General features: G+C 43.9%; 2 protein-coding genes across 2 annotated transcripts; one reads left to right on the forward strand and one right to left on the reverse strand.

The window, feature by feature from the left end:
• Positions 1-82,171: 82,171 nt before the first annotated feature.
• Positions 82,172-423,543, forward strand: QPCT (glutaminyl-peptide cyclotransferase). The gene is made up of 7 exons (XM_044292305.1): positions 82,172-82,393; positions 122,566-122,712; positions 192,364-192,645; positions 242,690-242,869; positions 277,424-277,523; positions 314,447-314,563; positions 422,457-423,543. Exons 1-7 carry the CDS (start codon positions 82,283-82,285, stop codon positions 422,600-422,602), a joined length of 1,083 nt encoding a protein of 360 aa, XP_044148240.1. The 5' UTR covers positions 82,172-82,282; the 3' UTR covers positions 422,603-423,543.
• A 30,569-nt stretch (positions 423,544-454,112) lies between these two features.
• On the reverse strand, positions 454,113-456,138 carry LOC122935430 (E3 SUMO-protein ligase ZBED1-like). Its single transcript, XM_044291197.1, has 2 exons — positions 455,885-456,138; positions 454,113-455,799 (listed from the first exon to the last, which is right to left on the reverse strand). Exons 1-2 carry the CDS (start codon positions 456,136-456,138, stop codon positions 454,113-454,115), a joined length of 1,941 nt encoding a protein of 646 aa, XP_044147132.1.
• Positions 456,139-568,475: the final 112,337 nt, after the last annotated feature.

The following is a 568,475-nucleotide window of genomic DNA, read 5'->3' on the forward strand; positions in this document are numbered from 1 at the left end:
TGGGTTTTTTCATATGTGTGTGTTCATTTACTGTTGATCACAATATATGAGCATATTTACATATTTGTAGCCTTGGTGATAATTATATTAATACTGTATTGCACCTTGAGCTCCACTGTACCCTTCAGGGTGGATTGTGAAGGGTTACATCTTTCTTCGATCGCTAAAGGCGTCACTTCTGGTCACGGCAGCTCTGTTGTGTTCCACAGTGGAATGCATGGCACTTACGGTTTATCGGCACATGATTTTAGTTATCTTTCCTGCTTACCACTCACCTCACTTTCTTTTTCATTTAATTCAGCGTAGGGTCTACTCTTGGTATGTAATCATCGATATCTGGTGTATAGCGTGTACATGGGCGGTTTTACTTGAACAGGAAGCTACGACGTGCGGTCCAACCTGGAACGCACGCCACTCACATCCTCATGTGTAGCAACACATCATCAGGCACACCAAGTGTTTTTAATCTGGTTTATCAACATCTATATAATAAGCCCTGTTTGTCACTGTCTCCATATCCCCTGAGGTAGCTAATGCGGAATGGGATTCAGCCTGGTTAGTATATTTCATTACTTGCTTTCATCCTCCTGTCTCCATATTGTGGTGTTGCACTTAGCACTTTAAACATATTATGCTGTTGGCATTTGATATACCCAATTTTTTGTGACGTCGTCGTATATAGAGTGGTTTAGTCATCTGTTTAAGCATTAAGTTTGAGGATAGCAGTTTCTATTTATTGTTTTTTAGGTATTGGGTCCCATTTTTGTCCTGTGTATTTTACCCGCCATTGTCTATGTCTATATCAATAAAGGATTTATATATTTTCATACTATTTTTGTCGTGCTCATTTTATTGGTGGGGTTCTGTTTTACATATGTAAAAAAGAAGCAAGTGCTGCTTCCTATTAAAATGAATGGGAGTCTGTTTTGAGGCATTTTTGGAAATGCAAAAACGCTTCAAAATCAGTGCCAAAAAAATCTGTGTGAAACGGCCCTAACTGATAATTCTAATACTGAACCACAAGTGTCATATAGCATGCTATATAAGGGAACATATGGCAGCATGATACTTCCTACACATATTGAAGCACAGATAGATTGTAAAAAGTTTTTTGTTCATAAGTTGAGATGAAGTGCTTTGAGGCTAGAGAGCGATCAGGTAATGAACTAAAGCAATAAAAAGCAATAAATGACAAAAATAAATCCTATAAAACACTAAAACAGGAGGGTAGCACGGAAGCACTGAAAAACTATAAGGAAAAAAATAGAACATGTAAAAAACTAATAAAAGCGGCCAAAGTAGAGACCGAGAGATTAATTGCCAAAGAGAGTAAAACTAACCCTAAAATGTTCTTCAATTAATGTTAAAAAGTATAATTCTGAAGGTGTCGTCCCTTTAAAGAGTAATGAGGGTAGAGTCGCAGAGAGCGACGAGGAGAAAGCAAAGCTGTTAAATAATTTTTTTCTCCAATGTATTCACTGAGGAAAATAAACTGTCAGATGAAATGCTGAATGTAAAAATAAATTCCCCATTAAAAGTGTCCTGTCTGACCCAGGAAGAAGAACAATAGCGACTTAAAAAGATTAAAATAGACGAATCGCCAGGACCGGATGACATAAACCCCCGTATCCTAAGGGAATTAAGTTATGTCATAGCCAGACCCTTATTTCTGATATTTGCAGACTCTATACTGACAGGGAATGGCGCATCGCAAATGTAGTGCCAATATTCAAAAAGGGTCCAAAAACAGCCTGGAAAGTAAGTGTAACATCTGTTGTGGGTAAACTGTTTGAAGGTTTTCTGACAGATGCTATGTTAGAGGGTATCAACGGAAATAAGCAAATAACGCCATATCAGCATGGCTTTATGAGGGATCGGTCATGCCAAACTAATTTAATCAGTTTCTATGAGGAGGTAAGTTCTAGACTTGACACTGTACCACATAAAAGGTTAGTATATAAAATGAGAATGCTCGGACTGGGAAAAAACGTCTGTATGTGGGTAAGTAACTGGCTGAGGGATAGAAAACAGAGGGTGGTTATTAATGGTACACACTCAGATTGGGTCACTGTCACTAGTGGGGTACCTCAGGGGTCAGTATTGGGCCCTATTCTCTTCAATATATTTATTAATGATCTTGTGGAAGGCTTGCATAGTAAAATATCAATTTCCGCAGATGACACTAAACTGTGTAAAGTAATTAACACTGAAGAGGACAGTATACTACTACAGAGCGATCTGGATAGATTGGAGGCTTGGGCAGATAAGTGGCAGATGATTTTTAACACTGAAAAATGTAAAGTTATGCACATTGGAAGGAATAATGCAAGTCACCCGTACATACTAAATGGTAAAACACTCGGTAACACGGACATGGAAAAGGATCTAGGAATTTTAATAAACAGCAAACTAAGCTGCAAAAATCTGTGTCAGGCAGCTGCTGCCAAGGCCAATAAGATAATGAGTTGCATCAAAAGGGGCATAGATGCCCAAGATGAGAACATAGTCGTACCACTTTACAAATCACTAGTAAGACCACACATGGAGTACTGTGTACAGTTCTGGGCTCCTGTGAACAAGGCAGACATAGCAGAGCTGGAGAGGGTCCAGAGAAGGGCAACTAAAGTAATAACTGGAATGGGGCAACTACAGTACTCTGAAAGCTTATCAAAATTAGGGTTATTCACTTTAGAAAAAAGACGACTGAGGAGAGATCTAATTACTATGTATAAATATATCAGGGGTCAGTACAGAGATCTATCCCATCATCTATTCATTCCCAGGACGGTGACTGTGACGATGGGACATCCTCTGCTTCTGGAGGAAAGAAGGTTTGTACACAAAAAGAAGAGGTTTCTTTACGGTAAGAGCAGTGAGACTATGGAACGCTCTGCCTGAGGAGGTGGTGATGGTGAGTACAATAAAGAAATTCAAGAGGGGCCTGGATGTATTACAGGCTATAGCTACTAGAGAGGAGTCCTTGATCCAGGGAGTTATTCTGATTGCCTGATTGGAGTCGGGAAGGAATTTTTTTTATTCCCCTAAAGTGAGGAAAATTGGCTTCTACCTCACAGGGTTTTTGTTTTGTTTTTTTGACTTCCTCTGGATCAACTTGCAGGATAACAGACCGAACTGGATGGACAAATGTCTTTTTTCGGCCTTATGTACTATGTTACTAATTCTCCTGTTCTTATTTTTAAGTGGTATATTGGTAATTGGGTTATATAGAAGGAGGCACTCATGATTTGTTAGATGTATATTCCATTTGGCAACATTGATTTTAAGATCCATGTCTTTTCATTGTTTCTAATATTGTGAAAATATTTTTTAAGAAAAAAATTGATTTTCATTTTTGTAAAATATATTACATATGTGAGCATACTCTGTGATGGTTATTTATCCAAATTTCAGGCTGGGAATTGGTTTACACTAAAGCTAACGTTTTCCACAACAATACAGTGTGAAAACTGAATTGTTGAGCTTACAGCTTTTCCCAATATATACTGTACAAAAAACTGCTATATGGTGTGTTGCATATATATTTTTTACAAACACAGGCTGGCAGAAACAGGAACTTGGCTTAAAAGAGGCACCACAATAGTTAAGAAATAATTCTTGTCATTGCAAAAGGTACCATAAAGGTTTGTAAGTCACTACAAAGAGAAAACACCTGTTGATTTCAGAGAGCTATAAACCTATAGTCAATGGAAAAGCTACATACTGTAAAAGTTAACAGTCTATTGCGCCTTGGTTGTGGCATGAGGGATGGTTCATGCACCCACAGCGGATCAGTCCAACTCCTGCAGCCACAAGAGCTTATATTACACCTGCAGATCTTCAAGGTGATTGTTGGGAAGGGAGTTCTCTTCCCCCACAATCGCCTACTTGTTAGCAGAGGAGACTGCTGCTGTTACATGCAGCAATTTGCTCCTCAGTACAGGGAGGATATATCTCTTATTCCATCGCTCGTCCCCATACTGAACCACAGCAGCAGATTGTGTTTACACGGCACAACCTGTTGGCAAATAAGGATTTTTAAACCTGCTTAAACATTACACTGCCAAATCATAGCTAATGAGCATTTAAACAATTGTTTGCAAAGCTCTTCACAATTATCTGAACATGTAATTTAGGACTGGGCTCATTTTCACCTTAAGGACCAGGCCATTTTTTTCAAATCTGACCAGTGTCACTTTGTGTGAATAACTTTAAAACGCTTTTACTTATCCAGGTCATTCTGAGATAGTTTTTGTCACATATTGTACTTCGTGACACTAATAAAATGGAGTTTAAAAAAATTCATTTTTATTTATAAAAAAATTCTAAATTTAACCAAAATTTAGAAAAATTTGCAAATTTACAGGTTTCAATTTCTCTACAGCTATAATACATAGTAATACCTCCAAAAATAGTTAATTTACATTCCCCATATGTCTACTTCATGTTTGGATCATTTTGGGAATGCCATTTTATTTTTTGGGGATGTTACAAGCCTTAGACGTTTAGAAGCAAATCTTTAAATGTTTCAGAAATTTTCCAAAATCCTCTTTGTGAGGCTTACATAATAGAAACCACCCAAAAATTACCCCATTTTAGAAACTATACCCGTCAAGGTATTCAAAACCGGTTTTTACAAACTTTGTTAACCCTTTAGGTGTTCCACAAGAGTTATTGGCAAATGAAGATGACATTTCAGAATTTCAATTTTTTGGCCAAATGTTTAATTTTAATCAATTTTTTCAAGTAACAAAGCAAGGGTTAACAGCCAAACAGACTCGATATTTATTGCCCTGATTCTGTAGTTTATAGAAACACCCCATATAGATCATAAACTACTGTACGGGCACATGCAGGGGTCAAGTCCTGGGAAAAAAAGTGTGGGAACTCACCCAAGATCCACTGCAACCCCCCCCCCCCCCCCCCCCCTCCAAAAAATAAAAAAGCACAGAAAATCTAGCATGCTGTAATTTGTGTCGCTGCGGACTAAAAAATAAATTAAAAAAATAGCACTTTTAGAAAAGTTTGTCCTGGGATTCGATCTCATGACCTCTACACAGCAGAAGCAAGGCATATGCCCTCACAGCTATGAAAGCTGTCTAGCTTGCTACTTAAAAAAAAATATATATAAGACTTCTACTGTAGGTAACTTTGCCCACTGTGTATGGATGTAGCAGAGCTGGGTGTGTTGGGGCAGCTGTCATGTGTATGGTTGTACACTAGGTATCAGTACACAAGGTATCAGTAGAAGTATCAGAAAAAGAAAAAAAAACACTTTTAGTTTGTCCTGGGATTCGAACTCATGACCTCTACACATTACAGGCAAGGCATTTACCCTCACAGCCATAAAAGCTGTTGAGGTAGTTGCTTAAAAAAAAAAAACTAAGACTTCTACTTATACCTAGTGTACTGATACCTAGTGTACAACCATACACATGACAGCTGCCCCAATACACCCAGCTCTGCTACATCCATACACAGTGGGCAGCTGTCATGTGTATGGTTGTACACTTGGTATCAGTAAACTAGGTATCAGTAGAAGTCTTATAAAAAAAAAACAACACTTTTAGAAAAGTTTGTCCTGGGATTCGAACTCATGACCTCTACACATTACAGGCAAGGCATTTACCCTCACAGCCATAAAATCTGTTGAGGTAGTTGCTTAAAAAAAAAAAACTAAGACTTCTACTTATACCTAGTGTACTGATACCTAGTGTACAACCATACACATGACAGCTGCCCCAACACACCCAGCCCTGCTACATCCATACACAGTGGGCAGCTGTCATGTGTATGGTTGTACACTTGGTATCAGTAAACTAGGTATCAGTAGAAGTCTTATAAAAAAAAAAAAACACTTTTAGAAAAGTTTGTCCTGGGATTCGAACTCATGACCTCTACACATCAGAGGCAAGGCATTTACCCTCACAGCCATAAAAGCTGTCAAGGTAGCTGTTTAAAAAAAAAAAATAAGACTTCTACTTATACCTAGTGTACTGATACCTAGTGTACAACCATACACATGACAGCTGCCCCAACACACCCAGCACCCAGCTCTGCTACATCCATACACAGTGGGCAGCTGTCATGTGTATGGTTGTACACTAGATATCAGTACACTAGGTATAATTAGAAGTCTTATATTTTTTTTTTTAAGCATTTACCTAGACGGCTTTCATGGCTGTGAGGGTAAATGCCTTCCTCTGATGTGTAGAGGTCGTGAGTTCGAATCCCAGGACAAACTTTTCTAAAAGACATTCTAAATGATCTCGTAGTGAAGGAGATGATGTCATTAGGGGGCGGGGCGCCATGAGAGGAGTCGCAGGCAGCGGCACCGCACAGACAGCTTCCTCTCAACTGAAGCCGCCCCTCCTCCCTTAACCTGCCCTGCACAGTGCGCTCCGTCTCCCCCTGTGAATCTGATTCAGCCGTGTTCTCCTGGCTTGAGGCTGAAAGGGAACGGCGTTCCTGCCATGAAAAAAGTGCAGGAACGCCGTTCCCATGCGTTCCCCCTCCACTCGACCCCTGGGCACATGGCATGGCACAAAAGGAAAGGAACACCATATGGTTTCTGGAAGGCAGATTTTGCTGGACTGGTTTATTTACACAATGTCCCACTTGAAGCACCCCTGATGCACCCCTAGAGTAGAAACTCCATAAAAGTAACCCCATCTAAGAAATTACACTCTTCAAGGTATTCAAAACTGATTTTACAGACTTAGTTAACCCTTTAGATGTTCCCTCAAGAGTTTATGGCAAATGGAGATGAAATTTCAGAATTTAAATTTTTGGGGCAAATTTTCAATTTTAATCAATTTTTTCCAGTAACAAAGCAAGGGTTAACAGCCAAACAAAACTCAATATTTATTGCTCATATGTAGTCGAAAACTACTGTACGGGCACATGGCAGGGCGCAGAAGGAAAGGAATGCCATATGGTTTTTGGAAGGCAAATTTTGCTGGACTGGTTTATTTACACCATGTCCCATTTTAAGCCCCCCTGATACAACCGTAGAGTAGAAACTCCAAAAAAAGTGACCCCATTTTGGAAACTACGGGATAAAGTGGTGGTTTTGTTGGGACTATTTTTAGAGTACATATGATATGTGGTTGCTCTATATTACATTTTTGTGAGGCAAGGTTACAAAAAATAGAAATTCTGAAATTTCATCTCCATTTGCCATAAACTCTTGAGAAACACCTAAAGGGTTAACAAAGTTTGTAAAATCAGCTTTGAATACCTTGAGTGGTGTCGTTTCTTAGATGGGGTAACTGTTATGGAGTTTCTACTGTAGGGGTGCATCAGGGGTTCTTCAAATGGGACATTGTGTAACAAAAAAAAAAAAGACCAGCAAAATCTGCCTTCCAGGAACCATATGGCGTTCCTTTCCTTCTGTGCCCTGCCATTTGGTCATACAGCAGTTTACAACCACATATGGGGTGTTTCTATAAACTACAGAATCAGAGCAATAAATATTGAGTTTTGTTTGGCTGTTAACCCTTGCTTTGTTACTGGAAAAAAATGGACTAAAATGGAAAATCTGTCAAAAAATAGCTGTTTTGGCACCGTTTTTATTTTATTTTTTTGACTGTGTTCATTTGAAGGGTTAGGTCATGGGGTATTTTTATAGAGCAGATTCTTACGAACGCGAAAATACCTAAGGCTACTTTCACACTGGCGTTTTGAATTCCGTTTGCGAGATCCGTTTCAGGGATCTGTTTCAGGGATCTCACAAACAGTTAAAAACGGATCAGTTCAGCCCCAATGCATTCTGAATGGATAAGGATCCGTTCAGAATGCATTAGTTTGGCTCCGTTCCGCCTCCATTCCGCTCTGGAGGCGTACACCAAAACGCTGCTTGCAGCGGTTTGGTGTCCGCCTGGTAATGCGGAGCCACGCGGATCCGTCCTGACTTACAATGTAAGTCAATAGGGACGGATCAGTTTTCACTGACACAATATGGTGCATTTTGACTTAGACTATTTAAAAAAAATATAATGCAAACAGATCCGTTCTGAATGGATACAAGCGTTTGCATTATAGGTGCGGATCGGTCTGTGCAGATACCAGACGGATCCGCACCAAACGCAGGTGTGAAAGTAGTCTAATATGTCTATTTATTTAGGTTTTACACTATAATATCCTTTTTTAAACAAAAAAACAACATTTTATTATCTCCATAGTCTGAGAGTCAGTGTTTTTAGCCGATTGTCTTAGGTAGGGGCTCCTCTTTTGCGGGATGAGAGGACGTTTTTTTTTGGTACTATTTTGTGGGGCATATGACTTTTTGATCACTTGCTATTACACTTTTTGTGATTTAAGGTGACAAAAAATTGCTTTTTTTACACCATTTATATTTTTTTATTGTGTTCATCTGAGGGGTTTGGTCATGGGGTATTTTTATAGAGCAGATTCTTACGGACGCAGCGATACCTAATATGTATACTATTTATTTTAGTTTTACAAAATATCATTTTTGTAAAAAAAAATATTTTGTTTTAGTGTCTCAAGTCTGAGAACCATATACACTCACCTAAAGAATTATTAGGAACACCATACTAATACGGTGTTGGACCCCCTTTTGCCTTCAGAACTGCCTTAATTCTACATGGCATTAATTCAACAAGGTGCTGATAGCATTCTTTAGAAATGTTGGCCCATATTGATAGGCTAGCATCTTGCAATTGATGGAGATTTGAGGGATGCACATCCAGGGCACGAAGCTCCCGTTCCACCACATCCCAAAGATGCTCTATTGGGTTGAGATCTGGTGACTGTGGGGGCCATTTTAGTACAGTGAACTCATTGTCATGTTCAAGAAACCAATTTGAAATGATTTGAGCTTTGTGACATGGTGCATTATCCTGCTGGAAGTAGCCATCAGAGGATGAGTACATGGTGATCATGAAGGGATGGACATGGTCAGAAACAATGCTCAGGTAGCCCGTGGCATTTAAACGATGGCCAATTGGCACTAAGGGGCCTAAAGTGTGCCCAGAAAACATCACCCACACCATTACACCACCACCACAGCCTGCACAGTGGTAACAAGGCATGATGGATACATGTTCTCATTCTGTTTACGCCAAATTCGGACTCTACCATTTGAATGTCTCAACAGAAATCGAGACTCATCAGACCAGGCAACATTTTTCCAGTTTTCAACAGTCCAATTGTGGTGAGCTTGTGCAAATTGTAGCCTCTTTTTCCTATTTGTAGTGGAGATGAGTGGTACCCGGTGGGGTCTTCTGCTGTTGTAGCCCATCCGCCTCAAGGTTGTGCATGTTGTGGCTTCACAAATGCTTTGCTGCATACCGGTGGGGTCTTCTGCTGTTGTAGCCCACCTTTCTTTCCCATTCTGACATTCAGTTTGGAGTTCAGGAGATTGTCTTGACCAGGACCACAACCCTACATGCATTGAAGCAACTGCCATGTGATTGGTTGACTAGATAATCGCATTAATGAGAAATAGAACAGGTGTTCCTAATAATTCTTTAGGTGAGTGTGTATGTGTATATATATATATATATATATATATATAATTTTTATTTTTTGGGCGATTGTCAGTGGCTAAATAGAATTAAAATTGGGGAAGGGGATTATAAATGTAGTACTCCATGAAGCAACCGTCAATGCAGAGGCCCGGATGATCGGGTATGTGTCACACTGAGTGGTGGTGTCCTTCTGTATGCCCCTCCTGTGACACACTCTGCGCTTTTTTTTCGGTCCGTCACTTCTTTCCAGCATGGGGGACTACACCTGGAAAGTGTTGGCCATGGAAGATCCGGGCGCCTCCAGTTCCCGAGGTACTCCGGCCTGCTCTTTCCAGGTCCGAAAAGATCAGGGCCTTGAGGACTGCCTCATAGAACTGGAGGAATTACCCTGTGTTGCCAGCGCTTCAGGACAGCACAAAAGAGTTGTACAAGGGAACCTGTACCAAGTAGACCGCAACTTTTTTGTACCATGCCCGGGTTTTGCGCATGGCATTATATGGCTTGAGGACTTTATCAGAGAGATCAACTCCCCCCATATACCAATTGTAGTCAACGTTACAATCGGGCTTGAGGACCGTTGCCGCGGTACCTCGCACAGGGACAGGGGTAATGCAGTTACTGTGAATTGTGGACAGTACAAGGACATCCCTCTTGTCCTTATATCTGACCAGCAACAGATTTCTGCTGGTAAGGATATGTGTTTCACCCCGGGGATAGGTACCTGGAGGGGGTAGGTAGGAAGGCCGCGTTGATTTTTCCGCACGGTCCCACAAGCGGACGTGGATCTGGCGGCGAGGGACTGGAACAAGGGGATACTAGTATAAAAGTTATCCACTTACAGGTGGTAACCCTTATCTAGAAGTGGGTGCATAAGGTCCCACACAAGTTTCCCGCTAACACCCAGAGTGGGGGGACATTCTGGGGGTTCAATACGGGAATCCCACCCCTCGTACACACGAAACTTGTAAGTGTACCCTGAGGTACTCTCACACAAAGTTTGTACAGCTTCATGCCATACCTCGCCCGCTTAGAGGGAACATACTGACAGAAAATAAGTCTCCCCTTGAAAGCAATGAGAGACTCATCAACAGCAACCTCCCTTCCAGGTACATAGGCCTCCCAAATTTTGGCCTATGTTTGTTTTTTTTTAGACAGAGAGAACTCCCAGGTAAGCACTCCTTAGTGCTTCCGTGGGGCTCCATGCTACCGGTGTATTGCGGGCTGTAGTACGGGCGCAGCCTGCACACTTTTGTGTCCATGAGCCCTTAGGCCTCACACGAGTGTTACGGATTCTTTCAGGGTCTGTTCAGGAAAAAAAAATATGATTGTTTTGCACTCAAGCTCAGTCAGTTTTGTCTGCGATTTGCGTTCAGTTTTTCCATTTTTCAGTTTTTGATTTTGATGCGTTTTTCACACGTGTGAATTTTCTTTTGAAGAATAACAATCTACATCTCCTAGCAACCATCAGTGAAAAACGCATTGCATCCGAATGCAGTCTGTTTTTCACTGAAGCCCCATTCACTTCTATAGAACCAGAACTGCGTGACAAACACAAAATATAGAATAAGTGGATCTTATAGTTTGATGCAACCTTCTCCTCATTAATTTGTTTTCCACTTTATACAGTCCTGATCAAAAGTTTAAGACTACTTGAAAAATGGCAAAAAATCCTATTTAGCATGGCTGGATCTTAAAGAGGACCTTTCACTGATAATGAGACACTGTGAACCAAGACTACAGACATGGAGAGCGGTGCCCGGGGATCTCACTTCACTTACTATTATCCCTGGGCGCCGCTCCGTTCTCCTGCTATGCCCTCCGGTATCTCCAGTCACAAAGTTATGGTAGGCGGGATCTGCCCTTGTTCTTCTGTAGCGCTGGCCAATCGCATTGCAGAGCTCACAGCCTGGGAGAAAATAACCTCCCAGGCTGTGAGCTCTGCGCTGCGATTGGCCAGCGCTAGAGCAGAACAAGGGCAGACTCCGCCTACCATAACTTAGTGACTGAAATATCCGCCTACTTTAACTTAGTGGCCGGAGATACCGGAGGGCATAGCGGGAGAACGGAGCGGCGCCCAGGGATAATAGTAAGTGCAGTGAGATCCCCGGGCGCCGGTCTCCATGTCTGTATTCTTAGTTCACAGTGTCATAATCTGTGAAAGGTCCTCTTTAACAAGGTTCCAAGTAGAGCTTCAACATGCAACAAGAAGAAATGGGAGTGAGACAAAACATTTTTTGAGCATTCAATTTAATGAAAACAACGAATAAACTGAAACGGGCTGTTTTAAAGATGATCAAAATTTTAGCACCACATCTCCCAAAAAAAAAGAAACTCCCCCAAAACAGAAATCCAACTTCCAAACGTAAACTCAGTAATAAGTAGCTCCGCCGTTATTGTTCAACACTTAAAAAAATTATTTTCGGCATGCTTGATGCAAGCGTTTCCATGAAGTGAGTGGGAACATTTCTCCAAGTGGTGAAGACAGCTGCACGAAGGCCATCTACTGTCTGGAACTGTTGTCCATTTTTGTAAACTTCACTTGCCATCCATCCCCAAAGGTTCTCAATTGGATTTAGATCAGGGGAACACGCAGGCTGGCCAAAAGAGTGATGTTATTCTCCTGGAAGAAGTCCCTTGTCCTGCAGGCATTGTGTACTGTAGCGTTGTCCTGTTGAAAACCCCAATCGTTACCACAGGAAGGGGGGGCGATGGTGGGCGCACACTGTGCCACCAACGATTTTTAACTATAGAGGGAGGAAGGGGGGGCGATGGTGGGCGCACACTGTGCCACCAACGATATTCAAACTGGGGAGGGGGGGGTCTGCTGCCTGACAGCCCTGATCTCTTACAGGAGAATATGATAGTACAATTAACCCCTTTAGGTGCCGCACCTGAAGAGGTTAATTGTGCTATCATATCCCCCTGTAAGAGATCGGGTGGTGCCAGGCAGCAGGGGGCAGTCTTGTACCAAGTTTGCAGTGTATTCTAACCTGAAGCGTCCCCATCACCATGGGAACGCCTCTGTGTTAGAATATACTGTCGGAAATGAGTTTCACGATGTAGCTCATATCCGACAGTATATTCTAACGTAGAGGCGTTCCCATGGTGATGGGGACGCTTCAAGTTATGTTCGGGTGTCCGCCTGGCCGTGCGGAGGCAAGCGCATCCGTCCAGACTTATAATGTAAGTCAATGGGGACGGATCCGTTTGAAGATGACACACTGTGGCTCAATTTTCAAACGGATCCGTCCCCCATTGACTTTCAATGTAAAGTCTGGACGGATCCGTCTGAGGCTACTTTCACACTTAGAAATGTTTTAACAATATAATGCAGACGGATCCGCTCTGAACGGAGCCACCGTCTGCATTATGAACACAAGTGTGAAAGTAAAGGGACTCCTGACTTTACATTGAAAGTCAATGGGGACGGATCCGTTTGCAATTGCACCATATTGTGTCAACTTCAAACGGATCCGTCCCCATTGACTTGCATTGTAATTCAGGACGGATCCGTTTGGCTCCGCACGGCCAGGCGGACGCCAAAACTACTTTTTTTTTCATGTCCGTGGATCCTCCAAAAATCAAGGAAGACCCACGGATGAAAAAACGGTCACGGACCCCGTTTTTGCGGACCGTGAAAAAAAACGGTCTCTAAGGGCCTCAATTTGGGTCGAGGATCCTCCAGTGTCTTGACAGACAGCAAATTGGATCCTCCGGCTCAGTGCTGGTGAATATTTTTTGGGTCTTCCACTTGACTTTTTTTGTTCCATAACCCTCAGGATCATTAAGGAAATTCCAAATGACTGTCTTACTGCGTCCCACCTCAGCAGCGATGGGGTGCTGTGAGAGACCCTGCTTATGCAGTTCAACAACCCGACCACGTTCAAAAAGGAAGAGTTTTTTTTGCTTTTGCCGTCACAACGTGTGACTACCTGACAGAAAATGACAATGAATCCACATCTTTGCACAGATTTGGCCTTTTAAATACATGTGGTCCTAAAATTTGGATCAGCTGAAAAACAGCCTGTTTCAGTTTAATCGTTATTTTCAATTAATTGAATGCTCAAAAAAATTTTTGTTTCCCTCTCATTTCTTCTTGTTGCATGTTGAAGCTCTATTTGGAACCTTGTTAAGAGCCAAATGTAAAATATGATTTTTTGCCATTTTTCAAGTGGTCTTAAACTTTTGATCAGGACTGTATCAGTTTCTGCTGCTGTGGAGAAATGTCGTCCTTTTTTTAACTCATTCTTTAACCCTTTCACTTTCAGGGGTGTTTAGCATTTTGCACTTTTTGCAAAAAGTATGAGAAAAAAAAATATCTTCTACCATACTTGTGTGAAGTTTTAAAAAAGGTCATGGCGTTTGTGTCTGTATCCCCCAAAGCCTCCATTATAGTAGAGGATGATTTTAACAAATGTTTAGCTCCTCATCTAGATAAGTTTCACAGTGGTGTAAAGTTTGTGACTGGTGTGCAGGAAACATCCTATGATAAACTGTTTAGAGAAATGGATCTTTATGATTTATAGTGGGTGAGAAACCCATCTACTCGTCAATTCTCATGTTTCTCTTAATATGATCTTCTCTAAACTTTTGAGTGTACATGTCCAACTGCTCAATGTTTAAGTAACGTTTGCACTACTTGCTGTGCTCTAAAGGGCTGTTTCACACGAGCGGATTCTGTGCGTGTCATCCGTTGCGTGAATGAGAGCCAAGACCTGCTGCGGACAGCAGAACCCCTGAGCATTAACATGATTGATTGATGTGATCTTTTTACTACAAAATCACAGTGATAACTTTATCTCACTGTGATTTTGTAGTAAAAAGGTCACAGATTGGCATGGAGCATTATCAATCATGTTAATGCTCCATGCTTCTATTGTCCGCAGTGGGTCTTGGCTCTCATTCACGCAGTGGATGTCACGCACGGCATCTGCTGGTGTGAAACAGCTCTAAGAAGGAGCTTGTCACGTACGGGAACCGCCCTGTCATGTGGCCTGGGTGCAACTGTGAAGGGTCGATCTATTTCACTCCCTCAATCTCTTGCGCCCCTACACATAGGCCTCAGATTAAACCTCAATCACACCCCAACACAGCCTTTAATGCACCCCAACACGCTGCCACCATCTATGACATTTAAATTAATACACTGATTAATTAAGGGCTCATAGAAAACCCCACAGTGCCCCACTTGCAAGCAGGCTCACAGTAGCACTGGCCACACTTTTATAGCAAATACACGGTAACGCAAACCGCACTCATACACTTAAAAATAGAGGTTACTGGGCTCATTCAGGGCACATGGCAAAACCATTTAAGATGTGATTTAATGTACAAAATAGGTACAGTACTTAGTTACAAAAAATAAGAGACATACATAAGCGTGCACAAAACAGTATAAAAATAAAAGAATAAAAAGCAGAAAGGTTCTTACTCAACGAATTGTGTGGTCAGAGTCCATTCAGTTTTTTTCCAGGGACAGGAGAAAAGTGGAACACAACCCAATGTTGATCGGATCCCCAAATCGTGTCAATGAAATGTTCCCAATTGTTCATCTTTATCGCCATTCAGCAAAGGATGGAGCTGAGAGGAGTCTCCCTTCTATTCTGTCCCAGCCTTCTGGGCTGGCCCTTATTACCTGTGCATGCTCCACCTCTCTTTCTCAGCTGGCAGACATGAAATATTTATAAAACATGGCTTCCCCTCCACATTAATGGATATTCGGGCCCCAACATGTTTTAATAAGGTATATATTATGAGGCGGATCGTTCTGATACCACACAGACCGGTGTGGTTGTCCCAGTGTAATATGTTTCCAAGTGGATTATATTTATGTATGAAAAATATTTCAACCTGATTTGGTAATCCTCTCCAAATCTACCGACTAGGTTTGAGGAGATACATTCTGATTCCTAGCTGGACTTAATCATAACAACAGAATTCTAAAGTGCCCACCCGTCATAGAATATAACAAGGCGGTGTTTCTGGATCTTAACATTCAAATAGAAGCTTCAAAAATAATCTGTAGCACTCACACCAAATTAGTAGCAAGGAATAGTTATATACGCTACTCTAGTTGCCATTTGCCGAGATGGCTCACAAACATACCAGTGAGCCAATTCAGACGGCTCAAACGCAATTGTTCGGTAGAGGAACATTTTGAGGAAGAGGTGCACAAGCTTAGTCAACTATTTGCGGACAGGGAATACCCGGATAAAATCATAACTGAGGCATTGGGGAAAGTCCGTAGTATGAATAGAGAAGATTTTTTTCAGCCAGGGATCCCTACACAGTCAGATGATACATTATGTCTAATATTACCATTTAGTTCCCAACATTGACAGGTGGCAAGAATAATAAACAAATGCTGGCACTTTCTACTTGACGATAAACTTGTAGGGCCATCACTTACAGCAACTCCTCGAATTACTTACACTAAAGCTGCTAATTTGGCTTCCAAAGTAGCACCGACAGTTCAAAAGCATTCAGATGGAGGAACAATTTCCAATCAGATGGCTAATTTTTTGTAGATGTGGAAGATGCTCTAATCGTAGAGCTACTTCCTTTCAAAAAAAAACAATTGAGGTTAAATCAAGATAGAATAATTTTACCTTGAGTATCAGAGAAACTCTCACTTGTGAATCTAAGGATGTTATCTATCTCTTGGAATGCAGTTGTCAGAAACAATATATTGGCCGAACTCAAAGACCTTTTAAGAAAAGAGTGATGGAACATATTGCAAATATACGTAAGGGATATGAACTTCACCCCCTCTCCAAACATTTTAAAAGATATCACGACTGTGACCCCTCTACTATGTCATTTGTGGCTATAGAAAGGGTCAAAAAATCATGGAGAGGAGGGAACCATATTATGAACATGTCCAGACAGGAGTCACGTGGAATGTTCAAATTTGACACTCTTATGCCCAAGGGACAGAATGCAGAGATGGAACTGTTTGGATTCCATTAATTGGGGGGGGGGGGGGGGTTGTCCGGTGGTGATGTGGGATCCAGGTCTGGCTGTTTATCGGCACCTGGACCCCCCCCCCCCCCCCCCGCCGGATTGCCCCTCCATGGTTAGTATGTTCCCTCTCTGCCAGATTGTTCCTTCATGTTTCGTCTCCCCATTGTTAACCCATCTATTTGATATGGAATATTATTGAGGAAGGATAACCTGATTTTATACATATGCCTTCTTTGATGACTTTTTATATTTTATAAATTCATAAGTGGAATAGGGATATGCATTTTTAGTTGTTGGTACTGATATTATTTTATATATGTCAGTTATAATATTAGGATACTAAGATACCACTGCTTATTAGTATTACCATTGTATCTTGAGGTCATTACTCCATGCCACATTTTGGGAGTTACCTTTATCCCATCATTCTCCTGGATTAAACCTGGTAGAAATACATGCCATTTTTTGCTTGCTTACACTGCCACTGAGGAAGGGGAGTTACCCCGAAACGCGTATGGCGGAAGTGTCCTAGCAAGCATTTATAACATCTGGAGACTTATGCTGTAAGATATATCAGCGATCCAATTGTTCTCCATTACAAGCGGACGTCCAAGAAAGTTCTTCCCTTCTAACTTCAAGTGTAACATGCCACTGAAGTTCCCCATTGAAGCGCATGGTGCTTGTTAATTCTGTGATCTACAGCGATTTTGTTTTGTGGAGGCAGTGCACCATTTTTTACCCTGTGCTGAGCCCAGTGACAAAAGAAAAATAACTTTTATCCGTCTGTTAGTTAGATGGGCATCGGCGGCCATTTTGAGCAAGTTCAGCGCACCAGAACAGCATATGTGTATTTGTGACAGTCAAATACAAGGTTTAAATACTGCCGTTATATTCAGGGTTTAAAAAAACACCAATTGTTTGCAAGATAATACATTTTGGGTCCTTAGCTGAATATGTGACAGTCAAATATGAAGTTTAAATACTGCAGTTATATTCTGGGTTTAAAAAAAACCTCAAATTTTTTGCAAGACCCTACATCTAGGGTCTTTGCTGCATTTGTCACAGTGAAATACAAGTTTTAAATACTGCTGTTATATTCTGGGTTTAAAAAAAACACCCATTTTGTGCAAGACACTATATTTGCGACATTTCTGAGAGTCCAATACAAGCTTTAAATACTGCAGTTATATTCTGGATTTAAAAATACACCCATTTTGTGCAAGACACTACATTTGGGGCCTTTTGCTGCATTTCTGACAGTCCAATACAAGCGTTAGATACTGCTGTTATATTCTGGTTTGGAAAATAAAAACACCCATTTTGTGCAAGACGCTACATTTGCGGCTTTTGCTGCACTTCTGAGCGTCAAATACAAGCTTAAAATATTGCAGCTATATTGTTGGTTGACAAATGAAATTTTTTTTTGACCGTGAAGTAATTGTATAAAATTCGCCTGTCACTGTTATGTGACCTCAATAAATTTTTCCTCTTTATGACACCGGCACTGACTTACTGTCAGTGAACTTAATTGTTAACTATTGGCAGTTACATGGTCGCCTGACATAAACCATCTGTTTGGTTGGTGAACGCAAAGAATGAGGAGAGTGTCAAATAAGGGAAGTGGCCTCGGTCGTGGTGCTGCTGGTGTTGGTGGAGCTCCTGTTGCAGGGAGAGGACGTGGTAGATCTGTGCCAGCTACACGCACAACTGAAACACTTTCCTCAGGTGCGAGTAGGTGACCGAACCTTCAGCGTTATTTGGTCAGGCCTAATGCAGCTCTACGAATGGTGAGGCCAGAACAAGTACAGGCGATAATAGATTGGGTGTCTGACAGTGCCTCCAGTTCCTTCACATTGTCTCCCACCCAGTCTCCTGCTGAAAGATCAGAGTTGGTACCTGCAGCCCATGGCCATCAGTCTTTCACCTCAGCCCCTTGCAAATCAGCCAAGCAGTCTGAGCCCCAAGTCAAGCAGCAGTCTCTTCTGCTTCTTGATGACTCTGCTAGCAGGGTTCCCCAGAGCCATCCACATAGCCCTTCCCCAGAATAGGAAGAGATTGAGTGCACCGATGCCTAACCACTTATGTTTTAGGATGAGGACCACCACAGCACGTCTCGGATGATGACGAAACAGCGGTGCCAACTGCTGTGGCTTTCTGCATTGAGCAGACCGACAAAGAGGGCAGGGGTGAAGACTGGGTGGAAGATGATGTAGAGGACGATAAGGTCCTCGACCCCACATGGAATCAAGGTCATGCAAGTCACCTGTCTAGTTCGGAGGAAGAGGCGGTGGTCGCACAGAGCCACCAGCACAGCAGAAGAGGGAGCAGGGTGCAAAAGCGGAGCGGCCGTCCCCTAGCAGTACGTCTGTTACTGGCCACCGCACCAAGGGACTGAGCACACCAAAGCCAGCTCCAAGGAGTTCCCTGGCATGACAGTTTTTCAGACAATGTGCTGACGACAAGACGAGTGGTTTGCACGCTGTGCAATCAGAGCCTGAAGCGAGGCATAAACATTCGCAACCTGCATGATCAGGCATCTAAGTGCAAAGCACAAGCTGCAGTGGAGTAGACACCTCAAAAACCAAGAAAGGTCTCTGGCTCCTCCTGCTTCCTCTTCTGCTGCGGTCTCGGCCTCTTCATTCTCCTCTGGGGTGACAGTGGTACCTGCCACCCTGCAAACAGAGGATGTGCCAGCAACGCCACCACCTGGGTCACCAAGCATCTCCACAATGTCCCATGGAAGTGTTCAGCTGTCTATCTCCCAAACACTGGAGCGAAAGAGGAAGTACCCACGATCCCTGGCCCCGAATGCCAGCATTTCAAATTTACTGGCCTTTAAAATACTGTCATTCCGTCTGGTGGAGATGCCGAGTTTTAAAAGACTTATGGCGGATGCTGTCCCACAGTACGTCGTGCCCAGCCGCCACTGCTTTTCCAGGCGAGCCATCCCTGCACAACCAAGTAGAGGACAAAATCAGGTGTGCACTGCGCAATGCCATCTGTGGCAAGGTCCACCTAACTACGGATACGTGGACAAGTAAGCATGGTCAGGGACATTATATCTTCATAACAGCACACTGGGTAAATGCAGTGCCGCTGGGCCAGAGGCGGATAGCAGTTTGGCACATGTCTTTCCACCACCGAGGATTGCAGGGCACTTCAGTTTGCCTCCTGTTGCTTCCTACTCCGCTTCCTCATCCTCTACAGGCTCCTCATCCGGTCAGCGTAACACCTTCACCACCAACTTCAGCACAGCCAGGGGTAAACGACAGCAGGCAGTTTTAAAACGTATCTCTTTGGGGGACAAACCCCACACCGCGCACGAGCTGTGGACGGGCCTTGAACAACAGACCGATGAGTGGTTTGTGTCAGCGAGCCTCAAGCCCGGCCTGGTGGTGTGCGATAATAGGCGAAATCTCGTAGCCGCTCTGGGACTAGCCGGTTTGACGCACATCCCTTGCCTGGCGCATGTGCTGAATTTGGTGGTGCAGCGAATCCTTAAAAATGACCCCGATATGTCAGAGCTGTGAGGACCGTCTGTGCGCGCTTTTGGCGTTCTCACCCTGCTGCTGCTGATCGCCTGTCAGCACTGCAGCGTAACTTCAACCTTCCCGCTCACCGCCTTATATGCGACGTGCCCACGAGGTGGAACTCCACCTTGCACATGCTGGCCAGACTGTGCGAGCAGCAGCAGGCGATAGTGGAGTTACAGCTGCAGCACGCATGGGTGAGTCGCTCTGCGGAACAGCACCACTTCACCACCAATGACTGGGCCTCCATGCAAGACCTGAGTTTCTTGTTGCGCTATTTCGAGTACTCCACCAACATGGCCAGTCATGATAACGCCGTTCTCAGAGTAACTATCCCACTTCTATGCCTCCTTGAAAAAACGCTGCTGGCGATGATGGAAGAGGATGTGGCACAGGAGGAGGAAGAGGGATCATTTCGTAGGGTTTCTGGCAAGTCATTCTCTAGTGGCTCCGAGGGTGGGTTCCAGCACCCACAAACGCCAGGTACACAATTGTCTAGCCAGGGCACAGTTCTGGAGGATGAGGAGATAGAGGAGGAGGAACCATGTTCACAGCAGGGTGGCACCCTGACCAGCTCATGGCCATCACTGGTGCATGGCTTGGGGGATACAGAGGACACAGACGATACACCTCCCACAGAGGACAGCTTTTCGTTGACTCTGGGCAGCCTGGCACACAGTAGTGTGCGACCACATATGGGGTGTTTCTGTAAACGGCAGAGTCAGGGCAATAAAGATACAGTCTCGTTTGGCTGTTAACCCTTGCTTTGTTAGTGGAAAAAATTGGTTAAAATGTAAAATTTGGCAAATAAATTAAATTCTCAAATTTCATCCCTATTTGCCAATAACTCTTGTACAACACCTAAAGAGTTAACGAAGTTTGTAAAATCTGTGTAGAATACCTTGAGGGGTGTAGTTTCTAGAATGGGGTCATTTTTGGGTGGTTTCTATTATGTAATCCTCGCAAAGTGACTTCAGACCTGTACTGGTCCCTAAAAATTGGGTTTTTGAAAATTTCTGAAATATTTCAAGATTTGCTTCTAAACTTCTAAGCCTTGTAACATCCCAAAAAATAAAATGTTATTCCCAAAATGATCCAAACATAAAGTAGACATATGGAGAATGTAAAGTAATAACTATTTGTGGAGAGGTTACTATGAATTATAGAAGTAGAGAAATTGAAACTTGTAAATTTGCAATTAAAAAAAAAAAAAAAGGTAAATTTTGTATTTTGTTATAAATAAAACTGTTTTTTTTTCATCACATATTGTACTTCATGACACTGGTAAAATTAAGTAAAAAAATTATCTCAGAATGGCCTGGATAAGTCAAAGTTATCACCACTTAAAGTGACACTGGTCGGATTTGCAAAAAATGGCCTGGTCCTTAAGGTGAAATAAGGCTGTGTCCCTAAGGGGTTAAAAGGACTTTTGTGGCCCTATTAGCTAGCGATTTGCATCCTAAACAGTCTATCTCTGCTCCACACAGCAACCTCTCCATACACTGGAAAAAGACGGAATATAAAATGGCGGCCAGATCAGGTTTATTTATATGGTTGGGGGTATGTCCATGTGCTGAAACGTCTCAATTGGCTGTCCTGTACCACCTGATGGATGTAAAAGAATATGTCGGGTGTGAATATCGCCATATGTTCGGATGTTCAGCGAATTGCTAACGCGCAAAGTTTGCAACGAAACGACCGCCGGGCGAACTGCAAGGCGATCTCTATTCATCATCATCGGAAGAAGAGGGTGGCAGCTTGCCTGTTAGGCAGCTGCGAAGCCAACAAATCCCTAGCGTGGCCAGGAGTCAGCACGTTGGCAGCAGTGGGAGGTCAAATGTAGCCAAATGTGCCCCAGGTAGACCACCCGCTTCGCGGGAGCCTACCTGCCCTGGAAGTAGCGGTGCATGGTTTCACTTAGGCAGCGGCGGTAGCAGTCAGTCAGTGTGTAGTGTTGGTGGTAAAATCACCTACTCGTCGGTGTGGCAGTTTTTTGTTAAGCTGCCGGAGAAGGTGAACATGGCCATATGTAGAATCTGTGGGCAGAAGATGAAGCGTGGCCAGGGTGGCAATATTGGCACCATGGACCTGCGTCAACATATGCAGCATCACTATAAAGTGGCCTGGGAGAATCGTGGCTCCAATGTGGTGGTCCAGCCTGTCGCAGCAACTGCTGCATCACCCAGTGGCACGCACCCAATTTTAGGCAGTCAAGGCTCCACCACCTCAGCTAAATGGAGCTGTCTGTCCTTCCCATCATCTGCTGCTCATGCTCCTCTTCGTCATTCATTCAGTCAACAATAGATCACAGAAACGATTGCCAAGGGACAACAGTATGCTGCACTCATCCAACGACGCAGAACCTGAAAGTGCTCCTATCCAAGTTGCTGGTGCTGCAGTCCCTTCCTTTCCAAGTGGTGGACTCTGTACCTTTCAGAGAACTGATGGCTTGTGCCAAGCCGAGGTGGAGAGTCCCAAGCCGTCATTTATTTGCCAAAAAGGCAATACCAGCCCTGCACACACATGTAGAACAGAAGGTGGGCCAGTCCTTGAGCCGGTCGGTGTCTGCCAAAGTGCACGGCAGTGCCGACGTGTGGAGGTGTAACTATGGTCAGGAACAATACATGTCCTTTACGGCCCACTGGGTGAATGTGGTTCCTACACAGACAGGTGACACAGCTTCCACCTCCACGTTGTCACGCTGTTGGTCCTGCGACAATGTCCGCCTCTGCCTCGTCATCCTCCACCGTGTCCTCAGCCTCTACTGCAGGGACAATTCTCAGTGCTCCTCTAGCATAACACATGTGCAGGGCACGGTGGTGTCGCGCTGTTCTACACCTCGTTTGCCTGGGTGAATGGAGTCACACTGGGGAGGAACTGCTCCGTGCGCTTCATCAAGAAATCTAATTCTGGCTTTCTCCAAGACAACTGAAAATCTGAACCATGCTGACCGACAACGGGAAGAACATTGCGTCGGCACTGCGTCAAAGAGGGCTAAGCCATGCATCCTGCATGGCACACGTGTTCAATCAAGTTGTCAAGCGGTTCCTGAAGTCCTCAACCCATCTGCAAGACATCCTAAAAATGGCCAGGAAACTTTGCATGCACTTCAGCCACTCGTACACCACAAAGCACAACCTCTTTGAGCTACAGTGGTAGAATGGCATCCACCAACATAGGCTGATATGCAACGTTTCCACCCATTAGAATTCCACCCTCCATATGTTGGTACGAACAGAACGACCATAAACGATTTCCTGATGATCCAAGCGGACAGGAGTAATCTCCTGTGTAACTTCGATGTCAGCCAGTGGCAGCTCATGCGTGACACCTGCCGTTTGCTCAGGCCCTTTGAGGAAGCCACATTATTTGTCAGTCACCAGGACTACAGGATGAACAATGTAATTCTACTACTCCATGTCCTGTAACAGATGCTGGTAAATCTGTCTGGTCAGGGGACTAGAGACGTGGCGCCTAGATCTCATGTCCACATGAGCCCTCTAGGGGCTGAACTGGAGGAGGAGGAGGAGCACAAGCAATGTGTAGTGAAATTGGTGGTTTTTCTACACAGGTGACAGGAGAGGAGGATCAGGAGCAGGCAGAGGAGCTACAGGGTGATGAGGAAGACGAGGCAGAGGACCCAGACACACTGGCAGTATGCAGTGGAGATGGAGGCAGGTAGTCCCTCTGAGTCACTTGCGCAAATGGCCCGATGCATGCTATTTTGCTTGCGTAGTGACAGACGAATTGTCACCATTTCTGGCTCTCCACCTTGTTGGACCCTCGCTACCGGTCCAAAATGGGGTCTTTTTTACATCCGCTGAGAGGGAGGATAAACTGAACTACTATAGAGACATCCTATGTGCGCCATTGCTTATGTGCGCCATTGCCCATCCTCATGCAGGTCTGACCAGGGGGCCCTCTGCGCTCATGTTCCACTGCCATGGCTGCTGGAGGGGGGTGGGGGTGCAGGAGCAGTACCAGCTCCATCAGCAGCAACTTAAGTCTAGAGTCACTGATGAGCAGTTTTCTTTACCCGCCTACTGAAGAAACTACTCACCAGCAGCAGCAGGTAGACATAGAGCAGAACCTAAACCAGCAAGTGGTCGCATACTTGGACAGCACCCTGCCACCCCAAGTTGAAGATCCGCTGGACTACTGGGCAGCCAAACTGGATTTGTGGCCGCAACTGGCAGAGTTTGCCCTGGAAAAGCTGTCCTGCCCGGCCAGTAGTGTGGCATCAGAGCGGATGTTTAGTGCAGCGGGGGCCATAGTTACCCCAAGACGAACTCCCCTGTCCACACAAAATGTGAAGAGACAGACCTTTGTCAAGATGAATCATCCAGGCGTGAATCATCCAGGATTTCCACCCACCAATGCCTGATGCATCAGACTAGATCATCCATGGTGTCACACCAACACTCTCACAAAAGAGACCAGTTTCTTCTGTCTACCTGCCTCAGCTACTATTCTGATGCTGTCACCAACCTGATGCCACACATCTGATGCCAAATGCTCCTTCTTACACCCACCATCTTCAGCGGGTACTGGTATTGCCACCCACCTCCACACTATGTCACCTTGCCACTCTTTGGCCTCCTGGTGCTGCTGCCACCTCCACACTATGTCAACCTTGCCGCTCTGTGGCCTCCTCCTTGCTGCTGCCACCTCCACACCATGTCACCTTGTCACTCTGTGGTCTTCTCATTCTGCTGCCACCTCCACACTATGTCACCTTGCCACTCTGTGGTCTCCTCATGCTGCTGCCACCTCCACACTATGTCATTGTGCTACTCTGTGTCCTGATGATGCTGCCGCCACCTCCAAACTCTGTCATTGTGCCACTCTGTGGCCTCCTGATGCTACCGCCACCTCCAGACTATGTCATTGGGCCACTCTGTGGAATCCTCCTGTTGCTTCCAGTTCACCAGTATGTCATAGGGCCACTCTGTGGACTTCTCATGCTGCCCCCTCCCCTCCCCACTTCATGACTGGACCACTATTTTGCCTTTCGGCCTGGCTAATATCATCATTTCTTTGACCCTTCTTCTGATCTGTCAGAAGGAAGGAAAAATCGGACACACAACGAATCCTGTCTGTGTAGCAGCTGTAAGGCCTGTATGGTCCCATCAGAATTCGCTTGTGATTTCGTAGCCAAAAGCAGGATTGGGTACAAAACACAGAAGACATGCAAATATTCCATTCACATGTCATCTCTGTTTTGGATCCACTCCTGTTTTATTAGCATTAGCAATGCTGATGGATTACTGACCAAATGATAACTGAGTAACATATTGTTATGTATGCAAAGTATCTCCGCTCTTGCCAGAGATGCTATAAAAGGGCAGAGGATCTCTTTTGATCCCCTGTCCTTTGAAGTGACCCGAAACTGGACATGATTGTCCAGTCACCTAGGTGTCACTTCCCTCCTGCAGACATGCTGGAATGCGCCTGCAGGAGGATTAGTTGGCCATATTTCGGTTTATATAAAGGTTTAGGTTTTTATTTTTCACAAATAGGGCCTAGCTCAACAGGAGGATGGATGCTTTGGACACGTACGGCTTATTCTGTGACATGTTATATACACATTAGGTTTATACTAGGTGCGCTTTATGAATGCGTTTTTTTATTAAATACTAAATACTGATTATGGCCATCTTGGATATTATCGCCTGTTAAGGGTTAACTACTGGTGAGCGGTGCGGGAGGGCAACAGCTGCCGCTGGCCCCCTCCTCCTCCACACACATATTTCGGATGGCAGTGCATCGAGAGATAGCACGTCATCCGATCATATACCTTGGGCAAATTATCCTGATTTATGATTGGCTTCTACATATTGTTATGACGCTTTTACCTATGTTTGATGCCGTATTTATGTGATCTGTTAAGTGACGTGTCATGTGAGGTGCTACTCGGGATCATGTGATTTTTTTCTGAGTAACATCACTGACATGCGCAGTTCCAGTTCCGGAACGCCGTATCCATGTGGCGCAGTGTGCAACACTGTATCCTCCTTCTACTGAGCACGCCCGATTCCATGCTTGGCCCTCCTACGTTTGCACACATACAGGTGATATTTATTCACTGCTGATTATCACTTATGTAAAAAATAAGTTTATATACAAATCAATATACGGTACCTGGATGATTTTGTTATATGATTTTTATGTAGCAAATTGTACTGTCTTCTGGGCAAGATGTTTTAATATATTCACATGAGATACTTACAGCATATTTTTCTATATTATTGCTAATTGCCACTTATGTATGTTAACACGATATGACCACATATAAACTCACTGTTGACTATGATGTATTGCTTGAGAATGGTCCCAGCAAGCGGACCGAAACGTCTCATGGGTGAATAAAGGATCCCACTAACTGTATGTGCTGCGGTGTATTTATTCATCTTGGATCTACACTTTGGTAAAGTGCAACACTGCTTGCACCCAACCACCTGTTATTAGGTGTGCTGCCCTGAATTACCTCAACTATATATATATATATATATATATATATATATATATATATATATACATACAGATAATTAGGGCATATCTATATATATATATATATATATATACAGTGGCTATAAAAAGTCTACACACCACTGTTAAAATGTCAGGTTTATGTGCTGTAGAAAAATTAGACAAAGATAAATCATTTCAGAACTTTTTCCACTTTTAATGTGACCTATAAACTGTACAACTCAATTGAAAAACAAACTGAAATCTTTTAGGTAGAGGAGAAAAAATATAAAAAAAATAATATGGTTGCATAAGTGTGCACACCCTTAAACTAATACTTTGTTGAAGCACCTTTTGATTTTAGTACAGCACTCAGTCTTTTTGGGTATAAGTCTATCAGCATGGCACATTTCGACTTGGCAAGATTTGCCTACTCTTCTTTGCAAAAACACTCCAAGTCAAATTGCGAGGGCATCTCCTGTGCACAGCCCTCTTCAGATCACCCCTCAGATTTTCAAACGGATTCAGGTCTGGGCTCTGGCTGGGCCCTTCCAAAACTTTTATCTTCTTCTGGTGAAGCCATTCCTTTGTTGATTTGGATGTATGCTTTGGGTCGTTGTCATGCTGAAAGATGAAGTCTTTGGATGTATGCTTTGGGTTGTTGTCATGCTGAAAGATGAAGTCCCTCTTCATGTTCAGCTTTATAGCGGAAGCCTGAAGGTTTTGTGCCAATATTCACTGGTATTTGGAACTGTTCATAATTCCCTCTAGCTTAACTAATGCCCCAGTTCCATCTGAAGAAAAACAGCCCCAAAGCATGATGCTGCCACCACCATGCTTCACTGTGGGTATAGTGTTCTATTGGTGATGTGCAGTGTTTTTTTTTTGCGCCAAACAGATCTTTTGGAATTATGGCCAAAAAGGTCAACCTTGGTTTCATCAGACCATAACACCTTTTCCCACATGCTTTTAGGAGATTTCAGGTGTGTTTTTGCAAAATGTAGCCTGGCTTGGATGTTTTTCTTTGTAAGAATATAGGAAATTGTTGTCACATATACCACACAGCCAGTACTTGCCAGATATTCCTGCAGCTCCTTTAATATTGCTGTAGGCCTCTTAATAGACTCCCAGACCAGTTTTCTTCTTGTCTTTTCATCAATTTTGGAGGGACGTCTGTCACTGTTGTGCCATATTTTCTCCACTTGATGATTACTGTCTTCATTGTGTTCCATGGTATATCTAATGCCTTGGAAATTCTTTTGTACCCTTCTCCTGACTGATATCTTTTAACAATGAGATCCCTCTGATCTACCTATACAGAGGGCAGCGACCAGGTAGCGAAGGTCATCAAGAAGCATTGGCCTATACTAAATAGCAACTTTGGTCATGTGAAAGAATTCACTATACCTCTATTGATGTCTTACAGGAGAACGGATAGTCTGAGAGATAAACTGGTCAGAGCAGAGGTGGTAGGTGATAAAACCACAGTTAAGACATATATAGGCCGTAAAAAATATGGATGCTATCCATGTCTGAACTGTGTAAATTGCTGTTATATGTTGAAGGGAGACACATTCGTACACCCAGTTACCAACAAGGTGTTTGAAATTAGACACTTCCTGACCTGTGATAGTTCATTCGTCGTCTATCTATTGTCATGCCCCTGTAGTCTCCTGTATGTTGGGGAGACTACTTGTGACGTGAAGACAAGAATGAACTATCACAGGTATTCCATCCGCCAAAAACGGAGGGACCTCCAGGTGCCTAAACATTTTGTGGAAGCTGGGCACAAGGAAAAGGACCTTAAGTTTAGGGTGATAGACCATATCCCCCCACTTAAAAGGGGAGGTAACAGGGAGAAGAAGTTGAAACAACGTGAGATTATGTGGATACACAAGTTATGTACACTTAGGCCTGAAGGTCTTAATGCTGAATGTAGATGAGAATTATGTGGATAGGTAATGTGCTACTTGCTCATCAGACGTGGAGGTGATAATACTTGTCTAGCTAAGTGGGGAGGATATACAACAGTGCTACTTTATATTGATTGTAGTATGAGTTTACTTATATACTCTCTTTTGTATTTACAGATAGAAACATGAAAATTTAATGATCCTTTGTCTTATGGTTGGACTATACCGTATATGGACCACCCCGGTGCGTGTGCGTGACGGTGACCATTGGTTGATGTGAAGGAGGGGCATTAATGACAAGCCACACACTGCACGCTATGGAAATCCGACCGGCACCAATTTATTTTTGAGATGATATTAGATGCAAATTCTGGCCTGGAATCTATATGCCAGACGGCATTTCTATGTATATCAAGCTATTAGTGCATGGAGATGGGAAAGATTCCCCCCATTGTAACTGCACATATGTTACCATTGAGGATGTGGTTATGGACCTAGGGGGCGACACCACTTCGGTTTTTTACCGATGCTCTGGTGGGCGCTACTCCTGGGTACATTTACACATCTTGATAAAGGTCGGTCTGGTAATTGTGCGATGTGTGGCTACTTTGTTGCCTCCTCTTTCCGCTTTACTATTGTACTATACTGCGTTACCATGGCCACTTACACGCCCCCTTGACGCCTTGGTGATGCGGCCCGGGCGTGTGTCTGCTCTTTCCCTCCCCCCGGGGCCGCTGTGCTCGCGATGCGTTCCACTGGTCGACGTTGCGGTCCAGGGTGCGTGCGTGATGACGCGGCCACGTGGGGAGGTGGACGAGGGACGCACTGCGTGGCGCATGCGCTTGGCAGATGGGGAGACGCTGAAGCAGGCGCACTCGGCTGTTCCATGATGGTTAGTCCCATGAGTTTTTAAAGTGTAACAAGATACAGCTGTATTATGAACTGGTGATTTTAACCCTTAGTGTATTGAGTACTTTTATGTTCACATATGTTAGATTGGATGTCAGATATAAGGGACTAGAACACAGTACATCAGATCACTTTATATAAATTGTATAATGCCTAGGATGTATGATCCACACTATTGATTGATGTCATAAGGGGTTTTATGATAGTTTTATCCTTTTGATACAAATATTGAATGTACACAGAAAGTCATGTAATAATGTGATGTCTGATGGTCATGTGATTTTATTGTTAACATGTGGTTTCTCTGATTGCACTAAATTTGTAATGAATTGTGGGTATATAGACCCCACATTTTAGCACTGTTGTAGCTTGACAAAGGCCTCATTGAGAAGGCTGAAACGTTGCTGGGAATAAAGTTTGGGGTCGTCACCCTGTCACCAAAAACTGGAAATGCTGCCTCTTCATTTGTTGAATATATGTAATATATATATATATATATATATATATATATATATATAGACATAGACATACCTGTGGCATACATGGCCACAACCTGGGGGATACAGATCTATACCCACATATATATACTGGGCCCATACTGGCCACACAGGGCCAATATATATGTATATATTACAAATGTATACATATACAGTACAGACCAAAAGTTTGGACACACCTTCTCATTCAAAGAGTTTTCTTTATTTTCATGACTATGAAAATTGTAGATTCACACTGAAGGCATCAAAACTATGAATTAACACATGTGGAATTATATACATAACAAAGAAGTGTGAAACAACTGAAAATATGTCATATTCTAGGTTCTTTAAAGTAGCCACCTTTTGCTTTGATTACTGCTTTGCACACTCTTGACATTCTCTTGATGAGCTTCAAGAGGTAGTCACCTGAAATGGTCTTCCAACAGTCTGCAGTCCAGCTCACCCCAAACCATCTCGATTGGGTTCAGGTCCGGTGACTGTGGAGGCCAGGTCATCTGGCGCAGCACCCCATCACTCTCCTTCATGGTCAAATAGCCCTTACACAGCCTGGAGGTGTGTTTGGGGTCATTGTCCTGTTGAAAAATAAATGATGGTCCAACTTAACGCAAACTGGATGGAATAGCATGCCGCTGCAAGATGCTGTGGTAGCCATGCTGGTTCAGTATGCCTTCAATTTTGAATAAATCCCCAACAGTGTCACCAGAAAAGCACCCCCACACCATCACACCTCCTCCTCTATGCTTTACGGTGGGAACCAGGCTGTAGAGTCCATCCGTTCACCTTTTCTGCGTCACACAAAGACACGGTGGTTGGAACCAAAGATCTCAAATTTGGACTCATCAGACCAAAGCACAGATTTCCACTGGGCTGATGTCCATTCCTTGTGTTCTTTAGCCCAAACAAGTCTCTTCTCCTTGTTGCCTGTCCTTAGCAGTGGTTTCCTAGCAGATATTCTACCATGAAGGCCTGATTCACACAGTCTCCTCTTAACAGTTGTTCTAGAGATGTGTCTGCTGCTAGAACTCTGTGTGGCATTGACCTGGTCTCTAATCTGAGCTGCTGTTAACCTGCGATTTCTGAGGCTGGTGACTCGGATGAACTTATCCTCCGCAGCAGAGTTGACTCTTGGTCTTCCTTTCCTGGGGCGGTCCGCATGTGAGCCAGTTTCTTTGTAGCGCTTGATGGTTTTTGTGACTGCACTTGGGGACACTTTCAAAGTTTTCCCAATTTTTCAGACTGACTGACCTTTATTTCTTAAAGTAATGATGGCCACTCGTTTTTCTTTACTTAGAATTTGTATTATGGCAAGAAAAAAGTAGCTAACAGTCTATTCAGTAGGACTATCAGCTGTGTATCCACCTAACTTCTCCACGACGCACCTGATGGTCCCAACCCCATTTATAAGGTAAGAAATCCCACTTATTAAACCTGACAGGGCACACCTGTGAAGTGAAAACCATTTCAGGTGACTACCTCTTGAAGCTCATCAAGAGAATGTCAAGAGTGTGCAAAGCAGTAATCAAAGCAAAAGGTGGCTACTTTGAAGAACCTAGAATATGACATATTTTCAGTTGTTTCACTCTTTTTTTGTTATGTATATAATTCCACATGTGTTTAATTCATAGTTTTGATGCCTTCAGTGTGAATCTACAATTTTCATAGTCATGAAAATAAAGAAAACTATTTGAATGAGAAGGTGTGTCCAAACTTTTGGTCTGTACTGTGTGTGTGTGTATATACATATAAATATATATATATGCAGCAGGCTGAATCCAGCCTGCTTTTGTGGGAGGGGCGTAGGGGGCTTCTTAAGCCCAAGCCGCCCAGCTCACCGGGTGCACGTCCTCTCTCGCCTGACGCTGGTAGGAGGAGCTGCACCCGTCACTTGCATTTACGGCCCGAAAGCTGCCTGCACGCGCAGCGGTTTCTGCACGCCAGAACCGCCAACTCCAAGGTAAATCCCCCCTCCGGTAACCTCATCCCCGTCCCCCACCCTCCTCAGCTCCCGCCCGTCACCCCGCCACCAGTCTCCTCCGCACCCCGCCCGGTCACTTGCCTCCTCTCCTTCCGCTTCCGTCTCGCCGGCTTGCGCTCCAACCTGGAGCGCATCACGTGACCGCGGCTCGGCGTCCCGGAAGTCGGCAGGAGCGGGCGCTTCCGTCTCTGGCCCCGGCTCGTCCTCCTCTCGCTCCCAGTGCTCGTGGATGCACGGATATCCACGAGCGTCGGGGGATTCCCCTAGCTTCAGCGGCACTCCCCCCCCCCCCCCCCCCGGACCCAGCCGGACCGGTGCCGTTGGTCGTGGGGGGGGGGGGGAGGATATTGATAGCACTGCAATTGCAGAAGCGTGAACTAATTAGAGCCGAGTATAGGCCTTGTTTGGACTAGATATATGTGCATGCTGCTTGATAATAAAGCCCTCCTCAGCCTCCTCAGCTCCCGCCCGTCGCCCCGCCGCCAGTCTCCTCCGCACCCCGCCCGGTCACTTGCCTCCTCTCCTGCCGCTTCCGTCTCGCCGGCTTGCGCTTCAACCTGGAGCGCGTCACGTGACCGCGGCGCGGCGTCCCGGAAGTCGGCAGGAGCAGGCGCTTCCTTCTCTGGCCCCGGCTCGTCCTCCTCTCGCTCCCACCGCTCGTGGATGCACGGATATCCACGAGCGTCTGGGGGGGAAAGGGGGGGGGGCCTGGAAGACAGCCCAGCTTGCTGCCTGGCGTGCCCCTGCCCAGGCCCCCGCCACCCCCACTTCCTCCTGTCACCCTGCCCAGGCCGGTACCCCGCTCCCGACCGCGGCGGGGAGCCAGGGAGGAAGGGAAAAAAATAAATAAAAAAAAATCATGTTTCCAAACCCGTCCACCCTCCACTACTTTTCTGTCCGCAGGAACGCCCTGCTCTCTTCTCATCTCTTTCCGCTCTCTTAAAAAAAAAAAAAAAAAAAAAGTTCACAGGCAAGGCCTGTTTCCATCCGACATCGCCTGGCCGTGTCCTATCTCTCTCTTTGTTTTCCGCTCGGGTCACGCAACCCAGGTGTCTTCAAGGTGGTACGCCCACCTCGCATTCCCACACCTACCCCGGGCCTGGTACGCCCAGGCCCCACTTTGTCCCAACAGTCTTCTTCACAGGTACGCCCTGAACCGCCCCTCAACCCGTCCACCCAGGATCGCCGGGCTCACATTTCTCTCAGCGTCCCCTCGCTACAACCCCATCGGTTCCGCAAGGACGCAACCCCATCCACGTGTTTTTCCACTCCTTGGCTCGCCGCTGCAGCAGTCACGCGCCATCCCCCGGCTCCGGCCCGGTCAAATGCCAGGAAACCTCTGGTCTCGCACCAGTTGCGCTTTCCTTAAATCAACACGTTCGGTCTTGTCCTTTCAGGTGACTAAGCTACTCCGTGAGTGCTCCCTTGGAATCCTTTGGCCCCCTGTTTTTTTTTTTTCTTCTCGTCCAGGTAAGTAGCGGCCACGATTCACTATTCCGGCCGCCCGTCACAGCCAATCGTGGCATCATATACTGTTCTTTTCAGGTGAACCAGGGATAATCTCGGCTTCGCCAGGTCTCTTCCGTCCCCTCTGTTCACGGCATTAACAGCTCCAGCATCTTAAGGTAAGGTTATAAACCACGCCCAGTAAGGGGACCTCGCGTCCTCCGGCCTCGCCCCGACGCTGGGCACCTCCGTCCCGCCACGCGCTTCTCCCTGTAATACCACCCGCACCCACCTCGCTTCCCCCTCCAGCTTCCTTTTCCCTCTTCGTTTCAGCTCCAACATGTCCCACGTGTCCGACATCGAGGACGCTCTATCGATCGTGGAGTCTGCGGTATCGGAACGGGCAAGTCGCTCTTCTTACCGGACATGGACCATCCCCAAGATGATTGCCGAGCTGGACAAGCGAGGAATCCGCCATTCGGCCACAGCCCGAAAGGCCGAATTATATCACCTATTGTTTCCTGAGCCATCTACAGGGTCCACGGAGCAGATCCCCATGTCGACCATACAGCTGTCACTAACGCAGCTACACGCCACGATAAACAATTTGTCCAGTTCCATCTGTGACATGAATACCAGGCTCCAGGCAGTCGAAAGCAGGGACGCTTCACCGGCCGCACCCTCCAGTCCCGGACCTGGTCCTTCCACTTCCCAGCCATCTTCCTCAGGTAGGTTGTCTGGGCCGCCCGAAATAGCCCCCTCCTTTTTCGTCCCCGAAAACCTGCGCAGGGACATTCTCGCAGGCAAGGACGTGAACCTGGCTGCGGTCCTCATCTCCACGCACGACACGGTGGAAAACCGGACCATCGCTTGCGGGGACGTGTCCGTAGTCCTGAAGGCCAAAGACGCGAGGTTGAACAAAAAACTCTCCATCCCAGAGTTCGTGCTCGCGTTCAGCCTCTACCGCGACATCATCTGCGCAGCACACCCAGCCAGAAGAGAGGAGCTGGACGCATATTTATACAGGGTCACGGAGCTTGGGCACAAATACGGAGGATTTGCATATTACGACTATCACCGGTCATTTTCGGCGAAGGCAGCTGCAGCCCTCGCCCAGTTCCAGCATATTACCAACTGGGCCTCCCTCGACATGGAGCTATTCTGCAGACACTTTGCAGGTCTCAGGTCTCCTTTTTGCTCCTTCTGCCAGTCAGTCCTGCACGCCTCCGATTGGTGCCCAAGCTCCCACGCCTCCCCCCTGCCAAAACAGCAGCCGAGCACTTCGGCCCCCCAGAAACCGGGTCCGCTCCTGGACAAATTGGGTCGCCCCATCGTGTACCTGGGAAAAAACCAGTTGTGCAACAATTTCAACTCCAGCTTCTGCAACTATAGCAAATGTAAGGCGCTCCACATTTGTTCCACCTGCTTCCGGGCCCACCCCCAGTCCACCTGCTCCCAGCGCTCGGCCAAAAGCTGACTGGCTGACATTAATGTCCCTCTTCTCATCTCCCTCCTCAATACCCACCACGATCCCGCCTTCGTCCAATTCCTGCATGCCGGTTTTTCATCAGGCTTCCACACCGGCCTGGTCACCCTGCCTCGGGATTCCTGGGAGACCCCCAATCTCATGTCAGCCATGACGGACCCGGCCTCGGTGGATTCCCTTCTGCAGGTCGAGCTGCAGAAGGGTTTCATCATAGGGCCTTTTCCCACCCCTCCCTTCCAAGTCTACAGGGTGAGCCCCATTGGGTTGGTCCGCAGCAAAAATTCCAATAAAAACCGATTAATATATGATTTGTCAGCGCCTCATGCATCCAGCACCCCGAGCCTCAACTCGTTGATACCATCGGAAGAATACTCCATGCGCTATTCTTCCCTGGACGAAGCCATCCAACTCATCCTACAGGTAGGGGCAGGGGCTTGGCTCTCAAAAGCGGACATTTCGGACGCTTTCAAGCTTCTACCAATCCAGCCCCACCTCTGGAGGTTTCACGGGATCAAATGGAGGGACCAGTATTACTTTGCCACCCGCCTCACGTTCGGGTCAAAGAGCAGCCCCTGGCTCTTTGATCAGTTCGCCCAGGCCCTCCATTGGATCCTGGTAAACCACGGCAACTGTCCCAGAGTCATACACTACCTGGACGATTTCTTACTGGTCGAGAACCCAAACCACGTGCCCGACAGGTTGGAAAGCCTCCTCTGCATTTTTTCCGCCTTACAGGTCCCAGTGGCGCCATCAAAGGTTGACGGCCCTAGCACGGTCCTCACCTTCTTGGGTATCACGCTCGATACCTGCAGAATGGAAGCCAGACTCCCAGAGGACAAACTAGTCAGGCTCCAGTCATTCATTTCTGCTCACATCGGTTCCAGAACCATGTCCAAGGGCGAACTGCAGTCACTTTTGGGTTCTCTCAACTTTGCAACCCGCATCATGCCGCAGGGACGATCCTTCACAGCAAGACTCCTCCAGTTGTTACCCACAGCCTCAACCCAGGACTCGCTGATCCAACTGGACCGTGAAGCCCTGGCCGACCTGGACATGTGGAGGGTCTTTCTGTCAGCATGGAATGGCATCTCCATGTTCGTCCCTCACTGGAGCCCCACCTGCCCGACCGTGTACTCCGACGCGGCAGCATCCGTCGGGTTCGGCGCCTTATTCGGCCACCAGTGGTTCGCTGATTCCTGGCCCTCCCAGATCCTCTCAGACCCTCAAGCCATCCAGTCCTCTCCTCTCCTTGAATTGTACCCCATCGTGGCAGCAGCTCAAGTCTGGGGCAAAGTATGGAGCAACATGCCCGTGCGTTTTTTCACCGACAACCACACGATCTCCAAAGGCAGATCCAGTTCACCCAAAGTCATGCGCTTCCTACGCAAACTCACCTGGCTTGCCCTCAAGTACAATTTCCATGTTTCTTGCACCCACATCCAGGGTATCAGGAACGTCGCAGCAGATGCCTTGTCTCGCTTAAACCTGACTCTCTTCTTCCAGGTCATGCCTCAAGCCGACAGAATCGGGATTCCACCCCCGGACTTCGGCTCTCTGATCCTGGACTAGACAGGCACCTAGTCATGGCTCATACTCTCATCCGCAAGTCCCTGTCCGAAAACTCCACAAGGAACTACCAGTCGGGTTGGAAAGCTTTCGAGGTATTTCGTCACCTTCACCCCAGGGGCAACGTAAGCGAAACCGCTTTCATCATGGCTTTCCTGGCATACTGCCACAAGGACCTACACCTCTCCTTCAGCACCATCAGATCGTATCTGTCAGGAGTCCAGCATCACCTCATGATCCGTCAGCCAGACAGCAACCCTATCTTTTCTTCCCACGCCATCAAAGCCACACTGCGGGGTATTCAAAAATGCTCTCACAAATCCGGACCCGCCAGGCAACCCGTCTCAGGGGACCTGTTCAGGAAACTCTCATCCTCCCTAGACGGCAGTCCTTTTGGCCCTTTCAGAAGCTGCATTCTCAAAGCCGCCCTCTACCTAAGCTTCTACGGCTTTCTCCGGCCCGGGGAATTCACCGGCACCTCTCCTCACAACTCAGGCCCGGCTCTAAACCAACTCACCCGTAGTCGCGAGCATTTCACCTTCACCTTGCCAGTCTCCAAAACCTCACAAATCGGGCCCCCAGTGCTCATAGAATACTTCCCGACTTCCAACTCCTGGTGTCCCGTGGCCGTCCTCAACGGGTTACTCACCACACTGGGCAATCGGGCTCCCGCCAGCCCTCTCCTTCCTTTCCCGTCACGACCTCTCACGTCCTCGCAGTTTGTCAAACACATTCGCAGCCTCGCGTCCGGGTTAGGGTTCAACCCCCAGGCCATCACGGGCCATTCGTTCCGGATCGGAGCCGCCTCCGCCGCCTCCAAACATGGGGTCCCGGCCCATATCATCCGTAAGATGGGCCGCTGGAAGTCCTCTTGCTTCTCACGATACATCCCGCACCCGAAAGCCGAAATCGCTGCGGCTTTCTCTGACTTAGTTCTGTAGTACCATCTTTCACAATAAAGAGTCGCTCCTTACACCTTTCCTACTCGTATTTTGCCCCCTTTATTTGGCCTACCCTCGTCACGTGGCAACAGGCACACCACCAGCCACTGTAGCTAGATTAGGTTCAGTCACACTCCACAGGCTTCGCGCCGCAGCCAGGACCACAAATGCAGCAGGCTGAATCCAGCCTGCTTTTGTGGGAGGGGCGTAGGGGGCTTCTTAAGCCCAAGCAGCCCAGCTCACCGGGTGCACGTCCTCTCTCGCCCCTCCCTCCCGACCCTTCTCTTTACATCTCCCATAGGGTATGCCCCCTTTATTTGGCCTACCCTCGTCACGTGGCAACAGGCACACCACCAGCCACTGTAGCTAGATTAGGTTCAGTCACACTCCACAGGCTTCGCGCCGCAGCCAGGACCACAAATATATATATATATATATATATATATATATATATTCAAATCTCACCCTTCCCTCTACAATCCCCCTGTTGTCGAGAACAAGACAATAAATTCCTAAGGAAGGGTTGGGATGTATTTGCCCCCTCAACAGCAATCACTGTTGGTGATAGTTCAGGAAGAACTGAAGTATAATCTGTCCCTTAGGTACCTAAACATCACCCATCGCAACCGACTTCTCCGAACTGCCCTTCACCGTAACCAAACATCTCCATCCACAGAATACACAGTCTTCTTCTCTCCAGATCATGCTCTGGATCTGCGGTCTGTCAGTGTTGATCTTCAGGTATCAGTCACTCCCAAAGTAGTCTTTTCCTGACTCTGGAATGGCTTCATCCTCACAGTCTCTAGGTCGATTCACGTATCAACCGAGGACTGGCCTCCTTTTATTTCTGCTGTCAGTGTCGATCTTCAGGTACCCGCCGCTCCCACTGTCGTCTTTTATTAGTCAGACTCTGGGATAGCTTCATCCTCATGATCTCCAGGTCGATCCACGTAGCACCTTCTTTCTGGAGTACGGTCAACCGTGGAATGGCCTCCTGTTAGCAACGGCACAACTTTTCTTCCGACACTTCTTCTTCCATCTTAATTGAAGAATCTCTCATTGAGATACGCAGGTCTTTACAAGGCAGGTCAGAATTTCTGAGTAAGAGGTGATATCATAGTACCTAAATTCTAACTGTTGGAAAGAACACCTCCCTATCTGACATTCATCCAACCCTTACAAGCTTGACCTTTCTTGGGGTTAAAGTGGCAAACAGGTCCTCATCATTTTTCCTGACCAGATTTAGATACCACAGAGAAATGCTTTTAATGAGTCCCATACAAAATGTATATGTGTAGAACCATAATTGGTCTGCCAAAAGTCTTTAATCTAATTTTGTATTTTTTCATGGTCCTGTATAAGATTGAGCCAATGCGGGTTCAGTCTGAAGCATCTAGGAATTGACCTCTTGTCAGGGTCTTTAATCAATACCAGCATAGGGGAGTGATCTGATACTGTGTGGGCTTCATACTTAATTTGGTAGATTTTATCTATAAAGTCAGGAATCATCAGAAGCCAGGTTTATTCTGGACACAGCCATATACGATCAGCAAGAACAAAACTTTATTTTCGCCATACAAATAACACCAGATATCAATTAAAGCAAGTTCCTGGCAGATTTGATACAAAATCGATTGGTCACATGTTCCAGTTCTTAGAACCGGTGTTGAGGACACCCTGTCATCCTCCGGACACATTATGTTATTAGAGTCTCCCATGACTAAAATTGGGCATTTAGCCATTTGATTGGTAAAATCAGTGAGATGTAAATCACAGAAAAAATGCACCAAACGGATATGCCACTGACTATACTGGCTAGTCATAAATGCAGATATTAAAAGCTGAGACTTTTGCCAATATATTCCTGTCAGGAAAATATCGGAGCCCATCATGCACCACGTCACGGTCACTCAGCATGGCAAGGGGTCCTACCACTAAGCTACCTATGGTGTGAACAAGGTCTGAAGGGGTGATGTAATCCAGCTCACAGCCAAGCTTCCACACAACCGCATAGCAGGACAACTAATGCAATGTGAACAAAGCAAGACTGTAAGCCACACCCATATCAGACCATGTGATGGAGGTTACCAGGTGCAAAAGAGAGTGTTTGAATGCCAGGTAAAGGCACATACACTACATATAAAACAAAACACAAACACAGAAATATAGTGGCAAATCTGGGGGAGCTGCTCAACCCCTAACACTGTAGCATGTTTTTCATTGGGGGAGCAGCCCCACCGCATGTGGACCGCAGCAAACGACTATCCCCAGCAAAAAAATGCATACAGTGGAGGATGTCGGCGCGGTCCACATGCACCACAAAGGCATCCCACACAAAATGGAGCATTGTGCGGATGAAAATATAATCATATAAATCACAGAAAAAATGCACCAAACGGATATGCCACTGACTATACTGGCTAGTCATAAATGCAGATATTAAAAGCTGAGACTTTTGCCAATATATTCCTGTCAGGAAAATATCAGAGCCCATCATGCACCACGTCACGGTCACTCAGCATGGCAAGGGGTCCTACCACTAAGCTACCTATGGTGTGAACAAGGTCTGAAGGTGATGTAATCCAACTCACAGCCAAGCTTCCACACAACCGCATAGCAGGACAACTAATGCAATGTGAACAAATGTGAACAAAAAAAAATCAGTGAGGTGTGCAATACGAAGAGAAGGGGGGAAGAATATAGATGAATGCAAGTACACAAATAACCCCATTCCATCTATCATGTAAAAATATTTACCTCCCTTCCTTGTCTATGCTTTGCCCAATATGTTCATATGCTACCTTTTTATGTATATACACACTAACCCCCCGAGAGTATGATGAAAAGAACGAGTGAAACTCGAGCTGTGCCCATTTTTGTTCTCATCTGTCCAATTTTTTCCAATGTAAAGTGTGTTTCCAAAAGGCCCACTATAGCGGGGAGATGTTTATTTATTTTATAAAAAACCGTTACCCTCTTAGTTCTTTCTGTCAAACCTCGAACATTCCAGGTTAGAATTCGATTACTCATTCCCTATGTATAAAAAGAGAAAAAAACACAACTTGACTAAACAAATCCCCACCATCCCTCCCCCCGTGGTCGCAGCACCTTGAGCTTTCTGAGTAGACCTTGTCTTAGAGGGCGGGGATTTAAGGAACTTATCCAACTTGTTTAAAGGGCTACCAATTCCAGATCCCTTGGGGGAGACTGAGCCAAATGACTTTCTATTTTGCAATTTTGGTGGCATTCTTTCCCCCTCCCCCCGATATCTTCACAAGAAATTTAGTCTAGAAAATAAAAATAAAAGAAACAGGAGGAAAACAGTGGCAATAGTTTAGAGAAACATTCAAAGTGCAGTGACCAGGTAATGTCCGCACTCTCACACCATCAGATGAAGTCTCCCAAATAACAAAGATAGTATTAATTCACTGTGATGTGGCCACATTCTCTCACACTATCAGACAAGGTCATCCAGATGGCAGAGTCAATGTTCATTCAGCTTTGCTGTCACGGATGGTGTACAGGAAACAAGGCAAAGCAACAAGCATAAATGACTCACTGGATCCAAAAGCTAAGGAACCAAGGGAGACCCCTGCAGAAGACCTGGCACTTTCCCTGGCTGCTCAGCCTATGCAAAGATCCTAATGGTGGAGGTTTGCATATCCACGAACCTTGACTAAGTAAGCCCTGAGCACCCTACAATAGTGAGGGGACACGACCACCGGCTCCCTACACAAGATACGGAGGGAGTCAGGGTCACCTGGGATCCAGCAAACAGAAAATAACAGATAAATGTACAACACTTAGCTTTGTAGCAGAGAGGAGAACAAGGTCAGCATGCACACACACTCCAGGAAGAAGTATAGGCCGCCCATAAAAGCATTCTGGGGAGGAATTTAAAGGGAAGCAATTAGTCCAACACATGACAGCTGAGAGAGGCTAACGAGAGGCGGAACTGAATACCACAACACAGAAACTCAAGGAGGAGGTTCTGAAAGGCCTCTGTCAGAGCTTCTCAGCTGTCTGGTTGTGACATTTGCACGGCCAAAATCTCTGATCCAGGATGGTAGTTTAGATGGACACTAAACTGCTATAACCTGGTAGTATCCGCACTCTCACGCCATCAAACAAGGTCACCCAAATAGCAGAGTTAATGTTGTTCACTGTCCAGGGGCATCCCTTCACCTGGAGCTCCTGATATTTTGAGTCAGGAATAATACACAGTTCCTATAGGTCCTATAACGTTGGGAATGGAATTGATGTTCATTCACTTAATCACTGCCGAAGTCTTAGGGCCGGGGTAATAATTTAGGTGAACATTCAAAGTACAGTAGCCAGGTAATGTCTGCACTCTCACACCATCAAACAAAATCGCCCAAATAGCGGAAATGATATTCATTCGCTGTGGTGTAGCCAAAAAAACTCTTAACCAGGATAATGATTTAGATAGACATTCAAAATGTGGTGGCCGAGTGATATCCTCACTCTCAAGCGAAGTCACCCAAATAACAGAGTTGATATTCATTCACTGTCCAAGGGTGCCCCTTCACATATAACTCCTGATGTTTTAAACCAGGTATAGTACACAGTTCACATAGGTCACCTGATGTTTAAGAAATCAGGATATAATCAGACAAGAGGTCGTGAGGGGTATGGGTAATTGTAAGATGGGAGCTGTTGTCCCACCAATATGACTGGGTTGATATACACCCAATATAGTACAACCAAAGTCTCTAGCTCAAGGCGATGATTTAGTTGTGTGTTCCAAAATGTTTTGACCAGGTCATACCCGCGCCCTCACACCGTCTAACGTGGCCCCCCAGATAGCAGAGTCGGCGGGGGGACAGCGGGCCAATCCTCACAGTACAGAGCCGATCTTCAGTCCAATACAATCTGCTTGAGCCCAAACACAATAACGCATTCAATATTTTTTTTTTTAAAGCCCACACAGGTAGATTCATGCCGCCATCAGATTGCTATGACCGGGGTTGAGTAGAGCTCACACACCGCTTGTGAAAATCCAGCCACCGTAATCCTCACCACCTGTTGCCTTGTGATTCACATTCCTGTTCCACCAGGTGACAGGTTGTCACCATACCACTGTACCATATATCATCACAGCTCTTCTCTCACTTCAGGAAGCGGGCCTCTCCAATATAGCCAGTAACAGTCCTGTGCCTTCGCCCCTTGGTATGTTAACTGCTACGCTGTGGGCACCGAACACCGCCGTGAGTTCTCAACACTGGGTGGCAACTTCAGTGAATGACGGGCTCAGACGATTGCAATGGCGTTCCCCCCAGTGCTTCAAACGACCGAGGTCCTGTCTGTCTCCATGAGGGCGGGCAAGCAGGCGACAAGCGCCGAGGAGAAGGTGAGGGAGGAGGGGTGAAGGGGTGGGGTAGTGGCACGCCTACATGCTTACGTCATGCCGTGCCAAGCGTCTCCTATACACAAAGCTTTGCAGAGAGCCTTTATAGGGGTGTAGAACACTGTGCCTTGGAGTAACACGCATAGGGAGTCTTCTGGTGTAGTGAAATAATACTGAGAGTCCGTATGACATGCAGATGACAGGAGTTGCTCTTAGAATCACTGCACACTTCACTTATTTGGGTTCTCAGCGGGCCAAAACCGACAAAATAACTCAAGTATGGACTCAGCCTTACAGGTCGATTTTAGCATCAAGAACAAGCGCACTCCTTTTACACCCTCGTCAGCTGATTACACATAGATGTCTACAGAACCTGTTCTATTAAAGGGATTATCCCACTTTGCCTTTTCATACTTAGCTGCTGGATTCTGGCTGGGGGCAGGGTTCATGTTGAGTGAAGTGTTTTCCTGGCCAGGCCGTGCGCTGGACTGAACGTGTACACCGCTGCGCATGCGCCATAGTGACTTATTCCTGGCCAGTATAGTACAGAGCCGGCATGCACGTTCACGGCTCTGTACTATTCTGGCCAGGAAGAAGTCTCCATCACTCATGCGTGGCGGTGTGCGTGTTCAGGACAGCGAACGGCCCAGCTGGGAGAAAAGAAGGAGTCTTCTGCGCAAGCGCAGCCACTGGGATTCCGGAGAAGAGTGGTGGCTGTAACCAGGCGAGACCGAATGACAACAATGAGGTAAGTGGGGATGAATTTTATCCTAAACAGTGGGAATTTGTTAATCAAATATATTTACAAAAATGATCACTGTCAAATCATTAACAGATTTAACAGTGAGCATTATGATGGGATAACCCCTTTAAACGCTTATACAAGTAGAGTTCCCCCCCAGAGTGGAGAGGGTGTCAGCAGTAAGTTTGTGTTGACGTCACTGATTATTTTGCCCTTCCTCTGATCCGTCAGAACAATAACCCAGAAAAAAATGATCCTGTCTGTGGAGCATCCACCTTCACTTGGTCAGCATTTGCTCAGCAATCCATCAGTATTGGCCCAGTCTGGAGGTGGTGACAGTATGAGGAGGCCATCAAGTGGCACAATGACAGAGTCTGGAGGTGGCAGATGCAGCAGCAGCAGCATCAGGAGAAGGCCACCGAGTTGCACAATGACAGAGTGTGGACATGGCGGATGCAGCAGCAGAATCATGAGAAGGCCATCGAGTGGCACAATGACAGAGTCTGGAGATAGTAGCAGTATAAGGAGGCCACGAGTGGCACAATGACCGAGTCTGGAGGTGGCAGATGCAGCAGCAGCATCAGGAAAAGGCCATCGAGTGGCACAATGACAGAGTCTGGAGGTGGCGGCAGCATCAGGAGGTTGTCATTGTTTTCATGTACTTTTTGTATATTTTTTGTTTCAAAATATATATTTTCCTCACACTTTCAGACGTCACACGATGTCATTCGGGCCATACAGCAAAATGAGTTTTTCAGTCACCCATCAGTTTTACCGAAAAAAACTACTTTGAAAGAAAAAATGTCACCAATGAAAGAATAATGGAATTTGGTTTATACAGAAGAAAGTGTACATTCACCCATCAAATTTTCCCAAAAAGGGCTTGTCCCAATAAAATTTAACCACCAAAAGGATAATGGAATTAGGTTCATACAGAAGAAAGTGTACATTCACCCATAAAATATCCCCAAAAAGGGCGTGTCCCAATAAAATTTCACCAACGAAAGGATAACGGAATTCGGTTCATACAGAAGAAAGTGTACATTCACCCATCAAATTTTCCCCAATGCGAGGAAATTCACATTCGTTGCAAATCGAATTTTTCCTGAAATTCTAAACGAATTCCACTTCATCAGCTTCGATTCGCTCATTTCTAGATATAATGTATATTTGTTGGTTTTTCAGTAATTATTATGTTCTAATGATTCGTTAACCAAACGGAACAAGAGAATATAACGAAAAATCCAATACATTTCCTTCCTGCACCGGCATTGGAAGGATTTTGGGACCCATTATTTGGGGTCAATCTAAGAAGAGAGGATTCCCCGGAATGAGCCTGTGCAAAATGTCAGGAGACACTATGTTTTGCATATTTTTTTGTTATGTTAGAATGATGCGAGTTCAGTTGAACCCTAAGGTTCTGAGTGGTACGGTCCACATTTTGGAGCCTGCATGGGCATTGAAGTATATATACGACATTAGATGTACTGCAGTCCATAATTGGAAGCTTCTAGCCAGAGGTAGCTATAGTAACTTTCTCAATTCCATCATTTATTATCAAACAACACTTACACCTTTTGTGTCCATATTTGTACGAGCCCTTTCGCCCAGGATTCAGTGCGGGGATTCTAGTGACCTTATTTGTAATAGTGGTGATAGTTGTAGTAGTAGTGGCGAGCTTGCTTAACTTAGGAAAATAAGGTGCTATCAACTATTAACTATTATCAGTACGTTTCTTTGATACTAAACAGTCAGATTGGTTCTCTCTTTCCACTTTTTTTTTTTATAGAGTCTGAGATTAACCCCTTGGGGTACCCTTTTTCTAAAAACCTAGCTTTTAGGACCTCCAGTTGGTCCCGCATAACCTTATCACCCAAGCAATTTCTTCTTCCTCCCCTCCTCTGCCCATAAGGAATGTTGCGTTTCCATTTGTGGTAATGGCAACTTTTGCAGTAGTGATAACTGTTTGCGTCTACATTCTTAAAATGTGTGCTGGTCTTGACCCAATTCATAGAGGTTAATAATTCTAGATCTAAAAATATGGCAGTGGTTGGAGCTATATAGGCAGTAAAACTCATATTCCATCTATTAAAAATAAAATTTGGAATATATTGATCTAAAACCTTCCGTTCATCTTGCCAGATAAAAATTATATCATCGATATATAATTTATAAAATAAAATGTTAGGGAGATATAAAAGCCCAAAATCTTTTTTGAATACCCCCATAAAAAGGTTTGCATAGGATGGGGCAAATTTTTTTGAATATAAAAGACATTATCATAATTAAAATAATTGTGATGAAGAAAAAAAGAGAGAGAATCTAGAATATTTTTTTTTTTAGTATTGTGGGCATGAAAGGTTCTGTAGATAGAATACTATCTACTGCACCAATGCTTAGTTCATGAATAATGTTGCAGTATAAAGCTGACACATCAAGAGTGACCCAAAGCATATCACTAGACCAAAATAAATCGGAAAGGATGTTTAGAGCTTCTTTATTATAATACATAGAATTCATAATGACTACCCCTCCCCTTTTCCACATTTTTGATAACTCTGTCTCTATTCCTAGCCAAACTAGAGATGGCCTTACGTTGGCTTCCAGAAAGCTTATAACTAGAGAGGGGGATTCGTTCATTATTTTCTTTAGAGAATACTTCCTTCAAATTGTTAAGGACCAAATTATAGAAGATCTCTAAATGTGGACCCCTGATTTCCACTGGGTAGAAAGTAGATTTCGGTTTCAGAGAGGAATAGAAAGGTGCATTAGTTAATTCCTCAACTAGAGTCTTAATGTCAATGTCATCTAGAGCTGAAGTGTTTTCCACCGTTGGAGTAAGGGATTGGGGGAATCAATGTTTTTTTTTTTTTACAATATAGTGTCACTGTAAAGTCAGTTTCCAAGTGAACTGGTTTACGTCCACGAATAGTTCCAAAAGGTCCCGGCCACTTGGGGGACAGAAAGAGAGGCCCTTACTCATTATCTCTATTTATTTTCTTTGAAGTATATATTTAGACAAGTTGAAGATACCTTTAGAATATTTGGTGAACTACTCTGAATTTGCCTCCTCTGCATCCTCGTCTTCTACATTTTGTCTTTTTTTCCTTTTCATTAGGTTTCGTGTGGAGAGTAGAGTGTAAAAGTGAGTGATTATCTCCTGGGAATGAATTTTGGAATGGATATGCGTGTTCTGTGATAGTAGAGGTGTGAGGAGTTGGATACTTGACAGAATGGATGGGGGCACAGTTGGTATCGGGGAGAGTTGATTCAATAAAGGTTTTTCGACAGATTAAGAGGTACTGCTAAAAAAGGCTCTGGGATGGAGGTAGAGTCACTATATGTAGATATGTTCTGAATATTGGATGACAAAGAGAGGGGTGTGGAAATGTGATATTTCTCATTCCCTGAGAATATCCAAAGGGGAGGTGGTACCTTTCGAAGCCTCTATTAAGCCTCTACTGGGAACTGCAGATGGAAGAGTGGAAGGGGATATGGATGTAATAGGTGATTGATTCACCGATGCAAGGGAGTAATAAAACAAATTGGTGCAGTCAGTACATCACGTGACTTGGATGGATCGGAAGAGCTGGAAACAACCCTGTCGACTCGGGAGGATTGGTGAGAATTCCTTGGAACTGATAAAGACAATAATGGAACGGAAGAGAAGATTTACTCATTACATGGTGTATGGGAATGATTGTTATAGCGACTGAGGCTACTGTTATAGAAGGTTTTAGTTCTAACAATGATTGGAAAATTGGTGTATAAAAGTGGGTGTAAAGGCCCTCTAGAAGTGTTGGGAAAAGTATGTGGGTGGGATAAGGCAGAGTCAATGTGTGATGTCCTTTTCCTCTTCCATGCACAAACTTGGCCAGTGGCAAAGTCAGACATATCTCCTAGCAATTTTGTACATTTTTTTCTAACTACATTATATTCATATTTCCAAAGGGCAAATCTGTTTGGAGAAATGATTTCCGGGACTATTGAATTGCTACCCTTCAGCTGGGTATGTATCCGGGATATCAATGTCCTACATAATGTTCTGCAAAACGACTGGTCTTTAGCAATTAATAATAAAACCATGTTTTTAGAACAATTATCCATAGACTTATGCCAGTCAGATATAAAATCAATATCGTTAGGTAGTCAGTCGTAGACCCCTTATTGAGGTAAAGATATAATTCTAGAAAGTACCAGTCTAATTCGTGATGTAGAAAGTCTTGTGTATCATTCCTGAGGTGATGGCCTTTAGTAGTAAATTCAGAATCATCCGATAGTAATGGAGACCAAGTACCTTTTATTCCGGATTTCCAGTTTTTTAGGTCTTGTAGTTCATCACATATTCTTGTTAATAAGGTTAGTAGTCCCGAGTCAGCTTCTTGGACTTCTACCAGTTGGGGAAAGTTCTGGTCCATAGTATGTGACAGATAAGGAGAATAAAAAGAAATTGCTTGGATGATAAGGTTATGCGGGAACAACTGGAGGTCCTAAAATCTAGGTTTTTAGAAAAAGGGTACCCCAACGGGTTAATCTCAGACTCTATTAAAAAAGTGGAAAGAGAGAACCAATCTGACTGCTTAGTATTAAAGAAACGTACTGATAATAAGGAGTTGCCCACAATTCCTCAAGCACCTGAGGATAATATTTTAACAATTTCATAACTCGCTATAATTCAGCACACCAAAAAATTTAAGATATACTGAACCGACAATGGTCGATTCTCCGTAAGGACCCTATTCTATGTCTCATTTATTTTATATTGCTCTTGAAAAAGGGCGATTCACCCTGAAAAACTTTAAGCTCTGTATTCTGAATAAAGACTTCTATTTACCTTTGGAGCCCTGGCAACATTTTTCGGGGACACGGAAGCCACACCAATATATTACAAGCGACCTTGGCGGGGGAGGAGAAGGTATTGGTGTATTATGCTTATCTTATGCCTCCTTCCCTGGTGAAGTAAGCCTTGCATTTATTTTAATCATTATTATTATTCATCTTTTATGCCTCTATTTTATTAATTCTTACACCATGGTTTATTTAGTGCCTCCATAGCTCCCACAGATCTATTTATATTTGTACTGCCTCACAAATTCATCCCTTACACTCAATTGTCGTTTAAATGGCACCTCGATGGTCCTCCTGGCTTTACACTGAAGCAGGGTCACCATTTTCTTTTTTTTCCGCTCCTTTTTAAAACATCTCTTGGTTGACACAGAGAATCCACATTATTTCTGGTTTGACCAGAGAGGCCCACTCACTGGTCATAACAGTACGCTCAGGCCATGGATTCCGCTGGATCTGACATTGCTAAAGTCCTATGTGAACTGCAACATCAGCGTACCATTCAGAAGCAAGCATGTGACTGCTCATCTGGATTCCTTGTCTGCAGCTATTCAACCTCCACAGACTCCTATGGTCTCATCAGTTAGTACTCCTCTGATTGCTACTGCTTCTGGCGCTGGTCCATGTTTGTCTCCACCTCCTCACAACAGTGGAGATCACATGTCATGCAGAGGATTCATGAACTTGTGCACTATCCATTTTGAGCTTTTACCAATTTCCTTCTGAATGTGCTAAAGTGGCATTTACTATTTCCTATCTGGAAGGAGAGGCCTTGGCATGGGCAAATCCTATCTGGGAGACAGATGGTCCAATCACTGACAATATTGCTCTTGTCTGCCTTGGATGCCTTAGTGACTCTGGCAACTAGAATCGACATCCATCTGTCTGAAAGATCTGTGAATCCCTTAGTGAAAATAAGTCTTCTGCTAGAGCACCCAAGTCCTGGGTGGCTCCACCTCCAGTGTCTGCTGATTCTGAACCAATGTACGTGAAGAGGAATGACAGAACTTTCTTTCTTTGCAGGTCTTTGCCTATACTGCAGTGGTTCCGGCCATCGTGTCCACAACTGCCCTAGGTAGTCGGGAAACTCCAGTCCCTATGGTCATTAGGAGAGGTGATCCTAGGTGAAGATAACTCCTCTCTGAATAACTATGATGCTAGGTTGTCCCGTGATGGCCTCCGTTGACTCTGGTTCCTGCATCAGGCCGTGGTGGATCAGTATCATATCTCAGTTCGACTACAGAAGAATCTCGTGGTGGTGATGTCGGTCAATGGCAAAGCCGTATCTGAATCTATTATATGTCACCAAGCCTCTGGATCTTCAAGTTGGAGTTCTACATTCTGAGACGTTTTCCCTGTATGTACTTCCATGAAGTCGACGAGTGGAAAACGGCCTTCAATACCAGTCATGGACATTATGAGTACCTAGTTATGCCGTTTGAAAAATCTATTCTGGGCTACATCATCTAAGATCTCATCTCAGATCATGGGCTTCAAATACATAGTAACATAGTTTATAAGGCTGAAAAAAGACATCTGTCCATCCAGTTTAGCCTGTTATCCTGCAAGTTGACCCAGAGGAAGACAAAAAATCCCTGTGAGGTAGAAGCCAATTTTCCTCACTTTAGGGGGAAAAAATCCTTTCCAACTCCAATAAGAATAACTCCCTGGATCAACAACCCATCTATAGTAGCTATAGCCTGTAATATTATTACACTCCAGAAATACATCCAGGACCCTCTTGAACTCTTTTAGCGAAGTCACCATCACCACCTCCTCAGGCAGAAAGTTCCATAGTCTTACTGCTTTTACCGTAAAGAATCCTCTTCTATGTTTATGTACAAACCTTCTTTCCTCCAGACGCACAGGATGTCTCCTCGTCACAGTCACAGTCCTGGGGATAAAAAGATCCTGGGAGAGATCACTGTGCTGACCCCTGATATATTTATACATAGTTATTAGATCTACCCTCAGTAGTCTTTTTTTTAAAGTGAATAACCCTAATTTTTATAATCTTTCAGGTTACTGTAGTCCCTCCATTCCAGTTATTACTTTGCTTGCCCTTCTCTTCCCTGCAAAAATCCACATGGCGCTCCTTCCCTTCTGAGCCCTGCTGTAAAGCAGTTTACAACCAAATATGGGGTGTTTCTGAAAAACTGCAGAATTTTCTGTAAATTTTAGATTATTTATGAAGGTAAAACATATTGACTCAAATTTACCACTAACATGAAGTACACTGCTTCACTAAAAAAAAAACTATTTCAGAATCGCTTGGATAAGTAACAGAATTCCAGTTATAACCACATAAAGTGACACATGTCAGATTTGGAAAATGGAGGTGTGACGAAAAATAGCCTGGAAGGGTGTATATGGATAAGCCCTGTTTGGATCGTTCATATTGCTATTTTGTGTCTAAGAAGTGTTTTACACATTATTTTACCTACTACAACATACTGCAGATAGATGTTTATAATAGTCTACAACGCAATATGAAACACCACAAACAATGCTATTTTTGTGGCATTATTTTGACCACCAGTAGTGGTCAAAACACATTACCAAAAAACAAAACAAAAAACATGCCAGTAGAAAATGCAATAAAATGCTTGAAAGCCATAACATTTATTTTACAAGCAGGTAAGGCTACTTTCACACTAGCGTTTCACGGATCCGTTTGAAGGGCATTTCAAACGGATCCGTCAATAAACTGACTAAACGGAGCCAAACGGAAGCAATTCAGACGGATCCGTTTGTACGGATCCGTCTGTATTACGGATCCGTTTGTCACGTTGGTTTCCGTTTTGTCATCCGTTTAGCGGATCCGTTTTGGAAGGAAAAGCATCTCTAGGTCCCATCTTCATGTATTGAGATCTATAGGGTTGTAATGCTCCTATATTTCTCCATGGCTATCTTGTTGAAGTTCCAAAGCTGGTCCGACTTTGATAATGGACCACACCTTTCGGACTCTTGTACACGACTACATGCACTTAAAGATGTATAGTGTTCGTTAGCGGGCCATATGTCCCTGATGGTCATTGATAGTACGTACAGGAGTACAGAGCATCATGATGCTGACCATGTTGTGCCGCAAACTGGGCTATTGTCCTGCACTCATATGATCTATTAGTGCAAGACTATATCCCCGCGGGCAGCTCAACTTGCACAGGATGATTGTACACTATGATGCTGTGTACTCTCGTGTGCACGATCAATGCCACTATGGGACATATGGCCCGCTCACGGACCGTATGTCTCTTGTGGCATACAGTCGTGTGCAAGAGGCCTTAAAGGGGTTTTCTCATCTCATACAATGGGGGCATACCACTTTAAGGATATACCTACATTATCTTATAGGCGCGGGTCCCACGGCTAGTACCCTCACATATATTGAGAACGAAGCCAAGAAAGTGGATGAGGTCGCACTGCGCTGCCGCCCTCCATCCATTTCTATGGTTGAGGCGGGGATTAGCGTTTGGCGGTGGACATACCATGGGAAATGTGTCCTACAGCAACAGTGTTCCCCGCTCCGTTCTCAATATAGGTGCGGGTCCTACCAATGTTACCCACACCTATCAGACAATGGGGGCATATTCAAGTGAAATCACCCCATTGTCTATGTGAATACCCCTTTAAAAACTGTATGTCCCTTGCGTGTACCTTGTGGTAATCACAATAGTTATATTAGCGTCATCGGGAAATCATTAAACGTTAAAATCACACTTTATTAACCACTTTAAGTCCGCCCATAGGATATACACGTCCTATGGGTGGACCTCTATTTCTGAAAGCACGTTTTAAAACGTCCTTTCAGAAATAGCAGCTGCACGCTAATCGTGCAGCTGCTGATCGGGTTGCCCGCTGTCAGTGACAACAGGGCAACCCAGAGATAAGGCAGGGACAGTTCCCAGGTGTCCCTGGCTTCCGGATCGCTGCAGACACAGCGCTCTCCGAGCGCTGTGTATGCAGAGCAGGAAGCTCTATGCGCTTCCTGTTCCGGCCCGGCGGTCATGTGATCGCCGGGACCGGAGAGTGCAGGAGCTGTGAGGTCTTTCAGAGACCTCGATCAGCCCTGCTCTGAGGCTGTACAGCGCAGAATCACGCTGTACAGTCTCTCTGGGGGGTGCATTTCTTCTGTAACTTGGGCGACTATGTCAGCCCCAGTTACAGGAGAAATCAACAGTGAAAAAAAAAGTGAAGCAAATGTCCCCCAGAGGTCTTGTATGACCTTATGGGGGACGAAAAGTGTAAAATAAAATAAAAATAAAAAAGGGTTGAAAAAAATAAAATAAAAAAAAGTTTCACATGTAAAAAAAAAAAGGTCCCCAAGTAAGGAATAAAAAAAATAAAAAAATTAAAAAAATAAAATAAAATAGACATATTTGGTATTGCCGCGTCCGTAAAAACCAGCTCTACAAAAATATCACATGAGCTAACCCCTCGGGTGAACACCGTAAAAAAAAAAAAAAAAAAATGTCAAAACAAGCAATTTTTGTCACCTTGCATCACAAAAGGTGCAACACCAAGTGATCAAAAATGCGTATGTCCCACAAAATGGTACCAATAAAACCGTCACCTCATCCCGCAAAAAATGAGCCCCAACATAAGAAAATCCCTCAAAAAATAAAAAAAACTATAGCTCTTAGAACATGGAGACACTAAAACATAATTTTTTGGTTTCAAAAATGCTATTATTGTGTTAAAGTGAAACAAATAAAAAAAGTATACATATTAGGTATTGCCGCGTCCGTAAAAACCAGCTCTAAAAATATACCATGAGCTAACCCCTCAGATGAACACCGTAAAAAAAAAAAAAACTGTGTCAAAACAAGCAATTTTTGTAACCTTGCATCACAAAAGGTGCAACACCAAGTGATCAAAAATGCGTATGTCCCACAAAATGGTACCAATAAAACCATCACCTCATCCCGCAAAAAAATGAGCCCCAACATAAGAAAATCTCTCAAAAAATAAAAAAACTATAGCTCTTAGAACATGGAGACACTAAAACATAATTTTTTGGTTTAAAAAATGCTATTATTGTGTTAAAGTGAAACAAATAAAAAAAGAGTATACATATTAGGTATTACCGCGTCCGTAAAAACCAGCTCTATAAAAATATCACATGAGCTAACCCCTCAGATGAACACCGTAAAAAAAAAAAAAAAAAACGGTGTCAAAACAAGCAATTTTTGTCACCTTGCATCACAAAAGGTGCAACACCAGGTGATCAAAAACGCGTATGTCTCCCAAAATGGTACCAATAAAACAGTCACCTCATCCTGCAAAAAATGAGCCCCTATATAAGAAAATCTCTCAAAAAATAAAAAAAAACTATAGCTATCAGAACATGGACACATTAAAACATAATTTTTTTGTTTCAAAAATGCTATTATTGTGTAAAACTTTAATAAATGAGAAAAAGTATACATATTAAGTATCGCCACGTCCGTAACAATCTGCTCTATAAAAATGTCACTTGACCCCCCAGGTGAACGCTGTAAAAATAAATAAATAGAAACTGTGCTAAAACAACCAATTTTTTGGTCACCTTGCCCCATAAAGTGTTATAATGAATGATCAAAAAATCATATGTACCCAAAAATAGTACTAATAAAACTGGCACCTTATCCCCTAATTTCCAAAATGGGGTCACTTCTTGGGAGTTTCTACTGTAAGGGTGCATCAGGGGGCTTCAAATGGGACATGGCATCTAAAAACCATGTGGAGTTCCTTTTCTTCTGCGCCCTGCCGTGTGCCCATACAGCAGTTTATGACCACATGTGGGGTGTTTCTGTAAACCGCAGAATCTGGGTAATTAATATTGAGTTTTGTTTGGCTGTTAACCATCGATGTGTTTAAGAAAAAAATGGATTAAAATGGAAAATCTGCCCAAAAAGTGAAATTTTAAAATTTGATCTCCATTTTCCTTTAATTCTTGTGGAACGCATAAAGGGTTAACAAAGTTTGTAAAATCGGTTTTGAATACCTTCAGGGGTGTAGTTTCTACAATGGGGTCATTTATGGGGGTATCCACTATGTAGGCCCCACAAAGTGACTTCAGACCTGAAGTGGTCCTTATAAAGTGGGTTTTGGCAATTTTCTTAAAAATTTTAAGAATTTCTTCTAAACTTCTAAGCCTTCTAACTTCCTAAAACAATAAAATGACATTTCCAAAATGATGCCAACATAAAGTAGACATATGGGGAATGTTAAATAATAAATATTTTATGAGGTATCACTTTCTGTTTTAAAAGCAGAGAAATTGAAATTTAGAAAATTGCAAATTTTTCTAATTTTTGGGTAAATTTGGGATGTTTTCATAAATAAAGGTGAAATATTTTGACTCAAATTTATGACTATCATGAAGTACAATGTGTCACGAGAAAACAATCTCTGAATGACTTGGATAAATAAAGGCGTTCCAAAGTTATTACCACATAAAGTGAGATATGTCAGTTTTGCAAAATTAGGCCTGGTCAGGAAAGGGGCAAATGGCCCAGATGGGAAGTGGTTAATAAATTCCTGATGATGCTGACAGACCGTGACTCCCACAAGGGCTCATATAAAAGGGCACAAGATTGAACAATGAACAAGCATTTGCTTGTTCATTGTTCAATCATAGGGTCTACGATCAATAAAGAGCCAAAATTTTGCTCATTATTGATGGTCAGGTTTTATTGGATCTTACGACATTGGCACTAATACTGTTTTGATATAAAAACTACCAAGGGTGTTGTAATAAACGCACAGTAGTGAGACTAGAGTAGTTTTTATTTCAACACAGCTATAGTGCCAAGGTTCCCTGTACAGAACAATAAAAACACAGACACAGTGCAGTAAAGTATAATTTTTTTTTTTTTTTTTTTTTACTGTAAATAAATAAAATAAATATAAACTTTTTTTTTTTATAACTGTTCATAACTTTGAGGGGAGGTGGACTGTTGTGGACTCGCGCTGGGGCTGGCAATGGTAGCCCCCCTGTCCTGGTGAGCCACTGAGGTTAAACTACGGGCCATAGGAAAGGATGCAGGGCGTAATTGTGGGGTGTGGAGAAAGGAAGGGTCTGAGGAGGAGGGGACCCGAGCATGTGTAGAGGTGGAGGGAGTTTGAAAAGAAGTAGGAGGCAAATAAGGGGCAGGAGAAGAAAAAGAAGACGAAGGAAACACATGCTCGGGGGGGTTGGAAGGGAAAGGTTGGCGGTACTGGCCACTGGTGTGGGATGGGGGGTAGGTGTGGGATGGGGGTGGGGGTTGGGGGCGGTGCATGATTTCCCATGACCCGTTCTCTACCATGATTTTGAACTCATGCAACTGCTCGGGCGTCATTGAGTCCATCAAACCGATCATGTTTAGCCCATAATGGTAGTTTGGACTGCGTTGAAACGCCGACTCCGCCCCCTCCCAGCGGTGAATCAAGTCAGCACCAAACTCCATCTGATGTCGGGCAAAACCTTCTAGAACGTCGGAAACGACCTCTACAAGGTTCGCATAATCGGCTCGACTTGGCCTACCAGATCTCTGCCCGCTCACCAGGGCTCTCAAATTTTGACGGAAACCTAAGAGCCTCTGTTGAGCGGAGGGACCCGGTAGGGGACCCAGATTATCCTGAGCCGATGCATGAGGGACAGGAGGGCTGGCGCTGGCGATCTGTTCCGGTTCCGCCTCAGGAGGTTGGTCAGGCTCCCGAGTGCTGCTGGCACTTCTGTAGAAAAAAAATAAGGAAAGTTAGGAATTGTTTTTTAAATAAAACATCCATGTTCTATGCTATGTCTACCGTATACCATAGGGGGCTGGCCAAAACAGGGGAGCCAAACGCTCCACTGTCTCAGACAGCCCCTTACACTCAGACGGAGAGAACAGTTGTCCATCTGACTGTGGGGGGCTGTCCAAAACAGGGGAGCCAAACGCTCCACTGTCTCAGACAGCCCCTTACACTCAGACGGAGAGAACAGTTGTCCATCTGACTGTGGGGGCTGTCCAAAACAGGGGAGCCAAACGCTCCACTGTCTCAGACAGTCCCTTTACAATTTATTTTTTAAACAGTTGTTATAAATATTTCCCTTTTTGGTGCCATTGCCTTTCGTAGGAACCCCAGGGCCGCCGTATGGATGTATGTGGCCCCTGAGGTTCCTCCGGAGCCACTCGGGGCCTGAACCTCCTTGTTGTAATCCCTCCTGAAGCGGTCCCGGATAGATCGCCAACGCGTTATAACTAGAGTTGAGCGGACACCTGGATGTTCGGGTTCGAGAAGTTCGGCCGAACTTCCCGAAAATGTTCGGGTTCGGGATCCGAACCCGATCCGAACTTCGTCCTGAACCCGAACCCCATTGAAGTCAATGGGGACCCGAACTTTTCGGCACTAAAAAGGCTGTAAAACAGCCCAGGAAAGGGCTAGAGGGCTGCAAAAGGCAGCAACATGTAGGTAAATCCCCTGCAAACAAATGTAGATAGGGAAATGAATTAAAATAAAAATTAAATAAAATAAAAATTAACCAAAATCAATTGGAGAGAGGTCCCATAGCAGAGAATCTGGCTTCACGTCAGCCACCACTGGAACAGTCCATTCTCAGATATTTAGGCCCCGGCACCCAAGCAGAGGAGAGAGGTCCCGTAACAGACAATCTGGCTTCATGTCAGCAGAGAATCAGTCTTCATATCATAGCAGAGAATCAGGCTTCACGTCAGCCACCAATGCAACAGTCCATTGTCAGATATTTAGGCCCAGCACCCAGGCAGAGGAGAGAGGTCCCATAACAGACAATCTGGCTTCATGTCAGCAGAGAATCAGTCTTCATATCATAGCAGAGAATCAGGCTTCACGTCAGCCACCAATGCAACAGTCCATTGTCAGATATTTAGGCCCAGCACCCAGGCAGAGGAGAGAGGTCCCGTAACAGACAATCTGGCTTCATGTCAGCAGAGAATCAGTCTTCATGTCATAGCAGAGAATCAGGCTTCACGTCACCCACCACTGTAACAGTCCATTTTCATAAATTTAGGCCCAGCACCCAGGCAGAGGAGAGAGGTCCCGTAACAGACAATCTGGCTTCATGTCAGCAGAGAATCAGTCTTCATATCATAGCAGAGAATCAGTCTTCATATCATAGCAGAGAATCAGGCTTCACGTCAGCCACCAATGCAACAGTCCATTGTCAGATATTTAGGCCCAGCACCCAGGCAGAGGAGAGAGGTCCCGTAACAGACAATCTGGCTTCATGTCAGCAGAGATCAGTCTTCATGTCATAGCAGAGAATCAGGCTTCACGTCACCCACCACTGTAACAGTCCATTTTCATAAATTTAGGCCCAGCACCCAGGCAGAGGAGAGAGGTCCCGTAACAGACAATCTGGCTTCATGTCAGCAGAGAATCAGGCTTCACGTCAGCCACCAATGCAACAGTCCATTGTCAGATATTTAGGCCCAGCACCCAGGCAGAGGAGAGAGGTCCCGTAACAAACAATCTGGCTTCATGTCAGCAGAGAATCAGTCTTCATATCATAGCAGAGAATCAGGCTTCACGTCACCCACCACTGTAACAGTCCATTTTCATAAATTTAGGCCCAGCACCCAGGCAGAGGAGAGAGGTCCCATAACAGACAATCTGGCTTCATGTCAGCAGAGAATCAGTCTTCATATCATAGCAGAGAATCAGGCTTCACGTCACCCACCACTGCAACAGTCCATTGTCAGATATTTAGGCCCAGCACCCAGGCAGAGGAGAGAGGTCCCGTAACAGACAATCTGGCTTCATGTCAGCAGAGAATCAGTCTTCATATCATAGCAGAGAATCAGGCTTCACGTCAGCCACCAATGCAACAGTCCATTGTCAGATATTTAGGCCCAGCACCCAGGCAGAGGAGAGAGGTCCCGTAACAGACAATCTGGCTTCATGTCAGCAGAGAATCAGTCTTCATGTCAAAGCAGAGAATCGGGCTTCACGTCACCCACCACTGTAACAGTCCATTTTCATAAATTTAGGCCCAGCACCCAGGCAGAGGAGAGAGGTCCCGTAACAGACAATCTGGCTTCATGTCAGCAGAGAATCAGTCTTCATATCATAGCAGAGAATCAGGCTTCACGTCAGCCACCAATGCAACAGTCCATTGTCAGATATTTAGGCCCAGCACCCAGGCAGAGGAGAGAGGTCCCGTAACAGACAATCTGGCTTCATGTCAGCAGAGAATCAGTCTTCATATCATAGCAGAGAATCAGTCTTCATATCATAGCAGAGAATCAGGCTTCACGTCAGCCACCAATGCAACAGTCCATTGTCAGATATTTAGGCCCAGCACCCAGGCAGAGGAGAGAGGTCCCGTAACAGACAATCTGGCTTCATGTCAGCAGAGATCAGTCTTCATGTCATAGCAGAGAATCAGGCTTCACGTCACCCACCACTGTAACAGTCCATTTTCATAAATTTAGGCCCAGCACCCAGGCAGAGGAGAGAGGTCCCATAACAGACAATCTGGCTTCATGTCAGCAGAGAATCAGGCTTCACGTCAGCCACCAATGCAACAGTCCATTGTCAGATATTTAGGCCCAGCACCCAGGCAGAGGAGAGAGGTCCCGTAACAGACAATCTGGCTTCATGTCAGCAGAGAATCAGGCTTCACGTCACCCACCACTGTAACAGTCCATTTTCATAAATTTAGGCCCAGCACCCAGGCAGAGGAGAGAGGTCCCATAACAGACAATCTGGCTTCATGTCAGCAGAGAATCAGTCTTCATATCATAGCAGAGAATCAGGCTTCACGTCACCCACCACTGCAACAGTCCATTGTCAGATATTTAGGCCCAGCACCCAGGCAGAGGAGAGAGGTCCCGTAACAGACAATCTGGCTTCATGTCAGCAGAGAATCAGTCTTCATATCATAGCAGAGAATCAGGCTTCACGTCAGCCACCAATGCAACAGTCCATTGTCAGATATTTAGGCCCAGCACCCAGGCAGAGGAGAGAGGTCCCGTAACAGACAATCTGGCTTCATGTCAGCAGAGAATCAGTCTTCATGTCAAAGCAGAGAATCAGGCTTCACGTCACCCACCACTGTAACAGTCCATTTTCATAAATTTAGGCCCAGCACCCAGGCAGAGGAGAGAGGTCCCGTAACAGACAATCTGGCTTCATGTCAGCAGAGAATCAGTCTTCATATCATAGCAGAGAATCAGGCTTCACGTCAGCCACCAATGCAACAGTCCATTGTCAGATATTTAGGCCCAGCACCCAGGCAGAGGAGAGAGGTCCCGTAACAGACAATCTGGCTTCATGTCAGCAGAGAATCAGTCTTCATATCATAGCAGAGAATCAGGCTTCACGTCAGCCACCAATGCAACAGTCCATTTTCATAAATTTAGGCCCAGCACCCAGGCAGAGGAGAGAGGTCCCGTAACAGACAATCTGGCTTCATGTCAGCAGAGAATCAGTCTTCATATCATAGCAGAGAATCAGGCTTCACGTCACCCACCACTGCAACAGTCCACTTTCATAAATTGAGGCCCAGCACCCAGGCAGAGGAGAGAGGTCCCGTAACAGACAATCTGGCTTCATGTCAGCAGAGAATCAGTCTTCATATCATAGCAGAGAATCAGGCTTCACGTCAGCCACCAATGCAACAGTCCATTTTCATAAATTTAGGCCCAGCACCCAGGCAGAGGAGAGAGGTCCCATAACAGACAATCTGGCTTCATGTCAGCAGAGAATCAGTCTTCATATCACAGCAGAAAATCAGGCTTCACGTCAGCCACCACTGCAACAGTCCATTGTCAGATATTTAGGCCCAGCACCCAGGCAGAGGAGAGAGGTCCCGTAACAGACAATCTGGCTTCATGTCAGCAGAGAATTAGTCTGCATGTCATAGCAGAAAATCAGGCTTCATGTCAGCCACCACTGCAACAGTCCATTGTCAGATATTTAGGCCCAGCACCCAGGCAGAGGAGAGAGGTCCCGTAACAGACAATCTGGCTTCATGTCAGCAGAGAATTAGTCTGCATGTCATAGCAGAGAATCAGGCTTCACGTCACCCAACATTGGAACAGTCCATTGGCATATATTTAGGCCCCGGCACCCAGACAGAGAAGAGGTTCATTCAACTTTGGGTAGCCTCGCAATATAATGGTAAAATGAAAATAAAAATAGGATTGAATGAGGAAGTGCCCTGGAGTACAATAATATATGGTTAAGGGGAGGTAACATAGTAACATAGTAACATAGTACATAAGGCCGAAAAAAGACATTTGTCCATCCAGTTCGGCCTGTTATCCCGCAAGTTGATCCAGAGGAAGACCCCTCTCTAGTGGCTATAGCCTGTAATATTATTAAGCTCCAGAAATACGTCCAGGCCCCTCTTGAATTCCTTTATTGTACTCACCATCACCACCTCCTCAGGCAGAGAGTTCCATAGTCTCACTGCTCTTACCGTAAAGAATCCTTTTCTATGTTTGTGTACAAACCTTCTTTCCTCCAGGCGCAGAGGATGTCCCCTCGTCACAGTCACAGTCCTGGGGATAAATAGCTGATGGGATAGATCTCTGTACTGACCCCTGATATATTATACATATTAATTAGATCTCCCCTCAGTCGTCTTTTTTCTAAAGTGAATAACTCTAATTTTGATAATCTTTCAGGGTACTGTAGTTGCCCCATTCCAGTTATTACTTTAGTTGCCCTCCTCTGGACCTTCTCCAGCTCTGCTATGTCTGCCTTGTTTACAGGAGCCCAGAACTGTACACAGTACTCCATGTGTGGTCTGACTAGCGATTTGTAAAGTGGTAGGACTATGTTCTTATCACGGGAATCTATGCCCCTTCTGATGCAACCCATTATCTTGTTGGCCTTGGCAGCAGCTGCCTGACACTGGTTTTTGCAGCTTAGTTTGCTGTTTATTAAAATTCCTAGATCCTTTTCCATGTCAGTGTTACCGAGTGTTTTACCATTTAGTATGTACGGTTGACTTGCATTTTTCCTTCCCATGTGCATAACTTTACATTTATCAGTGTTAAACCCCATCTGCCACTTATCTGCCCAAGCCTCCAGTCTATCCAGATCCCTCTGTAGTAGTATACTGTCCTCATCAGTGTAAATTACTTTACACAGTTTAGTGTCATCTGCGAAAATTGATACTTTACTATGCAAGCCTTCTACAAGATCATTAATAAATATATTGAAGAGAATAGGGCCCAATACTGACCCCTGAGGTACCCCACTAGTGACAGTGACCCAATCTGAGTGTGTACCGTTAATAACCACCCTCTGTTTTCTATCACTGAGCCAGTTACTTACCCACATACAGATGTTTTCTCCCAGTCCGAGCATTCTCATTTTATATACTAACCTTTTATGTGGTACAGTGTCAAATGCTTTGGAGAAGTCCAGATATACGACATCCATTGATTCGCCGCTGTCAAGTCTAGAACTTACCTCCTCATAGAAACTGATTAAATTAGTCTGACATGACCGATCCCTCACGAAGCCATGCTGATATGGCGTTATTTGCTTATTTCTGTTGAGATGCTCTAATATAGCATCTCTCAGAAAACCTTCAAACAGTTTACCCACAACAGATGTTAAACTTACCGGCCTATAGTTTCCAGGGTCTGTTTTTGGCCCCTTTTTGAATATTGGCACCACATATGCCATGCGCCAATCCTGTGGGACATTCCCTGTCAGTATAGAGTCTGCAAATATCAGAAATAAGGGTCTGGCTATGACATTACTTAATTCCTTTAGGATACGGGGGTGTATGTCTAATCTGGACAAGGGACGGACAGGACCTGTGGGATCCATGCCTGGTTCATTTTTATGAACGTCAGCTTGTCCACATTGGCTGTAGGCAGGCGGCTGCGTTTGTCTGTAATGACGCCCCCTGCCGTGCTGAATACACGTTCAGACAAAACGCTGGCCGCCGGGGCAGGCCAGCACCTCCAAGGCATAAAAGGCTAGCTCTGGCCACGTGGACAATTTAGAGACCCAGAAGTTGAATGGGGCCGAACCATCAGTCAGTACGTGGAGGGGTGTGCACACGTACTGTTCCACCATGTTAGTGAAATGTTGCCTCCTGCTAACACGTTGCGTATCAGGTGGTGGTGCAGTTAGCTGTGGCGTGTTGACAAAACTTTTCCACATCTCTGCCATGCTAACCCTGCCCTCAGAGGAGCTGGCTGTGACACAGCTGCCTTGGCGACCTCTTGCTCCTCCTCTGCCTTGGGCTTCCACTTGTTCCCCTGTGACATTTGGGAATGCTCTAAGTAGCGCGTCTACCAACGTGCGCTTGTACTCGCGCATCTTCCTATCACGCTCCAGTGCAGGAAGTAAGGTGGGCACATTGTCTTTGTAGCGTGGATCCAGCAGGGTGGCAACCCAGTAGTCCGCACACGTTAAAATGTGGGCAACTCTGCTGTCGTTGCGCAGGCACTGCAGCATGTAGTCGCTCATGTGTGCCAGGCTGCCCAGGGGTAAGGACAAGCTGTCCTCTGTGGGAGGCGTATCGTCATCGTCCTGCCTTTCCCCCCCAGCCATGCACCAGTGATGGGCCCGAGCTGCGTTGGGTGCCACCCCGCTGTGACCATGCTTCATCCTCATCCTCCTCCACCTCCTCCTCATCCTCGTCCTCCAGTAGTGGGCCCTGGCTGGCCACATTTGTACCTGGCCTCTGCTGTTGCAAAAAACCTCCCTCTGAGTCACTTGGAAGAGACTGGCCTGAAAGTGCTAAAAATGACCCCTCTTCCTCCTCCTCCTGGGCCACCTCCTCTTCCATCATCGCCCTAAGTGTTTTCTCAAGGAGACATAGAAGTGGTATTGTAACGCTGATAACGGCGTCATCGCCACTGGCCATGTTGGTGGAGTACTCGAAACAGCGCAACAGGGCACACAGGTCTCGCATGGAGGCCCAGTCATTGGTGGTGAAGTGGTGCTGTTTCGCAGTGCGACTGACCCGTGCGTGCTGCAGCTGAAACTCCACTATGGCCTGCTGCTGCTCGCACAGTCTGTCCAGCATGTGCAAGGTGGAGTTCCACCTGGTGGGCACGTCGCATATGAGGCGGTGAGCGGGAAGGCTGAAGTTACGCTGTAGCGCAGACAGGATGTGAACGCCGGAAGCGCGAACAGACGGCCCGCACTTTATGCAGCAGCTCTGACATGTCGGGGTAGTTGTGAATGAACTTCTGCACCACCAAATTCAGCACATGCGTCAGGCAAGGGATGTGCGTCAAACCGGCTAGTCCCAGAGCTGCAACGAGATTTCGCCCATTATCGCACACCACCAGGCCGGGCTTGAGGCTCACCGGCAGCAACCACTCGTCGGTCTGTTGTTCTATACCCCGCCACAACTCCTGTGCGGTGTGGGGCCTGTCCCCCAAACATATGAGTTTCAGAATGGCCTGCTGACGTTTACCCCGGGCTGTGCTGAAGTTGGTGGTGAAGGTGTGTGGCTGACTGGATGAGCAGGTGGAAGAAGAGGAGGAGGAAGCCGAGAAGGAGGAGGTGGCAACAGGAGGCAAAGAATGTTGCCCTGCGATCCTTGGCGGCGGAAGGACGTGCGCCAAACAGCTCTCCGCCTGGGGCCCAGCTGCCACTACATTTACCCTGTGTGCAGTTAGGGAGATATAGCGTCCCTGGCCGTGCTTACTGGTCCACGTATCTGTGGTTAGGTGGACCTTGCCACAGATGGCGTTGCGCAGTGCACACTTGATTTTATCGGATACTTGGTTGTGCAGGGAAGGCACGGCTCTCTTGGAGAAGTAGTGCCGGCTGGGAACAACATACTGTGGGACAGCAAGCGACATGAGCTGTTTGAAGCTGTCTGTGTCCACCAGCCTAAATGACAGCATTTCATAGGCCAGTAGTTTAGAAATGCTGGCATTCAGGGCCAGGGATCGAGGGTGGCTAGGTGGGAATTTACGCTTTCTCTCAAATGTTTGTGAGATGGAGAGCTGAACGCTGCCGTGTGACATGGTTGAGACGCTTGGTGACGGAGGTGGTGGTGGTGTTGGTGGTACATCCCCTGTTTGCTGGGCGGCAGGTGCCAACGTTCCTCCAGAGGCGGAGGAAGAGGCCGAGGCGGCAGCAGCAGAAGAGGTAGCAGTGGGAGCCTGAGCGACTTCCTTGTTTTTAAGGTGTTTACTCCACTGCAGTTCATGCTTTGCATGCAGGTGCCTGGTCATGCAGGTTGTGCTAAGGTTCAGAACGTTAATGCCTCGCTTCAGGCTCTGATGGCACAGCGTGCAAACCACTCGGGTCTTGTCGTCAGCACATTGTTTGAAGAAGTGCCATGCCAGGGAACTCCTTGAAGCTGCCTTTGGGGTGCTCGGTCCAAGATGATGGCGGTCAGTAGCAGGCGGAGTCTCTTGGCGGCGGGTGTTCTGCTTTTGCCCACTGCTCCCTCTTTTGCAACGCTGTTGGCTCGGTCTCACCACTGCCTTTTCCTCCGAACTGTGAAAGTCAGCGGCACGACCTTCATTCCATGTGGGGTCTAGGACCTCATCGTCCCCTGCATCGTCTTCCACCCAGTCTTGATCCCTGACCTCCTGTTCAGTCTGCACACTGCAGAAAGACGCAGCAGTTGGCACCTGTGTTTCGTCATCATCAGAGACTTGCTGAGGTGGTATTCCCATGTCCTCATCATCAGGAAACATAAGTGGTTGTGCGTCAGTGCATTCTATGTCTTCCATCGCTGGGGAAGGGCTAGGTGGATGCCCTTGGGAAACCCTGCCAGCAGAGTTTTCAAACAGCATAAGAGACTGCTGCATAACTTGAGGCTCAGACAGTTTCCCTGATATGCATGGGGGTGATGTGACAGACTGATGGGGTTGGTTTTCAGGCGCCATCTGTGCACTTTCTGCAGAAGACTGGGTGGGAGATAATGTGAACGTGCTGGATCCACTGTCGGCCACCCAATTGACTAATGCCTGTACCTGCTCAGGCCTTACCATCCTTAGAACGGCATTGGGCCCCACCATATATCGCTGTAAATTCTGGCGGCTACTGGGACCTGAGGTAGTTGGTACACTAGGACGTGTGGATGTGGCAGAATGGCCACGTCCTCTCCCAGCACCAGAGGGTCCACTAACACCACCACGACCATGTCCACGTCCGCGTCCCTTACAGCAGTAACGACAGATTTAGCGGGATATAAATTTGAGGCCTAGTATTTAGGCGCTGGGTGACAGGTATAGATTTACTGACAGAATTAGACTTGGAAATGCACAGTAGCGTGTGTGTGAAGTTATTCTGAATGACCCTATGTGCACCTTGAATATTATATACCCCTTTAGGGATGTATTTGAAGTAGGCCTGATACAGCAGAAACCACTAAATTATGAAATTGCTAAATTGGGAATTGTATTTCAACCCAGAACAAAAAATGTGCTTTGACGGACACTAAATAACTTGCCCAGCCACAACAGTACAGCAGTAACGACAGATTTAGCGGGATATAAATTTGAGGCCTAGTATTTATGCACTGGGTGACAGGTATAGATTTACTAACAGAATTAGACTTGGAAATGCACAGTAGCGTGTGTGTGAAGTTATTCAGAATGATCCTATCAGCACCTTGATTCTGATATACCCTTTTAGGGATGTATTTAAAGTAGGCCTGATACAGCAGAAACCACTAAATTAGGAAATTGCTAAATTGGGAATTGTATTTCAACCCAGAACAAAAAATGTGCTTTGACGGACACTAAATAACTTGCCCAGCCAGAACAGTACAGCAGTAACGACAGATTTAGCGGGATATAAATTTGAGGCCTAGTATTTAGGCGCTGGGTGACAGGTATAGATTTACTGACGGAATTAGACTTGGAAATGCACAGTAGCGTGTGTGTGAAGTTATTCTGAATGACCCTATGTGCACCTTGAATATTATATACCCTTTTAGGGATAGATTTCAAATAGCTCTGATACAGCAGAAACCACTAAATTAGGAAATTGCTAAATTAGGTATTTAGGCGCTGGGTGACAGGTATACGTTTACTGACAGAATTAGACTGGGATATGGCCAAAAAATAACCACACTATTGATGGTTAAATGCACTTGGTGTGACAGCTTGACCAACCACACTACTGAGGGTTAAATGCACTTGGTGACAGGCGCAGCTTGCCCCTGATGTAGTATATGGCCAAAAAATAAACAGACTATTGCTGGTTAAATGCACTTGGTGTGACAGCTTCACCCTGCTGTAGGCTTTAGCCAAAAAACAACCACACCATTGAGGGTTAAATGCACTTGGTGACAGGCGCAGCTTGCCCCTGATGTAGTATATGGCCAAAAAATAAACAGACTATTGCTGGTTAAATGCACTTGGTGTGACAGCTTCACCCGGATGTAGGCTTTAGCCAAAAAACAACCACACCATTGAGGGTTAAATGCACTTGGTGACAGGCGCAGCTTGCCCCTGATGTAGTATATGGCCAAAAAATAAACAGACTATTGCTGGTTAAATGCACTTGGTGTGACAGCTTCACCCTGCTGTAGGCTTTAGCCAAAAAACAACCACACCATTGAGGGTTAAATGCACTTGGTGACAGGCGCAGCTTGCCCCTGATGTAGTATATGGCCAAAAAATAAACAGACTATTGCTGGTTAAATGCACTTGGTGTGACAGCTTCACCCTGCTGTAGGCTTTAGCCAAAAAACAACCACACCATTGAGGGTTAAATGCACTTGGTGACAGGCGCAGCTTGCCCCTGATGTAGTATATGGCCAAAAAATAAACAGACTATTGCTGGTTAAATGCACTTGGTGTGACAGCTTCACCCTGATGTAGGCTTTAGCCAAAAAACAACCACACCATTGATGGTTAAATGCACTTGGTGACAGGCGCAGCTTGCCCCTGATGTAGTATATGGCCAAAAAATAAACAGACTATTGCTGGTTAAATGCACTTGGTGTGACAGCTTCACCCTGATGTAGGCTTTAGCCAAAAAACAACCACACCATTGAGGGTTAAATGCACTTGGTCGCAGCTTGTGCTGGCGCACCACAAGACACAAAATGGCCGCGATCACCCCAGAAAAAAGTGACTGACAAACGGTCTGGGCAGCCTAAAAACAGTGAGCAATTGAGTATCAGCAGCTCAATGATCCACAGCTGCAGATCGATCACCGGATGGAGTCTTTTGGAGGAGTTAATCAGCCTAATCTCGCCCTACTGTCGCAGCTGCAACCTCTCCCTACGCTAATCAGAGCAGAGTGACGGGCGGCGCTATGTGACTCCAGCTTAAATAGAGGCTGGGTCACATGGTGCTCTGGCCAATCACAGCCATGCCAATAGTAGGCATGGCTGTGACGGCCTCTTGGGGCAAGTAGTATGACGCTTGTTGATTGGCTGCTTTGCAGCCTTTCAAAAAGCGCCAAGAAAGCGACGAACACCGAACCCGGACTTTTACGAAAATGTCCGGGTTCGGGTCCGTGTCACGGACACCCCAAAATTCGGTACGAACCCGAACTATACAGTTCGGGTTCGCTCATCCCTAGTTATAACCAGTTTGACTATCGAAAAAAACAGTAAAAACTAAAATCAGCATGATGAAAGGAAAACAACAATATTTTAATGTATTAAAATACATATTGTTTTACTTACCATATTTCTCCTGAGCCGCCGCATCTAGATCCCCCCAGGTCTCAAAAACTGCAGCAGAGATGTCCCTCCAGAGCCGCTGGGTATGGCGATGATCGGCGTGGTGGCGGTCGGAGTGGTCCCATAATGCTGGACGTGCCTCCACCAGTCGGATGAGGAGCAGGTTATCGATGCTCGGAACCCCGAACTCCTCATCTTCCCTGGTAGAGCCTAGGGAACCCTGAAAAAAAGGAAATACTAAATTCTATGTAAATCCTAATACAAAATGCTAATTAAAACTACTAAATTCAATACTTACACGTCTACGACCGCCACGCTCATTCCCGCGGACTCTGGAGGCGACTGGGGGATCCTCACTGGCGGCTCTAGGTGCAGATTGCTAATACAAATAAAACATTTTTTTGAAGATTGTACTTAAATAAAAACAATTTTTACGAAATATATATATATATATATATACGGTATATATATATATATATATATATATATACTTACTTCTTGACATCCCCGGTCCGGGCTTGGTCCACCTCCCCTGGATGCAGGTGATTCTGGTGAGCTGGCCCCGGCAGCGCCGCCCACTTCGGGAGAGCCCTCCGCAGAAGATGATGAAGAAATCTATAAAAAGAGCACATACTGATTAATGCAACGAATCAAACAGTGAAAACTCCAAGTGTTGATTTTATACTTACCGCCACTGGATACGGCGGCGCCTTCTGGGTGGGTTTTTCCAGTCTATCTTCTTTGATGACATCTGTACGCAACAGAATACCAGAAAAAAAGCAGATAACGTTAAAGGAACTTGTAGAGCACGATCTCCTCATATATCAACCTTTTTTTTTTTATACTTACTTTTTAAAATATAGATATGGGCTTCCCCACCGCAGATGTCTCTTTCTCTTTCTTTTTGGAACGACCCTAATAATAAAATGATTAAAAAAATTAATCTGACAGGAGCCATAATCCCCCCAAGTGACATAAACACCCCGAGAGACAGCAGCCCCCCACAATGACATCAGGCCCCCAGTTCCAAACAACTTTCCCACAGTGCCCTCAGCCCCCCCAATGCCAGCAGCCCCCACAGTTCCAGCCACAAACACCTCCGCAGTGCCAGCAGCAAACAAAGTTCTAGCCACAAACACCCCCGCAGTGCCATAAGCACCGCACAGTTCCAGCCACAAACACCCCCGCAGTGCCATAAGCACCACACAGTTCCAGCCACAAACACCCCCGCACTGCCAGAAGCACCGCACAGTTCCAGCCACAAAAAACCCTGCAGTTTCAGAAGCACCGCACAGTTCCATCCACAAACACCCCCGCAGTGCCAGAAGCACCGCACAGTTCCAGCCACAAACACCCCTGCAATGCCAGCAAACCGCACAGTTCCAGCCACAAACACCCCCGCAGTGCCAGCAGCAACCACAGTTCCAGCCACAAACACCCCTGCAATGCCAGCAAACCGCACAGTTCCAGCCACAAACACCCCCGCAGTGCCAGCAGCAACCACAGTTCCAGCCACAAACACCCCTGCAATGCCAGCAAACCGCACAGTTCCAGCCACAAACACCCCCGCAGTGCCAGCAGCAACCACAGTTCCAGCCACAAACACCCCTGCAATGCCAGCAAACCGCACAGTTCCAGCCACAAACACCCCCGCAGTGCCAGCAGCAACCACAGTTCCAGCCACAAACACCCCTGCAGTGCCAGAAGCCCCCCATAAAGGCAGCCCACACCACCAGTGCCAGCGGCTCCCACTGTTCCAGACACACACACCCCTTCCCAAGTGCCAGCAGCCCCCCCCACCCTAGAAATAGAGAGATGGATAGATAGATGGATAGATAGTAAAAAAGGAAAGATAGACAAACAGACAAAACTTCATACACTTACCAGTCTCACCAAGTCGATTATCCAAAATGGCCGACGATGAGGGGGAGGGACAGGAAGTTACTGGGCATGCGCAGAAACATGAACGTTTTCGAACGGATCTGTGTCAAAGCGGAGCCAGGACAGACGGATCCGTCCCCATTGACTTCTATTGTAACTATGAACGGAGCCGCACGCCTCCGCACGGCCAGGCGGACACCAAAACGCTGCAAGCTGCGTTCGGGTGTCCGCCTGCTGAGCGGAACGGAGGCCAAACGCTGCCAGACTGATGCATTCTGAGCGGATCCTTATCCATTCAGAATGCATTGGGGCAGTATGGATCCGTTCGGGGGCGCTTGTGAGAGCCTTTGAACGGAACTCACAAGCGGAGCCCCGAACGCAAGTGTGAAAGTAGCCTAAAATATATAAAGAAAAAAAAATGTCTACAATGCTCTGCATTCCTATAGACTTCAACTGTTTCATTCAAGCTGTTGCACTGTTAAGCCTCATTCACACGTCAGTGATTTCCATCAGTGATTGTGAGCCAAAACCAGGAGTGGAGCCTACACAGACATAAGGTATAAGGGAAAGATCTGCACCTGTTCTGTGTTTAGAGCCACACCTGATTTGGGCTCAAAATCACTGATGGAAATCACTGACCGAACACTGATATGTGAATAAGGCATTAGTCCTAAGGGCTCATGCACACAACTAGAGATTTTTCAAAAATTTGATTTGCCAGGGAAAAATTTGGTTTAATCTGAATGTATTTGCGGCGAATTTCGTTAAAAAAGGCTATTTCCTAGCTGCAGAGAGCCTTTTTAGTGGTGTAGAACACTGTGCCTTGTAGTAACACGCATAGGGAGTCTGCTTTGACAGTGAAATAATACTGTGAGTCCGTACGACATGCAGATGACAGGTGTCGCTCTTAGAATCACTGAACACTTCACTTATCTGGGCAGTCACGGGGCCAAAACTGACCAAAATACTCAAGTATGAACTTCGTACAGGTCGATGTTAGTGCCAAGAAGAAGCGCACTTATTTTACACCGTCGTCAGCTGATTCCACATAGATGTCTACAGAACCTGTTCTATTAAACGCTTATACAATTAGAGGCCTCCGACTGAGTGGAGAGGGCGTCAGCAGTAAGTTTGTGTTGACGTCACTGATTATTTTGCCCTTCCTCTGATCCGTCAGAACAATAAACCCCAAAAAACAGATCCTGTCTGTGGAGCATCTGCCTTCACTCGGTCAGCATTTGGTCAGTAATCCATTAGTATTGCTAATGCCCAAAAAAAACAGGAGTGGATCCAAAACAGAGATGAAACGTGAATGGAATATTTGCATGTCTTCTGTGTTTTGTACCCACTCCTGCTTTTGGCTACCAATTCACAAGCCAACTCTTTTTTTCTGTTTTGAATGGGAGAGAAAAAGAAAAAAAAGTTTATTTAACAAACAGGACAGTAACACACAAAAAATACAACATAGAAGGGGCAAAACCACAAGATTAAAAGACAAATAAAAATAAATAAAAAGCGTGTCATCAACAAGAATGGATTGACAACCAGTGTTGGGTTGACCACAATGGTAATGCATATTGATCATGGAATGTATGGGTTATGGCTGATAACTGGAGGACAGGTCAGCAAACAAGCCGACTCCAGCTCATTCCTTGACGAGCTGTGTTGCTGATAAGTGGATTCTAAAAACAATCTCTGTGGCTGACACTGATCCAGACACATCATACGGGGTCCACATCGCTTCTAGCCACATAGGGTCTTAAGAACTAAATTACCAGCTTACCGAAACAACAGTCAAAGTTTCTTTGGAACCACGTCCCTACGATAGCCGTGAGCACCTCAGAGCTGTTATACGGGAACAGTGAGAGGCAAGTAAATGTCTTTGGTAACACCTCCAAGATCATCCTCTGTGTACATCCCGCAAACAATCCGCCCTCTATGCTTGCCTTGGTGAGTGGAGGCTTGGATGAAATCTGTATGAACACAGCCAGTGGATCTCTGTCCTTCCCTTTGAGTCCAGGTAAACAGGAAAATTAGTTTTTTAGGTTCAGCTCTGAGCCCACTTCAATGGCAAGACTCTTCTGCTTTTCGGCAGCTATGTGGGCAGACAGGTGCTTGGAATACGCTTTAAGTCTGTTGTATGAGAAATTATACATCAGTGTCACGCTGTACAGAGTCCATTGTTTTTGAAGGAGCAAAGCAGCCTGTTCCGGATCAAGAGTTTCCTCCAAGGAGGTACACTGCAGGATTTTTCTTTTAGACAAGCTTCGCAATGCAGACTGTCGACGTGCAGAGGTCAAGCTACCGGGAGGATACCTCGAGCTCTGAAAATCACTGCTCCTTCATGCTGATGACTTACTTCTGGGGGTTAGCACCCCATTGGTTGGTGTTTTCATATCCTTTCGATAAATGATGTTCCTGTTCACTGATCGTAAACAGAGATATTGACAGACAAATGTATCAAACTCTGCCGCCATCTTTCTAGGCGCCATGTCTCCAGTCCCCTGACCAGCCAGATTTACCAGCATCTGTTACAGGACATGAAGCAGTGGAATAACATTGTTCATACCGTAGTCCTGGCGACTGACAAATGACGTGGCCTCCTCAAAGGGCCTCAGCAAATGGCAGGTGTCACGCATGAGCTGCCACTGGCTGACATCGAAGTTACACAGGAGAGTACTCCTGTCTGCTTGGATCATCAAGAAATTGTTGATGGCCTTTCTCTGTTCATGCAGTCAGTCCAACATATGGAGGGTGGAATTCCAATGGGTGGAAACGTTGCATATCAGCCTATGTTGGGGGATGCCGTTCTGCCGCTGCAGCTCAAGGAGAGTGTGCTTTGCTGTGTACGAGTGGCTAAAGTGCATGCAAAGTTTCCTGGCCATTTTTAGGATGTCTTGCAGATGGGTGGAAAAATTCAGGAACCGCTTGACAACCAGATTGAACACATGTGCCATGCAGGGTGCATGGCTCAGCCCTCCTTGACGCAGCACTGACAAAATGTTCTTCCCGTTGTCGGTCACCATGGTTCTGATTTTCACTTGTCGTGGAGAAAGCCAGGATTCGATTTCTTGAAGTAGGACAAGGAGCAGTTCCTCCCCCGTGTGACTCCATTCGCCCAGGCAAACCAGGTGCAGAACAGCGTGAGAGTGATGAGAGGGGTCACACATGTCTTGCATACACTACATGCCTCCAACATAATTATTGGATCTCTATATGAAAATAATGTATTTGGTGTAAATTGCGCGAGGGACATAGTTGGAGACAATGGCTTCACAAAAGATGCAGAGCAACAAAGTTTGCTTTAAAATTAAAAGGTTCAACATTGCGTAATTTGGCCCATCAAGCAAAAGGAGGTGTACAATCACCCATCAATTTTTTTAATAAAAAAGCCTGTTTCACATAACAAATTTCACCACTATGTATTTCGGCCCATACAGCAAAAGGAGGTGTACAATCACCCATCAATTTTCACGAAAAAAACATGTTTGAAATACAAAATATCACATATAACTGCACCGCTGAACGGCAAATAGGCCCCCACTACATAAGGCATTTCAACAGATAAGTGCAATGCAGAATGGTGAATATGTTTTTCTTTTTCCACTAATACAGGGCAAAAAGGGCTTTAGAATATATAATTGCACCGCTGAACGGCAATTAGGCCCTAATTGTTTTCCACTTTTACACAACACAAAAGGCATTTCAACAGATAAGTGCAATGCAGAACGGTGAATACATTTTTCTTTTGCCACTAAACCAGGGCAAAAAGGGCTTTAGAATATATAATTGCACCGCTGAACGGCAATTAGGCCCTAATTTTTTTTACACAACACAAAAGGCTTTTCAACATATTAGTGCAACGCTGAACGGCGAATATATTTTTATTCAGCCACTAATACTGGCAAACAGGGCTTTAGAGTATATCACTGCACCGCTAACCAGCAGTTAGGCCCTCATTTTTTTCTACTTTTACACAACACAAAAGGCTTTTCAACAGATAAGTGCAATGCTGAATGCCGAATATATTTTTATTTCTCCACTAATACACGGCAAACAGGGTTTTAGAATATATCAGTGATATATTCAAAAACCCCGTTTGCTGTTTATTAGTGGAGAAATAAAAATATATTCGCCATTCAGCATTGCATTTATCTGTCTAAAAGCCTTTTGTGTTGTGTAAAAGTAAAAAAAAAATTAGGGCCTAATTGCCGGTTAGCATTGCAGTTATATACTCTAAAGTCCTGTTTGCCGTGTATTAAAAGACAGATAAATGCAATGCTGAATGGCGAATATATTTTTATTTCTCCACTAATACACGGCAAACAAGGTTTTAGAATATATCAGTGATATATTCTAAAACCCCGTTTGCTGTGTATTAGTGGAGAAATAAAAATATATTCGCCATTCAGCATTGCATTTATCTGTCTAAAAGCCTTTTGTGTTGTGTAAAAGTAGAAAAAAATTAGGGCCTAATTGCCGATCAGCGGTGCATTGGTATATTCTAAAGCCCTGTTTGCTGTGTATTAGTGGCAAAATAAAAATATATTAGCTGTTCTGCGTTGCACTTATCTGTTGAAAAGCCTTTTGTGTTATGTAAAAGTAGAAAAAAAAATTCGGCCTAATTGCTGTTCACCAATGCAGTGATATAATATGACTGCACCGCTGATCGGCCCTAATTTTTTTCTACTTCTACACAACACAAAAGTTTTTTCAACAGATAAGTGCAACGCTGAATGGCGAATATATTTTTATTTCGCCAGTAATACACGGCAAACAGGGCTTTAGAATATATCACTGCACCTCACAAGAGCAAATATATTTTTCTTTTTCCACTAATAGACGGGCTTCACAACATATAATTGCACCGCAAAAGGGCAAATAAGACATACTTTAAAAATATATGTGGGCCCCTTTGCGAATGTGGGCCCCTTTGCCCACCTAGGCTGCAAAAAAGTGTCACACATGTGGTATCGCCGTACTCAGAAGAAGTAAGGCAATGTGTTTTGGGGTGTCTTTTTACATATACCCATGCTGGGTGAGAGAAATATCTCGGTAAAAGACAACTTTTCCTATTTTTTTATACAAAGTTGGTATTTCATCAATATATTTATCTCACCCAGCATGGGTATATGTAAAATGACACCCCAAAATACATTCCCCAACTTCTCCCGAGTACGGCGATACCACATGTGTGACACTTTTTTGCAGCCTAGGTGGGCAAAGGGGCCCACATTCGCAAAGGGGCCCACATTCCTTTTAGGAGGGCATTTTTAGACATTTGGATCTCAGACTTCTTCTCACGCTTTAGGGCCCCTAAAATGCCAGGGCGGTATAAATATCCCACATGTGACCCCATTTTGGAAAGAAGACACCCCAAGGTATTCAATGAGGGGCATGGCGAGTTCATAGAATTTTTATTTTTTTGGGCACAAGTTAGCGGAAATTGATTTTATTTTGTTTTTTCTCACAAAGTCTCCCTTTCTGCTAACTTGGGACAAAAATTTCAATCTTTCATGGACTCAATATGCCCCTCAGCGAATACCTTGGGGTGTCTTCTTTCCAAAATGGGGTCATTTGTGGGGTGTTTGTACTGCCTTGGCATTTGAGGGTCTCCACAATCATTACATGTATGGCCAGCATTAGGAGTTTCTGCTATTCTCCTTATATTGAGCATACGGGTAATGAGATTTTTTTTTTCGTTCAGCCTCTGGGCTGAAAGAAAAAATGAACGGCATAGATTTCTTCATTCGCATCAATCAATGTGGATGAAAAAATCTCTGCCAAAAAAAAAAAAAAAAGGAGGGGAAAGGCGTCTGCCAGGACACAGGAGCTCCGCCCAACATCCATACCCACTTAGCTCGTATGCCCTGGCAAACCCGATTTCTCCATTCACATCAATCAATGTGGATGAATAAATCATTTCCTGGGATTTTTTATTTTATTTTTTATATACAAAGTGTTTGCCAAAGCATATGAACACCGCCGCCCCCTCAGCTCATATGCCTCGGCAAACGTATCTTTTACTGCAGAGGAGAAATCTCGTCTTGCAGTGCCACATACACCGACTTTTGTGTAATCGGACAGCAGCGCAATGTTTCTGTCAGAATGCACATCAGTGCTGCAGCTAGTCGATCGGTTGGTCCACCTGGAAGGTAAAAAAAACAAAAAAGAAAAAACCAGGCCGCAACGCAATAAATTTATTAACTTTATAATAACATTTGAACGGAACATATAAACTTTATTAAACTTTTTGAACAGAACGTTGACTTTTTTGCTTACCGGTGATTTTTTATTTTTTTTTTACCTTTATAGGACAAACCTCTCCTTCCCCATGGGACAATGTGCAAAGCGCAAATCGCCCAAAGATTTGGCAAAGTACATTATGCACTTTGTCCCAGCTGAAAGGAGAGGTTTGCAGCAGCTGTGAGTGAAAGGGCCCTAATAGCCCTGTGTGATGCAATTCCTATGCTAAGTGTACCTGTGTGTGGTACTTCCGGAAACACTCCCCTAAGCATAGGGCAGGGTGGTCAGGGCAGTCAGGACAGAAATAGCGGGTGTCACGCCTTATTCCACTCCTGCTACAGACACGTCATCTTTTTCGGGGTGACGGTTGGGTTGAGGTACCAGCAACCACATTGGGGAAATGTCGCTCGTGTAGACGGCTCACTACACTGGTGGATGGGGCCACGGAACCTCCTGGATACAGGAGGTTTTCGATGATCTCTTCCTGAAATTTGAGGAAGGATCCTGTTCTCCCAGCCTTACTGTAGAGAACAAAACTATCATATGCAGCCAATTGAATCAAATATACAGACACCTTCTTATACCAGCGTCTGGTGCGTCGGGAAACTAAATAAGGAGCCAACATCTGGTCATTGAAGTCCACCCCTCCCATGTGAAGGTTATAGTCGTGGACTGAGAGGGGCTTTTCAATGACACTGGTTGCCCGTTCTAATTGTATTGTCGTGTCTGCGTGAATGGAGGACAGCATGTAAACGTCACGCTTGTCTCTCCATTTTACCGCGAGCAGTTCTTCGTTATACAAGGCAGCCCTCTCCCCCCTTGCAAGACGGGTGGTAACGAGCCGTTGGGGGAAGTCCCGGCGAATAGGTCGCGCGGTGCCACAGCAGCCAATCTGTTCTAGGAACAAATGCCTGAAGAGGGGCACACTTGTGTAAAAATGGTCCACATAAAGATGGTACCCCTTGCCAAATAAGGGTGACACCAAGTCCCAGACTGTCTTCCCACTGCTCCCCAGGTAGTCAGGGCAACCGACCGGCTCCAGGGTCTGATCTTTACCCTCATAGATCCAAAATTTGTGGGTATAGCCTGTGGCCCTTTCACAGAGCTTATACAATTTGACCCCATACCGGCCGCGCTTGCTTGGGATGTATTGTTTGAAGCCAAGGCGTCCGGTAAAATGTATAAGGGACTCGTCTACGCAGATGTTTTGCTCAGGGGTATACAAATCTGCAAATTTGGTATTGAAGTGGTCTATGAGGGGCCGAATTTTGTGGAGCCGGTCAAAAGCTGGGTGGCCTCTGGGATAGGAGGTGCTGTTATCACTAAAGTGCAGGAAACGCAGGATGGTCTAAAATCGTGTCCTGGACATAGCAGCAAAGATCATGGGCATGTGATGAATTGGGTTCGTGGACCAATATGACCGCAATTCATGCTTTTTGGTTAGACCCATGTTGAGGAGAAGGCCCAGAAAAATTTTAATTTCGGAAACTTGGACGGGTTTCCACCGGAAAGATTGGGCATAAAAGCTTCCCGGGTTGGCGGCTATAAATTGTGTGGCATACCGATTTGTTTCTGCCACGACTAAGTCCAAGAGCTCCGCAGTCAAGAACAGCTCAAAAAATCCCAAGGCCGAACCGATCTGAGCTGTCTCAACCCGAACTCCAGACTGGCCGGTGAAAGAGGGAACTAATGGTGCGGCTGAAGTTGGGGACTGCCAATCAGGGTTTGCCAGCACCTCAGGGACTCTAGGGGGTCTACGGGCCTGTCTGTGCGGTGGCTGCGACGGGGTAACTATTGCACGTGCCACCGTACCAGCTTCAACTGCCCTTCTGGTGGTCGCCACTTCACCATGTTGTACGGCAGTGCTGGTACCAGGTCCAGGATGGGCTGCGCTGCTGGTGTATGCCTCACCACGTAATCCAACAGCGCCAGCCCCACTCTGCTGCCCTTGAAGCGGATCCTGCGCAACCTGTGGTCTAGCAACACGGGGCCGGGTACGCCTGGTGCTATCAGGAACCTCAACCGCCTCGTCCGAACTTTGGGTCAGACTGCCACTGCTTTCTACAGGTTCATATTCTGACCCGCTAGATTCGTCAGATGAGGGTTCCCATTCCTCATCCGACTGTGTCAGAAGCCTGTAGGCCTCTTCAGAAGACTACCCCTTGTTTGCCATTTGGTCAACTAAATTTAGGGGGTATTCCCTGAGAATACCCATGAAAATAAGCAAGCCTGTCTTACAAATGGGAGGCTAGCGAAGTACCGGAGGCCGCTGCGATTGATAAAAAATATAAAAACAGATTTTTTTATCGCCGCAGTGCTTGTAAAGTGATTGTGCAGTGATAAAAAAATATATATATATTTTGTCACTGCGGCAGGGCGGGCGTGGGTGAACGCACATGTGGGCAACCGATTGGGCAAACACTGCGTTTTGGGTGGAGGGTGAGCTAAGGTGATACTAATACTATTATAGATCTGACTGTGATCAGTTTTGATCACTTACAGATACTATAAAAGTACAAATGCTGATTAGCGATACGCTAATCAGCGAATCAGTGACTGCGGTGCGGTGGGCTGGGCGCTAAACGATCGCTAACTACTTAACCAAGGGGTCTAAACTATTCTCTAAAACCTAACAGTCAATACCAGTGAAAAAAAAAAAGTGAAGTTTACGCTGATCACTTTTTCCCTTTCACTAGGTGATTGAAAGGGGTGATCAAGGGGTTAATTGGGGTGCTGGGGGGTGATCTGGGGCTAAGTGAAGTGTTTGGTGGCTACTCACTGAACTGTGCTCCTCTGCTGAGACCAATCGACGAAAAGGACCAGCAGAGGAGCAGAGAAGCCATTTAACACATTATATTTATAAATATAAAGTGTTAACTGGCTTCTGATTTGTTTTTAAAAAAAATCATCAGCCTGCCAGCGATGATCATTGGCTGGCAGGCTGATGATGTAACTCCCCTCAAACTTTTGCAGGCCCGCGATGCGCATGCGCGTCAAAGAGGAATTAATCGACCGCCGCCAGGACGCATCCCTGCGTTAGGCGGTCGGGAAGCAGTTAAATTAAAAAAAAATTAAGATATCTATATATATCTATATATATATAGAGAGAGAGAGAGAAGAAAAAAAATGGCGGCACTGACTACTATCAGAAAAAATGGGTGCACGTTCCAGGGGAATCAACCTCTTACCCCACTCAATGTATCCAGAAAATGGACGGCACTCCGGCTAGATGATAGTGAAAGGTTCCTTTATTCAAACATACGGTGCAACGTTTCGGCTCCGAAAATTAGCCTTTTTCAAGCCACTTGAAAAAGGCTCATTTTTGGAGCCGAAATGTTGTACCGTATGGTTGAATAAAGGAACCTTTCACTTTCATTTAGCCGGAGTGCCGTCCATTTTCTGGATATATATATATATATATATATATATATATATAATATACATATATATATATATATACACACACACTTCTTGACAGCAGTCCGATCCGGGCTTGGTCCACCTGCCCTGGACGCTGGCGATTCGGCAGGTGAGCCGGCCACATCCAGAGAGCCCTCTGCTGATGATGAAGAAATCTATAATAAGAGCACATACTGATTAATGCAACAAATCAAACAGTACAAACTCCAAGTGTTGATTTTATACTTACCGGCCACTGAATACGCCGGCGCCTTCTGGGTGGGTTTTTCCAATCTATGGCGGATGTCTTCTTTGATGACATCTGTACGCAACAGAATACCAGACAAAATGCAGATAACGTTAAAGGAACTTGTTTAGAGCACTATTTCCACATATATCAACAATTTTTATTTTAATACTTACTTTTTAAAATATAGATTGGTGCTTGCCCACCGCAGAACTTTCTTTAAATTTCAATCTTTTATTTTTGAACGACGCTAATAATAAAATGATTTAAAAAAAAAATTCTGACAGGAGCTATAATCCCCCCAAGTGCCATAAACATCCCCAGATACAGCAGCCCCGCATAGTGCCAGCAGCCCCCCACAGTGACATCAGCCCCCCAGTTCCAAACAACCTTCCCACAGTGCCCTCAGCCCCCCCAATGCCAGCAGCCCCCACAGTTCCAGCTACACCCCCCCCCCCGCAGTGCCAGCAGACCCCACAGTTCCAGCCACAAAAACCCCTGCAGTGCCAGAAGCACAGCACATTTCAAGCCACAAACACCCCCGCATTGCCAGCAGCAACCACAGTTTCAGCCACAAACACCCCCGCAGTGCCAGCAGCACCCACAGTTCCAGCCACATGAACCCCGGCAGTGCCAGAAGCACGGCACAGTTCCAGCCACAAACACCCCCGCAGTGCCAGCAGCAACCACAGTTCCAGCCACAAAAAACCCTGCAGTGCCAGAAGCACTGCACGGTTCCGGCCACAAACACTCCCGCAGTGACAGCAGCAACCACAGTTTCAGCCACAAACACCCCTGCAGTGCCAGCAGCACCCACAGTTCCAGCCACAAACACCCCCGCAGTGCCAGCAGACCCCCCAATTCCAGCCACACACATCCACGCAGTGCCAGCAGCAACCACAGTTTCAGCCACAAACACCCCCGCAGTGCCAGCAGCACCCACAGTTACAGACACATAAACCCCGGCAGTGCCAGAAGCACTGCACAATTCCAGGCACAAACATCATCGCAGTGCCAGCAGACCCCCCAGTTCCAGCCCCCCCCCCCCGCAGTGTCAGCAGACTCCCCCCAGTGCCAGAAGCCCCCCATAAAGGCAGCCCCCACTGTTCCAGACACGCACACATACCCCTTCCCAAGTGCTAGCAGCACCCTAGAAATAGAGAGATAGAAAAAAAAAAGATAGACAAACAGACAAAACTTCATATACTTACCAGTCTCATCAAGTCGATAATCCAAAATGGCCGACGATGAGGGGAGGGACAGGAAGTTACTGGGCATGCGCAGAGACGTGAACGTGAACACGGATCCGTGTCAAAGCGGAGCCAGGACAAACGGATCCGTCCCCATTGACTTACATTGTAAGTCTGGACGGATCCGTTTGGCTCCGCACGGCCAGGCGGACACCCGAACACTGCAAGCTGCGTTCGGGTGTCCGCCTGCAGAGCGGAACGGAGGCCAAACGTTGCCATACTGATGCATTCTGAGCGGATCCGCATCCACTCAGAATGCATTGGGGCCGTACGGATGCGTTCGGGGCCGCTTGTGAGAGCCTTCAAACGGAACGCACAAGCGGAACCCCGAATGCAAGTGTGAAAGTAGCCTTAATGGCTGTATCAAACAGCACAAACAGCACAATAACAAGAACGGTTTGCTGGAGTGACAGCGCTGTATAATGGCAATTTGGAACCCCTACTGAACCCTGTTCTACACAAATGCTGTGGAACGATTCCTCCCTATCCTTTGCCTGCACTGTTTTTTCACCACAATCAATTCTTTCCTATCACTGTCCCTAACTCCTGCAGATGTCTCTCTCTGCACTAAGTACGCTGGTAAATGGCAGAATCTAAGATGGCTGCCACTATTTATAGGGCTGTGACATCACAGGGCTGGCTGCTGATTGGCTGCATGCATGGCATTATGGGTGATACCGCCTTCCCAGAGTTCCTTTCTCCATGTCCTCACACGTATAGCAGCCAAAAAAAAATGCAAATCATTACCATGAAGCGCAAGGAAATTCGGATTCAGTGTGAATCGAATTCCACTTAGCTTCAATTTGCTTATCTCTACACGCGACCATGTCTTTCGCCCGCTTCCGATACGTATTTTTTGTGTGCCTAATGCGGATGCATTTATTTTTTTTGCCCTCAGTGTATCAAATGTTTTTAATATATGCAAAAAAAGGTGAAGGAGACTTATTTTAGATAATCCTACTAGGGGATTTCCAGAGTTTCACCTAGCAACTGTCTGTGAAAGACCAACTGAACATGGATGGCATCCATGTGTTTGTGGTTTTCATGGACCCATATACTTGAATTGGTGTCTTGGTCAAGAAAACGAACCAAAGTAGGGTATGCCTAAAAATGGACATATGAAATTCCCATTGCATTCAGTGGATCCGTGTACTTTCAATGGAGAACATGGAAAGCAACAAACCATCATTCACTGACATGTGAATAAAGTACAAGGCAATTCTGAAGAAAAACCGGTTCTGATATTTGTAATTTTTCATAGAAACATCACTGCATTACTGGTGTGCCCTCTCAGTGTGCTGTCTGACATGGTGAGTAGCGTCTCCATACTGTACATTCCCCAAGCTTCCTCTTCCCAGAAGCCACATCACGGATTACCTCAGGATGACGTCTGTCGTGGTCTCCTAATTCCACCTCTGTTATTTACCACACACTCGTCCCACATCTGCTGGAGCAGACTCGGGTGTCTCCTCCCACATGTGACTTCCCTCCTGCTGTTCGGATCGTTGCAGCCAGCAAGCAGGCGCTGACTGACGCGGAGCATATGGAGAGTGGCACAAACAGCAGGAGCATGCCAGGCTGCCTTCTAGCTACCGTCTGCCTGTGGGCTTCGGTCAGCTGGCAGAACGGAAACGCTCAATGGACCACAGAGAAAGTAGGTGAACCTCTGCTTAGTTCATGGTCATTTAGAGTGACAGCCAGGGTTTAGCATAGGGATGCTGTTTCCTGAAAAAAATGGTTGATTTTTAGTATCTTTGCCTCCTATGTTGTAATTTTTGGCAGTTGGCAGAGGCATTGCTCATTGCGTGCTGCCTCCATTTATGACTGGAGGCATTTCTTACAGCTTTGTCAGGGGCGGTTTACATGGGTACTGGAGGCGTTGTCTTTCTGTATGGATGCTACAACTATATTGTCCTGCTGCTGTGTACAGTATATGAATATTGGGTAACAGATGCATTTCTGCAGTGCTGTTTTGTGGCTACAGAAGGGAGAAGAGGTTATCCATCTTTCATCTATACCTTTTCTTTGGACCCATTTCTGGCATTAGCCAGAAGCTGAATCAGAAGCTGCATGTGTAGATCCAACACGAAGCAATGGTACCTTTACTGCATGTGCCTGTACATTAAAGGGGTTATCCAACCCTTGTAGTGCCCCCTCTAATGCCCGGACCCCTAACACACAATGTACTTACCTTGCTCTGTGGCACCCGCACTGCTTTTGATGCCCGCATGGTTGCTGCAGCATCTCCCCGTCGTGTGGATCAAAACATCTGGAGTCAGGGGGGGCAGCCAATAGCAGGCCGCAACGGGGACGATCCTTCCTAGCATTGCGGGTGATGCTAGGAAGGCTCGTCAGCACTCCGTGAAGGCAATAGCGGGGCACTGACTACTGGGCATGGCAGCCGGGTGCCTGCTGAAGGGTCCCAGGTCGGCCACGCCTTGGACGCTAATACATCCTGTCTGTCAGGACAAGTAACACAGGAGAATTACAGTGCATAGTACAAGAGGTCAAGTTTTTAAGAAAAATATTAAACATAAAAAAAACTCTTCCTATTTCCCACAGTCATTGACAAAAAAGTGCCCATATAGAAATGCTGTATTACTGCAAAACTCAGCATGCAGATATGTCTCAGGCAGATATGTAAATGATGACAGGCGTGGTCTGATAAGACACTGAATCTCGCAACAAGAGGGCGTTAAAGTGTTTGCCCCACTGCCCTATAGAAAGGCTATCAGAGTCTACATTTGGGTAGTTTACCTCTTAGGCCTCTTTCACACTACCGTATGGCTAGTTCACTGTTTTGCAGTCCGTTTTTCACTGATCCGTTGTTCCTTTTTTTTGTTTCCGTTGTGTTTCGGTTCCGTTTTTCTATTCCGTTTTTCCGTATGGCATATACAGTATACAGTAATTACAAATTTGGCTGGGCATAACATTTTCAATAGCTGGTTCCGCAAAAAACGGAACGGATACGGAAGACATGCGGATGCATTCAGTTTTTTTTTACGGATCTTTGCACGGAATGGAGATACGGAAACACGGAAATGGAATATATACGGAGTACATTCAGTTTTTTTGCGGAACCATTCAAATTAATGGTTCCGTATACGGAACGCAAAAAACGGCCCGCAAAACGGAAAAAGTAAACGATAGTGTGAAAGAGGCCTTATTGAGAGATTGCAGACTGCTAGACACGACTGCATGATGCACTCAGACATTTTGCACATTTAACAGGTTTGAGAGGGTGTGCATCATTGGACTGAGAGATGCAGGATGGTTGTTTTGCCGAATTGCCATTCTGACCTAGCTCTTAGGAAGTGGCCCTTTCTCTACCCACCTCTGTCTAGGGTTGGGCGATATGAAAAATATTCCCATGATAACGATATTAATAAATTTATCGTGATAGCGATATATATTGCGATAAATGCCCATTTAGAATAAAATAAACGCTCAAAACATGTACTCATGTTTCCTTGTTGCCCCATACATTGTAAGTGGGTTGTTCAGATGCCCCCATGCAGTAATATCTCTCCGTTCCCCCCAAATCTGATGGAGCGGCCATGTCCCCTGCTGCTCCATTCATTCTGTATGGGAGTGCTGGAGATAGCAGCGATCAGCCATCTTCGCCGCTCCCATAGAAAATGGGACATCCTAGCTGAAAACTCTGATAGGTGGCTTGTTCAGATGCCCCCATGCAGTAATATCTCTTAGTTCCCCCCAAATCTGATGGAGCGGCCATGTCCCCTGCTGCTCCATTCATTCTGTATGGGAGTGCTGGAGATAGCAGCGATCAGCCATCTTCGCCGCTCCCATAGAAAATGGGACATCCTAGCGGAAAACTCTGATAGGTGGCTTGTTCAGATGCCCCCATGCAGTAATATCTCTTAGTTGCCCACCAAAAATGGGGTCACCATTCTCCCTAAATCTGATGGAGTGGCCGTGTCCCCTGCTGCTCCATTCATTCTCTAGGGGAGTGCTGGAGATAGCAGCGATCAGCCATCTTCGCCGCTCCCATAGAAAATGGGACATCCTAGTGGAAAACTCTGATAAGTGGGTTGTTTAGAGTGTGCCCATCATAGGTGCACATTGTCAGTAAGGGCACCTTAGCATCATAAGATGCCTTTCAGTCAAATTGAAATATTGGGGGTCATTTACTAAAGACTGGCACTTCCCATATGGGTCTTAGTCCCTACACACTACAGCCATATTACCGCAGCCCCCAGAGCGCAGTGACTGTTCTCAGCCCCGGCCTCTCTGTGCAGAACGTCCCAGAGTGCAGTAACTGTTATACAGCACCGGTCTCCTGGCTCTGGGGGGTTTACGTCCACTAGATACCATTTCTTTGTCACCTAAAGGACTTATACCACTGTGACTAGAGTTGTCACAATACCAACATTTTTATTCAATTTCAGTCCCATAAAAAAGTAATGCAATACTCAATACCATTCGATACCACACAAAAGAAAAATTAAATGCCCCCAAAAATTGTGCATTCTGCAATTTATGAAACGTGCGGCCCATAATAGAACAGTCCTATCCTATTATTTAGGGGAGACGGAGACAAATTTTTTTTAAATCGTGTGTTTTTTTAAAACAAATTCTGTTACGGCGTTCACCACATAGGAAATATTTTTCAATATTTTCCTAGTTTGGACTTTTTCGGACGTGGCAATACCCAATTTTTTTTTTATTGTGTATATACAGTATATTTTTAAAGTAAATTGGGAAAAGGAGTGATTTAATTTTTTTTTCAAACTTTTTATTTAACCACTTCAACCCCGCTAGCTGAAACCCCCTTAATGACCAGGCCACTTTTTACACTTCGGCACTACACTACTTTCACCGTTTATTGCTCGGTCATGCAACTTACCACCCAAATGAATTTTACCTCCTTTTCTTCTCACTAATAGAGCTTTCATTTGGTGGTATTTCATTTTGGTGGCATTTTGGTATTGGTATTGCTGCTGACATTTTACATGTTCTACATGTCTTTGATAAAAAAAAAATGTTTGGGTAAAAAAAATGGTTTGGGTAAAAGTTATAGCATTTACAAACTATGGTACAAAAATGTGAATTTCCGCTTTTTGAAGCAGCTCTGACTTTCTGAGCACCTGTCATGTTTCCTGAGGTTCTACAATGCCCAGACAGTAGAAAACCCCCACAAATGACCCCATTTCGGAAAGTAGACACGCTAAGGTATTCGCTGATGGGCATAGTGAGTTCATAGAACTTTTAAATTTTTGTCACAAGTTAGCGGAAAATTATGATTTTTTTTTTTTCTTACAAAGTCTCATATTCCACTAAGGCCTCATGCACACGACAGTATTTTTTCACTGTCCGCAAAACGGGGTTCCGTTGGTCCGTGATCCGTGACCGTTTTTTCATCCGTGGGTCTTCCTTGTTTTTTGGAGGATCCACGGACATGAAAAATGAAAAAAAAATCTAAGTCAAGTTTGCCATTGAAATGATAGGAAAAAACGGACACGGATCCCGGACACGGATGACAATCTTGTGTGCATCCGTGATTTTCACGGACCCATTGACTTGAATGGGTCCGTGAACCGTTGGCCGTGAAAAAAATAGGACAGGTCATATTTTTTTCACGGCCAGGAAAAACGGATCACGGATGCGGCTGCCAAACGGTGCAGTTTCCGATTTTTCCACGGACCCATTGAAAGTCAATGGGTCCGCAAAAAAAACGGAAGACGGCACAACGGCCACGGATGCACACAACGGTCGTGTGCATGAGGCCTAACTTGCGACAAAAAATAAAAAATTCTAGGAACTCGCCATGCCCCTCACGGAATACCTTGGGGTGTCTTCTTTCCAAAATGGGGTCACTTGTGGCGTAGTTATACTGCCCTGGCAATTTAGGGGCCCAAATGTGTGAGAAGTACTTTGCAATCAAAATGTGTAAAAAATTACTGGTGAAATCCGAAAGGTGCACTTTGGAATATGTGCCCCTTTGCCCACCTAGGCTGCAAAAAAGTGTCACACATCTGGTAACGCCGTACTCAGGAGAAGTTGGGGAATGTGTTTTGGGGTGTCATTTTACATATACCCATGCTGGGTGAGAGAAATATCTTGGCAAAAGACAACTTTTCCCATTTTTTTATACAAAGTTGGCATTTGACCAAGATATTTTTCTCACCCAGCATGGGTATATGTAAAATGACACCCCAAAACACATTGCCCAACTTCTCCTGAGTACGGCGATACCACATGTGTGACACTTTTTTGCAGCCAAGGTGGGCAAAGGGGCACACATTCCAAAGTGCACCTTTTAGATTTCGCAGGCCATTTTTTACACATTTTGATTGCAAAGTACTTCTCACACATTTGGGCCCCTAAATTGCCAGGGCAGTATAACTACCCCACAAGTGACCCCATTTTGGAAAGAAGACACCCCAAGGTATTCACTGAGGGGCATGGCGAGTTCCTAGAATTTTTTATTTTTTGTCACAAGTTAGTGGGATATGAGACTTTGTAAGAAAAAATAAATAAAAAATAAATCATAATTTTCCGCTAACTTGTGACAGAAAATAAAAAATTCTAGGAACTCGCCATGCCCCTCACGGAATACCTTGGGGTGTCTTCTTTCCAAAATGGGGTCACTTGTGGCGTAGTTATACTGCCCTGGCACTCTAGGGGCCCATATGTGTGCGAAGTAGTTTGAAATCAAAATGTGTAAAAAATGACCTGTGAAATCCGAAAAGTGCACTTTGGAATGTGTGCCCCTTTGCCCACCTAGGCGGCAAAAAAGTGTCACACATCTGGTATCGCCGTACTCAGGAGAAGTTGGGGAATGTGTTTTGGGGTGTCATTTTACATATACCCATGCTGGGTGAGAGAAATATCTTGGCAAAAGACAACTTTTCCCATTTTTTTTATACAAAGTTGGCATTTGACCAAGATATTTATCTCACCCAGCAAGGGTATATGTAAGATGACACCCCAAAACACATTGCCCAACTTCTCCTGAGTACGGCAATACCAGATGTGTGACACTTTTTTGCATCCTAGATGCGCAAAGCGGCCCAAATTCCTTTTAGGAGGGCATTTTTAGACATTTGGATCCCAGACTTCTTCTCACGCTTTCGGGCCCCTAAAAAGCCAGGGCAGTATAAATACCCCACATGTGACCCCATTTTGGAAAGAAGACACCCCAAGGTATTCAATGAGGGGCATGGCGAGTTCATAGAATTTTTATTTTTTTTGGCACAAGTTAGCGGAAATTGATTTTTTTTTGTATTTTCTCACAAAGTCTCCCTTTCCGCTAACTTGGGACAAAAATTTCAATCTTTCATGGACTCAATATGCCCCTCACGGAATACCTTGGGGTGTCTTCTTTACGAAATGGGGTCACGTGGGGTATTTATACTGCCCTGGCATTTTAGGGGCCGTAAAGCGTGAGAAGTCTGGAATATAAATGTCAAAAAAATTTTACGCATTTGGATTCCGTGAGGGGTATGGTGAGTTCATGTGAGATTTTATTTTTTGACACAAGTTAGTGGAATATGAGACTTAGTAAGAAAAAACAAACAAAAAAAAAAATAATTTCCGCTAACTTGGGCCAAAAAAAATGTCTGAATGGAGCCTTACAGGGGGTGATCAATGACAGGGGGGTGATCAGGGAGTCTATATGGGGTGATCACCCCCCTGTAAGGCTCCATTTAGACGTCTATATGATTTTTACGGATCCAGGGATACATGGATCGGATCCGCAAAACGCATACTGACGTCTGAATGCAGCCTTACAGGGGGGTGATCAATGACAGGGGGTGATCATGGAATCTATATGGGTGATCACCCGCCTGTCATTGATCACCCCCCTGTAAGGCTGCATTCAGACGTCCGTATGCGTTTTGCGGATCCGATCCATGTATCCGTGGATCCGTAAAAATCATACGGACGTCTGAATGGAGCCTTACAGGGGGGTGATCAATGACAGGGGGGTGATCAATGACAAGGAAGTGATCAGGAAGTCTATATGCGTGATCATCCCCTTGTCATTGATCACCCCCCTGTAAGGCTCCATTCAGACGTCCGTATGTGTTTTGCGGATCCGATCCATGTATCCGTGGATCTGTAAAAATCATACGGACGTCTGAATGGAGCCTTACAGGGGGGTGATCAATGACAGGGGGGTGATCAATGACAGGGGGTGATCAGGGAATCTATATGGGTGATCACCCGCCTGTCATTGATCACCCCCTGTAAGGCTGCATTCAGACGTCCGTATGCGTGTTGCGGATCCGATCCATGTATCCGTGGATCCGTAAAAATCATACGGACATCTGAATGGAGCCTTACAGGGGGGTGATCAATGACAGGGGGGTGATCAATGACAGGGGGTGATCAGGGAATCTATATGGGTGATCACCCGCCTGTCATTGATCACCCCCCTGTAAGGCTGCATTCAGACGTCCGTATGCGTTTTGCGGATCCGATCTATGTATCCGTGGATCCGTAAAAATCATACGGACGTCTGAACGGAGCCTGACAGGGGGGTGATCAATGACAGGGGGCTGATCAGGGAGTTTATATGGGGTGATCATGGGTGATCAGGGGTTCATAAGGGGTTAATAAGTGACGGGGGGGTGTAGTGTAGTGTTTTGTGGTACTTTACACAGCTACCTGTGTCCTCTGGTGGTCGATCCAAACAAAAGGGACCACCAGAGGACCAGGTAGCAGGTATATTAGACGCTGTTATCAAAACAGCGTCTAATATACCTGTTAGGGGTTAAAAAAAATCACATCTCCAGCCTGCCAGCTAGCGATCGCCGCTGACAGGCTGGAGATCCTCTCGCTTACCTTCAGTTCCTGTGAGCGCGCGCGCCTGTGTGCGCGCGTTCACAGGAAATCTCGGCCCTCGCGAGATGACGCGTATATGTGTCACTCTGCGCAGGGCTGCCGCCTCCGGACCGCACATCTGCGTTAGGCGGTCCGGAGGCGGTTAAAGGATAACTTTCACATTTAGACCCTAATTTCAATTTTCATATATGTAGTTAGTAATAACATGATATTCCAGAATCAGTTACTATTAGACTGACTTACCCCATATTTAATAAGATTCAGCCCTTAGCAACTAGTCTGCATAAGGCCTCTTTCACACTTGCGTTGTCCGGATCCGTAGTGTACTCCATATGCCGGAATTACACGCCAGATCCGGAAAAACGCAAGTGAACTGAAAGCATTTGAAGACGGATCAGTCTTCAAAATGTGTTCAGTGTTACTATGGCAGCCAGGACGCTATTAAAGCCCTGGTTGCCATAGCAGTAGTGGGGAGCGGGGGAGCAGTACACTTACCGCCCGTGCGGCTCCCGGGGCGCTCCAGAATGACGTCAGAGCGCCCCATGCGCATGGATGACGTGATCCATGCGATCACGTCATCCATGCGCGTGGGGCGCCCTGACGTCACTCTGAAGCGCCCCGGGAGCCGCACGTATGGTAAGTATACTGCTCCCCACTACACTTTACCATGGCAAACAGGACTTTAGCGTCCTGGCAGCCATGGTAACCATTCAGAAAAAGCTAAACGTTGGATCCGATAATGCGCCGAAACGACGTTTAGCTTAAGGCCGGATCCGGATTAATGCCTTTCAATGGGCATTGATTCCGGATCCGGCCTTGCGGCAAGGGTTCAGGATTTTTGGCCGGAGCAAAAAGCGCAGCATGCTGCGGTATTTTCTCCGGCCAAAAAACGTTCTGGCCCTGAACTGATGACATCCTGATGCATCCTGAACGGATTTCTCTTCATTCAGAATGCATGGGAATAATCCTGATCAGGATTCTTCCGGCATAGAGCCCCGACGACGGAACTCTATGCCGGAACAGAAGAACGCAAGTGTGAAAGAGCCCTAAAACTGCAATTTCAGTTAAGATGGCCACCACTGCCCTCACCCTGAGGCTAATCCGGCCTGCCCTCACTAGCCAGTAACAATAGCCCTCCAAAAGTGTCAGCAACCAGAGCCCTCTCCCCTAAAGGGTTAATCTGAATCTTGCTTTCATTTATACACTGAGCAGATGGAAGATCTCCCTTCTCTGGTCTGCGCTGCTACAACTCTACTTCTCCAGCTCTGCTGAGTGAGGGAGCGTCTGCAAGCGCAGGGACAGGGAGAAGTGCACACAGCCCAGGCACTGTTATCTGCTACTGGGGAGGACCTGGCTTTAATTATTTACTCACAGTCCCTGGCTGTCAGTAATGCGAACCTGCACGCAGCCTTGCTTCTGCGTGCTCCGTCTATCAACAGATAGACGGACCATGCCTAGCAACCCTATTTTAAGCACAGGTAAAATAGGCAGTACAGGGAACAAAAATGTGGAATTAAGAGGTAATTGAATACACTGTGAAAAGTTGAAATAGGGCCACCAAGGTGATATTAATCACCACAATCCAATACTCCCCCCTCCCCAAAAAAAAAAAAAAAATACGACAGGTATACTTTAATAACTTTTAGCCCCCTTATGGGGCTAGAACCTGGGATCTTTTCATCCCTTGTCCTATGCACCACCAACAGAACCAAATGTAGGCCCCATGCACATGACCGTATCCGTTTTGCAGTCTCCAATCTGCAGATCCCAAAAATACGGGTATAGTCCTTGCATCTGTATTTTTGGTGGACTTATTGACCGTGGTCCACATCTTGCGGACAAGTATCATTTTCAGAACGGATATGTAAATGTGGAAAGCACATGGATCAACCGTGTGCCTTTCGCATCTGTATGTGCGTTCCTCAAAAAGACACAATATGACTGCAAAATGTGGACCACGGACCCATTGAAGTCAAAGGGTGCACATAAAAATGCATATGGCACACGGACCGCTTAAATTTTTTGTGAATCCACGTTTTTTTCCTAACAGAACCAAATGCCACGGTGCAGCACAAAATACTGCCCCACCAACAGAACCAAATCTAGGCCCCATGCACATGACTATCCATTTTGCAGTCTCCAATTTGCAGATCCCAAAAATACACGCATCTGCATTTTTGGTGGACTCATTGACTTCAATGTGTCCGTGGTCTGCATTTTGTGGACATACAAATGAGGAAAGCACACTGATCATTCGTCACATCCATATATCCATTTCTCAAAAAGATGGACCCATTGAAGTCAAAGGCCACAGTGCAGCACGAAATACTGCCCCAACAGAACCAAATTTTATGGTGCAACAAAAAATACTGTCCCGGCAGAAACAATCACCACAGTTCAGCACAAAATACTGCCCCAGCAGATCTAAGTACCACAGGGCCACACAAGATACTTCCCTAACAGCATAAAATATGTTCCCAGAAGTTTCCCCTCTACAGTGTCTAGCACCAGCTGCCAGGTTCTGTTCAACATTTGTCTCTAATTAATTTATGGAGGAGGGGAATGAGGAGTTGAGGCGTGGGCAACAGGATAAAGCCAGTCTTAGGCCCCATGCACACGGCCGTGTTTCACGGCCGTGTGCGGGCCGTGGAACCGCGGCCTGGATCCCTCCTGAGAGCAGGAGCGCACGGCGTCACTGGTTGCTATGACGCTGTGCGCTCCCTGCTGCCGGCACAGTACAGTAATACACTGGTATAGATCATACCAGTGTATTACTGTATTGCGGCGGCAGCAGGGAGCGCACGGCGTCATAGCAACCAGTGACGCCGTGCGCTCCTGCTCTCAGGAGGGATCCAGGCCGCGGTTCCACGGCCCGCACACGGCCGTGAAACACGGCCGTGTGCATGGGGCCTTACAGTCAACATTCTGCCTGGTCTTTTAGTACTACCAAACATACAGGAAAATCTATCCATTACATCCAGCGATCCCTTCTCTCATGTTATCTTTTCCCATCTTCTCCATTCAGGCCAAACCACCATGACATCTTATTTCAGCCTCATCTAATCTCTGCCAAGCTTGCCAGACATACATTTTAGACTCAATTCCCTGTCATCCTCCCCACCTTCTCAACACAAATTCCTCTTTCTGGTGCCCCCACAGTGTCATCCTCCTGCCACCTCCAATACTGTAATTAGGGATGAGCGAATGGACTTTGGATCCTTCATCCGGATGCTTCAACTCGGGTTTGGTTCCATCTAGGGCTGCACGATATGGGAATTTTGTGCAATTGCGATTAGGGCCCTAAAAATTGCGATAACGATATGCGATGCGATATTTTAAAGGAATTGTGCTAGAGGTCTATTTGCTTGGATTTTCCCATATGAGCCGCTGATGCGGCTGGGTATGACGCTGAGTTGTGGGGGATCTGTGGAGGGCGCTGTTATGTGGGGGATCTGTGGAGGCTGCTGTTATGTGGGGGATCTGTGGAGGGCGCTGTTATGTGGGGGATCTGTGGAGGGCGCTGTTATGTGGGGGATCTGTGGAGGGCGCTGTTATGTGGGGGATCTGTGGAGGGCGCTGTTATGTGGGGGATCTGTGGAGGGCGCTGTTATGTGGGGGATCTGTGGAGGGCGCTGTTACGTGGGGGATCTGTGGAGGCCGCTGTTACGTGGGGGATCTGTGGAGGCCGCTGTTATGTGGGGGATCTGTGGAGGCCGCTGTTATGTGGGGGATCTGTGGAGGCCGCTGTTATGTGGGGGATCTGTGCAGGCCGCTGTTATGTGGGGGATCTGTGGAGGGCACTGTTATGTGGGGGATCTGTGGAGGGCGCTGTTATGTGGGGGATCTGTGGAGGCCACTGTTATGTGGGGGATCTGTGGAGGCCGCTGTTATGTGGGGGATCTGTGCAGGCCGCTGTTATGTGGGGGATCTGTGGAGGGCGCTGTCATGTGGGGGATCTGTGGAGGGCGCTGTTATGTGGGGGATCTGTGGAGGGCGCTGTTATGTGGGGGATCTGTGGAGGGCGCTGTTACGTGGGGGATCTGTGGAGGCCGCTGTTATGTGGGGGATCTGTGGAGGCCGCTGTTATGTGGGGGATCTGTGGAGGCCGCTGTTATGTGGGGGACCTGTAGAGGAAACTTATGGGGGACCTGTGGAGGACACTTATGGGGGACCTGTGGAGGGCACTGTTATAGGGGATGTGGGGAGGACACATAGGGCATGAGGGGGGCCAGCTTAAGACATATAGCATCTTATGCTGGTCCCCCTCATGTGTCCTAAACTGGGCACATAACTGCCTTTTGCATGTAAAGTGTTTTACTAGTGTGTGTGTGAAACAATCTCTCTCCTAACAGGTCCGGCCTCTGTACTCACTATGAATGCAATGCACTGCAGCGAGCGGCAGCGAGCTGGCCGGCCGGTGCGTGACTGACGTCACTTAGTAACGCTCCTGCTTCCTGAAGTGGGAGGAGCGTTACTAAGTGACGTGAGTCACGCGCTGGCCGGCCAGCTCGCTGCCGCTAGCTGCAGTGCATTGCATTCATAGTGAGTACAGAGGCCGGACCTGTTAGGAGAGAGATTGTTTCACCCACACACACACACTAGTAAAACACGTTACACGCAAAGGCAGTTATGTGCGCAGGGCCCCTTTATATATAATCGCGGCATTTTCGGGTCTGCCAAATCGCCATATCGCATTTGCCGATTATCGCGATTCGATTATTTTTTCGATTTATCGTGCAGCCCTAGTTCCATCGCATTGCTGCAGTATTCAACTGTATCGTCATCACTACAGAAAGTGCTACCCAGCTTTCCCAGGTGCCTGAATATCAAGTTTGCCTATATATAGCCAGGAGGGATTTCTCACTGTCTATGCAAATATTTATCAGGGTTGGAAACCTGGATTACAAATGAAGTAACCCAGCTTTCCCAGGACGCTGAAATGTAAATCTGCCTAGCTATGGAACTATTTACGACAGAGGAGGGTTTTTTATCTTGGTAGATTTAGTATTCTGCTGTCCACATGGTGGTAGCCAGCTTTCCCAGAACCCTACAGAGTAAACCTAACTAGCTATGGCACTGTGTGAATATGGAGAATTATTTATTTAGGTAGAGTTATTGTTTAGCAGCCCCTACTACAGTTCCATATATTTTATTATACTCACTTATACAGGTCCTTCTAAAAAAATTAGCACATTGTGATAAAGTTCATTATTTTCTGTAATGTACTGATAAACATTAGACTTTCATATATTTTAGATTCATTACACACCAACTGAAGTAGTTCAAGCCTTTTATTGCTTTAATATTGATGATTTTGGCATACAGCTCATGAAAACCCCAAATTCCTATCTAAAAAAATTAGCATATTTCATCCGACCAATAAAAGAAGTGTTTTTAATACAAAAAAAAGTCAACCTTCAAATAATTATGTTCAGTTATGCACTCAATACTTGGTCGGGAATCCTTTTGCAGAAATAACTGCTTCAATGCGGCGTGGCATGGAGGCAATCAGCCTGTGGCACTGCTGAGGTGTTATGGAGGCCCAGGATGCTTCGATAGCGGCCTTAAGCTCATCCAGAGTGTTGGGTCTTGCGTCTCTCAACTTTCTCTTCCCAATATCCCACAGATTCTCTATGGGGTTCAGGTCAGGAGAGTTGGCAGGCCAATTGAGCCCAGTAATACCATGGTCAGTAAACCATTTACCAGTGGTTTTGGCACTGTGAGCAGGTGCCAGGTTGTGCTGAAAAATGAAATCTTCATCTCCATAAAGCTTTTGAGCAGATGGAAGCATGAAGTGCTCCAAAATCTCCTGATAGCTAGCTGCATTGACCCTGCCCTTGATAAAACACAGTGGACCAACACCAGCAGCTGACATGGCACCCCAGACCATCACTGACTGTGGGTACATGACACTGGACTTCAGGCATTTTGGCATTTCCCTCTCCCCAGTCTTCCTCCAGACTCTGGCACCTTGATTTCCGAATGACATGCAAAATTTGCTTTCATCCGAAAAAAGTACTTTGGACCACTGAGCAACAGTCCAGTGCTGCTTCTCTGTAGCCCAGGTCAGGCGCTTCTGCCGCTGTTTCTGGTTCAAAAGTGGCTTGACCTGGGGAATGCGGATCCTGTAGCCCATTTCCTGCACACGCCTGTACACGGTGGCTCTGGATGTTTCTACTCCAGACTCAATCCACTGCTTCCGCAGGTCCCCCAAGGTCTGGAATCGGTCCTTCTCCACAATCTTCCTCAGGGTCCGGTCACCTCTTCTCGTTGTGCAGCGTTTTCTGCCACACTTTTTCCTTCCCACAGACTTCCCACTCAGGTGCCTTGATACAGATCTCTGGGAACAGCCTATTCGTTCAGAAATTTCTTTCTGTGTCTTACCCTCTTGCTTGAGGGTGTCAACGATGGCCTTCTGGACAGCAGTCAGGTCGGCAGTCTTACCCATGATTGCGGTTTTGAGTAATGAACCAGGCTGGGAGTTTTTAAAAGCCTCAGGAATCTTTTGCAGGTGTTTAGATTTAATTAGTTGATTCAGATGATTAGGTTAATAGCTCGTTTAGAGAACCTTTTCATGATATGCAATTTTTTTTAGATAGGAATTTGGGGTTTTCATGAGCTGTATGCCAAAATCATCAATATTAAAACAATAAAAGGCTTGAACTACTTCAGTTGTGTGTAATTAATCTAAAATATATGAAAGACTAATGTTTATCAGTACATTACAGAAAATAATGAACTTTATCACAATATGCTAATTCTTTTAGAAGGGCCTGTATATTTTCATGTGGAGATCGTTTCACCAGCATCTTACACAGAGCACTTTTCTCCCATTGAGAGCTATAAAATAGCCCTTGAAATAGGGGAGATTAAACCCTTCCTGCTCCAACGGCTTTCAAAAATAGCTCAACTTTAGCCTCACTCGCTTTCTTCCCCAAAGTAGATCATTAATCATGCTCTCAATGAGAAAAACTTCTCGTCAATCCAAGTTGGAGAATTTCTGAGGATATAAAGAAGTTGGGGTAAAATCTTAACCAAAGATATTCTATCAGCTCTAGATAGGGGTAAACAAAGCCATATCAAAATTTTTGATCTCCACTTTCTTATCAACGGAATCAGGTGGAGGTGAATAAAATTATCGATACTAGGGGATATTGTCATGCCCAGATATTCGAATGAGTCAACAGCTATTAACATCCCCAGGATCTCTTTGCTAATATATTCAAATCTATCTGATAACATAAGGGTAGTTTTTGACCAATTAATATCTAGTCCAGAGACTTCCCCAAAGGAGTTAACTGTATGTGTACTTCTTGGAAGAGTTATATTAGTGTAATTTATAAAAAATAACACATCATCCGCATACAAGGAAATCCGATCCGCTAGACCCAGTACTCCAAACCCCTCAATCATTGCATCTTGCCTAACTTTAAGAGCCAAGGGCCCCATATAAATATCGAACAATAATGGAAAAAAGCAGACAGCCTTGACGAGTGCCTCTAGTTAACATAAAGCTGGGGGTCAAACTACCATTGAAATTCAGTCTTGCAATAAAGGAATTATACAAAAGTCTAACCATGCTTATAAAATTTATACCAAATCCCATCCTTCCCAACACCTTCCATAGGAACCCCCACTCCACCCTATCAAATGCCTTACAGGCATCTAATGACAGAATGAAGCGGGAACCCCGGGAAGACTGTAAATTAGCAAAAAGTCAATGAAGGTTAAGATGCGTACCTTTATCAGGGATGAACCCGTTCTGATCTGGATGTATAATTGCAGAAATAACACTAGAGTCTTGTAGCCAGCATCCTTTTTATTTTTGTACTTAAAAAAAAAAAAAAAATTTCATTAACCCTTTAACCCCTTAGGGACCCATGACGTATCGGTACGGCATGTTTCCCGAATCCTTAAGGACCCATGACGTACCGGTACGTCATGGCTTCAATTCGCGATTCCGGCGCCGCGGGGGTTAATCGGAACGGGATGCCGGCTGAAATCATTCAGCCGGCATCCCGTAACAACGCAGGGGGGGGTCATTTGACCCCCCCGTATAGACGATCGCAGAAAACCGCAGGTCCATTCAGACCTGCGGTTTTCTGCGCTTCCGGTCCATTCGGGTGTGCTGTGACCCGATGAACCGGAAAAAGACTGCGATCGGTGGCGTAATTTTACACCACCAATCGCAGTCCGAGGATTTGAGGAGGCGGTGCTGGCCCTGGTGCTGAACACTGCTGTCCAGGGTGCTGATTGGTGTCCAGGGTGCTGATTGGTGTCCAGCACCCTGACCGTGCAGCATCGTCCAGCACCAGCTCCTGTGTCCCCCTAATCGGCATCCATCACCCTCCTGCACCCATCGCCACTCAGGTAGGTTAGGGTCAGTGAGGGAGAGGCACCATTAGGAAGGGAAAGAAGGGAAAAGTTAGTTAGGAAAAAAAAAAAAAAAAAAGAACTTTTACACAAAACTTTTTTGATCCATCTATCAGACCCCAGAGCCCCCCCTGCCACTTGCCCCCCCCTACCAGCCCCCCTTCAGGGAGTATCACACTTCCATGGAGTACTAAATTTTTATAATCCCCAACAGTCCACTAGAGAACATAAAACACTATGGCTCTTAGACTTTGGAGACACAGAAACAATTTTTTTTCCTCAAAAAAATATTAGTTTTAGAGCAGGCATCCTCAAACTGCGGCCCTCCAGATGTTGTAAAACTATAACTCCCAGCATGCCCAGACAACCTACAGCCATCAGCAGGGCATGGTGGGAATTGTAGTTTTACAACATCTGGAGGGCCGCAGTTTTTAGGATGCCTGCTTAGTGTCTCCAAAGTCTGAGAGCCATACATATTGGGCATCGTCGCGTGCGTAAAAGTCGTCGCTATAAAAATAACATTTGACCAAATGCCTCGAATGAACGGTGTTAAAAATATAAAACAAAAACGGTGCCAAAACACCCATTTTTGGGCAAAATTTCAATTTGAATCCCTTTTGCCGGTAATAAAGCAAGGGTTAACAGCCAAACAAAACTCAATATTTATGGCCCTGATTCTGTAGTTTGCAGAAACACCCCATATGTGGTCGTAAATGGCTATATAGCCGCACGGCAGGGCATAGAACGAAGGGAACTCCATACGGTTTCTGGAAGGCAGATTTTGATGGACAGTTTTTTTTTTGACACCATGTCCCATTAGAAGCCCCCCCTGATGTAGCCTAGACTAGAAACTCCAAAAAAGTGACCCCATCTAAGAAACTACACCCCTCAAGGTATTCAAAAGTTACTTTACAAACTATGTTAACCCTTTAGGTGTTCCACAAAACTAAATAGCGAATGTAGAAATTTTTTTAGAATTTAGTTTTTTTGTTACATTGCCTCAAAAAAGAGTAATATAGAGCAACCAAAAATCATATTTACCCCTAAAATAGTCCCAAAACAACAACCACCTTATCCTGTAGTTTCCTAGATGGGGTCACTTTTATGGAGTTTCTACTCTAGGGGTGCATCAGGGGGCTTGAAAGGGTACATGGTGTAAATAAACCAGTCCAGCAAAATCTGCCTTCCAAAAACCATATGACGTTCCCCTCCTTCTATGTCCTGCCGTTTGGCCAAACAGTAGTTTACGACCACATATGGGGTGTTTCTGCAAACTACAGAATCAGGGCAACCCATTTTGAGTTTTGTTTGGCAGTTAACCCTTGTTTTACTCCTGGAAAAAATTGATTATATTGGAAAATTTTCCAAAAAATAGAAATTTCTAAATTGTTTCTCCATCTGCCATTAACTCTTGTGGAACACCTAAAGGGTTAACAAAGTTTGTAAACCCAGTTTTGAATACCTTGAGGGGTGTACTTTCTTAGATGGAGTCACTTTTTTGAAATTTCTATTCTAGGGGTGCAACAGGGGGCTTCAAATGGGACATGGTATAAACAAAACCAGTCCTGCAAAATCTGCCTTCCAAAACCCATATGGTGTTCCCCTCCTTCTATGTCCTCCCGTTTGGCCAAACAGTAGTTTACGACCACATATGGGGTGTTTCTGCAAACTACAGAATCAGGGCAACCCATTTTGAGTTTTGTTTGGCAGTTAACCCTTGTTTTACTCCTGGAAAAAATTGATTATATTGGAAAATTTTCCAAAAAATAGAAATTTCTAAATTGTTTCTCCATCTGCCATTAACTCTTGTGGAACACCTAAAGGGTTAACAAAGTTTGTAAACCCAGTTTTGAATACCTTGAGGGGTGTACTTTCTTAGATGGAGTCACTTTTTTGAAATTTCTATTCTAGGGGTGCAACAGGGGGCTTCAAATGGGACATGGTATAAACAAAACCAGTCCTGCAAAATCTGCCTTCCAAAACCCATATGGCGTTCCCCTCCTTCTATGTCCTCCCGTTTGGCCAAACAGTAGTTTACGACCACATATGGGGTGTTTCTGCAAACTACAGAATCAGGGCAACCCATTTTGAGTTTTGTTTGGCAGTTAACCCTTGTTTTACTCCTGGAAAAAATTGATTATATTGGAAAATTTTCCAAAAAATAGAAATTTCTAAATTGTTTCTCCATCTGCCATTAACTCTTGTGGAACACCTAAAGGGTTAACAAAGTTTGTAAACCCAGTTTTGAATACCTTGAGGGGTGTACTTTCTTAGATGGAGTCACTTTTTTGAAATTTCTATTCTGGGGTGCAACAGGGGGCTTCAAATGGGACATGGTATAAACAAAACCAGTCCTGCAAAATCTGCCTTCCAAAACCCATATGGTGTTCCCCTCCTTCTATGTCCTGCCGTTTGGCCAAACAGTAGTTTACGACCACATATGGGGTGTTTCTGCAAACTACAGAATCAGGGCAACCCATTTTGAGTTTTGTTTGGCAGTTAACCCTTGTTTTACTCCTGGAAAAAATTGATTATATTGGAAAATTTTCCCAAAAATAGAAATGTCTAAATTGTTTCTCCATCTGCCATTAACTCTTGTGGAAGACCTAAAGGGTTAATAAAGTTTGAAAAAACAGTTTTGAATACCTTGAGGGGTGTAGTTTCTAGAATGGGGTCATTTTTGGGAGGTTTCTATTATCTAAGCCTCACAATATGACTGCAAACCTGAACTGGTCCATAAAAAGTGGGATTTTGAAGATTTCTGAAAAATTTCAAAATTTGCTTCTAAACTTCTAAGCCTTGTAACATCCCCAAAAAATAAAATATCATTCCCAAAATGCTACACACATGAAGTAGACATATGGGGAATGTAAAGCCATCACAATTTTTGGGGGTATTACTATGTATTACAGAAGTAGAGAAACTGAAACTTTGAAATTTGCTAATTTTTCAAAAAAAATTGAAATTTTTTTATTTTTTGGTGCAAAAAAATTAACTTTTTTGACCCAATTTTAGCAGTGTCATGAAGTACAATATGTGACGAAAAAACAATCTCAGAACGGCCTGGGTAAGTCAAAGCGTTTTAAAGTTATGAGCACTTAAAGGGACACTGGTCAGATTTGCAAAAAATGGCCAAGTCCTTAAGGTGAAATAGGGCTGAGTCCTTAAGGGGTTAAGGACCCATGACGTAGCTGTACGTCATGGGTCCGATGCTTAAACATGGCACCCGCTTGCGCATGCAGCAGGCGCCTTAGCCGCAGGGTTTCTGCTATTTTAAATAGAAGAGACTCGCGGCTTATGTATGCGATCAGCCATAAGGCTGATCACATACATCTTACCTTTCAGATGCCGTGGTCAAATGTGACCACGGCATCTGCGCAGACCGGAACCGGAAGTCGCTCGCTTCCGGTCCAGTAACAGCGTTCCTCGGCTGAGATCGGGGGTAACTGTTATCTTGAGCTAATTGACTGAAGCCTCAAGCAGGCTTCAGAGTCAAATAAATAAATATATATATTTATATATATGGCAGCCTTGTATTGATATAGTGCAAATGAAGTCTTCAATGATGGCAATTTAGCCATCACTGAATACTATGGGCAATCGAATTGGCAGTTATTGTCACCCAAGGTGACTTAAAAAAGTAAAAAAAAAAAAGTTTTTGCAAATATAAAAAAATAAAAAGTTCAAATCACTCACCTTTCCTTAAAATAAAAATACTTAACCAATAACAAAAATAAACATCATAGGCATCGCCGCATGCGAAAATACCCATACTATTAAAATATAACAATATTAGGCCTCATGTACACGGCTGTGTTCCGCGGCCGAGAGCAGACCGCGGAAAGCCGGCCGGGATTCCTCCTGACAGTATGAGCGCATAGCGTCATTGGTTGCTATGACGCCGTGCGCTCCCTGCTGCCACCACAGTACAGTAATACACTGGTATAGATCATAGAGCGTAGTGGGAAAAAAATAACTGCCAATTTGCAATTTTTTGTCACTTCAACAATCCAATAATTTATTATAAAAAGTGAACAAAAAGTCACACTTAAAATTGGTATCACTGAAAAGAACAGATCGTCACGCAAAAAATGAGCCATCACACAGCTCCGTACACATAGCTACAAAAAAGTTATAGGGGTTCAGAATATGGTTATGAAAGATAAAAAAAATTCTTTCAGTATTAAAGCGCAAGAAAAATTATACAAGTGTGGTATCATTGGAACTGTACTGACCTCGAGAATGAATATAACAGGTCAATTTTACTGCATAGTGTACTTTTTAAAAAAAAACAAAAAACAAACCTTGCATTTTATCCCAATTCTACCCCATTTGGAATGTTTTTCCCACTCCCTACTACATGGTATGCAACCGTAAATGGTGCCATTAGAAAGTACAACTTGTCCCACAAAAAATAAGCCCTCATAAGGCTATGTGAATGGAAAAATAAAAAGTTAGGACTATGGGAAGGCAGGGAGTGAAAAACGAAAATGCAAAAATGAAATCCGAGGGTCCTTAACCGCCTCCGGACCGCCTAACGCAGGATCGCGTTACTGCTCACTCAGGCACAGTCACTCATCTGCGCGTCATATCGCGAGACACAGGTAAGCGAGTGGATCCACAGCCTGCCAGCGGCGATCGTTCACTGGCAGGCTGTAGATGCGATTTTTTTAACCCCTAACAGGTATATTAGACGCTGTTTTGATAACAGCGTCTAATATACCTGCTACCTGGTCCTCTGGTGGTCCCTTTTGCTTGGATCGACCACCAGAGAACACAGGCAGCTCTGTAAAGTAGCACCTAACACCACACTACACCCCCCCTGATCACCCCATATAGACTCCCTGATCACCCCCCTGTCATTGATCACCCCATTCAGACGTCCGTATGTGTTTTACGGATCCATGGATCGTATCCGCAAAACACATACTGGACGTCTGAATGGAGCCTTACAGGGGGGTGATCAATGACAAGGGGGTGATCACCCCATATAGACTCCCTGATCAACCCACTGTAAGGCTCTATTCAGAGGTCTGTATGTGCTTTGCGGATCCATGGATCGGATCCGCAAAACACATAAGGACCTCTGAATGGAGCCTTACAGGGGGGTGATCAATGACAGGGGGGTGATCAGGGAGTCTATATGGGGTGATCACCCCCTGTCATTGATCAACCCCCTGTAAGTGTCACGACGGGGAGAGGGGAATTCCCCCCCATCGCGCAATGTCCTTTGCTACCGGGCTACAAAACAGGGAAAAGTGAGCTGGTCACCTCCTAAAACTTCCCTCAACAGGCCCTAGTCTCCTAGCTGTATGAGCCCTCTTCAAAGGTAAGGGGACTCATACCCACGTGCGTAGAAATCTAAGTATCCCTGCATTGCCCTACAGCTGGTGACAGGGCAGAGAACACCTGTTCATCCAGGACACGGATGATAGGCGTCTCCAGAGGCCCAGTAGCTGGCAGGGTGCAAGACTATAAACAGTACGGCAGGTAAATAGCACAACAACACCACAAATGCTATCAACTCTTACCTGCCGCAGCCGAGATGGAAGGACGGCACCAACGACAACCCGGACCTCCCTGCAGCTACAATAAACATGGAGGTTCCTGGCTGGGAAGCACACAGTCTTGCATATTGCTTAAACCACTCCAGTGCAACATACACACACCAAAAGTGACACGTCAAGCAGCCATGCTGGTAATAACACCACAAATACCAGACATAGCACACCACACTAGACGTACAACAAAACCAAAGAGGAAGGGTATAGGAAACAGACACAAATAATAACAATGACAACTAAGGGTGGCTCACACAGCATGACACATTCAGCCAGGGAGCAGAGCTCCAACACAGACTGACAACAAGCAAACTCAAAACTGACCTCAGGCTCCACCGCAGGGAGGGGGGTGATCACCCCATATAGACTCCCTGATCACCCCCCTGTCATTGATCACCCCCCTGTAAGGCTCCATTCAGACTTTTTTTTGGCACAAGTTAGCGGAAATTGATTTTATTTGTATTTTTTGTTTTTTCTCATTTGGATTACAAACGGAATCCAAATGCGTAATTTTTTTTTAGACATTTATATTCCAGACTTCTTCTCACGCTTTAGGGCCCCTAAAATGGGCAGTATAAATACCCCACATGTGACCCCATTTCGGAAAGAAGACACCCCAAGGTATTTGCTGAGGGGCATATTGAGTCCATGAAAGATTGAACTTTTTGTCCAAAATTAGCAGAAAGGGAGACTTTGTGAGAAAAAACAAAAAAAATATCAATTCCCGCTAACTTGTGCCCAAAAAAAAATCTTCTATGAACTTGCCATGCCCCTCATTGAATACTTTGGGGTGTCTTCTTTCCAAAATGGGGTCACATGTGGGGTATTTATACTGCCCTGGCATTTTAGGGGCCCTAAAGCGTGAGAAGAAGCCTCGGATCCAAATGTCTAAAAATGCCCTGCTAAAAGGAATTTGGGCCCCTTTGCGCATCTAGGCTGCAAAAAAGTGTCACACATGTGGTATCGCTGTACTCAGGAGAAGTTGGGCAATGTATTTTGGGGTGTCTTTTTACATATACCCATGCTGGGTGAGAGAAATATCTCTCTATAATGACAACTTTGTATAAAAAAAGGGGAAAAGTTGACTTTTAGAGAGATATTTCTCTCACCCAGCATGCGTATATGTAAAAATACACCCCAAAACACATTGCCCTACTTCTTCCGAGTACGGCGATACCACATGTGTGACACATTTTTTTGCAGCCTAGGTGGGCAAAGGGGCCCACATTCTAAAGAGCACTTTAGGATTTCACAGGGCATTTTTTACAAATTTTGATTTCAAACTACTTCTCACGCATCAGGGCCCCTAAAATGCCAGGGCAGTATAACTACCCCACAAGTGACCCCATTTTGGAAAGAAGACACCCCAACGTATTTCGTGATGGGCATCGTGAGTTCATGGAAGTTTTTATTTTTTGTCACAAGTTAGTGGAATATGAGACTTTGTAAGGAAAAAAAAATCATCATTTTCCGCTAACTTGTGACAAAAAAATTAAAAGTTCTATGAACTCACTATGCCCATCAGTGAATACCTTAGGGTGTCTACTTTCTGAAATGGGGTCATTTGTGGGGTTTTTCTACTGTCTGGGCATTGTAGAACCTCAGGAAACATGACAGGTGCTCAGAAAGTCAGAGCTGCTTCAAAAAGCGGAAATTCACATTTTTGTACCATAGTTTGTAAACGCTATAACTTTTACCCAAACCATTTTTTTTGACCCAAACATTTTTTTTTTATCAAAGACATGTAGAACAATAAATTTAGAGAAGAATTTATATAGAAATGTAGTTTTTTTTTTTAAATAACAAAAAAAGTAAAAATGTCAGCAGCAATGAAATACCACCAAATGAAAGCTCTATTAGTGAGAAGAAAAGGAGGTAAAATTTATTTGGGTGGTAAGTTGCATGACCAAGCAATAAACCGTGAAAGTAGTGTAGTGCAGAATTGTAATAAGTGGTCTGGTCATTAAGGGGGTTTAAGCTAGGGGAGCTGAGGTGGTTAAGGGGTTAAAGTAATTACATGTTTTGACACAGTGAGGGGTTGTATCTGGCAAGGCAGGTATTTTCCTCCCAGCATGTGCAGCTGGGCTGGTTTCCAGCCAGGTGAGGTCAAATACCGGACCGGATTTGGCAGCACCTGGCTGTCCTTAAATAGGCAGCAGGGCTCAGCAGAGATCTCTCTGTTTTTGGGATTAGATGCTTTGTGCCATGCTGGAGGGCTGAGAGCCTCACGCTGGGGAAACAGGCCCCCTAAAGCCTGCTGTGGACTACTGGAGGCAGAATTGCCAGCAAGGTGACTTGTTTTATATGATCTTACCATTGTGTCTGAATTAACACCAAGACTGCAAAGTTACGTGCTGTTTTGTGCAATTGCCTCAATTGTGAATAAACATTGACGTTTTGAGTTAAGAACTTGTATTTTGCCTCTGTACTGCGCCCGTTTACCCTAGCTACCACAGCATAACCCCACAATGTATACACATATTGGTACTTGAAACATCTGTAAACAGAAATATATATCCTATATGTACTATATAGAATATGCTTTATTTACTATTACACAATATTTTTCTTCTTCCCAATTTCCCTTCATCCCTTTTCCCAACTTCCCTTCATCCCTCTTCCCAACTTCCCTCTCTCCCTTCCACCTCTTCTCTCAGCACAATCATCTGTTTTTCTAATGATATCTTATTGGTGCATTTTGCTTCAGTCTCCTGGTCCTGTTATTTATTTGAGCTAACGTGATTTTCTTTGAGTGATATTAACAAGTTACAGCTGCAAGAAAAAGTATGTGAACCCTTTGGAATGATATGGATTTCTGCACAAATTGGTCATAAAATGTGATCTGATCTTTATCTAAGTCACAACAATACACAATCACAGTCTGCTTAAACTAATAACACACAAAAAATTAAATGTTACCATGTTTTTATTTAACATACCATGTAAACATTCACAGTGTAGGTGGAAAAAGTATGTGAACCCTTGAATTTAATAACTGGTTGAACCTCCTTTGGCAGCAATAACTTCAACCAAACGTTTCCTGTAGTTGCAGATCAGACGTGCAGAATGGTCAGGAGTAATTCTTGACCATTCCTCTTTACAGAACTGTTTCAGTTCAGCAATATTCTTGGGGTGTCTGGTGTGACACGCTTTCTTGAGGTCATGCCACAGCATCTCAATCGAGTTGAGGTCAGGACTCTGACTAGGCCACTCCAGAAGGCTTGTTTTCTTCTGTTTAAGCCATACTGTTGTTGATTTACTTCTATGCTTTGGGTCGTTGTCCTGTTGCAACATCCATCTTCTGTTGAGCTTCAGCTGGTGGACAGATGGCCTTAAGTTCTCCTGCAAAATTTTCTTGATAAACTTGGGAATTCATTTTTCCTTTGATGATAGCAATCCGTCCAGGCCCTGACGCAGCAAAGCAGCCCCAAACCATGATGCCCCCACCACCATACTTCACAGTTGGGATGAGGTTTTAATGTTGGTGTGCTGTGCCTCTTTTTTCTCACTCATAGTGTTGTGTGTTTCTTCCAAACAACTCAACTTTGGTTTCATCTGTCAACAGAATATTTTGCCAGTATTGCTGTGGAACATCCAGGTGCTCTTGTGAAAACTGTAAACGTGCAGCAATGTTTTTTTGGACAGCAGTGGCTGTGGTATCCTCCCATGAAATCCATTCTTATTTAGTGTTTTACGTATCGTAGATTCGCTAATAGGAATGTTAGCATATGCCAGAGACTTTTGTAAGTCTTTAGCTGACACTCTAGGATTCTTCTTCACCTCCTTGAGCAGTCTGCGCTGTGCTCTTGCAGTCATCTTCACAGGACGGCCACCCCTAGAGAGAGTAGTAGCAATGCTGAACTTTCTCCATTTATAGACAATTTGTCTTACTGTGGACTGATGAACAGCAAGGCTTTTGGAGATACTTTTATAACCCATTCCAGCTTTATGCAAGTCAACAATTGTCACGGCCACGGTAATGGTCGTGACTCCTTAACCGCATGCGGTTGCCTGCGGTTTGGTTTGGGTGTTCAACCACAGGTGAGGGCCGCTGGTGTGTGGCCTCACTTGTGGTTGCCGCGGGCAACTAGTTGTGTTGTGTATGTGTCAGCAGAGCAGCCTGAGCGGTGCTAGGCAGCTTGCTGCAGTGGCATGCGGTTACACCTGACTACCTCTATGTTAGGTGTGTGTGTATGGTGTGCACTGTGTTTTATGTATTGTGTGCACTTCCCCTTTAAGTTGCTATTTTCCCTTCCCTGGTGGTGGAAGGGTTAACTCCCTTTCTGTGTGTGTGAGACACTGGGTGTGTCTGTGTGGGTGTGGCCACTTAGGCCTATAAAGCCTCTGTGTCTGGCATGTCTCAGTGGGTTGCTTCAGCCATGCTTAGCTGGAGCAGTCTCCTGTGCATTCCATCTGCAAGTGGGGGCCACCCTTGTGGTCATAAACTATCTGTGACTCTTTAGTTTATGTTGATGCCCACTTGATGTTTTCCTTTGTTATGTTGTGCACCTATGGATCTGGGTTCCTGTGTGTTTGTGTGTGTGCTGTGTCCATTTGTGTTTGGGTGTGGACACTTGCTGTCTTGCACGGGATCAAGTCTGAGTGTCTGTGGCAGGTAGGTGTGGAAGTGCTTTTCAGCCTCCTGCCATATCCATAGGCTGTTTATGTTCCTTTCCCTGCAGCTTGGCCAGTGAGACTCCTGTTCATTCGTGTCCAGAAAGAACAGGTTGTCTTACCCTGCTCCTTGTTCCAGGGCAATCCTGAGGGCTAGTAGGGACCCCTAGGCATCCGGTGTATGAGTCCTCCCACCTTCAGGGTTGACTCATATGGATAGGAGTTAGGGTCAGTTTAGGGACGCGATAGGAGGTGACCTGCTCCCTAATACAGTCGTCCTGGTCAAGCAGCGCGTAACATCTTCTGGCATCGCACAGCTGAGGGTTTTCCCCATCCTCAGCCGTGACAACAATTCTTAGTCGTAGGTCTTCTGAGAGCTCTTTTGTGCGAAGCATCATTCACATCAGGCACTGCTTCTTGTGAAAAGCAAACTCAGAACTGGTGTTTGTTTTTTATAGGGCAGGGCAGCTGTAGCCAACACCTCCAATCTCATCTCATTGATTGGACTCCAGTTGGCTGACACCTCACTCCAATTAGCTCTTGGAGATGTCATTAGTCTAGGGGTTCACAGTAGAGTTAAGCGAACCCAAACTGTAAAGTTCGGGTTCGTACCAAACTTTAGGTTTTTCGGCACCCGAAGCCCGAACATTTACGTAAAAAAGTTCGGGTTCGGTGTTCAGCGCTTTCTTGGCTCTTTTTAAAAGGCTGCACAGCAGCCAATCAACAAGCGTCATACTACTTGCCCCAAACGGCCATCACAGCCATGCCTATTATTGGCATGGCTGTGATTGGCCAACTGCAGCATGTGACCCAGCTTCTATTTAAGCTGGAGTCACGTAGCGCCGCCCGTCAGTCTGCTCGGATTAGTGTAGGGATAGGCTGCAGCTGCTGTTAAGGAGAGATCAGGAAGAAATCTTATCAAGAACTGCTTTTTTACTCAGCGATCTACAGCAAATGTGTTTTGTGGGTGCAGTGCACAATTTTTTTAAGCCTGCCCTAAGCCAACTACTACTGAAAACAAACTTTTTTTGCTTCAGTTTGTCAATATCAATAAATAATCGGCAGCCATTTTATGCAACGATAGTGCACCAGCACAGGATATCTGCATGTCTGCAAGTCCAGAAATACAGCTTTTTGCTTACTGGGGTTTTAAAAAAACCTTTTTTTCATATAGTGCAGATCTAGGATTAGACATGCATAAGTGAGTGTCATATTTAGGCCAGAAATACAGCTTTTTTGCTTACTGGATTGAAAAAAAACATCTGTTTCATATAGTGCACATCTAGGATTAGACGTGCATAAGTGAGTGTCACATTTAGGCCAGAAACACAGCTTTTTGCTTACTGGGGAAAAAAAAACATCTGTTTCATATAGTTGCAGTACGCAGCCCTGCAGGGTGAGGCGAATGGTGAGGTCACAGGGGTAGTTACTAACAGAGGGTGGGTGTAGTACTCACAGTCTTTTATAGATGGTAGGTGAGGTGCCCTGGATGTTGCATTTTTTTTTTATGTGCCGGTGGCAAGATCCCTTTTAATTTGTGACGCCAATGCCGGTAACGGTGGCACACTGATTTATTGGAGTAATAATGGAGGAACACACGTTGCAGTGAACCAAAACTTCTGTTTACTGAAACAGTTAACTATATACAGTCTTTGGTCAAAGTTCCATATGTAAGAGGTAGTAACATGCAGGCTTTACATCAATTGGCAGGTACAATTTTCTTGCAAGATACTCAGAGGGTTAAACACTTACAGATCAGGCTGCACTTTCCTCAGAATCCTGTCTGTCTTTATCCCAAGGCCCATATGCCCTATAGCTGGCTTTATCCTTGGTTAGGGAAAACTTCCTCAGGTATATGTCTCCTTGCTTTAAATAAATCCTTCTGCCCTTCAGCTCTCAGTTTGGCTGAGATCAATTTGGCTCTGCACTGTACTTTGTAGGAACTTGGTTTTCTCAGGAGGCAAACCCTTCTCCTGGATGGCAGCTTCTGAGCTTCTTTGCTAAGGACCCTCAGGCAGGCTAGACTGCACTAACTATCCTCCTGGACTATACTGCACTGCCCCCTTTCCTGTCCGGGCCTAACTATATATACTAGGGGTTCCCTAGCTCCCTCTACTGTCTAGGAGGAGGAACTACCCCTAACAGGCCTGATACAGAAGATAACAGGGAAAACACATACAAACATCATATAAAATACAATGACCAATAACGTGGCCATATTGACCCTTGTGTAGTGCCCACATTTACCTAGTGGGACACTACATAGTGCATATCTAGGATAAGATGTGCATAAGTGAGTGTCACATTTAGGCCAGAAATACAGCTTTTTGCTTTCCAGGGTGAAAAAAAAACATCTGTTTCATATAGTGCACATCTAGTATTAGACATGCATAAGTGAGTGTCACATTTAGGCCAGAAATACAGCTTTTTGCTTACTGGGGTGAAAAAAAAACATCTGTTTCATATAGTGCAAATCTGGGATTAGACATGCATAAGTGAGTGTCACATTTTGGCCAGAAATACGGCTTTTTGGTTACTGGGGTTATAAAAACCCTCTGATATACTGCACATCTGGGATTAGACATGCATAAGTGAGTGTCACATTTAGGCCAGAAATACGACTTTTTGGTTACTGGGGTTATAAAAAAAAACTGATATACTACACATCTGGGATTAGTCGTGCATATGTGAGTGTCACATTTAGACCAGGAATACGGCGTTTTGCTTGAAAAAACCCTCTGATATACTGCATATCTGGGATTAGACATGCATAAGTAACTGTGAAATTTAGGCCACAAATACGGCTTTCTCATACTGGGGCATACTGGGGTGAAAAAAAAACATCTGTTTCATATAGTGCACATCTAGGATTAGACGTGCATAAGTGAGTGTCACATTTAGGCCAGAAATACAGCTTTTTGCTTACTGGGGTGAAAAAACCCCCATCTATTTCATATAGTGCACATCTAGGATTAGACGTGCATAAGTGAGTGTCACATTTAGGCCAGAAATACAGCTTTTTGCTTACTGGGGTGAATAAAAACATCTGTTTTATACAGTGCACATCTGGGATTAGACGTGCAGAAGTGAGTATCACATTTAGGCCAGAAATACGACTTTTTGCTTACTGGGGTGAAAAAACTCTCTGATATGCTGCACATCTGGGATAAGACATGCATAAGTGACTGTGAAATTTAGGCCACAAATACGGCTTTCTCATACTGGGGCATACTAGAGTGGAAAAAAAAACATCTGTTTCATATAGTGCACATCTAGGATTAGACATGCATAAGTGACTGTGAAATTTAGGCCAGAAATACGGCTTTTTGCTTACTGCGGTGAAAAAAACCTCTGATATACTGCACATCTGGGATGAGACATGCATAAGTGAGTGTCACATTTTGGCCAGAAATACGGCTTTTTGGTTACTGGGGTTATAAAAACCCACTGATATACTGCACATCTGGGATTAGACATGCATAACTGAGTGTCACATTTAGGCCAGAAATATGGCTTTTTGGTTACTGGGGTTATAAAAAGGATCTGATATACTGCACATCTGGGATTAGACATGCATAACTGAGTGTCACATTTAGGCCAGAAATACGGCTTTTTGGTTACTGGGGTTATAAAAAGGATCTGATATACTGCATATCTGGGATTAGACGTGCATAAGTGAGTGTCAAATTTAGGCCAGAAATACGGCTTTTTGCTTACTGGGGTGAAAAAACCCTGTGATATACTACACATCTGGGATTAGACGTGCATAAGTGAGTGTCACATTTGGGCCAGAAATACGGCTTTTTGCTTACTGGGGTTATAAAAACCCTCTGATATAGTGCACATCTGGGATTAGACGTGCATAAGTGAGTGTCACATTTCGGCCAGAAATACGGCTTTTTGCTTACTGGGGTTATAAAAACCCTCTGATATAGTGCACATCTGGGATTAGATATGCATAAGTGAGTGTCAGATTTAGGCCAGAAATATGTATTTTTCCTTCTGGGGTGAAAAAAACCTCTGATATACTGCACATCTGGGATTAGATGTGCATAAGTGAGTGTCACATTTAGGCCAGAAATACATCTTTTTGCTTACTGGGGTGATAAAACCCTCTGATATACTGCACATCTGGGATTAGACATGCATAAGTGAGGACCAGTGGGGCACTAATAAATATTGCTTATTGAACACTGATGGATAAGCAGGGGCAACACTGCAAATCCTAGAGACAGTTTGGGATCGTCCAAGCTGGATCCGGATACGCAAGTAGTATCTTGTTACTTGTTTAACATTACACATGTTATTACATATGTGTGACTATTTCTAGAGGTCTTCACTCTAACAGCATATATTGGGACTACCAATTTGCACGTGTCTTGGAACCTGTCCGGTGCTTTGACTTCTCACGGTCATTTCCCCATGCACTGCACTCCCAATTATGAGTGACTAACATTTTGGTGCAGTTTGTGGTCCTAGCTATTTAAATACAGTGGACCTACCAGGCTACCTATAACAAGTAGCTAAAACTATGTCATTACAACTGATGGCCTTGCTGACTGTCCTGCCACTCTGAATTAAGTATTGATGCCAAATACAGCATTAAACTAAAATGTCCCCTGAGGAACCCGGCTATCAAAAAGGGTGAAACGCGTAGGGACTTTGGCGCTTGATTGTATGCCTCCAACTTAGTTGGTAAACTGAGGCGCTAAATGTGTATATTTTGAGAACACATCTGCATCAACAAATGTGTCTGGCATTGTGGTAATAATATACATGGATATTTTCATTATATATATATATTATTATTTTTTTTGTGTACCTAGACTAGGCCACCACCTAGGGACCTACCAGCATTATAGGGTCAGCCTAGGGTCAGGAGGTTCCAGAATACGGGATCGCCCTTATCAGGGCGGCCATTCCGTTTATAGGCAGGGCCATTAAACATAGAGCGACATAGAGGAATAGGCCAAACAAACGAACAATACCCTGCCTGTCATCGTTTAGTGCAGGGGTGCACAACCTTTTCTGGTTGGGGGCCACGTTGTGAGCGTGAACCAATTCCAAGGGCCGAAAATAAAACTTAAAGGGGTGATACCAACTGAAATACTATTTTTATGGCATATTGAACATACAGTATATATCATAAATGTCTAGTTACACTTCCAGGACTCCCATTTAATGGGAAAATACATGAAAGATACATGTGAGCAGCCACAAGACATAGACATACATGTCTGTTACCAGATGGTTGGGGGCCGCACAGAATGGTATCGAGGGCCGCATGTGGCCCCCAGGCCGCAGGTTGTGCACCCCTGGTTTAGTGTCACTGAGCATTACAGTACATATCCCTGATGTGCCGTCATGGTGTAATTATTTTAATTTTTTTTCGGTGTTATTTTTGTTTGTGGGAGTTTGTTATTTTATATGTGATCTATATTAAAGGCTACGTTTTATAGCAGGTGTACCCTGTGACTACATGCATAAGTGAGTGTCACATTTAGGCCAGAAATACAGCTTTTTGCTTACTGGGGTTAGAAAAACCTCTGATATACTGCACATCTGGGATTAGGCATGCATAAGTTACTGTGAAATTTAGTCCACAAATGCTGCTGTCATATAGAGTTAAAAAAAAAATATTTGAGTACAATACCCTACATCAGGGTTTTCATTGGCGGTTAATTATTTTTAACAGACATAACCACTTTTTACTTTGTTGGGTGAACTCTAACTATGAGGCAAACATCTAATAAGGGATGCGGTCATGGTCGTGGTGGTGGTGTTGGTGGAGCCTCTGGTGCAGGGAGAGGACGTGGCCGTTCTGCCACAGCTATACGTCCTACTGAACCTACTACCTCAGGTCCCAGTAGCCGCCAGAATCTATAGCGATATTTGGTTCGGCCTAATGCCGTTCTAAGGATGGTAAGGCCTGAGCAAGTACAGGCACTAGTCAATTGGGTGGATCCAGCACGTTCACATTATCTCCCACCCAGTCTTCTGCAGAAAGCGCACAGGTGGTGCCTGAAACCCATGCCCATCAGTCTGTCACATCACCCCCATGCATATCGGGGAACCTGTCTGAGCCTCAAGTCATGCAGCAGTCTCTTATGCTGTTTGAAGACTCTGCTGGCAGGGTTTCCCAAGGGCATCCACCTAGCCCTTCCCCAGGGGTGGAAGACATAGAATGCACTGACGCACAACCACTTATGTTTCCTGATGGATCCCCACATGGAATGAAGGTCGTGCCACTGACTTTCAGAGTTCGGAGGAAGAGGCAGTGGTGAGACCAAGCCAACAGCGTAGCAAAAGAGGGAGCAGGGTGCAAAAGCAGAGCAGCCGTCTCCAAAACAGTTCGCCTGCTACTGGCCACCGTCACCAGGGACCCAGCACACCAAATGCAGCTTCAAGGAGTTCTCTGGCATAGCACTTCTTTACACAATGTGATGACGACAAGACCCGAGTGGTTTGCATGCTGTGCCATCAGAGCCTGAAGCGAGGCATTAACTTTCTGAACCTTAGCACAACCTGCATGACCAGGCATCTACATGCGAGACACGGGCTGCAGTGGAGTAAGCACCTTCAAAACCTGCTCCCTCTTCTGCTGCTGCCTCGGCCTCTTCCTCCGCCTCTGGAGGAACGTTGGCACCTGCCGCCCAGCAAACAGAGGATGTGCCACCAACAACACCACCTCCGTCACCAAGCATCTCCACTATGTCACACGGAAGCGTTCAGCTCTCCATCTACAAACCTTTGATAGAAAGCGTAAATTCCCACCTAGCCACCCTCGATCCCTGGCCCTGAATGCCAGCATTTCTAAACTACTGGCCTTTGAAATGCTGTCATTCAGGCTGGTGGAGACGGACAGCTTCAAACAGCTCATGTCGCTTGCTGTCCCACAGTACGTCGTTCCCAGCTGCCACTACTTCTCCAAGAGAGCCGTGCCCCCCCTGCACAACCAAGTATCGGATAAAATCAAGTGTGCACTGCGCAACGCCATCTGTGGTAAGGTCCACCTAACCACAGATACGTGGATCAGTAAGCACGGCCAGGGGCGCTATATCTCCCTAACTGCACACTGGGTAAATGTATTGGCGGCTGGGCCCCAGGTGGAGAGCTGTTTGGCGCACGTCCTTCCGCCACCAAGGATCGCAGGGCATCATTCAGACCTTCACCACCAACTTCAGCACAACCAGGGGTAAACTTCAGCAGGCCGTTCTGAAACGGATGTGTTTGGGGGACAGGCCCCACACCGCGCTGGAGTTGTGGTGGGGTATAGAACAACCGACCGACGAGTGGTTGCTGCCAGTGAGCCTCAAGCCCGGCCTGGTGGTGTGCGATAATGGGCGAAATCTCGTTGCAGCTCTGGGACTAGCCAGTTTGATGCACATCCCTTGCCTGGCGCATGTGCAGAAATTCATTCACAACTACCCCGACATGTCAGAGCTGCTGCATAAAGTGCGGGCCGTCTGTGCGCGCTTCCGGCGTTCTCATCCTGCCGCCGCTCGGCTGTCTGCTCTACAGCGTCACTATGGCCTTTCCGCTCACCGCCTCATATGCGACGTGCCTACCAGGTGGAACTCCACCTTGCTCATGCTGGAGAGACTGTGCGAGCAGCAGCAGGCCATAGTGGAGTTTCAGCTGCAGCACGCACGGGTGAGTCGCACTGCGGAACAGCACCACTTCACCACCAATGACTGGGCCTCCATGTGAGACCTGTGTGACCTGTTGCGCTGTTTCGAGTACTCCACTAACATGGCCAGTGGGGATGACGCCGCTTTCAGCGTTACAATACCACTTCTATGTCTCCTTGAGAAAACACTTAGGGCGATGAAGAGGATGTGGCCCAGGACGAGGAGGAGGAAGAGGGGTCATCTCTAACACTTTCAGGCCAGTCTTTTAGAAGTGGCTCAGAAAGAGGATTTTTGCAACAGCAGAGGCCAGGTACAAATTTGACCAGCCAGGGCCCACTACTGGAGGAGGAGGATGGGGATGAAGCATGTTCACAGCAGGGTGGCATCCAACGCAGCTCAGGCCCATCACTGGTGGCTGGGGGATACGGAGGACGCAGACGATACGCCTCCCACAGAGGACAGCTTGTCCTTACTTCTGGGCAGCCTGGCACACATGAGCGACTACATGCTGCAGTGCCTGTGCAACGACAGCAGAGTTGCCTACATTTTAACGTGTGCTGACTACTGGGTGGCCACCCTGCTGGATCCCAGTTACAAAGACAATGTGCCGTCCTTAATTCCCTCACTGGAGCGTGATCAGAAGATGCGCGACTACAGGCGCACGCTGGTAGACGCGCTCCTGAGAGCATTCCCGACTGACGCCGGGGGACAAGTGGAAGCACAAGGCGAAGGCAGGGAAGGAGGAAGAAGTCGCCAACACAGCTGTGTCAGTGCCAGCACCTCAGAAGGCAGGGTTAGCATGGCCGACATGTGGAAAAGCTTTGTCACCTCGCCGCAACCACCGTCCCCAACTGCTGATATGGAGCGTGTTAGCAAGAGGCAGCATTTGAACATGGTAGAACAGTATCTGTGCACACGCCTACACGTACTGACTGATGGTTTTGCCCCATTCAACTTCTGGGTCTCCAAATTGTCCACATGGCCAGAGCTTGCCCTGTATGCCTTGGAGGTGCTGGCCTGCCCTGCAGCCAGTGTACTCTCTGAACGTGTATTTAGCACGGCAGGAGGCGTCATCACAGACAGACGCAGTCAAAAACGTCATTTTCCCCAAATAAAGTAAAAAAAAAAAATTGGTAAAAAATAGGGAGGGAAAAAAAGTATACATATTTGGTATCGCTGTGTTCGTATCGACCGGCTCTATAAACATATGACATGACCTAACCCCTCAGATGAACACCGTAAAAAATAAAAACTGTGCTAAATAAACAATTTTTTTGTCACCTTACATCACAAAAAGTACAACAGCAAGCGATAAAAAAGGCGTTTGTCCACCAAAATAGTATCAATATAACCCCAATATGAGCCCCTACCTGAGACAATTGCCCAAAAAATAAAAAAAACTATGGCTCAGAATATGGAGACACTAAAACATCATTTTTTATGTTTTAAAAAAGCTGTTAGTGTAAAACTTACATAAAAAAATAAAAAGTATACATATTAGGTATCTCCGCATCTGTATAGACCGATAGACCGGCTCTATAAAAATATCACATGACCTAACCCCTGAGATGAACACCGTAAAAAATAAAAACTGTGCTAAATAAACCATTTTTTGTCACCTTACATCACAAAAAGTGTAATAGGAAGCGATCAAAAAGTCATATGCACCCCAAAATAGTGCTAATCAAACCGACATCTCATCACGCAAAAAATGAGACCGTACCTAAGATAATCGCCCAAAAACTGAAAAAACTATGGCTCTCAGAATATGGAGACACTAAAACATGATTTTTTTTAATTTCAAAAATGATATTATTGTGTAAAACTTACATAAATAAAAAAAAGTATACATATTAGGTATCGCCGTGTCCGTATCGACCGGCTCTATAAAAATATCACATGACCTAACCCATCAGATGAACACCGTAAAAAATAAAAACTGTGCTAAATAAACCATTTTTTGGTCATCTTACATCACAAAAAGTGTAATAACAAGCGATCAAAAAGTCACACGCACCCCAAAATAGTGCCAATAAAAGCATAATCTCAACCCGAAAAAATCATACCCTACCCAAGGTAATCGCCAAAAAAATTAAAATTTATGGCTCTCAGACATGGTTTTTTTTTGCTTTAGAAATGAAATCATTGTGTAAAACTTACATAAATTAAAAAAAAGTATACATATTAGGTATCGCAGTGACCGTGACAACCTGGTCTATAAAAATATCACATGATCTAACCTGTCAGTCGAATGTTGTAAATAACAAAAAATAAAAACTGTGCCAAAACAGCTATTTCTTGTTACCTTGCCTCACAAAAAGTGTAATATAGAGCAACCAAAAATCATATGTACCCTAAACTAGTACCAACAATACTGCCACCCTATCCCGTAGTTTCTAAAATGGGGTCACTTTTTGGCAGTTTCTACTCTAGGGGTGCATCAAGGGGCCTTCAAATCGGACATGGTGTAAAAAAAAAAAACTGTCTAGCAAAACCTGCCTTCCAAAAACCGTATGGCATTCCTTTCCTTCTGTGCCCTGCCGTGTGCCCATACAGCGGTTTACAACCACATATGGGGTGTTTCTGTAAACTACAGAATCAGGGCCATAAATATTGTGTTTGGTTTGGCTGTTAACCCTTGCTTTGTAACTGGAAAAAAATTATTAAAATGGAAAATCTGCCAAAAAAGCGAAATTTTGAAATTGTATCTCTATTTTCCATAAATTCTTATTGAACACCTAAAGGGTTAACAATGTTTGTAAAATCAGTTTTAAATACCTTGAGGGGTGTAGTTTCTTAGATGGGGTCACTTTTATGGAGTTTCTACTCTAGGGATGCATCAGGGGGGGCTTTAAATGGGACATGGTGTCAAATAAAACAGTCCAGCAAAACCTGCCTTCCAAAAACCGTATGGCATTCCTTTCCTTCTGCGCCCTACCGTGTGCCTGTACAGTGGTTTGCGACCACATATGGGGTGCTTCTGTAAACTACTTTAGGTGTTCCACCCATTCTTGTGGAACACCTGAAGGGTTAACAAAGTTTGTAAAATCAGTTTTGAATACCTTCAGGGATGTAGTTTATAGAATGGGGTCATTTTTGGGTCTTTTCTATTATGTAAGCCTCGCAAAGTGACTTTAGACTTGAACTGGTCCCTAAAAATTGGGTTTTTTGAAAATTTCAGTCTCAGAATGGCCCGGATAAGTCAAAGCGTTTTAAAGTTATCAGCACTTAAAGTGACACTGGTCAGATTTGCAAAAAATTGCCAAGTCCTTAAGGTGAAATAGTGCTGAGTCCTTAAGGGGTTAAGCAGACTGTGATTGTCTATTGTTGTCACTTTGATGAAGATCAAATCACATTTTATGACCAATTTGTGCAGAAATCCATATCATTCCAAAGGGTTCACATACTTTTTCTTGCTACTGTATATATATATATATATATATATATATGTGTGTGTGTGTGTGTGTGTGTAATATATATACACTCACCTAAAGAACTATTAGGAACACCATACTAATACGGTGTTTGACCCCCTTTTGCCTTCAGAACTGCCTTAATTCTATGTGGCATTGATTCAACAAGGTGCTGATAGCATTCTTTAGAAATGTTGGCCCATATTGATAGGATAGCATCTTGCAGTTGATGGAGATTTGAGGGATGCACATCCAGGGCACAAAGCTCCCGTTCCACCACATTCCAAAGATGCTCTATTGGGTTGAGATCTGGTGACTGTGGGGGCCATTTTAGTACAGTGAACTCATTGTCATGTTCAAGAAACCAATTTGAAATGATTCGAGCTTTGTGACATGGTGCATTATCCTGCTGGAAGTAGCCATCAGAGGATGGGTACATGGTGGTCATGAAAGGAATGGACATGGTCAGAAACAATGCTCAGGTAGCCCATGGCATTTAAACGATGGCCAATTGGCACTAAGGGGCCTAAAGTGTGCCCAGAAAACATCCCCCACACCATTACACCACCACCACCAGCCTGCACAGTGGTAACAAGGCATGATGGATACATGTTCTCATTCTGTTTCATCAGAAATCGAGACTCATCAGACCAGGCAACATTTTTCCAGTCTTCAACAGTCCAATTTTGGTGAGCTTGTGAAAATTGTAGCCTCTTTTTCCTATTTGTAGTGGAGATGAGTGGTACCCGGTGGGGTCTTCTGCTGTTGTAGCCCACCTTTCTTTACCATTCTGACATTCAGTTTGGAGTTCAGGAGATTGTCTTGACCAGGACCACAACCCTACATGCATTGAAGCAACTGCCATGTGATTGGTTGACTAGATAATCGCATTAATGAGAAATAGAACAGGTGTTCCTAATAATTCTTTAGGTGAGTGTATATATACAGTACAGACCAAAAGTTTGGACACACCTTCTCATTCAAAGAGTTTTCTTTATTTTCATGACTATGAAAATTGTAGATTCACACTGAAGGCATCAAAACTATGAATTATCACATGTGGAATTATATACATAACAAAAAAGTGTGAAACAACTGAAAATATGTCATATTCTAGGTTCTTCAAAGTAGCCACCTTTTGCTTTGATTACTGCTTTGCACACTCTTGGTATTCTCTTGATGAGCTTCAAGAGGTAGTCACCTGAAATGGTCTTCCAACAGTCTTGAAGGAGTTCCCAGAGATGCTTAGCACTTGTTGGCCCTTTTGCCTTCACTCTGCGGTCCAGCTCACCCCAAACCATCTCGATTGGGTTCAGGTCCGGTGACTGTGGAGGCCAGGTCATCTGGCGCAGCACCCCATCACTCTCCTTCATGGTCAATTAGCCCTTACACAGCCTGGAGGTGTGTTTGGGGTCATTGTCCTGTTGAAAAATAAATGATGGTCCAACTAAACGGAAACCGGATGGAATAGCATGCCGCTGCAAGATGCTGTGGTAGCCATGCTGGTTCAGTATGCCTTAAATTTTGAATAAATCCCCAACAGTGTCACCAGCAAAGCACCCCCACACCATCACACCTCCTCCTCCATGCTTCACGGTGGGAACCAGGCATGTAGAGTCCATCCTTTTCTGCGTCGCACAAAGACCTGGTGGTTGGAACCAAAGATCTCAAATTTGGACTCATCAGACCAAAGCACAGATTTCCACTGGTCTAATGTCCATTCCTTGTTTTCTTTAGCCCAAACAAGTCTCTTCTGCTTGTTGCCTGTCCTTAGCAGTGGTTTCCTAGCAGATATTCTACCATGAAGGCCTGATTCACACAGTCTCCTCTTAACAGTTGTTCTAGGGATGTGTCTGCTGCTAGAACTCTGTGTGGCATTGACCTGGTCTCAAATCTGAGCTGCTGTTAACCTGCGATTTCTGAGGCTGGGGACTCGGATAAACTTATCCTCCGCAGCAGAGGTGACTCTTGGTCTTCCTTTCCTTGGGCGGTCCGCATGTGAGCCAGTTTCTTTGTAGCGCTTGATAGTTTTTGTGACTGCACTTGGGGACACTTTCAAAGTTTTCCCAATTTTTCGGACTGACTGACCTTCATTTCTTAAAGTAATGATGGCCACTCGTTTTTCTTTACTTAGCTGCTTTTTTCTTGCCATAATACAAATTCTAATATTCTGTTCAGTAGGACTATCAGCTGTGTATCTACCTGACTTCTCCACAACACAATTGATGGTCCCAACCCCATTTATAAGTCAAGAAATCCCACTTATTAAACCTGACAGGGCACACCTGTGAAGTGAAAACCATTTCAGGTGACTACCTCTTGAAGCTCATCAAGAGAATGCCAAGAGTGTGCAAAGCAGTAATCAAAGCAAAAGGTGGCTACTTTGAAGAACCTAGAATATGACATATTTTCAGTTGTTTCACACTTTATTGTTATGTATATAATTCCACATGTGTTAATTCATAGTTTTGATGCCTTCAGTGTGAATCTACAATTTTAATAGTCATGAAAATAAAGAAAACTCTTTGAATGAGAAGGTGTGTCTAAACTTTTGGTCTGTACTGTATATATATGTACATATGCGTTTATATACAGTACATGGAAGACCTGGGGGGCATTTCAGGCGCCCAGTGACCATGGCAACCATCAACTCCAGTGGTGATGGCACAGTAGGCCAGTGTGGACACTGGAAGTTGCCAGATAGTTCAGTGTAGCTGCTGTTGCAATAGTAATTTGGAGTGGCTATTCAAACGTTCTACGTTTGTGAGACAACCCCTTTAAGACTAGAATTGTTAGGAAAAACCTCAGTGTGTCTTTTTGAGGGAGTTGCAGGTATGGAACGGACTTATAGCAGGGTATTGGTGCCATCTTTTGGGTACATATACCAGGGATCTGTAATGTGAATTTATACATAATCCCTAATTGATCAATGTATTAGATTATTTTTTTTTGGGGGGGGTAGAATGGATGTGTGTGTTTTTTTGTTGTTGTCATGTTTACTTGATCAAAAGGAAATTAAATAGTCCTTTCATCACAGTAAAATCACTAGGAATATGTTAATTGAACTGTATACTGCATGGTACAGCACGGAGGCTCAGTGGTTAGTACTAGTGCCTTGCAGCGCTGGGGTTCTGGGTTTGAATCCAACCAGGGACAACATCTGCATGGAGTTTGTATGTTTCTCCCTGTGTTTGTGTGGGTTACCTCCCACATTCTAAAGACATACTGATAGGGGAGTTAGGGGCACATTCTTGTGCCTCTACATAACTTAGGCATATCCATCAGCAGTGCACAGGGATTAATACTGGTGTGGTGTCAATCAGTCTTAATAAATGTTCCCCTATGAGCAGATATTAAGGGCAAAAGTCTTGATTTATGTGATTCAATTTAATGTATATAACCATAATTATTTCTTCTCTACAGAATTCACATCGCCCACTGGTTTTGCGCACAGCTGATGTGCGGCGTGTTCTGTCCCAAACAGACATTTCTCAAATGTGGAAAAATGCTTTAAAGCCTATGCTCATTGAAAGGTTTTCTGGATCTCCAGGAAATTTTGCTGTGCGGCAAGTGAGTAATGCTCTACAACAATGTATTTAATCATGTAAACAAGCCTATGTAAATACATTAGAAAAGGCCATACCCAGAACATACTACGGTACATTTAAAAAAGACCTTGCACCCAAAAAAACATAAAAAAATAAATTAAATCAAAAATCACAAAAAAACATGTTTGTAGTATGTTATAATTTCCTATTGGCTTTTAGTAAATGTCTGGCTGTGGAGTTTTTCCCCTTAAAAAAAGCTGTAAAAATATTTCAAAAACACACTATATGTGGTCTCACACACACAATTTCTGGGAAAATGACACAGTTTTGAGCCAAAGCTAAACTATATGTGGATTTAAAAAGAATGGAAAATATAAAGGAAGGATGTATACTTCTGTTTCCTGTTGGATACACTTCTGATTTGGTTTATCTTTAGCCCTTAGGATACCGTTTTTTCATTTTTGTGTTTTTATTTTTCTTCTCTATCTTCTTCCTTGAGCCATAACTTTTTTATATTTCCATTCACATAGCTTTATGAGGGCTTATTTTTTGTGGGACAAGTTGTACTTTCTAATGCCACCATTAATTATGGCATATAATGTTGTGGGAAGCGGTAAAAAAATTCCAAATGGGGTGGGATTGGAAAACAAAACGCAATTCCTCCACCGTTTTACAAATCTTCCGTTTGCATAACTTACCCACACCCTTCATTCTCTGGGTCAGTATGATTATAACGATACCCCATATGTATAGGTATTTTATGTTTAACCCCTTACATGTACGGCGCTGGTGGACGTGACTTAAGGACCAGCGCCATAGATGTACGGCGGGCTGATCTGGTGGGTTCAGGTGCTGCATCCGCCCGATTAGCGGCAGGGGTCCAGTAGTCACTGACAGCTGGACCCCTGCTACATATGCCTGCGTCGGTGACTGAATTTATTTTATTAAAATGGAAAATCTGCCCAAAAATTTGAAATTCTGAAATTTCATCTGCATTTTCCTTTAATTCTTGTGGAACACCTAACGGGTTAACAAAGTTTGTAAAATCAGTTTTGAATACCTTGAGGGGTGTAGTTTCTATAATGGGGGGATTTTTCGGTGGTTTGCCTGCATCGGTGACTGGAAAAAATGGATTAAAATGAAAAATTTGCCAAACAAAGTGAAATTCTGAAATTTCATCTACATTTTCCTTTAATTCTTGTGGAACACCTAACGGCTTAACAAAGTTTGTAAAATCAGTTTTGAATACCTTGAGGGGTGTAGTTTCTATAATGTAAGCCTCACAAAGTGACTTCAGACCTGAACTGGTCTTTAAATATTCAAGATTTGCTTCTAAACTTCTAAGCCTTCTAACGTCCTTAAAAAATAAAATGGCATTCACAAAAAGATCCAAACATAAAGTATACATATGGGAAATGTAAAGTAATAACTATTACATGAGGTATCACTATCTGTTTTAAAAGCAGAGAAATAGAAATTTGGAAAGTTGTGAATTTTAACAATTTTTAAGTAAATTTGGTATTTCTTTACTGTATTGTTAATGTCAGTGCCACATTTACATTGACCAGCAGGCTGTGTCGAAGGGGCGCAGCCTGCTGGAAAACTCTAGAGGCAGGCGTACAGTAGGTCTTGGCCTGCCTTTACTGACATCGGCAGCCCCAATCTGATTTGCGGGGTTCTAATGGGATACAGAAGGAGTCCGTTCTCTCTGTATCCACTTACATCAGCGTGGCTCTCTATGCTTCACAGGAGACCCTTGCATTACATAGACTTTACCACGATAAAAAGGCATCGCCAAGCATGTGGCCCCTTAGTGACTGCTGTAAAAAGGCGTATGGATGGTTACTAAGGGGTTAAGCATTGTACAATGCCTTGTAGGGCTAATGCCTAATTCACACATCAGTGTTCGGTCAGCGTTTTCCATCAGTGAAAGATCTGCAGTTGTTCTGTATTTGGCCTGTTATCCTGTAAGTTGATCCAGAGGAAGACAAATTAAAAAAACTGTGAGGTAGAAGCCAATTTTCCCCATTTAAGGGGGAAAAATTCCTTCCCGACGCCAATCAGGTAATCAGAATAACTCCCTGGATCAGCGACCCATCTCTAGTAGCTATATCCTGTAATATTATTACACTCCAGAAATACATCCAGGCCCCTCTTGAACTCTTTTAGGCCTCTTTCAGACGGGCGTTGCAGGAAAAGGTACGGGTGCGTTGGCGGGAACATGCACGATTTTTCCGCATTGTAATGCATTTTTCCCGCACATGTTCACAGAAGTTCAGGCTTGGGATCGGGGTTGTGTAGATTGTATTATTTTCCCTTATAAAATGGTTATAAGGGAAAATAATAGCATTCTGAATACAGAATGCTTAGTACAATAACGCTGGAGGGGTTAAAAAAAATAAAAAATAATTTAACTCACCTTAATCCACTTGCTCGCGCAGCCCGGCATCTCTTCTGTCTGTCTTCTGTGCTGTGTGCAGGAAAAGGACCTGTGGTGATGTCACTCCGGTCATCACATGGTCCATCACATGATCTTTTACCATGGTGATGGATCATGTGATGACCAGAGTGATGTCACCACAGGTCCTTTTCCTGCACACAGCACAGAAGACAGACAGAAGAGATGCCGGGCTGCGCGAGCAAGTGGATTAAGGTAAGTTAAATTTAATTTTTATTTTTTTAACCCCTCCAGCGCTATTGTACTATGCATTCTGTATTCAGAATGCTATTATTTTCCCTTATAACCATGTTATAAGGGAAAATAATAATGATCGGGTCTCCATCCCGATCGTCTCCTAGCAACCATGCGTGAAAATCGCACCGCATCCGCACTTGCTTGCGGATGTTTGCGATTTTCACACAGCCCCATTCACTTCTATGGGGCCTGCATTGCGTGGAAAACGCACAATATAGAGCATGCTGCGATCTTCACGCAACGCACAAGTGATGCGTGAAAATCACCGCTCATGTGCACAGCCCCATAGAAATGAGTAAGTCCGGATTCAGTGCGGGTGCAATGTATTCACTTCACGCATTGCACCCGCGCGGAAATCTCGCCCGTGTGAAAGGGGCTTTAGTGAACTCACCATCACCACCTCCTCAGGCAGGTCAGAAGAAGCGTAAAATAAATGGTGATGTAAACAAGGCCAAACAGGGACACTAGTGGCCCCGTCACAGAGTGGTGAGGGTGGCAACAGCTAGAAGAGTCAACATAGTGGCCCAGTCACAGAGTGGGGAGGTGGGGGGCAACAACAGTGGCAGTAACAGCACAAGATTATGGCAGTAGGAGAAGATGGCAGCAGAGGCAGCAGGTGTGTGGCATCAGCGGGTTACAACATAAAAATAGTGGCTGAAGCACATGGCCAGAAGTAATGGGCCATTTTTCACAATATTCTAGTGTGGCAGCTCACTGCAGTCAGAACATTACTGCCAGAATGATCTAGTCTGATGCTTTTGGCACCGGTGTGTGGAAATCCTGACTGATCCATGCCTGATTCCTCTTTATAAAGGTTAATCTCTCTACATTTTGTGTTGAAAGGCGAGTTCTGTTTGGGATAACCATGCCCCTGCCGCACTAAACACCCGCTCTGATTCCACACCATTGGCCGTGCAGGAAAGCTTGTCCAGGGCAAACTCGGCCAGAATTCAAGTTTGACTGCCCAGATGTCCAGGGGATCTTAGATCTGGGGTGACAAGTTGCAGTCCAAGTATGCCACTACCTGCTGGTTCAGGTTGTCCTTCATTTCCTACTGCGGCTGGGTGGTTTCTTCAGTAGGCGGGTGACGAAAAGTGCTCATTCGAGACTCAAGACTTAAGTTGCTGCTGATGGAGATAGTGCTGCTCCTGGTTCCAATTCCCCTCCTCCTTCCAGCAGTCATGTCATTGGAGCGTGAGCACAAAGGATCCTCCCGGTCAGAACTACGTGAGGATGGGCGACCATGGTTCCGATCTTCAGCTAGCGAGGAGACAGCCAGAATTTCATTACTTGGTTGATGATGCGGAGCATTTCCTCCTCGGTGTGACTCAATTCGCCCAAGTTGTGTGACAGTGCCGTGCCTTGCATAGGTGGTATACTGGAGGACGACTCCGAACTGTGCCGACAGTGGAGGCTGAGAACAAGGTTGAGGATGAGGAGGCAGAGGAGGACATTGGCACCAGAATAACAGAATGAGACTGTGGAGGCAGCATTGCCATCACCTGGCCAAGTTGCTGGTGTGCCTGGTCAAGAACCACATTTACTCAATGGGCCATAAAGGGCATATAGTATATTGTCCTTGACCATAGTTACTGCTCCATATGTCGGTGCTGCCATGAACAGTACCATACACCGACAGACTCAAGGACTGGCCCACCTTCTGCTGTAAGTACTTTCTCTGAAATGTGCAGTCAACAACATGGAAAGGTAGGGACTGTAGTATCAGCAACTTGGCCAGGAACACATTCAACTTCTCCACTTTTGGATGAGTGCATGCATACTGTAGTCTTTTTGCAATCGCCTCGGTGATCAATTGCTGGCGAAACGCGTGACGATGATGGAGAGCATCAGAACCAGTGGACGATGGGAAGGAAACACAGCTACCTTCTGCTGAGGTGAGCCTTGACTGCTGGAGAAGGGATGCATGCTGTTGGGAGATGCATCAGGCTGTACCACTACATTAGCACCACGGTTTTCCCAGGCCACTTTATGTGTTGATGCAGGGCCGTTGTGTCAACATTGAAACCCTTATCGGCTTCATCTTCTGCCCACAGATCCTACATACGGCCACGCTGACTTCCTTCGGTGACTTGATGAAAAATTACCACACCGGTGAGTATGACTTTCTGCCCCCACCACTGCGCGTCGTTGACTGCCTGCCGTTGCCTCTATAAAGGCGTGCATGGCTCGTTTTTTCTGGTTAGGGAGGCTCCTCAGTAGCAGGCTGTCTATCTCAAGGAACATTTGGCTCCTGATCTCACACTGCTGCTACCCTACTAGCTCACAGGCACGCTTGCACCCTGCTCGCTCAGCTGCACACTGCCACCCTGCCACTGTCTCACGGGCAAGCTTCTGCCTTTACCCTATGATGATGATGATGAAGCCTCCTCTGCACCCGGCTCCCATGTGCAATCGGCTACATCTTCACTACTGTGTGCTTGTCACTTATGTCACCCTCACCAGTATCATGGCAATGTCCCTGACTACTCGCAACACCTGCTCCCACATGACATCATTGCTACTTGCACGCCTACAGGAGAAAGCAGTGGACCTCTCCTACAAATCTGGGCTGGGTAGTAGCTGCTGATTGTCCTCAATAATATATTCCTCGCTGAAAACCGGAGCAGAGTCAGCTGAATATATAACTTACCTGGCAGAAGGAGCAGCAAAAGAAAGAGGCAGATTCAGGACAGATGAGGGCACAGAGCTTGTTCCTGGGTCATGCTGTGAGGTTTGTTTTCAGAGGAATCCACAAACTCCTGGCTGTGGTTGTCTGATGTCAGTTCAGATGATGTTGAAGACTGGGTCAACAATTCCAGGACAGTGGGATTGGTTGTCAAAACACTACCTTTGGATGATAGTGGCAACTGTGGCCTGTTGCTGTGGCTGCTGCTACAGCCCACCCCCCTTCTTCTGCTGCTACTTCTGCTCACATTTTTGCCACTGCCCCTACCTAAGACAATCACCCATAAAATAAAAAAAATATGGTTCTCAGACTATGGAGACACTAAAACATATATTTTTTTTGTTTCAAAATTGATATTATTGTGTAAAACCTAAATAAAAAAGTATACATATTAGATATTGCCCCATCCGTAACAACCTGCTCTATAAAAATATCACATGACCTAACCCCTCAGGTGGATACCGTAAGAAAAAAAAATGGTGTAAAAAAAGCAATTTTTTGTCACCTCTACATCACAAAAAGTGTAATAACAAGCGATCAAAAAGTCATACACACCCCAAAATAGTGCCAATCAAACCGTCATCTCATCCCGCAAAAATCATACCCTACACAAGATAATCGCCAAAAAAAATGAAGAAACTATGGCTCTGAGAGTATGGAGACACTAAAACATGATTTCTTTTGTTTAAAAAATGGAGACACTAAAACATGATTTTTTTGTTTAAAAAATGAAATCATTGTGTAAAACTTAAATAAAAAAGTATACATATTAGGTATTGCCTCGTCTGTAATAACTTGCTCTATAAAAATATCACATGACCTAACCCCTCAGGTGAATATCGTAAAAAGAAAAAAAAAAAAAAAGAACGGTGTAAAAAAAGCCATTTTGTGGCACCTTACATTACAAAAAGTGTAATAGAAAGCGATCAAAAAGTCACACGCACCCCAAAATAGTGCCAATTAAACTGTTATCTCATCCCACAAAAATCATACTCTACCCAAGATAATCATATTTAGCATGGCTGGATCTTAACAAGGTTCGAAGTTGAGCTTCAACATGCAACAAGAAGAAATGGGAGTGAGACAAAACATTTTTTGAGCATTCAATTTAAAGAGGACCTTTCACTATTTTAAAAACTAAAAACTAACTATATCAGTGGGCAGAGCGGCACCCAGGGGTCCCCCTGCACTTACTAGTATGTCTGGGCGCCGCTCCGTCCGCCCGGTGTAGGCTCCGATGTCTGCAGCTCCTTCTTTTGTACTGGGCGGAATTTTTGTACCTGGGAGTCCCAGGCTATGAGCTGTGCGCTGCGATTGGCCAGCGCTGCAGCAAGGGACAACCCTAATACAAAAACTCCGCCCAGTACAAAAGAAGGAGCTGCAGACATCAGAGCCTATACTGGGCGAACGGAGCGGCGCCCAGACATACTAGTAAGTGCAGGGGGACCCCTGGGCGCCGCTCTGCCCACTGATATAGTTAGTTTTTAGTTTTTAAAATAGTGAAAGGTCCTCTTTAATGAAAACAACGGATAAATTGAAACAGGCTGTTTTTCAGCTGATCAAAATTTTAAGACCACATGCCTTTAAAAGGCCAAATCTGTGCAAAGATGTGGATTCATTGTCATTTTCTGTCAGGTAGTCACATGTTGTGATGGCAAAGGCAAAAAAACTCTCCCTTTTTGAACGTGGTCGGGTTGTTGAACTGCATAAGCAGAGTCTCTCACAGCGCGCCATCGCTGCTGAGGTGGGATGCAGTAAGACAGTCATTTGGAATTTCTTAAATGATCCTGAGGGTTATGGAACAAAAAAGTCAAGTGGAAGACCCCAAATAATTTCATCAGCACTGAGCCGGAGGATCCAATTGGCTGTCCGTCAAGACACTGGACGTTCCTCGACCCAAATTAAGGCCCTTAATGGTGCTGCTTGCAGCCCCATTGTGACGGTATGCGAGGTGAGGTGGTGGATGATAGGTATGTTTCACCTCGCATGCGCTCTGTTGTCAGGGACTGAACCGGAATCTGGACCGGGTATTTCCAGCCTCTGTGGCAGGCTTGGTTCCGGTCCAGAGATTATGGTCCACTGGAGTTCACCTCCAGGTGGACTTTAAATAAACAGGAAGAGAGCACAACAGGTCTCTCATGTGCTGAGTCTCAGGACTGTAACCTGTGTTGCTGAAGAGAGAGCTATGTTTTGATGCGAGAAAAACAAAAGATTTGTGTTGTGGACGTTGGGGAGCAGCCCCACACCATATAGTCAGGACACGACTGTATAGCTTAGTGCCAGACGGCAAGGATTTACTTTATGTTTTGTTTGTTTTCTGCTGTGCAAACCTTTGTGCCTAAATTAACCTGGCAACCAGACAGATTTTCAAGGAAACTGCCTGCTTACAGACTGTCTGTTGAGAAAAAGGTGATCCCCACGAGCTAATCTCCCACACGTGGTGGACTCAGCGGGCATATTTTGAAAATGGAGGAAATGTTAAAGGCCCTGCTACAGGCCAATGCCGCTCAGCGGGAATCCAACCGCCAAGTCGCAGAGGCCGCTGCAGCACAACAGGCGGCCCAACAGGAGATGAACCGGCAGTTCGCAGAGGCTCTTGTTCGCACCTCCTACGCCAGGGGAACCAGAATTGGTACGTGCTTCCTACCACCTGCAGAAGATGACACCTACTGATGATGTTGAGGCCTACCTTGCGACTTTTGAGAGAGTTGCTGTCCGCGAGGAGTGGCCAAAAGAACAGTGCGCGGGTCTAGCGGCCCCGTTCTTGACCGGGGAACCTCAAAAGGCGTACTTTGATCTTGAACCGGATAAGGCCCAGGACTATGAGACACTGAAGACGGAGATACTTGCACGCTTGGGTGTCACCATGGCAGTCCGAGTCCAGCGTGTGCATCAGTGGAGTTACTCCAGCGGCAAGCCACCCCGTTCTCAAATGTTTAACCTGATCCATCTCACCAGGAAGTGGTTGCAGCCAGAGACCTTGACCGGCCCTCAGATCGTGGAGCGGGTAGTAATGGACCGGTACCTGCGTGCGCTCCCTGCGACACTGAAGAAGTGGGTCGGACAGGGGGACCCCAACATTGCAACCCAGTTGGTGGACCTAGTGGAGAGGTACCTTGCTTCTGAGGACTTGCTGAATCTGTCTATGCCCCACCGTGGAGCGTCTTGGGACACAAGATCACCCCCAGGATCTGGTAAGACTGTTCCAGGGTTCAAAAGCAGGGGTAATGTTAAGACTGATTTTGCAGCTAGGGAAAATGTTAAGATGGTGGATGGGGAACCGGTGGTCCCTAACTGGGCGGTGTCCTTCCCCTACATGGCCCTCAATAACAATTTACTGTATCAGGTGATAAAACGTGGACAAGACGAGGTCGAACAGCTACTGGTTCCCAAACCCTTCCGCAGGGTCGTACTAGACCTGGCACATAGTCACGTGATGGGGGGACATCTTGGCGTTAAAAAGACCAGGGAGAGAATCGCCCATAGATTTTTCTGGCCTGGGTTGCATGCAGATGTCAGGCAGTACTGTGGGTCGTGCCCCGAGTGCCTATTGTCAGCACCGGCACCCCATTTTCGCAGTCCCCTGGTCGCTCTACCAATAATTGAGGTCCCTTTTGAACGGATTGGCATGGACCTGGTGGGGCCAGTGGTGAAGTCTGCCCGGGGTCACCAGCATATTCTGGTAATCCTGGACTACTCGACACGCTACCCTGAGGCCATCCCCTTGCGTAACACCTCCGCTAAGACTATCGCCAGGGAGTTAGTCCAGGTGTTTAGTCGCGTCGGGATCCCAAAGGAGATCTTAACCAATCAAGGCACCCCATTTATGTCCAGGGTCACCAAGGAACTGTGTAAAGTATATAAAATTTCCCATCTCCGCACCTCTGTCTACCACCCCCAAACGGATGGACTTGTGGAGCGATTTAATAAAACGTTTAAAAGTATGTTGAAAAAGGTGGTTGACAGAGATGGGAAAAAATTGGGATTTTTTGCTACCATATCTCATGTTTGCCATAGCTTTTGTATGGTAGACATCCCAGGGGGCTGCTAGATGTCGCCAAAGAAACGTGGGAAGGAGAGGCCACCCCATATCGAAGAGTCATAGAGCATGTCTCCTTGATGCAGGATCGAATCGCAGCTGCCTTGCCCCTGGTTCGTGAACATATGGAGCGAGCCCAGGAGGCCCAGAGGAGGGTCTACAATCGGGGTGCCAAGGTCTGTACTTTCAGCCCCGGGGACCGAGTGTTGGTACTGGTTCCCACGGTTGAAAGCAAGTTCCTGGCTAAGTGGCAGGATCCCTTTGATGTGGTTGAAAAAGTAGGAGAGGTAAACTACAGGGTCTACCAACCCGGGAAACGGAAGCCACAACAGATTTATCTTGTAAATCTCTTAAAACCCTGGAAGGACAGAGAGACTTTGTTGGCCACGTCTCCGGCCGCAACAGTCCGGCGACCGGTGATCCCTTACGTCCCCATAACGGAGTCCTTATCTCTGGTGCAACAAAGTGACGTTAGGGCGTTTTTGTACAAAAATAGAGACTTTTTCTCCCCCTTACCCGGATGAACCAATGTGATTCAGCATGACATAGTGACAGAACCTGGGGTTCGCGTAAATGTAAAGCCATATAGAATACCGGAGGCCAGGCAGTCGCAAAGAAAATAAAAATGATGTTAGAGTTGGATGTGATAGAAGAGTCCCACAGTGATTGGTCAAGCCCCATAGTGCTGGTCCCAAAACCCTATGGCACTGTTAGGTTTTGTAACGACTTTAGGAAACTCAACAGTGTCTTCAAGTTCGATGCCTACCCGATGCCTCGGGTCAACGAACTCGTGGACGGGTTGGGACAAGCCCGCTACATAACGACCCTAGACCTGACGAAAGGCTACTGGCAGGTACCCCTAACTGAATCGGCCAAGGAGAAAACAGCCTTTTCCACTCCGGAAGGCTTATTTCAGTATAAACGGATGCCTTATTGTCTGCATGGAGCTCCTGCATCATTCCAAAGAATGATGGATAAAACTTTGAGCCCACATTGCCCGTATGCAGCTGCTTATTTGGACGATGTGTCATCCACAGCCCAGATTGGGAATCGCACCTGCTCCGGGTACAAGCAGTGGTAGATTCCCTTAAGAAAGCAGGTCTTATGGCCAACCCAAAAAAGTGTGCCATAGGCCTGGAGGAAGCCAAATACCTTGGCTACGTTATTGGCCGGGGACTGGTCAAGCCCCAGACCAATAAGGTTGAGGCAATTCAAAAATGGCCCCAACCGATAAACAAAAAACAAGTTCGGGCCTTTATTGGCATTACGGGGTATTATCTGCGGTTTATACCCGACTTTGCCACCATTGCCGCCCCTCTGACCGACCTGACAAAGGGCAGAGGGTCGGCCATGGTTAAATGGAATTCTGAAGCTGAGGAGGCCTTCCAGAAGTTAAAGTGGGCCCTTTGTGTACTACCGGTGTTGGTAACCCCGGACTTCTCAAAGGAGTTTCTGGTACAGACGGACGTCTCTGAGGTGGGCCTAGGGGCTGTCCTATTCCAAACCAGAGATGGTGAGGAGCACCCAGTGGTATACCTGAGCCGAAAGCTGAACAAGCATGAAAATAATTATGCCATTGTTGAGAAGGAGTGTCTGGCTATTAACCCTTTCAGGACCAAGCCATTTTTCACCTTAAGGACCAGGCTATTTTTTGCAAATCTGACCAGTGTCAGTTTATGTGTGAACAACTTTAAAACACTTTTACTTATCCAGGCCGTTCTGAGATTGTTTTTTCGTCCCATATTGTACTTCATGACACTGGTAAAATGAAGTCAAAAAAATATTTTTTTTTGCACAAAAAAATACCTAATTTCAAAGTTTCAGTTTCTCTACTCCTGTAATACATAGTAATACCCCCAAAAATTGTGATGACTTTACATTCCCCATATGTCTACTTCATGTTTGGATCATTTTGGGAATTACATTTTATTTTTTGGGGACGTTACAAGGCTTAGAAGTTTAGAAGCATTTTTTGGATAATTTCCAAAACCCATTTTTTAAGGACCAGTTCAGGTCTGAAGTCACTTTGTGAGGCTTACATAATTGAAACCACCCAAAAATGACTCCATTCTATAAATACCTCAAGGTATTCAAAACTGATTTTACAAACTTCGTTAACCCTTTAGGTGTTGCACAAGAGTTATTGGCAAATGGGGATGTAATTTGAGAATTTTATTTTTTTGCTTAATTTTCCATTTTAACCAATTTTTTTCACTAACAAAGCATGGGTTAACAGCCAAACAAGACTGTATCTTTATTGCCCTGACTCTTCCGTTTACAGAAACACCCCATGTGTGTCCGTAAAGTGGCGGGGTGTAGAGTGAAAGGTGCGCCGTATGGTTTTTGGAAGCCACATTTTGCTGGACTGTTTTTTTGACACCATGTCCCATTTGAAGTCCCCTGATGCACCCCTAGAGTAGAAACTCTATAAAAGTGACCCCATCTAAGAAACTACACCCCTCAAGGTATTCAAAACAGATTTTACAAACTTTGTTAACCCTTTAGGTGTTGCACAAGATTTAATGGAAAATAGAGATGAAATTTCAGAATTTCAATTTTTGGGCAAATTTTCCATTTTAATATTTTTTTTCAACTAACAAACCAAGGGTTAACAGCCAAACAAAACTCATTATTTATGGCCCTGATTCTGTAGTTTACAGAAACACCCCATATGTGGTCGCAAACTGCTGTACGGGCACACGGCAGGGCGCAGAAGGAAAGGGATGCATACGGTTTTTGGAAGGCAGATTTTGCTAAACAGTTTTTTTGGGCACTGTGTCCAATTTGAAGCCCCCCTGATGCACCCCTAGGTTAGAAACTCCAAAAGAGTGACCCCATTTTGGAAACTATGGGATAAGGTGGCAGTTTTGTTGGTACTATTTTAGGGTATATATGATTTTTGGTTGCTCTATATTACACTTTTTGTGAGGCAAAGTAACAAAAAATAGAAATTCTGATATTTCATCTCCATTTGCCACTAACTCTTGTGGAACACTTAAAGGGTTAACAAAGTTTGTAAAATCAGTTTTGAATACCTTGAGGGGTGTAGTTTCCAAAATGGGGTCACTTTTTGGAGTTTCTACTCTAGGGGTGCATCAGGGGGGGGCTTCAAATGGGACATGGTGTCAAAAATACCAGTCCAGCAAAAACTGCCTTCCAAAAACCATATGGCATTCCTTTCCTCCTGTGCCCTGCTGTGTGGCCATACAGCAGTTTACGACCAAATATGGGGCATTTATATAAACTACAGAATCAGGCCAATAAGTATTGAGTTTTATTTGGCTGTTAACCCTTGCTTTGTTACGGGAAAAAATTGACAAAAATGGAAAATTTCCCCAAAAATAGCTGTTTTGGCACTGTTTTTATTTTTTATTATTTGCAACGTTCATCTGACAGGTAAGATCATGTGCTATTGTTATAGAGCAGGTTCCTGCGGACGTGGCAATACCTAATATGTCTACCTTTTTTTTAATTTATCTAGGTTTTACACAATAATATTATTTTTGAAACAAAAAAAATCATGTTTTAGTGTCTATAGTCTGAGAGCCATAGTTTTTTCAGTTTTTAGGCGATTGTCTCAGGTTGGGTATCATTTTTGCGGGATGAGATGACGGTTAGATTGGTACTATTTTGGGGTGCATATGACTTTTTGATCGCTTGCTATTACACTTTTTGTGATGTAAGGTAACAAAAAAATAGCTTTTTTGACACAGTTTTTATAAAAAAAAATTTACAGTGTTCACCTGAGGGGTTAGGTCATGTGGTATTTTTATAGAGCAGGTTCTTACGGATGTGGCAATACCTAATATGTCTACCTTTTTTTAATTTATCTAGGTTTTACACAATAATATCATTTTTGAAACAAAATAAATCATGTTTTAGAGCCATCGTTTTTTCAGTTTGTAGGCGATTGTCTCATGTAGGGGCTCATTTTTTGCGGGATGAGGTGACGGTTTGATTGGCACTATTTTGGCGTACATGCGACTTTTTTGATCACTTTTATTATCTTTTTTTGGGATGTAAGGTGGACCAAATTTCTATTTTTTCATAGTTTTTATTTTTTTATTTTGATGGCGTTCACCGTGCGGGGAAAGTAACATGATTGTTTTATAGATCAGGTCGTTATGGACGCGGCGATACCTAACATGTGTAGTGTATTTTATTTTTTTAATTTTTATTCAGTGATAAATGTTTTTTTTTATCTTTTACTTTTTCCCTTTTTTTTTTACTTTTTTTTGACCCAGACCCACTTGGTTCTTGAAGATCCAGTGGGTCTGATGTCTGCATAATACAGTACAGTACAATATACTATACAGTACTGTACTGTATTTTACTTACAGTTTCCCTGAACAGATCTATGCCTTCAGCATAGATCTGTTCAGCAGCATGGACAGCAGGACGCCTGAGAAGGCATCCTGTTGCCATGGGAACCTTCCCCGTCTGTCACAACTGCGCAGACCGGGAAGGGTGAGGACTGGGGTGTCGGGGGGCTGTCTCCCTCTCCCATCGGGGGGCTGCAAAGGCACTGCATCAACGATGTCAGCCGTTTATACCAGGGTGCCAGCAATGTCCCTGGTATACCCACTAGAAACCAATGATTATTGAAGGGGAGGCGGGCGGGGGATCGCGATCCCGCCTGCCGCACCGCCCGCCTCCCGCACCGCCTGCACCGCCCGCAACCCTCCCCCTGCACCACCCGCCCACATAATACCATTCAGGGGTGCAGGGGGGGGGGGGTAAAAAAAACGTTATTTTGGAAATTTTAAAGTTTCTGATCCCCGCGGGCAGGGACCGCAGGGATCAGAAACTACATAAAGCGCTAAAAAAACGCAGGTCTGAATTGACCTGCGGTTTGAAGCGATCGACGATACGGGGGGGTCACAGGACCCTCCTCGGCATTGACCCTGGGTGCCTGGCTGTGTGTAACAGCCGGCACTCAGCGCTGTCACCATGTCTGCAGACATGGTGACAGTTTAATGCCATGACGTATACTCGTCATGGAGCACTAAGTAGCAGTGCTCCATGACGAGTATACACGTCATAGGTCGGGAAGGGGTTAAATGGGCCCTAGACTCGCTGAAATATTACTTATTGGGAAGGTCGTTTAAGCTTGTCACCGACCATGCACCCCTAAAGTGGATGTGTGACAACAGGGAAAAAAATAGCCGTGTGACAAGATGGTTTCTGGCCTTACAGCCCTTTAAGTTTTCAGTAGAGCATAGGCCGGGCAAGCTTCAAAACAATGCGGATGCCCTCTCCCGCATGCATTGTATGCTGGGGACAGTTGCTCAGCCGCGGGGGCTAGAGCAGAGGGGGGGGGGGGGGATATGTGACGGTATGCGAGGCGAGGTGGTGGATGATAGGTATGTTTCACCTTGCATGCGCTCTGTTGTCAGGGACTGAACCGGAATCCGGACCGGGTTTTTCCAGCCTCTGTGGCAGGCTTGGTTCCGGTCCAGAGATTATGGTCCACTGGAGTTCACCTCCAGGTGGACTTTAAATAAACAGGAAGAGAGCACAACAGGTCTCTCACGTGCTGAGTCTCAGGACTGTAACCTGTGTTGCTGAAGAGAGAGCTATGTTTTGATGCGAGAAAAACAAAAGGTTTGCTTTACCATTTGTGTTGTGGATGTTGGGGAGCAGCCCTACACCGTATAGCGCCAGACGGCAAGGATTTACTTTATGTTTTGTTTGTTTTCTGCTGTGCAAACCTTTGTGCCTAAATAAACCTGGCAACCAGCCAGATTTTCAAGGAAACTGCCTGCTTACAGACTGTCTGTTCAGAAAAAGGTGATCCCCACGAGCTAATCTCCCACACCCATAACCATCAGATGGCATCTGAGACTGAAGGGCTTCAAAAACAAAAAACACCTCGTCTCCTTGAACGCCACAGAACTGCTTGTTTGGACTTTGCAAGAGAGCACCAAACATGGGACATTCAAAGGTGGAAGAAAGTTTTATTCTCTGATGAGAATTTTTTTTACCTTGATGGTCCTGATGGTTTCCAACGTTACTGGCATGACAAGAAGATCCCACCTGAGATGTTTTCTATGCGCCACAGTGGAGGGGGCGCCATAATGGTCTGGAGTGCTTTTCCTTCAGTGGAACAATGGAGCTTCAGGAATTGCAGGGGCGTCAAACGGCCGCTGGCTATGTCCAGATGTTGCAGAGAGCATTCCTCTTGACTGAGGGCCCTCGTCTGTGTGGTAACGACTGGGTTTTTCAACAGGACAATGCTACAGTACACAATGCTCGCAGGACAAGAGACTTCTTCCAGGAGAATAACATCACTCTTTTGGCCAGCCTGCGTGTTCCCCTGATCTAAATCCGAATGAGAACCTTTGGGGGATGGATGGCAAGGGAAGTTTGCAAAAATTGACAACAGTTCCAGACAGTAGATGGCCTTAGTGCGGCCGTCTTTTCTACTTGGAGAATTGTTCCCACTCACCTCATGGAAACGCTTGCATCAAGCATGCCAAAATGAATTTTTGAAGTGATAAACAATAATGGCGGAGCTACTCATTACTGAGTTCTTGTTTGAAAGTTGGATTTCTGTTTTGGGGGGGGGGGGGGTTCGTTTTATTTTTTTAGGTGTGGTCCTAAACTTTTGATCAGCTGAAAAACAGCCTGTTTCAGTTTATTTGTTGTTTTCATTAAATTGAAAGCTCAAAAAATGTTTTGTCTCACTCCCATTTCTTCTTGTTACATGTTGAAACTCTACTTGGAACCTTGTTAAGATCCAGCCTTGCTAAATATGATTTTTTGCCATTTTTCAAGTGGTCTTAAACTTTTGATCAGGACTGTATTAGGTATCGCCGCGTCCGTGACAACCTGGTCTATACCACATGATCTAACCTGTCAGATGAATGTTGTAAATAACAAAAAATCTAAACGGTGCCAAAACAGCTATTTCTTGTTACCGTGCCTCACAAAAAGTGTAATATAGAGCAACCAAAAATCATATGTACTCTAAACTAGTACCAACAAAACTGCCACCGTATCCCGTAGTTTCTAAAATGGGGTCACTTTTTTAGAGTTTCTACTCTAGGGGTGCATCCCCCCTGATGTGGGGACATTGTGTCAAAAAAACAGTCCAGTAAAATCTGCCTTCCAAAAACCATATGGCATTCCTTTCCTTCTGCACCCTGCTGTGTGCCCGAAGAGCAGTTTACGACAACATATGGGGTGTTTCTGTAAACTGCAGAATCAGAACCATAAATATTGAGGTTTTTTTTGGGCTGATAACCCTTGCTTTGTAACTGGAAAAAAAATATTAAAATGGAAAATCTGCCAAAAAAGTTACATTTTGAAATTGTATCTCTATTTTCCATTTATTCTTATGGAACACCTTAAAGTTTGTAAAATCAGTTTTGAATACCTTGAGGGTGTAGTTTCTAAAATGGGTCCATTTTTGGGTGGTTTCTATCATGTAAGCCTCACATAGTGACTTAAGACCTGAACTGGCCCTTAAAAAGGGGGTTTTTGAAAACTTCTGAAAAATTTCAAGTTTTGCTACTAAACTTCTAAGCTTTATAACATCCCCAAAAAATAAAATGTCATTCCCAAAATGATCCAAACATGAAGTAGACATATGGGGAATGTAAAGTAATAACTTTTTTTGTAGGTATTACTATGTATTATAGAAGTAGAGAAATTGAAACTTGAAAATTTGCAAATTTTTCCACATTTTTGGCAAATTTGGTTTTATAAATAAAAATGATTTTTTTTAACTCCATTTTACCAGTGTCATGAATTACAATATGTGACGAAAAAACAATCTCAGAATGGCCTGGATAAGTCAAAGTGTTTTAAAGTTATCACCACATAAAGTGATACTGGTCAGGTTTGCAAAAATCTGCCCACCTGCTGCTGATTCATATGGAAAATAACTGTCAATCAGCAGCAGGTAGGTGGGGAGAGTCATAAGCTTATAAATATTCATGACTCATCATTATCAGCTGGAGCTTTTCATTACAAGATGTTGGCAGATTGACTGGGTCAATTAAATAACGTGACCCAGCATTTTGCAAAGAGAATCAGTCACTTTTTTATGTAGCCCTTAGTTAGGACACCATAAAACTGGTGACAGGTTCCCTTTAAGGTGAAAATGAGCCCGGTGCCTAAGGGGTTAAATACATGATAATGCAGTCAATTCCTTTCTCATGGTGTACAGTATGTTACCATATAAGGCCTCTGCATACAATGTGGCTTATCTACAGTCATGTGAAAAAATTAGGACACCCTTTGAAAGCATGTGGTTTTTTGTAACATTTTTAAAAAAAGGTTATTTCATCTCCGTTTCAACAATACAGAGAGATTAAAGTAATCCAACTAAACAAAGAAAACTGAAGAAAAGTCTTTTCAAGATCTTCTGTAAATGTCATTCTACAAAAATGCCTATTCTAACTGAGGAAAAAGATAGGACACCCTCACATGTATTCCCTCTTAAATTGGCTCAGATCTCACACAGGTATATCACACCAGGTGCACATAATTAGTAGATCGTTACTCTGCATGTTGAATGAGGCTTGCCCTATTTAAACCTCAGACATTTAGTTTGGTGTGCTCCTGACTGTTGAAGTGAGAGTGAGCACCATGGTGAGAGCAAAAGAGCTGTCAGAGGACTTCAGAAAAAAGATTGTAGCAGCCTATGAGTCTGGGAAGGGATTTAAAAAGATCTCAAAAGATTTTGAAATCAGCCATTCCACTGTCCGGAAGATAGTCTACAAGTGGAGGGCTTTCAAAACAACTGCCAACATGCCCAGGACTGGTCGCCCCAGCAAGTTCACCCCAAGAGCAGACCGCAAGATGCTAAAAGAGGTCTCCAAAAACCCTAAAGTGTCATCTCGAGAACTACAGCAGGCTCTGGCTACTGTTGATGTAGAAGTACATGCCTCTACAATCAGAAAGAGACTGTACAAGTTTAACTTGCATGGGAGGTGTGCAAGGAGGAAACCTTTGCTTTCCAAGAGAAACATCGAGGCCAGACTGACATTTGCCAGAGATAAAGTTGACAAAGACCAGGACTTCTGGAATAATGTTCTTTGGACAGATGAGTCCAAAATTGAATTATTTGGACACAACAGCAGAGGACATGTTTGGCGTAAACCAAACACAGCATTCCAAGAAAAGAACCTCATACCAACTGTGAAGCATGGAGGTGGAAGTGTCATGGTTTGGGGCTGCTTTGCTGCAGCAGGACCTGGTCAGCTCACCATCATAGAATCCACGATGAATTCTACTGTGTATCAGAAGGTGCTTGAAGAACATGTGAGACCATCAGTTAGAAAATTAAAGCTGAAGCGGAACTGGACCATGCAACATGACAATGACCCAAAACATACTAGTAAATCAACCAAAGATTGGCTGAAAAAGAAGAAATGGAGAGTCCTGGAATGGCCAAGTCAAAGTCCAGATTTGAATCCCATTGAGATGCTGTGGGGTGACTTGAAAAGGGCTGTACGTGCAAGAAACCCCTCAAACATCTCACAGCTGAAAAAGTTCTGCATTGAGGAGTGGGGTAAAATTTCCTCAGACCGATGTCGAAGACTGGTAGATGGCTACAAGAACCGTCTCACTGCAGTTATTTCAGCCAAAGGAGGTAACACTCGCTATTAGGGGCAAGGGTGTCCTATCTTTTTCCTCAGTTAGAATAGGCATTTTTGTAGAATGACATTTACAGAAGATCTTGAAAAGACTTTTCTTCAGTTTTCTTTGTTTAGTTGGATTACTTTAATCTCTCTGTATTGTTGAAACGGAGATGAAATAACCTTTTATTAAAAATGTTACAAAAAACCACATGCTTTCAAAGGGTGTCCTAATTTTTTCACATGACTGTATATGTAAAGGGCCATTCTTGAGGTTGTAACAGAGTGATTAGACTCGCAGAGTTCTTTAGATCAGAGCTGAAATTAGTAATACATTTTTGTAATTGTAAATCGATATATTCCAACAAATTCAATGAATCCAAGTCAATGAATCAATATCAGAAATGATAGTTCAGCCGGGTGATAAAAGGTGGCCACCCTAATAACAATAGTTGCAGACAGCTTAGGCTACTTTCACACTAGCGTTTTTTGCGGATCCGTTATGGATCTGCAAAAACGGTTTAGTTACAATAATACAACCGCATGCATCCGTCATGAACGGATCCGGTTGTATTAGGTCTTTATAGCCATGACGGATCAGTCATGAACACCATTGAAAGTCATGGGGGATGGATCCGTTTTCTATTGTGCCAGAGAAAACTGATCCGTCCCCATTCACTTACATTGTGTGTCAGGATGGATTTCAATGAATGGGGACAAAACTGAAGTGTTTTCTTCCGCTATTGAGATCCTATGACGGATCTTGATAGTGGAATTGAAAACGCTAGTGTGAAAGTAGCCTTAATTACTGCAATTTGGGAATCAAGGTGTAATTGAATTGCTTATCTATTAAACAAGGTGGACACCCCAATAATAGTTACCGTATTTTTCACCCCATTATGGAAGCGCTCATTAGTACCGGAGTACCAAGAAGCGGTGAAGACTCTGTACTCACCGCTTCCTGGTCCTCAGATGTTGGCTGTGCAGTGGCTGCTCACAGTGTGAGGGCGCTTTATGACCTCACACTGTGCGCGCTGGTTCTAAGCACAGCCGGCGGCAGGATGAAGAGGATCATGCTGGAGGAGAGGAGCGGCGGCATCCTGAGCGGGAAAGGTAAGTGCTTTTACATTTTAATTCATATGAGGCTGATGGGGGCTAATATAAGGCTTCTAGTGGCTGATATAACATGGCTGGGGGCTGGTGAAAGGCAATGCGGGCTGATATAAGGCTGCTGGGGGCCGGTAAGAAATAGGCAATGGGGGTTGATATGAGGCTGCTGGGAGCTAATGAGAGGTAATGGGGGCTGAAGAGAGGCTGCTGGGGGCTGGTGAGAGGCATATGGGGCTGATGAGAGGCATGGGGCTCTTATCTGAGGTCTGTTTGAGGGTCATTCACATTAGGGTGTGAGCTGAGGTCGGATTGGGGATCTTAACAGAGGTCTTATTAACATTAGGGGTCTTATTGGGGCTGTCAGCTTGAGGTCTGATTAACATTGGGGATCTGGTTGGTGGTCTGACCAGAGGTCTAATAAAAAATATTTGTTTTCTTATTGTCCTCCTCTAAAACCCAGGTGTGTCGTATGGGCTAGTGCCAGTTTTATAGAGCGCAAAATAAGGTAAATGAGAAAGCTTACTTACCCCAATTGGATAATCAAGACCTAATGGAATCACATATCTATTAACCCCTTAAGGACCAGCGCCAGTCTCATAGAGCGCAAAATAAAATAAATGAGAAAGCTTACTCACCCCAATTTGACAGTCAAAACCTAATGGAATTGCATATCTATTAACCCCTTAAGGACCAGCGCCATACATGTACAGCTTGCTGATCGGGTGGGTGCAGAAGCTGTGCCCCCCGATCAGGGGCAGGGGTCCAGCAGTCACTGATAGACGGATCCCTGCTGTATGCGCCGGTATCAGTGAAAACACTGATGTCGGGACATTAACCCTTGCACTGCTGCGGTCAGCGCTGACTGCGGCACGTGCAGGATCCTGCCAGGTCCGGGTGGCCATCAGATCCCGCCGCTGCTGTGACGGGGACCCAATGGCAGAGAAGACAGCCTGATGCCTTCCTTAGGCATCGTGGCTGCCTTCCATGACAGCCTGTGAGATCCAGACCCCTGGATGTCACAGGATGCAGGCTGTAAGTGTATTACATTGAGTAATACACTTACAGCCAATGCATCACAATACAGAAGTATTGTATTGTGATGCATTGTAAAGGGAGTCAGACCCCCAAAAGTTGAAGTCCCAGAGTGGGCCAAAAAATAAAGTGAAAACAATAAAAGTTTTACAAAAAAATTAAGTTTCAAATAAAATAAAGCGTCCTCCCAAAATAAAGTAAAAAAATAAATAAAAATTGTTAAAAATAGGGAAAAAAAGGAAAAGTAGACATATTAGGTATCGCCGCTTCCGTATCGACCAGCTCTATAAAAATATCACATGACCTAACTCCTCAGGTGAAGACCGTAAAAAAAAAAAAGTGTATCAAATAAGCCATTTTTTGTCAACTTACATCACAAAAAGTGCAATACAAAAGCGATCAAATGTCATATGCACCCTAAAATAGTACCAATCAAACCGTCATCTCATACCGAAAAAAATTAGACCCTACATAAGACAGTCACCCAAAAAATTTAAAATAACTATGGCTTTCAGAATACGGAGACACTAAAAAATATTTAAAAATTGCTTTAGGCCTCAAACTTTTTTTTTTATTTACGTTTCATTTTATGCGTTCCGTATATGGACCGTATATGGAACCATTTATTTCACAATGTATCCGCAAAAAAACGGAAGGTACTTTGTATTCCTTCCGTTTCTGTATTTCTGTTCCATTCAAAGATAGAACATGTCCTATTATTATCCACATAACGGACAAGGATAGTACTGTTTTATCAGGGGGCAGCTGTTCCGTTCCGCAAAAAATGGAATGCACATGGAGGTCATCTGTATTTTTTGTGGATCAGTATTTAGCAGAACGCAAAATACTGAAAAAGCCATACGGTCGTGTGCAAGAGTCCTAATTATGTAAAACTTAAATAATCAACCACAAAAAGCAGTCATATTTGGTATTGTCGCATCCGTATCAACCTGCTTTGTAAAAATACCACATGATTAGAGTTGAGGGGACACCTGGATGTTCGGGTTCAACAGGTTCGGCCGAACTTCACAAAAAAGTTCAAGTTCGGGACCCGAACTTGACCCCGAACCCGAACCCCATTAAAGTCAATTGTTACCCAAACTTTTGAGCACTAAAATGGCTGTAAAAATGTCATGGAAAGGGCTAGAGGGCTGCAAATGTCATCAAAATGTGATTAAGAGCATGGCAAGTGCTCTGCAAACAAATGTAGATAGGGAAATTACTTAAAATAACATAAAATACGTCAAAATATAAAATAATAATCTTGATCTAGGAGGACCGGGTCCATATGGAGTAGGAGGTTGAGGAGGCGGTGGATGTGGCAGTGTAGGTGGAAGTGCCTGTCAGTTAGTTCGTGTAGGTGTGTGCATACTTACTGCCCCACCATGTTGCATGTCCCCGTGATGTTCACGATCCAATTTGATATCTGCTCTATCAACTTTTGATGTTCTTTTATGCACCTACCATGGTGATTACGGGTGGCGGGGAATCAGGGTTCCATTTCGGAGAGGGAGCGTGACAAAAAAAGACCAAATTTAAGGGAGATAAAAAAAAAAAATTTCAATTGGGATCGAGAAGAAATGTGGGAAAAGTTATTGAGGTGCAAATGTGGGACAAATTACAGAAGCCCAAATGTGGGACAAAAGAGTCAAGCAGAATTGTGGGAAAAGCTATTGAGGCACAAATAATGGCCAAAAGAGTAAAGCGGAAATGTGGGACAAAGTATTGAAGCTTAAATGTGGTATAACTTTTTTAAGTTTAAGCATTGAATCAAAGGAGGTGGCGCGCATCAATTAAAGAAGCATTTCAGAACTGTCACCTATGCAGAGCAGGGGTTTATTCATGTCTAAAATTGTATAATGTCTCTTTTTCTTTCAAATTTCAGTTTATTAAGCATAATAAATCAAAATATATACTCATAAACAATAAACAATAAAGGGGCAACATACCCCTGGATCATAAAGCTGAGATCATGGCAAAAAATCATATCATTACAAATACCTTAACCGCTTTAAGTCCGCCCATAGGATATAAACGTCCTATGGGTGGACCTCTATTTCTGAACGGACGTTTCTGAACGTCCTTTCAGAAACAGCAGCTGCACGCTAATCGTGCAGCTGCTGATCGGGTTGCCCGCTGTCAGTGACAGCAGGGCAACCCAGAGAGAAGGCAGGGACAGTGCCCAGGTGTCCCTGCCTTCCGGATCGCTGCAGACACAGCGCTCACCGAGCGCTGTGTCTGCAGAGCAGGAAGCGCTGTGCGCTTCCTGTTCCGGCCCGGCGGTCATGTGTCCGCCGGGACCGGAGCTGCAGGAGCTGTGTGAGGTCTTTCACAGACCTCGATCAGCCCTGCTCTGAGGCTGTACAGCGCAGAATCACGCTGTACAGCCTCTCTGGGGGGTGCATTTCTTCTGTAACTGGGGCTACTATGTCAGCCCCAGTTACAGGAGAAATCAATAGTGAAAAAAAAAGAAAAAGTGAAGCAAATGTCCCCCAGAGGTCTTGTATGACCTTATGGGGGACGAAAAGTGTAAAAAAAAATAAAGGGTTAAAAAAAAAAAAAAAGTTTCACATGTAAAAATAAAAAGGTCCCCAAGTAAGGAATAAAAAAAAAATTTAAAATAGAAAAAATAAAATAAAATAGACATATTTGGTATTGCCACGTCCGTAAAAACCAGCTCTATAAAAATATCACATGAGCTAACCCCTCGGGTGAACACTGTAAAAAAAAAACCAAAAAAACTGTGTCAAAACAAGCAATTTTTGTCACCTTGCATCACAAAATATGCAACACCAAGTGATCAAAAATGCGTATGTCCCACAAAATGGTACCAATAAAACCGTCACCTCATCCCGCAAAAAATGAGCCCCTACATAAGAAAATCTCTCAAAAAATAAAAAAACTATAGCTCTTAGAACATGGAGACACTAAAACATCATTTTTTGGTTTCAAAAATGCTATTATTGTGTTAAAGTGAAACAAATAAAAAAAAGTATACATATTAGGTATTGCCGCGTCCGTAAAAACCAGCTCTATATAAATATCACATGAGCTAACCCCTCAGATGAACACTGTAAAAAAAAAAAAAAAAACTGTGTCAAAACAAGCAATTTTTGTCACCTTGCATCACAAAAGCTGCAACACCAAGTGATCAAAAACGCGTATGTCCCACAAAATGGTACCAATAAAACAGTCACCTCATCCCGCAAAAAATTAGCCCCTACATAAGAAAATCTCTCAAAAAATAAAAAAAACTATAGCTATCAGAACATGGACACATTAAAACATATTTTTTTTGTTTCAAAAATGCTATTATTGTGTAAAACTTTAATAAATTGGAAAAAGTATACATATTAGGTATCGCCACGTCTTTAACAATCTGCTCTATAAAAATGTCACTTGACTGAACCCCTCAGGTGAACGCTGTAAAAATAAATAAATAGAAACTGTGCTAAAACAACCAATTTTTTGGTCACCTTGCCCCATAAAGTGTTATAATGAATGATCAAAAAATCATATGTACCCAAAAATAGTACTAATAAAACTGGCACCTTATCCCCTAATTTCCAAAATGGGGTCACTTCTTGGGAGTTTCTACTGTAAGGGTGCATCAGGGGGCTTCAAATGGGACATGGCATCTAAAAACCATGTGGAGTTCCTTTTCTTCTGCGCCCTGCCGTGTGCCCATACAGCAGTTTATGACCACATGTGGGGTGTTTCTGTAAACCGCAGAATCTGGGTAATAAATTTTGAGTTTTGTTTGGCTGTTAACCATCGATGTGTTAAAGAAAAAATTGGATTAAAATGGAAAATCTGCCCAAAAAGTGAAATTTTAAAATTTGATCTCCATTTTCCTTTAATTCTTGTGGAACGCATAAAGGGTTAACAAAGTTTGTAAAATCAGTTTTGAGTAACTTGAGGGGTGTAGTTTCTACAATGGGGTCATTTATGGGGGTATCCACTATGTAGGCCCCACAAAGTGACTTCAGACCTGAACTGGTCCTTATAAAGTGGGTTTTGGCAATTTTCTGAAAAATTTGAAGAATTTCTTCTAAACTTCTGAGCCTTCTAACGTCCTAAAAAAATAAAATGACATTTCCAAAATGATGCCAACATAAAGTAGACATATGGGGAATGTTAAGTAATAAATATTTTATGAGGTATCACTTTCTGTTTTAAAAGCAGAGAAATTGAAATTTAGAAAATTGCGAATTTTTCTAATTTTTGGGTAAATTTGGGATGTTTTCATAAATAAAGGTGAAATATTTTGACTCAAATTTATGACTATCATGAAGTACAATGTGTCACGAGAAAACAATCTCTAAATGACTTGGATAAATAAAGGCGTTCCAAAGTTATTACCACATGAAGTGAGATATGTCAGTTTTGCTAAATTAGGCCTGGTCAGGATGGGGCAAATGGCCCAGATGGGAAGTGGTTAAAGGGAGTCTGTCACCTCCATATGGCCATATACAGTGCTTACATGGCTCTGTAGCACACCTATACAGGATTGTAACAGTACCTTTGTCTTTGTCTTTAGACTTGCACCAGCAGGAAAAACAAAGTTGAATTAATATGCAAATGAGCACTCGCAAGTGCCCAGGGGAGGCGTTCTGTGTGTAGGTGCCCAGGCTGCTCTGCCTTCTTTTCACTTTACTCCTCCCCAGTCTCTGCCTTTTCCCTATTGATGAGGCAAGAGACTTGGAGGGCAGGCAAAGGCAGAGACTGGGGAGGAGTAAAGTGAAAAGAAGGCAGAGCACCCTGGGCCCCTACTCACTGAACTCCTCCCATGGGCACTTGCGAGTGCTCATTTGCATATGAATTAAACTTCGTTTTTCCTGCTGGTGCAAGTACAAAGAAAAGAACAAAGGTACCGTTACAATCCTGTATAGGTGTGCTACAGAGCCATGTAAGCACTGTATATGGCCATGTGGAGGTGACAGACTCCCTTTAATTATGAATCTGATGATGAATCACAGATGAATAGGACATTGGATGAGAAGGAAGAAAAATAAAGCTGACCAAACCTTCTGATTACATAGAAATGAAGATTTTTCAAGCCATTTGGCCCACGTTATCAAGTATTTATCATGAGACAGCGACTCCCAACTAGACAATTCCTCAAATCTGCAAATCTCATGCACTTTATCCTTCCACATCTGCACAGTTGGGGCCTGCTCAGAGAGCCATTTTAGTGGAATGAGTAATTTGGCAGCCGCTATAAGGTGAGATAGCAAGGAGTGCTTGCTGAGTGGGCAATGGAGATCTGGCAGATTCAGAAGAACAGCAGTGGGTGTTAGGGTCGTGCTGGCTGGACAAATTCTCTTTATTTCACTAGCCACTCCATCCCATAATGGGCGGATACCAGGGCAAGACCACCAAACATGCAAAGCTGTGCCCTTTTCTGCTGAGCACCACCAACAATCCGTAGATACCTCAGGGAACATCTTCTTCAATAGATCTGGTGTGCGGTACCATTTAGTTACAATCTTAAAAGCATTTTCTTGTATGGATATGCAACGGGAAAAACCATGTGAGTGGCTAAGGATCCTGTCTACATCAGCATCTGAGAAATGCACGTTAAGGTCGGATTCCCACTGGGTGATATAGAGAGGTCTTTTATCATCCTTTGGTTCCAGAGTTTCGTTATATATGCATGAGAGTAGTTTGCTTCTAGGGTTAGGGGATTGGAGGATGGCATCATACTAAGAGGGAATATACCCCCGAAAAGCTTTATTTAGATATTCTGTGCAAGTTTTACTGAAATGGAGGTAATGCAAGTGAGACCATTTGTGCGTCTTATAAGACATCTTCAATGTCTCTGCGTCTGGGACCTTGTTACCTTTCAGCACGTCCCCCACAGCGACATTACCAAACCCAGACCACAAGTTAAAAACGTCAATATAACCCAAATGTTGGTGATATGGAACTAGGCGAATTGGCGTTAAAGGGGAGAGGCCCATTGGAAGGGACATTTGAGAAGCGAATTTCCTCCACGCCCTATAAACCCCAACAAATGAGGGGTTAGTTGAGTTATCTTCCACAACGGTTGAGGGCGAGGTCTCCCACAATCTGGCCAATTCCGAGGGGTCCCATGAAATGTTGGCTATTTGACAGCCTAGCTTGGGAGAGTAAGGGTTAAGAATTTCCGAATGTAGTCTAATCAGATTGGCCAAGTAGTAGCTTTTGACGTCTGGAATGCCGAAACCCCCTCTGACAATAGGTTGGGACAGACGACCATAAGATAGCCTAGGTCTAGATTTCCTCCATACGAAAGCTGAAAAGAGTTTTTGAACCTGAGATAAGTAGGAAGGGAGATCGGCAGGGTCTGGAAGAGGTATAACAGTCTAGGGAGGACATAAGTCTTCAAAAGGTTTTTCCTACCAATCCAGGACAAGAAGGGGATCTTGAGGTTTTCCAATTGCGCCTTAATGTCGGACAACAGAGGGGAGTAATTTAAGCGAAATAGCTGGTTGGGGGAAGGTGTTAAATTGACACCAAGGTATTTAATGTGGGATGTGGACGATTGAAAGGGAAAGGAGTTGGATAGACTGGCCATGGTGATCCAAGGTAAATTAATACCCATGGCTGAGCATTTAGATAGATTAATTTTAAAATTAGATATATGGCCAAATTCATCTAACAATTTCAATACCTCAGGGAAAGCAGTGACCGGGTATAACATAATTAGCAACATGTCATCTGCAAAGGCCGCCGTGGTATGATAAGTGGAGCCAACTTTGAACCCTTTGATGATGTCACTCTGTCTAATTTTCTGAATAAGGGTCTCCAGGCAAAGTATGAAAAGGGAAGGGGACAATGGGCACCCCTGGCGAATACCGTTGGAAATGGCGAAATAGGGGGATAGAATACCATTGACCCTCACTCGGGCATGAGGGGCTGAGTACAAGGACATCACTGCACCTACAAATTTAGGATGGAAACCAAACCTGGAAAGAGTGGCCTCCATAAACCCCCAGTCCACTCTATCAAACGCCTTCTCGGCATCTGTGCTCAATAGAGTCAGGCTATTCTTAGATTGCAGAGCATGTTGAATTAGCATCTGAACTCTAAATATGCTGTCCCTGCACTCACGCCCCCCAACAAAGCCAGACTGGTCGGGAGAAATAAAGGTTTTCAAAAAAGGGGCAATTCTGTAGGCCAACAATTTGGCCCAATGTTTTATATCAGCGTTTAAAAGGGATATAGGCCTGTAACTAGATGGGATTTCTGAGTCTTTGTTAGGTTTTGGGAGGACTACAATGTGAGCCTCTAGTGCCTACTTTGCTGGAGAAGCACCATCTAGCAAGGAGTTAAAATATGACACCAGGTGGGGGCCAAGTACATGGAAAAATGTCTTGTAGTACGCAATTGGTAGGCCATCAGGGCCAGGGCTTTTACCTGAAGGAGTGGAGCTGAGGATTTTTTGAACCTCTGAAAGGGTGGTGGGGGAGGTCAGGGAGTCACTGTCCGCTAGGGATAGCGTTGGTAAGTTAAGCGAAGATAAGAAAGTATTGGTGAGGGTATTCCTGTCCTGGATGGCATTAGGGGACTCTTTCCCACGCAAATTGTATAGGGCAGAGTAGTATGATTTAAATATTTTGGCTATGCTTGGGGTGTCTGATACTGACGTATTCTTATTACCACACATTTTAGTAATATAGGATTGATCACTTCTCTTTTTGATTTGGGCCGACATTAATCTATTCCCTCTGTTCCCATGTGCATACTGCCGGTGTCGAATTTTGAGATAAGCCTTAGCAGCCTTAACATTCAGAAGATCCTTTAGCTCTTTCCTTAGAACTAACAGAGCCTATAAATCGGTTTCTGACATAGACCTTTTATGTGCCTGTTCAAGAGATGAGATCTCTGAAAGGAGGAAATTTAGGCGACTATCGCGTTTCTTTTTTAGGAAAGAACCCAATTTTATGAACTCTCCACGCACAACAGCTTTATGAGCCTCCCAAAGAGAAGCTGGAGAGGTCCCAGCCAGATCATTAAGAGTGAAATAATCTGCCAGCTTTTTCCCAAATGAGTCAGTGTCAGCTTGAGTGTTCAGAAGTGTAGGATTTAGGGACCAAACCCACTCCCTGCCAGAGGCCCCAGGGACTGTAAAGGAGAGAGAGACCGGAGCGTGGTCCGAGATTGTGATATTGTGTATTTCAGCTACACTAACCCGAGGCAGCAACCTGTCAGAGATGAATAAATAATCAAGGCGTTGATAAGATTTATGGGGATGTGAGTAGTAGGAGTACTCTTTTTTGTCTGCATGCATGGATCTCCACACGTCACACAGGCCCATATTCCTAAGCTTACTGAGGATCCCCTTCAGCACCCCAGAGGAGACTGCGGACCTGCGAGTGGAGGCATCCAAAAGGGGGTTAAATGTTAAAGGGACTCTGTCACCAGTTTCTAACCCCCCCTTTTAAAACTATTGTTCTCTCCATGGTGCCCTTGTCATTACAAAGCTGTTGTTATAAGATAAATCCGCCATCTAGTTTTGATAAAAATCGCTTTTATCTAACCTGTCAATCTTCTGGATAAGGTGCCCAGGGCGTTTCTGAAGGTCTGAATCTGCCGCTCTCCGCCGCCGCTGTTGGTGCCCAGCTCCTCCCATGATCCTTTCAGCGCCACCTGGATGTAATGAAATCCGCCTCCGGCTCTCCTCAATGCCCCCTCCTCCTTTTCAAAGATCCCGCGCGTGCGCACAGGCCTGTGCCTGATGCGCCCGTGCAGACTTTTAGATTCTGCCTCGTTGAGCGAAGTGCGCATGCAGCATAGCTATTTGTGTCTTGTTCGACCTCAGTATCTGGAAGATACGACTTCTCTTAATAGGATTATTACCCCCATTGACATTAAAGGTAGTCACATTTAGTTTTAGGTCAGTCATCTGAAATAATTAAGCTCAATAAAAGGCTGTTTGATGGTGGCTCTATGATCCAAAATGAAAACCAAACAACAACTGAGAGGAGCCTTCCGGAACTTAAAGCTCCATGTTCATGTATGCGCATACCAATTATGGGCGTAGATTTGAGGGTTGGGGAGAACAACAACATGTGATAGCCTGATCTGCCCAAGCCTCACGTGACCTAAGCCCATATCAGATGGCTAGGCAAATCTACTAACACCATTGGAACGGTGAACTTGCATAATACCAGAACACATACATTTCTGATCCAGACGGATTCAAACAGACCGTGACTGCAAAGTACATTGAGGAAAGGAAAGGGAGAAAATAAGGTAAGGGGGGGGGGGGGGGTGGCAGAAACTAGGCCGGAATGAACGGGTCACGGACAGAAAAATTCAACAGGCAGGATTAGAGTGAAAAACGGGCACGATACAGTGCCAGATTCAGAAAAGGATGACTCAGAACCAATTCAATCATTAGTGTCCATCCTTGAAGGGCTGCCGTTTGTTCTATTCTTCTGCTTTTTAACCTTGGACCAATTTCGACGGGACCTGCAACAGGGGTAAGTCCTCCAGTGGAACCGGCATCCAAGAAGACAGGACCATAGGCTGCAGGTTAAGTGGCTCCCAAATCTGCCGTAGGTCCTCTGGCGTGCGAATAGTGAAGCGCTTATTCCCATGGGTGATGAGGAGGCCAAAGGGAAATAGCCAATGGTATGCAATTTTAGAACAGCGCAAGATATCTGTAAGGGGTTTCAATAGCCGCCTTTTTTGCAAAGTAGAGGAAGCAATGTCCTGATAGATCTGAACTTTGGAGCCCATAAGCTGAATTTCTCCCATAGATCTGGCTCGTGGTAGGACAGCTTCGGTGTCTCTGAAGCTTAACAGCCCACATATAACATCTCTGGGGTTGTCAGAAGCCGGAGGTTTTGAGCGCAGGGCCCTATGCACTCTCTCCACCACCACTTTGCTAGCCCTGTCAGGGCCGAGTAAAAGCTCAAAAAGGGACCCCATAACTTTAAATAGGTCCTCCGTGTCTGCAGCTTCAGAAAGGTTCCTGATTCTCAGGTTTTTCTTTCGGCTCCTATTCTCCTGATCTTCCAGGAGCAGAAGGGAGCTATTTATTGCCGTGCGGTAGGAGTCTAGAGTGACCCTAGCTGCAGCATTAAAAGTTAACAATGCATCCTGATTTTGTTCCAGGGTCTTCACTCTTTCTCCAATATGGCGGACTTCTGTCTTAATGACCATTAGGTCAGCAGCTATAGGGGCCAGAGCCCTTGACAGAGCCTCGTCCAGGTAGCTCCTGGTGAGGGTGGCAGGATCGCTCACCTCTGGTTGCGAGGGAGAGAATTCTGCTGCATCGTCGGCGTCTGGCACCGGAGAGTCAGGGTGAGGTAGCGCTGTATCCTTCAGCCGAGGCGCCATCTTAGAAGTGCGCCCGGCCTGCTGCGGAGGTTGGCGGCTGACAAACTTCTCCATATTCTGCTGAGGTTGAGAGCCCTCCAAGGTAGATGCCGTGTTGCCCAGTGAGTTCTTCGGCTGGATTTTCACCATTCCGGAGGGTTTGTGTGCTGAAAAAGAGGCTTAACAGAGGCTTTGTGGCGGGAGCTCTACTCTCTAGCTTCCACCATCCAGCGCTGTCAGGCTCCGCCCCCCTAAAATTGTATAATGTTAACCCTAGAATGTAACAGAAAAATTACAGAAATTAATGAACCAGTCTACTTGGTAGAGCAGGGGTCTATGACAGAAAACAATTGTTTATTGTCACCCGAAAATGTAAAATAAAAATTATAGAAATGTATTAAGCTATTAACTATGTAGAGATGGGGTATAATACACCCAAAATTGGTGTATTTGACCCTAAAATGTAACTGACAAAATGTAACTGACAAACTGCGCATATCCATCCAGTATTTGAAATAATATATTTGCTGCTATTTAGGATCACTAGTGGTTTTAGTGTATTTAGAATGATTGCACCGTTATAATAATTAATTTATTATTTATTTTATAGATACTGTTTTATGATTGTTACCCTTAAAGGTATTATTTTGAACTGTCTTAACAAATAAATGTAAGTGGCTTAATATCTTGAGGTGTGCCCAGTCTTCCATATATTAATTTTTGTTTATTGTTTAACCTGTCTACTAGGTATAGCAGTGGTACTTCACCCCCAAAAATTGTTGAATTTCACCAGAAAATGTAACTGACAAATTTTTTTTTTTGTTAACTGGCCTACTAGGTATAGCAGTGGTACATCACACCCAAAAATTGTTGAATTTCTACTGAAAATGTAACTGACAAATATATATTTTTTGTTAACCGGCCTAATAGGTATAGCAGTGGTACTATACACCCAAAAATTGGTTCATTTCACCAGAAAATGTTAATAACAATTTTTTATTTTTTATTTTTTTTTACCGGCATATTAGGTATAGCAGTGGTACTATACACCCAAACATTGGTGAATTTCACCCGAAAATGTTAATGACAATTTTATTTTTATAACCGGCCTATTAGGTATAGCAGTGGTATTATACACCCAAAAATTGGTTAATTTCACCAGAAAATGTTAATGACAATTTATTTTTATTTTTTAACGGCCTACTAGGTATAGCAGTGGTACTATACACCCAAAAATTGGTGAATATCAGCAGAAAATGTAAATGTCAAAGTAGTGAAATGATATAAAATAAAACACGTGCAAAAAAAATTAATATGGATTTATACCTCATAAATCCATATAAATTTTTTTTGCACGTGTTTTATTTTATATCATTTCACTACTTTGTCATTTACATTTTCTATATGGAGTAGTAGTTTCCATATGGAGTAGGAGTTTGAGGAGGCGGTGGACGTAGCGGAGGAGGCGGAAGCGGCGGTGGAGGAGGACGAGATAGCCAACACAGGTTTTTGGTTTTAATTTAATTTTGTAAAATTAAGGTACACTCCAAAAGAGTGTGAAATATCCAAAATACAAACATGAGCAATTGCGCTGCAGTATAACAATGGCTGCTTAGTGCCGGTATACATGTCTATTCTGCACAAGGTACTGACAAGTCCTGAGGAATCCATGCCTGGTTCATTTTAATGAACGTGAGCTTGTCCACATTGGCTGTGGACAGGCGGCTGCGCTTGTCTGTGATGACGCCCCCTGCCGTGCTAAACACATGTTCAGATAATACACTGGCTGCAGGGCAGGCCAGCACCTCCAAGGCGTAAAGGGCAAGCTCAGGCCATGTGCCCAATTGGGAGACCCAGAAGTTGAAGGGGGCAGACCAGTCATTCAGTACGTGTAGGCGTGTGCACACATACTGCTCCACCATGTTGGTGAAATACTGCCTCCTGATAAGATGTTCCATATCAGCTGGTGTTGCTGGTTGTTGTGGCGTGCTAACAAAGCTTTTCCACATTTCGGCCATGCTAACCCTGCCTTCTGAGGTGCTGGCGGTGCCCCAGTTGCGTTGGCGACCTCTTCCTCGTCCTCTGCCTTCACCTTGTGCTTCCACTGTGCCCCCGCTATCAAGTGGGAATGCCACCAGCAGCGCGTCTACCAGTGTGCGCTTGTACTCGCGCATCTTACGATCACGCTCCAGTGACAGAATTAAGGACGGTACGTTGTCCTTGTAACGGGGATCCAGCAGCGTGGCCACCCAGTAATCAGCACAAGTTAGAATGTGGGCAACTCACCGGTCGTTGCGGAGACACCCCTGAGCATCTAATCGCCAATGAGTGCCAGGCTGCCCAGAGGAAACAAAAAGCTGTCCTCTGTGGGAGTTGTATCATCTGTGTCCTCTGTATCCCCCCATCCACGCACCAATGATGGCCATGAGCTGGTCTGGGTGCCACCCTGCTGTGAACATGGTTCCTCCTCCTCCATCTCCTCCTCCTCATTCTCCACCTCCTCATCCTCCAGAACTGTGGCCTGGCTGGACAATTGTGTACCTTGGGTTTGTGGGTGCAGGAACCCACCCTCGGAGCCACTTGGGAATGACTGGCCGGAAACCCTACGAAAATGATCCCTCTTCCTCCCCCTCCTCCTGTGCCACATCCTCTTCCATCATCGCCAGGAGCGTTTTTTCAAGAAAGCATAGATGTGAGATAGTAACGCTGAGAACGGCGTTATCGGCACTGGCCATGTTAGTGGATTACTCGAAACAGCGCAACAAGGAACACAGGTCTCGCATGGAGGCCCAGTCATTGGTGTTGAAGTGGTGCTGTTCCGCCGAGCGACTCACCCGTGCGTGCTGCAGCTGAAACTCCACTATCGCCTGCTGCTGCTCGCACAGTCTGGCCAGCATGTGCAAGGTGGAGTTCCACCTTGTGGGCATGTCGCATATGAGGCGGTGAGCTGGAAGGCCGAAGTTACGCTGCAGCGCTGACAGGCGAGCAGCAGCAGGGTGAGAACGCCGAAAGCACGCACAGACGGCCCGCACTATATACAGGTCCTTCTAAAAAAATTAGCATATTGTGATAAAGTTCATTATTTTCTGTAATGTACTGATAAACATTAGACTTTCATATATTTTAGATTCATTACACACCAACTGAAGTAGTTCAAGCCTTTTATTGTTTTAATATTGATAATTTTGGCATACAGCTCATGAAAACCCAAAATTCCTATCTAAAAAATTAGCATATCATGAAAAGGTTCTCTAAACGAGCTATTAACCTAATCATCTGAATCAACTAATTAACTCTAAACACCTGCAAAAGATTCCTAAGGCTTTTAAAAACTCCCAGCCTGGTTCATTACTCAAAACCGCAATCATGGGTAAGACTGCCGACCTGATTGCTGTCCAGAAGGCCATCATTGACACCCTCAAGCAAGAGGGTAAGACACAGAAAGAAATTTCTGAACGAATAGGCTGTTCCCAGAGTGCTGTATCAAGGCACCTCCGTGGGAAGTCTGTGGGAAGGAAAAAGTGTGGCAGAAAACGCTGCACAACGAGAAGAGGTGACCGGACCCTGAGGAAGATTGTGGAGAAGGACCGATTCCAGACCTTGGGGGACCTGCTGAAGCAGTGGACTGAGTCTGGAGTAGAAACATCCAGAGCCACCGTGTACAGGCGTGTGCAGGAAATGGGCTACAGGTGCCGCATTCCCCAGGTCAAGCCACTTTTGAACCAGAAACAGAGGCAGAAGCGCCTGACCTGGGCTACAGAGAAGCAGCACTGGACTGCTGCTCAGTGGTCCAAAGTACTTTTTTCGGATGAAAGCAAATTTTGCATGTCATTCGGAAGTCAAGGTGCCAGAGTCTGGAGGAAGACTGGGGAGAGGGAAATGCCAAAATGCCTGAAGTCCAGTGTCACGTACCCGCAGTCAGTGATGGTCTGGGGTGCCATGTCAGCTGCTGGTGTTGGTCCACTGTGTTTTATCAAGGGCAGGGTCAATGCAGCTAGCTATCAGGAGATTTTGGAGCACTTCATGCTTCCATCTGCTGAAAAGCTTTATAGAGATGAAGATTTCATTTTTCAGCACGACCTGGCACCTGCTCACAGTGCCAAAACCACTGGTAATTGGTTTACTGACCATGGTATTACTGTGCTCCATTGGCCTGCCAACTCTCCTGACCTGAACCCCATATAAAAACTGTGGGATATTGGGAAGAGAAAGTTGAGAGACGCAAGACCCAACACTCTGGATGAGCTTAAGGCCGCTATCGAAGCATACTGGGCCTCCATAACACTTTAGCAGTGCCACAGGCTGATTGCCTCCATGCCACGCCGCATTGAAGCAGTCATTTCTGCAAAAGGATTCCCGAGCAAGTATTGAGTGCATAACTGAACATAATTATTTGAAGGTTGACTTTTTTTGTATTAAAAACACTTTTCTTTTATTGGTCGGATAAAATATGCTATTTTTTTTAGATAGGAAATTTGGGTTTTCATGAGCTGTATGCCCAAATCATCAATATTAAAACAATAAAAGGCTTGAACTACTTCAGTTGGTGTGTAATGAATCTAAAATATATGAAAGTCTAATGTTTATCAGTACATTACAGAAAATAATGAACTTCATCACAATATGCTAATTTTTTTACAAGGACCTGTACAGCAGCTCTGACATATCGGGGTAATTTTTAAGGAATCTCTGCACCACCAAATTCAGCACATGCGATAGGCAAGGGATGTGCGTCAAACCGGCTAGTCCCAGAGCTGCTGCGAGATTTCCCCCATTATCGCACACAACCAGGCCGGGCTTGAGGCTGACTGGCACAAACCACTCATCGGTCTGTTGTTCAAGGCCCGTCCACAGCTCCTGCGTGGTGTGGGGTTTGTCCCCCAAACAGATACGTTTTAAAACTGCCTGCTGTCGTTTACCCCTGGCTGTGCTGAAGTTGGTGGTGAAGGTGTTACGCTGACCGGATGAGGAGCTGGTAGAGGATGAGGAAAAAGAGTAGGAGGAGGAAGCAACAGGAGGCAAACTGAAGCGCCCTGCAATCCTCGGTGGTGGAAGGACATGCGCCAAACTGCTATCCGCCACTGCATTTACCCAGTGTGCTGATATGGAGATATAATGGCCCTGACCTTGCTTAATGGTCCACGTATCCGTAGTCAGGTGCACCTTGCCACAGATGGTGTTGCGCAGTGCACATCTGATTTTGTCCCCTACTTGATTGTGCAGGAAAACGATGAATCGCCCTGAAAAGTAGTGGCGGCTGGGCACATTTCGGCCATGCTAATCCTGCCTTCTGAGGTGCTGGCGATGCCCCAGTTGCATTGGCGACCTCCTCCTCATCCTCTGCCTTCGCCTTGTGCTTCCACTGTGCCCCCGCTATCATGATGACGAAACACAGGTGCTAACTGCTGGGGCTTTCGAAAGTGTGCAGAAAGAAGGCAGGGGTGAAGAATGGGTGGAAGATGATGTGGAGGACGATGGGGTCCTCGACCCCACATGGAATCAAGGTCATGCGAGTGACCTATGTAGTTTGGTGGTCGCACAGAGCCACCAGTACAGCAGAAGAGGGAGTATCTCACAGAACCTGAACCAGTGTAGGCCTGAAGTAAATATTTCTTTGAACAAAATGGCTGTATTTCAAATGGCTGTATTTTAAATGCCTGATTAAAACCCCTGTATGTAGAGGGGGTATCTCACATGGTCTGAACCAGTGTAGGCCTGAAGTAAATATTTCTTTGCACAAAATGGCTGTATTTCACAATGACATCTGCATCAAAGGCTGCCAACTACATTTTTTGTGCCCAAACGAGTGTTTGTTTAACAACTGAATTTGACAGCAGTATATAAGCCTGTAATTTCACACGTGCTGATGCTGCAAGGCCTGAAAATAGTGTTTTTGTCAAAAAAGTGTGGTTTTCAAACCCCAGAAAATGATGGGTGTATTTCTAGCTTAAATTGCACACTGACTAATCAAGATGCTGTAGATTGCCCAAAAAGTGTTTTTTTGGTAGCAGAATATGAAAGCTGTATATATTAAACTTGAATTTAACACTTGCAGAACAGGAAAATACTGTTTAAAAAAAAAAAGTGTGTTTTCAAAGCCCAGAAAATGTATTTCTAGCTTAAATTGCACACTGACTAATCCAGATGTTGTAGATTGCCCAAAAACTTTTTTTTTTTTTGTAACAGAATATGAAAGCTGTATATATTAAACTTGAATTTAACACTTGCAGATCATGAAAATACAGTTTTTTGGCAAAAGGTGTGTTTTTAAAACCCCAGAAAATGATGGGTGTATTTCTACCTTAAATTGCACATTGACTAATCCAGATGTTGTAGTTTGCCCAAAAAATTGTGATTTGCAATGTCCCAAAAGCTCAGATGCAGTGCTGGTGCACTGAGCTTGCATTAAATGGCCGCTGCCGCCACCAATCTAACTAACAGAATTATGAAAGTAATTTTTTTATTGCGTCAATGGCCTCAGGGCAGGGTAAATCGATTGTGTCATGCACCCACACAACTATTTCTCTGTAGATCACTGAGTTAGATTCTCTCCTATTCTCACCCTGAAATAACAAGTCCAGCAACATCCTCTACCTACACTTGTAACAGCAGAGTGACGTGCAGCACTACGTTACTCAAGCTTATATAGAGCCTGGGTCACATGCTGCTCTGGCCAATCACAGCCATGCCATTAGTAGGCATAGCTGTGATGGCATCTAAGGTCAGTTAACCCCTTGTTGATTGGCTGCTCTGCAGCCTTTCAAGAAGCGCCAAGAAAGCGCCGAACACAGAACCTGAACCATAACTTTTACGGAAATGTTCTGGTTCGGGGTCCAAAAATCCTAAAGTTCGGTACGAACCCGAACTTTACAGTTCGGGATCTTGCCTCACAAAAAGTTTAATATAAAGCAACCAAAAATCATATGTACCCTAAAATAGCAGCAACAAAACTGCCACCTTATCCTGTAGTTTCCAAAATGGGATCTTTTTTTAGAGTCTTCAAATGTGACATGGCAACTTAAAATTATCCCAGTGAAATCTGCCTTCCAAAAACCATATGGCGTTCCTTTCTTTCTGCGCCCTGCTGTGTGCCCGTTACTGGAAAAATGTATTAAAATTGCAAATCTGCCTACAAAGTAAAATTCAGAAGTTTCATTTACATTTTCCTTTAATTCTTGTGGCACTCCTAAATGGTTAAGTTTGTGAAATCAGTTTTTAATGCCTTGAGGGGTGTAGTTTCCAAAATGTGGTCACTGTTTTGGAGTTTTTACTCTAGGGTGCATCAGGGAGTCTTCAAATGTGACATGGCAACTTAATATCCCAATGAAATCTGCCTTCCAAAAACCATATGGCGTTCCTTTCCTTCTGTGCCTTGCTGTGTGCTCGTACAGCAGTTTACGACCACATATGGGGTGTTTCTGTAAACTACAGAATCAGGGTAATAAATATTGAGTTTTATTTGGCTGTCAACCCTTGCTTTATTAGCAGGTAAAAATTGGTTAAAATGAGAAATCTGCCCAAAAAGTGAAATTTTGAAATTTCATCTACATTTTCCTATAATTCTTGTGGAACACCTAAAGGGTTAATAACGTTTTAAAATCAGTTTTGAATACCTTCAGGAGTGTATTTTCTATAATGGGACCAGTTATTGGTGGTTTCTATTATGTAAGCCTCAAAAAGTGACTTCAGACCTGAACTGGTCCTTAACCTCTTCAGGACACATGACGTACCGGTACGTCATGATGCCCTGGTACTTAAGGACACATGACGTACCGGTACGTCATGTGTTGTTCCGTTCACTGCCGCCCGGCTGGCAGTGATCGGAACAAGGTGCCTGCACAAATCATTGAGCAGGCACCTAGGCTAAATGCGCGGGGGGGTCCCGTGACCCCCCCATGTCGGCGATCGCAACAAACCGCAGGTCAATTCAGACCTGCGGTTTGATGCGCTTTTTGCCGTTTCTGATATATATGTTCTTCCTCCCCCTGCACCCCTGAATGATATTTAGTGGGCGGGTGGTGCAGGGGGAGGGTTGCGGGCGGTGCGGGAGGCGGGCGGTGCGGCAGGCGGGATCGCGATCCCCCGCCCGCCTCCCATTGCGTAATCGTTGGTGTACAGTGGGTATACCAGGGTTCCAGCACATTGCTGGCACCCTGGTATAAACGGCTGACATCGTTGATGCGATGTCAGCCGTTTAACCCTTTCCATACAGCGGTCCGTACGGACCGCTGTATGGAAAAGGTTAACAGCGCAGGGAGCTCCCTCCCTCTCCGATCGGGGGGCTGCTGTGCCTTTGCAGCCCCCCGATGGGAGAGGGAGAGAGCCCCCAGACAGCCCCCCGACACCCCAGTCCTCACCCTTCCCCGTCTGCGAAGTTGTGCAGACGGGGAAGGTTCCCATGGCAACAGGACGCTCAGGCGTCCTGCTGTCCATGGTGCTGAACAGATCTGTGCTGAAAGCATAGATCTGTTCAGTGTAAGTAAAATACAGTGCAGTACCCTATATAGAGTACAGTACTGTATTATGCAGACATCAGACCCACTGGATCTTCAAGAACCAAGTGGGTCTGGGTAAAAAAAAAAGTGAAAAAAGTGAAAAAAAAAGTAAAAACTAAAAAACACATTTATCACTGATTAAAAATGGAAAAAATTAAATTCCCTACACATGTTTGGTATTGCCGCGTCCGTAACGACCTGATCTATAAAACGGCCATGTTACTTTACCCGAACGGTGAACGCCATAAAAATAAAAAATTAAAAACTATGATGAAATAGAAATTTTGCCCACCTTACTTCCCAAAAAAAGGTAATAAAAGTGATCAAAAAAGTCGCATGTACGCCAAAATTGTAATAATCAAACCGTCATCTCATCCCGCAAAAAATGAGACCCTACTTAAGATAATCGCCCAAAAACTGAAAAAACTATGGCTCTTAGACTATGAAAACACTAAAACATCATTTTTTTTGTTTCAAAAATGAAATCATTGTGTAAAACTTACATAAATTTAAAAAAGTATACATATTAGGTATTGCCGCGTCCGTATGGACCGGCTCTATAAAAATATCACATGACCTAACCCCTCAGATGACCACCGTAAAAAAATAAAAATAAAAACGGTGTAAAAAAAGCAATTTTTTGTCATCTTACATCACAAAAAGTGCAATAGCAAGCGATCGAAAAATCATATGCACCCCAAAATAGTGCCAATCAAACCGTCATCTCATCCCGCAAAAAATTAGACCCTACTCAAGATAATCGCCCAAAAACTGAAACAACTATGGCTCTTAGACTATGGAGACACTAAAACTTTTTTTGTTTTAAAAATGAAATCATTGTGTAAAACTTACATAAATAAAAAAAATTGTATACATATTATGTATCGCCGCGTCCGTGACAACCTGCTCTATAAAATTACCACATGATCTAACCTGTCAGATGAATGTTGTAAATAACAAAAAAAAAAAAAACTGTGCCAAAAAGGTATTTCTTGTTACCTTGCCGCACAAAAAGTGTAATATAGAGCAACCAAAAATCATATGTACCCTAAACTAGTACCAACAAAACTGCCACCCTATCCCGTAGTTTCTAAAATGGGGTAACTTTTTTGGAGTTTTTACTCTAGGGGTGCATCAGGGGGGCTTCAAATGGGACATGGTGTCAAAAAAAACAGTCCAGCAAAATCCAGCCTTCCAAAAACCGTATGGCATTCCTTTCCTTCTGCGCCCTGCCGTGTGCCCGTACAGCAGTTTACGACCACATATGGGGTGTTTCTGTAAACTACAGAATTAGGGCCATGAATAATGAGTTTTGTTTGGCTGTTAACCCTTTCTTTGTAACTGGAAAAAAAATATTAAAATGGAAAATCTGCCAAAAAAGTGAAATTTGGAAATTGTATCTCTATTTTCCATTAAATCTTGTGCAACACCTAAAGGGTTAAAAATGTATGTAAAATCAGTTTTGAATACCTTGAGGGGTGTAGTTTCTTAGATGGGGTCACTTTTATGGAGTTTCTACTCTAGGGGTGCATCAGGGGGGCTTCAAATGGGACATGGTGTCAAAAAAAACAGTCCAGCAAAATCTGGCTTCCAAAAACCAAACGGCGCACCTTTCACTCTACGCCCCGCTGTGTGGCCGTACAGTAGTTTACAGCCACATATGGGGTGTTTCTGTAAACGGCAGAGTCAGGGCAATAAAGATACAGTCTTGTTTGGCTGTTAACCCTTGCTTTGTTAGTGGAAAAAAGGGGTTAAAATGGAAAATAAGGCAAAAAAATGAAATTTTCAAATTTCATCCCCATTTGCCAATAACTCTTGTGCAACACCTAAAGGGTTAACGACGTATGTAAAATCAGTTTTGAATACCTTGAGGGGTGTAGTTTCTTAGATGGGGTCACTTTTAGGAAGTTTCTACTCTAGGGGTGCATCAGGGGGCTTCAAATGGGACATGGTGTAAATAAACCAGTCCATAAAAATCAGCCTTCCAAAAACCAAACGGCGCACCTTTCACTCTACGCCCCGCTGTGTGGCCGTACAGTAGTTTACGGCCACATATTGGGTGTTTCTGTAAACGGAAGAGTCAGGGCAATAAAGATACAGTCTTGTTTGGCTGTTAACCCTTGCTTTGTTAGTGGAAAAAATGGGTTAAAATGGAAAATTAGACAAAAAAATGAAATTCTCAAATTTCATCCCCATTTGCCAATAACTCTTGTGCAACACCTAAAGGGTTAATGACGTATGTAAAATCAGTTTTGAATACCTTGAGGGGTGTAGTTTCTTAGATGGGGTCATTTTTGGGAGGTTTCTATTATCTAAGCCTCACAATATGACTTCAAACCTGAACTGGTCCATAAAAAGTGGGATTTTGAAGATTTCTGAAAATTTTCAAAATTTGCTTCTAAACTTCTAAGCCTTGTAACATCCCCAAAAAATAAAATATAATTCCCAAAATGCTACAAACATGAAGTAGACATATGGGGAATGTAAAATCATCACAATTTTTGGGGGTATTACTATGTATTACAGAAGTAGAGAAACTGAAACTTTGAAATTTGCAAATTTTTGAAATTTTTTGGTAAATTAGGTATTATTTTGTGCAAAAAAAAATAATTTTTTTGACTTCATTTTACCAGTGTCATGAAGTACAATATGTGACGAAAAAACAATCTCAGAACGGCCTGGATAAGTCAAAGCGTTTTAAAGTTATCAGCACTTAAAGTGACACTGGTCAGATTTGCAAAAAATGGCCTGGTCCTAAGGTGTAAAAAAGGCTGTGTCCCTAAGGGGTTAAAAAGTGGGTTTTGAAAATTTTCTGAAAATTTTCTAGATTTGCTTATAAACTTCTAAGCCTTCTAATGTCCCAAAAAAAGAAAATGTAATGTACAAAATGATCCAAACATGAAGTACACATATGGGAAATGTAAAGTAATAACTATTTTAGGCAGTATCACTGTCTGTTTTAAAAGCAGAGAAATAGAAATTTAGAAAATTGCAAATGTTTAAACATTTTGGTTAAATTTAGTATTTTTTTTATAAATAAAAATGAAATATTTAGACTCAAATTTACCACTGTCATGAAGTACAATATGTGACGAGAAAATAATCTCAGAATGCCTTGGATAAGTAAAAGCATTTTAAAGTTATCACCACATAAAGTGACACATGTCAGATTTGCAAAAATATGGCCTGGTCCTTAACCTGTTTAGGACATAGGGCGTACCGGTACGCCGTGATGTCCAGATCCTTAAGGACACAGGACGTACCGATATGTCCTATGTATTGCCGATCACCGCCGGTGATCGGAACCCAGTGCCTGCTCGAATCATTGAGTAGGCACCTGGGGTCAATGCGCTGGGGGGTCCTGTGACCCCCCGTGTAGGCGATCGCAGCAAACCGCAGGTCCATTCAGACCTGCGGTTTACTGCGTTTCCGGGTTATTCGGCTCTCTAGGGACCCAATAACCCGGAACAGCATGGTGATCGGTGGTGTGATAATACACCACCAATCACTATCCTGCGATCCTGAGAGGTGATGTGACATCACCTCTCAGGATCGCCTCTCATTGGTCGGCTCGGCTGGCGGGAGGTTTAAATCATCGCAGCGCTCCTCTCTTCCTCCTTTTCAGTCCGGGATCCCGAGGAGAGAGGAGCGCTGCATCGTGTCTGAGAGCCAGCACCCCCATCTGTGCAGAGATCAGGATCCAGCACCCCATCTGTGCCCCAGCACCACCAGGTATTTAGGGAAAGGATAGGGACAAGTTAGATTAGGCAGGGATATTTAGGGAAGGTTAGTTGAAGAAAGAAAAACTGTTACCAATTGCATCACCCTAAATCGGGTGTCTGGGGTCCACAGCACAGCTGTGTGACCCTAGACCCCCCCAGGGGTGCTGCAGCTTGCCCACCTCCCCCCCTCCCACAACTTTTCTGGGGCACAGGCATTTTATTTTAATTTTTGTGAAGGTATTTAAAACTGATTTGAAAAAGGTTATTAACCCTTTAGGTGTTCCACAAGTGTGTACGCTGACTGTGGCCGGCACTCTTATTTTTTCACATTTTCTGCCCTTTTTTTAGTTAGTCTTTTTTTTGTCTGTTAGGTGTAGGCCTCATGCACACGACCGTTGTGTGCATCTGTGGCCGTTGTGCTGTTTTAATTTTTTTTTTTCGCGCACCCATTGACTTTCAATGGGTCCGTGAAAAAATCGGAAAATGCAGCCGCATCCGTGATCCGTGTTTCCTGTCCGTGTTTCCTGGATCCGTGAAAAAACATGGATGCACACAAGATTGGCATCCGCGTCCGTGGTCCGTGGTCCGTGGCCGTAGGCTACTTTTACACAGACGGATCCGCAGATCCGTCTGCATAAAAGCTTTTCAGAGCTGAGTTTTCACTTTGTGAAAACTCAGATCCAACAGTATATTCTAACACAGAGGCGTTCCCATGGTGATGGGGACGCTTCAGGTTAGAATATACTAAAAGAACTGTGTACATGACTGCCCCCCCTGTATTTAACACATTGGTGGCCAGTGCGGCCAGCCCCCCCTCCCTCCCCTGTAGTTAACTCATTGGTGGCCAGTGTGCGGCCGGCCCCCCCTCCCTCCCCTGTAGTGAACTCATTGGTGGCCAGTGCGGCCGGCCCCCCCTCCCTCCCCTGTAGTTAACTCATTGGTGGCCAGTGGGCCCCCCCCTCCTAATTAAAATCTCCCCCCCTATCATTGGTGGCAGCGGAGAGTACCGATCGGAGTCCCAGTTTAATCGCTGGGGCTCCGATCGGTAACCATGGCAACCAGGACGCTACTGCAGTCCCGGTTGCCATGGTTACTGTAACAGACCGTTCCAGCAGACAAGGGGTTAAAATCCGTTTAGGCGATATGCCCCTTTCTGAGAGACAGGCACAGCTACTGCAGAACACCAAACTCCCGAACTGGATACAAAATAGCACTCCAAACTGGAACCTCGCGAATAGCTGCTAGCAGACGAACAGGAAAATCATACAATCAGCTTACACTCCTGGCAATCAGTCTCTAACAGCATACAGGGAATCCCCCCAATAACGAGACAAGGCTCCGTGTTGAGGGTCAAGCAGTGGTCTGAAGTGCTGGCACACCCAGCCTCTTTTATTCATAAAAAACAAACATAGTACTGCCCACAGGGTTTTGAAATCCAACCAATCAATATCTTACAACACACACAATGCAAGTACAGCAACCAATCGTTCACGCCCCCTAGAGGACCAGAAGGGAGACTGCGACACAGAACAGATACAACACATCCCCACAATGCATCATGGTTTCCCTCCTCTCTGTCCCAGAGACAACCGAGGGCAATCCAATTATCTCTCAGGACAAAGGGAGATCGCAAATACACATGTGGAGACAACAGGACAGACATCACCATATAAACACACAATGAGACAATGGCACAATGGGATAATAGAAACACACCCAGCCTCTGTGTTAGAATATACTGTCGGATCTGAGTTTCACAATCTAACTCATATCCGACAGTATATTCTAACATAGAGGCGTTCCCATGGTGATGGGGACGCTTCAAGTTAAAATATACCATCGGATTGGAGAAAACTCCGATCCGATGGTATAAAAGGGACTCCTGACTTTACATTGAAAGTCAATGGGGGACGGATCCGTTTGCAATTGCACTATATTGTGTCAACGTCAAACGGATCCGTCCCCATTGACTTGCATTGTAATTCAGGACGGATCCATTTGGCTCCGCACGGCCAGGCGGACACCAAAACGACTTTCTTTTCATGTCCGTGGATCCTCCAAAAATCAAGGAAGACCCACGGACGAAAAAACGGTCACGGATCACGGACCTACGGACCCCTGTTTTTGCGGACCTTAAAAAAAACGGTCATGTGCATGAGGCCTTAGGCTAAGCTTGCGAACACCCGTGCCCCCACACACACCCACACTGAATAATAAAGATTTACACGCACGCACACACACACGCAGACACACACTTTCCTCCTCGGCCTATGATATTCTCGACTGAGGAGGCATATCCCCAGCTTGCCTCCGACCCCACTTTCCTTTTGTCATCCGCATCCTCCTCATCATCTAGCGATGATGATGAGCCCCCAAGGCGGCGGATACGCCGGCAGGCGGAGCAAGGGGACCGCCATGCTAGTGACCCTGTGGCCCACCCTAGTACAAGCAGCTCTGGGGCTCGTACTAGTTTTTCCGGCCCACCAGTTAAATCTACTGGAGCCCCTTGCCGGTGTACCCCAGAGTGTTTTGAGCCCGTGATTCCTGATTTTGTAGACCAACCAGGAATCCAGATTTCCACAGTGGACTTCACTGAATACGACTATTTTAGTCTTTTTTTCAGTGACCACTTTGTAAATCTAATGGTGGAGCAAACAAAACCTGTACGACCAACAGTTTGTTGCTCAACACCCGGGCTCCTTTTTGGCCAGGCCCGGTGGCTGGACCCCGGTCCGTGCAGCCAAGATGAGGACATTTTGGGGCCTCATGCTGCACATGGTCCTAGTCAAGAAACCTAGTGTCAGGCATTACTGGAGTGGGGACATCCTCTACCAGACATTCCTTCAGTTCTATGAGGCAGTCCTCAAGGCCCTGATCTTTGCTGACCGGGAAAGAGCAGGCCGGAGTACCTCGGTAACTGGAGTTGCCCGGATCGTCCCTGGCCAACACTTTCCAGATGTGGTCCTCCATACTGGAAAGATGGGACGGACCCAAAAAAAAGTGCAGAGTATGTCACAGGGGGGGATACGGAAGGACACCACTACTCAGTGTGACACGTGCTCCGATCATCCGGGCCTCTGCATTATTGGTTGCTTCAGGGCGTACCACACTTCCATGGAGTACTAAATTTATATCCCAATTTAGCCACTGACCATCAGATAAAAAACAGGTTCTCAGACTTGAGACACTAAAACAAATATTTTTTTTCAAAAATATTATTTAGTAAAACTAAAATAAATTAAAAAAGTAGACATATTAGGCATCGCCGCGTCCATAAGAATCTGCTCTATAAAAATACCCCCTTCCCTAACTACTCAGATGAACACGGTCAAAAAAATAAAATAAAAACAGTGCAAAAAAAAGTTTTTTGTCACCTTACTTCACAAAAATTGTAATAGCAAGCAATCAAAAAGTCATATGCCCCCCAAAATACTGCCAATAAGGCAACATGCACACGACTGTGCCGTTTTTTGCGGTCCGCGAATCTGCAAAAATCAGAAGGCGACCGTGTGCCTTCCGCAATTTACGGAACGGGCGGCCCATTGTAGACATGCCTATTCTTGTCCGCAAAACCGACAAGAATAGGACATGTTATATTTTTTTTGCGGGGCTACGGAATAGAGCAACGGATGCGGACAGCACACGGAGTGCTGTCCGCATCTTATGTGGCCCCATTGAAGTGAAATTTTTGTCGCCCCATTGAAGTCATTTTTTTTGTCTTTAGCAGCTAATTATTTGCGGGATGAGAAGACGGTTTAAGGCCTCATGCACACTACCGTTGTTTTGGTCCACATCCGAACCGCTAATTATCTTAGTTAGGGGCAAATTTTTTGCGGGATGAGAAGACGGTTTAAGGCCTCATGCACACTACCGTTGTTATGGTCCGAATCCGAGCCATAGTTTTTGTGGCTCGGATGCGGACCAAAACAACGGTAGTGTGCACGAGGCCTTAAACAGTCTTCTCATCCCGCAAAAAATTAGCCCCTAATTAAGATAATTGGCTAAAGACAAAAAAAATAAATGACTCTTAGACTATGGAGATACAAAAATGTTTTTTTGTTTAATAAAAGATAATATAGTGTAAAACATAAATACATTTTAAAAAAGTTGACATATTAGGTATCGAGGCGTCTGTAAGAATCTGCTCTAAAAAAATACCCCCCAACCCCTCAGATGAACACAGTCAAAAAAATAAAAATAAAAACAGTGCCCAAAAAGCAATTTTTTGGCAAATTTTCCATTTGAATCAGTTTTTTTCCAGAAACAAAGCAAGGGTTAACAGCCAAACAAAACGTAATATTTATTACCCTGATTCAGCAGTTTACAGAAACACCCCATATGTGGTCGTAAACTGCTGTATGACTAAACGCCAGGGTGCAGAAGGAAAGGAACGCCGTATGGTTTCTGGAAGGCAGATTTTGATGGCCTTTTTATTTTGGCACCATGTCCCATTTGAAGCCCCCTGATGCACCCCTAGAGTAGAAACTCCATAAAAGCGACCCCATCTAAGAAACTACACCCCTCAAGGTATTCAAAACTGATTTTACAAACTTTATTAACCCTTTAGGTGTTCCTCAACAGTCTATGGCAAATGGAGATGAAATTTCTGAATTTCTATTTTTGGTAACCTTGCCTCACAAAAATGTAATATAGATAAACCAAAAATCCTATGTACCCTAAAAATATTCCCAACAAAACTGCCACCTTATCCCGTAGTTTCTAAAATGAGGTCACTTTTATGGAGTTTTTACTCTAGGGGTGCATCGGGGGGGGGGCTTCAAATGGCATATGGTGTAAATAAACCAGTCCAGCAAAATCTGCCTTCCAAAAACCACACGGCGCACCTTTCCTTCTACGCCGTACTGTGTGGCCGTACAGTAGTTTACGGCCACATTTGAGGTGTTTCTGCAAACTACAGAATCGGGGCAATAAATATAGCATTTTGTTTGGCTGTTAACCCTTGCTTTGTTACTGGAAAAAATGGATTAACATGGAAAATTTGCCCAAAAATTTAAATTCTCAACTTTCAACTCCATTTGCCAATAACTCTTGTGCAACACCTAAAGGGTTAACAAAGTTTGTAAAATCAGTTTTGAATACTTTGAGGGGTGTAGTTTCTTAGATGGGGTCACCTTTATGGAGTTTCTACTGTAGGGATGCATCAGGGGGGCTTCAAATGGGACATGGTGTAAATCAGTGGTGCCCAACCATTTTTCGTCTGAGGGCCACACTAGACTTGGTATAAATTTTGCGGGCCGGAACCAGGTAGCTTTGCTAGAAAGAAATGCAAACGCTGTGAGGGGGCTTGTGTCAGCATTACTAATTTGAGGAGGGCAAATATCTGGCATAACTACTGTGAGGGGGCACATATCTGGGCATAACTACTGTCAGGGGGCACATATCAGGGCATAACTACTGTGAGGGGGCACATATCTGGGCATAACTACTGTGAGGGGGCACATATCTGGGCATAACTAATGTGAGGGGGCATGTGCGAGCATTACATCTGTGAAGAGGGCACATATCTTGGCATTATTACTTTGAGGGTGCACATATCTAGGCATAACTACTGTGAGGGGGCACATTTCAGGGTATAACTACTGTGAGGAGAGCACTTATCAAGGCATAACTACTGTGAGAAGGGCACATATCAGGGCATAACTACTGTGAGGGGGCACGAGTGAGAATTACTACTGTGAAGAGGGCACATATCTTGGCATTATTACTGTGAGGGGGCACATATCTGGGCATAACTACTGTGAGGGGCATGTGTGAGCATTACTACTGTGAAGAGGGCACATATCTTGGCATTATTTCTGTGAGGGGCATGTGATGTATACATGTGTGTAATGTATGTAGTGCAGTATGTGATGATCACACACTGCACTACATACATTACACACATGTATACATCACATACTGCACTGTCACCTTCTTCTGCAGGTCTACCTTGATGTCTGGTCTTTAGGCTTCAGTCAGATCCTCCACCGCCATGCTTGCGCCCTGTGCCCGACACCACCAGGAGCTGGCCCCTCCTCCTTTCATCTCCCGCCGGCTTCTCCTATAGCAGGGCGCTCTATCACTCCAGTGCCCGCCCAACCTTACCAATCAGGGGCGTAGCTAGAAATGACTGCGCCCCATAGCAAAAAAAATTATGGGCCCCCCTCCCGGATCTCCCACCCCCACATACCTATCGGACCTCCCACCCCTTCCAGAGCTCCTACCCCAACATCCCCACACCCCTCCCTAGATCCCCTCAGTGTCATCCACAGATCCCCCTCAGTGTCATCCACAGATCCCCCCTCAGTGTAATCAGTGTCATCCACAGATCCCCCCCTCAGTGTCATCCACAGATCCCCCCTCAGTGTCATCCACAGATCCCCCCTCAGTGTCATCCACAGATCCCCCCTCAGTGTCATCCACAGATCCCCCCTCAGTGTCATCCACAGATCCCCCCCTCAGTGTCATCCACAGATCCCCCCTCAGTGTCATCCACAGATCCCCCCTCAGTGTCATCCACAGATCCCCCCTCAGTGTCATCCACAGATCCCCCCTCAGTGTCATCCACAGATCCCCCCCCTCAGTGTCATCCACAGATCCCCCCCTCAGTGTCATCCACAGATCCCCCCTCAGTGTCATCCACAGATCCCCCCTCAGTGTCATCCACAGATCCCCCCCTCAGTGTCATCCACAGATCCCCCCTCACTGTCATCCACAGATCCCCCCCTCAGTGTCATTCACAGATACACCACCCTCAGTGTCATCCACAGATCCCCCCTCAGTGTCATCCACAGATACACCCCCCCTCAGTGTCATCCACAGATCCCTCCTCAGTGTCATCCACAGACACACCCCTCCTCAGTGTCATCCACAGATACACCCCCCCTCAGTGTCATCCATAGATACACCCCCCTCAGTGTCATCCACAGGCCACCCACCCAGAGCCGCTTCCTAGCTAATTTATTAACTGCACTTGCCTTGCTCTGTGAAATTGAAGAGAAGCGCCGTAATCTCGCACGAGCGCACAGGCAGAGGCCAGGAAGACTGTGCATGCGCACTTCAATGCCTCTGCCAGTGCGCCTGTGCGAGATTACGGCACTTCTCTTCAATTTCACAAAGGCAAGGCAGTGAATAAATTAGCTAGGAGGCGGGGCTGGGAGGGGAGATTGCAGGCACAGGCAGCATCGCTTTGCTGCCTGTGCCGTTCGCAGCGCTCCCTGCGCTGATAAAGACCAGGTCACTCTGCGGGCCGCATGACATGGCTTCGCGGGCCACATTGGGCCCGCGGGCCGTAGGTTGGGCATCACTGGTGTAAATAAACCAGTCCAGCAAAATCTGCCTTCCAAAAACCACATGGCGCACCTTTCCCTCTACGCCCTACTGTGTGGCCGTACAGTAGTTTACAGCCACATATGGGGTGTTTCTGCAAACTACAGAATTGGGGCAATAAATATAGCATTTTGTTTGGCTGTTAACCCATTTTGTTGCTTTGTTACTGGAAAAAATGGATTAAAATGGAAAATGTGCTAAAAAATAGAAATTCTCAAATTTCATCTCCATTTGCCAATAACTCTTGTGCAAACCTAAAGGGTTAACAAAGTTTGTAAAATCAGTTTTGAATACCTTGAGGGGTGTAGTTTCTAGAATGGGGTCATTTTTGGGTGGTTTCTATTATGTAACCCTCACAAAGTGACTTCAGACCTGGACCCTAAAAATTAGGTTTTTGAACATTTCTGAAAAATTTCAAGATTTGCTTCTAAACTTCTACACCTTGTAACGTCCCCAAAAACTAAAATCTCATTCCCAAAATGATCCAAACATATAGTAGACATATGGAGAATGTAAAGTAATAACTATTTTTGGAGGTATTACTATGTATTATAGAAGTAGAGAAATTGAAACTTGGAAATTTGCAATTTTTTCTACATTTTTGGTAAATTTGTTTTTTTTTTATAAATAAAAATGCCTTTTTTTAAACTTCATTTTAACAGTGTCATGAAGTACTCAGAATGGCTTGGATAGGTAAAAGCGTTTTAAAGTTATCACCATTTAAAGTGACACTGGTCAGATTAGCAAAAAATGGCCTGGTCCTTAAGGTGAAATATGGCTGTGTCCTAAAGGGGTTAAAGTGAAAAATTGCAAGCTCCTTAATTGGTTAAACAAGGTAGACACCCCAACAGTATTATTAGACAGCTTATACACCCCAATTTTGGAATGAAGCCGTTGTAGAACTGCTTATCTATATAACAAAGAGGAGACCCCAATAACAGTTAAATGAGAAAGCTTACTCACCCCAATTTGAGAATCACGGAAAAACTGAATTTCTTATCTATTTACCCTTAGAGGACCCTGAGGTTTTCCATTTTTGCATTTTTGTTTTTTACTCCCCGCCTTCCCACAGTCCTAACTTTTTTATTTTTCCGTTCACATAGTCTTATGAGAGCTTATTTTTAGCAGGACTAGTTGTACATTGTAATCGCGCCATTTGCTGTTGCATACCATGTAGTTGGAAGCGGGGAAAAAATTCCAAATTGGGTAGAATTGTTTTTTTTTTTTTGTTTTTTTTACACCGTACACTATGCTGTAAAATTGACTTGTTATCTTCATTATCCAGGTCAGTACGGTTACAACTATACCACACTTGTATAATTTTTCTGAATATTTTTTTTTAAACCTTTGAGAAAAAAAAATATTATCATCATACTCTGACCCCTATAACTTTTTTTGTAGTTATGTGTACGGGGCTGTGTGAGGGCTCATTTGTTGCAGGACGATCTGTACTTTTCAGTGATACCAATTTGAAGTGTGTGCGACTTTTTGATCATTTTTTATTTAAAACATTATTGGGGATTTGAAGTGACAAAAATGGCAAATTGGCTGTTTTAATTTTTTTCCCGTTACTCCATTTGCCGTATGCCATTAATATTGTTATATTTTAATTGTATCGGCATTTTCGCATGTGGCAATGCCCATGATGTTTATTTTTTTATTAGTTAAGTATTTTTATTTTAAGAAAAGGAGGGTGATTTGAACTTTCATTATTTTTTTTATATTTGTAAAATAGCTTTTTTTTGTTACTTTTTTTTAAGTCACCCTGGGTGACTATAACTGGCAATCAATAGATTGCCCATTGTGTTCATTGATGGCTATATAGCCATCATTGAACACTTAATTTTTAATATAACAATACAGTGTTGCCACCTAGTGGCCTGTATTGGTATATTCATCTAATAGACTCTGAAGTCTGCTTGAGGCTTCGGTCTATTAGATCAATGTAACAGGTTCCGCAATCTCAGCCGGGTAACACTGTTACCAGAGTGGAAGCGCATTGCTTCCGCTTCCGGCTGATCAGATCCCGTGGTCACATTTGACCACAGCATCTGAAAGGGAAAATGTATGCGATCAGCCTTATGGCAGAAATAGCAGAAACCCGCCGCTATGGCGCCTGCTGCATGTTCGAGCGTGCGCCATGTTTAGAGGTCGTCAAGGGGTTAAACAAGGTGGGCACCCCAATAACAATTAAATTAGACAGGTTATTCACCCCAGTTTGAGAACCAAAGCCTAATGGAATTGCTTATCTGTTAAACAATTTGCGGAATGGCACGGACAGCCTTTAATATAACTGCCTATTCTTGTCCGCAAAGCGTGGCCAAGAATAGGACATGTTATATTTTTTTTTGCGGGGCCACGGAACGGAGCAACGGATGCTGACAGCACACAGAGTGCTGTCCACATCTTTTGCGCCCCATTGAAGTGAGTGGGTCCGCATCCGAGCCGCCCAAACAGAGCCGCCCAAACCGATGCGGACCAAAACAACGGCATGAGGCCTAACACTCTAAGGGCTCATGCACACGACCATATAGCTTTTTCAGTGTTTTTCCGTTCCATTTTTCCGTATGCCATATAAAGTATACAGTAATTACATAGAAAAAATTGTGCTGGGCGTAACATTTTCAATACATGGTTCTGCAAAAACAGAACAGATATGGAAGACATACGGATGCATTTCCGTATGTGTTCCATTTTTTTGGCGGACCCATTGACTTATATGGAGCCAAGCACCGTGATTTGCGGACAAGAATAGGACATGTTCTATCTTTTCACGGTACGGAAATACAGAAACGGAATGCACACGTAGACACTTAATTTGTTTGCTGAACCATTGAAATGAATGGTTCAGTATATGTACCGCATACTGAACTCAAAAAGACGGCCAGTATACTGAACGCAAAATACTGTCGTGTGCATGAGCCCTTAGGCCTCTTGCACACGAACGATACATATTAGGTGCAGATGCGTTCAGGGTGCGTTTAGTTAAACTCGCACCATTTTGCAAGCAAGTTCAGTCAGTTTTGTCTGCGATTGCATTCAGTTGTTCAGTTTTTTCCGCGTGGGTGCAATGCGTTATGATGCGTTTTTCACATGCGTGATAAAAAACTGAAGGTTTACAAACAACATCTCTTAGCAACCATCAGTGAAAAACACATTGCATCCGCACCTGCTTCTATTCACTTTTATGGGGCCAGAATATAGAACATGCTGCGTTTTTCATGCAACGCAGAACTGATGCATGAAAAAGAAAATGCTAATGTTCACAGACCCATTGAAATGAATGGGTCAGGATTCAGTGCGGGTGCTATGCGTTCACGTCACACATTGCACCAGCGCGGAAAACTAGCTTGTGAGAAAGGGGTCTAAAAGTACTTTTTTCTCGAATAAAGCAGAGGTTTGCTATCACATATATCACATGATATCACCTTTCAGCTGAGCTAGCCATAAAAGCATTGTGCCTGTTTCAACGATGCCAAATGCCCTTTCATTAAAAATAAATATATAACTTGCAGTGGAATTAAAGAAAGACACTTTTTGTGTCTGAAGATGGTCTTTTTTTGTGCAGACATTCTGGCCATGCCATTTTTCCTATAGAAAAGCCTCTGGAAAATGCCTGAAGAAAACACCATATCTATGCACTGTGCGTTTAACATTTCCCTAATGCCTTACAGCTAACATCTGGCAACAGTGTTTTTTTTAAATGGCATTGCAGTTTTATCTGCAGCTGAAAGTGGATTTAAAAGAAATACAAAGTAAGGCCTCATGCACACGACCGTATGTATTTTGTGGATCCGCAAAAAATACGGATGACGTCCATGTGCATTCCGTATTTTGCGGAACGGAATAGCTGGTCCCTAATAGAACAGACCTATCCTTGTCCGTGATGCAGACCATAATAGGACATGTTCTATTTTTTGGCGGAACGGAAATACGGACATTCGGAAACGGAATGCACGTGAAGTAACTTCCGTTTTTTTTTCGGACCCACGGAAAGAATATACGTTCGTGCGCATTAGGCCTAAAAGGGAAGGACTTTTTCCTTCCTGTAGGAACCATATTTGACTTTGATTCAAAAAGTTCCATATAAAAGTGCAGTGGTGTTTTTTTCAACCACCATCAGACCTGCTTCACACATCAAAAACTGCACATGACACAAAACTGCATGTGTGATTCTAGGCTACCATATGTTCTTGGTGGTGTTTTTAAATTCAGTATTATTTTGTACATGCCTTTTTACTGTCAGTCGAAAAGAAAAAGCTTAGCAAAAAAAAAATTGGAAGGGGAAAAAAAACTCCATACTAAGAGCATGTTGCATTTGAAAAAAATGCCACAGACCCCCAAAATGGCACAAACTCTTTGGGGAGAATTTATTGATAGGGGAATATTTGAAGTCAGTTTTGCTTGAGTCTGCTTTGGCTACTTTATGCCCCGTTTTATCAAATGTCTCATGTTACTTGATAAATTTGTCTTATCTTTAAACCTAAGGCCTCTTTCACACAGGCGTCACGGATTTGCTCCTGATGCGTCGTGTGTGCATTACGGGAAACCCGCGTGAGTGTGCATGCAATTTCAGTCAGTTTTGACTGCAATTGTGTTGCTTTGTTCAATTTTTATCGCGCGGGTGCAATGTGTTTTGCACGAGTGTGATAAAAAACAGAATATGGTACCCAGACCCAAACCCGGACTTCTTCACTGAAGTTTGGGTTAGGTGTGCTGTAGATTTTATTATTTTCCTTTATAACATGGTTATAAGGGAAAATAATAGCATTCTTAAAAAGCCAGACCGCCGCTCCGTCACGCCTCTCCGTCACGCCTCTCCGTCCCCATTGACTATAATGGGGACTCCGGCACAGTACGGCAGTTCGCGGTCAGAGGCCGCCGGACTAAAAAGTCGGACATGCAGGATTTTTATTTCGGTGGCCTTTCGCTGTGCACTGCTGTACTGCACCGGAATGCCGCCCCATTATAGTCAATGGGGACGAAGCGGCGGTCCGGCAGCACGGTGAAACAGCGGAAGGACGGATCCGACAGGGTGAACAGACTGTCGGATCCGTCCTGCTGCAAGTGTGAAAGTACCCTAACTCACCTTATCCACTTGATCGCACAGCCAGCATCGTCTTCTTTCTTCTTCTTTCAGGACCTGCAAAAGGACCTTTAATGACGTAATCGCGCTTACCACGTGGTGAGCGTGGTGATGTCAGCGCAGGTCCTGCTGAATGAAGATCCTTCAGCAGGACCTGCGCTGACGTCACCACGCTCACCACGTGGTGAGCCCGATTACATCATCAAAGGTCCTTTTGCAGGTCCTGAAAGAGGAAGAAAGACGACGATGTCGGCTGCGCGATTAAGTGGATAAGGTAAGTTTTTTTTTTAACCACTCAATTGACATTTTAGTAAGAATGCTATTAATTTCCCTTATAACCATGTTATGAGGGAAAATAATACAGTGAATTTACTTTAATGCGGTCCGGGGTTGCTCATCCCTATCATCTCCTAGCAAGCATGCGTGAAAATCAAACCGCATCCGCACTTGCTTGCGGATGCTTGTGATTTTCACGCAGCCCCATTCATTTCTATGGGGCCTGCGTTGCTTGAAAAACGCAGAATATAGAACATGCTGCGATTTTCACGCAAAGCACAAGTGATGTGTGAAAATCACTGCTCATCTGCACAGCCGCATTGAAGTCAATGGGTCCGGATTCAGAACGGGTGCAATACGTTCACCTCACGCATTGCACCCACGTGGAAAACTCGCCCATGTGAAAAGGACCTAACACTTTTGTCTAGAAAAACTACTCCAGTTTTCCTACTCTACCCTCCTAGTGAAGTGAGATAGGGACTTTTTTTGCAACTTTTTAAAAAGCCTCAGTCATATTAACAATAGCTAACCACACCTACTTATCCACCCATTTTTTAAAACTGTAGTGAGTGGTGTAAAAATGCTAAATTGCGACTCATTTAAGTCAGAATCCTGGAGTAAAAACATAATAAATCAGGTCCTTTGTGTGTAGCATGTTTTTATTTCACTATTGACTTTAATGTAACATGGCCATACATGAAAAATGCCAAGAACAACATGTGTGAATCCAACCTTAAAGAGGGTATCCTCTCTGTTCCAATGTTTTAATAAAAGTACGTACATACAGTATACCGCTTAAAGGAATTGTCCAGGTATATAAAAACATGGCAGCTTTCCTCTGAAAACAATGCCACACCTGTCAATAGGTAATGTGCATTATTACAGCTCAGTCCGATTCACTTCAGTAGAATCGAGCTGCCATACCAGACACATGTCGACTGGTTTTTGGAATACAGCAGCCATGTTTTTCTAAGGCCTCTTGCACACGACCATATGGCTTTTTCTGTATATTGCTGTCTGTTTTAAATTTCTCTTTTTCCGATTGTAAACTGTTTTTTGCGGATCGGAAATGGAAGCATACAATAATGTGTAAACAGTAAGTACATAAAAAAAATTGGGTTGGGCATAAAATTTTCAATAGATGGTTCCGCAGAAATGGAACGCATACGGAAGACATGCAGATGCATTCTGTGTGCATTTTGTTTTTTTTGCGGACCCATTGACTTAAATGGAGCCACGGAATGTGATTTGCGGGCTTCCTGCTCTGTATACACAGCGCTTGGTGAGCGCTGTGTATACAACAATCTAGAAGGCAGGGACACCTGGGAACTGTCCCTGCCTTCTCTAAGGGTTGCCCTGCTGTCACTGACAGCGGGCAACCCGATCTGCAGCTACACGATTAGCGTGCAGCTGCGATCTCTGAATGGACGTTCCAGAACGTCCACTCAGAGATAGAAAACCACCTCCCGGACGTTTATAGTCAATGTGCGGACGGGAGGGGGTTAAAAACTTTTCGGAGGAAAGATGAATTGGAACATGATAGTATGCATCCTCTAGGTCCAGACTTTCCATCCAGCAACCCTGGAAGAGAAGATTCACCGTAGATTTTATTGTCTCCATTCAGAATTTTTTGTGCACTATGGATTTGTTCAGTTTTTTTAGATTTAGAATAGCCCTGCATGTTCAATTCGGCTTTTTTACCAGAAATAGAAGAGGAATAGAATCCCTTGCCTCTTTCTGCTATGGGAGCTGGACAAACTACTCCCTTGTGTAAGAGGGAAAATACTTCTGACTGTAAGGCCTCTCTTCTTTCCTGATTTTTGTGGCCGACTGTCACGGGTAGAGTCACGGGTATCAAGATAGAGCGAAGGTGCACCCCCTGAGCTATCACCCGGTCCCCTGTCCCTGCCTACTTGCACCACCCGCCCTAGGTGACGGAGCGCAACTGGGCGACAGTCCCTAACCTACTAAGTGCAAGCAGAGAGAAAGAGATAGCAGGGAAGAGGACAGCCACTGAGAAGTTACAATAAGCGAACAAGAGGTAGAACAAGAACGGAAGTTGAGGCGGGTCAACTAGCCGAGGTCAGTCCAGGAGGTCACGTCAGAACAAGGGAAGAGGCAATGACAAATCCGTAAACAAGCCGAGGTCAAAATCCGAGAGGTAGCGTTAAGGTACAGGGAGCAGGCAGAAGAGGTGTCAAGAGGCGGTAGCTTAATAACAATAAATTACACAGCCTATAGGACGAAAATCACAGACAACCTGTAGCCAGCAGGCCGCCTGTATTTATAGTGGTGAGTGAGGGTCATGTGACGTGGCCAGCGTCACATGACCGACAGCCAGACAAGTCGAGCACCGAGTGATCAGCTCGGCGCTCAAGGCAGACCTAGGAGCAGGGAGCTTCCCAGCTAGCAAGGCCGCCCTGGAAAGGAGGCCAAACACAGGTCTGCGGCTGATGGGAGACCGAGTGTGCCTTCAGCGCCCCGTTACAGTATCCCCCCTTTTACGAGGGGCCACCGGACGCAAGCATTGTGGACGAGGTTTCTCAGGGTGTTTCCGGTGAAATTTAGTAATTAACCTGGAAGCATGCATCCTAGACATAGGTAGCCAGGACCTCTCCTGAGGTCCAAAACCTTTCCAGTGGACCAGGTATTGAAAGGAATTTCTAATCTTTCTTATAAATAATGAATTCCTCCTGACCCTCAACCTCCACAGGTGGAGGAGGTTTTTTAACTGGAACCACTGGTGACACATATTTCTTAAGTAACGACTTATGGAACACATCGTGTATACGAAGGGAGTCGGGTAGCTTAAGTCTAAAAGATACTGGGTTAATAAGCTTAATAATATTGTATGGTCCAATGAAACGCGTTGAGAATTTCTTAGAACATTGTTTCAAAGCAAGATTTTTAGTCGATAACCACACCTTATCGCCGAGTACAAAATTTACCCCCTTGGAACGTCTCTTATTGGCATGTTTACACTGGGTTTCCTGGGCCTTTTCCAGGTTCGATTGAACTTGTGCCCAGACTGTGCACAGTCTAGAGGTAAAAGAATATGCCTGCGGGTTGAGTGAGGATACAGAGGGATTAGAACTAAAGCGAGGATGTAAACCACTGTTACAAAAAAAAGGAGACACCCCGTGGAAGAATTTACCCGATTGTTGATGGCGAATTCTGCCAACGGGAGGTATCTCACCCATAGGAGTTGATTATGCGATACATAGCACCTTAGAAAAAGCTCCACTGCCTGATTTAACAGTTCCGTCTGCCCATTGGTCTGTGGATGGAAAGCAGACGAAAAGGACAACGAGATGTCACATCTTCTACAAAAGGCCCTCCAAAAGCTAGAAACAAACTGAACGCCTCTATCAGAGACGATATTCTCAGGGACACCCTCAGAGAGGGGCAGATCAGAAATAAAATCCATGGAGATGTGAAACCATGGCTTACAGGGAATGGGTAGTGGTTGTAATTCACCAGCGGGATGTGTTCTTGGGGTCTTAGACCGGGCACAAACATCGCAAGCCAAAACATAAGACCGTACATCTTTAGACAAAGTGGGCCACCAGAAAGACCTCAGCAGCAATACCTGGATGACCACAGAGCATGGAGTCATGACATTCACCCAATAATTGAACACGAAAACATTCAGGAACAAACAACGTATCTGTCGGTGTTTGTGGAGGAGGAAAGATTTGCAGAAACTGCTGCCACAAAGATGTTTGTCGGCAAGATGGGTTCCAGGGGGGTATCAGGAGGTTGGACGGCATTAAAACTCCAGGACAATGCATCTGCCTTAACATTTTTACTTCCTGGTCTGAAAGTAACAGAAAAGTTAAAACAAGTAAAAAACAGGGCCCATCTGGCTTGTCTAGGATTAAGGCATTTGGCCGCCTCAGAAACACTAAGTTCTTATGATCAGTGAGAACAGTAATACGGTGTCTAGCCCCTTCTAAAAAATGCCTCCACTCCTCAAATGCCCATTTAATGGCCAGTAACTCACGGTTTCCAATATCGTAATTTATCTCCGAAGGAGAGAACTTGCGAAAGAAGAAGGCGCATGGCCTTAAATTAGTGAGGTTAGATGACCCCTGTGAAAGGACGGCCCCCACACCATCCTCTGAGGCATTAACCTCCACCACAAAAGGTTCCTCGGTATCAGGCTGAACCAAGACTGGAGCCATTTGGAAACAATTTAGAGTATCAAAGGCATGACAGGCCTCTAACGACCAGTTAACCAGATCCGAACTTTTTTTAGTTAGATCCGTGAGGGGTTTGACAATAACAGAAAAATTATTTATGAATTTATGGTAAAAATTGGCGAATCCTAAAAAACGTTGGAGTGCCTTTAAGGAGGATGGTCTTACCCAGTCTTGTATAGCCTGAACCTTACTGGGATCCATTTTAAATGAATGAGGAGTAAGAATATAGCCAAGATAGGGGATCTCTTGAACTCCAAATACACATTTCTCTAATTTAACAGACAAATGGTTCTCCCTAAGGATTTTAAGAACCAGTCTGATGTGAGACACATGAGAATCCCAGTCAGGTGAAAAGACAAGAATATAATCAAGATAAACAATCATAAATTTGCCAATAAGTTCTCTAAAAATATCATTAATGAAATTCTGAAGCACAGCTGGGGCATTGCAAAGACCGAATGGCATAACCAGATACTTAAAGTGTCCCTCTTGAGTATTAAAAGCAGTTTTCCACTCATCTTAATACGAACTAGGTTATATGCTCCTCTCAAATCAAATTTTGAAAAACCAAGAAGCACCCAGAATCTGGTTAAACAAATCAGGAATTAACGGGATGGAATACTGATTCGTAATGGTAATTTTATTCAAATTTCTGTAGTCAATGCAGGGCCTGAGACCACCGTCTTTTTAACAAAAAAGAATCCTGCTCCCAGGGGAGAGGTGGAGGGCCTAATATATCCCTTCTTGAGACTCTCCTGGATGTAGTCTTTCATGGACTTGCGCTCAGGACCGGACAGATTATAAATCCATTCTTTAGGAAATTTGGTATCAAGTCAATAACACAGTCATAAGACCTATGGGGAAGGAGAGTATCTGTCTCAGTGGTGGAAAAAACATCTGAATAATCAGCAATAAAATGAGGAATATCTGATGAGACCCCAGCTTGAACTACGGTTAAGCAAGAATTACAGTTAGGCCCCCATCTCTCTAACTCGCCCGAACTGCAGTTAATGACCGGATTGTGTTGCTGAAGCCAAGGCATACCAAGGACTACCTGAACTGGAAGATTCTCTAAAACAAAGAAGGGTAACCTCCGGAGTACGGAGTTTTACTGTGCCCCCTAGCAGGGAGGTAGAATCGATGGCGACAACCTGGATCGGGGGGGTAATTCTAGTATAGGAATTATCATCTGATCAACAAATACATAGTTCTCTTTGCGTCATCCCGAGTTGCATGGGCTCGTCCGAGTGGGCTTCCATCCTGGGTTCAGGGGGGGGGAGTCTCAGGTTGAAGAAGGGTATGAGGAGAAAACATCAACACATGTGTAACAATTAAAATGGCCTGCGCTCCAATCAGGCTAATAATAAATAAAAACTATGTGTACCTGATACCCATTGAAAATCCTCCAAATGCCTCGGTCATATCGCTTTCCCAGGTCGGCGTCTCAACAGACCTATTGCGCATGTCAGTGACGGCATCATGTTTAGACGTGGGCGGGCCGCCGTCACGAACATCAACGACACGGCAACACCTCTCTCCGTGGCTACGCCACATACATCCAATTAACGCTCCTATGGCAAATCACGTGCAGGGTGCGTCATCGACCCACATGATGGTCACCTGACCGGCGAAAGGTCCTAGATCCACCTGGGCATAAAGGAAGTAAATCCGCTTTATAAATATCTATTGTATATCACGCCTAGTACATAAATGGGGACCAAAATTGTGTCTCACTCATATCTAATCATGAAATGGAAGGTTTAATAGATTATTTAACAAATTTCAGACATAAATAATTGCTATATCCCTACATACCTCACGGTGGACAAATAACAATCTAATTGTCAATAGACATCAACTTAAGGGAAAAAAAGAGGCTATAGATGGAGCAATGAGTGTCAGTGTATAATATGGAGCTAGTGACCATAAAAAACTATACCCCATAGGGGACAGATAATTAAAGTGAAAAAGAAGGGTGTAAAAAAGTATACCTTAAAATACCAAGTAAAAACATAATATACTGAATCGGACAAAAATCTATGAAAATATTCTACCTGTCTACATGAAATTCAGTATTAAGTCCCTGGGGTTGTAGGGATTGTAATGTAAAGATCCATTTAAACTCTTTGTTGGTGGTGGTTATGGACACGGACAGATACATTGGGGAGATACATAGACAGTTGGGTGATGGTGAGGTTTATGAAAAACTGAAACAGCACCCCAAATGGGAGATCGCCAGGGTGGTGACGAATATTGTTGATACAGCACTTGCATGAGGTATTATTGATTCAGATTTATGTCAGTTTCTTAAGGTACCCTTTCCCATCACCCCGCTGATCTATGTTCTCCCCAAGATACACAAGCAGTTGGTAGACCCCCCCCGGCAGACCCATCGTGTTGGGCAGGGGGTCTGTCTTCAGCAATATTGCCATATTCTTGAACAGACTGCTCCATGCCCACGCAACCTCAGCTCCCTCCTATGTCAGAGATACGGGACATTTTTTAACAAAATTAAGTGAGATCACTTTACCAGCCCACTTCTATCTGGTGAGTTTTGATGTGGTATCTCTGTACACGTCCATTATGCATGACTATGGATTAAGTGTCGTCGATGTGGCCCTGGCCGGCACGGGACTCACTCTTGATGCGCGCCGTTTTGTCCTCGACCTCCTAGAGTTGGTCCTTGTAACGGATCACCTGGCACCCCGACTGTGTACCTCCGTTTACGGATGCGCCTAGCGTTTTCCTGAGGCTTCCAAGCACTCTGGCAGACACCACAATCACCAAACCGAAGAAGCAGATAAATCCTCTTGATGCATATGAATGCTGTAGGCAGTTGAATAGGAAACCATATGAATAGGTTTTCACTCCTAGCAGTCAAACTGGGACAGCATGCAATAAATCCTCCCCCAAGAATGAGACGACACTTCACCTTGAGGGTAAAAACAGGAACTCCCTTTATTTTAACACAAGCATTGATTTATACACATCTTCCAACAAGGTACTACCCACAGGCTCTGCAAAAACAGCCAATCATATGTATCTACAGTATTTAAACCTTCCCAGCAATTGTACACAAAATCCCCTTCCCTCTATCTGTAACGCAATAAACAAAACACAATGAGCATTGTCTGAGATGTAATTAACCAACACAATAAGCATTGTCTCAGACGCAATCCACAAAATACAATTACCAAACGTAATGGACTAACTTGAACCCTGGCATACACAGATACAATGTAACCGAACACATAATAACATACATAGTATTTAAGACGGCCTGAATGCAATCTGCTACACAGTCTTAAAGGGGCATTGTTCCTAAAAGTCATAACATGGCCATTAAAGGGCCAGTAGCAGCAATATAAAATACCACATGCCCAAATATTGCATTCAAACTTACCAAATCAACAGGGGCCAGAGTCAGCAGGTAGGAGGCGGGCAGCCAGGCCTCTCCAATGCCCAGTGGCGAGGCGGGTTCCGCCACAGTCCTCAAGAGGAATTATTTTCTCTTTGGCAACACCTTTTACCAACAGTCACGTGGTGTGGCCATGGGGGTCCAACGTGGCACCAACTTATGCCAACATTTTTATGGCGGAGGTCGAGGACAAGTTGGTACACGCATCACAATTTTATCAGTGGGTCCTCTGCTGGTGGCGCTACATCCACGACATTTTTATGATTTGGAGTGGCTCGATGGACTCCTTGAATGAGTTCCATCAACATCTCAACAATTTACTGTGACTGCCTCTTCTGAGGAGTTGCAGTTTCTTGACATCAGGGTATAGGTGTATTAAAAACTGACTTGTATAAGAAGCCTACAGATAGGAATAATCTTTTCAGATATGACAGTAATCATCCACACTGCATACTTGACTCCTTACCTTGGAGCCAGATGCTGCGTGTAAGACGAGTGGTACATGATGATGACAAGTTCATGAACCGCATTGATGAGATGTGCAACAAATTTTCCAATAGAAGCTATCCAGGCAGGTTGTTACACAGATCGAGGGCCAGGGTCTCCTTTTCAAGCCTCTCCTAGGAGAATGAATGCGGGACGCATCCCATTTGTATCCACCTATGGCAACCACAGTGCTGATATAGCACAGATTTTGAGAAAGGAGTGGCACATCTTACATAGTGGCCTTCCTACAGTAAGTGAAGTTGATAATCCGCCATTGATGGCATACAAACGGGGTACTAATTTGCATGACAAACCTATTAAGACTGAAATATGTGATGTTAACAGAGGGGGTCAGACCTATCTGAAAGACCAGAAAGACAGGGAATTTCCCATGTTTGGGTTGCTGTAATTGTGGGAACATGCTGAAAGGGAACACTTTTGTTCACTCATACAGTGGTAAGAAATTTAACATTGCAGAATATTACACGTGCCGATCCAAGTTTGTCATTTACATGATCGTTTGCCCCTGCAGTTTGATCTATGTGGGGGAAACGACCATGGAAATTAGGGAGCGTATCAACAAAAACAAAGCACTATAAGGAAAAAAATGATAGATAAGCCGGTGGCTAAACATTTTATTGATTGTGGACACTCCTGTCAGCCAACTGAGATTCCGGGTCATCGATTCTGTTCAGGTTCCCAAGAGAGGAGGGGATAGGGAGCGCATGTTAAAGAAGAAAGAGTTGAAATGGATCTTTACATTACAATCCCTACAACCCCAGGGACTTAATACTGAATTTCATGTAAACAGTGTAGACAGGTAGAATATTTTTATAGATTGTTGTCCGATTCAGTATATTATGTTTTTACTTGGTATTTTAAGGTATACTTTTCTACACCCTTCTTTTTCACTTTAATTATCTGTCCCCTATGGGGTACAGTTTTCTATGGTCACTAGTTCCACATTATACACTGACACTCATTGCTCCATCTATAGCCTCTTTTTTTTCCCTTAAGTTGATGTCTATTGACAATTAGATTGTTATTTGTCCACCGTGAGGTATGTAGGGATATAGCAATTATTTATGTCTGAAATTTGTTAAATAATCTATTAAACCTTCCATTTCATGATTAGATATGAGTGAGACACAATTTTGGTCCCCATTTATGTACTAGGCGTGATATACAACAGATATTTATAAAGCGGATTTACTTCCTTTATGCCCAGGTGGATCTAGGACCTTTCGCCGGTTAGGTGACGATCACGTGGGTCGATGACGCGCCCTGCACGTGATTTGCCATAGGAGCGTTAATTGGTTGTATGTGGCGTAGCCACGGAGAGAGGTTGATGTTTGGGACGGCGGCCTGCCCACATCTAAACGTGATGTCGTCACTGACATGCGCAATAGGTCTGTTGAGACGCCGACCTGGGAAAGCGATATGGCTGAGGCATTTGGAGGATTTTCAATGGGTATCAGGTACACATAGTTTTTATTTATTATTAGCCTGATTGGAGCGCAGGCCATTTTAATTGTTACACATGTGTTGATGAGATTGAGCATTAGCTGATTGGCCTCACTATGTCACATGTTTTCTCCTCATACCCTTCTTCAACCTGAGACTCCCCCCCCCCCTCTGAACCCAGGATGGAAGCCCACTCGGACGAGCCCATGCAACTCGGGATGACGCAAAGAGAACTATGTATTTGTTGATCAGATGATAATTCCTATACTAGAATTACCCACCCCGATCCAGGTTGTCGCCATCGATTCTACCTCCCTGCTAGGGGGCACAGTAAAACTCCGTACTCCGGAGGTTACCCTTCTTTGTTTTAGAGAATCTTCCAGTTCAGGTAGTCCTTGGTATGCCTTGGCTTCAGCAACACAATCCGGTCCCCAAGTTCCTGTACTATTTGAGCAAGACCCTGCACATTTTCGGTGAGGCTCTGTATAGGGTCCATGCTGAATTTGGGCCTGTGATTCTGTCACGGGTAGAGTCACGGGTATCAAGATAGAGCGGAGGTGCACCCCCTGAGCTGCCACCCGGTCCCCTGTCCCTGCCTACTTGCACCACCCGCCCTAGGTGACGGAGCGCAACTGGGCGACAGTCCCTAACCTACTAAGTGCAAGCAGAGAGAAAGAGACAGCAGGGAAGAGGACAGCCACTGAGAAGTTACAATAAGTGGACAAGAGGTAGAACAAGAATGGAAGGCGAGGCGGGTCAACTAGCCAAGGTCAGTCCAGGAGGTCACGTCAGAACAAGGGAAGAGGCAAAGACAAATCCGTAAACAAGCCGAGGTCAAAATCCGAGAGGTAGCGTCAAGGTACAGGGAGCAGGCAGAAGAGGTGTCAAGAGGCGGATCGAGGTTCAATTCCAGAGGAAGATTAATAACAATAAATTACACAGCCTATAGGACAAAAATCACAGCCAACCTGTAGCCAGCAGGCCACCTGTATTTATAGTGGTGAGTGAGGGTCATGTGACGTGGCCAGCATCTCACTTAACCGACAGCCAGACAAGTCGAGCACCGAGTGATCAGCTAGGAGCAGGGAGCCTCCCAGCTAGCAAAGCCGCCCTGGGAACGAGGCCAAACACAGATCCTCACTCCTGAAGCTAAGCAGCAGGTCTGCAGCTGATGAGAGACTGAGTGCGCCTTCGGCCCCCTGTTACACAGACTGTCTGGACGAAAAGATCTTCTGGACAAGTGAAGAACTACAGCCGAAATCCGTTTTCTATTATGCTTTAAATTCATTTGGTTTGGGACACAGATTTCCAGGCTGGAAGGAAGCCGGACAGTCTTCCTCCCACCTGAATTCTGTCATTGAGATTTGTCTTTAGGTCTGTTGTCCTGGGTTTTGAACATAAAACCCCCAGACTTCCTAGAGAATCTGTCACTTCTATTACTCTGATTACTCCTCTGCCCTTTAAACCTAGCCTGACGTTTACGAAAAAAGGGATTCTTATGGGGGACCGGAAACCTCTTCTTGTTGTCTGTCTACAAGGTTGTGTAGATTGTATTATTTCCCCTTATAACATGGTTATAAGGGAAAATAATAGCATTCTGAATACAGAATGCTAAGTAAAATAGGGCTGGAAGGGTTAAAAAAAAATATAAAAAAATTAAACTCACCTTAATCCACTTGTTCGCACAGCCGGCATCTCTTCTGTCTTCATCTGTGAGGAATAGGACCTTTGATGATATCACTGCGTTCATCACCTGGTCCATCACCATGGTGATGGATCATGTGATGGACCATGTGATGAGCATAGTGACGTCATCAAAGGTCCTATTCCTCACAGATGAAGACATAAGAGGTGCCGGCTGCGCGAACAAGTGGATTAAGGTGAGTTAAATTATTCTTGTTATTTTTTGAACCCCTCCAGCCCTATTTTACTTAGCATTCTGTATTCAGAATGCTATTATTCCCCCTTATAACCATGTTATAAGGGAAAATAATAATGATCGGGTCCCCATCCCGATCGTCTCCTAGCAACCGTGCGTGAAAATCGCACCGCATCCGCATCTTGCTTGCGATTTTCACGCAGCCCCATTCACTTCTATGGGGCCTGTGTTGCGTGACAAACGCACAAAATAGAGCTTGCTGCTTGAATTTCACGCATCACTTGTGCGTTGCGTGAAATTCACTGCTCATGTGAACAACCCCATAAAAGAAAAATGGGTCCGGATTCAGTGCGGGTGCAATGCGTTCAACTCGCGCGGAAAACTCGCCCGTGTGAATGGCGCCTAAGGCTTCTTTCACACGAATGTGACAGATTGGCTCCGGATGTGTTCAGGATGCTTTAAGTGAAACTTGCACCATTTTGCAAGCAAGTTCAGTCAGTTTTGTCTGCAATTGCGTTCAGTTTTTCAGTTTTTTTCCACACAGGTGCAATGCGTTTTCATGCGTTTTTCACACGAGTGATAAAAAACTGAATATTTACAAACATCTCTTAGCAACCATCAGTGAAAAACACACTTCATCCGCACTTGCTTGCGGATGCAATGCGTTTTTCACTGAAGCTCCATTCACTTCTATGGGGCCAGGGCTGCGTTAAAAATGCTGAATATAAAACATGCTGCGTTTTTTACACAACGCAGAACTGATGCATGAAAAAAAAACGCTCATGTACACAGACTTATTGAAATGAATGGGTCAGGATTCAGTACGGGTTCTATGCGTTCACATCACGCATTGCACCCGTGCGGAAAACTCGCTCATGTGAAAGAGGCCTAAGGCCCCTTGCAGACGAGCATGTGCGGATTATGTCCGGATGCGTTGCAGATGCGTTCAGTGAAAACTGCGCGATTTCGCAAAGTCATTCAGTTTTGTTTGCGATCGCGTTCAATTTTTATCGCGCGGGTGCAATGCGATTTGCACTGCGTTTTGCATGCGTGTGATGAAATACTGAATGTTTGCAAACAACATCTCTTCGCAACCATCCGTGAAAATCACATTGCATCCCCACCTGCTTGCGGATGCAATGCGATTTTCACACAGCCCCATTTACTTCTATGCCCCATTGTTGCGTGAAAATTGCAGAATATAGAACATGCTCTGATTATCGCGCAAAGCAAAAGTGATGTACACAGACCCATTGAAATGAATGGGTCCGGATTCTGTTCGGGTGCAATGCGTTCGATGCAATCGCTAATGTCAGCCAGCTTAATACCCATTTTTCAGGTGACAAAAACCCTTTAATATATGTCTCTCACACAAAATGCACCTATGTGAATGCAACATAAAATTATGTTAAAAAAGTAAGTATACAATAATGGCTTGCTTGGATTCATTATGATAAATTGTTAAACACATCTATTTTTATTCTATCTCCAAAAATCAGCAGCAGCCCTCATTCTTTCATTCCTTTTTCTGCATACATTTATCAGTAAGTGTTGTCATATTATTCCATTTATTGGATATTCAAGATATATTTCCTCACTTCTGTTGTGAAGGATTTTTAACATGAATTGGTTCCATTTTTTTATTTATTAATTAATTATGATTTTTTACATATTTACATTATCATTACCAATAAATATGTATTGCACATTGTGCGTGTGCTGCTGATTTTAGTAGGTAGACCCAACTGAACAACATAGTAAGCTGGTATTGAGTATAGTTTTAACTGTCTATTGTTATTTTTTCTTATGAATTAACTTACTGAATGAACGTTTTATTTTTTCTGTTCCATCAATAGCACATTAAACAACGATTGCAGAGGCTTCAAGCTGGGTGGATTATAGAAGAAGACACATTTCAAAGTCAAACCCCTTTTGGATATGTGGCATTCTCAAATGTTATTGCCACTCTAAATCCATCTTCTCTGCGTCACTTGGTCCTTGCCTGTCATTATGATTCAAAATACTTTAGTCCCCAGTGGGATGGTAAAGTATTTATCGGGGCTACAGATTCAGCTGTACCATGTGCTATACTATTAGAGCTTGCCCAAGCTCTGGATTACCGACTTCAGCAGTTAAAGGTATGTAATACCATATTTGTAACTGGTATTATTGCAAATCAATATTGCATTCATAGTACAGATACTGTAGGTCATACTGATGGTCTGGATCGTCTCTTTGAAATACAGATGCTGCCCTGATGTTTGGATAACATAGTGATGCATCTGTATTTGGACCTTCTTACACTACAATGGGCATTTCCCCTCCTCTCAGATATTGATCCCATCTCTAGAATGTGGTCCCCAAAGTAAAGTTGAGCACATTGCACATGCACAACATGCTCTCTATTCACTTGTATGCGAGTTAAAAAAAATAGCCTGTTGAGCATACTTAGCTATCTCTAGATCGGGTCCTCCAAAGTGAAGGAGAGTGCACCATGCATGCACAGCCACTTCTCCATTCAACGCTATGGGACTACCGTAAATAGCAGAGCCTGCACTCAGCAATTTTCAAAACTCCTTTAGCAGTGAATGGGGGATGGGCACTGTGCTCTACTTCACTTCAAGCAGATCGTTCTGGAGACAGGAGCTGGTCTCAGAGGTGGCACCCTCACCTATCTGACATTGGTGACATCCTAACGATATGCTATCAATTTCTGAGATAGGAATAACCCTTTAATGGATAAAAGTACAGCATGTTGTGTTTTTAAAATATTTTTCTTTTACACCTACAGTACAGACCAAAAGTTTGGACACACCTTCTCATTCAAAGAGTTTTCTTTATTTTCATGACTATGAAAATTGTAGATTCACACTGAAGGCATCAAAACTATGAATTAACACACGTGGAATTATATACATAACAAAAAAGTGTGAAACAACTGAAAATATGTCATATTCTAGGTTCTTCAAAGTAGCCACCTTTTGCTTTGATTACTGCTTTGCACACTCTTGGCATTCTCTTGATGAGCTTTAAGAGGTAGTCACCTGAAATGGTCTTCCAACAGTCTTGAAGGAGTTCCCAGAGATGCTTAGCACTTGTTGGCCCTTTTGCCTTCACTCTGCGGTCCAGCTCACCCCAAACCATCTTAATTGGGTTCAGGTCCGGTGACTGTGGAGGCCAGGTCATCTGGCGCAGCACCCCATCACTCTCCTTCATGGTCAAATAGCCCTTACACAGCCTGGAGGTGTGTTTGGGGTCATTGTCCTGTTGAAAAATAAATGATGGTCCAACTAAACGCAAACCGGATGGAATAGCATGCCGCTGCAAGATGCTGTGGTAGCCATGCTGGTTCAGTATGCCTTCAATTTTAGATAAATCCCCAACAGTGTCACCAGCAAAGCACCCCCACACCATCACACCTCCTCCTCCATGCTTCACGGTGGGAACCAGGCATGTAGAGTCCATCTGTTCACCTTTTCTGTGTCGCACAAAGACACGGTGGTTGGAACCAAAGATCTCAAATTTGGACTCATCAGACCAAAGCACAGATTTCCACTGGTCTAATGTCCATTCCTTGTGTTCCTTAGCCCAAACAAGTCTCTTCTGCTTGTTGCCTGTCCTTAGCAGTGGTTTCCTAGCAGATATTCTACCATGAAGACCTGATTCACACAGTCTCCTCTTAACAGTTGTTCTAGAGATGTGTCTGCTGCTAGAACTCTGTGTGGCATTGACCTGGTCTCTAATCTGAGCTGCTGTTAACCTGCGATTTCTAAGGCTGATGACTCGGATGAACTTATCCTCCGCAGCAGAGGTGACTCTTGGTCTTCCTTTCCTGGGGTGGTCCGCATGTGAGCCAGTTTCTTTGTAGCGCTTGATGGTTTTTGTGACTGCACTTGGGGACACTTTCAAAGTTTTCCCAATTTTTCGGACTGACTGACCTTCATTTCTTAAAGTAATGATGGCCACTCATTTTTCTTTACTTAGCTGCTTTTTTCTTGCCATAATACAAATTCTAACAGTCTATTCAGGTGGACTATCAGCTGTGTTTCCACCTGACTTCTCCACAACGCAACTGATGGTCCCAACCCCATTTATAAGTCAAGAAATCCCACTTATTAAACCTGACAGGGCACACCTGTGAAGTGAAAACTATTTCAGGTGACTACCTCTTGAAGCTCATTAAGAGAATGCTAAGGGTGTTCAAAGCAGTAATCAAAGCAAAAGGTGGCTACTTTGAAGAACCTAGAATATGACATATTTTCAGTTGTTTCACACTTTATTGTTATGTATATAATTCCACATGTGTTAATTCATAGTTTTGATGCCTTCAGTGTGAATCTACAATTTTCATAGTCATGAAAATAAAGAAAACTCTTTGAATGAGAAGGTGTGTCCAAACTTTTGGTCTGTACTGTATGTATAAGTTCCTTAAAAAGGTCATACCATGATTGATATACAAAATTAAAAACAGACATCACATAGTACATAACAATCTCTTTGTAATAAAGCTAGAACCAGCCCTGTATTTCAACAGAGATCTCCCCATTAATTTCTCTAATTGTTACGCTAGATTTATTTCAGGCTGGCTTCTCAGGGGGCAGGGGCGTACATAGAAATCACTAGGCCCTGTAGCAAGAATCAAAATTTGGCCCCCATGCCCCATTTTTTAGCCCCTCCCGCTACTTATTCCTGGCCCATACCCTTGCTCCATGAACTGTGCTTGTTGCTGTGTGTTATATACAGCCTCTTGAGGATTGACCACAAGTTCTCAATGGGATTAAGATCTGGGGAGTTTCCAGGCCATGGACCCAAAATGTCAATGTTTTGGTCCCCAAGCCACTTAGTTATCACTTCTGCCTTATGGCACGGTGCTCCATCGTGCTGGAAAATGCATTGTTCTTCACCAAACTGTTGTTGTATTGTTGGAAGAAGTTGTTGTTGGAGGGTGTTTTGGTACCATTCTTTATTCATGGCTGTGTTTTTGGGCAAAATTGTGAGTGAGCCCGCTCCCTTGGATGAGAAGCAACCCCACACATGAATGGTCTCAGGATTCTTTACTGTTGGCATGACACAGGACTGATGGTAGCGCTCACCTTTTCTTCTCCGGACAAGCCTTTTTCCTGATGCCCTTCTTTGCTGCCCTTCTTGACACCAGACCATCTTTCAAAAGTCTTCGCCTCACTGTGCGTGCAGATGCGCTCACACCTGCCTGCTGCCATTCCTGAGCAAGCTCTGCACTGGTGGCACTCCGATCCCGCAGCTGAATCCTCTTTTAGGAGACGATCCTGGCGCTTGCTGGACAAGAAGTGAACCTCTTTCCTTGAAGTTCTTGATGATCCTATAAATTGTAGATTGAGGTGCACTCTAAGTAGCCACAATATCCTTGCCTGTGAAACCATTTTTATGCAACGCAGTGATGGCTGCATGCGTTTCTTTGCAGGTCACCATTGTTAACAATGGAAGAACAATGATTTCAAGCATTACCCTCCTTTTAACAGGTCAAGTCTGCCATTTTAACCCAATCAGCCTGACATAATGATCTCCAGCCTTGTGCTCGTCCACATTCTCACCTGAGTTAACAAGACTATTACTGAAATTATCTCAGCAGGTCCTTTAATGACAGCAATGAAATGCAGTGGAAAGTTTTTTTTTGGGATTAAGTTAATTTTCATGGCAAAGAAGGACTATGCGATTCATCTGATCACTCTTCATAACATTCTGGAGTATATGCAAATTGCTATTATAAAAACCTAAGCAGCAACTTTTCCAATTTCCAATATTTATGTAATTCTCAAAACTTTTGGCCACGACTGTAGTGTGCCAATAGGGCCATACTGGAATTGCAAAACAGCCCTTGCACCCAAGCCCCACCAGCCACATGTGCTATTGTATAAAAATAATGTTGCACAGCGCACATTGCGGAGGTGAATTTTGCTTTACTTGGTTGTGACCCTATGTAAAGCATCAATACAAGAAAAAAAAATAAAAGTGGAACACAAAAATGCCTACTCACATGGTCAGTAGCTCAAAATACCCCATAACAGCATTTTATACCAGCGTGCATTGCCAAAATATCTCCCCAACAGTGCCAAATAAATGCCACCATGAAGTACAAAATACCCAGCATTACTGTCCTCTGACAACCCCTCCCCCACTGGGAGCTGTATTGTCGCTATTTAAATGTCTCACTTCTGTTCGGGACTTGCAGTTCAGGAGCAGTGAAGCTGGAGTTGGAGGGAGAGAGGCTTCTGGTAGAAGGTAGAATAGAGTGCGTAAAAGAAGTTATGACGTCACAGGTCACAAGCTGCAGACTGTCAGATAGTAAGAGGTGTAATAGATGCAGGATGTACAGATATATAGTATATACAACAGTGTACTGGTATGTGAGGTACAACGTATAAATTACACCTCGTACCTCAAATATCAGTACACTGCTGTATGTGCTATCTGTACCCACTGCCTCTATTATACCTTGTACCTCTCACATCAATGCACAGCTGTATATATTACATATCTGTAGCTACTGCATTTATTATACCTTATACCCACATATCAGTACACTGCTGGATATACTATATATCCATACCCACTGCATCTATTATGCTGTATAATATATGCAGTGTGTGTGGGGGTCTATCTATCTATCTAGAGCAGTGTACTGATGTGAGAGGTATGAGATATAATAGATACAGCGTGTGCAGAAAATGTGGTCAGTTATACATAATGGTTACTGTGTGAGGTACATGAGGTAGTAGTGGCTGTAACTGTCTAAAGTATCATATATGAGTGAGTGACCTCTTACCATTCCATTCTAGTCTCAATGGAGAGCTTATTGTGCAGTTCTCCTCCATGCTGTTGGGGGTTGAAGGACCTGTAATGATGTCATCACAGGTCCTAGCAGATACAGCTGTCTAACCAGGGTACTACACTATGTGCAGTTCCTTTACTAGATGGTACAGGACCTGTGGGGATGATGATGATGATGTTGTCATCACAGGTTCTGGCAGATGCACTTTTCAGTTGAAGATTTAACCTTAGCATGTGCAGCCATCTTAGTAAGGTGTACAACAAGGAAGTAAAAGAAAAAACAGCAGGTGGCTAGGCTAACTTTTTAATTATATTCCATTACAAAAGTGTTCAGATCCAGGTGTTGGTTTAAAAAACGTAGAATTTTTTTGTGGCAATGCAATGCAATCTGCAGACAGCATGTTATAAGCTGAGCAGATTGATATACAGTTGTGGGGTCCCGAGGCTCGGGAGTCCTTCGTGGCTTCCTCTTCCTGCAGGCTGTGGCCTGCTTCTGCTGACAAAGTCCCTCCTCCCTCTGTCCTTAGGGTGTTAACATTCCACAGAGTCTTCAAGGATCCAGTATCTTCTTCTGTCACCTCCTCTCTCCTGCTACTTTGCCAGAGCAATCTTTCTGTTGGTCAGTGTGCGATATTGATCTTCGGTTCCAAGAATGTGCCAAGGAGACTTCTCATGAGAGAAGACCGATTCAGTTGACACCATCTTTCTAAAGACCACAGGTTGCACTTTCCTCTACTTCTGCACCAAAACTGATGCAATAGGATAGAGTCAGTGAACTCTGCTGGAAATTCCAGAGCATAGAGTCAGTAGGAGAGATGGCCATGGGTGAAGACAATCTCTCTCCAAAATTGAAACTACTTGTGTTGTTGCCTTGCAGTGGTACATGGTTTACAATACAGGGCTTGGTAAACCAGTACCGAATACAACCTAGAGAAACCCTTGTTGGTGACATCCATTAACAAGAACTCTCACTGAAAGACCATAAAGTATGTCACCAAGCGCTGGAAGCTTTAAGTCGGTGTACTCCACACAGAAAAAATGTCCTTGTATGTCTTGCCTGTGTGTACTAATTATTTTTTGTTGGGACTGCCTTGGCTCTACCTACATAGTTCTGCCGTAGATTGTAACTTTGAGCAGATTCTTTGTTGGGGTTCTGCTTGTCATTCCCAATGCCTGACTTTTTTTATTTCACTGGTTCTTCAAAACCTGCAAGGGTTACCAGCAGCTTATTCTAATTTTGTTCATGTGTTTGACAAAACAGAGGACCCTCCCACTCCTCATCCTGTCACTGCCAAATCAACTTGATTCTGGGGACAACACCTCCACGTGGTTGTATTTATCTTCTATCTCCACCTAAAACACAAGCCATGTCAGACTACAAAAGATAACCTAGACTGTTTATTCACGAGTCTTCATCTCCAGCTGGAGACACTTTCTTCTTTGTTAACTCTTTCTCTACCAGCGCCGAACATGGCGCCTGCTCACACTTGCAGCGGGCATCATGGCCGACAAGTCTTTGCTGTTTCAAACTGCAGAGACCTGTGGCTAATTACCATGGCTGACAATAATGCCGATCGCGGTAATTAAAGGCTTTAGATGCCGTGACCAAGTGAGATCACGGCATCTAAATGTGCAAAAACCCGAGGCTGGTAGTTTTCATGCTGTAATTCTTATTTTGGCCACCAAATGGTAGGCCAACATAAGAAATGAGCAATTCACAGTAATAAAGTCATTTTAAAAATCCCTGATTGTACAAAAGGAAAAATAATAAAAAAATTTTTTTTATAGGCTCATATATGAGCTTTAAAATCTTTACAAAAATATTATTTTTTTTAAAAAATATATAAAAGTTTAAATCACCCACCTTTCCATATAATAAAAACGAAATACCTAAATAACAATAAATATAAACATCATGGGTATCACCACTACTGAAAACGGCCGTACTATTTTAAAACATTTTCAAATATGGCGAATAGCGTAACGGAAAAAAAGGGTCAAAATGACCGATTTGCCATTTTTTCATTTTTTCTCTTACCCCCCAAAAAGTAATAAAATGTGATCAAAAAGTCACATACACTCCAAAATGGTATCAATAAAAGCTAAAAAAATACAGATTGCCCTGCAAAAAATGAGCCCCTATACAGCTCAGTAGACATAAGTGTAAAAAAGTTGTAGGGGTCAGAATATGGTGATGTAAAAAAAAACATTATAAAAAACCTATACAAACGGGGTATCGTTCTAATCTTACTGACCCAGAGAATTAAGGGACTGCTGCAAGTTTTGCAGCAAGCGAAACGCCATGGGAACAAAACCCATAAAACAATGGAGGAATTGAATTTTTTTTCCAATTCCACCCCATTTGGAATTTTTTTAACGCTTCCCACTGCATTGTATGCCATAATTAATGGTGGCATTAGAAAGTAGAACTTGTCCCGCAAAAAATAAGCCCTCATACAGCTATGTGAACGTAAATATAAAAAAAGTTATGGCTCATGGAAGATAGAGACGAAAAATGAAAACGCAAAAGCGAAAAAACCTCCGGTAGTGAACAGGTTAAGAATATGCTTATGTTCAGGGTGCCTTCACGATTCCTAATGTGGTCTTATAAATGTAATCTGTAGGCTCATTTTGCAAAAAAAAAACGCTATTACTAACCTGTCAATCAAAAAAATAAGGTGCCCAAGGGGATGTAAATGGATCCAAGCTGCCGGCCGCACCTGCCGCCGTTCGTGCCCAGCGCCGCCTTTCCCAACCTCAGCACCGCCTCATAATCTTCTGTGACGCCTCCCGCTCTCCCTCCCTCCCCCCTCCTCGTGCTGTAACATCGCTGTGACGCCTCCCCCCTCCTCCTGCTGTAACATCGCTGTGACGCCTCCCGCTCTCCCTCCCCCCTTCTCCTGCTGTAACATTGCTGTGACGCCTCCCGCTCTCCCTCCCCCTCCTCCTGCTGTAACATCGCTGTGACGCCTCCCACTCTCCCTCCCTCCCCCCTCCTCCTGCTGTAACATCGCTGTGATGCCTCCCGCTCTCCCTCCCTCCCCACTCCTCCTGCTGTAACATCGCAATGTTATAGCAGGAGGAGAGGGGAGGGAGGGAGAGCAGGAGGCGTCACAGCAATGTTACAGCAGGAGGAGGGGGGAGGGAGGAAGGGAGAGCGGGAGGCGTCACAGCGATGTTACAGCAGGAGGAGGGGGGAGGGAGGGAGAGCGGAAGGCGTCACAGAAGATTATGAGGCGCCGCTGAGGTCGGGAAAGGCGGCGCTGGGCACGAACGGCGGCGGGTGCGGCCGGCAGCTTGGATCCATTTACATCCCCTTGGGCACCTTATTTTTTTGATTGACAGGTTAGTAATAGCGGTTTTTTAGCAAAATGAGCCTACAGATTACATTTATAAGACCACATTAGGAATCGTGAAGGCACCCTGAACATAAGCATATTTTTATCTTAAAGGGGTGAATCCTGGTGACAGAATCCCTTTAAATTAAAAAGCAGATTAAATAAAATAACTGTGAAGAATAAATACCTGCTGCTGCTGATCCTAGATCTTCTCAACAGGCTCCTTTGTGCCAAGAGCTTGTCCAAATGATCAGTGTGCAGGGCTTAAAAGTCGATCCGGGTCTGTCAAGGAGATGAGTGTTAAACCGCTATTAATACTCGCAACAGCCATCATAAATATATCACTGCCGGCCCTGGGAGAGATCTTAGAAGTTCTAATAGACGGAAGACTCAGGTGTCTATTTGACAGATCTCTCTTGTTTTCATTGTTGCTGACAGACTTGCACCTCTTCGCTGATGCTGCTAATTATCAGTCAGGTGGTTTTTTATATGCGGCTTATAGCTCTTCTGTGGAATGCTTGGCTTGTGTGGTTGTTCTCCTGTTCCAGTTGTTTCTAAAGCTAAGTACTTTTCCCTTTCCCATTGTGTCTGTCCTGACTAGGCCTCAGGGAGACACTGGCTCCTTCAGTTTGGAAGAAGCCGGTTGCCTCTTTCCCTGTTCCATAAGCTGAGGGTTTGGTACAGTGTTTCAGAAGTCTCAGGTTCCTGTGCATGTGCATTTCTACCATTGAGATTTGCACATGTTGTGAGCAGCTTAGGGAGAGTATCAGGGAATGCTACGAGGTGACCTCTTTATTCCCTAAGTTTGGGGCCTAGTCTGTTGTTGTTTAGTTGTGGTTCCCTTTGGTTGTCTTTCCTTTCCCGTACTTCCCATGACAAAATAACTGGCAATTCCTATTTGCCTCAGCAATACTCCAACGGTTTTCCAGAACATTCCAGTAAAAAGACACTACTTGTCACTGCAATGGATATTCTGAGACTTGTGGTTCTAAAATATCCATGGGTGCTCGGTGCTCAATAGAAGATATTGCAAAACATCCAAGTTAGAAAGAAACAGCACAGCACTTGCCTTGGAACAAATTCATATTCTTTTGTTCGATCCACAGGGGGTACATATCACGGGTATAACGGGTATAACTTGATACACACAAGCCGGCCTCCGGCCATTTCACGTCAGCAGTCCTGGATTTAAATTTTTATTAAAATTTTCAAGAAAAGTTCCCTTTCCCTAATACTTTTTATTTTGTCAGTGGAGTCTTTTTTTCAAGCGTTGTGGGAGGATGACAGATAAGAAGGGATCTGCATCATACCACAAACACATAAGCTATTATTTTTTGCTGATGATTTAATAATTATCATTGCTAACCCTATGATGGCCTTTCTGGCTATTAAAGAGCTACAGTATTTTTCGAAAATGGTCAAATTTTAAAGTAAACGTAGACAAATCTGAGGTCTTCCATATTACTTTAGACCTACACTTAAAAAAATCTTTAAAACCATCTACTGCATACATATGGGCTGAATTTCTGGGGATAAACATTACATCTAATCCTAGTGACTTACATACAAACAAATTATCAAAACCTGCCCTCATCTATTAAAAGTATACTAGACTCATGGTACTCCCTTCACTTCCTGGCTTGGACATACAGTATCTCACAAAAGTGAGTACACCCCTCACATTTTTGTAAATATTTTATTTATTTATTTATCTACTCACATTTGTTGGAAGCGGTTTGGACATTGCTGTGTGTTGAGTTATTTTGAGGGCACACCAAATTTACACTGTTATACAAGCTGTACACTGACTACTTTACATTGTATGAAAGTGTCATATCTTCAGTGTTGTCCCATGAAAAGTTATAATAAAATATTTTAAAAAACGTGAGGGCTGTACTCACTTTTGTGAGATACTGTAGAACTCTGATAAAAAGCATCTTAACCCCTTAGGGACCCATGACGTACCGGTACGGCATGGATCCTGAATTCTTAAGGACCCATGACGTACCGGTACGCCATGGCTTTAATTCGCGATTCCGGCGCCGCGGGGGTTAATCGGAACGGGATGCATCCCGTATCGACGATCGCAGAAAACCACAGGTCCATTCGGGTGTCCTGTGACCCAATGAACCGGAAAAAGACTGCGATCGGGTTAAAGTAAGGGTTAAAATGGAACATTTTCCAAAAAATAGAAATTTCTAAATTGTTTCTCCATCTGCCATTAACTCTTGTGAAACACCTAAAGGGTTAACAAAGTTTGTAAACCCAGTTTTGAATACCTTGAGAGGTGTACTTTCTTAGATGGAGTCACTTTTTTGAAATGTCTGTTCTAGGGGTGCAACAGGGGGTTTCAAATGGGACATGGTATAAACAAAACCAGTCCTGCAAAATCTGCCTTCCAAAACCCATATGGTGTTCCCCTCCTTCTATGTGCTCCTGTTCGGCCTAACAGTTGTTTACGACCACATATGGGGTGTTTCTGCAAACTACTTTGTTTGGCAGTTAACCCTTGTTTTACTCCTGGAAAAAAATTGATTATATTGGACAATTTTCCAAAAAATAGAAATTTCAAAATTGTTTCTCCATCTGCCATTAACTCTTGTGGAAGACCTAAAGGGTTAATAAAGTTTGAAAAAACAGTTTTGAATACCTTGAGGGGTGTAGTTTTTGGGAGGTTTCTATTATCTAAGCCTCACAATATGACTTCAAACCTGAACTGGTCCAAAAAAAGTGGGATTTTGAAGATTTCTGAGAAATTTCAAAATGTGCTTCTAAACTTCTAAGCCTTGTAACATCCCCCAAAAATAAAATATCATTCCCAAAGTGCTACAAACATGAAGTAGACATATGGGGAATGTAAAGTCATCACAATTTTGGGGGGTATTACTATGTATTACAGAAGTAGAGAAACTGAAACTTTGAAATTTGCTAATTTTTCAAGATTTTTGGTAAAATTTTTATTTTTTATGCAAAAAAATTAACTTTTTGGACCCAATTTTAGCAGTGTCATGAAGTACAATATGTGACGAAAAAAGAGTCTCATAACGGCCTGGGTAAGTCAAAGCGTTTTAAAGTTATGAGCACTTAAAGGGACACTGGTCAGATTTGCAAAAAATGGCCAAGTCCTTAAGGTGAAATAGGGCTGAGTCCTTAAGGGGTTAAAGGGAACCTGTCACCAGGATTTTGTGTATAGAGCTGAGGACATCGGTTGCTAGATGGCCGCTAGCATGTCCGCAATACCCAGTCCCCATAGCTGTCTGTGCTTTTATTGTGTAAAAAAAAAGATTTGATACTTATGCAAATTAACCTGAGATGAGTCCTGTCCCTTTACACAATAAAAGCACACAGAGCTATGGGGACTGGGTATTGCGTATGTGCTAGCGGTCATCTAGCAACTTATGTCCTCAGCTCTATACACAAAATCCCGGGGACAGGTTCCCTTTAAAGGGGTTGTCCGGGTTCAGTGCTGAACCCGGACATACCTCCATTTTCACCCAGACAGCACCCCTGACTTGAGCATCGGAGCAGTTCATGCTCCGATGCTCTCCTTTGCCCTGTGCTAAATTGCGCAGGGCAAAGGCATTTTCAGGAATTCTGGTGATCCATGGGGCTGCCAAGAAGCCCGGTAACATCACCGGCACTGATGGACGGGCTTTAGAGCTACCCTAGCCAGTAAAACGGCTAGGGCAGCACTAAAGCACGCCCATCTGAGCTGGTGACGTCACCGAACACACTGCCGGGCAGAAGCTTCCGCCCCTGCAGTGTGTTATTGTAAACAAAAGAACCCTTGCCCTGTGCGATCTAGCAGATGCTCCGATGCTAACATCAGGGGGGCTGCCTGGGTGAAAATCTTGGTATGTCCGCGTTCAGCTCTGAACCCAGACAACTCCTTTAACTTAAGTATTATATTATTTACCAGACCTTACCAATTCAAATCCTGACCTCAGACTCAAAGCTTATATGCAAATAAAAATTATTTTATTGTGACATATCCTCTGTATAGTATAAGGGTAAGTGAGAAAATGCCTGTAATTGTGACTGAATCTTGACGTTTTGGTCAATGACAGACCTTAGTCACTAAAAGAAAAAAAGAACACATTAGTAATGAGCAGAGGAATTTTAGCAAGCTGTAGCTCAGTTGGTTTGTTATATGGGGAAAGCAAAATGAAAAAAAGAGGGGCAAAATCAAACAAACAAACATATAACAGACCAACTGAGCTACAGCTTGCTAAAATTCCTCTACTCATTACTAATGTGATCTTTTTTTCCCTTTGGCTTTTCTGCAGGTTAAGCATGTCCTATTAGACAAGATGTAATTTTTAGAACATCTCTGAGGGAGACGGAAAAGTGAAATTCCACGAGCATTACCATCTTGTGCCCAGAGGCTTCACTTCCAACCATATCTGAATTACAAGACTGTCCATCCTTAAGAACTCTCTCTCTAATGCTCCTAAGTCATATTAGGACCTATCTTAAAGCCATCCCTGACTTGGCAGCCTTTCTTAGAGAATTTATTCGCTTGGAAAGAATGTCATTAATACATAACCCACAATGCAAAAAAGATCTGGATAATCTACATATTAGAGCTGACTAGAGAATCTACTATTTAATTCCTCATAGCTTCGGAAATGGACCTTAAAACCACATTTTCCAATTAAGATATCTCAACCCTTTTTGCCCATATTTAAAAGATTTTGAAATGTGTTCTACTGCAGGAAAACTTATTCAAAGTTCTCAGAAGATGGTACTATACTGCTTTGTGTCTGCATAAAATGTATCCAAGCATAGAGCCAATGTGAGACAGCGGTAAACCCACCGTCGGATGTACTCTCACCTGCAGTTGCAGGTCTCCAAACTGGGCGTGAGAAGCCCAGAGAACAATCTTAAATTCCGAGGGGTTCCTGAGGAAATTGTACCGAAAGATTTGACTTCTTACCTGCAGAGCCTAATGAAAGTCCTGATCCCAGAGCTTACTCCGCATGATTTAACCAATAGATAGAGCACATAGGGTGATGAGACCGAAGCATCTCCCCAGCTCATTACCGAGAGATATTCTGGTACGAGTTCATTTTTCTCATGTCAAAGAAGCGCTGCTAGCTGAGTCCAGAAAATTAGGCACTTTGCCCTCTCCGTATTGTCAGATCAAGGTTTTTGCGGACTTGTCTGCTACTACTTTGCAACAGCGCCGTCAGCTTGGTGTGTTCACGGCCACTTTGCGACAGAGTAATATCCCTTACAGATGGGGATTCCCGACTAAAGTCTTGATCCATCACCAGGGAACTGTTCATGTTATAACTTCCTTGAAGTCCGGGAAGCAGCTGTTAGACTCTTGGAATATTAAGATGGAAACTCCAGACCAAGGCCAAAGTTCACTTACCTCCCTGGACTCTGAGTGGCAATTAGCGACTCAGGGGAAGAGGCCCCACCGCTGATAGGGGCCACGGGAAGCCACCGGGGTAGTTTTGCTGGGGTAGCGCTGAGCAGTCCTTTCCGGCCATGAGTCGAAGTATATGTCCCTCCAAAAGATTAACGGCATTATATGCCGCTTTACTGTTTGTCTTAAATCAATTATGCTGTATTTTTTTTTTCTTACTTTTTTATGCAGATCTGTTTGTCATTTATGTATTGTTTGGCAGTGCACGGATAAGATAAATTGTCTACAGGCTTTAATGTGGGGGAAACCGGATCCGGCGGGGGAGCAATCCCTCCACAGCATGGACCCACAGACCTATGGTTCTTAAAATTGTCGCAGTAAATGCGAAGGGCCTAAATAGCCCGTTCAAGAGGTCCATGCTGTGGAGGGAAGCAAAGACCCTGAAAGGAGATATAGTTTGTGCAACTGAGACACATCTGCTGAAGGAGGATGCGTATAGACTTAAAAATATCGACTTCCCATATATCTTGCATTCTCACTATACGAAAAAGCAGAGAGGAGTGATGGTGGCAATTAGGGATTCGGTCGCATTTCAGCTGCTCAAATCTATAATTGACCATAATGGGCGATATATTATTATAGTGGCATCCATAAATAATGTGACTTATACTATGGTATTTGTATACGCCCCGAATAAGCATCAGTTGCTTTTTTTACGCAAATTAATGATTAAGGTGAACGCTGTTAAGAGGGGTTTGATCCTCTGGGGTGGAGACTTTAATTGTAATTTAGACCCGGCTATGGATTCGTCATCTGGGGCTGGAGGCTACCCCCGGGGTCTCAACTCCCTCTTACTGAGAGAGGATCTCTATGATGTGTGGAGGTTTCACCATGATGGAGAAAAGGATTACTCTTTTTTTTTCAAATGTTCACCAAACTGTCATGGTCTTACCTCCTTGCTGTTCCCTTCGTTTGACATGTGCTGGCGGCCATCTTGGTTTCTGGGTTTTCTTGTAGCCTCCCACCCTGCGGCTCCTCCTTCCCACTGGGAGGAGCTGGATGCCCAGCTCATATATATAGGAGGTCTGTGGCTTCAGTTCCTTGCTTGGTCCCCCTGTGTTCACATGCTTCCAAGACTGCTGCTGCTTTTGGTTCCTGATCCTGGCCTCGTCTGACTACCCCGTTGGTTCCTGATTCCGGCTTCGTCTGACTACCCCGTTGGTTCCTGATCCTGGCTACGTCTGACTACCCCGTTGGTTCCTGATTCCGGCTTCGTCTGACTACCCCGTTGGTTCCTGATCCTGGCTACGTCTGACTACCCTTCTGGTTCCTGACCTCTGTCTCCGCAAGACCCTGCTTCGGTCTAGCCATCCGTTTGGACTTTGCTTACGGCTTGCTCTTCAATAAAACCTTCTTCTTCTCCACTTATCTCTGTTGTACGTCTGGTTCATGGTTCCTTGACACAAACATACTCTAGGATCGATCTCTTTCTTGTGGATCGACATCTGTTATGTACAGCTATATATTCCACCATAGAAATGATTACATGGTCTGACCATGCACCCGTTACCTTGACAATTGGAGAAAATTCCAATAGACCACCTTACTCTCCATGGCGCAATAACGTATATTTACTGGACCACCCCAAACATAAATTAATACTGCAAGAGGGTTTAAAAGAATTTTTCCGCATTAACGACGGATCCGTGTCTAATCCCTTCTCCCTCTGGAATGCCCATAAGGCTTATATGCGAGGCCTATTCATTAAAGCGGGATGTAGAGCAAAGAAGGAGAGAGAGGAGCGCATAACTGCCTTAACCACACAGATCAGGTCCTTAGAAGCCAGTAATAAAATTAGCCCCTCTGCCATTATAGGAACCCAGTTGAAGAGTCTCCGCCTTCAAGTAAAAGAGCATTTACTTTATAAATATGAGAAGGATTTAAAAAAGACCTGTGCATTATATTATGCACAGGATAATAAATCGGGGAAACTGTTAGCCCGGAGATTAAAGGAGAGAACAATCAAAACTAAGATCCCCCATATAACGTCAAAACCAGCGGATAATAAGATTATTGATCCACAGGGTATCGCAAATTCCTTTCAGAGTTTTTATAAAGCCCTTTATAATTTAGAATCTCTGTCGGATAAACCTTCCGCAACATCGTCAGCCATTGATCAGTTTTTAGCTTCCATTGACCTCCCGAGTCTCACTGAGGCCCAACTAGGGAAATTAAACTCCCCAGTGACAGAGCAAGAAATTCTTGAAGTCATCGTGAAACTACCCAACAATAAAGCGCCAGGACCAGATGGGTTCTCAAACGCATACTATAAGATATTCCAAAAAGAACTTTCTCCTTATTTATGCCAAATCTTTTTGGAAATGGTGAATACTAGTTGTCCTCCAAAAGAGATGCTGGAGGCAACGATCGTCACCATTCCGAAAACTGATCCTCCTTCGGATGATGTAAGGAACTTCCGTCCGATTTCGCTCTTAAATACCGACGTAAAAATATAGGCAAAAGTCTTGGCGAGTTGTTTAGTTCCCTGTATCACAACCCTTACCCATATGGATCAAGTGGGATTCGTAAGAGGTAGGCAGCTACAGGATAGTACCAGGCGGACATTGAATATTTTGGACTATGTCCAGAGATCGAAAATCCCAACTCTTTTTGTCACTCTAGACGCCGAGAAGGCGTTTGACCGCATTAATTAAGGGTCTTAGAGAAGGACCTTGACAACTTAGCTAAATATGAGGTGTCTTGGGTAGGCCATATCGCATCTTTCCAGATGTTCACCCTCCCTAAACTCCTATATATATTCAAGACATTACCTATCACTCCCCCTAGCAGTTTTTTTCAGAAGTGTTCCCAGTTGATTAATGCACTGATTTGGAAACGGCATAGACCTAGAATAGCAATTACAATAACGCAGAGAGCTAAACTTCACGGCGGATTGGGTCTCCCGAACATTTACGAGTACTTTTTGGCCTCGCAGGTATCACAACTGAGGAAAGGTGGGTGGGCAATTATGCTAAACAGTGGGTACATATAGAAACAATATTATCCCCCGGTAGCAGTTTAAAAACCCTCCTATTGGCAGCCCTCCATCCGACATTTAATCGACCATCTGTCCCGACATTAGTATTTATGGCTTTGGAAAATTGGGTCCGATTCCATAAACTATGTACCCAGGAGTCTGGATCCTTTCCACCCAGTACCCCCGTAACTGTATTCAACTTCCTTATTCCAAATATTTCGGTTTCGTCTTGGATGCTGAGTGGATTGGACCTTCTCTCTAAGTTATTTATTTCAGATACCCTCTGCCCCTTTGAATATCTTCATAGATGATTCCAGATTCCACACACAGATTTCTATAAATATTTGTGTATTAGACATTTTTAAACAGCTAATTCTCCGTTTAATCTTGTGTGCAATCAGGAAGTCTTCAAACTTTGGTCACTTGCCTCGCCACAAGGTACACGATTGCGGCCTCTGTATATGATGATGGGGGACAAGGGATTATTCGTTAAAACGACTCCATTACTCACCTGGGAAAGGGAGTTAGGGCTAAGGTTTATGGGGTCCGTTAGGTTTACTCTCAGAAAATGATTTTGGAGCGGAGACAAAAGTCCTGCATGCAGGATTTTTGTCTCCGCTCCAAAATCATTTTCTGAGCGTAAACCTAACGGACCCCATTATAGTCTATGGGGCAGGGGCGGACTGGGCCGGGGGGCAGGGGGGCAATTGCCCCCCGGGCCTCCCTGGCTTGCTGTCCCGGCCGGCCGGCCAGCCGGCCGGCCGGGCCGGAATAAACAGCCGCTTTATGCCAGGGACGAGACGGGGAGCAGGGGAGCAGTGCGCCGGAGCGGCGCAGGCGGCGCGATGACGTCATCGGCGCGATGACGTCATCGCGCCACCTGCGCCGGTCCTGCGGCCTAACTGAGCCGCTGCCGTAAAGTGATAGTGATTGCATCTCTGTGCTGGCTGGAGGCGGGAGTCCAGAGAAGCAGGGAGGTAAGTATGTCTTACTGAATTTTTTTTTTTTTTCTTTATTTCTGTCCCTATCTGGCTACTACTGGGCTGGCACTTTGAGGGGGGTGGGGGGCAGGGGGCACAATCTGGCTAGTGGTGGCTACTCCTGGCACATTATAGGGGGCCCCCCCCTAATCTGGCTACTACTGCCAGTAGTAGCCAGATTAGGGGGGGCCCCCCTATAATGTGCCAGGAGTAGCCACCACTAGCCAGATTGTGCCCCCTGCCCCCCACCCCCCTCATAAAGTGCCAGCCCAGTAGTCTACTGGGCTGGCACTTTATGAGGGGGGTGGGGGGCAGGGGGGCACGGGGGCACAATATGGGGGGCCTATGGCGACTGGCACATTATAGGGGGGGCCTATGGCTACTGGCACATTATAGGGGGCCCCCCCCCTAATCTGGCTACTACTGCCAGTAGTAGCCAGATTAGGGGGGGGCCCCCCTATAATGTGCCAGGAGTAGCCACCACTAGCCAGATTGTGCCCCCTGCCCCCCACCCCCCTCATAAAGTGCCAGCCCAGTAGTCTACTGGGCTGGCACTTTATGAGGGGGGTGGGGGGCAGGGGGGCACGGGGGCACAATATGGGGGGCCTATGGCGACTGGCACATTATAGGGGGGGTCTATGGCTACTGGCACATTATGGGGGGGCATATGGCTACTGGCACATTATAGGGGGGCCCTATGTGGCTACTGGCACATTATAGGGGGGCCCTATGTGGCTACTGGCACATTATAGGGGGGCCCTATGTGGCTACTGGCACATTATAGGGGGCCTATGGGCTACTGGCAGATTATAGGGGGCCTTTGGGCTACTGGCACAATATAGTGGGGCCTATGGGCTACTGGCACAATATAGGGGGGACTATGGCTACTGGCACATTATATGGGGGGCCTATGGCGACTGGCACATTATAGGGGGGCCCTATGTGGCTACTGGCACATTATAGGGGGGCCCTATGTGGCTACTGGCACATTATAGGGGGGCCCTATGTGGCTACTGGCACATTATAGGGGGGCCCTATGTGGCTACTGGCAGATTATAGGGGGGCCTATGGGCTACTGGCAGATTATAGGGGGCCTATGGGCTACTGGCAGATTATAGGGGGCCTTTGGGCTACTGGCACAATATAGTGGGGCCTATGGGCTACTGGCACAATATTGGGGGGCCTATGGCTACTGGCACATTATATGGGGGGCCTATGGCGACTGGCACATTATAGGGGGGGCCTATGGCTACTGGCACATTATAGGGGGGGCTATGGCTACTGGCAGATTATAGGGGGGGCTATGGCTACTGGCAGATTATAGGGGGGCTATGGCTACTGGCAGATTATAGGGGACCTATGGCTACTGGCACATTATGGGGGGGCATATGGCTACAGGCACATTATAGGGGGGCCCTATGTGGCTACTGGCACATTATAGGGGGGCCCTATGTGGCTACTGGCACATTATAGGGGGGCCCTATGTGGCTACTGGCACATTATAGGGGGGCCCTATGTGGCTACTGGCACATTATAGGGGGGCCCTATGTGGCTACTGGCACATTATAGGGGGGCCCTATGTGGCTACTGGCAGATTATAGGGGGGCCTATGGCTACTGGCAGATTATAGGGGGGGCTATGGCTACTGGCAGATTATAGGGGGGGCTATGGCTACTGGCAGATTATAGGGGGGGCTATGGCTACTGGCAGATTATAGGGGGGGCTATGGCTACTGGCAGATTATAGGGGACCTATGGCTACTGGCACATTATGGGGGGCATATGGCTACAGGCACATTATAGGGGGGGCCCTATGTGGCTACTGGCACATTATAGGGGGGCCCTATGTGGCTACTGGCACATTATAGGGGGGCCCTATGTGGCTACTGGCACATTATAGGGGGGCCCTATGTGGCTACTGGCACATTATAGGGGGGCCCTATGTGGCTACTGGCAGATTATAGGGGGGCCTATGGCTACTGGCACATTATATGGGGGGCCTATGGCTACTGGCAGCATTATAGGGGGGGCTATGGCTACTGGCAGATTATAGGGGGGCTATGGCTACTGGCAGATTATAGGGGGACCTATGGCTACTGGCACATTATAGGGGGGACCTATGGCTACATGGCACATTATAGGGGGGCCTAGTGGCTACTGGCACATTATAGGGGGGCCCTATGTGGCTACTGGCACATTATAGGGGGGCCCTATGTGGCTACTGGCACATTATAGGGGGGCCCTATGTGGCTACTGGCACATTATAGGGGGGCCCTATGTGGCTACTGGCAGATTATAGGGGGGCCTATGGCTACTGGCAGATTATAGGGGGGGCCTATGGGCTACTGGCAGATTATAGGGGGCCTATGGGCTACTGGCAGATTATAGGGGGCCTTTGGGCTACTGGCACAATATAGGGGGGCCTATGGCTACTGGCACATTATATGGGGGGCCTATGGCGACTGGCACATTATAGGGGGGGCCTATGGCTACTGGCACATTATAGGGGGGGCCTATGGCTACTGGAACATTATAGGGGGGGCCTATGGCTACTGGCACATTATAGGGGGGGGCCTATGGCTACTGGCACATTATAGGGGGGGCCTATGGCTACTGGCACATTATAGGGGGGGCCTATGGCTACTGGCACATTATAGGGGGGCCTATGGCTACTGGCACAATATAGGGGGGCCTATGGCTACTGGCACATTATAGGGGGCACTATGGGGACATTGGCTCAACTGGGGACATTACAAGGGGGTATTTTTTGCACTGTCTATTATAAGGAGAATTATTACTACTGGGGAGGGGGCATTATGGTGGGCTTTATTACTCCCCCATGGTATGACCCACCTAGTAGCAGCACCGGCCTCTCCCTGCTCTGCTATCCCTCTGCCTCTTCTCCAAATCCTCATTATGAAATTTTTCTCATTAGGATAAAACACATCAGCTCCGCCGAGCCGCGGCCAAAGTGTCGAGGTGTCCAAGATCCCCAAGGGTCAAGCCAAGTAATTGTAAGTTTTCATGCATATACCGTGCAACACAATATACCGTTTCTTCTGCAAACGTCAAGTGTCATGTGGGGGCCCCCTTATTGTTTTTTACCCCACGGCCCCAGTTAACCTAGAACCGGCCCTGGTGATAGTCACTTCTTTATACTACGCGATCTTTATACCATGCGATCTCCGAATCAGATCGGCATCGCATAGTACTGTCCTGTGTGTGGCTCCTCCCCTGCCTTGCGTGACCGTGCACTTGTGAAAATAAGTGTCCCTGAATGGCAGTTAGGAAATGTGCTCACCCTACTGTTGCCTCTATAAATGGCCCCCGTCGGTGCAAACACTAGTGTCACCCAGCTCCTCTCGGCCGCTCTGCTACTTCAGCGGCTGGCGAGAACATGCTGCCTTCCCAAATGCGCGTGTCTCTGATCGGGCTCCTTTGCGGCCACGGCAGCTCCCTCCGCCCACTTCTGCTACTATTGGCTGGGAGGGAGACTGCCCACATTGGCAGGCTTTGAAGTGATACGGGGACCTGAAGGGAGGAGACAGTGACACCACAGGAAGCTGCAGGAGCATTTATCTCGGCGGCTAGAGGCTGCTGAAGCATTCATCTGACCCCCAGGCCACAACTATCAGGAGAGAAAGACAAGAGGGAACAACACCTGAATGAAGAAAGAAAAGGAGTAACAGTAACTCCATGTTCTTTTTGTATGACCTTTGGACTTTCTTACTGATCTCTACGTCACACCTCTGTTCGGTTTTGAAATTTTTATTTCGGTGCACCTCTAGTTAAAACTCTGACATGCCATTACCTAGGGGTGGGCGATTTGGCCTAAAATCTATATTGCGATTTAATTTTAAGCATGTGCGATATATATCGCGATATATTGTTTTCTATATTTGGGGGGCGTGTTTAAACTTTTTTTTTTTTTTTTACTTTTTATTTAATAACTATTAGCCTCCTTAAGGGCTAGAACCCTTGTCATATTCACCCTAATAGAGCTCTATTAGGGTGAATATGACTTTACACTCTCCCTGCTGCCCTGTGCTTTGTGTACGCAACAGCAGGGAGATGAGTCCCCTCCCCTAAACAGTGCCATCCACAGATCCCCCCCCCCCCTAAACGGTGCCATCCACAGATTTCCCCCCCCCCCCCTAAACGGTGCCATCCACAGATTCCCCCCCCCCCCTAAACGGTGCCATCCACAGATTCCCCCCCCCCCTTCCCCCGACGTTTATACATTTATAAACTAATCAGTAACTTTATTAATTGGTGATGTATTTACTGACGATGTATCGTCTATATCGCCCACCCCTACCATTACCCCTTCTTCCGGTCAACACTGACAGAGAGGTATTTTTAAAATGTAGAAAAACAAAATCAAATAAAGTAGATTACTATACAAATTAACCCTTTATGGTGATTATCTGCAACTGAGGTGCAGATTTGTTTTGCACCCTAAGGAGTTAATTTTTTGTTTTATCCCCACATGACTTACATCATACTCCTTTATCACTGAGGGTGTTATTTAATAAGCTGCAAAATAAATACCTGTCCCGAAATGAAGGGAGCTGAAGCTTCTTCGACTATTCACTTCAGACCTGTACGGCTAATTTTATCGCTTTGTCTCCCTTCACTTCCCCTTTAGTTAAGCTGAACAGCCTCAGGACTTTTGGCTGAACCAAAGGGAGTATTCTGGTTAGCTCAGCCGATCCAACATCTGGGTCTGCTGAGGCAAACATTCGTCAGTTTATTCACTTTTGTACGGGCTATTCTCTCAGGGGCCAAACAGCAGAAAGTGAACAGCCGAATGTTCAGCTTAATCCTTTGGCTCCTTAGTGAACCCCGTATGTTTTTTAGTGACATCGCACATTGTATGCCACATTAGTTTGCAAACTTTGTTGTTAGTAGATCTAAAGGAAATTGTACAATCAGATTGTAAGGTGTGTGTTGAGCTTTAGGGTTCCATTGCAAAGGCCTGCTCTGGATGCCCAACGCTCCAGTAAGTAATGCTTGTGCGGTGGTGCCCTTACACCTGTGGGAGCACACTGGCATGGCATGCCCTCACCTTCGGGTCACCTTAGATGATTGGCATATATGAAGCTTTAATTTGTATTTTGGATATGTACTATAAAGCCCTTATTCCTGTCCTAATTGTTACTCCCTTTTATTTGTTTGATGTCCAGCAAACAGTTTAGTTCATTCCTTATTGATAAATATGGAGAGCATACCATCAAAAAGCAAGGAAAAAAGTGGAGCTCAAAAAATACGCGAGAAAAGGGCTAAAGAGCTTGACATAGCAGGAAAGGATCCTAAGCAAATGAAATTATCATTTGCAGTGGTGAGTTGAAAGTTTAGAAGTTGTAAAGCAGGGGTAGGCAGCCTTCTGCACTGCTCATAATGTTCATAATTTTTATATGACTTTTTGTAGGGTCATGGTGCAACAGTACCCAAAGAAAGACCAACAGAGGTTTGCACAGACCAAGATAGGCTTCCAGTGAGGCAAGATGTGCTAGTTGAAGAGGAGTTGAGAACACAAAGTCCAAGTAGCTTAATAGAGAAGGAGTTGGACTTTGAAAGCAGTTCTGAAATGACTATTATAGAACAATCACCCATTCCTTGCTCTGAAGCTACAAGCTTTCATGATTTAGAAAGCGGTAGAACAGAAGAAGAGTCTGCATCTTCTGATGTTCAGTTTGACACCACCAAAACTCTCTTTAGTCTTCCTTCTACATGTTCCATGGCAGAAAAAATTACATTTGTGCAAATGCATCCAGTGCAACCAAGCACTACCGATTGTGAAGGCCTTCCCTTTAAAGAAATCGATTTTTATTTCCGTAGAAATCCAAATGGAGATCTTATTAGGCGTTCATGGCTCACTTGCAGAGTAAACAATAGAAAGCTTGAAGCTTTTTTTTGCAGTATCTGCATAGCATTTTCAAATTCCACTTCATCGTTCACTAGTGGGTGTACAAATTTTAGGCATTGTTATCAGGTTACTAACAAACATGAGATATCAAAAACTCACCGTGAAGCTGTGAACACATATTTTACTATAACAAAGAGCAAAGGCATTGATACATTGATAAACCAGGCACATGCTTCAAAAAGAAAGAAGGAGATACTTCAAAACATAGAAGTAATGAAACGAATCTTTGATATTGTTAAACTGCTAGCAAAACAAGGATTACCTTTTCGTGCCCATGGAACTAATGAATCATTATATAATTTGAATAATGCTGAAATTAACCATGGAAACTTTCTAGAAATGGTTTTATTTCTCTCGAATTATGACGTTCCGCTTAAAAATCACATTCGGAAATGCATTTCTGAAAGTGAAAAGAGTAAAAAACAGAGAAGACTCCTGGGAAAACAGACAGCTGGCCGTGGATCACTTGTGACATTTTTGTCATATAACACAGTAAAAAAAGTTATTATGGCAATCGTTCAGACCATGAAGTCATCAATAGTGTCTGAAATTGGTGAAAAGAGATTTAGCATCCAAGTAGATTCTACACAAGATGTTGGAGTAGTTGACCAAGCTACTGTGGTTGTTAGATATGTAAAAGAGGAATCTGTTAAGGAACGTCTCATCTCTGTTTTACCGGTAAAAGATACATCTGGAAGAGGACTCAATGAACTTTTAATGTCAAGTTTTAAAATTCTTGGACTGGATTACAAAAAAATAGCAGGAGAGTCTTTTGATGGAGCAGCAAACATGAAAAGTGCTTATGTGGGGTTGCGTGCTCAGATTGCAAAGGAAGTGCCTAATGCTGTCTACATTTGGTGCTATAGTCACATTTTAAACCTGTGCATATCTGACTGCTGTGATGTTTTAGAGGCAAAAACTTTTTTTGGTCTTCTACATCGCCTAGCAACATTTATTGGGGACTCTCACAAGAGAATGAATGTCTGGAGGGATCAGCTTGATAAGAGATGTGGGCATGAGAAACTTCTCAGGTTGCAAAAAATTGGGGAGACAAGATGGTGGGCCAAAGATAAAGCCCTCCACTGGCTATTTGGAGAAAAACACTCACTATTTTTGGACACTTTAGAAGTGTTATTGTTGATTTCACAGTTCAAACAGTCTGATTCAAAGACTACTTCAGAGGCTTCTTCTCTGTCAGAAAACCTATGTTTGTTTAAGACCATTTTAACTGCACATCTATTTTTGGCTATTTTTGATGTTATTGGCCCTGTTTCAAGATATCTTCAAACAAGTGGTCTTGACTATATGGTTGCATGGAGAATGGTGGAAAGTACAGTTGACCAACTAAAAAAAATTGAGTTTTCTTATATAAAAGAGAAAGCAAAGCAGTTTGCAAAAAAAATAAATGACCTAATCATAGAAAGAGAGGGCCTTGATTCCCTGGAAGTTGAGTCAGAGCTACAAGAGAGAAGAATTGGGCGAAAAAAGCGTATGCCTGGCGAATCCTCAATTGATGAACGTCCTATTAGTGAAACCCAACGTTTTCGAGTTGAAGTTTTTAGACCAATTCTGGATCAGATTATTGGAAGCCTGGATGAGCGATTTTCTGAAAACAAACAATTAGTTCAGGACTCCCAATACTTGGATCCTCGTTTCTTTGACAAAATCAGAAAAGATCCAAATGTGTTAGAGGCAGGAGCACTACAAAGAATTTCTCAATTGGCAAACGTGGATGAATCGGGTCTGAAAACTGAGCTACAGAGTTTTGCCAACTTGTTCCCACATCTTAGAGAACATGAGAGCGGGAAGGTAAACATAGTTCCTATTAGCTCTCAGCAAGAAGATGATGATGATGATGATTATCTGGATAATAATCCTGTTAATACTGATGCTGATGATGAGGACTGGGGCTCCTGTAAAGTTGATACCATGGAACAAGAAACAAAATGCAAGTCCTGTAACAAATGTTTTCTTTGCTGTCACCGATTTCTTGTAAAATATAATCTTTTTTCAACTGCTTATGAAAATCTCTCTGTAGTTTATGAATACCTGCTAACACTATCATATACTCAAGTGGCATGTGAAAGAGCATTTAGTAAGTTAAAACTTATAAAGACTCGCCTAAGAGCCACCATGGGGCAAGAACTTCTTGATGCACTTATGATAATGTCAGTTGAAAGAGATCTTTTGGAACTTGTTCAATTTCCAGATGTTCTTGAAAAAATTCGGAAGACCTCTCCTTTGATGAGGTCTTTGCTAACGGTTTGAAATTTTTGAGAAAAACATACCTCTCCAAATGTTAGTATGGTGTATGCAATACATCATAATATGTTCTGCACTAAGCAGTTGTAATATGCACTTAACTATTTGAAAAAAAATATGTTCTCATGTTTGTTTGCTAGTGTGAAAAAAAAAAAAAAACAATTCAAGAAATGCATGTCCTTTTAATTTATGTTTTGCTTCTGTATATCGGATTAAAGTTCTCTATTTATTTTAAAGTCTTACAGTGTGACTTGTTTAGAAGTGCACCAAAAAGCAAATTTCAAAACGAAACAAAAATAGTCAAGCCGAAACAGAACATTTTTTTAAATTTACATTTTTCATCATAAACTTTTAATTTCATTCATTTTTTATTAAATAATTAGATTTTTTTACTTTACTTTTAGGGGCTTCGGGGAAATATTAGGGGTCTAAACAGACGCCTGATATTTCCCTTTTAAAATAGAAAAAGCAATTGAGGACACAAAGTCCTCAATCTCTATTTCTGTATCCCCTGTTACAAATGAACAGGAACCCTCTATATTGAGAGTTTCTGTTCATTCAGAACATGAGGACAGAGTGTGTTTACTATAATTACAACTATGAATGAACACACCTGTATATCACTTTCTTTTTATTCATAATTGGGAACACAGTAAACATGTTAGGTTCTCAATTATTTACAAACACTCAGTGATCGCTGATCACTGCGTGTTTGTGCCTCACTCTGCTTCCTGACACAATGTCACAGGAGGCTGAGCAGGCGGTGCGGAGAGGAGAGCTCAACCTCCTGGGACAGCACTGCAAGCTGTCTCTGCCCACACACCACTCTGCCAATCTGAGACAGGAGGCTGAGCATTGTGGAGAGGAGACGTCGGCCACTCACTGCGCTCTCCTCCCTGTAGCGCTCGGACGGCTGACACAGTCTCTCCCCCCCCCTGCTCGGACACAGAGCAGCGCCCAGGGGGGAGGAGAGAATACACGGATGCAACACTGTATCAGCCATACAATGACACTTTCGGCATTATACCAAAAATGCCATTTTCGGCTGATATGTTTCGGCGGCTGATATATCGGAGCATCCCTAGTTTATTTAGTTTTCCTGTGTTGTAATTTACATGGCTGACGAAAGTGGCAAGGGGGGGGGGGGGGGTCAGTGGGCCTCTGGGTGTTACTTGCCCCCTGGGCCAAAAGTTGCCAGTCAGCCCCTGCTATGGGGTCCGTAGGCTCCGCTCGCCTCAGTTATGTGCCCAATCCGTCCTTTCCGTTCTCCTGCTCCTATAACGGAGCAGGAGAACGGAAAGGCTGAACGCTGGTGTGAACTCAGCCTTAGTCACAAGAATAGACAATCACAGTCTGCTTAAACTAATAACAAAGAATTAAATGTTACCATGTTTTTATTGAACACATTATGTAAACATTCACAGTGCAGGTGGAAAAAGTATGTGAACCCTTGGATTTAATAACTGGTTGAACCTCCTTTTGCAGCAATAACTTCAACCAAACGTTTCCTGTAGTTGCAGATCAGACGTGCACAACGGTCAGGAGTAATTCTTAACCATTCCTCTTTACAGAACTGTTTCAGTTCAGCAATATTCTTGGGATGTCTGGTGTAAATCGCTTTCTTGAGGTCATGCCACATCATCTCAGTCGGGTTGAGGTCAGAACTCTGACTGGGCCACTCCAGAAGGCGTATTTTCTTATGTTTAAGCCATTCTGTTGTTGATTTACTTCTATGCTTTGGGTCGTCGTCCTGTTGCAACACCCATCTTCTGTTGAGCTTCAGCTGGTGGACAGATGGCCTTAAGTTGTCCTGCAAAATGTATTGATAAACTTGGGAATTCATTTTTCCTTCGCTGATAGCAATCCGTCCAGGCCCTGACACAGCAAAGCAGTGCCAAACCATGATGCCCCCACCATCATACTTCACAGTTGGGATGAGGTTTTAATGTTGGTGTGCTGTGCCTCTTTTTCTCCACACATAGAGTTGTGTGTTTCTTCCAAACAACTCAACTTTGGTTTCATCTGTCCACAGACTATTTTGCCAGTACTGCTGTGGAACATGCAGGTGCTCTTGTGCAAACTGTAAACATGCAGCAATGTTTTTTTTTGGACAGCAGTGGCTTCCTCTGTGGTATCCTCCCATGAAATCCATTCTTGTTTAGTGTTTTACATATCGTAGATTCGCTAACAGGGATGTTAGCATATGCCAGAGACTTTTGTAAGTCTTTAGCTGACACTCTAGGATTCTTCTTCACCTCATTGAGCAGTCTGCGCTGTGCTCTTGTGGCCATCTTTACAGGACGACCACTCCTAGGGAGAGTAGCAGCAGTGCTGAACTTTTTCCATTTATAGACAATTTGTCTTACTGTGGACTGATGAACAGCAAGGTTTTGGGAGATACTTTTATAACCCTTTCCAGCTTTATGCAAGTCAACAATTCTTAATCGTAGGTCTTCTGAGAGCTCTTTTGTGCTAGGCATCATTCACATCAGGCAATGCTTCTTGTGAAAAGCAAACCCAGAACTGGTGTGTGTTTTGTATAGGGCAGAGCAGCTGTAACCAACACCTCCAATCTCATCTCATTGATTGGACTCCAGTTGGCTGACACCTCACTCCAATTAGCTCTTAGAAGTGTCATTAGTCTAGGAGTTCACATACTTTTTCCACCTGCACTGTGAATGTTTACACGGTGTGTTCAATAAAAACATGATGGCATTTAATTATTTGTGTGTTATTAGTTTAAGCAAACTGTGTGTCATACCCCACTCTGACAATGTGCGGAGGTCGGCCAGGATAGCAGCACGAGTTTAGTGTTGTCATTAGTCATTAGTTTAAATAGCTCACCTGCCCAGTGCCCTGAGTGGATTATACTAATCATTGTGGTCTGGGAAGCTTGGAGGGAAGGTTGGCTGTCTGTTCCTGCTCTGGAAGATAAGTGTCATTTCTAGTTTGGTTGTTTGTGTCATCTATCCCATCCAGGTTCTGGGTGAGCAGGCTGCTCCTATTTCCCCACTTCGCCATCTCAGGGAATTGAGGGTTTTGTCAGCTCAGGCTGGAGGACACATCACACCTACCTTCAAGGTCTGCATGTGGGCTGAGCAGTGCAGGGAAAGAGGTCAGGGGTTAGCTAGGAGGTGACCCTTCCCCTGTCTCTCGTCCAGAGCCTGGTTGGTGCATTATCTGTTATACTGAGTACACGTCCATCGTGACATTATAATCCGCCTTACTGTGACTACCATTGCTCAGCGCTTTTGTGATGGAGTCAATTGATGCACTGGTTGACCGCATGCAGGGTTTATCCCTCTGCGTAGTTCGGTCACACAGTGTCAGAGGGTTCTGGCATCAGGTACAGGTCAAATTGTTGGGGAGCCTAAAGTCGCTCTTCCCGAGAAATTTACAGGGGGTACGGATGATTTTTTCCGCTTCAAAGAGTCATGTAATTTGTACTTTCGACTGCGTCCATTTTCATCAGGTAATGAAGATCAGAGGGTGGATATCATCATGTCTTTGTTTGAAAGGGACGCACAATCCTGGGCTTTTTCTCTGCCGCCCGGTTCTCTGGCCCTCCGGTCAGTGGAGGAATTTTTCAAAGCCCTGGGATTGATTTACGATGACCCAGATCGAGTCTCGATGGCAGAATCGAAATTACGTAACTTACTACAGGGTAAACATACTGCTGAGGTTTACTGCATAGAGTTTAGGAAGTGGGTTACTGAGTCGGGGTGGAACGACCCCGCGTTACGTAGTCAGTTTTGTCAGGGGTTATCTGAAAGGTTGAAAGATGCCCTGGATTTTCATAAGTACCCAGATACTTTGAAGAATGCAATGTCTTTGGCTATACGTTTGGATAGACGTATCAGAGAGAGAGGTGTAAGGGTCCCTCCGTGCAGGGGATCCCTCCCACGTGTGGGTTTGTTTCACCTACTGCCCAGGGCGATATTACTTATTACTCTGGGGTAGGGGAGGAACCTATGCAGTTAGGTCAGATATCTTGCCATTCTGATAGTAGAGACTTTAGAAATGTGCACAATCTATGTTGCTATTGTGGGAAGATGGGTCATTTTATTTTTTCTTGTCCTTATGTTAAACCACAGGTGGAAGAGAAAAAGAAAAAAGAAAAGAAAACTTCCCGTCTGGTGGAGCAGACGGGTATGCAAGCTCCCTGCAGTTCCCGTTTTCTCCTTTCAGCTATGGTGGCGCTAGAGTCTAGAAATGTGTTTGTTGATGTTTTCCTTGATTGTGGTGCTGGGGTAAACCTAATTGACCTTCTTTTTCTTCAAAACCTAGGACTAAGTACTTGCACGTTAGAGAACGAGATTTGTGTTTTTGCTATTGATTCTTCCCCTCTTTCTCAAAAGAGCCTTACTCACATGGTTCATGGTATTCATTTAAGGGTGGGTGATTCACATGATGAAATTATTTCTTGTTTTGTCATGAAGGATTTGCCAGCTCCTATAGTTTTGGGGTTGCCATGGTTGTCTAGACATAACCCAATTATAGACTGGCAAGCGAGACAAATCATTGGTTGGAGCGAGTTTTGTTCGGATAATTGTCTTGGCACATCTATCTCTGGTTTGTCCATTACGCCTTGCCTCCGTATCTCTCAGATTTTTCGGATGTCTTTTCGGAGGGTGGTGCTCAGGAATTGCCCCCTCATCGAGACTATGATTGTCCAGTGAATCTCATTCCGGGGGCTAAGTTGCCTAAGTCTCGGCTTTACAACCTCTCTCAACCCGAGAGAGAGGTAATGCAAAAGTATGTCGCCGAGAGTTTGGCAAAGGGTCATATTAGACCATATAAGTCTCCAGTGGCAGTAGGTTTGTTCTTCGTGAAGAAAAAAGATGGATCACTGAGACCGTGTTTGGATTTCCGTGAGTTGAACCGTATTACAGTCTGGGATCCATATCCCCTGCCTTTGATCTCTGATCTTTTTGATCAGATTGTTGGAGCCAAGGTGTACTCCAAGTTGGATTTGAGAGGAGCATACAATCTGATCAGGATCAAGGAGGGGGATGAGTGGAAAATGGCCTTCAATACGCACAAGGGTCATTTTGAGAACCTGGTAATGCCTTTTGGGTTGACGAACGCGCCAGCAGTATTTCAGCGATTCGTCAATGACATTTTTCATCACTTGGTAGGGGAGGTTCGTAGTAGTTTACCTAGATGACATTTTAATTTATTCTCCTGATCTGAAGACCCATCAGGATCACGTGAGACAGGTTTTGACGATCCTTTTGGACAATAAGTTATATGCCAAATTAGAGAAATGATTGTTTGTGGTGCAAGAGCTTCCGTTCCTGGGATCCATGCTTTCTGATTCCGGTTTTCGTATGGACCCCGAAAAGGTCCGGGCGGTTCTGGAGTGGGACCGACCAGAGAATCAGAAAGCTTTGATGTGGTTCTTGGGGTTTACGAATTATTATAGAAAATGTATTTCGAATTATTCTACCCTAGTCAAACCTCTTACTGATATGACCAAGAAGGGCGCCGATGTCTCTGTCTGGTCGGATGAGGCATTGCAGGCCTTTTCGGCTATTAAGGAGCGTTTTGCGTCTGCTCCCATTCTGGTGCAGCTGGATGTGTCTCAGCCATTCGTGGTGGAGGTTGATGCATCAGAGGTGGGGGTTCGGGCGGTGCTGTCACAGGGTTTATCTCCTGGCAAGTGGGTCCCGTGTGCCTTCTTCTCCAAGAAGCTTGCGTCGCCGAGAGGAATTATGATATTGGAGATAGGGAGTTGTTGGCTATCAAGTTGGCCTTTGAGGAATGGCATCACTGGTTAGAGGGGGCGTCTCACCCCGTTACGGTGTATACAGACCATAAGAATTTGGCTTACCTGCAATCTGCCAAGCGTCTGAACCCTAGGCAGGCCAGATGGTCACTGTTTTTTACCAGGTTCAATTTCGTCGTTACCTTTCGTCCAGGGGTCAAGAACCCCAAGGCAGATGCCTTGTCTCGCAGTTTCCCTGGGGGAGGTGATTCAGAAGATCCGGCGCCGATTTTGGCGGATGGGGTGGTGGTCTCCGCTCTGTACCCTGAATTGGAGATGGAGGTGTTGGGAGCCCAGGAGGGGGCTCCTGGTTCTTGTCCCCCAGGGAGGTTGTTTGTTCCTGAGGGCCTACGATACAAGGTGTTCAAGGAACATCACGATACTGTTCCCGCTGGACATCCTGGTGGTAAGTCCACCTGTGATCTGGTGTCCCGGAGGTTCTGGTGGCCAGGGTTACGTAAGAGCATTGAGAATTACGTGACAGCTTGTGAAACCTGCGCTCGGTCAAAGGTTGCTCATACTCGACCGCCGGGTTCACTTCTTCCTTTGTCTATTCCATCTCGTCCTTGGACGCATTTGTCTATGGACTTTATTACAGACCTGCCGAGTTCCTCCGGGAGAACAGTGATTTTGGTGGTAGTCGACCGTTTCAGTAAAATGGCTCACTTTATACCACTAACGAGTCTGCCTAACGCTAAGACTCTTGCGCAGATTTCTGTGGATAATATTGTGAAATTGCACGGTATTCCTTCGGATGTGGTCTCTGATAGAGGCATGCAGTTTGTCTCCAGGTTTTGGAGGGCGTTCTGCTCTCGGCTTGGCATTCAACTTTCATTCTCTTCGGCTTTTCATCCGCAGTCGAATGGTCAGACGGAGCGTACTAATCAAAACCCGGAGACCTACTTGAGGTGCTTTGTGGATGAGAATCAGGACTTTGTGGATGAGAATTTGCGTTGAATAACCGTAGGAAGGAGTCCACGTGTAAGTCGCAATATTTTAGCGCATACAGTTTCCATCCTCAGTTTGGTACCTTTTCTGGGTCTGGTTCCTCCGGGATGCCAGATGAGGAGAGATTCTCTTCTGCCTTGTCCTCTATCTGGCGGAGGATTCAAGGGAATTTGGAGAGGATGGTTGAGAGGTATAAACGAATGGCTGACAGGAGACGTGTGACTGGTCCAGACCTGTGTGTGGGTGATCTGGTGTGGTTGTCCACTAAGAATATCAAGTTGAGAGTGCCATCTTGGAAACTGGGTCCAAGATTTGTTGGTCCTTATAAAATTTCTGCGGTGATCAATCCTGTGGCGTTTGATCTTCCGCAGACTTGGAGGATCCATGATGTCTTCCACAGGTCTTTACTAAAATAATGCGTGAAACCGGTGGTACCATCGCCATTGCCGCCTCCTCCTCCTATTCTAGTCGAGGGAAACTTGGAGTTCGAGAGCTCCAGGATTCTCAACTCGAGAGTTCTTCGGGTTCCCTCCAGTACCTGGTACACTGGAGGGGATACGGTCCTGAGGAGAGGATGTGGGTTCCGGTGTCAGATGTCAACGCCAGCCGACTGGTGAGGGCCTTTCATAGGTCCCATCCGGATAAGGTTGGTCCGGGGTGTCCGGAGGTCACCCGTAGAAGGGGGGGGTACTGTCATGCCCCGCTCTGACGATGTGCGGAGGTCGGCCAGGATAGCAGCACGAGTTTAGTGTTGTTTTGGTGCCGTGCTGGATCCGCCTCTCATCAGATGCACTGGGTGGAGTCATTAGTTTAAATAGCTCACCTGCCCAGTGCCCTGAGCGGATTATACTAATCATTGTGGTCTGGGAAACTTGGAGGGAAGGTTGGCTGTCTGTTCCTGCTCTGGAAGATAAGTGTCATTTCTAGTTTGGTTGTTTGTGTCATCTATCCCATCCAGGTTCTGGGCGAGCAGGCTGCTCCTATTTCCCCACTTCACCATCTCAGGGAATTGAGGGTTTTGTCAGCCCAGGCTGGAGGACACATCACACCTACCTTTAAGGTCCGCATGTGGGCTGAGCAGTGCAGGGAAAGAGGTCAGGGGTTAGCTAGGAGGTGACCCTTCCCCTGTCTCTCGTCCAGAGCCTGGTTGGTGCGTTATCTGTTATACTGAGTGCACGTCCATCGTGACACTGTGATTGTCTATTGTTGTGACTTAGATGAAGATCAGATCACATTTTATGACCAATTTGTGCAGAAATCCATATCATTCCAAAGAGTTCACATACTTTTTCTTGCAACTGTATTTAATATGTCCCCATCACTGCCCAGCAGAGATTGATATCCAGCTTTCTCAGACTGCAAAATACCAGATGACCCTATTTATACATTGGTAAATCTCTAATATTATTGAATACTTGGGATTGATTTTGTCTGCGAGGCATCCTCTATTGACGAGCAGGCAGATTTATCTTTTAATATGGGAAACTTTACGGTAGGTTGTGTATTTGGCCTTTATTTATATACCGCCCCCTTATTCCTCATATTTACTGAATCACTTAATAACATTTGTGGATCAGTACCTGGAATGCCTTTTATTAATTATTGGTGATTTTAATTGTGTCATGAATCCAGAAGTGTACCACCTAGGGATCACCTTTGGCCAGTTTTTGTCAAGAAATAGGATATGTAGATGTATGGAGAAGGGTTGGAAAGGGAAAAAGTATACTCCTGTATAAGTAAAGGCGGAAATTCAATGTCTAGAATAGATCTGTCCCTGATAAATAAAAATTATGTTAGACATATAGAATCAATGAACTATGAGACCAGATCGATATCAGATCATGTTCCGCTTGTACTAGAAATAAATATGCAGGGCAATAATTATAAAGATAGGTCTCCATTTAGATTAAATTCCCACTGGATTTCCATAATTGATAACCATGACTCATTGAGTCAGTAGATTCTAGAATTCTGGGAGAGGAACTATAATACAGCGAGGTTACAACTAGTATGGGACACGTTTAAAGGTTTTATGAGAGGAATTATGTTTAGCAATGTAGTAAATCTAAAAAAAAGGGCTATGCTAAGAAGGAAAGGGGCTAAGAGATGCCACAGCAGTGGAAGACTATATTCGGATAAAAAAAAAGCAGAATATAAGAAAATATGCAGAATAAGAGTGAGGCTTATGTAGATTTTCTTGTAGAGAAGGCCCAACATAGACTCTTTTTTATGGGACAAAAACAATTTGTAGAAGGAGGTAGACCATGGAAGCTCCTAGCTAAGGTGATCTCAAATCAAGAGCAAAAAAAAGAAATAGGTAAAATTTGTTCCCAAGAGGGTATAATAACAGTAAAATTAGATGAGATAAAGGTAGGTTTTCAAAAATACTTTTTGGAATTATATAAATCGAATAACGACATATTAGATAGGGATATGGACTTATACCTAGATTCTATTGTTCTCCCGGGGCTTACAGCTTCTCAGAGGGAGGCCCTCAAATAAGATCCCTCCTCTGGGGAGCTGGAGGCTGCCCTGAAGGCCTGTGTGGGAAATTTTTCCCCTGGTCCAGATGGTTTCCTGTACGAATTTTACCGCAAATATAGGGAGGTGATGTTTCCCCACGTACTGTTGTTTTTTCTTAGATCTTTAGAGGGTGGTCAGCTCCCACAAACAATGACAGAAGCTATAATAATACTGATCACGAAAAAGGGAAGGACCCACTAGATATAGAGGCATATAGACCCATCTCCTTAATAAATACAGATGTTAAATTATTTTCAAAAATTTTTGCTACAAGATTATCTAAAGTCATTACAACAGTGATACATCCTGATCAAAATAGTTTTATTCCAAATAAGAGCACATACTATAATCTGCACCGTCTTTTCATTAACATCCAGTCACTGGGGGGAGTCTCCAGATCCACCCTGTCGCTGGATGCTTATAAAGCGTTCGACAGGGTGGAGTGGAGATTTCTTTGGAAAGTTCTGGGAAAGCTTTGGCCCTAAATTTATCGATATGATTAAACTTATGGACAAAACTCCCACAGCAAGACTGAGTGTGAACGGCAGCTTGGCAGACAGTACTTCCTTGACCAGAGGCACCCGTCAGGGCTGTCCTCTTTCTCCATTATTATTCAATTTATACCATATTTTTAATCCTATAAGACGTAAAAAAGTGGGAGAAAAATTGCAGTGCGTCTTATGGGGCGAATTCTGCCATTTACACTGATACACCGCCGACCGCATGCTGCACAGCACGGTCAGAGGTGTATCACCGTGGAGGGAGGAAAGGATGGGGGCCGGCATCTAGTTTTGTAATGGCAGCGGGGCCCGGTGCAGTCACTGTATTCTATTGCACCAGGCCCCGCTCATTGTACTAATCGTATCTACAGTAACTGCAGGCAATGTTTAACTATAGAATATGTTCAATCCAGCAGCCTGTACTTACGACCATAGCAGGCAGGAGGCTGGGTGGGCGGGCAGGCACTGGCAGCGTAACTTCCTATGTCACGTGCCTGCTCTGCCCACTTTATGAATGAAGCAGGCGGCGCGGGCACGTGAGTTATGCTGCCATTGCCCGCCCGCCCAGCCTCCTGCCTCCTACCTGCTATGGTGGTAAGTACAGGCTGCTGGATTGAACATATTCTATAGTTAAACATTGCCAGCAGTTACCGTAGATACGATTAGTACAGTGAGCGAGCCCCAGTGCAATAGAATACAGTGACTGCACTGGGCCCCGCTGCCATTACAAAACTAGTGTAGATGCCAGCCCCCACCCCCTATATTGGGGGTCATTGACAGTGGCTGACACTGTTATGGGGGGATCTGTGAATGACATATAGCATAAGATGCTATTTATCTGTCATCCACAGATCCCCCCCATAGCAGTGTCATGCCATCCAAAGACCCCCATAACAGTGTCAGCCATAGACCCCCATAACAGTGTCAGCCAGAGACCCCCATAACAGTGTCAGCCACAGACCCCCATAACAGTGCCATCCACAGACCCCCATAACAGTGCCATCCACAGACCCCCATAACAGTGCCAGCCACAGACGCTCATAACAGTGTTAGCCACAGACCCCCATAATAGTGCCATCCACAGACCCCCATAACAGTGTCATCCACAGATCCCCCATAATAGTGTCATTCACAGGCTACCATTAGTTTAAAGCCCACCAAAAGCACACCTTTTGGTGCATAATGATTTTTTTCAAATTTTCCTCCTCAAAAACCTAGGTGAGTCTTATGGGCCGGTGCGTCTTATAGGGTGAAAAATATGGTACATAGAACCTCTTGCCGCTAAAGTTAGACAAGATCCTAGGATCAAAGGATTCAGGATACTGGGTACAGAGGATCGTGTCTCTCTTTACGCCGATGATGTTTTGTTTTTTATTGCATTACACTGATATTGCACTTCCTGAACTTATTCAGACAATTAACGGTTTTGGATCAGTGTCAGGTTTTGACATTAACTGGTCTAAAACAGTGCTAATGCCAATCGAAAAATTGACTATCCTCTGACAGACCCCTTGACTATGGTGAGAGTTGTTGACTCTTTTGAATATCTAGGTTTAACCATTTCTCCCAAAGTAGAAGAGTTTGTACAGCTAAACTTAATTCCGCTGATTAATAAACTAAGATAAAAAATGACGGTATGGCTTCAGGTGCCGCTGTCTAGGGCCGACAGAGTATCCCTAGTGAAAATGGTGATACTACCTCAATTTCTTTATACTCTTAGAAACTCCCTGTTTTGGATTGAGGACAATTTTTTTAAGTTAATTGAGACCGTGATATATGATTTACTTTGGGGAAGAAAGCGGGTAAGGCTTAAAGGGAACCTGTCACCCAAAAATCGCCTATTAAGCTGTTTACAGTACCTTATAGTGCTGTATAGTCGTTTCCTGATGCACTTTTTGTTAGTTTTGCAGCATGTATGCTCAGTCAGAAATCGATGTTATATTCAGCTGCTGCCCCGTGCCGGGCGCGGGCGCGTTTGATACAGGATGTCGGGCGCATGCGCAGTGCGGCGAAAGTAAGACGGCGCGTAGTACGCGCGGCAGCCGGGACCGCGCTCCTGCCGCCCTTTACTGCGCATGCGGCCGTTGAGCGCGGTCCCGGAATCGGATTTCGGCTGTCAGTCACAGAGGCAGGGGGCGGGGAGAGGGCCATGTAAGACGCCGAGGCCGCTGCCCCCGTGACTTCAAGCCTGACTTGAAGCACGGGGCAGCAGCTGAATATAACATCGATTTCTGACTGAGCATACATGCTGCAAAACTAACAAAAAGTGCATCAGGAAACGACTATACAGCACTATAAGGTACTGTAAACAGCTTAATAGGCGATTTTTGGGTGACAGGTTCCCTTTAAAATAAATTATCTGTATCAACCGCTTGAACAAGGAGAATTAAACCTCCCGTTCTTTAAGGGATAATTTATAGCCTCAAAGCTTTGGTTGTATAAACATTGGGAAAGGAGCCCTTTCTTGTAGACATTTATTGAGTAGATCTACCCATCGTAATATTTTTTCATTTTTAGAGTCTGGGTCACTAATTAGATTTCAACAGGATTATAAGGAAACAAAACTAGAAGGCTATTCGCTAAATCATGGGACACTGTTAGAGCGTGGTTTGGAATAAAAGGATAATTATATTTGACAACTTTATGGCACAATTATTTTTTACCTGAGTTGGAGGATTTAGCGTGGGAAAATGTTTGGCAAAAAAGTAACATTCTATATGTTTCGCAAGTAGTAAATAATGGAGAAATACTTTTTTACATTTTTGGAGTTTTCATAAAGAGAATACACATTGGATCTATCTTGGTTTAGTTATCTACAACTTCGTTCAGCACTCACTAGTATAAACCAAAAAGTATTATTACAGATAATCACTGACACATCCTTAAATGAGTTATTGGGAAATGTAGGTCACAAGTTAAGAATTTTGAATATTTATAAATTGTTTGTAGATATATTATTTAAGGGATTGTCTTCGCCTGGTCAGAGGGTGTGGGAACGTGATTCAATGGTTCAGCCATCTGACTGGGGGAATATAATGACAAATTTTCGGTTAGTATCTCATAATTTCAATCACGTTATGGTTCAGTTTAATATTTGACATAGAATAATCGTTACACCAGCCTGGCTCAACAGATGTGGGCTTAGAACTAGCTCCAAGTGTCCTAGATGTAATTTGTTAGGGGCAGATCATTTACATATGTTCTGGTCCTGCACACAAATAACAAAATACGGGGATACAATAGCCAAACTGATCTTTCAAAAACTAAAAATAGTGATACATACACTAGAATGTTGTATTTTGGATGATTTTTTCCAAGGTCAACTGCCATAGACATAAAAAAATGTTATTTATTAAAATAGCCTTTTTGACCAGACTTTTAATTTCTCGAGTTTGGTTCTCTTCTAATACTCCTACTGTTTATTCATGGTTAAATTTGGTTAATAAAGTTAAGAGATTTGAAAATATTTTAAATAAACAAAGGAATTGTGAAAAGAGATGGTGGAATGTATGGAGAAGATAGAGTTTTTAGGTTACCACTCTACTCTCCATTTGTGATTTGCCCCGGTCTCATCTACGGTGGGCGCTAGGTGACGCATCGCAAGGGGAGGGGGGTTGGATGGGGTATTCTTAATTTGGGGGATTAATGGGGAAAAAATGTATAAATAATCTATTTGTATGAAAAATGTTTGTAATATTTATTGTATATAAATGTTTATATTTTGTTATAAATAAAGTGAAAAAATATATATTGTTGAATAGTTAGTAAGAAGCCTCAAAAAAGCTGAATAAGAATCCCAGTGGCAAATAAATCCCCTGTATGTAGCATAGCTAGGCAGATTTGTCATTTAGGGTCCCATGAAAGCTGGGTAACACATTATGAGGAGCTGTAGTAGAGAATGCTATATATTAAGTCTAGCTACATAAATCCTTCTCCTTGCTCCCAAACAGTGCCATAACTAGACAGATTTACTTTTCAGATTCCTTGGAAACCTGGATTACAACCATGTTGAGCTGAAATAGAGACTGCAGAATGATGAATCTACCAATGTAAATCCTCTTCCCCATTCCTAAATAGTGTCATAGTTAGGTAGATTTGCCATTTAGGGTCCTGGGAAAGCCCTGTTATAAATATGTGGTTCTGTAATAGAGACTGGTGAACACTAAACGTACCCAGATAGCTGGATTATCTTGGAAAGCTGGATTATCTTGCACAATGTAAAGGTAACAATATATGAACAGTGTGTACAGATCCACAAGACTTGTAAACCAGCTTTTTAACACTGATGCATGTCATATTGTGAGAAATGTCATACAGTGAGAAATCCCCTCTGCCTATATAGGAAAACCGGAGATTTAGACATCTGGGAAAGCTGGGTAACGTGTTATGTAGTGTTAGTGTCCTGGTACTGTTTACTATATCTGCACACATACAGGGGTAGGTTTTTGTAATAGGCTGCTCAATTTTGCCATTTCCATCTCTTTCACAGTGCTCTGAATGTCATTTGAAGTGAATGGGCATTAAAGTGCTTTTCTGGTAATAATTGCTTTCTGTCTCATGCCCACAGCCTGCCTCCGTAAACAGAAAATTCATACTTACTCACTTTGGTCCTCGACATTGCCTGCACTGTGTCCATGTTCCAGTCCAGGCAGTATTTACATCTGACGCTGCACGGGCATGGTCACATGCTCAACTGTAGCCAGGGAATGGCTTCAGTAGTGATGAGCTGGTTATGGTTATACCCACGCAGAGACAGGGTCTGGAAAATAGACACAGTGAAGGCAGCGCAGAGGATCGGAGTGGCTGGGAGCAAGTAAGTATAAATTTTCTGTTTATGGAGGCAGGGTGTGGCATTAGGTAAAAAATGAGTATTCACAGAAAACCACTTTAACCCCTTCAGGACCCTGACATTTTTCACCTTAAGAACCACGCTTTTACTTATCCAAGCCATTCTGAGATTGTTTTCTCTTCACATATTGTACTTTATGACAGTGGTAAATTTTAAATAATTTTGTAAATTACATTTTCTGTTTTTTGGGATGTTAGAAGGCTTAGAAATTTTTTCCAAAGCCCAATTTTTAAGGCCCAGTTCAGGTCTGAAGTCACTTTGTGGGGCTTACATAATAGAAACCACCCACAAATGGCCACATTTTAGAAAATACACCCCTCAAGGTATTCAAACTGATTACAAACTTTGTTAACCCTTTAGATGTTCCACAAGAATGAAAGGAAAATGGATTTTAAATTTCAGAATATCACCTTTTTGGCAGATTTTCCATTTTCATCAATTTTTCCAGTAACAAAGCAAGGGTTAACAGCCAAACAAAACTCAATATTTATTACTCTGATTCTGTAGTTTACAGACACACCCCATATGTGTTTGTAAACTGCTGTACGGGCACACGGCAGGGAGCAAAAGGGAAGGAAAGCCATATGGTTTTTGGACGGCAGATAATTTTAAGTTGCCATGTCACATTTGAAGACCCCCGATGCACCCCTAGAATAGAAACTCCAAAAAACTGTCCCTATTTAGTAAACTACGGGATAAGGTGGGAGTTTTGTTGGTACTATTTTAGGGTACATATGATTTTTGGTTGCTCTATATTACACTTTTTGTGAGGTAAGGTAACAAAAAATAACTGTTTTGGCACAGTTTTTATTTTCTATTTTTTACAATGTTCATCTGACAGGTTAGATCATGTGGTATTTTTATAGAACAGGTTGTTACGGATGCAGATATTACTTTTTTTGGTTGATTATAATGAAAACAACAAATAAACTGAAACAGGCTGTTTTTCAGCTGATCAAAAGTTTAGGACCACACCTCCAAAAAAAAACTAAACCCCCCCAAAAACAGAAATCCAACTTCCAAACATGAACTCAGTAATGAGTAGCTCTGCCATTATTGTTTATCACTTCCAAAATTTGTTTCGGCATGCTTGATGCAAGCGTTTCCATCAGGTGAGTGGGAAGATTTCTCCAAGTGGTGAAGACGGCTGCACGAAGGCCATCTACTATCTGGAACTGTTGTCCATTTTTGTAAACTTCCCTCCTTGTCATCCATCCCCAAAGGTTCTCAATTTGATTTAGATCAGGGGAACACGCAGGATGGGCCAAAAGAGTGATGTTATTCTCCTGGAAGAAGTCGCTTGTCCTGCGGGCATTGTACTGTAGCATTGTCCTGTTGAAAAACCCAGTCGTTACCACACAGACGAGGGCCCTCAGTCATGAGGAATGCTCTGTGCAAAATCTGGACATAGCCAGCGGCCATTTGACGCCTCTGCACTTCCTGAAGCTCCATTGTTCCACTAAAGGAAAAAGCACCCCAGACCATTATGGAGCCCCCTCCACTGTGGCGCATAGAAAACATCTCAGGTAGGATCTGCTTGTCTTGCCAGTAACGTTGGAAACCATCAGGACCATCAAGGTAAAAAATGTTCTCATCAGAAAATAAAACTTTCTTCCACCTTTGAATGTCCTATGTTTGGTGCCCTCTTGCAAAGTCCAAACGAGCAGTTCTGTGGCGTTCAGAGACGAGGTCTTTGAAGACGTTTTTTGTTTTTGAAGCCCTTCAATCTCAGATGCCATCTGATGTTTATGGGGCTGCAGTCAGCACCAGTAAGGGCCTTAATTTGGGTCGAGAATCGTCCAGTGTCTTGACGGACAGCCATATGGATCCTCCGGCTCAGTGCTGCTAAAAATGTTTTGGGTCTTCCACTTGACTTTTTTGTTCCATAACCCTCAGGATCATTTAAGAAATTCCAAATGACTGTCTTTCTGCGTCCCACCTCACTCTCATTTCTTCTTGTTGCATGCTGAAGCTCTACGTGGAACCTTGTTAAGCATCAACAATGTAAAATATGATTTTTTGTCATTTTTCAAGTGGTCTTAAACTTTTGATCAGGACTGTATGTATACTTTTTTTATTTATTTAAGTTTTACACAATAAGTGCATTTTTGAAACAAAAAATCATGTTTTAGTGTCTCCATATTCTGAGTGCCGTAGCTTTTTTATTTTTTGGGTGATTGGCTTAGGTAGGATCTCATTTTTTGCGGGATAAGATAATGGTTTGATTGGTACTATTTTGGGGTGCGTATGACTTTTTGATGGCTTGGTATTGCACTTTTTGTGATTTAAGGTGACAAAAAAATAGGATATCTTAGGATATATTAATATACCTGGTTGTTACGGACACGGCAATACTTAAAGGGATTTTCCCATCTCAGACAATGGGGGCATATCGCTAGCATTGTCTGATAGGTGTGGGACCTGCACCTATAATGAGAATGCATGCGCAGCCGCTCTCCATTAATTTCTATGGGGCCGCCGAAAATAGCCGAGCGCTTGCTCAGCTATTGCCGTCTGCCTCATAGAAATGAATTGGAGCATGGGCCGCACATGCGCAGTGCGCTCCCATTCACTTCTATAGGAGCAGCGCTTGGTGGTGGACAGACCCCGGGAAATCCCTCTTCATTCTCGTTGCAGTGCGGGTACCAGCGGTGGGACCTGAACCTATCAGACAATTGGGGCATATCCTAGCGATATGCCTCCATTGTCTCGGATGGAAATACCTCTTTAACCCCTTAAGGACTCAGCCCTATTTCACCTTAAGGACTTGGCCATTTTTTGCAAATCTGACCAGTGTCACTTTAAGTGCTGATAACTTTAAAACGCTTTGACTTATCCAGGCCATTCTGAGATTGTTTTTTCGTCGCATATTGTACTTCATGACACAGGTAAAATGAAGTAAAAATAATAATTTTTTTTGCATAAAAAAATACCTAATTTACTAAAAATGTTAAAAAATTTGCAAATTTCAAAGTTTCAGTTTCTCTACTTCTGTAATACATAGTAATACCCCCAATAATTGTGATGACTTTACATTCCCCATATGTTTACTTCATGTTTGAATTATTTTGGGAATGATATTTTATTTTTTGGGGATGTTACAAGGCTCTGAAGTCACTTTGCGAGGCTTACATAATAGAAACCACCCAAAAATTACCCCATTCTATAAACTACACCCCTCAAGGTATTCAAAACTGATTTTTCAAACTTCGTTAACCCTTTAGGTGTTGCACAAGAATTATTGGCAAATGGGGATGAAATTTGAGAATTTCATTTTTTTGCCTAATTTTCCATTTTAACCCATTTTTTCCACTAACAAAGCAAGGGTTAACAGCCAAACAAGACTGTATCTTTATTGCCCTGACACCCCATATGTGGCCGTAAACTACTGTACGGCCACACAGCGGGGCGTAGAGTGAAAGGTGCGCCGTTTGGTTTTTGGAAGGCAGATTTTGCTGGACTGGTTTATTTACACCATGTCCCATTTGAAGCCCCCCTGATGCACCCCTAGAGTAGAAACTCCATAAAAGTGATACCATCTAAGAAACTACACCCCTCAAGGTATTCAAAACTGATTTTACAAACTTTGGTAACCCTTTAGGTGTTGCACAAGATTTAATGGAAAATAGAGATACAATTTAAAAATGTCACTTTTTTGGCAGATTTTCCATTTTAATATTTTTTTTCCAGTTACAAAGCAAGGGTTAACAGCCAAACAAAACTCATTATTTATGGCCCTGATTCTGTAGTTTACAGAAACACCCCATATGTGGTCGTAAACTGCTGTACGGGCACAAGGCAGGGCGTAGAAGGAAAGGAATGCCATACGGTTTTTGGAAGGCAGATTTTGCAGGACTTTTTTTTGACACCATGTCCCATTTGAAGCCCCCTTGATGCACCCCTAGAGTAGAAACTCCAAAAACGTGACCCCATTTTAGAAACTACGGGATAGGGTGGAAGTTTTGTTGGTACTAGTTTAGGGTACATATGATTTTTGGTTGCTCTATATTACACTTTTTGTGAGGCAAGGTTACAAGAAATAGCTTTTTTGGCACCGTTTTTCTTTTGTTATTTACAACATTCATCTGACAGGTTAGATCATGTGGTATTTTTATAGAGCAGCGTTGTCACGGACGTGGCGATACCTAATATGTATATAATTTTTTTTAATGTAAGTTTTACACAATGATTTCATTTTTTAAACCAAAAAATTAATGTTTTAGTGTCTCCATAGTCTGAAAGACATAGTTTTTCAGTTTTTGGGGCGAATTATCTTAGTTCGGGTCTCATTTTTTGTGGGATGAGATGACGGTTTGATTGGCACTATTTTGGGGTGCATATTACTTTTTGATCGCTTGCTATTACACTTTTTGTGACGTAAAATGAAAATAAATTGCTTTTTTTACACCGTTTTTATTTTTATTTTTTTACAGTCCAAAATAGAAGCGTGCAGAAAGTGACGCACAGGAATGGTGCAAACAGTGGAGGAGGTGCTCTCAGTAAAAAAGGAATCACCCTTCCTTTTAAAAGTGAATAGTAAATGAATAAAATACTGGGCACTCTCCAAAATATATGTACCTCACAGTTTATTGAAAATTAAAAATTAAAAATTAAAAGCTAACAATACATAGTACATAACCTTAGAATAATTGATAAAACATACAGATAAAAATATAAATAAATTAATAAAAATGTCAAGAGCCCTGGATATTAATATGATCCAATCTATGGGGATGATGATACTGGAGAAAATTGTCTATTCCACTTTGGTGGTTATGTTCTGTGCAGTCTATGCAGGAAAATGAAATCCACAATGTTATTATCCTCGAGTAGGAAACAGAGGAGCAGCTGGTAAACTAGCAGTGAGTGGTACGTGCGGCGTCCCGCTATTACTCACTATTAGGTGCTATACAAGATTCTGCTGCTGTGCCAAAGCCTTTTAAGATCGGTATTTCCTTCGGTCCTTTCCCCACACTGTCCTTTAACACGCCACTCTATAGATGTAGGTTCCGGTGCTTGTTACAATCATCGGCTCCTTTTTCAGCGCTGGACGAGTGTCATACGTCCCTCTGGTGAATCAGTGTCAGATGCGCTTTGGATCTCCGATTGTGACAGGGTTAACTTGGGGTGTCCGTGGTCTTTAGGTTGGCAAATTCAATGTGAACTACCACTGAGGAAGGGGTGATAAAGGACCCCGAAACGCGTTTGGTGTAAAGAAAACCCCCCTATGGACATTGAATTTGCCAACCTAAAGACCACGGACACCCCAAGTTAACCCTGTCACAATCGGAGATCCAAAGCGCATCTGACACTGATTCACCAGAGGGACGTATGACACTCGTCCAGCGCTGAAAAAGGAGCCGATGATTGTAACAAGCGCCGGAACCTACATCTATAGAGTGGCGTGTTAAAGGACAGTGTGGGGAAAGGACCGAAGGAAATACCGATCTTAAAAGGCTTTGGCACAGCAGCAGAATCTTGTATAGCACCTAATAGTGAGTAATAGCGGGACGCCGCACGTACCACTCACTGCTAGTTTACCAGCTGCTCCTCTGTTTCCTACTCGAGGATAATAACATTGTGGATTTCATTTTCCTGCATAGACTGCACAGAACATAACCACCAAAGTGGAATAGACAATTTTCTCCAGTATCATCATCCCCATAGATTGGATCATATTAATATCCAGGGCTCTTGACATTTTTATTAATTTATTTATATTTTTATCTGTATGTTTTATCAATTATTCTAAGGTTATGTACTATGTATTGTTAGCTTTTAATTTTTAATTTTTAATTTTCAATAAACTGTGAGGTACATATATTTTGGAGAGTGCCCAGTATTTTATTCATTTATTTTTTTACAGTGTTCACCTGAGGGATTAGGTCATGTGATATTTTTATAGAGCCGGTCGATACGGACGTGAAGATACCTAATATGTATACTTCTTTTTTTAATGTCAGTTTTACACAATGATTTCATTTTTTAAACCAAAAAAAAAATCATGTTTTACTGTTTCCATAGTCTAAGAGCCATAGTTTTTTCAGTTTTTTCAGTTTTTGGGCGATTATCTTGGGTAGGGTATGATTTTTGGGGTATGAGATGACGGTTTAATTGGTACTATTTTGGCGTACATGCGACTTTTTTTATCACTTTTATTACCTTTTTGGGGAAGTAAGGTGGGCAAAATAAAAATTTCCTCATAGTTTTAAGTTTTTTTATTTTTATGGCGTTCACCTTGCGGGGAACGTAACATGACCATTTTATAGATCAGGTCATTACGGACGCGGCGATACCTAATATGTGTAGAGTATTTTATTTTAATTTTTATTCAGTGATAAATGTTTTTTTTTTTTTATCTTAACTTTTTCCACTTTTTTTTAACATTTTTTTGACCCAGACCCACTTGGTTCTTGAAGATCCAGTGGGTCTGATGTCTGTATAATACAGTACAGTACACTATATAGGGTATTGTGCTGTATTTTACTTACACATTGTCTGAACAGATCTATGCCTTTAGCATAGATCTGTTTAGCACCATGGACAGCAGGATGCCTGAGAAGGCGTCCTGTTGCCATGGGAACCTTCCCCGTCTGCTCAGTTGTGGCCACAACTTCGCAGACGGGGAAGGGTAAGGAGGGGGCTCCCTCCCTCTGTCACCCCATCCTGTCGGGGGGCTGCAAAGGCACAGCAGCCCCCCGATGGGAGAGGGAGGGAGCCACTTCTTGCTGTTAACTTTTTACATACAGCGGTCCGTACAGACTGCGGTATGGAAAGGGTTAAACGGCTGATATCGCGGCACAGATGTCAGCCGTTTATACCAGAGTGTCAGCAATGTGCTGACACTCTGGTATACCACTGGCCACCAATGATTATTCAAGAGGAGGCACCGCACCGCCCGAAACCCGTCCCCCCTGCACCTTCCGCCGCCATAAACTCATTCAGGGGTGCAGGGAGGGTGAAATAAACTTTATTTGGGGCATTTTAAAGTTTGATCGACAGCGGTGATCAGAATCGGCAGAAAGCGCAGCAAACCGCAGGTCTGAATTGACCTGAGGTTTGCGGTGATCGCCGATACGGGGGGGGATGTTCGTTGTGACAGGATGCCAGCTGAATGATTTCAGCCGGCATCCTGTTCGGATTAACCCCTGCAGCGCCGCAATCTCATTTTAAACTCATTACGTATCGGTACGTCATGGGTCCTTAAGGACTCGGGAAACATGCCGTACCGGTACGTCATGCGTCCCTAAGGGGTTAATATGTCTACTTTTTTATTTTTATTTTTCGTTTTTACCACAATAAAAGCATTTTTTAAACAAAAAAACATGTTTTAGTATCTCCATATTCTGAGAGCCATAGTTTCTTTTTTTAGTTTTTTGCCAAATTGTTTTATGTAGGGGCAAATTTTTTGCAGGATGAGGTGATGGTTTGATTGATACTATTTTTGGGGGTATACGCCTTTTTAATCACTTTCTACGGCATTCAGGTGAGGGGGTGGATCACTTGATATTTTTTTAGAGCAACCTGTATTGTAATGCATTGGCTGTCAGCCTTTATGCTAACAGCCTGCCTGTGAGACCCAGCCTAAGGGCTGGATCTCACAGGCTTCCTATGGAAGGCATCGGGCTTGCCTCCTCTGCCATCGGGTCCCGCCACTGTAGCGCAGGGACCCGATGTTGATGTGGAGGGCACCCGTATCCTCCGCAAAACCTCTGCATGCCACGGTCAGGACCCAGCTGTCAGTGACTGCCGGGCCTGTGCCGTTGATCAGGCGGGCGCAGCTCCTGCACGCGCCAAATCAGCCCGCCGTACACGTACTTTGCTGGTCCTCAAGTCACATCCATCTGTGACGTACATATGCGGCAAGGGTCCTTTAAGGGTTAAGACACGCTCCTTTTCCTGAACTTCAGTCCCTAGCCAAAGGTGGAGGGGCTGAAATGAAGAGGCATTTATTTGACTGCAAGAAATCTGTAAAAACTGCTTTGTGTAGCAGTTTGCAGATGCCTATACAGAACAACCTTTAGACAAAGTTTACTTTTAGGGTTTAGTTTTCTTTTAAAAGATTGTTTAAATGAGCTGACCAACAAATTTAATGAAGTCATATAATAATAGTCTTTATTTATATAGCTCCAAGGTGTTTCACAGTGCTTTACAATCAGGGGGTTCATATACAAACACAGTCATAAATAACATAAACAGACAAGTCAGCAATTAAAGCAAGATGAATGAGGGCTCTGTTCATAAGAGCCTACAATCTATGAAGAAATAGGGGTGACACAAAATATAACAAGTGCTTGATTTGTACAATGGTCCAGCCATCTTAACACAATAGTGGAGTAGTAGTAGTAGCAGCATGAGCCAGTAACAAGCCAATATCTGGAGTGCTTCAGGTGGGGGTGGAAGGTGTGAATGGACAAGAGTAAGATTAGGGTGATAGGCTAACCTAATACGATGTGTTTTTAGGGAGTGCCTAAAACTGTGGATGTTATGAATTAACCTAATGGCTTGGGGTAGGGCATTCCAGAGAATTGATCCACAGGTAGAATGGTACACAGAAATAAGGGAAGAGGTGTAGAGGGTGCAGCTTTGTGAGTGAGAATGAGCAGTTTAAATTGAATCCTGTACTGTATGGGCAACCAGTGCAAGTACTGGAACAGGGCAGAAACATCCGAATAGCGGTTAGACAAATAGATGAGCCTGACTGCTGCATTCAGGGTAGACTGAAGAGGGGAAAGTCTGGTAAGGGGGATACTAATTAATAATGAGTTACAGTTATCAAGCCAGGAATGGATCAGGGCAACAATGAGAGTTTTTGTTGTTTCCACTGTAAGAAAACTGCAGATTCTAGAGAGGTTTTTCAGGTGCAGGCGGCATGAGCGGGCAATCGATTGAATATAGGGGATAAAGGAAAGATTGTGTCAAACAACAATGAGACAGTGAGTGTGCTGCCTAGGCATGATGGTAGTGCCACACTTGCGATGGAGAAATCAGGTTTAGATAGGTTGGTAGATGGAGAAAACACCATTAGTTCAGTTTTTGAAAGATTCAGTTTTACATATAGAGAGTACATGATGTTAGAGACAGAGGACAGAGTCACTGGTGTTCTGTAGTACAGCAGGGGTGATATCATAGGAAGAAGTATATAGTTGTTATCGGCATGAAGATGGTAATGGTAACCAAATCTGCTGACATTCTGTCCAATAGGGGCTGTCTAAAGAGAAAACCATGAGGAACCCCTATAGCAAGAGGGAGAGGAGGGGAAGTAGAGCCAGCAACCAAGATCAAACCAGGAAAAGGTGGTGATCTACATGTCAATTGCTGCAGAGAGATTGAGGTGAATTAGTAAAGAATGGCCACTGTTGCATTGAGCTGTCAGGAGGTCATTGGTCACTTTGGTGAGTGCAGTTTCTGTAGAATATAGGGTGCAAAAAACAGATTGTAATGGATCAAGGAGAGAATTAACAAATAGATGAGACGAGAGTAGACCAGATGCTTCAGGAGTTTAGAGATCAAGGGGAGAACAGGTCTGTAGTTAGTTGCGCGTGAAAGTTGAGGAGAGAGACTTGAGGTGGTGAGGGAATAGGGTCAGTAGTGCATGTGGTAGGAAGAGAGGAGCCAGGAGACTTATTTTTCTGTGTTTTGGTTGAATGTGGAGATTGAGCACTTAGAGGCTGGGAATTGATTTCCTGACAGATAGTTTAAATTTTCTCTTTGAAGTAGGTGGCTAGATCTTCAGCAAAGAGATCTGTACTAGGTACCTGCAGTTTTGGACTGAGGAGGGAGGGAAAAGCCCTAAAGAGTTTTATTCGGAGTCATGGCATTATCCATTTAAAACTTGTAATTTTTAGGTATGTCTTTTATTCACACAGGGGAGAAACTCGGGATCGAAGCCAGATCTTTCCCTTAAGCTAATTTTCTTTGATGGAGAAGAAGCCTTTCATCAGTGGACACCATATGATTCTCTTTATGGCTCTCAGCATTTAGCTCAGAAGATGGAAAGTATTTCACACCCACCCAATGCTGAAAACACTAATCAACTTCATGGCATTGTAAGTATTAAGCAGTGTTTCATGTGCATTTTTATTCGGTATAGATGTATATAATATACTTTGGTAGAAATGTGGCAGAGTTGTGGCAGCAGAGCTGCTGGATTGGCATTGATATGGCACTAAAAGTACTGGCAACCATTACAAAAAAAAGCTGTGTTTACATGCAGTACAAAACCTGGAAAATGGCCTGGTTTGCCAAAGTTGGAGGAGAGAAGAGCAGACTCCTAACTTTCCAAATCTTGTGCTAATTAATTTCATATATCTTTATAGGGGTTAAGAGCTCCATTCTTCTTAAAGGCTATGTACACCTTCCGGGGCAATTTTTTTTTTTTTTATGATTGCATTTTACACATTTTGGGCTAAAAATATTTTTTTTTACTTAATCTTTATAAAAAATATTGAGCCCTATTGTCACAAGATGTTAAAGGGGTTGACCGGGCTGTTCATATTGATGACCTATCCTCAGGAGTGTTCTGTCCCATTGAAATGAATGGGATGGCTTGGGTGTAATTGCACCTGCTCACCGCTGCGGATGCAATGGCGAGCAGGTAAACAATGAAGAGGAAGCAGCGCTGGCACGGCACTCACCTTCTCTTCAAACAGCTGATCGGCAGGGGTACCGGGTGCCGGACCCCCGCCGATCTGATATTTATGACCTATGCTGAAGATAGGTAATCAATAAAAATAACTTGGACAACTGTTTGTCCAGCTGTGTGAATAGTACTTTCACTTTCATTTTGTGCAGGTCATCTAATAAATCTCATTTCTTTTATAATTAAAAGGTCATCAAAAAATATTTAAAGGGACACTGACAGGCAAATTCAGCATATTGTGTTATATATCTGACATTACAGGTCTTATACAGTCTATTAAAAGCATGTAAGTATCCCCCCTGTCCACCTTCTAAATACCGAAATATAAAGTTTTATAACTTGCCTGTCTCCTCACCAATCTGCCCAAGGGGCGGCGTTTCATCTGAAAATGCGCCCAGCCAGCTGCTCCCAACTGCCGTTCTGTAGCCCCGCCCAGCACATCAATATTCACTTCGCTGGGCGGGGCTACAACTCTCCGCACTATCATTAACCCCTTTGGAGATGTGAGTGAGCAGCGCTCTGAAGCGCTGCTTTGAACAATGCCTGGGGCATGCGCATGAGGCAGAGGCTGCAGCTGCCTCTGGGAACGCAGGCAGGGTGTGTACAGCAGGCGCGATCTAACCACGGCGGGGCGCAGGCGCAGAGGATTAGACGGACGCTGCCAAGAGGATTCTATCAACCATACGCAGGATCGTGACTAGGGCTACAGAACGGCAGTTGGGAGCAGCTGGCTGGGCGCATTTTCAGATGAAACGCCGCTCCTTGGGCAGATTGGTGAGGAGACAGGCAAGTTATAAAACTTTATATTTCGGTATTTAGAAAGTGGACAGGGGGGATACTTACATGCTTTTAATAGACTGTATAAGACCTGTAATGTCAGATATATAACACAATATGCTGAATTTGCCTGTCAGTGTCCCTTTAAGCCACATTCTTATCAGTAAGATAAGAATTGAGCTATAATGGGTGTTTAGGAGGTTAGAGATCAGTTATAAGGAGCCGTCAGCTGAGCTGCCTGAATGAACAGAGTGAAAATTCAGAGCCTGCTACTAGAGAAACCGAAGGCTGTACAAAGACAAGGGTTCAACATTTTTAGTAAAGACCAATTGAAAGAATTGATTATTAATTCATAATGAGTGCAATGCAATGATTTAAAAAAAATTCCCCAAAAGGTTACATAGCCTTTAATGCAAGGATAGGTTACCTGCCTAAGCTGCTTAAGTAGACCATCAAGTGTGCCTCACAGGTTTAGGCAGAGGTGGCTCTAGACTTTGTGAGGCCTTAGGCGAAACTCAAACATGAGGCCCCCCTGAAGATCGTTGGGATGCCCGTGTTCTCCCGTATGGCACCCTGGCTCAGTCCTCAAGAAATAAGCTATGTCAAGCACCGCACGGAGCAGTGGTGTGGTCAACACTCCCCCTCCATGTATCTCTATGGAAGACTCGGAGATACACAAGTGCTGTATCTGCGGCTCTCCCATAGATACATGGAGGGGGAGTGTTGACCACCGCTCCAGGCACAAGGAGATCCAGAGTACCATACAGGAGATTGTGGGGGATCCCAACGGCCAGACCCCCCCGATCAGACACTTATCTCCTATCCTTTGGATAGGGGATTTATTTTCCTATCCCGGAGTAAAGGGTTAATATACACAGTGACAACACAGTACAGGGCTTATATGCACAGTGCATATTAACACTTTGCATTAACCCTGGCGCAGTTCTCTAAGTCGCCCCTCCCCCCGCAGTTTCCTGTACTTGCCATACAGCAGCACATACCTGTCACATCCAGGGCCTCCAGGTGATGTTTCCTCCAATGTAGATCTTCTCTATCATCATCTTCTCCATTCGGTCCGGACAACTTCTCTCAGCCGCCTTGTCTCTACAGAGTGTGACACACGGACATCTTAGTGTCCTCACATTTCTATCATCATCCCCCAACCTGGAGTCCCCACAGTGTTATCCTGCTGCTCGCTGTGCCCCCCAATACCCCCAAATACTATCCTGAAGAAATAATAGTGCCCCCATAGTAATATTACTCCTCATAGTCCCACCAATAGTAATTCCCTTCTAGAATGCCCTCATTAGTAATACTGCCCCACACTATGTAATTTGCCCCCATTAAGTAATTTGCCCTCCACACTGCCCCCATTAAGTAATTTGCCCCCCACACTGCCCCCATTAAGTAATTTGTCCGCCACACTGCCTCCATCATGTAATTTGTCCCCACACTGCCTCCATCATGTAATTTGCCCCCACACTGCCTCCATCATGTAATTTGCCCCCCACACTGCCCCATCATGTAATTTGCCCCCCACACTGCCCCATCATGTAATTTGCCCCCCACACTGCCCCATCATGTAATTTGCCCCCCACACTGCCTCCGTTAAGTAATTTGCCCCCACACTGCCCCATCATGTAATTTGCCCCCCCACACTGCCCCCATTAAGTAATTTGCCCCCCACACTGTCAGGTAGGGGGGACTCGGAGGGGGCGGGGTACAGCAGCCAGCAGGACAAGACACACACCTGAAGGATTCTTCTTCGGTTCGGTGGCACCAGTCCACGCTCCTCAGTGACAGTCCACCACCACTGACACTGTCTTCAGGGCGGCGCTGGCGGCAGCCAGAACGTCCGGAGTCGGGTCACCGGAAAACAGACACAGCCGGTGAGGTGAGTAGGGACCTGTCGGCTGGCGCTCCTTCTCTCCCTGCCTGCGCAGCGCTCTGAGGGCGGGGCGGGTCTGCCGTTGCATTTAGAGAGCGTGCCTCAAAGAGGCAGAGAGCAGAGGGGCTCGTGCGGCCTGGCCGCGGCGGCTCGTCTTAAGTTAATGTCTTTACGCTAGCACTAGGTCTGGAGAAGCAGACAATTAAATTGCGGCGGTGTCAGGTGCTGGTGAGAGCCAAAGCAAGGCCCCCACCTGTGCGAGGCCTTAGGCAGCGGCCTAAGTGGCCTAATGGAAGAACCGCCTCTGGGTTTAGGAATAACATAAAATAGAATTAAAGGGAATCTGTTAACACAAAAATCCCTTATAAACTACAGTAAACAATGAAAATGTAAAGTAATCTGCTGGCATAACGTTATAGAGCAGAAGTGGCTGAACAGATCATTAAATAAATTTGTGATGAAAGATTCAATAAAACGTGTATTTTATACATTTATATTCCTACTCATTCTGGATCTGAAGTCAAGGGGAGGCCCTATTAATGACAGACAGCTTTCTCTATATACAAAGGTAAGGCTGTCAATCGCCTCCTCGACTTCAAATCCCCATAATGAGCTGGAATTTAAACAAATAAATGAAAGGTTATACTAAATATTTTCCCACAAAACTATATATTAATCTGCTCAGCTCCTCCTGCTCTATTTTTCTCACATGGTAAAGATACTTAGGTGTACGTCCACTTAGAAAATATATGTATCACACTGCCTAAAGAACGTATTTAAAAGAAAATAATAAAGTATATATTCATAAGTGAATAAAATGGTAAAATCTGTGTATCACTTTCATGACTTTCAGGCACCAGACTGAGCTGGTCTAGTCAGGGATAATTATTGACCCTCTACACCTAAAACAGTCTGGACTAGATCCTAATACTGCTAGCACATTGGTGCTGATTATATGCAGGAAAATGAATAAAGACACGGTCCATATATTTGAAGTAGGCTAAGGTGCACTAGTTGCAATCCTGCAGGTATCTGTGTAGCCTAGCAGCTTGCAGCGTATTACTGGTGGATGGCCTGTTTTGAGTCTTTAGTCTGTATCGACCCAAATCTCACACTCTGCTATATATGGTGTAATCCACACGTAGCACCAGGGCATCCATTCAGCATGCAGCACCTCAATAACAGCTACACATTCAAGTGCACGCTAAGCTGCCTAAGTCTGCACCCCCACTCTTGCATAAACTGCAGTGGGACTAGGTCTCTGATCGCATCCACACTTGTGTTCAGACCAGCTATTAAGCTGCTTCAAACATACATACAACCTGCCTAGAGAACCACGTCCTACATAGAGATCAACGGCTCAACGCGTTTCTACGTGACATGTTATCCCCGTGTCATCAGGAGCAAAAGTCTCTCTTTAGATAACCTGTAAAGGGAAAAAGTGCCCCACACTGTTGCATGTTAAGGCTCCGGCGCTATGACGGCCGTGCGCAGCCAAACAAACTCTGAGAAGATATAACAAAAGCCCTGCCTAGAGGGAGGTGTGTGCTAGTGTCTCAGTGAATCAGAGAGGAGTGCGTCAGCTGACATCCACCCCCTGACCCGTCGGACACCCAGGTAAGCTATGACTCCCTGAAGGCTGCGCACATAGCGCTACTGTATGGGGGAATCGAAAACTGCGGTGATATGTCCATCGCCCAGTGCGGATGTGGATACTGGTATAGACCCATCAGGGGAGATCAATCAAAAGTATCACAACATATATCGGAAAGCTGTACCAAGGACAACAATGACAATACTCCACCCCACTCCCCAGATGACATCAGACCACATCTACATGAACCCCCACTCTTATCTCCCTGCGGTCAGTTTTTGGTCACAGGGAGAGAGGGGGAGGGTTGAGGGTCTGAGCAGTCATGTTTTTAGATCACCTCTATACAGGTCCTTCTAAAAAAATTAGCATATTGTGATAAAGTTCATTATTTTCTGTAATGTACTGATAAACATTAGACTTTCATATATTTTAGATTCATTACACACCAACTGAAGTAGTTCAAGCCTTTTATTGTTTTAATATTGATGATTTTGGCATACAGCTCATGAAAACCCAAAATTCCTATCTAAAAAAATTAGCATATCATGAAAAGGTTCTCTAAATGAGCTATTAACCTAATAATCTGAATCAACTAATTAACTCTAAACACCTGCAAAAGATTCCTGAGGCTTTTAAAAACTCCCAGCCTGGTTCATTACTCAAAACCACAATCATGGGTAAGACTGCCGACCTGACTGCTGTCCAGAAGGCCATCATTGACACCCTCAAGCAAGAGGGTAAGACACAGAAAGAAATTTCTGAACGAATAGGCTGTTCCCAGAGTGCTGTATCAAGGCCCCTCAGTGGGAAGTCTGTGGGAAGGAAATAGTGTGGCAGAAAACGCTGCACAACGAGAAGAGGTGACCGGACCCTGAGGAAGATTGTGGAGAAGGACCGATTCCAGACCTTGGGGGACCTGCGGATGCAGTGGACTGAGTCTGGAGTAGAAACATCCAGAGCCACCGTGTACAGGCGTGTGCAGGAAATGGGCTACAGGTGCCGCATTCCCCAGGTCAAGCCACTTTTGAACCAGAAACAGCGGCAGAAGCGCCTGACCTGGGCTACAGAGAAGCAGCACTGGACTGTTGCTCAGTGGTCCAAAGTACTTTTTTCGGATGAAAGCAAATTTTGCATGTCATTCGGAAATCAAGGTGCCAGAGTCTGGAGGAAGACTGGGGAGAGGGAAATGCCAAAATGCCTGAAGTCCAGTGTCAAGTACCCACAGACAGTGATGGTCTGGGGTGCCATGTCAGCTGCTGGTGTTGGTCCACTGTGTTTTATCAAGGGCAGGGTCAATGCAGCTAGCTATCAGGAAATTTTGGAGCACTTCATGCTTCCATCTGCTGAAAAGCTTTATGGAGATGAAGATTTCATTTTTCAGCACGACCTGGCACCTGCTCACAGTGCCAAAACCACTGGTAAATGGTTTACTGACCATGGTATCACTGTGCTCTATTGGCCTGCCAACTCTCCTGACCTGAACCCCATAGAGAATCTGTGGGATATTGGGAAGAGAAAGTTGAGAGACGCAAGACCCAACACTCTGGATGAGCTTAAGGCCGCTATCGAAGCATCCTGGGCCTCCATAACACCTCAGCAGTGCCACAGGCTGATTGCCTCCATGCCACGCGGCATTGAAGCAGTCATTTCTGCAAAAGGATTCCCGACCAAGTATTGAGTGCATAACTGAACATCATTATTTGAAGGTTGACTTTTTTTGTATTAAAAACACTTTTCTTTTATTGGTCAGATGAAATATGCAAATTTTTTGAGATAGGAAATTTGGGTTTTCATGAGCTGTATGCCAAAATCATCAATATTAAAACAATAAAAGGCTTGAACTACTTCAGTTGGTGTGTAATGAATCTAAAATATATGAAAGTCTAATGTTTATCAGTACATTACAGAAAATAATGAACTTTATCACAATATGCTAATTATTTGAGAAGGACCTGTATATGCTTAGAGAACATAATGTAGAGAAGTGGCTAGTAGGGCACAAATTTGTTGGCGCAAATTTAAGTCCCTTATTTAATAATTGGTTTTGTGCTAATGTGAGAGTAACCGAACTTAAACTGACCACAGCATCATTGACTAACAGATCTCCATTTAATTTTTGTAATGTCTTCTTCCCTCTTCCTCTTCGTATTTTTTTCTTTTTCCCTCATAATCTCTCATTGGGTATCTATATTTGTGAGTATACCTCTTTTGATGTGTTGTTTCCATCAGTTGTTGTGGTGGGTAGGGGTAATATGGTTCGTAATTTTCCTCTTGTGGTTGATATCTGTGTCTCAAATTGTATTGGTGATTTTGTGGGGTCCTGTGTACATGTGTTAGTGATGGTGACCTTCTCTGTCGAGTGTGGGCTTTGTGATGCGGTGGGGTTTGGTCTAAGAAAAGGTTGTTCCTGTAGTGTTTCAAATTTGTTGCTAGTGGGTATTGAATATTTAATTTGTGTATTAGTGTTTGCTGCAGAAGAGCCTACATTTGTGTTCTCTTTATTACATTTTCTAGAAACCTGATTAGTAACTTCTTCCTCCTCAATACTGTGTTTTCATTTTCAGATTTTCTTCTCCATTATCTCTTGTTCAGATCTGTCTAGATTTTTGCATAGTCTTTGTTGGTATGTTTCATACTCTTCATTTTTGGGGAATTTGTCCATAATCTCTCTTATCTGATTAATTTGTATTGTAACAATGTGTGTCCTTCTTTTAATAATTAGTTGCATTAGAGTTAATGAGTGTTCATGTAATAGTGTTTCCCATTCTTTATTAAAATCTACATCATATAGATCCTGGGCAGGGGATTTAATTAACCTTAGTCCCTTTGGTACTCTTTTGTTTCACATATTGTTTCAAGGTTTTGATTTCCCACCATTGTTTGAGTTGTTTTGTCAGTAGAAATTCTATTTCCTTAAATGTATCTGGCATGTTTTTCTCTTCTCTATATACATCCTCTGATGCATCTATAGAGAAGAGTTCTACCTTTAAACGTTTATTTTCAACGTAACTCCAGATGTCCATTTCTAATTTCCGGTGAGCTAACGTCCAATAATGGGTGAAATAATATAAAAAGGGAAGAAACGTATTGGGTTGCTCTACCAAGAGTATAGATGGATAGGTGCACTGCTAAAAGACTCACCCAATCTAGAATGATTAAAAAACAAATGGTAGCTGGCACACTTACATATGGAGTACGTATTTAATGTCTAAAAACAAGGAATGTTTACACTAGTGAATAAAAGAGTAAAGTGCAGGAAAAAATAGCAGCATATATAGGTGACAAAAATATCTTGTGAATAAATAGAGTACAGGAGCAGGAATAAATGCTAGCAGCAAATACACATCAAGGTGTTTCTATAGCAGCAACAAAGTCAGTAGGTGTTCTGGTTTCAAAAAATATACATGGAGCTCTAGTTCAAATCACAATCGTAAATAGAATACAGCGGCTCACCCCTATCACGTATGGGTAGGTGCTCACCCTCTGGTCCTACCCTCAGGACCCCAAAGAATTCGGAAAAGTATAAGTAAAGTGAGGGGGCACACACAGCAGGGAAAAAATAGATGGATGAATAATTGATATTTATTACTCTAAAAACACTCCCCTAAAAAAATATAAAACGTACATAAGAATATCATATATATTGATGGCAGCCTCTAATTCATGTACATATAAACCCACTGATGTGAATAGTGATGTCCACTGTACAGCTGCAGTGCTCTGGATACTACTATGGGTGCGATAAAATAAAGTTTTATCGCAAGACCCCGAAACGCGTCTGGCATTGTGGAGTGAGCGTGGATTCAAGGAAAACAAAAGAATAAAGAAACTGAATATCAAGTCGTCAGCACAAGAGATCTATAATCAGATTTGAAATTACCGCCGCACAGCAGTGACGTCATCCAAGCGTCCGCCCGGAACCCCAGAGTATCAGGTCACGTGGGACGCCACAGACGGCCGTGTTCGGCCACCTGGAAAATCAGCGCTGCAGCCGGGCAGCAAGGAGGGGTGAGACCGGGAGACTATAAGCGGCTGGACACTGTGAGTAATCTGAGGATCAGTGCAAGTACTTACATATGCAGTTCTTAATACTGGACATTGCTATATAGTCATCAGTATTGTTCCATCTAATTCGAACTTAATACACTCGTTGATGCCATTTTCTGGATACTCCACATTACCATTACCATTGGTTATCCTGTGCTATTACATATCTGCATAGTACCGTACGAACTGGGACACTGTTTGGATGAACTTTATTTTATCGCACCCATAGTAGTATCCAGAGCACTGCAGCTGTACAGTGGACATCACTATTCACATCAGTGGGTTTATATGTACATGAATTAGAGGCTGCCATCAATATATATGATATTCTTATGTACGTTTTATATTTTTTTAGGGGAGTGTTTTTAGAGTAATAAATATCAATTATTCATCCATCTATTGTTTCCCTGCTGTGTGTGCCCCCTCACTTTACTTATACTTTTCCGAATGTCCTGGAACAGTTGTAACAGTACAAAGTAGATAACAAAATAGCAAAAATATATCCAAGTTCAGGGCAATTGGTTGAAGTATGATCGGAATGATAATACCTAATAGAATGGCTACCAGTATCAGCGCTTGAAAGAAATAGAGTAAATTTGCCAGAAAGCTTCAGCAACAAGTGGTTAATGAAGGACCTGCTAACGGGGGTAAATAGGTTTCAAGCCGGTGTACCTCAGCACGGCGTCCTGTGCGTTCTTCGGTATCTACCCGGCGCTTACCTCTCCAGAAGTTTTCCTTCCCCCTCCGCAGTCCCATAGGTCCCGCTCATTGTATGTATCTGTGTACGGGCTTATCGGCGTTCCACGTGGAGTGGGGTAGCGCTCGTAGATTCTGTTTGATGGAGCGTACTTCGGCGTAGTCCTGACGTCAGCAATGACCTCACTGGGATTCCCTCTCACACGTGATCAAGTCTAAAGATCACGCTGTTTCTTAATGATAGTTTTCTGTGTTTGCCTTACTATCCTTTTTGTCTCACTCAGGGATCCGTAGCTTCTCCTCCTCAGCTGTTTCTTGTCTGTCACTCCCAATCTCCTTATATTCTCCTCTCTCACTTCTCTGGTTGCCAGATATAGAGCTTCCTGCCTGGACTTTTATAATGACCCACTGGAGCTGTGAATCCTGGTTGTTGTTCCAGAGTGTTACCCTCCGGATCCCTGTTGGGCTTTTTGTTGTCTTCTGTTGTCGCCCGCCTGGGATTATATGTTGTCTATATTGTCTGTCCTCCCCTTGGTGTTTTCCTTTAGTGTTAGTGGTGCGGTCTAGTGTTCCCACCGCCCTATTCACTATCTAGGGCTCATCTTAGGGTTTTAGGCACGCGATCGGCGTACGGGTGAGGAACCCGTCTAGGGACGTCAGGGCATTTAGGTGCCAGCCTCAAGGTGAGATAGGGGTCACCACCTTTCCCTCTCCCTTGGACAGAGCCTTCCCTTTTCCCTCCCTTTGTGTCACGTATGTGATAGGTACGTCGGTCGTGATATGTACATCCATGCGCTTTGTATTTAATGGGGTTAAGAGTCAAGTCCAAAGGTTCTTTATCTAGCTTGCAAGCAAAAAGATGAGCCTCCAGCTTCCTCAAACGCATTTCGGGACCCGTAGTCCCTTTATCAGTGAGTGGGGGCTGTATACTCCATATTGGTTTATATAGGGTACGTGTATCTACGCCAAATGCCTGAATATAATTCACCTGATGTGTAGCTGAATAGGTGTTCTTTGAAACTGGGGATCTGGATTCTCTTAGATTGTAAAAAGTATAAGGTGTAGTTTAGTTAGAACTGACAGTATACAATAATTAATAATTAATCACAAAAAAGAATAAAAAATAACAATAATAAAAGCCGATAAAATATAAATAGTATAGAATACAATAGTATTTAATTTATTAGCAATTTCCATGCGGTAATCATGCGATTTGCATGTGATTCCTTCTTATATTTCATCTCTATATGACTTTCTGTGATTCATTCATAGGGATTCATAATTCATTTATAAACAAACCATAAAGGGTTCATTATTATTCTTTATACTTGTTTTTAAAAAAGTTTTAAAAATAACTTTCATGAAAAACTTTTTCATAAAAAACTTCTCCACAAAAACACCAATAAAAACTCTCCTATAGAGAATTTTTCCATACAAACCTCCATTAAAAACATATACATAAGGCTCCATAAAAAATATATTGTTAATAAAAAATTCTTCCATATACAGAAGATATAAGAAATAAGTATATTTTATTTTGATTTGATATGCAAAAGTACTTCATTATTTCATTTTTACTTTAAGTAAGTGGATCCTTTTCAAGAGCGGGACCTACGGGACTGCGGAGGGGGGGAAGAAAACTTCTGGAGAGGTAAGTGCCGGGTAGATACCAAAGAACGCGCGTAACGTCGCGCTGAGGTACACCGGCTTGAAACCTATTTACCCCCTTTTGCAGGTCCTTCATTAACCACTTGTTGCTGATGCTTTCTGGCGAATTTACTCTATTTCTTTCAAGCGCTGATACTGGTAGCCATTCTATTAGGTATTATCATTCCGATCATACTTCAACCAATTGCCCTGAACTTGGATTTTATTTTATTTTTTGCTATTTTGTCATCTACTTTGTACTGTTACAACTGTTCCAGGACATTGATTTGAACTAGAGCTCCATGTATCTTTTTTGAAACCAGAACACCTACTGAGGCTACTTTCACACTTGCGGTAGGACGAATCCGACAGACTGTTCACCCTGTCGGATCCGTCCTTCCGCTGTTTCGCCATGCCGCCGCTCCGTCCCCATTGACTATAATGGGGCTGGGGCGGCGCTCCGGTGCAGTACAGCAGTTCGCGGTCAGAGGCTGCCGGACTAAAAAGTTGGACATGCAGGACTTTTAGTCCGGCGGCCTTTCGCCGCACACTGTCGTGCTGCGCCGGAGCTCCGCCCCTGTCCCCATTATAGTCAATGGGGACGGAGCGGCGGTCCGACGGCACGGCGAAACAGCGGAAGAACGGATCCGACAGGGTGAACAGCCTGTCGGATCCGTCCTGCCGCAAGTGTGAAAGTACCCTGACTTTGTTACTGCTATAGAAACACCTTGATGTGTATTTGCTGCTAGCATTTATTCTTGCTCCTGTGCTCTATTTATATATTCACAAGATATTCTTGTCACCTATATATGCTGCTATTTTTTCCTGCACTTTATTCTTTTATTCACTAGTAAACATTCCTTGATTTTAGACATTAAAGGGAGTCTGTCACCTCCATATGGCCATATACAGTGCTTACATTGCCCTATAGCACCTTTTGTCTTTGTCTTTACGCTTGCTGTAAAAGCTGGAAAAACTAACTTTGATTGATATGCAAATGAGCACTTGCAAGTGCCCAGGGGCTGCCTTCACTGTGTTGGTGCCCAGGCTGCCCTGCCTTTTTTCATTGTTCCCCCGCCCCAGCCTCTGCATATGCCCGCCCTCCTATTCCCTTGCGTCATCCTAAGGTCCGGTCGAGATCCCGCGACTGTCCACTGCCTTGCCGGGCCGGAGCATGTGCACTGCGATGCCCATTGTTGGCACGGCATCTCTTTAACTACTGCGCATGCTCCGGCGAACGGCTGACCGGAGCTGCTGCTATCTGCCCTGTGTCTCCCTCCCACTGGATTCTTCAGGAAAGATTAACCCCTTCTACCATTAGAAGCACAGACTCAGGGCTGATGCTTACACATACAGCATGCTGCTGAGTATCCCAGTAGTCAGACATGTCACTCTGAGCAGCACTTGTGTTCACCCCCTTTGCAGAGGTGGAGGGGCAGAGATTGTTTACCTGCAAATAACAACAAAGTGCCAAGAAGAGAACTTACTGTACTGTATATATTGATGACCATCAGATTTACAGTGCTATATTATTTTTTACATAACTCGGACAACCCCTTTAAGGTTTTTGGGGCATTTTATATCTTAAATGCACTTTTGTGAATTAATTAATAGTAATTTGGACTTAAAATTTGGTTAAAAACCCATAATATAAAAACAATGCCAAAATCTTAATTTTTTAAAATAAATTTGAAGACAATTTCGCATTTTGTGGCAAATCATGACGTCTAGGAGTTTTGTCAATATTTTATTTGTTTTCAGAACACCAAAATACATGGAAATTAGATAAAAATAATCAAACAGCTTTTAAGTCGCAGACCTGTGAACCCTTTCCCCAACAGATCTTTTAGATAGTTTGTAATAGCATCTTCTTGTGAAGAATTAAGTGGGTACTGACAATAAATTTAATCTGAGGAGATAAGCTCCTCAAGCACATATTTCTCTTGTATTAGGGTATGGGCTGCTCCTGTGTCTACCAAAAAGTCAATTGAATTCCCTGTGTCCTCACAAGTGGATGTGATGATTAGTTGTGGACCTGGGGATGTGTCAAGGGGTAGTGAGGGAACTCACAGGATTGCAGTCACTTCATCGAGAGATCTGGGCAGTAACCTGACCTCTCCGGCGACATTTGACTGTGCAAAGCCCCTTTTTCCCACAATTCCAACATGTTACTTGGTCCCAGTTACTTACCCTTTTTTGGAACCCACGGTTTAGTTTGAAGGGTTGGTTAGCCAATATTGGCTTCTTTTTATTTTGTAAGTCTAGCTCAGCTCCCTTTGCTATGGCCACTAGGTCAGGGAACTGGCAGGTCAGCCAGTCAGGGCGAGCCTTTTTTACAGCATCCTCTATGGGTGCTTTTAATACAGATATGAATGTATGTTTTAGTAGTCTCATGTGTTTACTGTCTCCTGTCTCATACTCATAGTCAAGCCAGAGCTGTTCTAAAGCTGTGGCATAGTCAGCTACAGTCTGCTTAGCGTCTTGTGTTTGCGTCATAAAGGTACAGACGTGGACAAAATTGTTGGTACCCTTTGGTCAATGAAAGAAAAAGTCACAATGGTCACAGAAATAACTTTAATCTGACAAAAGTAATAATAAATTAAAATTCTATAAATGTTAACCAATGAAAGTCAGACATTGTTTTTCAACCATGCTTCAACAGAATTATGTAAAAAAATAAACTCATGAAACAGGCATGGACAAAAATGATGGTACCCCTAGAAAACACAGAACATAATGTGACCAAAGGGACATGTTAATTCAAGGTGTGTCCACTAATTAGCATCACAGGTGTCTACAACCTTGTAATCAGCCATTGGGCCTATATATATGGCTCCAGGTAATCACTGTGTTGTTTGGTGATATGGTGTGTACCACACTCGACATGGACCAGAGGAAGCAAAGGAAAGAGCTGTCTCAAGAGATCAGAAAGAAAATTATAGACAAGCATGTTAAAGGTAAAGGCTATAAGACCATCTCCAAGCAACTAGATGTTCCTGTGAGTACAGTTGCACATATTATTCATAAGTTTAAGATCCATGGGACTGTAGCCAACCTCCCTGGACGTGGCCGCAGGAGGAAAATTGATGACAAATCTAAGAGACGGATAATCCGAATGGTAACAAAAGAGCCTAGAAAGACTTCTAAAGAGATTCAAGGTGAACTTCATGCTCAAGGAACATCAGTGTCAGATCGCACCATCCGTCGTTGTTTGAGCCAAAGTGGACTACATGGGAGACGACCAAGGAGGACACCATTGTTGAAAACGAATCATAAAAAAGCAAGACTGGAATATGCCAAACTACATGTTGACAAGCCACAAAGCTTCTGGGAGAATGTCCTGTGGACAGATGAGACAAAAATCGAAGTTTTTGCCAAGGCACATCAGCTGTATGTTCACAGACGAAAAAATGAAGCATATCAAGAAAAGAACACTGTCCCTACTGTGAAACATGGAGGAGGCTCTGTTATGTTCTGGGGCTGCTTTGCTGCGTCTGGCACAGGGTGTCTTGAATCTGTGCAGGGTACAATGAAATCTCAAGACTATCAAGGAATTCTAGAGAGAAATGTACTAGCCAGTGTCAGAAAGCTTGGTCTCAGTCGCAGGTCATGGGTCTTGCAACAGGACAATGACCCAAAACACACCGCTAAAAACACCCAAGAATGGCTAAGAGGAAAAAATTGGACTATTCTAAAGTGGCCTTCTATGAGCCCTGACCTCAATCCTATTGAGCATCTTTGGAAGGAGCTGAAACATGCAGTCTGGAAAAGGCACCCTTCAAACCGGACACAACTGGAGCAGTTTGCTCATGAGGAGTGGGCCAAAATACCTGCTGAGAGGTGCAGATGTCTCATTGACAGTTACAGGAAGCGTTTGATTGCAGTGATTGCCTCAAAAGGTTGCGCAACAAAATATTAAGTTAGGGGTACCATCATTTTTGTCCATGCCTGTTTCATGAGTTTATTTTTTTACATAATTCTGTTGAAGCATGGTTGAAAAACAATGTCTGACTTTCATTGGTTAACATTTATAGAATTTTAATTTATTATTACTTTTGTCAGATTAAAGTTATTTCTGTGACCATTGTGACTTTTTCTTTCATTGACCAAAGGGTACCAACAATTTTGTCCACGTCTGTATAAGTCTGATTGTCCTGTTGCTCTTTCACCCAGGGATTAAGGGCCATGATAAATTCCTGGCCCGACTGGTCTATGGTCTTGTTTATAGGGACAGCACCAGGGGCCTTTGCCAACATTTGATTCTTTAGTACCTCCCCTCTTTTTGTCTCTAGAAGACTCTCCAGATCCGCCCAAGTGTCTTTATATGCGGTCTGGATAATTTCCAATTTACAAAGGAAAGTACTGGGGACAGTACGAGAGTCAGGCAAAGTGTTACAAATGGCCAGCAACTCATTAGGAGTCCATGGCCGATAAACATTATAATCATGTGTTTCCACTTGCCCAGCTCTGACTGTGGGGAAGGTCTTTTTGACCAGTGGGTATAAGCCCACACAGGAGTGTGACTTGGGCCTCCCACACGCTGAGCATCTCTCTCTCGAGTCTGGGTTTTGTTGTCCACACTTAGGACATGTCCTCCCATCCAGGCCATTATATGGAGGTGGTGCTGTTGGAGAGAGAGATTTTTGTAGGTTATGGGGGCTGATAGATCGTACTTCATGAGAGATGATTAATTATTTTGTTGGCAATTTAATCACATCACATATTTCATACATGGTCCCTTTGTCAGTGTCTTTTGCCTTAGGAGCAGTCATAGTCATTCCCTGGGCTACATCATACCACATTGTGGTCTGGTCATATTTGTTATGGTCCTCCAACCACCCCTTAAAATTATTAAGACATTTCTGCCATATTGATTCATCCAATGTTCCATTTACACCTGCTCCCAGTTTCTTTAACATTTATTTACAGTCTTTGGTTGCTTCAGTTGGTTGACCCATTTCTCTGCTCCCTTCTCAGAGGAGCTCTTACTCTGTGTAACCCAATCCCGTGCGTGTCTCCTTGTAATTCACTATTCAGGTACTCCCACACCTAGTGAATTACAACAGTGCTGTTGGACACACTTCTGAGGCAGCACTATTAGTGGTGACGTGGGCACACTTCCAAGCCGGCACCACTTTTCTTTACTACCAGTGGTGCTGTGGGCATGCTTCCGAGGCAGCACTATCTACTGTTTGGCAACACTACAGTGTAGTTTTGTCTATACACAGAGTAACACACGCCCTCTCTGGGGTTACGCGCTGGAAACCCCTTAAACCCCTCTACGTTCTTTCTATGGCACATGAACACTGCTATCCAAATTATTATGACTGCAACCATCCAATCCAAACCGGTATCATGATACCCACGCATGTATACACTATACAGCACAGGAGTTAGCAGTAACGCAGTAAATAATCCTCAATACAATATCAGCAGGCACTCAGTACATGTGAAACCACACAGCATGACATCACATTGGAACAACCCTTGACCTCTGGCGCCTTTTTCAGGTACCAACAAGGAGCTGCAGGGCCCCTATCCAATCATTTTTTTTCCTTTTAACGATTCTCCCTCCTAGTTTGTGTTACTTCCTGGTGCAAGTTTTAGCGTCCTACGCTATGGAGCGCTCATACCTAGATTCCCTGTCTCTGGACCCTCATTATGGAGGACATCTCTGCCGAGCAATCCCTGCCATCTGCTGGTATTGTATTGGGTCTCTCTTTCTCTCATATTATTTTAGTCTGAGAAAGAGATGGGCCCAAAAAAGTAAATCTGCTATATCCAAATGTGCTATATGTGGAAAGAAGCATCTTTCTTGTTGTATTCATAAAGTGGTTCAAGATGAAACACCAGTGTGTTTTAACTCTTGTTAAGGATGAAATTCAGTCTGCTATTTCAGAGGTATTTGCATCTTTAGCACCTAAAAAGGGTAAAAAGAAAGCGAAAGAACATGTATTTTCCGATTCTACTGTTTCCTCCGATTCTGACTTCCGGAAGAAATGAGAAGAAAGAAAGAGAACAGGATTATTCCTCTGATGAAAAAGAAAATAAGTATTTTTTCCCTCCTGACGATATAGAGCAGTTACTTAAAGCAGTACGTGGTACCATGGAAATTGAAGATATAAATAAACCAAAATCTGTGCAAGATACAGTCAGGTCCATAAATATTGGGACATCAGGTGAACGGTGTAGGGATAACAACAGTTTGCATATGTGCCTCCCACTTGTTAAGGGACCAAAAGTAATGGGACAATTGGCTTCCCAGCTGTTCCATGGCCAGGTGTGTGTTATTCCCTTATTATCCCAAATTACAATGAGCAGATACAAGGTCCAGAGTTCATTTCAAGTGTGCTATTTGCATTTTGAATCTATTGCTGTCAACTCTCAAGATGAGATTCAAAGATCTGTCACTATTAGTGAAGCAAGCCATCATTAGGCTGAAAAAACAAAACAAACCCATCAGAGAGATAGCAAAAACATTAGGCGTGGCCAAAACAACTGTTTAGAACATTCTTAAAAAGACAGAACTCACAGGTGAGCTCAGCAACACCAAAAGGCCCGGAAGACCACGGAAAACAACTGTGGTGGATGACCGAATAATTATTTTCCTGGTGAAGAAAACACCCTTCACAACAGTTGGCCATATCAAGAACACACTCCAGGAGGAAGGTGTATGTGTGTCAAAGTCAACAATCAAGAGACGACTTCACCAGAGTGAACAGAGGGTTAAACACAAGATGTAAACCATTGGTGAGCCTCAAAAACAGGAAGGCCAGATTAGAGTTTGCCAAACAACATCTAAAAAAGCCTTCACAGTTCTGGAACAACATCCTATCTATGGACAGATGAGACCAAGATCAACTTGAACCAGAGGTATGGGAAGAGAAGAGTATGGAGAAGGAAAGGAACTGCTCATGATCCTAAGCATACCACCTGGTGGTGGTAGTGGCATGGCGTGGGCATGTATGGATGCCAATGGTACTAGTTCTCTTGTATTTATTGTGATGTGACTGCTGACAAAAGCAGCAGGATATATTCTGAAGTGTTTCGGGCAATATTATCTGCTCATATTCAGCCAAATGCTTCAGAACTCATTGGAAGGCGCTTTACAGTACAGATGGACAATGACCCAAAGCATACTGCAAAATCGACCAAAGAGTTTTTTAAGGGAAAGAAGTGGAATGTTATGCAATGGCCAAGTCAATCACCTGACCTGAATCCGATTGAGCATGCATTTCACTTGCTGAATACAAAACTGAAGGGAAAATTCCCCAAGAACAAGCAGGAACAGACGACAGTTGCAGTAAAGGCCTGGAAGAGCATCACCAGGGATGAAACCCAGCGTCTGGTGATGTCTATGCGTTTCAGACTTCAGGCTGTAATTAACTGCAAAGAATTTGCAACCAAGTATTAAAAAGTGAAAGTTTGATTTATGATTATTATTCTATCCCATTACTTTTGGCTCCTTAACAAGTGGGAGGCGCATATGCAAACTGTTTAATTCCTACACCATTCACCTGATTTGGATGTAAATGCACATCTTGTTCGTTTCATTTCAAATCCATTGTGGGGGTGTATAGAGCCAACAATGTTAGAATTGTGTCGATGTCCCAATATTTATGGACCTGACTGTATATTCGGTGGATTCCCCCAGCAAAGAGAGTGTTTCCAGTTCATGAAAATGTTCATAAAATGATTCAGTATGAATGAGGCACACCCGAGAAAAGAACCTTTTTACCAAGAGGTCTAAAAAAAAGATATCCCTTTTATGAATCTGATGTAGAAAACTGGGATTCTATTCCCAAGATTGACGTGGCGGTTGCTAAACTAATTAAAAATACTTCCATTCCTTTTGAGGATTCCTCTCAGCTTAAAGGATAACTGTCGCATTTTTTATTTTTATTTTTACTATAGGATTTTGGTGATTAATATAACCTTGTTGTACCTGTTTTAATTTTTGATTGTTTAATAAACAACCCCTAAAAGCCACATTTTTGTCCCAAGTATTGGCTATTGTTACCTGAGATTAAAATCAGGTTGCTAGGCATCCACGTCTATCAGTTTGCTCAGAGGAAGACGGGGGACCCACAAGCAGGCTGTCCTCCTGCGTGCGCGCTCACATTACTGGTGTCACGGACGGTGTACAGGGAACAAGGCAAAGCAACAAGCATAAATGACTCGCTGGATCCAAAAGCTAAGGAACAAAAGGGAGACCCCTGCAGAAGACCTGGCACTTTCCCTCGCTGCTCAGCCTATGCAAAGATCCGAATGGTGGAAGTTTGCATATCCACCTTGACTATATAATCCCTGAGCACCCTACAATAGTGAGGGGACACGACCACCGGCTCCCTACACAAGATACGGAGGGAGTCAGGGTCACCTGGGATCCAGCAAACAGAAAATAACAGATAAATGTTCAAACACTTAGCTTTGTAGCAGACAGGAGAACAAGACCAGCATGCACACACACTCCAGGAAGAAGTATAAGCCGCCCAGAAAAGCATTCTGGGGAGGAATTTAAAGAGAAGCAATTAGTCCAACACATGACAGCTGAGAGAGGCTAACGAGATGAGCAACTGAACAGCACAAGAGAACTCAAGGAGGAGGGTCTGAAAGGCCTCTGTCAGAGCTTCTCAGCTGTCTGGTTGTGACAACTGGTCAGAACTGACAGCCAGAGTAAAAGTCGTAAGGGAATGGATAAAAAGCCAGGTCCTCCCTGGTAGCTGATAACAGTGCCTGAGCTGTGTACACTTTTCCACATACCTGCGCTTGGCAGATGCTCCCTCAGCAATGGGGGCTGGAGCAGGAGCCGCTCAGCAACATGTGGTAAGAGGAGAGCTTGGAGGACTACATGCTTCAGCCAGACCCGGGAACTTCACTGCAAGACCCCCCCTATACAGTGCTGGTCTTCACTAACTTCACTACAGGCATCCTGTGGATTAACCTCTGCATGACTGCATGGCTTCACCAACTTCTCTGCATCCTTGTCACGGCCTATGGTAGGTTGTGGCAACGTGTGGTGGCAGTGTCCCAGCCCTATGGCTGATCCCCAGGACATGATTGCCACACATGCCGTTGCCCGCGGCAACAGGTGAAGTGTGTGGTTTATGTGTGTATTCCCCTTTAAGTGGCCGTCTTCCCTTGCCTTGTGTTTGAAGGGTTAATTCCCTTCTGTGTGTGTGTGAACACTGGGTGTGTATGTTGGGTGTGGCTACTTTGGCCTATAAAGCCTCTGTGTATAGCATTTGTCTGAGGGGTACTTCAGCCATGGCTAGCTGGAGTAGCCTCCTGTCTTATATCACCTGCCAGTGGGGGCCACCCTTGTGGTTTAAGGTTTTATCTTGATGTTCACCTGATGTTTTTCTTTGTCATGTCTATTTATTGCAACTATGGATGTCCTGGTTACCTGTGTGATATGTGTGCTGTGTCTCTTAGTGTTTTGTGGACATCAGTAGTCATGCATGGGTTCCAGTCAGCGTGGCTGTGACAGGTACGTTTGGAACTACTTTAGTTTGCCTGTCATATCTGTATGTTGTATTTGTTCCCCAATTCCTTGCAGCTTGGCCAGTGAAACTCCTGTTCCTCCGTGTCCAGAAGGAACAGGTCGTCTTACCCTACTCCTAGTTCAGGGACCGGTCGGAGGGTGAGTAGGGATCCGAGGTTCCTGAGCATGGGCCCTCCTACCTTCAAGGTCGGCCCATGCATCTAGGAGTTAGGGACAGATTAGGGAGGTATTAGGAGGTGACCTGCTCCCTAATTCTGTTGTCCTGGCCGAGCAGCCATTAACATCTTCTGGCATCGCACGGCTGAGGGTTTTCCCCATCCTCAGCCATGACAATCCTACAAGTAACCCCTGCATGGGTTCAGTAAGTACAGCCCCCTATAACCTTGTATTCACCCATAAATGGCTTCACTAAGTGCAGCCCCCCCATAACCTTGTATTAACTCCTGCATGAGTTCACTAAGTGCAGCCCCCCATTACCCCCAGATTAACCCTTTAGTACCACACATGGCTCTGCTCTTCCTATACATTGTATTAACCCCTTAGCCCTACACATGGGAGAGCAATGATTGTTTAAGGTGCAGAAGCTAGTGCATGAGAGGATCTCAATGCATTGTGGGTAGTGAGGGCAAGCGGGATTAGCCTCAGGGTGAGGGCAGTGGCAGCCATCTTAACAGAATAGTGAAATTGCAGTTTTATGCAGACTGGTTGCTAAGGGCTGAATCTTATTAAATATGGGGTAAGTAAGTCTAATAGTTATTGATTCGGGAATATCATGTTATTAGTAACTACATATATGAAAATTGAAATTAGGGTCTAAATGTGACAGTTATCCTTTAAGGATCAGATGGAAAGAAAGGCTGAGGGGTTAATGAAAAAATCTTGGGAATGTGCTGCAGCAATATTGTGTCTGGCAGTGTCATGGTCTTACCTCCTTGCTGTTCCCTTCGTTTGACATGTGCTGGCGGCCATCTTGGTTTCTGGGTTTTCTTGTAGCCTCCCACCCTGCGGCTCCTCCTTCCCACTGGGAGGAGCTGGATGCCTAGCTCATATATATGAGGTCTGTGGCTTCAGTTCCTTGCTAGGTCCTCCTGTGTTCACATGCTTCCAAGACTGCTGCTGCTTCTGGTTCCTGATCCTGGCCTCGTCTGACTACCCCGTTGGTTCCTGATTCCGGCTTCGTCTGACTACCCCGTTGGTTCCTGATTCCGGCTTCGTCTGACTACCCCGTTGGTTCCTGTTCCTGGCTTCGTCTGACTACCCTTCTGGTTCCTGACCTCTGTCTCCGCAAGACCCTGCTTCGGTTTAGCCATCCGTTCGGACTTTGCTACGGCTTGCTCTTCAATAAAACCTTCTTATTTTCCACTTATCTCTTGTTGTACGTCTGGTTCATGGTTCCATGACATTAGGACCAAGCCTTGAATTCTGACGGTACAGGGCCACCCTCGCTACCTACGCTGGTTGCCAGACTTGATCAGCAGGATCACCTGTTGGGTCGGTTCGCTGTGGCGTTGCAAACCCTGCTTGAACGCACGGCTCATTTAGCTTCCGTTGCCGATGGGTCGGTTGTCGCTCCTGGGCCCGCTCCTACTGCCGCTCCGGTTGTTGCGCCAGAGTCTACCCTGACACCTGTTGCTGCGCCTGTGGTGTTTCAGGGTATGACCGGTTCTGCCCCCCTTCCACAGCGCTTTGGGGGAGAGCCAACTCAGTGCCGAGGTTTCCTTAACCAGGTGGGCATTTACTTCGAGTTGCTGCCACATGCCTTTCCTACTGAGAGATCAAGGGTGGGCTTCTTGATCTCGCTGCTCTCGGACAAGGCCTTGGCCTGGGCCAGCCCTTTATGGGAGAACAACAATCCGGTGGTTGCCGAGTTTTCCGGTTTTGTTGCTTCTCTTCGGAAGGTATTCGATGTGCCGGCTCGTGCTGCCTCTGCTGCGAAGCTCCTTATGTCCATCAGACAGGGTTCACGATCCGTAGCTGAATACGCCATTGAGTTTCGTACCCTGGCAGCAGAGGTGGGCTGGAATAATGAGGCTCTGGTCGCTGCTTTCTCTCATGGTCTCTCGGATGCCTTGAAGGATGAGGTTGCAGCTAAGGACCTACCAGTGGAGCTCGAGTCTCTTATTTCTTTCCTGATTTTGATTGACACCAGACTCAGGGAGAGACCTTCCTTTAAGGAGAGCCTGCGGAGGTCTCCTAACAGATTGGCGCCTACGTTTGCTGTCCCACCCGTGCCTCCCTCTCCTCCCACGCCTCCTGGGGATGACTTGTCTGGGGGTGAACCCATGCAGCGGGGGTTTGCTCGCCTGTCTGAGGGGGAGAGGGTACTCCGGAGACGCGAGGGCCGATGCATGTACTGTGGTCTCGGTGGGCATTTTCGGTTGGCATGTCCGAACCGTCCGGGAGAACGCTCGCACCTGAGGTCCTGTCGGGGGCAGATCTTGGGTGGAGTCTCCTCGTCCCCGGTTTCCCGTGTTGACAAACCACTGATCACGGTTGTCCTCTCCTGGGTCGGGGGCTCGGTGACGACCCAGGCGTTGGTGGACTCTGGTGCTGGTGGTTTGTTCATTGATAGAGTGTTCGTTGCCGCCAATTCCATTCCTCTGCAGCCTCGAGGTTCCCCACTGGCTCTTGAGGCGATAGACGGCAGACCCCTTCTGCCGCCACACGTGACTCATGAGACCCTTCCAGTGGGGATGGCCATTGGTGCCGTTCACAGAGAGTCGGTCTGTCTCCAGGTTATTTCGTCTCCACACTACTCGGTGGTCTTGGGGTACCCCTGGCTCCAGAAGCATAATCCGACTTTCGATTGGAGATCGGTCGAGATCCTCTCGTGGTCACCGCAGTGTGGGGCTAGTTGCATCCATGGGCCTGTCAAGTTGCTGTGTACTTCCTCGGACTCTCTGTTGCCTCCTGAATACGAAGAGTACCGGGATGTATTCGATAAGGTGCGCGCGGTTGCCCTACCTCCGCACCGCCCATACGATTGTGCCATAGAGTTACAATCCGGTGCCGTTCCTCCTCGTGGCAAAGTCTATCCACTGTCGGTAGCGGAGAATGAGGCCATGGAGGAGTACGTGAGGGAGGCGCTTTCACGCGGACACATTCGCAAATCCTCGTCCCCGGCAGGGGCTGGATTTTTCTTTGTGAAAAAGAAGGGCGGCGAGTTGAGGCCTTGCATCGATTACAGGGGTCTCAATCGCATCACGATCAAGAACGCTTACCCGATACCCTTGATTTCTGAGCTGTTCGATCGCCTCAAAGGGGCCACGGTCTTTACCAAACTCGACCTGAGGGCGGCATATAACCTGGTAAGGATCAAGGCGGGCGATGAGTGGAAGACCGCGTTTAACACCAGGACCGGTCATTATGAATCCTTGGTTATGCCCTTTGGGTTGTGCAATGCGCCCGCAGTCTTCCAGGAATTCATCAACGATGTTTTCCGTGACCTGTTGCAGCAGTGTGTGGTGGTCTATTTGGATGACATCTTGGTATATTCTGCATCCATGGAGGCCCACATTCTGGATGTCAGACGAGTGTTGCAACGCTTACGAGAGAACAAGCTGTTCGGTAAGCTTGAGAAATGCGAATTTCACCGATCCCAGGTAACCTTCTTAGGTTACATCATTTCCGCTGAGGGGTTCTCCATGGATCCTGAGAAGGTTTCGGCTGTCTTACAGTGGCCCCAGCCCAGTGGGCTTCGTGCCCTGCAGCGCTTTTTGGGCTTCGCCAATTATTATCGGAAGTTCATCAGGGACTTTTCCATGCTAGCCAAGCCTCTCACGGATCTGACCAGGAAGGGCAGTAATCCTCAGGTCTGGCCGCTCGAGGCCATCCGAGCTTTTGAGGCTCTAAAGTCCGCCTTTGTGTCGGCTCCGATTCTGTCGCATCCCAACCCTGGGTTGCCTTTTGTCCTCGAGGTGGACGCGTCTGAGACGGGAGTAGGCGCCCTCCTGTCTCAGCGTAGAACACCAGAGGGTCCTCTGCTTCCTTGTGGGTTTTACTCCCGGAAACTGTCTTCCGCGGAGTGCAACTATCAGATTGGTGACAGGGAGTTATTGGCCATCGTGCAGGCCCTTAAAGAATGGAGGCACTTGCTCGAGGGCTCGGTGGTTCCGGTTCTCATCCTGACGGACCACAAGAATCTGACCTACCTCTCTGAGGCCAAGAGATTGACACCACGTCAGGCCAGATGGGCTCTGTTCTTGTCACGTTTTAATTACGTGGTCTCCTACCTACCCGGCTCCAAGAACATCAGAGCGGATGCCTTATCACGGCAGTACTCCGAGCTGTCCGGGGAGGAGTCGATTCCGACTACGGTCATACCCCCGAATCAGATCCTGGCCGCTATTCGCACCAGCCTGACTTCTCCTCTGGGTGAGCAGATTTTGGCGGCTCAATCTGGTGCTCCCTCTGGGAGACCCAACGGCAGATGTTTTGTGCCTGAGGAGTTGCGCACTCGGTTGTTGCGAACCTACCATAACTCCAAGGCCGCGGGGCACCCTGGAAAGAATCAGCTGTCCTGGGCGGTTTCACGTCTGTTCTGGTGGCCTTCTCTACGTTCCGACATCGCCGCATATGTAGCGGCATGCTCCGTTTGTGCCCAGAGTAAGTCCCCTCGGCACCTTCCGTTGGGCCTTTTGCAACCCATAGCCACCGGGGAGCGTCCATGGTCACACCTGGGGATGGATTTCATTGTGGACCTCCCTGCATCCCGAGGCCATACGGTCATTCTCATGATTGTGGATCGGTTTTCCAAAATGTGCCACTGTGTTCCTCTCAAGAAGTTACCCTCTGCACAAGAGTTGGCCTCGATTTTTGCCAGGGAGGTCTTCCGGTTGCACGGTTTGCCCAAGGAGATTGTGTCGGATCGGGGGAGTCAGTTTGTGTCCAGGTTCTGGCGCGCCTTTTGCTCCCAGTTGGGGATTCATCTCTCTTTCTCCTCGGCCTACCACCCTCAGTCCAATGGGGCCGCAGAACGATCCAATCAGGCCTTGGAGCAATTCCTTCGTTGCTATGTCTCCGATCACCAAGACAATTGGGTTGACCTCCTGCCTTGGGCTGAGTTTGCCAGGAACACGGCGGTGAACTCTTCCTCTGGGACGTCTCCCTTCATGGCCAATTATGGGTTCCAACCTGCCGTGTTACCGGAGGTATTCTCTCCCCAGGATATTCCGGCTGTGGAGGATCACCTTTCCGTCCTACGTGCTTCTTGGGTACAGATCCAGAGGTCCCTTGAGGTCTCTGCGCAGCGCCAGAAACTCCAGGCTGATCGCAGACGAGCGCCCGCTCCTTCCTACCAGGTCGGAGACCGCGTATGGTTGTCCACCCGCAACCTCAACCTTCGAGTGCCCACTCCCAAGCTGGCGCCTCGCTTTGTTGGTCCCTTCCGAGTGCTTCGCAGGGTAAACCCGGTAGCCTATGCCCTTGCGCTTCCTCCTGGCATGCGGATCTCCAACGTGTTTCATGTCTCCCTGTTGAAGCCACTGGTGTGTAATCGTTTCACTTCCTCGATTCCTCGGCCTCGTCCGGTCCAAGTGGGCAATCGTGAGGAGTATGAGGTGAGCAATATCCTGGACTCACGCCTGGTCCGCGGCCGGGTGCAGTTTTTGGTCCATTGGCGTGGTTATGGTCCAGAGGAGCGTTCCTGGGTTCCCTCCGCAGATGTCCATGCTCCTGTCTTGCTCCGAGCCTTCCACGCACGCTTCCCTCAGAAACCGTTCCTTACTCCGCGGAGGAGGGGCCCTTGAGGGGGAGGTACTGTCATGGTCTTACCTCCTTGCTGTTCCCTTCGTTTGACATGTGCTGGCGGCCATCTTGGTTTCTGGGTTTTCTTGTAGCCTCCCACCCTGCGGCTCCTCCTTCCCACTGGGAGGAGCTGGATGCCTAGCTCATATATATGAGGTCTGTGGCTTCAGTTCCTTGCTAGGTCCTCCTGTGTTCACATGCTTCCAAGACTGCTGCTGCTTCTGGTTCCTGATCCTGGCCTCGTCTGACTACCCCGTTGGTTCCTGATTCCGGCTTCGTCTGACTACCCCGTTGGTTCCTGATTCCGGCTTCGTCTGACTACCCCGTTGGTTCCTGTTCCTGGCTTCGTCTGACTACCCTTCTGGTTCCTGACCTCTGTCTCCGCAAGACCCTGCTTCGGTTTAGCCATCCGTTCGGACTTTGCTACGGCTTGCTCTTCAATAAAACCTTCTTATTTTCCACTTATCTCTTGTTGTACGTCTGGTTCATGGTTCCATGACAGGCAGTCTCCTCTACATGCGTTGTTAGGTCTCTTTGTCTTTGGATGGAACAATTAGAGCCAGATTTAAAAAACAAAACCCCCAGAGAGCAGATTTTATCTTCTTTTCCTCTCCTTAAATCTGCAGCAGGTTCTACAGTAACCTTGCGTTTGGCAGCTAGAACCTTTGGGTTAACAAATCTCCCCTTTACACTTCAGAACAAAAAATTGGAAGAAGGTGTTTAGAAGCTTCTCCAGTTAAGAGCGATTCAACTGCTTCCTATAAAGGAACAATTTATGGGACACTATTCGACCCTTTTCTAGTTTGGTGACCAAACAGATCACTTAATGTGTCTGAACAAATTTATTGTGTACAAAAAGTTCAAAATGCACTGTTTTAAAACAGCATTTCCTCTGACAAGTAAAAATTTGGAGATGGTCACAATAGATTTGAAGGATCCATATTTTCATGTGCCTATAGATCAAAGTTATTGGCAATATTTCCGGTTTTCCATCAAAGTAAAACAGATTATTTTCCATTACCAATTTGAGTGCCTACCATTCGGCATCTCTTCAGCACCCCGTTTATTCAATTACTCCGGTCAAGTTCACAAGGTGGTAGACACTTTACAGAATTTGGGTTGGATTTTGAATACAAAAAAATCGAACCTAGTTCTCTCTTCCAGAATAAAATTCCTGGAGATTATCTTGCATTCACAGGTACAAAACACCTTTCATCCTCTGGTGAAGAGCCAAAATCTGAGCACCCTGATAAAAACCAACTTTACCAAGAAAAAAGTAACCATCAGGTTTGCGATGAGACTCCTGGGTCCAATACCTTTCAAGATCACATTCAGGACCACTCCAGCATCTAGTTCTGAATCTGTGGAACAGATCCATTTAACACCTGGACTACAAGATTGTATTACCACAGGTAATAAACACAACATTAAGGTGGTGGTTAGTCAGAAAACACATACAGAAAGGAATGGATTGGATTTTAAAGCCCTACCAAACCCTGACCACAGAGCCAGTCAGTGCTCGGGGTTGGGGTGCCCATGTAACACACTTATCCGTTCAGGGGATTTGGCATCAGACGATGTCCCTGGAGTCCTCAAATCTGAGAGAATTAACGGCAGTCCTAGGAGCTTTGAAAACAGCAAAACAGTCTATAAAAAATACCCATGTAAATGTGTACTCTGGACAACATAGTGATGGTAGCCTTCATTCAGCATCAGGGCGGAACAAGAAGTCGCCTTCTCTGTCAAACAGCAGCCAAGATATTTGAGCAGGACAGAAGGATTGCCAGAATGGGAACTGGCTCAAGAAGCTTTTTCTTTGATTATCCAGAAGTGGGGGTTTCTGCACGTGGATTTTTTTGGGTTCAGAGGAAACAAGAAAACAAAAAACTTTTTCCCTCTAAATCCAAAAGACAATCCCTGAGAGGTGGATGCCTTTTCAATAAAATGGGATAAGATATTGGGATATGCATTTCTTCTTATCCCTCTGCTGCCAAGGGTTCTTTGGAAGATTCAGACGGAGAGATCCAGAATTATTCTAGTTAGCCCCCTTCTGGCTAAGGAGAAGCTGGTTCTCCCTTCCAACAGAGTTATGTCCGGGGGATTACCTGGAGTTTCCCTTATAGCCAAATCTTCTCAGCCAGGGTTTTGTCTACTATCCAATCTTGAAAACCCTAAGACTAACTGCCTGGATGCTGAATCGACAATCATAAAAGGGAAAGGCCTTTTGGATAGGGTAAATTACACTCTAGTTCTAAGCTGTGAGGAGTCTACTAACAAGATCTATCAGAAAATCTGGAATAGATTTGTTTAATGGTGTTCTGAGAATGGGAAGCACTGTGATAATCCTGTAATCCCAGATATTTTTCAGGGGGCAAGATTTAGGACTAGGTCCAAGTACGTTAAGAGTCCAGGTTTCTGCATTAAGTGCATTCTTTGAGGTCCAGCTGTAAACAATTTCCATAATTTCCAGATTTCTGAAGGCTACAGATAGGATTAGGCCCAAAATTCTAAATTTTGTTCCTCCTTGGAACTTGACTCTGGTCCTTAGGGCCTTAGTAGGATCTCCCTTTGAACCCAGTGATCAAATATCGATTAACCAATTCAATTCAAGCATTATCTACTGTTTTTCCATATTTCCAGTCTTTTGATGATAGACTCATCCCTCTCTTTGTGAGAATTCAATAAATTATAGGGAAAAAGATGTCCCTGGAGTCATCAAATCTGAGAGAATTAACGGCAGTCCTAGGAGCTTTGAAAACCGCAAAACAGTCTATAAAAAATACCCATGTAAATGTGTACTCGGACAACATAGTGATGGTAGCCTTCATTCAGCATCAGGGCGGAACAAGAAGTCGCCTTCTCTGTCAAACAGCAGCCAAGATATGACGATGATCGTCACTCTTTACAGGCAGTCCACCTGAATCGGCTGACTGAATGTCTGGGAAGATTATTTGAGCAGGACAGAAGTATTGCCAGAATGGGAACTGGCTCAGGAAGCTTTTTCCTTCATTTCTTTCCAAAGTATCCTCTTCTTTTCATAGGTCTCAGGACATTGTTATTCCCTCTCTTTGTTAGAAATCAAATCTGAGAGAATTAACGGCAGTCCTAGGAGGTTTGAAAACCGCAAAACAGTCTATAAAAAATACCCATGTAAATGTGTACTCGGACAACATAGTGATGGTAGCCTTCATTCAGCAGCCTTCATTCAGAGTTCCACAATTTCAATGTTCGGAGGGCTGTACTTACTTACCTTCAGGTGTCGGAACCGTGGAGGAAAGATAAAAATCTTTTTTTTTTACAGTTTGCTGGTCCAGATAAAGGGTGAAGAGCTGCTAAGACATCCATATCAAGATGGATTAAATAGGCCATTTGTAGCTGTTTCGTTATTATGCAAAAAGAGGCTCCTTCCGAACTTTAGCCTCATTCTACCACATCTGTCAGTTTCCTGGGCAGAAAGGGCATCTGCTTCTATCAAACTAATTTGTAAAGCAGCCACTTGGAAAAGAAGCCACACGTTCACGAAACATAGTAGATATTATGGACACCAAGGACTTGGCTTTTGGGCGTAAAGTCTTGTCATCAGTAGTCCCCCCCAAGTATATTCCTTTGTTAGTTCTCAGGGGTGCCATCGTGGATATGACTGGGTAAATGTGTTATTGCACTTACCGGTAATAGGTTTCCAGAAGTCTCCACAACGGCACACAGGAAATTCCCTCACAAAAAAAGACTATGTATTTTTCTTATATTTCACCCCTTTTTTCTAGTTGAATTAAACTTCTAATTACTTTAGTTACTTTTGTCTCCTACCGGTTCTTGGAAAGACACTGAAGGTGGTGGGAGCAGAGTTTTTTTTTTTAACCTCTTTGCATGTTTTTCCTGTCCCTGGCAGGGCAGGGCCAACTCAGGGGTGCTGTTGTGGAGATGTATTATGCTGTGCTTCTTGGTTTTACATCCTACATGTGACCCTAATCTTTTGCTTGAACACACCATAGGGCTTAGGAGTAAAAAGAGTACCATGCACATTTGAGGCACAATGTGGTAATTTATGCATCTTGTTCTGACAACTGTAGAGGCTCTGGGGTGAAATAATAAATGGAACCCCTGAGAAGCGACCCTATATCGGAAAATACACCCCTCAAGGTATTTATTAGGGGGTGGTGTAAGCATTTTGCCAACACAGGCGTTTTGCAGAAATTGAATGCAAGTTTTTCACAGATTTCAATGCCTGGAATATTGTGTCCAGCCTGTAGGCAGTACCGAAATGCCATAAATGTGGACATAAACAGATGTTTGGCTATTCTGCAGGGTTCAGAAGCAAAATACCACCGTTTTCTACCATTGCTTTTTGTGTATTGTTATTGTTGCTAACACCGTTCGGGAAAAATGTACATGTTATCCTTATTCTGTTGGTCAGTACTAGGGTTGCACCGGGTATCAAAGTATCAATACCCAATCGATACTTTCAGACCCAGAACGATACGATACCGGGTCTTACTATTTACCAATACTAGGCTGCGCTGCTGGTATATATAAGTTAAAGAACATGGCATGCGCCGTTCTCAGCGCACGCCATGTTCTCTTCACTAGCACAGTGGAGAAGGAGGGAGTCCCTCCTTCCTGTGACACGGCTGCTGCTGCCACCAATGAGGAGTGTTAAGGACAACCCAGCTTTCCTGAGGCTCCATTTTATTTAGAGTCTTTATGTGTTTAATTTTGGCAGGGCCAACTCAGGGGTGCCGTCGTGGAGACGACTGAGTCAAAAAGGACTTGCTTTTCACACTGGCATACACTGGGCACAACATATTTGTCACTGAACTGGCATATCTGTGTAAAAATTCAAATTTTCACTTAGCCCCATCTGCTCCATAGTGTCCCCCATATGGTACCAGTATAAAATGCCCCTATATAGTGCCCCAAGTAAATGCTCCTTCCTCTTCCCCATAGTGCTCCCATAATGTGCCTGCATAATATGCCCTCGTAGAGTTCTTTCCCCCAACCTCATAATGGCCCCATAATGTGCCAGTATAAGAGGCCCCATAGTGTCCCCCATAATGCATCATTAGAAATGCCCCTTTTTAGTGACCCTAATCGATGCCCCCATAGTATCCCCCATAATGTGGCAGTATAAATGCCCCTTCTTAGTGCCCCCAGTAGGTGCCCCCATAGTGTCCCCATAATGTGCCAGTATAACTGCCCCTTCTTAGTGCCCCCATAATGTGCAAGTATAAATGTCTCTTCTTAGTGCCCCCATAGTTCTTCCCTCCCCTGTAGTGCCCCCCATAATGTGCCAGTATAAGATTAAGGCTACTTTCACACTTGCGCTTGATCGGATCCGTTCTGAACAGATCCGATCATATTAATGCAGACAGAGGCTCCGTTCAGTACGGATCCGTCTGCATTAATAAACTAAAAAATTTCTAAGTGCGCAAGTAGCCTGAGCCATTGAGCCATATGGTGTCATCTTCAAGCGGATCCGTTCCCATTGACTTACATTGTAAGTCTGGACGGATCCGCACGCCTCCGCACGGCCAGCTGAACGCTAGTGTGAAAGTAGCCTAAGATGCACCCATTGTGTCCCCCATTATATGCAAGTATATAATTCCCCTTGACAGTGCCCCTATAGTGCCACTCCCCTTATAGTGCGTCACTGTGCCACAGGAAAAAATATATAACACAAACACCTTCACGCTGGCAGTGATGCAATGCAGGCCTCTTCCGGCCTGCGTCCCATGGTATATAGCTCATCATCATGACACCGGCGATGGCTTCTGATAGGCTGCAGGAACTAGGCCTGCAGCCTATAAGAGGAACAGGGAAGGGAATTTTCTTGGAAAATATGTAATTTTTTAAAATCTATGAAACACTTGTTTGGCCAATCATTACACACCTTGGAATATTCTTTGGGGGGGGTGTAGTTTCCAAAATCTGTCACTTTTCAGGGGTTTCCACAGTAGGGGTGCATCAGGGGGTCTTCAAAATATGACATGGCACCTGAAAATTATCCCAAGTGAAATCTATTCTTCACAATCCATATGGAGCTCCTTCCCTTGTCCTGCCATGTGCCCATGCTGCAGTTTCTGTAAACTGAAGAATCAAAGCAATAAATATTGAGTTTTGTTTGGATGTTAACCCTTGCTGTGTTACAGAAAAAATTTATTAAAAATGAAAAATGTGAAACACCTTAAAGGGTTAACAGAGTTTGTAAAATCAGATTTTAACAATTGCATCTAAAATTCTAAGCTGTCTAAAATGATATTTACAAAATCATGCCAACATAAAGTAAACATATGGGGAATGTAAAGTAATAACTTTTTTATGAGGTATCACTATCTATCTTAGGCTACATGCACACGAACGTTGTTTGTTTCCATGTCCGTTCAGTTTTTTTTGCGGATAGGATGCGGACCCATTCATTTCAATGGGTCCGCAAAAAATCACATCATGTGCTGTCTGCATCAGAATGTCCGTTCCGTAGCCCTGCAAAAAAAAATAGAACATGTCCTATTCTTGTCCATTTTAGACATTGTTACAAAAAAAAAAACTGATGGCATACGGATGTAATCAGTTTTTTTTTTTTCCGGATCCGCAATTTGTCTTAAAGGATGAGAAATACAAATTTTGAAAATTAAGAACTGTTCCAAATATTTGGCAAATTGGGGATTTTTTTTTATAAATAACGGTGAAACATATCAACTACAATTTCCCACTAACATGAAGTAAAATGTGATTTGCAGATTTGCAAAAATTGACCTTGTCAGGAAAGTGAAAACTGGCCCGGGGTAGAATGAGTTAAGCAATAAATCTGATTGCCACACAGATAGAAAAGTTTAGCCTTTCAGAATTATTACTAAACATGCCTTTAAATAGGGTATTAACTCCTGAGCAGTCATGGATGTATGCAATAAAAGGATGAATATTAAAATCAAGTTCATTCTGTTTAGAGAAAATTTAATGTAAATATGCCGTTAAAAGGATTGTCCAATTTACAAAACCAGTTTTAGTTATGGTCCTGAAAGTGTGTAATTCAAAGAAAAAATCACCTATTCACCATCGCTTCATTCCAGCGCCAAAGTTCCCATACCTGCTCTTTCTGTTCTCCAGCAGACTGGCATTGCGACTTCGCATCTGTGGTCATATGCACCGCTGCAGTCATTCACAGGCTTCAGGTGTGACATATTCCCAAGCAGTACATGATACCTGAGCCTCTGTGGTAGTAACATACTAACATAGTTTGTTAGGCTGAAAAAAAAAAAGACATCTGTCCATCCAGTTCAGCCTGTTATGCTGCAAGTTGAAGAAGGCAAAAAAAAAACTGTGAGGTAGAAGTCAATTTTCCTCATTTTAGGGAATAAAAATCCTTTCCAACTCCAATCAGGCAATCAGAATAACTCCCTGGGTCAACAATCCATCTCTAGTAACTATAACTGTAATATTATTACACTCCAGAAATACATCCAGGCCCCTCTTGAATTCCTTTATTGTACTCACCATCACCCACCTCCTCAGGCAGAGAGTTCCATAGTCTCACTGCTATTACTATAAAGAATCCTCTTCTATGTTTGTGTACAGACCTTTCCTCAAGAGCAATGGATGTTCCCTCGTCACATTCACAGTCCTGGTGATAAATAAATGATGGGAGAGATCTCTGTACTGACCCCTGATATATTTATACATAGTTATTAGATCTCCCCTCAGTCATCTTTTTTCTAAAGTGAATAACCCCATTTTTTATATTCTTTCGGGGTACTGTAGTCCACCATTCCAGTTATTACTTTAGTTGCGCTCCTCTGAACCCTCTCCAGCTCTACTATGTCTGCCTTATTCACGAGAGTCCAGAACTGTACACAATACTCTATGTGTGGTCTGACTAGTGATTTGTAAAGTGGTAGGACTATGTTCTCATCATGTGCATCTATGCCCCCCATTATCTTATTTGTCTTGGCAGCAGCTGCCTGGCACTGGTTTCTGCAGTTAAGCTTACATTTACCTATATATTGGCTTAGTGTTAATGCTGATATTAAAACATAATTTTCTATTAATATGGCTTTTTTTTTCCCTTTAGGACTTATTTATTTTGCTTGATTTGATTGGAGCTGCAAATCCTACTTTTCCAAACTACTTCCAAAATACAGTACGTTGGTTTAACAGGCTTCAATCTATTGGTAAGTATGTTGGCATAACCTTCAGTACTAAAGGTTTTCCATGTTAAAAATACTGTAATCTATACTGTGATTGCTAAACTCTGTAAACACAAGCGTTCCAGCATCCCCACTCACTGGTTTCATTCACAGATGGTTTTCTATTAATACTCATGTATAGAGCAGTATAGTTTATGCAGATTTTCAGCTGCATATTTGTTTCAGCATCGGTATCTACTTAAAGTTTAACTGCCATTCTATTTTTATTTGTGTAATGTATAGGGGCAGTCATGTTAACCATTTTTGTATTATACTTTAATTACTGAAATCGTACATTTCTATTAGAAAAATAGCTGTAAAGTGACCGATTTTGAGCCTTAGCACTGCTCCTCGGTCTTTAGTTTACATAACAGTGGAAACTTGCTAACACTGACTGTGTTATTTAAACAGAAGACAGAGGACGTTGCTAAGGCTCAAAATGGGCCACTTTAGAGCTATTTTTCTAAAAGAAATGTATGATTTCAATAATTAAAGTATATTGCAAAAATGGTCAGCATCACTGCCCCAATACATTACATAAATAAAAATAGAACAGCAGTTACACTTTAATATTATCACATAAAAGATATGGAAAATGTTACTGTGTACAATAAGTGTGAAATCCCATGTATTAGCATGTACATTTTTACGCTTACATACAATAGGAGGACAATCCAACATGAATTTGCAGTAGTGTATGGAAATTACATTTCCCTCTTAGGTGCATACACATGTGAAAAGTTGAGACTGACAAATTATTTTTAGCGGAGGATTCAAAAGTAACCGATGTTGATGTGCTAGAATAATTTAAGGATGTAGTCACAGGACTTGAAAAGTTATCAGTCACACACAATATTTAATTGAAAGATAATACAAAACCAGTAATAAAAGCTAAAAAGACATAAACCAGTGGCACCAGAGACAGAGGCTAAAAAAGGAACTGCTACATCATTGTCATTGAACCTACCTGTCACGGATGGTGTTACAGAAAACTAGAAGACACAAATGAAGATCCGACTGACTTGATCCAAAACTAAGGAACAGGAGGGCAAGCCCTGTAAGAGCCCTAGCTCTCTCCCTTACTGCTGAGCCTATGCAAAAATCTCAATGGTAGAAAATTGCATAGCCTCGTTCCTCGACTGTATGCCACCTGAACACTCTATAATAATGAGGGGACACGACCACCGACTCCCTACACTTAATACGGAGGGAGTCAGGGTCACCTAGGATCAAGCCCACAGGCAAACAGAAATAAAAAAAAACAGACTTATCTTGTGGATGCAGTAGTAACAGCTTCTAGCATCAGCACACTCCAGGAAGTTGTATAAACCGCAAAGTGATGCAGTATGGGAGGGGATTTAAAGGGATGCAATCAGTGCAACTAGATGACAGCTGAGAGAGGGAGACGAGATGACAAAACAAAAGAACCTCAGTCAGGAGGTTCTGAAGAACGTCTGTCAGAGCTTCTCAGATGTCTGGCGGTGACACTGCCAGTGAACACTGAGCTTTGGTACATTTCATAGTTATTGTTGAAAATAAGGATGAATTTCTTAAACTGTGGTTGGAAAACAGAACATTTCCATATTCCTAACCAAAATTAAATCTTAGGTGAAAAGACAAATGCAAAAATGTTTACAATATAAGACGCATTAAAGGCAGAAGCTTTGTGCCTTTAATACTCCTCTTGGAAGGTACCAATTTAAGAGGTTTCCTTTTGATTTATATTCTGCTCCTGAAGTTTTTCAAAGAAAATTGCAACACTTTTTAGAACGAGTGAATGAAGTTAAAGGGGTTGTCCTTCTATATATATTGATGACCTATTGTCAGGATAGGTCATCAATATCTGATCAGCTCTTTGAAGAGGAGACTATGCTTCATGCGAGCGCTGCTACCTCTTCATTACACTGAATGTTATCTCGGAAATGCAGTGTAATGCGGAGGGGTTGGATTGAGAATTTGGCACAGTGGTGTGTGTGTGGGGGGGGGGGGGGGAGCATTTCAATTTTCACCTCAGGCAGAGGAAAGGCTAGTTCCACCCTTTTGGGAGAGAGAACTGTTAGTTGAATAAGCATAGCCATTAGCTATTGGATTCCATTAGACAACAGATGATTAAAATAAAAGGCACAGTTGCACACTAAAGGGCATGTCAGCAGAGAGTCACAAGATGGCAGGGGCTAGGAAGAGTTGTGGAGTGTACAAGGTGTTATTAGCTCTGTGTGGGATGAGTAGGTGGGGTTCAGAGAGTGTCAGGGGCTGTAAGTGATTAGAAGGGATGGGAGCAGGTAACTGGGATGTATGGGAAAGAGGAGTGAACAAAGCGGCAGGGTCGGTCTCTATGGGATTACAGGGTGAGAAGCAAAGTAAGTAGATGACATGAGCTCTGTGCTTGGTGGCAGTTAGACAGTAAGTGGTAGATGCCCTGTGCAAGAGCCATGGGGCAGGGAGGGACACAGAGTAGCAGGAGCTCTTTTAGGTGAACAGAAGGCAGGACAGAGTGAGACAAAAGATGACATGTCGACAGAGGAGAGAAAGAAGGCTGCCAGGGCACTGTGTGGTTATCAGTGATATGATGGTTGGGAGGAGATGGAAGAATTCTGTAAAGGTTTCTGTGAGAGGATTAGAGAAGATAGCAGGGGGTCTGAGGAGGAAAACAAGGTTTTGGGACTGTTTGACAATTATAAGGCAGTCAGAATCATAAAAACAATATTGTTCTGAAGCTACTGCCTCTAAAGAACATAGACAAGCAGCAGCTCCTCTGACCTCCTTCCCTCCAATAGTGAAGAGACAGTCCAGACTCACACTCTGACTGAATCTCTTTTCATTGCTGACATTGCTCACTCATACTTCTCATGCTTCATGTGCTTCCTGTTGCTTCTGTATTCAACTCCTACCCTTAGACAGCATGTAACAGTGCTGTAAGGAGATGGGTTGAAGATGTTTTACTATTTAGGGGCTGAACAAAATGAGGCAGCGGGCATCTGTGTGCAGTACTGACTATACTGCCAATGGCAAGCCTGCATTACATTGTTGAAAGGTTATAATAATATGGGCATTTTGGTTATCAATGGGCTCCCCCCAGAAGCCTCAGGACCTGGGTGGCAGCCCATATCGTCCATATCATATTCCGCAATAGCAATAAGGAACTACAGAGATTTATGGACATGTTAAATTACTTTAGCGAGTACATTGCAAAGACTGTACATATGATGGACCTGTTACTAAAAATTGCTGAATGGAAATAGACAGAGAAACAGGAAACTGAGTTCAACTTGACATTCTCTGCAATGTACCACTACATCAATACTTTGACATACATAGGCCTTCAAATATATCAGCAGATGCATCCAAAGATGGAATAGGTGCAGTTCTACTACAACAGTGTGGCAGAGAAAGGAAGCCAGTGGCATAGGCTTCACATCCTTTCAGACATCCAGAAATATATACAGTGTACATCTAAGAAGTGGGCACTACCTCTAGAAATAAAACCATGAGTGCCAGCTTACATATTAGAACCAAAAGCTGTATAACATACAAAGAAAGCATGTAGAAATAGGCTGAACTTCATATAGGAAAAAATAGTTTAACATATCCTGAGTGTAAATATGTACAAGTAGAAAAAAAGAGACGCTGTACATCGCCTTCGGATGTGAATCTTTTCACAACTTTGTGTATGGAACAAAATGTATTATTGAAACAGATCACAAGCCATTGCTCACTATCACACATAAGGAGCTACAGAAAGCACCACCACATATTCAACATCTGTTATTGAAGCTACAGAAATATGACTACACAGTGGAGTTTACACATTGATGATTCCTACTACTTGCTGATGCCTTATCAAGGAACTAAATTAAAATTAATAGACATGTGTGGTATTACCGCATCCGTAACCACAGGCTCTATAAAAATATCACATGTTCTACCCCATCAGGTAATGTTACCTTGCCTCCCAAAAAACATAATTTCAAGTAATCAAAAAGTCTTATGTACCCAAAAATGATAAAAAGTATAGTCTGTTATGGATATTAGTATATGGCAATGCAAAAAATAACAGATTTTTTAATAAAAAAGGATTTTATTATGCAAAATTAGTAAAACATGAAAAAAACGATTTGGTATCACCATAATTGTATCATCCTGCAGAATAAAATTATCATATATATATCGCATGGGGAACCTAATAAAAAATAAAAATAGAAGGATGAAATTCAGTCCTGTTTTGATATTTAAATTGGATACATGGTTGAGTGAGCAACATCACTCATGACCCCGCCCCGTCCTGTGCTGACATCACAGGTACAATGAATTCTGGGTAGGCAGGTGTTAATATAGTAGCAATACACCTAGCCACAGGGGCATTCCTCACCCAGGCCAGTTTCTTGTAAAGACTTAGATGGAAGAAGTAGGACCACCTTACAGCTAAGTATCTGCTGTCTATATTGTTAGACTATAGGCCAGTTACATAGTGTATGTATACTAATATAACAATGATATTGAAAATATTTGTAACTGATTATATATCTGTTGTAGTACATTGTAGCTAAAGTCTATGTACACCTTCAGAGGCAATTTTTGTTTATGATTGCATTTTATGCGTTTTTGGCAAAAAAAAGTCATATTTTTAATTGGCCATTATTAAAAAATATTGAGCCATTCTATCACAAAGGGTTCACTGTTTTTCTAACTGTGTAACTGGTACTTTCACTTTGTGCCAGTCATCTAATAAACCTTATCTCTAAACTCAGAGGTCATAAACACTTATTTAATCCCTTCAGGACCCTGCCATTTTCACATTAAGGACCAGGCCATTTTTTGCAAATCAGACATGTCACTTTATCTGGTGATAACTTTAAAATGCTTTTACTTATCCAAGCCATTCTGAGATTGTTTTCTTATCACATATTGTAGTTCATGAGAGTGGTAAATTTGAGTCAAAATATTTCATTTTTATTTTTAAAAAAATACCAAATTTACAAAAAAATTTGGGAAAATTCATAATTTTCAAAATTTCTATTTCTTTGCTTTTAAAACAGATAGTGATATCCTCCTAAAATATTTATTACTTTACATTTCCCATATGTCTACTTTTATATTTGGATCATTTTGTAAATAAAATTTTCTTTTTTTGGGACGTTAAAAGGCTTAGAAGTTTAGAAGCACATCTTAAAATTTTTAAGAAAATTTCCAAAACCCAATTTTTAAGGACCAGTTCAGGTCTGAATGTCACTTTGTGGGGCTTACATAATAGAAACCACCCATAAATAGCTCCATTTTAGAAACTACACCCTCAAGGTATTCAAAACTGATTTTACAAACTTTGTTAAACTTGTAGGTGTTCCACAAGAATTAAAGGAAAATGTAGATAACATTTCAGAATTTCACTTTTTTGGCAGATTTTCCATTTTAATCCATTTTTTTTCCAGTAACAAAGCATGGGTTAACAGCCAACAAAACTCAATATTTATTACCCTGATTCTGTAGTTTGCGTAGCCGGCGTAGGCGCAGTGAGGAATCTGACACCAGGAGAGCGGCCTTCACTCACTGCGCTTGCGCCGAATACAGAAGTGAACGGCGCAGGCACGGGATTTCCTCAACGATGCATGGAACTTGGACATCAATCAAGAGGAGCAGGGCGGGCATAACGGAGGACCTTGATGGAATAAAGGGTGAGTAGACCAAGCCTCTAGGTCAGTGTTGGCGAACCTATGGCACTGGTGCCAGAGGCGGCACTCGGAGCCCTCTCTGTGGGCACCCGCACCCTTGAAAAAGTCTTTGGTGTACTAATATGCCTTTGATTTTTCCTGTCGTTCATCAGTGAAGTGCGTACTATGAATGGCACAGGCAGTGCATTGAATGTAGGCAGGCTATTATAGCTAAATGATACATGGAAAATATACTATATTGCTATTCAGGTTAAATTACTGGCTTGGCACTTGGCGATAAATTAGTGGGCTTTGGGTTTCAGTTTGGGCACTCGGTCTCTAAAAGGTTCACCATCACTGCTCTAGGTGCTGAATCTACACCCACATAGCACCTAGAGGCTCATTAGCATATTGTAAAAGTGTGTATTTTAGCAAAACGGCTGCAGGGACAAATGTAAAAAACACACTGTTATGTAGTGCTGACATTAGCCCATCGCTAATGTGCTACATAACAGTAATTCTGATGGTAGAAACCCTTTAAGGCAGATTTCACTGGGATTATTTTAAGTTGCCATGTCACATTTGAAGACCCCCAGAAAAGTAACCCTATTTTGGAAACTATGGGATAAGGTGGCAGTTTGGTTAGTACTATTTTAGAGTATGATTTTTGGTTGCTCTATATTACTCTTTTTGTGAGGCAAGGTAACAAAAAATAGCAGTTTTGGCACTGTTTTTTTTTTTTTTCATTTTATACAATGTTCATCTGACAGGTTAGATAATGTTCTATTTTTATAGAGCAGGTTGTTACGGACGCGACAATACCAAATATGACTTTTTTTGTTGTTGTTTGTTTCAGTTTTACATAATAAAGCACTTTTGAAAAAAAAATAAACTGGTGTCTCCATATCCTGAAAGCCATATTTATTTTTATTTTTTTTGGGCGACTGTCTTATGTAGGGGCTCATTTTTATTCGGTATGAGATGCCGGTTTGATTGGTACTATTTTGGTGCGTAGGGCTTTTTTATTGCTTGGTATTACACTTTTTGTGATATAAAGAGACAAAAAATAGCGTTTTTATTTATTTAATTTTTCTACGGTGTCTGAGGTCATGTGATATTTTTATACAGCAGGTTGTTACGGATGTGGCAATACCTTATATGTATGCTTTTTATTTATTTAAGTTTTACACAGTAACAATTGTAATATTATCTTATATGTTGATAGTTTTGAGAGCGTGATATTTTATTTGTTGAGTTAAGTCAATTATACAAAAAAAATTTATAACATACAAAACAATAAAATACTAGAAAGGTAACAGTATATGCTTCTTCTTGCCGAGTGACATCTTGATTGACCAGTCCTTGACATATGCTTCATCGATTTTAATTATTAGGGTAGTGTTTCAGACACGTTCCCATTTATTTTTCAAAATGTCTTCTTTACCCATACACACCGCATATAGTTGTTCATTAATAAAGTTTCTTGACACCATGTCTTTGATTTTTTGAACATTTTCTGTTTTCCAGTTTTTCGCTAGAAGTGTTCTATAGGCAACAAAGACATCTATTAGTGGGTATTGAGCTAGTGGGTTAATGGTATCTATTTCCAAGTTTAGTAATACCAGCTCGGGGGAAAGCGTGATCGGTTTGCCTAACACCATGTTAGTTAACACACTAAGGCTCCATTCACACGTCCGCAATGTGTTTTGCGGATACACGGAGCCACGGATCCGCAAAACACGGAAAGTGGCAATGTGCGTTCCGCATTTTGCGGACCGCACATTGCCGGCACTAATAGAATATGCCTGTTCTTGTCCGCAATTGCGGACAAGAATAGGACATGTTCTATTTTTTTGCGGAAACGGAAGCACGGATGAGGAAGTGCGGATCCGCAAATGTGGATGCGGACAGCACATTCCGGCCCCATTGAAAATGAATGGGTCTGCACCCCGTTCCACAAAATTGCGGAATGGATGCGGATCCATTTTGCGGACGTGTGAATGGACCCTTAGGTCTTCTTTCAGTTTCTCAAATTTTGAGCATGACCAAAAAGCATGAGTTAGAGTTCTATTTTGGTTGCATCCTCTCCAGCATCTATCCGAGCACGAAGCGTAAAAGAAATGAAGCTTCACAGGGGTATAGTATCATCTAGACATCATCTTAAATAGTTGTTCTCTATGATTAGGACCATTGCTTTATTCCACTTAGTTCAATTTCCCATTTTTTCTGGTAAGGTAAAGATTCCTGAGTCAAATAGTTGTTGATTAAATCGTAAATTGGTTTGAAGTTGGTTGTCACCTGGCGGCTATTGGATTGGTTTAGTAGATCCGATAGGTGCTGGGGGGAGGCAAACCTCGACATTAGGGTACTTTCCCCAAATATCTATCAAAGATTTGTAGGTGAACCACTCCTTATTAGAGAGGTTAAAGCTGTTTTTAAGGGAGCTAAAATCCAATAATCTATTTTCTTTGACTATTTTACTCAATGTTGTTATACCCTTTGATTTCCATTCATCTATATTTTTAAGAGTTGCGAAGTGTTTGAGTGGTTCTACTTCAAGGGCATGTTTAATGATATTTGGTGAACTGTTAGTATTCGAGATTTGTGTACTCCATGCTTCTAAGGATGCATTCACTATGGGTACACATGATTTAGGTAAGTTCGAGAATTTGGCTAAGTTCAAAATGAGCTGCGGCCAATTTGTGAGTTGTAGGATACTGGATTCTATTTGCACCCACGTTTTTTGTAAGTTTTTGGCTTTCAACCAATCTAGAGATTGTTGCATAAGATTTGTTTTGTAATATGCCTCGATGTTTGGAAATGAGATGCCCCCATTTTGTGAGATTTTAGTAAGCATTTGTGACGCTATTCTGGGTTTCGTTTTTTTCCAAACAAAGTTTGAAGCTTGCGTCTGGAACTTTTTCAGGAGATTGGTAGGTAATGAGATCGGAAGTGTCCTAAATTTATAAAGTAGTTTTGGGAGTGTGAGCATTTTATACAATGTTAACCTTCCAAACCAACTCCATTCTTGAGTTAATAAAATGTCAATTTCATTTTGTAGATAATTTAATAGGTTGGGGAAATTTTCTTTTATTATTGTTTGTTTGTCTGATGCTATCTCTACTCCCAAAAGGGTGATAGTTTTGGGGTTCCAAATGAAATTATACTCATTTTGTATTGTAGTCACAATGCTCTTATCTAAGTTGATGCCTAAGGCTACTTTCACACCTGTGTTAGGTGCGGATCCGTCTGGTGTCTGCACAGACACATCCGCACCTATAATGCAAATGCTTGTATCCGTTCAGAACGGATCCGTTTGCATTATTCTTTAAAAAAAAATCTAAGTAAAAACAGATCCATTAAAAGTAAATGGGGGACGGATCCGTTTTCAATTGCACCATATTGTATCAGTGAAAACGGATCCATCCCCATTGACTTACATTGTAAGTCAGGACGGATCCGTTTGGCTCTGCATCGCCAGGCGGACACCAAAACGCTGCAAGCAGCATTTTGGTGTCCGCATCCAGAGCGGAATGGAGGTGGAACGGAGCCAAACTGATGCATTCTGAACGGATCCTTATCCATTCGGAATGCATTGGGGCTGAACTGATCCGTTTTGAACCGTTTGTAAATTGTGATGACTTTACATTCCCCATATGTTTACTTCATGTTTGAATTATTTTGGGAATATTTTATTTTTTGGGGATGTTACAAGGCTTTGAAGTTTAGAAGCAAATCTTGAAATTTTTCAGAAATTTACAAAAACCCAATTTTTAGGGACCACTACAGGTCTGAAGTCACTTTGCGAGGCTTACATAATAGAAACCACCCAAAAACTACACCCCTCAAGGTATTCAAAACTGATTTTACAAACTTCGTTAACCCATTAGATGTTGCACAAGAGTTATTGGCAAATGGGGATGAAATTTGAGAATTTAATTTTTTTGCCTAATTTTCCATTTTAACCCATTTGTTCCAGTAACAAAGCAAGGGTTAACAGCCAAACAAGACTGTATCTTTAGTGCCCTGACTCTGCCGTTTACAGAAACACACCATATGTGGCCGTAAACTATTGTATTTACACCATGTCCCATTTGAAGCCCCCTTGATGCACCCCTAGAGTAGAAACTCTATAAAAGTGACCCCTCAAGGTATTCAAAACTGATTTTAAAAACTTTGTTAACCCTTTAGGTGTTGCACAAGATTTAATGGAAAATAGAGAAACAATTTAAAAATTTTACATTTTTGGCAGATTTTCCATTTTTATATTTTTTTTCCAGTTACAAAGCAAGGGTTAAAAGCCAAACAAAACTCATTATTTATGGCCCTGATTCTGTAGTTTACAGAAACAACCCATATGTGGTTGTAAACTACTGTACGGGCACACGGCACAGAAGGAAAGGAATGCCATACGGTTTTTGGAAGGCAGATTTTGCTGGACAGTTTTTTTTACACCATGTCCCATTTGAAGCCCCCCTGATGCACCCCTAGAGTAGAAACTCCAAAAAAGTGACCCCATTTTTAAAACTACGGGATAGGGTGGAAGTTTTGTTGTTAGTAGTTTAGGGTACATATGATTTTTGGTTGCTCTATATTACACTTTTTGTGGGGCAAGGTAACAAGAAATAGCTTTTTTGGCACCGTTTTTTTTGTTATTTATAACATTCATCTGATGATGATCATGTGGTATTTTTATAGAGGAGGTTGTCACGGACGCGGCGATACCTAATATGTATACAAAAAATTAATTTATGTAAGTTTTACACAATGATTTCATTTTTTAAACCCAAAAAATCATGTTTTAGTGTCTCCATAGTCTAAAAGCCATAGTTTTTTCCGTTTTTGGGCAATTATCTTAGGTAGCATCTCATTTTTTGTGGGATAAGATGACGGTTTGATTGGCACTATTTCGGGGTGCATATGACTTTTTGATCGCTTGCTATTACACTTTTTGTGACGTAAGATGACAAAAAATTGCTTTTTTTACACTGTTTTTATTTTTATTTTTTTACGGTGTTCACCTGAGGGGTTAGGTCATGTGATATTTTTATAGAGCCGGTCGATACGGACGCAGAGATACCTAATATGTATACTTTTTTTTTTATTTATGTCAGTTTTACACAATGAGTTCAATTTTTAAACAAAAAAAATTACGTTTTAGTGTTTCCATAGTCTAAGAGCCATAGTTTTTTCAGTTTTTGGGCGATTATCTTGGGTAGGGTATGATTTTTTGCGGGATGAGATGACGGTTTGATTGGTACTATTTTGGCGTACATGCAACTTTTTTGATCACTTTTATTACCTTTTTTGGGAAGTAAGGTGGGCAAAATTTAAATTTCCTTTTTTTTATTTTTATGGTGTTCACCTTGCGTGGAAAGTAACATGACCATTTTATAGATCAGGTCGTTACGGACGCGGCGATACCTAATATGTGTAGTGTATTATTTTATTTTTTTATTCAGTGATAAATGTTTTTTTTATCTTAACCTTTTTCCCTTTTTTTAAATTCTTTTGACCCAGACCCACTTGGTTCTTGAAGATCCAGTGGGTCTGATGTCTGTATAATACAGTACAGTACATCATATAGGGTATTGTACTGTATTTTACTTACAATTTGTCTGAACAGATCTATGCCTTTAGCACAGATCTGTTCAGCACCATGGACAGCAGGATGCCTGAGAAGTCCTGTCGGGGGGCTGCAAAGGCACAGCCCACCGATGGGAGAGGGAGGGAGCCCCCTCGTACGGACCGCGGTATGGAAAGGGTTAAACGGCTGACCCGCCACCCCTGCACCTCCCGCCACCATAAAATCATTCAGGGGTGCAGGGGGGGGGGTGAAATAAACTTTATTTGGGGCATTTTAAAGTTTGATCCCCGCGGTTCCTGACCGCGGGGATCAGAATCGTCAGAAAGTGCAGCAAGCCGCAGGTCTGAATTGACCTGCGGTTTGCTGCGATCGCCGATACAGGGGGGTCACATGACCCCCCCGGCGTTGTGACAGGATGCCGGCTGAATGATTTCAGCCGTCATCCTGTTCGGATTAACCCCCGTAGCGCCGCAATCTCATTTTAAACTCATGACGTACCGGTACGTCATGGGTCCTTAAGGACTCGGGAAACATGCCGTATCGGTATGTCATGCGTCCCTAAGGGGTTAAAGGGGTGTGCGCTGTGGAGGTCACTGTTAAAGGGGCGGGCACTTTGGAGATCAGTGTTAAAGGGGAGTGCACTGTGGAGGTCACTGTTAAAGGGCCAGGTGCTGTGGAGGTCACTGTTAAAGAAGCGGGGACTGTGTTGGTCACTGTTAAAGAGGCGGGCGCTGTGGAGCTCAGTTAAAGGGGTGGGCACTGTGGAGGTCACTGTCAACCGCCTCCGGACCGCCTAACGCAGATGTGCGGTCCGGAGGCGGCAGCGCTGCGCACAGTCACGCGAGACGCGAGATGACGCGCTTTGCCGGCCCGCGCATGCGCAGTTCGGGCCGGCGTTTCGTCGAGAGGGGTCGCGTCATCAGCTTGCCAGCTAATGATCGCGGCTGGCAAGCTGATGATTTTAAAAAAAAACAATCAGAGTGCCAGATAACAGATCATATTAGTAAATATGATCTGTTATATGGCTGGCCTGCTCCTCTGCTGGTTCTTTTCGTCGGTTGGATCCAGCAGAGGAGCAGGCTACACAGTGAGTACACCAACACTACATACTAGCCCCAGATCACCCCCCTGAACCCCAATTAACCCTTTGATCACCCCTTTGATCGCCCCTGTCAATCACTAGTGAAAGGAAAAAAGTGATCAGTGTAAACTGTCACTTTTTTTTTTCACCGGTATTGACCGTTAGGTTTTAGGTATAGTTTAGGCCCCTTGGTTAGGTAGTTTAGGGATCGGTTAGCGCCCAGCCCACCGCACCGCAGTTACTGATTCGCTGATTAGCGTATCGCTAATCAGCATTTGTACTTTTATAGTATCTGGAAGTGATCAAAACTGATCACGGTCAGATCTATAATTGTATTAGTGTCACTTTAGTTCGCCCTCCACCCAAAACGCAGTGTTTGCCCGATCAGGCCTGATCGGTCGCCCACACGTGCGTTCACCCACGCCCGCCCCACCGCAGTGACAAATTTTTTTTTGATCACTGCACATTCACTTTACACGCGCTGCGGCGATAAAAAAATCAGTTTTGATATTTTTTATCAACCGCAGCGGCCTCCGGTACTTCGCTAGCCTCCCCTTTGTAAGACAGGCTTGCTTTTTTTTCTTGGGTAGTCTCAGGGAATACCCCTAAATTAAGTTGCCCAAATGTCAAACAGGGGGTATTCTTCTGAAGAGGCCTACAGGCTTCTGACCCAGTCGGATGAGGAATGGGAACCCTCATCTGATGAATCTAGCGGGTCAGAATACGAACCTGTAGAAAGCAGTGGCTCTCTGACCCAAAGTTCGGACGAGGAGGCTGAGGTCCCTGATAGCACCAGGCGTACCCGGCCCCGTGTCGCTAGACCACAGGTTGCGCAGGATCCGCTTCAAGAGCAGCAGAGTGGGGCTGCTGCTGTCGGATTACGTGGTGAGGCATACACCAGCAGCGCAGCCCTCCCTGGACCTAGTACCAGCACTGCCGTAGAACATGGTGAAGTAGCGAGCACCAGAAGGGCAGTTGAAGCTGGTACGGTGGCATGTGCAGTAGTGACCCCATCGCAGCCACCGCAAAGACGTGCCCGTAGAGCCCCTAGAATCCCTGAGGTGCTGGCAAACCCTGATTGGCAGTCTTCAACTTCAGCCGCACCTGTAGTTTTCCCTTTCACTGCCCAGTCTGGAGTTCGGGTTGAGACAGCTCAGATCGGTTCGACCCTGGGATTTTTTGAGCTGTTCTTGACTGCGGAGCTCTTAGACATAGTTGTGGCCGAAACAAACAGGTATGCCACAGAATTTGTAACCGCTAACCCGGGAAGCTTTTATGCCCAGCCTTTCCGGTGGAAACCAGTTTAAGTTTCCGAAATTAAAACTTTTCTGGCCCTTCTCCTCAACATGGGTCTAACTAAAAAGCATGAATTGCGGTCATATTGGTCCACGAACCCAATTCATCACATGCCCATGTTCTCTGCTGCTATGTCCAGGGCACGTTTTGAGGCCATCCTGCGTTTCCTGCACTTTAGCGACAACACCGCCTCCCGTCCCAGAGGCCACCCTGCTTTTGACCGGCTCCACAAAATTCGGCCCCTCATAGACCATTTCAACCTGAAATTTACAGATTTGTATACCCCAGAGCAAAACATCTGCGTAGACAAGTCCCTGATACATTTTACCGGGCGCCTTGGCTTCAAACAATACATCCCAAGCAAGCGCGCCCGGTATGGGGTCAAATTGTATAAGCTCTGTGAAAGGGCCACAGGCTATACCCACAAATTTCGGATCTATGAGGGAAAAGATCAGACCCTGGAGCCGGTCGGTTGCCCTGACTACCTGGGGAGCAGTGGGAAGACAGTTTGGGACTTGGTGTCAACCTTATTCGGCAAGGGGTACCATCTTTATGTGGACAATTTTTACACAAGTGTGGCCCTCTTTAGGCATTTGTTTCTAGAACGGATTGGCGCCTGTGGCACCACACAAACTAGTCGCGCGGGCTTCCCCCAACGGCTCGTTACTACCCGTCTTGCAAGGGGGCAGAGGGCCGCACTGTGTAACGAAGAACTGCTCGCGATGAAATGGAGAGACAAGCGTGACGTTTACATGCTCTCCTCCATTCACGCAGACAAGACAATACAAATTGAGCGAGCAACCCGTGTCATTGAAAAGCCCCTCTCAGTCCACGACTATAACCTTCACATGGGAGGGGTGGACTTCAATGACCAGATGTTGTCTCCGTATTTAGTTTCCCGCAGAACCAGATGCTGGTATAAGAAGGTGTCTGTATATTTAATTCAATTGGCTCTGTATAATAGTTTTGTTCTCTACAGTAAGGCTGGGAGAACTGGATCCTTCCTCAAATTTCAGGAAGAGATCATCGAGAACCTCCTGTACCCAGGAGGTTCCGTGGCCCCATCCACCAGTGTAGTTAGCCGTCTACACGAGCGACATTTCCCCAATGTCGTTCCTGGTACCTCAACCCAACCGTCACCCCGAAAAAGATGTCGTGTCTGTAGCAGGAGTGGAATAAGGCGTGACACCCGCTATTTCTGTCCTGACTGTCCTGACCACCCTGCCCTATGCTTTGGAGAGTGTTTCCAGAAGTACCACTCACAGGTACACTATTAGCATAGGGATCACATCTCACCAGGACAGGCACACAGGGCTATTAGGGCCCATTCACTCACACAGCTGCTGCACACCTCTCCTTTCACCTGGGACAAAGTGCATAACGCACTTCGCCACATCTTTGGGCGATTTGCGCTTTGCACATTGACCCATGGGGAAGGAGAGGTTTGTTCTATAAAGGTTAAAAAAAAAAAAAAACACCAGTAAGCAAAAAGGTTAATGTTTAGTTCAAAAAGTTAAAGTTTATATATTCTGTTCCAAAGTTAATAAAATTATTGCGTTGCGGCCTGGTTTTTTCTTTTTTTTTACCTTCCAGGTGGACCAACCGATCGACTAGCTGCAGCACTGATGTGCATTCTGACAGAAGCATTGCGCTGCTGTCAGATTACACGCAAGTCGGTGTATGCGGCGCTGCAAGACGAGATTTCTCCTCTGCAGTAACAGATACGTTTGCCGAGGCATATAAGCTGATGAGGAGGAGGCGGTGTTCCTATGCTTTGGCAAACACTTTGTATATATAAAAAATAAATAAAAAATCCCGGCAATGATTTATTCATCCACATCGATTGATGTGAATGGAGAAATCTGGTTTGCCAGGGCATACGAGCTAAGTGGGTATGGATGTTGGGCGGAGCTCCTATGTCCTGGCAGACGCCTTTCCCCTCCTTTTTTTTTTTTTTGGCAGAGATTTTTTCATCCACATTGATCGATGCGAATGAAGAAATCTGTGCCGTTCATTTTTTTCTTTCAGCCCAGAGGCTGAACGGAAAAAAAAATCTCATTACCTGTATGCTCAATATAAGGAGAATAGCAGAAACTCCTAATGCTGGCCATACATGTAATGATTGCGGAGACCCTCAAATGCCAGGGCAGTACAAACACCCCACAACTGACCCCATTTTGGAAAGAAGACACCCCAAGGTATTTGCTGAGGGGCATATTGAGTCCATGAAAGATTTACATTTTTGTCCTAAGTTAGCGGAAAGTGAGACTTTGTGAGAAAAAAAAAAAAAAAATCAATTTCCGCTAACTTATGCCAAAAAAAAAATTCGATGAACTTGCCAGGCCCCTCATTGAATACCTTGGGGTGTCTTCTCTCCAAAGTGGGGTCACAGGTGGGGTATTTATACTGCCCTGGCTTTTTAGGGGCCCTAAAGCGTGAGAAGAAGTCTGGGATCCAAATGTCTAAAAATGCCCTCCTAAAAGGAATTTGGGCACCTTTGCGCATCTAGGCTGCAAAAAAGTGTCACACATCTGGTATCACCGTACTCAGGAGAAGTTGGGGAATGTGTTTTGGGGTGTCATTTTACATATACCCATGCTGGGTGAGATAAATATCTTGGTCAAATGCCAACTTTGTCAAAAAAAATTGGAAAAGTTGTCTTTTGCCAAGATATTTCTCTCACCCAGCATGGGTATATGTAAAATTACACCCCAAAACACATTCCCCAACTTCTCCTGAGTACGGCGATACCAGATGTGTCACACTTTTTTGCAGCCTAGGTGGGCAAAGGGGCACACATTCCAAAGTGCACCTTTCGGATTTCACCGGTCATTTTTTACAGATTTTGATTGCAAACTACTTCTCACACAGATGGGCCCCTAAATTGCCAGGGCAGTATAACTACGCCACAAGTGGCCCCATTTTGGAAAGAAGACACCCCAAGGTATTCCGTGAGGGGCATGGCGAGTTCCTAGAATTTTTTATTTTTTGTCGCAAGTTAGTGGAATATGAGACTTTGTAAGAAAAAAATAAAAGAAAAAAATAATCATCATTTTCCGCTAACTTGTGACAAAAAATAAAAAGTTCTATGAACTCACTATGCCCATCAGCGAATACCTTAGGGTGTCTACTTTCCGAAATGGGGTCATTTGTGGGGTTTTTCTACTGTTTGGGCATTGTAGAACCTCAGGAAACATGACAGGTGCTCAGAAAGTCAGAGCTGCTTGAAAAAGCGGAAATTCACATTTTTGTACCATAGTTTGTAAACGCTATAACTTTTAGCCAAACCATTTTTTTTATCAAAGACATGTAGAACTATAAATTTAGCGAAAAATTTATATATGGATGTCGTTTTTTTTGCAAAATTTTACAGCTGAAAGTGAAATTTTTATTTTTTTTCCAAAAAATCGTTACATTTTGATTAATAACAAAAAAAGTAAAAATGTCAGCAGCAATAAAATACCACCAAATGATAGCTCTATTAGTGAGAAGAAAAGGAGGTAAAATTCATTTGGGTGGTAAGTTGCATGACCGAGCGATAAACGGTGAAAGTAGTGTAGTGCAGAAGTGTAAAAAGTGGCCTGGTCATGAAGGGGGTTTTAGCTAGCGGGGTTGAAGTGGTTAAAGGGGTGGGTGCTGTGGAGGTCACTGTTAAAGGGGTGGGCGCTGTTGAAGTCACTGTTAAAGGGGCAAGCACTATGGAGGTCACTGTTAAAAATCCAGGCGCTGTGGAGGTCACTGTTAAAGAGGTGGGCACTGTGTTGGTCACTGTTAAAGAGGTGGGCACTATGTTGGTCACTGTTAAAGAGGCAGGCGCTGTGGAGCTCAGTTAACCCCTTAAGGACATAGGACGTACCGGTACGCCCTATTTCCCGAGTCCTTAAGGACCCAGGACGTACCGGTACGTCCTGACTTAAAATCGGAATTCCGGCGCCGCGGGGGTTAATCGGAACGGGATGCCGGCTGAAATCATTCCTGCGGTTTTCTGCGTTTCCGGTCCATTCGGGTGTCCTGTGACCTGATGAACCGGAAAAAGACTGCGATCGGTGGCGTAATTATACACCACCAATCGCAGTCCGAGGATTTGGAGAGGCGATGCTGGCCCTGGTGCTGAACGCCGCTGTCCAGGGTGCTGATTGGGGCAGGGGAGAGAGGCGCGAGATTCAAACTTCCTGCTCTCCTCTCTCCCCTCCTCTTCCTGTCCAGCACCCTGACCGTGAAGCATCGTCCAGCACCAGCTCCTGCGTCCCCCTAATCGGCATCCATCACCCTCCTGCACCCATCGCCACCCAGGTAGGTTAGGGTCAGTGAGGGAGAGGCACCGTTAGGCAGGGAAAGAAGGGAAAAGTAAGTTAGGAAAAAAAAAAAAGTACTTTTATTCCAAACTTCCATCTATCCATCTAACCCTAACCCTTTTGACCAAACGCCTCGGATGAACGGTGTTAAAAATATAAAATAAAAACTGTGCCAAAACACCCATTTTTGGGCAAAATTTCAATTTGAATCCATTTTGCCGGTAATAAAGCAAGGGTTAACTAAAACTAAATATTTATTGCCCCGATTCTGTAGTTTGCAGAAACACCCCATATGTGGTCGTAAATGGCTATATAGCCGCACGGCAGGGCATAGAACGAAGGGAACTCCATACGGTTTCTGGAAGGCAGATTTTGATGGACAGTTTTTTTTTGACACCATGTCCCATTAGAAGCCCCCCCTGATGTAGCCTAGACTAGAAACTCCAAAAAAGTGACCCCATGTAAGAAACTACACCCCTCAAGGTATTCAAAAGTTACTTTACAAACTATGTTAATCCTTTAGGTGTTCCACAAAACTAAATAGCGAATGTAGAAACAATTTTAGAATTACATTTTTTTGTTACATTGCCTCAAAAAAGAGTAATATAGAGCAACCAAAAATCAAATTTACCCCAAAAATAGTCCCAAAACAACAACCACCTCATCCCGTAGTTTCCTAGATGGGGTCACTTTTATGGAATTTCTACTCTAGGGGTGCATCAGGGGGCTTGAAAGGGTACATGGTGTAAATAAACCAGTCCAGCAAAATCTGCCTTCCAAAAACCATATGGTGTTCCCCTTCTTCTATGTCCTGCCGTTTAGCCAAATAGTAGTTTACGACCACATATGAGGTGTTTCTGCAAACTACAGAATCAGGGCAACCCATTTTGAGTTTTGTTTGGCTGTTAACTGATTTTTTCCAGTAATAAAGTAAGGGTTAAAATGGAAAAATTTCCAAAAAATAGAAATTTCAAAATTGTTTCTCCATCTGCCATTAACTCTTGTGAAACACCTAAAGGGTTAACAAAGTTTGTAAACCCAGTTTTGAATACCTTGAGGGGTGTACTTTCTTAGATGGAGTCACTTTTTTGAAATTTCTATTCTAGGGGTGCAACAGGGGGCTTCAAATGGGACATGGTATAAACAAAACCAGTCCTGTAAAATCTGCCTTCCAAAACCCATATGGTGTTCCCCTCCTTCTATGTGCTACCGTTCGGCCAAACAGTAGTTTACGACCACATATGGGGTGTTTTTGCAAACTACAGAATCAGGGCAACCCATTTTGAGTGTTGTTTGGCAGTTAACCCTTGTTTTACTCCTGGAAAAATTTGATTATATTGGAAAATTTTCCAAAAATAGAAATTTCTAAATTGTTTCTCCATCTGCCATTAACTCTTGTGGAACACCTAAAGGGTTAACAAAGTTTGTAAACCCAGTTTTGAATACCTTGAGGGGTGTACTTTCTTAGATGGAGTCACTTTTTTGAAATTTCTATTCTAGGGGTGCAACAGGGGGCTTCAAATGGGACATGGTATAAACAAAACCAGTCCTGCAAAATCTGCCTTCCAAAACCCATATGGTGTTCCCCTCCTTCTATGTGCTACCGTTCGGCCAAACCATAGTTTACGACCACATGTGGGGTGTTTCTGCAAACTACAGAATTAGGGCAACCCATTTTGAGTGTTGTTTGGCAGTTAACCCTTGTTTTACTCCTGGAAAAAATGGATTATATTGCAAAATTTTCCAAAAAATATAAATTTCTGAATTGTTTCTCCATCTGCCATTAACCCATGTGGAAGACCTGAAGGGTTAATAAAGTTTGAAAAAACAGTTTTGAATACCTTGAGAGGTGTAGTTTCTAGAATGGGGTCATTTTTGGGAGGTTTCTATTATCTAAGCCTCACAATATGACTTCAAACCTGAACTGGTCCATAAAAAGTGGGATTTTGAAGATTTCTGAAAAATTTCAAAATTTGCTTCTAAACTTCTAAGCCTTGTAACATCCCCAAAAATTTTTATATCATTCCCAAAATGCTACAAACATGAAGTAGACATATGGGGAATGTAAAGTCATCAACATTTTTGTGGGTATTACTATGTATTACAGAAGTAGAGAAACTGAAACTTTGAAATTTGCACATTTTTCTAAATTTTTGGTAAAAATTGTATTTTTTTAATGCAAAAAAATTAACTTTTTGGACCCAATTTTAGCAGTGTCATGAAGTACAATATGTGACGAAAAAACAATCTCAGAACGGCCTGGGTAAGTCAAAGCGTTTTAAAGTTATGAGCACTTAAAGTGACACTAGTCAGATTTGCAAAAAATGGCCTGGTCCTTAAGTTGAAAATGAGCCTGGTCCTTAAGGGGTTAAAGGCGTGGGCCCTGTGGAGGTCACTGTTAAAGGGGCGGGTGCTGTGGAGGTCACTGTTAAAGGGGTGGGCGCTGTTGAAGTCACTGTTAAAGGGGCGAGCACTGTGGAGGTCACCATTAAAGGGCCAGGCGCTGAGGAGGTCGCTGTTAAAGAGGCGGGCACTGTGTTGGTCACTGTTAATGGGGCGGGCGCTGTGGAGGTCACTGTTAAAGGGGTGGGTGCTGTGGAGGTCACTGTTAAAGGGGTGGGCGCTGTTGAGGTCACTGTTAAGGGGGCGGGCACTGTGTTGGTCACTGTTAAAAGGGCGGGCGCTGTGGAGGTCACTGTTAAAGAGGCGGGCACTGTGTTGGTCACTATTAAAGGGGCGAGCGCTGTGGAGGTCACTGTTAAAGGGACGGGCACTGTGGAGGTCACTATTAAAGAGGTGGGCACTGTGGAGGTCACTGTTAAAGGGGTGGGCACTGTGGAGGTCACTGTTAAAGGGTCGAGCACTGTGGAGGTCACTGTTAAAGGGGCGAAGCTGAGTCCTTCTGCTAGTTATTTATATTATTAAGCCCCTCTTCAGGGGTTACTGGCCCTCTTTAGAGGTTGTACTGTAGACTTGAAATTTACATCTGGCAACAGCACATACACACTGTCATGAGAAAACCAAAGTACACCCTCTGAATTCTATGGTTGTACGTGGTCTTAAATGTGGGCTTAAATTCATTTTTTCAATTGGTCTTAGATAAAAATGTTCAGCAATTTTGTAGAGGTTTAAACATTTGCCTAGCTGTGAAAATCATGCTCTCACTTTGTGCAGGTCATCTTATAACCCTTATCTCTAAATTACTAATAGCTCAAAAACACTTATTTAAGCCTTAGAGGACCCACGCCACGTAACTTAAGGACCAGCACCGTACATGTACGGCGCGAGGCCCGCCGGGTTCTGAGGGAAAATCAAGGTTGGATCTGAGCGCGATGGCTGCTTTTACCGACAGGCAGCTATGCCGGGTAAGTGCAGCATTGGCTATTTCGGCCCCCCTGCAGCTCCATGCGCTGCGATTGGCCGATCAGTGATGACTGATCGCAGCGCCGGAAGCACATGTAAGCTGCGGGGCGGGTCGGGGGAGGTTAGGGGAAGGTGACCTGTGCTGTACTGGTCATCACTGGTCACCTCCGAGGTGAGGCAGGGGACACCAGTGTTTTGGGTCCCATGCCAGCGTTGCGATTGGCTGGTACAATGCTCCAGCCAATGGCAGCGCTATAGCTGCACAGGAAAGGCAGAACCTGCCTGCATGCAGCCATTCTAGCCGATGACTGCATGCTGAGAAGTTCTGTGCTTCTCTGTGCTCGATCTGCTGGGATTTGTGGTTCTACCACAGCTTTCACTGCCTTTAATGCTCCTGTATAGAAGAAGTACATCTGGCACATCTGCTGCAGTGATTTTTTTTTTTTTCTGCAGCAGAAGTTCCAGATCCCTAATCCACCCCCCCTAATCCCTGTCCCTATCCCCCCTCTCCCTCCTCTCCCCCCTTCCTCCCACTCCACCCATCCGATTTTGCCTGCTGCAATGAAATTTTGTTTTGGTTTTTGTCACTTTTATTTAAAAAAAAATGTTTTAATGCTCTTTTGTGTGCGAGCTGTGAACGCCAAGTGCTGATCAGTCCATACTTCACTGCTCAGCACCTGGGCTCTTTATTTTGGCGCAGATATATATTTTTTATCTGTCCCTATTTTTTCTTTTTTTTCTTAGAAGTAATAGTTGGCATCATATATATAAGTACATTTTTAGCTAGTGTTCTATTTTGTATCTGCAGTACATTTTTTATACTGCAGTGTCTGCACAAGTGCACAAAATTTCCTCTTGCGTGCGTTCTGCAGCCCTGAGCACCAACAAGTACCATTTTTTTCACTGGTCGCTTTTGTGCTCAATTTTTTTTATTTTTTTGGTGTAAAAAGTACTTTTAGTGTTAGAAATCAATTTTAGTTAGGTAGTGTTAGTGTGGATTTTCGCACGCACATAATATCTATCTGCGTGCGTGCGTCCTGCACCTGCTGAGCGCTGATCAGAAACATCCATTTTTCTGATCGGTCTGCTCAGTTTACTGTGCACATTTTAATTTACATTTTTTTGTGTAGTTAGTTTTATCTATATATATAAATCTCTATATACATATACAGTCATGTGAAAAAATTAGGACACCCTTTGAAAGCATGTGGTTTTTTGTAACATTTTTAATAAAAGGTTATTTCATCTCCGTTTCAACAATACAGAGAGATTAAAGTAATCCAACTAAACAAAGAAAACTGAAGAAAAGTCTTTTCAAGATCTTCTGTAAATGTCATTCTACAAAAATGCCTATTCTAACTGAGGAAAAAGATAGGACACCCTTGCCCCTAATAGCGAGTGTTACCTCCTTTGGCTGGAATAACTGCAGTGAGACGGTTCTTGTAGCCATCTACCAGTCTTCGACATCGGTCTGAGGAAATTTTACCCCACTCCTCAATGCAGAACTTTTTCAGCTGTGAGATGTTTGAGGGGTTTCTTGCACGTACAGCCCTTTTTCAAGTCACCCCACAGCATCTCAATGGGATTCAAATCTGGACTTTGACTTGGCCATTCCAGGACTCTCCATTTCTTCTTTTTCAGCCAATCTTTGGTTGATTTACTAGTATGTTTTGGGTCATTGTCATGTTGCATGGTCCAGTTCCGCTTCAGCTTTAATTTTCTAACTGATGGTCTCACATGTTCTTCAAGCACCTTCTGATACACAGTAGAATTCATCGTGGATTCTATGATGGTGAGCTGACCAGGTCCTGCTGCAGCAAAGCAGCCCCAAACCATGACACTTCCACCTCCATGCTTCACAGTTGGTATGAGGTTCTTTTCTTGGAATGCTGTGTTTGGTTTACGCCAAACATGTCCTCTGCTGTTGTGTCCAAATAATTCAATTTTGGACTCATCTGTCCAAAGAACATTATTCCAGAAGTCCTGGTCTTTGTCAACTTTATCTCTGGCAAATGTCAGTCTGGCCTCGATGTTTCTCTTGGAAAGCAAAGGTTTCCTCCTTGCACACCTCCCATGCAAGTTAAACTTGTACAGTCTCTTTCTGATTGTAGAGGCATGTACTTCTACATCAACAGTAGCCAGAGCCTGCTGTAGTTCTCGAGATGACACTTTAGGGTTTTTGGAGACCTCTTTTAGCATCTTGCGGTCTGCTCTTGGGGTGAACTTGCTGGGGCGACCAGTCCTGGGCATGTTGGCAGTTGTTTTGAAAGCCCTCCACTTGTAGACTATCTTCCGGACAGTGGAATGGCTGATTTCAAAATCTTTTGAGATCTTTTTAAATCCCTTCCCAGACTCATAGGCTGCTACAATCTTTTTTCTGAAGTCCTCTGACAGCTCTTTTGCTCTCACCATGGTGCTCACTCTCACTTCAACAGTCAGGAGCACACCAAACTAAATGTCTGAGGTTTAAATAGGGCAAGCCTCATTCAACATGCAGAGTAACGATCTACTAATTATGTGCACCTGGTGTGATATACCTGTGTGAGATCTGAGCCAATTTAAGAGGGAATACATGTGAGGGTGTCCTATCTTTTTCCTCAGTTAGAATAGGCATTTTTGTAGAATGACATTTACAGAAGATCTTGAAAAGACTTTTCTTCAGTTTTCTTTGTTTAGTTGGATTACTTTAATCTCTCTGTATTGTTGAAACGGAGATGAAATAACCTTTTATTAAAAATGTTACAAAAAAACACATGCTTTCAAAGGGTGTCCTAATTTTTTCACATGACTGTATATAAATCAATTTTAGGTAGTGTTAGTGTAGGTTTGTGCGTGCATCCAGTAAAAAAAAAAAAATCTACTCTTTTCTCTATATTTCTAATTTAAGCCCTGAAAAACCTGACCTGTGCATGCAAGAGTGTTTTAGACTCTACCACACATCCATGGAGTATTAATTTCATCCTTGATGTACCATGTAATTTTACCACCTTCTACCTCTGATTTAGTCCGCATAGCTTATATATCCACTTTTTGCCAACCACTACATATTCATTTCTATGAAAAACATATTAGGTCAAAAGTACCCTTTCCACCACTTAAAATGTTCGTACTGGGAAGCTCTTTCCGAAATTGGGGTAACTTCTTGGGGTTTTTTATTTCTGGGAACCTCAGAAATGTATTTAATGCAACATGGCACCTAAAATCCATGTCTGCTAATTCAGGTCAGCAAATTCCATATTTAGCTGTTTGTATCTAGAGCCCTGCCATGCACCCATACATCATTTTTTTAGCACATATGGGGTGTTGCCATATTCGGGGGGAAATGGGGAACAAAATGTGGGGTGCCATTTGTCCTGTTACCCCTTGTGAAAGTGAAAAATTCTGGAAAAAAATAGAATTTTTTATTTTCACAGCCGCCCAATGGGTCTAAGTGCTCATGACACACTTTGCAATATTTCTTGAGGGGTGTAGTTTCGGAATGTGGTCACTTTTTTTGGGTTTCCACTCTAGGGCCACCTCAGGGTGTCTTCATATGCGACATAGCTCCCAATTACCATTCCAGCTAAATCCTCTCTCCTATCCGCCATATGGTTCTCCTTCCACTCTGAAGCCTGGCGTGCGGCCATACATCATTTTTGGAGCACATATGTGGTGTTGGCATTTTCGGGGGCAAATGGGAAACAAAATGTAGGGTGCATTTTGTCTTGTTACCCCTTGTGAAAGTGTGGGTTTAAAGCAACTTTTTCTGAAAAAAATGGTCATTTTTATTTTCACAGCCAAGTGTTTCTTAATTCTGTGAAGCCACCGATGGGTCTAAGTGCTCACTACACACCTTCAAATATTCTTTGAGGGGTGTAGTTTCCGGAATGAGATTACTTTTTGGGGCTTTCCACTCTAGGGCCACCTCAGGGTGTATTCATATGTGACATAGCTCCCAATTACCATTGCAGCTAAATCCTCTCTCCTAACCCTCATATGGTGCTCCTTCCACGCTGAAGCCTGACGTCCGGCCATTCATAAATTTCTGAGCACATATGGGGTGTTAGTGTATTCGGGAGTAAATGGGGAACAAAATGTGGGTGCATTTTGCCCTGTTACCCCTTGTAAAAGTGAAAAATGTGGGTGTAAAGCAACTTTTTCTGGAAAAAATTGTCATTTTTTATTTTCACAGCCAAGCGTTTCTTTATTCTGTGAAACGCCCGATGGGTCTAAGTACTCACTACACACCTTGAAATATTCCTTGAGGGGTGTAGTTTCCAGAATGGGGTCCCTTTTTTGGGGTTTCAACTCTAGGGCCACCTCAGGGTGTCTTCATATGTGACATAGCTCCCAATTACCATTGCAGCTAAATCCTCTCTCCTAACCGCCATATGGTGCTCCTTCCACACTGAAGCCTGGAGTGCGACCATTCATATTTTCTGAGCACATATGGGGTGTTAGTGTATTCGGGAGTAAATGGGGAACAAAATGTGGGGTGCATTTTGTCCTGTTACCCCTTGTGAAGGTGAAAAATGTGGGTGTAAAGCAACTTTTTCTGGAAAATATTGTCATTTTTTATTTTCACAGCCAAGCGTTTCTTAATTTTGTGATACTCCCGATGGGCCTAAGTGCTCACAACACATCTTGAAATATTGCTTGAGGAGTGTAGTTTCTGGAATGAGGTAACTTTTGGGGGGTTTCCACTCTAGGGCCACCTCAGGGTGTCTTCATATGCGACATAGCTCCCAATTACCATTGCAGCTAAATCCTCTCTCCTAACCGCCATATGGTGCTCCTTCCACACTGAAGCCTGCCGTGCGGCCATACATAATTTTTGGAGCACATATGGGGTGTTAGTGTATTCGGGAGTAAATGGGGAACAAAATGTGGGGTGCATTTTGTCCTGTTACCCCTTGTGAAAGTGAAAAATGTGGGTGTAAAGCAACTTTTTCTGGAAAATATTGTAATTTTTTATTTTCACAGCCAAGCGTTTCCTAATTCTGTGAAACGCTCGATGGGTCTAAGTGCTCACTACACACCTTGAAATATTCCTTGAGGGGTGTAGTTTCCGGAATGGGGTAACTTTTTGTGGGTTTCCACTCTAGGGCCACCTCAGGGTGTCTTCATATGCGACATAGCTCCCAATTACCATTGCAGCTACATTTTCTCTCCTAACCGCCATATGGTGCTCCTTCCACTCTGAAGCCTGGCGTGCGGCCATACATAATTTTTGGAGCACATATGTGGTGTTGGCGTTTTTGGGGGGAAATGGGAAACAAAATGTTGGGTGCATTTTGTCCTGTTACCCCTTGTGAAAGTGAAAAATGTGGGTGTAAAGCAACTTTTTCTGGAAACTATTGTAATTTTTTATTTTCACAGCCAAGCGTTTCCTAATTCTGTGAAACGCTCGATGGATCTAAGTGCTCACTACACACCTTGAAATATTCCTTAAGGGGTGCAGTTTCCGGAATGGGGTCACTTTTTGTGGGTTTCCTCTCTAGGGCCACCTCAGGGTGTCTTCATATGTGACATAGCTCCCAATTACCATTACATCTAAATCCTCTCTCCTATCCGCCATATGGTGCTCCTTCCACTCTGAAGCCTGGCGTGCGGCCATGCATCAATTTCTGAGCACATATGGGGTGTTCATATATTCGGGAGGAAATGGGGAACAAAATGTGGCGTGTATTTTGTCCTGTTACCCCTTGTGAAAGTGAAAAATGTGGCTGTAAAGCAACTTTTTCTGAAAAAAATTGTCATTTTTTATTTTCACAGCCAAGCGTTTCCTAATTCTGTGAAACGCTCGATGGGTCTAAATGCTCACTACACACCTTGAAATATTCCTTGAGGGATGTAGTTTACGAAATGGGGTAACTTTTTGGGGGTTTCCACTCTAGTTCCACCTCAGGGTGTCTTCATATGCGACATAGCTCCCAATTATCATTTCAGCTAAATCCGTTCTCCAAAAGTCATATGATGCTCCTTTCACTCTGAAGCCTGCAGTGCGCCTATACATCAGTTTTTGAATTCAGGGATTCAGATTCAGGGTAATAGATTTTGAGCTTTATTTGGCTGTTAACCCTTGATGTGTTGCAGAAAAAATAGATTTGAATTCAAATTTAAAATCTGCTAAAAAAAAAGTGGAATTTTGAAATTTCATTCCCATTTTCGTGGGATTAACAAAGTTTATAATATCATGAGGGGGGTCGTTTTTAAAATGGGGTGATTTATATGTGGTTTCTAATATGTAAGCCCCAGAAAGTGACTTCGTAACTGAACTGGTCCTGAAAAAATTGAGGGTTTAAATGTTCTTAAAAATTTTAAGATTTGCTTCTATACTTCTAAGCCTTCTAACATCCCCAAAAAATAAAATGTAATTTTCTAAATGATCCAAACATGAAGTAGACATATAGAGAATGTAAAGTAATAACTGTTTTTGGAGGTATTACTATCTATTATAAAAGTAGAGAAATTGAAATTTGGAAATTTTCTAATTTTTTAATTTTTGGGGTAAATTTTGTATTTTTTATTAATAAAAATAAAAAAAATTACTAAAATTTACCACTGTCATGAAGTACAATATGTGACGAGAAAATTGTCTCAGAATGGCCTGGATAAGTAAAAGCGTTTTAAAGTTATCACCACATAAAGTGTCTAGAGATGTCGCAAACATAAAATTTTCCGTTCGCGAACGGTAAACGCGAATTTCAGCAAATGTTCGCGAACGGGCGAACCGCCATTGACTTCAATAGGCAGGCGAATTTTAAAACCCACAGGGACTCTTTCTAGCCACAGTAGTGATGGAAAAGTTGTTTCAAGGGGACTAACACCTGGACTGTGGCATGCCAGAGGGGGATCCATGGCAAAACTCCCATGGAAAATTACATAGTTGACGCAGAGTTGGATTTTAATCCATAAAGGGCATAAATCAACTAAGAATCCTAAATTTTTTTGAACAACGTAGTGTAAAACATCCAGTGTGTGTATACGATCAGGTATGATGTTGTATCGATCAGGTAGTGTAAGGGTTACGCCCGCTTCACAGACATTGACAGACCAAACTCCCCTTTTAATGCACCGCAAACAACCACAAACAGTCTATTTGCCCAACTGCAAACTTCCCACTTGCACAAGATTGGATACCAAGCTAGCCATGTCCCGTTGATGTCATTGAAGGTTTCTTCCTCCACCCAGCCACGTACTACACCAAGGGTCCCCGAAAGGTGAATTGAATTGATTTTTCGAACGGGGAGATGGTTAAAAAAACGCTGGCTCCCTCCCCTTTGTTTGAATCCACGCCACGGTCACTGCGCCATGCAATTTACTGTCACACCCGATATGAGTGGTATTTCCTGTAGTACTATTCTCATCAGTTTAATCCCTGTATGGTCCCCAATCTGGGATCCATTTATTAAGTTGATTTTTCGAACGGGGAGATGGTTAAAAGAAGGCGGGCTCCCTCCCCTTTGTTTGAATCCACGCCACGGTCACTGCGTCTGCGCCATTAAATTTACTGTCACACCCAATATGAGTGGTATTTTCTGTAGTACTATTCTCATCAGTTTAATCCCTGTATGGTCCCCAATCTGGGATCCATTTATTAAATAGATTTTTCGAACGGGGAGATGGTTAAAAAAACGCTCGCTCCCTCTCCTTTGTTTGAATCAACGCCACGGTCACTGCGTCTGCGCCGTGCAATTTACTGTCACACCCGATATGAGAGGTATTTTCTGTAGTACTATTCTCATCAGTTTAATCCCTGTTACGTCCCATATCGGGGATTGCCTTTTGTGAAAAAAAAATTTGGCCAGGTACCTTCGACTGCCTTCACAGTGACAGACCAAACTCTGATACACCAAACTGAACTGATTTTAGGAACCGGGAGATGGAAAAAGCAGCTTGGTCAGTCCTCTGACTCCCAACTTGGGGCACTGCGCGTGCACGGAGCAATGTGCTGTGACACCCTATATGAGTGGTGTCTTAACTAGTACTATTCCTATCAGTTTAATCCCTGTTACATCCCCTATCCGGGGACGTGTGTCGAATTGATTAACCATTGTCGAATTAACAAACCATTAAGACATCCTGAAATAATTTAGTTCTGAGCTCTGTACTTGCTTTGTATTGGAATTGATGGGGATTTTTTTAATTGTCTGCATTATTTCTAATAAACTATTAAGAGACTTTATTATGATTTTTTTTTTTATGTATTAAAAATCCATACAACTTAAAAAAATAAAAATAAATTTATGTTTTTTCTATGAAAAATTATCCAGCCGGTCGCTTTTGGTCTGATCATAATGAAGCAACGGCCTTATCATCTAGGGCAGGGGTGGCCAACCCGCGGCTCGCGAGCCGCATGCGGCTCCTTGCACCTTCACCTGCGGCTCTCAGAGGAGCGCGCTCTCGTTTACATATGCGGCTCGCAGGGGAGCGGGGATCAAAATATTAGCAGCACAGGGGAGAAGGAAGAAGAAAGCAGTCTGCCCTACCCCCTGTGCAGCTGCCGCTGCCACCAATAAGAATACAGAGGGAAAGAGGAGGGGAGGGGCTGTGGCCACTGCGCCACCAATGAAGGTAACTCACTCATTTATTCAAATACAGGAGGCGGGTGCTGGCTGCAGAATAATTTAGCCCGCACCCGACCTCTATAGCTGAGATCCGCGGCAGTTAATTGACATGTCATTGGTGGCGCAGTGCCCCCCCCCCTTAATACGTGAAGGCCCGCGCTCTGACCTGACGCTGTGCACGTCGGGTCACTGTGGAGAGGGCGCCACAGTCTTCAGAGCAGCGGCAGCAGAGGTAGGATAAGCCTCCTACACAGTTTTATTTTATTAAAGTACTGATCTGGGGGTCTTATCTGACATGGGGGTAGTATGAGCTCAGATAAGACCCCCAAATCCTCATCAGACCCACAAAATAAGCCTCACCAGTGCTCATATAAGACACGAACAATCTGACACCCCATGCTCACATCTCCCCTATGTCAAATCACCCCTGAGCATCTGAGCATGGGGCGGTCATCTGAGCATGGGGTGTCATCTGAGCATGGGGCGGTCATCTGAGCATGAGGGCGATCATCTGAGCATGGGGCGATCATCTGAGCATGGGGCGGTCATTTGAGCATGGGGCGGTCATCTGTACATGGGGCGGTCATCTGTACATGGGGCGGTCATCTGAGCATGGGGCGGTCATCTGAGCATGGGGCGGTCATCTGTACATGGGGCGGTCATCTGTACATGGGGCGGTCATCTGTACATGGGGCGGTCATCTGATAATAAGGCGGTCATCTGAGCATGGGGTGGTCATCTGAGCATGGGGCGGTCATCTGAGCATGGGGCGGTCATCTGAGCATGGGGCGGTCATCTGAGCATGGGGCGGTCATCTGAGCATGGGGCGGTCATCTGTGCATGGGGCGGTCATCTGTGCATGGGGCGGTCATCTGATAATAAAGCAGTCATCTGAGCATGGGGTGGTCATCTGATAATAAGGCGGTCATCTGAGCATGCGGCGTCATCTGAGCATAAGGGTGTCATCTGAGCAATCTTGAAACACATTGTGAAAAACAAAGATTGCCAGAATTCTCACTAAAGCTGTTTACACTACAGGTAGGAAAGGTGGTTTAAATGCACTTTTAAATGTTTGATAACTCAACTGCAGTAATACTGTCGTGTGCACGCATATTTGTGTAAAAGGATAGCTTGTGGCTCCTGGCAGTCATACGATTTTTTTTTCTGGCTCTTTGTGTCTGTAAGGTTGGCCACCCCTGATCTAGGGTGTGGCAACATTGCCAACACACTCATAGAGGTGATAATCGCTTCATTGTGATACGCAAGCCCCTTCACCACAACAAGGTAATGATCACGAAGGGGAATTGACACTTGTATGTGCCTTTTTTTTTTGCAGCCACACCGCAGCACCAGAGGCCAGGAAAATGAGGCATGTACACATGCCAGAAAAATAATGTTATTGTTGCAGCCGCTGTTGTAGCAGCGGCTGGGAAAATTGATGTTTTCAAGGCAGAAAGGTGACTAAAACATTGCGCCTTGAACCCTAGTTGGTGGCGGAGAATTCACGAAAGTCATCCGGTATGCAGACATTAAATACAGCAGCGTGGGGACCATTTTGAGGCCAAGGCATGTCATCAGGCCTTTTGTTAGTCAAACGTTTCCCCCACTGTCAGTCCCTTCGGGATCCATGCCTCATTCATCTTAATGAAGGTGAGGTAATCAACAGTTTTTTGACCGAGGCGACTTCTTTTGTCAGTGACAATGCCTCCTGCTGCACTGAAGGTCCTTTCTGACAGGACACTTGAAGCGGGGCAGGCCAGAAGTTCTATCGCAAACTGGGATAGTTCAGGCCACAGGTCAAGCCTGCACACTCAGTAGTCAAGGGGTTCATCGCTCCTCAGAGTGTCGATATCTGCAGTTAAGGCGAGGTAGTCTGCTACCTGTCGGTCGAGTCGTTCTCTAAGGCTGGATCCCGAAGGGCTGTGGCGATGCGTAGGACTGAAAAAGCTCCGCATGTCCTCCATCAACAACAAATATGTAAAGCGTCCTGTCCTTGCCACCGTGGTCGTGGTAAGAGGAGCATTACTTTCACCGCTTCCCCTGTTAGATTCCCGTTGTGCTGTGACATCCCCCTTATAAGCTGTGTAAAGCATATTTTTTAGTTTGGTTTTGAACTGCTGCATCCTTTCTGACTTTTGGTAATTTGGTAACATTTCCGCCACTTTCTGAGTAGCGTGGCCACCCAGTACAGGTCGTTCTCCTTCATCTTTTTTATACGAGGGTCCCTCAACAGACATGACAGCATGAAACACCCCATTTGCACAAGGTTGGATGCCGAGCTACTCATTTCCCGTTCCTCGTCCTCACTGATGTCATTGACGGTCTGTTCTTCCCCCCAGCCACGTACAACACCACGGGTCCCAAGTTCCTCCTCTGACTCCTCTTCCTCATACTCCTCTTCCAGCGTTGCCGCAGGTCCGGCAAGCGATGATGACAAGGCTGTTTCTGGTGGTGATGGTGACCACAACTCTTCCTCTTCACGCTCATCTACAGCCTAATCCAGCACTCTTCGCAGGGCACGCTCCAGGAAGAAAACAAATTGTCACCTCCTCAAAAGGACGCATGAGCCTACAGGCATTGCGCATGAGCATCCAGTAACGTGGCAAAAAAATTCCCAGCTCCGCAGAGGCTGTCCTAGCACCCCGGTCATACAAATACTCGTTGACGGCTTTTTCTTGTTGGAGCAGGCGGTCGAACATTAGGAGTGTTGAATTCCAACATGTCGGGCTGTCGCAAATCAAGCACCTCACTGGCATGTTGTTTCTGCGCTGAATGTCTGAAAAGGTCGCCATGGCTGTGTAGGAACGCCTGAAATGGCCACACACCTTCCTGGCCTGCTTGAGGACGTCCTGTAAGCCTGGGTACTTAGACACAAAGCGTTGTACGATGAGATTCAACACATGTGCCATGCACGGCACATGTGACAACTTGCCCAAATTAAATGCCGCCAACAAATTGCTTACATTATCACACACCACTTTGCCAATCTCCAGTTGGTGCGGGGTCAGCCACTGATCCACCTGTGCGTTCAGGGCGGACAGGAGTGCTGGTCCGGTGTGGCTCTCTGCTTTCAGGCAAATCAACCCCAAGACAGCGTGACACTGTTGTATCCGGGATGTGGAATTGGAGCTGAGGGGATTCAGTTGATGTGCAGCCAGACGCCGCAGCAGAAGAGGACTCAGCCGAGGAGGTTATGGAAGAAGATGGAGTAGGAGGAGTAGAGGAGGTGGCAGTAGGCCTGCCTGCAAGTCGTGGCGGTGTCACTAACTCCGCTGCAGAGCCACGTATTCCATGCTTGGCAGCCGTCAGCAGGTTGACCCAATGCGCAGTGTAGGTGATACACACGGGCTTGCAACTGTGATTATATCACAGAAAAATTTTAAATATAATTTTTTTTATTTGCAAGGTATTTGAGTGAGTGACACCCTGTAACGGTATGAGTCGAGGCCTAGCCACTAGCCAGTGGCCACAATACAGTCTGTGTGGGCCTGACACACACTGGCTTGCAACTGTGATTATATCACTGAAAAATATTAAATATAATTGTTTTATTTATTTGCAAGGTATTTGAGGGAGTGATACCCTGTAACGGTATGAGTGGAGGACTAGCCAGTGGCCACAATACAGTCTGTGTGGGCCTGACACACACTGGCTTGCAACTGTGATTATATCACTGAAAAATATTAAATATAATAGTTTTATTTATTTGCAAGGTATTTGAGGGAGTGATACCCTGTAACGGTATGAGTGGAGGACTAGCCAGTGGCCACAATACAGTCTGTGTGGGCCTGACACACACTGGCTTGCAACTGTGATTATATCACAGAAAAATATTAAATATAATTGTTTTATTTATTTGCAAGGTATTTGAGGGAGTGATACCCTGTAACGGTATGAGTGGAGGACTAGCCAGTGGCCACAATACAGTCTGTGTGGGCCTGACACACACTGGCTTGCAACTGTGATTATATTCCCGAAAAATATTTAAATATAATTATTTTTATTTGCAAGGTATTTGAGTGAGCGACACCCTGTAACAGTATGAGTGGAGGCCTAGCCACTAGCCAGTGGCCACAATACAGTCTGTGTGGGCCTGACACACACAGGCTTGCAACTGTGATTATATCACTGAAAAATATTAAATATAATTTTTTTTTTATTTGCAAGGTATTTGAGTGAGTGACACCCTGTAACAGTATGAGTGGAGGCCTAGCCACTAGCCAGTGGCCATAATACAGTCTGTGTGGGCCTGACACACACGGGCTTGCAACTGTGATTATATCACTGAAAAATATTAAATATAATTATTTTTATTTGCAAGGTATTTGAGTGAGTGACACCCTGTAACGGTATGAGTGGAGGCCTAGCCACTAGCCAGTGGCCATAATACAGTCTGTGTGGGCCTGACACACACGGGCTTGCAACTGTGGTTATATCACTGAAAAATATTAAATAGATTTTTTTTTTATTTGCAAGTTATTTGAGTGAGTGACACCCTGTAACAGTATGAGTGGAAGCCTAGCCAGTGGCCATAATACAGTCTGTGTGGGCCTGACACACACGGGCTTGCAACTGTGATTATATCACTGAAAAAATATTAAATATAATTTTTTTTATTTGCAAGGTATTTGAGTGAGTGACACCCTGTAACGGTATGAGTGGAGGCCTAGCCACTAGCCAGTGGCCATAATACAGTCTGTGTGGGCCTGACATACACTGGCTTGCAATTGTGATTATATCACTGAAAAATATTAAATATTATTTTTTTTATTTGCAAGTTATTTGAGTGAGTGACACCCTGTAACGGTATGAGTGGAGGCCTAGCCACTAGCCAGCGGCCACAATACAGTCTGTGTGGGCCTGACACACACAGGCTTGCAACTGTGATTATATCACAGAAAAATATTAAATAGAATTTTTTTTATCTGCAAGGTATTTGAATTAGTGACACCCTGTAACGGTATGAGTGGAGGCATAGCCACTAGCCAGTGGCCACAATACAGTCTGTGTGGGTCTGAAACACACGGGCTTGCAAATGTGATTATATCACAGAAAAATATTAAATATAATTATTTTTTATCTGCGAGGTATTTTCTGTCACACCCTGTATAAATGGTGTGCACACAGTGCTGTGACTGAGCCTGCAGCCTCTCACACACGGGCAGCCAGGCAACTGCAATATATATATATATATATAATAAAAAAAATAGCAGACTGATGTACCAGCCCTGAAAAGGGCTTTTTGGGGTGCTGTCAGGACGCTGTCCTTACAACAGCAAATGAGTCTGTGGGCACAGAACACTGCCCTAGCTAACGCTTTCCCTATTGAATCAGCAGCAGCACTGTCCCTCCTCTCACTGAGAATGCAGCTTCCGAATGAATCTAAAATGGATGCTGTCCAGGAGGTGGGAGGGTCTGGCAGGGAGGGTCTGCTGCTGATTGGCTGGAATGTGTCTGCTGACTGTGAGGTACAGGGTCAAAGTTTACTCAATGATGATGTATAGGGGGCGGACCGAACATCGAATAAGTTCGCCCGCCACGGCAAACGCGAACAAGCTATGTTCGCCGGGAACTGTTCGCCGGCGAATAGTTCGGGACATCACTATTCCTCATCACGTCAGCGCACCACCAACTTCAGCACAGTCAGGAGGAAATGATAGCAGGCTGTTCTGACCCCACACCATGCAGGAGCTGTGGGCGGGCATAGAACAACAGACCAATGAGCCTCAAGCCCGGCCTGGTGGCAGTTCTGGGTCTAACCGTTTTGACACCTCTACTTTGCCTGGTGCATGTACCAAGGTTCCTGAAAAATATGTCAGAGCTGCTGCAGAAAGTGAGGGCCGTCTTTCGGCGTTCTCACCTCTCTGCTGCTCGCCTGTCTGTGCTGCAGCGTAACTTCAGCCTTCCCGCTCACCGCCTCATATGCGATGTACCCACAAGGTGGGTGCATTTCCCAATGTTTTGGGGCCTACAGTAACCAAAAAAACTAAGGTAACAAAAATATAAAAAACAAGGAATTATTTTTTTTATGTACACCGGCCAAAACAAGCCATTGTAAATCTGTCAGTTCTGAAACACCCCTCCAAACTAGAGTAAGCGGTGAATCGTGTAAATCATGCCAAGTGCGGTTATGTAATTTTTATCTTCATCCTGACACTGTGCTCCCACAAACCTGCAGTAAAATGCATTGAGAAGATTCCTCTTTGAGCTCTCTTTGTTATGTGCGTGTGCTCAGGAGTCCTCTCAGTGCATTTTACTGCTGATTTGTGGGAGATTAGTGTCAGAATACAATTAACTATGAAGATAATTACTTAATTGAATTCGACACCACTTGCATTATACACCGCTTAATTTAGTTCGGTTGAGTTCTGGAGCGTACAGACTCATGGCTGCTGCAATGAAATAGATGACTTTGACCACCAGTACTTTTTGATAGGTGAGGTGGGGGGGCAGTGTGTGGCTGCCTGAATTCAGCAAAATGATAATGTGGCAAATGACACTATTTACCATCAGCACTGTCTGCTGCTGAGATGGCATGGGTAACAATAGATACTATAAGCAGAGCTATATTAACACTGCATTCACAGAAATTACTGATGCTGACCCCTTGCACAGACAGCTCACATTGCATAAAGAAAATAATATTTGGATGCTGCATCAGTTCAAGAACAAGACACTAGTACAGAAGTCTCCATGCACATCACCATCTATGCACCCTGGTTTTAATGCTGACTGATAAAGCCAGAGCTAGGGTAATGACAGGCTGAGCAGTGGGGACAAATGGAAGGTGGTGGATCACAGTGAATCGCCAGAACATGTGGAACAGTGTTTTTCCCTCTCTACTGTCTATGGCATAGGGACCAGCTGTTTCTGTTAGGTTGGACAACAATGTAATAATGGCTAAGATCTGGGTCTGTCCCATAGCAATAGTGATTATAATCAAAGGTCCTAGAAATGTAGAATCAAGTGTCCCTCCATCTCCTGCCTGCTCTAGTAACTGTTTCTAATGGGGGGGGGGGGGGGGGGGGGGAGAGCCTCAGTTATAGTGAGTTGAAATTAATAGTTGCTTTGGTTGGATTTTTTTTTAATCAGAAAGAAGACTTCATAATCTTGGACTACTGAAAAATCATCCCTCTGAAATTGAATATTTTCTAAGTAGTTTGCGAGCTAGACAAGTCGATGATGATCATGTTCCATTTTTACAAAGAGGTAAGACAAAATGCAGTTACAATGTAGATTTTCGTTTGTGTTTGTGATTTTCGTTTGTGTCCCATTCCTTCCAAACGATCTGCAGGTTTCATTTTACTTGCTAATCGTAATATTTTCTTTTCTTTACAGGTAATGGTAATTTAAAATGTATTTTTACAAATGCCAGAAGTCTAGTTAGTAAAATGAGGGAGGCTATGATACTAGAAGAACACATAAATGTAGTTGGTGTGGCTGAGACATGGTTGGACTCTTCACATGTCTGGGCTGTTACTATTGAGGGTTTTACAATATTTAGGAAAGACAGGGTCAATAGAAAAGGTGGTGGTGTTTGTCTGTATGTGAGGAGTGATCTGAAGACAAGTGTGAAAGAGGCAATTGTGGGTGCAGATGGTGAGGATGTTGAAACCTTATGGGTGGAATTTCAAAGGGATATAAACACTGAAAAAATACTTGGTGTAATCTATTGACCCCCTAACATCACAGAGGAGATAGAAGCTCAACTGTATAACCAAATAGAGCGGGCTGCACAGGCTGGTACAATGGTTATAATGGGAGATTTTAACTTCCCAGACATTTACTGGGGACATGGTTCTGCCTTAACCACAAAGGGAGAAGATTCCTCAACTTGCTGCAGGACCACTTTATGGGCCAGTTTGTAGAAGCTTCCACTAGGGGCAATGCTCCGTTTGATCTGGTCATTTCTAATGACGCAGAGGTTGTTGGAAGTGTTGCTGTTCGAGGAGAAACTAGGTAATAGTGACCACAATATAATTATATGCTCCCTAAACTATAAGAAGCAAACTCTGTCAGGCAGAGCAAAAACATTTTTTTTTTAAAAAGGCTAATTTCCCTGGGTTGAGGGCAGCATTTCAGCTGCAACCTTTGAAGTTTACAAAGGGCTTAATAAAATCTGTAAAATGGAGATAAAATTAGCAAAAATACAAATACAGCAGGTGGCATAAGAGAGCAAAACAAATATCCAAAAATTCTTTAAATATATAAATGCTAAAAAAAAAAAGGTTCTGAGCAGTCTCCTAAATAATGGTAAAGGGGGGGGGGGGAGGTTAGTCACTGAAGAGAACGAAAATACAGCTCCTCTTAATAAATATGCTTTAATCGATTTCCATAAAATCCGACATCAAATAGGACACTTTTCTGTGACGCGTTTCGGGCTATAACATCTTAGCCCTTCATCAAGATAAACAAATAGACTTAAAAACCTCGATTTTATACACTAGTATGAACATGCCCACTTGATTGAATAATTCCCACCATCTAGAATCAGCACCTGATGGCAAGTCTAATCTGACAGAAGGGAAATTCAGCCAAGTGGAACTCTGAAAATACAGAACCCAGTTAGAACAAAGGAACCAATTGTGGCCTTTCTGCTGGCTCGCAAGACAATGGGGGTGGGTATGGATTCCTTGGCTGGGAGGGGTAGGGTATAAATGGGTTTTAAGGTTGTACTTAATGAAGTTGATTGTAATCCTTTGTTTACATTTTGGTAACTGTTATTGCTTGAGAAATATTGTTATATGGATTATGAGGATTGATTTTATATGGCATACTTTAAAATAAAGTTAAATATTTTTTTTATATTAATGATATCGAAGACGGGATTAATAGCACCATTTCTATTTTTGTAGATGACACTAAGCTATGTAGTACTGTGCAGTCTATGGAAGATGTCTATAAAATACAAGTATGTCTATAAAATACAAGAGTGATTGGGCATCAACTTGGCAAATGAGGTTCAATGTGAATAAATGTAAAGTTATGCATCTTGGTAGTAATAATCTCTGTGCATCATTTTTCCTAGGGGATGTAACACTGGGGGAGTCACTTATAGAGAAGGATTTGGGTGTCCTTGTAGATGGTAGATTAAATAACAGCATACAATGTCAATCAGCTGCTTCTAAGGCTACCAGGATATTGTCATGCATTAAACTAGGCATGGACTCACGGGGCAGTGATGTAATACTACCACTTTACAAATCGTTGGTACAGCCTCATCTGGAATATGCAGTTCAGTTCTGGACACCAGTCCATAGAAAGGTTGCTCTGCAGCAGGAAAAAGTACAGAGGAGAGCAACTAAACTGATAAGGGGCATTGTTCTGCTTCGCGTTATTGACTGTTGTATAACACTAGTCAGACAGCTTAACAATAATTCAGAAGTCAAGAAACGTGAGACATCAGATCTGTTTGTATTCTCTTTTCTGAATAACTTTGTAAAACTACAATATAAACATAAACAAAACATATGTATCAGTACATTACATATAATACAGCAGCCTCACTTCATCAGTGAGAGTACTCACAGACAATTCCACCATTAGTCCAGGAATAAATCAAGAGCTCCTCTGCATGCAGCCTGCAAGATCCAGGAGCAGTGATGAAATGGAGGAAATACAGTTCCAGGTTAAGGGTTACTGCCTCTGACAATACACTTCCTGTAAAGTTCTGGCGAAGTAGAAACTAACTTTGACCACTAGATGGCAGCAACGTCAAACATAACATTTAAATATAACCTTTACAACACATTGCACACATTATAATGCAAAATAGGCGGAACACTCCCTGTCTGGCATAATTATTATTATGTCACTACCTAAATAACTACTGCTATGCAGAAAAAACATATAAACAGGAAATGGAATCCTAGCTAATCTGAAACTAAAACTATGACATCAGTTATAGGTCTAAGATACATTTTGGAAGTCCCATTCTTCGCAATCTTGACCTCTACCTTCCTAACATTGCCATCCCTGCTTGGTAGAGCATTGACAATAAGTCCTACAGGCCACTCATTCCTGCTCTCTTGGCTGTCCTTCAACAGAACAACGTCACCCACTTTTACATTTGGGCGACCCTCAGTCCATTTCCTACGGCGTTGTAGATTCGACAGATACTCCCTCTTCCATCTTTTCCAAAAGGTGTCTGCCAAGCATTGTACTTGCTTCCATTGTTTAGCATGAACTTGTGTTGTACTTATTGTTCCGGATGGAGCAGACAAAGAGTTCACCTTTTGAGTCAACAACATTGCTGGGGTAAGGACCATAGGTGTATCAGGGTCTGAGGACACAGGAACTATAGGCCTGGCATTCATAATAGCTGTAACCTCTGCCATAAAGGTGCTTAAAGTCTCATGGGTCAAGTGAGCAGTTTTAGTTTGTAGCAACATAGCGTCCAAGATTCGCCTGGCAATACCTATAAGTCTCTCCCAGACACCACCCATGTGTGAAGAGTGTGGAGGATTAAAGACCCATGTACATCCTCTGTCTTGGAGAAAGTTTTGCAATTGTGATTCGCTGGCACAAATGTTAAGTTCCTTGCAGGCTCCTACAAAGTTTGTTCCTCTGTCAGAACGGAGCAGTTTTACTGGGCCACGAATTGAGAAGAATCTCCTCAAAGCATTAATAAAGCTTGATGTTGACATGGTTTCAAGTAGCTCTATGTGTACAGCTCGGGTGGACAAACAAGTGAAAAGGACTGCCCATCGTTTACTGTCTGCGCTGCCTCCTCTAGTGCGGCGGGTTAAGACAGACCACGGACCAAATACATCTAAGCCCACATTGGTGAAAGGTGGTTGAGCAATTACTCTGTCCTCTGGTAGCTCTGCCATCTTTTGACTTTGTAACCTTCCTCGCAGCTTGCGGCAGATGACACATTTGTGTATAACAGCTGATACCAAGCGTTTGCCACCAAGAATCCAGAAACCTGCGGTTCTAATTGCACCTTCTGTGATGTGTCGCCCTTGGTGAACTACTTGTTCATGATAGTACCTAACAAGCAGTGTTGCAATGTGGTGATTATAAGGTATAATGACAGGCTGTTTCTCTTCCTCTGAAAGTTCTGCAAGAGACAAACGTCCACCTACTCTCAACAACCCATTTTTGTCTAAAAAGGGGCTAAGCTTCCTAAGACTGCTTTGTTTCGGGAATGTCTTTTGTTTTTTGATGCAGTCAATTTCCTTCTGGAAATGTTTGTTTTGAACAGAAGAAATTATAACAGACTTTGCCTGAGCAAGTTCTTCTAGATTGACTTGTTCATGGAAACTTTCCCACCTTCTGACCTGATTGCTGCTGGTTTCCCTCTGGAAGGTTTTAGCGACATGGATGAGTCTGGCTAGGGTCTTAACTAATATCTTCCAGCAAGAAAATCTATCAAAGCAATGTGAGTGAAGTGTGGCTTCAGAAGCTCTGGTGCTGAAGCTTGTAATCTCAAATCTGATTTCAGGGTCAGCTTCAGGCTCTATGAGTGGAAAAGCATTAGCAGTGTCTATATCCTCACAGTATGGTTGGTACAGAAAGGTTGGGCCTGAGAACCAAATAGAGTTCTGAAGGCATGCTGCTTGAGTAGGCCTAGTGGCATAATCTGCAGGGTTTTGATCTGTAGATACATAGGACCACTGATCTGGATGTGTAGACTGCCTGATTCTATTCACTCTGTTGGAGACATACAGATAGAACCTCCTAGTGGTGTTGCAAATGTACCCTAGGACAGTCTTGCTATCAGTGAAGAATTTCACAGCATCAAAATCAGTGTCTAGTTGATCTGTGATTAGCTCAGACATTTCGACTGCAAGTACAGCAGCACACAACTCTAAACGAGGAATAGTGTGGGCTGGTTTTGGGCTTAATTTGGACTTTCCCATGACAAATCCAACACGACACACATTTTCTGCATCAATTACTTTCAAGTAAGCTACTGCACCTATAGCTGTAGTGGATGCATCTGAGAAGATGCATAGTTCTTTCCTGCAAGCTGATGATAGAGATATGGGCACATAGCATCTGTCTATCTTTAGGTGCTCTAACGCTTGCAAGGATTCTGTCCATTGAACCCACTCACTTAGTCTCTCTTGTGGAAGCAATGCATCCCATTCATTTTTCCCAGATGACAGTTCACGAACTAAGGCCTTACCTCTTATTGTCACAGGTGATACAAACCCTAGGGGATCATAGAGGCTGTTTACGGTGGATAGAATGCCTCTACGTGTAAAAGGCTTTTCCTCTGAAGAAACTCTGAAAACAAAACTATCATTTTCTAGATCCCAACTCAGGCCTAGGCTTTTCTGCAAGGGAAGGGCGTCTGTACCTAGGCAAAGATCTTTAAGGTCCTTAGCTCTGTCTGCTACAGGGAAGGCTTCCATTACTTTTTGGCTGTTGGAAGCGATTTTGTGAAGACGCAGATTGGATTCTGCCAGCATTTGCTTTGCTTTACTGAGGATGGAGATTGCATCTTCAGGTGTGCTAGCAGAAGCGAGTCCATCATCTACATAGAAATGTCTCAATACAAAGTGTTTGGCTTCTTGTCCATAGCACTCCGCATTTTTCTGGGCAGCCTTTTGCATGCAGTATATAGCGACGGCAGGAGAGGGGCTATTGCCAAATACATGCACTTTCATTCTGTACTCGACAATTTCTTTGTCTATGTCATTGTCTTTGTACCAGAGAAAACGTAGAAAGTCTCTATGGTCTTCTCTGACAAGAAAGCAATAAAACATTTGTTGCACATCTGCTGTGAAAGCAACAGGCTCTTTTCTGAAGCGCATGAGGACACCTAGCAAGGTATTGTTTAGGTCAGGGCCACTCAACAGTACGTCATTTAAAGAGACTTCCTTTATACTCTGCGCTGGAATCAAAAACTATTCTGATTTGGTTAGGTTTGTGAGGATGGTAAACACCAAACATTGGTAGATACCAGTGTTCTCTGTCTGTCTCAAGTGGTCCTGCAACTTCAGCGTGATCATTGTCTAGCATCCCCTTAATGAATTCAGTGAAATCTCTTTTCACTTCTGGCTTTCTCTGCAGTGTTTTGCTGAGTGAATGCAAACGCTTCATGGCTTGCTCCCTGTTACTAGGCAAAACACATCTGGGTGTGCGAAAGGGGAGAGGAGCCACCCAACTGTGATTGTCATCTTGGTAGGCCTCTTTATCCATAATCTGCAAGAAGATCTGATCTTCTATAGAGAGGGCCTGTTTATCATCATCTTTAGTTTTCTGAAATACTGTTATCCCTAGATTGTCTGTCTCAATGTTGGAATTGACTTCTTCTTTACCATATAGTGTAGAAGAGTCACAGTGTTGTGTTGACCTGCCAAAGCTTTCCTTGACAATGAAGTTGTTGTGACAGGGACTGAGAAGGGATGTGCGTCCATTTGTTAACACAGACGTCTTCAAAGTGCTAACGTTGTCAGGCTGGTGCACTGTCCCCAGGCAAACTTCTCCTACAATGACCCATCCCAGGTCCAGTCTCTGTGCATAGGGGGCATTATAAGGTCCATTGATTTGCTGGCGTACCTTGTGTACCTGAAGGATATCTCTTCCAAGAAGTAGAAGGATAGAAACATCTGGCTCAACAGCTGGGATAAGGTGAGCAATTGAGCGGAGGTGGGGGTGGTGATGAGCTACTTCTGGAGATGGAATCTCAGTTTTGTCGTCAGGTATCATGCCACACTCTATTAGGGTAGGAAGTGGAAACTGCACTTTCTTATTGAAGGATTCAATGGTAAAGTCAGTAGCTCTTCTCCCTGTGGTTTCAATTGTCCCTGCACATGTCCTTAGAGTGTATGGAACTGCACTTGCCTTAAGGTTAAAGATATCAAAGAAATCTGACTTTGCAAGGGATCTGTTACTCTGTTCATCTAGCACTGCATACATTTTCACCGCCCTTTCTCTCTTGCCAGTGGGATACACAGTCACTAGACAGATTTTAGAGCATGATCGTGCACTCTTGCCTTGTCCACATACTTCGGTGCAATTGGACATTACAGAGGAGAGTGAGGTCTCTTGTTGCTCCCTGCCCTGATCTTTCCTGGGTTCTACAGTCTCTAGTGGGGCAGGAGCAGGGCCAGGGTGCAAAGCTGCAATATGTCTCTCACTGCCACATTCTGTACATTCTACTGGTATTTTGCAGTCTTTGGCAATGTGATAAGTAGATCCGCAGCACTTGAAACAGATGCCGTTTTGTTTAAGGAAGGACATCCGCTCTGCGATGGGTTTGCTTCTAAAGCCTTTGCATTTCTTTAGTGGATGTGGTTTTTTGTGTATTGGACAATGTCTATCAGGGTTTTCTATGGTGTGTACCTTGTGGGTGCTTTGGTAGTCTGTGACTTCTGAAGGTACAGCTGTTTTGTGTGTGGATACAGAGGTCCTACCGTGAGGTCTGTGAGGTCTCTCAGGTCTGTGTGATTGATTGCCGTTGGTGGTGAAGGCGAAACTGGGATCACTTCGGATTTTCGCTTGCTGTCGGACAAACCTAGAAAACACAGAGAAAGGAGGAAAAGAGACTCCATAATCTTCTTTGAATTTACCTCCCACAGACATCCACTTGTCTTGCAGATTTGAGGGTAGCTTCTCTACTATGGGATTAGTGCCTCTAGCTGTATCTAGATACGAAAGTCCTTGCAAGTAGCCATCCTCTTTGGCATATTCTATCTCTAGTAGAAGATCACTTAGTTCTTGTAGCCGCACGTTGTCTCTGTAGCCCACCTTGGGAAAGACTTCAAGTTTTTTCAACAGTGCTCCTTCTATTACCTCTGGGGATCCATACGTTTCTTCTAGTCTTTTCCAGGTCATGTTGAGTCCTGCTGCAGGGTTGAACAGGTTTGCTCTTCTCATCCTCTTAGCATGCTCTGCTGACTCGGTGCCAAGCCATTTTATCATTAAATTAAGTATTTCTGCTGGTGATAAGTTCAGACCTTCAGTGGCATTCAGAAAGGAAGATTTCCATGCCCAATAGTTTTCAGGACAGTCATCAAATTGGAGAAAGCCTGAGCTAACCATTTCTTTGCGGATGAGATATTTGGTGACATCCGCTGCACATTGTTGTTCGCGCATGTAATCTATAGGTTGAGGTGATGGGAACACTTGTTTTTTGTTCTTAGGGGTTTCTGGTGCTTCATTCTTGGTTTGCTGGCAGCCGCTGACCTCATGAGTTTGATTGGGCCTGCTCAGGGGGTATGTTGATCTCGGCCTGAATTCCTTTGCTTCAGGTTTAAGAGACTGTTCCTTTGTATGCGCATCAGTAAGGTTTTGGATGTACTCATTTGTATGATCTGCAGAGAATAGAGGTTTTTCTGGAACCTCTGAGTCTTTATATGATCTTTCACTTCCTGACCGACTTGTTCCCATGTAGGCAGCGGCCTCTGCTTCAGCAGCAGCAGCTGCAGTCTGTCGCTGCAGGATGAGCAATTTTGATTCTAAAACAGCTTCTTCTTGCGCTATTGCAGCTTCCCTAGCTGCTCTCTCTTGTGCTGTGGCAGCTTCCCTAGCTGCTCTTTCTTGTGCTATGGCAGCTTTCTTTGCTGCTAACTCCTGCATCATCATGGCTTCTTTTTCTGCGTACTGTAGCTGGACGCGGGCAGCTTCTGCCTTGGCACGAGCTCTAACTGCTGAGGAACTTGCTGAGGACATCTTGCTAGCCCGTGAAGTTCTGGACACATAAGACTTTGCATCGTCTTGCTGGGCACTGGGAATGTTCTCCCTGCCTTGCTGTGTCGGCGGTAGCGTGACATCAGCCTGGTACTTTGTTCCTGATCTTAGACTCATGCTGCAGTAATGGCGTCTCAGTTTATTCCAGACCGCCACGTGGGTTGTCTTTTTACTGTTCTGCTTCGCGTTATTGACTGTTGTATAACACTAGTCAGACAGCTTAACAATAATTCAGAAGTCAAGAAACGTGAGACATCAGATCTGTTTGTATTCTCTTTTCTGAATAACTTTGTAAAACTACAATATAAACATAAACAAAACATATGTATCAGTACATTACATATAATACAGCAGCCTCACTTCATCAGTGAGAGTACTCACAGACAATTCCACCATTAGTCCAGGAATAAATCAAGAGCTCCTCTGCATGCAGCCTGCAAGATCCAGGAGCAGTGATGAAATGGAGGAAATACAGTTCCAGGTTAAGGGTTACTGCCTCTGACAATACACTTCCTGTAAAGTTCTGGCGAAGTAGAAACTAACTTTGACCACTAGATGGCAGCAACGTCAAACATAACATTTAAATATAACCTTTACAACACATTGCATACATTATAATGCAAAATAGGCGGAACAGGCATGGAGAGTCATGAAGTTATGAAGAACGATTTAAATAATTATTTAGTCTTGAGAAGAGACTTCTAAGGGGGGACATGATTAACAAATACAAACCGGATTCCAAAAAAGTTGGGACACTATACAAATCGTGAATAAAAACTGAATGCAATGATGTGGAGGTGCCAACTTCTAATATTTTATTCAGAATAGAACATAAATCACGGAACAAAAGTTTAAACTGAGAAAATGTACCATTTTAAGGGAAAAATATGTGGAATCAGAATTCATGGTGTCAACAAATCGCCAAAAAGTTGGGACAAGGCCATTTTCACCACTGTGTGGCATCTCCCCTTCTTCTTACAACACTCAACAGACGTCTGGGGACCGAGGAGACCAGTTTCTCAAGTTTAGAAATAGGAATGCTCTCCCATTCTTGTCTAATACAGGCCTCTAACTGTTCAATCGTCTTGGGCCTTCTTTGTTGCACCTTCCTCTTTATGATGCGCCAAATGTTCTGTATAGGTGAAAGATCTGGACTGCAGACTGGCCATTTCAGTACCCGGATCTTTCTCCTACGCAGCCATGATGTTGTGATTGATGCAGAATGTGGTCTGGCATTATCTTGTTGAAAAATGCAGGGTCTTCCCTGAAAGAGATGACGTCTGGATGGGAGCATATGTTGTTCTAGAACCTGAATATATTTTTCTGCATTGATGCTGCCCATGCCACACGCACTCATGCAACCCCATACCATCAGAGATGCAGGCTTCTGAACTGAGTGTTGATAACAACTTGGGTTGTCCTTGTCCTCTTTGGTCCGGATGACATGGTGTCCCAGATTTCCAAAAATAACTTTGAATCGTGACTCGTCTGACCACAGAACAGTCTTCCATTTTCCCACACTCCATTTTAAATGATCCCTGGCCCAGTGAAAACGCCTGAGCTTGTGGATCTTGCTTAGAAATGGCTTCTTCTTTGCACTGTAGAGTTTCAGCTGGCAACGGCGGATGGCACGGTGGATTGTGTTCACTGACAATGGTTTCTGGAAGTATTCCTGAGCCCATTCTGTGATTTCCTTTACAGTAGCATTCCTATTTGTGGTGTAGTGTCGTTTAAGGGCCTGGAGATCACGTGCATCCAGTATGGTTTTACGGCCTTGACCCTTACGCACAGAGATTGTTCCAGATTCTCTGAATCTTTGGATGATGTTATGCACAGTTGATGATGATAGATGCAAAGTCTTTGCAATTTTTCGCTGGGTAACACCTTTCTGATATTGCTCCACTATCTTTCTGCGCAACATTGTGGGAATTGGTGATCCTCTACCCATCTTGGCTTCTGAGAGACACTGCCACTCTGAGAAGTTCTTTTTATACCCAATCATGTTGCCAATTGACCTAATTAGTGTTAATTGGTCTTCCAGCTCTTTGTTATGCTCAAATTTACTTTTTCCAGCCTCTTATTGCTACTTGTCCCAACTTTTTTGGGATTTGTTGACACCGTGAAAATTTGAATCAATGTATTTTTCCTTTAAAAGGATACATTTACTCGGATTAAACGTTTGGTCTGTCATCTACGTTCTATTACAAATAAAATATTGACATTTGCCATCTCCACATCATTGCATTCAGTTTTTATTCACAATTTGTTTAGTGTCCCAACTTTTTTGGAATCCGGTTTGTAGATAAATGGGCCATACAAAAAATACGGTGAAAAACTGTTCCAAGTAAAATGCCCTCAACAGACAAGGGGGCCCTGCCTCCGACTGGAGAAAGAAAAAGTTCAGTCTCCAGAAGCGTCAAAGCTTCTTTACTGTAATAACTGTGAATCTGTGGAATAGACTTCCTCAGAATGTGGTCACAGCAGGAACAGTGGACGTTTTAAAAAAAGGTTTAAAAGTAAATGACATTAATGCTTACGAAAACGTGTAGAAATCTGAGTCTCACTTCCTTCTGGGATTCGTGTCCCCACCTGTCCCTTGGTTGAACTTGATGGTCTTATGTCTTTTTTCAACCGTATTAAATATGTCACTATATTAAAATCAACATTTTAATATACCACAAAAGATGTTCCATAACTTGATTTTAACCCCCTTCCCGACTGCAATCCGTCTATATACATGATAGCTGCACATACCCCGTGCAGCTACCACGTGTATAGACGTCAGGCAGTTCTTTAATCCAAGCGCTGCAAAGCGCTTGGAGTAAAGCTTCTTCACCTGCCCTGGTGCTGTCAGGGACAGCATACAGTCTAGTAATGCCGGCAAGGGGCCAATCAGAGTGGTCCCTTGCCGGCAATCGATCCGATTGGTTAGTCGCGGCAGTGTGAAAATGCCGGTTTCAGGCTCTGATCTGCAGTCAGGTAATGTGTAACGAAGCCCCCCGATCTTTGCCCCCTTCCTGTGTGCCTCCAAACCCCCCACCCCTCCTGTGAGCCCTGCCTCCGATGCGATGTATTGTACCCCTGATGCGGTCCCCCCTCCCCTCCATGCATGCATCAGGCCCCCGAATGTGCCCCCTCCTGCTGGCCATGCCCCCCCTTTAAAGCGCTGCCCCCTACCTGTGCCTCCTGCCCCCGATGCGGTTCCCCTGCTTTATTTGATGTCGGCGGCTTCATTCCTGAGCTGCCGACATCAGCAGCGATTGTCAGCTCTATGCTGACACTCTGCTGTAACCCCTTAGATGCCACGGTAGCGGCATCCATGCAGTTAATAGAGGGAGGGGGATCCTTCTCTCAACCATCGGGGCTGCCGCGCTGTGATGGCAGCACCTGATGGTTGCCATGGCAACCGTGCGCTTTGCAATAGCTCCCGGTGTTGCCATCTACAGGACATTTAATAGTATTGTACTTTGCAATGCAAAAGCATTGCAAAGTATAGTACAGCCATCAGCCCCACTGGATCTTCGAGAGCCAAGTGGGACTTGATAAAAAAAAATGTGAAAATAATAAAAGTAAGAATAAATAAATAAATAAATAAATAAAAATGTAATAAAAATAAATAAATTGCCTTTTCATCTAAAAAACGAAAACGAAAAAAAAAATACACATATTAGGTATCACCGCGTTCGTAACGACAGTCTTTATAAATATATCACATGATCGACCCCGTACGATAAACACCATAAAAAATAAAATAAAAAATGTCAAAAAAAGCCATTTTTGTCACCTTACACCCCGAAAAGTGCAACACCGAGTGATCAAAAAGGCCCACAAAATGGTACCAATAAAACCGTCACCTCATCCCGCAAAAAAATGAGACCCTACATAAGAAAATCGCTCAAAAAATAAAAAAAACTATAGCTCTCAGAACACGGAGACACTAAGACATAATTTTTTTTCAAATATGCCATTATTGTGTTAACCACTACAGGACCGCCGTACGCAGGATTGCGTCTTTGCGGCGGCCCTGTTATTCCGAGTGGACGCGCCGGGGCCGGGCAAAGCCGGCCCGCGCATGCGCATCGCGGGCCGGCAAAAGTTAAAGCACAATTTCGTCATCAGCCTGCCAGCCAATGATCGTTGCTGGCAGGCTGATGATTTTCAAAAAATCGAATCAGAAGCCAGTTAACACTTTATATTTTTAAATATAAGGTGTTAAATGGCTTCTCTTCTCCTCTGCTGGTCCTTTTCGTCGGTTGGTTCCAGCAGAGGAGAACAGTTCACAGTGAGTACACCCAACACTACACTTAGCCCCCAGATCACCCTCCATCACCCCAATTACCCCCTTGATCACCCCGTCGATCACCTAGTGAAAGGGAATGACTGAATGACCTAGTGAACTGGTATTGACTGATAGTTTTAGGATAGTTTAGGCCCCTTGGTTAGATAGTTAGCGATCGTTTAGCGCCCAGCCCACTGCACCGCAGTCACTGATTCGCTGATTAGCGTATCGCTAATCAGCATTTGTACTTTTATAGTATCTGTAAGTGATCAGAACTGATCACAGTCAGATCTATAATAGTATTAGTGTCACCTTAGTTCTCCCTCCACCCAAAACGCAGTGTGTGTCTGATCGGTCGCTCACACGTGCGTTCACCCACGCCCGCCCCGCCGCAGTGACAACATTTTTTTTTTAATCACTGCACAATCACTTTACAAGCGCTGCAGTGATAAAAAAATCAGTTTTGATCAGTTTCTGACCCAGTCGGATGAGGAATGGGAACCCTCATCTGACGAATCCAGCGGGTCAGAATATAAACCTGTAGAAAGCAGTCGCAGTCTGACTCAAAGTTCGGACGAGGAGGTTGAGGTCCCTAATACCACCAGGCGTACCCGACCCCGTGTTGCTAGACCACAGGTTGCACAGGATCCGCTTCAAGGGCAGCATAGTGGGGCTGGCGCTGTTGGATTGCGTGTTAAGGCATACACCAGCAGCGCAGCCCATCCTAGACCTAGTACCAGCACTGCCGTACAACATGGTGAAGTGGCGAGCACCAGAAGGGCAGTTGAAGCTGGTACAGTGGCACGTGCATTAGTTCCCCCGTCGCAGCCACCGCACAGACAGGCCCGTAGAGCCCCTAGAGTCCCTGAGGTGTTGGCAAACCCTGATTGGCAGTCCCCAACTTCAGCCGCACCAGTAGTTCCCCCTTTCACCGCCCAGTCTGGAGTTCGGGTTGAGACAGCTCAGATCGGTTCGGCACTGGGGTTTTATGAGCTGTTCTTGACTGCGGAGCTCTTGGACTTAGTTGTAGCAGAAACAAACCAATATGCCACTGAATTTATAGCCGCCAACCCGGGAAGCTATTATGCCCAGTCTTTCCGGTGGAAACCCGTCCAAGTTTCCGAATTGAAAATTTTTCTGGGCCTTCTCCTCAACATGGGCTTAACCCAAAAGTATGAATTGCGGTCATATTGGTCCACGAACCCAATTCATCACATGCCCATGTTCTCTGCTGCCAGATTTGTATTGCCCTGAGCAAAACATCTGCGTAGACAAGTCCCTTATACATTTTACCGGGCGCCTTGGCTTCAAACAATACATCCCAAGCAAGCGCGCCCGGTATGGGGTCAAATTGTATAAGTTCTGTGAAAGGGCCACAGGCTATACCCACAAATTTCGGATCTATGAGGGTAAAGATCAGACCCTGGAGCCGGTCGGTTGCCCTGACTACCTGGGAGCAGTGGGAAGACAGTCTGGGACTTGGTGTCACCCTTATTTGGCAAGGGGTACCATCTTTATGTGGAGAATTTCTACACAAGTGTGCCCCTCTTCAGGCATTTGTTCCTAGAACAGATTGGCTGCTGTGGCACCGCGCGGCCGGGGCTTCCCCCAACGGCTCGTTACCACCCGTCTTGCAAGGGGGGAGAGGGCTGCCTTGTGTAACCAAGAACTGCTCGCGGTGAAATGGAGAGACAAGCGTGACGTTTACATCCTCTCCTCCATTCACGCAGACACGACAATCCAAATTGAACGAGCAACCAGTGTCATTGAAAAGCCCCTCTGTGTCCACGACTATAATTCGCTCATGGGAGGGGTGGACTTCAATGACCAGATGTTGGCTCCTTATCTACTTTCCCGCAGGACCAGACGCTGGTATAAGAAGGTGTCTGTATATTTAATTCAATGGGCTGTATATAATAGTTTTGTTCTCTAAAGTAAGGCTGGGAGAACAGGATCCTTCCTCAAATTTCAGGAAGAGATCATCGAGAACCTTGTGTATCCAGGAGGTTCCGTGGCCCCATCCACCAGTGTAGTGAGCCGTCTACACGAGCGACATTTCCCCAGTGTCGTTGCTGGTACCTCAAACCAACCGCCACCCCGAAAAAAATATTGTGTCTGTAGCAGGAGTGGAGTAAGGCGTGACAACCGCTATTTCTGTCCTGACTGCCCTGACCACCCTGCCCTATGCTTAGGGGAGTGTTTCCGGAAGTACCACACACAGGTACACATAGCATAGGGATTGCATCTCACAGGACAGGCACACAGGGCTATTAGGGCCCTTTCACACAGAGCTGCTGCAAACCTCTCCTTTCACCTAGGACAAAGTGCATAATGTACTTCGCCACATCTCTGGGCGATTTGCGCTTTGCACATTGTCCCATGGGGAAGGAGAGGTTTGTCCTATAAAGGTAAAAAACAAAACAAAAATCACCGGTAAGCAAAAAAGTTAACGTTCTGTTCAAAAAGTTAAATAAAGTTTATATGTTCCGTTCAAATGTTATTATAAAGTTAATAAATTTATTGCGGCCTGGTTTTTTCTTTTTTGTTTTGTTTTTTTTACCTTCCAGGTGGACCAACCAATCGACTAGCTGCAGCACTGATGTGCATTCTGACAGAAGCATTGCGCTGCTGTCAGATTACACAAAAGTCGGTGTATGCGGCGCTGCAAGACGAGATTTCTCCTCTGCAGTAAAAGATACGTTTGCCTAGGCTTATGAGCTGAGGGGGCGGCAATGTTCATATGCTTTGGTAAACACTTTATATATAAAAAAAAAATTAAAAAAATCCCGGCAAGTGAGCTAAGTGGGTATGGATGTTGGGCAGAGCTCCTATTTCCTGGCAGACGCCTTTCCCCTCCTTTTTTTGGGGGGGCCAAGATTTTTTCATCCACATCGATCGATGCGAATGAAGAAATCTGTGCCGTTCATTTTTTTTTTCAGCCCAGAGGCTGAATGGAAAAAAAATATCTCATTACCCATGTGCTCAATATAAGGAGAATAGCAGAAACTCCTAATGCTGGCTATACATGTAATGATTGCTGAGACCCTCAAATGCCAGGGCAGTACAAACACCCCACAAATGACCCCATTTTGGAAAGAAGACACCCCAAGGTATTCGCTGAGGGGCATATTGAGTCCATGAAAGATTTAAATTTTTGTCCCAAGTTCGCGGAAAGGGAGACTTTGTGAGAGAAAAAAATAAATAAAAAATTTCCGCTAACTTGTGCCAATTTTTTTTTTCAATGCCCCTCATTGAATACCTTGGTGTGTCTTCTTTCTAAAATGGGGTCACATGTGGGGTATTTATACTGCCCTGGCATTTTAGAGGCCCTAAAGCGTGAGAAGAAGTCTGGGATCCAAATGTCTAAAAATGCCCTCCTAAAAGGAATTTGGGCCCCTTTGCGCATCTAGGCTGCAAAAAAGTGTCACACATGTGGTATCGCCGTACTCAGGAGAAGTTGGGGAATGTGTTTTGGGGTGTCATTTTACATATACCCATGCTGGGTGAGATAAATATCTCGACAAAAGACAACTTTTCCAATTTTTTTAAACAAAGTTGGCATTTGACCGAAATATTTATCTCACCCAGCATGGGTATATGTAAAATGACACCCCAAAACACATTGCGCAACTTCTTCTCAGTACGGTAATACCACAATACCACATGTGTGACACTTTTTTTGCAGCCTAGGTGGGCAAAGGGGCCCACATTCCAAAGAGCATCTTTAGGATTTCACAGGCCATTTTTTACACATTTTGATTTCAAACTACTTCCCACACATTAGGGCCCCTAAAATGCCAGGGCAGTATAACTACCCCACAAGTGACCCGATTTTGAAAAAGAAGACACCCCAAGGTATTTCATGATGGGCATAGTGAGTTCATGGAAGTTTTTAGTTGAATATGAGACTTTGTAAGGAAAAAAATAAAATAAAAATTCATCATATTCCGCTAACATGTGACAAAAAATAAAAAGTTCTATGAACTCACTATGCCGATCAGTGAATACCTTAGGGTGTCTACTTTCCGAAATGGGGTTATTTGTGGGGTTTTTCTACTGTCTGGGCATTGTAGAACCTCAGGAAACATGACAGGTGCTCAGAAAGTCAGAGCTGCTTCAAAAAGCGGAAATTTACATTTTTGTACCATAGTTTGTAAACGCTATAACTTTTACCCAAATCATTTTTTTTTACCCAAACATAGTTTTTTTTAATCAAAGACGTGTAGAACAATAAATTTTGAGAAAAATGTATATATAGATGTCATTTAAAAAAAAAATTACAACTGAAATTGAAAAATGTAATTTTTTTGCAAAAATTTCGTTAAATTTCGATTAATAACAAAAAAAAGTAAAAATGTCAGCAGCAATGAAATACCACCAAATGAAAGCTCTATTAGTGAGAAGAAAAGGAGGTAAAATTCATTTGGGTGGTAAGTTGCATGACCAAGCAATAAACCGTGAAAAATGGTCTGGTCAATAAGGGTGTTTAAGCTAGGGGGGCTGAGGTGGTTAAAGTGAAATTTAAAAAAAAGTGTATATATTATGTATTGGCGGGTCCGTAACAACATGCTCGATAAAAATATCACATGACCTAACCCCTCAGATGAACACCGTAAAAAATTAAAAATAAAAAGTGCCAAAAAGCAATTTTTTTTCACCTTACATCACAAAAAACACCAAGCGATCAAAAAGGCATATGCCCCCAAAAATAGTACCAATAAATCTGGCACCTTATCCCCCAGTTTCCAAAATAGGGTCACTTTTTGGGAGTTTCTACTGTAGGGTTGCATCAGCGGGGCTTTAAAAGGGACATGGCATCTAAAAACTAGTCCAGCAAAATCTGCCTTCTGTAAACCGCAGAATCAGGGTAATAAATATTGAGGTTTTGAAAATTGTGAATTTTTCTAACTTTTTGGTAAATTTGGGATTTTTTCATAAAAAAAGGTGAAATATATTGACTCAAATTTATGACTATTATGAAGTAGAATGTGTCATGAGAAAACGATCTCAGAATTGCTTAGATAAATAAATGTGTTCCAAAGCTATTACCATATAAAGTGACGCATGTCAGATTTATAAAATTTGACCTGGACACTTATAGAAACATAGAAACATAGAATGTGTCGGCAGATAAGAACCATTTGGCCCATCTAGTCTGCCCAATATATCTGAATCCTATGAATAGTCCCTGGCCCTATCTTATATGAAGGATAGCCTTATGCCTATCCCATGCATGCTTAAACTCCTTCACTGTATTTGCCGCTACCACTTCTGCAGGAAGGCTATTCCATGCATCCACTACTCTCTCAGTAAAGTAATACTTCCTTATATTACTTTTAAACCTTTGCCCCTCTAATTTAAAACTGTGTCCTCTTGTGGTAGTTTCTCTTCTTTTAAATATGCTCTCCTCCTTTACCGAGTTGATTCCCTTTATGTATTTAAAAGTTTCTATCATATCCCCTCGGTCTCTTCTTTCTTCCAAGCTATACATATTAAGGTCTTTTAACCTTTCCTGGTAAGTTTTATCCTGCAATCCATGGACCAGTTTAGTAGCTCTTCTCTGAACTCTCTCTAGAGTATCTATATCCTTCTGGAGATATGGCCTCCAGTACTGCGCACAATACTCCAAGTGAGGTCTCACCAGTGATCTGTACAGCGGCATAAGCACTTCACTCTTTCTACTGCTTATACCTCTCCCTATACATCCAAGCATTCTGCTGGCATTTCGTGCTGCTTTATTACATTGTCTTCCCACCTTTAAGTCTTCTGAAATAATTACTCCTAAATCCCTTTCCTCAGATACTGAGGTCAGGACTGTGTCAAATATTCTATATTCTGCCCTTGGGTTTTTACGACACTAGGGCATCAATGAGCCTTGGTCATGAAAGGGTTAAATACACATTCTATGTTTCTATCATATTTATAGAAACATCGAATGTGTCGGCAGATAAGAACCATTTGGCCCATCTAGTCTGCCCAATATACTGAATACTATGAATAGCCCCTGGCCCTATTTTATATGAAGGATGGCCTTATGCCTATCCCATGCATGCTTAAACTCCTTCACTGTATTTGCAGCTACCACTTCTGCAGGAAGGCTATTCCATGCATCCACTACTCTCTCAGTAAAGTAATACTTCCTGATATTACTTTTAAACCTTTGCCCCTCTAATTTAAAACTATGTCCTCTTGTAGCAGTTTTTCGTCTTTTAAATATTCTCTCCTCTTTTATCTTGTTGATTTCCTTTATGTATTTAAAAGTTTCTATCATATCCCCTCTGTCTCGTCTTTCTTCCAAGCTATACATGTTAAGGTCCTTTAATTTTTCCTGTTACGTTTTATCCTGCAATCCATATGCTAATTTAATAGCTCTTCTCTGAACTCTCTCTAAAGTATCAATATCCTTCTGGAGATATGGTCTCCAGTACTGCGCACAATACTCCAAATGAGGTCTCACTAGTGCTCTGTAGAGCGGCATGAGCACCTCCCTCTTTCTACTGTTAATTCCTTTCCCTATACACCCAAGCATTCTGCTAGCATTTCCTGCTGCTCTATGACATCGTCTGCCTACCTTTAAGTCTTCTGAAATAATGACCCCTAAATCCCTTTCCTCAGATACTGAGTTTTGGACTGTATCACTGATTTTTTATTCTGCTCTTGTGTTTTTATGCCCCAGGTGCACTATCTTGCACTTATCAACATTTAATTTTAGTTGCCAGATTTTTGACCATTCCTCTAGTTTTCCTAAATCCTTTCCCATTTGATGTATCCCTCCAGGAACATCAACCCTGTTACAAATCTTTGTGTCATCAGCAAAAAGACACACCTTACCATCGAGGCCTTCTGCAATTTCGCTGATGAAGATATTAAACAATATGGGTCCCAGTACCACACTGGTAAGAAGACTGTGGTCTGAATATACTCCATTGACTACAACCCTCTGTTGTCTGTCCCTCAGCCACTGCCTAATCCAATTAACAATATGGGAGTCCAAGCACAAAGACTGCAAGTTATTGATAAGCCTTCTATGTGGGACAGTATCAAAAGCCTTACTAAAATCTAGATAAGCGATGTCTACTGCACCTCCGCCATCTAATATTTTTGTCACCCAATCAAAAAAATCTATAAGATTAGTTTGACATGATCTCCCTCAAGTAAACTCATGCTGTTTTTCATCGTTCAATCCATGGGATTTTGTATGTTCCACAATCCTCTCCTTAAAGGGAGTCTGTCACCACATTTGAGCATATTAGACAGATCCAATAGCGTTATATGTGCCACCCAGAAGTTAAAAACGGTACCTTTGTTGCATATACCAGAGTCTTCTTTCAGCCAAAAATGAACTTTGAAGATTCTGTAAATGCGCCCTCTCAAGTGCCCAGGGCGGCGTCTCAATCTTCCGAGCCCAAGACCGGTTCTCCCCAACGGCTCATAACCCCGCCCTCCGTGTGCCTCTGCTCGCCCGTTTACTCTCCTCCTCTCTCCTTTTACACTGCGCCCGCTACGAATTTGACCGCGCAGCCGCAGTGGAAAAGGAGAGAGGAGGAGAGTGGGCGGACAGAGGCACACGGATGGCGGGGTTATGAGCCGTTGGGGAGGTCCGGTCTTGGGCTCGAAAGATTGAGACGCCGCCCTGGACACTTGAGAGGGCCCATTTACAGAATCTTCAAAGTTCATTTTTGGCTGAAAGAAGACTCCGGTATATGCAACAAAGGTACCGTTTTTAACTTCTGGGTGGCACATATAACGCTATTGGATCTGTCTAATATGCTCAAATGTGGTGACAGACTCCCTTTAAGTATGGTTTTCATTAATTTCCCCACTATTGATGTCAGACTTACAGGCCTATAGTTGCCCGATTCCTCCCTACTATCTTTCTTGTGAATGGGAACAACATTTGCTAATTTCCAATCTTTCGGGACGACTCCTGTTACCAGCGATTGGTTAAATAAATCTGTTAATGGTTTTGCTAGTTCACCGCTAAGCTCTTTTAATAGGTTTGGGTGTATCCCATCAGGCCCCTGTGACTTATTTGTATTAATTTTAGACAGCTGACTTAAAACCTCTTCCTTTGTAAGACACATGCATCAAAATATTAATTAGTCTTCCTTCCTAACTGAGGTCCTTTTCCTTCATTTTCCTTTGTAAAAACTGAACAGAAATATTCATTGAGACAGTCAGCTAGTTCTTTATCTTCTTCCATATACCTTCCTTCTTTTGTTTTTAATTTGATAATTCCTTGTTTTAGTTTCCTTTTTTCATTTATATATATGAAAAATGTCTTATCGCCTTCTTATCGTCATCCTTGTTTTTTTATTTTATAATTACTAAATGCTATCTTTTTGTTTTTAATGATTTTGGCCACTTCCGCTGAGTACCACAGTGGTCTATTCCTTTTTTTGCTTTTACTGACAAGCCTAATGCAATTATCTGTTACCTTCAATAATGCCACTTTTAAGTAGTCCCATTTCTCCTGGACTCCATTGAAACTGTTCCAATCTGATAGGGACTCGTATACCTCTAATCTAATTTTAGAAAAGGCCGTTTTTCTAAAATGTAAAACTTTTGTTTTTGGGTGGTGTGACTCAGTCACTGTATTTATAGTAAACCACATTGACTGGTGATCACTAGATCCCAAGCTTTCCCCTACAGTAATATCAGATACCAAATTCCCATTTGTGAATACTAAATCTAAAATGTCTTCCTTCTGGGTTGGATCCTCCACTACTTGCTGTAGAGATAATCCCAGTAGGGAATAGCTGTACTCCTGGCAGAACTAGCTGTTTTGGTTTTTCAGTATACATCAGGAAGAATAAAGTCTACCATAATGATAACTTACCCTTTCAATGTCATTTTAGCTATTTCCTCAACTAGTAGATCATCTAATTCCTTGACTTGGCTAGGTGGTCCATATATCACACCTACACGAGTTACCTTATGATTATCAAGCTGCAACGTAAAGCAAACTGACTCTAAATTGGTCTTGCTAACTTGTATTAAATTAGGTTTTATGCTATCTTTCACATACAGGGCCACCTTTCCCCCTTTCTTGCCTTCTCTGTCTTTCCTATATAGAGAGAACCCTGGTATTGTTATATCCCAGTCATTACTCCCATTGAACCATGTTTCAGTAACAGCCACTAAATCTATATTCTCAGATGCCATTATAGACTCAAGTTAATTGATCCTTTTCCCTAAACTGCGAACATTTGTAGACAAGACCCTGAGCTTGTCATTTCTTAACCTATGTGCTACTGGCATCTTCTGTTCCGGGGGGCAAGCGGACTGCTGGATTATCACTCTTTTGACCCCCTTTCTTAGTTTAAATGCTCCTTAGCAAATACTTTGAACTGTTAACTGAGGACATTCATTCCCTTGAGAGAAAGATGCAAGCCATCTTTCTTGTACAGTTCTTTTCCATTCCAACGAGAGCTAACATGAGACACAAAGCCAAACACTTGGTTCAGACACCATTCACCAAGCCATACATTGAATTCCTTAATGCGCATCTTCCTGTCATGCTAAAGGTTATCCACAGGCAAAACTGCAGAGAATGAAACAATCTATGCAACCTCCCGTATATCATTACCAAGTGTGTGAGAAGCTTCCTTCACCTTTAAAACCTCATTGCAAGCCAGATCATTTGTCCCAAGACAATAACATCCACCTCCTTTTCCTGCTTTGCTTGCCTAACAGTATTAAGGATGCGTCGTCTGTCCCTGCTAGCGGTAACACCAGGGAGACATCTCACAAAAACAATTTCCTCAAACTTCACACCTCTTATGATAGAATCGCCCACCAACAGCTGCTCACCTTATCCTTTTTGTATTTGGCTGCAGTCTTGCATACTTTAGGCATAGGAGATGATTGTTCCTCACCCACTGTGCCTGCAAATGAATTACGGAGAGCTACAGACTGTGGGACATGTCTTCTATCAACAACTCTAAGTATACCAGAACCTGCAGTAACCCATCTTCCATTTCTAGGGGACCTCTGTGGCAGTCGCATTGTAACGTTCCCAGCCTGAGTTTAACTGTTTAACAGTTAATTTGCAAATCTCAGATTTCAAAAATACAATGTCCTTAACAGTGGGCACTTATGCACCATAATCTCATTATCTTTTGATAGATTGTTAGGAATTTCACCCAATACACAAATAAGAATCAATAAAGAAGGTTTAAAACCGAAAATATCTCCAATCAGTTCAATAAGGCCCTGCCAAATTGGTTGTATTTTAGGGCAATGCCAACACATATGGATAATATCTGCTTTACTATTTTTACATCTTGGATATACATTTGGAGTACCAGTTGAAAATTTCTGAAGCCAAGTAGGAGTCACATATAGTAGATGCAAGATCATAAATTGAGTAACTCTGTGCGACGGATTCCTCAAATAGGTGCTCGCTTGCCAAAACCTTCTCCATTGTTCCTCGGTTAACCATTTCCCGACCGCCTAACGCAGGGATGCGTCCTGCGGGCGGCCGGGTTATTCCTCGTAGACGCATCAGCGCGTCATCTCGCGAGAGGCGAGATTTCGCGTGAACGCGCTCATGTGCGCGCGTTCACAGCGACGCTAACCTGAGAAGTTGATCTACAGCCTGCCAGCAGCGATCATTCGCTGGCAGGCTGTAGATGCGATTTTTTTTTAACCCCAAAAAGGTATATTAGACGCTGTTTTGGTAACAGCATCCAATATACCTGCTACCTGGTCCTCTGGTGGTCCCTTTTGCTTGGATCGACCACCAGAGGACACAGGCAGCTCTGTAAGTAGCACCAATCACCACACTACACTACACCCCCCATGTCACTTATTAACCCCTGATCACCCCATATAGACTCCCTGATCACCCCCCTGTCATTGATCACCCCCCTGTAAGGCTCCATTCAGACGTCCGTAACACGGACACCGGCAATGTGCTTTCCGCATTTTGCGGATCCGCACATTGCCAGAACTATATAGAAAATGCCTTTTCTTGTCCACAATTGCTCTAGGCTCTAATGTTCTATAGGCTCTACAAAAAACGCAGTGTTCATCTGATCAGGCCTGATCTTGTGCGCACACTTGCATTCTGTCCGCCCCACCGCAGTGACAGAATTTCTTTTTTCTGATCACTGCAAAAACACCGTAAAATTGCTGCGGCGCTATAAAGATCACTTTTCAGGGGCATGGCGAGTTCATAGAAGATTTTTTTTTTGGGCACAAGTTAGCGGAAAATGTTTTTTTTTTTTTTTTTTTCTTACAAAGTCTCATATTCCACTAACTTGTTCCAAAAATTAAATTTTACATGAACTCACCATGCCCCTCACGGAATCCAAATGCTTAAAAATGCCCTGTGAAATCCTAAAGGTACTCATTGGAATTTGGGCCCCTTTACACATCTTGGCTGCAAAAAGACAAATGACAACTTTGTATACAAAAAATGGGAAAAGTTGTCTTTTACAGAGATATTTCTCTCACCCAGCATGGGTATATGTAAAAATACACCCCAAAACACATTGCCCTACTTCTTCTGAGTACGGTGATACCACATGTATGACACTTTTTTGCAGCCTAGGTCCGCAAAGGGGCCCAAATTCCAATGAGTACCTTTTAGGAGGGTATTTTTAGACATTTGGATTCCAGACTTCTCACGCTTTAGGTCCCCTAAAATGCCAGGGCAGTATAAATACCCCACATGTGACCCCATTTTGGAAAGAAGACACCCCAAGGTATTCCGTGAGGGGCATAGCGAGTTCATGTAAAATTTTATTTTTTGTCACAAGTTAGTGGAATATGAGACTTGTAAGAAAAAAAAAAAAAAAAATTCTGCTAACTTGTGCCCAAAAAAAAACTTCTATGAACTCGCCATGCCCCTCACAGAATACCTTGGGGTGTCTTCTTTCCAAAATAGGGTCACTTGTGGGGTATTTATACTGCCCTGGCATTTTAGGGGCCCTAAAGCGTGAGAAGTAGTTTGGAATCCAAATGCCTAAAAATGCCCTCCTAAAAGGTACTCATTGGAATTTGGGCCCCTTTGCGCACCTAGGCTGCAAAAAAAGTGTCACACATGTGGTATCGCCGTACTCAGGAGAAGTAGGGCAATGTGGTTTGGGGTGTATTTTTATATATACCCATGCTGGGTGAGAGAAATATCTCTGTAAATTGACAACTTTGTATAAAAAAAATGTCAAAAGTTGTCATTTACAGAGATATTTCTCACACACAGTATGGGTATATGTAAAAATACACCTCAAAACACATTGCCCTACTTCTCCTAAGTACGGCAATACCACATGAGTGACACTTTTTTGCAGCCTAGGTGCGCAAATGGGCCCAAATTCCAATGAGTACCTTTTAGGAGGGCATTTTTAGACATTTGGATTCCAGACTTCTTCTCACGCTTTAGGGCCCCTAAAATGCCAGGGCAGTATAAATACCCCACACGTGACCCCATTTTGGAAAGAAGACACCCCAAGATTTTTTTGGGGCACAAGTTAGCGGAGATTGTTTTTTCTCACAAAATCTCCCTTTCCTGTAACTTGTGACCAAAAGTTCAATCTTTCATGGACTCAATATGCCACTCAGCGAATACCTTGGGGTGTCTTCTTTCCAAAATGGGGTCATTTGTGGGGTGTTTGTACTGCCCTGGCATTTTTTGTACTGCCCTGGCATTTGAGGGTCTCCACAATCATTACATGTATGGCCAGCATTAGGAGTTTCTGCTATTCTCCTTATATTGAGCATACGGGTAATGAGATTTTTTTTTTCCGTTCAGCCTCTGGGCTGAAAGAAAAAATGAACAGCACAGATTTCTTCATTCGCATCGATCAATGTGGATAAAAAAATCTCTGCCAAAAAATGTGCAAAAAAAAAAAAGGAGGGGAAAGGCGTCTGCCAGGACATAGGAGCTCTGCCCAACATCCAAACCCACTCAGCCCGTATGCCCTGGCAAACCCGATTTCTCCATTCACATTCACATGTGGCTGAATAAATCATTGCTGGAATAAAAAAATAAAAAAAAATTATATACAAAGTGTTTGCCGAAGCATATGAACACCGCCCCTCAGCTCATAAGCCTCGGCAAACGTATCTTTTTTACTGCAAAGGAGAAATCTCGCCTTGCAGGGCCGCATACACCGACTTTTGTGTAATCTGACAGCAGCGCAATGCTTCTATCAGAATGCACATCAGTGCTGCAGCTGGTTGATCGGTTGGTCCACCTAGAAGGTAAAAAAACAAAACAAAAAAAAAACAGGCCGCAACGCAATAAATTTATTAACATTAACTTTATATAACATTTGAAACAGAGCAATAACTTTTATAAACTTTATTGAACTTTTGGAACATTAACTTTTTTGCTTACCTGTGATTTTATTTTATTTTTTTACCTTTATAGGACAAACCTCTCCTTCCCCATGGGACAATGTGCAAAGCGCAAATCGCCCAGAGATATGGCGAAGTACATTATGCACTTTGTCCCAGGTGAAAGGAGAGGTTTGCAACAGCTCTGTGTCACGCAATCCCTATACTAAGTGTACCTGTGTGTGGTACTTCCGGAAACACTCCCCTAAGCATAGGCCAGTCAGGACAGAAATAGTGGGTGTCACGCCTTATTCCACTCCTGCTACAGACACAACATTTTTTTCGGGGTGGCGCTTGGTTTGAGGTACCAGCAACGACATTGGGGAAATGTCGCTCATGTAGACAGCTCACTACACTGGTGGTTGGGGCCACGGAACCTCCTGGATACAAGAGGTTCTTGATGATCTCTTCCTGAAATTTGAGGAAGTATCCTGTTCTCCCAGCCTTACTGTAGAGAACAAAACTATTGTACATAGCCAATTGAATTAGGTATACAGACACCTTCTTATACCAGTGTCTGGTCCTGTGGGAGAGTAAATAAGGAGCCAACATCTGGTCATTGAAGTCCACCCCTCCCATGAGCAAATTATAGTTGTGGACACAGAGGGGCTTTTCAATGACTCCAGTTGCTCGTTCAATTTGGATTGTCGTGTCTGCGTGAATGGAGGAGAGCATGTAAACGTCACGCTTGTCTCTCCATTTCACTGCGTGCAGTTCTTCGTTACACAAGGCAGCCCTCTCCCCCTTACAAGACGGGTGGTAACGAGCCGTTGGTGGAAGCCCTGGTGACTAGGTCGCGCGGTGCCACAGTAGCCAATCTGTTCTAGAAACAAATGCCTGAAGTTGGGGGCTGTCAATCAGGGTTTGCCAGCACCTCAGGGACTCTAGGGGCTCTACGGGCCTGTCTGTGCGGTGGCTGCGACGGGGGAACTACTGCACGTGCCACCGTACCAGCTTCAACTGCCCTTCTGGTGCTCGCCACTTCACCATGTTCTACGGCAGTGCTGGTACTAGGTCCAGGATGGGCTGCGCTGCTGGTGTATGCCTTTACCACATAATCCGACAGCGCCAGCCCCACTCTGCTTCCCTTGAAGCGGATCCTGCGCAACCTGTGGTCTAGCAACACGGGGCCGGGTATGCCTGGTGGTATCAGGGACCTCAACCTCATCGTCCGAACTTTGGGTTAGACTGCAACTGCTTTATACAGGTTCGTATTCTGACCCGCTGGATTCGTCAGATGAGGGTTCCCATTCCTTATCAGACTGGGTCAGAAGTAGGGATCGACCGATTATCGGTTTTACCGATATTATCGTCCGATATTGAGGATTTTGAACGCTATCGGTATCGGCATTTATTTTGCCGATATTCCGATAGCGTATGGGGAACACAGATCACGCTGCTGACAGCGCTCTCCGTGTTCCCCTTAGCAGCACAGGGGGGAAGGAAGCAGTGTCTCCTCCCCCTGTGCTGCTGCCGCTGCCTCCAATGAAAGGACAGGGGACAAGAGAAGGGGAGAGGCTGTGGCCACTGCGCCACCAATGAAGATTAATCTTTCATTTATTCATATACAGGAGGCGGGAGCTGGCTGCAGAATCACATAGCCGGCTCCCGACCTCTATGAGCTGTAGCTGCGATCTGCGGTAGTTAACCTGTCAGGTGCCGCGGATCGCAGCTACTGCTCATAGAGGTCGGGAGCCGACTATGCGATTCTGCAGCCAGCTCCCGCCTCCTGTATATGAATAAAGGAGAGATTTAACTTCATTGGTGGCGCAGTGCGCCCCCCCCCCCCCCCAAGCCCAGTATTAGACATTGGTGGTGCGGTTCCCCCCCCCCCAACCCCAGTATTAAGCATTGGTGGCGCACTGCACCCCCCACCCGCACCCCAGTATTAAAAACATTGGTGGTGCAGTGTGCCCCCCAGTATTAAAAACATTGGTGGCGCAGTGCGCCCCTCCACAGGATCCCCTCTCCCCTGCTCCTCCGATCGGAGCCCCAGCAGTCTAATGCTGGGGCTCTGATCGGTTACCATGGCAGCCAGGACGCTATTGAAGCCCTGGCTGCTATGGTAAGCTCCATGCTGCTGTGTGCACAAAGCACAGAGCAGCAGGGACAGTGTGAGCTCCTATTCACCCTGATAGATCTCTATCAGGGTGAATAGGACAAGGGTTCTAGTCCCTAAGGGGGCTAAAAGTTAGTAAAATAAATAAATAAAAAGTTACAAAAATAAAAAAATTAAACATTAAGTATAAATGAAAAAGAAAGATTTACAAAAAAAACAATAAACATTAATTTTCAGCAGATTTGTGTAGGAATTTTTTTTTTTTTCAAAAATGAAAATTCCCAGAATATCGGCTATCGGCCTGAAAGTTCACAAATTATTGGTATCGGTATCGGTCCTAAAAAATCTATATCGGTCGATCCCTAGTCAGAAGCCTGTAGGCCTCTTCAGAAGAATACCCCTTACTTGCCATTTGGTCAACTAAATTTAGGGGGTATTCCCTGAGACTACCCAAGAAAAAAAACAAGCCTGTCTTACAAATGGGAGGCTAGCGAAGTACAAGAAGCCGCTGGGATTGATAAAAAATGTCAAAACTGATTTTTTTTTATCGCCTCACCGCTTGCGTAGTGATTGTGCAGTGATTAAAAATAAATAAAAAATGTGTCACTGTGGCGGGGCGGGTGTGGGTGAACGCACGTGTGGGCGACCGATCAGGCCTGATCGGGCAAACACTGCGTTTTGGGTGGGGGGCGAGCTAAGGTGACACTATTACTATTATAGTTCTGACTGTGATCAGTTCTGATCACTTACAGATACTATAAAAGTACCAATGCTGATTAGCGATACGCTAATCAGCAAATCAGTGACTGCGGTGAGGTGGGCTGGGCGCTAACTGAAGCTAACTAGCTACCAAATGGGCCTAAACTAACCTAAAACCTAACAGTCAATACTGGTTAACACTGATCACTTTTTTCCCTTTCACTAGTCATTGACAGGGGTGATCCAGGGGTTAATTCGGTTGATGGGGGGATGATCTGGGGCTAAATGTGTTGTGCTTGATGTACTCACAGTGATCTGTGCTCTCTGCTGGGACCAACCGACAAAAAGAGCACAGAAGCCATTTAACACATTATATTTATAAATATAATGTGTTAAATGGCTTGTGATTTGATTTTTTAAAAGTCACCAACCTGCCAGCGCAGATCGTTGGCTGGCAGGCTGGTGACGTACTTCTCCTGCGACTTTTCCCGGCCCACACTGCACATGTGCGGGCCGGCTTTGCGCGTCATCTCGCGTCTCGCAATATGACCCGCCGATGCGTAAACGAGGAACAACCCGACCGCCCACAGGACGCATCCCTGTGTTAGGCGGTCGGGAGGCGGTTAAAGGGTTTCTGTCACCCCAATTTTCACTATTAAACAGGCTGACATTATAATAGCCTACTATTAATGGGATCACACCTCCATCATGAAACAAAACCTAAAAAAATTGGTGTGCATACCTAACAAATTAGCACATGAGTCCAACAACGTAGCAAAATGTAATTTATTAGATATTACTTAAAAAAATACATATAGCAAGGGGAGTAAACATGAACCAGTGTGGTAGCAAGAATATGAGGAGAGCTCCCTGACGAAGCCTGGCGAAATGCGTTGGGCAGGTGAGGTGACACTGGGAAGGGGATCACTATCTTGTTTGATTAACTCTGTAACTTGTTGACAGTGATTGTATTTACATTCTGTAAACCCTGTGCAGTACTGCTGTTACACTTGCAGTCTGTGTTCTTGCTTGATTCCTGCACATTTTTCTCATTGGTGTGCAGTGGACCAGGCACGTTCCAGCCTCCATTCAGTATTACCACATATGACCCTCTGCACTTGTATATGATTATTACTATCCCCTTCCCATGTGCTCTCCTCATATTTTTGCTACCACACTGGCTCATGTTTACTCCCCTTGCTATATGTATTTTTTTAAGTGATATCTAATAAATTACATTTTGCTACGTTGTTGGGTAAAAACGCTAATTTGTTTGGTATGCACACCAATTTTTTTTAGGTTTTGAGGCTGACATTATAGATGTGAAACTTTCACCTGAATTTAACTCTTGTGCAGGTACTCTATGTGCTCCTTCACCCTACACAAACCCCTTCTATGGGCGGTCAGTGCGGACCGCCACATAGAAGTGGTTAATCCGCCGGCTTCGGCTTTTGCAGCGATGCCGGTGGATACAGCAGGGGCCCGGCTACCAGGGACTGCTGGACCCCTACATTGATCGGGCGTGCACCGCTCCGGTGCCAGCCCGATCAGCCCTCCGTGCATGTACGGGGGAATGCATTCTGGCAATGCATCCCCTGCCGTACATGCACGGCGTTTTGTGTTAAGGGGATAATGTCCGCCTGTTTAATAGCGATAAATAGGGTGACAGAAATCCTTTAAATCCCTGTTAGTATTACCAAGAAAAAAAAAGTTATAAAGCTACCCCTCACTTCAAACCCCTGAAAGTATACATCCTGTGATTTTAATAGCTAATGGTTCAACAACTAGGGCGAAGAGTAAAGGAGAGAGAGGGCATCCCTGTCTCATATCCCTTTCAATAATAAAACTTTCAGACAATAGGCCATTGACAGATACCTTTGCTCTCGGGTCACTATAAATGATCTTCAACTATTCTATAAAGTGAGGACCTACACCAAATTGACCCAAACCTTCCCACAAAAAGCCCCATTCCACACTATCAAATGCTTTTGTCGCATCCAATGACAGAATAGAACATCGACCAGTATCATTCCCCACCCATTGAATATTGGCAAAGACCCTGAAAAGGTTTACAGCTGTAGATCTTCCTGGAATAAATAGATTTTGATCTGTATGTACTAATTTCGTAATTACCACCTTCAATCTCTTTGCCAAGACTCTCTCCAAAATCTTACAATCATTGTTCATCAATGATATTGGACGATATGAGCCCAGATTTAAACTATCCTTACCCTCCTTGGGAATTAAAAATAATTGTTAATTCTCACATTGATATAGGCAAGTGACCCCCTTGTTTTGAATGCGAAAAAAACTCCATTAGTCTATTTGCCCAAAACTCTCTATCTCTATTATATAATTCTATAGGTAATCCATCTGGGCCTACTGCTTTACCAAGTGGGGTTTCAGCTATTGCTGATAGCACCTCATTTAATGAGGTCGATCTGAATCTGCCCGCTGGTTAGCACTAAGTTTTGGAACATTAATATCCCTCAAAAAAAAACTTCAATTTGCTGTAATCTATTATAATCTGTGTAGAATACAAGTTTTTATAGTATTCCCTAAACACACCTATTATCTTGTCTGGTTCATTATATATTGTGCCCCCTTCATCTCGAATTGTAGCAATATTTACCGATGTCTTCATCTTTCTAATTATCTTAGACAAGAATTAACCTGGTCTACCCCCTTCCCAGTATCATCTAGTTTTAACAAATCCCTATTCTGTGCTTTTTCCCTGATATTTGTCATAATTATTAGCCGCCAACAACCAGGCTTCTGTTGTTTCCTCCGTTTTCTGAGTGATCAACATTACCTCCTTATAAGGAGGTAATGTTGATCACTCAGAAAACGGAGGAAAAAACAGAAGCCTCCAAGAACTTTCTAATGTTAATTTTAAATCAAGCTCCTTTTTCCTAAAACCTTTTTTTTTACTGAATAATCTTTTTTTTTTAACAGCCCTCTCACATAAGCCTTAGCAGCATCCCAAACCATATTTACTCCTGCAGAATCCTTGTTTGATTAAAAAAAGAAGGTTAAATCCTTTTCAAATTGCTCCTCTCGCCCCATTAGGTTAAGCCAAATAGGGTTAACCGAATAGAGTCTATGGGCCAGATTTATCACGACTCTGACAGCTCACTCCACTTTCACATATGGCTAAAGTCAGTTTTAGCCAAGTCAGATTTATGATCGCCCCTTTAAGACTGTAATAAATGTGGTTTGACGGTAGCAGTTTATCCGTCAGTAAGCAGCTTTTCAAAAGTCGCACGTTTTTATGGAAAAGTCGCATGTTCTATTAAAAAGTCTCATAAGATAAGCATGGTCCTCACTGGAGTGAAGTTGCGACTTTTTTGCGACTTTTTTGCGACTTTTTAAAAAAGTCCCAATAGTAAATCTGTCTAGAGATTCATTTACATACGAAAACACGCCCACTTTCAGAAAACTGGCGAGCATAGTGCAGAACAGAAAAAAGTCGCAAATTTGTGCGCAGTTTTAGCCTTTGGGACTTTTTTGCGACTTTTCCACTCCACAAAAGTGACTTTGCCTAATGATATATCTGGCCCTATGAGTTTCACTTTACACTTCTGCCCTTAACCCTCCTCTTATGTTAGGGTCAGAACCGACCCGTTTTCAGGTTTTGAATGTCTATAAGTATCACATAAATTTGTTTATTGCATCAAGATTTTTTTTACTTTGTCAGGAACCTCTATTTAAACCATGTAATAGAAAAAGAATCCTTTTCACTAAATTATAAAATACTGTGGTTAAAATTAAGGCCTCTTTCACACTTGCGTTGTCCGGATCCGGCGTGTACTCAACTTGCCGGAATTACACGCCGGATCCGGAAAAACGCAAGTGTACTGAAAGCATTTGAAGACGGATCCGTCTTCAAAATGCTTTGAGTGTTACTATGGCACCCAGGACACTATTAAAGTCCTGGTTGCCATAGTAGGAGCGGGGAGCGGGGGAGCGGCATACTTAGCATCCGTGCGCCTCCCGGGGCGCTCCAGAATGACGTCAGGGCGCCCCAGGCGCATGGATGACGTGATCACATGGCACGTCATCCATGCGCCTGGGGCGCCCTGACGTCACTCTGGAGCGCCCCGGGAGCCGCACGGATAGTAAGTATGCTGCTCCCCCGCTCCCTGCTACACTTTACCATGGCTGCCAGGACTTTAGCGTCCCGGCAGCCATGGTAACCACTCTAAAAAAGCTAAACGTCGGATCCGGCAATGCGCCAAAGCGACGTTTAGCTTAAGGCCGGATCCAGATCAATGCCTTTCAATGGGCATTCATTCCGGATCCGGCCTTGCGGCAAGTCTTCAGGATTTTTGGCCGGAGCAAAAAGCGCATCATGCTGCGGTATTTTCTCCAGCCAAAAAACGTTCCGTTCCGGAACTGAAGACATCCTGATGCATCCTGAACGGATTTCACTCCATTCAGAATGCATTAGGATAATCCTGATCAGGATTCTTCCGGCATAGAGCCCCGACGACGGAACTCTATGCCGGAAGACAATAACGCAGGTGTGAAAGAGCCCTAAGACGTTTACGGTGTTAGGGTCAATTCTGACCCAGTTATAATATAGGATTATAGGACACTAATAAGTGCCAAAACTGAAATCATAAACACTCTCTCTGCTTAGTAACACTGACAGCCAATCACCTCTCAGCCCTGTGAGCTGTAGTTAGGGAGGGGCCTATCTCTTTGCCTGCTTGTCTGCTTCTCTAAATAAAGTAAAGAAACATAGGACCAATACATTTCAGAGCTGCTGACTTGCAGAGTAATCATCTCCAATATGCAGCATGGGAGGTATGCTATCAAAAGTAAGGTCTAAGGGGTCACACCAAAAATATTAAAACCAATCTTTTCAAGGATAAAGAAGCCTAACAAGGTAACCAAGAGGTAAGAAACAAATTGGATGATAAATAATTGTTCAGAGGGTATTTTATGGCTGATTTAAGACACGGGTCAAAACCGACTCGTTAACATCATGGATAGTAACAGAAAGCTAACATAAGAGGAGGGTTAAACCTACTTTTAATAAAACTGGGGAATGGTCTGAGATGCACCTTGGCTCATACAAAACAGCCGCTTTACTCTGTAGAGTCGCCTGATTACCAAACACCAAGTCATATGTTTTACTATAACAAGAAAACGGTCTTAATGACGGGTTATGAGTCCTCCATATGTCCCACCAACCAAACTATTGGGTTAACTTCTTTAATGGGGTAGATCCTGCTTTTCTGTACTTATCTATCTTTGTTAATTTGTGTAGATCATCATCCATCGTGCAGTTGAAATCTCCCATCAACATTAATGGACACTCATATTTATCCTGTAAGAACTCATTTAGTTTTAACAACATCTTATGTATATAAGGTGGAGGGATATAAATCCCTGCTACAACACATCTTACATTCTCAAAATAACCATACAGAAAGACATAACGCCCCTCTGCATCAATAATTCGAGAAATTATTGAGCATAATCCATCTCTATGAATGAGTATACTAACCCCTCTGCTATACTCACTGTATACCGAATGGAACTGGTAAGTTATCCAATTCCTTTTAATGAAACCCAGTCGGTCCCTCACCATATGAGTCTCCGCTAAACAAACTATAGGTGGCAGATATCTACCAATAACACTAAACACAGCAAATGTTATCTTTTCACCCAGCCCTCTTACATTCCATGACAGAATTTTTATTTCAGGCATACTTTATATAACATACAAAACCATAATACAACAAAAACAAAAAATCCCCTCCCTCTTGCTCTCACCCATCCCTGAACCTCCCCTCGTAGTGTATCAGTCCCAATATACGGACTTAACATCCTACTATACTAACGCAAAATCCAACCCCCTCCCCTACCTTCTAATTTTTTCAACTTAATTATATTTAGCCTGTCACAGTCCCAAAGTTTCCATCCATTTGTTCTCTTCCTGAGAGGAAGAAAAAAAAGTATTTTCCTTATCTATAACTCTTAATTTAGCAGGATATAGGAGGGAATATGTTATTTCAGCACAACGAAGTCTACGTTTACCATCAACAAATTACCTCTCTCTCTCTCTTTTTGGGGTAGAGAAACAATAATCTGGATAAATTGACACTTTTGATCCATTAATTTCCACTAACTCTAGGACCTTATTCTGGATATACTGTGTACAATTTTCAACCCTCCATCTTTTCAGGTATTCCTATCAATCTTATATTTGATCTCCTATGCCTATTTTCCAAATAATTGACTTTCTTACAGAGAGCATCCTTTTCTACTTTCAAGTTCTTAATATCTTTGGTGATTCCAAGGACTTGATCTTCCAATTCACTTATTCTTTGTTCTGCATAATTTACTCTCTCACTGACTTTCCTGTGATCATCTCTAATCAGCTGTACTTCAGATTTTAATTCCCCCATCTGCTTCGTTATCATCTCCAACACATTATTAGATTTACTCACTGCTGACATGTCAGCCAGTGTAGGAGATTGTAAAGTGTCCGTTGGAGATGGTAATGTCGCCATCAGGGGTTCTGTATCTTCACTGCTTTCAACCATATTTTTTATTTGATTGTTAGATCTAGTCTGCACCACAGTGGGCGGTGCTTGGAGAAATTTTGTTCTAGACGTGTCTTGTTTAGGAGAGCCAGACCGCCTATGCTCCCCCATTTTCTTTCTCGTCCTTTTTCTTGATCATTTCTACACCAAACCTATTCAATGCAGCAATAAATATAGCACTTTTTTTTTAACTGTTTAAATCTCAAATAACAGAGTTAGCACTCTTGAACCTGGCTTCACCACATACGATTCACATAATTCAATAATAGTTCATTAATAGTAGCCAGCATCAAGTCATCAGCTCATTAGTAAGAAACTGTTATAGTTCATCAAGTCATCAACAAATAGATAGTTAGTTAATTTATATTAATTCCAATACAAAATTTGTGGAGACTGCAAATGTCCAATTTATGTGCACTTATTAATCCAAATTCAATGTGGTATTTTCGCTGGATTTAGATCACAAGAGCTGGTAGAGTTAGTGCCAGCACCACCTCCCAAAGTGCATAACAATACACTAGAGATAACCCCAAGATGTCATCAGTCATTAATAGCTGAAAGGATTAGTAATGTTATGATTAATATATATAGTGGCTCACCCCTCCTGTTAATATAGGCCGGTGCTCTCACTAAGTTGTGGTTCACCCTGACCACAATATGGAGTAGTATTAATAATATAAGTATAGTGGGCACTCAATATCTGGCACTACGTGTTGGGTACAACAGATTTAATCAGATAAAACAATATTATCAATCAATTACATACATAAATAAAACTTGCAAAATATTCCCAATTATATGACAGTATAATTCATTAAAATGTTTCTATATATATTCATATAATATTCCTAGAGGTTAATAAAAATATATATATATATATATTCACATTTATTTCATAAAAGTCCCTTTAAAATCTTCCGCAAAAATTAGTGCAATTGATATGATATACGATGTATTATGCACTGAGCTTTGGCAATGTTCATCCGCTTATATATTAAGGTCAGTAGGTCTCGCTTCTATGGAGGGTTGCAATGTTAGCTATTCAGGGGTTAGTTGTATGCAGTATATTAAGATTAACTTACTGCTTGATGTTCGTTAGTTTCTCTGACTTTCGTGGCGTCCCACTACTGGTCAGTTCACTCACCCCTCTTCTTATATGCCGTATGTAAACTGCACTTCCACTTGGCAATATTGTTGCGATGTCCGTAGGGTTTCTTGTCAGTCTCTGTTCAGCGTCCCACGTGTAGAAGGTTTGTCACGTGATCGGAGCTTCAGAGCGTCACGGTATTCCACGTAACCTAGATCGCCGCGATCCTTCTGCCTCTCTGACAGCTCTGCAACTTTCTATGGAGAGCGGACGGACATGCGCATGTCCGTCCGCTCTCCATAGAAAGTTGCAGAGCTGTCAGAGAGGCAGAAGGATCGCGGCGATCTAGGTTACGTGGAATACCGTGACGCTCTGAAGCTCCGATCACGTGACAAACCTTCTACACGTGGGACGCTGAACAGAGACTGACAAGAAACCCTACGGACATCGCAACAATATTGCCAAGTGGAAGTGCAGTTTACATACGGCATATAAGAAGAGGGGTGAGTGAACTGACCAGTAGTGGGACGCCACGAAAGTGCCCACTATACTCATATTATTAGTAATGTTATGAGACAAATATGCAGTGAAATTTGCAAGAAGTTACGAGTTACCATAAAACTAGTACCGTTAGTCCAAGTTCTAACTAGCACGGTTCATTAGCAATTCATAAATAAGCAACAGCTAATGATTATCCAACCATTAGTAGGTGAGTAATTAAATAGTTAATGATGATTCTAATGCAAGTCATCCAATACAGAGTTAACCAGAAGTTTAGGAATCAAGATGTCTGGTAATCCGTCCAGTTAGTGTAACACTTTAGGCGGTTTTAAATCACAGTAATAAAGCTCTTAAAGTTAGTGCCAGCACCGCCTCCCATAATGCATTATCATGCTCTGAAGATAACACCTGCTAATGCCGCTGTTCTTTAGTAGATAAAAAGTTTGTGGTGTTATAGTACAAAACAAAAAATAGTCAATTTAAAGAGGGTTACTGGAATCTTGTGTTGCTTGTTTCCTTTCACGGGCCAGTACTAGATTACTATTCACTTTTCTTTTCCTCCATTTCACCATTCCCTGGCACCTTTAGGCTTGAGCAGATTCCAGCTAGAAAAGCTTTACCCCTTGCACCCAGAAAGCAGGCACTCTTCACTTTCCCTCCAGGCAATACCAAGGGTCATAAAAGCTGGAAGTCTGGCAGCAGATGGTGACCACATACCGTATTTTTTCCGCCCTATAAGACGCACTTTTTCTTCCCCCAAAACGGGGGAGAAATGCCCCTGCGTCTGATGGGGTGAATGCTTGCCGTTTTACATCGCAAGCTGCGATGTAGGAGTGAGCGGGGACTCGGGGAGGGACTGGGAGGAGGATCTGGGGGCTGGCAATAGCGGCGGGGCGGTGCAGTCAGTGTAGTATAGCCCCGCCCCGCCACTCCGGTATACTAAAATAAGATGTCATATTCATGTAATGGTTATTAAACATGCCCCCTCAGTCCTATTACTACCTTACATCCTAATCGCATCTGTAGAATTCTGGCAGGCCAGGCGGGCGGCAGCGTAACTCTTGTCACGTGCCTGCGCCGCCTACTTTATGAATGAAGTAGGCAGTGCAGGCAAGTGACATCAGTGAGAGACGCGCCCGCCGCCCGGCCGGCCTGCCTGAATTCTACCGAAGCGATTAGGATGTAAGGTAGTAATAGGACTGAGGGGGCATGTTTAATAACCATTAATTGAATATAACATCTTATATTTGTACACTGGCAGCAGCGGCGGGGGGGGGGGGGGGGGATGGGGGGGGCGGGGGCGATCTGTGGATGGCACAGTTATGGGCTGGGGGGGTCTGTGGATGGCACTGTTATGGGTTGGGGGGTCTGTGGATGGCACATATATAACAGTGCCACCCACAGATCCCACCTCTAACAGTGCCACCCACAGATCCCCCCAGCCCATAACAATGCCATCCACAAACCCCCCCCCCCGTAACAGTGCCAGCCACAATCCCCCCTGTAACAGTGCCAGCCACAGATCCCCCTGTAACAGTGCCAGCCACAGATCCCCCTGTAACAGTGTCCGTCATCCACAGATCCCCGCCATAACAGTGTCCATCATCCACAGATTCCCCCCATATAACAGTGTCCGTCATCCACAGATCCCCCATAACAGTGTCCGTCATCCACAGATCCCCCCCATATCAGTGTCCGTCATCCACAGATCCCCCCATAACAGTGTCCGTCATCCACAGATCCCCCCATAACAGTGTCTGTCATCCACAGATCCCCCCATAACAGTGTCCGTCATCCACAGATCCCCCCATAACAGTGTTTGTCATCCACAGATCCCCCCCATAACAGTGTCCGTCATCCACAGATCCCCCCATAACAGTGTCCGTCATCCACAGATCCCCCCCATAACAGTGTCCGTCATCCACAGATCCCCCCATAACAGTGTTCGTCCTCCACAGATCCCCCCATAACAGTGTCCGTCATCCACAGATCCCCCCCATAGTGCCACCCACAGACCACCATTAGTTCCAAACCCACCAAACACACAGCACACCTTTTGGTTAAAAATATTTTTTTTCTTATTTTCCTCGAATTTAATGAACTGATCCCTTATTGGGGATCAAAGGGAATAAAACTTAACATTTAATGGTAATAAGGTTAGAATAAATGGCACAAAAAAAAGGATACAAAAAATAGACAAGCCCAGATGGGCCAAAAACAATTGCACGAATATGCACCAGTGTAAGTAATGGAATGTTCTCACCCGGATGGTTGATAGACGGACAGGTCTGTATGGCTGGAACCTGGTTGGTGATGCCACAGGGAAGAAGTCCGGTTCTTGGAGGGTGCTGGTCACTGGAGCGCGTGCATTAAGGATGGTACCAGAATATGCTAGACGGTAGGTAAGGTCGGGAGTATTAGTCCCTAGTGTGTCCCTGGTGAAGGGGGCTAGTAGACCCTACCTACCTATACGGAGTACTTGCTCTGCAAGGAGCGACCCTGTCCGGATACCTAACCCTGGTACGGGCCGGTGTCCCTAGTAAACCCTAGAGATGTCCCGACGTGTCACGTTTCCGTTAGAAAAACTCATCAGGGGACGTAAAAAGTACAGGGTGACAGGCAAAATGGTGCCTGAAAAATGAGCAATACTGGTAGCTAGACCGGCTAAGAGAGCTAGCTACAAGTATAGGAGCTGAGTCAGTGAGCCAGGATAATGGCTAATAGACACTACAGAGCAGTCCAGTGGGGCCTATTCAAGCTCCAGGTACGGTGGCCAGGCCAGTGGGACCGGACAACAAAAAATCCTAACAACAGGACCGCAGGTGCTGGCTAGCCAGTGGGCTGTCAGGGCACATAGACAAAAGCGCTATAGAGCGTGATGCGGTCACTGTGGGGCCCAAGTCAAAGGGTATGAAGTCAGGGGCCGACAGCCCCCATTAGGCTACTTTCACACTTGCGCTTGATCGGATCCGTTCTGAACGGATCCGATCATATTAATGCAGACGGAGGCTCCGTTCAGTACGGATCCGTCTGCATTAATAACTTAGAAAAAATTCTAAGTGTGAAAGCAGCCTGAGCGGATCTGTTCAGACTTTCAATGTAAAGTCAATGGGGGACGGATCCGCTTGAAGATTGAGCCATATGGTGACATCTTCAAGCGGATCCGTTCCCATTGACTTACATTGTAAGTCTGAACGGATCCGCTCGCCTCCGCACGGCCAGGCGGACAGCTGAACGCTGCAAGCTGCGTTCAGCTGTCCGCCTGTCCGTGCTGAGGCGAGCGGAGCGGAGGCTGAACGCCGCCAGACTGATGCAGTCTGAGTGGATCCGCTCCATTCAGACTGCATCAGGGCTGGACGGAGGCGTTTGGGTCCGCTCGTGAGCTCCTTCAAACGGAGCTCACGAACGGACCCATGAACGCTAGTGTGAAAGTAGCCTTACTTACACTGGTGCATATTCGTGCAATTGTTTTTGGCCCATCTGGGCTTGTCTATTTTTTGTATCCTTTTTTTTGTGCCATTTATTCTAACCTTATTACCATTAAATGTTAAGTTTTATTCCCTTTGATCCCCAATAAGGGATCAGTTCATTCATTTCATACATTTTGGGATTTTTTGGTCAAGGCTCTAAGCTAGACCTGTGCACTTTTTGTTTTCTTATTTTCCTCCCCAAAAACCTAGGTGCGTCTTATGGGCCGGTGCGTCTTATAGGGTGAAAAATACGGTAACTCCCCACTGGGAGACAGCTCATCACGGAGCAGGAACCGCCATCCAAGCCCAAGTAAACGCCAGGGCCGAACCACGTGGGGGATAGATGCCAGACAGCTCCAGAGACACCGAGCATCCCGGGAAACCTCAATAGTAACGGGACAGTGGAGGGAGGTGGAGCTACGGCGTGACGCGTTGCATTATCCACGTCATGCCAGCTCGCCCACTATGAAAAAGGAATTTTAGTAGACATCAAACTAAACTCTAAAAACCAGTGTCAGGCAACTGCTGCCAAAGCAAATAACATAATGGGTTGCATCAAAAGGGGCATAGATGCCCACGATGAGAACATAGTTCTGCCACTTTACAAATCACTAGTCAGACCACACATGGAGTATTGTATACAATTCTTGGCTCCTGTGAACAAGGCAGACATAGCAGAGCAGGAGAGTGTACAGAGAAGGGCAACTAAAGTAATAACTGGAATGGGTAGACTACAGTACCCAGAAAGATTATCAAAATTATGGTTATTCAGTTTAGAAAAAAAACTGAGGGGAGATCTAATTACCATGTATAAATATATCAGGGGTCAGTACAGAGATCTCTCCCATCATCTATTTATTCCCAGGACTGTGACAAGGGGACATCCTCTACATCTAGAGGAAAGCAGGTTTCTGCACACACATAGATGATTCTTTACGGTAAGAGCAGTGAGACTATGAAACTCTCTGCCTGAGGAGGTGGTGATGGTGAACTCACTAAAAGAGTTCAAGAGAAGTCCTGATATACGACATCTGTTGACTCGCTGCGGTCAAGTCAAGACCTTACCTCCTCATGGAAACTGATTAGATTAGTTTGACATGACCAATCCCTCGTGAAGCCATGCTGATATGGCATTATTCACTAGAGGTGCTCCAAGATAGCATCTCTCAGAAAAGCTTCAAGCAGTTTACCCATGACCGATGTTAAACTTACCGGCCTATAGTTTCTGGACTCTGTTTTTGACCCCTTTTTGAATATTGGCCCCGTATTTGCTAAGCGCCAATCCTATGGAAGAGACCCTGTCAATATAGAGTCCTTAAATATCAGAAATAAGGGTCTGCCTATGACATTACTTAATTCTCTTAGGATACGGGGATGTATGCCATCTAGGGTTAATGGGCAGCAGATTCTAAAAGTTGTGTTTAACTGCTAGTATGAAAGGTTAATTGCCTGAAACAAATGCTAAAAAGAAAACAAAAAATATTTATTTACATTTTTTTATTTATTTTTTATTATAAAGTGGCTAAACCGCAGTTTTGGTAATCAGGCTGGGTGGTGAGTAAAAGGGTCCTCTTTATTTAACAGTATAATAAAGAGATCCCAGATATCTCACCCCTTTGAACAATGGGCCTGTTTTTTATTTCAAAATGTCCATATAAGGCAGAGCTGTGGCAGTAGTGTAGCGGGTAGTTTTCTTTTTTTATATCAGCCGCTCCACGGATAGTCTCCGGTTGTTAATGACGCTGTGCGCCTGCGCAGCGCGGTTTTCCGGACACTGGCTGTTCCATGTGTGATCTCTGGTTGCTAGCAATGCTAGACACCTGTGCAATTCAAAGTTCCGGACGCTCACAGCCCACAGATTGTTGCACTACGCTGGTCCAACTTCACACTTGCGAATTTCCAATTTTTGATTCCCAGTCATAGGAATATTACATCAATTGTAACAGGGGTGCAGTCACTTTTCTAGCCAGACGCGTTTCAAAACCGCATGGGTTTCTTCCTCAGTGGCAATATGTTGAATGAAGAAAGGGGGACATATTGCTCCTTATATGGAGCCTAAGTTAAAATCAAAACCTGGATCGGACCGTGACTAATCACTGCATATACTGAACAATCCAATATCAAGTACTCATTCAATCATAAAATATTGGTTATTCACCTAATGCATATTGGTGTTATACACTGCATGATACCATCATTAAATATGGTAGTGATATTACATTATGTAAACATCATATAAAAAATCTTGATCCAGCAGACTTGATTTTCATTGGTGTAATAACCAAAAGGTGAAAACGGGCCACAAATATATAAAGAGAGATCTACACACGAGGAAATACACACAACCACATTCACAGCAGAAAAAAGACACACAATCACTATTCAAGATACCGTCTTCAAGATACCATTCAAGATACCATTCACGTCTTCAAAACAGATCCCTACAATATTCACGACACCATTGACACAGCAGCTAGAAACAAACCAAGTAGCAACCACATCACAGACCTACACACAGAATGGACAAACACCCAGCAAAAAAAGAGGACATGAAGGGGAGGACACAAATGAAAACATCAAAACAGAAATATGGAAAATAGCGGAGACAACATCATAAACCTAAGTTCTATTGATTTAAAGGAGAATGAACTTAAACTCCTGAACAAGGGATTGAAATTTGCACCCAGTGCACCTTTGAGGAAGTTTGATGTATATGTGGGTATAGAAAAATACATGAAAAAACTATGTTGTAAAAAATATTTTTTTAAAAACCCCATAGCACAACAAAACCCTCAAACGTATATATATAAACACATTGATTTGAAATTAAAATCACAAATGTACCTGAGACAGGAGATGGGGAAAGAAATGTTGGCCTTTAAGGGGGCGGTAGAAATGGATATTAGAAAAATTAGAGAGAAAAAGCAGACCAATTGCAATTTGACTGAAGGATGAGATACAAGCAGTGAAGAATCTACAGAAAAATCACCAGATTACAATTCGCCCGCCGATAAAGGCGGAGCAGTCGTGGTTCTGGGGACTGAAAAATATGAGGATGAATGCAATAAACAGCTATCAGATGTAAAAACGTATCAAATTTTAGAAAAAGATCCTACTAAAAAAAATGAGGAAGAATTAAGAAGTATGTGTGACACAGCAAAATAAAATTACGTCTTGAATAAGTCTGAATATCATTTTATACTAGGCACTCCCAAGAAGTTGCCAGTTTTCTATTGTATCCCAAAGGTGCATAAAGATCATATTAATCCACCAAGGAGACCTATAGTCTCCAGAATAGGCTCACTGACAGCCAATCTGTCACAGTACCTGGACCATATGTTGCAACCATATGTAAAAAACATCCCATCATATTTGAAGGATACGACAACGGTTGTCAACTTATTAGAAAATCTGATATGTAAGTCGGGTTGGATCATGGCAACATTGGATGTTAGCTCGCTCTATACATGCATCAACCACGAGCACGGTATACATGCAATAAAAGTTATGTTATCCCAGAGAAAAGATTTAAAAATGGAGCAGTTGCAATTCATCCTGTGCAGCATTAAATATGTGTTAACACATAATTATTTTTATTTTTATTCAAATTATTATTTACAGTTGATGGGCACGACCAATTTGTTAATGGCAGCTTGGGAACAGAATATCATAACGCCCAGGCTGGGGTCGGGTCTGGTGCTCTGGCGGCGCTACATTGACGATATTATACTGGTGTGGGACAGGTCTCATAAGGATTTGGTGCGGTTTTTGGACGAGCGAAATCAAAATGAGCTCAACCTTAAATTCACGCTGAACATCAGCACACAAATGGTGCAATTTTTGGATCTCAATATAGAAACGAACTGTTCCAAATTCTTGTGTAGCACATATCAAAAATCTGTATCGAGGAACAGCTTTAATTTGCCTCGATGGCTGTTGAATGTACCATTCAGCCAATTATGTAGGTTGAAGCTCAACTGGACCAAGGACAAACAGTTTGAACGGGAAGCAATAACCATGAAAAACAAATTTGTGGAAAAACAGTATCCACCCGTGCTCCTGGATGATGCATTGGATAGAGTGAAAAATTTCGATAGATGCACATTTTTTGTAGAAAAGAATAAAGAAAGCAACCAAGGAGAAGTAACATCTAAGTTAATATTACCCTTTAATGTGGAATATAAAAAGATTTCAAAAGTGGTGAACAATTACTGGCACATGTTGCGTAAGGATAACATCTTGGCTACTGCTCTGCCAATTAAATCCCCTATTGTTTATACAAAGGCAGCAAATCTGGGGTTGCAAGTAGCTCCTACTATTAAGAAAAAAGAAGAAAAAAGATCCATAATTACACCTTGGATGACCCTAAAGGGGTTTTACAGATGTGGAAACTGTAGAACAACAAAATTTCCCAGGAAAACCACAAACATTATCTCCCAAACCAATTCCTATGAATGGGACATCAATGAAATATTATCATGCAACAGTGAAGTTGTTATTTATGTGTTGGAGTGCCCATGTATGAAACATATGTGGGTCGCATCAGTAGGACCCTTAAGATCAGGGTCTCCGAACACATAAATAACATTAAGAAGGGTTACGATAAACATGTGTTGTCTAATCATTTTAAAATACACCATGCGAGTGATCCAACAGGCTTAAAGTATGCAGCTCTACAGACTGTCAAGAAAGACTGGAGGGGGGGCGACTTTATATCTAAAATGTCTAGGTACGAGTCTAAAATGATTTATGAGTTTGGAACTACAGTCATGTGAAAAAATTAGGACACCCTTTGAAAGCATGTGGTTTTTTGTAACATTTTTAATAAAAGGTTATTTCATCTCCGTTTCAACAATACAGAGAGATTAAAGTAATCCAACTAAACAAAGAAAACTGAAGAAAAGTCTTTTCAAGATCTTCTGTAAATGTCATTCTACAAAAATGCCTATTCTAACTGAGGAAAAAGATAGGACACCCTTGCCCCTAATAGCGAGTGTTACCTCCTTTGGCTGAAATAACTGCAGTGAGACGGTTCTTGTAGCCATCTACCAGTCTTCGACATCGGTCTGAGGAAATTTTACCCCACTCCTCAATGCAGAACTTTTTCAGCTGTGAGATGTTTGAGGGGTTTCTTGCACGTACAGCCCTTTTCAAGTCACCCCACAGCATCTCAATGGGATTCAAATCTGGACTTTGACTTGGCCATTCCAGGACTCTCCATTTCTTCTTTTTCAGCCAATCTTTGGTTGATTTACTAGTATGTTTTGGGTCATTGTCATGTTGCATGGTCCAGTTCCGCTTCAGCTTTAATTTTCTAACTGATGGTCTCACATGTTCTTCAAGCACCTTCTGATACACAGTAGAATTCATCGTGGATTCTATGATGGTGAGCTGACCAGGTCCTGCTGCAGCAAAGCAGCCCCAAACCATGACACTTCCACCTCCATGCTTCACAGTTGGTATGAGGTTCTTTTCTTGGAATGCTGTGTTTGGTTTACGCCAAACATGTCCTCTGCTGTTGTGTCCAAATAATTCAATTTTGGACTCATCTGTCCAAAGAACATTATTCCAGAAGTCCTGGTCTTTGTCAACTTTATCTCTGGCAAATGTCAGTCTGGCCTCGATGTTTCTCTTGGAAAGCAAAGGTTTCCTCCTTGCACACCTCCCATGCAAGTTAAACTTGTACAGTCTCTTTCTGATTGTAGAGGCATGTACTTCTACATCAACAGTAGCCAGAGCCTGCTGTAGTTCTCGAGATGACACTTTAGGGTTTTTGGAGACCTCTTTTAGCATCTTGCGGTCTGCTCTTGGGGTGAACTTGCTGGGGCGACCAGTCCTGGGCATGTTGGCAGTTGTTTTGAAAGCCCTCCACTTGTAGACTATCTTCCGGACAGTGGAATGGCTGATTTCAAAATCTTTTGAGATCTTTTTAAATCCCTTCCCAGACTCATAGGCTGCTACAATCTTTTTTCTGAAGTCCTCTGACAGCTCTTTTGCTCTCACCATGGTGCTCACTCTCACTTCAACAGTCAGGAGCACACCAAACTAAATGTCTGAGGTTTAAATAGGGCAAGCCTCATTCAACATGCAGAGTAACGATCTACTAATTATGTGCACCTGGTGTGATATACCTGTGTGAGATCTGAGCCAATTTAAGAGGGAATACATGTGAGGGTGTCCTATCTTTTTCCTCAGTTAGAATAGGCATTTTTGTAGAATGACATTTACAGAAGATCTTGAAAAGACTTTTCTTCAGTTTTCTTTGTTTAGTTGGATTACTTTAATCTCTCTGTATTGTTGAAACGGAGATGAAATAACCTTTTATTAAAAATGTTACAAAAAACCACATGCTTTCAAAGGGTGTCCTAATTTTTTCACATGACTGTATATCACCTAGGGGACTCAATTCTGAACTCAAAATGTTTGGGTTCCTATAGATGGTTTGGTGGCATGAGTACACGACGTGTTGATGCCTGGCTGTCTTTCAGCGCATTGACACGTCCTGCACCCTCCCACCGAATCCGGTCATTACACCAATGAAAATCAAGTCTGCTGGATCAAGATTTTGTATATGATATTAACATAATGTAATATCACTACCATATTTAATGATGGCAGCATTCAATGTATAACACCAATATGCATTAGGTGAATAACCTATATCTTATGATTGAATGAGTACTCGATATTGGATTGTTCAGTATATGCAATGATTAGTCACGGTCCGATCCAGGTTTTGATTTTAACTTAGGCTCCATATAAGGAGCAATATGTCCCCCTTTCTTCATTCAAAATATTGCCACTGAGGAAGAAACCCATGCGGTTTTGAAACGCGTCTGGCTAGAAAAGTGACTGTACCCCTGTTACAATTGGTGTAATATTCCTATGACTGGGAATCGAAAATTGGAAATTCGCAAGTGTGAAGTTGGACCAGCGTAGTGCAACAATCTGTGGGCTGTGAGCGTCCGGAACTTTGAATTGCACAGGTGTCTAGCATTGCTAGCAACCAGAGATCACACGTGGAACAGCCAGCATCGGGAAAACCACACTGCCTCGTTGAGCGTGCGCGCGCACTTCGCTCAACGAGGCAGAATCTAAAAGTCTGCACGGGCGCATCAGGCACAGGCCTGTGCGCATGCGCGGCATCTTTGAAAAGGAGGAGGGGGCACTGAGGAGAGCCGGAGGCGGATTTCATTACATCCAGGTGGCGCTGAAAGGATCATGGGAGGAGCTGGGCACCAACGGCGGCGGCGGAGAGCGGCAGATTCAGACCTTCAGAAACGCCCTGGGCACCTTATCCAGAAGATTGACAGGTTAGATAAAAGCGATTTTTATCAAAACTAGACGGCGGATTTATCTTATAACAACAGCTTTGTAATGACAAGGGCACCATGGAGAGAACAATAGTTTTAAAAGGGGGGGTTAGAAACTGGTGACAGAGTCCCTTTAATATAAAGGAGGGACCGTGACTATTAATTTTTTATTTTTATGTATTTATCTTTATTGCTAATTTTAGATTCATTATTGTATTTAATTTTGTGCTGCCATATGGTGCATCTATGTCAGCATAAGAGTGTATATTTGTATGTATGACTGGCCAATATCTGGCACAATTTTATAGGTTTGGATTAAATTGGATGTAATTGACTTCTTGTGAGCTGGTTTTTGCATATTCATTGTTTAGCTATTGGATGGTAACAGGCCGTGCTCTATTTTGGTGAGCTTCCCATAACTATTTTTTTGTACAATTATTTTTTTTAATTGCCCAGAATCTGTTTGCTTTATGAGAGCTACAGCTTTCAGTTTCCCAGTCTATATCTGGGTATTTGAAGTCTCCCATAATTATGATTTGCCGCCTCATTATGATTTGCCGCCTCATCTAATTCTTTTAGTAGTAGATGTTCTGTGGCTTATAACAAACTCCTATCAGTATTTTATTATTGTTTTTGCCTCCATGTATTTCTTCCCACAGTGACTCCACGTGTCCATTTCCCTCACTTATATCTTCCAGGAGTGTGGGCTTTAGACAGGACTTTACATAAAGGCATACCCCCCCCCCCTGCAGTTTTGACGATCCTTTCTAAGTAGACTGTAACCCTGTACGTTAACCGCCCAGTCATATCTATCATCCATCCATGTCAGCAGTTTTTTATTAGACAGGCTTCTGGGATTAGTATACATACAAATAAGAGGTTTTTGTATATTTTTTTACCCTACACCTTTCCTTATGAATCGTTCTAGTCCCTCTTTCCATTCTTTCACCAGTTTCATTATCTCAACCCAGGTCTCTATCTGCACTATCTTCCCCTCCCATAATTACCCTCCCCCTTCAGTCCCACATGGTGCACTTTTACTCCTGAGCCCTCTCATAAGTTCAAGCAAAAGATTAGGGCTACATGTAAGGTGTTTCTAAAACCAGAAAATAAAGCATAATTATAAGAGGACTTCTCACACTGGCGCACGATAAGCACAACATATTGGGCACTGAAATACCATACCTGTAGAAAAGTTGAAATTTTCACTTTGCACCATCCACTGTGCATTAACACCTGTGGGGTCAAAATGCTCACTGCATCCCTTAATAAATACATTGAATGTATTCTCCAAAATGGGGTTTCTTCCTTGAGGGTTCCATTTATTATTTCACCCCAGAACATCTACAGTTGTCAGCGCAAGCTAAGGATTTCAACACATTGGGCTCCAAAATGCGTATAATGCTCTTTTACTTCTGAGTCCTGTGGTATGTCCTGGCAAAAATTAGGGTATTTCTAAACCCAGGAAAAACAGCATTATAATAAGAAGGCTTACTTTTTACACTGGCATGTGATGGGCATACTACATTTGGCACTTAAATGGCAGATCTGTGGAAAAATTGTGATTTTCACTTTGCACCATTGGTTGTACATTATTTTTTGCAAAACACCAGTGGGATCAAAATGCTCACTACACTCTTTGATAAATGTGAGGGATGTGGTTTCTAAGGCATCAAATGCTCATGTTCTTTCTTTTCTGAACCCTGCAGTGTGCGTAAAAAGCATTTTATGACCATATGAGTGGTATTATATTACTCGGGTAAAAAATAATAAGGTGTTTTCTTCTATTACAACTTGTTAAAATGAAAAATCAGGGGTAGAGTGACTTGGTTTGTTTCAAGTTCGTATTTTTTTTTTTTTAAAGTTTGGTTCGGGCCTGAATCGATTCTACATGAACTAATGTTGCTACAGTTGCTTGGAAAATTGGTATATACAGTGGGATGCAAAAGTTTGGGCAACCTTGTTAATCGACATGATTTTCCTGTATAAATCGTTGGTTGTTACACTAAAAAATGTCAGTTAAATTTATCATATAGGTGACACACACAGTGATATTTGAGAAGTGAAATGAAGTTTATTGGATTTACAGAAAGTGTGCTATAATTTTTTAAACAAAATGAGGCAGGTGCTTAACCGCTACAGGACCGCAGTACGCAGGATTGCGTCCTGGCGGCGGCCCTGCTCTTCTGGGTGGACGCATATACGCTTCCTTCCGCGATAGCTGAGATTTCCTGTGAACGCGCGCACACAGGCGCGCGCGCTCACAGGAACGGAAGGTAAGCGAGTGGATCTCCAGCCTGCCAGCGGCGATCGTTCGCTGGTAGGCTGGAGATGTGATTTTTTTTAACCCCTAACAGGTGTATTAGACGCTGTTTTGATAACAGCGTCTAATATACCTGGTCCTCTGGTGGTCCCTTTTGCTTGGATCGACCACCAGAGGACACAGGCAGCTCAGTAAAGTAGCACCAAACACCACTACACTACACCCCCCCTGTCACTTATTAACCCTTTATGAACCACTGATCACCCTTGATCACCCCATACAGACTCCCTGATCACCCCCCTGTCATTGATCACCCCCTGTCATTGATCACCCCCCTGTAAGGCTCCATTCAGACGTCCGTATCATTTTTACGGATCCGCAAAACGCATACGGATGTCTGAATGGAGCCTTACAGGGGGGTGATCAATGACAAGGGGGTGATCACGCATATAGACTTCCTGATCACTTCCCTGTCATTGATCACCCCCCTGTAAGGCTCCATTCAGACATCCGTATGATTTTTACGGATCCACGGATACATGGATCGGATCCGCAAAACACATACGGACGTCTGAATGGAGCCTTACAGGGGGGTGATCAATGACAGGGGGGTGATCAGGGAGTCTATATGGGTGATCACCCCCCTGTCATTGATCACCCCCCTGTCATTGATCACCCCCTGTAAGGCTCCATTCAGACATTTTTTTGGCCCAAGTTAGCGGAAATATATATTTTTTTGTTTTGTTTGTTTTTTCTTACAAAGTCTCATATTCCACTAACTTGTGTCAAAAAAAAAAATCTCACATGAACTCACCATACCCCTCACGGAATCCAAATGCGTAAAATTTTTTAGACATTTATATTGCACACTTCTTCTCACGCTTTAGGGCCCCTAAAATGCCAGGGCAGTATAAATACCCCACATGTGACCCCATTTCGGAAAGAAGACACCCCAAGGTATTCCGTGAGGGGCATATTGAGTCCATGAAAGATTGAAATTTTTGTCCCAAGTTAGTGGAAAGTGAGACTTTGTGAGAAAAAAATAAAAATAAAAAATTTCCGCTAACTTATGCAAAAAAAAAATATTTCTATGAACTCGCCATGCCCCTCATTGAATACCTTGGGGTGTCTTCTTTCCAAAGTGGGGTCACATGTGGGGTATTTATACTGCCCTGGCTTTTTAGGGGCCCTAAAGCGTGAGAAGAAGTCTGGGATCCAAATGTCTAAAAATGCCCTCCTAAAAGGAATTTGGGCCGCTTTGCGCATCTAGTCTGCAAAAAAGTGTCACACATGTGGTATCGCCGTACTCAGGAGAAGTTGGGGAATGTGTTTTGGGGTGTCATTTTACATATACCAATGCTGGGTGAGATAAATATCTTGGTCAAATGCCAACTTTGTATAAAAAAATGGGAAAAGTCTTTTGCCGAGATATTTCTATCACCCAGCATGGGTATATGTAAAATGACACCCCAAAACACCCCATCAGTGAATACCTTAGGGTGTCTACTTTCCGAAATGGGGTCATGTGTGGGGTGTTTGTACTGTCTGGGCATTGTAGAACCTCAGGAAACATGACAGGTGCTCAGAAAGTCAGAGCTGCTTTAAAAAGCGGAAATTCACATTTTTGTACCATAGTTTGTAAATGCTATAACTTTTACCCAAACCATTTTTTTTTTTACCCAAACATTTTTTTTTTATCAAACACATGTAGAACAATAAATTTAGCGAAAAATGTATATATGGATGTCGTTTTTTTTGCAAAATTTTACAACTGAAAGTGAAAAATTTAATTTTTTTGCAAAAAAATCGTTAAATTTTGATTAATAACAAAAAAAGTAAAAATGTCAGCAGCAATGAAATACCACCAAATGAAAGCTTTATTAGTGAGAAGAAAAGGAGGTAAAATTCATTGGGGTGGTAAGTTGCATGACCGAGCAATAAACGGTGAATGTAGTGTAGTGCAGAAGTGTAAAAAGTGGCCTGGTCATTAAGGGGGTTTCAGCTAGCGGGGTTGAAGTGGTTAAATTTGGGCACTGTTGTCATTTTATTGATTCCAAAACCTTTAGAACGGATTTTTGGAACTCAAATTGGCTTGGTAAGCTCAGTGACCCCTGACCTACGTACACAGGTGAATCCAATTATGAGAAAGAGTATTTAAGGGGGTCAATTGTAGGTTTTCCTCCTCTTTTAATTTTCTCTGAAGAGCAGCAACATGGGGGTCTAAAAACAACTCTCAAATGACCTGAAGACAAAGATTGTTCACCATCATGGTTTAGGGGAAGGATACAGAAAGCTGTCTCAGAGATTTCAGCTGTCTGTTTCCACAGTTAGGAACATATTGAGGAAATGGAAGACCACAGGCTCAGTTCAAGTTAAAGCGAACCTTTCACCTCATTTTCACTTTTTAAACTATCAACAGTACGTTATAGATTACCTTTAGTGTGTTGTTATCCATGTTAGGTGCGCTTTCCTGCGCTCTTTATTCATCCAGAAATCGGCTTATAAAGTTCAAATTTTGTGCTGTAACAGTCAAGCAACAAGTCAAGGGGGTAGCCCTTTCCTCTCCTCTGGCCGTACCGCCCCTGCCCTAACGCCGCCTCTATGCCTTGTAATTGACAGCAGGCTCACTCGCAGGGACGGCGCTTCTGAATCCTGCGCATGCGCCGTCCTCCTCATTCGCCGCTCGCTCCCGTCTTTCTTGCGGACACAAGCTCCGCTCCCGATGATCACTGGCTTGCAATCTGGTTACAAGTCTACAGTGATCACGTGGGGCACTTGGAGCATGAAGATGATAGTGGAGCGCGCGCACGGGAGGTAGAGAAGAGAAGCAGGCAGGAATCGCGTACGGCGCATGCGCTATTCTCTTACATGGTCGCGCTTGTGTCCGCAAGAAAGACGGGAGCGAGCGGCGAATGAGGAGGACGGCGCATGCGCAGGATTCAGAAGCGCCGTCCCTGCGAGTGAGCCTGCTGTCAATTAAAAGGCATAGAGGCGGCGTTAGGGCAGGGGCGGTACGGCCAGAGGAGAGGAAAGGGCTACCCCCTTGACTTGTTGCTTGACTGTTACAGCACAAAATTTGAACTTTATAAGCCGATTTCTGGATGAATAAAGAGCGCAGGAAAGCGCACCTAACATGGATAACAACACACTAAAGGTAATCTATAACGTACTGTTGATAGTTTAAAAAGTGAAAATGAGGTGAAAGGTTCGCTTTAAGGCTCGAAGTGGCAGACCAAGAAAAATCTCGGATAGACAGAAGCAACGAATGGTGAGAACAGTCAGAGTCAACACACAGACCAGCACCAAAGACCTACAACATCATCTTGCTGCAGATGGAGTCACTGTGCATCGTTCAACCATTCGGCTCACTTTACACAAGGAGATGCTGTATGTGAGAGTGATGCAGAGGAAGCTTTTTCTCCGCCCACAGCACAAAAAGTGCCGCTTGAGGTGGGCTAAAGCACATTTGGACAAGCCAGCTTCATTTTGGAATAAGGTGCTGTGGACTGATGAAACTAAAATTGAGTTATTTGGCCATACCAAGGGGTGTTATGCATGGAGGAAAAAGAACACAGCATTCCAAGAAAAACAACTGCTACCTACAGTTAAATATGGTTGTGGTTCCATTATGCTGTGGGGCTGTGTGGCCAGTGCAGGGACTGGGAATCTTGTCAAAGTTGCGGGACGCATGGATTCCACTCAGTATCAGCAGATTCTGGAGACCAATGTCCAGGAATCAGTGACAATGCTGAAGCTGCGCCGGGGCCGGATCTTTAAACAAGACAACGACCCTAAACACTGCTCAAAATCCACTAAGGCATATATGCAGAGGAACAAGTACAACGTTCTGGAATGGCCATCTCAGTCCCCAGACCTGAATATAATTGAAAATCTGTGGTGTGACTTAAAGAGAGCTGTCCATGCTCGGAAGCCATCAAACCTGAATGAACTAAAGATGTTTTGTATGTTTTGATTCAACCAGAATCCAGACTCTCATTGGAACCTACAGAAAGTGTTTAGAGGCTGTAATTTCTGCAAAAGGAGGATCTACTAAATAATGATTTCATTTCTTTTTTGTGGTGCCCAAATTTATACACCTGCCTAATTTTGTTTTTAACAACTATAGCACACTTTCTGTAAATCTAATAAACTTTGTTTCACTTCTCAAATATCGCTGTGTGTCTCCTATATGATATATTTAACTGACATTTTTTATCTCAACAACCAATGATTTATACAGGAAAATCATGACGATTAACATAGTTGCCCAAACTTTTGCATCCCACTGTAACTCCTCCTATTCTAATTTTTTCATGAATTTTAGCATTTTCTCCTTCTTTCCCCCGAAAGCTTTTGAACGCAATGACGGCAATAGAAAATAATGTTAGACTAAAAATTATGTATTTACAAGCGGGTGAAATAAGTATTGAACACATCACCAATTTTCTAAGTAAATATATATGTAAAGGTTCTAGTGACATGAAATTCTCACCAGATGTCAGTAACAACCCATCCAATACACACAGGCAAATAAATCAAACCATAGATGCCCATAAATTAAGTTTTGTGTAATAATGAGAAATGACACAGGGAAAAAGCATTGAACATGCTTACTGAAAATTATTTAATGCTTTGTACAAAACCCTTTGTTGGTGTCCTCCCTTTGTGAGGCAGCCTGCGCACACCTTCTATCTTCCCCTGCCTATAGCTGGTCTGCAGGAGGTATTTAAAGGCGCCTCCTTCTACAGGAAGGCGCCTGAGAAACTTAGATTCCTAGCTAGTCTAGTTTCCTGTTTGTTCTAAGGTATTCTGTTGTTTCTTGTCATTCTGTGTACCGGATTTTGGATTATGCCTGCCCTGTCTCTGATCTACGTTTACAGACTTTGCCTGACTGCCGCCTGACCTGACTACTGCCTTCATAACCTGAGTATGCCTCCTTCTGATCAGCCTCTGACCTCCCAGCATCCCCTGGGAGTATTGAGTCTCCTGTTCAATACTTTTTCCCTGTGTCATTTCTCATTATTACATATAACTTATTTATCAACATCTATGGTTTGATTTCATTGCCTGTGTGGATTGGATGGGTTATTACTGACTTAGCACCTTTTAGAAATATATTTACTTAGAAAATTGGTGACTTGTTCCATAGTTATTTCTGATAGATGTAAATACATCGTTGACGGCATAAAAAACACACAACGCTGTAGCATGTTATGATTTTTCATAATACAAAGCTTTGAAAAATTGTTATGGAGGAGAAAAGCAATGGCTTGTTGGGGGATCAAGCGTCAAAAAATGATGCCTTAATGGGGGGAGAAAGCTTGCACGTATTTATACAAACGCAAGTGATAATTGTCAGAAGAAAGAGTGGCTGGTTCTGAACAAGCCTAGAAAAATTATCCCTTTAAATTGGGAGCAGCAGGAGCAGTGTGGATATGAGAAGTGTGGGGAATTGTGGAACAAGGCAGTAGATCGGCTGTTTAGTGGTAATAGCAGTAGTGGTGGCAACAGTGTAGATTTAATAGTGATGGCAGTAAAGTTTAGCAGCAAGGAGTAACAGCTACTGTGATGGCGGCAGCAGTCATATGGTATAGAATATGTTGGCTGGCAGACAGTGGAAGTGGCATGATGGCAGTAGCAATAGCCATACAGTATGGAACATGATGGTATTAAGGCAGACAGCCACATGGTATGGGACATGATGTTAGGCAGGTAACATTATGACAGGCGGACAGCAGAAGTTGCAAGATGGGGCACCGTCAGCAAGGCCAGGTCTATTCATCAGCCTCAGCCAGAGGAGTGTGAATTCCCTTCCAGATCCATGCCTCATTCATTTTAAGAAAAGTGTTGTTTTTGGTCACTGGTGAAGGACACCCCCTGTGGTGCTAAAAACCCTCTCTGAAACTACACTGGAGGCTGGGCAAGAGAGAACAGAGAGAGAGCATTCTGGGTCAGTTTGAGCCACTCTTCCAGTTTGCCTGTCCAGAAGTTCATGGGGTCAGGGGACAGAGTATGTGCCGGGGAAAGGCCACAATCATTTAGAGAGTGAGACAATCTTGAACATTTTTCTTTATAAATAAAATGGACAGCTGGCCAGAAGCATGAATACCATACAGTAGAATAAAATGTTGGTGAAGGTGCAGAAGTGAGTCACATTTAGGAGACAAGTTTTGGCAGTGGCGCAGCAGTGAACATTGTGTAACAACATTCAAACTGAACTGGTTGCTGCATCTTTGGCTACCTGTTGTAGCAGATAGCTGGAAAAAAAGTGACTAAAATTTGGGTGAAGGTGCTGAAGGGCGTCACATTTGTGGTCCAACTAATTTCAAATTTTTTGAATGCAATGGTACTTTTGCTTGCCTGGCCAAGAGTCCCACCACACTAACACAACCTGGGCCAGAGCCCAGAAATATTTAATTTAGGCATACATGTAGGTGCAGAAGTGTGCCATATTTACCACAACTAAGTGGTACAGCAGCAACGGAACCTCCAGCAACCTGGTCAGGTGGCAGTTCTGCTTTCACATACGCTAATTGCTGGTTGCAGGTGGTTTTCTAAGGGCCACAAATTACGTTACAGATGTGAAGCAGAGGACAAGGAGGAACAGGAGTCTGAGCAGGAAGATGCTGTTGATGATGACAAGGACACTGTACTTGGGGATGCAGGCTGGCTTCCACAAAGAAGACCATAAGAATGAGAACAAACTTGTTTTGATTGTGAATGCTGGCCAATTCTATTTTCCCACAGAAACCAGTGATGCTACCTCATGGGCTCAAGAGCTCTGGTACCTATGTTTGTGTTTGAACGTCTACGACTTATTTTAATCCTGCAGATCTTGCACATGGCTGTGGTTTTGTGCGCTGACCTTGTGGAGAAAAAAAATGCCATACAGGAGTTGCTCACACAGAGTAAGAGGCTGCTAAGCCTGGCCTAGGTCTGAGATGTTTTGAGCCTGCGTCCACAGTCTCAGTGGCATCATCAGTAGTTCCTGAGCTGACCACAATGGAAGCAGAATTGTCCCTGCCAGTTCTTTCTGAGATTTTGGGCATACATTGCCTCCACTCTTTATTGCCACCACAGCCAACACCTACTCTGATATACTGTAACCACTTCCTCCTCCTCAGCACCCTTATCCAGCTTCCAGGTCCTGTCCAACACACAATCATCCGCAGAGTCCTCGCCCTCCCCCCACCACTTTTCTCAGACTGATATTTCATTGGGAGCTCCTTCAGAGGCCAAGGAAAACTGTGGTCTACTATTGCTACTACTGTTTGGATGGCTGCTGCTGCTACTCCCCACATTCTGGCTCTGGGAGGATAAGGCCTGGGTCTTTCACTTTGAACTCGTCAATATTCCAGGCATTTTATTATGAGACCTAATCAAAACGAATGATTTTCCTAAATGAAAAGTCATGGGTTTGGTAGACAGTCACACAAATTATGGAACGCTACTAGGAAAATTGCAAGTGTTTTTCCTGTAATTTAGACAGAGGCACATTTATGCAGTGTTGGTGGCAGTAATATTTCTGTCTACTGTGTAATTTGCATTTCACAATACTGGGTTATAATTTCTATTGTATAAATCACATTATTTAACTATGTAATACGATTATACCTCCTCCAAACAATGATGTAGGAAAGGTCGGTAAGACCTATTCCCACTCTCCACATGCAGGAAAGGACAGTAAGTTTTCTGTCTACTGTGTTGTTTGCGTTTAAAACCACAGGTTCAAGAAGGACCTTTCTGTACTAAGAAACATGTTGCAAACTTGTGATTATTTCCCCACCACCTCCAATATAATGCAGGAAAGGCAGTAATATTTCGATCTGCAGTGTAATCTGCATTTAATTTCACTAGTATAAAAATTGCATTATTGTCTTAAATTGATTTTTGCTATCATTCAGTGCATTAACAAAAATGAGTTTGGAAAAAAAACGTGCAATTGCTCAGCAGCAGAATGGTAGGCGCTGTGCTGGCAATAAGCCTATATAGAAACTTATGGGGTCATTTATCAAACTGGTGTAAAGTAGAACTGGCTTAGTTGCCCATGGCAACCAATCAGATTTCACCTTTATTTTTTGACAGCTCCTTTGGAAAATGAAAGGTGGTGTCATGGTGGGGAATGGGGGAAAACTCCCCACCGAACACTGTAAGGGAAATGGGGATGAGAACTAGGCACAGAGAAAAGGGAGCAGGTCATCTCCTACAGCCACCCTATTCCTGGCCCTGACTACTCACACCGTATGAGCGGACCCAGATGGTAGGACGACTCATACCCAGTAACCTCGGACCTTGGAATCCCTGGACAGTCCTAAAGATAATGAAACGACGTGAGACAACCTGTTCCTCCAAGATACGGAAGAACAAGATTCTGACCTGGCCTAGATGCAGGGAAAAGAGGAACCCATGAACAGCTACTGGATCGGCAGGTAAAAACCAGAACAACACACTTGCCGCAGCCACACGACTGGAACCTGTGCATATGTACTGGAGCCCACACACCAAACAGGACACAGTACAAACACCAAACATGGGAACCACACACTAGTAACCGCCTGGACCCCCATGCGGACAGGATGTATGAAGGCACCAGGCAGAGCTGCTCACTGATTTGTAGTTCCCTGTAGAACCCTGGGGCCCTCTCACCGAAGGCACAGATTCACAGGGAGATGTCTAGCATCCATGCAGGACTGAGCAAACACCATAGACAGACTAGACATGGAACACCAAACTAGACATAACAACACACACCCATACATAAACAACAGCATACATATAAACGGATAGTGAAGGGAAGGTAGGGTAAGAGACATAGAGAGGACATCGGGGAGACATCGATGTCAAACTAGGTGACCCTCACACTGGACAGATGGATTATCCATGACAGGAGCATGGCTCCAGCACCAACCAAGGCTGGAATACAACTAACCTCACGCTCACAGCCATAGGATAAGTAGAGCCATGAGACCACACCCAGATCCACACCTTAACCCCATAACCACCAGACTGGCGAGAGGCCGGGAAACAGGAGCAGTGCACGCACATGGTGAAACAACACGTTGCCCCTGAAAACTGCATGCACGGCATACGTGTCACGGCAAACTATAACGGGACAGCATTGACAGTTGGGATCTGATTGGTTTCTATGTGGAACTAAGGCAGTTCTACTTTGCACCAATTTGATAAATGACCCTATTAATGTCTTGAAAAAAAACCTGTCTGTTCAAATTGAAGGAAAGAAAATTCTTGCAGGTTGCTAGTTGTATAACATAGAACTGCTAGAATGAGGTTCTGCAGCAGTAGTATTATTAAGCACTGTGCCCTAGCCCATCACTCCCTCAAAGCTTGCCTGATCAAAGTCTCTAGTATTCTACCCAATTATTTATTTCTATGCTTTCCCTACACTGTCCGTCTTACACTAGAATTGATGTTTGCTTGTGTTTCTGTATACTGTGTAAAATCATTTTCTGTCAGACACTGCATAGACACCCTCATCAATAGCTCAAAACAAAATGACATTCTTCTCATGCTGCTCAGGCATCTTCCTGCCTGCTGCCACCCCAGATTGTTTTTCAGCCTCTGAGCCCATCAGTGCAAGCCTTCCTCCCAGGGTCCTGTGATAATCTTTATTGTTCCTCCATCATGAATTTGCCCGCCATCATGTACAGTAAGATCCCTAATCTGGGGCTAAAGTAAACATTTTATTGGAAGAAATACATTTTTTCATTTATACAGCCAAGTGTTTCTACGGGGAGGAGCATCCGGTTGTCTTACTCACCCGTAAGCTCACTCCAGCCGAGACCCGGTACAGTATAGTAGAGAGAGAGTGCCTGGCCATCAAGTGGGCACTCGAGTCTCTCTGCTATTATCTGTTGGGGAGAAAGTTCCGTCTGGTGACCAACCCCCCCCCCCCCACTCAAGTGGATGAGCCAGGCCAAAGAGATGAATGCTCGGGTCACCAAATGGTTCTTGTCCTTGCAAAACTTTAAGTTTACAGTAGAACACAGGGCAGGCCGGTTACAGGGAAACGCTGATGCCCTGTCACGGGTACACTGTCTGGCGTGTGTTCACCCCCTCAGGGTGTATGTGACACAGCAAGGGGTTTTGTTGGAGAAGGCAAGCATTTTCCTCCCAACATGGGCAGCTGGGCTAAGCAGTGGCAGTGTAGATGGCTGTCACGTAGTGATGTGGGAGAGAACAGCAGGAGGGAAGGGAAAAGGAACTAGGCCTCAAAGCTAGGGAAAGGGAAACGGACACCACCTATGGAAACCATAATCCTAGCCCTGACTGCTATCCGTATGAACGGACCTTGAGGGTAGGAATGTTCATACTCTGGAACCTGAGACCCTGGAAACCCTGAATTGCTCTGGAGTAGTGTCTGGCCTTGAGAAGGCCTGTTCCTTCCAATATGAAAGAACAAGCATCTCCCTGAGACCTAGTAACAAAAGACAGAGGGGAAACAACAAATTATAAAGGTAAGTAACACTTAACTTCTGAAGTAACTGGACGAGCAGGAACTCAGAAGAGGACCACACACAAGCACTTCTAATACCAAACTGAAGCTATCAACCACATAGCATGATGGGTGAAGCCAGACTAAATAGGGGAGTTGGAATGACCACTAATCTACACCTGACACAAGAGGTCTGGTCAATTCCAGCAAACACACTGAAACCAGTGAAACCAAAGAGGCTGTCATATTACATCAATTGCAGCATGTTTCTTAGATCTTCTGACACCTTTCACGTTAGAGACCGTGACAATGGCATTGTGAATGGCATTGAGGATGGCACTGTGGGACACAATAAGGACACTATGGGGAACTATGGATGGCAATGTGGATGGCACTATGGGGCACTGTAGATGGCGCTGCCGGACACAACTGTCTGCACCAAAATTCTGCAGTAAAACTTGCCATGTATTATAGGGCTCAGCATTATAGGGCTCAGGCACACAACTGTGATTGGCCGGGGAAACTGTCATGGATGATATTGCAGATAGCTGGAAGTTATGGATAAACATCCGACTGGCTTGATCCCAAACTAAGGAGCATAAAGGTGACCCCTGTAAAACCCTAAGAGCTCACCCTGACTGCTAAGCACATACAAGGGTCTCAGAGGTAGACAATTGCATGCCCTCGTACCTAGACTGTGTGACACCTGAAAACCCTATAATAGTGAGGGGACACGACCACCGGCTCCCTGCACTTAATACGGAGGGAGTCAGGGTCACCTAGAATCAAGCCAGCAAAGAAACACAATACAAGAAAGGACTTATCTAAACAAGCAGTAACAGAAGTCTCCAGCAGTGATCACTTCAATCCAGGAAGTAGTATAAACCGCAAAGTGAGGCAGTATGGGAGGGAATATAAAGGGAGGCAATTCGTGTGAATAGGTGACAGCTGGGAGAAGGAAAGGAGATGACAAAGTGAAACCAAAACAAAGAACATCGTGCAAGAGGTACAGAAGAACGTCTGCCAGACCTTCTCAGAGAGCTGGCGGTGATAGAAACACAATCTGTGTATTGGCCATACCTCCCAGGCCAACCGCATCTCCCCTGACCTGAATTGATTTTATCATAGTAATTTATCTATCTTATCACTCATCATGCGAGTGCACTGCAATAGCGATGCGATCAGATAGGAAACTGACTGCATTATAAACTGTGGTCATACAGAAGCTTATCAGATAGTATCACACATGATAAACATTTCAGCAGGCAGTATCAAATAACATAAGATTAGGCCTTATGCACACGACTGTATCATATTACTGTATATCGCGGATCCGCACCATTCATGTGCTTTCAAAATCCATATGTCTTTTCCACAAAGCTTAGAACATGTCCTATTCTGTTTTTCAAATTGCACACTGCTAGCTAATTGCTATCAATAATGGTATCATTAGTTTGCAGATCTGTGGTTTGCACAGCGCAAAATGGATATGGTCATGTGCATGAGGCCTTAGATACACAGCTCAGCAGGCAATATCACACATGAGTATCTTTGATTCAGGAACCATAGACTGCATGGCAGGTGATAGCTTTAGATACAGAGGCACAGTGAACAGTATTGGACGTGATTAGGCTTAGATACACACCATACCAGACAGTACTGTACAAGATAGGATTAGATGCAAACCCCAGCAGGCAGTATCACACACAACAGCAAGTTGAAGATCATTTTATGCTCAATTTGCTTACCTGTTAAAAGGGCCAGGGGTGCCCAAAACTTGCATGCCACTGTCAGGGGTGCACCTAGCCTTTCTGCTGCCTGAGGCAAAAATTTAAATTCCGGGGCCCCCTGTGCCAAATTCTCAATCTGACCGCTTTCTCCAGCCCTACCATTAAAGGCTATATACAACTTCAGATGCCATTTTTGTTCATGATTGCTTTTACTTATTTTTGGCCAAAAATCATATTTTCAGTTGACCTTTATTAAAATATTGAGCCATTCTGTCACAAACTGTTAACTGTTTTTCTAACTGTGTGACTGTTACTTTCACTTTGCGCCAGCCATTTAATAAACCTTATTCTCTAAACTAATAAGAGGTCACTTATTTAAACCACATTATTATTATTAAAGACCCAATTGAAAAAACGATTTTTAGCTCAAAGTGAGTACAATGCAATAATTTTAAAAAATTGCCCCCCAAAGATGTACAGTACATAGCCTTTAAAGACATATTTGGGTGGAGATTGCATGCAGTGCTACAAAATATACAGGAGAATACAGCATCACTTACCAAATTACATCCAGTGATATCTCCTCTGATGTAGATATTTCATCTTCTCCAAAGCAGACCACTTTGACAATTTCTTTCAGTCACATCCCATATCTGCAGAGTTTTGCCCACAAGGATCTTAGATTACTCACTTTTTCATCATTCTCCCCTTCCTGCTTCTCCAACATAGTTATCTTGCTTCCCCCAGTACTGTGCGCCCGAATACTATACTGCAAAAAAAGTTACTTCAGTAATAATATTGCCCCTATAGTGCACAAGCAATAATAATGCAAAAGTTGTGCAGTCCGATGTAAATTACATAATTCTCCTCCCTTGAAAATGCAGTCCAGTGTAAATAATATTACTCCCCAGCCCCTTCGAACATACAGCCCCAATCTCCACAAAGTCCATGCTACCTTGTTGTCTGGCCCAAACTTCATGTATCCTGGGGCCCAGACTCTTTTGCAGTATTGAAGTCCAGCCGCTACTGGCAGGTTAGTGAGATTGTTATGTGACATGTCAGTGACGTCACTAGGGGCAGGCATAACGGCAGACAGAGAGAGATGGGCAGGCGCTAGTAGAAACAGCGTCCCTACCCAGTGGAGCGAGCAACAGAGAAGACGATTCAGCAGCAGGGAGTGCCGCTAAGTGCAGGCATTCACTGACAGCTCTTCAGTCCTTTTATACTTTTAGCTTGGGTGCTGCTGATCAGTTCTTCTGAGACAGTGATGCTGTTTCCTCTGGGTGGAGTGATGCAACCTGTGACAGTGCATAGAGTAAAGTACTCTGTGCGCTGTCACCAGGGGCGCATTAAGGGTACCATGGGCCCAAAACTGTTTGAGAAGTGTGGCCCCCCTTCTAGCCCAGTAAAAAAGTGCTGTGACACACTGATGTGTCAGCTATAATCTAATTGGTACATAATAATTAATGTATTATTCTTTGGCATTTTTTTTGTTTGTTTAATAGATAAAACCCAATCTATGCATATAATCTATGCATATAAGGCATATACAGTAATCTAAAGGAGGAGGGTTCTCTTTATTTCACCCGTGTCCACATTAGAATGGTTGTGGTGGATGATCTAAAGGACTGACTGAGTACAGCTTTCTGCTGCTTCAGTCAGTCCCTTTTCTTAATCTACTCTGGGGTCAATCTTAATAATTGCTGTATAGTGTATGCAGGCATTGAGGCCACAATACACTACAAAATAAAGTACATTTAATATATCCTGTATTACATACAGGAACATATTACACACTACACGTATTATTACATACAGGCACATATTACACATTGCACGCATTATTATACACAGTCGTGGCCAAAAGTTTTGAGAATTATATAAATATTGGAAATTGGAAAAGTTCCTGCTTAAGTTTTTATAATAGCATTTTGCATATACTCCAGAATGTTATGAAGAGTGATCAGATGAATTGCATAGTCCTTCTTTGCCATGAAAATTAACTTAATCCCAAAAAAACCTTTCCACTGCATTTCATTGCTGTCATTAACACCTTAAGGACCAGGCCATTTTTTGCAAATCTAATAATAGAAAGATTGCAGCACACAGTTTTTCTTATTGCTTATTAAATTTTAATTTTTTGTCATCATATGATCAAGTTCCAGTGCAAATTTTACAGCTTAATCTATAGAAGAAAAATTACCAGACGTTCCGGCCTGTCAAGGCCTTCTTCAGCAGTCTTAAATCTAGAAAAATAATGCATATTTGTATAAGTCACAGGATACATGCATCAAGATCTTGGTTAGATGAGAGAAATTATAGAAGGAAATTTTTGTATCTATATATATATATATATATATATATATATATATACATTGAACATAGGGGAAAAATATATACAGAGAATATATTCTAAAAACAATTGACAGTTTGTTGCATTCTAAGAGTGAACACGATGATGCCAGCGAATACGGTTTGAGCAAGTATAGTTTAAGACGGTGCTGTAAGCAAATAGGGTTGTGCGCGCAATACGATCCAGTGCCATAGTTGCACGCACGGGATGCTACCCAACATAAAACACACTTGCAAATGTGACCAGACATGCGGGATAAGTGATCCACCTAGTGGGTCATGGGATCATATTAAATAATATATATATATATGTGGTCAGTGCATTGTGTAATCGATTGGGCAGCTCCCCTGAGTGCAAAGAGTTTAACCATTTAAGTCCAGTGCCGGGCATAACCTGAGTGACCTAGTCAAGCATAGACCTAGTCAAGCATCATATTAAGCATCATTGTATAAGAAATAGGCATGGGGTTAAAGTCCTGCAATTACCTTAGATGCTGTGTTTCAGGTGTGTTGCGCTGGATGCACCGGACGGACGCTGGCTGTGCGCCTTTTAAAGTGGCGAGGGACGCCACTGCTCTGTAGGTCACATGGTGCGTGTGGGTCACGTGACGCTGGTGGAACGAGCGCGCGTTCCACCTGCATGTCAGGTGCGCAGGCCGGCTGTCCACTGTGTTCTGCTGCGCATGCGTGAGTCACGTGACACGGGCGGAACAGGCGTGCATTCCACCTGTGTGTCACTTGCTCAAGCCGCGCGTCTGTTGTGTTGTCCTGGGGGCGGGAGTATCAGGTCACGTGACACTGTCAAGTATTCAGAAGGAGGGCTTGAATGAATTGTATGTGGACATATCAGTGGTAGGGGCCAAATGCATGTGTGATTAGTATCAACGATATATATTAATCTGTGGCGAGTCCGATGGTTGGGATGAATTGGCACACTAGAACGAACAGCAGTACACAACATAACATTCTATAACATACTTTTGTACAATAATCAATGATAGAGACCTGTTGATATATGGATAATCTATAATGTCCCTATCGTAATAAATGTGTCACGGACGGTGTACAGGAAACAAGACAATGCAACATGCATATAATGTCACTGACGGTGTACAGGAAACAAGACAATGCAACATGCATATATGACTCACTGGATCCAAAGCTAAGGAACCAAAAGGGAGACCCCTGCACAAGACCTGGCACTTTCCCTGGCTGCTCAGCCTATGCAAAAATCCCAAAGTTGGATGGTTGCATATCCACGTTCCTCGACTATATAACACCTGAACACCCTACAATAGTGAGGGGACACGACCACCGGCTCCCTACACCAGACACGGAGGGAGTCAGGGTCACCTGGGATCCAGCAAACAGAAAATAACAGATAAATGTACAGCACTTAACTTAGTAGCAGACTGGGAAATAGGATCAGCATGCACACACACTCCAGGAAGAAGTATAAGCTGCCCAGTAATGCATTATGGGGAGGAATTTAAAGGGAAGCAATCAGTCCAACTACATGACAGCTGAGAGAGGCTAACGAGATGAGGAACTGAACACCACAACAAAGAAAACTCAAGGTGGAGGTTCTGAAAGGCTTCTGTCAGAGCTTCTCAGCTGTCTGGTTCTGACAGTACCCCTCCCTCTACGAGTGGACTCCGGACACTCAGAGCCCACCTTCTCAGGATGGGACCTATGGAAAGCCCTGATGAGATGAGAGGCCTTAATGTCCGTCACTGGGACCCACATCCTCTCCTCAGGACCATAACCCTCCCAATGAACAAGGTACTGAAGAGAACCACGGACAAGACGAGAATCCACAATCCTAGAAACCTGAAATTCAAGATTCCCATCAACCATAATCGGAGGAGGAGGCAAAGGCGAGGGTACAATGGGTTGAACATAAGGTTTCAATAAGGACTTATGAAAAACATTATGGATCTTCCAAGTCTGAGGAAGATCAAGACGGTAGGCAACAGGATTGATGACAGACAGGATTTTGTAAGGCCCAATAAACCTAGGACCCAACTTCCAGGAGGGAACCTTCAATTTGATATTCTTGGTAGACAACCACACCAGATCACCAACATTCAGGTCCGGACCAAGCACACGTCTCTTATCTGCCACACGCTTATATCTCTCACTCATTTAGATTATCCTGAATCTTTTGCCAAATAGATGACAAAGACGAGGAGAATCTGTCCTCATCAGGTAAACCAGAAGACCCCTCTCCCGAGAAAGTCCCAAACTGCGGATGAAACCCATATGCACCAAAAAATGGTGACTTATCAGAGGACTCCTGACGACGGTTATTTAAAGCAAACTCAGCAAGGGACAAAAAAGAACACCAATCCTCTTGATTCTCCGCCACAAAACAGCGCAGATATGTCTCCAGATTCTGATTGACGCGCTCTGTCTGGCCATTCGACTGCGGGTGGAAAGCAGAAGAGAATGACAACCGAACCCCCAAGCGAGAACAGAAAGCCTTCCAGAATCTGGAAACAAACTGCGTGCCCCTATCAGAGACTATGTCTGAAGGAATACCGTGCAATTTGACAATGTGATCAATAAATGCCTGCGCCAGCGTCTTAGCATTGGGAAACCAGGAAAAGGGATGAAATGCACCATTTTGCTAAAACGGTCCACCACCACCAGAATCACAGTCTTCCCCGAGGAACGAGGCAGGTCCGTTATGAAGTCCATAGACAGATGTGTCCAAGGACGGGAAGGAATGGGTAAGGGAAGGAGAGGACCTGATGGCCGTGAATGAGGGACTGCCACAAAACCCTCAACCGACTTACGAAGCGCAGGCCACCAGAATCTCCAAGCGATGAGATCCAGTGTGGCTCTTGCCCCCGGGTGCCCAGCAAGGACCGTATTGTGGTGTTCCTTAAAAATCTTGTGTCTTAAAGCGAGAGGCCCAAACAACCTCCCAGGAGGACAAAGATCAGGAGCCTCTGACTGGGCTGCCTGCACCTCTGCCTCCAATTCAGAAAAAAGAGCAGAGACCACCACACCTTCAGCCAAAATGGGACCCGGGTCTTCAAAATTCCCGCCTCCCGGAAAACAACGTGACAGGGCATCTGCCTTCACATTCTTAACTCCAGGGCGGAACGTGACAACAAAATTAAAACTAGAAAAGAACAAAGACCATCTGGCCTGTCTCGGGTTCAGACTCTTGGCTGACTCCAAGTAGGTCAGATTTTTATGGTCAGTAAATACGGTAATAGGGTGTCTGGCTCCCTCTAGCCAATGGCGCCATTCCTCAAAAGCCAACTTGATGGCCAACAATTTCCTATCTCCCACATCGTAATTTCTCTCTGCGGAGGAGAGTTTTTTCGAGAAAAAGGCACACGGTCGCCATTTGGCAGGAGAGGAACCCTGAGACAAGACCGCCCCCACACCCACCTCAGAAGCATCAACCTCAACTATGAAGGGTAAAGAAATATCAGGTTGCGCCAAGATGGGAGCGGAAGCTAAACTCTCCTTGATATTAGAAAAAGCCTTACGCGCCTCTACTGACCAAGAAGAAAAATCTACCCCCTTTCTGGTCATATCAGTGAGTGGTGTAACAATAGAGGAATAATTCAAAATAAACTTCCTGTAATAATTGGCAAAGCCCAAAAAACGCATCAGCGCCTTCTGATTCTCAGGAAGCTCCCACTCAAGCACAGCGCGGACCTTCGCGAAAACCAGAAGCGGAGAGAAGAAACCCCAGAAATTGAACCGCAAACACACATTTTTCCAGTTTCGCATATAATTTATTCTCCCGCAGTATGAGCAAGACCTGGCGTAAATGTTCCTTATGAGTCTTGAAATCAGGAGAAAAAATGTCATCCAAATACACTAATACAAATTTTCCCATCAAATGATAAAAAATGCTGTTCACGAAATGCTGAAAAACAGCTGGGGCATTCATCAAACCAAAAGGCATAACCAAATTCTCAAAATGGCCCTCAGGGGTATTGAAGGCCGTCTTCCATTCGTCTCCTTCTCTGACCCTGACCAGGTTGTATGCCCCTCTTAGATCTAATTTGGAAAAGACTTTAGCCCCAACAACCTGGTTAAACAGGTCCGGGATCAGAGGAAGCGGATAAGGGTCACGAATAGTGATACTGTTCAGCTCCCTGAAATCCAGACACGGAGGGAGTCAGGGTCACCTGGGATCCAGCAAACAGAAAATAACAGATAAATGTACAGCACTTAAGGGCTCTTTCACACCTGCGTTATAGTCTTCCGGCATAGAGTTCCGTCGTCGGGGCTCTATGCCGGAAGAATCCTGATCAGGATTATCCTAATGCATTCTGAATGGAGTGAAATCCGTTCAGGATGCATCAGGATGTCTTCAGTTCCGGAACGGAACGTTTTTTGGCCGGAGAAAATACCGCAGCATGCTGCGCTTTTTGCTCCGGCCAAAAATCCTGAAGACTTGCCACAAGACTGGATCCGGAATTAATGCCCATTGAAAGGCATTGATCCGGATCCAGCCTTAAGCTAAACGTCGTTTCGGCGCATTGCCGGATCCGACGTTTAGCTTTTTTAGAGTGGTTACCATGGCTGCCGGGACGCTAAAGTCCTGGCAGCCACGGTAAAGTGGAGCGGGGGAGCAGTCATACTTACCATACGTGCGGCTCCCGGGGCGCTCCAGAGTGACGTCAGGGCGCCCCAGCCGCATGCATGACGTGATCGCATGGCACGTCATCCATGCGCATGGGGCGCTCTGACGTCATTCTGGAGCGCCCCGGGAGCAGCATGGATGGTAAGTATGCTGCTCCCCCGCTCCCCGCTCCTACTATGGCAACCAGGACTTTAATAGCGTCCTGGCTGCCATAGTAACACTGAAAGCATTTTGGAGACGGATCCGTCTTCAAATGCTTTCAGTACACTTGCGTTTTTCCGGATCCGGCGTGTAATTCCGGCAAGTGGAGTACACGCCGGATCCGGACAACGCAAGCGTGAAAGAGCCCTTACTTAGTAGCAGACTGGGAAATAGGATCAGCATGCACACACACTCCAGGAAGAAGTTTAAGCCGCCCAGTAATGCATTATGGGGAGGAATTTAAAGGGAAGCAATCAGTCCAACTACATGACAGCTGAGAGAGGCTAACGAGATGAGGAACTGAACACCACAACAAAGAAAACTCAAGGAGGAGGTTCTGAAAGGCTTCTGTCAGAGCTTCTCAGCTGTCTGGTTGTGACAGAATGGTGGGTAGGGTGGATAATGGGAAAAGGACAAAGGAAATAAAGGGAAAAAAAGGGGGGGAAAGGGAAAAGGAGGGGAAGGGTGGGACCAGGGAGGGAAGTAAGGGGGGGGGGGGGTTAAGTTATCTCACCCTCGCAGGTCGTAATTTCAACGGGCCTGCAAAGGAAAATGAAAAAATTGTTAATTACACAGAAACAATAATCTTTACAGTTACATTAGACATTGATAGAAAAATCGCATTCCCGGTTGAGGCCTTGTGGTGAAAGAGTTCAGAGTGTGTGGATCCAGTATGCCTCTCTTTGTTTTAGACACGAGATCCGGTTGCCGCCGCGTCTTGGAGAATCGATTTGCTCCAATACTTGGAAGCGTAATTGGGAAACCCGATGTTTTTTTTTCCGCTAAAATGGTATGGGACAGGTAGCAAAGTGTGTCCAAGTCTAATGGTGGATTTATGCTTACTCACTCTATCATGTTGTGTTGTCTCTCCCACATACGCCAACCCGCATGGGCACTTCAATATATAAACTACAAAACTGGATTCACACGTAAAGAATCCCTTAATCTGGTATAGTCGTCCAGTTCTTGGGTGAGTAACATGTTCGCCTCTGATAACACTTGAGCATTGTGCACAATGTAGACAAGTCGTTGGCTCTTCAGGAAAGTTTGTTTTGGTTGCTTGGTAAGGCTCCCTATATCGGCCTTGACCAATTTGTCTCTGACGTTGTGGGGTCTCTTATAGCAAGTGAGTGGGGGTTCACTAAATTCCGAGATGTTGGGATATGCTTTTGTAAGTACCGACCAGTGTTTCCTTAATGCCTAATGGATTTTGGGGGCCAAGGGGTGGTATGTTGTTACGCAGGCTAATCTTTTATGTTCTTTTTTGCGTGGTTGGACTACATCAGTGATGTTGTTTAATGTGGAATCAAGGAGAGTCTGTGGATAACCTCTTGTCTGAAATTTTTCCGTCATTTCTTTGAGTCTGATTTTTTTCACATTAGTGTCAGTGACGGTGCGGTTGACTCGTATAAACTGAGATTTGGGGAGAGAGTTTTTAGTGGCCCTGGGATGACAGCTGTTATAGTGAAGAAGACTGTTACGGTCAGTTGGTTTGTTGTAGAGATCTAGTGTTATATTACCCGCTGGGTCAAGTTTAACTATTGTGTCTAGGAAGCTTATTTCTTCCTGGCTCGTCTGCATGGTAAAACATAATTCTGGATAGACTGCGTTAAGGTCCTGAACAAACTCCTCAATGGTGGTGATGGGGCCCCCTTCATATGCAAAAGATATCATCGACAGTGTCACGTGACCTGATACTCCCGCCCCCAGGACAACACAACAGACGCACGGCTTGAGCAAGTGACACGCAGGTGGAACGCACGCCTGTTCCGCCCGTGTCACGTGACTCACGCATGTGCAGCGGAACACAGTGGACGGCCGGCCTGCGCACCTGACACGCAGGTGGAACGCATGCTCGTTCCACCAGTGTCACGTGACCCACACGCACCATGTGACCTACAGAGCAGTGGCGTCCCTCACCACTTTAAAAGGTGCACAGTCAGCGTCCTTCCGGTGCATCCAGCGCAACACACCTGAAACACAGTAAATTTACAAAAAAATTGTAAAAAATTGCAAATTTCCAAGTTTCAATTTCTCTACTTCTATAATACATAGTAATACCTACAAAAATAGTTATTACTTTACATTCCCCATATGTCTACTTCATGTTTGGATCATTTTGGGAATTACATTTTATTTTGTGGGGATGTTATAAGGCTTACAAGTTTAGAAGCAAATCTAGACATTTTTAAAAAAATTTCAAAAACCCATTTTTCAAGGACCAGTTCAGGTCTGAAGTCACTTTGTGAGGCTTACATAATAGAAACCACCCAAAAATGACCCCATTCTAGAAATTACACCCCTCAATGTATTCAAAACTGATTTTAGAAACTGTTCCACAAGAGTTATTGGCAAATAGAGATGACATATGTGGTCGTAAACTGCTGTACGGGCACACGGCAGGGCGCAGAAGGAAAGGAATGCCATACGGTTTTTGGAAGGCAGATTTTGCTTGACACTTTTTTTGGACACCATGTCCCATTTGAAGCCCCCCTGATGCACCCCTAGAGTAGGAACGCCATAAAAGTGACCCAATCTAAGAAACTACATCCCTCAAGGTATTCAAAACTGATTTTACAAACTTTGTTAACCCTTTAGGTGTTCACAAGAGTTATTGGGAAATAGAGATGAAATTTCGGAATTTAGATTTTTGGGGAAATTTTCCGTTTTACTATTTTTTTTCCAGTTACAAAGCAAGGGTTAACAGCCAAACAAAACTCATTATTTATGGCCCTGATTCTGTAGGTTACAGAAACACCCCATATGTGGTCGTAAACTGCTGTACGGGCACACGGCAGGGCGCAGAAGGAAAGGAATGCCATACGGTTTTTGGAAGGCAGATTTTGCTGGACAGTTTTTTTTTACACCATGTCCCATTTGAAGCCCTGGAGTACAAACTCCCAAAAAGTGACCCCATTTTAGAAACTACGGGATAGGGTGGAAGTTTTGTTGGTACTAGTTTAGGGTACATATGATTTTTGGTTGCTCTATATTACACTTTTTGTGAGGCAAGGTTACAAGAAATAGCTTTTTTGGCACAGTTTTTTCTTTTGTTATTTACAACATTCATCTGACAGGTTAGATCATGTGGTATTTTTATAGAGCAGGTTGTCACGGACGTGGCGATACCTAATATGTATACAATTTTTTTATTTATGTAAGTTTTACACAATGATTTCATTTTTGAAACAAAAAAAAATTATGTTTTAGTGTCTCCATAGTCTGAGAGCCATAGTTTTTTCAGTTTTTGGGTGATTATCTTAGGTAGGGTCTCATTTTTTGTGGGATGAGATGACGGTTTTATTGGCACTATTTTGGGGTGCATATGACATTTTGATCGCTTGCTATTACACTTTTTGTGACATAAGATGACAAAAATGTCTTTTTTTACACCGTTTTTATTTTTATTTTTTTACGGTGTTCATCTGAGGGGTTAGGTCATGTGATATTTTTATAGAGCCATAGAGCCGGTCGATACGGACGCAGCGATTCCAAATATGTATACTTTTTTTTATTTATGTAAGTTTTACACAATGATTTCATTTTTGAAACAAAAAAGATCATGTTTTAGTGTTTCCATAGTCTAAGAGCCATAGTTTTTTCAGTTTTTGGGCGATTATCTTGGGTTGGGTATGATTTTTGCGGGATGAGATGACAGTTTGATTGGCGCTATTTTGGAATGCATATGACTTTTTGATCGCTTGCTATTACACTTTTTGTGATATAAGGTGACAAAAAATTGTTTATTTAGCACAGTTTTTATTTTTGAATTTTTTACGGTGTTCATCTGAGGGGTTAGGTCGTGTGATATTATTATTATAGAGCTGGTCGCTACAGACACGGCAATACCTAATATGTATACTTTTTTTTATTTATGTAAGTTTTACACAATAATATCATTTTTGAACCAAAAAAAATCATATTATAGTGTCCCCATATATATATTTTTTGGGGGCCATTGTCTCATGTAGGGGCTCATTTTTTGAGGGATGAGGTGATGGTTTGATTAGTACTATTTCGGGTTACATGCGACTTTTTTTATCACTTTTATTACATTTTTTGGGAAGTAAGGTGGGCAAAATTTCAATTTCCTGATAGTTTTAATTTTTTTATTTTTATGGCGTTCACCATGCAGGGAAAGTAAAATGACCGTTTTATAGATCAGGTCGTTATGGACGCAGCGATACCTAATATGTGTAGTGTATTTTATTTATTTTATTTTTATTCAGTGATAAATGTGTTTTTTTATCTTTACTTTTTTTTACTTTTTTGTACTTTTTTTTGACCCAGACCCACTTGGTTCTTGAAGATCCAGTGGATCTGATGTCTGTATAATACAGTACAATACACTATATAAGCCTTTAGCATAAATCTGTTCGGCACCATGGACCATGGGAACCTTCCCCATCTGCCACAACTGAGCAGAAGGGGAAGGAGGGGAGCTCCCTCCCTCTGTCACCCCATCCATCTGGGGGCTGCAAAGGCACAGCAACCCCCCCGATGGCAGAGGGAGGGAGCTTCCTGACTTAACCCTTTCCATACAGCGGTCCGAACGGTGGAAAGGGTGAAACGGCTGACATTGCAGCGATGTCAGCCGTTTATACCAGAGTGTCAGCAATGTACTGACACTCTGGTATAAACCACTAACCACCAATGAAAATTCAAGAGGGGGCCTGCCGCACCGCCCGCCTCCTGCAACTGCCGCACCGCCCACAACCCACCCGCACTGTGACCCCCCCCCCGTATCAGTGTAGAGTCCATTCAGAGGGAGGACTATCACCCACCCTGGTGCCCCCTCAGGACACATGTCCCGTCTGCACCCCTTGCCACTACCCAGGCATATACAGGTGAAACTCAAACATTTTTAATATTGTGCAAAAGTCCATTTATTTCAGTAATGCAACTGAAATACTGAGAAAATGTAAAGGCTCAGGAACCCTTAGCAGGTGTTATGGATTAATTAGCTGACTAGAGTGTGACACTTTGCGCCTAGAATATTGAACCTTTTCACAATATTCAAATTTTCTGAAATTGTGACTTTGGGGTTTCATAAGCTATAAGCCATAATCGTCCAAATTATAACAAATATAGGCTTGAAATATCTCGCTTTGCATGTAATGAGTCTATCTCATATATTAGTTTCACCTTTTAAGTTGCATTACTGAAATAAATTAACTTTGCACGATATTCTAATTTTTCAAGTTTCATCTGTAGTGCAGGCGGCAGCTCTCTGTCATCAGAGCAGTGCCTGTGTGCATTAAGGCTGTCCTGAGGCTGAGGCAGGTCTTCCACCAGCACATACAATACTGCGCTATCATTCTACTGTTTTAGATTGCCGCCCCCTGCTTTCCACTAGATGGTGCCCCCTGAGGCAGCCGCCTCACCTCGCCTCATTAAAGGTGCGCTCCTGGCCACTGTATATGTAAGGGTTAAGGGCTGTTTCACACTTGCGTTGTGGCCTTCCAGTTTTGAGATCCCGCAGGGGATCTCAAAACTGGGCCAAAACGTTTCGTTTTTGTCCTTATTCATTGTCAATGGGGGCCAAACTGATCAGTTTGTTTTTTGCATTTTTTGACTGGACACAAAACAGCTGCAAGCTGTGGTTTTGTGTCTGGTCTGCGAAACGGGGCAAACCAGCATCACCCACTGACTGATAATGATGTTGGTGCCAGATTCGGTTTGTTCTTTTTTCATGTAACACAAACCCATCCTAAGGGAACGAATGCATCTAGATATGTTAACATCAACTGTTTTGTATCGGAACTGTTTTGTATTGTACTGAATTGAAACAGGTACCAGACCCTAAAAAGGTGAAGTCCCACAGTGGGACAAATATAAAAAGTAAAAAAAAAAGAGTGAAGAAAGTGTTTTTTATAATAAAAAAAAAAATCGAGTTTCAAGTTAAAAGACAAAAAGCCCCCTCACCATAAAACAGTGTTAAAAAAAAAAAAAAAAAACAGACATATTAGGTATCACCGTATCCGTAACAAAATTGTTCTGTCTTACACGGTCACACAGTGTGCAGTCTGACATTCAGCATAAACCATTGCTGTCTTACAAATAAGAGGGCTGTTCTTTGTAGTCTAACTTATTGGTCAACAGGTTGTACTCTCTGCACGATGCACGTGAGTGAGAGATTGTGTAAGTGTGTGGTAAAACTACAAGAATACAAATAACATGTAGCGTATAAAGCATAGCATAGCATGTACTATAACGTTTGCATTGACAGTGAAGCACATGGTAAAATGGTTGCCTATACATAGGATTACATGTCTAGCTAACAGTAGAAACAACTCCCTGAATAACAATTACAACTGACTAAATAGCTCTGCATAATATAACATCCCTGAAACAAAGGTAGATCTCTCACCAGATATGATTTTACAAGGATGGTGGAGTTTGAGAAAGATACATGCATAGGACAGCTCTGCTGATGTGTCCTGGTGACTGGAGGCTTCTCTTTCCCAGGATGCTTTTCACTCCCACAATGTTTGCACCCCCCACAATGCAGCAGTCTTTGTAACAGGAAAAACAAAGTGTAATACAACTTAACACCACTAGATGGTGCTATAACCACACTAATCAGTATAGAAATACTAAAACAGAGGAAGACTTGATCTGTAATGATTCTCAAACTCGGCTCTGCAGAACAGACATGCTTTATAAAAATGGCACAAAAACTACCACCTCAGGTGAACGCCATAAATAAATAAAAACTGAGCATAAAATATGCCATGTTTTTGTCACCTTACATCACAAAGTGTAATTCCAAGGAATCAAAAAGACATGTGTGCCCCAAAATAGTACCAATCAAACCGTCATCTTTTCCTGCAAAAAATGAGATCTACATAAGCCAATTTCCTAAAAGATTTAAACAAAATATGGCTTTCAAAAATGCTTTTATACGGTATAACTGAAATAAATAAATAAAAAAGTAGAAATATTAGGTATCTCCACATCTATAAAAGCATTTTTGAAAAAAAAAATCATGTTTTAGCATCTCCATTTTCTGAAAGCCATATATATATTTTTTTTACGCTCCATTTTTGCGGTAAGGGTTTGATTGGTACCATAAAAATATCTCATGATATTTCACCTTAGGTGAACGCCATAAAAAAATAATAAAAACGGTGCCAAAAATGCTATTTTTTTGTCACCCTTCATCACAAAAAGTTTAATTTTAATCAATCAAAAAGTCATACACACCCCAAAATGGTACCAATCAAACCCTTACCGCAAAAAAGGAGCCTAAAAAAATAAATATATATATATATGGCTTTCAGAAAATGGAGATGCTAAAACATGATATTTTTTTCAAAAATGCTTTTATTGTGTAAAACTGAAATACAATAAAAAAGTTGACATATTGGGTATCGCCACATCCGTAACAACAAGCTGTATAAAAATTTCATATGGTCTATCCCCTAAGGTGAATTCGATAAAAAATAAAATAAAAAATCTGCCAAAACAGCCATAAAGTGTAATATTAAGTGATCAAAGAAATGATGTGTACCCAAAAATGGTACCTATAAAACTTCAACTCTTTCTGCAAAAAATGAGCCCCTAAACAAGATGATCGGCAGAAAAAAAATATATAGCTTTCAGAAAATGGTGACACAAAAAACATGATTTTTTTTTCACAAATGCTTTTATTGCATAAAACTGAAATAAAACTAAAAATAATAGACATATTAGGTATTGCTACATCCGTAATGACCTGCTCTATAAAAATATAACATAATCTACCCCCTTAGGTGAACACTGTTGAAACAATAAATGGCGGGTTTCCAGTTCCGGCGCTGGGATGCAAGACGCGGAGTGAGTGAGCTCCGACGCCTGTCCCTCTATTACCTCCTGCGCTCCGTTTCCAGTGGAAATAAGGGGCTCCGAAAGTCACCTGGGAGTACCCACATAGCGACGGTCTCCGGTCCATGGACCGCTATCTACTGCGGAGTGGCAGACGGCAAGTAAAAAGCGGGGCAAAGTAGACCGCAAGTACCACGCAGGGAAAGATGGCAGACTCCCACCCCGGATCCCCGAATACCGAAAAGGGAGCTGATAACGCGGCTGAGGGCAGTGGTAAGCCGACTGAGGACTTGCTCAAAATTGATTATAAAACTTTAGCCATTGAAGTGGCCAAATATCTAGCTCCGGACATTAAGGATACTCTCGCTAAGACTCTCTCGCAGTCTCTACCTGAGCTACATGACACTGTAGCGAGACATGAGGCGAGCATAGAAGAGTTGGAGCAACAGGTGGCAACGATGGAGGAGGATGTCTCCATAATCGTGATGCCCAAGATCTTTTTAAACAGAATATTGTATTGAAAGACCGCCTAGAAGACCTAGAAAAAAGGTCTAGGTGGAATAACCTGCGGATAGTGGGCTTACCGGAGAGCATCAAACAGCCGGCTTTAAAGGAAATCTGCGAGATCGAGATCCCACAAGTCCTAAACCTGAGTGGGAGGCATAAGGTGGAGAGGGTTCACCGGGTGGGACCCGCTATGGACTCCCATGCGCAAAGTAACACCAATTCCCAGAATCTAGCATCAAAACTGCGCCAAGTCATCATGCGCTTCCTGGACTATAACGACAAGGAGTCCATCCTAAGGGCCTTTAGATCTCGCAAAGGGCCGTTGAAAGTAAGGGGGAACACCATATTGATGTTTGCAGATTACTACGCTATGGTGGCAAAAAGGCGACGTGAATTCAGCAATGTCTATTCGGAACTTTATAGGCAGCAAATTAGATTCCAGCTGCTGTACCCGGCGATTCTACGAATTACCACACTAGATGGCGAAGTTTAAACTTACCTGGATCCAGATGCTACAGCGGAGTTTCTTCGCACGAATAATCGAGAGGGAGAGCCAAGGCAAAGAGGGAGATCCCCGAGACAGCGACAGCAGAGTAGAGAAAGAACGAGGAGCCCGGTATGGAGACGTTCGCCACCCACAGACAGGCGGAAGCGTGACTGGGAACTGGTTCCGGTGGACAAGTGGATCCCTCTTTTAAGAAGAAGGGACTCGTGGTCGCAATAAAGCGGTCATTACAGGTGGTCGTGTTAAATCGCGGAGCAGGACTCTTGCAGTTCATTCCAACCTTGCGATCTAAGATAGATGTAGAGTAAGGTACCCGATAGAGCCGGGGATAAGCATAGTGGTAGACTTTGCAGCATTGTTCGTGCGAGTGTACTTACGTATGTTTCTGCATGTTATGAGGTTTGCACTATAGAGGTTATGGGAGATAGGTGGTTTGGCTCTGCAGCCCAGAAAAAAGAGAAGTCAGGAGGAAAAAGTAAGTGGGTAATGCAGGGGTTAATGTGTTACAGTAGGAGTCCAGTACTAGGAGGTAATCCTAGCAGGGAGGAGGGGGAGAGGGGTAGTTTATTATGTTGTAAAAGATGTTGTTCATTTTCATGCATCAGCCGACGCTCGCTTCCAGATTCATTCAACCGTGGGTTATAGCTATCCTGTAGCAACCCTTATCTCAAGAATGGCATATACTGCGAATAATTGTATATATGAAAATTGTTAGCTGGAATGTAAAGGGCTGAAGAGGTGGATGATCCTCCGTCACCTTAAGAAGATGAAACCTGACATAGCACTGCTTCAGGAAACCCATCTGTTAGCTGGGGATTTTGGGCGAATGAAAAAATTATGGGTCAGACAGGTGATCGGATCGTCTTCCTCTGAGCGGAAAGTGGGAGTCCTGATATTGTTTAACAAGGCGTTTAATTTTACGCTCTTGGGCTCTGTAGCAGACGACAAAGGGAGGTGGGTTAAGGTATCGATACGAGTTCAGAATATGGAATACACTATTGTCAATGTATATGGCCCGAATTCCAATAACACACATTTTTTAGGACACTGGAGGGCAACCTACTCACAGATAGGGCTTAAAACCTAATAGTGGGGGGCAACTTCAATTCCGTAGTGATGGGGAAGGAGGATAGGAGAACCAAATCAGCAGACTATAAGACAAACATGGCTCAAGACGCAGTTTTAGGACCTATGATGGAATTGGTAGGATTAGTGGACCCTTGGCGGCAATTTCATCCAGGTGAAAAGGCATTCACTTTTTACTCTCACGCTAGGGATTCATGGTCACGTATTGACTATATTTTCACTCAGAGCTCCCTATCAGGATTGGTGGAGCATGCTGATATTGGGGATATTAATGTGTCGTATCATGCTCCAGTAACCCTGGTCTTGAGAGACACGTTCTTAAAGGGTAGGGATTATCTGTGGAGAGTTCCCTCAAACTTATTAGAGAATCAAGACTTCAGAAATAAACTAGTAGGTTGGTGGGAGGAGTATAAGGAGCATAATCAGGCCCATATGGATACACCGGAACTCTTCTGGCATACATCTAAGGCAGTTTTGAGGGGGCATATCATAGGTTATGTGTTCAGCAGAAAGAAGGCATGTCAGCAATCATTAGAACAAGCGAGTGCTAAAGTCTGACAAATGTACAGGCAGTTTACAGAGATACCGTCAGCAGAAAATCAGGCAAAATGGGTAGAAGCACGTCAAGTCTTTGAAATAAGTGAAAGGGACAGAGAATCCCTCAAACAAACACAATTTGAAGCCAAATTATACCGGCATGGGAACAAAGCCGGCCGTTTAATGGCTAATTTAGCCAAAGGCCAGAGAATGCCTCAGTTTATATCCAGCCTTAAAGATAATAAAGGGAAGGTGGTTATTGATCCGGCAGGAATAAATGAGGTAGTAGGCCAGTATTATCCGGCTTTATATGAGGACAGTCCCTCACCCCCGCTAGTTGATACCCTCTTAGAACGTGTAAAATTGCCCACCGTGAATTCTGATCAACTTCAGAGATTAAATGCAGACGTGACCGTGGAGGAGCTCCAACTGGTCATTAAAGGCCTGAAAAATGCTAAAGTTCCGGGGCTCGATGGATTTTCGGGAGAATACTATAAGATATTACTTTCACAAGTATCCCCAATAATGTTGCAGCTTTACAATGACATATTGAAAGGCAAGATTCACCCGGATCTTACATCAAACTATTACCCAAGCCAGGGAAAGATCCTTTATTACCTAGCTCCTATAGACCTATCTCGCTAATTAATGTAGACACAAAGATTTTGTCTAAAATTATGGCTGACAGGCTGGCTTCCCTGATAGGGATCGAACAGGTGGGATTTGTTCAGGGTCGCTCGGCGGTTATGAACATCAGGACGGTTTTAGCAGTTCTGGACAGGGTTCGTCACAGTCCTCATTCTGGGGAAACCCCAGCCATGCTCACCTTGGATGCTGAAAAAGCTTTTGATAATGTAAGGTGGGTATGGCTGGAGGCAGTGTAAGACAAGCTAGGCTTCAAGGGAGCTTTTAGAACATTTATTACGAATCTATATAAGACCCCGAAGGCACGGGTATACACACAGGGCTATCTCTCAAAGCCCTTTGAATTGAAGAAGGGCACGAGGCAGGGGTGTCCGCTCTCTCCTCTGCTGTTTAACCTGGCATTGGAACCTCTGTCACGGCTCCTATGTTCACCAGATTTGTATGAGGGAGTAGAGGTGGGATTGTCACAAGTGAAGGCAGCACTCTTTGCTGATGATGTGGTCCTATTTCTGGCTAAACCAGAGGAACAAGTTCCAGTTGTCTTTAAGGCCTTAGAGGCTTTTGGCAGTTACTCTGGATACAAGGTAAACATATCTAAGTGTGAATTCCTACCTCTATTACCCATGAGTGATGCCCTAAAGAAATTGAATAGGGTACTGGGAATCACTTTAGCCAAGTCATTTATAACGTATCTGGGGGTGAAAATAGGGAGAGATCCTCATTCATTATATCAACTTAACTTTCCACCATTAATTTCCCGGATTAGAGCTGATTTGGACAGATGGAAGGGACTACCTCTTTCCTTAATGGGGTGGTGCTGCCTAGTGAAAATGATGGGGGTGGCCAAATTGTTATATCCCATGCAGACAATCCCACTTTTACTGCGTCATGCAGATGTCAAACTCTTGGAGAGTAGGTTCGTTCAGTTTATATGGCAGGGCAAGAAGCCAAGGATTGCTTTAGATAAACTGAAGGTACAGAAGGACTTGGGCGGCATTAACAGATATTCGAGGCTACAATATAGCTTGTAACAGCAGATATATATTGGACTGGACGAATCAGACATCTTTCTATTCTAACCTTAAATTAGAAAGACAGCTAGCAAGACCTTGGGACTTGGTGGCATTGTTGCATACCAGTATCTCTAGACTGCCAAGGCCAATTAAAAATTCTTTGGTACTAAGAGACACAGTTATTGTGTGGAAAATACTACGAAAGATGTATGGTCTGCCTTATCAAATGTCTAAACATCTCCCAATAGTAGCTAATCCGAATTTTGAACCTGGTAGGACTAGCAAACTTATACTTACTTGGGCGCAGAAAGGGATTAGAAGAATGGGTGACTTGTTCCATGAGACGGAAGCTAGATGGATGACGCAGACAGAATTAAGAGTGAAGTGGAACTTGAAGGAGCCGACCCTTTTACCGTATATACAGCTTATGTCTTACGGTAAGGGCTTATGCAAAGATGTTACTAGGGAATGGAAAGCAAATGAGTTTGACTCACTCCTCCTAAGGATGAAAACCAGGCTATCGATTTCACTTTTTTATCAATCTCTTAGGCCCCTTTCACACGGGCGAGTTTTCCGTGCGGGTGCGATGCGTGCGGTGAACGCATTGCACCCGCACTGAATCCTGACCCATTCATTTCTATGAGACTGTGCACACGAGCGGTGATTTTCACGCATCACTTGTGCGTTGCGTGAAAATCGCAGCATGCTCCTCTTTGTGCGTTTTTCACGTAACGCAGGCCCTATAGAAATGAATGGGGTTGCGTGAAAATCGCATGCATCCGCAAGCAAGTGCGGATGCGGTGCGATTTTCACGCATGGGTTCTAGGTGACAGTCTATTCACTGTATTATTTTCCCTTATAACATGGTTATAAGGGAAAATAATAGCATTCTGAATACAGAATGCTTTGTATAATAGTGCTGGAGGGGTTAAAAATAATAAAAAAGTTAACTCACCTTCTCCTCTTGTTAGCGCAGATGCCGGTCTGTTCTTTATCTGTGGGCTAAAGGACCTTTGATGACGTCAGATCACATGCTCCATCACCATGGTGATGGACCATGTGATTGGAGCATGTGATCTGACGTCACCTCAGGTCATTCAGTCCACAGCTAAAGAACAGAGTGGCATCTGCGCGAACAAGAGGAGAAGGTGAGTTAACTTTTTTATTATTTTTAACCCTTCCAGCACTATTATACAAAGCATTCTGTAGTCAGAATGCTATTATTTTCCCTTATAACCATGTTATAAGGGAAAATAATACAATCTTCAGAACATCAATCCCAAGCCCGAACTTCTGTGAAGAAGTTCGGGTCTGGGTACCAAACATGCGCGATTTTTCTCACGCAAGTGCAAAACGCATGACAATGTTTTGCACTCGCGCAGAAAAATCGCGCATTTTCCCGCAACGCACCCGCCTCTTATCCGGGCAAAAAACATGACGCCCGTGTGAAAGAGGCCTTAGGCTGAGTTCACACGAGCGTGACAGATTTGGTCCGGATGCGTTCAGGGTGCGTTCAGTTAAACTCGCACCATTTTGCAAGCAAGTTCAGTCAGTTTTGGCTGCAATTGCGTTTAGTTGTTCAGTTTTTTCCGCGCGGGTGCAATGCGTTTTGATGCGTTTTTCACGCGCGTGATAAAAAACTGAAGGTTTACAAACAACATCTCCTAGCAACCATCAGTGAAAAACGCATTGCATCCGCACTTGCTTGCAGATGCAATGCGTTATTAACGCAGCCCCATTCACTTCTATGGAGCCAGGGCTGCGTGAAAAACGCAGAATATAGAACATGCTGCGATTTTAAAGCATTGCAGAAGTGATGCATGAAAAAAAACGCTCATGTGCACAGCCCCATTGAAATGAATGGGTCAGGATTCAGTGCAGGTGCAATGCGTTCACCTACTGCATTGCACCCGCGCGGAAATCTCGCCCGTGTGAACTCAGCCTTAGAGACAAATGGGAGAGAGTGGATCCTAAGAAGATGTTCCGGAGATGGGAGACACTTTTAGAGGTGAAGAACATACACTAACCTATATGTTCTGGTATAGGGGCATTATATAAAGCCATTCCAAATGAGCAATGGCGATAGACCCATTTAAAGATTTTACATCACACAATATATGGGTTTAACATCCCCAGTTCTGGTGTAAGACAAGATAGGTTGACCGCATGCCCAAAATGTGGCCTTTCAAATTCGGACTTGTTCCATGGATTATGGAGTTGTCCGAAGTTGAAGGAATACTGGAATGGCATTACTAACATGCTGAAAAAATGTGGCAGGAATGAGGCAGACATTACCCCTGCAATGGCAATACTGCATGTTCAAATCACCAGATCTGAACAGCCAGATGATTATACAATGACGTCTATCGCGCCAATGGGGCATATAATTCTACTAATGGCCAAAAAATGTTTACTGAAATTGTGGCTCCAACCTCAGGTCCCTTCTGTTTCTATGGTCACTGCGCAACTCAAACACACATTTCACCTAGAGTGGCTTGAGGCATTACAACAAAAGGAAATTCTGGGGAAAAAGTTATACTTAACATGGCGCAAGTTTGTGCTGAGCCATATAGAACCATATGAATATGCAAGAATTTTGTCTCCTTTCAAGTTGACGGCATGGTATTTGGTGGAAGATTTGAAGGATAAGTTGGGGGCTTTAAAGGTGATATCAACCCAATGACACGCTTCTATTGTTCAGTGATTGGATATGGAGTTTAGGCTGATGCAGGGGATGGGGGAGGAGGGGTGGGGGGAGACGTTACTTTATTGTACATTATAATGCGATGTGATGTATAAGCATATTCAAGATTCTTTTGTCACTCTGTGTTGATGATTAATGTTATATGTGTGATGGAGTATCAATGACATTGCTATGATGTTAAATCTTTTTGATTGGGAGAAAAATTAATAAAAATTATATTGGGGGAAAAAAAACAATAAATAAAAACTGTGCCAAAATAGGTCACCCTTTCCCAAAAAAGTGTCATATTGAATGATCAAAAAGTCATATGTACCCAAAATTGGTACCAATAAAAATGTCAGCTCTTCCTGCAAAAAAAGAGCCCCTGCACAAGATGATGGGCAGAAAAATTAAAGAAATTAGAAATGTCATCTCCATTTTCTTTTCATTCTTGTGGAACACCTAAAGGGTTAACAAAGTTTGTAACATCACTTTTTAACAACTCGAAGGATGTCGTTTCTAAAATGGGGTCATTTATGGGTGGTTTCTACTATGTAAGCCCCACAAAGTGACTTCATAACTGAACTAGTCCTTAAAAAGTGGGTTTTGGAAATTTTCATAAAAATTTTAAGAATTGCCTCTAAAAATAAAAGCCTTCCTGAAAAATGAAATGATATTTTCAAAATCATGCCAACATGAAGTAGACATCTAGGACATGTACAGTAACAACAATTTTATGAGATATCACATTCCGCTTTAAAAGCAGAGATATTCAAATTTTAAAAAATTGTGAATTTGTCCAAATTTTCTGTAAATTTTTGAATTTTTTATAAATAAAGGTGAAACATATTGACTCAAATTTGCCACTAATATGAAGTACAATATGTCACTAGAAAACAATCTCAGAATCGCTTCTATAAGTAAAAGCGTTCCAGAGGTATTACCACATAAAGTGAAACTTGTCAGATTTGCAAAATGTGGCTTGTCCTGGTTTGGCTTTGAAGGGGTTAAAAACATCAGGTTTTGAAATTGTATTAAAAATTTGAAAAATTGCTTTAAAATTCTAATTCTAAGCCTTCTAACCGTTCTAAAAATAAAATAACATTTACAAAGTGATGATACATTAAGTAGACATAAGGTGAATGTTAATTAATTTGTGAGGTACCATTATCTGTCATATAGAAATTCAAATTTGTCAAATTTCTGTAAATTGTGAATTTTTTTAATAGAGGTAAAATTTGCAACTAACTTGAAGTATGATGTGTCACAAAAAAAAAAAAAAAAACATGTTCAAAATGGCTTGGATAAGTAAAATGACAGTTCAGATTGGCAAAATTAGGCTTGGTCAGGAAGGGGAGTAAGTGGCCCAGTCTGGTATTGGTTAAACGTCTCAAGCAAGTAAAGGCTTTAGCCCCAGATTGCCTGACAGCCATATATTATAAAAAGTTTCTTCCCCTCTTCCTTCCTCATGTAGTAAATCTATATAACCACATTTTGCAAGGGAATAAGGTTCATCCAGATTTTCTTATGGGTATAATTACCTTGATTGCTAAGCCTGACAAGAATCCTACCCTTCGAATTATTATATTATTTCTCTACTAATTATAGACTCAGTTTTTTCTACCTCTATTCTTAGCAATAGGCTTTATGAATTGATCTCCTCTTTGATCCATGATCAAGTAGATTCCATTCCCAGAAGACAAAAGCAGTAGGAGATGTAGCTAAAAAATTCTGATATCCCACTATCTTTGTTTTATGCTTTAGATATTGAGGAGGCCTTCAATAGTCTATCTTGTTCCTATCTATGAATATCCCTCATAATAACTGCATTTGTAGGCTATTTTCTAAAAATCATTAATGTTCTACAACCCTCTGCTTATTTAAAAATGTATTTTACTAACATAAAACCTGTTCAGATAAATCAAAACACTTGCCAAGGTTGCCTTCTTTCTCCTGACCATTTTGCCTTGCGATGGAGTCTTTGACGACTGCCATCTGCAATCACCCTGACGTTAGATGTGTTCCTATTGGTAGTTCTTAAACTAGACTTAGTCTTTTCTACAGGGACTACCTTCTACTTATATTATAGGGAGTCTGTCACCACTATATGACCATATACAGCACTTACATGACGCTGTAGCACACCTATACATGATTCTAATGGTACCTTTGTTAGGTGTGCTACAGCGCTATATAAGTGCTGTATATTGTCATACAGTGGTGACAGACTCCTTTTAAGGGTCCAGTTACACATCCGTAGTGTATTGTGGATCCGCAATACACCCGGCAGGTAACCCTATAGAACTGCCTATTCTTGTCCGCAATTGTGGACAAGAATAGAACATGTTCTATTTTTTCCGGGAGCCGCGGACCGGAAGATCGGGGCCGCGCTCCGGAAATGTGGATGTGGACAGAACACTGTGTGCTGTCCGCATCTCTTCCGGCCCCATAGAGAATGAATGGGTCCGGATTCGTTCCGCAATGTTGCGGAATGGATCCGGACCCATTCTACGGACATGTGAATGGATCCTAAGGGCGCATTTACAGTAACAGATTATTTGACAGATTTTCAGACCAATCATTGGTCAGATGGCCGTTTATACACATGGATATTTTTTTTTATACAAATCGCCAAAAATATTATGTTTCTCAATTAAAAAGTCACTGAACACAATTTTTTGCCATTGATAGCCATATCAGAGTTCGCAGGAAGCATATTGCAGAGACATACAGGACTAACACCAGGTGTTAGAAAGCATGTCATTTATGATGAGGTGCAGGCCTCATCATAAATTACATGCCTCCTCTGGCAGTCCGTGTGCTAGTCTAAAATAAACAGCAGCTCCTAGCTGCCATAGATTTCAGTCATTATTTACTCCAATTTCCACCTCAAATAATGACACTGGGGAGGGTTGCATAAAAATGCCAGTTGCAGCTGAAAAAGTTGCAGGATCATTTAAAAAAAAGTTGCAAAATTGAGGTTTTGCTACCTTTTAAGGCCCAAAAAAAAGAATTTCAATTTCCCTCAATGGTATTGCAACACATGACCCTGAGAGGAAGTGGGGGGAGGGCTTGCCTTGATTGTCTCTCAGGCCGAAAGACAGCTTGGATGAGCCAATCAGTGCTGCAGCAGGTATGGAGGAGCCATTGTAGAATGTCCTTCTGTGTTGGGCTGTGACTGAGGGTGGATGGGTGTAGCAGTGTCTGACGTGCTAGGACCACGCAACTCCATAAAAATGTATTTAAACCACACTGGAAATGGATTGAAAAAAGTCTCACTTGCAGAGTGAAGTAAACTCCATTGCTATACCATCAATGTGAGCCACCATGTGGCAAATGGCCCAACTCAAGTTTTGCAATGCAGCTTCTTCCAGGCAAAATCACCATTGTTCGCATTATCAAACCTCTCCCACATTTAAACACTATCACAATTGTGCAATGTGTGTCTTACAATACAAAAGGTAGTGTTTTAAATCTGAGGGAAAATGTGAAGTATTAGTCCAAAATCTGTGTCACGGCATCTCCAGACAGCTCTATTTGGGTGGGTTTGGGAAAATAGCAATATATGTGTGCCTTACAATACAGAAGGTAGTGTTTTAAATTTCTGAGTTAAAATGTGAAATAATAGTCTGACATCTGTGTCAGGGCATCTCCAGACAGTTCAATTTCTTTTTTTTTTTTTGGGGTGGGGGTTGGGTTGGGAAAATGGCAATATACAGTTACGTGAAAAATAATAGCAGTGTGGGAGCGTGGCCTGGCTGGGAATCTGAGCGGATGCTGAATCTCTTGTTTCCCATCCACCACTTAACTGAGAGAACAGGTCCCCTGGAGGGCGAGACAGCATCCCAGAGCCTGGACAGCTTTTTCACAGGCACCATGACATGCCAGAGCAAGCAGGATAACGAGGGGAAGGAGAGTGGACCTGCAGTGTGGGCAAAACAAGATGGCGCTGGAGCGGTGCTGAGAGTAGCGGAGGTCGCTGTGTGCCTGGATCAATTTGCCATAGTGGCTCCAACAGGCTCCCCAACTGCCCCTACTGAGCTACAGAGGAAGGGACACTGTGCTTTGGGTGGACCCCCCACCGACACTAGTATAAATGGCCCGGAAAATATGGAGGGCCAGGGGGCCACAGGAGAGGCGGCCGCTTGCAGTGATGGAAGAGCAGGACCTGTACAGATACAGAGTCTACCATCAAAGATATCTATAAAGCAGTCACCAACTGCAGCAGCGTGCTTATTTCCCTTAATGCACAAATGGGGAGCCTGCAAGAAAAGATGTATTTTATCAGAAACCACCAAAGGAAGGTCTTTGAGAGAATTAAAGTATAAGTAGAAGACCGTATCAGCAGCTTGGAAGATCAGCTGCCTCCTTTTATTATTATTATTATTTATTATTATTAAAGCGCCATTCATTCCATAGCGCTGTACATATAAGAGGTATACATACATAATACAGACAATTGCACTAATCATGAACAAGACGGAGAGAAGGAGAGAGGGCCCTGCCCGTGAGGGCTTAAAATCTACATGGTACGGGAGAAGGACACAGTAGGTGCGGGTGAAGTTGGTCAAGGCGGTATAGAGGCAGCAGGGTCACTGGTTGTAGGCTTGTCTGAAGAGGTGGGTTTTCAGGTTTCTTTTGAAGGATTCGACTGTAGGTGAGAGTCTGATATGTTGGGGTAGCGAGTTCCAGAGTATGGGGGATGCATGGGAGAAATCTTTGAGTCGATTGTGGGAAGAGGCGATAAATGGAGAGGAGAGAAGGAGGTCTTGTGAGGATCAGAGAGTGCGTGTGGGGATGTATCAGGATAGTAGCTCAGAGATGTAGGGAGGGGACAGGTTATGGACGGCCTTGTATGTATTTGTTAGTACTTTGAAGTGAATTCGCTGGGCAATGGGGAGCCAGTGAAAGGATTGGCAGAGGGGAGAGGCAGAGGAGTAATAGGGTGAGAGGTGGATTAGTCCGGCAGCAGAGTTGAGGATAGATTGGAGGGGTGCGAGAGTGCTAGATGGAAGGCCACAGAGGAGAGTGTTGCAGTAGTCTAGGCGGGAGATGATGAGGACATGTACAAGCATTTTCACAGATTCAAAGTTAAGGAAAGCACGGATGCAGGAGATGTTTTTGAGTTGGAGGCGGCAGGTGGTGGAAGGGGCTTGGATGTGTGGTCGGAAGGAAAGGGCAGAATCCAAGGTCACTCCAAGGCAGCAGACTTGGTTGACCAGGGAGAGTGTGCAGCCATTGATCGTGATAGGTCTGTTGGGGGGGTTGAGCAAGATGGGGGAAAGATTATGAATTCTGTTTTATCCATGTTAAGTTTTAGAAAGCGAAAGGCGAAGAAGGATGATATAGAAGATATACTTTGTGGTTGATATAGAAGATATACATAGTAAGGTGGTAATGTCTGGACCAGAGAGGTAGATTTGTGTATCGTCAGTGTAGGAGTTATACTGAAAGCCATGGGACTCCCTATGAGCTGTCCCAGGCCAAAAGTGTAGATAGAGAAGAGCAGGGGTCCTAGGACAGATCCTTGTGGGACACCAACAGAGAGGGAATGAGACGACGAGATGGTGCGGGAGTGGGAGATGCTAAATGTCCGGTATGTGAGGTATGATGTGATCCAGGTGAGGGCCAGGTCAGTGATGCCAAGAGATGAGAGAGTTTGCAACAGAAGGGAGTGGTCAACAGTGTCGAAGGCAGAAGACAGGTCAAGGAGAAGGAGGACAGAGTATTGTTTCCTTGGTGACTTTGGTAAGGGCAGTCTCAGTCGAGTGGTGGGGTCGGAAGCCAGATTGTAGGCGGTCAAAGAGGGAGCAGGAGGAGAGGTGAGAGGACAGTTCAGAATGTACATGTTGTTCAAGTAGCTTTGAGGCATATGGATGAAGTGATATGGGGCGATAACTGGACAAAGAAGATGGGTCAAGTGAAGGCTTTTTGAGGATGGGTGTAATGGTAGCATGTTTAAAAGCAGAGGGGAGGACACCAGAGGTTAGTGATAGGTTGAAGAGAGGTTTAAGAAAAGATTTAGGAAAAGTGGCCCATGATGTTTCTTATTTGCTGAGCGCAAGGCCGATGACCTGGAAAACGGCTCCATAGAAATAATCTACATCTTGTGGGCATACCTGAGAAAGCAGTGGGGGCTAATGCAGTGGTCTTTTTTTTTTAGCAATGCCTGACTGCGAAGTTTGGAAAGGACTCTTTGTCTAATTTGTTTGCTATTGAAAGAGCCCACGGGTGCCCTTCCGCTCACCACCACCGGGGGCCCCTATTCTGCATAAAGCAAGGAACCATGCAGATTTGATGGCAGGAAAGTGTTCATCTTCCTGGATTTCTCAGCGGAAGTGCAGAGGAAAAGAGCAATGTTTGTGGAAGTGAAACGTCGTCTAAGGGAGCGACAGCTACCGTATTCAATGCTAACTCCATCTAAGCTGACGGTCGTGGCGGAAGCTGTGGTCCATCTCTTTGATACACCTACTGTGCATTGGCTGAATTCCATGGTTCCACCGACGGATTCTGCGACTTCTTCTGGATGAAACCCCCAACAACAACATGATGTGTGGGACTTACCTATGCTGTCAGGTGTACCGATACATCTGACGATAAGTATCTCAGTGGGACTGTGTTTCCAGCTTAGAGTGCAGTTAGATTCTCTGGGACTCTGGTTTTGCAGTATAGTTACTCAGTTATTATAATGAAGGGAATACATTACATTGCACTATGTTATCTTATATGGTATCTTAAATATGACAGGATGCTTTGTTATATATACAAAATGAGTTTGGAAGGAGAGTGGAATGGATGCGGTGCAGTTTTTCATGGATTTTAATGGGTACAGTTTTACCGCCTGTATTCCATTACTTATCCCTGAGTCTGATTTCATTTTTTTGTTTGCCATAATTTTGGTCTGGGTGCAAATCTACAGCCCCAACTCTCTTGCGAGAGTCATAGGAGTTATTATCTGTTGTATACAGGGAGTGCAGAATTATTAGGCAAACTAGTATTTTGACCACATCATCCTCTTTATGCATGTTGTCTTACTCCAAGCTGTATAGGCTCGAAAGCCTACTACCAATTAAGCATATTAGGTGATGTGCATCTCTGTAATGAGAAGGGGTGTGGTCTAATGACATCAACACCCTATATTAGGTGTGCATAATTATTAGGCAACTTCCTTTCCTTTGGCAAAATGGGTCAAAAGAAGGACTTGACAGGCTCAGAAAAGTCAAAAATAGTGAGATATCTTGCAGAGGGATGCATCACTCTTAAAATTGCAAAGCTTCTGAAGCGTGATCATCGAACAATCAAGCGTTTCATTCAAAATAGTCAACAGGGTCGCAAGAAGCGTGTGGAAAAACCAAGGCGCAAAATAACTGCCCATGAACTGAGAAAAGTCAAGCGTGCAGCTGCCAAGATGCCACTTGCCACCAGTTTGGCCATATTTCAGAGCTGCAACATCACTGGAGTGCCTAAAAGCACAAGGTGTGCAATACTCAGAGACATGGCCAAGGTAAGAAAGGCTGAAAGACGTCCACCACTGAACAAGATACACAAGCTGAAACGTCAAGACTGGGCCAAGAAATATCTCAAGACTGATTTTTCTAAGGTTTTATGGACTGATGAAATGAGAGTGAGTCTTGATGGGCCAGATGGATGGGCCCGTGGCTGGATTGGTAAAGGGCAGAGACCTCCAGTCCGACTCAGACGCCAGCAAGATGGAGGTGGAGTACTGGTTTGGGCTGGTATCATCAAAGATGAGCTTGTGGGGCCTTTTCGGGTTGAGGATGGAGTCAAGCTCAACTCCCAGTCCTACTGCCAGTTTCTGGAAGACACCTTCTTCAAGCAGTGGTACAGGAAGAAGTCTGCATCCTTCAAGAAAAACATGATTTTCATGCAGGACAATGCCCCATCACACGCGTCCAAGTACTCCACAGCGTGGCTGGCAAGAAAGGGTATAAAAGAAGAAAATCTAATGACATGGCCTCCTTGTTCACCTGATCTGAACCCCATTGAGAACCTGTGGTCCATCATCAAATGTGAGATTTACAAGGAGGGAAAACAGTACACCTCTCTGAACAGTGTCTGGGAGGCTGTGGTTGCTGCTGCACGCAATGTTGATGGTGAACAGATCAAAACACTGACAGAATCCACTAAAGCATACTTTAATCTTGGAATATCTCTTTCCTGGAAATGCCATGTTAGCGAAATTACAGTAAATGTATAATGCGTGGCTAGGCATTGGTGTTAATGTAATTGTAAACTTGATTTACTGAAAATGTCAACTTATACACCTGTGATTATCTTCTTCTTTTATAGCTTATCTGATGTGAGTCCTATGTTATGGCTTTTATATGCAGGTGTTGCACGCCTTGCAAGGTGTGTCTTCACAAATTAATGTACCTTGTTACGTTATAATAATAATAAAAAAAAATATAAAAAAAACACTGACAGAATCCATGGATGGCAGGCTTTTGAGTGTCCTTGCAAAGAAAGGTGGCTATATTGGTCACTGATTTGTTTTTGTTTTGTTTTTGAATGTCAGAAATGTATATTTGTGAATGTTGAGATGTTAAATAATTGAAATGGGTATATATTTGTTTTTTGTTAAGTTGCCTAATAATTATGCACAGTAATAGTCACCTGCACACACAGATATCCCCCTAAAATAGCTAAAACTAAAAACAAACTAAAAACTACTTCCAAAAATATTCAGCTTTGATATTAATGAGTTTTTTGGGTTCATTGAGAACATGGTTGTTGTTCAATAATAAAATTAATCCTCAAAAATACAACTTGTCTAATAATTCTGCACTCCCTGTAGTGTGTGTGTGTGTTGGAGGGGGGGGGGGGGTTACCTCTGTGCAGTGTCCTCAACTATTTCTTGGGAGATTTTGTTATGATCTGCTCTAGGGTTTGTACTGTGAATAAGGTCCTCTGGAAGTTTTAGATTTTTTTTATGATGATTTCATGGAATGTCTGGGGGGTTCGTGATGTCACTAAACGTTTTGCTCTTTTTAGCTATCATGGGAAGCTTCACTTGTCTGTTTACAAGAAACTTGACACTGTATGGTGGCTTCATAAGACGTGGATGGGCTGGGAGTATCATTCTGTACACTCTGCTTACTCCAGGGGGGTGAGTCTGCTTAGTCATAAAAATTTGCCTTTTACTTCTATCAGAACCAAGACAGATAAGGAGGGAGGGATGCTATGTGGCAGTACAGTGCTTATTATTTAACGTGGAATGTGTTATTATAGTGGTGTATATACCAGCACCCTTTTTTAAGCTCTATATTGAGCTTGGCCCTCTAGTTTGCAGAAGATTGCCCGCATTTACCTTTACTGATTATGGGAGACTTTAATTCATATTCCGATATAGCACTTGATAAATTCCCTATCGGATCCCCACTCCCTACCTATGCAGTAACGCTATTTGGTAGACTGATGAGGGAACTAGGTCTCTCTGATACGTGGCATCTTAACAATCTCTTGGCCCGCAAATACTCTTGTGCACTCACTACATTTACCTCTTTGTCTAGGATAGATGTTGCAGTTGGTAATGACAATATGTTACCCCTGGTCACTGGTTCTCTGTACCTTTCTAGGACATTGTCAGACCATTCCCCGTTACAGGTTTCTTTGCAAATGAGAAGTGCCAGTTGTAGGAACCCCAGAATGTGGCGTCTGAATCCATTTTGGTTAAAAGTAATAGATCTTAATGAAGTCAGGAGACAATTGAGGGAGTTTTATAATTTTAATGAGGGATCTGCCTCTGTGGGTATAGTCTGGGATTCAATGAAGGCGTTTGTAAGGGTTATACTGAGAAAACATAACAATATTGTTAAAACTCGCACGCTGGAGGGGGAGCTACGGAACTAATTGACTACCAAAGAGGCAGCATAAATTGTGGATCCATCAGTGGCTACGCTGGGAGCTTGGAAGGCAGCACAGGAGGCACTCATCTCTCACACCTTGGAACAGGCGGCTTCTAATAAGAGGTCTTTTCTAAAACAACAATACTACAAGGAGGGAGAAAAGGCAGGGATCTACATACATGCTCAACCTGCGGCCCTCTGTTGCAAAACTACAACTACCAGCATGCCCGAACAGCTTACAGCTATCAGCCTACAGCAGGGCATGGTGGAAGTTGTAGTTTTGCAACAGCTGGAGAGCCGCAAGTTGAGCATCCCTCCTCTAGAAAAATTACAGCTGGCGGTGAACACAATGACGAATAAGAGCTCCAGGTAATGATGGGTTGGCCTGTGGAAATGTACACGGAATTTGGGGAGGAAATGTTAACTAAACTGTTGGAGGTATATAAACATGATTATGAATCGGGTAGGTTGCTCCCATCTATGTATGAAGGCATGGTGGTCGTAGTGCCTAAGCCGGAGAAGGATCATACACTACCTGACTCATATCGGCCGGTCTCTCTCTTCACGTCAGATGTTAACCCTTTCGTGACCACGTCTAATTTTGCAAATCTGACATGTGTACCTTTATGTGGTAATAACTTTGGAACACTTTCACTTATCCAAACCATACTGAGATTGTTTTCTCGTGACACATTGTACTTCATGATAGTCATAAATTTGAGTCACTATATTTAACCTTTATTTATGAAAAAAATCCCAAATTTACCAAACATTATGAAAAATTCACAATTTTCTAAATTTCTATTTCTCTGCTTTTAAAACAGAAAGTGATACCTCATAAAATATTTTTTACTTAACATTCCCCATATGTCTACCTTATGCTGGCATCATTTTGTAAATGTAAATTTTTTTTTTTAGGAAGTTAAAATGCTTAGAATTTTAGAAGCAATTCTTAAAATTTTAAGAACTTTTCAAAAACCCACTTTTTAAGGACCAGTTCAGTTCTGAAGTCACTTTGTGGGGCTTACATAGTGGAAACCCTCCATAAATGACCCCATTGCAGAAACTACACCCCTCGAGTTACTCAAAACTGATTTTACAAATTGTTAACCCTTTAGGTGTTCCACAAGAATTAAAGAAAAATTGAGATTACATTTCTAAATTTCACTTTTTTGGCAGATCTTCCATTTTAATAAAAAAAAAATCAAGGGTTAACAGCAAAATAATACTTAATATTTATTATCCTGATTCTGTGGTTTACAGAAACACCCCACATATGGTCGTAAACTTATGTAAGAGCACACGGCAGGGCGCAGAAGGAATAGAGTGCCGTATGGTTTTTGGAAGGCAGATTTTACTAGATTGGTTTATGTCCTATTTGAAGCCCCCCTGATGCACCCTTACAGTAGAAACAACCAAAAAGTGACCCCATTTTGGAAACTAGGGAAAAAGGAGACAGTTTTGTGGGAACTATTTTGGGGTGCATATGATTTTTCATTGCTCCATATTACATTATTCATTATTATACTTTATGGGGCAAGTATGTAATATGTATACTTTTTCTTATTTATTACATTTTACGCAATAATAGCATTTTTGAAACAAAATTATGTTTTAGTGTCTCCATAGTCTGGGAGCCATAGCATTTTTATTTTTTGACCAATCATCTTAGGTAGGGTCTAATTTTGAGGTGACGGTTTTATTGGTACTATTTTGTGGGACATATGCCTTTTTGAACGCTTGGTGTTGCAATTATTTTGATGTAATGTGACAAAAACTGGCTTTTTCTGGCACTGTTTTTATTTTATATTTTTTACGGTTTTCACCTGAGGGGTTAGGTCATGTGATATTTTTATAGAGCTGGTTGTCATGGACGTGGCGATACCTAATATGTATATTTTTTAAAATTTATTTCACTTTAACACAATAATAGCATATTTGAAACAAAAAAGTTTCTACGAGCTATAGTTTTTTATGTAGGGGCTAATTTTCTGCGAGATGAGGTGACGGTTTTATTGGTACTATTTTGTGGGACATTCGCCTTTTTGAACGCTTGGTGTTGTACTTTTTGTGATGTAAGGTGACAAAAATAGCTTTTTTTTGCAGTTCTTTTTTATGGTGTTTATCAGACAGCGTGGATCATGTGATATATTTATAGAGCAGGTCATTACGAACGCTGTAATACCTAATATGTATAGTTTATTTAATTATTTTTTTATTATCTATTATTTATATCCACTGCATATATATACGTATATAGATATGCCCAATTATCTATATATATATATATATATATATATATATGTAGTGAAAAAAATCAGACAGCACTCCAGACAGTTTCTTCAGTAAAGCAAGTGTCTTTAATCACCCTTGTGGTGGCAGCAAAAAAGCAACGTTTCGGCTCTACATGAGCCTTTCTCAAGCCCTGGCTTGAGATAGGCTCATGTAGAGCCGAAACGTTGCTTTTTTGCTGCCACCACATGGGTGATTAAAGACACTTGCTTTACTGAAGAAACCGTCTGGAGTGCTGTCCGATTTTTTTCACTGTCTACTAGTGGGTAAGCTCCAGTTACCGTACTTGGACTCTGCACCCGCTTTTTGTTCCACAAGTGGTGCTGCTGGTAGATTTTCATATTATATATATATATATATATATATATATTTATATATACACTCACCTAAAGAATTATTAGGAACACCTGTTCTATTTCTCATTAATGCGATTATCTAGTCAACCAATTACATGGCAGCTGCTTCAATGCATGTAGGGTTGTGGTCCTGGTCAAGACAATCTCCTGAACTCCAAACTGAATGTCAGAATGGGAAAGAAAGGTGATTTAAGCAATTTTGAGCGTGGCATGGTTGTTGGTGCCAGACGGGCTGGTCTGAGTATTTCACAATCTGCTCAGTTACTGGGATTTTCACGCACAACCATTTCTAGGGTTTACAAAGAATGGTGTGAAAAGGGAAAAACATCCAGTATGCGGCAGTCCTGTGGGCGAAAATGCCTTGTTGATGCTAGAGGTCAGAGGAGAATGGGCCGACTGATTTAAGCTGATAGAAGAGCAACGTTGACTGAAATAACCACTCATTACAACCGCAGTAGGCAGCAAAGCATTTGTGAAGCCACAACACGCACAACCTTGAGGCGGATGGGCTACAACAGCAGAAGACCCCACCGGGTACCACTCATCTCCACTACAAATAGGAAAAAGAGGCTACAATTTGCATGAGCTCACCAAAATTGGACTGTTGAAGACTGGAAAAATGTTGCCTGGTCTGATGAGTCTCGATTTCTGTTGAGACATTCAAATGGTAGAGTCCGAATTTGGCGTAAACAGAATGAGAACATGTATCCATCATGCCTTGTTACCACTGTGCAGGCTGGTGGTGGTGGTGTAATGGTGTGGGGGATGTTTTCTGGGCACACTTTAGGCCCCTTAGTGCCAATTGGCCATCGTTTAAATGCCACGGGCTACCTGAGCATTGTTTCTGACCATGTCCATCCCTTCATGACCACCATGTACCCATCCTCTGATGGCTACTTCCAGCAGGATAATGCACCATGTCACAAAGCTCGAATCATTTCAAATTGGTTTCTTGAACATGACAATGAGTTCACTGTACTAAAATGGCCCCCACAGTCACCAGATCACAACCCAACAGAGCATCTTTGGGATGTGGTGGAACGGGAGCTTCGTGCCCTGGATGTGCATTCCTCAAATCTCCATCAACTGCAAGATGCTATCCTATCAATATGGGCCAACATTTCTAAAGAATGCTATCAGCACCTTGTTGAATCAATGCCACGTAGAATTAAGGCAGTTCTGAAGACAAAAGGGGGTCCAACACCCTATTAGTATAGTGTTCCTAATAATTATTTAGGTGAGTGTATATTTATATAAACCTAAATATGGCCAACTCATGCCCCCAATCACGGGTGCCCCCACCAGCCTAATTCTCCTGCAGGCCCATTCCAGCACGTCTGCAGGAGGGAAGTGACACCTAGGTGACTGGACAATCATGTCCAGTTTCAGGTCACTTCAAAGCACAGGGGATCAATAGAGATCCTCTGCCCTTTGATACCATCTCTGGCAAGGGCAGAGATACTTTGCATACATAACAAGGACAGGGGAACAAAGAGTTCTTCTGCCCCTGTGTGTCACATACCTTCGGCTCTGTAATTACAGCACCAGAGGTATGCGGGCTTTTCACAGGCGGGAGATTCAAATCATCCTCCGCCTGGAAGCGTGCACCAGGACATGCGGACTAGTGCGGTGATGTCATATAACCGCGCCAGCCCACACGGATTTGGCTGCAAGCGTGTGTGCGCATGCCTACAGCGCGTGAAGTCGGGAGCGAGCGAGGCCGGGTTTAAATAACGCGGCAGCGCTGCGCTCAAGGGAAGTTAACCCCAGCAGCCCCATGAGGACCAGCCCCAGAAGGAGAGCGCAGGCAGCGCTCAAGGGAGAAGATCTACCCCCCATGGAAGGAAAGAGAAGAGCAGGAAGGGAGGAGGATGGACCAAGCAGCCAAGGCATATGGGCTAAGTATCGTTAACCCCTACTGCCCTGCATCCTTGCCATTAGCCCCTACTGCCTTGCAATTTAACCCCTCCTGGACTGCCCCTGCGATAGACCCAGATACCCCTGCTTCCCTGATCCCACTAACCCCTGCAATGCCCCTACCTTAAATTGTGTGGTATTCCTGGCCTGCTTCCCTTGCAGTGCCACCCACACATATCATGTTAACCCTTTCCCTCCTGCATTGCAGTGCCACATACCCTATGTCTGCCCTCCTGCATTGGCACATACCCTGTACCCCTGGAGCAGCATTAACTCCTGATGTACCCCTGCAGCAGCCTTCAGCCCTGTGTATCTGTGGCCTGCATTAACCCTTGCAGTGCCACCATGATCCCGGATTTAACCCTGGCCTGCATGTGTTTTCCCTTGCAGTGCCCGTAGGGGCAGAGTGTATAGCCAGGTTGGGTGGACTGCTGTCATTAATCGTGTGTGTAAGTGTGTTATTTAGGTAGATTTGGGGTGGAGTTGTGTAAGATATTGTACTGTGTGTAGCGTAGTTTAGGTGTATTTTAGTGTTGTTAATATATATTACTGTGTGCGACTATAAGAATATATATATATATATATATATATACAGTACAGACCAAAAGTTTGGACACACCTTCTCATTCAAAGAGTTTTCTTTATTTTCATGACTATGAAAATTGTAGATTCACACGGAAGGCATCAAAACTATGAATTAACACATGTGGAATTATATACATAACAAAAAAGTGTGAAACAACTGAATATATGTCATATTCTAGGTTCTTCAAAGTAGCCACCTTTTGCTTTGATTACTGCTTTGCACACTCTTGGCATTCTCTTGATGAGCTTCAAGAGGTAGTCACCTGAAATGGTTTTCACTTCACAGGTGTGCCTGTCAGGTTTAATCAGTGGGATTTTTGCCTTATAAATGGGGTTGGGACCATCAGTTGCGTTGTGGAGAAGTCAGGTAGATACACAGCTGATAGTCCTACTGAATAGACTGTTAGAATTTGTATTATGGCAAGAAAAAAGCAGCTAAGTAAAGAAAAACGAGTGGCCATCATTACTTTAAGAAATGAAGGTCAGTCAGTCCGAAAAATTGGGAAAACTTTGAAAGTGTCCCCAAGTGCAGTCACAAAAACCATCAAGCGCTACAAAGAAACTGGCTCACATGCAAACCGCCCCAGGAAAGGAAGACCAAGAGTCACCTCTGCTGCGGAGCATAAGTTCATCCGAGTCACCAGCCTCAGAAATCGCAGGTTAACAGCAGCTCAGATTAGAGACCAGGTCAATGCCACACAGAGTTCTAGCAAATAGGCGGAGTCATCAATAGACAGCACACGCCTATTTATGAATATTAATTATTGATATTAACACAAAATATTAATAATTAATATTTCCTTTAACAGCATGCAATTTTGATTCCGTGCTGAAAACTTCTCCATTAAATTTAGAGAATGTTTTAAGGGGAAAATTATGATTAGAGATGAGTGAATTTTTCAAAAATTCGATTCGGACGGTTTGCCGAATTTAAGAAAAAGATTCACTTCAATCCGAATTTATTCGTGGCGAATCGCATTAAAAAAAGGCTATTTCCTGGCTGCAGAGAGCCTTTATAGTGGTGTAGAAAACTGTGCCTTGCAGTAACACACACTTATTTGGGCAGTCACGGGGCCAGAACTGACCAAATAACTCAAGTATAAACTCAGCCTTACAGGTCGATGTTAGCACCAAGAAGAAGTGCACTCCTTTTACACCGTCGTCAGTTGATTCCACATAGATGTCAAGAGAACCTGTTCTATTAAACGTTTATACAAGTAGAGCCCCCCGACTGAGTGGAGAGGGTGTCAGCAGTAAGTTTGTGTTGACGTTACTGATTATTTTGCCCTTCCTCTGATCCATCAGAACAATAACCCACAAAAAACGGATCCTGTCTGTTGAGCATCTGCCTTCACTTGGTCATCATTTGGACAGTAATCCATCAGCATTACTAATGCCAATAAAACAGGAGTGGATCCAAAACAGAGATGGCATGTGAATGGAATATTTGCATGTCTTCTGTGTTTTGTACTCACTCCTGCTTTTGGCTACCAAATCACAAGCAAATTCTGATGGGACCATACAGGCCTTACAGCTGCTACACAGACAGGATTTGTTGTGTGTCTCATTTTTCCTTCCTTCTGACAGATCAGAAGAAGGGTCAAATAAATGATGAGATCAGCCAGGCCGAAAGGCAAAATAGTGGTCCAGTCATGAAGTGGGGAGGGGGGAACAGCATGAGAAGTCCACAGAGTGGCCCTATGACATACTGGTGAACTGGAAGCAACATGAGGATTCCACAGAGTGGCCCAATGACATACAGGGAGTGCAGAATTATTAGGCAAGTTGTATTTTTGAGGATTAATTTTATTATTGAACAACAACCATGTTCTCAATGAACCCAAAAAACTCATTAATATCAAAGCTGAATATTTTTGGAAGTAGTTTTTAGTTTGTTTTTAGTTTTAGCTATTTTAGGGGGATATCTGTGTGTGCCGGTGACTATTACTGTGCATAATTATTAGGCAACTTAACAAAAACAAATATATACCCATTTCAATTATTTATTTTTACCAGTGAAACCAATATAACATCTCAACATTCACAAATATACATTTCTGACATTCAAAAACAAAACAAAAACAAATCAGTGACCAATATAGCCACCTTTCTTTGCAAGGACACTCAAAAGCCTGCCATCCATGGATTCTGTCAGTGTTTTGATCTGTTCACCATCAACATTGCGTGCAGCAGCAACCACAGCCTCCCAGACACTGTTCAGAGAGGTGTACTGTTTTCCCTCCTTGTGATGATGGACCACAGGTTCTCAATGGGGTTCAGATCAGGTGAACAAGGAGGCCATGTCATTAGATTTTCTTCTTTTATACCCTTTCTTCCAGCCACGCTGTGGAGTACTTGGACGCGTGTGATGGAGCATTGTCCTGCATGAAAATCATGTTTTTCTTGAAGGATGCAGACTTCTTCCTGTACCACTGCTTGAAGAAGGTGTCTTCCAGAAACTGGCAGTAGGACTGGGAGTTGAGCTTGACTCCATCCTCAACCCGAAAAGGCCCCACAAGCTCATCTTTGATGATACCAGCCCAAACCAGTACTCCACCTTTACCTTGCTGGCGTCTGAGTCGGACTGGAGCTCTCTGCCCTTTACCAATACAGCCACGGGCCCATCCATCTGGCCCATCAAGACTCACTCTCATTTCATCAGTCCATAAAACCTTAGAAAAAGTCTTGAGATATTTCTTGGCCCAGTCTTGACGTTTCAGCTTGTGTGTCTTGTTCAGTGGTGGTCGTCTTTCAGCCTTTCTTACCTTGGCCTTGTCTCTGAGTATTGCACACCTTGTGCTTTTGGGCACTCCAGTGATGTTGCAGCTCTGAAATATGGCCAAACTGGTGGCAAGTGGCATCTTGGCAGCTGCACGCTTGACTTTTCTCAGTTCATGGGCAGTTATTTTGCGCCTTGGTTTTTCCACATGCTTCTTGCGACCCTGTTGACTATTTTGAATGAAACGCTTGATTGTTCGATGATCACGCTTCAGAAGCTTTGCAATTTTAAGAGTGCTGCATCCCTCTGCAAGATATCTCACAATTTTTGACTTTTCTGAGCCTGTCAAGTCCTTCTTTTGACCCATTTTGCCAAAGGAAAGGAAGTTGCCTGATAATTATGCACACCTGATATAGGGTGTTGATGTCATTAGACCACACCCCTTCTCATTACAGAGATGCACATCACCTAATATGCTTAATTGGTAGTAGGCTTTCGAGCCTATACAGCTTGGAGTAAGACAACATGCATAAAGAGGATGATGTGGTCAAAATACTCATTTGCCTAATAATTCTGCACTCCCTGTAGTCTGGAGGTGGCGGTAGCATCAGGAGGCCACAGAGTGGCACAATGACAGAGTTTGGAGGTGGTGGCAGCATCAGGAGGCCACAGAGTAGCACAATGACATTGTGGAGGTGGCAGCAGCATTATAAGACCACAGAGTGGCAAGGTGACATAGTGTGGAGGTGGAAGCAGCATGAGGAGACCACAGAGTGGCAAGGTGACATAGTGTGGAGGTGGCAGCAGCATGAGGAGACCACAGAATGGCAAGGTGACGTAGTGTGGAGGTGGCAGCAGCATGAGGAGACCACAGAGTGGCAAGGTGACATAGTATGGAGGTGGCAGCAGTATGAGGAGACCACAAAGTGGCAAGGTGACATCATGTGGAGGTGGCAGCAGCATGTGGAGACCACAGAGTGGCAAGGTGACATAGTGTGTAGGTTGCAGCAGCATCAGGAAGCCACAGAGTGGCAAGCTGACATAGTGTGAAGGTAGCAGCAGTATCATAAGACCACAGAGTGGCAAGGTGACATAGTGTGGAGGTGGCAGCAGAATCAGAAGACCACAGAGTGACAAGGTGACATAATGTGGAGGTGGCAGCAGCATGAGGAGACCACAGAGTGGAAACGTGACATAGTGTGTAGGTGGCAGTAGCATCAGGAGGCCACAGAGTGGCAAGCTGACATAGTGTGGAGGTGGCAGCAGCATCATAAGACCACAGAGTGGCAAGGTGACATAGTGTGGAGGTGGCAGCAGAATCAGAAGACCACAGAGTAACAAGGTGACATAGTGTGGAGGTGGCAGCAGCAAGAGGAAGCCACAGAGTGGCAAGGTTAACATAGTGTGGAGGTGGCAGCAGCACCAGGAGGCCAAAGAGTGGAAAGGTGACATAGTGTGGAGGTGGGTGGCAATACCAGTACCCGCTGAAGATGGTGGGTGTAAGAAGGAGCACTTGGCATCAGATGTGTGGCATCAGGTGGGTGACAGCATCAGAATAGTAGCTGAGGCAGGTAGCCAGAAGAAACTGGTCTCTTTTGTGAAAGTGTTGGTGTGGCACCATGGATGATCTAGTCTGATGCATAAGGCATTGGTGGGTAGAAATCCTGGATGATTCACACCTGATTCATCTTGACAAAGGTCAGTCTCTCCACATTTTGTGTGGACAGGGGAGTTCTTCTTGGGGTAACTATGGCCCCCGCTGCACTAAACACCCGCTCTGATGCCACACTACTGGCCAGGCAGGACAGCTTTCCAGGGCAAACTCTGCAAGTTGCGGCCACAAATCCAGTTTGGCTGCCCAGTAGTCCAGCGGATCTTCAACTTGGGGTGGTAGGGTGCTGTCCAAGTATGCCACCACTTGCTGGTTCGGGTTCTGCTCTATGTCTACTGCTGCTGCTGGTGAGTAGTGTCTTCAGTAGGCGGGTAAAGAAAACTGCTCATCAGCGACTCTAGACTTAAGTTGCTGCTGATAGAGCTGGTACTGCTCCTGCACCCCCACCCCCCTCCAGCAGCCATGGCAGTGGAACGTGAGCGGAGAGGGCCCCCTGGTCAGACCTGCGTGAGGATGGGCAATGGCGCACATAAGCAGACATAAGCAGCAGTCAGCTGACTACATAGGATGTCTCTATAGTAGTTCAGTTTATCCTCCCTCTCAGCGGGTGTAAAAATGGCCCCATTTTGGACCGGTAGCGAGGGTCCAACAAGGTGGAGAGCCAGAAGTCATCCCTCTGTCAAATGGTGACAATTCGGCTGTCACTACGCAAACAAGAGAGCATGCATAGGGCCATTTGCGCAAGTGACTCGGAGGGACTCCCTGCCTCCATCTCCACTGCATACTGCCACAGTGTGTCTGGGTCCTCTGCCTCGTCTTCCTCATCGCCCTGTAGCTCCTCTGCCTGCTCCTGATCCTCCTCTCCTGTCACCTGTGTAGCACGCTCAGCTTATGTGTCATTGGATGAGTGCAAGCATACTGTTATCTCTTGGAAATCGCTTCGGTGATCGGTTGCTGACGGAATGAGTGATGAGAAGTAGGGGGATGAGGGCCAGGAGCATCAGGATCAGTAGATGATGGGAAGGACAGACATCTCCCTTCGGCTGAGGTGATGGAGTCTTGACTGCCTGAAATCGGCTGTGTGCCACTAGGTGATGCAGCGGTTGCTGCGGAAGACTGGACCACCACATCGGAACTATGGTTCTCCCAGGCCATTTTATGGTGATGCTGCATATGTTAACGCAGGGCCGCGGTGCCAACATTGGCACCCTTTCCACTTTTCACCTTTTGCCCACAGATTCTACATATGGCCATGTTCACCTCCTCAGGCGGCTTAACAAAAATCTGTCACACCCCAAAAAAGTCTGTAATTTTCTTCTCCACTTCACCACACAACGGCTAATAATAGCTTTTTGTCCCCACTAATATGCACAAAAAAAAGGGCTGAGGTACTCTCACAAAGTTTCTACAGCTTCACGTCATACCTCGCCCGCTTTGAGGGAACATACTGGCGGAAAATGAGTGTCCCCTTGAACGCAATGAGAGACTCATCAACCGCGACCTCCCTTCCAGGTACATAGGCCTGTACAAATTTGGCCCCAAAGTGATCGATGACCGGCCTGATTTTGTACAGGCGGTCATAGGCAGGATCACCTCGGGGGGGACATGCTGCATTATCTGAATAATGCAGGCATTTCCGGATGGCCTCATAGCGGGAGCGTGTCATGGCCGTACTGTAAAGTGGGGTCTGGTAGAGGACGTCCCCACTCCAGTAATGCCTGACACTAGGTTTCTTGACTAGGCCCATATGCAGCACGAGGCCCCAAAATGTCCTCATCTCGGCTACACTGACCGGCGTCCAGCCACCGGGCCTAGCCAAAAAGAAGCCTGGGTGTTGAGCAACGAACTGTTGGGCGTACAGGTTCGTCTGCTCCACAATTAGATTTACCAGTTGGTCACTGAAAAAATGACAAAAAAAAGTCATATTCAGTGAAGCCCACTGTGGAAATCTGGATTCCTGGTTGGCCTACAAAATCAGGAATCACGGGCTCAAATCTCTCTGGGGTACACCAGGCAAGTTCACCGGCAGGGGGCTCTGGTGGATTTAACTGGTGGGCCGGAAAACTAGTACGAGCCCCAGAGCTGCTCGTACTAGGGTGGGCCACAGGGTCCCTATCATGACGGACCCCTTGCTCCGCCTGGCGGCGTCTCTGCCGCCTTGGGGGCTCATCATTATCGATAGACGATGAGGAGGACGCGGATGACAACAGGAAAGTGGGGTCATCCTCGTGCTCACTGGGACTCTCGGACTCAGAGGCAAGCTGGGCGTATGACTCCTCGGACGAGAACATCCGGCGGGCCATAGGGGAGTGTGTCTCTGCGTGTGTATGTGCGTGCGTGTAAATCTTTATTTGGTGTGCGTGTGTGTGGGGGCACGGGTGTTCGCGGACTTATCCCTAAAACTAACAGAAAAAAAAAATGACTAACTAATCCATCCATCGCAGGATGGTGATTGATGGTGTAAAATCACACCACCAATCACCATCCTGTTCCGGGTTATCGGGTCCTCAGAGACCCGAATAACCCGGAAACGCAGCAAACCGCAGGTCTGAATTGACCTGTGGTTTGCTGCGATTGCCGACATGGGGGGGGGGCACAGGACCCCCCGGCGCATCTAGCCAAGGTGCCTGCTCAATGATTTTAGCAGGCACCGGCTTCCGATCACCGCCCGCCGGGCAGTAGTGATCGGAACTATACATGACGTACTGGTACGTCATGTGTCCTTAAGTACCAGGACAACATGCTGTACCGGTACATCATGTGTCCTGAAGAGGTTAATAACCATTTCACCCCCCTTAGGGGCTAGAACCTGGGATCCTTTAATCTCTTGTCCTATTCACCCTAATAGATCTCTATTAGGGTGAATAGGATCTTACACTCTGCCTGCTGCCGTGTGCATAGTACACACAGCAGCAGGGAGCTGACTATGGCAGCCAGGACTTCACTAGCATCCTGGCTGCCATGTTAACCGATCGGAGCCCCAGGATTGCACTGCTGGGGCTCCGATCAGAAGCTGCCACTGCGAGGAGGTGAAGGGACTCTGTGGCCACTGCCACCAATGATTGTAATACTGGGAAAGGGTAAGGCGCACTGTGCCACCAATGTTTTTAATACTGAGGAGAGGGGCGCACTGCGCCACCAATGATAATTAACGTTTAATGCAAATACAGCCGGTGGCAGAAGCACATTGCCGGCATCCGACCTCTGAAAGGGCACTGCATCTGTGGCAATTAACCCCTCAGTTGCCGCACCTGATTGGTTAATTGCAGTGTAATGTAATGTATTAAACGTTAGTTAACATTGGTGGCGCAGTGTGCCCTCCTCTCCTCTTCGTTCCCATTGGTGGCAGCGGCACAGGGGGGAGGAAGAGACTGCTTCCTTCTCCCCGTGCTGCTGAGGGAACATGGCGGCGCTGAGAGCAGCGCGGCCATGTTCTCTGATACTGGGCTGTGCAGTAGCACAGCGTAGTATCGATAAAAAGAAAATCCCGGTATCTTATCGATACTGGGACAAACAACCCTAGCACCCATGTATCCATACAGCAGTTTACGACTACATATGGGGTGTTTCTGCAGAATCAGGGTAATGAATATTAAGGTTTGTTTTGTTGTTAACCCTGTTGATGTGTTACAGGAAAAAATTGATTCGAATGGAAAATCAGTTTTGAATAGTTAGAGGGGTGTACCTTATGAAATGTTTCCAGGAATTTATGGGTGGTGTCTATTTTGTAAGCTCCTGAAAGTGACTTCGGAACTGAACTGGTCCTAAAAAAAATTGAAAAAAAAAAAAAAAAATGTAAGCCTTCTAACGTCCTACAAAATAAAATTGCATTACCAAAATGATGCCAACATAAAGTAGACATATGGTGAATGTTAATTAATAAGTATTTTATGAGAAATCACTATTTGTCTTAAAAGCGGAGAAATCAAATTTGGGTAACTTTTAGATTTAAAAAAATAAATAAAGGTAAAACATATGGACTCAAATTTACCATTAACATGGTGTACAATGTGTCTCAAAAAAACAGAATGGCTTGGATAAGTAAAAGCATTCCAAAGTTATAACCACAAATGACACATCAGATTAGCAAATTAGACTTTGTCTAATTTTTTGTGCTTTGCTGAATTTTTCAGATGTAATTGTACAATATTTCCTTTGTTCTTTCTTTGCAAAGTATTGTCTGAACTTAAAACAAAGTAGAAACAGTAAAATAATAAAAAATAAAAGGGCAATAACAGTAAAGTTTTTTCTAAAATATGCATTTTACATGAGGGATTTTAGACATACTGTAGATTGCATAGGCAAGTGGAAAGAATAATTGCAAATTTACTTAGTGTTTTGAGCAAAACCAATCCTAAATACAACCCTGCATATGTTTATGATAACCACCTATGTTTTCTTGTAGGTGTTCCAGTCCTGCATGTCATTCCTTCACCCTTTCCAGATGTTTGGCACTCCTTTCAAGATAACGAAGAAAATCTTGATTCTTCAACTATTGACAACATGAATAAAATTTTACAAATTTTTGTACTTGAATACCTTAATATATAATGATATTGTATAAATGTATACATTTTCTGTTACAACAATAACATAGTATTTTGGTAATGTAGTAAAATGTGGTAGATTCCGTTTTATAGAAATGATTAAAATTGCAAATCTGCTGTATTACAATAGCTATTTGGAAAAACTGAATAGTATGTTAAAATCATATCTATCATTTCAGGTGAATTTTTAGAATTAGCTACAGTATCTTGTTTGTGTCTGAGCAAGTGTTCCTAAACACAATTTCACCTGTATCTGCTATAATGTTGTCTGTGACTCACTAGCTCAGTACAGGCTTACAATGAACCAAATTTTGTTTGTTTTTCTTGTTGAGCTCCCTTTGTTCTCCATCCTCTGTACTGGGTACAGTCATCTGTTCCTTCATAACACACAAGAACAGGAGGTCTGTCTGATTTAAACCCTCCCCCAGTCTTATCCTAGGCAGAATGCTTAGGACACTGTAAGTACGTTTTTTTAATGTTGTATAGTTTTTTATAGTTTATCAGGGAGTGCAGAGACTCTGAACAGTTGCAAATAATGTACACTACTGATGCAAAGAATTACAAAGAATGTACACTACTAATGCATGGGGAAAATCAATAGCTACTACACTGCCTGTCAAAAAAAATGTTGTCACCAAAAAAAAGCCTTTAGCTTTGATTACGGCATTTAGATTCGCTGTGGCATTGTTTCGATAAGCTTCTGCAATGTCACATGATTTATTTCCATCCAGTGTTGCATTCATTTTTCACCAAGATCTTGCATTGATGATTGATGGTGGTAGAGTCTGACTGCTGCGTAAAGCCTTCTCCAGTACATGCCAAAGATTCTTAATGGGGTTAAGGTCTGTGGTGGCCAATCCATGTGTGAAACTGATGTCTCATGCTCCCTGAACCACTCTTTCACAATTTGAGCCCGATGAATCCTGGCATTGTCATCTTGGAATATGCCCTTGCCATCAAGGAAGAAAAAAATCCATTGATAAAATAACCTGGCCACTCAGTATGTTCAGGTAGTCATCTGACCTCATTCTTGGAGCACATACTGTTGCTGAACCTAGACCTAACCAACTGCAGCAACCCCAGATCATAGCACTGCCCCCACAGGCTTGTACAGTAGGCACTAGGCATGATGGGTGCATCACTTCATCTACCTCTCTTCTTACCCTGATGCGCCCATCACCCTGGAACAGGGTAAATATGGACTCATCAGACCACATTACCTTCTTTCATTGCTCCAGAGTCCAATCTTTATGCTCCCTAGCAAATTTAAGCCTTTTTTTCTGGTTTCCCTCACTGATTAGTGGTTTTCTTACGGCTACACAGCTGTTTAGTCCCAATCCCTTGAATTCCCTTCGCATTGTGCGTGTGGAAATGCTCTAACTTTCACTATTAAACAAAGCCTTGTTTTCTACTGTTGTTTTTATTCAATTTGATTTTGCCAAACGTTTAAGTGATTGCCGATCACAATCATTCAGGATCTTTTTTTTCCGCCACATTTCTTCCTCTAATACAATGGGTCTCCGCTATCCTTCCAGTTTTTAATAATGCGTTGGACAGTTCTCAACCCAATTTTAGTCGTTTCTGCAATACTTCGTAGATGTTTTCTCTGCTTGATGCATGCCAATGATTTGACCCTTCTCAAACAGATTAACATCTTTTCTACGACCACGAGATGTGTCTTTCGACATGGTTATTTAAGAAATGAGAAGCAACTCATTGCACCAGTTGGGGTTAAATAACTTATTGCCAACTGAAAAATAATCGCCCATGCAGTAATTATCCAATAGGAGGCTCATAACAATTTGCTTAGTTAAATCCAGGTGGCGACTTTTTTTTGGACAGGCAGTGTATTTAAGGCCTAGTAATGGACAATAATCCAATAATCAAAAAGTAATACACTATACTAGTGTATTACTGTACAGCAGCAGCTGCATGAAGCGCACGGTGTCATATCAACCAATGACGCCGTGCGCTCATGCTGTCAGCAGGAATCCCGGCCGGGTTTCCACGGTCCGCTCTAGGCCGCGGAACACGGCCGTGTGCATGAGGCCTTACCTGCATTTTCTTTATTTCTTAATTGCTCTGTACTGTTTCTTAGGACTTGCTCTGCCATTCGCACTGTTCCCTCTGCTGTAGTCAGCGAACTAATTTTAGTTAGGCAGAGTAAGCCCTATGAAACATTACAGAGAAAAGCATCATGTATGTGGTTAACAAACTCAGAAGGAAGCTGACATACCTCGCAAATATCCCTCCATGTTCACTCCTTAAATGTCCCTCTTCTGACCTGAGAAATACATGTGGATTACTAAACTTACTAAACTGCTCCTTCCCTAATAGGGAATGGAAATCACTGTCATTAAAAACAGGTATATGGGCTATGATATGCAATGTTTGGGAATATTAAAAAAATAATAATTCTGGAACTGAGAATTCTTTTACTGGGACTGTCCAGGCATGAATTGTATCTTCAGGATAGGCCATCTATCAGGATCGCTGACTTAGATTCAGGATGGGATCCTGCAGGGTCACACTGGACCTTCCTCTGTCAGCTCTCCATCATGCAAAACTAATCACTCTTAGCTGCCGAGACACCTTGCATTAAATAACGCCCCAGTACACTCTACAACTCACTATGGGGGCTAACATTCCCACGTTAATAAATCAATATAGGTAGCACTTCTAAGTTCATGGAATCGTTAGAACACAAGAAGGCGCTTATTAAAGTGACTTTTATTATAAAAAAAGGACAGTGCGTACAAACCATATGGTTATCCTAGAAAATCCAACATAAAATATACAGACTGTAACAGTGCAGTTCACCAGGATGTGTGTTGCCGTGTAGGCTGGCTGCACGTCCCCTTGCGTACTGGCTGCAGGTTTCTGTGTAGGCTTATTGCTAGGGGCTGTGTGCTGTCTGCGGTGTCTAGTGCAGTGATGGTCAAACTGCGGCTCTCCAGCTGTTGTAAAACTACAAATCCCATCATGCCCTGCTGTAGGCTGATGGCTGTAGGCACACTGGGCATACTGGGAGTTGTAGTTTTACAACAGCTGGAGAGACGCAGTTTGCCCATCCCTGGTCTAGTGTGTACTCTGCCCGTGTACGTGTGTTTGACTGTATCTGCATTTCTGTTCCTGTATTCTGGTTCCGTGTTCCTGGTTGCCATGGGCAATGCTCCGTACTGCAGGGTTCTGAGGTTTCTGGTTCTCCTTGACATGGAAAGGTTAATCTCCCTGTGTTGTTTTCTGGGGTGTGTCCTCTCAGGTGCCCTCATTAGGCAACCTTATCTTCTTGTGAGGTGGTTGCTGCGGGTCAGTGTTTGTGCTTTTGTCTGTAAGTCAGTTCTCTGCTCGGTTCTGTCTGTACTCCGTCTATGTGTTGCTTGTTGGGTGTTGTCCCCTTGCTGCTGATCCTAGGGGTCATTCTGTATGCACTTCGGTGTGGTTTCACCTGATTCTGCATTTATGTCATTTGTCATGTTTTCTGTTACCTGTTCAGTATGTGTAAGCCTAGCAGTGCTTAACTGCATCTGAATCTGTTCTGTTCCGTGTCCTGTCTGGCAGTTGTTTTTGCTTCTAATGTTTTGTTCATGTCAGTCTGGCAGTTCTTCCGGAAGCGGGTTCCTGGTTTCCCCGGAGGGGGAATTCCTGTGTTTGTGTATGCCCTTTCGCCTTCCGTGTGCAGTTCTGCCTGGGGCCGCTTGCTCCCTTTGCTTGTGATGCAGGTAACTGCTTTCATCTCTGCTCTACCTGTTGCTGGTATGTCTCTGCCTGTCTGTATGTGGACTCTAGTACTATTGGTACCTTCGTAGGTATCTCCTGGTGTAACGATCGCGTGCACACACACACAGGGGGGAGGGAAGTGACCACTGTTCTCCACCCTTACCCCTGGCCCTGCCTACTTGCCTCGCGAGTCCTAATGACAGGGCACAACTGGACGGCAATCCCTAGCTTGGAATAAGTGCAGGGATGACAGACAAACAACAGAATGTGAACGGACCGAGTCAATACCAGGAAAGCTACAAAGTACAAATGGAGCAAGCAGAGAATAGTCAGGAGAAGCTGGGGTCATAAATACCAGAAGAGTCGTGAAGTACCAAAGGAGTCAGCAGAGGATCGTCAGGAGGAGGCCGGGGTCAGAATACCAGAAGAGCAGCAAAGTACACAAGGAGCAGGCAGAGGATCGTCAGGAATTCAGCAGGAGGTAAGTATGCCAGGGTAGACACAATCACAGGTGGAATCTAAATAACAGGCAATCGGTGGCTAGCAGATTGCCTGCTTAAATAGGGAGGTAGAGGGGTCATGTGACGTGGCAGCGTCACATGACTCCACACAGACTACACAGCCGAGCACCGAGTGATCAGCTCGGTGCTCAGACCTAAAACCATTAGCATCAATGTAGATAGATGCACGCATACTATTATCAGGAGGTGACGATGGATGCACTGATTATGCGCGTGCACTCCGGACATGCCCGCCTCCTAGACGGCGCCGTGACAGTACCCCCCCCCCCCCTTTTAAGTGGGGCCACCGGACCCAAGGACTCAGGTGACGGCTTCTCGGGTTGATCCTCATGAAATTTCTTAACCAGTCTAGGGGCATGAACCTCCCTAGCTGGTACCCAAGACCTCTCCTCAGGTCTATAGCCCTTCCAGTGCAAAAGATACTGCAAGGAATTACGCACTCTCCTGACATCCACAATTATAGATACCACATACTCCACAGAATCCTTAACCAGAACAGGCAGAGGCGCAGCTTGTGACGGTACAACAGGTTCAATGTATTTTTTTAGTAGGGACTTGTGAAATACATCGTGAATGTGGAACGAGTCGGGCAATTCTAACCTAAATGATACAGGATTAATCACCTCTACGATTTTGTACGGCCCTATAAAGCGAGGAGCAAACTTTCTTGAAGCAACTTTGAGTGAAAGATTTTTAGAGGACAACCACACCTTATCACCCACCTGAAAGTTCACCCCCGTGGAACGTCTCCTATTGGCCTTGACTCTTTGAGTATCTTGAGCATTTTCCAGGTTCGATTGAACCCAAGCCCATACTGTGCACAGTTTGGAGGAGATCTCATCCGCCTCGGGATTACACGAGGAGACGGATGACCCAGAAAGAAAATGAGGATGAAAGCCATAGTTACAAAAAAAAGGAGAGACCCAAGCAGAGAAATTAACACGGTCATTCAGAGCAAACTCGGCTAATGGAAGGTATTTCACCCACAACTGTTGATAATCTGCAACATATGCCCTGAGAAATTGTTCCACCGACTGATTGAGGCGCTCAGTCTGTCCATTACTTTCAGGGTGATAAGAACATGAGGACAGAGAAATATGGCATCTCAGACAGAAGGCCCTCCAAAACTTGGAAACAAACTGCACACCCCTGTCAGATACAATATTTTCTGGAATGCCATGTAAACATACAATTTGTTCCACAAAGATGGTAGGGTCTTTGCACTCGGGAGTTTAGGCATGGGAATAAAGTGAGCCATCTTGCTGAATCTATCGACCACTACCCAAACCACAGTCTTACCCTCTGCAGGTGGCAGATCAGTGATAAAATCCATCGAGATATGAGACCAGGGTCTACTGGGAATGGGTAAGGGTCGTAGGTCCCCAGACGGGCGAGTCCCACGGGTCTTAGGCCTCGCACAAACCTCGCAGGCCAACACATAAGACTTGACGTCTCTAGTTAAAGTAGGCCACCAGAATGATCTGGAAACCAGCTCTTTAGTGCCTTCAATACCCGGCTGTCCACAAAAAACTGAGTCATGACACTCACCCAGCAGTTGGAGACGAAACTGTACGGGGACAAACAACTTATCTGTAGGAGTGGATGGCGGAGCTAGGTGTTGTTCAGCCTTGATGAGAGTCATGATATTCTGAGACAAGGCTGCTACGAAGACCTTAGCTGGTAAAATGGTTTCAGGTGGAGTCTCTGTAGGCTGGTACGCACAGAAACTTGCGTCGGCCTTCTACTTCCAGGTCTGAAAGGTATGGAAAAATTTAAGCGAGTAAAAAACAATGCCCATCTAGCCTTACGGGGATTTAACCTTTTAGCCGTCTTGAGAAACATTAGGTTCTTATGAACGGTAACAACAGTAACACAATGTTTTGCCCCCTCAAGAAAATGTCTCCATTCTTCAAATGCCCACTTAATGGCCAGTAACTCCCGATTTCCTATGTCATATTTTCTCTCAGAGGGGGAAAACTTTCTGAAAAAAAAAAGCACAAGGTCTCAGGTTAGTGAGGGTAGCAGGACCTTGCGAGAGGACCGCTCCTGCCCCGTCCTCAGAAGCATCCAGCTCCACGATAAAAGGTTTTTCCTGATCTGGCTGGGTTAGAACAGGAGCGCTACCGAAAGCCTCCTTTAGGGTTTCAAATGAATCTAAGCCCTCAGTAGACCTATTTTCCAGATCCACCCCTTTTTTAGTGAGGTCGGTCAGTGGTCTAGCGATTACCGAGAAATTATTTATGAACTTACGGTAGTAGTTAGCGAATCCAAGGAAACGTTGTAAGGCCTTTAAGGATGATGGTCTTACCCATCCCTTAATCGATAAAACCTTGCTAAGATCCATCTTTATGGCATGGGGAGTCAGAACATGTCCGATAAATATAATCTCCTGCACCCCAAAAACCCATTTTTCCTGTTTAGCAGATAATTGGTTCTCTCTCAACACCTCCAACACCTGTCTAACATGAAACACATGACTCTTAAAATCAGGGTAAAATATCAAAATGTCGTTGAGATATACAATGAATTTTTTTTACCAAGAACTCCCTAAGAATATCGTTCATGAAATTTTGGAACACAGCCGGGGCATTGCTGAGTAGCGATGTCGCGAACATAAAATTTTCCGTTCGCGAACGCGAATTTCTGCTAATGTTCGCGAACGGGCGAACCGCCATTGACTTCAATAGGCAGGCGAATTTTAAAACTCACAGAGACTCTTTCTAGCCACAGTAGTGATGGAAAAGTTGTTTCAAGGGGACTAACACCTGGACTGTGGCATGCCGGAGGGGGATCCATGGCAAAACTCCCATGGAAAATTACATAGTTGACGCAGAGTTGGATTTTAATCCATAAAGGGCATAAATCAACTAACAATCCTAAATTTGAACAACGTAGTGTAAAACATCCAGTGTGTGTATACGATCAGGTATGATGTTGTATCGATCAGGTAGTGTAAGGGTTACGCCCGCTTCACAGACATTGACAGACCAAACTCCCCTTTTAATGCACCGCAAACAACCGCAAACTTTGCATTTGCACAAGGTTGGATACCAAGCTAGCCATGTCCCGTTGATGTCATTGGAGGTTTCTTCCTCCACCCAGCCACGTACAACACCAAGGGTCCCCAAAAGGTGAATTGAATTGATTTTTCGAACGGAGAGATGGTTAAAAAAACGCTGGCTCCCTCCCCTTTGTTTGAATCCACCCCACGGTCACTGCGTCTGCACCGTGCAATTTACTGTCACACCCGATATGAGTGGTATTTTCTGTAGTATTATTCTCATCAGTTTAATCCCTGTTACATCCCATATCAGGGATTGCCTTTTGTGAAAAAATGTTTAGGCCGGGTACCTTCGACTGCCTTCACAGTGACAGACCAAACTCTGATACACCAAACTGAATTGATTTTAGGAACCGGGAGATGGAAAAAGCAGCTTGGTCAGTCCTCTTACTCCCAAGTTGGGGCACTGCGCGTGCACGGAGCAATGTGCTGTGACACCCTATATGGAGTGGTGTCTTAACTAGTACTATTCCTATCAGTTTAATCCCTGTTACGTCCCCTATCCGGGGACGTGTGTCTAATTGATTAATCATTGTCGAATAAAAGAACATCCTGAAATAATTTTGTTCTGAGCTCTGTACATGCTTTGTATTGAAATTGATGGGGATTTTTTTAATTGTCTGCATTATTTCTAATAAACTATTAAGAGACTTTATTATGATTTTTTAATTTTTTTTATTTTTTATATATTTTAAAAACCCATACAACTTAAAAAAAAATTATAAGAAAAATAATTTTTTTTCTATGAAAAATTATCCAGCCGATCGCTTTTAGTCATCATAATGAAGCAACGGCCGTATCTGGGGTGTGGCAACATTGCCAACACACTCATAGAGGTGATGATCGCTTCATTGTGAGACGCAAGCCCCTTCACCACAACAAGGTACCGATCACAAAGGGGAATTCACACATGTATGTGCCTTTTTTTGTTTTGTTTTTGCAGCCACGGTGTAGCACTAGAGGCCACAAAAATTAGGCATGTACACATGCCTGAAAAATTAGGTATTGTTGCTGTAGCAGCGGCCGGAAAAATTGATGTTGGTGGCGGAGAATTCACGAAAGTCATCCGGTATGCAGACATTAAATACAGCAGCGTGGGGACCATTTTGAGGCCAAGGCATGTCATCAGGCCTTTTGTTAGACAAACGTTTCCCCAACTGTCAGTCCCTTCAGGATCCATGCCTCATTCATCTTAATGAAGGTGAGGTAATCAACACTTTTTTGACCGAGGCGACTTCTTTTGTCAGTGACAATGCCTCCTGCTGCACTGAAGGTCCTTTCTGACAGGACACTTGAAGCGGGGCAGGCCAGAAGTTCTATCGCAAACTGGGATAGTTCAGGCCACAGGTCAAGCCTGCACACCCAGTAGTCAAGTGGTTCTTCGCTCCTCAGAGTGTCGATATCTGCAGTTAAGGCGATATTCTCTAATGCTGGATCCCGAAGGGCTGTGGCGATGTGTAGGACTGAAAAAGCTCTGCATGTCCTCCATCAACAACACATCTGTAAAGCGTCCTGTCCTTGCTGCCGTGGTCATGGTAGGAGGAGGATTACGTTCACCTCTTCCCCTGTTAGATTCCCGTTGTGCTGTGAGATCCCCCTTATAAGCTGTGTAAAGCATATTTTTTAGTTTGGTTTTGAACTGCTGCATCCTTTCTGACTTTCAGTAATTTGGTAACATTTCTGCCACTTTCTGCTTATACCGGGGGTCAAGTAGTGTGGCCACCCAGTACAGGTCGTCCTCCTTCATCCTTTTTATACGAGGGTCCCTCAACAGACATGACAGCATGAAAGACCCCATTTGCACAAGGTTGGATGCCGAGCTACTCATTTCCCGTTCCTCGTCCTCACTGATGTCATTGACGCTCTGTTCTTCCCCCCAGCCACGTACAACACCACGGGTCCCAGATAGGTGACAACAACGAGCACCCTGGGATGCCTGCTGTGGTTGGTCTTCCTCCTCCTCAAAGCCACATTCCTCCTCTGACTCCTCTTCCTCATACTCCTCTTCCTCATACTCCTCTTCCAGCGTTGCCGCAGGTCCTGCAAGCGATGATGACAAGGCTGTTTCTGGTGGTGATGGTGACCACAACTCTTCCTCTTCACGCTCATCTACAGCCTGATCCAGCACTCTTCGCAGGGCACGCTCCAGGAAGAAAACAAATGGGATGAGGTCGCTGATGGTGCCTTGGTGCGACTGACTAGGTTTGTCACCTCCTCAAAAGGACGCATGAGCCTACAGGCATTGCGCATGAGCGTCCAGTAACGTGGCAAAAAAATTCCCAGCTCCGCAGAGGCTGTCCTAGCACCCCGGTCATACAAATACTCGTTGACAGCTTTTTCTTGTTGGAGCAGGCGGTCGAACATTAGGAGTGTTGAATTCCAACGTGTCGGGCTGTCGCAAATCAAGCGCCTCACTGGCATGTTGTTTCAGCGCTGAATGTCTGAAAAGTTCGCCATGGCCGTGTAGGAACGCCTGAAATGGCCACACACCTTCCTGGCCTGCTTAAGGACGTCCTGTAAGCCTGGGTACTTAGACATAAAGCGTTGTACGATGAGATTCAACACATGTGCCATGCACGGCACATGTGACAACTTGCCCAAATTCAATGCTGCCAACAAATTGCTTCCATTGTCACACACCACTTTGTCGATCTCCAGTTGGTGCGGGGTCAGCCACTGATCCACCTGTGTGTTCAGGGAGGAAAGGAGTGCTGGTCCGGTGTGGCTCTCTGCTTTCAGGCAAATCAACCCCAAGACAGCGTGACACTGTCGTATCCGGGATGTGGAGTAACCCCTGGGGAGCTGGGGGGATTCAGTTGATGTGCAGCCAGACGCCACAGCAGAAAAGGTTATGGAAGAGGATGGAGTAGGAGGGGTAGAGGAGGTGGCAGTAGGCCTGCCTGCAAGTCGTGGCGGTGTCACCAACTCCGCTGCAGAGCCACGCATTCCATGCTTGGCAGCCATCAGCAGGTTGACCCAATGCGCAGTGTAGGTGATATACCTGCCCTGACTGTGCTTTGCAGACCAGGTATCAGTGGTCAGATGGACCCTTGCCCCAAAACTGTATGCCAGAGATGCCATGACTTCCTTTTTCAATCACTGAGTAGAGGTTTGGGATTGCCTTTTTTGAAAAAAAATTTCGTCCAGGTACCTTCCACTGTGGTGTGCCAATAGCGACAAGTGTTTTGAAGGCCTCAGACTACACCAGCTCGTATGGTAAAAGCTGGCGGGCTAAGAGTTCCGCCAAGCCAGCTGTCAGACGCTGGGCAAGGGGGTGACTCTGTGACATTGGCTTCTTACGCTCAAACATTTCCTTTACAGATACCTGACTGTGGGCAGATGAGATGGAACTGCTGAAGGTGAGAGGCGGAGTGGCGGGTGGTTGAGAGGGTGCACGGAGGACAGCAGTGGTTGACGTGGCTGAAGATGCTGGACCAGGAGGAGGATGGTGGCTTTGAGCTTGTGTGCTGCTTCTACTCATCATCATGTGTTGATCCCATAGGCGTTTGTGATGTGCGATCATGTGCCTTCGCAAAGCAGTTGTACCTAGGTGGGTGTTGGATTTCCCACGACTCAGTTTCTTTTGGCACAGGTTGCAAATGGCATCGCTGTTGTCAGAGGCAGACTCACAAAAAAAATGCCACACTGCTGAGCTTTGCAATGACGGCATTCTGGTGGTGGCAACAGCATGCGTTGATTGGCGTGCTGTCTGACTGACCCCGGGTGCCGATACATGCTGTCTGACTGTGCCACTAGCTCCTTGCGACGACCTCCCCCTGCTTCCAACTCGTCTCCTCCTTCTCTCTGTCTCCCCTTCTGAACTTTCCCCCTCTTCTTCTTCTCTTCGAGCAGGCACCCACGTGGCATCCACGGAAACATCGTCATCATCAACCACTTCACTTGTATCTGACACCTCAGCAAAGGAAGCAGCAGCGGGTACAACATCATCATCAGCATCACACTGTACGTCCATGTGTGTAATGCTGCCTGACTGAGACATATCCCTGTTATCTACATCCTGTGGCAATAATGGTTGCGCATCACTAATTTCATCCAACTGATGTGTAAATAACTCCTCTGAGGAATCAAGTGAAGCGGCTGTGATGGTAGTGGTGGTTGTGGCGGCGGGTGGGAGAGTGGTAACTTGAGAGCAGGTGACCAAAGCTGAGCTGGAGGAGGATGGTGCGTCAAGGTTCTTAGCTGAAGCTGTTGAAGATTGGGTGTCCTGTGTAAGCCAGTCAACTATTTTCTCCTAATTTTTTGGGTTCAGGGTACGTGGCCTCTGAACACTGGGCATTATTCCAGGGCCAGTGTTCAGGCAGGGTGGCCTGCCTCTGCCTGTCATTTTTTTTTTAGATAAGTGGTACTATGCGTGCAAGGTACTGTGCCACCCTATATAAGTGGTGGGCACAGTACAGTCTGTGTGGGCCTGACACACACAGGCTTGCAACTGTGATTATATCACTGAAAAATATTAAATAGAATTTTTTTTATTTGCAAGGTATTTGAGTGAGTGACACCCTGTAATGGTATGAGTGGAGGCCTAGCCACTAGCCAGTGGCCACAATACAGTCTGTGTGGGCCTGACACACACGGGCTTGCAAATGTGATTGTATCACAGAAAAATATTAAATAGAATTTTTTTCTATCTGCAAGGTATTTGAGTGAGGGACACTCTGTAACGGTATGAGTGGAGGCCTAGCCAGTGGCCACAATACAGTCTGTGTGGGCCTGACACACACGGACTTGCAACTGTGATTATATCACTGAAAAATATTAAATATAATTTTTTTATCTGCAAGGTATTTGAGTGAATAACACCCTGTAACGGTATGAGTGGAGGCCTAGCAAATGGCCACAATACAGTCTGTGTGGGCCTGACACACACTGGCTTGCAACTGTGATTATATCACTGAAAAATATTAAATATCATTTTTTTTATCTGCAAGGTATTTGAGTGATTGACACCCTGTAACGGTATGAGTGGAGGCCTAGCCACTAGCCAGTGGCCACAATACAGTCTGTGTGGGCCTGACACACACGGGCTTGCAAATGTGATTATATCACAGAAAAATATTAAATATAATTTTTTTATCTGCAAGGTATTTGAGTGAGTGACACTCTGTAACGGTATGAGTGGAGGCCTAGCCAATGGCCACAATACAGTCTATGTGGGCCTGACACACACTGGCTTGCAACTGTGATTATATCACTGAAAAATATTAAATATAATTTTTTTTATCTGCAAGGTATTTGAGTGATTGACACCCTGTAACGGTATGAGTGGAGGCCTAGCCAGTGGCCACAATACAGTCTGTGTGGACCTGACACACACGGGCTTGCAAATGTGATTATATCACAGAATTTTTTTTAATATAATATTTTTTATTTGCAAGGTATTTGAGTGAGTGACACCCTGTAACGGTATGAGTGGAGGCCTAGCCAGTGGCCACAATACAGTCTGTGTGGACCTGACACACACGGGCTTGCAAATGTGATTATATCACAGAAATTTTTTTAATATAATTTTTTTTATTTGCAAGGTATTTGAGTGAGTGACACCCTGTAACGGTATGAGTGGAGGCCTAGCCACTAGCCAGTGGCTACAATACAGTCTGTGTGGGCCTGACACACACGGGCTTGCAAATGTGATTATATCACAGAAATTTTTTTAATATAATTTTTTTATCTGCAAGGTATTTGAGTGAGTGACACCCTGTAACGGTATGAGTGGAGGCCTAGCCAGTGGCCACAAAACAGTCTGTGTGGGCCTGACACACACGGGCTTGCAAATGTGATTATATCACAGAAAAATATTAAATAGATTTTTGTTTTATCTCCAAGGTATTTTCTGTCACACCCTGTATGAATGGTATGCACACAGTGCTGTCTGTGACTGAGCCTGCAGCCTCTCACACACAGGCAGCCAGGCAACTGCAATATATATATATATATATATATATATATATATATAAATAAAGCAGACTGATGTACCAGCCCTGAAAAGGGCTTTTTGGGGTGCAGTCTGTGGACACAGAACACTGCGCTAGCTAACGCTTTCCCTATTGAATCATCAGCAGCAGCAGCACTGTCCTTCCTCTCACTGAGAATGCAGCTTCCGAATGAATCTAAAATGGATGCTGTCCAGGAGGTGGGAGGGTCTGGGAGGGAGGGTCTGCTGCTGATTGGCTGGAATGTGTCTGCTGACTGTGAGGTACAGGGTCAAAGTTTACTTAATGATGATGTATAGGGGGCGGACCGAACATCGCATTACTATTGCTGAGTCCAAAAGGCATAATGTGATATTCAAAGTGACCAGCCTGGGTATTGAATGCTGTTTTCCACTCGTCACCCTCCTTGATTCGGATTAAATTGTATGCTCCTCTTAAATCAATCTTAGAAAACCAGGCCGCCCCTAATACCTGGTTAAATAAATTCGAAATCAATGGGAGGGAGTAAGTATTCCGGATAGTGATCTAATTTAATTTCCGGTAATCTATACAGGGTCTAAGACCACCATCCTTCTTCTTAACAAAAAAAAATCCTGCCCCCATAGGAGAAACCGAGGGTTAATGAGACTCTCCTTAATATAATCTTCCATGGCCTCACGTTCAGGTTTGGAAAGATTGCAAATACGCCCCTTAGGAAACCTTGCCCCCTTCTCCAGGACTATAAACACAGGGAAACAGCCGGCACTCCTCTCTTGCGTCGCGGTGCTCGCGTCTAAGGTATGAAAAACCCACTTCAATATTCAGAAAAAGACCGGCACTCACTTCTGGCAATTCAGTTGGCTTTATTCAAAGCATTCAAGGCAACACGTGTTTCGGCTCAACACTGAGCCTTTATCAAGCATAATGAATTAAATTACAAGACAATTTAAATAGAGCGCCATATCCGGCATTCAGACGTGATGACGTCACACTGTCATGGTTACAATGTATACACAAAGTGAAAAAACAAGATAGAAACAAAACAGTTGTAACTGAAGACGGATCACTTCAATCAGTGATCACAATAATAGATACATACTTATAAATATTTATAAAAAAAAGAAGAAAGAAAAAAGTAAAGATGGCAGACATGTAGTGCAGCCAGATATACAGAAGCCGATTTGAAAATAAAATGTTTACAGTCAATATCCTGAGACATCTACATCTCTTACATGCTAAACATAATTCAACATTTTTTTATATATATTTCGCATTATTAGCAAATTATTTTCGCATGATTTTCAATATTTTCAATTTTCATTTTTTCTGTGACTAAGAAAAGAAACAAAATTAATCACACCAGCAAATACATAACCAATGAGCAATATTTGATGTATGGTATTTAATACCTTATAGGAAAGAACTCACTTCATAGTCTCGATTGAGACCTTTTGGTTCCAGAGTCTGCAGGGTGTGAATCCAATAGCTTTCCCGTTATTTAAGCATTAATAACCTGTTGCCACCTCTACGTGGTTGCTGTATCTGTTCAATAATTTGAAATCTTAATTGTGATATGTTGTGAGAACATCTGTCAAAATGAAAGGGAACTGGTAATAGCAGATTTTTCTTCCTTATACTGGATTTATGGTTACTGAACCTATCTTTCATTCTGACAGATGTCTCACCCACATATATCAAACCACAGGGGCATTTCAACAGGTAAACTACATAATTGCTATCACAAGTAAAAAATCCCTTAATCAGGAATTTTTTACCTGTGTGCGGATGGGAAAAGGTCTCACCTTTAATTACTGCTGAGCAATGGACACACTGCAGACACGGGAAAGTGCCCTTCTTTGGAGTAGACAAAAAAAGCTGACGTGGCATCTTACTACCCCCTATATCAGCCTTGACAATTGTATCCCTAATATTTCTAGTTCGTTTGTAGCAAATCATGGGTACATCTCTGAATTCAGCAACATCAGGATAGGCTGCACGTACAATCCCCCAATGTTTATTGATCACGTGTCGAAATTTATTAATCCACGGATGATACTTAACAATAAACGGTAACCGTCTTGTATCACTGCAAGGTCTTTTTTTGTATACCTCGCCACTACATTTCTTTAACTCACCATCCAATAACTGTTTCGGATAACCCCTAGATAAAAATTTGTCTGCCATCTCTTGCAATCTCGTCTTTTTTAAAACTTCATCTGACACAATTCTTTCTACTCGCCTAAATTGTGAGAGAGGCAGAGATTTTTTTACCGATGGTGAATGATTGCTGGAGAAATGGAGCAAACTATTCTTATCCGTTTTTTTTATATGAAGATCAGTTTGTATTGAATTGTCAGAACCTTTTATTACCCAAGTGTCCAAGAAATTCATTTTGTTTAAGTCACTTTGAACTGTGAAAGATAATTCAGGCCATACATTATTCAAATGTGTAGTGAACAAATCCAATGACTCGATGCCGCCCCGCCATACGCAAAAAATATCGTCTATAAATCGACGGCAAAAAATGCAAAATTGCATATATAATGAATTACTGTATATAAAATGTTGTTCAAACCAAGCCATATAGCTATTTGCGTATGGCGGTGCGGCATGCGAGCCCATCGCGGTCCCCCGTTTCTGCTTGAAGAATGTGTCCTGGAATAAAAAGTAGTTCTCCTCTAGAACTAATTGTAATAATTGGAGAAAAAACATTTTCTCTTCTGCGCTATGATCCGAAAATTCCAGGACCCATTCCACAGCAGTAAGGCCTTTCACATGTTCAATAGATGTATATAAACTCCTTACATCATAAGTACTTATGATGTAAGGAGTTTATATACATCTATTGAACATGTGAAAGGCCTTACTGCTGTGGAATGGGTCCTGGAATTTTCGGATCATAGCGCAGAAGAGAAAATGTTTTTTCTCCAATTATTACAATTAGTTCTAGAGGAGAACTACTTTTTATTCCAGGACACATTCTTCAAGCAGAAACGGGGGACCGCGATGGGCTCGCATGCCGCACCGCCATACGCAAATAGCTATATTGTTTGGTTTGAACAACATTTTATATACAGTAATTCATTATATATGCAATTTTGCATTTTTTGGCGTCGATTTATAGACGATATTTTTTGCGTATGGCGGGGCGGCATCGAGTCATTGGATTTGTTCACTACACATTTGAATAATGTATGGCCTGAATTATCTTTCACAGTTCAAAGTGACTTAAACAAAATGAATTTCTTGGACACTTGGGTAATAAAAGGTTCTGACAATTCAATACAAACTGATCTTCATATAAAAAAACGGATAAGAATAGTTTGCTCCATTTCTCCAGCAATCATTCACCATCGGTAAAAAAATCTCTGCCTCTCTCACAATTTAGGCGAGTAGAAAGAATTGTGTCAGATGAAGTTTTAAAAAAGACGAGATTGCAAGAGATGGCAGATAAATTTTTATCTAGGGGTTATCCGAAACAGTTATTGGATGGTGAGTTAAAGAAATGTAGTGGCGAGGTATATAAAAAAAGACCTTGCAGTGATACAAGACGGTTACCGTTTATTGTTAAGTATCATCCGTGGATCAATAAATTTCGACACGTGATCAATAAACATTGGGGGATTGTACGTGCAGCCTATCCTGATGTTGCTGAATTCAGAGATGTACCCATGATTTGCTACAAACGAACTAGAAATATTAGGGATACAATTGTCAAGGCTGATATAGGGGGTAGTAAGATGCCACGTCAGCTTTTTTTGTCTACTCCAAAGAAGGGCACTTTCCCGTGTCTGCAGTGTGTCCATTGCTCAGCAGTAATTAAAGGTGAGACCTTTTCCCATCCGCACACAGGTAAAAAATTCCTGATTAAGGGATTTTTTACTTGTGATAGCAATTATGTAGTTTACCTGTTGAAATGCCCCTGTGGTTTGATATATGTGGGTGAGACATCTGTCAGAATGAAAGATAGGTTCAGTAACCATAAATCCAGTATAAGGAAGAAAAATCTGCTATTACCAGTTCCCTTTCATTTTGACAGATGTTCTCACAACATATCACAATTAAGATTTCAAATTATTGAACAGATACAGCAACCACGTAGAGGTGGCAACAGGTTATTAATGCTTAAAAAACGGGAAAGCTATTGGATTCACACCCTGCAGACTCTGGAACCAAAAGGTCTCAATCGAGACTATGAAGTGAGTTCTTTCCTATAAGGTATTAAATACCATACATCAAATATTGCTCATTGGTTATGTATTTGCTGGTGTGATTAATTTTGTTTCTTTTCTTAGTCACAGAAAAAAAGAAAATTGAAAATATTGAAAATCATGCGAAAATAATTTGCTAATAATGCGAAATATATATAAAAAAATGTTGAATTATGTTTAGCATGTAAGAGATGTAGATGTCTCAGGATATTGACTGTAAACATTTACTTTCAAATCGGCTTCTGTATATCTGGCTGCACTACATGTCTGCCATCTTTACTTTTTTCTTTCTTCTTTTTTTTATAAATATTTATAAGTATGTATCTATTATTGTGATCACTGATTGAAGTGATCCGTCTTCAGTTACAACTGTTTTGTTTCTATCTTGTTTTTTCACTTTGTGTATACATTGTAACCATGACAGTGTGACGTCATCACGTCTGAACGCCGGATATGGCGCTCTATTTAAATTGTCTTGTAATTTAATTCATTATGCTTGATAAAGGCTCAGTGTTGAGCCGAAACACGTGTTGCCTTGAATGCTTTGAATAAAGCCAACTGAATTGCCAGAAGTGAGTGCCGGTCTTTTTCTGAATATTCTCCAGGACTATGGTGCAAACATAAGGTCTATGGGGAGTAAGAGCCTCCGTGGATGACGACGAGAACACATGAGCATACTCCTTTATGACTGCAGGTAATACCTCAGACTCCACAGAGAACCCAACCGGTATTCTAGACAAACTCAAGCCGCGCTCAGATCCCCAACTCACCAGTTCCCCTCTGGTCCAATCAATCATAGGATTGTGTAATTGGAGCCACGGCATCCCCAATACCACCTCGACTGGTAAGTTCTCTAGGACTAACAGGGAACATTTCTCTAAGTGGCACACTCCCACAGCTAAGGAAATCTCTGAGGTACATGACCTCACAGTACCCCCCAGCAGGGGAGTGGAGTCGATGGCCATGATATGGATGGGCGTAGGTAAAACAAAAATTGGAATACCCTGTCTAGTAGCATACCCCTGGTCAATAAAGCTGGCCGCTGAGCTCGAATCTATAAAGGCCTGACCCGACCACTTATTAGAACCCAGAGAAATGGTTATAGGAACTAAAAGCTTACTCTTAGTAATAACAGGGAGTACCTGGTCCCTTGGTGGTCTTGTCTTGGAAGCCTTATCAGAAAGGATCCTCTTTGGACACTGATTGATCCAATGGTCAGGATCTCCACAGTAGAAACAGATCACACATCTGTGGCACTGATCCCCTCTGGTCATCCCAATTTGCATAGATTCTTCAGAGGAGACCTCAACACCACTCCTGGTGAAACCCTCAGACTGGACCAGTACCTCGTCTTTCTCGCACACGTCGGTAGAGTCGGACTGCTAGGGTCATAGTCTCCTCAAGAGTCTCAGGGAGCTGATAACTAACTAGTAGGTCTTTTAGATTATCAGATAGGCCTGACCTGAATTGACACTTAAGAGCTGGCTCGTTCCACCCTGAGAGAACACACCACCTTCTAAATTGGGTGCAATACTCCTCGGCAGAGAGGTTACCTTGAACCAATGCTTTTAGCGCAGTTTCGGCTACCAGGGCCCTGTCTGGTTCGTCATACAGGGTACCCAGAGCCTGAAAAAAAACTCTCCTGTGGTTAAGCAACTAGCATCAGGGGGTAAAGAAAAGGCCCACTCCTGGGGATCCCCCTGTAAGTGGGAAATAACAATGCCCACCCGTTGGTTTTCCGACCCGGAAGACAAGGGGCGTAAACGAAAATACAATTTACAGCTCTCCTTAAAGGAGTGAAACTTCCTCCGAACTCCAGAGAAGGGCTCTGGAAGCTTGATTGGTGGCTCCATATGAGGGCTCAAGTTTGGGCCAGAGGCCTGAGGAGCAGCGGCGTCTTGTCCTATTTCTAGGGAAAAAAATCTTCTCCCCTAGCACCATCTGCGTCAGGTTTGACACATGCTCAGTCAGGGTCACTAGAGGATTCATGGTACAGTGGTTTCAGTAGGCCTGTTATTCTGTAATGGTCGCGTACACACACCCACAGGGGGAGGGAAGTGACCACTGCTCTCCACCCTTACCCCTGGCCCTGTCTACTTCCCTTGCGAGTCTTAATGACAGAGCACAACTGGACGGCAATCCCTAGCTTGGAATAAGTGCAGGGATGACAGACAAACAACAGAATGTAAATGGACCGAGTCAATACCAGGAAAGCTACAAAGTACAAATGGAGCAAGCAGAGAATAGTCAGGAGAAGCCGGGGTCATAAATACCAGAGGAGTCTTGAAGTACCAAAGGAGTCAGCAGAGGATCGTCAGGAGGAGGCCGGGGTCAGAATACCAAGAGAGCAGCAAAGTACACAAGGAGCAGGCAGAGGATCGTCAGGAATTCAGCAGGAGGTAAGTATGCCAGGAAAGACACAATCACAGGTGGAACCTAAATAACAGGCAATCTGTGGCCAGCAGATTGCCTGTTTAAATAGGGAGCTAGATGGGTCATGTGACATGGCCAGCGTCACATGACTCTACACAGACTACACAGCCAAGCACCGAGTGATCAGCTCGGTGCTCAGCCCTAAAACCATTAGCATGAATGCAGATAGATGCACGCATACTATTATCAGGAGCGCGGGTGACGCTGGATGCACTGATGATGAGCGCGCGCTCTGGACGTGCCCGCCTCCTAGACGGCGCCGTGACACCTGGTCTGTCTGGACCAGCTTCCACTGACTCTGTTAACGCTCTGGAGCACCTCCTGGCAACTACCTTGGCCCAAGCCTATACTCACCATCTGAGGCTCTAGTGAATACCTGGTGTTGCGTAGTCATGCCGTTCTCACGTGGGTTCTCACCCGTTGTTTCTTGTGTGTACTTTGAGTGCCTCTGTTCCTGTCATGAGCTTGTTCTCTTTAACCACCTCTTATCTGCCCATAGGATATAAATGTCCTATGGGTGGATGTTTAACTCTGAATGGACATTCTGGAATGTCCATTCAGAGATCGCAGCTGCACGCTAATCGTGCAGCTGCAGAGCAGGTTGCCCGCTGTCAGTGACAGCAGGGAAACCCAGAAAGAAGGCAGGGACAGTTGCCAGGTGTCCCTACCTTCTAGATCTCTGGGGGTGTAAGTCAAATGTCCCCCAGAGGTCTTGTATGACCTTATGGGGGACACAAAGTGTAAAATATATATATTTTTTAAATAGTGTTTTATAAAAAAAAGGTTTCACCATAAAAAATAAAAACTGTGTCCAAAAAAGCCATTTTTTTCACCTTACATCACAAAAACAACACCCAGTGATCAAAAAGGCGTATGTCACCTCATTCTGCAAATAATGAGCCCTTGCATAAGAAAATCGCTCAAAAATAATATATAGCTCTCAGAACATGGAGACATTAAAGCATCATTTGTTGTTTCAAAAATGCTATTCGTGTGTTAAAGTGAAATACATTTAAAAAAGTAGACATATTGGGTATCGCGGCGTCCGTAACAACCAGCTCTATAAAAATATCACATGACCCAACTTGTCAGGTGAACGCCTTAAAAAAAAAAAATATATATATATATATATATATAGAAACAGTGCCACAAAAAAGCCATTTTTTTGTCACCTTACATTACAAAAAGTGTAATAGCAAGCGATCAAAAAGTCATAGGCACACCAAAATAAAGCCAAACAGCCATATCATCCAACAAAATCCCTACCCTACCTAAGACAATCGCCCCCCCCCCCCCCCAATAAAAAAAAAATATGACTCTCAGGCTATGGAGACACTAAAACATGATTTCTTTTTTTGTTTAAAAAATATTATGTAAAACTTCAAAAATTAAAGAAAGTATACATATTAGGTATCGCCACGTCCGTAACAACCAGGTGAACACCGTCAAAAAATAAGATAAAAACTGTGCTAAAAAAAACTCTTTTTTTGTCACCTTATATCACTAAAAGTGCAACACCAAGTGATCAAAATAGTACCAATCTAACAGTCACCTCATCCCGCAAAAAATTAGACCCTACCTAAGACAATCGCCTAAAAAATAAAAAAAACTATGGCTCTCAGAATATGGAAACACTAAAATATAATTTTTTTTGTTTCAAAAATGCTGTTATTGAGTAAAACTTAAGTAAATAAGTAATAATAAGTAAGAATAGGTATTGCCGCGTCCGTAACAACCAGCTCTATAAAAAATATCACATTACCTAATCCCTCAGGTGAACACCGTAAAAGAAAAGTGTGCCAAAAAAGCTATTTTTTGTCACCTTACATCACAAAAAGTGTAATACCAAGCAATCAAAAAGTCATATGCATCCTAAAATAGTACCAATCAAACAGTGATCTCATACTGAAAAAATGAGATCCTATCTAAGACAATCGCCCAAAAAACAAAAAAAAACTATGGCTTTCAGAATATGGAGACACTAACAATTATATATTTTTTTAATGCTTTATTATGTAAAACTGAAACAAACAACTAAAAAAAGTAGTCATGTTTGGTATTGTCGCTTCCGTAACAACCTGCTCTATAAAAATAGCACATAATCTAACCTGTCAGATGAACATTGTAAATAACAAAAAATAAAAACAATGCCAAAACAGCTATTTTTTGTTACCTTGCCTCATAAATAGTGTAATAGAGCAATCAAAAGTCATATGTACCATAAAATAGTACCAACAAAACTGGCACCTTATCCCGTAGTTTTCAAAATGGGGTCACTTTTTTGGGAGTTTCTACTCTAGGGGTGCATCAAGGAGGGTCTTTAAATGTGACATGGTGTCAAAAAAACAGTCCAGCAAAATCTGCCTTCCAAAAACCACATGGTGCTCCTTTCCTTCTGCGTCCTGCTGTGTGCCCGTACAGCAGTTTATGACCACATATGGGGTGTTTCTGTAAACTACAGAATCGGGGCAATAAATATAGAGTTTTGTTTGGCTGTTAACCCTTGCTTTGTTAGCGTAAAAAAAATGCTTTAAATGGAAAATTTGCCCAAAAATTAAAATTCTGAAATGTTATCTCCATATTCCATTAACTCTTGTGGAACAACTAAAATGGTTACCAAAGTTTGTAAAATCCTGCCTGTGATGCAAGAAGAGGCCAGTAAGTATGGTAGTGACCTTTTATGACCCAGTGTTTCCGACATCTTCTGTACACCATGTCTGTCACCATGTATTAAAATATCTTTTAGGGCATGCATCTTAGCAACTTCATATTACCTCCATCCACTTTGCCCTAATGTCCCACACACTTGCATACCAAACATGGAGAAGGTAATGGCAAGATTACTTAAGTTATTTAGTTGCTCCTTGTTACTGAACTGGGATAGATATGACTTATACGTGGCCTTAGTTCTCAGGCGGAAGCATGTGGCCTAAATATGGATTAGGACACATATTTCTTTGATGTATATCTCAAGATAGGGGTTTTATGTGTGACTTTGGCGAGAGAGGACGCTAGCCCTTTCCTGAATCCCTGGCGGTTCTAGTATGTGCAAGGTTTGTGTAGGACCCTAACGCTATCTTCAGGTTTTTATGATAAGGGTCTCTGGTTTCTGTGACATGGTTCCATCTTACAGATTTTTATGGCCACAATCTCTTGGCCTGGCTTTGAGAAGGGCACATGGACAAGGTGAAGACCCACTACAGGAGTGTCAAGGGAGGAGTGTCTACCCCTAACAATAATTTTGATATCTGGATACCTCTATTACTACACCATCAATAGCTGATCAGTGGAGGTCTAACACCCTGAACCCCCACCGATCAGCTGTTTCAGAGTAGCTCGTGCCAGAACTACACTACTCTACTTATTGTGCAGTGGATGGAGCTGCTTACTGCAGTGCTGCTCCTATTGAAGTGAATTAGAGCAGTGCTGCAGTTACAAACTCCATCCAATGCATAATGAACAATGCTGTTTAGATTTGGCAGTAACTTCCAGCATTGCAGTAAGGCCTCATGCACATGGCCATTGTTTTGGTCCGCATCCGAGATGCAGTTTTGGCGGCTCGGATGCGGACCCATTCAATGGGGCCGCAAAAGATGCGGATAGCACGCTGTGTGCTGTCCGCATACGTTTCTCTGTTGCATGGCCCCGCTAAAGAAATATAACCTGTCCTATTCTCGTCCTTTTTGCGGACAAGATGTCACGGAAGGTGTACAGGAAACTAGAAGACACAAAATGAATATCCGACTAACTGGATCCAAAACTAAGGAACAAAAGGGAGAGCCCTGCATCAGACCTGGCACTCTCCATGACTGCTCAGCCTATGCGAAAATCCCAATGGTAGATGATCGCATATCCTTGTACCTTGACTGTATAACACCTGAACACCCTATAATAGTGAGGGGACACGACCACCGGCTCCCTACACTTGATACGGAGGGAGTCAGGGTCACCTGAGACCCCTCTCCAGAGAATGTCCCAAACTGCGGATGAAACCCATATGCACCAAAAAATGGTGACTTATCAGAGGACTCCTGGCGACGGTTATTTAAAGCAAACTCAGCAAGGGACAAAAAAGAACACCAATCCTCCTGATTCTCCGCCACAAAACAGTGCAGATATGTCTCCAGATTCTGATTGACGCGCTCTGTCTGGCCATTCGACTGCGGGTGGAAAGCAGAAGAGAATGACAACCGAACCCCCAAGCGAGAACAGAAAGCCTTCCAGAATCTGGAAACAAACTGCGTGCCCCTATCAGAGACTATGTCTGAAGGAATACCATTAAATTTGACAATGTGATCAATAAATGCCTGCGCCAGCGTCTTAGCATTGGGCAAGCCAGGAAAAGGGATGAAATGCACCATTTCGCTATAACGGTCCACCACCACCAGAATCACAGTCTTCCCCGAAGAACGAGGCAGGTCTGTAATGAAGTCCATGGACAGATGTGTCCAAGGACGGGAAGGAATGGGTAAGGGAAGGAGAGGACCTGATGGCCGTGAATGAGGGACTTTGGCACGAGCGCAGGTCTCGCAGGCTGCCACAAAACCCTCAACCGACTTACAAAGCGCCGGCCACCAGAATCTCCGAGCGATGAGATCCACTGTGGCTCTTGCCCCCAGGTTCCCAGCAAGGACAGTATCGTGGTGTTCCTTAAAAATCTTGTGTCTTAAAGCGAGAGGCACAAACAACCTCCCAGGAAAACAAAGATCAGGAGCCTCTGACTGGGCTACCTGAACCTCTGCCTCCAATTCAGGATAAAGAGCAGAGACCACCACACCTTCAGCCAAAATGGGACCCGGGTCTTCAAAATTCCCACCTCCCAGAAAACAACGTGACAGGGCATCCGCCTTCACATTCTTAACCCCAGGGCGGAACGTGACAACAAAATTAAACCTGGAAAAGAACAAAGACCATCTGGCCTGTCTCAGGTTCAGACGCTTGGCTGACTCCAAATAGGCCAGATTCTTATGGTCAGTAAACACGGTAATAGGGTGTCTGGCTCCCTCTAGCCAATGGTGCCATTCCTCAAAAGCCAACTTGATGGCCAACAACTCCCTATCTCCCACATCATAATTTCTCTCTGCGGAGGAGAGTTTCTTCGAGAAAAAGGCACACGGTCGCCATTTGGCAGGAGAGGGACCCTGAGACAAGACCGCACCCACACCCACCTCAGAAGCATCAACCTCAATTATGAAGGGTAGAGAAATATCAGGTTGTACCAAGATAGGAGCGGAAACAAAACTCTCCTTGATATTAGAAAAGGCCTTACGCGCCTCTACCGGCCAGGAGGAAAAATCTACCCCCTTTCTAGTCATATCAGTGAGTGGTTTAACAACAGAGGAATAATTCAAAATAAACTTCCTGTAATAATTGGCAAAACCCAAAAAACGCATCAGCGCCTTCTGATTCTCAGGAAGCTCCCACTCAAGCACAGCGCGGACCTTCTCGGGGTCCAAGCGAAAACCAGAAGCGGAGAGAAGAAACCCCAACAATTGAATTTCTGGAACCGCAAACACACATTTTTCCAGTTTAGCGTTCAAAATGTCATCTAGATACACTAATACAAATTTCCCCATTAAATGATAAAAAAAATGCTGTTCACAAAATGCTGAAAGATGGCTGGAGCATTCATCAAACCAAAAGGCATAACCAAATTCTCAAAATGGCCCTCAGGGGTATTGAAGGCCGTCTTCCATTCGTCTCCTTCTCTGACCCTGACCAGGTTGTATGCCCCTCTTAGATCCAACTTGGAAAAAACTTTAGCCCCAACAATCTGGTTAAACAGGTCCAGGATCAGAGGAAGCGGATAAGGGTCACGAATTGTGATACTGTTCAGCTCCCTGAAATCCAGACATGGTCTTAAAGAACCATCTTTTTTCTTAACAAAGAAAAAACCAGCGGCAACAGGTGACTTTGAGGGTCGTATGTGTCCTTTTCTCAGACTCTCAGAGATATAAGCACGCATAGCGATCCTTTCAGGTTGGGAGAGATTGTATAAACGAGATTTAGGCAGCTTGGCGCCTGGGGTGAGATTAATAGGGCAATCGTACTCCCTGTGCGGGGGCAAGTCCTGAACACCACTCTCAGAGAAGACATCCGAAAATTCAGAGAGAAAAGATGGTACAGTCTTAGTAGAAACCTCAGAAACAGATGTCATGAGGCAATTCTCTCTGCAAAAGTCACTCCAACCATTTATTTGCCTCGCTTGCCAATCAATGGTGGGGTTATGTTTGGTGAGCCAGGGTAACCCCAACACTAGAGGAGTAGGGAACCCGCTAAGGATGAAACATGACACATCCTCAACATGAGCATCACTCACAATCAAATGGATATTGTGAACTATGCCCTTTAACGATTTCTGAGAAAGTGGAACGGAATCAATAGCAAAAACAGGTATAACCTTTCCCAAAGTGCATGCCTGGAAACCATGAGTTATAGAAAATTGATTATCAATGAGATTGACAGCTGCTCCACTATCTACAAAAATCTCACAAAAAATGTTATTGCTCTCTAGCGCCACCCTGGCAGGTAGGACAAAACGGGAACTACAAGCAAACGGAAAACCTTCAATTTCCGCATCAACCTTGCCAATAGTAACAGATGGAACGCTTTTAGAGGATTTTTTTCTTTTTGTTACTTTATTACTCTCAAAAAACTGCCTGAATCTCCTAGAGGGACAAACATTTGCCAAATGATTTATACTCCCACAACAGAAACAAACCTTCCCATGAGGGCTGAATCTTCTATTGTCAGAGGTAATCAAACCCAGCTGCATGGGCTCTTGCTCAGAAGGGATTGAGAGCGACTGAGACCCCTGTGCACTGAATGAGACCGCCGCACTGTCCTGAGACTGAGTATGTAATATATCAGGCTGGTTTAAAATCTGTAAAAAAAACACAGATGGGCGCACCATAGGGTAATTCTGTGGGTATATATTGATATATGGAGAGAGATGGTAAGGCTCACCTTATATGGTTGTGCAAGGATAGGCACAACACTATTGTAGGTATTATCAAACAAGCCTGGATGTCTGGATAGGGCGGTCTGCAGCCACGGGATCACAGAAGATCTTCAAACGGAGAAGCCTGGAGCCCCCAAGAAGATAATAGTATAAAGGAACAAAAACACGTCCCACGGCGCGAATTACCGTCAGCCAGTCACCAGGATCAAGAAGAAATCTTTTTATTGCAGCGATACAACGCGTTTCGGGGAATCACTCCCCTTCATCAGGTACACAGAGCTGCACTGTGTACCTGATGAAGGGGAGTGATTCCCCGAAACGCGTTGTATCGCTGCAATAAAAAGATTTCTTCTTGATCCTGGTGACTGGCTGACGGTAATTCGCGCCGTGGGACGTGTTTTTGTTCCTGAGACTGAGTATGACAGGGAGGATCTCTCCTCTCTCTCTAAGACGCCTGTCAATACAAACGGCCCGAGACATGGCAGAGTCCAAGGAGGTAGGTCTCTCATGAAAGGCAAATGCATCTTTCAATCCCTCTGAAAGACCATGGCAAAATTGACTTCGGAGTGCAGCATCATTCCAACCAGTATCAGCTGCCCATCTCCGAAATTCTGAACAGTATATCTCTGCGGACTGTTTACCCTGGCATAAAAGATGTAGTCTAGACTCAGCCAAAGCAATACGATCCGGATCATCATATATCTGACCCAGAGCTACCAAGAATTCATCCACTGAACGGAGGGGCCGTGCCCCCACCGGCAGCGAAAAGGCCCAGGACTTAGCGTTATCCCTGAGCAGCGATATGATGATCCCCACCCTCCGCTCCTCATCACCAGAGGAATGGGGAAGTAGGCAAAAATGGAGTTTGCAAGCCTCTCTAAAACAAACAAAATTCTCACTACCCCCAGAGAACGTATCCAGAAGCGAGATTTTAGGCTCAGAACAAACTCCATGAACGTAAGCAGAAACGGTCACCTCAAACTGAGAGACAGTTTTCCGGAGAACTTCTACCTCAAAGACCCTGCATGCGGTCAATCAAGGTTGAAACCGGATTCATGCTTAAGACGGTTTTGGCGGTTTATAATGTCACGGAAGGTGTACAGGAATATCCGACTAACTGGATCCAAAACAAAAGGGAGAGCCCTGCATCAGACCTGGCACTCTCCGTGACTGCTCAGCCTATGCGAAAATCCCAATGGTAGATGATCGCATATCCTCGTACCTTGACTGTATAACACCTGAACACCCTATAATAGTGAGGGGACATGACCACCGGCTCCCTACACTTGATACGGAGGGAGTCAGGGTCACCTGGGATCCAGCAAACAGAAAAACACAAATGAATGACCAAAACTTATCTGTAGAAGACTCAGAAGTAGGATCAGTATGCACACACTCCAGGAAGGAATATAAACCGCAAAGTTAAGCAGTCTGGGAAGGGATTTAAAGGGATGCAATCAGTGCAACTACATGACAGCTGAGAGAGGCTAATGAGATGAGAAAATGAAAGCAAAACAAAAGGAAGCTCAAGGAGGAGGTTCTGAAAGACATCTGACAGAGCTTCTCAGATGTCTGGTGGTGACACAAGAATAGGCAGTTTCATCAATGGCTGTCCGTGCAATTTGCAGAACGCAAAACACACAACGGTCGTGTGCATTAGGCCTTACTCTGAAACAGCTGATCATCAGGGTATTGGTCTCCAAATATTGATGGCCTATACTGAGTATAAGCCATTGTTAGTAAAGGAGTAGACAATCCCTTTATGGTTAGCATATTCACATAAAATTTTTCTTGAAACTGCTTACTAAAGGAGTAAAAAATGGTCACCGAGCAGGAGGCAGTATAAAATGAACAAAAAAGCCTTACCTTTTAAATGTCCCACAATTGCTTAATTTGCCAATGGTCCAGCAGTGTGTCACGGATGCCGTGTGGTTGGGAACCTCCACACTGAGCACAGGAGGAAAAGGAATTGGAACTAGGCCTGGAAACTAGGGTAAAGGAGAAGGTCACCTCCTAGAACAACTCTAATCCAAGTCCTGACTAGCTATCAGTATGAACAGACCTTGATGGTAGGAAAGTTCATACACAGTAACCTACAGCCCTAACACACCCTGTAGGGCCCTGGTATAGTGACAGGACTTGAGACAACCTATTCCTCCACCAGAAGGATGAACAGGAGTCTCCCTCAGGCATAGATACAAAAAACGGAAATACAACAAACAAAATACGAACAGGGAAGATGACACTTAACGTCACGTGGAGCATGATACCGTATGTCATTCGTTCATGTGACTGCAGAAGCTAGTCATATCCTTCAACAGCACATGACTACTTGGCCAGTGATTGGCAGTAACAGGCATGATTATTTTAAACTGCCCCTGCTCTGTGTTGATTTAAAAAAAAAATGTTAGAAAATTTTGGATAATCTTGTGAAAGTCTAGCTAATATTAGTAATACTGCATTTCCCTTGCAGCTGATTTAGAGCAGACTTCACGGTGATCAGCCGATCTCTGCTGGTCCTGCATCTGAAAGGGGTTATCTCTGATGAGACAGTCCCTTTTAAGTTTTTCATCTGCATTTTCCAGCATTGCTTAGCCACAAGTTTGCATCAAATATGGACGTTAGGGATGAGCGAATCGACTTCGGATAAAACATCCAAAGTAGGGCTGCAGTAAACGAACATTTTAGTAATCGAGTATTCTATCGATTATATTTCTCGATTCATCGAGTAATCTAATAAGAAAAGCCTTCTTAAAATAACGTACGTAATGACGTTTTTGTTTATAAAAACAATATTTTTATTTCTTACAGTGGTGGTATGGTATAGCAAATAATTGCACACACATGACATAAGGTTTCTTTCACAGCTGCAGCCTGCAATATACATTCTGGTTCTGTCAGAAGAACAGCCAGGCCAGCCAGAATGTACCATATCGGGTATAACTGGATACTGCCGGCTGCTGCAGCATTTAACTGTAATGGTGTAAAGGGTCTTGCCTTGTTACAGCATTCAAGCTAAGTTTGGACGATATCCATCAGGAATGCCAGCACATGGCCAGATGGCCTTAGATATGGAACACATACACATTATAGTCAATAAGATTATGAGAGCACTGCAGTCGCAGAGCATATAGCTGGTTGTATCCGGCTATACCCATTACGGTATACTCCAGCAGGCTTGGGTTATGTTGTGATTTGTGAACTCTGTGTCTCCGTCAGTCTATTCCGGTGGAGGATCGGACTGCTGGAGTACACCCGGCTCCATCTGTCAAGCTAGATAGATGCCCTGGGCATCATGCCCATTGACTGTAATGGGGATCAGGACAAAAAATGCTGCACAGAGTGTGTAGTGAAGTGAGTCAGTCTGAGTCACATAGCATTTTTTTGCCAGACTCCAGCCAGTCGCCAGCTGATCAGAGTTGACTGACTCCCAGTGTTGACACTGCAATGCAATGTGAAGTTAACTTGGCCTAAGCTAAGCTGTTAATAAGATGATCAAAATACTTTAACTTGTAAAAGCAGATTTCAAATAAAAATGCTAAATTACTAAAAAAGTAATCAAGTAAATTCACAAAAACGTGACTACACCTTTCTATATAAAACATCTACAATTATTTAAAAGAGGAAAAACTACAGACTCATCTGTAGCCGAAGTATATAGGTCCAGCCCCAAACCAAAGTTACCAAACCCTCCTATAGAGCAACATATAAGAGGATAAATTTAAACCAGGGTTCTGGATTACTCACGTTTCTGTAGATATCAGAATAGCTCATCATTACGTTTTACGTAGATGTGATACAGTCAAGTCAATCCTTGTAGGTTCCTTCCAAGACCAGCATATTCACAGACAATCCCTGGTGTTGGAACCTACAAGGATTGAGTGTATATCACATCTACCTCTATGCAATGGTGAGAAATTCTGTATTGATATGATCTACAGAAATGTGAGTAAGAAGTGAATCCTGGTTTATGTATCCTCTTTATTATATGTTGCTCTCTCGGAGGGTTTTGGGCCTATATATACGTTGGGCTACACATCATGAAGTTTTTTGTCTTTTCAATAATTGTGTATATATAATTATATATATAAAGGTGTTAGTAGTGTTTTTGTGAATTTACTTTCACCACTGCAACAGCGGAATAGTGTTTAGTAGTAGTAAGTAAGACAAACATTGCCTTACCCTTTGTTGTTCAACTTCAACTCTGAACATATTTTCTTCAAAGGCTTTCTGGCATTTTTAGAAGGCAAAAAGAAGAACTGGTGGGTGAGAATAGATTTATCAAAAGTGGTGTAAAGGAAAACTGGCGGCTTAGTTTACCAATAGCAACCAATCATCCGATTCCACCTCATTTTCCAAAGGAGCTCTGAATAATGAAAGGTGTAATGATCTGATGGTTGCTAAACCAGTTGACCTTTACACCAGTTTGGATAAAGGCTATCTCCTCCTGAGGTACATATCAATATCATATGGTAAAGTGCATGTAGCTTGCCCTGGCTTACACTAAAGCGGTGATCAGCAACCTCCGGCACTCCAGCTGTCTGGGAACTACAACTCCCAGAATGCTTCCTTCAATCACTTCTATAGGCGTTAGAACTAGAAGAACAGCATGTTTGTTGCATGCAGGGAGTAGTAGTTTCACAGCAGGTAGAGTGCCGAAGGTTGCTGATTCGTGGCCTAAAGGATCATTCGGCGGTTACTATGGAGAAAAGTGAGCATATCCACATGCTCAGAACTGAGGCTGGCCCTCCGCTTTGATGCTATGTTTCCTGCTGCAGAAAACAGTCGTTCTGATGGCGTGGATGTTGCTGGAATACATAGAAAGGACTTTGCTAGCTTTGCTAGTACTGGATAGCGTGCTTCATTTGTTTTCCACCATGACAACGGATTCTCTTTCTTGGATACGGGATGTTCTCCAAAGTACATCAAGACCTCCTTCTGCACAGATTGGCTTAACTGCTGCTCTTTATCCTCTTCATCACTGGAGCTGGACTCTGATGATCCCAGTATGTTCTGAAGGAAAGATACCGCCGAATGATCCTTTGGCTTTGCTGCAGCAGGGTTATCTTGTCCTCTTCTAGAAGAAGCTTCTGCTTCACCATGTTCACTGGACCGTGTCATTTCGTTTTTGGCAACAATTGCCATGGTCTGTACTGTGCTTTGGACCTTGAATGACTCATCTGCAGACAAGAATTTCAGTTTCTTGAATCTGGGATCCAGAGCAGCAGCAATTAGGGCAGTGTTTGAAGACGAGTCAGGTTGAAACGTAGACAGTTCTTGCCATCTTGTTGTGATCTGTTGTACTGCATGAGCCTGGTATGAAATTAATGGTGCAGTCTCAAAAGTTAAAGTCTGTATGGACTTCTTTAAGTTCTGCACTAGCTGTGGAAGTGCAGAGAGGGTAACATAGTTCTGCCCACTCAGAAATACCGTAGCTCCTTCAAATGGCTCAAGTGCCTGGCTAAGCTCCTCAATCAGGCTCCACTGTTCAGGCTTCAGATCAAGGTAGTGGTGTTTTCCTCTTGGAGTCACTTCTGGGTCTGAGAGAGCAGCAGTCACCGGCCATCTTTGTTCCAGCAATCTTGCTATCATGTGATAAGTGCTATTCCAGCGTGTACTTACATCATGCACCAGCATATGTTGTGGCGTGCCCATCTGCTGTTGCTTCTCCTTTAGTTTTGTACATGCCAACTCACTCTTCTTAAAGTGCTCAACAAGGCATCTTACACAAGCCACACACTTAGAAATGGCTTGGTGGTTCTTCAGAGCGCTTTGCACAACTAAGTTCAGGGTGTGACCTGCACATCGCACCGATGCCCATCCATGTTTTTCTTGTAAAATCTTCATTGCTGCTACAACATTAGCACCATTGTCATGGACAACAGCTTTGACTTTCTTTGCTGGAATGCCAAATATGACAATAACATCCTCAAGCCACTCTGCAATATTTGCCGCTGTGTGCCTTTCTTCAAGTGGCATCGTAGTTAGGCTGTAGGACTCCATTTCCCAATCCTTCCCAAGAAAATGACACGTCACCCCCAGATAAGCTTCTGTAGCGACGCTCGTCCAAATGTCAGCTGTAAGTGCAATGCTGTCAGTCTCCTTAAGAGTGTTCGTCAACTTGCCTTTGATGTCTTCATACTTTTTCTCCATAATTTTCATGAAGTAGGTTCTGGAAGGAAGAGTGTATCTTGGATTGAAAGTGGAAATCATCCTCTGAAAACCTTCATCCTCCACCATAGATAGCGGGCGCATGTCTGTGACAATCATGTTCAGAATGCTGTCTGTAAGCTCAGCTGCTTCAGTTGAACGTGATGCAGCTGTCCACACATAGCTGTCCATACGTCGCTGTGATTGTGATGTACTGAAAAAGATGTTAAATAAACTATTATTATTACAATACGAAGCATGTGTGGTGTGTGATTATGTAAAATGTTTGATTTACTTACCTTGGGTCCGGTCCGCTTGGTGAACTACTAGTACATGCGTAAACTGGGTGTTTTCTGGTCAAATGTTGAAGCATTGATGTCGTGCTATTATGGTAGGCTAGTTCGCTTTTACAATAGACACACTGTACGGATTTTTCTTTCTTTCTCAGCTTGAAATGATCCCAAACTTTGGACACTCTGTGTCGTTTTCTCTGTCCTGTCTCTTCTGATCGCCCCTCGGCGGCCTCACTTATATTTTCTCTCTCTTTCTCCATTTCGCAGTTGAAAGTAAATTAATACTTCTTTAGGCCTTGCCTCTTGCTTTGTGCAACAATTAGTAAAACTTAAGTGACACAGTCACACCTTACGGGGGGTAAAAGAAGAATTTCAGATTTCAGAAACATCGGATCAAACTACCCCCCTTCCCCAATCAGAATATCACCTTTCAACTTCACACAGATCTCTCCATCCAAACCAATAACAAGGTGCCATTGCAATTTGCCAGCGCCAATGTGCCTCCATTAAACCCTCTCCAGAGTCTAATAAACCAATAACTTTATATATGCCACGAAGATGGCTTGGCTGTATAAAGTTATTGGTTTACTTTGGAGGGGTTAATGGAAGCACCTTGGCAATGGGCATGTATAAAGTTATTGATTTGGAGGGGTTAATGGAAACACCTTGGCATTAGGCATGTATAAAGTTATTGGTTTGGAGGGGTTAATGGAAGCACTTTGGCAATGGGTATGTTATGTATAAAGTTTTTGGTTTGTAGGGGTTAATGAAAGCACCTTAGGTGCCTTCATTAACCCCTGAGGGGTTAATGAAGGCACCTCCAAGGTGCTTTCATTAACCCCTCCAAACCAAAAACTTTATACATAACATACCCATTGCCAAAGTGCTTCCATTAACCCCTCCAAACCAATAACTTTATACATGCCTAATGCCAAGGTGTTTCCATGCATGTATAAAGTAATTGGTTTGGAGGGGTTAATGGAAGCACCTTGGCAATGGGCAATTGGGCATGTATACAGTAATTGGTTTGGAGGGGTTAATGGAAGCACCTTAGCAATGGGCAAGTATACAATAATTGGTTTGGAGGGGTTAATGGAAGCACCTTGGAGGTGCCTTCATTAACCCCTCTCTAAACCAAAAACTTTATACATGTCTAATGCCAAGGTGCTTCCATTAACCCCTCCAAACCAGTAACTTTATGCATGCCCATTGCCAAGGTGTTTCCATTAACCCCTCCAAACCAATAACTTTATACATGCCCTGATGCCCATTGGTTTGGAGGAGTTAATTGAAGCACCTTTATACATGCCAAGGTGGTGCCACCATTAACCACTCTCCACTCTTTTCAATAAATCTATTTACAGTGAGTGCCCCCCGATTCCCCCCTCCCCTGGAGTGCCTCTGGTGCGGTTAACTTAAATCACGGTACCTAATGGCACTGGCGCTAGTGAGAATGGCGCAGCCGCAGGTACATGGAGTCCGACTCTGGACCGAGGCAGTCTTCATCCCAGCATGCACTGGGACCTTAGGTGACGTAACAAAGCGTGCTGACGATGTATGTGCGCAACGGCGCACTAAGCAGAGTCCCGCCTGCAGGGCGGTGCCATCTCTCTTGACTCCGGACGGAGGAAGCGGTGAGTGAGACTCTTAATTTCACTACCGCTCCGTTATCATGTGACTGTACACGATTACTCGATGCAGGGAAACTGCATCGAGGATTATTTTGAATCGATTTAATCGAAGTATTCGATTAATCGTTTCAGCCCTAAATTCCAAAGTCAATTTGCATAAAACTTTGTTCTAATGCTGTACGGATCAGGAGCCCCGTACAGTATTAGAATGTATTGGCTCCGATGATGTATTGGCTCCGAACTCGGGTTTGGTTCCCAGTGGTACCTTGGAACTGAACCAGAGTTCAGGAAATGTTTTTTTACAGTGCAAATTAATTTTTGAAGTTATTTTGCGAAGTCTCGTGAGACTTCGTGAAGCAATAACTTTGGCTCTTCTGAGCAATACCATCTAATACTGTATGGAGCTTCTGCTCTGTACTGTATTACAACAAAGTTTTATGCAAATCGACTTCTGATGTTTCATCCGAAGTCAATTCGCTCATCCCTAATGGACATGAATATGGATGTAAATACAAATGAAAATAAATTGTGTATATTTTCCAGCTTCATTGATTTGTACATGGAAAATACAGCAAAATCAGAAGAAGTTGCACATTGAACGGAAATGTCATCAGCCTATTGTAAAACATTTTTATGTTATCACATTTTCTATTTCTGATGACACGTCCCCCTAAAATATGGCCATATAAAACATGACCATGAATAGTTTAAATATACTGTGTGGTTGAAGTAAAAGCAATTGAAACAACCATCCAAATGTGCAAAAACTAGAAAGATGAAATACACAAATAAATGAGTTTAAAGTGGTCAATTCTGTCCTCAGTAAAACTAGTTTTCTGGTCTGGTTGTACTTTTACATTCCAATACAGAGATTCTGTTTTGCTAGATTATAGTAAAACATCTTTCAAGGCACTTTCATTGTGTGACTTCTCGGCCTTCAATTGTATACAGTCATAGTGGGAACAATTTTTTAAAGGAGAAAGTATTTTATGTGTAAACAATGTACAGGAAAATACATTTGTTAGAAGCAGGGCTTTTTTTCTCAGAGAAAAGGTGGTGGAACTCCCCCCCTCCCCTGGCCACGCCCCTACCCACCCCTAGGACCGCTCCCTAAAACCGCCCCTTTAGAGGACAGGGATGCAAGTCAAATTTGGGGGGTCACGCGCTGCAGGACGGCATTGCACACCGAAGTGACTGAACTCATGCCCGCGCAGCCCACAAGTAGCGTAACAATTACAAGAGGGGTGGGGAATAGCCAAATTAAAAAATATTTTGAACCAAAAGGTGTGCTTTTGGTGGGTTTTGAACTAATGGTGGTCTGTGGATGGCACTGTTATGGGGGCTCTGTGGATGGCACTGTTATGGGGGCTCTGTGGATGGCACTATTATGGGGGCTCTGTGGATGGCACTATTATGGGGGCTCTGTGGATGGCACTGTTGTGGGGATCTGTGGATGACACTGTTGTGGGGGGGATCTGTGGGTGACACATATATAGCACCTTATGCTATATATGTGTCATCCACAGATCCCCCCATAACAGTGTCCCTGTGAGGTAATGATCCCCAATACAGGGTCTAGGGGCCGGCATCTGGTGTTGTAATGGCAGCGGGGCCCAGAGCAGTCACTGTATTCTATTACACCGGCCCCCACTCACTGTAATATTGAGGCATTAATGTAGGCAATAGGCATTTTAAACAAGAGAAATCCTCTGCGATCCTCTCCCTCTCTGTACTCACAAACTCCCGTAGCAGGCAGGCCGGGTGGCAGCGCAACTCACTGACGTCACGCGCCTGCTCCTCCCACTTTATGAATGAAGCAGGCGGAGCAGGCGCGTCACGTGACGTCAGTTAGTTAAGCCTTCTAATGTCCTAAAAAAATAAAATGACATTTCCAAAGTGATGCCAACATAAAGTAGACATATGGGAAATGTTAAGTAATAAATATTTTATTAGGTATGACTTTCTGTTTTAGAAGCAGAGAAATAGAAATTTTGAAAATTGTGAATTTTTCTAAATATTTGGTAAATTTGGGATTTTTTCATAAATAAAGGTGAAATATATTGACTCAAATTTATCACTATCATGAAGTACAATATGTCACGAGAAAACAATCTCAGAATGGCTTGGATAAAAAAGCAATTAACACATAAAGTGATGCATGTCAGATTTGTAAATTTTGACCTGGACACTGGGGCATCAATGAACCTTGGTCATGAAAGGGTTAAGAACAACATGTTAACAAATGTATACAAATTAAAATGAGTAAGTTAGTAAGAATGAATGGAAATGATTTACGAGTATAATGTGATATATCAATTCAAAATATCCTTAGTGTAGTGTGTGTAGTAAATGCAGGTTGTTGTTTGAGCTGGTGGAGATTCTAGGCAACATTAGCACTGCTGTGCTAATAGAATTTATACTGAATACTCTGAATGGATATCAATCTTTTCACCTTTCATATTTTAGTATGATTTGATTGATATGGATCAAGTAGAGGATCTCATTGGCTCTTGGGGTTGTATCGGTGCACGTGGACGGGATGCGTTACCAGTCTTTTTAAAAAACAAATAATCCTAGCACTTGTTCTTCCTCAATATGCTTTTATTTTCACAACATCAGTTGTTATACAAGTGTTAGGATGCGTTTCAGCCCATCCTGAGCCTTTTTTAACTCCAGAAGGGGAGAGCAGACAGGCCGAAACGAGTCCTAACACTTATATAACTAATGTTTAGAAAATAAAAGCAAATTGAAGACCGAGTGCCAGGATTACTTGTTTGATATACCGTTGATCACAGAAGGTGTGATACATTGAATTTATTTCATATTAATTACATACTATAGTTGAAAAGACATCCATCAAGCTCAAACAAGGATGGAGGTAGTTTTGATCCAAATTTCTGAATATGTAGTACATTATATAGCATAGTTATAATTATACAACCCTGTATTTGCTGATATTTTGCCTATAACAAGTAGGCAAAGGTCTGCTTTCATTTTTCATTCCGGCAAAGAAAATTAAAGATTACTGATAGATCATAAGTTATTATAAATGTCTATGTTTTTCTATGGGGGGGGGGGGGGGCACCATGGGGAGATTCAGTAATGCAGTCTAACAGTTAGTTTCAATTTAAGCAGTCAGGCTGGATGATAAATTTGATGCACGTTTGTCAAACTTTATACCACCTATTGCAGGGGGTGGCCAACCTGTGGCTCTTGAGCCGCATGTGGCTCTTTGCTTCTTCAAGTGCGTCTCTAGCTGTGGAACTGGGAAGCAGCCAGGCCAGCTTATTCTCCACCCCATGCTCATATCTCTTTTCCTGATCAGGCACTGTTGCTACTTTGCAGCTCCAGCTCACTCTCCACTATGTCCTGATGCACAGTTTGAGAACGTAGTACCTGGAGACACGCACTATGACCTGACGTTGTGCTCATCAGGTCACAGTGCAGAGCGTGTCAGACCTGCAGAGTAGCAGGTGCCCAAGCAGGAGCCCAGTGCCTGATCAGGAGAGGGTAGAGATGTTTTTAAATTATAGAACTGAGCATTGGGGTCTGATCTAAGCATGGGAGGTTCTGATCTGAGCATGGGAGGTATGTCCTTATCTGGGCAAATGGGGTCTGATCTGAGCATGAGGGGGTCCTGATCTGAGCAATGGGGGTCTGATCTGAGCATGGGTGCAGATCTGAGCATGGGGTGTCTTGTTTAGGCCTCATGCACACGACAGTATTTTTTCACGGTCCGCAAAAACGGGGTCCGTAGGTCCGTGATCTGTGACCGTTTTTTCGTCCGTGGGTCTTCCTTGATTTTTGGAGGATCCACGGACATGAAAAAAAATTCGTTTTGGTGTCCGCCTGGCCGTGCGGAGCCAAACGGATCCGTCCTGAATTACAATGCAAGTCAAGGGGAATGGATCCATTTGACGTTGACACAATATGGTGCAATTGCAAACGGATCCGTCCCCCATTGACTTTTAATGTAAAGTCAGGAGAACCTTTTATAGCATCGGATCGGAGTTTTCTCCAATCCGATGGTATATTTTAACTTGAAGCGTTCCCACCACCATGGGAACGCCTCTATGTTAGAAAATACTGTCGGATATGAGTTACATCGTGAAACTCAGATCCGACAGTATATTCTAACACAGAGGCGTTCCCATGGTAATGGGGACGCTTCAGGTTAGAATATACAAAAAAACTGTGTACATGACTGCCACCTGCTGCCTGGCAGGTGCTGCCAGCCGGCAGGGGGCAGACCCCCCCCCTGTTTTTAACTCATTGGTGGCCAGTGCGGCCGCCCCCCCTCCCTCCCCTGTAGTTAACTCATTGGTGGCCAGTGGGCCCCCCTCCCTCTCCTGTAGTTAACTCATTGGTGGCCAGTGCGGCCGCCCCCCCCTCCCCCCTGTAGTTAACTCATTGGTGGCCAGTGCGGCCGGCCCCCCTCCCTCCCCTGTAGTTAACTCATTGGTGGCCAGTGGGCCCCCCTCCCTCTCCTGTAGTTAACTCATTGGTGGCCAGTGGGCCCCCCTCCCTCCCCTGTAGTTAACTCATTGGTAGCCAGTGGGCCCCCCCTCCCTCCCCTGTAGTTAACTCGTTGGTGGCCAAACCCCCCCTCCCTCCCCTGTAGTTAACTCATTGGTGGCCAGTGGGCCCCCTCCTCCCTCCCCTGTAGTTAACTCGTTGGTGGCCAGTGGGCCCTCTCCCCTCCCTCCCCCTCCTAATTTAAATCTCCCCCCTATCATTGGTGGCAGTGGAGAGTACCGATCGGAGTCCCAGTTTAATCGCTGGGGCTCCGATCGGTAACCATGGCAACTAGGACGCTACTGCAGTCCCGGTTGCCATGGTTACTTACCAATTTGTAGAAGCATCATACTTACCTGCGAGCTGCGATGTCTGTGTCCGGCCGGGAGCTCCTCCTACTGGTAAGTGACAGGTCTGTGCGGTGCATTGCCTAATGATCTGTCACTTACCAGTAGGAGGAGCTCCCGGCCGGTCACAGACATCGCAGCTCGCAGGTAAGTATGATGCTACTACAGGGGAGGGAGGGGGGCCCACAAGCCACCAATGAGTTAACTACAGGGGAGGGAGGGGGGGCTGGCCACCAACGAGTTAACTACAGGGGAGGGAGGGGGGCCCACTGGCTACCAATGAGTTAACTACAGGGGAGGGAGGGGGGGCTGACCACCAACGAGTCACGGTCCGCAAAAACGGGGTCCGTAGGTCCGTGATCTGTGACTGTTTTTTCGTCCGTGGGTCTTCCTTGATTTTTGGAGGATCCACGGACATGAAAAAAAAGTCGTTTTGGTGTCCGCCTGGCCGTGTGGAGCCAAACGGATCCGTCCTGAATTACAATGCAAGTCAAGGGGAACGGATCCGTTTGACGTTGACACAATATGGTGCAATTGCAAACGGATCCGTCCCCCATTGACTTTTAATGTAAAGTCAGGAGTCCCTTTTATACCATCGGATCTGAGTTTTCTCCAATCCGATGGTATATTTTAACTTGAAGCGTTCCCATCACCATGGGAACGCCTCTATGTTAGAATACACTGTCGGATATGAGTTACATCGTGAAACTCAGATCCGACAGTATATTCTAACACAGAGGCGTTCCCATGGTGATGGGGCGCTTCAGGTTAGAATATACTAAAAAACTGTGTACATGACTGCCACCTGCTGCCTGGCAGGTGCTGCCAGGCAGCAGGGGGCAGACCCCCCCTGTTTTTAACTCATTGGTGGCCAGTGCGGCCGCCCCCCCTCCCCCCTGTAGTTAACTCATTGGTGGCCAGTGCGGCCGGCCCCCCTCCCTCCCCTGTAGTTAACTCATTGGTGGCCAGTGGGCCCCCCTCCCTCTCCTGTAGTTAACTCATTGGTGGCCAGTGGGCCCCCTTCCCTCCCCTGTAGTTAACTCATTGGTAGCCAGTGGGCCCCCCCTCCCTCCCCTGTAGTTAACTCGTTGCTGGCCAAACCCCCCCTCCCTCCCCTGTAGTTAACTCATTGGTGGCCAGTGGGCCCTCTCCCCTCCCTCCCCCTCCTAATTTAAATCTCCCCCCTATCATTGGTGGCAGTGGAGAGTACCGATCGGAGTCCCAGTTTAATCGCTGGGGCTCCGATCGGTAACCATGGCAACTAGGACGCTACTGCAGTCCCGGTTGCCATGGTTACTTACCAATTTGTAGAAGCATCATACTTACCTGCGAGCTGCGATGTCTGTGTCCGGCCGGGAGCTCCTCCTACTGGTAAGTGACAGGTCTGTGCGGTGCATTGCCTAATGATCTGTCACTTACCAGTAGGAGGAGCTCCCGGCCGGTCACAGACATCGCAGCTCGCAGGTAAGTATGATGCTACTACAGGGGAGGGAGGGGGGCCCACTGGCCACCAATGAGTTAACTACAGGGGAGGGAGGGGGGGCCCACTGGCTACCAATGAGTTAACTACAGGGGAGGGAGGGGGGGCTGGCCACCAACGAGTCACGGTCCGCAAAAACGGGGTCCGTAGGTCCGTGATCTGTGACTGTTTTTTCGTCCGTGGGTCTTCCTTGATTTTTGGAGGATCCACGGACATGAAAAAAAAATCGTTTTGGTGTCCGCCTGGCCGTGTGGAGCCAAACGGATCCGTCCTGAATTACAATGCAAGTCAAGGGGAACGGATCCGTTTAACGTTGACACAATATGGTGCAATTGCAAACGGATCCGTCCCCCATTGACTTTTAATGTAAAGTCAGGAGTCCCTTTTATACCATCGGATCTGAGTTTTCTCCAATCCGATGGTATATTTTAACTTGAAGTGTTCCCATCACCATGGGAACGCCTCTATGTTAGAATATACTGTCGGATATGAGTTACATCGTGAAACTCAGATCCGACAGTATATTCTAACACAGAGGCGTTCCCATGGTGATGGGGGCGCTTCAGGTTAGAATATACTAAAAAACTGTGTACATGACTGCCACCTGCTGCCTGGCAGGTGCTGCCAGGCAGCAGGGGGCAGACCCCCCCTGTTTTTAACTCATTGGTGGCCAGGGCGGCCGCCCCCCCTCCCCCCTGTAGTTAACTCATTGGTGGCCAGTGCGGCCGGCCCCCCTCCCTCCCCTGTAGTTAACTCATTGGTGGCCAGTGGGCCCCCCTCCCTCTCCTGTAGTTAACTCATTGGTGGCCAGTGGGCCCCCCTCCCTCCCCTGTAGTTAACTCATTGGTAGCCAGTGGGCCCCCCCTCCCTCCCCTGTAGTTAACTCGTTGGTGGCCAAACCCCCCCTCCCTCCCCTGTAGTTAACTCATTGGTGGCCAGTGGGCCCCCTCCTCCCTTCCCTGTAGTTAACTCGTTGGTGGCCAGTGGGCCCTCTCCCCTCCTAATTTAAATCTCCCCCCTATCATTGGTGGCAGTGGAGAGTACCGATCGGAGTCCCAGTTTAATCGCTGGGGCTCCGATCGGTAACCATGGCAACTAGGACGCTACTGCAGTCCTGGTTGCCATGGTTACTTACCAATTTGTAGAAGCATCATACTTACCTGCGAGCTGCGATGTCTGTGTCCGGCCGGGAGCTCCTCCTACTGGTAAGTGACAGGTCTGTGCGGTGCATTGCCTAATGATCTGTCACTTACCAGTAGGAGGAGCTCCCGGCTGGTCACAGACATCGCAGCTCGCAGGTAAGTATGATGCTACTACAGGGGAGGGAGGGGGGCCCACTGGCCACCAATGAGTTAACTACAGGGGAGGTAGGGGGGGCTGGCCACCAACGAGTTAACTACAGGGGAGGGAGGGGGGGCCCACTGGCTACCAATGAGTTAACTACAGGGGAGGGAGGGGGGGCTGGCCACCAACGAGTCACGGTCCGCAAAAACAGGGTCCGTAGGTCCGTGATCTGTGACTGTTTTTTCGTCCGTGGGTCTTCCTTGATTTTTGGAGGATCCACGGACATGAAAAAAAAATCGTTTTGGTGTCCGCCTGGCCGTGTGGAGCCAAACGGATCCGTCCTGAATTACAATGCAAGTCAAGGGGAACGGATCCGTTTGACGTTGACACAATATGGTGCAATTGCAAACGGATCCGTCCCCCATTGACTTTTAATGTAAAGTCAGGAGTCCCTTTTATACCATCGGATCTGAGTTTTCTCCAATCCGATGGTATATTTTAACTTGAAGCGTTCCCATCACCATGGGAACGCCTCTATGTTAGAATATACTGTCAGATATGAGTTACATCGTGAAACTCAGATCCGACAGTATATTCTAACACAGAGGCGTTCCCATGGTGATGGGGGCGCTTCAGGTTAGAATATACTAAAAAACTGTGTACATGACTGCCACCTGCTGCCTGGTAACTCATTGGTGGCCAGTGGGCCCCCCTCCCTCTCCTGTAGTTAACTCATTGGTGGCCAGTGGGCCCCCCTCCCTCCCCTGTAGTTAACTCATTGGTAGCCAGTGGTGTCCCCCCTCCCTCCCCTGTAGTTAACTCGTTGGTGGCCAAACCCCCCCTCCCTCCCCTGTAGTTAACTCATTGGTGGCCAGTGGGCCCCCCTCCCTCCCCTGTAGTTAACTCGTTGGTGGCCAGTGGGCCCTCTCCCCTCTCTCCCCCTCCTAATTTAAATCTCCCCCCTATCATTGGTGGCAGTGGAGAGTACCGATCGGAGTCCCAGTTTAATCGCTGGGGCTCCGATCGGTAACCATGGCAACCAGGACGCTACTGCAGTCCCGGTTGCCATGGTTACTTACCAATTTGTAGAAGCATCATACTTACCTGCGAGATGCGATGTATGTGTCCGGCCGGGAGCTCCTCCTACTGGTAAGTGACAGGTCTGTGCGGTGCATTGCCTAATGATCTGTCACTTACCAGTAGGAGGAGCTACCGGCCGGTCACAGACATCGCAGCTCGCAGGTAAGTATGATGCTACTACAGGGGAGGGAGGGGGGCCCACTGGCCACCAATGAGTTAACTACAGGGGAGGGAGGGGGGGCTGGCCACCAACGAGTTAACTACAGGGGAGGGAGGGGGGCCCACTGGCTACCAATGAGTTAACTACAGGGGAGGGAGGGGGGGGCTGGCCACCAACGAGTTAACTACAGGGGAGGGAGGGGGCCCACTGGTTACCAATGAGTTAACTACAGGGGAGGGAGGGGGGGCTGGCCACCAACGAGTTAACTACAGGGGAGGGAGGGGGGGGGGCCCACTGGCTACCAATGAGTTAACTACAGGGGAGGGAGGCGGAGGGCTGGCACCAACTAGTTAACTACAGGAGAGGGAGGGGGGGCCCACTGGCTACCAACGAGTTAACTACAGGGGAGGGAGGGGGGGCTGGCTACCAACGAGTTAACTACAGGGGAGGGAGGGTGGGGGGCCCACTGGCTACCAATGAGTTAACTACAGGGGAGGGAGGGGGGGCGGCCGCACTGGCCACCAATGTGTTAACTACAGGGGGGGAGGGGGGTCTGCCCCCTGCTGCCTGGCAGCACCTGCCAGGCAGCAGGGGGCAGTCATGTACACAGTTCTTTTAGTATATTCTAACCTGAAGCGTCCCCATCACTATGGGAACGCCTCTGTGTTAGAATATACTGTCCGATCTGAGTTTTCACGAAGTGTAAACTCAGCTCTGAAAAAGCTTTTATGCAGACGGATCTTCGGATCCGTCTGTATGAAAGTAACCTACGGACACGGATCACGGACATGGATGCCAATCTTGTGTGCATCCATGTTCTTTCACGGACCCATTGACTTGAATGGGTCCGTGAACCGTTGTCCATCAAAAAAATATGGACAGGTCATATTTTTTTGACGGACAGGATACACGGATCACGGTCTCGGCTGCAAAACGGTGCAATTTCCGATTTTTCCACGGACCCATTTAATGGGTCAATGGGTCCGCGAAAAAAAAAAGGAAAACGGCACAACGGCCACGGATGCACACAACGGTCGTGTGCATGAGGCCTTAAGCATAGATCTGAGAAAGGGGAAGATCTTAGCATTGGAGGGAGATCTGTGCATAGGGGGGAAGATCTGAGCATGGGGGTTTGATTTGGAGGTCTGATGAGGTTTGGGGATCTTATTTTAGGTCAGATGAGGATTGGGGATCTAATTTAGGATTCTGATCTGAGGTCTGATGAAAAATATATTTTTTCTCTTATTTTTCTTTGTTAAAACCTAGGTGCATTTTGTAGGGTGAAAAGTACGGTTACTCGTGTGTAAATGTGTAGCTTGTGGCTCCTCGTAGTCATACATGTATTTTTTTTTGGCTCTTTGTGTCCCCTCAGATACCGCGTTCATATATGATCGCAGCATCTGAGTTTATCAAACCTACCGACTCCATTTGCTCGCGACCGGTTGGCTGCCGTCATCTTGCTTGAAGATCTGGTGCAAGAGATTACGTCATCACGCCGGCTAGTGTGGTGACATCATACGTCACTACACACGGGACTTCGGCCGAGATCTTCAATCAAGATGATATCTTAAGCAGGGCCAGCATCAGCACCCGTGATACTTTATTGTATCACGCAGAGGAACAATAACAGGTGACGTGTTTCGACTCTATGCGAGTCTTTGTCAAACCAGTGAATGTAAGTACAGAGTTAGTACATTTAAATAGACAGTCTGTTACTATGTCAGCGGAAGTGATGTTCCGTAACCAAGGAAACATACAAACAAATAGATTGAGGACTTACACAAGAACATTTACGGAGATGCAAAAAAAGGAGGAACATAACAAAATAGAAAATATAGAAAATATTAAGTACAATAAATACAAAATATATGAGTACAAGTATAAGGTTAATACATTCGAATGAACCGCCTGTTACTACGTCAGCGGAAGTGACGTTGAGTAACCAGGGAAACCTACAAACAAATAGATCGAGGACTTACACGGAAGCCTGTTATGTTCCTCCTTTTGTGCATCTCCGTCAATGTCCTTGTGTAAGTCCTCAATCTATTTGTATGTTTCCTAGGTTACGGAACGTCCCTTCCACTGACGTAGTAACAGGCGGTCTATTTAAAATGTATTAACTCTGTACTTACATTCACTGGTTTAAAAAAAACGACTCACATAGAGTCAAAACGCGTCACTTGTTATTGTTCCTGAATGTGATACAATAAAGAAAAAAATCCCATGGATTTCAGCGAGTGCCGGTCTTCTTTATATGGATACGTGTGGGAAGCCGACCCAGGAAACGTGCACTGCTTGCTAAAACTACGGAGTGCCGGCTGATCTACTTGTCAGTGCTACTAAACAGTCAGGACTCCAGTTCCCAGCTTAGGAGTCCCTGCTCTGACTCCACATATGGCTATGTCCATATATATATAGTCAGTGCTATGAACATGAAGCCGGTATCCCCAAGCATTGTCAGTATGCTTGGGGACACCCAGTGTATTTAAAGGGGTTATCTAAGTTATTTTTTTGTTCTTTCTATGTTCCTAACTAGGCAAATATAACAGCCTAACAGCTTTCCAATTAACTCACTTTATCTCCAGTGGCTGGTTTCTCAGATTTCACTAAGGGTCACATGACCTGTGATGTCAACTTCTCTCCCTGATCTTGTAAAGGTTGTTTACAAGCCTGTAAACGAGATGACACTGTGATGGCCACGCCCCCCCTTCACTGCCGTCTACTCTCTGCTAGGATTCTTAACCCCTTCAGATGCACAGCTCTGCAGGCAGTGAGGAGACAATTCTGGGCACTGGAGCTGAATGACTAGAGAGAGCATTGCACAAGAAGGTAGGGGGAAGATCCTGTGTGTATTAGCAGTGTCATTATACAGGTGGGACATGTAGTTCTACACTTACAAGTTGCTGTTGATTCTCCCAGCACTCAGGACAGCTCTTGTATCGACTCCCTTAGCAGTGTCATTATACAGCTTGGACTTGCAGTCCTACACATACAACATGCTGCAGAGTCTCCCAGCAGGCAGACATGTCACTCAGGGCAGCTCTTGTATTCACACCCTTTGCAGATCAGGGGGAGGGGCAGAGATTGTTTTTATTTCATGCAAACAAAGGGCCAGAAAAGAACCAGGGAAATTAGGAAATATATATATATATTTTTTTTTTGCATAAAACTTGCTTAGCTCAGTTATATATCAGATTTTCAGTACTATATTATTTTTTTTCATAACTCGGACAACCCCTTTAAGTCTAATTTAGCCTCTATTTCTGAAATGCTTCTGCCAGTATTTGAACGCACAACCTTCTACATTAGAGGCAAGAACCTTAACCACTGAGCTATGGAGCTCAACGCTAAACTGTGCTCATAGTAATTTCTCATGCATTATGTATTCCTATACAGCAGAAGTATAATTTGATATATATTTTTTTGTAATTGTAAAAAAATGTATGGCACAAAATAAATAAAATAAATTTGTAATTACTAAATAAATAAATAAATAAATATATATATATATATATATATATATATATAATCATACTTCTGATATATATAAATGCATAATATGTGGGAAACTACTGAGGTTTTTAGCCATAATATATGAACTGCAGGTTAACATAAAGCTCTATAGCCCAGTGGTTAAGGTTCTTGACTTTAATGTTGAAGGCTGTGAGTTTGAATACCAGCAGAATCTTACAAAAAAAATAGAGGCTAAATAAAACTTAAATAGACAAACCAACCTTTTTAATTTGTGTAACTATTATTTTTTGTTGGAAAAGGTGGCAACCCTAATAGAACCCCTGCTCCTGGTAACCCCCATAACTCTTTTTATAGCTATGTCTATGGAGATGGGTGGGGGCTCATTTGAGGGAAATCTGTCAATTTTGACAATACCATTTTGGGGTGTGTATGACTTGATCACCTTCTATTAAATTTTCTTGGGAGATAAAGTGATGAAAAATGGCAAATCAGCCATCTTTTATTTTTTCTGTTACATCCTTCACCATATAGGCTAACTTTTTAAAATATTTTAATAGTATGGGTGTTTTCGCATGCAATGATGCCCATAATGTTATTCTTTTTCTGTTTGTTTTTATTTGGGGGAAAGTGGTGTGATTTTACGTTTTAAGTTTTTAATAGTTTCAAAACTTTTTTTTTAGTACTTTTCATCAGATTGCAACTTATACAGAATAATGGAAATTGCTCCATTATTCTCAATAAAAATCACTATATCACAGTTTAGTGCTGCCACCTAGTGGCCTGAACTGGGATATAGTAACAATGAGCCTGGAAGTCTGCCTACAGTCTGCAGGTCATTTTTAGAACAGGGTGCTTTCACTGATCTCCGCTGGGACAAGGCGCGTCTGAGCAGGAAGCCTGCACTTCCGTTTTTTTAACACTCAGATGCCATGGTGACATTTGACAAATGCCGCAAGAGGGCCCACTGAGATTTATTGCCCAAGGGCCCACATGAACCTGGAGCCGGCCCTGATCTAAAGCCACATCCCTTTCCCACTAAACCACACTCTTGGTGAGCTAGGTGCAGTGGAATTGTTTGATGCATTTTTTTCGATACTAGACTACACAACTAGTTTTTGGGGCATTTTACATCAAGATCTAGTTGCAACTAATTGTTGGCTTATTTTATTTATCTTCACTTATCAGAAACCACAGTAGATGGAGAAACATATCCAAAGACTAGATATCTAATGTGCAGTGCAAGCAAGGACCCATCTACTTACTGTCATGTTTATTTTATTATGTTGTTACTTTTTCATTCTGTTTCCATAATTTAATGTGCCCTGGGCCCACAGACATGGTAGAATAACAGGAGAGGATTGACAATATATCAGCGTTTGCAGAACACCGATAAAGTTGACCTCTGTCAAGATAAGGTAAGGCCACATGGAGGGGATTTTCCATTTCTGCAGCAAAATCCGTGCTGAACCCATAGCCTTTCTGCATGTGAGGCTTTCTTGCAGTTTTCTCCCAATGCAAAGGGTGAAATCTCCAGAGGGAATCAGCAGCATAAATTCAAATGCGGAGGATTAAAACCTGCTCCACTGATAAATATACAATGTTTTTATCCCAGTGTGTTCATAAGATTTCTTAAAATTTCATCCGCTTTAGGCCTCATGCACACGGCCGTGTTCCGCGGCCGAGAGCGGACCGTAGAAACCCGGCTGGGATTCCTGCTGACAGCATGAGCGCACTGCGTCATTAGTTGCTATGACGCCATGCGCTTCATGCAGCCGCTGCTGTACAGTAATACACTAGTATTGTGTATTACTGTACAGCAGCGGCTGCATGAAGCACGCGGCGTCATATCAACCAATGACGCCGTGCGCTCATGCTGTCAGCAGGAATCCCGGCCGGGTTTCCACGGTCCGCTCTCGGCCGCGGAACACGGCCGTGTGCATGAGGCCTTACTGGTACTATAAAACACTGCAGATTTGCCAAATGCATGTGTGGACATATCCTAAAAGTAAAATTTTCTTTCTGGGGCACAAAGGCTGCAGTTGAGTGTGGAGGACTTATGAATCACTTATGTACATTAACCCCTTAAGGACCCTGGGACTTTCCATTTTTATGTATTCATTTTTCACTCCCCGCCTTCCCATAGTCCTAACTTTTTTATTTTTTCATTCACATAGCCTTACAATTGCTTATTTTTGTGGGACAAGCTGTACTTTCTAATGGCACCATTTACGGTTGCATACCAAGGGAAAACAATTCCAAATGGGGTAGAATTGGGAAAAAATGCAATTCTGATAAAGGTTTTTATTTAATTTTTTTACACTGTACACTATGCGGTAAAATTGACCTGTTATCTTCATTCTCCAGGTCAGTCCAGTTCCAACGATACCACACTTGTATAATTTTTTTGAGTTTTAATACTGAAAAAAAAATTAAAACCTTTGAGGAAAATATATATTTTTCATAACCATATTCTGACCTCTATAACTTTTTTGTAGCTATGTGTATGGGGCTGTCTGAGGGCTCATTTTTTTGTGGGACTATCTGTTCTTTTCAGTGATACCAATTTTAAGTGTGTGCGACTTTTTGATAATTTTGCCAAAAAATGGCAAATTGGCTGTTTTTATTTTTTTCCCCGCTACGCCATTTGCCATTAATATTGTTATATTTTATTAGTATGGGCATTTTAAGGAAAGGGGGTGATTTGAATTTTGAGGGGGTTTTTAAAAATATTTGTAAAAACTTTTTTTTACTATTTTTAAGTCATCTTGGGTGACAATACCTGGCAATCATTCAATTGCCCATAGTATTCAGCGATGGCTAAATAGCTATCATTGAAAACTTCAATTGCACTATATCAATACAAGGATGCCACCTAGTGGCCTGTATTGATATATACATCTAATTGACACTGAAGCCTGCTTGAGGCTTCGGTCAAATAGATTGAAGTAACAGGTCCCCCGATCTCAGCCGGGGAACGCTGTTACCGGACTGGAAGTGCGCGACTTCCGGTTCCGGTCTATGCAGATGCCGTGGTCACATTTCACCATGGCATCTGAAAGGTAAGATGTATGCTATTAGCCTTCTGGTTGATCGCATACATATGTCGCGGTTCTCTGCTATTTAAAATAGCAGAAACCCCGCAGCTAAAGCGCCACTGAGCAGGCGCCATGTTTGGGGATCGGACCCATGACGTACAGCTACGTCATGGGTCCTTAAAGGGTTAAAGTTACACTTAAGGGCATTGCTATTTTTTATGAGTGCAGTAGGGAGCATTAGTACTTATTTTTCCCACTGACCATACCAGGCAATGGTAACATTATTCAGTTGCTATCTAATAGTATTGGTAGTGGTCATGGTGAGTATTACCTCCTTTACCCATATAGATTTGTTTTACACACTATTCTTATGTCCTTTGGTGTAAGTATGTTACTCTTCAGATATTGATAAATGTGGGCAGAGCACTCAAAGAAATCCGGGACCATGTAATTATACAGAAAATACAATTTTATTTGTTGGTGCTATTTGGTCAGCAATCAATAAAAACAATAAAAGGGTAGCAGCATAGAGTGTTGAGAAAACAGAAAAGATAAATATTGATATATTGGAGGCAAATAATCATAAAGAACCAGATAATATATTCGATCCAATGTCCATAAAAGGGGATAATAATAAAAAATTTATGATAATAAAAATCGATCCTATAGAAAGTCCTGCAGAGAAACGTTCAATTAGCTCCAATAAATTTTCGAGACCAAGAGCATATTCATATGATGATTTACCCACACCTGAAACCAGCGACGAAAGTTAACAATATAGTACTTTCGTGGACTAACAAACAGAAGGACGGTAACCATTGGTCTAGGTGCTGACGAAAAGTCCATCAGCGTTGTCCTTATCAGCAAGAATCTCCCGACAATACAGTGCTACAACAACGGAGGCACGATTGGGGAGTGAGAACATCTCAAGGTCTGGCAGAAGGTTTAAGTCGATTTTAAGGTAACAAATTACTTGCAAGTTGTTTAGTAACGGGATGCCGCTACCTACCCTGCTTTAGCGGGACGCCACTGGTTTCAGGTGTGGGTAAATCATCATATGAACATCGCTCTTGGTCTCAAAAATTTATTGGAGCTAATTGAACGTTTCTCTGCAGGACTTTCTGTAGGATTGATTTTTGTTATCATCGATTTTTTATTATCCCCTTTTATGGACACTGGATCGAATATATTATCTGGTTCTTTATGATTATTTGCACTGTCTCCAATATATCAATATTTATGCTGTTTTGGCTGCCATATAATGCATTGCTAATATTGTATTGTGCTGCTATCAATTGTTTACATATAGAGTCAAATATTTTGTCAACACTCTATGCTGCTACCCTTTTATTGTTTTTATTGATTGCTGACCAAATAGCACCAACAAATAAAATTGTATTTTCTGTATAATTACATGGTCCCGGATTTCTTTGAGTGCTCTGCCCACATTTATCAGTCCTTCCCCCTTTTTTCGAGTGAGTGTTCTCGTTGGGTCAGGTGCACCTAATTTGCATCTTAACTGCTTTTTTTCTACTCTTCAGATATTGATGAAGAGACCTAAGTAATTTCAAAAGGTTTCTATATGCAATTCATCTGTTCAGTTAGCCATTCAAAGGTATTAACAACTAAGGATTCTCAATTTATTGTGTCCCTAGAAGAGAGCAATAAGTCTACAGGGCCATCAAATATACCTACCACATCCCTACACCTCTAGATTGCCTCAGAACACTTACATAGTTAATACGGTTGAAAAAAGACATAAGTCCATCAAGTTCAACCAAGGGATAGGTGGGGACGCAAATCCCAGAAGGAAGTGAGACTTAGATTTCTACACATTTTCATAAGCATTAATGTCATTTACTTTCAAGAATTCATCTAAACCCTTTTTAAAACTGTCCACTTTTCCTGCTGTGACCACGTCCTGAGGAAGTCTATTCTGTCAGAACTATTGAGTATGAATAAAGTCCATAATTATAAGGCCTATATAAGTGTATGGACATGAGCCTAAGGGACAACCATTTTGTCTTATTTTAAGGCAGAGTGAATTCAGGATTTTTTTTTTTACTCTGAAATTGCTAACCTAAGGTTTACGATATATACCAAAGTGTTTACCTAAGTCTGTTTTGTGAGAAGGAGATGTCCCAAGGTCTAATGAAATGTGATGGCCTAGATAAGACAATGTATTTGAATTCTGATGATTTTAGTAAATAGAAAGACTCTAATCTTTCTTTGTGATTTTTATATTAATCAATATAGGAGTAGATTGATTTTATATAATCAATTTTAATAGGTGTGCTGAATATATAGTATATATATAAGAGTATAGTCCTCATAGATATATTCAATTGTAAGATTAGAAATGAGGTATAAACTCCTCTGTCATGTTTAGAATCTGTCTCAGTGGAACACACAAATTAATTATTTCTTTCCTGGAATGGAAAAATGTGGACACAGGTGATCATGAACAAACCCTGTCTCCTCCACGAACAATAAATTGAGATAGCCCTATTTATCTTGATTTAATCAAGTTTGGTCAAAAGACTTAAGGATACACAAGTTAGTTGACCAAGTATAAAACTCATTGTCTCTTCAAGATCTTCTCAAGGTTTCGTCTGAAACCTTAGATTACATTTTATTGCTAGTATATGAATAAGAGAAAAAAATGAATGCTTCGATTTTTGTATGGAATACTAGTGCCATCTAGTGTTAGGGTAACAAAGATCTAGGGTATATTTTTCCCTAGAGGGAGGTTCTATTAATTATAAAGTGAGGTCACTAGTTAATGATAAAACTTGGCCAAGCCCTTTCTAAGAGAGGATAAAAAGATGGTATGGGCTGACAGAAGGGGTCGATCTCTCTCTCTCTCTGGACATCATCTTGACCATCTTGCCAGTCATTGGAGGCAGCCATCTTAGAACCATTGAAACTGATTTCTGCTAGCTGACATTTTGGTATAGTATAACCTTACCTATATTTTATAGGATAATTAATTAATATAATACATATCTATAGATATATTCAATTAACCATACTTTGTGTATAGTATCTGTTTTGGAATAAGATTGGGGTGTACCTGCAGCATCATCCTGAAAATTAATCCAATACAGGGAGATTAAAAGTATACTAGTGAAAACACGGTATTATCTCCAAGGAACTGAATTCAGTTCTAGACCAGTATGGTTGATAATATATATATATATTTATATAGATAAAAGATAAACCAGATTTGGGTTTAATCGGACATTTGTCGGCTGAGAGAAATCAAGTATTAAATTGACTTTTAATATAAGTGAGGGGTATTATTATAAGAAGGCATAATTGTGTATATATAGATATATGTTCTCAATTATTTTTGTCTTGACCACTATTTTGCATATCATTGATTGAATTTTATTACCGCCAATTTTGTTATATATATATTATTTTGCACTATAAATTGTATTAATAAATTACATATATATTTTGTCTGTAACTGGGTTTTGTCTTCAATTCAACGCAGATCACGAGCTTGTTTTAGCTTGATATTTATGATAATAAGTTAGAATCTCCTTTATTACCGATTTTAATTTATTCACATAAATCATATAGACTGTCAATCGGAGACAGCATAAATATTCCGACATTAAATTGGAGGTCCCACCGAGATCTGCTTGTAATAGAAACAAAATTTTGGGGTGCAAAATATATAGTTGATAAAGTTATTGTGGTACTTGTAGTGCAACAAGTAAAAAAAATGTCTGATAACAATGGCGAGGCTAGCCAAGGCATGCAGGCTGCTGCTACAGTGGTAAAGACTGATATGCATGATAGAAAGACTCAAGAATTAATTGAATATATTGTGTTGGGTCATATGCATGACAGGTTGGATATTAAGAGAGAGTTAAAGGATTGGAGGTTTGAATTGGAAAAGAAAGCTGTAGAATATGCAGATGATGTCTGGTCTGATAAATCCCGGTTTGCTGATTATCTCTGTCACATTTCCCAAGCTAAACATAAGAAAGATAAGGATTCATTAATCCTTCAATCTTGGCCTGAATTTGTATATTTAGTTATTGAAATAGCAAAGCAATTAGAAAAAGCAAAATATAAAAATGTTGAACAGGCATATGAAATTGATAAATTTCAAAAAGATTTATCTGAAATGGAAAATAAGGCGGCCATGGTTTCTGGTGAATTAGCACAATGGTCTGCTAAATTATCAGAATATAATGACAGAGACAGTCAACAGCAAGAAGTTATTAGGACTCTGGAATGGAAATTAAGTCAGGCTACTAATGAATTGTCTAAATGTCAATTGTCTATGGTGGATCTAGATGAGGAATGTAAAAGGTTGTATAAGGACAATAGAAATTTACAAACAGAATTAGATAACCGGGATCTTGACCCTCTTCAATTCAGACAGCCTAAGGATTCTAATAGAGTGCAGGTAAAATATTCCAGGGGGGAATTAGATGCAGAAAGTAAATATGACAACCCCTTTAATGGAGAAGAATTATTGGCTCTGAGAGAACATTCTCTTCCTAAATTAAGACCGATTTCACCTCCTAGGTCCTCTAAAAGTTCAGTACAGAGATCTTATCAGCCCATGATAGACACTACTAAAGTGATCAAATTTCTCAAGGAAACTGTGGGTCAATTTGCAAAAAAGGGTTCACCCTCCATAATAAGTCATTTGGAAATATATGAGGAGGCCATGAAAACTTTACATTTAGAAAAGGACATACAGAAACTTGAATTTATTACCTGGGTATTTGAACCAAAACACCGGTATTTCTTTAATTCCCTTAGAGATATGGGTAGGGATTCTTGGTCAGATGTGGTCGCAGAAATAAAAACTGAATTTGGTCCCTATAAGTCCGCTACTGCTGCAAGGAGAGCCTTATTTACCCTGAAATGTAGACATAATCAAAGTCCCAGGGAATTTTTGTCAGTCCTCAAAAATGCCTATAGTTTATCTGAAAAAGATCCCAATTTTGAAGGTAGTGAATTTATCCTTTGGCCAGGGATTACCATCCCAGAAAGACTCTGGATTGGTTACTCACTGAGAGTACAACTCTGTACGCTGCAATACAAAATTGTGATGAGTCTCCGGAAATAGCAGAAACTCACATAAAAAGAGATCAGGGAAAATTTGAAAGCCCTAAAAGAAGTTATGCTGATGTGTTAAAAACTCCTAGACCTTCTGAGCCAAATAAAATTCAGCCTAGGCCAGATGGGAATAAGGGTCCAAATGTTGCTGAAAAGAACCCAAACCACCAGAAGGAGTTTAGAAATAGACGGTTCCCTCCTTTTCAAAGATATCAGAATAATTATTATAGGGGATATCAACGTAGGCCAGAAAGGGCTCAAAGTGGTTCTGAGTCAGATGGTTCTGGGAGATCACGATCATATCGGTACCAAAATCAATCTCCCAAAGATTATGGGAGAAAGAGAAGTAACCTATATGATCGAATGGATCAAATCCAAGATCAGTTTGGTATGTTGATGCAGCGGATGGAGGAATTGTCTAAAACAATCACTGCTAACCCTAAAAATCCTTTTTTAGGGGTAACCCCTCCTGTAGAGAATCCTCCCCAAATATAAAGGGGGAGAAGCAGGTAAGTATGTCAAATGTTGCAGGGGTTGATGACTTAAATGTATGTAAAGTGGAGCAATCTAATATACTTGTCTTTCCCTTTAAAAAGAATTTAACCCTTACAAAGCCACATGGCAAGGGGGAGGGGAAACCTGTTTGTTCTGTCTTACAGCACACAAAGTCTTCAGCTGCACAGAAGAAGACATGCGATCCTGCTCATAAAAGGAAGGAGGAGGAGTTGAGGACAAGTCTAACTGCTGAGCAGGAAAACCATTTCAATAATCATGCCAAATATCTTTGTTCCATACAGGAAATAGATAATAGATATTATATGAAAGTTGAATTATTTGATAATTTCTCGCCAATAATAGCCTTGATAGATACAGGTAGCCAAGCAACTTTATTATCTGTAAAATACTTCCAACAATTGCAGGATGTATCTTCTAACAGGTACAAGTTAAAAAGTTTTAATGCTAACCTGGTAAGTGTCTCAGGCAATGCCCTCAAGGTTTTAGGTAAAGCTTGGCTGGATTTTAAAGTAGGAAACAAAGTAATTAGCCATCCTACATTGATCGTGGATATGCCCATTGATAGATTAATTATTGGCATTGATTTCCTGAAAAGATTAAGTCCAGTTATTGATTTTGTTAATAAGGTGATATGGTCTCAAGTGAGGATGCCCATTAATTATGAACAATCACAATCCTATCACAATAGGCGTAACTGCCATGTGATAGAGGAAAGGCCGGATTCCATTGAGGTACATTTCCGAAATAGCCAAGTCCCTGATGTCTCTTTCCTGCAAATCACTCCAAATTCCACTATAGGTGAACAGGAAGATAACACCATATGTGTGTCTCCTGAACGAGTAAAAGATGTCTGTTTGGAAGGGGATGTTCTTACAATCCACCTACACCCATTAACTACTGACCCTATTGGGTTTAATGGTCACGAACAATTCCTAGTGGGAATGGAAAAGGTGGATGATGAGATGTTCTTCCCAGTACAGGTGAATGACTTAGGAAGAACTAAGAGGGCTAAATTGGATTTGCGCCATGAAAACAGTTATATTAGTAGGGATCTACTAAATCAAGTGGCCAATTCTAAAGTGATTCGATATCCAAATCCACAAGATAATTGGATACATGACTTAGATAATGATTCTGATGATCATAATATAATTGCAAAATGTATATTAACCATTTCTATTGCAGGAAAATCGGCTACTCATTTATTCCTGGTGCTTGATGAACCCAGATATCCTATGTACATTGGCAACGATATTTTACATCGTTTTGCTATCCATGTGGATATAGTGAATTCCACATTGTGGACAAGATTAAAAGGGAATCCTGAAGGTTTTATGGATGAACATAAGGCACTCAAGTCATCCCAGATACTGCCTTATGCAGTCAGTGTATTAGTGCCACGAGATATAATCATCCCTCCAGGTACTAATAATTTCCTGTTACCCATTCAGGTGTCAAAAGGCCAAAAATTAAAGAATGGTGATGCATTGATATGCCTATCAAACAGAATGCAACAATTAGGTATTTCAGTAAATCATACCCCTATGGTGAATTTACAAACCTTTAAAACCCAAATAATTGTGAATAATGGTATGCCAAATGAAGTTCATTTGTCTAAAGACACTATCATTGGTATGGCATTAGATTCAGATTATTATACTTTTGGGTTTCAGAATATAATTATTGGCCTAATACCTGAATCGTATCTAACAGAAGAACAATTGGTTGAACAAACATTTTATTCTTCTCCTGAAGGATTGTTCACCATTAGTTCAGTATATCCTTTTAATCTTGAAGAAGGTACTTGTAAGGTAGAGGAATCCTCTCTTACCTTTGATCATACAATCAATGAGCAGGAAGCCCAGGAATATCATGAGTTTGCTGAAAAAGCAGGTAAGTCAAATCATGACCTCACTGACAGATTGGAGGAAACCTATGAAATAGGTCAACAAGAAGTTTTTCCAGGGTTTATGGAAATGGTCCAGCAACAAATCTCATTAGCTGATGGATGCTCCAATGACCCAGAGCGACAACAACTAAAGGAAGTTCTCTTAGAATTCAAGGATATCTTTGCTAAAGATTCCTTTGATTGTGGTCTGACTGACATACACATTGCCAGGATCCAGACTGATCCTGAGGCACCTCCCGTTTATATCAAGCAATATCGTCTTCCACTAGCTTGTTACGACTCGCTAGCGGAAATAATCCAAAATCTCAAGGAGAGAGGTATTATAAGACCAGTACACAGTTCTTATAACAATCCTATTCTTGGAATTCTTAAACCGAATGGTCAATGGCGTTTATGTGCTGATCTTCGTCAGCTAAATAAACGTGTATATATGTCCGGCTGGCCCGTGCCATATATAGACCAATGCTTGGTACAAATGCAAGGCGCCAGGATTTTTACCACCTTAGATTGCGCTCAGGGATATTGGACCATCAAAGTAAGCCCTGAAGATCAATACAAATTAGCCTTTACTTTTGGTAAAGAACAGTTTGCCTGGACTAGACTACCGTTTGGGTACATAAATTCAGGTCATGAATTTGCTGTATTTTTACATAAGGCTATGCCTGATGCCACAGAAAGATGGATCTGGCTCTCTCTCTGAACATCATCTTGACCATCTGGCCAGTCATTGGAGGCAGCCATCTTAGAACCATTGAAACTGATTTCTGCTAGCTGACATTTTGAAAAAGGACGGGTGGAACCAGACGTGATTCCTGGCGATGATGATGACAACAAAGATACAGATATCGTGCAGATGGTGTTGATTCAAGAAGTCCAATTAAAGACGGAACTAATCATCAACCCGAATCTACAGTCGTGTTTCAGATGTCCCAGGATTGTGAATGATGGCTAAGAAGATTATATTTCAAGAATCTTTGCGAAACTGGATCCAAGGACATTCATTGGATGAAGATACCGGATATCACCATTTTAGCTTGGGAAAGGAACCAAATTGGTACATTATGCATGAGAACAAAGTCACAGCAATAATGGCATGATTGGTGCCAAGTTTTGCATTTTTCTCACATGCTAAAACCATTGGACACAGAATCTCTGTGATAATATACTTTTCCAGGATTGACGTTATGAGGCGATAAAAGACTCAGATACAATATTGATGAACATGAAAATTCTTCCGACCTTCTCCCAGTTAGGTCTTAAGGGGATCCTTGACTAACGTGGGAAGAAGGGGGGGGATTTGTCAGAACTATTGAGTATGAATAAAGTCCATAATTATAAGGCCTATATAAGTGTATGGACATGAGCCTAAGGGACAACCATTTTGTCTTATTTTAAGGCAGAGTGAATTCAGGATTTTTTTTTTTACTCTGAAATTGCTAACCTAAGGTTTACGATATATACCAAAGTGTTTACCTAAGTCTGTTTTGTGAGAAGGAGATGTCCCAAGGTCTAATGAAATGTGATGGCCTAGATAAGACAATGTATTTGAATTCTGATGATTTTAGTAAATAGAAAGACTCTAATCTTTCTTTGTGATTTTTATATTAATCAATATAGGAGTAGATTGATTTTATATAATCAATTTTAATAGGTGTGCTGAATATATAGTATATATATAAGAGTATAGTCCTCATAGATATATTCAATTGTAAGATTAGAAATGAGGTATAAACTCCTCTGTCATGTTTAGAATCTGTCTCAGTGGAACACACAAATTAATTATTTCTTTCCTGGAATGGAAAAATGTGGACACAGGTGATCATGAACAAACCCTGTCTCCTCCACGAACAATAAATTGAGATAGCCCTATTTATCTTGATTTAATCAAGTTTGGTCAAAAGACTTAAGGATACACAAGTTAGTTGACCAAGTATAAAACTCATTGTCTCTTCAAGATCTTCTCAAGGTTTCGTCTGAAACCTTAGATTACATTTTATTGCTAGTATATGAATAAGAGAAAAAAATGAATGCTTCGATTTTTGTATGGAATACTAGTGCCATCTAGTGTTAGGGTAACAAAGATCTAGGGTATATTTTTCCCTAGAGGGAGGTTCTATTAATTATAAAGTGAGGTCACTAGTTAATGATAAAACTTGGCCAAGCCCTTTCTAAGAGAGGATAAAAAGATGGTATGGGCTGACAGAAGGGGTCGATCTCTCTCTCTCTCTGGACATCATCTTGACCATCTTGCCAGTCATTGGAGGCAGCCATCTTAGAACCATTGAAACTGATTTCTGCTAGCTGACATTTTGGTATAGTATAACCTTACCTATATTTTATAGGATAATTAATTAATATAATACATATCTATAGATATATTCAATTAACCATACTTTGTGTATAGTATCTGTTTTGGAATAAGATTGGGGTGTACCTGCAGCATCATCCTGAAAATTAATCCAATACAGGGAGATTAAAAGTATACTAGTGAAAACACGGTATTATCTCCAAGGAACTGAATTCAGTTCTAGACCAGTATGGTTGATAATATATATATATTTATATAGATAAAAGATAAACCAGATTTGGGTTTAATCGGACATTTGTCGGCTGAGAGAAATCAAGTATTAAATTGACTTTTAATATAAGTGAGGGGTATTATTATAAGAAGGCATAATTGTGTATATATAGATATATGTTCTCAATTATTTTTGTCTTGACCACTATTTTGCATATCATTGATTGAATTTTATTACCGCCAATTTTGTTATATATATATTATTTTGCACTATAAATTGGATTAATAAATTACATATATATTTTGTCTGTAACTGGGTTTTGTCTTCAATTCAACGCAGATCACGAGCTTGTTTTAGCTTGATATTTATGATAATAAGTTAGAATCTCCTTTATTACCGATTTTAATTTATTCACATAAATCATATAGACTGTCAATCGGAGACAGCATAAATATTCCGACAATTCCACAGATTCACAGTAAAGAAGCTTTGATGCTTCTGGAGACTGAATTTTTTCTTCTCCAGTCGGAGGCATAGCCCCCATGTCTTATTTTTGTGTACAGCCCATTTATATATTTGTATAGGTTAATCATGTCCCCCCTCAAGACTAAATTAATTTCTTTTAATCTTTCTTCATAACTAAGACCCTCCATTCCCCTTATCAGTTTAGTTGCTCTCCTGTGTACTTTTTCCAGCTGCAGAGCATCCTTTCTATGGATTGGTGCCCAGAACTGAACTGCATATTCCAGATGAGGCCGCACCAACTTTTTGTAAAGCGGTAGTATTACATCTCTGCCCTTTGAGTCCATGCCTCGTTTATTGCATGACCATATCCTGGTAGCCTTAGAAGCAGCTGATTGACATTGTATGCTGTTATTTAATCTACCATCTACAAGGACACCGAAATCCTTCTCTATAAGTGACTCTCCCAGTGTTACATCCCCAAGGAGAGTGATGGCGAGCCTTTTAGAGACTGAGTGCCGAAACAGCAACCAAAACCCACTCATTTATCGCAAAGTGCCAACACAGCAAGTTAACCTGAATACTACAGTCCAATATAACATATCTCCCATGTACTTTATCATTTAGCTATAATAGCCTGCCTACATTTAATGCACTGCTTGTTCGGTTCATAGTGCGCTCTGCACTTATGAATGGCAAGAAAAGTCTAAGGCATATTGGTACTCTTTAGACTTTTTCCAGGGCTCAGGTGCTCACAGAGAGGGCTCTGAGTGCTGCCTCTGGCACCCGTGCCATAGGTTTGCCACCACTGCTCTAGAACATATAACGCACAGAGATGATTAGTACCAAGATGCATAACTTTACATTTACATTTGCCAAGTTGATGCCAAATCACTCAGAATGTTCAAGTCAGCTTGTATTTTATGGACATTTTCCATAAACTGCACAGTACTACATAGCTTAGGCATCTGCAAAAATATAAATAGTGCTATTAATCCTGTCCTCCATATCACTAATAAATACATTAAATAATAGAGGACCCAGCACTGAACCTTGGGGTACACCACTTATAACCCGGGACCATTCTGAATAGGAATCATTGACCACAACTCTCTGGACACGGTCCTTCAGACACTTTTCCATCCAATTACAGACTGTATCAAAAGCCTTTGCAAAATTCAGAAACACTACATCTACAGCCACTCCTCTGTCCAGGCTTCTTCTTATCTCCTCATAAAAACAAATCAGCTTAGTCTGACAACTTCTGTTCTTGGTAAACCCATGTTGGTTATCACTAATAATATTATTTACAGTCACATACCCCTGTACATATTCCTTTAAGAGTCCTTCAAACATTTTTCCTGTGCGGCCATATCAGTGAGTATGTCAAAGAAATAAGAAAAGCAAACAGCAGGTGGTGCTATATAGATAGATTATTTGAGCCCGTCTGCCGAACGTCAAGGCAACTGCTTTCCCTGGATAAATGGAGGCTATTTTGGCACCGAAAATGATAGAAATTTAGGCGGATCCAGCATGTAAGTGGAACCTGCACTTTCTGAATTATATGATAGCCGCTATGGCACATAACAGGTATACAGGTCCTTCTAAAAAAATTAGCATATTGTGATAAAGTTCATTATTTTCTGCAATGTACTGATAAACATTAGACGTTCATATATTTTAGATTCATTACACACCAACTGAAGTAGTTCAAGCCTTTTATTGTTTTAATATTGATGATTTTGGCATACAGCTCATGAAAACCCAAATTTCCTATCTAAAAAAATTAGCATATTTGATCCGACCAATAAAATAAAAGTGTTTTTAATACAAAAAAAAGTCAACCTTCAAATAATTATGTTCAGTTATGCACTCAATACTTTGTCGGGAATCCTTTTGCAGAAATGACTGCTTCAATGCCGCGTGGCATGGAGGCAATCAGCCTGTGGCACTGCTGAGGTGTTATGGAGGCCCAGTATGCTTCGATAGCGGCCTTAAGCTCATCCAGAGTGTTGGGTCTTGCGTCTCTCAACTTTCTCTTCCCAATATCCCACAGATTGTCTATGGGGTTCAGGTCAGGAGAGTTGGCAGGCCAATTGAGCACAGTAATACCATGGTCAGTAAACCATTTACCAGTGGTTTTGGCACTGTGAGCAGGTGCCAGGTCGTGCTGAAAAATGAAATCTTCATCTCCATAAAGCTTTTCAGCAGATGGAAGCATGAAGTGCTCCAAAATCTCCTGATAGCTAGCTGCATTGACCCTGCCCTTGATAAAACACAGTGGACCAACACCAGCAGCTGACATGGCACCCCAGACCATCACTGACTGTGGGTACTTGACACTGGACTTCAGGCATTTTGGCATTTCCCTCTTCCCAGTCTTCCTCCAGACTCTGGCACCTTGATTTCCGAATGACATGCAAAAATTTGCTTTCATCTGAAAAAAGTACTTTGGACCACTGAGCAACAGTCCAGTGCTGCTTCTCTGTAGCCCAGGTCAGGCGCTTCTGCCGCTGTTTCTGGTTCAAAAATGTCTTGACCTGGGGAATGCGGCACCTGTAGCCCATTTTCCTGCACACGCCTGTACACGGTGGCTCTGGATGTTTCTACTCCAGACTCAGTCCACTGCTTCTGCAGGTCCCCCAAGGTCTGGAATCGGTCCTTCTCCACAATCTTCCTCAGGGTCCGGTCACCTCTTCTCGTCGTGCAGCGTTTTCTGCCGCACTTTTTCCTTCCCACAGACTTCCCACTGAGGTGCCTTGATACAGCACTCTGGGAACAGCCTATTCGTTCAGAAATTTCTTTCTGTGTCTTACCCTCTTGCTTGAGGGTGTCAATGATGGCCTTCTGGACAACAGTCAGGTCGGCAGTCTTACCCATGATTGCGGTTTTGAGTAATGAACCAGGCTGGGAGTTTTTAAAAGCCTCAGGAATCTTTTGCAGGTGTTTAGAGTTAATTAGTTGATTCAGATGATTAGGTTAATAGCTCGTTTAGAGAACCTTTCATGATATGCTAATTTTTTTAGATAGGAATTTTGGGTTTTCATGAGCTGTATGCCAAAATCATCAATATTAAAACAATAAAAGGCTTGAACTACTTCAGTTGTGTGTAATGAATCTAAAATATATGAAAGTCTAATGTTTATCAGTACATTACAGAAAATAATGAACTTTATCACAAAATGCTAATTATTTTAGAAGGACCTGTATTTAGTGTTAGGAACCCGTCTAACTAGAGATTGCCTTGACGTTCGGCAGACGGGCTCAAATAATTTTGTACAAAACGATTTGCCAAGTATCTCTAACTTATTAGTTCAGCATTTGATATTATGATGCAATTTTGTACTTTATTTGGTTTGCAGTGAGCTGTTGCATTGCTTGTTTTGTTTAACAGTCTTGTTCTCAGCCATAGCAACGTGCCCCTGCGCTTTGGGATGTGCTGACTGACCCCCCTTTTTCTCTATATAGATAGATTGTATTGAAAAAACTCTGTGGCTAGGCTGCATTTTTTATTAGATGCAATTACAAAAGTATTCAGATCCAGGTGCTGGTTTGAAAACTATAGAATATTTTTTGTGGGACAACCCCTTTAAGCCCCTTTGTAAACTTCAAAGGCTACAGCTGACTTCTCAGATTTGTATTTTTTAAATGCCCCGTTTTTTGTTATTTTATATTGCCCTTTTATAGTAGCTGTAAGCCATGGGTGGTTTAATTTGAGCCATTTATACTTGTTACCTAAAGAAATACATTTTTTACTGCAAATACTCAATGTGGATTTAAAGCTCTCCCATTTATCCTCAGTATTAATATGTGACAGTAGCTGCTCCCAGTCTATACCCGGAAATATTGCCCTCAACCCAGGGAAACACTGGGGGTAGATTTCATGTAAACCTGCTGGCTTTCTCTGCTGCGGGATTAAAAGTTTGTCATTTTTTCCCCTGAATCCTGAAGGTTTAGATATGAAAGTTGGAGATCAGGTGGTGGATCGACAGGAACAGGCAAGTAGCTGGGTTGATATAGTTAGAGGGAGTAGAATTGGAAACCAGAAGAGGAAGGCCAATCCTGTTTCTTTTCTTCCAAGAAAAATTGCCAAAGTGGGTCAATGATGCAAGGGTGTCAGAATCAGAAATTGAAGCCCTAGCGGATACTGTTGTCCCTAACAGCCGGGAGAAAAGCCCAGCTAGTAGATGGGGGGGTGGTAGTGTAGGTAGGCCTAGACAGTGGTTATAGGGGATTCTATAATCAGGAAGACTGATAGAATAATTTTTCGTCTAGACCGCCTCAACCAAATGGTTTGCTGTCTCCCTGGTGCTAGGATTTGGCATTTGGTGGAATGGGTGGACAAATTACTGGGAGGGGCTGGGGATGACCCAGCTGTCGTGGTCCATGTTGGTACCAATGATTAGGGTTGAGCAAACCCGAATTGTAAAGTTCAGGTTCGTACCGAACTTTACGATTTTTTGACCTCAGTAAAAGTTTGAGTTCGGTGTTCGGCAATTTAATGGCGCTTTTTGAAAGGCTGCAGGGCAGCCAATCAACAAGCGTTTAACTCGTGTGACCTACTAATGGCATGGCTGTGATTGGCCAGTGCAGCATGTGACCCATATTGTTAACTCTGCGATCTACAGCAATTTTTTTTTAATTTTTATTTTTTGTGGGTGCAATGCAACATTTTTGTACCCTGCCCTAAACCCAGTGACACAGAAAAATAAGATTTATCCGTCTGTTAGTTAGGTGGGCATCGGCGGACATTTTGTGCAAGTTCAGTGCACCAGCAATGCATATGTGCCAGGGGCAATAATTTAATAATTTAATCCTGTTCTTTTAGTTCAGTGGGCAACATATACCCATTTTTTAAGTGCACCTGCACTGCATATGTGCCAGGGGAAGGGGAAATAATATAGGTAATCTGTCTGTGAGTTCAGGGACCTAGGTGGTGACAGATTCACATTTTTTTTTCTGCAAAGTACCCCTGTGCTGCATATGTGAGTGTAATCAATTCAGTAAAACCATCTGTTAGATTCTGGTGGGACAAATTAATTTATTTTTGCTAAAAAAAAGTACATTTGTGCCCTGCACTGCATTTGTGATAATGAAAGAAAATCTGTTAAATCCATCTTTCATTTGTCGGTGAAAAACAATCATATATTTTTTTTCCATAAAGTACCTTTGTGGCCTGCGCTGCATTTCTGACAGTCCAATAAAACAGTTAAATAGTTAAATACTGCTGTTACATTGCCGTTTGATAAAAATAATCACTTTTTGTGCTAGATAGTACATTTGTGGCCAGCGCTGCATTTCTAAAAAGTCCAATAAAACAGTAAAATACTGCTGTTACATTGTTGTTTGAAAAAAAATAACTTTTTGTGCTAAATAGTACATTTGCGTCCTGCGCTACATTTCTGACAGTCCAATAAAACCGTTAAATACTGCTGTTACATTGTCGATTGAAAAAAACTCACTTTTTGTGCTAGATAGTAGTGTTGAGCATGTCCCATATTCGAAATTCGTAAAATATTCGCAAATATTCTAATTCGATATTATTTCATATATATGAGATAAATCTTAATTTTTAATCGCATAATGCAACTTTCTTCAAGAAAGAAAATATAGCATTACATTTTGTGCTATATTTTCTTTCAAAGAATATTAGTCATATTATAAAACATTAATATATACCAATATAGTGATTTGAATAGACTATTTAAGATTTTTTTTTTATTTGGCGAATATTCTCTATAATACTCACTATATATTCTTGTTTTAGAATATTATGAATATTCTAAAAAAAACTAAATATCGCCCTAAAGCGAATATATTTTTTATTTTGAATATTCAAATTATTTTTTATCTATCCTTACAGTTTTTAACATACTCGCCCCCTGTGACGCTTTGCAATACTAGGAAATCACAAATGCGACATATTTTGCAATCACAAAGACAAAAGAGCCTTCACTAAGAATCTTCTCTTTTCACTAAAGGAGTAACTCACAGATCAGAGGTACAATTAGCCCCTTCTTGCCAAAGAATCTTCCTGCCCCCATGCCAGGTTAAGTACCCATCAATCTGGTATTTTCTTGACAGAACCTCATAAAAACTTCCTTTCTGTAGTCGGAGTGGCTCTGGCATCGCAGGAGGTCTCACACCTTTAGCCTGGGCAGCAAGCTTCAGAAGAAAAGGACAGATCCTTATCACACAGCTGGTTGGTACAGGAAGGAAGATGACCTGAAAGTCCCCTTCAATCCATAGGCTTCATATTTTTCCCATATTTTCCTAATATTTCATGGGTTATGGAAATGTGAAAGGAACCATCTTTTCAGAGATGGTTTTGGTTCTTCTAACCCACCTTCTAGGAAACCCGTGGACAAATCAGAGATTCCCGCTCTGAGATATAAAGGTTCTCAGGCACCCTGTATTATCTTTTAGTCGTATTTGTTATCAGATGATGCGTAAAATTGTACTGATTATCAATATCAACTATATTTCTTGATTGGACTTACGGGATATGGAGAAATGGGCAAAGCAAAGATTCTGCCAGATTTTCTCCCTATGGGGGCAAAGGACTGCCCCTGTTCCAATTACACAAGGCTGGACCTGAACGTGTCATAACCACTCCCCGCTTCAGAGTGGGTAAAAAGAGTGACACACTCAGGTCCTGGGTCCTGCTTCTACCATCTGACGTCGACTAACATCATGACCGCCCGCTGGACACGGACACACCACACTCTTGGATTATTCCTTTCAAAGACTTTGCCTATTACTGGACACTACCACGGTAATTCTGAACTTACAGACATTCTATTCCCTTCAACCTCTTACCTATTTCTATCCAAACCAATCTGTTTAACTGGCATGTATATTTATCTGTCAGCTTTAATGTATATATATTTTTGTGTATAGTTTTAGAATAAAACTTAACGATTTCATCGTTCCAGTTTTGCCCTTGTTACTTGATGACCTGATCTATGCTAAGAACTCTGTCCTCAGAAGACATACTACCAAATAGTTTTATTTTAATAAATTGTTAATGTACTAGCTAGGTTGCAAATAACCGTTTCGTCCCTTTAGGATTAGCTAGCCGGGGTCTCTTCGCCCCGATTCAATACAAAGAGTGGTGGCAGCAAATTAATTTGATTTCCAGCGTGAAATCAGTAATTTTATTTTTACCGATTGTACATACAATTGTGATTGCATCCTGTCTGGGCCCACCAACCAATCTTAAACGTCTTCTGTGCTCACAGTGGATTCGCCTCCAGAAGTCTCTAGTGGAGACCTGTATGGCAACTGTGGCTTAGTACGACGGGATTGGCGGGTGGTTGTCACATTGGTGGCAGCTAGTGGGATAGCAGAACCCAATACCAGGCAGAAGTCAGCTTTTGGGAGATCACAGCACAAAGAACTGACAAGTGCAGCTTTTTGCGCAATCATAGCAATAGGACAGTGGTTACTTAGTATCCTGTCCTGCGGAACTTGAATTCTGTGCGCAAAACGGTACACATTGATGGGAATAGATTGGTTTACATTTTCCCCACCTTTTCTTTGCTATATCCTATTCTTTTTCTCTTCTTTTCTGAATGTCTGATTCAGTTCCAAATTACCAAAGTTGGTCTGTCGCCGACTTACAAGCCGTGTGTGAGTCGCAAGGCATTGCCATTCTGAACAAAAATCGATCACAGCTGATCAAAGCTTTGACGGAGAGAGACGGCCAAGCGATGGAGAATTCCAATCCCGTGCGGGAGGCTTTGCGGCCCCTTCGTTCAACGTCACCCAGCACCGCCAGCTATGGGAGTGCTGATGTTGCTACTTCAGCTCCAGGTGATGTGGATACCCTGGATTACGCTATGCCCACAGCTCCTGCTAACCCTCAGCAAGGAACAAGCAGCTCTGGACTAAACTTCACTGCCTTGGGCCCTATGAGCCAGCAGTTGTTACCAAGCCTGACTGGCTCAGATTTACGCTTATACCTGGAGATGCAGCAAAGAGAGGAGCGGCAGTTCCAGCTTCAGATGCAGCTCGAAAGAGAGGAGCGACAGCAGCAGTTCAAGCTTCAGAGAGAAGCGCTGCAACACCAGCGTGCACTAGAACTGGCCCAAGGGAGACAGGCCGAGCGGTCTTCCTCTCCTAACACTCCTGCTGCAGGAGGCATTCCTCTACCCGTGGTCCCCAAAGCAAGGTTTCCAGTTATGGAGAAAAACGGGGAGATTGATTTATATTTACGCTCTTTTGAGAGAGCGTGCCGCCAGTTCTGCATCCCTGAGGATCAGTGGGCTCTACACCTGACGCCTCAGCTGACTGGTAAAGCGCTGGATGCTTTTGCGGAACTACCCACAGACCAAGATTGCGATTATCAAACTATCAAGGATGCCATAATTGCTAAGTTCCAGTTAACCCCTGAGGTTTACCGGAGAAAGTTCAGTGCCATCCAGAAAGGATCCACAGACTCTTACGCGGATGTGGCTAGCCGCTTATGCACCACATTCCGCCAATGAACTAGAATTCTTAAAAAAAAAGACTTATGCTAACCTTGAGGATTTGATGATCCATGACCAACTCCTTGCGATATGCCCTACAGATGTGAGGCAGTTTGTGCTGGAGCGCAAGCCCCAGTCTGTAAAAGAAGCTGCTGAGCTGGCAGACATGTTTGTCGCAACCCGGGTACCGGACATTCGCAAACCTGTGATGACGGACATCCGCAAGTCGGTGGTATCAGACATCCGCAAACCCCTGGTACCTGACAGCCGCAAAACTCCAGTACCCAACCAGGACAGAGCCATGTCCCAGAACTGGAGAGAAGGTAGGCCCGCTGGCCCTGTGAACCGTGAGACAACCAGGCCCTGGTGTGAGCTGTGTCGCAGGCCCGGTCACACCAAGCAAACCTGTTACGCAGGGAAGCCGGCCCAACCTCCTAGCACCGCGACGACGCCAAGCCCTAAGGGGGCCAACGCTTCCACACCTACCTCGTCTGCTGTATTGCTGGTCGGAGGACCCGAGGTGCACAGCGGATCCCAGAATCACCATCCTGTCACTGTGAACGGCCAGACTGTCATCGGATTCCGTGATACCGGTGCAGATGTCACCTTGGTCCGTTCACATCTTGTTACGGAGAAGGATTTCCTTCCAGGAAAGTACCTCGCTCTGACCGGAGTTGGGGGCACTCGCACTCATGTGGCCCAAGCCCAAGTCACCATTGATTGGGGAATGGGACGGCAAAAGCGGGTTGTTGGGGTCCTGGACGATATTCCTGTTGCCACAGTGCTTGGCACTGATTTGGGCACCCTTGTTTTCCATTATGAATACCCTGCAAGCGCGCAGGAGGACCAAGCAGGACTCCCTGACCAAAACCAGGTACTGTACAGCCCTTTGGGGAAACAGGGAGACGGGGACACTTTGCCTGCTATTTCTACTGTCCCTAACGCACCTAGGGAGGTATCAGATTTAAATGTACAAGCAACCGAATGTTATTTGCCTACTTCTGCACCTGTCATTGTTGATCCGAATGCGTGTGTTAGTGTTAGCAATGGTGATATAAATGATGCTGTACCTGTTCTGGCCATTACACGTTCTATGGCCTGAACTCAGAACCGACCAAAGGGACCCCCTCGGGCGACTCTGACCCTCGGATGACAATGCGAGAAAGACCTTTTCATGTGATGATGATGATTGTGTCACTGCGCTGGTAGACGCTTCCAGTGTCACCAGTAACCTGGGCTCAGATGGGGCTGCGGGGACAGAACCAGCCGTCCCTCCACCCACCTCTGACCCCAGCATTGAAGGTAACTCTCCACAGCTGACTTCATACGTCACTGGTCAGCTGGAGGAGACCGGTGGCGCTGCATTCGTGCAGGCCTTGAAGGGTGACCCTGGTCTAGAGGCCCTTAGGGCCCGAGCCAGCCAGCCTCCAGGTGAGGCCACTCCATATAAAGTCTATTGGGAGAACGACCGACTGTACTGTGAAGCTGTACAGTCTACAAAAGGTGACGCAGGTGAGAACACGAGACAGCTGGTAGTCTCTAGGGAATTTCGGGCACAGGTGCTCAAAGCAGCCCACGACATTCCACTTGCAGGACATTTGGGTATAAGAAAGACCCACAAACGTGTTCAGAACCATTTTTACTGGCCCACGATGGTAACGGACATAACTAAGTACTGCCGATCGTGTACCACTTGCCAGAGGGTTAAGAAGGCTGGAGGACACCGCAAAGCTCCTTTGCAGCCACTGCCCGTGATCACAGAGCCCTTCCAGAGAGTGGCAGTGGATATAATTGGTCCCCTTCCCATTCCTAGCAGTTCTGGCAAGCGCTACATCTTAACGGTCGTGGACTATGCCACCCGTTTTCCAGAGGCGGTAGCACTGTCTTCCCTTAGGTCGGCCACGGTGGCGGTCGCCTTGATCAGGATTTTCTCGCGTGTAGGTTTCCCCGCCGAGATGATCTCTGATCAGGGCTCTTGCTTTATGTCGGAGCTAATGGAAGCCCTCTGTGAGAGGATGCAAATCAAGCACACCACTTCCAGTGCGTATCACCCGCAAACCAACGGCCTTTGTGAACGTTTCAACAGAATGTTAAAGCAAATGCTGGCCACGTTCGTGGAATCGCAGGGGAAGGACTGGAAGCGGCACCTGCCTCATTTGCTGTTCGCTTACAGAGAAGTGCCACAGGAGTCCACTGGGTTCTCACCCTTTGAACTCCTATATGGACGAGACATCCGAGGGCCCTTAAAACTGATTCGGGAGACCTGGGAGGGAAAGGGTGACCCCTCAGAAGTCTCCGTGGTTGAATATGTCCTAAAATGTCGGGACAAGATGGAGTCCCTCATGACCATAGTGGCGGAAAACCTCGCAAAGGCACAGGCCAAACAGAAGGCTTGGTATGATCAGCATGCTAGAGAGCGGTCATACCAAGCAGGTCAGAAGGTATACGCCCTACTCCTTGTCAGGCAGAACAAATTGCAGGCTGCCTGGGACGGGCCATACACCATTCTGAAACAGGTGAACCCAGTCACTTACCTAGTGAGTCTCGGGGGTAAGCGACAGAAACTGTTCCACGTGAACATGTTACAAGAACACAAGGAGCAGTATGTATTAGCAGTGTGTAGCCAGCTAGAACCCGAAGAGCCATATCCACTGATAGACTTGCTAGCAGAGCTACGTGACATGGCAGATGATTGGAACATCAACCCCCACCTCTCGTACCCACAGAAGCTTCAGCTCACCACTCTCCTGAGTGCGCACAGCGCCACATTCTCAGGCATCCCTGGCCAAACCAACCTAGCTGCTCACCGAGTTGACACAGGGACCCACAAGCCCTTACGGCAGGGCCCCTATCGCACCTCACCCGAAGTGCAGGCTGAAATCAAACGAGAGATTGATGAGATGCTACAGTTGATGGTCATCTAGAAATCCTCTAGTCCATGGGCCGCCCCGGTTGTTTTAGTCCCCAAAAAGGACAAGACAACCCGGTTCTGTGTCGACTATCGGAGACTGAATGACATCACCATAACCGATGCGTATCCCATGCCTCGAATTGATGAATTGCTGTATCAGCTGGCGTCCGCCAGCTATCTAACAATCATGGACTTGAGCCGTGGATCAGTATCCAGCTGATCCAGCAATTCATCAATTCGAGGCATGGGATACGCATCGGTTATGGTGATGTCATGGCAGATTCCGCTTGCGCCAGAGGCGAGAGCGAAATCCGCATTCATCACCCCTTTTGGCCTCTATGAGTTTACTCGTATGCCCTTTGGGATAAAGAATGCGCCCGCCACCTTTCAGCGGGCCATGAATGAACTGTTGGAAGGAATGCAAGGTTATGCCCTAGCATATCTGGACGATATAGCCATATATAGTCCAACCTGGAGAGATCACCTTGAACATCTGTCACAGGTATTGGGAAGACTGTCCGCTGCCAATCTGACCGTTAAGCCCAATAAATGTCAGATTGCCATGACAGAGGTTCAGTACTTAGGACACAGAGTAGGCAGCCAGACCCTGAAACCTCAGATAGGGAAGGTCGATGCCATTCTAGCATGGCCACGGCCTAACACCAAAAAACAAATACAGGCATTTCTGGGAACAGCAGGGTACTATAGGAAGTTTGTTCCATCCTATAGTACTCTGGCTAAACCACTGACCGATGCAACGGGCAAAAAACAACCCAACACGGTCACATGAAACTCGGAACTAGAACAGGCATTTCGGGCCCTAAAGGAGACGCTAGCTAGCGCTCCTGTCCTTCAAGCTCCCGACTTCTCCCGTCAGTTCCTAGTACAAACTGGCTCCTCAGACCACGGTCTGGGAGCTGTCCTTAGTCAGGTGGACGCAACCGGGAATGAGCACCCTGTCCTCTACCTGAGCCGAAAACTACTTCCGCTGGAAATCACGTACTGCACCACTGAGAAAGAGTGCCTAGCGATCGTATGTTATTTACAATTGGCCACTAGGACCATAGATGTCCCTTGATTTACACGTGTTAATAATTCTAAAAGATAGCTTTTATTACTTGTCCTTAAAATGATTACTTAGAACTCTATATTATTCCTATAGTTAAAATTATCAGCATGGCCTGCCTGCCTAGTAGTGATTCTCACAGTGTTATCTATGATTACCAGGTTCGTCCACTAGGTGGCTCTATGTGTCTACAGTAGTTTATTTCAGACGTCCTTTATAATTCAGGCATCTCTCTGCTTGTGTACTATATGTTGTAACACCCACAGCGTGTGGGCTACTGTGCCACCTTCCTGGACTTAGCTCCTATCCTTATATTTCACTCATACATGGATGCAGGCCAGGCTACCGCTGGTTAAAAAAGCTACTACACTAACTGCCCCCCGACATGTTTCGCCAACCAGGCGTCTTCAGGAGTTTGGGCAGAGAACTGAGTGTTGGGGGTTGGAACCAGGTTTATAAAACCTCCCTTGTAACGTCATGGTTGTATTAGCTAATAGGCTTCTCTCTAACTGTGGGTATGACGTGGGACCAATCATGGCATCTCTACTGGATTTTACCAAGTATTAGCTCCTCCCTTCTCTTACTTGCTCAATGGGCTTTATCCTGCGCAATGAAGGGTGCGCTGATACTTAGTATCATTTCAGTTCATGTGTATGTTTGCCGCGCATGTCTGGAGCTACTTCCTGGTTTCGCTGCATGCCGGTCACCTCCCTACGTCCTGTCTGCTTTTGATGATGTGTGGGCGATGCGACTCCTGACGTGTGCCGTCTCTGCGCATGTCGGAACACTCTGACTATTTTCGCTTTGGTGAGCTTTGTTGCGCATGCTCTCCCTCTTGGAGCGAGCTCATGCGTCCAGTCTTTGTTTTAAATTCATACCTTCTTAGTTCTATTCACTATGTTCAGGCCCCTTTTTTAATCATGGATGTTTCTTAGTCAACTTGACTATTGTGATCTCTCCTTGCAATGTACGGGTTGTTCATTCAGTATTATATAGCTATGCTTGATTATATTAGTTCATACTGCATATTTGTTAATTATTCCAGCATTCATATTAATAGGTTTTGGACAGATGTTATAAATAGGGATGAGCGAACTCGAACTGTATAGTTCGGGTTCGTACCGAATTTTGGGGTGTCCGTGACACGGACCCGAACCCGGACATTTTCGTAAAAGTCCGGGTTCGGGTTCGGTGTTCATCGCTTTCTAGGCGCTTTTGTGACGCTTTCTTGGCGCTTTTTGAAAGGCTGCAAAGCAGCCAATCAACAAGCGTCATACTACTTGCCCCAAGAGGTCGTCACAGCCATGCCTACTATTGGCATGGCTGTGATTGGCCAGAGCACCATGTGACCCAGCCTCTATTTAAGCTGGAGTCACATATCGCCGCCGGTCACTCTGCTCTGATTAGCGTAGGGAGAGGTTGCGGCTGCGACAGTAGGGCGAGATTAGGCAGATTAACTCCTCCAAAAGACTTGATTAATCGATCGATCTGCAGCTGTGCATCATTGAGCTGCTGAAATTCAATTGCTCACTGTTTTTAGGCTGCCCAGACCGTTTGTCAGTCACTTTTTTCTGGGGTGATCGGCGGCCATTTTGTGTCTTGTGGTGCGCCAGCACAAGCTGCGACCAAGTGCATTTAACCCTCAATGGTGTGGTTGTTTTTTGGCTAAAGCCTACATCAGGGTGAAGCTGTCACACCAAGTGCATTTAACCAGCAATAGTCTGTTTATTTTTTGGCCATATACTACATCAGGGGCAAGCTGCGCCCGTCACCAAGTGCATTTAACCCTCAATGGTGTGGTTGTTTTTTGGCTAAAGCCTACATCAGGGTGAAGCTGTCACACCAAGTGCATTTAACCAGCAATAGTCTGTTTATTTTTTGGCCATATACTACATCAGGGGCAAGCTGCGCCCGTCACCAAGTGCATTTAACCCTCAGTAGTGTGGTTGGTCAAGCTGTCACACCAAGTGCATTTAACCAGCAATAGTCTGTTCATTTTTTGGCCATATACTACATCAGGGGCAAGCTGCGCCCGTCACCAAGTGCATTTAACCCTCAGTAGTGTGGTTGGTCAAGCTGTCACACCAAGTGCATTTAACCAGCAATAGTCTGTTCATTTTTTGGCCATATACTACATCAGGGGCAAGCTGCGCCCGTCACCAAGTGCATTTAACCCTCAGTAGTGTGGTTGGTCAAGCTGTCACACCAAGTGCATTTAACCAGCAATAGTCTGTTCATTTTTTGGCCATATACTACATCAGGGGCAAGCTGCGCCCGTCACCAAGTGCATTTAACCCTCAGTAGTGTGGTTGGTCAAGCTGTCACACCAAGTGCATTTAACCAGCAATAGTCTGTTCATTTTTTGGCCATATACTACATCAGGGGCAAGCTGCGCCCGTCACCAAGTGCATTTAACCCTCAGTAGTGTGGTTGGTCAAGCTGTCACACCAAGTGCATTTAACCAGCAATAGTCTGTTCATTTTTTGGCCATATACTACATCAGGGGCAAGCTGCGCCCGTCACCAAGTGCATTTAACCCTCAGTAGTGTGGTTGGTCAAGCTGTCACACCAAGTGCATTTAACCAGCAATAGTCTGTTCATTTTTTGGCCATATACTACATCAGGGGCAAGCTGCGCCCGTCACCAAGTGCATTTAACCCTCAGTAGTGTGGTTGGTCAAGCTGTCACACCAAGTGCATTTAACCAGCAATAGTCTGTTCATTTTTTGGCCATATACTACATCAGGGGCAAGCTGCGCCTGTCACCAAGTGCATTTAACCCTCAGTAGTGTGGTTGGTCAAGCTGTCACACCAAGTGCATTTAACCAGCAATAGTGTGGTTATTTTTTGGCCATATCCCAGTCTAATTCTGTCAGTAAATTCATACCGGTCACCCAGCGCCTAAATACTAGGCCTCAAATTTATATCCCGCTAAATCTGTCGTTACCGCTGTACTGTTGTGGCTGGGCAAGTTATTTAGTGTCCGTCAAAGCACATTTTTTGTTCTGGGTTGAAATACAATTCCCAATTTAGCAATTTCATAATTTAGTGGTTTCTGCTGTATCAGAGCTATTTGAAATCTATCCCTAAAAGGGTATATAATATTCAAGGTGCACATAGGGTCATTCAGAATAACTTCACACACACGCTACTGTGCATTTCCAAGTCTAATTCTGTCAGTAAATCCATACCGGTCACCCAGCGCCTAAATACTAGGCCTCAAATTTATATTCAGCTGAATTTGAATACAATACATTGGGCCAAATAATATTTTTGTTGTTGTGGTGAACGATAACAATGAGGAAAACATCTAGTAAGGGACGCGGACGTGGACATGGTCGTGGTGGTGTTAGTGGACCCTCTGGTGCTGGGAGAGGATGTGGCCGTTCTGCCACATCCACACGTCCTAGTGTACCAACTACCTCAGGTCCCAGTAGCCGCCAGAATTTACAGCGATATATGGTGGGGCCCAATGCCGTTCTAAGGATGGTAAGGCCTGAGCAGGTACAGGCATTAGTCAATTGGGTGGCCGACAGTGGATCCAGCACGTTCACATTATCTCCCACCCAGTCTTCTGCAGAAAGCGCACATATGGCGCCTGAAAACCAACCCCATCAGTCTGTCACATCACCCCCATGCATATCAGGGAAACTGTCTGAGCCTCAAGTTATGCAGCAGTCTCTTATGCTGTTTGAAGACTCTGCTGGCAGGGTTTCCCAAGGGCATCCACCTAGCCCTTCCCCAGCGGTGGAAGACATAGACTGCACTGACGCACAACCACTTATGTTTCCTGATGATGAGGACATGGGAATACCACCTCAGCATGTCTCTGATGATGACGAAACACAGGTGCCAACTGCTGCGTCTTTCTGCAGTGTGCAGACTGAACAGGAGGTCAGGGATCAAGACTGGGTGGAAGACGATGCAGGGGACGATGAGGTCCTAGACCCCACATGGAATGAAGGTCGTGCCACTGACTTTCACAGTTCGGAGGAAGAGGCAGTGGTGAGACCGAGCCAACAGCGTAGCAAAAGAGGGAGCAGTGGGCAAAAGCAGAACACCCGCCGCCAAGAGACTCCGCCTGCTACTGACCGCCGCCATCTGGGACCGAGCACCCCAAAGGCAGCTTCAAGGAGTTCCCTGGCATGGCACTTCTTCAAACAATGTGCTGACGACAAGACCCGAGTGGTTTGCACGCTGTGCCATCAGAGCCTGAAGCGAGGCATTAACGTTCTGAACCTGAGCACAACCTGCATGACCAGGCACCTGCATGCAAAGCATGAACTGCAGTGGAGTAAACACCTTAAAACCAAGGAAGTCACTCAGGCTCCCCCTGCTACCTCTTCTGCTGCTGCCGCCTCGGCCTCTTCTGCTGCTGCCGCCTTGGCCTCTTCCTCCGCCTCTGGAGGAACGTTGGCACCTGCCGCCCAGCAAACAGGGGATGTACCACCAACACCACCACCACCTCCGTCACCAAGCGTCTCAACCATGTCACACGGCAGCGTTCAGCTCTCCATCTAACAAACATTTGAGAGAAAGCGTAAATTCCCACCTAGCCACCCTCGATCCCTGGCCCTGAATGCCAGCATTTCTAAACTACTGGCCTATGAAATGCTGTCATTTAGGCTGGTGGACACAGACAGCTTCAAACAGCTCATGTCGCTTGCTGTCCCACAGTATGTTGTGATATGGTTCTGATTCTGGATCTGACCTAATAGTCAGGTAAGGTTGATGCACTGCTCCGAATGGTATGAAATGATTGGCATACGTACGCCACGAGAGATCACACACAGACTGTCACAGAGAAGTCAATGCTAGATGTTCCGTTTATTCAGGTTACATGATTTTTTATAGCAGAAAAAGGGGAACTTTATGACTCGGCTAATTTAATGATCTAATTGTCACATTACTAAGTCCCATGATAACGTATCACATTATCACTCCATACTTTAGCAAAAGTCAGCATTATGTCAGCAATATGTCAGCAATTTCAATATCATAAAGTGATTAGTAAGGGATTATTAAGGGAGCTGGCTGCTACTTCAGGGGCCATTTTGTTAAGCAAACTGTTAGATATAATACAAGCAAGTATACATTTGATACTAGATATATGATTCCACAACAGTCCCCCCTTGTAGACTTGATTGTAGACTTTCCCTAAACCTAGCGAATCCCCTGGCATACCATTCGTATCCTCTTCACCCACAGTGGCGACAACTTATCCCTTGTGAATAAGTTCCCGATTGAGCGGACTTCTGGTAATACCCTGGGATTCATTTGTCCCTAATTCTCATCATCTCTTGGATCTTCAGGCCTGGGTAGAGGAGCTTCATCAGCGGGAGTTGGAGAAGGCGGGGGTGTCGGGAATGCAGGGATCACATCCACATCTATTGCGGTGCTAGCCATTTGTTCATAGAGAAGTAGTATGGTTTCCTCAGCAGGCTTCTTTCTGTTGGTGATGCGGTTAATGCAGGAAACAACAACTTTGATAAATATGTAGATTACCATCAATATTAGGGCTATCTGTAATATTCCCTGAATTATTCCCATCGTCCATCCACTAATTCCCTTGAACCAGTTACTGGGATTAAGGAATGAGAAAGTGTCAGACCACCATGTTGACTTATCTGCACTGTGAGCCTCTAGCCATTCATCACGTATCTCACTCATCTTTTCCAAACCAGCTTTTACTTGTAGATTACCTTGTGGATCGATATAATGGCAGCATGCAGTACCTACTACCTGACACATACCTCCATCCTTTGCAGTCAAATAGTCTAATACTAAAGTGTGTTGATTAGTGACTATGATGAGCTGATTCTGGACAACATTAGATGTATTCATCAGTTTCATAATTTCCCAAATCTGATCATCCAAGTAGTCGGTAGCCATTACTAGTTTGTCATATGTTTGTGTAAGCATAGGATAGATTAATAGAGTACTAAAGAACTTGTTGGCACCACTCATTTCTACAAGATGGGGTTTTCCATTTGGTCTAGGAATGTTATCTGCGGCTCTTTTATATAAGGTGTGTTTGGGGATAGTATTGACATTTAATTTTCCATGAGGCAGTGTAAAAGTGGCTGGTGTGAGCCTAGCAATTGTACATAAACCTTTGAAATCCGAAGGGAGCCATTTATATGCCCTGTGTCCACATACTAGGTATATATTTTTTGGGACCGAAACCACTGTACTATTGAACAAACGAGTGATTAAGTGGGCTAATATGATACCTTCTGCTAGTTTTTGACCCTTTTCTTGACCCTCTGTGGTTTTACTAGTTATCCCTATTGTCAAGTCCCTTACACTGCGCCGGGCGCAGGCCAGATCACCACTTGCTTCAGCATATATACCAATGCACTGTACTGGACTGTCTGGGTTGGAATCATTACAGCCTGATCTGTTATGGGAACTGAAAACCATACCATGGGTTTGTACCTGTAGGCAGTAACAGTGGGTCCAATTTGGGAAGCAGGATACATTGCTCCACATATAGTCATTCCAGGGCATATTGCTATTCTGAGCTGAGGGTCCTGTTCTGTTTATCATTAGCCATGGGGACCCATCCCATGCTGCTACTATTAGGGAAGCTTTTCTGTTGCCATTTTTGGTATCAACCTCATTTATGCTAGAAAGGAAAACAGCTGATCCTGCCAAATCTTTTATCTCTTGGAAGGTTAGGGGCACAGCTAAATAAGGCATAGCTCTAGCATTTACTGGGCCATGTGTACATATCCAACAATCTTTTAGTGAAGAGGTGGTGGTGTCAGAATCACCTTCCTTCAGGCTTTTATACAACACTTGATGATGTTTGACAAACTTATTGTCCCACCCGTCATCATCCATTTCTGCCGGGGGAGGAATGTATGCACTGGTGAGTGTCACCAGTGCTAGCAGATAAAAGAAAATCATTTTGTTATTTCTGAATCTGGCGGGTTCCTTATCCTTTTGCAGTGAGAGGCGTGGATCCAGGTGGATCTCCCTTCGAGCTTTACAGAAGTTGGAGTGGTCAGTAGTACTTGGTAAGGCCCCTCGAAGCGTGGTTCTAGGGTACTTCTGACGTGTTTCTTGACCACTACCCACTCTCCTGGTTTCAGAGTGTGGCTGCCTTCTAGGGAGTCAGGATCTGGAATGGAAGAAAAGACTTGTACATGGATGTTAGACAACTGTTTGCTCAAAGCTATCACATACTTTGCAACAGATTCATAATGCATTTGCAACTGTTGAGGGAAGTACAGCCCCATCCGGGGTCCCGACCCAAACAATATCTCATGTGGAGTCAGCTTATGGGGAGGTTTGGGAGTGTGTCTGACTGCAAAGAGTGCTATTGGTAAACACTGAACCCAATTGAGCCCTGTCTCCCTAGTCATTTTCAGCATTTTTGACTTTAATACCCCATTCAGTCTTTCGACTTTGCCGCTACTTTGGGGTCTGTAAGGGGTGTGGAATGCCAGGTGTGACCCTACCATCTTCCAGACCTCTTGGGTTAGGTTAGCAGTGAATGCTGGGCCCTGATCACTCTCAATGACCTCAGGTACCCCGTACCTACAGACAGTTTCCTGTATCAATTTTTTAGCAGTAGTTGTTGCTGTCTGATTCCTGACGGGGTAGGCTTCTGGCCACCCAGAGAACATGTCTACCACTACTAACACGTATTGAAACCCTTGGCACATTGGCATCTGGATATGATCAATCTGGATCCTCTGGAAGGGGTATAAGGCTTTTGGGAGACATTTTTTGGGCGTGGGCTCAGTCCTACCTGGATTGCATTGGGCACAGATTAAACATGACTGGACATATTTCACTAGTACAGGAGTGATTCCTGGGGCTACCCATATTTTATCGATGAGTTCTTTCATTATTGTCTTAGATTGATGAGTGGGCCCATGGGCCACAGAGGCTATTACAGGATAGAGTGCTCTAGGCAAGCACACTTTCTTCCCTTGTGTCCAAAGTCCGGATTCTTCTTCCAGGGCTGACTCCTTTAGCCAGGTTTCCTTTTCTGAGCGGGTGGCTTGCTTCTGCATCTGTTTCAGTAGATCCCATGATACTTCTTGTTGCTTGACATCCGGTTGTGCTAACATGATTTTATCTGGCTGTGCTCTTTCCTCTTCCATTGCTGCCTGTTTGGCTGCTTGGTCAGCCAATGCATTTCCTTTGGCTTCTGGTGTGTCAGCACGGGTATGTGCCTTTACTTTGATTACTGCTACTTTGGTGGGCAGGAGTACTGCAGTCATCAAAGCCTCCACTGCTAAAGCATGTTTAATTGGGGTTCCTGCTGCTGTAATGTAATCTCTGGCCTTCCATATTATTCCGAAATCATGAACTACTCCAAAAGCATATCTGGAGTCTGTGTAGATGTTAGCAGTGGAGTCTTTTGCTATGAGGCAGGCCTCAGTAAGGGCTATGAGTTCAGCCTCTTGCGCTGACTGGTCTGGGCGCAATTGCCTTGCACACAGTACTTCATACTCACTAGTAACTGCCATGCCTGTATGGAATTTCCCTTTGTCATCGGCATACCTTGAACCGTCTACAAAGAGTGTCCAGTGTGGGTTTTGCAAAGGAGTATCCTGTATTGATGGTGGAGTTCCTACTTCAGCTTCCATCATTGTAATGCAATCATGTTCTTGTTCTTTGTAAAGAGAGTCGGTTGAGGCCCATAGTTCTTCTTCCTGAAGATCTTCTTCAGCACGTAGATCAATAAAATCTTCAGAATCTCCATCTGCAGTATACTCCCCCCTTGGGAGAGGAAGGAGTGCAGCAGGATTGAGGATGTGGCATCTCTGGATGGTGACATTATCTGGCAGAAGCAGACTACACTGGAGCCTGAGGTGGCGTTGTGCAGTGAGGTGTTTAGGTTGTGTTTGTTGCAGGATAGCTGAGATGTCATGGGGAGCCATGATGGTGAGTGGGTGTCCCAGGACGATGTCAGCGGTAGCGTTCAGGAGAGAACTAGCAGCATGAACGGCCCTGACACAGGAAGGGGTGGCTCTGGCTACAGGGTCTAGACGTTTTGAGAAGTAGCCTAGAGGTCTACTACGACCCCCATGGCTCTGGGTGAGAACTCCAGTGGCATGACCCTGACGTTCCATGACATAAAGGCGAAAGGGAAGCTGATAGTTAGGGATGCCAAGAGCTGGGGCAGTGACAATGATTTGTTTGAGAGATTGGAATGCTTTTATGGCTTCTGCAGTCATTTGGAAAGGGACAGTAGCAATACGGGGTATGCAATCAAACAGTGGCTGCATCAGAACGGATGCATCAGGGATCCATGGTCTACAGTATGAAATTAGTCCCAGAAAGGTTTGCAGTTGGTGAGGGGTATCTGGCAGTGGGATGTCTGAGACTGCTATCTTTCTGGCATCCGTAAGATGCTTACTGCCTTGTGAGATGCAGTGACCTAGGAAAACAACTTTTGGAAGACACAACTGTAATTTAGAACGTGAGACTCTGCACCCAGCATCCGCCAGGTAGGCAAGAAGTGAGGCAGATGAGTTCAGGCAGACGGGGTGTGAGTCAGCACAGAGGAGTAAATCATCGACATATTGTAAGAGTTCCACCTCTGGGTGATCTACTTGCCATGGTTGTAAGATGGATGCCATTGCTTTGCTAAAGCAGGAAGGACTATTATGAGCTCCTTGAGGCAACACCGTCCAGGTGTATTGTTTTCCATCATGTGTAAAAGCAAAGAGAAATTGGGAGTCTTCATGTAATGGGACAGAAAAAAAGGCATTTGCTAGATCAATGACAGTAAAGATAGCAGCCACAGGAGGAATGCTAGCAAGCAAAGTGTGGGGATTTGGTACAATGGGGGTTTCAAAGACCGTAGCCTCATTAATTGCTCTGAGGTCTTGTACCATGCGATATACAGGAGGCTGTCCCTTCACACTCTTCTTTTTAATTGGGTATAAGGGAGTGTTACATGGTGAGGTGGTAATTTTAATAGCTCCATTTGCAAGAAGAGCCTGTATCTGGAGGGTGATAGCATCTCTCTGGGAAATGGAGAGAGGGTATTGTGCTTTATATGGCAGTAAGTTAGGATTCTTCAAGGTTACAGTGACTGGCGGGACTTTGAGACGCCCAATGTCTTGGGGACCTTTGGTCCAAAGGGTATCAGGGATGAGGTGCAAAATGCTTTGCAGCGAATCCCCTTGTTCATGTGATTCAAGTGACTGGGATTTTAATGCCATTAGGAGGCAGGTTTCTTCAGGACTCAACGCCGTACCTAAAACAACTGTACCATTTTCCTTGAACTGGATGTTGGCCCGTATTTTCTGAAGAAAATCTGAGCCTAATAGGTTATAAGGACATGTCTGGCTTACAACAAATTGTGACATTACTCCAGTGGGCAGATGTAACTGTGGAGATTGGCTTTGGGACTTAGTGGAGGGAGTAATCAAGAGAGGCTTAGTAACAGGGTTGTGCTGGGTGACCCCTTCTAAACCAGAGCAGGGTAAATGCATATCTGTGAGCCAGGAAGGGAGTATGGCGGTCTCACATAACACACTGCGGGCTGCACCAGTGTCTACAAGGAATGAGAGTTCCTTCCCTGCCACATCGAGGGTGATTCGAGGGGCGGGGCCTGCAGGAGGGGCAGAGACTGCCATACACGGGGTGTCCCCTCCCAGCAACACTGGTTTGCCAACGTCCTAGTGGGATGGAGCTGGCCATGGAGGAGGAGTTCCTCTTTGGCTCTGATCTGCTGGCCACAGATGTTTGGAGCGACAGTTTCTCTTAATGTGCCCTGGTTTGCCGCACCCATAACAGACACGGGCGGGGGTCTTTCCTCTCTTCCTTCTCCCGTCATGACTGCCATGACTGATATGCGGGATTTCTTTGTACTACTCTCCAGCCCTTTTGCAACTTGCTCTAAGATTTCCAATGTTAATGATTTCCATTCTGGGCGACAGGTTACAAGAGCTTTGTTCAGATCTGGCCTAAGGCCATCTACAAATGACAGTGCTAGGAGTCTTAGGTGCACAGGTTCATTTGGACTGAATCCCATATCTTTATAGTTTTGTTTAACTCTTTGTACAAACTTTTCTACTGACTCTGCTTTATCCTGTACCATGTCCTGCAGGGTTGTGGACTGCTCTGCTAGTCTGTCTTTCGCCCACTTATATAATTGCTGAATGAAATCACAGCCAGATTCTGAATCACGAGTGTCATAATTTGCTCCAGGGAGTTCTGGTTGGCGTATGTGATCCATTATAAGTGAAGAAAATTCACCAGTTTTATTTTGTACAATACTTTGCAAGTCTGACCAAGTACACCCGTAGGTTTGATATACTTGTGCCAATTTTCTGTAAAAGGGCATAGGGTGAGTATCTGGGTCAGGCATGAGGTTCACTATGGTGAACAACTGCTGGGGGGTAAAGGACACATACTTAGGTGGCCCGACTGGGCGAGTGTTCAAGTATATTTCCCTTAAGGCTTCAAGATTTCCTTGTCCTATGTTATGGATCTCTCTTTGCAGCTCTGTAATTTGGTTTTGAAAAGACTCATTCACTGCTCTTGCTGCACCCTGCTGGCTACTTAGGGTAATATCAGAAAATCGTCCAAGGTGCGGTGGGCTGTGATATCCCGGGGTTTGTGCTGCAGCACCAGGTGCATAGTCCACTGTCTGCTGTGAGTCTTCCCCTGCATCTTCCTTTTGTTTCTCCCCATCCTCATCTTCCTGATCCACAGCACCACTACCTCCTACCATTATATGAGCTGGAGCTATGGGCTGACTGGGTAGCATGTAGGTGCCGTCAGGATTTACAAGTGGGTATATAGTAGTGACTTGTGGCATGACAGAAAGAGCAGGGTTTGGGGAGATTACAAGTCCAGCCTTGGGCGTTGGCTGAGGACAAGATGGCGTCATTGCTGGGACTGGTGAGACGTGCTGGGGGGCTAAAAGAGCATGATTATGTGGGCGTGGAGCACCACAGGCTAAGCACGTATCACGGGGGGCAGGGTTCTGCTGACCACAATGTGTACAAGTCCAACTTCCCCTTTTTCTTTCAGCTGCGCCATTATAGGGCGGTGGCTGTTCCTGTACTAAGACTGGGCCAGGCCGATAGTAATGGAGTCCTGATTTTTCATCAAACATTGCTTCTCCTTTTGTCTGTTCAAATTCTTTGCTACAGTCCAGCCATACCCTAACTGTATCTATCAACTTATCATCATTCAATTTGCCTCTCTTCTCAGTCAACAATGTCTGCCATATAGCAGAACACAATACACCTCCTTTTGCAATATCATAACTCTTTTCTAACTTGCTTAGTCCTTTAACATAACCTTTTCCTCTCCGGTCCGCCACGTACTGTTCAGGTGAACAATAGCCCTTCGGGACACTATTTCGGTTACCCATTTTTTTTCAAAACACCACGTTCTGGAGCCTTCAACACGTTCTGGAGCCTTCACTTACTGTCTCTGATAGTTGGATTAGCACAGACACTGACAAACAAACACCTTGAGCTTGAGATTAACACACCACTGGGTTATCAGCAAGCTGTCTCCTTCCCTTCTACTATTTCTTGGGGTCACACACCGGGGTTACCCCTCAATGTAGGCACTTTAGGAGACTTCTATTGTTCTGTCAGTCATGCCTCTCCTTTCTCCCAGAGAAACCAACCATACACAAAAAAAATAATAAAACACAATACATCAAGCTTATCAATACAATGGGGTTCTTACTTTCATGCCCCTGAGGATGCCTCACTGTCGGTGCACCCCTCCCTAGAACAAATATGGATAGACTAAGCCAAGGGACACAGAATAGGTAAGATGAATATATTTTCTCACCTCTTATTATGGGCCGCGGTCCCGGTGTCCGTTGGCTTGTCTCTCTGGGTCCAGTCTCTGGGGGTACGCCAGCAGGAGGTCCAATCCTCAGGCCCCACGTTGGGCGCCAACTGATATGGTTCTGATTCTGGATCTGACCTAATAGTCAGGTAAGGTTGATGCACTGCTCCGAATGGTATGAAATGATTGGCATACGTACGCCACGAGAGATCACACACAGACTGTCACAGAGAAGTCAATGCTAGATGTTCCCAGCCGGCACTACTTCTCCAAGAGAGCCGTGCCTTCCCTGCACAACCAAGTATCCGATAAAATCAAGTGTGCACTGCGCAACGCCATCTGTAGCAAGGTCCACCTAACCACAGATACGTGGACCAGTAAGCACGGCCAGGGACGCTATATCTCCCTAACTGCACACTGGGTAAATGTAGTGGCAGCTGGGCCCCAGGCGGAGAGCTGTTTGGCGCACGTCCTTCCGCCGCCAAGGATCGCAGGGCAACAATCCTGTTGCCACCTCCTCCTTCTCGACTTCCTCCTCCTCTTCTTCCACCTGCTCATCCAGTCAGCCACACACCTTCACCACCAACTTCAGCACAGCCCGGGGTAAACGTCAGCAGGCCATTCTGAAACTCATATGTTTGGGGGACAGGCCCCACACCGCACAGGAGTTGTGGCGGGGTATAGAACTACAGACCGACGAGTGGTTGCTGCCGGTGAGCCTCAAGCCCGGCCTGGTGGTGTGCGATAATGGGCGAAATCTCGTTGCAGCTCTGGGACTAGCCGGTTTGACGCACATCCCTTGCCTGGCGCATCTGCTGAATTTGGTGGTGCAGAAGTTCATTCACAACTACCCCGACATGTCAGAGATGCTGCATAAAGTGCGGGCCGTCTGTTCGCGCTTCCGGCGTTCACATCCTGCCGCTGCTCGCCTGTCTGCGCTACAGCGTAACTTCGGCCTTCCCGCTCACCGCCTCATATGCGACGTGCCCACCAGGTGGAACTCCACCTTGCACATGCTGGACAGACTGTGCGAGCAGCAGCAGGCCATAGTGGAGTTTCAGCTGCAGCACGCACGGGTCAGTCGCACTGCGGAACAGCACCACTTCACCACCAATGACTGGGCCTCCATGCGAGACCTGTGTGCCCTGTTGCGCTGTTTCGAGTACTCCACCAACATGGCCAGTGGCGATGACGCCGTTATCAGCGTTACAATACCACTTCTATGTCTCCTTGAGAAAACAATTAGGGCGATGATGGAAGAGGAGGTGGCCCAGGAGGAGGAGGAGGAGGAGGAGGAGGAGGAAGAGAGGTCATTTTTAGCACTTTCAGGCCAGTCTCTTCGAAGTGACTTAGAGGGAGTTTTTTTGCAACAGCAGAGGCCAGGTACAAATGTGGCCAGCCAGGGCCCACTACTGGAGGACGAGGAGGACGAGGATGAGGAGGAGGTGGAAGAGGATGAAGCATGGTCACAGCGGGGTGGCACCCAACGCAGCTCGGGCCCATCACTGGTGCGTGGCTGGGGGAAAAGGCAGGACGATGACGATACGCTTCCCACAGAGGACAGCTTGTCCTTACCCCTGGGCAGCCTGGCACACATGAGCGACTACATGCTGCAGTGCCTGCGCAACGACAGCAGAGTTGCCCACATTTTAACGTGTGCGGACTACTGGGTTGCCATCCTGCTGGATCCACGCTACAAAGACAATGTGCCCACCTTACTTCCTGCACTGGAGCGTGATAGGAAGATGCGCGAGTACAAGCGCACGTTGGTAGACGCGCTACTGAGAGCATTCCCAAATGTCACAGGGGAACAAGTGGAAGCCCAAGGCCAAGGCAGAGGAGGAGCAAGAGGTCGCCAAGGCAGCTGTGTCACGGCCAGCTCCTCTGAGGGCAGGGTTAGCATGGCAGAGATGTGGAAAACTTTTGTCAACATGCCACAGCTAACTGCACCACCACCTGATACGCAACGTGTTAGCAGGAGGCAACATTTCACTAACATGGTGGAACAGTACTTGTGCACACCCCTCCACGTACTGACTGATGGTTCGGCCCCATTCAACTTCTGGGTCTCTAAATTGTCCACGTGGCCAGAGCTAGCCTTTTATGCCTTGGAGGTGCTGGCCTGCCCGGCGGCCAGCGTTTTGTCTGAACGTGTATTCAGCACGGCAGGGGGCGTCATTACAGACAAACGCAGCCGCCTGTCTACAGCCAATGTGGACAAGCTGACGTTCAAAAAATGAACCAGGCATGGATCCCACAGGACCTGTCCGTCCCTTGTCCAGATTAGACATTAACTTCCTCCCCTTAACCATATATTATTGTACTCCAGGGCACTTCCTCATTCAATCCTATTTTTATTTTCATTTTACCATTATATTGCGAGGCTACCCAAAGTTGAATGAACCTCTCCTCTGTCTGGGTGCCGGGGCCTAAATATATGCCAATGGACTGTTCCAATGTTGGGTGACGTGAAGCCTGATTCTCTGCTATGACATGCAGACTGATTCTCTGCTGACATGAAGCCAGATCCTCTGTTACGGGACCTCTCTCCTCTGCCTGGGTGCTGGGCCTAAATATCTGACAATGGACTGTTGCAGTGGTGGCTGACGTGAAGCCTGATTTTCTGCTATTACATGCAGACTGATTCTCTGCTGACATGAAGCCAGATCCTCTGTTACGGGACCTCTCTCCTCTGCCTGTGTGCTGGGCCTAAATATATGCCAATGGACTGTTGCAGTGGTGGCTGACGTGAAGCCTGATTCTCTGCTATGACATGCAGACTAATTCTCTGCTGACATGAAGCCAGATTGTCTGTTACGGGACCTCTCTCCTCTGCCTGGGTGCTGGGCTAAATTTATGAAAATGGACTGTTGCAGTGGTGGGTGACGTGAAGCCTGATTCTCTGCTATGATATGAAGACTGATTCTCTGCTGACATGAAGCCAGATTGTCTGTTACGGGACCTCTCTCCTCTGCCTGGGTGCTGGGCCTAAATTTATGACAATGGACTGTTGCAGTGGTGGCTGACGTGAAGCCTGATTCTCTGCTATGACATGAAGACTGATTCTCTGCTGACATGAAGCCAGATTGTCTGTTACGGGACCTCTCTCCTCTGCCTGGGTGCTGGGCCTAAATTTATGAAAATGGACTCTTACAGTGGTGGGTGACGTGAAGCCTGATTCTCTGCTATGATATGAAGACTGATTCTCTGCTGACATGAAGCCAGATTGTCTGTTACGGGACCTCTCTCCTCTGCCTGGGTGCTGGGCCTAAATATATGCCAATGGACTGTTGCAGTGGTGGCTGACATGAAGCCTGATTCTCTGCTATGACATGAAGACTGATTCTCTGCTGACATGAAGCCAGATTGTCTGTTACGGGACCTTTCTCCTCTGCCTGGGTTCTGGGCCTAAATTTATGAAAATTGACTCTTACAGTGGTGGGTGACGTGAAGCCTGATTCTCTGCTATGATATGAAGAGTGATTCTCTGCTGACATGAAGCCAGATTGTCTGTTACGGGACCTCTCTCTTCTGCCTGGGTGCTGGGCCTAAATATATGCCAATGGACTGTTGCAGTGGTGGCTGACGTGAAGCCTGATTCTCTGCTATGATATGAAGACTGATTCTCTGCTGACATGAAGCCAGATTGTCTGTTACGGGACCTTTCTCCTCTGCCTGGGTGCTGGGCCTAAATTTATGAAAATGGACTCTTACAGTGGTGGGTGACGTGAAGCCTGATTCTCTGCTATGATATGAAGACTGATTCTCTGCTGACATGAAGCCAGATTGTCTGTTACGGGACCTCTCTCCTCTGCCTGGGTTCTGGGCCTAAATTTATGACAATGGACTGTTGCAGTGGTGGCTGACGTGAAGCCTGATTCTCTGCTATGACATGAAGACTGATTCTCTGCTGACATGAAGCCAGATTGTCTGTTACGGGACCTCTCTCCTCTGCCTGGGTGCTGGGCCTAAATTTATGAAAATGGACTCTTACAGTGGTGGGTGACGTGAAGCCTGATTCTCTGCTATGATATGAAGACTGATTCTCTGCTGACATGAAGCCAGATTGTCTGTTACGGGACCTCTCTCCTCTGCCTGGGTGCTGGGCCTAAATATCTGACAATGGACTGTTGCAGTGGTGGCTGACGTGAAGCCTGATTTTCTGCTATGACATGCAGACTGATTCTCTGCTGACATGAAGCCAGATCCTCTGTTACGGGACCTCTCTCCTCTGCCTGGGTGCTGGGCCTAAATTTATGAAAATGGACTCTTACAGTGGTGGGTGACGTGAAGCCTGATTCTCTGCTATGATATGAAGACTGATTCTCTGCTGACATGAAGCCAGATTGTCTGTTACGGGACCTCTCTCCTCTGCCTGGGTGCTGGGCCTAAATTTATGAAAATGGACTCTTACAGTGGTGGGTGACGTGAAGCCTGATTCTCTGCTATGATATGAAGACTGATTCTCTGCTGACATGAAGCCAGATTGTCTGTTACGGGACCTCTCTCCTCTGCCTGGGTGCTGGGCCTAAATATATGCCAATGGACTGTTGCAGTGGTGGCTGACGTGAAGCCTGATTCTCTGCTATGACATGAAGACTGATTCTCTGCTGACATGAAGCCAGATTGTCTGTTACGGGACCTCTCTCCTCTGCCTGGGTGCTGGGCCTAAATTTATGAAAATGGACTCTTACAGTGGTGGGTGACGTGAAGCCTGATTCTCTGCTATGATATGAAGACTGATTCTCTGCTGACATGAAGCCAGATTGTCTGTTACGGGACCTCTCTCCTCTGCCTGGGTGCTGGACCTAAATTTATGACAATGGACTGTTGCAGTGGTGGCTGACGTGAAGCCTGATTCTCTGCTATGACATGCAGACTGATTCTCTGCTGACATGAAGACAGATTCTCTGTTACGGGACCTCTCTCCTCTGCCTGGGTGCCGGGGCCTAAATATCTGAGAATAGACTGTTCCAGTGGTGGGTGACGTGAAGCCAGATTCTCTGCTATGGGACCTCTCTCCAATTGATTTTGGTTAATTTTTATTTATTTAATTTTTATTTTTATTCATTTCCCTATCCACATTTGTTTGCAGGGGATTTACCTACATGTTGCTGCCTTTTGCAGCCCTCTAGCCCTTTCCTGGGCTGTTTTACAGCCTTTTTAGTACCGAAAAGTTCGGGTCCCCATTGACTTCAATGGGGTTCGGGTTCGGGACGAAGTTCGGATCGGGTTCGGATCCCGAACCCGAACATTTCCGGGAAGTTCGGCCGAACTTCTCGAACCCGAACATCCAGGTGTTCGCTCAACTCTAGTTATAATCTCTGACTCTCTTCTTTCTACTTCCAGATGTATCGGTTTTCCTTTTATCCTTACCACGTTCCCTGAGGTAAGTACTCTGTGCAATATAATATATTATATTATACCACCCCCCTTTTTTATTTTATTATAATTTTTAAACATTTAGAAAATTATTTTATATTATATTATATTTTATTTTATTTCTGATAGTGAATTTTTTGATATTATACTTATCATGATTATGGTGACATTTTTATTACTTCTATCTAGCGTGTTTAAGTCTGATTTATTTTTATTTATTTTTTGTGTTTTTTCTCTCATTTTTATATATATCTTTATTATTTTTTATTAGTGTAATTATTAATAATTTTTTTATAGAAGTTTTGCTATTATTTTAATTATTTTTATTGTTATTTTTAATTGTGTTTTCTAATGTGTATTTATTTAATTCTCCATAATTTTCATTAGTGTCACTTGTGAGTGCTACTGGTGATGAGTTTACTATAATCTCTCTCTCCTCCTTACTGGGTTTGGGAACTATAAGTGACTATTTATGTTGATAGGTATGTGTACTGGTTCCTTTTATAAAAGTCTCATGTGTACTGGTGTAGCTTTCATACATTTTATTGGCGGGGAACAGTCCACTTGGACTGTGCTGTCATTTTTTCTTTTTTTCTTTGGTATGGGCCCTACAGAAATTACAATCGTACCTATATGGACGATTCTTCATGGTCATCACAGATCACAACCCTCTCAGCTGGCTGAAACGTACTTCTGGTACTAACGGAAAACTTCTCCGCTGGAGCTTAGCGCTCCAACAGTACGATTTCACGATTCAGCAGAAACCGGGAAGTCGCCATCAGAATGCTGACTGACTTTCCCGCTGTAACGAGCTCAAATAGGGAGTTGGGAATGCTTCAGTCCCAGTCTTGCTGACCACTCCTTCCCCAATCTTCTAAAGGGGGGAGGTGTGACGCTTTGTGATACTAGGAAATCGCAAATGCGCCATATTTCGCAATCACAAAGACAAAAGAGCCTTCACTAAGAATCTTCTCTTTTCACTAAAGGAGTAACTCACAGATCAGATGTACAATTAGCCCCTTCTTGCCAAAGAATCTTCCTGCCCCCATGCCAGGTTAAGTACCCATCAATCTGGTATTTTCTTGACAGAACCTCATAAAAACTTCCTTTCTGTAGTCGGAGTGGCTCTGGCATCGCAGGAGGTCTCACGCCTTTAGCCTGGGCAGCGAGCTTCAGAAGAAAAGGACAGATCCTTATCACACAGCTGGTTGGTACAGGAAGGAAGATGACCTGAAAGTCCCCTTCAATCCATAGGCTTCATATTTTTCCCATATTTTCCTAATATTTCATGGGTTATGGAAATGTGAAAGGAACCATCTTTTCAGAGATGGTTTTGGTTCTTCTAACCCACCTTCTAGGAAACCCGTGGACAAATCAGAGATTCCTGCTCTGAGATATAAAGGTTCTCAGGCACCCTGTATTATCTTTTAGTCGTATTTGTTATCAGATGATGCGTAAAATTGTACTGATTATCAATATCAACTATATTTCTTGATTGGATTTACGGGATATGGAGAAATGGGCAAAGCAAAGATTCTGCCAGATTTTCTCCCTATGGGGCAAAGGACTGCCCCTGTTCCAATTACACAAGGCTGGACCTGAACGTGTCATAACCACTCCCCGCTTCAGAGTGGGTAAAAACAGTGACACACTCAGGTCCTGGGTCCTGCTTCTACCATCTGACGTCGACTAACATCACGACCGCCCGCTGGACACGGACACACCACCATCTTGGATTATTCCTTTCAAAGACTTTGCCTATTACTGGAGACTACCACTACTAACTTGATCTTAGGGGGGCCTACAATCTGATTCGTATCAAGGAAGGTGATGAGTGGAAGACAGCTTTTAACACCCCTGAGGGGCATTATGAAAATTTAGTCATGCCTTTCGGTCTGACCAATGCTCCTGCTGTCTTCCAACATTTCGGTAATTATATTTTTAGTCATCTTATCGGCAGGTTTGTGGTGATATACCTAGATGATATCTTAATTTATTCGGCTGATCTGAAAACACATGAAGTACTGCAGGTCCTACGAACGAATAAATTATATGCAAAAATTGAAAAGTGTGTCTTCACCGTTCAGGAAATACAGTTCCTAGGATATCTATTATCTGCTTCAGGTTTCCGTATGGATCCTAGGAAGGTCCAGGCAATTTTAGATTGGGATCTTCCTGAGAACCTTAAAGCTCTACAACAGTTTTTGGGTTTCGCAAATTTCTATAGAAAGTTAATTAAAAATTATTCAGTGATCGTCAAACCCATTACTGACATGACTAGGAAGGGGACTGATTTTTTTTAAATGGTCTGACGCCGCTAAAATTGCATTTTCCTCTCTAAAAGAGAGATTTACTTCGGCACCTGTTCTAATTTAACCCAATGTCTCCCAGCCTTTTATTGTTGAAGTACATGCGTCAGAGGTGGGAGTGGGGGCTGTACTGTCTCAGGGTTCGTCTCCTGGCAAATGGCGTCCTTGCGCTTTCTTTTCCCAAAAATTATCTACAGCTGAGAAAAACTATGATATTGGAAATAGGGAACTATTAGCGATTAAACTAGCGTTTGAAGAATGGCGTCACTTCTTAGAGGGAGCAATCCACCCCATAACGGTGATTACGGATCACAAAAACCTTCTGTACCTCGAATCGGCTAAGCATCTCACCCCTAGACAAGCTAGGTGGTCGCTATTTTTTTACCAGGTTTAACTTTGTCATCACCTATCGTCCTGTGGCAAAAAATACCAAGGCAGACGCATTATCTCGTAGTTTCCCTGGAGGGGGTAATGTTAGTGATCCGGTACCCATTTTACAAAGAGGAGTGGTTGTCTCTGTTGTACACTCTGTTCTGGAGGGGAAGGTGTTAGAGGCCCAGGGGGACGCCCCGGTCTCTTGCCCCTTCAGAGAAATTGTTTGTACCGTTAAACCTGCGTCTCAAATTATTAAAGGAACATCATAATTTGGCACTTGCTGGGCACCCGGGTAGTAAAGCAACCTTGGAGCTATTGTCTCGTCGTTTTTGGTGGCCAAGGTTGCGTCAGGATGTAATGGATTTTGTGTCTACTTGTTCTACATGTGCACGCGCGAAAGTCTCTCATACACGTCCTGCAGGGTCTTTATTGCCACTCGTCATTCCCAATAGGCCATGGAAACATCTGTCAATGGATCACTGACTTACCTTTGTCTGCAGGTAAAACAGTTATCTTGGTTGTAGTAGACAGGTTTAGCAAAATAGTACACTTCATTGCGTTACCCACACTTCCTAATGCTAAGACTCTTGCTCAGGTGTTCATCAGTGAAATCGTGAAGCTTCACGGGGTCCCTTCCGATGTTGTTTCGGATCGGGGAACCCAATTTATTTCTAAGTTTTGGAAAGCTTTTTGTTCCCGTTTGAGGGTACACTTATCTTTTTCCTCAGCTTTCCATCCTCAGTCGAATGAACAGACTGAGCGTACCAACCAAAACCTTGAGCCATATCTAAGGTGTTTTGTGTCTGAAAATCAAGAGTTGTGGTCATCATATTTACCGTTAGCTGAGTTTGCCATAAATAATCGCCGTCAGGAATCCACGGGCAAGTCACCATTTCTTGGTGCATATGGTTTTCATCCCCAATTCTGTACTTTCAAAGAGGGGGGGTCTTCTGGGGTTCCCGAAGAGGAACGTTTTTCTTCATCTCTTTCATCTGTATGGCAGAAGGTGCAAGCTAACTTGAAAAATATGGGAGGTAAATATAAATGCATGGCTGATAAGAAACGGTCGCCAGGTCCGGACCTAGGAGTGAATGACTATGTGTGGTTATCTACTAGGAATATTAAGTTGAAGGTTCCCTCTTGGAAACTGGGTCCTTACAAAATAGTAGCCGTCATTAACCCCGTAGCTTATCGCCTGGAGCTACCTCAGACTTTTAAGATCCATAACGTCTTCCATAAGTCGTTACTCAAGAAGTATGTTCCACCTCTAGAACCGTCACCACTGCCACCCCCTCCTGTTATTGTGGATGGTAATCTGGAGTTTCAAATATCCAAAATTGTTGATTCTCGTCTGGTCCGCTGCTCTCTTCAGTATCTGGTGCATTGGAGGGGTTTCGGCCCCGAGGAAAGAATGTGGGTTTCAGCGTCAGAGGTAAACGCCAACAGGTTAGTTCAGGCTTTCCATGCCTCTCATCCTGAGAGACCTGGTCCTGAGTGTCCGGGGGCCCCTCGTAGAAAGGGGGGTACTGTCACGAGGGTGTCAAGAGCCATGTCTGACTCCGTTATACCCGGGGTCAGGAAGTCGCAGCGGGTGGCTGCACGCTCTATGTCTAAAGATCACGCTGTTTCTTTATGATAGTTTTCTGTGTTTGCCTTACTATCCTTTTTGTCTCACTCAGGGATCCGTAGCTTCTCCTCCTCAGCTGTTTCTTGTCTGTCACTCCCAATCTCCTTATATTCTCCTCTCTCACTTCTCTGGTTGCCAGATATAGAGCTTCCTGCCTGGACTTCTATACTGACCCACTGGAGCTGTGAATCCTGGTTGTTGTTCCAGAGTGTTACCCTCCGGATCCCTGTTGGGCTTTTTGTTGTCTTCTGTTGTTGCCCACCTGGGATTATATGTTGTCTGTATTGTCTGTCCTCCCCTTGGTGTTTTCCTTTAGAGTTAGTGGTGCGGACTAGTGTTCCCACCGCCCTATTCACTATCTAGGGCTCATCTTAGGGAAAGCCTAGTTTTAGGCACGCGATCGGCGTACGGGTGAGGAACCCGTCTAGGGACGTCAGGGCATTTAGGTGCCAGCCTCAAGGTGAGATAGGGGTCACCACCTTTCCCTCTCACTTGGACAGAGCCTCCCCTTTTCCCTCCCTTTGTGTCATGTATGTGATAGGCACGCCGGTCGTGATATATATTCGATAATTCGCTTATTCGTTACTAATCTGTACAGTGAAAACAAAAATAAAAAAAAACAAATATTCGTAAATCGAATATTTCGAAGTTCTACATATTAGCGAATATGGTGCTATATGAATGCTAAGCTCTTTGCCTTTCTATTCTGGGATAAATGCTGATATTCGCAGCTGCGCAAATAAAGTCGCATTACGAAGATTCCCGCCTCAATCACTTACTCGGCAATGTTAGTAAGATTGGAGCTTTTGGACTTTTGGAACACAATCAAGAAACAGTGGGGGATGATGACATTACTTTACAGAGTATAGATCATTGTAATCTGTACAGTGAAAACAAAAAATAAATAAATAAATATATGAATATTCGTAAATCAAATATTTTGAAGTTCGACATATTTGCAAATATGGTGCTATATGAATATTCGCGCTACTAACACTACTAGATAGTACATTTGCAGCCTGTGCTGCATTTCTGAGAGTCCAGTAAAACAGTTAAATACTGCTGCTGGTTGACAAATTCTAAATTTTTGTGACCGTGAAGTAATTGTATTAAATTCGCCTGTCACACTATTGTGTGACCTCAAGAAATCTTTTCTCTTTATGACACCTTTTCTCTTTATGAAAGCCTTACTGTCAGTGAACTTAATTGTTGACTATTGGCGGTTACATTGTCGCCTGACATCTGTTAGTTTGGAGGGTGAACGCAAAGAATGGCCCTGGTCGGGATGCTGCTGGTGTTGATGGAGCTCCTGTTGCAGGGAGAGGACGTGGTCGATCTGTGCAAGCTACATGCACAAGTGAAACACCTTCCTCAGGTGCGAGTAGACGACAGAACCACCAGCATTATTTAGTAGGGCCGAATGCCACTCTACGAATGGTGAGGCCAGAACAAGTGCAGGCGATAGTAGATTGGGTGGCTGACAGTGCCTCCAGTTCCTTCATATTGTCTCCCACCCAGTCCCCTGCTGAAAGATCAGAGTTGGCACCTGCAGCCCATGGCCATCAGTCTTTCACCTCACCCACTTGCAAATCAGCCAAGCAGTCTGAGCCCCAAGTCATGCAGCAGTCTCTTCTGCTTTTTGATGACTTTGCTAGCAGGGTTTCCCAGGGCCATCCACATAGCCCTGTCCCAGAAGTGGAAGAGATTGAGTGCACCGATGCTCAACCACTTATGTTTCAGGATGAGTACATGGGAGGACCACCACAGCACTTCACGGATGATGATGAAACACAGGTGCCAACTGCTGTGGCTTTCAGCAGTGTGCAGACCGACAAGGACGGCAGGGGTGAAGACTGGGTAGAAGATGTGGAGGACGATAAGGTCTTTGACCCCTCATGGAATCAAGGTCATGCGAGTGACCTTTGTAGTTCGGAGGAAGAGGCTGTGGTCGCACAGAGCCACCAGCACAGCAAAAGAGGGAGCTGGGTGCAAAAGCTGAGCGGTCGTCCCCTAGAGAGTATGCATGCTACTGCCCACTGCACCAAGGGGCCGAGAACACCAAAGCCAGCTCCAAGGAGTTCCCTGGTGTGGCAGTTCTTCAGACAATGTGCTGATGACAAGACACTAGTGGTTTGCACGCTGTGCAATCAGAGCCTGAAGTGAGGCATAAACGTTCACAACCTGCATGACCAGGCATCTAAGTGCAAAGCACGAGCTGCAGTGGAGTAGACACCTCAAAAACCAAGAAAGGTCTCTGGCTCCTCCTGCTTCCTATTCTGCTGCAGTCTTGGCTCCTTCATCCCCCTCTAGAGTGATAGTGGCACCTGCCACCCCGCAAACAGTGGATGTGCCAGCAACGCCACCACCTCGACCATCAAGTATCTACACAATGTCCCACGGAAGCGTTCAGCTGTCTATCTCCCAAACACTGGAGCGAAAGAGGAAGTACCCCCCTACCCACCTGCGATCCCTGGCCCTAAATGCCATAATTTCTAAATTCCTGTCCTTTGAAATGCTGTCATTCCGTCTGGTGGACACGGACCGTTTTAAGAATTTGATGGCGGCGGCTGTCCCACAGTACATCGTGCCCAGCCGCCACTACTTTTCCAGGCGCGCCATCCCTCCCCTGCACAACCAAGTGGGGGACAAAATCAGGTGTGCACTGCGCAAAGCCATCTGTGGCAAGGTCCACCTAACTACGGATACGTGTACCAGTAAGCATGGTCGGGGATTTTATATCTCCCCAACAGCACACTGGGTAAATGCAGTGGCGGCTGGGACTGAGGCAGATAGCAGTTTGGCGCATGTCCTTCCACCACCGAGGATTGCAGGGCGTTTCTCTTTAAAATCTGTTTGGGTGACAAACCCCACATCGCGCAGGAGCTGTGGACAGGTATGGAACAACAGACAGATGAGTAATTGGTGCCAGTGAGCCTCAAGCCCGGCCTGGTGGTGTGCGATAATGGGCGAAATCTCACAGCAGCTCTGGGTCTAGCCGGTTTGATGCACATCCCTTGCCCGGCGCATGTGCTGAATTTGGTGGTGTTGTCACTCCTGGTTTTTGATCCTCCTTGTTGACTCATCTTATGTCCTCCTTGGTCATTCTGGAAGGTCTGCTACTTGTGCGCCAGCACCAGCATTCTGTTATCAACTCTGGAGACGTATTCTGGGTCCTTAGCAGCTTAGTCCATCCTGCCTTGGAGTAGGCCCTGGTGAAGAGCCTAGGGGTATCCTTAATCTCTTACTATCTGGAGTAATTTTGTAAGGCTGGTAGCAGTTTTGGGGTACATTGGCTGTGGTCTGGACGTTGACTTTTGTACATTGTAACACTTTTTTCTAAGTACAAATAACATACTTATTTTTTATACAACATACTAATACTACACTCTGAGGGTTATTCGAGTTGTTAACTATTTCGGTGAAGTCTCGGGCCTTGATATCAATTGGTCTAAAACCATACTTTTGCCTTTAGACAGACTAGAACCTTTTACTGAGGAGCCGATTAGCAATTTGAGGATGTCTGATTCATTTGAATATCTGGGGATTACCATTTCCTCTAAGACTGAAGATTTTTTTACAGCTTAATTTGATCCCATTGATAACAAAATTGAGATCCAAAACAAAAATATGGCTTCAACTCCCATTATCTAGAGCTGATAGAATATCCCTGGTGAAGTTGGTTTTCTTGCCCCAAGTACTTTATATCCTCAGGAACTGAACAAAGATTGATAAATTGATTGAGAGAATTATTAATGATTTACTGTGGGGGAGAAAGCGAGTGAGACTTAAATTGGAGCATTCCTACAAGCCGATGGAACAGGGAGGATTAAAGGGAGTCTTTCACCTATACTGACCTTTTTTGAACACTAACACCATTCTCAGCATTATAGTACCCATATGTGAATGCTACTTACTGTTTAGCTGTCCAACATCCTGATCTAGCCGGCGGCTACTTCCGCTGGCTAGATCGGAATGTTGGGGCCAGCGCATGTGCAATAACCGCTCGGATGCCGATGCCCATAATGGGTAATACTGTGCGCAAGTGCGGCGATTCGGATGCACGGCGCAGGCGCCGCATTTCACACTGAAGGGAGGCGGTAATAAGAAGAACCTAGGGCCGACCTCAGTGTTTAAAGGGGAGAGGTTTCATATGAATAGCGAAGAGGGGCCTGGGCACCGGCCGCTTGAACGCCGCCCCTTGGCACCTTCAGACCTAATTTGAATATTGGATTAAAGTGTTTTTTGAAGGAAATAAGTGATGGACAGCTAAACAGTAGTAGCATTCACATATGGGTACTATAATGCTGAGAATGGTGTTAGTGTTCAAAAACGGTCAGTATAGGTGAAAGACTCCCTTTAAATCTTCCCTGTTTTAAGGGCTACTTTATAGCATCACAGTTATGGCTGTATTATGAATGGGTGAAGAATTATTCACTTGATAATATCTTTGCTCTTTTGGAATCTGGTCAATTAATCAGTCCCCAACATGCTGTGAAGTTATTTACTAAGTCTTGGAGTACCATTAGAGACTGGCTGGGAATAAAGGGATCCCTCCTTTGTACACCCGTTTGGCACAATTATTATCTACAAGCCTTAGATGAATTGGTTTGAGATCAGTATTGGCAAAATAATAATATTCGTTATCTTGCACAAGTGGGTGGGAACGGGCATATTTTTTCTATTTTGGAATTAGCACATATCCAACTTATCTTGGTATAGGTATTTTCAATTACGGTCTGCACTTTCTAGTATTAAAGAAAAATCCCTATTTTATATAGACTTCCACATTTTTGCATGATCTAATAGTAAAGCCAGCACAGAGAGTTAAAATTTCACAGTGCTATAGACACTATAGCACGATTTATTAATCTACAGTCTCCTGGACAAAAGGCTTGGAGAAGGGATTGCCTAATGATTCAGTTGGACGATTGGGATAATTTATTGGTTAATATGGAACTAGTGTCTCACAATTTCAATGATATTGTGGTTCCATTTAATATTTTATACAGAATTTACGTTACACCTTTAGTGCTTAATAAATGGGGTTTGAGAAACACTTCTAATTGTCCACAGTGTGATTCACCTGGGGCCGATCATTTACACATGCTTTGGACTTATATAGAACTAAAAGAATATTGGGGGAAATACAAAGTTATATTAACCAAAAATTAAAAGTTGTGATTCCATTCACGGTAGAGTCTTGGATTCTGAGTGACCTTTCCAATGTGGGGTGCAAACGGATTCGTTTTGGTAAAAATAACATTCCTTGCAAGGCTTTTGATTGCATGAGCTTGGTTTTTATCTAATGCTCCAGCTATGAATACATGGTTAAATCTTGCTAATAAGATAAAAAGGTATGAATATATCTTATACAAACGAAGAAATTCTTAGGATAAATGGTTTAAGGTATGGGGAGAATGGAATCTTTAATTTTTTAAACTTCAACCTTCTCGCTACACCCGTCCTGTCTTTTTTTGTGTCGGGGGAGATGCATCTCAAAGGGGTGGGAGTTCGGGAGAGAGCTGAGGGGTGGCTTTAAGAGAATAGAAATTATAATTTTGTTTTATTTTCTATGGAAATATTATTGTCTAATAAAAATGAAAAATTATAAATAAATAGAAAAGTAAAAATAACATGCTTTATATAATGTATAACAATATAAAAATAGCAGTAATAATAATAATTGTAGTAAAGATTTTGTTGTAACTGCCCATTATCTTGCAGTAATATGCAACACGTTTAATAACGCAGATATAAAAATCACATTATTTCAGTATTGCTTTTGCTGTAACTACTTGTTAGGTCTGCAGTCCATTCCCGTCATCCTCCTGCTGTCACCTGTGGGTGCACCTGGTCACCGACATCCTCCCTATGTAGTTGCCTCCATGTTCCTTCCTGATGCTACCTTTGGGCACTCACTTCTGACCACTTAAAGCGTCAGTGCACACGCTCCCAAATTCGTAACCACTCAATGGCTGAGGGTCCTTGGGAATTTAAGGCACCCTCTCTAGCAGGAGAGTATCTGAATTTTAGGTTCCCTTGTAACCAGCAAAGGTGTTTGACAGCTTATTGCTCCTGTGATTGACCTGTATTTATCCTGCACTTTATCTCATGCTTGTATTCCTGTCGTGTTTCAAGTGAGTGTTGTTCTGCCTGGGTGCCCCTGCACTTTCAAGTCCAAGTTAAGATGAGTTCCTGTTTTAATTAACCCAGTGAGGAAGATTTATCAAACTGTAAAGGAAAACTGGATTAATTGCCCTTAGCAACCAATTAGATTCCATTTTTCAAAAAAGCTCTTTAGTTCTTTGTACTTTTCAAAGGCTACAGCTGACCCCTCAGACTTGTGTTTCTTAAAGGCCCTCTTTTTTTCATTGTTAGAAATTACTAGATCCAGCAGAGCATTGCCTCTAGTAGGATCTTCTACAAATTGGCCCATAAAATTATCCTACAAAAAGCTGAGGCATTCTCTCCTTTTTGCAGCAGAGGCAAACCATGTTCCCAATCCATGTTTGGATAGTTAAAATCTCCCATTATCACCACTGTGCCAGCCTGTGTTGCTCGCTCCATTTGGGCATACAGATGATCTTCTGTCTCCTCAGTGATATTGGGAGCTTTATAGATCCCACCAAGAATTATTTTTTCATTATTTTCTTCCCTCTGTAATTTCACACACAAAGTTTCAACATCTTCACAACAGGCATGCACAATTATTTCTTCACACTTACTTTCATATCAATCCTAGCATACAGATATATACAGTGCCATCACCATGGTTAGCCATGTCATTTCAAAAGTGTGTAAAACCTTGAAGATTTACAGCCAAATCATGAGAAAATAAATTGTGAAATAATATGGGTGGGCACTCATATATGGAGATATTTAGGACACAATCAGGGCCGGACTGGGGATAAAAACCAGCCCTGGAAAAAGTTGCACACCAGCCCCATAGCGTTGCGTCATTATTTACTTGTTTATAAAAGGGGAAAGCATTCATTTTAAAACACGTGTGTAAACACGAATATGAACTTTGTCCCACAATAGCTCTTTTGTAGAACCCCATTGTTCATATTACTGTTTTACTGGCTAGGGCAGCGCTAAATCCCGGCCATCAGTGACGGTGACGTCACTGGGCTTCCTGGCAGCCCCATGGAGAGCCCCAGTACGTCACCAGATCTTCAAAAAATGCATTTGCCCTGCGCGATTTAGCGCAGGGCAAAGGAAAGCATCGGAGCATGAACTGCTCCGATGCTCAAGTCAGGGGGGCTACCGGGGTGAAAATGGAGGTATGTCCGGGTTCAGCTCTGAACCCGAACAACCCCTTTAATTTATACTCAGATATAGTCCTCCTGTAAGTACCTGGCCTTCCCCCTCTGTCCTCCTCTTCCTCACCCCCTTCCCCTTCTGTCCCCCTTGAATGTATGTCAGCAGCAGCACCAGGAGAAGGACTGGAGCTGCAGGCTGCACAGGGACAAGTGAGTGACTGGCACCCCCTTCCTGCTGTCACAGAGTTGCTGGGTTCTCCTGGAAAAGTTGTTGAAGTGCAGCTGCCTGGAGGTGGCGGGCTCCAAGCTTTTTACAGCCACTCTGACCTTCATGCATGGAGTTTCAGCTGCCTGGAAGTGACCTCCAGGCTTCTATGTAGGAAGGCACAGTAGACTGCTGGGAGCTGCCTGTGTGGAGGCTGAGCAGCCTGCTGGATGCAGAGAGCTGTGTGATCACTGTCCCCTCCTGTACAGAGAGCAGCAAGGGTGTCTCCAGGAGTGGCATCGGCTGGGCAGATCCGCTTCTAGGATCTGGGCACCATGGACATTCTGTAGCCCTCACATGCTTTTTTATGTATCACAGCAAGGAGATTGGGGCAGTTGACAGCAGGGATCCGGCTGGAGGTAGCACTTTGTGAAAGGTTGTCACACAGGTTGTCAGGGGCTGGGAGTGGAGAACATCTTGGTGTGTAACCTGGTGTCACTGTGCTGTACAAAGGATCTGCTGGGCATGGTGCCTCCACAGAGGGCAGGGAATCAGATTGACTGAGGAGGGCTTGTACTTTGGAGAAGAATATGGGCACAGCCCTGGCATCCAATACATGTCACAGAGAGCTATACTGTGCATTATAAGCTATACTGCACAGTATAGCTCTCTGTGATATATATTGGATGCCAGGGATGTGCCCACATGTGACTGTGCAGGCTGCCAGGGTTATGTAGTGTATATTAGTGTACATACAGTCTTATAATTTATAAGACTGTATGTAAATAATATACACTACATAACCCTGACAGCCTGCACAGTCACATGTGGGCACAGCCTGGCCCCTTCTTACCCCCAGTATTTGCGGCTCCTCAAGTCCTCTCAGGGCATCGGTCATGACGGCGGCATACACAGGGGTCGGGCTCTGCTTCCGGTCTGCGGCCTGGGCCCGGCATATTGAATCTGGAGGTGAGGCGGCGGGAGCCTGAGGCCACTTGCAGGAAGAGAGGGGTGGCCACACACAGGACAGCCAGGCCGGGCCAGGAGGATCACGGGCTGCCGCTCACAGCGACACCAGGTGGTCGGAGGAGCAGTGCCGCTCCCACGGAGGCCGGCCTGCTCAGCTCCACCTACCGTCCACATCAGAGCTTTCGGATTCGGCACGCCGGCCAGAGAAAAACTGCAGGCACATCTTAAAGCGGCCCCAGGGCCGGCGGCCTACCGGGAAATTTCCCGGTATCCCGGTAGGTCAGTCCGGCCCTGGACACAATTTATTATTAAAATATACAATAAAATACAATCACAATATAAAATCCATAAATTATGTGGTACAGTAAATTATACTGCTTTCTGGAGCTGGGGCTGATAACCCAATGATATCTCCACCTAGTAGTCTCAGGGCTGTAGGTCCCGGGAGTTTGATTGTTGAACACAGGTGGGATAATTGCGGTGATCAGACCCTGCTCAAATCTGTGATATTTCTCTATATTACCATTAGTGTCAGAATACCTATAAAAATATATTTCACCTATGTTGATGTAATTGGTCCCAAAAAGTATTTGCCACTCAGTTATCCTACATTGCTGATTCCTGGCCTGAAAGATATGTTTGCACATATAAACAAAGAAAAATTACACAAAGAAAGGAGTGCGACCACATCCAATTTTTTAAGATTAAAAAATACCATTTTATTTATATCACAATAAAAAGACATGTATTATAGTACATAGGTATGTGTACACAGGGGAAATTCACAGATGTAAATCACCCCTTCAGCAGACCCATAGCACTAAATTTGCGCCTAAATACACCTCCTTATATAATACTCTCTGGGAGCTCCCATGCAGATCACATGGAGGGGATATGAAATAGGGCTAATAGTTAAACTGTGCACATGCTATCGGTATGGATAATGTGCCTCACTACTGCGGCCTTGATCTACAAATTTAAACAGAGCCGAGAGGTGCACAGCATGGCTGTTATTACATACCGGAATGCAGGGGCTGCTGAACGGGTGAAAATGGCTCCTCAACGCGCGTTTCGCGTATAGTTGCTTCCTCAGGAGGAGTTAAAAAACAGGGGACAGGAAACAGATTAAAAAGTAGCCGCTCACCAATCAGGTGCTGAACTTGCGATCATGTGATGCATCACGTGATCATTGCGTCACTATAGCGGCGCATGGTCAGTCCGCATCCGCCGCATCACTATACTTCCGCCATACTTCCGACATATAAACAAAGTTCCATTATAATCCTTATGCGTAATCAGTCTCTTTATATATCTGCAAAGAACTGTTGCAATATGTAACCAGTCTTTTTGTATCAATAAGAAGTTGTTGTATCCAGATTGAGTCGCTATGATGAAAGTCCTTAGTATATGTTTCCAGTGTAATTTATTCTGTTCCCATAGTTGTTGTATAACATATCTCAAATCATTACCCACTATGTGGGCTTACCTTAGCCTGCAGCCTGCTGGAACATGCGAGTAAGTCCGTACTCCACACTGTATACCGGCATCCCGGCTGTGGAGTTAGATCGCGTCCCACGTGTCTCTCACTGCTGGTTTTGGAGTCTGATTCCGTGTGAGGATCACGTACCTTCCAGGCGCGGGCTAATGACGTCTTCAGGTCTTTTTTAAGTGAGATAAAAGAGCTCCTGTTTCTTCAAAAGTGCACTTGGATTCCTGTAAACGGGGTATTTGTTTAAAGTCTTACGCCAGACGCGTTTCGGGGAGATGCTGTCCCCTTCCTCAGTGGCATACCCCGATTTTCTAAATGACTGTGTTTTATACTAGTCTCTGGTCTGTCTCAAAATCCGTTCTGGATTTGAATTATATCTTTCAGGACTGGTCAGGATCCGCATTTTTACAGCTTTCCATGTTACTTGCGGTTTTAATGTGGCTTTTTTATAGAGATGCGTTTTTTTCATAGAGGTGCGTTTTTTTCCCCATCTTTGCAGTCTCATATGTATAATTAAATCCGATTATAGATATTACTTTTTAATGGACCTTTTCACTTAGTATATTCTTATCACTTTTATTACAAAGAAAATACAAAAAATCTGCAGCACTCGTCAATTGTAGCAAATATGGTATAGGTTTATTCCATAGAAAACAGCAAGATGATGCAACGTTTCGACCGTTCCCGGTCTTTTTCAAGCAATACAATGAATACATAACATGTGTCTTATATAGTGCCTAATAGACGGGGTAAACCCTCCCCCAGGTGAATCAATGCATCCTCATTAGTACATAGTAGTGATATGTCACCACATATAATCATTAGTAAACAACTTTCCGGTGCAATGTGTAGTACATTAAGTTACCTCTCCTATAGGGGTAGTGTCCACGGGGCCTCATTCCCTCTCCGCCAGTTCTTCTTAGAACGAACCACGTTCGGCGTCCCAGAGTTGTAATGCGCATGCGTCCCCTTCAGTCATCAGCCAATGAGAAAAATTCCTCAACTGACGTCACCTGTTGTCAATGACGTGGGAACAAATTTTGTTCCACGTCATTGTAGTGCATCCACCTTGTCCCTTGTCAGTGACGTGGTTCTCGTCATGGAGAGGCGGTCGTCAACATAAACATCCATGTGACGCATGCGTTACCCGACTCCTCCCTCTGTCACTACTCAATCGGTTCCCGGACATATCCCGATGGGTGTAAGTCCCTCCTCCTTGGGTCAAAATACCTCCAACATTCCACTTGGGGTAATTTCTTAACAAAGTGAATTCGAGAATCCCCGTATTCACTAACTATTCGACATGGTTCTTCCAGAGTGATCACCGTTCTCCTTCAGCCATACACTCCTCTGAAGACATCATATCTCAAACATACCATCCCTTCAGGTGAGCGGCCCCGTCCCATCCATATCATACGATGGAGCAGATGCCTCCTATTGGGATTTCTTCAGGTCGTACTAAGTGTCACAAGGGCCAGTCATGTTTAGTGACAATAGCCCCCGTGGCCCTCCACGTCCATCCAAACATACACTATATTCTTCATTTTAGAGGTAATAGACCACGGATAGGACTCACCCCCCACTCTGGACACGCCCGTCGACCATACACCCTGGACAAACGACTGTATGACCTTGGGGACATCGACATTAGGAACTGCGGAACAGGGAAAGACCCCAGTGAAGACATCCCTAAGGAGAGACAAAAATATTTGTGTTGGTGAACAATTCAAAAACGAATAATAATTAATAGATTAAAATCATCACAACCAAGTTGGGCACAATCTTAAGTTACACAAAATAACAAATATTGGTCCAGTCTACACTTAAGAGGGAGAGATACACAGAATCCCCTATAGGAAGACCTCCAGATTGAAATCTCTATTGAGTCCCCTAGGTTCACATGTGTCTAGTCTATAAATCCATTTCAACTCTAATTGTTTAAGGAGGGTCTCCCGATCTCCCCCCTCCGCAATGGTGAAATCCCATCTATAACTTGAAACCGGAGTTGTGACAAGTTATGTCCCAATTTATTAAAATGATCTGGTACTGGGAGATCCAAAGCTTTTTTTCTAATCTTAGATTTGTGTTGTGTGATCCTCTTTTTTATCTCCTGTGTGGTCTCTCCCACATAAAGGAGCCCACACGGGCATTGAAGAGTGTAAATGACTACTAAAGGATGAACTACAAGTATAGAATTGTTTGATTTTATATTTTTTCCCAGTATGTGGGTGTGCAAATGTTTTTCCTTTTATCATATTATTACAATGACAACATCCTAAACAAGGATAACATCCTATTTGTTTCTGTGCTTGTACGCTTGGAGGTTTGTCTGCATGTACTAACCTGTCCCTCACATTAGGGCCTCTCCTGTATGAGAATAGAGGTGGATTTCTAAACTCTGGGGTATCTGGAAACGCTTGTGTAAGAAGCGTCCAGTTCTTCCTGATCACCGCAGCCACCTGCCTGCTCAACATTGTATACCTGGAAACAAAGGGGATCCTATTTTGAACACTTGATTTATCTGTGTTTTTCTCAAGTAGTTTCTCCCTTTCCATTCTGTGAGCCCTATCTTGATGTTTGTTCGTCAGCTGTTTAGGGTAACCCCTATTTATACATTTTTTGTTCATTTCCCCCAACCTTATCCCCACTTTTTCCTCATCACTGACAATTCTACGAACCCGTAGGAATTGACTGTACGGCAATGATTTTATCATATCCCGGGGATGTGAGCTGTCATATTGTAGGATGTTATTTTTGTCAGTATTTTTCATGTATATGTCCGTGCCCAATTTTCCATTCTGGACACATACCAATGTGTCCAGGAATTGTAGCTCGGTCATAGAGCTGACTCTCGTGAATTTTAAAGCTGGATGGATGTTATTTAGGTGCTCATTGAATGTATGTAATTCCAGTTCTGTACCTGTCCATATACAAAAGATATCGTCAATGTATCTCATCCAGCCCCTCACAAATTTGAAGGAGCTGGATGAATACACAAACTGATCCTCTATATATGACATATAAATGTTGGCATACACAGGTGCGGCGTTAGACCCCATCGCTGTCCCCCTAGTTTGTAAAAAGAATTGGTCCTTGAACTTAAAATAGTTGCAGGTCAGTATAGTCTCTAATAACATCAAAATAAAATTTACCATGTCTGGTGTATACTCTGAGTCATTCAAGACATGTCTGACTGCCTCCAAACCTTTGGCATGTTCAATACTAGTATATAGACTGACCACATCAAACGAGACCAGCCTGTCTCCAGGTTCAATCTTTAATTCTTTCAATTTACACAAAAAGTGGGTGGTATCTTTAACATAAGACAATGCTTTTGTTACATATGGTTGTAACACCCCATCCAAGAACATAGCTGGTCGTGAAAGAACAGAGTTGATGCCGGACACAATCGGGCATCCTGGCGGATCAACCCTGTTCTTATGTATCTTGGGTAGGGTGTACAGTACCGGAGTGACAGGATGTGTGACTATCAAGTAGTCATGTAGTGGACTATCAATGATATCCTCAGCGTACGCGTCATCTACCAAAAGTTTGATCTTCCGAGAGATCTCAAACTTTGGGTCATAATCAATCAGACGGTAAACTGAGGTATCATTGAGCTGTCTTTTTATCTCACATTCATATCTCGCAGTGTCCATAATGACAATTGCTCCGCCCTTGTCGGCTGGCTTGATGGTAATTTCATCTCTGTTACTCAGTTTAGTTAGTATATTCTTCTCTGTTTTTGTGAGGTTAGATCTGAACTTAACCTGTGACCGTTCCCTTAGCTGCTGCATATCTTTTTGTACTAGTGATATATATGCCTCAATGACATTAATGTTAGGCGGTGGTTGAAACCTTCCTCCTCTCTTTTGGTGGTGTCACCCCCTTTCCCTGAAAAGAAACCTTTAAGCCTTAGACATCTAAAAAAACGGTACAGATCCACCTCATACTCAAACCAGTCAATAAACATAGTAGGGCAGTAAGATTCAACAATGTCAGTTCTGACTCTGTGAAAGAGAATGATGAGATATTTACCACTAGACTATCTATTTCAGTCTGTTCACAGCTTGATCTCTCACTTTGTCCATATGTCCTCTCTGGTTCTGGCCCATCGGTGTTTTTTTGGATCTGGTTATCACAGTACTTCCTCCATCGTCTGTGTTTCGATCCTCCCCTCCTTTGTGGTCTCGTTTTCTTTGGTCGAGCCCTTGACCTAAAAAAAGGGGGTCATCACTACAGTCCTCAGACGATTCCGGGGTAGTTGCATCCCTGTCTTTTCTTCCATCATAGGGCCTGCGGCGTGGTTTCCCTTTAAATTGTGTGTTTCTTTGTTGTCCCATGGTCTGCTTTCGGTATACTTCACCTCGGGTGTAGTCATCGAGATCTCGATGCCACTTTTGCCTCTTGGTGATTTCAATATTACTTCGGTATCTGTTCAAATCAGTGTCCAGTTTGGTTTTAATTGCTGATATCTCAGTTGCTGATAATAAAGTGTTTAATTGATTTTCTAATGCATTGATACGTATTTGATTTGATTCCAGCTCAAGTTGCAAATACTCCATATTTAAAAGCATGATGTCCATGGAATAACGGTTCGATATTAACTCGAATTTTGCGCAAAATTCCCTATTATTTGGAAGCAGAATTGGTCTCAAATGGGAGCGAAGACCCCTCGGGATCCTCCCTGCTCTATAGTACTCCCGTAAAGTAGATTGATGGAGTTCATGGGAAATCCGTGTCTTTTTCTCCTGTTCTAATTTACGTTTAATCAGGTCTGCTGTGGGTTTATTCAAAAAAGAGTCCTCTCCAGAGCTCTCCCCCAGGATCCTGGTCACCTCCTCCTCTGTGTAGACTGAACTTCCTGCTGTTGCCATTTTTCAAAAAAAATGATGAACACAATATTTTCTTCTTTCAAATAAAAAAAGAGTCTGTCTTATAGTGTGCATGCTCGAAAAAAAGCCATATTGAGGATATATAAAGAGATCCGGCAGCACTACTGTACCCAAAAAACAGTTGGGAAAACCATAAACAATACCTTGACTGCGGTAGTGATGGTGCAAGCACCACCAAAAGAGAGGAGGAAGGTGTGCATAATATCATGACCCTTAAAAAATATAACCTTTCACTTAAAAGTAAGTTTCAACCACCGCCTAACATTAATGTCATTGAGGCATATATATCACTAGTACAAAAAGATATGCAGCAGCTAAGGGAACGGTCACAGGTTAAGTTCAGATCTAACCTCACAAAAACAGAGAAGAATATACTAACTAAACTGAGTAACAGAGATGAAATTACCATCAAGCCAGCCGACAAGGGCGGAGCAATTGTCATTATGGACACTGCGAGATATGAATGTGAGATAAAAAGACAGCTCAATGATACCTCAGTTTACCGTCTGATTGATTATGACCCAAAGTTTGAGATCTCTCGGAAGATCAAACTTTTGGTAGATGACGCGTACGCTGAGGATATCATTGATAGTCCACTACATGACTACTTGATAGTCACACATCCTGTCACTCCGGTACTGTACACCCTACCCAAGATACATAAGAACAGGGTTGATCCGCCAGGATGCCCGATTGTGTCCGGCATCAACTCTGTTCTTTCACATTGGTATGTGTCCAGAATGGAAAATTGGGCACGGACATATACATGAAAAATACTGACAAAAATAACATCCTACAATATGACAGCTCACATCCCCGGGATATGATAAAATCATTGCCGTACAGTCAATTCCTACGGGTTCGTAGAATTGTCAGTGATGAGGAAAAAGTGGGGATAAGGTTGGGGGAAATGAACAAAAAATGTATAAATAGGGGATACCCTAAACAGCTGACGAACAAACATCAAGATAGGGCTCACAGAATGGAAAGGGAGAAACTACTTGAGAAAAACACAGATAAATCAAGTGTTCAAAATAGGATCCCCTTTGTTTCCAGGTATACAATGTTGAGCAGGCAGGTGGCTGCGGTGATCAGGAAGAACTGGACGCTTCTTACACAAGCGTTTCCAGATACCCCAGAGTTTAGAAATCCACCTCTATTCTCATACAGGAGAGGCCCTAATGTGAGGGACAGGTTAGTACATGCAGACAAACCTCCAAGCGTACAAGCACAGAAACAAATAGGATGTTATCCTTGTTTAGGATGTTGTCATTGTAATAATATGATAAAAGGAAAAACATTTGCACACCCACATACTGGGAAAAAATATAAAATCAAACAATTCTATACTTGTAGTTCATCCTTTAGTAGTCATTTACACTCTTCAATGCCCGTGTGGGCTCCTTTATGTGGGAGAGACCACACAGGAGATAAAAAAGAGGATCACACAACACAAATCTAAGATTAGAAAAAAAGCTTTGGATCTCCCAGTACCAGATCATTTTAATAAATTGGGACATAACTTGTCACAACTCCGGTTTCAAGTTATAGATGGGATTTCACCATTGCGGAGGGGGGAGATCGGGAGACCCTCCTTAAACAATTAGAGTTGAAATGGATTTATAGACTAGACACATGTAAACCTAGGGGACTCAATAGAGATTTCAATCTGGAGGTCTTCCTATAGGGGATTCTGTGTATCTCTCCCTCTTAAGTGTAGACTGGACCAATATTTGTTATTTTGTGTAACTTAAGATTGTGCCCAACTTGGTTGTGATGATTTTAATCTATTAATTATTATTCGTTTTTGAATTGTTCACCAACACAAATATTTTTGTCTCTCCTTAGGGATGTCTTCACTGGGGTCTTTCCCTGTTCCGCAGTTCCTAATGTCGATGTCCCCAAGGTCATACAGTCGTTTGTCCAGGGTGTATGGTCGACGGGCGTGTCCAGAGTGGGGGGTGAGTCCTATCTGTGGTCTATTACCTCTAAAATGAAGAATATAGTGTATGTTTGGATGGACGTGGAGGGCCACGGGGGCTATTGTCACTAAACATGACTGGCCCTTGTGACACTTAGTACGACCTGAAGAAATCCCAATAGGAGGCATCTGCTTCATCGTGTGATATGGATGGGACAGGGCCGCTCACCTGAAGGGATGGTATGTTTGAGATATGATGTCTTCAGAGGAGTGTATGGCTGAAGGAGAACGGTGATCACTCTGGAAGAACCATGTCGAATAGTTAGTGAATACGGGGATTCTCGAATTCACTTTGTTAAGAAATTACCCCAAGTGGAATGTTGGAGGTATTTTGACCCAAGGAGGAGGGACTTACACCCATCGGGATATGTCCGGGAACCGATTGAGTAGTGACAGAGGGAGGAGTCGGGTAACGCGTGCGTCACATGGATGTTTATGTTGACGACCGCGTCTCCATGACGAGAACCACGTCACTGACAAGGGACAAGGTGGATGCACTACAATGACAACAGGTGACGTCAGTTGAGGAATTTTTCTCATTGGCTGATGACTGAAGGGGACGCATGTGCATTACAACTCTGGGACGCCGAACGTGGTTCGTTCTAAGAAGAACTGGCGGAGAGGGAATGAGGCCCCGTGGACACTACCCCTGTAGGAGAGGTAACTTAATGTACTACACATTGCACCGGAAAGTTGTTTACTAATGATTATATGTGGTGACGTATCACTACTATGTACTAATGAGGATGCATTGATTCACCTGGGGGAGGGTTTACCCTGTCTATTAGGCACTATATAAGACACATGTTATGTATTCATTGTATTGCTTGAAAAAGACCGGGAACGATCGAAACGTTGCATCATCTTGCTGTTTTCTATGGAATAAACCTATACCATATTTGCTACAATTGACGAGTGCTGCAGATTTTTTGTATTTTCATTGATGTTGGATCAACAGCCAGGATCCCGATCTGCTTGCACCATCACTACCGCAGTCAAGGTATTGTTTATGGTTTTCCCAATTGTTTTTTGGGTACAGTAGTGCTGCCGGATCTCTTTATATATCCTTTTATTACAAAGATGCATTTTTTTACTAAAAATGAAGACGTTAAAATATAATTAAAAATTATTAAAAAAATAAATAAATAAATAAATAAGGACCATATGTGTCAACTGTAGACTTTCATCGCTTCTATGGCAGAGGAAAAAAAATTCTCTCTACAAAGGGGTCTGTTTGGGGTCATCTTGAACTCAGAGCATATACAATTTATCTACATTTTTCTCATAAATTGTCCTTTTGCTTCGATTGGCATTTCTATAGTTTGTGGGGTCTATTTTTAACGTGTAAACCGGCTTCATGAATAAAATGTAGAAGAAAATGTAGAAACAAGAGGAGTGTCTGAAGGGAAGGGGAGGCCCATGTGGGGTAGAGGGAGAGTTGCAGTGCTAAAAAACAGCCTGACATACAACTCTGCATTGACACCCACATGGACCACCCTTTTTTCATAAAAAGCCAAATATTTCTAATTCTGCATTTAAACCCCTCGGTAACAGGCTACCAAATTCGTAGATCTTCCTGGATTCTGCCCTTGATAATCTCTCAATCTGATTTCCTCCTCGCCAATGTTTCTCCACCTTTTCCAGTGCCATGAAGGAGAGACCCATTGGGTCTTGGTTGTGTACTTCTCTGAAATGTCTGGACAGTACATGTTTGTCATGACCTTTAACAATATTGTTTAGGTGTTCTGCTATCCTGACTTTCAAGGTACGTTTTGTTCGACCAATATATTGTCTCCGACATGGACACTGGATCAGGTATATCACATTGTTAGAATTGCAGGTGAGGAAATGTTTAATCATCATTGAATGAGAGTTTTGTGTGGAAGTCACTGATACTGTTTTTCTTGGGAATTTAGTTTTCTTACACCCTAGACATTTTCCACACCTGAAAAAACCTTTTGGTTGAAGCCAGTTTGTTGTTAGGCTTTTTTTAAATTTTTCTTTTACTGAAGGGGCTACTTGAATCCCCAAGTTTGGTGCCCTTGAGTATGTTATTCTAGGGGTTGATGGCAGAAACAACCCTATAATTTTATCATTGTGTAGATGATGCCAGTGTAGTTTTATGATGCGTTCAATCTGTCTTGCCTGAGTATTATATGGCAGGATGATCCGAAAATTCAAATTTTCTTCCTGTTTTTGTACTTTTTTTGTAGTTTCGAAAAAGCTTTTTCTATCTAGATTTTTCACTTTTTCTAGAGCTTCATTTATAATGGGTTCTGGATAGTTTTTTTCTTTGAATTGTTTTTTCATAATACTGGCCTCCTCTTCAAATTTGTTTTCTTCCGTGCAGTTCCTTTTCAATCTGCGGAACTGCCCGAAAGGAATATTTATTAGCCACCTTGGCAAGTGGCAACTTGTGAAGGGGATATATCCATTTTTGGCCGTGGGTTTATGAAATGTATTGCACACGTATTTATTTACTCTCTGTGTGATTTCAATATCCAGAAATTCGACCCTTTCATTACTAATATTGGAAGTACATTTTGAATTATTCCTATTGTCATTAATTTTACTGATAAAATTTTCTAGGTTTTCTTTTGTTCCACCCCAAATGAAAATGATATCATCTATATATCGCCGCCACAGGACCAGGTCTGCCCCCAGTTCGGGATCGATGTTCAAGGTCTCCCATTGGGCCAAAAACAAATTGGCGTAACTGGGGGCAAACCTGGTACCCATGGCGGTCCCCCTTTTCTGTAGATAAAATTGTTCAGCGAAAAGAAAATAATTATGGTGTAGAATGTGGTCTACTCCCTCCAGCACATAATTGATCTGTTTTATGTTCCATAATTCATTTCTGGATAATTGTTCCCTCAGAGCTAAGATGCCCTGATCATGGTCAATAATGGTATAGAGGGATTGGACGTCCAATGTGCCCATAATCCAATGGTCACGGGCGTCCAGGCCCTCCAAAATACCTACAATCTCAGTTGTATCGCGTACATAGGATTTAATTTTTTTCACTTCAGGTTGAAGTAGAGTATCTATGTATCGCGATAAATTAACTGTTAGGGATCCAATGCCCGAAATGATGGGACATCCTGGTGGGTCCAAAATGTTCTTATGGACCTTCGGTAAACAATAAAAAATGGGTAATCTGCCTGGTGTATTTGTAATGAAATTATATTCTTGTTGTGATAAAATTCCCTGTTGTAATCCTTTCTTGCAGTAAAGGGAGAGTGACTGTCTATAAGTCTCTGTTGGATCTGTTTTTAGGGGTGTATACGTAGTTTGGTCTGTCAGTTGTCTGAGACATTCAGCGTTGTACTGATCTTCTCCCCAAATTACTATAGCCCCCCCCTTTGTCTGCTGGGCGGATGACTACTTTTCCATTTTTCTGTAGTTCCCTTATTGCTTTTATCTCCCCATTTGTTAAATTATTTTTGTACCCTTTCTTTATTTTTAATTTTTCTAAATCCACTTCCACACTTTTTTGAAATGTGGCCATCTCTGGGCCAATTTCCGCTCTTGGAAATTTTTGGGATTTATTTTTTAGATCTGTGTGGATATAAAGGTCTTTTGTAGATTGTTCCATAACTGGTGGATTCTTAATAAAATATTTTTTTAAACATATTTTTCTAATGAACTTTTGAATCCCTATAAAGGTATAAAATTTGTTCAACGACGCTGACGGTGAAAACTTCAGACCTTTATTGAGAAGTGCAATTTGTGTAGTCGTAAGGTTGATTTTACTTAAATTAATGATATTATCCTTTAAATCTAGTGATAGTTTCTGTGTTCTCCCCTTTCTCTGTGACCTTCGTGTCTTCCTCTTTTTTGATGGTTTTCCCTGTGTTGGTAATTTTCCTGTGTGTTCTCTAAATTGTGGTTCTCCTGTGTGTCCATTCTCCATCGATTCCTCTGATCCTGTGATACCCTGTGTCTCAAATTGTATGGTGTTTTGTATATATGGGGTGTTCCCCGTCTGTACTCTGTTGGTTGAGGTGATCTTTGTTTCAATCGTGGTGAATAGTGAGGGGGAGTCTGATCTAAAAAAGCATTGTCAGCCAAAGTTTCGTATCTATTTTGTGTTGGTATATTATATCTTCTTTGTTCATTTTGTTCATTAATTCTAATGTGGGGATTTGTTTCTATGTACTCTTCTCTATTGTGTTTTTTCTCTTCTTTTCTAGGGATATTTTTGTGTTTCTTTGTTTTTTTAGTTATAATTTCTTGCTCTGTTTTATCCAAGCTTTTATGTAGTCTTTCCTGCCACATTTCATATGTTTGATCTTTTGGTAATTTATCTATTTTAATTTTTAATTTCATTATTTTTCCAGATATGCTGTCCAAAATTTCGGTCCTCCTTTTTATAATGAGTTCCATCAGGGCTCGAGATTGTGAGACTAATAAGTCCCCCCATTCTCTATCAAAGTCCTCCCCTACCAGATCATGTTTGCGTATTTCCCATTTTTGTCTTAATTTTTTGTGTAGTAAGTCTTCTAATTCCCGGAATGACTCTACTATAGGTCTTTCTTCTTGGTCACCATTAGTTCCACCTTCTATGTCCTCAAAATTATAATTTTCTGCCTTTCGCTGTTTTGTCTCCATATAACTCCATATATCCATGGTGGGTGTAGAGGGAGCTTGATCTCAATGGGTGATTAATAGTATAAATTGTATCAAGAAATTTCAGAGATCCGCTCACCACTATTACCCCAGGGTAGGTGCACCAACCACAATTTGAGTACACCCCTCAAAAGACAAGTTAAATCGTAAAATAATATGGGTGGGCACTCATATATGGAGATATTTAGGACAAAATGTATTATAAAAATATACAATAAATACAATCACAATATAAAATCCATAAATGATGTGGTACAGTAAATTATACTGCTTTCTGGAGCTGGGGCAGATAACCCAATGATATCTCCACCTAGTAGTCTAGGGACGCGATCTAACTCCACAGCCGGGACACCGGTATACAGTGTGGAGTACGGACTTACTCGCAAGTTCCAGCAGGCTGCAGGCTAAAGTAAGCCCAGTAATGATTTGAGATATGTTATACAACAACTATGGGAACAGAATGAATTACACTGGAAACATATACTAAGGACTTTCATCATAGCGACTCAATCTGGATACAACAACTTCTTATTGATACAATAAGACTGGTTACATATTGCAACAGTTCTTTGCAGATATATAAAGAGACCTATTACGCATAAGGATTATAATGGAACTTTGTTTATATGTGCAAACATATCTTTGAGGCCAGGAATCAGCAATGTAGGATAACTGAGTGGCAAATACTTTTTGGGACCAATTACATCACCATAGGTGAAATATGTTTTTATAGGTATTCTGACACTAATGGTAATATGGAGAAATACCACAGATTTGAGCAGGGTCTGATCACCGCAATTATCCCACCTGTGTTCAACAATCAAACTCCCGGGACCTACAGCCCTGAGACTACTAGGTGGAGATATCATTGGGTTATCAGCCCCAGCTCCAGAAAGCAGTATAATTTATGGATTTTATATTGTGATTGTATTTTATTGTATATTTTAATAATAAATTGTGTCCTAAATATCTCCATATATGAGTGCCCACCCATATTATTTCACGATTTAACTTGTCTTTTGAGGGGTGTACTCAAATTGTGGTTGGTGCACCTACCCTGGGGGAATAGTGGTGAGCGGATCTCTGAAATTTCTTGATGCAAATCATGAGAAGAGTCCAGCCATGTCTCAGCAACACCAACTACATCAATATGTTTCCCCAGTACCAAGGCCTCAAGCTCACCCATTTTGCTTACTAGACTTCTGGCATTTGTGAACATATATTTTAAGTTGGCATAAAATTTTACGTTTTAATTTTATATGAAAATTTTTTCCTCCTTCAAAGTTGGTTTGTAACTGACGTCTCTCCTTAATCACTGTTCTAATTCCACCCCCCATCTATTCCCCCCCCCCAATGTATTCTGTCCCCTCTATAACCTGTGTACCTCCATCTTTATAGCCAACTTTGTCCTTTCGAGATATTAGGTTTGATGTGTTGGTGCTTCTTGCCTCTGGTTCGGCAGGTAGTTTCCTGCACAGGCCATGGTGGATCAGTACCAGATTTGAGTTCGATGTCTTAAGAAACCCTTGGCAACAATAGAAGGTCCATACAGTTTCTCATCCAACCCTTAGAATTACAGAGAATAATTCACTCTGAGAGAATATGTCTTTATGGTGCCTCCAGAAATGTCTAGCTCTCTTATGATGGGGCTTCGATGGCTCTGAAAACATGATCATGTTCTGGATTGGAATTCCAAAGAAGTTCTTCATTGGTGACAAGTCTGTCAACAGAAGTGCCTTACCTAATTTCAGCCTGTTCAATCTTCAACTGTGTGACAGGACTTAAAAGGTCTGTCCGCAGTCTGCCACAAGTTGGCATTTGTATTTGACAAAAAGGAGGCAGAGATCTTAGAGACATAGACCCTAATACTGTCCAGTAGATTTGATTCTCACATCTTCTCCTCCTCATAGTCCATTGTGTCAACTGTCTCTTGCTGGGATACAAGCAATGTTGAAATATATTAACTACCTCCCGACCGCCTAACGCACGGATGCGTCCGGGAGCCGGTCGATTCATGTCTCCTGGACGCATCCGTGCTTCATCTCGCGAGACGCGAGATTTCGGTCTGAGCTGGTCCGCGCATGAGCATCACGGGCTGGCAAAAGTTGAAGAACCATTTCGTCACCAGCCTGCCAGTCAATGATCGTGGCTGGCAGGCTGGCGATTTTTAAAATCTCAAATCAGAAGCCATTTAACACATTATATTTGTAAATATAATGTGTTAAATGGCTTCCCTGCTCCTCTGCTGGTCCTTTTGGTTGGTTGCTTCCAGCAGAGGAGCAGGCATCACAGTGAGTAGCACCAAACACCACACATAGCCCCAGATAACCCCCCTGCACCCCAATTAACCCCTTGATCACCCCTTCTTGCCCCTGTCAATCACTAGTGAAAGGGAAAAAAGTGATCAGTGTAAACTGTCACTTATTTTTTTCACTGGTATTGACTGTTAGGTTTTAGGGATAGTTTAGGCCCCTTGGTTAGGTAGTTTAGCGATCGTTTAGCGCCCAGCCCACCGCACCGCAGTCACTTATTCGCTGATTAGCGTATCGCTAATCAGCATTTGTACTTTTATAGTATCTGTAAGTGATCAAAACTGATCACAGTCAGATCTATAATAGTATTAGTGTCACCTTAGTTCGCCCTCCACCCAAAACGCAGTGTTTGCCCGATCAGGCCTGATCGGTCGCCCACACGTCCGTTCACCCACGCCCGCCCCGCCGCAGTGACAAATTTTATTTTATTTTTTTATCACTGCACAATCACTTTACAAGCGCTGCGGCAATAAAAAAATCAGTTTTGATATTTTTTATCAACCGCAGTGGCCTCTGGTACTTCGCTAGCCTCCCATTTGTAAGACAGGCTTGCTTTTTTTCTTGGGTAGTCTCAGGGAATACCCCTAAATTTTGAAGCCCAAATGTCAAACAGGGGGTATTCTTCTGAAGAGGCCTACAGGCTTCTGACCCAGTCGGATGAGGAATGGGAACCCTCATCTGATGAATCTAGCGGGTCAGAATATGAACCTGTAGAAAGCAGTGGCAGTCTGACTCAAAGTTCGGACGAGGAGGTTGAGGTCCCTGATAGCACTAGGCGTACCTGGCCCCGTGTCGCTAGACCACAGGTTGCGCAGGATCCGCTTCAAGGGCAGCAGAGTGGGGCTGGCGCTGTCGGATTACGTGCTGAGGCATACACCAGCAGCGCAGCCCATCCTGGACCTAGTACCAGCACTGCCGTACAACATGGTGAAGTGGCGAGCACCAGAAGGGCAGTTGAAGCTGGTACGGTGGCACGTGCAGTAGTTACCCCGTCACAGCCACCGCACAGACAGGCCCGTAGAGCCCCTAGAATCCCTGAGGTGCTGGCAAACCCTGATTTGCAGTCCCCAACTTCAGCCGCACCTGTAGTTCCCCCTTTCACCGCCCAGTCTGGAGTTCGGGTTGAGACAGCTCAGATCGGTTCGGCCCTGGGATTTTTTGAGCTGTTCTTGACTGCGGAGCTCTTGGACTTAGTTGTGGTAAATCGGTATGCCACTCAATTTATATCCGCCAACCCGGTAAGCTTTTATGCCCAGCCTTTCTGGTAGAAACCAGTCCAAGTTTCCGAAATTAAAAATTTTCTGGGCCTTCTCCTCAACATGGGTCTAACCAAAATGCATTAATTGCGGTCATATTGGTCCACGAACCCAATTCATCACATGCCTATGTTCTCTGCTGCTATGTCCAGGACACGATTTGAGACCATCCTGCATTTCCTGCACTAGCGATAACACCACCTCCCGTCCCAGAGGCCACCCAGCTTTTGACCGGCTCCACAAAATTCGGCCCCTCATAGACCACTTCAACCTGAAATTTGCAGATTTGTATACCCCTGAGCAAAACATCTGCGTAGACGAGTCCCTAATACATTTTACCGGGTGCCTTGGCTTTAAACAATACATCCCAAGAAAGCGCGCCCGGTATGGGGTCAAATTGTATAAGCTCTGTGAAAGGGCGAACCCCAACGGCTCGTTACCACCCGTCTTGCAAGGGGGGAGAGGGCTGCCTTGTGTAACCAAGAACTGCTCGCGGTGAAATGGAGAGACAAGCGTGACGTTTACATGCTCTCCTCCATTCACGCAGACACGACAATCCAAATTGAGCAAGCAACCAGTGTCATTGAAAAGCCCCTCTCAGTCCACGAATATAACCTTCACATGGGAGGGGTGGACTTCAATGACCAGATGTTGGCTCCGTATTTAGTTTCCTGACGCACCAGACGCTGGTATAAGAAGGTGTCTGTATATTTAATTCAATTGGCTCTGTATAATAGTTTTGTTCTCTACAGTAAGGCTGGGAGAACAGGATCCTTCCTCAAATTTCAGGAAGAGATCATCGAGAACCTCCTGTATCCAGGAGGTTCCGTGGCCCCATCCACCAGTGTAGTTAGCCGTCTACATGAGCGACATTTCCCCAATGTCGATGCTGGTACCTCAACCCAACCGTCACCCCGAACATGATGTTGTGTCTGTAGCAGGAGTGGAATAATGTGTGACACACGCTATTTCTGTCCTGACTGCTCTGACCACCCTGCCCTATGCTTAGGGGAGTGTTTCCGGAAGTACCACACACAGGTACACTTAGCATAGGGATCACATCTCACAGGACAGGCACATAGGGCTATTAGGGCCCATTCACACACAGCTGCTGCAAACCTCTCCTTTCACCTGGGACAAAGTGCATAATGCACCTCGCCACATCTTTGGGCGATTTGTGCTTTGCACATTGTCCCATGGGGAAGGAGAGGTTTGTCCTATAAAGGTAAAAAGAAAAAAAAAAACACCAGTAAGCAAAAAAGTTAACGTTCAGTTCCAAAAGTTAAATAAAGTTTATATGTTCTGTTCAAAGGTTAATAAAATTTATTGCGTCGCGGCCTGGTTTTTTCTTTTTTACCTTCCAGGTAGACCATCCGATCGACTAGCTGCAGCACTGATGTGCATTCTGACGGAAGCATTGCGCTGCTGTCAGATTACACAAAAGTCGGTGTATGCGGCGCTGCAAGACGAGATTTCTCCTCTGCAGAAAAGATACGTTTGCCGAGGCATATGAGCTGAGAAGGCGGCAATGTTCATATGCTTTGGCAAACACTTTGTATATAAAAAAATATATAAAATTCCGGCAATGATTTATTCATCCACATCAATTGATGTGAATGGAGAAATCGGGTTTGCCAGGGCATACGAGTATGGATGTTGGGCGGAGCTCCTATGTCCTGGCAGACGCCTTTCTCCTCCTTTTTTTGGGGGGGCAGAGATTTTTTCATCCACATTGATCGATGCGAATGAAGAAATCTGTGCCGTTCATTTTTTTCTTTCAGCCCAGAGGCTGAACGGAAAAAAAAAATCTCATTAGCTGTATGCTCAATATAAGGAGAATAGCAGAAACTCCTAATGCTGGCCATACATGTAATGATTGTGGAGACCCTCATATGCCAGGGCAGTACAAACACCCCACAAATGACCCCATTTTGGAAAGAAGACACCCCAAGGTATTTGCTGAGGGGCATATTGAGTCCATGAAAGATAAAAAATGTTGTCCCAAGTTAACGGAAAGTGAGACTTTGTGAGAAAAAAAAAATATAATTTCCACTAACTTATGCCCCAAAACAAATTTCTATGAACTCGCCATGCCCCTCATTGAATACCTTGGGGTGTCTTCTTTCCAAAATGGGGTCGCATGTGGGGTATTTATACTGCCCTGGCTTTTTAGGGGCCCTAAAGCGTGAGAAGAAGTCTTGGATCCAAATGTCTAAAAATGCCCTCCTAAAAGGAATTTGGGCACCTTTGCGCATCTAGGCTGCAAAAAAGTGTCACACATGTGGTATGGCCGTACTCAGGAGAAGTTGGGGAATGTGTTTTGGGGTGTCATTTTACATATACCCATGGTGGGTGAGAGAAATATCTTGGTCAAATGCCACCTTTGTATAAAAAAATTTGAAAAGTTGTCTTTTGCCGAGATATTTCGCTCACCCAGCATGGGTATATGTAAAATGACACCCCAAAACACATTCCCCAACTTCTCTTGAGTACGGCGATACCACATGTGTGACACTTTTTTTGCAGGCTAGGTGGGCAAATGGGCCCACATTCCAAAGAGCACCTTTAGGATTTCACAGGAGCATTTTTTACAGATTTTGATTTCAAACTACTTCTCACGCATATGGGCCCCTAAAATGCCAGGGCAGTATAACTACCCGACAAGTGACCCCATTTTGGAAAGAAAACACCCCAAGGTATTCTGTGAGGGGCATGGCGAGTTCCTAGAATTTTTTATTTTTTGTCACAAGTTAGCGTAAAATTATGATTTTTTATTTTTTTATTACAAAGTCTCATATTCCACTAACTTGTGACAAAAAATATAAAATTCTAGGAACTCGCCATGCCCCTCACGGAATACCTTGGGCTGTCTTCTTTCCAAAATGGGGTCACTTGTGGGGTAGTTATACTGCCCTGGCATTTTAAGGGCCCAAATGCGTGCAAAGTAGTTTGCAATAAAAATCAGTAAAAAATGGCCTGTGAAATCCGAAAGGTGCTCTTTGGAATATGGGCCCCTTTGCCCACCTAGGCGGCAAAAAAGTGTCACACATGTGGTATCGCCGTACTCAGGAGAAGTTGGGGAATGTGTTTTGGGGTGACCCCATTTTGGAAAGAAGACACCCCAAGGTATTCTGTGAGGGGCATGGCGAGTTCCTAGAATTTTTTTTTTTTTTTGTCACAAGTTAGCGGAAAATTATGTTTTTTTTTTTTTCTTACAAAGTCTCATATTCCACTAACTTGTGACAAAAAATAGAAACTTCCATGAACTCACTATGCCCATCACGAAATACCTTGGGGTGCCTTCTTTCCAAAATTGGGTCACTTGTGGGGTAGTTATACTGCCCTGGCATTTTAGGGGCCCAAATGCGTGCAAAGTTTGAAATCAAAATCTGTAAAAAATGACCGGTGAAATCCGAAAGGTGCTCTTTGGAATGTGGGCCCCTTTGCCCACCTAGGCTGCAAAAAAGTGTCACACATGTGGTATCGCCGTACTCAGGAAAAGTTGGGGAATATGTTTTGGGGTGTCATTTTACATATACCCATGCTGGGTGAGAGAAATATCTCGGCAAAAGACAACTTTTCCCATTTTTTTTATACAAAGTTGGCATTTGACCAAGATATTTCTCTCACCCAGCATGGGTATATGTAAAATGACACCCCAAAACACATTCCCCAACTTCTCCTGAGTACGGCGATACCACATGTGTGACATTTTTTTGCAGCCTAGGTGGGCAAAGGGGCCCACATTCCAAAGAGCACCTTTTGGATTTCACAGGCCATTTTTTACACATTTTAATTGCAAACTACTTTGCACGCATTTGGGCCCTTAAAATGCTAGGGCAGTATAACTACCCCACAAGTGACCCCATTTTGGAAAAAAGACACCCCAATGTATTTCATTCTGGGCATAGTGAGTTCATGGAAGTTTTTATTTTTTGTCACAAGTTAGTGGAATATGAGACTTTGTAAGTAAAAAATTTTTTGAATTGTCTGCATTATTTCTAATAAACTATTAAGAGACTTTATTATGATTTTTTTATTTTATGTATTAAAAACCCACCCATACAACTTAAAAAACTAAAAATATTTTTTTGTTTTGTTTTTTCTCTGAAAAATTATCCAGCCGATCGCTTTTGGTCTGATCATAATGAAGCAAAGGCCTTATCATCTGGGGTGTGGCAACATTGCCAACACACTCATAGAGGTGATGATTGCTTCATTGTGATACGCAAGCCCCTTCACCGCAACAAGGTAACGATCACGAAAGGGGAATTGACACTTGTATGTGCCGTTTTGTTTTGTTTTTGCAGCCACAGTGCAGCACCAGAGGCCAGAAAAATTAGGCATGTACGCATGCCTGAAAAATAATGTTATTGTTGCAGCCGCTGTTGTAGCAGCGGACGGAAAAAATGATGTTTTCAAGGCAGAAAGGTGACTAAAACATTACGGCTTGAACACTACACTACGTGCAGAATTATTAGGCAAATGAGTATTTTGACCACATCATCCTCTTTATGCATGTTGTCTTACTCCAAGCTGTATAGGCTCGAAAGCCTACTACCAATTAAGCATATTAGGTGATGTGCATCTCTGTAATGAGAAGGGGTGTGGTCTAATGACATCAACACCCTATATCAGGTGTGCATAATTATTAGGCAACTTCCTTTCCTTTGGCAAAATGGGTCAAAAGAAGGACTTGACAGGCTCAGAAAAGTCAAAAATAGTGAGATATCTTGCAGAGGGATGCAGCACTCTTAAAATTGCAAAGCTTCTGAAGCGTGATCATCGAACAATCAAGCGTTTCATTCAAAATAGTCAACAGGGTCGCAAGAAGCGTGTGGAAAAACCAAGGCGCAAAATAACTGCCCATGAACTGAGAAAAGTCAAGCGTGCAGCTGCCAAGATGCCACTTGCCACCAGTTTGGCCATATTTCAGAGCTGCAACATCACTGGAGTGCCCAAAAGCACAAGGTGTGCAATACTCAGAGACATGGCCAAGGTAAGAAAGGCTGAAAGACGACCACCACTGAACAAGACACACAAGCTGAAACGTCAAGACTGGGCCAAGAAATATCTCAAGACTGATTTTTCTAAGGTTTTATGGACTGATGAAATGAGAGTGAGTCTTGATGGGCCAGATGGCTGGATTGGTAAAGGGCAGAGAGCTCCAGTCCGACTCAGACGCCAGCAAGGTGGAGGTGGAGTACTGGTTTGGGCTGGTATCATCAAAGATGAGCTTGTGGGGCCTTTTTGGGTTGAGTATGGAGTCAAGCTCAACTCCCAGTCCTACTGCCAGTTTCTGGAAGACACCTTCTTCAAGCAGTGGTACAGGAAGAAGTCTGCAAGGTAAGAAAAACATGATTTTCATGCAGGACAATGCTCCATCACACGCGTCCAAGTACTCCACAACGTGGCTGGCAAGAAAGGGTATAAAAGAAGAAAATCTAATGACATGGCCTCCTTGTTCACCTGATCTGAACCCCATTGAGAACCTGTGGTCCATCATCAAATGTGAGATTTACAAGGAGGGAAAACAGTACACCTCTCTGAACAGTGTCTGGGAGGCTGTGGTTGCTGCTGCACGCAATGTTGATGGTGAACAGATCAAAACACTGACAGAATCCATGGATGGCAGGCTTTTGAGTGTCCTTGCAAAGAAAGGTGGCTATATTGGTCACTGATTTGTTTTTGTTTTGTTTTTGAATGTCAGAAATGTATATTTGTAAATGTTGAGTTGTTATATTGGTTTCACTGGTAAAAATAAATAATTGAAATGGGTATATATTTATTTTTTGTTAAGTTGCCTAATAATTATGTACAGTAATAGTCACCTGCACACACAGATATCCCCCTAAAATAGCTAAAACTAAAAACAAACTAAAAACTACTTCCAAAAATATTCAGCTTTGATATTAATGAGTTTTTTGGGTTCATTGAGAACATGGTTGTTGTTCAATAATAAAATTAATCCTCAAAAATACAACTTGCCTAATAATTCTGCACTCCCTGTAGTTGGTGGCGGATAATTCACGAAAGTCATCTGGTATGCAGACATTAAATACAGCAGCGTGGGGACCATTTTGAGGCCAAGGTATGTCATCAGGCCTTTTGTTAGTTAAACGTATACCCTACTGTCAGTCCCTTCAGGATCCATGCCTCATTCATCTTAATGAAGGTTAGGTAATCAACACTTTTTTGACCAAGGCGACTTCTTTTGTCAGTGACAATGCCTCCTGCTGCACTGAAGGTCCTTTCTGACAGGACACTTGAAGCGGGGCAGGCCAGAAGTTCTATCACAAACTAGGATAGTTCAGGCCACAGGTCAAGCCTGCACACCCAGTAGTCAAGGGGTTCATCGCTCCTCAGAGTGTCAATATCTGCAGTTAAGGCGAGGTAGTCTGCTACCTGTCGGTCGAGTCGTTCTCTAAGGCTGGATCCCGAAGGGCTGTGGCGATGTGTAGGACTGAAAAAGCTCTGCATGTCCTCCATCAACAACACATCTGTAAAGCGTCCTGTCCTTGCCGCCGTGGTCGTGGAAGGAGGAGGATTACTTTACCCTCTTCCCCTGTTAGATTCCCGTTGTGCTGTGACATCCCCCTTATAAGCTGTGTAAAGCATATTTTTTAGTTTGGTTTTGAACTGCTGCATCCTTTCTGACTTCCGGCAATTTGGTAACATTTCCGCCACTTTCTGCTTATACCGGGGGTCTAGTAGCATGGCCACCCAGTACAGGTCATTCTCCTTCATCCTTTTTATACGAGAGTCCCTCAACAGACATGACAGCATGAAAGACCCCATTTGCACAAGGTTGGATGCTGATCTACTCATTTCCCGTTCCTCCTCCTCACTGATGTCATTGACGGTCTGTTCTTCCCCCCAGCCACGTACAACACCACGGGTCCCAGATAGGTGACAACAAGCACCCTGGGATGCCTGCTGTGGTTGGTCTTCCTCCTCCTCAAAGCCACATTCCTCCTCTGACTCCTCTTCCTCATACTCCTCTTCCAGCGTTGCCGCAGGTCCGGCAAGCGATGATGACAAAGCTGATTCTGGTGGTGATGGTGACCACAACTCGTCCTCTTCACGCTCATCTACAGCCTGATCCAGCACTCTTAGCAGGGCACGCTCCAGGAAGAAAACAAATGGGATGAGGTCGCTGATGGTGCCTTCGGTGCGACTGACTAGGTTTGTCACCTCCTCAAAAGGACGCATGAGCCTACAGGCATTGCGCATGAGCGTCTAGTAACGTGGCTGTTACTAGCACCCCGCAGAGGCTGTTCTAGCACCCCGGTCATACAAATACTCGTTGATAGCTTTTTCTTGTTGGAGCAGGCGGTCGAACATTCGGAGTGTTGAATTCCAACGTGTCGGGCTGTCGCAAATCAAGCGCCTCACTGGCATGTTGTTTCGGCGCTGAATGTCTGAAAAGTGCGCCATGGCCGTGTAGGAACGCCTGAAATGGCCACACACCTTCCTGGCCTGCTTGAGGACGTCCTTTAAGCCTGGGTACTTAGACACAAAGCGTTGTACGATGAGATTCAACACATGTGCCATGCATGGCACATGTGACAACTTGCCCAAATTCAATGCTGCCAACAAATTGCTTCCATTGTCACACACCACTTTGCCGATCTCCAGTTGGTGCGGGGTCAGCACCTGATCCACCTGTGCGTTCAGGGCGGACAGGCGTGCTGGTCCGGTGTGGCTCTCTGCTTTCAGGCAAGTCAACCCCAAGACAGCGTGACACTGTTGTATCCTGGATGTGGAATAACCCCTGGGGAGCTGGGGGGATTCAGTTGATGTGCAGCCAGATGCCGCAGCAGAAGAGGAATCAGCCGAGGAGGTTATGGAAGAGGATGGAGTAGGAGGTGTAGAGGAGGTGGCAGTAGGCCTGCCTGCAAGTCGTGGCGGTGTCACCAACTCCGCTGCAGAGCCACGCATTCCATGCTTGGCAGCCGTCAGCAGGTTGACCCAATGCACAGTGTAGGTGATATACCTGCCATGACCGTGCTTTGCAGACCAGGTATCAGTGGTCAGATGGACCCTTGCCCCAACACTGTATGCCAGAGATGCCATGACTTCCTTTTCAATCACTGAGTAGAGGTTTGGGATTGCCTTATTAGAAAAACAAATTTGTCCGGGTACCTTCCACTGTGGTGTCCCAATAGCGACAAATTTTTTGAAGGCCTCAGACTACACCAGCTGGTATGGTAAAAGCTGGCGGGCTAAGAGTTCCGTCAAGCCAGCTGTCAGACGCCGGGAAAGGGGGTGACTCTGTGACATTGGCTTCTTACGCTCAAACATTTCCTTTACAGACACCTGACTGTGGGCAGATGAGATGGAACTGCTGAAGGTGAGAGGCGGAGTGGCGGGTGGTTGAGAGGGGGCAAGGAGGACAGCAGTGGTTGACATGGCTGAAGATGCTGGACCAGGAGGAGGATGGTGGCTTTGAGCTTGTGTGCTGCTTCTACTCGTCATCATGTGTTGATCCCATAGGCGTTTGTGATGTGCGATCATGTGCCTTCGCAAAGCAGTTGTACCTAGGTGGGTGTTGGATTTCCCACGACTCAGTTTCTTTTAGCACAGGTTGCAAATGGCATCGCTGTTGTCAGAGGCAGACACACAAAAAAAATGCCACACTGCTGAGCTTTGCAATGACGGCATTCTGGTGGTGGCAACAGCATGTGTTGATTGGCGTGCTGTCTGGCTGACCCCAGGTGCCGATACATGCTGTCTGACTGTGCCACTTGCTTCTTGCGACGACCTCCCCCTGCTTCCAACTCATCTCCTCCTTCTCTCTGTCTCCCCTTCTGAACTTCCCCCTCTTCTTTTTCTCTTCGAGCAGGCACCCACGTGGCATCCACGGAAACATCGTCATCATCAACCACTTCACTTGTATCTGACACCTCAGCAAAGGAAGCAGCAGCGGGTACAACATCATCATCATCATCACACTGTACGTCCATGTGTGTAATGCTGCCTGACTGAGACATATCCCTGTTATCTACATCCTGTGGCAATAATGGTTGCGCATCACTAATTTCATCCAACTGATGTGTAAATAACTCCTCTGAGGGATCAAGTGAAGCGGCTGTGGTGGCTGTGGTGGCTGTGGTGGTAGTGGCGGGCAGGAGAGTGGTAACTTGAGAGCAGGTGACCAAAGCTGAGCTGGAGGAGGATGGTGCGTCAAGGTTCCAAGCGGAAGCTGTTGAAGATTGGGTGTCCTGTGTAAGCCAGTCAACTATTTTCTCCGAATTTTTGGGGTTCAGGGTACGTGGCCTCTGAACACTGGGCATTATTCCAGGGCCAGTGGAAATCACAGCACCACGAACACGACGGCCCCTGCGGCGTGGCCTGCCTCTGACTGTCATTTTTTATTAGATAAGTTTTACTATGCGTGCAAGGTACTGTGCCACCCTATATAAGTGGTGGGCAGTGGGCACAGTACAGTCTGTGTGGGCCTGACACACACGGGCTTGCAAATGTGATTAGATCACAGTTAAATTTTAAATAGATTTTTTTTTTCTGCAAGGTATTTGAGTGAATGACACCCTGTAATGGTATGAGTGCAGGCCTAGCCATCCACTAGCCAGTGGCCACAATACAGTATGTGTGGGCGCCTGACACACACGGGCTTGCAAATATGATTAGATCACAGTTACATTTTAAATATAATTTTTTTTTTCTGCAAGGTATTTGAGTGAATGACACCCTGTAACGGTATGAGTGCAGGCCTAGCCAGCCACTAGCCAGTGGCCACAATAAAGTATGTGTGGGGGCCTGACACAGGAACTATTCGCCGGTGAACTATTCGGGACATCACTACTTGTCACCTGAGGCCTGGAACTAAATCTCTCTATCTCCCTGAAATCTGCCTGCAGTGGCTTTATGGGACATGGGGCACAGTGTTGCCCTTTTCAACTTCTGTGGCTGAGTTTTCTTGGTGCCAGCGTATCAAAAAAACAGAGCACTAAGGATACCCATACTGCAAACTTCAAGAGATCCCTAATGTGGAGCAAGAAGACCAGCTCACCTGCTATGATCCACCATCTTGCTTGCTACCGGCATGGCCTTGGACCCAGTTCCTTCTGATCTATCCCAGGCAGACACTGTTGGGCCCATCCTGCTGGACACTCCTCCACCTTTTCTCTACCTGTTACATGGTACAGCTGAGAAAGCAGTTTGTTATCAAACTACAGACTGCCAGCACACTTTTTCTGTGCATGCAATCTTATTTGGTAAACTTTTCCATCAATTACAAACACAAGGTTAATTTCAGCCATTTGTCAGTTGTGATATATCAAGGTAATATATCTTATTATGTCATAACTAGAGTTGAGCGGAAACCTGGATGTTCGGGTTCGACGGGTTCGGCTGAACTTCGGAAAAAAGTTCGAGTTCAGGACCCGAACTTGAACCGAACTTGACCCCGAACCCCATTGAAGTCAATGGGGACCCAAACTTTTGAGCACTAAAATGGCTGTAAAAATGTAATGGAAAGGGCTAGAGGGCTGCAAATGGCGTCAAAATGTGGTTAAGAGCATGGCAAGTGCTCTGCAAACAAATGTGGATAGGGAAATGACTTTAAATAACATAAAATACGTAAAAATAAAAAAATTATAATCTTGATCTAGGAGGACCAGGTCCATATGGAGTAGGAGGTTGAGGAGGCAGTGGATGTGGCGGTGTCGGTGGAAGCAGCGGTGGAGGAGGAGGTAGCCGACCCTAGGTTTTGGTTTTAAACCCAAAACATTGTGAAATATAACCTGTGATAATCCCCTCCAGTCATGATAAACACACGTTCAGACAATACACTGGCTGCAGAGTAGGCCAGCACCTCCAAGGGGTAAAGGGCAAGCTCAGGCCATGTGCCCAATTTGGAGACCCAGAAGTTGCAGGGGCTGACCCCTGTCAGTCAGTTCGTGTAGGCGTGTGCACACTTACTGCCCCACCATGTAGCACGATCCCGTGATGTTCACGATCCAATTTGATATCTGCTCTATTAACTTTTGATGTTCTTTTATGTGCCTACCATGGTGATTACGGGTGGTGGGGAATCGGGGTTCCAGGCAGGAGAGGGAGCGTGAGAAAAAGAGACCAAATTTAAGGGAGGATCCATTTTTTCTAATTTAAAATTAGAGTTGAAATATTGGAGAAATTATTAAAGCATAAAAGTGTGACAACTTTTCAAAGTTTAAGCATTGAATGTAAGGATGTGGTGTGCATTAATTACTGAATAATTTATAAAATTTTATTCCCTGTCACCTATGCATAGCAGGTGTTTATTCACGTCTAAAATTGTATAATGTCAACCCAAGAATGTAACTTTTATAATGTGTAAATTATTGAAATTTATTAAGCTGTCAACTAGGTAGAGGAGGGTATAATACACTCAAAAATTTGTGAATTTCACCCCAAAATGTAACTGACAATTTTTTTTTTAACCTATCAACTAGGTATAGGCAGTGGTACATCACACCCAAAAATTTGTGAATTTCACCCGAAAATGTAACTGACAATTATTTTATTTTTTTTACCTGTCTACTAGGTATAGAGGTGGTACATCAAACCCAAAAATTTGTGAATTTCACCAGAAAATATAACTGACAAATTTGTTTTGTTTTTTTAACGGTCTAATAGGTATAACAGTGGTACATCACACCCAAAAATTGGTGAATTTCACCAGAAAATGTAAATGACAATTATTATTTTTTTAACCTGTCTACTAGGTATAGCAGTGGTACATCACACCCAAAAATTGGTGAATTTCACCCGAAAATGTAACTGACAACTTTTTTTTTAACGGTCTAATAGGTATAGCAGTGGTATATCACATCCAAAAATTGATGAATTTCACCAGAAAATGTAACTGACAATTTTATTTTATTTTTTTAAATATAATCTTTATTGAGATTGAGAATAAGAAAATAAGAAATAGTAGATCTTTTCTTTTCTTTTCTTTTCAATGCATACATCCACTTTTACACAAATAAACTGTACATGTTACAGATGTTGTACATAGTGAATAGTATAAACATTGAGTACAGCATTAACATAAGCCCGTACAGTTGTGTTATGCATTTATGATAGTGACATTATCTCCATTTTCCTTTAATAACCATAGTCAATGCTGAACACCCCTGAACCCCCCCCCCCCCCCTCCCCCCTCTCACTTTGTGGTCACTGACACACTAAAATAAAATACATCATATCCTAACCCCTGATATCTAAGGATAAGTCTTTTCCGTTAGTCAGTCTATCTGTAACTTCCCTAGATTATTCAGAATTTTCCTTTTCAGGTACCATTCGTAGTGGATAAAGGACTTCATTGTTTCTATAAGTTCTTCTTTATTTAGGGCTATTTTTAGGAATACTTCCCATCTACTGAAGAAGGTTTTAATACACTTTCCTCTATACTGTTCTGCTTCCACACTCTCATACTTAAAACATGCCTTTGTGTGTATGAAAATGCTGTTCATTGATGGTATTATGGGTTTGAGCCATTCCCTAAAGAGACATCTCTTTGCCGCTAATAACAGGAGATGTATCAGCAGAGTTAGCTTTTGCCTCTTGGGGGCCACCTGAAATAGTAAAAGTACTGGGGTGGGTTGGATTTCAACTTTTAGGTGACCCCTTATTTGAGATATGACCAATGCCCAGAATGTTTTCGTCTCCGGGCAAGACCATATGCCATGGTAAAGGTCTATACTACCTTCGTGACATTTGGGACATTCTGTGAGCCTGTCTGGATGGGGCGCCCGAGAGGCAAAACGGAAGCCATAAATGGCCTTATGTATTATCCTGAAATATGTCTCCCTCCATCCCTCAATTGGTATCGCTTTTCTAATTGTATCCCATCCCTTCAGAATGGTCTTATATCTACTGACGGAAATTCATTCCCCCATTGTGAGAAAAGACTTTCAGCTACTTGTCTTTCATATCTCTTATTCCCAAATAGAACTCCGAAAGCGATTTTTTCCTAAGTCCCTGACCCATTAATAGATCAAAGTCATTCATTCCCTTTCCCTCACTAGGTTGATGACCCGTTTAGACAGAAATTCTTTGGCCTGTAGGTATGCCAGTAGATGTTGATTTGGTGGTATTGGGAACCTGTCCTTAAATTCTATATAAGGTATCTTCATTCCTGTGTATCCCCCATATCCCTCACCTTATTAATCCCCAGCTCTCTCCATTTTTTGAAGGGCTTAGCCTCTATCCCTGCCGGAAATTCTGGATGTCCCCACAGACTCATATATTTAGATAAAGTGAAGGGTAGTGAAAATATTTTACATTTGGCTTTCCAGCTCGCTATAGTGTTTTTTATTAAAAGGCTCGTTTTGACCTCCGGGGGAATGGCACAATATTTAGTGTGTAACAGTGCGATAAAGACCAAGGGGCAACTAGCTGTTCCTCTAAGGCTGTATTAATGTAGTAGTTTGTTCTGAATATCCAGTCCATACTGTGCCTTAGAAGACTCGCTAAATTGTAGTTTTTTGGTAATTGTAGTTTTGCTAGGGAAATTCTGGATTTTTTTTCCCACCCATAGAAAGGATCTGAACGCCCTTTCTAATACTTTAATGTTTTTATGTTTGAGTAGGATAGGGATCGTCTGCATGGGATAAAGGAGTTTAGCTACGCACATCATTTTCAGAAGCTGACTTCTCCCTCCCAGGGTTAATGGAAGATTCATCCATCTTTTAACGTCTGCAAGGATTTTTTTAATTAATGGTGGGTAGTTCAGTGTGTATAAGGAATCAGAAGTGTTGCCGATGTTAATTCCTAGGTATTTTATCGATCGGGACGCAATCGGTATGGGTATTCCCAAAGGTCGCGGGTGGTACTTCGACGTCTGGGAGCCAATAAACAGTAGCTCTGACTTATCTGTGTTAACCTTAAACCCCGAAATGGAACCAAACTCCTCTAGTATTCCAAATAAATGGCGGATGTCTTTGTGTGGGTTTTCTAAGAACACCAGCAGGTCATCCGCGAAAAGTGCATGTTTGATTACTTTTTTGCCTTATTTTCCAATTTTAACTCCCTCCAGGTCTTCGTCTCTCTCAATTTGTCTGGACAAAGGCTCCAGCGCCAGGTTAAAAAGGAGCGGGGAAAGTGGGCAACCCTGGCTCGTCCCCTTTCCCAGAGGTATGGGGGCAAAAATATATCCTGGCGTAGAGACTCTGGCTTGTGGGTCTGAGTAAATTCCATTAAGGAAGCTTCTAAATGGGCCAGAAAAGCCCATTTCATCTAGCACCTCTCCCATCCATCTCCAGGCCACGTTATCAAATGCTTTTTCTGCATCAATGGTAATTATGGCGGGAATCGATGGGAGGCAGGCCTGAGTTTTACCAAACATGTACGACATAATCCGTCCCCTTATTACCGCCTTTCCCGCATCCCATAACAGCTGGTGATTATCAATGTCCTTGTTGTCCTGTACATATTCTAACCACCAACCCTGTAGGAATTTTTTTAATTCCTCATCTTTAAATAATGCGGTTGGGAACCGCCAAAGGAAGTCAGTACCTCGGGGAATATCTCTTTTTAGAGTAATCGTCACCGGGGAATGATCTGAAATGATCATATCTCAATGTGTGGGTCTGAAAAGTGTGCTGACCCTGATTTGTCGCAAAGTATATAGTCCAACCGTGACCACGATTAGTGAGCATGCGAATAGTGTGTGTATTCCCTCCCTTCTGGGTTTCGGATCCTCTACAGATCTATCAGATCAGTGTCAGTCATGAGTTGCATTAATATGTTATCTATGTTCCCTTTTTTCCCTTTCCTCCCTGGATCTCTTTTCCTATCTTCCGCTCCACTCACTACAGCGTTCATGTCCCCTGCAAGTATCCTTAGTTTCGTCGGGTCTTTGGAGATATAACTAGCTAATGTATTAAAAAAAGGTCAGTCATACTCATTTGGGCCATAGACATTGAAAATACTGACATCTCTTCCCCCGTCCATTAGATGTAGTTTGGAAACTCTTCCCTGGTTATCATGAGTGTGGCCTATTACTTTATAAGGTAATCCCTTTTTTAGCAGTGTCAGCACGCCTGCCTTTCTTCCTACCACCCCCGAACCATACACTTCCCCCACACAATATTTTTTCATCCTCACAAAATCTTCATTTGAGAGATGGGTCTCTTGTAGAAGAGCAATATCTGCTCCCAATTGTTTGAGGCGCTTCAGGATCAGCCGACGGCTTGTTAGGGGCCCTCAGTCCCTTGACGTTCCAAGAGACAATTTTGACACGGCTATCCATTGGGTAACCACTAGTGAGAAACCAATATCCCCCCCCCTTTCCCTTCCCCAACTTTAAACAACCCTATAACCTGAAGTTGTTCTGGCAATGTTTCAACCCAGGGTGAGCTGTACCCTATAACTAACCATTGCCCTAAACCTCTAAGAAATAATTGAGCTCTGGCTTCACTTTTTTCCAACACTAGAGAAACCATCTTGTGTGAAAAACAGAAAAAAGAAAAGCTGCTTAAATCTCTTTCCTTCTCCATCCTGGACACCTAAGCTCATTGCTTAACTGGTAGTAATCCCCTTGCTGTTGATATGCCCCCATTCACAGTATGCTGTAACCCACTTAGTAATCAATATAGGGGTGACTCTCGAGGTTCCTAAATTTGCTAACTCGAACCGTGTCCCCGCAGAACACCTAGCCTGCACCCAAAACGCATAATGCATAGGTATATAATAACATCAAACTTATATAATGTCTTCTCTCCGCTTGTGGTGTACAGAGTCCTGCTCAGCTTAGGTAACCGCATCTGTGGATCATACTCTTTAACAGCCGGGAGCGTCCATCATAACATTATAACAATGTCAACTATAACATTGATAACATCAGCCCCATCATACTTATCAGTCCCGTAGACATGCGGGGGAGTCCATCACTCCGTGCCTGGGTCCACGCGTGGCATACCTCTCAGATTTCTTGATTACAATTCTGCACTACACTACTTTCACGGTTTATTGCTCGGTCATACAGCTTACCACCCAAATGAATTTTACCTCCTTTTCTTCTCACTAATAGAGCTTTCATTTGGTGGTATTTCATTGCTGCTGACATTTTTACTTTTTTATTATTAATTGAAATTGACCAAAATTTTTGCAAAAAAATGTAATTTTTCACTTTCAGTTGTAAATTTTTTCAAATAAAACTACATTTCTATATAAATTTTTCTCTAAATTTATTGTTCTACATGTCTTTGATAAAAAAAATGCAATAAGTGTATATTTATTGGTTTGCGCAAAAGTTATAGCGTTTACAAACTATGGTACAAAAATATGAATTTCCGCATTTTGAAGCAGCTCTGACTTTCTGAGCACCAGTCATGTTTCCTGAGGTTCTACAATGCCCAGACTGTAGAAACACCCCACAAATGACCCCATTTTGGAAAGTAGACACCCTAAGGTATTCGCTGATGGGCATAGTGAGTTCATGGAGGTTTTTATTTTTTGTCACAAGTTAGCGGAAAATGATTGTAAGAAAAATATACATATAAATAAAGTCTCATATTCCACTAACTTGTGACAAAAAATAAAATTGTACATGAACTAACCAAACCCTTAATGGAATACCTTGGGGGGTCTTCTTTCCAAAATGGGGTGACGTGGGGTATTTATACTGCCCTGGCATTTTAGGGGACCTAAAGCGTGAGAAGTAGTTTGAAATCCAAATGCGTAAAAAATGCCCTGTGAAATCGTAACGGTGCTCTTTAGAATTTGGGCCCCCTTTGCGCACCTAGGCTTCAAAAAAGTATCACACATGTGGTATCGTCATACTCAGAAGAAGTAGGGCAACGTGTTTTTGGGTGTATTTTTACATATACCCATGCTGGGTGAGAGAAATATCTCTCTAAAAGTCAACTTTTCCCATTTTTTTATACAAAGTTGTCATTTTACAGAGATATTTCTCTCACCCAGCATGGGTATATGTAAAAAGACACCCCAAAACACATTGCCCTACTTCTCCTGAGTACGGCGATACTACATGTGTGACACTTTTTTGCAGCCTAGGTGCGCAAAGGAGCCCAAATTCCAATGAGTACCTTTTAGGAGGGCATTTTTAGACATTTGGATTCCAGACTTCTTCTCACGCTTTAGGGCCCCTAAAATGCCAGGGCAGTATAAATACCCCACTTGTGACCTCATTTTGGAAAGAAGACACCCAAAGGTATTACGTGAGCGGCATGGCGAGTTCATAGATTTTTTTTTGTCACAAGTTAGCAGAAATGTTTTTTTTTGTTTTTTCTCACAATGTCTCCCTTTCCGCTAACTCAATATGCCCCTCAGCGAATACCTTGGGGTGTCTTCTTTCCAAAATGGGGTCATTTCTGGGGTGTTTGTACTGCCCTGGCATTTGAGGGTCTCCGCAATCATTACATGTATGGCCAGCATTAGGAGTTTCTGCTATTCTCCTTATATTGAGCATACGGGTAATGAGATATTTTTTTTTCCATTCAGCCTCTGGGCTGAAAGAAAAAATGAACGGCACAGATTTCTTCATTCACATCGATCAATGTGGATAAAAAATCTCTGCAAAAAAAAGAGGAGGGGAAATGCGTCTGCCAGGACATAGGAGCTCCACCCAACATTCAAACCCACTCAGCTTGTATGCCCTGGCAAACCTGATTTCTCCATTCACATCAATCGATGTGGATGAATAAATCATTGCCGGAATTTTTTTATTTTTTTTATAAAAAATGTTTGCCAAAGCATATGAACACTGCCCATCAGCTCATAAGCCTCGGCAAACGTATCTTTTTTACTGCAGAGGAGAAATCTCGTCTTCCAGCGCCGCATACACCGACTTTTGTGTAATCTGACAGCAGCGCAATGTTTGTCAGAATGCACATCAGTGCTGCAGCTGGTCGATCGGTTGGTCCACCTAGAAGGTAAAAAAACTAAACAAAAAAAATAAAAAATCAGGCAGCAAGGCAATAGATTTATTAACATTAACTTTATATAACATTTGAAACAGAACATTAACTTTTATAAACTTTATTGAACTTTTGGAACATTAAATTTTTTGCTTACCTGTGATTTTTTTTTTTTTACCTTTATAGGACAAACCTCTCCTTCCCCATGGGACAATGTGCAAAGTGCAAATCGCCCAGAGATGTGGCGAAGTACATTATGCACTTTGTCAGGTGAAAGGAGAGGTTTGCATCAGCTGTGAGTGAAAGGGCCCTAAGAGCCCTGTGTGCTTGTCCTGTGTCATGCAATCCCTATACTAATAGTGTACCTGTGTGTGGTACTTCCGGAAATACTCCCCTAAGCATAGGGCAGGGTGGTCAGGGCAGTCAGGACAGAAATAGCGGGTGTCACGCCTTATTCCACTCCTGCTACAGACACAACATTTTTTTCGGGGTGGCGCTTGGTTTGAGGTACCAGCAACGACATTGGGGAAATGTCGCTCGTGTAGACGGCTCACTAGACTGGTGGTTGGGGCCACGAAACCTCCTGGATACAGGAGGTTCTCGATGATCTCTTCCTGAAATTTGAGGAAGGATCCTGTTCTCCCAGCCTTACTGTAGAGAACAAAACTATTGTACATCGCTAATTGAATTAGGTATACAGACACCTTCTTATACCAACGTCTGGTCCTGCGGGGGAGTAAATAAGGAGCCAACATCTGGTCATTGAAGTCCACCCCTCCCATGAGCGAATTATAGTTGTGGACACAGAGGGGCTTTTCAATGACTCCAGTTGCTCGTTCAATTTCGATTGTCGTGTCTTTGTGAATGGAGGAGAGCATGTAAACGTCACGCTTGTCTCTCCATTTCACCGCGAGCAGTTCTTCGTTACACAAGGCAGCCCTCTCCCCCCTTGCAAGACGGGTGGTAACGAGCCGTTGGGGGAAGCCCCGACGACTAGGTCGCGCGGTGCCACAGTAGCCAACCTGTTCTAGAAACAAATTCCTGAAGAGGGGCACACTTGTGTAGAAATTGTCCACATAAAGATGGTACCCCTTGCCAAATAAGGGTGACACCAAGTCCCAGACTGTCTTCCCACTGCTCCCCAGGTAGTTAGGGCAACCGACCGGCTCCAGGGTCTGATCTTTACCCTCATAGACTCGAAATTTGTGCATATAGCCAGTGGCCCTTTCACAGAGCTTATACAATTTGACCCCATACCGGGTGCGCTTGCTTGGGATGTATTGTTTGAAGCCAAGGTGCCCGGTAAAATGTATAAGCGACTCGTCTTTGCAGATGTTTTGCTCAGGGGTATACAAATCTGCAAATTTGGTGTTAAAGTGGTCTATGAGGGGCCGAATTTTGTGGAGCCGGTCAAAAGCTGGGTGGCCTCTGGGACGAGAGGTGCTGTTGTCAATAAAGTGCAGGAAATGCAGGATGGTCTCAAATCGTGTCCTGGACATGGCAGCAGAGAACATGGGCATGTGATGAATTGGGTTCGTGGACCAACATGACCGCAATTCATGCTTTTTTGTCAGGCCCATGTTGAGGAGAAGGCCTAGAAAAGTTTTAAATTCGGAAACTTGGACGGGTTTCCACCAGAAGGACTGGGCATAAAAGCTTCCCGGGTTGGCGGCTATAAATTCAGTGGCATACCGGTTTGTTTCTGCCACGACTAAGTCCAAGAGCTCCGCAGTCAAGAACAGCTAAAAAAAAAACAGTGCCAATCCGATCTGAGCTGTCTCAACCCGAACTCCAGACTGGGCGGTGAAAGGGGGAACTACTGGTGCGGCTGAAGTTGGGGGCTGCCAATCAGGGCTTGCCAGCACCTCAGGGACTCTACGGGCTCTACGGACCTGTCTGTCTGCGACAGGGGAACTAATGCACGTGCCACCATACCAACTTCAACTGCCCTTCTGGTGCTCGCCACTTCACCATGTTCTACGGCAGTGCTGGTACTAGGTCCAGGATGGGCTGCGCTGCTGGTGTATACCTCACCACATAATCCGACAGTGCCAGCCCCACTCTGCTGCCCTTGAAGCGGATCCTGCGCAACCTGTGGTCTAGCAACACGGGGCCGGGTACGCCTGGTGGTATCAGGGACCTCAACCTCATCGTCCGAACTTTGGGTCAGACTGCCACTGCTTTCTACAGGTTCGTATTCTGACCTGCTGGATTCGTCAGATGAGGGTTCCGTTTCCTCATCCGACTGGGTCAGAAGCCTGTAGGCCTCTTCAGAAGAATACCCCTTACATGCCATTTGGTCAACTAAATTTAGGAGGTATTCCCTGAGACTACCCAAGAAAAAAAGCAAGCCTGTCTTACAAATGGGAGGCTAGCAAAGTACAGGAAGCCGCTGAGATTGATAAAAAATATCAAAACAGATTTTTTTTTTTATCGCCGCAGCCCTCGAGAAGTGATTGCGCAGTGATAAAAATTAAATAATGTTGTCACTGCGGCGGGGCGGGCATGGGTGTACGCATGTGTGGGCAACCGATCACGCCTGATCGGGCAAACACTGCGTTTTGGGTGGAGGGCGAGCTAAGGTGACACTAATACTATTATACATCTGACTGTGATCAGTTCTGATCACTTACAGATACTATAAAAGTACCAATGCTGATTAGCAATACGCTAATCAGCGAATCAGTGACTGCGGTGCGGTGGGCTGGGCGCTAACCGACGCTAACTACCTACCAAAGGGGCCTAAACTAACCTAAAAACAGTCAATACTGGTGGAAAAAAAATAAAGTGACAGTTTACACTGATCACTTTTTTCCCTTTCACTAGTGATTGACAGGGGTGATCAAGGGGTTAATTGGGGTGATGGGGGGGTGATCTGGGGCTAAATGTGTAGTGTTTGGTGTACTCACAGTGATGTGTGCTCCTTGCTGGAACCAACCGACGAAAAGGAACCACCAGAGAGCACAGAAGCCATTTAACACACTATATTTATAAATATAGTGTGTTAAATGGCTAGTGGTTCGTTATTTTAAAAGTCACCAACCTGCCACCGCTGATCATTGGCTGGCAGGCTGGTGACCAACTCCTTTGCGCCTTTTGCCGACCCGCACTGCGCATGTGCGGGCCAAATATGCGCGTAATCTTGCGTCTCGCGAGATGACGTGTAGATGCGTGAAGGAGGAATAACCCGGCCGCCCACAGGACGCATCCCTGCATTAGGCGGTCGGGAGGTGGTTAATATGGCCGCCTTGTCTGCGTAATTTAGATACTTAACAATTACTTGGCGTGCCCTGTTGTTGTTTCGGTGGGGGATTCAGAGCCTTTTCACGCCTATCGGCTTCATGTGGCGGATTGAATGGGCCGACTCTATGCGCTCTTTCTACTTTACAGCTGGCCGCGAGACCCAAAGCCTCTGGAATCTCTTGGGCGCAAATGATCTCCAGCTCCTTGGCCTGTACAGTTTCAGGGAGGCCCACTATACGTAAGTTGCTCCTTCGAGAGCGGTTCTCTAAGTCGACCACTTTATCCCATAATTTGGCATTTTCCGACAAAGCTCTCTGCAACTGTTTGCGCACCTCCCCATATATTCGCACGCCATTTTCATCTCCAGTATTTCCAGCCGCGTGTCATGTTGAACGACCTCTGCTTTTAGTTCATTAAACGACTGCACCACAGTGGAAGATAACGCTTCTTATAGATCTGGCAAAATGCGTGTTGCCACTTCTACCCCAAGGTATTTGTAGTCAATGTTCATTTTTTCCTCCTGCGGGGTTAGGGTGCAAACATCCTTTTTCCTCTCTCAATTTGCCAGTGTTGATGCCTCTTCATCATCCGGCGGCTGCGCCATATTGTTGTCAGTTGGCGCCTTCCCGGGCTTCTCTTGGTTTTGCCCCCCATTTGGACAACGTAACGGTCCATAGACCAACTGTACACCGAAGTGGTATTGTGTGTGTCTGGTCTAAATCGCTGACCAGGTCGTTTGGAGGGGATTTGCAAAGTAAGCGGTGTCTCTCAGGACGGAGCTCTCAGTGAGTGCTTCTCTTCATGTCGGCGCCAGAACCGGAAGCCAATTTTTTTTTTAACCTGTCTACTAGGTATAGCAGTGGTACATCAGACTCAAAAATTGGTGAATTTCACCAGAAAATGTAACTGACAATTTTTTTACCTGTCTACTAGGTATAGCAGTGGTACATCACACCCAAAAATTGGTGAATTTCACCCGAAAATGTAACTGACAATTTTATTTTTACCTGTCTACTAGGTGTCTCTCAGGACGGAGCTCTCAGTGAGTGCTTCTCTTCATGTCGGCGCCAGAACCGGAAGCCAATTTTTTTTTTAACCTGTCTACTAGGTATAGCAGTGGTACATCACACCCAAAAATTGGTGAATTTCACCAGAAAATGTAACTGCCAATTTTTTTTAATGGTCTAATAGGTATAGCAGTGGTACATCACACCCAAAAATTGGTGAATTTCCCCAGAAAATGGAACTGCCATTTTTTTTTTATGATCTAATAGGTATAGCAGTGGTACATCACACCCGAAAATTGGTGAACTTCACCAGAAAATTTAACTGATAATTAGTTTTTTTTTTTAAACCTGTCTATTAGGTATAGCAGTGGTACATCACACCCAACAATTGGTGGATTTCACCAGAAAATGTAACTGACAATTATTTTATTTAACCTGTTTACTAGGTATAGCAGTGGTAAATCACACCCAAAAATTGGTGAATGTCTCCAGAAAATGTGACTGACAATTCAATTATTTTTTTAACCTGTCTACTAGTTATAGCAGTGGTATATCACACCCGAAGATTGGTGAATTTCACCAGATAATGTAACTGACAATTATTTTTTTTTTAACCTGTCTACTAGGCATAGCAGTGGTACATCACACCCAACAATTTGTGAATTTAAACAGAAAATGTAACTGACAATATTTATTTAACCTGTCTACTAGGTTTAGCAGCGGTACATCACACCCAAAAATTGGTGAATTTCACCAGAAAATGTAACTGACAATTTTTTTTTTAACCCTTCTACTAGGTATAGCAGTGGTACATCACACCCAAAAATTGGGGAATTTCACCAGATAATGTAACTGAAATATTTTTTTTTTAACCTGTCTACTAGGTATAGCAGTGGTACATCACACCCACAAATTGGTGAATTTCACCAGATAATGTAACTGACAATTATTATTTTTTTAACCTGTCTACTAGTTATAGCAGTGGTATATCACACCCGAAAATTGGTGAATTTCACCAGAAAATGTAACTGACAATTTTTTTTTAACCTGTCTACTAGGCATAGCAGTGGTACATCACACCCAACAATTTGTGAATTTAAACAGAAAATGTAACTGACAATATTTATTTAACCTGTCTACTAGGTTTAGCAGCGGTACATCACACCCAAAAATTGGTGAATTTCACCAGAAAATGTAACTGACAATTTTTTTTTTAACCCTTCTACTAGGTATAGCAGTGGTACAGCACACCCAAAAATTGGGGAATTTCACCAGATAATGTAACTGAAATTTTTTTTTTTAACCTGTCTACTAGGTATAGCAGTGGTACATCACACCCACAAATTGGTGAATTTCACCAGATAATGTAACTGACAATTATTTTTTTTTAACCTGTCTACTAGGTATAGCAGTGGTACATCACACCCAACAATTTGTGAATTTCAACAGAAAATGCAACTGACAATTTTTTCATTTAACCTGTCTACTAGGTTTAGCAGCGGTACATCACACCCAAAAATTGGTGAATTTCACCAGAAAATGTAACTGACAATTTTTTTTTTAACCCTTCTACTAGGTATAGCAGTGGTACATCACACCCAAAAATTGGGGAATTTCCCCAGAAAATGTAACTGACAATTATTTTATTTAACCTGTCTACTAGGTTTAGCAGTGGTAAATCACACCCAAAAATTGGTGAATTTCACCAGAAAATGTAACTGACAATTTTTTTTTTTAACCTGTCTACTAGTTATAGCAGTGGTATATCACACCCGAAAATTGGTGAATTTCACCAGAAAATGTAACTGACAATTTTTTTTTAACCCTTCTACTAGGTATAGCAGTGGTACATCACACCCACAAATTGGTGAATTTCACCAGATAATGTAACTGACAATTATTATTTTTTTTAACCTGTCTACTAGGCATAGCAGTGGTACATCACACCCACAAATTGGTGAATTTCACCAGATAATGTAACTGACAATTATTATTTTTTTAACCTGTCTACTAGTTATAGCAGTGGTATATCACACCCGAAAATTGGTGAATTTCACCAGAAAATGTAACTGACAATTTTTTTTTAACCTGTCTACTAGGTATAGCAGTGGTACATCACACCCAAAAATTGGTGAATTTCTCCAGAAAATGTAACTGACAATTTTTTTTAACCTGTCTACTAGTTATAGCAGTGGTATATCACACCCAAAAATTGGTGAATTTCACCAGATAATGTAACTGACAATTATTATTTTTTTTAACCTGTCTACTAGGCATAGCAGTGGTACATCACACCCAACAATTTGTGAATTTAAACAGAAAATGTAACTGACAATATTTATTTAACCTGTCTACTAGGTTTAGCAGCGGTACATCACACCCAAAAATTGGTGAATTTCACCAGAAAATGTAACTGACAATTTTTTTTTAACCCTTCTACTAGGTATAGCAGTGGTACATCACACCCAAAAATTGGGGAATTTCCCCAGAAAATGTAACTGACAATTATTTTATTTAACCTGTCTACTAGGTTTAGCAGTGGTAAATCACACCCAAAAATTGGTGAATTTCACCAGAAAATGTAACTGACAATTTTTTTTTTAACCTGTCTACTAGTTATAGCAGTGGTATATCACACCCGAAAATTGGTGAATTTCACCAGAAAATGTAACTGACAATTTTTTTTTTAACCTGTCTACTAGGTATAGCAGTGGTACATCACACCCAAAAATTGGTGAATTTCTCCAGAAAATGTAACTGACAATTTTTTTTTAACCTGTCTACTAGTTATAGCAGTGGTATATCACACCCGAAAATTGGTGAATTTCACCAGATAATGTAACTGACAATTATTTTTTTTTTAACCTGTCTACTAGGCATAGCAGTGGTACATCACACCCAACAATTTGTGAATTTAAACAGAAAATGTAACTGACAATATTTATTTAACCTGTCTACTAGGTTTAGCAGCGGTACATCACACCCAAAAATTGGTGAATTTCACCAGAAAATGTAACTGACAATTTTTTTTT

This window comes from Bufo gargarizans, chromosome 4, assembly GCF_014858855.1.
Source record: "Bufo gargarizans isolate SCDJY-AF-19 chromosome 4, ASM1485885v1, whole genome shotgun sequence".
NCBI classification, from domain to species: domain Eukaryota; kingdom Metazoa; phylum Chordata; class Amphibia; order Anura; family Bufonidae; genus Bufo; species Bufo gargarizans.

Bases quoted from the DNA above. Each gene is read 5' to 3' on its own strand.
- QPCT (XM_044292305.1), top strand. From the start codon at position 82,283: ATGGAGAGTGGCACAAACAGCAGGAGCATGCCAGGCTGCCTTCTAGCT. The intron at 192,646-242,689 runs GTATGTAATACC...TTATTCACACAG, and splicing joins ACCGACTTCAGCAGTTAAAG to GGGAGAAACTCGGGATCGAA. The intron at 242,870-277,423 runs GTAAGTATTAAG...TTTTCCCTTTAG, and splicing joins CTAATCAACTTCATGGCATT to GACTTATTTATTTTGCTTGA.
- LOC122935430 (XM_044291197.1), bottom strand. From the start codon at position 456,138: ATGGAGAAAGAGAGAGAAAATATAAGTGAGGCCGCCGAGGGGCGATCA. The intron at 455,800-455,884 runs GTAAGTAAATCA...CATCTTTTTCAG, and splicing joins CCAAGCGGACCGGACCCAAG to TACATCACAATCACAGCGAC.